The sequence below is a fragment of the Bufo bufo genome, chromosome 4, assembly GCF_905171765.1.
Source record: "Bufo bufo chromosome 4, aBufBuf1.1, whole genome shotgun sequence".
Lineage (NCBI taxonomy): Eukaryota > Metazoa > Chordata > Amphibia > Anura > Bufonidae > Bufo > Bufo bufo.
This window is the reverse complement of record NC_053392.1, coordinates 458,445,940-458,998,682: the sequence shown is the minus strand read 5'-3', so window position 1 is coordinate 458,998,682 and position 552,743 is coordinate 458,445,940. Positions and strand designations below refer to the sequence as shown.

The 552,743-nt window shown below is 43.1% G+C and overlaps 3 protein-coding genes across 3 annotated transcripts; 1 reads left to right on the top strand and 2 right to left on the bottom strand.

The window, feature by feature from the left end:
• Positions 1–73,370: 73,370 nt before the first annotated feature.
• On the bottom strand, positions 73,371–292,038 carry FNDC1 (fibronectin type III domain containing 1). Its single transcript, XM_040429455.1, has 20 exons — positions 291,834–292,038; positions 219,323–219,517; positions 216,241–216,339; positions 209,407–209,524; positions 207,215–207,402; positions 203,891–203,998; positions 199,865–200,053; positions 142,319–144,760; positions 140,295–140,413; positions 118,863–118,974; positions 118,381–118,758; positions 116,318–116,392; positions 114,318–114,458; positions 113,730–113,960; positions 93,911–94,019; positions 86,840–86,919; positions 86,120–86,149; positions 85,460–85,621; positions 84,623–84,745; positions 73,371–74,251 (listed from the first exon to the last, which is right to left on the bottom strand). The coding sequence occupies exons 1-20, from the start codon at positions 291,928–291,930 to the stop codon at positions 74,136–74,138; spliced, it is 5,112 nt and encodes a 1,703-aa protein (XP_040285389.1). The 5' UTR covers positions 291,931–292,038; the 3' UTR covers positions 73,371–74,135.
• A 20,929-nt stretch (positions 292,039–312,967) lies between these two features.
• On the bottom strand, positions 312,968–419,502 carry SPAST (spastin). The gene is made up of 17 exons (XM_040429454.1): positions 418,919–419,502; positions 409,123–409,206; positions 405,668–405,751; positions 360,533–360,628; positions 357,355–357,533; positions 356,444–356,580; positions 350,569–350,662; positions 340,528–340,602; positions 340,361–340,432; positions 331,726–331,801; positions 328,893–328,984; positions 321,741–321,820; positions 321,290–321,332; positions 319,676–319,755; positions 319,513–319,583; positions 315,970–316,010; positions 312,968–314,712 (listed from the first exon to the last, which is right to left on the bottom strand). The coding sequence occupies exons 1-17, from the start codon at positions 419,328–419,330 to the stop codon at positions 314,590–314,592; spliced, it is 1,839 nt and encodes a 612-aa protein (XP_040285388.1). The 5' UTR covers positions 419,331–419,502; the 3' UTR covers positions 312,968–314,589.
• Positions 419,503–522,141: 102,639 nt separating this feature from the next.
• Positions 522,142–523,854, top strand: TTLL2 (tubulin tyrosine ligase like 2). The gene has a single exon (XM_040430140.1). The coding sequence runs from the start codon at positions 522,142–522,144 to the stop codon at positions 523,852–523,854; it is 1,713 nt and encodes a 570-aa protein (XP_040286074.1).
• The last annotated feature ends 28,889 nt before the right edge of the window (positions 523,855–552,743 follow it).

The following is a 552,743-nucleotide window of genomic DNA, read 5'->3' as shown; positions in this document are numbered from 1 at the left end:
GATCTATAGAGTTCACAATTGAGAATGACCACTGCTCCCCCTTTGTCAGCTTGCTTCACAACAATATCATCTCTATTTTTGAGATTACGCAATGCTAGTGATTCTTTTTTGGATAGGTTGTTAGTATTTAAATCTTTATGTTGTAAAACTACAGAATTGTTCAGTGAGACTAGATCCCTCTCAACCAGTTCTTGAAATCTGTCCAGTGCATGAGATCTAGATTGCACCGGATAGAAATCACGGTTGGAAGGGTTAAAGTCTGACGAACAATGCGCAGCATCAGAAGGAAGACAAGTATTTTCCAATTCTATTAGATCATATATATGTACCATTTCATTAAAAGACATACTGGTTGGATTAGGAATATGGTCTAAAGTAGAGGTAGCATTGATAGTGTCTGGATCTGGAATCAAATTGGAGGCGAACACACCGGCCGCAGCATCCCCTGGACTACACACCTGTGAGTCTATTGATTGGAAGTGCTGCTGCAGAGTTAAACTGCGGGCCAGTCTGTTCACGTCCAATATGAAGAGCTCTTCCCCTCTCCTCTATAAGAACAACTCACAGTGTATTTGAAATTGTCATGAGTAAGGGCTGAAATTGCATTGTGCCCGAAACATGTAGACTCTTCTTTCTGTACCTGGATTTTACTGATTATTGAATAAAAGCCTTCGGATTGCCACAAATACAAGCTGGACAAAATTCATTTTTTCTTCTATGTAAGGGATATAGTAATAAAAGGTACAATGCGCAATATATATATATATATATATATATATATATATATATATATATATATATTTATATTTTTTACAATAGGAGTAAATGGGGCATGTAAACCACTGTATCCCTGGGTGTGAACAGAACCTTAAAAGAGTATTCTGGGATTCATATATTGATGACCTATTCTAAAGACCTTAACCACTTCACATATACGGGCCATTTGCCCCCTTCCTGACCAGGCCTAATTTTGCAAATCTGACATATCTCACTTTATGTGGTAATAACTTTGGAACGCTTTTACTTATCCAAGCCATTCAAAGATTGTTTTCTCGTGACAAATTGCACTTCATGATAGTCATAAATTTTTGTCAATATATTTCACCTTTATTTATGAAAAAATCCCAAATTGACCAAAAATTTCGAAAAATTCGAAATTTTTTAGGACGTTAGAAGGCTTAGAAGTTTAGAAGCAATTCTTAAAATTTTTAAGAAAATTGCCAAAACCCACTTTTTAAGGACCAGTTCAGGTCTGAGTCACTTTATGGGGCTTACATAGTGGATACCCCCATAAATGACCCCATTGTAGAAACTACACCCCTCAAGTTACTTAAAACTGATTTTACTAACTTTGTTAACCCTTTAGGTGTTGCACAATAATTAAAAGAAAAAAGAAGATCAAATTTTAAACTTTTACTCTTTTGGCAGATTTTCCATTTTAATCCAATTTTTTCTTTAACACATCGAGGGTTAACAGCCAAACAAAATTTTATATTTATTATCTAGATTCTGCGGTTTACAGAAACACCCCACATGTGGTCATAAACTGCTGTATGGGCACACGGCAGGGCGCAGAAGAAAAGGAGCGCCACATGGTTTTTGGAAGGCAGATTTTGCTGAACTGGTTTTTAGATGCCATGTCCCATTTGAAGCCCTCCTGATGCACCCTTACAGTAGAAACTCCCAAAAAGTGACCCCATTTTGGAAACTAGGGGATAAGGTTCCAGTTTTATTGGTACTATTTTTGGGTACATATGATTTTTTGATCACTCATTATAACACTTTATGGGGCAAGGTGACCAAAAAATTGGTTGTTTTAGCACAGTTTTTATTTATTTATTTTTATAGCATTCACCTGAGGGGTTAGGTCATGTGACATTTTTATAGAGCAGATGGTTACAGACATGGCGAGGTCTGTGAAGGACCTGACAGCTCCTGCACTCTCCCGGCCCCGACGGTCATATGACAACCGGGCCGGATCAGGAAGCGCATAGCGCTTCCTGCTCTGTATACACAGTGCTCGGTGAGCGCTCTGTATACAGCGATCTAAAAGGCAGGGACACCTGGGAACTGTCCCTGCCTTCTCTAAGGGTTGCACTGCTGTCACTGACAGCGGGCAACCCGATCTGCAGCTGCACTATTAGTGTGCAGCTGCGATCTCTGAATGGACGTTCAGAAACGTCCATTCAGAGATAGAGAACCACCTCCCGGACGTTTATAGTCAATGTGCGGACGGGAGGTGGTTAAAGGAGTTTTCCAGAATTCTGATACTAATGACTGATACTAACTCCCAGGACACCCCTGCTGATAGATGTTTAAAGAGAATGCTGGTCTTGTTGTAGTTAAGTCCTAAGTTCACACAGAAAAATCAGCAGAAGATTAGTAGCAGATTACTATTCTGAGGACTTATTCTAAGGATAGGTCATCAATATCTGATCATTGGTGGGGTCCAACTCCCGGGACACCCCTGCTGATAGCTGTTTGAAGAGAATGCTGGCCTTGTTGCAGTTCAGTCCTAAATTCACACAGCAAAATCAGCAGCAGATTAGTAGCAGATTACTAACTGAAAACATATTTTTGGTGGAAGATTTCTCATTTGGAGTTTTTAGAGGAGTTTTCACAAGAGTATTTGCATTATCATGAATTCTGAGATTTAGAGAAATATGGACTTAACACAACTTAGGTTCATAAAGAGTTTACTAAACTATAGTAAAAGATAAATACAAAAGATAACATACAGAGTAAAGTAAGTAACAGTCACCAAAGTTGTGAACAAATGAGCAAGCTCCCGATTGACTCCCATCTGGCCGACGCCCATGTAATAGAAAGAGAGGTAGTGGTAGCAAGACACGTTTTTTGCGTTCTGTAAACGGTCCGTATACAGAAGCATTCATTTCAATGGGTCCGCAAAAAAAACAGAATGTACTCCGTATACATTCTGTTTCTGTATTTTTTTTCGTTCAAAGATAGAACATGTCCTATTATTGTCTGCATAACGGACAAGGATAGTACTGTTCTATCAGGGGCCAGCTGTTCCGTAAAAAACGGAATGCACACGGACGTCATCCGTGTTTTTTGCGGATCTGTTTTTTGTGGACTGCAAAATACTGAAAAAAGCCATATGGTTGTGTGCAAGAGGCCTTACACTGATGATATCCTGAACAGAGCTAAACTCTTTGTTAAAGATGTTTTCAAGCCTCCTGGTCCCTCCCAGCCTCTCCTAAAGGTGTTCAGTGTGCAGTATGCATGTACAGTTACATCAGACTTCAAGAATGCAGCAAGGAACCTGGATCCACTAACCAACTACATTACAAGAAATTAAAAGGGAAACAACCACTAAAATACCTTGCTATACAGTATTTGAAGAATATTTGGTACAGGTTTCTCTTGATCTCTGATACTTCTGTGATGTGCACCATTTCAAAATGATCTAAATAATCAGGACAGTTTTTCATCTTTCAAATGTAAAAATGTTTACATTGACAGACAATAGCAAGATCTTGAAAATGGTACTGTAGTTGACTCAATATACAAAGAAATCAGCTTAACTTTTTCATTAGAGTTGAGCGAACACCTGGATGTTCGGGTTCGAGAAGTTCGGCCGAACTTCCCGGAAATGTTCGGGTTCAGGATCCGAACCCGACCCGAACTTCGTCCTGAACCCGAACCCCATTGAAGTCAATGGGGACCCAAACTTTTCGGCACTAAAAAGGCTGTAAAACAGCCCAGGAAAGAGCTAGAGGGCTGCAAAAGGCAGCAACATGTAGTAAATCCCCTGCAAACAAATGTGGATAGGGAAATGATTAAAAAAAAAAAAAAATTAACCAATAGCAATTGGACAGAGGTCCCATAGCAGAGAATCTGCTTCACGTCAGCAGAGAATCAGTCTCTTCATGCCATAGCAGAGAATCTGGCTTCATGTCAGCAGAGAATCAGTCTTCATGTCATAGCAGAGAATCAGGCTTCACGTCACCCACCACTGGAAACAGGCCACTGTCACATATTTAGGCCCAGGCACCCAGGCAGAGGAGAGAGGTCCCGTAACAGAGAATCTGGCTTCATATCAGCAGAGAATCAGTCTTCATGTCATAGCAGAGAATCAGGCTTCACGTCACCCACCACTGGAACAGCCACTGTCACATTTTAGGCCCAGGCACCCAGGCAGAGGAGAGAGGTCCCGTATCAGAGAATCTGGCTTCATGTCAGCAGAGAATCAGTCTTCATGTCATAGCAGAGAATCAGGCTTCACGTCACCCACACTGGAACAGGCCACTGTCACATATTTAGGCCCAGGCACCCAGGCAGAGGAGAGAGTCCCGTAACAGAGAATCTGGCTTCATATCAGCAGAGAATCAGTCTTCATGTCATAGCAGAGAATCAGGCTTCACGTCACCCACCACTGGAACATGCCACTGTCACATATTTAGGCCCCGGCACCCAGACAGAGGAGAGTTCATTCAACTTTGGTTGCCCCGCAATATAATGGTAAAATGAAAATAAAATAGGATTGAATGAGGAAGTGCCCTGGAGTACAATAATATATGTTAAGGGCAGGTAGTTGATGTCTAATCTGCACAAGGGATGGACAGTTCCTGTGGGATCCAGCCTGGTTCATTTTTATGAACGTCAGCTTGTCCACATTGGCTGTAGCCCAGGCGGCTGCGTTTGTCTGTAATGACGCCCCCTGCCGTGCTGAATACACGTTCAGACAAAACGCTGGCCGCCGGGCAGGCCAGCACCTCCAAGGCATAAAAGGCTAGCTCTGGCCACGTGGACAATTTGGAGACCCAGAAGTTGAATGGGGCCGAACCATCAGTCAGTACGTGGAGGGGTGTGCACAGGTACTGTTCCACCATGTTATTGAAATGTTATTGAAATGTTGCCTCATGCTAACATGTTCCGTATCAGGTGGTGGTGCAGTTAGCTGTGGCGTGGTGACAAAACTTTTCCACATCTCTGCCATGCTAACCCTCTTCCATCATCGCCCTAAGTGTTTTCTCAAGGAGACATAGAAGTGGTATTGTAACACTGATAACGGCGTCATCGCCACTGGCCATGTTGGTGGAGTACTCGAAACAGCGCAACAGGGCACACAGGTCTCGCATGGAGGCCCAGTCATTGGTGGTGAAGTGGGGCTGATCCGCAGTGCGACTGACCCGTGCGTGCTGCAGCTGAAACTCCACTATGGCCTGCTGCTGCTCGCACAGTCTGTCCAGCATGTGCAAGGTGGAGTTCCACCTGGTGGGCACGTCGCATATGAGGCGGTGAGCGGGAAGGCCGAAGTTACGCTGTAGCGCAGACAGGCGAGCAGCGGTAGGGTGTGAACGCCGGAAGCGCGGACAGACGGCCCGCACTTTATGCAGCAGCTCTGACATGTCGGGGTAGTTGTGAATGAACTTCTGCACCACCATTTCAGCACATGCGCCAGGCAAGGGATGTGCGTCAACCGGCTAGTCCCAGAGCTGCAACGAGATTTCGCCCATTATCGCACACCACCAGGCCAGGCTTGAGGCTCACCGGCAGCAACCACTCGTCGGTCTGTTGTTCTATACCCCGCCACAACTCCTGTGCGGTGTGGGGCCTGTCCCCCAAACATATGAGTTTCAGAACGGCCTGCTGACGTTTACCCCGGGCTGTGCTGAAGTTGGTGGTGAAGGTGTGTGGCTGACTGGATGAGCAGGTAGAAGACGAGGAGGAGGAAGCTGAGTAGGAGGAGGAGGAGACAGGAGGCAAAGAATGTTGCCCTGCGATCCTTGGCGGCGGAAGGACGTGCGCCAAACAGCTCTTCGCCTGGGGCCCAGCCGCCACTACATTTACCCAGAGTGCAGTTAGGGAGATATAGCGTCCCTGGCCGTGCTTACTGGTCCACGTATCTGTGGTTAGGTGGACCTTGCCACAGATGGCGTTGAGCAGTGCACACTTGATTTTATCGGATAGTTGGTTGTGCAGGGAAGGCACGGCTCTCTTGGAGAAGTAGTGCCGGCTGGGAACAACATACTGTGGGACAGCAAGCGACATGAGCTGTTTGAAGCTGTCTGTGTCCACCAGCCTAAATGACAGCATTTCATAGGCCAGTAGTTTAGAAATGCTGGCATTCAGGGCCAGGGATCGAGGGTGGCTAGGTGGGAATTTACGCTTTCTCTCAAATGTTTGTGAGATGGAGAGCTGAACGCTGCCGTGTGACATGGTTGAGATGCTTGGTGACGCAGGTGGTGGTGTTGGTGGTACATCCCATGTTTGCTGGGCGGCAAGTGCCAACGTCCCTCCAGAGGCGGAGGAAGAGGCCGAGGCGGCGGCAGCAGCAGAAGAGGCCGAGGCGGCAGCAGCAGAAGAGGTAGCAGGGGGAGCCTGAGTGACTTCCTTGTTTTTAAGGTGTTTACTCCACTGCAGTTCATGCTTTGCATGCAAGTGCCTGGTCATGCAAGTTGTGCTAAGGTTCAGAACGTTAATGCCTCGCTTCAGGCTCTGATGGCACAGCATGCAAACCACTCGGGTCTTGTCGTCAGCACATTGTTTGAAGAAGTGCCATGCCAGGAAACTCCTTGAAGCTGCCTTTGGGGTGCTCGGTCCCAGATGGCGGCGGTCAGTAGCAGGCAGAGTCTCTTGGCGGCGGGTGTTCTGATTTTGCCCACTGCTCCCTCTTTTGCTACGCTGTTGGCTCGGTCTCACCACTGCCTCTTCCTCTGAACTGTGAAAGTCAGTGGCACGACCTTCATTCCATGTGGGGTCTAGGACCTCATCGTCCCCTGCATTGTCTTCCACCCAGTCTTGATCCCTGACCTCCTGTTCAGTCTGCACACTGCAGAAAGACGCAGCAGTTGGCACCTGTGTTTCGTCATCATCAGAGACGTGCTGAGGTGGTATTCCCATGTCCTCATCATCAGGAAACATAAGTGGTTGTGCGTTCTATCTCTTCCACCCCTGGGGAAGGGCTAGGTGGATGCCCTTGGGAAACCCTGCCAGCAGAGTCTTCAAACAGCATAAGAGACTGCTGCATAACTTGAGGCTCAGACAGTTTCCCTGATATGCATGGGGGTGATGTGACAGACTGATGGGCTTGGTTTTCATGCGCCATCTGTGCGCTTTCTGCAGAAGACTGGGTGGGAGATAATGTGAACGTGCTGGATGCACTGTCGGCCACCCATAGAAACATAGAAACATAGGCTGTGTCGGCAGATAAGAACCATTTGGCCCATCTAGTCTGCCCAATATATCTGAATCCTATTAATAGTCCCTGGCCCTATCTTATATGAAGGATAGCCTTATGCCTATCCCATGCATGCTTAAACTCCTTCACTGTATTTGCAGCTTTCACTTCTGCAGGAAGGCTATTCCATGCATCCACTACTCTCTCAGTAAAGTAATACTTCCTTATATTACTTTTAAACCTTTGCCTCTCTAATTTTAAACTGTGTCCTCTTGTGGTAGTTTTTCTTCTTTTAAATATGCTCTCCTCCTTTACCGAGTTGATTCCCTTTATGTATTTAAAAGTTTCTATCTTATCCCCTCTGTCTCTTCTTTCTTCCAAGCTATACATATTAAGGTCCTTTAACCTTTCCTGGTAAGTTTTATCCTGCAATCCATGTACTAGTTTAGTAGCTCTTCTCTGAACTCTCTCTAGAGTATCTATATCCTTCTGGAGATATGGCGTCCAGTACTGCACACAATACTCCAAGTGAGGTCTCACCAGTGTTCTGTACAGCGGCATAAGCACTTCACTCTTTCTACTGCTTATACCTCTCCCTATACATCCAAGCATTCTGCTGGCATTTCGTGCTGCCTATCACATTGTCTTCCCACCTTTAAGTCTTCTGAAATAATTACTCCTAAATCCCTTTCCTCAGATACTGAGGTCAGGACTGTGTCAAATATTCTATATTCTGCCCTTGGGTTTTTACGCCCCAGGTGCATTATCCTGCACTTATCCACATTAAATTTCAGTTGCCAGAGTTCTGACCATTCTTCTAGTTTTCCTAAATCCTTTTCCATTTGGCGTTTCCCTCCAGGAACATCAACCCTGTTACATATCTTTGTGTCATCAGCAAAAAGACAAACCTTACCATCGAGGCCTTTTGCAATATCACTTATGAAGATATTAAACAAAATTGGTCCCAGTACAGATCCCTGCGGAACCCCACTGGTAACATGACCTTGTTTTGAATGTTCTCCATTGACTACAACCCTCTGCTGTCTGTCACTCAGCCACTACCTAATCCACTCAACAATATGGGAGTCCATGCTCAATGACTGCAGTTTATTGATAAGTCTTCTATGTGGGACAGTATCAAAAGCCTTACTAAAATCTAGATATGCGATGTCTACTGCACCTCCACCGTCTATTATTTTAGTCACCCAGTCAAAAAAATCTATAAGATTTGTTTGACATGATCTCCCTGAAGTAAACACATGTTGTTTTTCATCTTGCAATCCATGGGATTTTAGATGTTCCACAATCCTATCCTTTAATAGGGTTTCCATTAATTTGCCTACTATTGATGTCAGACTCACTGGTCTATAGTTGCTCGATTCCTCCCTACTACCTTTCTTGTGAATGGGCACGACATTTGCCAATTTCCAATCTTCCGGGACGACTCCTGTTACTAATGATTGGTTAAATAAATCTGTTAACGGTTTTGCCAGCTCACCACTAAGCTCTTTTAATAATTTTGGGTGTATCTCATCAGGCCCCTGTGACTTATTTGTCTTCACTTTAGACAGCAAACTTAGAACATCTTCCTCTGTAAAGACACATGCATCAAACGGTTTATTAGTCATCCTTTCTAGTGGAGGTCCTTCTCCTTCTTTTGTAAAAACTGAACAGAAGTATTCATTAAGGCAGTCGGCTAGCCCTTTATTCTCTTCTACATACCTTCCGTCCTTTGTTTTTAATTTAGTTATTCCTTGTTTTAATTTCCTTTTTTCATTTATATATCTGAAGAATGTCTTATCCCCTTTTTTCATAGACTGAGCTAGTTTTTCTTCTGCCTGCACTTTAGAAGTTCTTATAACTTGCTTGGCCTCTTTCTGCCTAATCTTGTAGATTTCCTTATCTTCATTGCTCTGGGTTTTTTTATAATTACAAAATGCTAGCTTTTTATTTTTAATGATTTGGGCCACTTCTGCTGAGTACCACAGTGGTCACTTCCTTTTTTTGCTTTTACTGACAAGTCTAATGCAATTTTCTGTTGCCTTCAATAATGCACCTTTTAAGTAGTCCCATTTCTCCTGGACTCCATGTAATCCGTTCCAGTTTGATAAGGACTAATTTATGACTAATTTCATTTTTGAAAAGTCTGTTTTTCTAAAATCTAAAACTTTTGTTTTTGTGTGGGGGACTCTTTCACAGTTCTTATATTAAACCACACTGACTGGTGATCACTAGATCCCAAGGTTTCGCCTACAATGACACCATATACCGAATCCCCATTTGTGAATACCAAATCCAAAATGGCCTCCCTCCGGGTTGGCTCCTCAACCACTTGTTGTAGAGATAACCCCAGTAGGGAATTTAGAATATCTGTACTCCTGGTAGAGCTTGCTATTTTGGTTTTCCAGTTTATATCTGGAAGATTGAAATCCCCCATAATGATAACTTCTCCTTTCATTGTCATTTTAGCTATTTCTTCAACTAGTAGATCATCTAGTTCTTTAACTTGACCAGGTGGTCTATATATCACACCTACACGAGTTACTGCATGGTTAGCAAACTGCAACGTAACCCAAACTGACTCTATGTTAGCCTCACCAACTTGTATTAGGTTAGATTTAATGCTATCTTTCACATACAGGGCCACTCCTCCTCCTTTCTTGCCTTCTCTGTCTCTTCTGTATAAAGAGTACCCTGGTTTGGTTATGTCCCAGTCATTTCTTTCATTAAACCATGTCTCCGTAACAGCCACTAAATCTACATTCTCAGATGCCATTATTGACCCAAGTTCATTGATTTTTTTACCTAAACTGCGAGCATTTGTAGACAGGACTCTGAGCTTATCATTTCTTAACCTCTGTGCTTCTGACCTGTTCTGGCATTGTTTCGGGGGGCAATTGGACTCTTTTATTTTCACTCTTTTGCCCCCCCCCCCTTCCTAGTTTAAATACTCTTCCGCAAATTCTTGGAGTTGTTCACTAAGTACATTTGTTCCTTTGAGAGAAAGATGCAAACCATCTTTTTTGTACAGTTCCTTTCTATTCCAAGTAGAGCTATCATGAGAAACAAAGCCAAATCCTTGCTCTTGACACCATTTACCAAGCCATATGTTGAACTCCTTTATGTGCCTCTGCCTATCATTCTGAACATTATGCACAGGCAGAACTTCAGAAAATGACATGGTGGATGCAAAATCCTGTACGTCATTACCAAGTGTGATAAAAGATTTTTTCACCTCTGACACTTCATTGCAAGCCAGGTCATTTGTCCCTAGATGGACAAGAACATCCACGTCCCCTTCTTGCTTTGCTTGCTTAACAATATTAATAATACATCTTCTATCTCTTCTAGCAGTAGCCCCAGGGAGACATCTCACAAAACCATTTTCTTTAAGCTCCACACTTCTTATGATTGAATCACCCAGCAACAGCTGCTTCCTTTGAGACTTCACTTTATCTTTTTTGTCCTTGGCTGCAGTCTTGCATACATTAGACATAGGAGTCGATGGTTTCTCACCCTCTGTGCTTGAGTCCATATCCATGTTGTCCTTACATTCTGAGAGTGCTGCAAATGAATTATGGAGAACCACCGACTGTGGGACATGTCTTCTATCCACCACTCTAAGTCTTCCAGAACCTACAGTAACCCATCTGCCATTTCTGGGGGTCCTCTGTGGCAGTGGCATTGCAGCAGTCCTAGCTGGAGTTTGTTTAACAGATAATTTAAATATCTCAGATTTCAAAAATGCAATTTCCTGCTGCAGTAAGGAGAACTGTCAACAGATCTGACAGCATCCGAATCTCCAAAGAGTGGAACATGAAATAAATGCACAACAATTCCTGCACTGAACCAAGTCTGCCATTTTAAAGAGGAGAAAAAAAAAATTGTAAATTTAAATCAAACAAATCTTACCTTTTTTTTTGTATTGTTTCCACCTTCCAGCCTACCTCCTGACTATCTCCTGCAATATCTCTTCACTGTACTTAATGTAGTACTTGAAGGTAGTACTTGCAGCTAATGAATTAGGCCAGCTAATGAGTCTGTCTCTTTATATACACACACTCCTTCACAAGCTCCTCCCCCAGCAACAAATGTAACACCTTAGTGAGCTAGGCTCATTAGCAAACGCACAATAGCAAACACCTGACCAAATTCCTTACCTCTTCTCAAGCAATGGTCACAAAAAAAACACAGATGAGCCAGTTGCAAACTCCAAGCCAATCTCTTGCAGTATCTCTTCAATCTCTTCAGTCTCCTGCAATATCTCTTCACTGTACTTAATGTAGTACTTGAAGGTAGTACTTGCAGCTAATGAATTAGGCCAGCTAATGAGTCTGTCTCTATATATACACACACTCCTTCACAAGCTCCTCCCCCAGCAACAAATGTAACACCTTAGTGAGCTAGGCTCATTAGCAAACGCACAATAGCAAACACCTGACCAAATTCCTTACCTCTTCTCAAGCAATGGTCACAAAAAAAACACAGATGAGCCAGTTGCAAACTCCAAGCCAATCTCTTGCAGTATCTCTTCAATCTCTTCAGTCTCCTGCAATATCTCTTCACTGTACTTAATGTAGTACTTGAAGGTAGTACTTGCAGCTAATAAATTAGGCCAGCTAATGAGTCTGTCTCTATATATACACACACTCCTTCACAAGCTCCTCCCCCAGCAACAAATGTAACACCTTAGTGAGCTAGGCTCATTAGCAAACGCACAATAGCAAACACCTGACCAAATTCCTTACCTCTTCTCAAGCAATGGTCACAAAAAAACACAGATGAGCCAGTTGCAAACTCCAAGCCAATCTCTTGCAGTATCTCTTCAATCTCTTCAGTCTCCTGCAATATCTCTTCACTGTACTTAATGTAGTACTTGAAGGTAGTACTTGCAACTAATGAATTAGGCCAGCTAATGAGTCTGTCTCTATATATACACACACTCCTTCACAAGCTCCTCCCCCAGCAACAAATGTAACACCTTAGTGAGCTAGGCTCATTAGCAAACGCACAATAGCAAACACCTGACCAAATTCCTTACCTCTTCTCAAGCAATGGTCAGCAAAAAAAACACAGATGAGCCAGTTGCAAACTCCAAGCCAATCTCTTGCAGTATCTCTTCAATCTCTTCAGTCTCCTGCAATATCTCTTCACTGTACTTAATGTAGTACTTGAAGGTAGTACTTGCAGCTAATGAATTAGGCCAGCTAATGAGTCTGTCTCTATATATACACACACTCCTTCACAAGCTCCTCCCCCAGCAACAAATGTAACACCTTAGTGAGCTAGGCTCATTAGCAAATGCACAATAGCAAACACCTGACCAAATTCCTTACCTCTTCTCAAGCAATGGTCAGCAAAAAAAACACAGATGAGCCAGTTGCAAACTCCAAGCCAATCTCTTGCAGTATCTCTTCAATCTCTTCAGTCTCCTGCAATATCTCTTCACTGTACTTAATGTAGTACTTGAAGGTAGTACTTGCAGCTAATGAATTAGGCCAGCTAATGAGTCTGTCTCTATATATACACACACTCCTTCACAAGCTCCTCCCCCAGCAACAAATGTAACACCTTAGTGAGCTAGGCTCATTAGCAAACGCACAATAGCAAACACCTGACCAAATTCCTTACCTCTTCTCAAGCAATGGTCAGCAAAAAAAACACAGATGAGCCAGTTGCAAACTCCAAGCCAATCTCTTGCAGTATCTCTTCAATCTCTTCAGTCTCCTGCAATATCTCTTCACTGTACTTAATGTAGTACTTGAAGGTAGTACTTGCAGCTAATGAATTAGGCCAGCTAATGAGTCTGTCTCTATATATACACACACTCCTTCACAAGCTCCTCCCCCAGCAACAAATGTAACACCTTAGTGAGCTAGGCTCATTAGCAAACGCACAATAGCAAACACCTGACCAAATTCCTTACCTCTTCTCAAGCAATGGTCAGCAAAAAAAACACAGATGAGCCAGTTGCAAACTCCAAGCCAATCTCTTGCAGTATCTCTTCAATCTCTTCAGTCTCCTGCAATATCTCTTCACTGTACTTAATGTAGTACTTGAAGGTAGTACTTGCAGCTAATGAATTAGGCCAGCTAATGAGTCTGTCTCTATATATACACACACTCCTTCACAAGCTCCTCCCCCAGCAACAAATGTAACACCTTAGTGAGCTAGGCTCATTAGCAAACGCACAATAGCAAACACCTGACCAAATTTCTTACCTCGTCTCAAGCAATGGTCAGCAAAAAAAACACAGATGAGCCAGTTGTAAACTCCAAGCAAATCTCTTGCAATATCTCTTCAATCTCTTCAGTCTCCTGCAATATCTCTTCACTGTACTTAATGTAGTACTTGAAGGTAGTACTTGCAGCTAATGAATTAGGCCAGCTAATGAGTCTGTCTCTATATATACACACACTCCTTCACAAGCTCCTCCCCCAGCAACAAATGTAACACCTTAGTGAGCTAGGCTCATTAGCAAACGCACAATAGCAAACACCTGACCAAATTCCTTACCTCTTCTCAAGCAATGGTCAGCAAAAAAAACCACACTAATGCCAATTGACTAATGCCTGTACCTGCTCAGGCCTTACCATCCTTAGAACGGCATTGGACCCCACCAAATATGACTGTAAATTCTGGCGGCTACTGGGACCTGAGGTAGTTGGTACACTAGGACGTGTGGCTGTGGCAGAACGGCCACGTCCTCTCCCAGCACCAGAGGGTCCACTAACACCACCACGTCCGCGTCCGCGTCCCTTACAAGATGTTTTCCTCATTGTTACCGTTCACCACAATAAGAAAAATATTATTCGAGCCAATGTATTGAATTAAAATTCAGGCCTTTTTTTACAGACACCTAACACTATCTGGCTATCTATTTAGGTACCGTATTACACTAATACAGGCACACCAGTAATGACAGATTTAGCTGAATATAAATGTGAGGCCTATTTTTTAGGCGCTGGGTGACAGGTATACGTTTAATCACAGAATTAGACTTGGATCTGCACTGTAGCGTGTGTGTTAAGTTTTTGAGAATGACCCTATCAGCACCTTGAATCTAATATACCCTTTTAGGGATAGATTTAAAGTAGGCATGATACAGCAGAAACCACTAATTTTGAGAATTGCAAATTTGGGAATTGTTTTTCAACCCAGAACAAAAACTGTGCTTAGACGGTCACAAACAATAACTTGACCAGCTAAAACAGTACAGATTTGGATGAATAAAAATGTGAGGCCTATTTTTTAGGCGCTGGGTGACAGGTATACGTTTAATCACAAAATTAGACTTGGATCTGCACTGTAGCGTGTGTGTTAAGTTTTTGAGAATGACCCTATCAGCACCTTGAATCTAATATACCCTTTTAGGGATAGATTTAAAGTAGGCCTGATACAGCAGAAACCGCTAATTTTGAGAATTGCAAATTTGGGAATTGTTTTTCAACCCAGAACAAAAACTGTGCTTTGACGGTCACAAACAATAACTTGACCAGCTAAAACAGTACAGATTTGGTTGAATATAAATGTGAGGCCTATTTTTAAGGCGCTGGGTGACAGGTATACGTTTAATCACAGAATTAGACGTGGATCTGCACTGTAGCGTGTGTGTTAAGTTTTTGAGAATGACCCTATCAGCACCTTGAATCTAATATACCCTTTTAGGGATAGATTTAAAGTAGGCCTGATACAGCAGAAACCACTAATTTTGAGAATTGCAAATTTGGGAATTGTTTTTCAACCCAGAACAAAAACTGTGCTTTGACGGTCACAAACAATAACTTGACCAGCTAAAACAGTACAGATTTGGATGAATATAAATGTGAGGCCTATTTTTTAGGCGCTGGGTGACAGGCTCAACTTGCCCCTGATGTAGTATATGTCCAAAAAATAACCACACTATTGATGGTTAAATGCACTTGATGAAAGCTTGACCCTGATGTAGGATATAGCAAAAAATAACCACACTATTGATGGTTAAATGCACTTGGGTGACACAAGCTCAGCTTGCCCCTAATGTAGTATATGGCCAAAAAATAACCACACTATTGATGGTTAAATGCACTTGATGAAAGCTTGACCCTGATGTAGGATATAGCAAAAAATAACCACACTATTGATGGTTAAATGTACTTGGTGGTAGCTTGTGCTGGCGCACCACAAGCCACAAAATGGCCGCCGATCACCCCAGAAAAAAGTGATATGAAAAAACGCTCTGGGCAGCCTAAAAACAGTGAGCAATTGAATATCAGCACTTCAATGATCCACAGCTGTAGATCGATCACTGAATAAAGTCTTTTGGAGGAGTTAATCTGCCTAATCTCGCCCTAACGTCGCAGCTGCAACCTCTCCCTACGCTTGTATCCGCAGAGTGACGTGCAGCGCTACGTGACCCAAGCTTAGATAGAGGCTGGGTCACATGCTGCACTGGCCAATCACAGCCATGCCAATAGTAGGCATGGCTGTGATGGCCTCTTGGGGCAAGTAGTATGATGCTTGTTGATTGGCTGCTTTGCAGCCTTTCAAAAAGCGCCAAGAAAGCGCCGAACACCGAACCCGAACCCAGACTTTTACGAAAATGTTTGGGTTCGGGTCCGTGTCACGGACACCCCAAAATTCGGTACGAACCCGAACTATACAGTTCGGGTTCGCTCATCCAGGGCCGGATTAACGTAGGGGCTGATGGAGCTGCAGCTCCAGGCCCCTACCATAAAATAGGCCCATCCGCCAGCCAAAAGGCCGTCGGGAGCTAAAAGTCCTCTGTTGTACACAGCGCAGCGTCACACAGCACACAGACAATGCAGAGACGCTCACCTCACACTGGCAGCAGGGAGCCTGAGGGAGGGACTCGGGAGGAGCGTAATATGATCCTAGAGTGGAAGCTGCTTCTGCCAGCCCCTCCCCTCCCCGCCCATTAACCAATCAGAGCTGAGGCAAGGCAAGCACTAGCAGCTCTGAGTCGTCTAAGTAGTACAGGGAGTCTTCACAGGTCCTGTAAGGGAACTGCACAGTGTAAAGTGTAGTTCCCAGGTTAGAACAGTGCATCTGCCAGGACCTGTGATGACATCATCTTCAGCATCACAGGTCCTGCAGAATCTAGCAAAGGAACTGCACCAAAAATGGTGTAGTTCCTAGGTTTGAAAGGTACATCTGCCAGGACCTGTGATGACATCATCACAGGTCCTTCAACCCCTAACAGCAAGTATTAGAAGTTCACAATCAGCTCTGCATTGATCCATACAGACTGGAATGGAGTGGTAAGAGGAGGTCCTCCACTTTTCATCATTCCCCCCCCCCCTCCATGCCCTGTTTTTACTCATTGCTCACTCATGTATAATACTTCAGACAGGTACAGTGACCACAACCTCATGTACTTCACACACACAGTGACTATAATGCATAACTGACCACATATTTCTATAAACACTGCATCTACAGTATTATACCTTGTATGCCTCACATATATATATATATATATATATATATACACACACACACACACACACTGCATATATTAAACAGTATTATAGATGCAATATGTACAGATATATAATATATATTGCAGTGTACTGATATGTGAGGTACAAGGTATAATATATGCAGTGTGTATAGATATATTGTATATACAGCAGTGTACTGATATGTTAGGTACGAGGTATAATAGATGGTGTGTACAGGTATATTGTATATACAGTATTGGATTGATATGTGAGGTACAAGCTGTAATTTATACCTCATATATCAGTACACTGCTGTATATACTATATACCTGAACACACTGCATATATTATACCACGTTCCTCACATATCAGTACACTGCTGTATACACTATACATCTGTACACACTGTATCTATTATACCTCTTTTGTGTGCCAGGCCTGTTTTGTAATCCCAATCCGGCCCTGATGGCATAAATTATAAAACAGCAGCGAACATAGTTCATGGAACAAAGAGAGAGGCCTGGAATGGGTAGTGGGAGGGGCTATAAAAGGGGAATGGGGGCCCAATTTAGATTCTTGCCTCAGCTTCCCTTCACTATCACTATAATCAATCACTCTTCCTGATCCTGACTCCCTCATTAGAGAGCTGAAGAGCCGACTGAGTCAGCCGCAGCAAGTGAATCGAATGGATAGCATCTGCGCATGCGCACCGACACCTAGAGTCTTCGGTTCACTTGCGAGTCAGCTCAGCAGTCAGTGACTCAGCAAGTGAACCGAAGATCCGATTCATGAATCGGTTCATTTGAATGAGCTGATTCAAATGAACCGATTCATTTGAAAGATCCGAACTTCCTATCACTACTGAGGTCATATCCGGCGGGCCGCGGCATTACAGGAACAGCACCAGCTGCTCTGACGTCCTGCCGCCGGATATACGTCACAGGATATCCGGCGGCAGGACGTCAGAGCAGCTGGTGCGGTTCCTGTAATGCCGGCCCGCTGGATATGACCTCAGTGCGCCCGCGGTTATCCCTCCTGCACGCTGCGCTGTGTACAACCTACTCAGCAGTTTCGACCAGCACACGGCCCACAGCGCTCAGCCACACCAGCTCGCGAGACAGCAGGAGCTTCTGGAGCAGGGCAGGTATCAGATAAACTCATCCAGTTGGAAGGGAGGGCAATCATAGTGCTGTTATGATTTATGGACACAGCTCTCAGCATGCTTAGCAAGCCTTCTATCTGGCTGTTTCTGAGCCTGTGGACTGTGACTCTCAAGAAGCACAGCCAGATAGAAGGCTGGCTAAGCATGCTGAGAGCTGTGTCCATAAATCATAACAGCACTATGAAAATTACTGACTGGCTAAGCATACTGAGAGCTCAGTCTCTATAACATTACACATTAAAGAAATTACTGTTTCTAGCTGCTAGTCCACAGTCCACAGTCCACAGTTCACAGCAGCTAGAAACAGTAATTTCTTTAAAGGGATTCTGTCACCAGGTTTGACCCGTCAGCTAAAAATATGCTGATGTTCAGGGCGTCTTCACGATTCCTAATGTGGGCTTATAAATGTCATCTGTGGGCTTATTTAGCTAAAAAACAGCTATTACTAACCTGTCAGTAAAAAAACAATTAAGGTGCCCAAGGGGATGTTAATGGGTGCAAGATGCCCGCCGCACCCACCGCCGTTCGTGCCCAGCGCCGCCTTTCCGGACTTCTGCACCGCCTCCTAATCCTCTGTGCCGCCTCTCGCTCTCCCTCCCTCCCCCCTCCTTCTGCTGTAAGATCTCGCTCTTGCGCACAGGGCTCTGCCTGATGCGCCCGCGCGGACTTCTCCATTTGGCTTCTTGCAGCGAAGTGCGCATGCGCCGGCACTTCGCTCAACCCCTGTATGCGCGAGATCTTACAGCAGGAGGAGGGGGGAGGGAGGGAGAGCGAGAGGCGGCACAGAGGATTAAGAGGCGGCGCAGAAGTCCGCAAACGCAGCGCTGGGCACGAACGGCGGCGGGTGCGGCCGACACCTTGCATTCATTAACATCCCCTTGGGCACCTTATTTGTTTGACTGACAGGTTAGTAAAAGCTGTTTTTTAGCTAAATAAGCCCACAGATGACATTTATAAGCCCACATTAGGAATCGTGAAGACGCCCTGAACATCAGCATATTTTTAGCTGACAGGGGTGAAACCTGGTGACAGAATCCCTTTAATGTGTTATGTTATTTAGACACAGCTCTCAGCATGCTTAGCCAGCCTTCTATCTGACTGGCTAAGCATGCTGAGTGCTGTGTCCATAAATCATAACACATGTTTCTAGCTGCTGTTGTCCACAGTCCACAGCAGCTAGAAAACAGTAATCTTTATAGTCATGTTAAATGATCACTATAGTGTCAGGAAAACAAAGCGGTTTTCCTGACACTATAGTGCCCTGAGGGTGCCCTCACCCTCAGGGTCCCCCTCCCGTGGTCCCCCTCCATGTTGCCAAGATAGACGCCAAATGAAGGGGTAGTTGCAGGAACAAAATACTTTAATGGTATCGATAAAATATATATGTAATTAAGACACTGAGTGCAGTTCCATAAAAAGGCCCAGCAAAATCCTCAGCACCAGGCCCATGATGCTCTTAATCCGGCCCTGCGCTCATCCTTATTTTTCATATTATAATGCATTGTTTTATTTGCATAAAACATGAACCCCCCTCCAAAAAAAAAAAAACTGACATCCTTTCTTACTTTGAAAGGAACCTTGTACAATACCCTTAGCTGCTTTTCCTTGAATACTAATCTTTATATGGCATACAATATTGTAGTTGTCTATTATTATGTTGTCTAGATATTATTACAGTGCATACTTATGACAGCATATTTGTTACTTACACTTTGCTTTGGAAACCATTACTGTACATGACATATGAGCTGCCTTAGGCATATCTGAATGCCAGCACAGTCTGCCAGTTCACATTCTGTATTCATGAATTGTTTAAAATATGAATTGTACGTAATCACCAAAAACCTATTTGATCTCCCTGTATCTTTACATTCCATTGTAAATTATGACTGCCTTTAATTGTCATAATGACTCAATTTTGTATTTTTCTTCATTATGTTTCCATGCAATAATGCCTTTTAGAACTTTCCTTAGTAAAACATGAAATATTTCCAGTTTGCCACAGCTGTAGCAAATCTTGACTACGGTTGTTGTGTTGTATGCTAACGCCAAATGGCTTCAATGAGTTATAAAAGCGGATATAATAGGGATAAGATATTTCTTTACACACATGGCTTACAATTGTATCCATCTTTCTATTCCAGTTTATGCATGAAACATAATTTACATAATGTTGCTTCTTTATTTGCTCTATCTTATGCAGTAGGGTCCAAAAGTCTGGAAAGCCAAGAACTTTTTGAAAAATGAAAGCAAAGAATATTTTACAAAAGTCAAATTTAAATTATTCAAGATTTTTCACAACTCCTAGGTCACTATTTAAATGTAATCAGATTTGTGATCTAGTGTTGACTAGTGTTGAGCCCATCTAGGTTCATGGTGTACTTCAATACGAATTTCAAGGAAAATTTGAATCGCCGTGAAGCCGTATTTCCTCATGCTTCGTGGTATGGTAACAAATCAATGTCACAAACACAGAAATATAGTGGCAATTCTGGGGGAGCTGCTCAAACCCCAAACACTGTAGCATGTTTTTCATTGGGGGAGCAGCCCCACCGCATGTGGACCGCAGCAAACGACTATCCCCAGCAAAAAATGCATACGGTGGAGGATGTCGGTGCGGTCCACATGCACCACAAAGGCATCCTACACAAAACGGAGCATTGTGCGGATGAAAATATAATCATATAAATCACAGAAAAAATGCACCAAACGGATATGACACTGACTATACTGGCTAGTCATAAATGCAGATATTAAAAGCTGAGACTTTTGCCAATATATTCCTGTCAGGAAAATATCGGAGCCCATCATGCTGAGTGACCGTGACGTGGTGCATGATGGGCTCCGATATTTTCCTGACAGGAATATATTGGCAAAAGTCTCAGCTTTTAATATCTGCATTTATGACTAGCCAGTATAGTCAGTGGCATATCCTTTTGGTGCATTTTCTGTGATTTATAAACAAATCAATGTCCCCTAAAATGATGGTTAAAAAAAATAATCATACTCACCTCATCCATTTGTACGCCAAGAGTCTGCTGCAGCCATCTTGATTGAAGATCGCACGCAAAATCACATGCACGGTGACGTATGACGTCACCAAGCCGGCCAGCATGATGAGATTTTACGCTGGATCTTCAATTAGGATGGCTGCGGTGGACTCTTCGTGACCAAATGGATAAGGTGAGTATTTTTATTTTTTTTTAACAGATTAACCCCTGACATTCCTCAATGATCATCTAAGATGCCGTGATCAGCGATGAATGCGGAATCTGAGGAGTTCGATGATGGGGGCGGCACATCACCGTTCCCCATCACAAAGAAATGTGCTACGTGATGTAATTTGTCATGAAGTGACTTTCTTTATGAAAATCAGCAAAGCAGCCGAATCAAATTTTTGAGAATTCATCTCTAATCATGACCATGGTAATGTCGTGATTTGTACAAAAATGTTACAGTTCCATTAGTTATTGTGTTTTAATGCGGTTTTGTTGTGGTTTTGCATAACTGCTATAACCTGGGACAATACAGCAATGTGTGATCACAGCATATTCCACATGCTCAGGCAGCTCTTGGATTTGATTAGACTAAAGGTATGACTACAAGTGGCAGGTCAGCACCAGCTAAATCCATCCAAAATGGTGTGGATTTTGCTGTGGAATTTATTACAGAAATACTGCAGATTTGCCACAGATTTCAACCTATGCATTGTAAAGAGTAAAATATGCAGCAGAAATCAGCTGCATAAATTGACATGCTATGGATTTAAAGAGGCGTACTGGCTGGTAGGGCTCATCGTGCTGATTAAAATAATACCTTTCTTTTGTCTGTGTGCTAAACAGCTGCAGACAAGTCTACATTTTTTATTTATATGCATTACCACTAATCACTAAGCTATAGCATTATCATACAGAGAAGAATGGTTTTTCTATGGTTAGAAAGGGGTGTTACAAAGCAGTGCTCCAAGAATTCAACTCCACCCTCTGATGCTCCAACTTCATCACTTGCATATGAATAAAGATGCAGATATCTCTGCAGCTGTTTAGCATACAGACAAAAGAAAGGGGTATTGTTTTCATTAACAGGATGAGCCCTACCAGGCAGTATGCCTGTTTTAATAGGGTTGATCATACTGACAGAGCCTCTTTAAAATCCTCACAACAGGTCAGTATAAGTTCTGGAAATAAGTTTGGGAATCACTTACACACCTTGGATTTTTCTGTTCATAGGAGACTACTTGCTGGATCAGGTTGCTGTAAAGGTGTCGACAGACATCATGGCCGCTGCACAGCCAACTAGCAGGCTCAGCAGCACAGCTTACTAATGACTAGTGATGAGCGAGCATGCTCGGCTGGATACTTGTTCGGCTCGGGCATCGTTATGCTCGGCACATGGCGGTACTCGGCCGAGTACCAAATGTGCTCGAGCGGCAGCCAATAAACGTGCAAGTAAGTACTGCCATCACTGTAATGCCAGTATCCATGTTGGCTGCTGGCATTACAGTGATTGGCTGGCTGGAACGCATCATCGGGTGCTATATAGGGGTTTGGCTTATTGCGAGTCAGGGAGAGCTGCGCTTAGGAAGGTACAGATAGTGTAGGAAGTTTGTGATCGTATTTTATTCAAGTGAGGAGTTTGTGATCGTATTTTATTCAAGCGAATAACGTTTCAAAGACCTTTTAAGGACTATTGTGTGTGGTTGGCAGCAATTTATTTTAGCGAAGTAGTACTCACATTTTTTTTTACATACTTTGCAAAAAAGCAATTAGTTTTCTATATAGAGGGTGTCTGCAGTGACTTGTGACATCTGTGCAATACATTCTGTGCGTCAGGGGCAGAGATAGGGAGAATATTAGTGAAAACACAATTTTTTTCCCATAATCTATCCACATTTTTGCTGTCAACGGTGCAATCCGTGAATTGTGTGATCTGCGCTGCAATACATTGAGTGGTTAAAAGAGAAAATTCGTGGCACACCAGAATCAATTGATGCTTTTTAATTAATAAACATATTACATCATATCATATATCTAGCGTATAGTACATCCGGATTGGAACACCTAGAAATCTCTGTCGTGGAAGCTTTGTTAAAGGTCCAATGTCTGCTCGGACCAACCCATCCCTAATGTTTTTGGAGCGTTTATAACAAGTTAATGGTGGGGTTTGGAATTCCGGTATCCCTGGGTAAGCTTTTGTAAGTATATGCCAATGTTGTCGCATCTTTTATTTATCTATGAATTACATTTGTTACTCAATCATTATATGTATTTACAAGTGATCCTTATCTGCATAATTTTTTATAGATCCCTTAAAAAGGTCAATCAATTGGCCGAAACGTTGGGACAAACTATACAACTTTAAATACATATGCTCCAATCCGGATGTACTATACGCTAGATATATGATATGATGTAATACGTTTATTAATTAAAAAGCATCAATTGATTCTGGTGTGCCACGAATTTTCTATTTTGATACGAGACGACCTACGTCCTCCGTGAGCACCCAACCTCATAGGATCTCATCATCCTTTTACATTGTGTGGTTGTCAGGGCCAGATATAGGGAAAAAATTAGAATACAGAAACACATATACTGTCCTGCATCAAGCAAGAGCAAAATCCAAATATCTGGGCATAATCTAGTTTCCCTATTCTGCGTGTTTCTGTGACATATACTGTCCTGCATCTGAAAACTGTGTCTTTAGTGGACTGTAAAACAATCTGCGCCACATCTAGTGACAAAACAATTAAAATGAAGAAGGTGAGCACTAAGGGACGGGGAAGTGGACGTGAGGCTGATGGTGCACGCAGAGGCCGTGGCCCTGGGCGCAACTAAACTGTGCCTGCTGCCAGTGCACCAGAAAAAAAAATAAAACATCCACTGTACCCAGCATCATGTCCAACTTAGCTGGGTGGCGCAGGACAACACTGTCCTAGTCGGAACAGTGTGAACAGTTGGTCGGTTGGATTGCTGAAGCTAATGCTTCCAGTCGGTTAAGCACCACCCTCTCTTCCACCAAGTCCAGTCTCTGTAGCCAAGAGTCTGGTCAACCGAATCCTCTCTCTGATCATCCTTCCTCCCACCATGGAGAGGATTGCCAAACGAGTGATCCCACACTCGGATGTTCCGAGGAGCTCTATCCTCTATCTATCCTTCACAGTCTCAAGAAGATGATGGTGGTGAACGCCAATCATTCGTTCATGAGGTGGATGATGATGAGACACAGTTACCAATCAGTGAGGTTGTGGTTAGGTCAAGTCAGGAGGATGAGCAGAGTGAGGAAGGGGAAGAGGATGTGGTTGACGATGAGGTCACTGACCCAACCAGGGCAGTCTTTAACAAGGGGCAAGAAGGGCAGCTGCCCCGGGCCCAGTTGCTCCTGGGGGGCCCAAGGCAGCTGCCTCTTGAGCCCTGCTAGCCACTGCCCCGGGTGTCAGGCTGTCAGCTTCACAGGGGGTGCTGCCATGCCATGCCTGCCGGCACTCCAGGCAGCGTACTGTGAGAGCTGTGATTCTCTAGGACCTTAGATGACATCATCACCATGTGACCAGTAACCTAGCAATATTACTGGTCACATGGCTATGAGGTCATCAAGGTCCTTTCTCTCTACCAGGAGTGTTGCTGTAGAAGTTTGCCTTAACTGTGGAGCTTTTTTGTGAATATTACATCAGAAAAAGGTGACAGGGGCTGTTATGCTAATATACTGTAAACTACTGTATAGTGGGGTGCTGTATAGTGTGGTGGCCTGTATACTGTGGGGGGCTGTATACAGTGGGGGGCTGTATACAGTGGGGGGCCTGTATACTGTGGGGGGCTGTATACTGTGGGGGCTGTATACTGTATACTGTGGGTGCTGTATATTGTGGAGTGCTATACTGCTGTACTGTATAGTGTGGGGGGCTGTATACTGTGGGTGCTGCATATTGTGGAGTGCTATACTGCTGTACTGTATACTGTGGGTGCTGTATACTGTGGAGGGGCTGTATACTGTATACTGTGGGTGCTGTATATTGTGGAGTGCTATACTGCTGTACTGTATAGTGTGGGGGGCTGTATAGTGTGGGTGCTGTATCATGTATAGTTTGGGGTGCTGTATACGGTGAGGTGCTATACTGCTCTACTGTATACTGTGAGGTGTTGTATACTGTGGGCTGCTATACTGCTCTACTATATACTGCGGGGTGCTATACTGCATACTGTGTGGTGCTGTATACTATAGGGTGCTATACTGCATACTGTGGGTTGCTGTATACTATAGAGTGCTATACTGCATACTGTGGGGTGCTGGGGTGCACTGTAACACTAGGGTGAGCCGAACCCTGGTCTCCTTCCTGCAGAGCGGTGTCCACTTCCAGCCTGAGCCCAGAGCACTGATCCTGACCTGCTGGAGACTTCAGAACTGGAACTATTTACAGTAATTCACTGTACTCTACCAGATGGGTGGATTTTTGTGTGTGTGTGTTGTGGTGGAGGGCGTGATTGCCTGCTAAGGTGTGGGAAGGCGGGATCCGGGGGGCCCAAGTAAATTTTTGCCCAGGGTCCAATCAATATTAAAGACGGCCCTGGACCCAACATGGGAAGGTATAAAGCAGAGCGAGGACAGCAGTACAGAGGTATGAAGAAGAGTACGCTGGATGTTAGGTAGAGCATGTGGACCACAGAGGGTTCAAGAAACAACCGGTCAAAGACAATATTTTTTGGTTTCAGCAGTATTCCATTTATTCGTAAGACTACGCGTTTCGGGGTGCTAAGGTCCCCTTTATCAAGTCTGAGCCGGAGAGCTGGAGGGATGTCGCGGCTCGTCTGCAGAGGCACGTGTAGAAGAGATGGCGGGGTGTCCTATGTGACCATCAAACGTGTGACAGTACTCCAACACTGTTCACCCCTCCAACCAACATCATTGAGTGACTGAGAATGAGATATGGAGTTACTTTCTGTTTTATACTCATTATGAATCTTTTTGCTCTACACTGATTGGCTAGGCAGCATGGTTTTATAAACCTACAAAACCTATTTAAAAACAAAAAATAATTAAATAAATACATTTAATAACTGATTTGATAAATGTGTATTGTCTTGCAAAGAGATTTAATTAAAATTTCCCCAAAAGCAATATTAAACTGATTCATAATTGAATAGGTGCAGCTATTGTCAGAGTTGACCATCCCTGAACAAAGAAGATGAGGCAACATATTTCAAAATAAGAACATACATTTTTTACTGAAACTATGCTTATTAGAATGGACATATGTGTGATATGTTTGTTACATGACACTTAGAATTCAGACTACCTGTAATAAATAATTACTAAAATGTTGGCATAGATGTTAAACCCAGGGGCTCTGACCTGTCATCATAATTTGAAATTAAACACCATCCTGTTGATACACATACAGGAGCTTCCCTGATTCATCCATGATATGCATCATGCATGAACATGAATCCACAGTCTTATACAGCTGGTGAACATTTCATGGTTTGGTCTACCTGAAAGTCTTATAGTAAAAGCTGTGATTTGATAAAATGTAAAGAAAGCAAAGTCCTCATTTTTTACTTTTCACTTAAAGGGGTTGTCTCACTTTAGCAAATGGCATTTATCATGTAGACAAAGTTTATATATGGCACTTGCTAATGTTTTGTGAATGTCCATATTGCCTCCTTTGCTGGCTTGATTCATTTTTCCATCGCATTATACACATCTCCATCCAGCAAAGGAGACAATATGGAAATTCACAATACATTAGTTTTTAGCATTTTATCTGCAGTGACTGCAGTCTAATCTAACAATGGGTGTGGAAGCAAGCAGAATACAAACAGTGACTAGTTATGGGCATCCATATACAGTCCTGATCAAAAGTTTAAGACCACTTGAAAAATGGCAAAAAATCATATTTAGCATGGCTGGATCTTAACAAGGTTCCAAGTAGAGCTTCAACATGCAACAAGAAGAAATGGGAGTGAGACAAAACATTTTTTAAGCATTCAATTTAATGGAAAAAAAAATGAATAAACTGAAACAGGCTGTTTTTCAGCTGATCAAAAGTTTAGGACCACACCTCCAAAAAAAAAACTAAACCCCCCCAAAACAGAAATCCAACTTCCAAACATGAACTCAGTAATGAGTAGCTCCGCCGTTATTGTTTATCACTTCAAAAATTTGTTTCAGCATGCTTGATGCAAGCGTTTCCAAGAGGTGAGTGGGAACATTTCTCCAAGTGGTGAAGACGGCCGCACGAAGGCCATCTACTGTCTGGAACTGTTGTCCATTTTTCTAAACTTCCCTTGCCATCCATCCCCAAAGGTTCTCAATTGGATTTAGATCAGGGGAACACGCAGGATGGGCCAAAAGAGTGATGTTATTCTCCTGGAAGAAGTCCCTTGTCCTGCGGGCATTGTGTACTGTAGCGTTGTCCTGTTGAAAAACCCAGTCGTTACCACACAGACAAGGGCCCTCAGTCATGAGGAATGCTCGCTGCAACATCAGAACATAGCCAGTGGCCATTTGACGGCCCTGCATTTCCTAAAGCTCCATTGTGCCACTAAAGGAAAAAGCACCCCAGACCATTATGGCGCCCCCTCCAGTGTGGCGCGTAGAAAACATCTCAGGTGGGATCTGCTTGTCATGCCAGTAACGTTGGAAACCATCAGGACCATCAAGGTAAAAAAAATTCTCATCAGAGAATAAAACTTTCTTCCACCTTTGAATGTCCAATGTTTGGTGCTCTCTTGCAAAGTCCAAACGAGCAGTTCTGTGGCGTTCAAGGAGACGAGGTCTTTGAAGACGTTTTTTGTTTTTGAAGCCCTTCAGTCTCAGATGCTCTCTGATGGTTATGGGGCTGCAGTCAGCACCAGTAAGGGCCTTCATTTGGGTCAAGGATCGTCCAGTGTCTTGACGGACAGCCAATTGGATCCTCTGGCTCAGTGCTGATGACATTTTTTGGGTCTTCCACTTGACTTTTTTGTTCCATAACCCTCAGGATCATTTAAGAAATGCCAAATGACTGTCTTACTGCGTCCCACCTCAGCAGCGATGGCGTGCTGTGAGAGACCCTGCTTATGCAGTTCAACAACCCGACCACGTTAAAAAAGGGAGAGTTTTTTTTGCCTTTGCCATCACAACGTGTGACTACCTGATAGAAAATGACAATGAATCCACATCTTTGCACAGATTTGGCCTTTTATAGGAATGTGGTTATAAAAGTTTGATCAGCTGAAAAACAGCCTGTTTCAGTTTATTCGTTGTTTTCATTAAGGCTACTTTCACACGAGCGTTCGGAGCGGATCCGTCTGATGTTTCATCAGACGGATCCGCTCCGATAATGCAGACGTTTGCATCCGTTCAGAACAGATCTGTCTGCATTATTACTTAGAAAATTTTCTAAGTCAGAAAGTAGCCTGAGCGGATCCGTTCAGACTTTACATTGAAAGTCAATGGGGAACGGATCCGCTTGAAGATTGAGCCATATGGTGTCATCTTCAAGTGGATCCGTCCCCATTGACTTCCATTATAAGTCTGGACGGATCCGCTCGCCTCCGCACGGCCAGGCGGACACCCGAACGCTGCAAGCAGCGTTCAGGTGTCCGCTCACTGAGCGGAGCGGAGGCTGAGCGCTGGCAGGCGGATGCATTCTCAGTGGATCCGCCTCCACTGAGAATGCATTAGGGCCAGACGGATGCGTTTGGGGCCGCTCGTGAGCCCCTTCAAACGGAGCACACGAGCGGACACCCGAACGCTCGTGTGAAAGTAGCCTTAATTGAATGCTCAAAAAATGTTTTGTCTCACTCCCATTTCTTCTTGTTGCATGTTGAAGCTCTACTTGGAACCTTCTTAAGATCCAGCCATGCTAAATATGATTTTTTGCAATTTTTCAAGTGGTCTTAAACTTTTGATCAGGACTGTATAAGGAACAAACCGTATACAAGATTGCATAAAAGCTAACTATTATTTTTTGTAGAATAATTAGTAATGATATGAATATAATCATATGAATATAATTAAAGCAATTGATTGTAATGGAAACATTAATGCAAGACTGATAGTACTAACACTACTGGTAACCTTGCTGATATTAACACCTTTACTGCAATAGACAACCAGGCAATAGACCACATACAATAAACCCTTCACTATCCCAGACCATTAAGGATGCTAACAGCAACACATTTAGTTCAATAGACCACCAGTCATACAAACATTACCTCTTCATGGCCCTAGACCACCAAGGATGCTAACACTAACATCTTTACTACAATAGACCAGCAGGGATTCAAACCTTTACCTGTTCACTCCCCTAGATCACCAGGAACACACACATTAAACCCAGCATTGATCTAGACCACCAGGGATACAGGCAATAACCTTTATTGTGCTAGACCTGGATGTTTAATACATTTTGCTTGATGATATGTAGCCATCTGTATCTGGTTGTTTTGTACTGTAGCTAATCATTTGGGTGTTGCAATGTAATTTTTTATGTGTTTTGCATTACCCAGCTTAGAGAAAGCAATGTCCAGGTCGCTAACTGCCTCACTTACCAGCTACAAATGCTAGAGGGGACATTTCCGACATTGCCGCTAAATATTATGGGTGGATAAAGAGAAGTTATGCCAGGGAGGACCAAGTTGAGTTAAACTTTTGAACCAGGGCACATGAGCATTTAGCAAACCCTGCGCATGTACACACAATGATACAGGGACAGCTGTGAATGACTGTGTGAGTGTGGGATAAGTAGGACTGAGAATTTATTAGGAACTATTTGTTATCAGTATCTTCTCTGAGCATACCAGAGCATACACAGAATTTAGTTTTGTTTACTTGGATTTAATTTAACTTTATTGATGAATTTAGGGACCATTTACCAATCTGAAATATGCCTAAATTAGGCATATTTCAGGCGCCGATGGCAGCACAGAGTGGTTAGTTGTGCCACCATCTGCGACTTTTGCCTTCTCACCCAGGTCTAAAATTGTAAGCGTGGCATGGGCGGGTAAGGGGATGGGCCAGTCTAAAACACCAGTCTTAATAAATGTGCCCCTTAGGCCGAATGCACACGGCCGTGTTTCACGGCCGTGTTTCACGGCCGTGAGCAGTCCGTGGTAACACGGTCTGTATTTCTGCTGAGAGCAGGAGCGCACAGCGTCATTGGTTGCTATGACGCCGTGCGCTTCATGCCGCCGCTGCAGTACAGTAATACACTCGTACAAGTGCATTACTGTAGTGCATTCGGCCATAGTATTTACAAAATGTATGTGCCTTGTATATTTTTACTACAATATGTACTGTTTATAAATGGAGTCTCATAGCTTCAAAGCTTTGACGTGATTCACATTTATGTTTCCCATTCTATACTTGATAGTTAGGTTAAACCCATAGTGACTTTACAATAAGATCATCATTAGCTAGCATATTTTGGTCTGTAACTTCTGCAATATGTGTTTGTAAACTGTAATTTTCCTGGCAAATGAAAATACATTAGTATCAAGCAGCTAAAACGTTTGTTTTTTTTTGCTTAATTATTAACAAGTTCATTCCTGAGTACACGTGGTGCTAACTATCCAGATTTTATAAAAGGTTATTATTAAACTGCCACAAATTAATATGCCTGTATAGAGTGTGTGCCGTGAAAAAAAACCTGGTAAGAACCAATATGTACACAGTGAGTTGTGAGAAAAGAAATACCAGAAACTGGAAGCACTGGTGCAGAGTGAGCCTTAGTATCTTGTAAGAAGATGGATACCGCAACCTGAATAGTCACAAGTGCAAAGTTGTCCATAGACATTAAGATGGACCCCCCTCTTTGCAGCCAAAATGGCCTTAAGTCTTCTGGGAAGGCTTCCTACAAGATTTTGGAGTGTGCCTCTGTGAATTTTGTGCCCATTCATCAAGAAGAGCATTTATGATGTCAGAAACCGATGTTGGACAAGAGAGCCTGGCTTACAATCTCTGTTCTAGTTTATCCCAGAGGTATTCAAAGGTTCTGTGTAGGGCAGTTACGTTCTTCCACTCCAGACTCACCCAGTGATGGAACTGAAACTGAGGGGCCTAATCCAAACCCTGATAAACAACCCCATCGCGTTATCCCTCCAGCATCAAAGTTTAGAGATTATACAAGGCAGTCAGGTAGGTAATGTTTTAAAAAATTTGATTTGGCTGCTTTGCCGAATTTCTCTAAGAAATTTTCTTAGTTACAAATTAATTCATCATGAAACATGTTAAATTAGGTCTATCTCGGGCTGCAGGTAAACTTCAGGGAGAATGTATCTTGGTGTACATCACTGTGGAGTGCAGCAACATGCATAGCTGGTCCTTTCTGGAAGCGAAACAGTTACTGTATAACAGGATGACTGGCAGTTCATATATATGGACATGTGCATCATTGTGCAGGCCACCAACAGTCCTAGCTAACCCCTAGCTAAACAAAAAGAATAGCATACAACAGCCTTCAGTAAAGCAAAAAAAAAAAAAGCTGCATGCCCTTGCAGGAGCCCCAATGACTCTTTAATAGAACAAAAAGGACATGGAGACAGTGCCAATAAAGTAGTGGAGAAAAAAAAAAGGTTCTTTTAATCCATGTTGTGGCAGTGCAAACACATGCATTAGAATCCCTTCTGTTAGCTGTAGAATGACTGTGTATCATTATTAGGCTCAGTTAACACTTCAGTTATTTGGTCAGTTATTCTCATAATTTATTGTCAGCCAAAAGTAGGTGTGGGTCAAACCACCAGAACAAATGTAGATCTATTCATGATACCTAATCCTATAGTAGGCTTAGCTTCTGAATTAGTAAAAAAAAAAAACTGATGGAAATAACTGACCAAATAACTGAAGTGTGAACTCAGTCTTAGGCCTCATGCACACGACCGTATTTTTTTGCGGTCCGCAAAACGGGGTTCCGTTTTCCCGTCATCTGTGACCGTTTTTTCGTCCGTGGGTCTTCCTTGATTTTTGAAAAAAAAGTCGTTTTGGTGTCCGCCTGGCCGTGCGGAGCCAAACGGATCCGTCCTGAATTACAATGCAAGTCAATGGGAACGGATCCGTTTGACGTTGACACAATATGGTGCCATTTCAAACGGATCCGTCCCCATTGACTTTCAATGTAAAGTCTGGAGTCCCTTTTATACCATCGGATCTGAGTTTTCTCCAATCCGATGGTATATTTTAACTTGAAGCGTCCCCATCACCATGGGAACGCCTCTATGTTAGAATATACTGTCGGATATGAGTTAGATTGTGAAACCTCATTTCTGACAGTATATTCTAACACAGAGGCGTTCCCATGGTGATGGGGACGCTTCTAGTTAGAATATACTACAAACTGTGTACATGACTGCCCCCTGCTGCCTAGCAGCATCCGATCTCTTACAGGGGGCCGTGATCAGCACAATTAACCCCTCAGGTGCCGCATCTGAAGGGGTTAATTGTACTATCATATCCCCCTGTAAGAGATCAGGGCTGCCAGGCAGCAGGGGGCATACCCCCCCCCTCCCCAGTTTGAATATCATTGGTGGCCAGTGCGGCCCCCCCCCCTTCCTCCCTCTATTGTAATAATTTGTTGGTGGCACAGTGTGCGCCCCCCCCTTCCTCCCTCTATTGTAATAAATCGTTGGTGGCACAGTGTGCGCCCCCCCCTTCCTCCCTCTATTGTAATAAATCGTTGGTGGCACAGTGTGTGCCCCCCATCGGCCCCCCCTCCCTCTATAGCATTAACAACATTGGTGGCCAGTTGGCGGCCTCCCATCTCCCCCGCAATAGAGGGGGGGGGCCGCACTGGCCACCAATGATATTCAAACTGGGGAGGGGGGGGGGGTCTGCCCCCTGCTGCCTGGCAGCCCTGATCTCTTACAGGGGGATATGATAGTACAATTAACCCTTTCAGGTGCCGCACCTGAAGGGGTTAATTGTGCTGATCACGGCCCACTGTAAGAGATCGGGTGCTGCCAGGCAGCAGGGGGCAGTCTTGTACACAGTTTGTAGTGTATTCTAACTAGAAGCGTCCCCATCACCATGGAAACGCTTCTGTGTTAGAATATACTGTCGGATCTGAGTTTTCACGAAGTGAAAACTTAGATCTGAAAAAGCTTTTATGCAGACGGATCTTTGGATCCGTCTGTATGAAAGTAACCTACGGCCACGGATCACGGACACGGATGCCAATCTTGTGTGCATCCGTGTTCTTTCACGGACCCATTGACTTGAATGGGTCCGTGAACCGTTGTCCATCAAAAAAATAGGACAGGTCATATTTTTTTGACGGACAGGATACACGGATCATGGTCTCGGCTGCAAAACGGTGCATTTTCCGATTTTTCCACGGACCCATTGAAAGTCAATGGGTCCGCGAAAAAAAAAGGAAAACGGCACAACGGCCACGGATGCACACAACGGTCGTGTGCATGAGGCCTTACAGGTCAATTGTTAGCATCAGGTTTAATTTATCAGCATGGACTGAACCATGCAGTGGCCCAAGATTCAAGGAGTGGCCCCATGACAATGGGGAGAGTGTCAGCAGTAAGGCTGTGTTCACATCAGTGTTTATTTTTCCGTTCTTCTGAGCTATCTGAAGAACAGCCCCAAAAAAGTGGATCCTGTAGTTTGAGCATAGGTCCTTTGCATAGGGGTATGCTGGAGGACCACTCTGAACTGTGCCTACAGTGGACAAGATGGAGGATGAGGAGGCAGAGGAGGACATTGGTGCAGAAATTTCATAATTATAATGCAGAGGCGGCATTGTCATCACCTGGCCAAGTTGCAAGCGTGCCTGGGCCGGAACCACATTTATTCAGTGGGCTGTAAAGAACATATGTCGTCCTTGACCATAGTTAAATCTGCACAAGTCAGTGCTGGCATGAACTGTATTAGACTCTGAAAGGCTCAAAGACTGGCCCACCTTCTGATCAACATACATGAGCAGGGCTGGTACATTACTCAAGTACAAGTGATGATGACTGGGAATCTCCACCTTGGGTGGGCACAAGCCATTAGTTCTCTGAAATGTTCAGAGTCCATGATATGGAAAGGAAGGGACTTGGCCAGGTTTTCATTCAGCTTCTGCAGAGTTGGATGAGTGTACGCATACTGTTGTCTCTTTGCCATCCCTAAATTGCTGGCGAAACATGTGACGAGGAGTAGGAGGAGCATCAGGAGCAGGGAGGGGAAGCACAAAGGGAAGGAACAACAGCTTGAGGAGCCCTGACTGCTGGAGAAAGAGTACAGGCCACTGGGAGATACAGTGGTTGCTGCATCACACTGTACCACCACATTAGTGCCACGGCATTCCCAGGCCACTTTATAGTGAAGCTCCATGTGTTGACACAGGGCCATGATGCCAACATTAGCACCCTGACTGTGCTTCACGTTCTGCCCACATATCCTGCATAACGCTACGCTAACGTCCTCTAGCGACTAAAAAATTCCCACACTGCTAAGTATGACATTTTAACCTCACCTCTCCATGCTGACTGCCTGCCGCTGCCTTTATGAACCCATGCGCTGCTTGTTTCCTGACAGGTAGGCTCCTGAGTAGCATATGGTGTACCCCAGGCACGTTTGGCTCCAGATCTCCCACTGCTTTCACCCTGCTAATTCATTGGCATTCTAGCACCCTGCTGCCACCCTCACCCCCTGATGATGATGCGCCCTCTTCTCCTGGCTCCCACATGCGATCGCTACAACATCATCTTCCACTGATGTCTGTTTATCACTTATGTCACCCACACCAGTTTCATGGCCATGTCTCTGACCACTCGCAACATGTGCTCTCTCCCAACTTTAAGTCTATGTGTAACAGAACAGATTAAGTATTAATTGCGCAATAAGTGTTCTAGATAAACATCCCTATATATTAGAGTGCCTGTTGACAATGAGTCTGACACACAGTAAGTCTATGTATACCAGAGCAGATAAAGTATGAAAGGCACAGCAGATGAACTAGAAAAACATGCCTATATATTAGACCACCTGTTGCCAATGAGTCTGATGTACAGTAAGTCTATGTATAACAGAACAGATGGTATTAATGGCACAGTAAGCAAACTAGATAAATGGGTCTATATATTGGACCGCCTGTTGACAATGAGTCTGATGCACAGTAAGTCTATGTATAACAGAACAGATTTAGTATGAATGGCGGCAGACTACTACCACCCCATCTCCTTATTATGTACTGATGTTAAACTCCTGACCAAAGTACTGGCTAACAGGTTAATGAAGATCATCCTCAGTCTGGTTCACGGTGACCAGACTGGCTTTATGCTGGGCAAGTCCACCGCAGTTAACATTATGAGATTATACCTTAATCTGCAGATGTCTGGGACTGAGGTGGGGGGTTGAGCTGTCCTTTCACTCAACGCTGTGAAAGATTTTGACAGCATCGAGTGTAAGTTCTTTTGGGCGGTGCTTGGGGCCATGGGCTTCTGCCCCAGATTTACGTACTGGGTATAACTGTTGTATTGCCGACCATATACAGACCAACAGGTTGTTGTCCGATGCCTTTGCTTTGGAGAGGGGCACATGCCAGGGATGTCCCTTATCACCCCTGCTCTTTGCTTTGGATATAGAGCCCCTGGCTCAGATTATATAGATGGATACAGGGGTGGTGGGTTTAAAATACGGACGCATAGAGGAGAAAATCGTGCTTTACGCGGACAACATGTTAATATTTTTGGGTAAGGTAGAACAATCTCTGCCCTATGTCATGAAACTAAATGAGGATTTTGGTACCTACTTCGGTTTGACCATCAGTTGGGATAAATCGGTGATGCTTGCTCTAGACCAGGATTTCCTTAGGATTGAGCAGGTGATATAATTAGTGTCCATGCATCAGGACTTACCACAGGTATTCATTCTGTGGGATATTCTCAAATCCTGACCGGTAGGTAGGTCTCGAGGACCAGAATTGAGAAACCCTGCTCTAGACCCTATGACAGCATCCTTTATGGATAAGATTGCCCCCCTCCAAATGGCTTCATTCAAATATTTAGGTGTGCAGGTGTCTTCTAGCCTGCAGAATAATATAAATCTAAATTTGCTCCCTCTATTTGAAAAGAGTACTAGGAAGGTGACCAGCTGGTGCAAGCTACCACTTTCAGTTATTGGAAGAGCCAACTGTCACGACTGTGACTGATCCAGACAGGTCTGGGAGGAGAAGGTCGCAGCGACTTGCTACTCGCGATAGCTTGTGAGTTTGCTACGTGGTTCCAGGGTATGTCATCCGGGTTTTGCCTTGTGAACCTTTTTGTCCTGACTGGGAGTTTGTAGGCATCCTTCTCAGGTGAGTCCTGTCTGCCACTCCCAGATACTATATTAGTTTCAGTTTCACTTGCAGTCATTGCCAGATATAGTCCTTACTTCCAGTGCTATTCTGACCTTTGAAGGAGATCGTTTGACGGTGTTGCTGTGGAGCTCTTGTCCGGCGTGGACTGTCGTGTTTGGGATCGCCTTCTCTGCTCGTGACTGGATAAGTCTATCTCTGCTGTAGATTGTTTGTTTGTTGCTGTCTTCCCCTGTTGTTCTCCTAGACGTGAGTGATGGTGACTAGTGCTCCCATCGGCCTTTCCCCAGTCCAGTCTTGTTAGGGTGACTGAGGGTTTAGGCATCCTGCTCGCCGCACGGGTTCACACCCCGTCTAGGGTATCAGGGCAGACAGGTGCCAGCTTAGGGATAGTCAGGGGTGGCCATTCTATTTCCCATCCGTAGATAAGGGTCCCCCTTCCCCTCCGTCTGGTGCGACACTACTGCTGCTGGGATAGCGGTCGTGACAGTATATCTGGCCTTTAAAAAAGAAAAAGTGACATTTTTTTTTTTTTTGCTTGCTGTTTTGCTTTGTATTTTTTCTGTTCCACTATGGATCCGGTTGCGGTTTTGGCGAAACAATTACAGGGGTTATCCCTTGAAGTGGCAGGATTAAAAGCAACAGTGCTACAGCAGCAGCAATCCTTGGGTTCCACCGTTGCTACGGGAAAACAAGGTACTCCTGAGCCAAAAGTGGCTGTACCTGATAGGTTCTCAGGAGGGAGAGACCAATTTGTAACCTTCAGAGAAGCTTGCAAATTGTTCTTCAGGTTACGCCCTAGATCCTCCGGCGGTGAGGAACAACGGGTGGGCATTGTAATTTCTCTCCTGCAAGGAGATCCGCAGGCTTGGGCTTTCTCCCTACCATCAGACTCTCCGGCCTTACGATCAGTGGAGGAGTTTTTTGAAGCCCTGGGTCTCGTATATGATGATCCGGACAGGGTCTCACTGGCTGAGTCTAAGCTACGTAGACTTCGGCAAGAGAACCGGTCTGCTGAACTATATTGTTCCGAATTCCGTAGGTGGGCTACTGATACATTATGGAACGACTCGGCCCTTAGGAGTCAGTTCTGCCAGGGGTTGTCTGAAAAATTAAAAGATGTGCTGGCGGTATGCGAGGTCCCAGGGTCTCTTCAGGCTGCTATGTCTCTGTCCATAAGAATCGACAGACGACTCAGGGAGAGACTATTAAATTTTACGGAGGCCTCTATAGGGCAGGGATCGGTTTGTTATGATCCAGTCGAACCAATGCAAATAGGGGGCGCCACTAGACGGGTGAATCCTCCTAAGTTCCGCCGTAGGTCAGAGGTTTGTTTTCGTTGTGGGGGGAGGGGTCATTTTGTAAAGGTTTGTCCCTCAGAACCCAAGAGACCACAAACAAAGGAGCCGCCGGAAAACTAGAGTCCCCAGATTGTGCGGAGGATAACAGTCTGGGCGTATTCGTTTCCTCCATACGCATGTCTCAGTTTTTGTTGTCCGCTACCGTTGAGGCGGGCAATAAGACTGAGATCTGTTCCGTCTTTTTGGACAGTGGGGCGGGGGTCAACTTGGTGGATTCACGGTTTGCTCAGGCTCTGGGTTTTACTCCGAAACCGGTACGCAGAACTATTCCTGTTTTTGCCATCGACTCCTCCCCTCTTATTCAGAGAGAGTTAACTCAGATCATCCATAATATCCATCTGCAGGTAGGGGACCTCCATAAAGAGCATATCTCTTGTTATGTCCTGGATGGTCTTCCGGCTCCTATGGTATTGGGGCTTCCCTGGCTGGTGACTCACAATCCAGTGGTGGATTGGCAGGCCGGGGAGATTGTGGAGTGGAGTGAACATTGTAAGGACAACTGCTTGAGTAGTAGGTGCTCTACACTCTCTGTAACATCTTTACCTGCCTTTCTGTCAGATTTTATGGATGTGTTCTCTGAGAAGGGTTGTCAGGGGTTACCACCTCATCGTCCATATGATTGCCCGATTAATCTATTACCTGGGGCAAAACTACCTAAAACCTGGTTATACAATCTTTCCAGCCCGGAGAGGAAGGCTATGCAGGATTATATTTCGGAGAGTTTGGCTAAAGGACACATCAGACCCTCTTCTTCACCCGTGGCTGCAGGGTTCTTTTTCGTTAAAAAGAAAGATGGGGGCCTGCGTCCTTGCCTGGATTTCCGGGAATTAAACCGGATAACTATCCGAGATCCCTATCCTCTTCCTCTCATTCCCAACCTCTTTAATCAGGTTGCTGGTGCTAAATGGTTCTCCAAAATGGATCTCAGAGGAGCCTATAACCTGGTTCGCATCAAAGACTCCGGGAGGGCATTATGAAAATCTGGTCATGCCATTTGGTCTTACTAATGAGCCTGCGGTGTTCCAACATTTTGTCAACGATATTTTTAGTCACCTTATCGGGAGATTTGTTGTGATATATCTTGATGACATCCTGGTCTATTCCCCGGATCTGGATACACATAAGATCCATGTAAGACAAGTGCTGCATATATTAAGGGCCAACAAATTGTTTGCTAAATTAGAGAAATGTGTGTTCGCCGTAAAAGAACTGCCATTTCTAGGGTATGTGTTGTCAGATTCAGGTTTCCGCATGGATCCAGAGAAAGTCCGGGCGATTATGGACTGGGATCTGCCTGAGAACCTGAAGGCATTGCAACTCTTCCTGGGGTTTGCCAATTTTTATAGAAAGTTTATAAAGAACTATTCCTTGGTGGTCAAACCACTGACGGACATGACCCGAAAGGGATCCGATTTTTCCAAATGGTCACATGCAGCCAAAACTGCCTTTACATCTCTGAAGGAGAGATTCACCTCGGCCCCTATTCTCGTACAGCCAGATGTTTCGCTTCCTTTTATTGTAGAGGTTGACGCATCAGAGGTGGGGGTGGGAGCGGTACTATCTCAGGGCCCGTCCCCTGGTGAATGGCGTCCGTGTGCTTTCTTTTCGAAGAAATTGTCTACTGCAGAAAGGAACTATGATATTGGCAACAGGGAACTTTTGGCTATTAAGTTGGCCTTTGAGGAGTGGCGTCATTTTTTGGAGGGGGCGGTTCATCCCGTCACGGTGATTACTGATCACAAAAACGTATTATATCTGGAGTCTGCTAAACGTCTCACCCCTAGACAGGCTCGGTGGTCGTTATTTTTTACTAGGTTTAATTTTGTAATAACCTATCGCCCGGGGGCAAAAAATACTAAGGCGGATGCATTGTCCCGAAGTTTCCCTGGAGGGGGTGATGTTGATGTACCAGAGCCCATTTTGCAAAAGGGGGTGGTGGTCTCTGCATTACACTCAGGTTTGGAGGGGAGAGTGTTGGAAGCTCAGGGGGACGCCCCGGCCTCCTGCCCCTCAGGTACACTGTTTGTGCCAGAAAATTTACGCCTGGAGATACTAAAAGAACACCATAACTCCACACTGGCAGGACACCCAGGTAGTAGGGCAACCTCTGAGTTAGTGTCTCGTCGGTTCTGGTGGCCTAAGTGGCGCCAGGAGGTGTTGAATTTTGTGTCTGCATGTGCTACCTGTGCTCGTTCTAAGGTAGATCATACTCGTCCGGCAGGGCGTCTTTTACCTCTGGCCATCCCCAACAGGCCTTGGACGCACCTATCAATGGATTTCATTACGGATCTACCAGTATCAGCGGGGAAGACTGTTATTCTTGTAGTTGTTGACAGATTCAGTAAAATGGTGCACTTTATTGCTCTTGCCGCATTGCCTAATGCTAACACACTGGCTCAGGTTTTTATTGACCACATCGTGAAGCTTCACAGGGTCCCTTCCGATATTGTTTCGGATCGTGGTACCCAATTTGTTTCTAAATTTTGGAAAGCATTTTGTTCTCGTTTAGGGGTTCATCTGTCGTTTTCTTCATCTTTCCATCCACAGTCCAACGGTCAGACTGAACGTACCAATCAAAATATAGAGACATATTTGAGATGCTTTGTTTCCGAAAATCAGGAGGAATGGTCATCTTATTTACCGTTAGCCGAGTTTGCCATTAATAATCGTCGTCAAGAATCTACCGATAAGTCACCATTTTTTAGTGCGTATGGTTTCCATCCTCAGTTTTGTACGTTTAGTGAGGGGGGGCCGTCTGGGATTCCCGAGGAGGAACGATTTGCGTCTTCATGTCACGGATGGTGTACAGGAAACAAGACAATGCAAAATAATCTATGACTCACTGGATCCACAACTAAGGAACAAAAGGGAGACCCCTGCATGAGACCTGGCACACTCTCCCTGACTGCTCAGCCTATGCGAACACCCCAAAGGTGGATGGTCGCATATCCACGTACCTCGACTATCTAACGCCTGAAGACCCTACAATAGTGAGGGGACACGACCACCGGCTCCCTATACTAGACACGGAGGGAGTCAGGGTCTCCTAAGATCCAGCAAACAGAAAATCACAAATAAATATACAGCACTTATCTTGCAGAAGACTGGGATATAGGAACAGCATGCAAACACACTCCAGGAAGTTGTATAAGCCGCACACTACTGCATTATGGGGAGGAATTTAAAGGGAAGCAATCAGTCCAACTGCATGACAGCTGAGAGAGGCTAGTGAGATGAGGAACTGAAACCAAAACAAAGAAAACTCAAGGAGGAGGTTCTGAAAGGCTTCTGTCAGAGCTTCTCAGCTGTCTGGTTGTGACACTTCACTTTCTTCAGTGTGGCAGAGTGTGCAAGAAAGTTTGAAGAGAATTGGTGGTAGATACAAACGTGTGGCTGATAGGAAGCGCTCTGAAGGTCCGGACCTTGGGGTGAATGACTTGGTGTGGTTGTCTACCAGAAATATCAATTGAAGGTTCCCTCGTGGAAATTAGGTCAGAGATTTATTGGTCCTTATAGGGCAGTGGTGGCGAACCTTTGGCACTGGTGCCAGAGGCGGCACTCGGAGCCCTCTCTGTGGGCACCCGCACCATGGAAAAAGTCTAAGGTGTACCAATATGCCATAGACTTTTCCTGCCATTTATCAGCACAGGGCGCACTATGAACAGCACAGGCAGCGCAGGGCGCACTATGAACAGCACAGGCAGTGCATTGAATGTAGGCAGGATATTATAGCTAAATTATAAAAGTACATGGAAGATATACTATATTGATATTCATATTCAGGCTCGGACTGGCCCACAGGGGTACAGGTGAATCCCCCGGTGGGCGCCTGAGCAAGGTAGGCCCCTAGTCTCCCACCCCCTGCACAAGTGGCTCATAGCACAGTAGACTTACGGCACTACATACATATATTCAATGTACAGCACCTCAACCAGCCGATGCATATAAAAAAAACTTGTTAGATTATTTATTATATTTGAATATATCTGTATGGTGGGCCCCCAAAATAAATTTTACTGGTGGGCCCTAGGCACCCCAGTCTGACACTGTTCATATTAAATTGCAGTGTTGACACTTTGCGATAAATAAGTGGGTTTTGGGTTAGTTTGGGCACTCTGTCTGTAAAAGGTTCGCCACCACTGTTATAGGGTAATTAAGATCATTAACCCGGTGGCTTTTCGTCTGGAGCTACCTCAGACTCTAAGGATCCATAATGTCTTCCACAGGTCTCTGCTTAAGAGATATGTAGAACCTCCTGAACCATTGCCACTACCACCTCCACCGGTGGTTGTTGATGGCATTTTTGAGTTTCAGGTAGAAAAGATTGTTGATTCACGATATGTTCGCCGCTCTCTTCAGTACCTGGTGCACTGGAAAGGTTATGGTTCCAAAGAGAGAATGTGGGTTCCAGCATCAGAGATAAAAGCGGACAGACTCATTTGGGCTTTTCATAGCGCCCATCCGGAGAGGTCTGGTCTTGAGGGTCCGGGGGCCCCTCGTAGAAAGGGGGGTACTGTCACGACTGTGACTGATCCAGACAGGTCTGGGAGGAGAAGGTCGCAGTGACTTGCTACTCGCGATAGCTTGTGAGTTTGCTCTGTGGTTCAGGGTATGTCATCCGGGTTTTGCCTTGTGAACCTTTTTGTCCTGACTGGGAGTTTGTAGGCATCCTTCTCAGGTGAGTCCTGTCTGCCACTCCCAGATACTATATTAGTTTCAGTTTCACTTGCAGTCATTGCCAGATATAGTCCTTACTTCCAGTGCTATTCTGACCTTTGAAGGAGATCGTTTCTCGGTGTTGCTGTGGAGCTCTTGTCCGGCGTGGACTGTCATGTTTGGGATCGCCTTCTCTGCTCGTGACTGGATAAGTCTATCTCCGCTGTAGATTGTTTGTTTGTTGCTGTCTTCCCCTGTTGTTCTCCTAGACGTGAGTGATGGTGACTAGTGCTCCCATCGGCCTTTCCCCAGTCCAGTCTTGTTAGGGTGACTGAGGGTTTAGGCATCCTGCTCGCCGCACGGGTTCACAACCCGTCTAGGGTATCAGGGCAGACAGGTGCCAGCTTAAGGTTAGTCAGGGGTGGCCATTCTATTTCCCATCCGTAGATAAGGGTCCCCCTTCCCCTCCGTCTGGTGGACACGACTGCTGCTGGGATAGCGGTCGTGACACCAATTTAGTAAAGATGATGTTGATGCCACAGTTTCTTGATATACTACACAATAGCCCTATATGAATACCAATGCGCCACTTTTATAAAATCCAGGGTTTGTTTCAGTCCCTAATATGGAACAAGCAGTCTCAGAGAATCCTTTTAGAAACCCTACAAAGAAATAAGGATAGTGGGGGTTAGGCGATCCCCTACCCATGGCTGTATTTTCTGACTACACAGGCTGAACAATGTAAAACATCAGGCACACGCACTGGTGTCCTACCTGATGGGTGGGAGGCCTCCAGGATAATTACTGGAGCTTGGTTCACTTAAACGTCCCCCAGACAATGCCCCGAGTGTACAACTATTTTGTAAAGTCTGGCAGAAGCTGAAGGACATGTCTGGGTGTCACAATTGTATACCAACGGGACACTTAAATGCTTTGAACAACTGAAGACAGATTTTAGCCTTCCAAATTCTCTCATCTATCAGTATTTAGAACTTCGACACACCCTGGAAGCACAGTTGATATTACTATACATACCTCTATGGTGGTGGAGCAGATTAGGAGTCGGGAAGGACTAAGGGGGTGAGTTCTGTTTTTTATAGATTATTGCTCTCATTTTATCAGGAACATTTTCCATTGTCAGTACGAGGGAAGTGGTCACAGGATATTGGTTCGTTAACAGATACACAATGGTCGGAGGTGCTGTCTATGGGACCTTCATTATCACTGTGCAAGGCACACAGACTTTCACAACTATATTTGATACATAGGGTCTATAGGACACCCTTGCTCCTTTACAGATTGGGTATACGTGACACATCTAATTGCCCTAAATGTGGTATTTTTGAAGCACATCTCCTTTACATGTTCTGGGAATGTACCTCTCTAGGCCCTTTCTGGCGAGCAGTACTAGATGTTATCTTTGAGGTATATAGAGTTAGACTCTCTGCTGAACCACAGAGGGACCCAACTTTGGTATTGGTAGATTATTATACCAGGCCAGGAAACTAATAGCCAAATACTGGATCAGCGCCAGTGTACTAACCAAAGAGGAGTTTATTGCTCGTAAGAATGTGATAATCAGGCTATAGAAGGGAGTGTATTACAAGAGAGGCACTGATAAAAAGTTTGACTCTATTTGGGGACCCGTAGATGACCATGCCCAGACTGCCCTCCAGGCGACTATTTTCTCTTCAGATGGGGAGTGGCATTACTCAGTAAGGACAGGGTGGGTTTGTTTAGCCTTGTTGGACCTTTAGGATCTATACAGTTAGGTCCATATATATTTGAACAGAGACAAATTTTTGTTCTGTACATTACCACAATGGATTTTGAACAAAACAATTCAGATGCAGTTGAAGTTCAGCTTTAATTTAGTGGGTTGAACAACATGATTGGATAAAAATATGAGGAACTAAAGCATTTTTTAAACTAAATCCCTTCATTCCGGGGGCTCAAAAGTAATTGGACAAATTAAATATTTGTAAATAAAATGTTACTTTCTAATACTTGCTTGAAAACCCCTTGTTGGCAATGACTGCTTTAAGTCTTGAACTCATGGACATCACCAGACGCTGTGTTTCCTCCTTTTTAGTGCTCTGCCAGGCCTTTACTGCAGCGGTTTTCAGTTGCTGTTTTTTGTGGGCCTTTCTGCTGCATTTGGCTGGATTTGAGCACACAGTATGTCTCTGAAAATCCCAGAATTTATCCGGCTGCTTCTGTTCTGTGTCACATCATCAATAAACCCTAGGGACCCAGTGCCACTGGCAGCCATGCATGCCCAAGCCATCACACTGCCTCTGTCGTGTTTTACAGATGATGTGATATGCTTTGGATCATGAGCTTTACCATGCCTTCGCCATACTTTTTTCTTTCCATCATTCTGGTAGAGGTTGATCTTGGTTTCATCTGTCCAACGAATGTTCTTCCAGAAGTGTGCTGGTTTTTTAAGATGTTTTTTTTTTTTAGCAAAGTCCAATCTAGCCTTCTAGTTCTTGAGGCTTATGAGTGGCTTGCACCCTGCAGTGAACTCTCTGTATTTCCTTTCAAACAGTCATCTCTCATCATCATTATGGTAGATTTGGATATTGATACGCCTATATCCTGGAGAATGTTGTTCACTTGGTTGGCTGTTGTGAAGGGGTTTCTCTTAACCATGGTAATTATTCTGCGATCATCCACCACTGTTGTCTTCCGTGGGCGTCCAGGTCTTTTTGCATTGTTGAGGTCACCAATTCTTTCTTTCTTTCTTTCTCAGGATCTACCAAACTGTACATTTTGCCACTCCTAATAGTGTTTCTGTTTTTGCAGATGAAGGATGGCTTGTTTCACCTGCATTGAGAGAGCTCCTTTGACCGCATGTTTACTTCTCAGCAAAATATTCAAAATGGAAGCACCGCACCTCAAATCAACTCCAGGCCTTTTATGTGCTTAATTAAGAATGAAGGAATTTGCCCACACCTGCCCATGAAACAGCCTTTGAGTCAATTGTCCAATTAGTTTTGGTCCCTTTAAAAATGGGGTGCCACATGTAAAGAAGCTGAAACTCCTAAACCCTTCATCCAATTTTAATGTGTATACCTGCAAATGAAAGCTAAAAGTCTGGACTTTATGTCCATTATATAACTATAACTTGAATATGTTTTAGTAAACAGGTAATACAAACAGAATTTGTGTCAGTGTCCAAATATATATGGACCTAACTGTATGTGATAGTGTGGGTCGCTTGTGGGTCTGAAAGAGTGAGAAGTATGGCCTAAGTGCGATATGGTGAGGTTTAGGGGAAGGAGGGGGGGGGGGGTGTGTTAGGAAACTTGTTTTGTTGTGCCTGTGGCTGTACCCAATTTGCGTCTCTGTATACTTGTGCACAATAATATGTGTTACCATTGTTCCTGTACAAAATGCCAAAGAAAATCTGTAAAAAATGATCTGATTTAAAAAAAATGTATGAATGGCACAGCAGATGAACTAGAAAACATGCCTATATATGAGACCGCCTATTGACAATGAGTCCGATGCACAGAAAGTCTATGTATAACAAAACAGAGTAAGTATTGATGGTGCAGTAAGTGTACTAAATAAATACGCCAATGTATTAGACCGCCTGTTGACAATGAGTCTGACACACAGTAAGTCTATGTATAACAGTACAGATTAAAGGGAACCTGTCACCGGGATTTTGTGTATAGAGCTGAGGACATGGGTTGCTAGATGGCCGCTAGCACATTCGCAATACCCAGTCCCCATAGCTGTGTGTGCTTTTATTGTGTAAAAAAACCGATTTGATACATATGCAAATTAACCTGAGATGAGTCCTGTGCGTGAGATGAGTCAGGGACAGGACTCATCTCAGGTTAATTTGCATATGTATAAAATCGTTTTTTTTACACAATAAAAGCACACAGAGCTATAGGGACTGGGTATTACAGATGTGCTAGCGGCCATCTAGCAAACCATGTCCTCAGCTCTATACACAAAATCCCGGTGACAGGTTCCCTTTAAGTATAAATGGCACAGCAGTGAACTAGACAAACTCACCTATATATCTGTCATTGTTAATTACAAGCTTGAAATACTTCAATAGTTTTCTGGGTTTAAACCCCTTAAGGACTCAGCCCTATTTCACCTTAAGGACCATGCCATTTTTTGCAAATCTGACCAGTGTCACTTTAAGTGCTGATAACTTTAAAACGCTTTGACTTATCCAGGCCATTCTGAGATTGTTTTTTTGTCACATAGTTAACTTCATGACACTGGTAAAATGAAGTAAAAAAATATTTTTTTTTATTTATAATACCAATACCAAATTTACCAAAATGTTTTAAAAAATTGCAAATTTCCAAGTTTCAATTTCTCTACTTCGATAATACATAGTAATACCTCAAAAATAGTTATTACTTTACATTCCCCATATGTCTACTTCATGTTTGGATCATTTTGGGAATGATATTTTATTTTTTGGGGATGTTACAAGGCTTCTAAGTTTAGAAGCAAATCTTGAAATTTTTCAGAAATTTTCAAAAACCCAATTTTTAGGGACCAGTTCAGGTCTGAAGTCACTTTGCGAGGCTTACATAATAGAAACCACCCAAAAATGACCCCATTCTATAAACTACACCCCTCAAGGTATTCAAAACTGATTTTACAAACTTTGTTAACCCTTTAGGTGCTCCACAAGAATTCATGGAAAATAGAGATACAATTTCAAAATTTCACTTTTTTGGCAGATTTTCCATGTTAATATTTTTTTTCCAGTTACAAAGCAAGGGTTAACAGCCAAACCAAACTCAATATTTATGGCCCTGATTCTGTAGTTTACAGAAACACCCCATATGTGGTCGTAAACCGCTGTACGGGCACGCAGCAGGGCGCAGAAGGAAAGGAATGCCATATGTTTTTTGGAAGGCAGGTTTTGCTGAACTAGTTCTTTTGACACCATGTCCCATTTGAAGCCCCCTAATGCTCCCCTAGAGTAGAAACTCCATAAAGGTGACCACATCTAAGAAACTACACCCCTGAAGGTATTCAAAACAGATTTTACAAACGTCGTTAACCCTTTAGGTGTTCCACAAGAGTTATTGGCAAATGGAGATGAAATTTCAGAATTTCAATTTTTTGGCAAATTTTCCATTTTAATCCATTTTTCCCAGTAACATAGCAAGGGTTAACAGCCAAACAAAACTCAATATTTATGGCCCTGATTCTGTAGTTTACAGAAACACCCCATATGTGGTCGCAAACAGCTGTACGGGCACACGGCAGGGCGCAGAAGGAAAGGAATGCCATACGGTTTTTGGAAGGCAGATTTTGCTGGACTGTTTTTTTGACACCATGTCCCATTTGAAGCCCCCCTGATGCACCCCTAGAGTAGAAACTCCAAAAAAGTGGCCCCATTTTAGAAGCTACGGGATAGGGTGGCAGTATTGTTGGTACTAGTTTAGGGTACATATGATTTTTGGTTGCTCTATATTACACTTTTTGTGAGGCAAGATAACAAGAAATAGCTGTTTTGGCACCGTTTTTATTTTTTGTTATTTACAAAATTCATCTGACAGGTTAGATCATGTGATATTTTTATAGACCAGGTTGTCACGGATGCGGCGATACCTAATATGTATACTGTTTTTTTATTTATGTAAGTTTGACACAATGATTTCATTTTTGAAGCAAAACAAATCTTCTTTTAGTGTTTCCATAGTCTGAGAGCCATAACTTTTTCAGTTTTTGGGCGATCACCTTGGGTAGGGTATAATTTTTGTGGGATGAGATGACGGTTTTAGTGGCACTATTTTGGGGTGCGTGTGACTTTTTGATCGCTTGCTATTACACTTTTTGTGATGTAAGGTGACAAAAAAATAGCTTTTTTTAGACGGTTTTTAAATATTTTTTTTACGGTGTTCACCTGAGGGGTTAGGTCATGTGATATTTTTATAGAGCAGGTTATTACGGACACGGCGATACCTAATATGTATACTTTTTTTTATTTTCTTAAGTTTTACACAATAACAGCTTTTTAAAAACAAAAAAATGATGTTTTAGTGTCTCCATATTCTGAGCCATAGTTTTTTTATTTTTTGGGAGATTGTCTTCGGTAGGGGTCATTTTTTGCGGGATGAGGTGACGGTTAGATTGGTACTATTTTGGTGGGCATACTCCTTTTTGATCGCTTGCTGTTGTACTTTTTGTGATGTAAGGTGACAAAAAAATTGTTTATTTAGCACAGTTTTATTTTTATTTTTTTTACGGTGTTCATCAGAGGGGTTAGGTCATGTGATATGTTTATAGAGCCGGTCGATACGGAGGCGATGATACCTAATATGTAAAAAAAAAAAAAAATTCCTATTTTTTACCAATTTTTTTTAACTTTATTTGGGGGAAATGATGTTTGTTTTTTTTTACTTCAAACTTTTAATTTTTGTGGGGGAAAACTTTATTTTTTTCACTTTTTTTCACTTTATTTTTTGTCCCACTTTGGGACTTCAACTTTTGGGGGTCTAATCCCCTTTACAATGCATTCCAATACTTCTGTATTGGAATGCATTGGCTGTATGAGTAATACAGTGTGTATTACTCATACAGCTTCCTGCCTGTGAGCAGTGATAGCCAGTTCGCATTGTTCGCCCGCGAACATATGCGGGCTGCCATCTTTTTTCACAAGTCCGACGAGGCGCAGATAAGTCCTTATTTGTGCCTGTGCGCGAGCCGGTCTGAAAACAAGTGTGGTCAGCAGGAGCAGGCAGTTCCGAGAACAGCCACCGGGGGCCTTCATCGGGCTGTTCTCGGAACTGCCTGCTCCCGGTGACCGCATTTGTTTTCAGACCGGCTCGCAGCACAGGCACAAGTAAGGGCTTACCTGCACCTCGACGGACTTTTGAAAAAATATGGCAGCCCTCATATGTTCGCGGGCGAACAATACGAACTGGCCATCACTGCCTGTGAGATCCAGGGGGCTGGATCTCACAGGCTCTTCACCGGAAGGCAGCGCCCATGCCTAAGGAAGGCAACGCGCTGCCTTCCATGCCATCGGGTCCCCCTTACAGCCACACGGGGACCCGATGGCATCATTTTTTATGTTTGTACACTGATTTGTGGCAGCACATTGTCTGCATTTTTGTGGAATATAAAAGAGTTTTTTTTTTGTGGTTTATATCACGATTCTTCCCTTTTTTTTATAAATTAAGGGACTTTTTTGTATATTTATCGGCCAATAAATATTAGTTTATTATATGTTTATTTACATTATAATGTGTCGCATGTTTTGGCACTATTATGGTTTGTTGTATGTAGTCACTGTACACATAGCTCATTAATTTACCTTTTAGGGGTTTGTGATATTTTAATTGTTAATTTGTTTTTGATTATTTGATCGATCAGCCAATCATTGATATTCTTAATCATGAAATGAAATTGTCAATCATGATCATGTATGTTTATTCATTCTCTTTTTTTTTCCACTTTAGGGTATTTGATTATTTAATTTTAATTTATTATGGGTATATATTTAAATTATGAGTTCATTATATAATCATGCCATCGATTATTCAATTTTTTCTTTTGATCATGTACTAATGTTAGTATTGTATGTTAAATTATGATGAATGTCATAAATTGGTACATTGTTTATACTTTTGATTATGGCAAATCTTTTGGTTAGCTCATTTCTTTTTATGCACATGCACTTTATCTCTGTTTCACTCTTAATTCATATAGTTCCGCTGTGTTTGAGCGGACCATACACTTCCGGCTTGCATTCCGCCGGTGAAACGCATTTTTGCGTTCTATTGCGGCCATCTTCTTCGGGTCACATGTTTTTGATACTTCCTGTTGCCATCTTGCGCATGTGCGATTCGATCCTGGGGACGCCAGGAACTCACACACATGATGTCGCTTGTTTACAGGTGAAAATGATTAATATAGTTATTTGGATACGTTTATTCAGTATATATATGACACACCATGTAGCTGGGTTATATATTTCATGTCCTCATCTTTGGATGTTAGTAGACTCTGTTTAGGTCTTATTTCTCACTAATACAAAGTTCTATTGTATACAATTTTTAACATCTCTATGTGTTAGTGTTCTCTAATAAAAATTGTTTTTTATTCATTGGTATTTGAGGGATGTGCATTTCTGTCGTGGTTCTCTTGACTGTACTTCAGTGCTTGTTTTTGCATATTCACCGGTGTGGGAATTTTTCATCAGGTCGCTTGAGGACGTCAGTGTGGCTTTATGTAGGATCTGTGGGCAGAAGGTGAAGCACGGCCAGGGTGCCAATGGTATCTGCTGGTCCTGATGCTTCTCCTCCTCCACCTACTCCTCATCATGGAGGCGATTGCAAAGAGACAACAGTACGCGAGCACTCATTCAACAGTAGTGTTGAGTGCAAATATTCTAATTGCAAATTTTTATCACGAATATCGGCACTTCGAGAATTTGTGAAAATCTAAAATATAGTGCTATATATTCTTAATCGCAAATATTCTAGATTTTTTTTTTCATTAGTAACCTCCCTTCTTGCTTGTGGGCCAATGAGAAGGCCTCAATATCTTTGTCAGAGCTTAGCAACATCCCTAGCAACCAATAGGAAAGTTGCCTACCCCTTTACTATATAGGAAACTCCCCTGCAGCCATTTTCCTGCTGTTTTTTGTAGTTTTGTGAGAGAGAGAGAGCAGTGACATTGCTGTGCTCTGTGCTTTGCAGACTCATCTGTATCCTTATTTAATTACATTAGATAGTTAGCTCATATATATATATAATACAGATAGATAGTGGGAGATAGTCGGTGTAGGTTAGATAGTGATATAGTGTAACTGATAGGTTCCAGTGCAGAATGTTAGGTAGTGTGATAGGAATTAGTGTGCACACATATGTGTTACATACATGATACAGACCTAGTGCTGTGATGTCCCAATACTTAGTGCACCAATCAGTAATATCTACTCAGACCTGATAAAATGTGAAGTTGCATGTATTGCGCCAAAAATATGCGCATCATCAGTGCCGATTTGTGCAATCGCAAATATATTGGAGCACTCTATAAGGAGTTCTTCCTCACAGTCACGAAAGTTGCTGCCAACCATTTTCTCCAGGAAACTTATAGCAGCTTGATAAATGTAGCAAAAGTGAGCCATGCCTGTGTTGCGCGTGCAATATGTGCAAATTACATTGCCGATTTTCACATTCAAGAAAATAATGACTAGAGATCGCGAATTCTAGAATTTGAAAATTTATGGCGAATATTAGGCCATAAATTCGCGAAATATTGCGAAAATGATTATTGTCTATGCTGCTCATTACTATTCAACAGTGCAGAAGCTGCACCTGCCCTAGTTGCTGGTACTACCGTCTCTCCTTTTCCATGTGGTTGAGTCTGCCCATTTCAGAGAACTGATGGCTTGTGCCAAGGTGGAGAGTCCCAAGCCGTCACTACTTCTCTAAAAAAGCTGATCCAGCTCTGCATACGTACATACAGCAGAAGGTGGGCCAGCCCTTGAGTCTGTTGCTATCTGGTACAGTTCATTGCAGCACCAACGTGTGGAGCTGTAACTATGGTAAAGGACAAGATATGTCCTTTATGGCCTACTAGGTAAATGTGCTTCCGGCCCAGGCACACCAGCAACTTGGCCGGGTGATGGCAATGCCGCCTCCACGTTCTCATGCTGTGATTTCAGCACCAATGTCCAGTTCAGAGTGGTCCTCCAGCATACCACAGTGGTGTCACGGTGTTCTGCACCTGGCCAGCCTGGGCAAAAGGAGTAACACCGGGGAGGAACTGCTTGGCGTCATCAACCAAGAAATCAAATCCTGTCTATCTCCTCGCCAACTGAAGATTGGAACCATGGTCACCGATAAAGGGAAGAACATTGTGTTGGCATTGCATCAAGTAGGGCTGACCCAGGCGCCATTCATGGCGCACATCTTTAATCTTGTTGTAAACCGGTTCCTGAAGTCTTCCATCCAACTGCAAGATGTCTTGAAATTGGACAGGAAACTGTGCATGCACTTCAGGCACTCTTACACTACAAAACACGCCCTCTTCAAGCTGCAAAGGCAGAATGGTGTTCCCCCACATTGCCTCATATTTGAAGTTTTTACACATTGGAACTCCACCCTCCACATGTTGGACTGACTATATGAGCAGAGGAAGGCCGTGAATAATTTCTTCGAAATGCAGGCAGACAGGGGTACTCCCCTGTGTAACATCAATGTTAGCCAGTGGCAGCTCATGCGTGACACCTGCTGTTTGCTGAGGTCCTTTAAGGAGGCCACTTTATTTGTCAGTCACAAGGACTACGGGATGAATGATGTCATTCTACTTCTTCACGTCGAATATTTAGTTTTCACTTTGTCATTATGGGGTATTGAGCGCTGAATGATGAGAGAAAACTTAAAGGGATTCTGTCACCTCATCTTAGCTTATAGAGCTGCGGAAATGCACGGCTAGATCGCCGCTAGCATGTCCGCAATATACCTGTCCCATAAAGCTGTGTCCTTTTATTGTGTTTAAAAAATAATTTTATAGATATGTAAATGAGCCTGGTAAGGTGCCCAAGGGGCTGTACTAACCTTCTTGGAGCCCAGCCATGCCCCCCTGTGAAGGAGCCCATTACCGCCTGCGTCCTCCGAATCTTCTCCTTTCTTCACAGTTAGATTGCCGTAATCTTGTGATGCGCGAGCTCGCGCATGCGCAGTTCCTTCCCTGAGGCTGATGCCAACACAGGGAGGGAACACTATACTGGCACTGCGCATGCGCGAGCTCGCGCATAGCGAGATTACGGCAATCTAACTGTGAGGCTCCAAGAAGGTTAGTACAGCCCCTTGGACACCTTACCAGGCTCATTTACATATCTATAAAATCATTTTTTAAACACAACAAAAGGATACAGCTTTATGGGACAGGTATATTGCGGACATGCTAGCGGCGATCTAGCCGTGCATGTCCGCAGCTCTATAAGCTAAGATGAGGTGACAGAATCCCTGTTTTTATTTTAGCAGAAGGCCACCACATAACAAAATGTGAAAAAGTTTAAGGGTCTGAAGACTCTCCGAATGCATTGTATCGTGACATGATAACAAGCATTTTCTTGGGCTTTCAAGTGGGAGAGTCACAGCAACTATAGGATGTTTGAATTCTGTTGGAGTTCGTCCAAGGTAACTTTTACACAATGCCTTGTAGGGCTGCTTCCCCATATTATACTCATACCCTTAGCTGCCAGAACCAATCCTGCAATCTTGAGAAAATTGTCTTTTAATCAATGGTCACTAGTGAGAAAGAAATATCTTCTTTAAAAAAAAATAGGCAACAATTTTTCTCTTGGGTTTAACTGTGGCAGAAGAAAATATACATCAGCAATGCCATAAGTGGTATACCTGAAACATAAGATGCAGGAGTGGTTCCCATTCAAATATGGCAGAAGGAATCAGGTAGAAAGAGTTATAATTTGAATAGTGGCCTTTATTGAATTCATGTGCCGGAGCAGAGCGGTGAATGGGAGCGGCTGTGGCTCTGTCTGCAACAGTTATTCACATAAATCACAGTGACAATTCTCATATTAATGCTCGCTAAGGTCTGACAGTGATAGGAAGGGGCACCCTTTCCTCTTTCAGGGCACACCCTGATGTTGGGGCTCCTGCCTGATAGTAGTTGTGGTGCCTTATAGTGGTATGAGTTTAGTATTGGTACATGGCAGAAGGTGTACGTGCTATGGCCGACTTTGTATAAAAAAATGAAAAAAGTTGTCATTTACAGAGATATTTCTCACACACAGTATGGGTATATGTAAAAATACACCCCAAAACACATTGCCCTACTTCTTCTGAGTACGGCAATACCACATGTGTGACACTTTTTTGCAGCCTAGGTTGCGCAAAGGGGCCCAAATTCCAATGAGTACCTTTAGGATTTCACAGGGCATTTTTTACGCATTTGAATTCCAAACTACTTCTCACGCTTTAGGGCCCCTAAAATGCCAGGGCAGTATAAATACCCCACAAGTGACCTCATTTTGGAAAGAAGACACCCCAAGGTATTCCGTGAGGGGCATGGCGAGTTCATAGAAGATTTTTTTTTTTTTGCGCAAGTTAGCGGATTTTTTTTTATTTTTTTTATTTTTTTCTTGCAAAGTCTCATATTCCACTAACTTGTGACAAAAAATAAAATTTTACATGAACTCGCAATGCCCCTCACGGAATACCTTGGGGTGTCTTCTTTCCAAAATTGGGTCACTTGTGGGGTATTTATACTGCCCTGGCATTTTAGGGGCCCTAAAGCTTGAGAAGTAGTTTGGAATTCAAATGCGTAAAAAATGCCCTGTGAAATCCTAAAGGTACTCATTGGAATTTGGGCCCCTTTGCGCACCTTGGCTTCAAAAAAGTGTCACACATGTGGGATTGCCGTACTCAGAAGAAGTAGGGGAATGTGTTTTGGGGTGTATTTTTACATATACCCATACTGTGTGTGAGAAATATCTCTGTAAATGACAACTTTTTAATTTTTTTTATACAAAGTTGTCAATTTACAGAGATATTTCTCTCACCCAGCACCTTTAGGCTTTACAGGGTTGCTCACAATTTAGCCCCGCCCAAAATGCCAGAACAGTAAACACACCCCACAAATGACCCCATTTCAGAAAGTAGACACCCCAAGGTATTCACTGAGGGGCATAGTGAGTCCGTGGGAGATTTTTTATTTTTTTTTGCCAGAAGTTAGCAGAAATGGAAACTTTATTATTTTTTTTCCTCAGAAAGTGTCATTTTCCGCTAACTTGTGAAAAAAAATTAAATCATACATTAACTCACCATGCCCCTCCGCGAATACTTTGAGGTGTCTTCTTTCTAAAATGGGGTCATTTGGGGGGTATTTATACTATCCTGGCATTCTAGCACCTCAAGAAACATGACAGGTGCTCAAAAAGTCAGAGCTGCTTCAAAATGCGTAAATTCAAATTTTTGTACCATAGTTTGTAAACGCTATAACTTTTGTGCAAACCAATAAATATACACTTATTGGATTTTTTTTTATCAAAGACATGTAGCACAATAAATTCTGACACAAACTTGTATAGAAATGTAATTATATTTGAACAATTTAACCAGAGAAAGTTAAAAATACACATTTTTTTTGAAAATTGAGGTTTATTTTGATTAATATCAGAAAAACAAAAAATGTCAGCAGCAATCAAATACTACCAAAAGAAAGCTGTATTTGTGAGAAGAAAAGGAAGTAAAATTCATTTGGGTGCCAAGTTGCATGACCGAGCAATAAACCGTTACAGTTATGAAGTGCCGATTTGTAAAAAAGGGCCTGGTCACTAGGGGGGTATAAACCTGTGGTCCTTAAGTGGTTAAAGGATATGTATACCTTCAGAGGCAATTTTTGTTTATGATTGCATTTTACTCATTGTTTGCTCAAAATCATATTTTCAATTGACCTTTATTAAAAATTTTGAGCCATTGTGTCACAAAGGGTTAGCTGTTTTTCCGTGTGACTGGTACTTTCACTTTGTGCCAGTCATCTAATAAATCTTATCTCTAAACTACTAAGAGGTCATAAATAGGGATGAGCGAACCCGAACTGTATAGTTCGGGTTCGTACCGAATTTTGGGGTGTCCGTGACACGGACCCGAACCCGAACATTTTCGTAAAAGTCTGTGTTCGGGTTCGGTGTTCGGTGCTTTCTTGGCGCTTTTTGAAAGGCTGCAAAGCAGCCAATCGACAAGCGTCATACTACTTGCCCCAAGAGGCCATTACAGCCTTGCCTACTATTGGCATGGCTGTGATTGGCCAGTGCAGCATGTGACCCAGCCTCTATATAAGCTTGGGTCACGTTGCGCTGCACGTCACCCTGCTGATTCAAGCATAGGGAGAGGTTGCAGCTGCGACGTTAGGGCGAGATTAGGCAGTGATTAACTCCTCCAAAAGACTTCATTCTGTGATCGATCTGCAGCTGTGGATCATTGAAGTGCTAGTATTGACTTGCTCACTTTTTTGAGGTTGCCCAGAGCGTTTTTAGATCACTTTTTTTCTGGGGTGATCGGCGGCCATTTTGTGACTTGTGGTGCGCCAGCACAAGCTATCACCAAGTGTATTTAACCATCAATAGTGTGGTTATTTTGTGCTATATCCTACATCAGCTGCAGGCTGAGCCTGTGTCACCGAAGTGCATTTAACCATCAACAGTCTGGTTATTTTTTGGCCATATACTACATCAGCTGCAGGCTGAGCCTGTGTCACCGAAGTGCATTTAACCATCAACAGTCTGATTATTTTTTGGCCATATACTACATCTGGTGCAGGCTGAGCCTGTGTCACCCAAGTGCATTTAACCATCAACAGTGTGGTTAGTTTTTGGCCATATACTACATCAGGGGCAAGTTGAGCCTGTCACCCAGCGCCTAAAAAACAGGTCTCACATTTCTATTCAAGCAAATCTGTACTGTTTTAGCTGGTCAAGTTATTTGTAGTGACCGTAAAAGCACACTTTTTTTTTCTGGGTTGAAAAACTATTCCCAAATTTGCCATTCTCAAAATAACTAGTTTCTGGTATTTGAGGCCTACTTGAAATCCATCCCAAAAAGGATATCTTACATTGAAGGTACTGATAGTGTCATTCAGAAAAACCTAAGACACACGCTACCGTGCAGATAGAAGTCTGATTCTGAGATTAAACCTTAACCTGTCACACAGTGCAAAAAAAAACAGGTCTCACATTTCTATTCAAGCAAATCTGTACTGTTTTAGCTGGTCAAGTTATTTGTAGCGACCGTAAAAGCACACTTTTTTTTCTGGGTTGAAAAACTATTCCCAAATTTGCCATTCTCCAAATAACTAGTTTCTGGTATTTGAGGCCTACTTGAAATCTATCCCAAAAAGGATATCTTACATTGAAGGTACTGATAGTGTCATTCAGAAAAACCTAAGACACACGCTACCGTGCAGATAGAAGTCTGATTCTGAGATTAAACCTTAACCTGTCACACAGTGCAAAAAAAAACAGGTCTCACATTTCTATTCAAGCAAATCTGTACTGTTTTAGCTGGTCAAGTTATTTGTAGCGACCGTAAAAGCACACTTTTTTTTCTGGGTTGAAAAACTATTCCCAAATTTGCCATTCTCCAAATAACTAGTTTCTGGTATTTGAGGCCTACTTGAAATCTATCCCAAAAAGGATATCTTACATTGAAGGTACTGATAGTGTCATTCAGAAAAACCTAAGACACACGCTACCGTGCAGATAGAAGTCTGATTCTGAGATTAAACCTTAACCTGTCACACAGTGCAAAAAAAAACAGGTCTCACATTTCTATTCAAGCAAATCTGTACTGTTTTAGCTGGTCAAGTTATTTGTAGTGACCGTAAAAGCACACTTTTTTTTCTGGGTTGAAAAACTATTCCCAAATTTGCCATTCTCAAAATAACTAGTTTCTGGTATTGGAGGCCTACTTGAAATCTATCCCAAAAAGGATATCTTACATTGAAGGTACTGATAGTGTCATTCAGAAAAACCTAAGACACACGCTACCGTGCAGATAGAAGTCTGATTCTGTGATTAAACCTTAACCTGTCACACAGTGCAAAAAAAAAAACAGGTCTCACATTTCTATTTAATGGTCTGCCGGGTGTTCACTCCAAGGTCATGGAAGTCACGCCTGCGGCCACCCCGTTCTCCGAGGGATATGTCCTGAAATCCAGCTGAAAGCTGCAGAACATCAGTCGGAGGTCTCTCCACTACTGGCGGGCCTCTCTGGCGCCCTCTTCCCACAATCAAAGGCTCGGCTGGTGGCTGCTGGGGTCTTTCAATGCGTCTAGGTTCTTGAGCCTCTTGCTCCTGTCCAGGCTGTCCTTGGCTGGGCTGCCCCCTGGCACGTGCTCTTCCGCGGGCTCTGGCTCGTCCACTTATCTTCTATTCCTGAGAGGATATAAACCGCTAATAAGGTCAATCTGCCGCCTAGCAGCTCCGCCGTGGCACAATCACCTCAGAACTCGCACACTGGTGACTTTAGGTATCTACACTGGTCACTTTGAGCAGAATGATGACATCCGAGTCACGGCACCAAATGTAACCCTCTTTTCCTTGCACCATCTGCGACACCTCCAGCTTTCACACTCACTCGGTCACCAGCTCCTCCAGGCATAAACTCTAAGTGGACTCTAAGGGACGACACTCAGGTCTTCTGTGGTTTAAAGCTTTATTGAGGTGGAGTGCACTTGGCTGGAGCCTGTAATACAACAGGGAAACACTGCCACTATGTGGTATACAGCCAGGTCACCAGCCCACCTATATCATAACAGGCAGTCATTATATTACATTCCCACATACATGTTACAGGATATAACAAAGCATACAGAAAAATGAACAAGAGAAAATAATTTACAAAGATATTGCAGCAGGGTGACCTGGAATACAGCATGTCTTGCAGCCATTTTAGGAAGAACACATGGCTCTCTAACTGTACATCATCTACTCAGCCTAGCATGTGCTGCAGGGTTTAAAGGCTGCTAAAAAACATACAGTCACCTCTTTACATTCTACAGAACTATTATGGGTATATATTATAACTTTTTACAATAGATAAATGAACTTTAGCTTTAGAGAACTTAGACAGAGATCCTACCTCCTTCACAGTAAATGTCTGCACTGAGGAGACCAAACCAAGTAGCAGAATACACAGGGGGCTTTCTGGAAGAGTCCACTGTAAAGACTCTGTCTGTTAAAACTTTCCTCAGTTATCTAATAGCACATTTGAAGAGGTTTATTTAGCATGTCCTGACTCTCTGCTAACAGCTTATGAATATATGGAACTATATTTAACAAGTGATCATTGCTGCAGCTCCTGTATATTGGTATGACCCTATTGCAAACCTGCAGACTGGATATTTGGTGAAACTTCATGTGGTTCATATCGACTGTACTACACCACTGACTTGGTGCCTGGGCCTAAATATGTGACAGTGGCCTGTTCCAGTGGTGGGTGACGTGATGCCTGATTCTCTGCTATGACATGAAGACAGATTCTGTGCTGACATAAGGCCAGATTCTCTGTTACAGGACCTCTCTCCTCTGCCTGGGTGCCTGGGTCTAAATGTGTGACAGTGGCCTGTTCCAGTGGTGGGTGACGTGAAGCCTGATTCTCTGCTATGACATGAAGACTGATTCTGCGCTGACATAAGGCCAGATTCTCTGTTACGGGACCTCTCTCCTCTGCCTGGGTGCCTGGGCCTAAATGTGTGACAGTGGCCTGTTCCAGTGGTGGGTGACGTGATGCCTGATTCTCTGCTATGACATGAAGACAGATTCTGTGCTGACATAAGGCCAGATTCTCTGTTACGGGACCTCTCTCCTCTGCCTGGGCCTAAATGTGTGACAGTGGCCTGTTCCAGTGGTGGGTGACGTGAAGCCTGATTCTCTGCTATGACATGAAGACTGATTCTGTGCTGACATAAGGCCAGATTCTCTGTTACAGGACCTCTCTCCTCTGTCTGGGTGCCGGGGCCTAAATGTGTGACAGTGGCCTGTTCCAGTGGTGGGTGACGTGATGCCTGATTCTCTGCTATGACATAAAGACAGATTCTGTGCTGACATAAGGCCAGATTCTCTGTTACAGGACCTCTCTCCTCTGTCTGGGTGCCGGGGCCTAAATGTGTGACAGTGGCCTGTTCCAGCGGTGGGTCACGTGATGCCTGATTCTCTGCTATGACATGAAGACAGATTCTGTGCTGACATAAGGCCAGATTCTCTGTTACGGGACCTCTCTCCTCTGTCTGGGTGCCGGGGCCTAAATGTGTGACAGTGGCCTGTTCCAGTGGTGGGTGACGTGATGCCTGATTCTCTGCTATGACATGAAGACAGATTCTGTGCTGACATAAGGCCAGATTCTCTGTTACGGGACCTCTCTCCTCTGCCTGGGCCTAAATGTGTGACAGTGGCTTGTTCCAGTGGTGGGTGACGTGAAGACTGATTCTGTGCTGACATGAAGCCAGATTCTCTGCTATGGCATGAAGAGACTGATTCTGTGCTGACATGAAGCCAGATTCTTTGCTATGGCATGAAGAGACTGATTCTCTGCTGACGTGAAGCCAGATTCTCTGCTATGGGACCTCTGTCCAATTGATATTGGGTCATTTTTATTTTTTTTATTTTTTTTTAAATTCATTTCCCTATCCACATTTGTTTGCAGGGGATTTACCTACATGTTGCTGCCTTTTGCAGCCCTCTAGCTCTTTCCTGGGCTGTTTTACAGCCTTTTTAGTGCCCAAAAGTTTGGGTCCCCATTGACTTCAATGGGGTTCGGGTTCTGGACGAAGTTCGGGTCGGGTTCGGATCCCGAACCCGAACATTTCCGGGAAGTTCGGCCGAACTTCTCGAACCCGAACATCCAGGTGTTCGCTCAACTCTAGTCATAAACACTTATTTAAGCCAAATTCTTATTAGTACAATAAGAACTGAGCTATAATGTTTATAATGTCAGAGGGCAGAGATTAGGAGCCGTCAGCTCCCTGACGGAAAAGAAAGAAAATCCACAGGCAGCTACTACACAAAAAAAAAGGATTCCATATTTTTATTTTTAAAAAAATCATTTAAAAAATGATTTTTAGCTCAAAATATGTACAATGCAATGATAAAAATTGCCTCCAAAGATGTACATAGCTTTAACTGCTGACACTGTGGGCAATGGGGCAGTAGCAAAATAAAAAAAATTGCAATCTGGACTCCTTATGCGTAGTACTACACATAATACTGCAGATAATAGCCCAAAATCATAGCTTCAGATTTCCTTCAAGGCAAACAAGTTTTATCAAGAGGGGTTGGCGACATAAAGATCCAATTCCTTAATCATTGCTTTATATATGATTAAAAAAGCACAACGTTGCAGAGTTCTCAAATAATTTTATGAATTCCCATGTTTTATATGTTTTATATTTTATATGTTGTCACCATGTTATACTATTCAACGTTTTTTTTATGGCCCTGCCAAACTGCCAATAGATAACTTAACAAAGTGCTATTATGTGTTCTGAGTATCTTGCTTATGCTTATTGCTTAATACCCTAATTTAACTTTCAGTTACCAACTGTTGTACATTGTCCCCCCGTACAGTGAATGAGTAGTCATTGTGTCTTTATACACAATACTATTGTCTAATGACTGCCACAGGGGATGTAAATAGTTTCACCAAAACAGGATATTACTACAACATCACTAAATGCAGAAAGTATGTTTGTGGTATACAGGGTACCATTTATGGATGTTGAAATTATTTCCTTTCACGTGTGAGTGCAGTGATACATTAAATGCCATAAAATGTTTACAGTGCCTGGAGCTACTTACTTTAATCAGAAACACAAAACACAGGAAGCTCAATATTGGCAATCAGGGTTAATCTACTTGAAGACCTTCTATCAGACAGTGCTGGGAATAGACTATTCTAAATACAAATAGAATGTAACCCCTTCCTTGCTATGGACCTACCAGTTACATATGAATCTTGACACTTCCCGCCCACCTCATGTGGTAGATGAATGAGATAACAGCACAGTCATTGTGGCAAAGATTTGTTATTTGACATGCTTACGTGCTGCTACTGCATTTGGGCGGTTCCAAGGGGACCCTGTGATGTTGTTAATGATGTCACAGGGGCCTGTGAACTCACCTTTAATTGGAATATTTCAAAAGGTCAAATTTAGCTTTGGAAATCAAGGCTGACAAAACCTTTGGTTATGAAAGGATTGAACAAGGGTAGGCAAGATCTCTATAGGATTATAGTGGCAAAAGGAGTTTCCAGAGATAATATATACAAGGTTGATCAGACAAAATACAATATGCATTAGAAATTTATGTACGGAAATTTGGTGGTTCCAAATAAAGGCTTCGGCTCCACATTAACAGAGACTTTAATGACTCCATATAGAAAAGAAGAAGGTGTGTACATAAGCTCTTAGCAAGCTCTAGAGTACCGGTGTGAGAATTGGACAACCTTTCTCATAACCTTATCATTTGTGTATGTTTTTATATCTATGTCATGTGATCCCATATATTTTCCTGCCTCTCTGTGAGATTGTTTGGACGATGCCGTTCTGTCTGGACCTGCATTTGGAATAGGCATTCCCTTTGGAGGAAATAAGTTTATCATTTGAATGTTAAAAACCTGGCCCTTTGCAAATGGTAATGAAGATGGTTCCTGTAAATACATAGACCCAGAGAGAAGAGCACCTCCCTGGCAGGGGTCCAGAAGCTTTTCAGATAGAGTACCAGAAGATGAAGAAAATATCTCATAAGCAATAACTCCTCTCTGGTACAACTCACATATAAAATATAGTAATCATTGCATTCTCTATAATGGGGCATCGTAAGGAGTCCAAACATCCCACCCCTGACAGCCAGCATTCCCACATAATGAGTATCTCACCTTCTGGGACCCCTAAACCGGTCATATGCCGTGTTAACCCTTACCCTCTTATATACACAGCTGCTGGTGTTTAAACAGGTGGTGATGCAGCTATGTAGTCTGGACCGAGGTCGGAGAGGGAGGGTTGTCAGGAGAGGCAGTGTTACTAGCTGCAGAACTGCCCTTCCACTGCATGATGGAGCCCCAGGACTCCTGCATAAAAGTGAGTGCATATGTGATCTTATAGTCTGTGCCTGTATGTAATAACATGTGTGATGTGTACTATGTGCATGCATGTAATAACGTGTGATGTGTACTATGTATCTGTATGTAATAACATGTGTGATGTCCAGTATGTGCATGTAAGTATTTTCATTTTTTTTTATTCCTAGAGAACCCCTATTAAACACCATGCTGGCTTCAGGATGAATGTTCCTAGTTTTATTTTAGTTGCAGCCTATGGAGAGTATCCCCAACGACTGGTAACTTGTATGCCATAGTGATGTCCAGTACATCCTGGCCCCGGATTCTGTGCTTAGCATCTGAAGAATTGCACACCATGTATGTTCCTGGTATCATTATACTGAAAGTTCTATCCTCCACCTAGTAAGATTGTTACCATCTTCCAGTTTATTAAATGTCTGTTATGCCATAATAGAGCTTGCCCAGCTCACTTCAGCCTTGGATGCCTGCTCTTGGAAGATAGCGACTTCAGAAATCTCCAGCAACAGGTTCTCAGATCCTGTGAGGGGCACATATCTGGGCATAACTACTGTGAGGGGCACATAATCTGGCATAACGACTGTGAGGGAGGCACATATCGGCATAACGACTGTAAGGGGGCATGTATGTGGGCATAACTACAGTGAGGGGCACATATCTGGGTATAACTACTGTGAGGGGGCACATATATGGGCATAACTACAGTGAGGGGGCACAAAAGTAGGGATAACTACTGTGACAGGAACAAAGTAACATAGTAACATAGTAACATAGTACATAAGGCCGAAAAAAGACATTTGTCCATCCAGTTCGGCCTGTTATCCTGCAAGGTGGGCATAACTGCTGTGAGGGGCCAGAAGGACATAACTATTTTGAAAGGGCCACAAGGTGGACATTAGTACTGTGTGGTAGCACTTAGGGGAAATGTCCTAGATTACCCTGCTATACATTGGCATGGCTCAGTCTTACAGGCCAGCACAGCGCCCCCTGCTGGTGATTTCACAGGGGCAGTCACTATCCCTTCCCAGCGACACCCTGGATGAGGTAGGAACAGATTTTATTAGGACTGGGTGAGTGTAGCCAAGCATTGGGCTTAGGGCTCTTTAACACGAGCGGATCCTGTGCGGGTAATCCGCTGCGTGAAAGAGAGCAAAGCCCCGTTCCGGACAGCGAAAACACAGAGCAGTAACATGATTGATAATGCTCTTTGCCTCTCTGTGACCTTTTTACTACAAAATCACGATGACAACTTTATCTCACAGAGAGGCAAAGAGCATTATCAATCATGTTAGTGCACCGTGTCTCTGCTTTCCGGAACGGGGCTTGGCTCTCTTGCACTCAGCAGATTACCCACTTGTGTGAAAGAGCCCTTAGTGTAAATAAAAACTGCCACCTCTTTGTAAAAAGGGGGGGGGGTCCAAAGTTTGCACTGTGGCCAATAACACTCTAGTTACGCCACTGAACGCATATATGAGTGCGTCCATGTATGTGGTGAGTGTGTGTATGAGTGCATCCATGTATGTGGTGAGTGTGTGCGTCCATTAAGTTGGGGAGGGGCCCTCTACAAAAATTTGCTATGGGGCCCAGTTAGTTCTAGCTATGCCCCTGCTTAAAGGCCCTCGCATATAAAGTTTTAGAGGGTCAGCTCACCAGCAGGCCCTCACCTACAATCTTTTAGAGGGCCAGCTTTCCTGCAGGCCCTCGCATATAATGTTTTAAAGGGTCAGCTCACCAGCAGGCCCTCGCATATAATGTTTTAGAGGTTCAGCTCACAAGCAGGCCCTAGCATATAATGTTTTTGAGGGTCAGCTCACCAGCAGGCCCTCCACCATAATGTTTTAAAGGGTCATCTCACCAGCAGGCCCTCACCTACAATCTTTTAGAGGGTCAGCTCACCAGCAGGCCCTCACCTACAATCTTTTAGAGGGCCAGCTTACCTGCAGGCCCGCGCATATAATGTTTTAGAGGGTCAGCTCAACTGCAGGCCCTCAAACATAATGTTTTACAGGGTCAGCTCACCAGCAGGCCCTCACCTACAATCTTTTAGATGGTCATCTCACCTGCAGGCCCTCGCATGTAATGTTTTCAAGGGTCAGCTCACCAGCAGGCCCTCACCTACAATCTTTTAGAGGGTCAGATCACATGCAGGCCCTCCCATATAATGTTTTAGAAGGTTAGCTTACCTGCAGGCCCTCACCTACAATCTTTTAGAGGGTCAGCTCACCTGCAGGCCCTCACATATAATGTTTTATAGGGTCAGCTCACCAGCAGGCCCTTAACCATAATGTTTTACAGGGTCAGCTCACCAGCAGGCCCTCGCATATAATGTTTTTAAGGGTCACCAGCAGGCCATCAAACATAATTTTTCAAGGGTGTATGATGCCCTCCTTTATGTGTAATAAAGGGTGTATTGGAGTGCCGATTCCTTGTAATTTCTGGAAGCCCTTTCACTTTATATACAACTATATATGTAGGAAATATATAGGAAAGAATGTTTCCTAACAATTTTTCCTCTAAAATCGATTTTATCTTTGGTTTTGTGCATATTAGTGTCAGTCTGTAAAAGTGGCGCACTACTGGGACAACATCGTCCTCAGCAGCGACCTGCGAGTCCAAGATGAATCCAGACATCCTCCCCATGCGGTTCCCGAACCATTTCGGTGGTGTTTCCAATAATTTCTGACATTTTCCTATGAACCAGACACCCTCCCCTCTTCAGAGCAGGGGGTGCCTGGTTTAATGCACGGGTTCTCCCACTGACTTCCATTGTGCTCGGGTGAGCACCCGAGCATCCCGAGGTGTTCAACCCGAGCACCCGAACACCCAAGCACTTTGGTGCTCGATCAACACTACTCATTATCAAATGTTACAATGCAATTAAACGTGAATGTGCACATAATAAGCATAGATGGAGTCTTTGCCCTCAGTGAAACCAATGAATAACAGTTTATCAGTGGGTGACTGTAATATTTGATCCTGTGACGATCCCAGGCTAGAATTTGTCATCATAGTTTGTGCTGAACATGCAACATGACCAGTTACAAAAAATAAAACTGTGGTTGATCTAACTGGTTGTGATCATCTTGGATCCTACGGATAACATGTAAGCAGTTTAATTGTAAATAATAATAATAATAATAATAAGAAGAAATATAATATCACAGCAAGTATGCACTAAAATTTCCAATACGATTTTGTCAACACATTGTAGATGTGCACTACAAAAAAAGCCCTTAAAAAAATTGGCTTGTATTTGGTCTGTCAATATCTGTGGTTAAACCACAACCCTCCTCTAATTAAAAGCTGATCTCTTCTGTAAAATAAATGTGCACACAAGAGTTTACCATGCTGTCTCAAATAATTTCTTTCTGTACTAGAATAAAAAACATCTGCAGTTCCCTCACCCTGGGATTTTTGTATATGACACAGTTGGGTACATATGTAAAACTGTCACAAGCTGGTTTTCTTGGAGTAGACTCGGAACGCAATTTAGAAATTGTGTCCAAGATTTTTTTAATATTTCCTTTCAGCCAACAGTTTTCAGCTGTAAAATGTTTAAAGGGCATATGTCAGCCATTTTGTACCTATGAAACTGGCTGACCTGTTGCATGTGCACTTGGCAGCTGAAGGCATCTGTGTTGGTCCCATGTTTATATGTGTCTGCATTACAGGGACACCTAGGGTTTCTGCTCTCTATACAACTGCAGTGTTCTCTTCACTTCAGCGATGGACTGGCCATCGGGAGTACCGGGAGAATCCCGGTGGGCCGATCGAATTATGGGCCGGCCAGGGCCGCCATCAGGGGGGTAAAGCCGATACCCCAGTAAGGGGCCCGGACCCCGGGGGGGCCCGGCCGGTCCCGAGCCATTTTAATTTTTTTGCTGTCAGTGCTAACAGCAGGCAGTGTGGGGGCGGCGCTCACTCACTGACGTCACACGCCTGCTCCTCCCACTAGGCGGCGCAGGCGCGTGACGTCAGTGAGTGAGCGCTGCCGCCCGCACTTGTTACTGGAGGCTGGAGGGAGCTGAATGTAAGGTAGTAAAGAGATGAGCGCTGTGTTAAAATTAAAGTTACTGTCTGCAGCCTGCAGGATACCGATTTATTAATGTATACTACTGTGAGTGGCGGGGAGGGGGATCTATGGATGACGGCACTGTTATAGGGAGGGGGATCCGTGGATGGCACTGTTATGGGGGGGGGTCTGTGGATGACACTTATGGGGGGGGGGGGTCTGTGGATGACACTTATGGGGGGGATCTGTGGATGGCACCATTATGGAGGGGGATTTTTTTTTCTAAATTAAGAGTAAAAATAAAAAACCTGTTTATACTTACAGTGGAATGTTTTTACTTATGTTTTTTTTTGAGTGTGTTTGGGAAAAATAAAGTGGGCCGGTCTGGCTGAAGTCCAGGGCCACTTTATTGTCCCAGTCCATCCCTGCTTCACTTTGATTGCAAGGACCAGGCAGTGAAAACTTCATCACACCTGGCCCTGTCAATCAAGGTGCAGAGATCATTTGCATATAATACAACCTAATTTTTCTCAGCAATGCGGGCACATATGAACATGGGAACAACACAGATGCCTTCAGCTGCCAAGCGCACATGTAATAGGTCAGCCAGTTTCATAGGTACCAATCTGCTGACAGATGCCCTTTAAACCAAGTAAAGTGAATAATGAATGTTCTATTGAAGTTGTTAGCCATTCATGTTCAAACTGAGCACCAAACAGCTTGATTCAACACGGAGTGTAAGAGAGAAGCCAGAAACAGTGTCCATAGCTTTTAAAGGTGTTTTCTGTTTTAGACACCCCATTTTCACATACCCTGAATGTCAATTCTGAAATAACAGAGGGAGATCTTCTGTTCAGGACCTCATCTCTTTTCCACTCTTTCTACAAAGAGCATCTCTGGAGGGCTTTTCCTGTCCTGCCAAGCTTCCCCACAGATACCTAGTGACTAGTGTTGAGCGCGAATATTCAAATTACGAATATTTATCTTGAATATCGCAATTTCGAGAGTTCGCGAATATTTCGAATATAGTGCTATATCGAATATTCTTAATTTTTTTTCCATCTGAAAACATGATTCCTCCCTGCTTCTTGCTTGTGGGCCAATGAGCCTTTGGCCCACAAGCAACTTAAGCAGGGAGGAATCAAGACTTGAGATGGAAAAAAATTACGAGTATTCTAAAAAACAAATATATAGCACTATATTGAATATGATTCCTCCATGCTAAAGTTGCTTGTGGGCCAACGACTGTTCACTTCAGATTGAAAAAAATAATGAATATTCTAAAAAACTAATATGTGCATAAATAAATATACGGTGTAAAACAGATTCTTTTTTCTTCCTCCCTTCAAAAAGTTACCAAGGTCTGAAGATCTCCTACTGATGGATATCCTGCAACTTACAAAGAAAAACAATAGGGTAGATTCGTAGGTTTAAACTGCCCTGTGGTACACAGATTGTACTTACACGGCACTCCACCAATATCAAGCGTATCACAGATATCCTCTGTAGACAGGTTGGTTCTCCGCAGGGAAGATGCACGCTCACACGCTGTTACACAGGGCTCAACCACGGATTATATGACAGCATACACCTGGTGAGTCTACTGGGATTCCTAGCTTCTTTGATTCAAAATGTTCTGTGGATACAAGTTGCTCCCACCATAGTGAAGCTCCGATAGATCGTTTAAAAAGTTTATTAGTACATACTTACAAACATGCACTTTAAAATCGCATTAAAATCCCAGCGTCTTTTTCCTTGCCCGAGGCAAGAAGAAAAAAGAATCTGTTTTACACCGTATATTTATGATACGCGCGGTCTGAACCTTTATGCACATTCTTTAAAAGTGTAAACTACCCCACAACACTCCTCGGACCTGCAGCAGTTATTTGCGGACTGGTGATTAAGCATATTTATATACCTTTTATTGTAAAAAACTAATATATAGCACTATATTCTATAGTGCTATATATTCATTTTTGACCCACTTCGCATTATATGATTTTTACATTGCAGATTTTTCAGAATCACGAAAATAATCTTACGCGTTTTTTACATTGCAGATTTAATCTCGAATACGAATATTCGCGAGTATATGGCGAATATTCTACCACATATTCGCGAAATATCGCAAATTCGAATATTGCCCCTGCCGCTCATCACTACTAGTGACTCTTCTATCATTTAGCCATTGCCTAAAGCTGACCGTCTTTTTAAGATCTGCAGAGTGTATACATGTATTTTTCATTTTTCTTCACAGACCTCCATAATAATACAGTGAAAGACGACTAGGAATCATTTTATATAATATACATTTATTTTTAAAAAAATGTATAAAGAACAAATATTATTGTGTATTAAGGTGAACTGGGTTGTCCAATCCCTGAAAACAGATAGGTTGCTTAAGAATAAAATTTTACATGTCATAGCACCATCAAGTAGAGTGTAACTGTCGTGAATTCTGAAGCACCAACAAAAACTATTTGAAATGCACAAAAGGTAACCACCTGATATTTCAAAAGGAATCAAATGTTGGAGAACACTAATTTTGGAATTATGATATTTTGCTTTATTGCATAAAGTTGTAAAAAATGCATAAATGTCCTTCCTTACTTTTTCCATTACATGTAACACATATAGTACTACAAATAAAATATTATTTTGGTTAGTCTTTAATGCATTATACTATACAGTATGTGTAAGGCCATTGATACCTGGTCCTCCCTTTCAATGTGAGGTTTATCTATGATTTTAACAAGGTATATTAACTATAAAAAGTGACTGCAGCGACAACATTCGAGATGGTTGCAGGTTAGAACTGCTTACCTTATGGTTGCCTAACACCTCCCAAAAATAGTAATAGGAAACTGTGTGAAATAAACATTATTGAAAGTCAATCCGTTCCCATGTTGATCCTCTCTACTTCTGGTCCCTGACTGACAGGAAGAGATGACGTCCCTTCTGGGATCAGGTTGACCATTGTAGCTATTCACTGGCCTTATCCGTGAAGTGTCCATTAGCAGCACATGACCACAGAGAATCAGCAGCCACATGCTTCTCAGGGACACCACCACCACTGAGGCCAATGATTGGCTGTAGCAGTCAACACAACCATGGACAAGACATCATCAATTCCTGTCTGCCAGAGACTGGAATCAGCAGGGATGGGACCCTCATGTTGGAGCTGAGGGGCTTTCAAATGGTTAGTGTTTTTTTTGTCTTTGTCTTTGCCCCCCTTCCTGGGGCTCTCTAGCTTTTGGGGGTTATTGGGCAACCTCTTTAAGCAAAATTATTTGCTGCAAGAAATGAACTGGTATGTTTATAGACAGTTAAATATTTGTTGACCATGTGCTTATTGCTAACTCACATACTTTCTCATTGATTAAAAGCTACTATGCACTGATATTCAGGAACTTCAAGGTTGAACCCCTTTGATTAGGATTCTGGTAGAATAGTTTTCCAAATCTGTTCTTGGTAAAAAAATATATAAGAATGTATTAGGAACTGGTCTCTTTTGGGATCTCATAGCACCTTCATGCTGGTCTCAAAATATTTTTATCCCAAATGCTGGAGAACCAGCTGCAAATGATTGAGTACCTTTAATATAGGGTAAAGATCTAGTCACATAGTTTATAAGGCTGAAAATAAAGATATACATCCATCAAGTTCAGCGTGTTATCCTGCAAGTGGTTTATAATAACAGTGCATGAAGGACCTACTACAAGGGTTGTGGTTTGGCAACAATTTTCATGAACACAACATATGAACTCTAAGCATGAATTTTACTATGGCAGATTTTGTTGTAGAAACTGCCTCATTCATCTATGACAAAAACAACCTCATGCAGATGAATGGAAACAATTTTCAGCTGCACAAATTTCTGCAACAAATGTGCTGTTTGTGAAAATCCCATAAGAGCACATGAAAACAATTATTCAGGTGTCTTGCTATAGACAATGAGAAAGTTGTCTAGCTATAAATAATACATTTCACAAAAACTAAATGTTTCCTACAATACACATAGAAATAATCAGAGTTCACCTAGTGCACAGAACAGGGCATAGCAAATAAATGTTTGGCAAAATTGTGATTGTATCTTGACACATGTTCAACCCCAATGACTCCTTTTATAGAAAATATTCCAGGGAAACATGTGACCAAGTAAAAATGATGCCCATGAGTAATGGTAGTGCCATGATTTTGTCAAAATTGTAGCCCGTTCCATATGTGTATATATTAGTACATACTATTACTGGCTTTGCACTACATGCCACTTTTTACTTCAGGTTTGGTGGTAAAGCAAATTAGAGTATGTCACTGAAAGCCTTGAAATGGCATTTAGCAACTTAGCAACTTACTATCTTTAGCATTAGGTTCCTACATACAGTTCAGTAAAAGAATATACCCAGCAGTCAATTTAACAGAATGGAGCAAATAAACTTGTCTATTGAAATGCTATAAAATTCTATAATTGTTAAAACCATGCCATGGGAAAGAATTAAAGTCTTTTGCATTTAAAGAATGAAAGATATTTGCAACATTTCTTTAGTAGTAATATCTTAACTGATTTCAAATCCAGTTTGAAACCAGAAAACACATTTGTCATAGTTAAATGTATGTGTTTGCTCATATATTAATACAAATTAACATTTGCAATAAAGTTCACTTTGAGGTTTATAAATTACTTAACTCTTTAGGATGCTGATTTATCAGCAGTCATAAGTGCATCCACATACAGATATAGCAGACATCTGTGTCTCCACTGTGGGTATGGTTCATTTCCTTTCAACCCAAGTCACAATGATATTGTTTTAGCAGTAAAGTATTAATTGGAGATGTCCACCTAGGACAACCTCCTTCCTTGAGCTGGCACCATGATGATGAAACAGTTGCAGGGCAACTGTAAACCCAGCAATCAGCTTTTACTTGAAATAGGATATTACTGAGTGACCATGAGGTATCCAGAACAAGAGCTACTCTTTTCGAAGGTTTTTTTATTCTGGCTAATAGTAGAGATGTTCAAAGCAGGGAACCCATCCTTTTGATGTCCCAATAAACTAAAAGTGGAAAATCTCTTTAAATGGCAAATTGATGTCTGCAACTCTGTGTTGTAAGTAGTATTGGTAGTATAATGTTAATTAATTTATCCACCAGTTTAGGTCTGCTGCAAATGCCATTACCTTTATATTTATTGTTTTATATTACACTGATGCTGATAGCAGAATAAGGGTGGTCTTAGGCGTATTTCTGGTGCAATCTGCGATTTTCTCAGCTTACGCCAGGTCTAAAAAAGTAGGCGTGGTGTGGGCGGGGAAGAGGACGGGCCGATAGATCAGTCTCATGCATCATTTTCTATGCCTGTTTTAGGCAAAGAAAATGGTCTGAAAGTAAGTCAGCAAGGAAGCTGCCTTACATTTAGACTGGCACTGGATACACCGAAATTATGTAGGGTCCGGCGCCTCTACATAGCTTTGGCAAATCCACCATCGGCGCAGGAGCTTATAAAGACCAGCATCTAAAATGCCAATCTTAATAAATGACCCCCAATGTGTCCATACTTATCAGATGAAAAATGACCAAACATGCAACTTTTGGCACGACGGACCAACTATCTTATGTGTATTGTTGTATGCAAACTCTGAATTTCGACATGTGCGATCCTTTTTTCTCAAGAGAGATTAGTTCGAGAGATAAGGTATCAAGCAGCGGCTTAGTCTACTCTCTCCATTGAGAAAACATGCATGCTGCATCATCCTGGGCATACATGTGTATGGGGAGGTCTGATGCAATAGCTGTTGGCAGAACCAGTGTTCGGCTGAGAGATATTAAAGTTGTATGGCCACCTTTACTTTAATATCTATTGCAGTTTGACTAGATGGTAAGTTACAATTTACATATGGGACCAGGGTATAAAAATAAAACTTAATTTTGCTCATTTCAGTGAAATAATTATAAATACTATGATCTCCCTCAATCTATTGAAAAAAGAAATAAGGACATCATAGAGGGAGTTCTGCTACTCAGGATACCTTCTAAGAGCCAGACTATGGTGGCTTTCACTACAGCAGCCCATGTCTAAATATATAGGTGCCATATGCGACATACAGGTAAATGTCTGGCTTGCCATGGCTCCACCTGACAAAATCAGCTGCTTTGATATTGATGAGGCTTTCTGTGACGAGACAACCCCTTTAAGTGCATGTAACCTTAGCATGTTTTTTTAATTTTCAACTAACTAAGTTTCTCAACCCTTTAAAAGGGGTTGTCTACTTTTTACTATCGATGACCTACCCTCAGGATAGGTCATCAATATCAGATCTGCGGGGGCTGATTCCCTGCAACTCCGCAGATCAGCTGTTTGAAGAGAAGGCAGCGCTCATAAGAGCATGGAAAGCTCTGCTCTGTTTACCTGCTCGCTGCATGAATTGCAGTGTTGAGCAGGTATAATTACAAGATTGGCGTCCTCATTCACTTCTATGGGACCGCTCCTGTCTGTTCAAGTGAATAGGACGGAGCAGTCCCATAGAAGTGAATGGGGATGCCATACTTGTAATTACACTGCTCCCTGCTGCAATTGCTGCAGTGAGCAGATACACAGAGCAGAGAAGACAGCACTCGTATGAGCTCTGCCTTCTCTTCAAACAGCTGATCAGCGGGGGTGCCAGATGTCGGATCCCTGCCAATCTGATATTGATGACCTATCATATAGATCATCAACATCATCAATAGAAAAAAAGCGGAAAACCCCTTTAATATGTCTTTGTGAAGGTTATCTAACAAGCCCAAAACAATGGTACCCAGTAAACAGAATGCAAATCAGAATTCACAGTTAATGCTGATGGACAATGGACAAAAGACATTGGGAAATGCTGCATTAATCTTTGTCAAGCATTAGTCAGTTGTGGGTACTGTGATATTCATGCACAGTACCCAAATAAACTAGTAGAGAGAAAGTAGAAATGTCCACAAGTGCCTAGACATCAGGGATAAGCTCCAACAAGTTTTTGCTTAAAAGCAAGCTGTCGTATATTACATGATAACTAGTAACATAAGCGTGATTGCATGATGTTTGTCTTTGAAGTGCACAGTGTTCTGCCAGTGGTTATTGATGGAGGCCATTTTCTTTCAGAACAACAGTGGAGGTCTGACAAGTAAGCACGCACAGCAAGCTTAGGTCATTCTTGGAAGTTATTAGGTGGTTGTTTTCAGGGTTCGCTGAAGATGACCCATGTGGGAAACCATGGATCATTATAGCAGAGTCTAATTTTGCTTCTAAGACCATTTAGAAGTAGCACCACATTTAGTTTCACACAGTGTTCTTGTTTTTTTCTTGAAGATTGTAGATGTATTGTGCTTTTTGTCCTATAATGAATTGAATTCCAACGCTGTACCACCGATCCTTTTACATACAAGTCCATCAAATGGCAAGAAATTTAGTAGGAAATAGTCTGCTAAATTTTGGAATACTATTGCCAAAGCATTACCATTTTCCAGGAATGGGGACTCCACATTCATACCAACCAACATAATTATTCGGCGTTCCATAGCCTATTTGTCCAAACATCACAGGCTCTTGGGTATAATGGCGATAATAACCTGTAAATATATGAAAAAATTGAAATATGTCACCCTTCTGCATAATGCTTCTGGAATATGAAAACGCTATTGGATAACAACACAAATACACAGTAAGTTTTCTCAGTGATATCTTGCAAGGCAAAACAATTCCACAAGACATATCCTAACATAGATGCAGCTGAATCTGTAATTTAAAGAAGACTAGATATTACCTGGTTCCCTATGAAATACATGTGGAATGTTCAAGTCTTCTTACCAATGCTAAATAATATGTCATACTATTCCAATCTTACTTTGGAATGGCAGCTAGCTCGCCCGTGGACCTTTCTAGCTTTAGCATACTCCAAACTGGCTGCCCTCCCACCTCATATTAAAGGTTTGGTTCTGATTAAAGACACATTAGTTATATGAAAAGTACTTCATCAGGCGTACAAGTGATCCTATCAATGCTCTATACATGTGCCACTATGGGAAATTGGGATTTCACAGGGGATAATAGTAAGTTATTGGTGGAATGGCGAAACAAGGGAATTGGGAAACTGCAGGATTTTCTACATTATTCGAGATGGCTTTGAGAATTACAGCAAAAATTTCAAATCCAAGGATCCCAAATATTCCCCTTTCATCAGGTTCAGCACTTCTATTTTATAAACTTAGGGATATATCCAGGAAAGCCCCAAGCTGTTTTTGATAGTGTCCATACTGACTCTAAGAAATGGTTTATTTCTCATTTATACATCACGCTAAAGCACAGGCTGGTACCCATGACCAGGGGCGTAGCTATAGGGGGTGCCGAGGTAGCAGTCGCTACCGGGCCCAGGAGCCTGAGGGGGCCCAAAGAATCTTGTGACACATAAGACACTGGCATTATAGAAAGTGCATACTGGTCAATTTACACCTCTGGCTGGAGCGAAGGGGTTAGGTCAAGAATTTTGCATGAGGGGGTGCCCTTTCAATGTTTGCCTTAGGCAGCAGGAAGGATATGTGCTCCCCTGCCCCTTGCCAACAAGCACTGAGGGACGGGGGCCCAAGCGGAACTCTTGCACCAGGGCCCATGAGCTTTTAGCTACGCCCCCCATGACCCCAACAATGGCTTTTAGAAAATGTCAATGTCCGTTGTCAACTGACTGGTGGATTTTTGAACCCTTATTGTTAATGAGGGATGGAGGAAAATGCATCTTAAGATTTACATGGAGCAATATTTGACTTCACTCTCCCTCTCTCAGAACGAGTACCAAATAGACTTCTTTCTCTCCCAAAATTGCTTTGCCATGATCCAATTTATATCATGGATTATGGTCTTGCCTAAGTATACAGTTTTACTGGAAAGAGGTATCTGTGTTGATAAGCTCTTTATGTGGATATCAAGGGCACCTAGGTCCTATAGAAGCAATGTTTCACAGTATTCGAGGAGAGGGGGCTTTGATTTAACCTACAGCTCATTTACCCTCCTTGGCACATGCAATTAGTATGATTAGTGTTGAGAGAAGTGAGCTTCAGATGCTACATCCAAAGTTGCATGAGCCAAAGTAAGTTATTCGCGCGTGACTTTGTTGAATAACTTCGGTAGTTGATTTTTATAGTGGAAAACCACTTTAAAACTTGAAACCGAACTCGGCTCCAGTTCCGACTAGTACCTCAGAATCAAAGTCGAGTTCAGTTTCAAGTTTTGAAGTGGTTTTCCACTTTAAAAATCAACTATCAAAGTTATTCAACGAAGTCACGCGCGACTTCGCGAATAACTTACTTTGGCTCATCGGAGCCCATACATTTTAATACTGTATGGAGATGGATCTCTGTACAGTATTAATCCAAAGTTTTGAACGAAGCGACTTTGGATTTAGCATCTGAAGCTCACTTCATATAGCAAAAAAATGCACCACACGGATATGCCACTGACTATACTGGCTAGTCATAAATGCAGATATTAAAAGCTGAGACTTTCGCCAATATATTCCTGTCAGGAAAATATCGGAGCCCTTCATGCACCACGTCACGGTCACTCAGCATGGCAAAGGGTCCCACCACTACGCTAACTATGGTGTGAACAGGGTCTGAAGGTGATGTAATCCAGCTCACAGCCAGGCTTCCACACAAACGCCTAGCAGGACAGCTAGTGCAATGTGAACAAAGCCAGGCTTCAAGCCACACCCATATCAGACCCTGTGATGGAGGTCACCAGGTGCAAAAGAGTGTTTGAGTGCCAGGTAAAGGCACATACACTACATATAAAACAAGACAAAAACACAGAAATATAGTGGCAATACTGGAGGAGCTGCTCAACCCCTAACACTGTAGCGTGTTTTTCATTGGGGAGCAGCCCCACCGCATGTGGACCGCAGCAACCGACTATCCCCAGCAAAAAATGCATACGGTGGAGGATGTCGGCGCGGTCCACATGCACCACAAGGACATCCTACACAAAACGGAGCATTGTGCGGATGTAAATACAATCATATCTGCATTTATGACTAGTCAGTGGCATATCCGTGTGGTGCATTTGTTTGCTATATGATTGTATTTACATCCGCACAATGCTCAGTTTTGTGTAGGATGTCCTTGTGGTGCATGTGGACTACAGTGTTAGGGGTTGAGCAGCTCCTCCAGTATTGCCACTATATTTCTGTGTTTTTGTCTTGTTTTATATGTAGTGTATGTGCCTTTACCTGGCACTCAAACACTCTTTTGCACCTGGTGACCTCCATCACAGGGTCTGATATGGGTGTGGCTTGAAGCCTGGCTTTGTTCACATTGCACTAGCTGTCCTGCTAGGCGTTTGTGTGGAAGCTTGGCTGTGAGCTGGATTACATCACCTTCAGACCCTGTTCACACCATAGTTAGCGTAGTGGTGGGACCCTTTGCCATGCTGAGTGACCGTGACGTGGTGCATGAAGGGCTCCGATATTTTCCCGACAGGAATATATTGGCGAAAGTCTCAGCTTTTAATATCTGCATTTATGACTAGCCAGTATAGTCAGTGGCATATCCGTGTGGTGCATTTTTTTGCTATATGATTGTATTTACATCCGCACAATGCTCCGTTTTGTGTAGGATGTCCTTGTGGTGCATGTGGACCGCGCCGACATCCTCCACCGTATGCATTTTTTGCTGGGGTTAGTCGGTTGCTGCGGTCCACATGCGGTGGGGCTGCTCCCCCAATGAAAAACACGCTACAGTGTTAGGGGTTGAGCAGCTCCTCCAGTATTGCCACTATATTTCTGTGTTTTTGTCTGACGCTCACTTCACTCAACATTAATTATGATAGCAAAGAAATGTCTGTTAACTAATTGATGTCACGGCCTTTGGTTTGCGCTGTGACACTGTTGCCACACTTGCGGTTGCCTACAGCAACGTGTTGCTGTGAGAGCATGCGGTGGCAGTGTCTCGGCCTTCTGGGTGATTGCCGTGACATGGTTGTCACGTATGCTGTTGCCGGTGGTAACGTGTGGTTTGGTATGCTTGTGTGTGCACTTCCCCTTTAAGTGGCTTCCTTCCTTTGTCTGGTGTTGGAAGGGTTAAATCCCTTCCTAGTGTTTTGTGAACACTGGGTTTATGTGGGTGTGGGTGTGGCTGCTTGGGCTATTTAGCCTCTGCTGGATGCCTGAAGCTCAGGGTTCCTCCAGCCTTGGTGTATGCTGGTGATTCACTGTTCCTGGCTTTTACCATCTGTCCAGTGAGGGCCACCCTTGTGGTCACTGATGTTATTATGGTGTCTCTTTCCCTTCTTATCTTTTGGTTTGTATGGGTTATGTTCAGGGTGTTGTATGTCTTGTGTTGTGTTACATGGCTGGTGATGTTTGGTGTCCAGCATGTTTGCTAGATATTCCCCTGTCTCACGTCTATTGCAGCTATGGGTGTCCTGGGTTCCTGTGTGGTTGTGGTTTGTGCTGTGTCCTTAATGTTGGTGTGGACAGCAGCACTTGTGCATGGGTTCCAGTCAGTTTGTCTGTGGCAGGTAAGTGTGTTATGGGTTTTGCTTACCTGCCAACTCCATATGCTGTATGTGTTCCCCTCTCCTTGCAGCCTGGCCTCAGATAGAGACTCCTGTTCCTCCATGACTGGGATGAACAGGTCGTCTCTTCCCGGCTCCTTGGTGAGGGATTACCAGGGCGACTCAGGGTCTCCAAGGAATCCGGAGTATGAGCCGTCCTACCATCGGGGTCCACTCATACACTGAGGAGTCAGGGAAAGGATTAGGGACGCTGTAGGAGGTGACCTGCTCCCTTATTACTCCTTTTGGCCAGGCTGATACCCTTTTACCCTTTGACACCGCACGTGGGGGGTTTCCCCCACTCCCCACCGTGAGAGTTTGACCACAAAGGCTCCTTGCTTGGTGTGCCTTCGGAAGAGGGCCCAACATGTGTCGCCTGCCATTTTCTGGCGCACATGCTTATCCTCCGGAGGGAGGGTGAAAGGTGAGATGCTGTTGACAGTGCGGTTCCCTGTGACAGTTGGTTGCATTTGGTGTGAACCGTCACTGGTGTTTGCGTTTCTCCTCGCCCATTTCTCAGTGGTTCAGGTGCTTGTGTTGTGTGCTGGATGCATTCCTTTGGTGTACTGGCTGTGTGCTGGTTGGGGATGCATGCTGGCAGCGACCTGGTGTGAACCGTGTCTGAGGTGGACGCAGCGTTCTGTGCGGTTTCTCTGGCCTGTTTGGTGGCTGGTGCCCTGGTTCCTGTGTGTTGCTCCAGGGGCTGATGGCAGTCTTAGAGAGACATCCTTGCTCTGACGCTGAATCTTCTTACTTCCCCTTGTCCATGTCTCAGTGGTTTTGTCACTTGTGTTGTGTGCTGGCTGCATTCCTGTGGTGTACTGGCTGTGTGCTGGTTGGGAATGCTTGCTGGCAGTGACCTTGTGTGAACTGGGTCTGAGGTGGATACAGTGTTCTGTGCGGTCTCTCTGAGCTGTATGGTGGCTGGCTGCCTGGTTTCTAGGTGGTTATGGGGGCTGGCAGCAGTCTTTTAGAGACTTTCTTGCAATGACACTGATCCTGTTACTTTCCCCTACCCCCCGCCCTGTTGTTTTTTGGGTTTTCTGTTTAGTTCCCCTTTTTTTTGTTTGGGGGGCTTTGAGGGGTGGGAGTGTCACGGCCTTTGGTTTGCGCTGTGACACTGTTGCCACACTTGCGGTTGCCCGCGGCAACGTGTTGCTGTGAGAGCATGCGGTGGCAGTGTCTCGGTCTTCTGGGTGATTGCCGTGACATGGTTGCCACGCATGCTGTTGCCGGTGGTAACGTGTGGTTTGGTATGCTTGTGTGTGCACTTTCCCTTTAAGTTGCGTCCTTCCTTTCCCCCACTCCCCACCGTGACAATTGACTACTGTCCACACCTATACATATATTATAACCTGCTTTAAAAAGCTGTTCTTTTTGGAATTTACTGTGGCTATTAGTGACATAAGGAGCGAAATAATGGACCATCTTTCCTGAAGTGGCGCTTATTCTTAGGGTCTTATTTCGGCGCACCAAATTGGACTCAATTATGCAACCATTTAGATTAACACAATGGTACTTAAGTATCCCGTAATTTCCTCCCTTAGGGAGCTTACTGTAAAGCAAGGTTTTTAATTGGTTCTTCCCCTTTAACTTCATGAAGGTATTTTGAGATGTTTATACCTGGCCACATTTCTGCAGTCTGCAGTAACTGTACATGTGTACTAACCTTTAGGTGGGGCTAGGAGGGGTCAAGAGAGTAAAAAACACTTAGTTTGGGTGCTGGTCAACCTGGAGCCGGTCCATCTGTCTCATGACTTGCGGTGACTGTTACTTATCTTTGTCTTTGTATATCTTTATATATATAAATATATATATATATATATATATATATATATATCTTTTATCATAGTTTAGTAAACTCTTTATGCACCCAAGTCTAAGTCTATTTTTTAACAAACTTCTGATCTCATGATAATACACTTACAAATAGGATGCACCAGAATTACTAAATAACAGGGATAATTAGGATACAACTCAAATAGCTATAAGTCTCTTGGCTGTTGTTGCACTGCATTCTATTTAGGGATAGAAAATATATATTTTTTTAGAAATGTACTGCCACTAGATCTTTATGGTTTATGTATGCTTTCTGTTTTTTTCTTTGTTACCTGGTAGTGGATATATTGTACGGCGTACCTTTGATATTAATGTACTCAAACATGGGGAGGTATAATCCTCCATTTTCACTTTATGTACATGCTGTACCAAAATCTTAATAAAATGTATTAACAAAAAGCAACACTAGATATGACCCTTTATTCATTTTATAAATGTATGTAAACTGTAGCATACAGAGAGGATGGGGAAGTCTCATAACATAGATAACAATGAGACCCTATTCAAATTCTGCTTGAAACCATCATGCTTCTTACTATGCAATATAGGAAGTCTTGATGCCCCATCCCATGTTCCTATCTGTAGTACATTTTACATGAATTTGTTCACTAACCTTGCTGCACCTATGGAGGCCACAGCCCTGTGCAAGTTCTTATCACCAGGGGCGTAGCTATAGGGGAAGCAGGGGAAGCGGCTGCTTTGGGGCCCTGACCCAGAAGGGGGTCCATCCAGGAGGAGGAGGACTAAAAGACTTTGTCAGGCCCCCTCAACAGTATTACACAATGACATTATATACAGTGACAGTACAGACGGCGTAGAAAACGGATGGAACAGCTGCCGGCCCTGGTCTGAGAGAGCGATCTTTACTGGCCACAGGAATTGGGGCGGCATGAAAGGAAGGGGTTGCGAAAAAATTACTGGGGGAGGGGGGCCCCATTCAAAAATTTGCTGTGGGGCCCAGTCATTTCTAGCTACATCACTGCTTATCACCCATTAACATGTGGAAGAGATCAATCTTTTATGTGACCTTTATATCCGTTGGACAAAAAGCAGCTATATGGCCTGCCTTTGCTAAACAACGCGACCTTTTCCTCTAGGCTTCGGCTACACTACAATTTAACAGAAAAAAAAACACTTAAAGGGAACCTGTCACAAGGATTTTGTGTATAGGGCTGAGCACATGGGTTGCTAGATCGCCACTAGCACATCCGCAATACCCAGTCCCTATAGCTCTGTGTGCTTTTATTGTGTAAAAAAAAACGATTTCATACATATGCAAATTAACCTGAGATGAGTCCTGTACGTGAGATGAGTCAGGGACAGGACTCATCTCAGGTTAGTTTGCATATGTATCAAATCGGTTTTTTTACACAATAAAAGCACACAGAGCTATGGGGACTGGATATTGCGGATGTGCTACCGGCCATCTAGCAATCCATGTCCTCAGCCCTATACACAAAATCCCGGTAACAGGTTCCCTTTAAGCTAAAGGTACACAGGACCTTAGGCCATGGCACACATCCTGCAGGTAAAGATCATAGTGCATAGTTGCATCACAACTAATGAAAGTGATGCGGTCATGTTGTAACACACAAGTTATCGCAACTTCAACATGACAGTTGCAAAAAAGCCAAACCTGCTGTATTTCTTATGACTGTCGAGTTGCAGTCATAGAAACTTGCTGGTTGTTTCGATGCAGGCAGCACTAAAATGTGATCTTTTATTGTTCACCTTGTTTCTTGACCAAAGTCGCTGTGTAGTCTTAAGCTGGCCAAAAGTTTTGAGAATGACAAAAATATTAGTTTTCACAAAGTTTGCTGCTAAACTGCTTTTAGATCTTTGTTTCAGTTGTTTCTGTGATGTAGTGAAATATAATTACGCGCACTTCATAAGTTTCAAAGGCTTTTATCGACAATTACATGACATTTATGCAAAGAGTCAGTATTTGCAGTGTTGGCCCTTCTTTTTCAGGACCTCTGCAATTCGACTGGGCATGCTCTCAATCAACTTCTGGGCCAATTCCTGACTGATAGCAACCCATTCTTTCATAATCACTTCTTGGAGTTTGTCAGAATTAGTGGGCTTTTGTTTGTCCACCCGCCTCTTGAGGATTGACCACAAGTTCTCAATGGGATTAAGATCTGGGGAGTTTCCAGGCCATGGACCCAAAATGTCAACGTTTTGGTCCCCGAGCCACTTAGTTATCACTTTTGCCTTATGGCACGGTGCTCCATCATGCTGGAAAATGCATTGTTCGTCACCAAACTGTTGTTGGATTGTTGGAAGAAGTTGCTGTTGGAGGGTGTTTTGGTACCATTCTTTATTCATGGCTGTGTTTTTGGGCAAAATTGTGAGTGAGCCCACTCCCTTGGATGAGAAGCAACCCCACACATGAATGGTCTCAGGATGCTTTACTGTTGGCATGACACAGGACTGATGGTAGCGCTCACCTTTTCTTCTCTGGACAAGCCTTTTTCCAGATGCCCTAAACAATCGGAAAGAGGCTTCATCGGAGAATATGACTTTACCCCAGTCCTCAGCAGTCCATTCACCATACTTTCTGCAGAAGATCAATCTGTCCTTGATGTTTTTTTTGGAGAGAAGTGGCTTCTTTGCTGCCCTTCTTGACACCAGGCCATCTTCCAAAAGTCTTCATCTCACTGTGCGTGCAGATGCGCTCACACCTGCCTGCTGCCATTCCTGCCTGCTGCCATTCTTTGCAGGTCACCATGGTTAACAATGGAAGAACAATGATTTCAAGCATCACCCTCCTTTTAACATGTCAAGTCTGCCATTTTAAGCCAATCAGCCTGACATAATATCCAGCCTTGTGCTCGTCCGCATTCTCACCTGAGTTAACAAGACTATTACTGAAATGATCTCAGCAAGTCCTTTAATGACAGCAATGAAATGCAGTGGAAAGGTTTTTTTGGGATTAAGTTAATTTTCATGGCAAAGAAGGACTATGCCATTCATCTGATCACTCTTCATAACATTCTGGAGTATATGCAAATTGCTATTATAAAAACTTAAGCAGCAGCTTTTCCAATTTCCAATATTTATGTAATTCTCAAAACTTTTGGCCACGACTGTACATTCAATAGTTGTTGGCTGAACAATCATTTAACAGGCAGCAATCTTTCCTGACTCCTCCATACACATATATGCTCAGTTTGGCTGAGCGTGTATGTGTTGTCAGTGAGGAGAGAAAAGAAAGCTGCTGCCAGAAGTGTCCCTTATCTCCTGGGAGAACAAAAGGATCATTCAAAAATAATCAGTTTAAACAATCCTTCTTTCCCCCAGCATCATCTGTCAAGGGAGAGTCAGGATCTCCCCATACACATAGACTGTCAGCCAATCCTGTGGTTGTTGGTGTGTACACTATTGTGTAGGGCCTTTACCCTTTACATGGACTGAGGAGAGGTGAGGGGTATATTTACAGGCAGCAATCATATCCTCTATATGGAGACTGCTATTCTTCATAAAGAATCATTCTTTCTGGGCAGAAAATTGCTATCTACAAAAGATAGAGAGGCCGGACTAGGATGCCAGGTAAGGGGAGGCCGTCATGATGGGTTTTGGTAGGAAGGGCCTGGGTTGGAGTTAGTTAAACTGGGGTGGGGAGGTGTGGTTAGGGTGATTAGGTAGCAGGAGTTTAGGGATTAAATAGAGGTGACCGGCAGTCAGCCGGCGCCATTTTGTTGGAATCAAACTCCCTCCCTCCCACCCTAAGGTTTTGTGGTTGTGCAAGATATGGGGCAGTGTTACATGTCGCGGCAGTCGTGGCGGTGGGAGATCATAGAAGCTGGTGGTATATGACGGTAATGGAAATGGGAGGGCCTCAATGGTGGGGCTGGACTCTCATAGTTTCAGGTACTTGGTTAATTGCAGAAGGCGTCCATCAGTTGGTGTCTCCGAGCTGGTGCTTCCGGCTGGAGGCAAGATGGAGTTGCCAGGTTGGCTTCTTGTGGATGGTAACATTTTGGGGCTTCTACGATCTCCCTCGTCAGGGGTTAATGTTAATTTTAATGTTATTGTTATTTATGGATGTATTTATTTTATTAATAAAACGGCTGCTGTGGCCGATTTAATCCAAGCAAAGTGTGTGGTGTTTTATTGGGATGGTACTTGGATGGGGGAAAATGGGGAAGTTATGGGGGGCCCTGAGTAAGTAACCAATAACCCTATCATGTTCATGGGGTGATCAGCAACACATTCACACGGGACAAATATTGGGAATGTGCGTTACTAGGAATGTTCCTTCCCGATAATTGCCTTTAATCTTTCCTGATAAGAAAATTAAACTTTACAGAATCACAGTGGGAGAGGCGTCCAATTTGCCTTATTCCATGTAATTATAAGTGTGAAAGTAGATAAATAGCTTATGAGGAAATTAGCTAAAAAAAAAACTGCTTGATACCCATGAAAGCATAATTGTATTGTCAGCAGGAAAGGTTTCAGCAACCCATAATGTGCCATATACTTAGCTCTGCTACATCTGTATGTTATTTCAACATAACAAAATTATCAGAGTACAGACACTAAAGACCCTTCCTTACCTTTAATTTTAGGCAACACCTGGAATTCAGAAGATGGGTCTGTTCTTCCTTCCATGTAAGAGTCCACAAACTGACAATGATCTTCTCCTCTTCCATAACTATCACCTATACTGTGAAATGTGTCTAAAACAAAAAAGTAAAATACCTTCAGCATATTTCTAATTGTTTCCAAAACAATTTGGCACTTTATTGGCAAATTAAAAATAGCTTTAACACTTTAAGACGGGCACTAAAGAGCATCTGTTAGCTAATTTGTACCTGTGAACCTGGCTGACCTGTTACATGTGCACTTGGCAGCTGAAGGCATCTGTGCTGGTCCCGTGTTCATATGTGCTCACATTGCTGAGAAAAATTATGTTTTATTATATGAGCCTCTAGGAGCAATGGGGGCGTTGCCTTTACTCCTAGAGTCTCTGCTCTCTCTGCAACTGCCGCTCCTTCTGCATTTTGATTGACAAGACCAGGCAGTGTAAACATGATCACACCTAGCCCTGAAGTCAAAGTGCCGAGCGGGTCACAGTTGCAAAGACAGCAGAACCTCTAAGTGTAATGGCGATACGCATATATATATACATTTTTTATCTATTTTTTAACATTTGCATATATTAAAACATCATTTTTCTCAGCAATGCAGGCACATATGAACATGGGACCAACACAGATATCTTCAGTTGCAAAGTGCACATGTAACGTTTCATCAATATGTCATTATTTTCCATGAAATCAAATTGCCTTTTCCAACACAATCCTAAAATATTGTCCATCATTTACTGTTACATGTATTTTTAATAATTCGTCTAATAGGAAACAATTCATTCTTCACATTTAAGTTCTTACCTCTTAGACTTTCACTCAGGTAAATTTTATACCGTAAAGAATTACAAAGGACAACTCCTACAAATTTTCTGTACCATGTTCTTTTAACATAATGTTTTCCATGACAACCAGAATAACTTGAATCATGTTTGAATGCAAAAGGGATCCAAATAGGTTCACCTCCTTAAAGAGAATGAAAAGATGATATCATGATAATATGGAGATTTTAATTGTTTTTCTTAACCTATAGTTTAAGTAAGTTTTATTATCTGTATATTATTTCTGTGTATAACCATATACATGTGACCTGCACCATGTGGAGTTAAAGAATCATTCTGGTAAATTTATTTTTTGAAATGTAATAATAACTCAGTAATATTCTAGCAGTGTATTGGTTTCACTTCAGCTTAGTAGCATCCATACAGTTGAACCCATTGACTAGCAGTCCACAGCTTGATTTTGTGACATGGTCAGTCTTTCCTGTGTAGCTGACTTCCTGTGAACTACAGGATTACTAACTGCAACACATACAATCACACTGCAGTTGTAGTCAGCCCTCACTTTTATGCTATCCAATATATGCTCTCAATATTGACCAGTAGCCTTGTGACAAGTTATAGAATAAGTCTTTTCTTTAAAGGCATTTAATAGAAAGAAAGCATGCTATGCAATCTGATTTACCTGGTGGCCTTACAATCAGTAATGGATTGTCTGTGGGGAAGAAAATGATGAAATATAAAATATTAGCAAACTCTCAGGAACAAAATAGCACACATGAAGCACAAGCAGGTTCTTTAAAGTTTTTATCCCACAAAACTGATTTATCGCCTATTTATTGGATTAGACAAGGTGATACCTATCACATTGTGAGGGGGTACAACTGCTGGGACCCACCCACAATGCCAATACTGTGGGGTCCCCAAGTTCCTTCTCTGAATGCTGCGGTAGTGCATATGTTGGTCCACTGCTCCAGTTACTTCTGATGTTGGAGTCTTACCAGAACGCATACTATCACTTTATACAGAGAGAGCACTCGGGGACTCCCAAGCTTAACAAGAATTTATGAACATAATTAAAAAAGGGTTGGGGAACCTCATGAAATTTGAAAAAAATAATTATTTACAGATTTTATTCATTTTTATGTTGTCCTTACTCCCCAAAACCCAAAGCTATATGTAAATATACACAGTGCTAGCGCCATGGAACATTTCAATGTCACATAACCATTGGACAAAATGTGGATGGATAATAAACTTTTAAAACTAAAATAATTAGTAACTGAAAATATATTACTATTATGTTACTATTTACCAGACTTGTAGCTTATTTTGCAGTTAACTGATATCTTTATTTTTTTACTACCTTTATTTTATCATATTGTGTATCTGCATGTACTCATACCTGATTCTGTAACAAATGACACAGAGGGGCTCATGGGTCCCAAGCCATATGGATTCTTTGCTTGGATTTGGAAGTAATATCTTGAAATAAACATAAGTGTTATTTGGTATGTTTTATAAGCTTTTGTGAAGATTAATATGATAAAATCATTATAACTATGATGTAATAGAGAATAAATTGTCAAAAGTATTTAGAACTATGGATAGAAAATGAATCTAAAATGTCATTAACATATGCATAGAAACATTCACCTTTTGCTGAACAATATCATCAACAGGTTTATACGAGTTTACTCTATAAATTCCTATTGTAGCTGTGATAGAAACCAACACTAAAGCTCATCTGTTTGTGCTGAAGACCTCGCCTTTTTTTATAATTCACAAACAGGAAGTTATCATTGAGGCTCATTTATGGTGCCCCCTACGCTAGTTTTCTGGAGTAAAAAGAAGTCACAAACATCTGGTTTGCAATTAAATAAAGTTAGGTACAGTTGGAATTTATATGCCCCCCTTGCCTCTTTTAAAAAAGGTGGTAGGGTGTGGGTGGCAGAGACAGGTTGTAGCAGTGGCGTAGCGTGGGGGGGCGCTGGGGGGGGGCGTTGCCCCGGGCGCCAGACTGCAGGAGGGCGCTGGCTGGCCGCTGGCCCAAAAAACACTGACTTAATGTTTTCACTCTGCTCTGCTGCACTGCGCAGAGTGAGCGAGGAGCGGTAAACTGTCAGCCGAAGGTGCGCGCGCCCTGATGAATCACCAGGGAGCGCACGGCTGTACGCACTGATATAGGCTCCGCCCAACCTTCCAGACACTGCGGAGAAAGAAGAACTTAAGAAGAAGATGGCTGCCACTTCAGGACCGAGTGCAGCGGCAGCCTGTGTGTGACTGAGCGACACGACACTGACAGACAGTGAGTGATGACAGTGTCAGCTGGCCAGATGAGGTCATAAATAAGGATCCTGGGACCTGGCTGTCACACACAAATGTGCAAAAAATCTTTATCAAGTGCACATGTAACAGGTCAGCGAGTTTCATATCTACAAATCTGCTGACAGATGCCCTTTAAATGACCTTTTACTCTGCACCATATTGAAATGATTAGATGAAAGCCTGCAAAGCTAATAAACAGTATGGAGCACTCACTTAATTATATATTAAAAACCTTGCACAGTATGGTACATAAAGGAAAAGGTTTTTTTTCTAAGTTGACCGCTGAAAGTATGCTTTAAAGCAGGGGTGCGCAACATTTTTTGGTCTGGGGCCACATTGTTAGACTGAACCAACCACAAGGGCCAAAAATAAAACTTAAAATGATGTTACTGAATATACTGTAATTCTACTGCCCAAGATACACTTAAGTGCCTGAGCACTAAAGTTGTCAAGAGAGGGGCAGTATTCTTCCAGTACCAATGAACTGCAAATTTAACTGAATAAGCAGCTTTAAAATGTAAGTTTATTTTCTATAAATTGATTTAAGGGGGTATTCTAGTTATATTGTTATCTCCTATCCACAGGATAGGTGATTACTATTAGATTAGGGGATAACTACTAAATTTGAGTTCACGAGAACGGGGGCTCTGTACCCCCTACAGCCCCCAGAAATGAACAGAAAGGCCGGTCAGGCAGGCGTGCGGGCACTCCATTCATTTCTATGGAAATTATGGAGACAGCCAAGCGCAGTACTCTTCTGTGGATAGGAGGATAACAATGTAACCGGAATAACTTTTTAAGTAACTTAAACTAATCTGTTGAGATTTGCTATTTGCTATTACAGAGCCAGAATATTTCTACTCTGCTAAAATGCAATGCGATTTATATTTAGCTTAAATTGTTATTCTTGATAGCATTTCAACAGGAATTAAGTGAGAAAAAAGGTCATGTGTAAAATAGTAAAATAGTAAAAACAAGTAATAAACAAGATCCTCAGTTACTTGTTGAAATATATTCATATGACTTACATCTGACTTTCTTTCATGACAATACTCTGAAAGTACTTAACTCTCCTAGCTTCTCACATTATAAGTCTTTTAAGACCAATATTTCTCAAAATGACCCAGTCCAGTTTACAGCATATTCTAGTTCAGTTTGTAATTTGATGAAATGGTCAAACTGACTCTGTTATCTCACTAATGGCTCACTAATGGAAATTTGACTTCAACCTCATCAAGAATATCAGTATCTAACTACATAGAGGTATACATCCAATAAACCACTGCAAGTGAAAATACAATTTTATTGGTTGCCTCTAATGTAAGCTGAAACTGATGATTTTTCTAAACTTGCAGCTGGTGGTAACCAGGAACAAAGTGCTTAATACAACGATCAAAATATTTAGACAATTTTTATCCTTTCATTTAAGAAATAATTCCACCATATGAATTTGCCAAATTTCTTTGTGTAGTGCTTACAGCTGCAATACATCTTGGTTTTCCAGCCTCTGTTCGTATTCCATACAGTATGAATAGAGTCAGAAGGCACTAGTAGAAGTTTATAGGATGACCCAGCATTCACCCCGAGGTGCTGAAAAATCTAGCGTAAATGTTGGCCTACACTTCAACACAAGTGTATAGATGTTAGACTTGGGCCGCTTTCACTTCTAACCCCTAAACACACACAATTTACTAGGATAATCATTAGTCAGTATGTTATATGCTATACTAAATCTGTATATGTCTTTTTCTTTGAACTTTATTGTCTGCAGTTTCTCTTCGTCCTCTAAATGTAGAGAAAGACTTATCCCATTGCAACCTGAGACACGTGTTCCTTATACTGCCAGTGAAAGCTGTCTGCATTCTTTTCCTATTAGCAAAGTACACAACGTGGCAGGGGCCAGCTAGAAGGATATTTTTGCTTTGATAAAGAGGGTTATCTTATCTTAAAAGAAAAGAAAATGTTTTTTCAATACATTTTTTTTTTTCATTTCTCATGTTATCCATACACACTCATTGACAAAAAAAACAATGCACCCAGATAGAAATATTGATTGTTTCAAAATTCAGTATACAGTTATGTGCTTTCCCCACTGCCCTAGAAAAAGGCTGTCAGAGGCCACTTTCGGTAGTGTACCTCTTGGTAAGAGATCACTGCCTGCTAGACATGCCTATACAATGCACTCAATGGGCCAGATTTATCATTACACTTACATCTTACTCCACTTTTACATATGTCCAAAGTCACTTTTGGCTAAGTCAGATTTATTAATGCTCCTTTAATACTGTGATAAATGTGGTTTGACTGTAGCAGTTTATCCTTCAGTAAGGGGCTTTACAAAAGTCGCATGTCTTTACGAAAAAGTTGCATGTCCTATTAAAAAGTCGCATAAGATAAGCATGGTCCTCACTGAAATTGCGCAATTGTTTGCAACTTTTTAAATTGTCGCAATAGTAAATCTGTCTAGAGATTCATTTACATAAGAAAACACGCCCATTTTCAGAAAACTGCGCAAAAAATTTAGACTTTTTCACTCCATTATTTTGACTTTGAGCTAATGATAAATTTGTCCCAATGACATTTTTCCCAATTAACAGAGGGGATACATCATTGGACTGAAGGATGGTTGTTTCAAATAGTTGCCACTCTGACCTGTTAAGAGACGTTGAGAGCAGTGGTTATGTAAGGGCACACATACATGGTGAACAGGCTCTGGATGGCCCAGGTAGACCACCAGTAGAGAGGATTGTTTGATCTGCTGACAAGCACCCACAGTTTCATTGTCCACCCTCGATGGCACCTTCATTACACACTCTTTTCTCTGTCTGGACTATTTCCAGGTGCTTAGCAGAAAGAAAATTTGGAGTCACCTCACCCTTTACGTGTCCTGCCAAAGACAGCCAGCCAGCATTGCCTTTGTTTGCAGTGGTGTCTTGAACAAGAAACCTGGACTGTTAAGGACTTCAACCACATTGTCTTTAGTGATGAATCCAGGTTCATTTTAGGATCCCACGACAGATGGTTTAGAGTATGGAGGCCTCATGGTGAGCACTTCAATCCTCCCTTTGCAGTGACACACTGCTCCAACTGATGGTGTAACAATCAAAGATATGTGCAGAACATCCTGAGGCCTCATGTTTTGTCTCTCATGGCAGGGCTTCCAACTGGGATTTTCCAACTGGGATTTTTCAGCAGGATATTGCTCGCCCATACACAGCAAGGGTTTACCAGAAATATCCCAGCCAGATTGTAACACTTACTTGGCCTGCCCGGTCACCAGATTTATCACCAATGAAGCATTTATGGGACCAGCTGGGACTCAAGCGTCGGCAACCTCCAAGTGTGCAGAATCTGCAGAACCAACTGCTACATCTGTGGGCAAATGTGCCTCAAAATATCATACGAAACCTGTATGCTCACATTGCCAACCATATGGAGGTAGCCCAACAGGGTACCAGAGCCTCCTTTTAGTTTTCCCCAATAAATTTATCCTTTCATTCGATTCCAACAACTCCTTCTTGGTGTTTTTTTTTTATTTTTAGTAAATTACCTGTAATCTTACTTTCACACTGATCACTAAAGCCCACATTAAGCTGGATGATTTTTGAGCCAATATCAGGAACAAGCATTCATAGGAATGCTCATTCCTGATAAGTGACCCCATAATTCTTCCACCGATAAGTGGATAAATGAACACACACTTAGCTTTCATTCAGAATGTGAAATCAATGTGTTTGTTGTCAATCGGCACTCATCCAGCCCAAACATCTGGCTGTCTAATAGTGCCCAGAGAGCATCCAGGTTAGTATGGAACAATTTGAAAAAAATATGAAAAAAAACAATGGGTCATTTCTAGAGCATAACAAGTAAAACAACAACCAAACAACTCAATTGATGATTATATACTCTATGAGAAACATTGATTATCCCTTGTAAGCCAGAAAACTGGTGTAAAAAGTTGCACAGTTTGGTGCACACTATGATTGCACACAATTTTCAAATTTTCCAAACAGCGAGAGGAGCTGGGTGGTACAGAAGCAGATATTGCCAGCCCAAAAGACTTATTATAATCCATGGCAGGAAACTGGCATAGACTATACCAGAAATATACGCCTGCTAATTTGCTGTGTAGTTGGGGCACGCACCTGTACAGATGCACCACAATTATTGTTTCTCACACTAGATTAAGAACATTGTGTAAAATAGCAGTCATAATAAATGCTTCTTTGAAATGTCAAGGTTGTTTAGTATTATACCTCCATTAGTTTTAATGATGTATCTCCTCGGGTTCCTGCAAATTTGTTTTACCATTGCATTTTTATTGCTAAGAGCAAGTGAAACTAAAATATTGTTATGTCTTACATATAAATATTTCATTACATGTGTAAGTAGAAAAAGTGGTTCAGCACTCACTCGATGCAAAACAATCTTCACTTAACAAAATACAGGCAGATGTGATGCGTTTCGGCTAAACAGACTTCCCTTTTTATTGTTTTAGAAAGGCTGTTTAGCCAGAAAACATCACATCTGCCTGTATTTTGTTTATGGCAATAAAGTGAAGATTGTTTTGCATCAAAAGTGAGTGCTGGTCCACATTTTTTGCAGTAATAAAACTAGTTTTTATACTATATTATTACGTACAGTAAGTGGAGGATATGTGGACTTGATCATATTGTATTTACTTTGCGTCCTTTACGTGTTAGTTTCCAAAAATCAAATCAATACGAGAGTCAGTGTAATAAAATGATACTGAAAATGATGATTCTGAAAGCATCTATATTAAAGAGATTTTTAGGTGGTAGCAATTTATCCCCTACCCTGATAATTAGTGTTGAGCGAATCGAAATCTCCAAAGTGGATTTCGATCTGAATTTAAGGGAAAATTCAATTCGCTATGCTTCATGGTAACAAATCAATTTTCCCTCAAATGGCGGTAAAAAAAATCATACTCACCTCATCTATCTGATCGCAAAGAGACCACCACGGCCATCTTGATTGAAGATCCCATGCAAAATATCGTGTGTGTTGACCTATGATATCACCACGCCAGCCAGTGTGATGACGTCATCACAAAACGTGCAAGATTTCACAGGAGATCTTCAATCAAGATGGTCGCGGCGGCCTCTTTGCACTCAAATGGATTAACCTCTGAAAGCCGTAATTTTTTTATCTCAGATTCTCCGATCAGTGATGAATGCGGCGGCATCTGAGGGGTTCAATGATTGGAGGTGGAGCAATCGCCTTTTGCCATCATTGCGCCCGCTACTTATAAAGAAATGAGCTTCGTAACAAAGTAATTTGTCACAAAGCGAATTTCTTTGTGAAATTCGGCGAAGCAATTGAATCAAAGTTTTGTAAACTTCGCTAATTTTCCCCGGGGTTTGTGACTTTTTAAATAGCACTTTGTGCGTGAAATTTTTGTGCAAGTGCCATTTCTATACTGCCCGTACCACTTTCTGAAAAAGGGGAGTGCTGCAAGTAGCAATTGAGCAGAGCTATCATCCCAGGCATAAATTCTTCATCAGCGTGCATCTCGTCATAAATTAAGCACATCCTCTGTTGGTGCAGAAGGTGTTAAGACCGATGTGGAAAATGATGGTATTTATAAATCTCCACAGTAGATTATAAACCTCCACATGCAATGCAATGGTTGCATTTTTCAAGTTATCTTTATGATAGTAAAAAAAAATAAAAAAATTGCATAAAATGGCTTAACCCCTTAAGAACCACCTGCTGTCTTTTGACAGTGGGCTGTGCTGGTACTTCTGCAGTAACATCTTTTGACATTGCTGCAGTGGGGGGGGCTGAACTACCAAGTTTCCTAGTGACCAGAAAAAATAAAAGGTTGGCAAAAAAAAACACGTTTTTAATGCAAAATATATTTTGTTGTGCCTAAAATCCTACCAATATTAGGTACACTATAAATTACACTGTAATTTACATGTACCCTTAAATAAAGCCAAAAAGTAATCAAATTTGTCTCCATAAAACAAGGCTTCATAGCGCTACAGCAATAAAAAAAAATTAAGTTATGGCCACCGAAATGCAGAGGAGCAAAAAAGAAAAAAAGACAATAATTAAAGCATTTTCATGCCTGGTCACTAGGTATGGTTTAGGAATGGTTTCCAACGGAATATGGGGTACATACCTTGTATTTGGTTTTAAGTTTTCAATGGGGAAATTGCTGCTTCCTGCAGTGCCTGTAGACCACTTATTCTTCAAATAATCATCATAAGATGCGCTATAAACCAAGTATCCTATTTGGGAAACAAAATTAGACATTCAGTATTTTAATTTTCAAATGCTATCTTTTGGTGAGAAATTACATAAGCTATATAACTGCAGTACTATTAGTTTTTTCTCTATATGATGTGTAGGTGATATATTGGGAGAAGAAGGACAAAGATGTGAGGAAAGAAAACTCTACCAGTGCCCACAGGAAAACTGCATCCAATTGAGACAAACTCTTTCATTTTATACCTTCTTTGAGATTTTAAATTGACTTTTAATTGAAAATATCAATCTGAAGGCTTTGCAAATGACAGCATTTATTAATTTCGACACACAAGGTGTGATCTAGCTACTTACCTGCAGATGCACCACCCTATATATGGGTAAAACAATAAGAGAGCCCCTTAAGAGAATCAAGGAAAACACCAGCGACATTCACTTGGAGAAAGGCAACCCTGTCTCATACCACTCTAGGTAGTGTCATGGAAGTGAGCCCCCTTTCAAGGCAAATAACTGGTGGGTCTGTCACTAAGAGGTGGTGATTTTGACAGTAAGGTAATGCAATGGGAGGCTCTATGGATATTAAGATTGGACACCATGAGACCTGGTAGTGGCACCCTCCGTTGGCATTAGGGATAGGTTGACTGATGGGTGATGTCATGCCTTAGTCTCACTATCCCATTGGTTGCCTATTTGTCTGACATTACTCTGAGGGGTGGATCAGAGGGTTTATTAAGGGCTTCTAAACATGGTGTTTTGTGGCTGAATATTATAGCCAGACACCGCTACTGAATGTATCATACCGCACAGGCACCCCATTGTTCCGATTCTATGTGCCATTGTTTAACCATGATGAGACATGCAAATGTGTTGAAATGTGTAGAATGAAATTCTAGTCATGTTGATTACAGATTAATCACAATTCATTGTAGGGACATGTGTAATTATAGTGAACCCATATTTTAGATTCACGAAACAAATACCTATGGCTACTTTTGGATGTTTTGGGAGCGGAGCTTTACCGCACTGCAAGATAGTTGCCTGCGTTTGAGCTCTTTGCTAGGACTAGCCAGTTATCCCCTCTCAACGTCCTCCATCTGAACCAAAATGGGCAAAATTGGCAGAGATAAGCCCAGAGAACCCACTGATGTCACTCCAATAGGACAAAAAGCAAAAACTGCACCACCAGCCTCCAGCCCAGCCAAGATGGTGCCTGGGCGCTCTCACTCCTCAAGCCAAGAAGATGACTCAGAGACCGGCAGTGTATCAGATGCTTTAGAGCTGCACAGCATGGCAGTTGGCCCCTAATCTACAATTCCATTCTCCAGGATGTACTGCAAAAGGCTCTCTTGCCACTCGGCCGTAGAGTGTTGGCATTAGAGACAACCCAGGAGGCCATTTTGGCCTACAAAAAAAAGCATTCCTCTGACTGGAGGACCAGGAAAACAGGAGCCGCAGATGCAATATTAGGCTACGGGGCCTACCTGAGTCAGTTGTGCCAGGCGCCTTGCCACAGGCTGCCAAGGAAAGTTTTGCTTTGCTCTGCATTGTTATTGAGAGAATTCATAGAGGTCTGCACCTGAAGCCATAGCCCCATAGCTTTACTCATTCGGTTTAGCCATCATGAATGAATGCCGGCAGACCAGAGAGATCCTCTTCCTTCCTTGTTAACCCAGGCTCCTGGACAACCATGTCCTCCAAGAAGGAAGCGAGAGACAGACATGGTGGTTCATTGAGGCCCAAAAACTCTCTGGATTATCTTACTGCATACCTGGTCCTGCCGGTTGTGAGTACAGATATTTTAAACAGCGATAGATGGATTGGACTATGGCCTTCTGTTAGATCTTGCCTTTCATTCTGTTTTGCCACATATGGCCTTGGTCACCCCTATATCCTCAGACCAGGTCCTTAGATCTAAAAGATATGTACGTCTTCATTACTTGTGCATCTTCAATACTTGCGCACTATCCATAAGCCTTGATGAAAAGTATAGCATTCTGCCAGGTATAGGAATCTGGCAGAACACCATATATCCTAGGTGATGTAACACTGGGAGAGTCACTTGTAGAGAAGGATTTGGGAGTCCTTGTAGATCATAGATTAAATAACAGCATACAATGTAAATCAGCTGCTTCTAAGGCTAGCAGAATATTGTTATGTATTAAACGAGGCATGGACTCATGGGATAGGAATGCAATATTACCACATTACAAAGCTTTGGTGTGGCCTCATCTAGAATATGCATTTCAGTTCTGGGCACCAGTCCATAGAAAGGACTCTGGAGCTGGAGAGAGTACAAAGGAGAGTGACTAAACTGATAAGGGGCATGGAGGGTCTTAGTTATGCGGAAAGATTAAAATAATTACATTTATTTAGTCTTGAGAAGAGACATCTAAGGGGGTCATGATTACCCAATACAAACATATAAATGGGCCATATAAAAAATATGCTGAAAAGCTGTTCCATGTAAAATCCCATCAAAAGACAAGCAGGCACTGCCTCCACCTGGAGAAGAAAAAGTTCAGTCTCCAGAGGCGTTAAAGCTTCTTTACTGTAAGAACTGTGAATCTGTGGAATAGTGTACCTCAGGACATGGGCACAGCAGGAATAGTGGACAGTTTTAAAAAGGGCCTAGATAAATTCTTAAAAGTAAATGACATTAATGCTTATAAAATGTGTAGAAATCTGTGTCTCACTCTCTTTTCTAAAATTCGTGTCCCCTCCTATCCCTTGGTTGAACATGATGGACTTACGGTATGTCTTTTTTCAACCATATTAACTATGTAACTATGTAACCATGTGATACTCGGTGGAGGAGGAGGACCTATCACCAAAAAATGCAATGCAATCCGAAAGCACCATGTTATGAGCGGATTGATGTACCATATATATTTGTGGGAAAAAATTCTGTAAAAGTTTAAATTTTTCCATTTACTGTACATCTCTGCTATTTCTACTTTCTGTCACTGGCCGCAGGGCAAAGGAAACACAGTTTGTTTAATCCATTTGATTAATCATATGCAATGCTCCCACATTTCATTGGCCCTCATCAGTACAGACGCAGACAAAGCATTTAACAGGGTTAGCTGACATTTTATATTGGCTTTCCTGTTGACAGCATATTTATTAAAGCATTATTTTCTGTCTATTCTACTACCTCTGCTAGACTAGAGATTAATGGCACTCTATCCTCATTCTTTCCCATACACAATGGCACCCACCAGGATTCCCACTGTCCCCTGCTTTGTTTATCATTGTGATGGAGACTTTACTACAATGTATTCAACAAGTGTATTCACCTGCAGATCCAAGAGATTAAAATAGGTTCCCATACCCATATGACTGCAGCATTTTGCCGATGATCTGCTAATCATGTCCTCCAACCCCCAGGTAGCTTTTTGCAGACTAGAGACTATATTTCAAGACTTCCAATTTCAAAATTAACTATACAGGTGAAACTCGAAATTAGAATATTGTGCAAAGTTCATTTATTTCAGTAATGCAACTTAAAAGGTGAAACTAACATATGAGATAGACTCATTACATGCAAAGTGAGATATTTCAAGCCTTTATTTGGTATAATTTGGATGATGATGATGGCTTACCGCTTATGAAACCAATTTTGAGGTACCCTTTGCTCAGGGGGTATGGATTAATTACTGTAGCTGACTAGAGTGTGACACTTTGAGCCTAGAATATAAAACCTTTTCACAAAATTCTAATTTTAAGCTGTATTAATGCTTTTCCTTTTAATTTGCATTACTGAAATAAATGGACTTTTGCACGATATGCAAATTTTCAAGTTTCACCTGTAGTGAGTCGGAGTCTCTTAACATTCCATGTCATTCTTCTAACATCAACACACTAAAGCTGTCCACTCCCTTTACTTGGCCGTTGATACATATTCGATACCTTGGGACTGATATCTCAGCTGACCCAGATGAACGTAATTATTACTTAATTTGCTGTTAATTATACCGCCTTTTACAAACCATCAGAAAGCAATTGAAAACCATTAAAATTCACTTGATTTCATGGATATGGAGGAAGAACTTTCTTAATCCCTATATAGTCCCTAGGTTTCTATATCTATTACAGACTGTACCAATCTGGCTCCCCCTTACTTTTTTTACTCAGGTAAGCAGGCTATTCTCCAGCTTCCTTTGGGGTACAGTCTAGCCTAGGATTGCCTATTCCTTCCTCACCAGAGAAAATATTTTTGGAGGCTTTGGTCTCCCAGACTTACATTTATACTACAAGGCAGTGCAGGTGAAAAGAAGCTTATCTTTAATCTCACCCAGCACCCAGAATCTGTGCTCTGACCTTGAATGCCATCTACTTTTCTCCCAGTAAAAGCGTACACTATTGGGTCTGTGCCCTTTTCCCCAACCGCTGTCTACCATTCTCCCATCATGAAGGGCACTTTGGCAGTATGGTCTTCTCTATACAAGATACCGAACCTTCTCCAATTTCCTCATCCTGACACACTACTAAATCTTCTACAAATACATCTACATCTCCATCTCCATATTAAAGAGCCTTCTGGTGTGTGGGGCATTGTTGTCGAATGTTCCCATGAAAGACGTTCTCTCTGCCACTAGAACACCAGATTGAGAAAAGGTTTTTATCTCTCCCACACGTGTCTTCCAGCCCTTTTTTTTGCACCTTCTCAACTTCAGCAGAGATGTAAGGAAGATGTCCTTTCCTTATGATCCCACATGTACAGTACATTATCCTGGCTTGAACAGCTCATATCCACTCCATCACCCCCTAATGCCTTTTCTCCATACATTACCACTCTCTACTGTCCATGTCACCCTGTACTTTCTACATAAATGGGAATCAGAGCTCAAAGTTACTTTCACCGATCCTGAAAAAGCTTTTATTCTTACTGACTCACATGGGTTTAATAGGTGTATTAGAATGCAAGAGAACTACTACACTGCGTGCAGAATTATTAGGCAAATGAGTATTTTGACCACATCATCCTCTTTATGCATGTTGTCTTACTCCAAGCTGTATAGGCTCGAAAGCCTACTACCAATTAAGCATATTAGGTGATGTGCATCTCTGTAATGAGAAGGGGTGTGGTCTAATGACATAAACACCCTATATTAGGTGTGCATAATTATTAGGCAACTTCCTTTCCTTTGGCAAAATGGGTCAAAAGAAGGACTTGACAGGCTCAGAAAAGTCAAAAATAGTGAGATATCTTGCAGAGGGATGCAGCACTCTTAAAATTGCAAAGCTTCTGAAGCGTGATCATCGAACAATCAAGCGTTTCATTCAAAATAGTCAACAGGGTCGCAAGAAGCGTGTGGAAAAACCAAGGCGCAAAATAACTGCCCATGAACTGAGAAAAGTCAAGCGTGCAGCTGCCAAGATGCCACTTGCCACCAGTTTGGCCATATTTCAGAGCTGCAACATCACTGGAGTGCCCAAAAGCACAAGGTGTGCAATACTCAGAGACATGGCCAAGGTAAGAAAGGCTGAAAGACGACCACCACTGAACAAGACACACAAGCTGAAACGTCAAGACTGGGCCAAGAAATATCTCAAGACTGATTTTTCTAAGGTTTTATGGACTGATGAAATGAGAGTGAGTCTTGATGGGCCAGATGGATGGGCCCGTGGCTGGATTGGTAAAGGGCAGAGAGCTCCAGTCCGACTCAGACGCCAGCAAGGTGGAGGTGGAGTACTTGTTTGGGCTGGTATCATCAAAGATGAGCTTGTGGGGCCTTTTCGGGTTGAGGATGGAGTCAAGCTCAACTCCCAGTCCTACTGCCAGTTTCTGGAAGACACCTTCTTCAAGCAGTGGTACAGGAAGAAGTCTGCATCCTTCAAGAAAAACATGATTTTCATGCAGGACAATGCTCCATCACACGCGTCCAAGTACTCCACAGCGTGGCTGGCAAGAAAGGGTATAAAAGAAGAAAATCTAATGACATGGCCTCCTTGTTCACCTGATCTGAACCCCATTGAGAACCTGTGGTCCATCATCAAATGTGAGATTTTCAAGGAGGGAAAACAGTACACCTCTCTGAACAGTGTCTGGGAGGCTGTGGTTGCTGCTGCACGCAATGTTGATGGTGAACAGATCAAAACACTGACAGAATCCATGGATGGCAGGCTTTTGAGTGTCCTTGCAAAGAAAGGTGGCTATATTGGTCACTGATTTGTTTTTGTTTTGTTTTTGAATGTCAGAAATGTATATTTGTGAATGTTGAGATGTTATATTGGTTTCACTGGTAAAAATAAATAATTGAAATGGGTATATATTTGTTTTTTGTTAAGTTGCCTAATAATTATGCGCAGTAATAGTCACCTGCACACACAGATATCCCCCTAAAATAGCTAAAACTAAAAACAAACTAAAAACTACTTCCAAAAATATTCAGCTTTGATATTAATGAGTTTTTTGGGTTCATTGAGAACATGGTTGTTGTTCAATAATAAAATTAATCCTCAAAAATACAACTTGCCTAATAATTCTGCACTCCCTGTATACGTACTGGAGATGCGGTATGGGGGGGTCTCCCTATCACATCTCTGGTGGACCTGCTCCCTCATACCTTTTTGGACAGAGGTAGGGACAGTTAGTAACTGTATTTGCTCTACAACTATTTCTTTGGACCCCAAACTGGTATTACTGTGGTGTCCTAATTTTAACCTTACCCCAGCTAATAATAACCTACCCACTATGCTCATCCCAGCAGATCGTTTACTTATACCTTTACTATGGAGGGATACATCCCCATCTACACGATAAGCCTGGATTGACAAAGTCGACCAGCTCTTTAGATTTAAGCAATTAGCACACTGGGAATCCAACACCCGTTTGAAATTCCTGAGGGCCTGGGGTCCATGGAAGACTTGACTTACTAACACAAATGAGATACACAATACCTTTCAATTTTTCTGATGTAATTATGTATTTTAATCAATACCACACATAGGTGTGTAGCTAAAGGCTCATGGGCCCTGGTGCAAGAGTTCAGCCTGGACCCGCTTCCCTAAGGGCTTTGTTGCCGGGGGCTGGGAAGCACATAGCATTCGTGCTGCCTGAGGCAAAAATTTAAACGGCACCCGCCCCCATGTCAAATTCTTGACCTAACCCCTTCCCTCCAACCAGAGGTGTTATTTGACCAGCATGTACTTTCTATAATACTGTGTCTTCTTATGTGGAAAAAGCATCTTTGGCTACCTCTGCACCACCTATAGCTTTGTCCCTGCCTTGACAGGGACCAGTACTAGGTCTTTAATCCTTTCCCTTCCCCACTTTCTTTTTCCTCCCTTCCCTTCCCCACCTCTTTGGGTCCTCTCAGGTATCTTACTGATTAGTCAGCAGGTTTTCAGGAACTCTTGTGTAATTGCAGACATTTTAGGAGAATGAGATTTTGTTGTGTAAATGCTTCTCACCTTCCAGCAAACTGCTGCACATTTATGTTGTACTGCTGTTTTATTGTCACTTTATTCTGTATAACGTTTTGCCAACAAAAAGAGAATATAAAAAAATCTTTCTTTTAAGTGTTGAAATAAATCGTTTTTTTTATTTTATTGTTCTAGTCACGCTAGATAAGCTTGCTCTTTTAGATTTTACTTTGAGCAATACACCTCTCCAATATTTATTGGTTTGTATTTTTAATGTCGGTTTAAACGACTGAAAGGGTACTAGCAACAGTTTTGAGATTTGGTCTAAAATTTACTTGCTTTTCTACAATGGATCCCACTCCTTTTAGTAAAGAGAGAAGAGAGAATCCAGTAATTATTCATGTTTTCCTTAATTTACTTTATAAAATGCAATCTATACACTGTTTCACTGGGTAAAGATGTCCGCAAATAATTTACAGAAAGGAACATTGGAGGACTTTATCATCACATCACAGTATCAGCTGTTGGGAAATTACATTCTACATAGACTATAATTGTTTTTAAGGGCATCTATGTATAGAAGTTGAATATACCATACAAAGAGCGTGAAATTACAGAAAGATTGGCAATTATGTAACCAGCAGTATATTCTATAACTCTCACATTCAAAATATGGGACAATGTTCTTTCTCAAGTTAGTTTTGGAGCAACGTGTATTTTAACAAGACTCTTTTTCAACCAATGTATTATTAACAATCACGTACATGTGCTCCACATCTGGATCAGTTTCAGTTTCCATCTGCAGTAGCTGGAAATGAACTCCTAACTGTGACCAAATAACATGAAAACAGATGTCCGTCCATTTTTTTTTTTCCCATATACACTCTGCTTCTATATATTCAATTTATGTGGTTGCATTAAAATAAATCAATATCTATGTGGAATTTTTATCAGAAAAGGTAATAATATAAGACAAAATGCAAGTTTTTATCCAATACAAATGCATAGCATATAGGCTCATCTCACATATTCATGGCATATTGCTAGTACGCATCTTCCAGGGCCTGTTCTAGAGATAGGAGCAGCTCCTGGAGGTGGATCTGCATCTCTCTGACATATCCTAGCAACATGCCATCAAGATGTGAGATGCGACAATCCCTTTAAGGAGAAACTAAAGAGAAAATCTGAGTTTGGGTTCATGCACAAGGCCATCCTGTGTATATGGACATGTATGATAGGCTTCCATTTTCTGCTATACAGGCTTGTTTAGGGGCTGTATTTATGGAGATAGTCTCACCTAGAAATAATGCTTAAAGGATAACAGTCATATTATTATTATTTTTTTTTTGAGTATTGGATTGTGGTGATTAATATCACCTTGGTGGCCCTATTTCAACTTTTCACTGTGTATTCAATTAAACCTTAATTCCACATTTTTGTTCCCTGTACTGTCTACTTTTACCTGTGCTTAAAATAGCTAGGCGTCTATCTGTTGATAGACGGAGCACGCAGCGTGCAGGGTCACATTACTGACAGCCAGGGACTGTAAGTAAATGATTAAAGCCAGGTCCTCCCCAGCAGCTGATAACAGTGCCTGGGCTGTGTGCACTTCTCCCTGTCCCTGTGCTTGGCAGACGCTCCCTCACTCAGCAGAGCTGGAGAATGCAGAGTTGGAGCAGCGCAGACCAGGGAAGGGAGATCTGCCATCTGCTCAGTGTATAAATAAAAGCAACATGTGGTAAGAGGACCCCTTTGTGCTGCAGGAGATTAACCCTTTAGGGGGGAGGGCTCTGGTTACTGACACTTTTGGGGGGCTATTGTTACTGGCTAGTGCATGTGAGGAGCTCAATGCATTGTGGGTAGTGAGGGCAGGCGGGATTAGCCTCAGGGTGAGGGCAGTGGCGGCCATCTTAACTGAATAATGAAATTGCAGTTTTATGCAGACTGGTTGCTAAGGGCTGAATCTTATTAAATATGGGGTAAGTCAGTCTAATAGTAACTGATTCTGGAATATCATGTTATTAGTAACTACATATCTGAAAAATGAAATTAGGGTCTAAATGTGACAGTTATCCTTTAAAGGGGAGTCTGATGGAGCATGCCATGTTTTTTTGTTTTTTTTTCGTATGGAACCCAACTAGGAAAATGTTTGCATGAAATCAGAGGCTTGTGAAAGTATTGAAGAGGCTCTATGGCCATAATGTGGAAATTTAGAGGAGCCTTTATTGTTCACTCCAGCATTATACTGTGTAATGTAAGCAGCTGTTACAGCAGTCGCCCACAGCCATAGCTGCTCTGCTCACCTGTCCCGGTTGCACGGACTGGCATCCTGCTCCCCTCATCTTAGCAGGTATGGCCACTGGGTCTCTTCCTCTGCCTATAGGGCACATGAGCATTCCCTCTGGGTCTTAAAGGGCCAGTGTGTGCCCTAATTCACACCCTTCAATGGCTGGCCCCATTGAGTTACTTAAAGGAGTGTTACCATCTTGGACAACTTCTATGGGGCTTCAGCAGTCCCATACAAATTAATGGAGGGTGGCCAAGCATGTGCTGTGCGCCCTCCGACACTTTGCGTGCTCCGTTCTAAGTACAGGCATGGGTCCCAGAGGTTACCAAGATGGGAATACCCTTTTCAGGCACCTTGCCCTGTGGAAAGGTGTCTGAGCAATAGGTTTTCTAGCATACTAGTAGCCTGCAAAGGTGTGAAGTGTTTGTTTTCTGCCTGTATAATGACTTTCTGCCCATTTCCTGTATTGGGACCCTCCCCTGCCTGACCTGACCTCTGCCAGACCCTCATATTGACCCATAGCTGCCCGGTCTGACCTGCCTTGACCTTGGCCTGTCACTATCTACGATTTTACCTGACACAAAGCCAGAGCCCAGAAGGAAGCAGCCTTGTCATTCCCCTGCAGCAAAGTCCTGATCCCTGTACAGGGGTTAAAGGGTTAAACTTTAGAAGTAGCCGAAAGCTAAATCTGTTTGTTGACATCTTAATATCTTACTACAAATGCTAAAAGTCTATTAACCCCTTTGCGCACCTGGTGAGCAGTAAGTTCGCGCACCTAGGTGTACAATTACAACCAAACTTTTACCAGAGGCTGTAACACTATAATGTGTCACAGCCCCAAAGTCTCCATTCTCTCTGACAGAGGAGACACAAGAGCAGCTGGTAAGGGACCAATAAGAGCGTTCCCTTGTCAGTGATCGCTCTGATTGGTTAATCTGTGTAGACTAAACAATCAGAGCATTAATCTGTTTACCGGCTCTGATCTCCACAGATCCTGTCAATGGAGATCAGAGCCTGCACAAAGGTATGATCTGTGGCCCTTTGTGCCCCCACGTTCCCCCTTCTGCACCGCCATCCGTCTCCCCCCTCTGTGCAGCAGATTTTTTTTTTATGACAGTGGCTCAGTTCCTGAATCTGCCATAAGAAGAGAGTGTCAGCTGTAACATACATCTGACACTCTGCTACAACAGATGCAATCGGTGCCACCTCTCTCTTCCATCGGGCAGTTTAAAACTGACAATACAATGCATTGCAATAGGTGACTATTGCAATGCACTGTAAAGCCATCAGGCCCACTGGATCTTCAAGATCCAAGTGGGACTTGATTAAAAAAAAGTGTAAAAAAAAATGATCATTTACAAAAATGTAAATAAAAAAATAATGAATTGCCTTTTCCCATATCTGCTCATTGATGACCTTATCTACAAAGGGATCACATTATTTATCCCAAGTGGTGAACACCGTAAAAAATAAAATAAAAAATTAATGATGGAATTGCAGTTTTTGTGATCCCCCACCTTCCAAAAAATTAAAATAAAAGGTAATCAAAAAGTCATATGTACCTCAAAATGATACCAATAAAAACTACAACCTATCCCGCAAAAAACAAGCCCTCACACAGATATGTTGATGGAAAAATAAAAAAGTTATGGCAATGCGGAAAAAAAAAAAAAGTTTTTTTAATAAAAAGTTATTTAATGATATTAAAGTGGTAAAACATGAAAAAAAACTATACAAATTTGATATCGTCATAACCATATTGACCCACAGATTACAATTATCATATCAAATATAATAATATAAAACAATTAAAAAATACGGACAGAATTGCAATTTTTGCACATTTCACATCCCAAAAAATGAATAAAAAAATTATCAAAAAGTCATATGTATCCCAAAGTCATACCAATAATAACTACAGCCTGTCCCGCAAAAGACAAGCCCTCACACAGTTACATTGGTGAAAAAATAAGAATTGTATGGATGTTAGTATAGGGTGATTGAAAATATCATTTATTTTTAACACAAAACTGAATTTATGCTAAAAAAGTAGTAAAACATAAAAAAAACTATATAAATTTGGTATCACCATAACTGTATCAACCCACAGAGTAGAATAATCATATCATATGTACCTCATGAGGAACCCCATAAAAAAATAAAAAACATTAAGAGAATTGCAATTTTTGCACATAAATTATATGTACTCCCAAAGAGTAGCATTAAAATCTTTAGCCTGTCCTGCGAAAAAAAAAGGCCTCACACAGCTCCATAAAAAAAAAAAGCTTTGGCCCTTAAAAGCAATTTCCACAAATTCCACATTAGGAAATATAGATGCAACACCTTTCCTTTTGAATCCTGCCATGCGCCCATATAGCAGTTTACGACCACATATGGGGTGTGCCGTATTCAGGAGAAAGTGGGTAACAAATTGTGCGGTGCATTTTCTCCTGTTACCCCTTGTGAAAATAAAAAAAAATTACATTTTCTTGTACTAATGTAATTTTTCATTTTCACAGCGAAGTATATCTGAAATCTATGAAAACGCTTGTTAAGTGCTTACTCTGCCCCCCTGCCAAAGTATTTCTGAAATCTATGAAACGCTCGTTAAGTGCTTACTCTGCCCCTCAATAAATTCTTTGAGGTGTGTTGTTTCCAAAATGGAGTTTTTTTTGTTTGTTTTCTTTCTAGGGTATCTCAGGGTCCCTTCAGATGGGACACAGCTCCCTAAAACTATTCCAGCAAAATCTGCCCTCCAAAAACTATATGGCGCTCCCTGCCTTCTGAGCACTGTTGTGTTCCCATGTAGTGGTTTACAATTAGATATGGGGGGTTTATGTAAACTGCAGAATCATGGTAATATATTTTGAGGTTTGTTTTGTTGTTAACCTTTGATGTGTTACAGGATGAAATTAATTAAAATGAAAAATCTGCCCAAAAAATTAAAATCTTAAATTTCACCTTAATTTTGCTTTAATTTCTAAGGAACACCTAAAGGATTAAGAACGTTTGTAAAAATCTGTTTTTAATAACTTGAGGAGTGCAGTTTCTAAAATGGGGTCATTTATGAGTGGTTTATATTATGTAAGGCCCTCAAAGTGACTTCAGAACTGAACTGGTCCTTAAAAAAGTCAGTTTTGAAAATCTTATAGAAATTTTGAAAAATTACTTTCAAAATTCTAATCCTTCTAACATCCTAAAAAAAAAAAAATGTCATTTACAAAATGATGCTGACATAAAGTAGACATATAGTGAATGTTATTTAATAACTATTTTATGAGGTATCACTATCCGGTAGCATGCGCGCACGAGGAGAAGCCGCACTGCTGTTCACAGGAGAACGGGCCTTCAGTGTGACGTCACACGCTCGTACCTACGGATGCATCCTGAGCCCACACTTCCAACGCTTATCGGAATACTTGGATTCCTTCATCAGGGATAAGTGTGATTCTTACTGCTTGAGGTTTTATAGGCATCCGTCTCCATAGTAACCAGCCCTTTGGAGCTATCCCTCACTATGTAACATGTTTATTATAAGGTCAATAAGTATGAGTATCATTATACTATAACTGCACAAAACATTTTTATTGAATATCTTACATTATCGGAACAGGACTCAGACCATATCACTGCAAGTACCGGTTGTGTTTCGTATATTTTTTGTATTTGTTTTATGTCAGCGCGGTTTCGGTTTCTCTGACTACTAGTTTCTTGCAACATATAGGGTATTGGCAGTTAACCCTTGTAATTACGAACCATGCAGCGATACAACAAATACAGTTTGGACTTTGTGGCGGCAGAGCTGGTATTAATTAACCATTTATAGTACGATTTTAATTTTTGTATATTTAAAAAAAATATATATATATTTATTTTACTTTTTGTTACACATATTTTAAGTCCCCTTAGGGGATTTTAACAAATGATTGCTAGATCTCTTGTCCCTTAGACTGCAATGAATTACCATTGCAGCCCATGGGAGTTTCACTTTGTTCCTATGGAGCCCTGCCACCTGCAGTCCTTCATATGAACTACTGCTGTTTTCGTCTCAAAACCTTCATAAAGTCCAAGGCTACTACAGAGAACGAAGGACTCCCCCCGATCGCCTTGAGAAAAGCTGTCTCAGATTCTGTGGTCACAATGACCAAAGCATCTGAGGGTTTAAATGTCTGCGATCAGCGTTATTGCCAGTCACAGACATTAGTCTCAGTTGTCTGCTATGTGAAACAGCAGAAACATGGCAGCTATGGCTCTCACTCTGCTCTGGAGTGGGAGCCATCTTTAAAGACCTGGCATCAGCTGTACATGTACGGCAGATGTTGGGAAAAGGTTGACAGTTGTCTGTGGAATGTTCTGCCATGCTGAATGCACTTGGACATATAAATCAAAGATCCATTGCTGGCAGTTCCTTTTCCAATTGCCATCCCAGATGTGCTCAATGGGAGATAATTCCAGAAATGCTGCAGGCAACAGTAGCACATTTAGGCCACCCCGGCTCCTCACACTAGCATGAGCAACATGCTGCCTGGCACTGTCTTGTTGAAAAACGTCTCCTTTGGAGAACTTTGGACACTTTGGAGAAATGTCTGTACAACTGGTTCCACAAACAAATCAATGTCATGTTAATGTATCTGAAATAAAGACTAGAGGGCTCCAGCTATCGTACATTATGCCACCCCACACCCCATAATTCTAGAAGTAGGACTGCTGTGACATTCCTTTTGTGAAGGCCTCTTCATGGCATTGCCCATGTGATCTCCGGCTACCATTGCATCCAAGACAAAAGCAGGATTCATCTCTGAAGAGGATAGACTTCCACTCCAACCTCCATTCCCATCTTGCTGTGTATTATGATAGCCTTTGAGAGTGCTGGCATGAGGTCAATGGAACACCTGTAGCTGGATGTTTGGCTCATAAACTAATGTTGTGTTGATGATTTGTTTAGACACTATTTGCCACCTTAGCCTTCAGATGTGATGCCAGATTTCATTTGTTGTACAGAATAGATCACTTTGCTTCATTCTTCTCTGTGCACCTCTTGTTGTCATTCTAGTTCATCTTTGTTCTCCCAACCACTGGGATATGCAGCATTTAGAGATGAGCGTATCGAAGTTGATGAAGTGGAATTCGATCCGAATTTCAGGAAAAATTCGATTTGCACCGAATCTGAATTTCCTCACGCTTCGTGGTAACGAATCGCATTTTTTCCTACAATGGCTGCTGCATGTGTGAGGACATGGAGCAAGGAACTCTGGGAAGGCGGGATCACCCATAATGCCATGCATGCAGCCAATCAGCAGCAAAAAGTGCCGCTTGAGGTGAGCTAAAGCACATTTGGACAAGCCAGCTTCATTTTGGAATAAGGTGCTGTGGACTGATGGAGCTAAAATTTTCTTATTTGGCCATAACAAGAGGCGTTATGCATAGAGGAAAAAGAACACAGCATTCCAAGAAAAACACCTGCTACCTACAGTAAAATATGGTGGTGGTTCCATCATGCTGTGGGGCTGTGTGGCCAGTGCAGGGACTGGGAATCTTGTCAAAGTTGAGGGATGCATGGATTCCACTCAGTATCAGCAGATTCTGGAGACCAATGTCCAGGAATCAGTGACAAAGCTGAAGCTGCACCGGGGCTGGATCTTTCAACAAGACACCGACCCTAAACACTGCTCAAAATCTGCTAAGGCATTTATGCAGAGGAACAAGTACAACGTTCTGGAATGGCCATCTCAGTCCCCTGAATATAATTGAAAATCTGTGGTGTGACTTAAAGAGAGCTGTCCATGCTCGGAAGCCATCAAACCTGAATGAACTAAAGATGTTTTGTAAAGAGGAATGGAACAAAATACCTTCAACCAGAATCCAGACTCTCATTGGAACCTACAGGAAGCGTTTAGAGGCTGTAATTTCTGCAAAAGGAGGATCTACTAAATATTGATTTAATTTCTTTTTTGTGGTGCCCAAATTTATGCACCTGCCTAAATTTGTTTAAACAATTATAGCACACTTTCTGTAAATCCAATAAACTTCATTTCACTTCTCAAATATCACTGTGTATGTCTCCTATATGATATATTTAACTGACATTTTTTATCGTAACAACCAACGATTTATACAGGAAAATCATGATGATTAACAAGGTTGCCCAAACTTTCGCATCCCACCGTATGTTCTAAAGCCTCTTGTGGAGTGTATAAGTGGGAAAAAGAAAAATATATTTGCCATTCAGCGGTGCAGTTATATGTTCTAAAGCCTTTTGTGGAGTGTATAAGTGGAAAAAAATAAGGGCCTACTTGCCATTCAGCGGTGCAGTTATATGTTCAAAAGCCCTTTTTGTTGTGTATTAGTGGCAAAAGAAAAATATATTTGCTGTTCAGAGGTGCAGTTATATGTTCTAAAGCCCTTTTTTGCATGTTTTAGTGGCACAAAAAAAGTATTTGCCGTTGTATGGTGAAGTGAGAACATATTTTTTGGCATTAGCAATTCTGATGGATTACTGACCAAATGCTGACCGAGTGAAGGCGGATGCTCAACAGACAGGATCCGTTTTTTGGGGGTTATTGTTCTGACGGATCAGAGGAAGGGCAAAATAATCAGTGACGTCAACACAAACTTACTGCTGACACCCTTTCCACTCTGTTGGGGGGCTCTACTTGTATAAGCGTTTAATAGAACAGGTTCTGTAGACATCTATGTGGAATCAGCTGACTACGGTGTAAAAGGAGTGCGCTTCTTCTTGGTGCTAACGAGTTCATACTTGAGTTATTTGGTCAGTTTTATCATCTGCATGTCATACTGACTCACAGAATTATTTCACTACCAGAGCAGACTCCCTATGCGTATTACTGCAAGGCACAGTGTTCTACACCACTATAAAGACTCTCTGCAGCCAGGAAATAGCTGTTTTTTAAACGCGATTTGCCGCAAATAAATTCGGATCGAACCGATGAAAAAAAAAGTGTGATAAACCAAAGTCTCTCAGTTCAACTATTGTGTCCTCCTCAGTTTGTGAAAAGTGGCAATCACCCCACATGACTTGATCCAATTTTTGTGGTTTTACATGGCTAAAAAACGTTGCTTTCAATCTAGCGTCATATGTCTTTCACATTCCACAGATTGGAGCTAGGTGCTTGAAAATCTGATCAGATTACTGACACCTGCTACTTCCCTGATTTGTATAAATTTACAGCTTGTCATTTTTGGTGTTGAAATTTCAGCGTTGAGGAGTGTATATAGTGTTGTAGGAAAATATGCAGTATAACTGATATTTTATTCATTTAAATCTCTGCCTATTCTATGCTTAAATGTCCTGTGGGTGGTCCTACTTAGTTACAGCTATCTTTGTATGCACACTGAGATGGGGAAGACTAACAATAGGTCTGACTACTGGACTCCTAATCATAAAAACACAAAGGTTCAATCAATAATTATACTAAACTTTTCCACAAAAATACATATATCAATCTGCTCAGCCGCAGACTGATATGTAGCATGATATTAGTATGTCGGTTGGGTAGCATTTTCATGGTAGCAGGTTCCCTCTAACTAAGTTCTAGTGTTTATTAGCAAAGAATAGCAAAAACACCAGAATTGCAGGATAAGTGAGGATGGATTAAGACACAAATACCATGTGGGACTTCCTTCAAATTATTGTATCCTAAACCTGTTCTTAAAGGGGTTTTCCCATCTGAGACAATAGGGCCATATCACAATTATCCCACATCTACACCAAGAACAGAGCGGGGAAAGTGGTGGCTGTAGGACCCCAGCTCTCCCCATAGTAGTGAATGGGAGCATGCCACGCTCGGCTATTTTAGGCGGCCCCATAGTAATTAATGGAGGACACCTCCACCGAGAATGGAACCCCAAAATTTGTGGAGGGTGCACTGCGCATGCGCAGCCGCCCTCCATTCATTTTTATAGGGCTGCCGAAAATAGCGCTCAGCTATTTCCGTTAGGCCCATAGAAATGATTGGGAGCGGTGGCTGCGCAAGCAATATGCCCCCATTGTCGTAGATGAGAATACCTCTTTAAGATCCCCCAACAGGCAATGCCTTGAGAAGCTCCATATACAAAAAATACAGATGTTCTAATTATTTAGTGTAATTAATCATGTAATGTGTAATGTGCGACACTAAGTAAATTCTCAAGACATGGGGATAATTTATCATGCCCTGCACTCTAGAATACTGGCTTCAAAAAGTCACGAAATAAGGAAACTTTTTGCATCTTTCTTGGCTTATTTGAGCAACAACTTTTTGCATTTTCAGGTGAATAGAATTTATCTTCAGTTGGAAAAATTTCGACCAGAAAATCTGCCACATGTGAACACAGTTGATTGCAGGATCAGACTACACAAGGTTTGTTTGCAATTTCTAACCAAGCAAAAACATACGTCTGCATAGGAGCTGCAGACACAAAACCATAGGATTTTTCATATCAAAACTATTTTTATTTTCAACACATTGAAACAATAGAACAAAAAAAACTTTGCATAGATGCATATAGCTTTCAAAGTTCTTAGCAATGAGATAAGAGCTAAGTTGAGTCAGATAGAAAAGACTGCTGAAATCCATGGAGGGATGTATCAAGCTTGTGTGCCAGTTTTCTGGCAAACAATAGTCGCAAATTTTGGCGCAAATGTTGCTTTAGCCCCAGAATTTGTGACTTTCTGACATTTTACACCACCATCACTACTTTTGACTCATTTAACACTACATATGCCATAAAACTGGCGCACATCATGCCAGCAATCTATGGTCAATCCAAAAGAAATGTGGTTCTCCAAGCACTCCGTTAAAAACATAAAAATACACTTTTTATGGTTTTAATGGAGTGCTAGAGAACCGCTTTTATTTTGTATTTACCACTATTGTATTTATTGTTCTAATTCAGGAGTTTCACGCTTTGAGGTGAGCTTTCCTTGTTTTCTTATTAATTTTATTGTTTGTCACCAGAAATCTCTGCCAGCTCTCTTGCTGGAGTAGATTTCTTTTTCTGGCATACAGACCTCATAATGATGCGCCAAAATCACTATGAATCCTGGAACATCATACGCCAGCTAGATTTTTTTTATGTTGACTGGTGTCAGACATGCATCACATCATACACCAATTTTACTCTTGAAATTTGTGCCATCTGTGATAGATTATAATTTATTGTTATTTTTTACAGTATAGTCTTGTTCATTTTATAGAGCCATATACTTAAAGGGTTATAGCACCTCGCTAGGATATGCCACCAATGTGAGACAGAACCAACATCTATCTCCACAACGGGCGCCCCAAAAGTAAAGAACAGTGCACAATGCATGTGCTCTCCTTTCACTTCTGTGTAAGTTCTGAAAATAGACAAGCACGCACTATCCTGGCGATATGCCCCCAGTGTCTGAGATGTGAATACTGCTTTAAGATAAAAATAAATCGCCCCTGTTATTTAACAATTAAAGCAGCTATGATTTATTCATCTTCATGCCAAGTCCTTTGTGACTCACTAATCACAATGAAGATTATGTCAATTATCAATATTTTGACTACTGCATTTTACTTCCCTGTAAAATGTGCTTATTTAAACCAGTGTTCAGCAATGATTTGCATGCCATTCGTGTCCTCTGTTAGATGTAATTAATTCCCTGTGTTTCTAATTGAGTTACATTTTGTTCCTCTACAACCTGGTGTCCAATTGATAATAAATTCCAGCCAACAGAGGAATACATGTGAGCTATACAATTGGGTAACATTACAATGCTCAACAATAGAAAACAATTAGACATTTTCTTTTGTGATTTTAAAATGCACAGATTATACTTACCCCTACTGAAATATAATAGTAATGTATAATTTAATGTAAGAAAGTTGCTTGCAGCATTGTGATATATGATATTATTTTACAAGGCTGTGACCACTGAGGAAGCACCTATATTATTTTTCTAGTTTTGCAGATATTAGCAGCGTTCAGTTAACAAAATTGCACATTATTGCACTTGCATCCTAACTTACTATATACACACAGTATTATAGTGTATCCCACATATTGTAAACTCTTTGAATGAAATGTAAATTAAAATAAAAGCTGTTACCTGTGATTAAATCACCCTTTTTCGGTTTGGCCCAGTCTAAAATTACAAAGGAGTGGCAACCTTCAACTGCCACAATAGTGATATTGTAAGATATGTTTTGAGGTGGTAGAAGTCCCTCTTTCATTTCTTTAGGTAACAGATCAGCCAGGTTCTCCACTTCGAAGTGTTCCAGAGCATCAGTAAGGGAGCATGGAGTATTTGGGTCCTTACTTATATATGATACGTATGGAGCTAGGGATAAGGAAACAGTGCGGAACATATTCATTAAGGTATCAAAGGTCTAAACATAATCATGAAAGATCTATGCATAACATTCGGCTCCTGGGCTCTGATACAAAATCTCAAATAGAGGCTGTCAAGTTTCACATTCATAGTGCTGGTGTCCTCGCATAGGGAAGTTGGTCAACTAAACCCTCTATACCTACGCCCCTGCTGCTACATCGTAAATGTCCTCAAATGATGTTTTGTTAAAATCTTCACATGGCTTGACACATTATTCAAAATCATACGTTTTAAATAAAGAGTATACAAAAAGCATGCAAAATAACTAACAATGTATGTCTAGTCTAATCCCAGTAAAGTACCTACCAGTGAATCGTTTCTTGCCCGTTGCATCATATTCAGATACCAAATTGTCATCAAGTGACCTTATTTCTGGTTCCTTTATAATAATTGGAGGCCGTGTTGTTGTCTGTATTGGACGACGTGTAGTTTCAATAAACTCATAATCTAAAAATAACAACAATATTACAGTTTGCCTATGAGCTTGTTTTAAAGGCTATGGACAACTTTGGCATAGGAAAACATGATTTTACGTATGCTAGGGGGTTACCTTGAATTAAAAAAAAAAAGTTTCACTAAGTTTCAGTCTGTAATTATCATCCCCCTGTTCATTTTTATACCCTCGATATGACAACCTGCTCTCATTTTCTTATGTGTGTCCCTCCAAGTAATGCAGTATATACTGGATGTCAGGTTGTGTTTTTAGGAAGCTACTGGCTTCACTAGCTTGCATCTATCAGCACAGCTTCATTTTTGTTCTGGTTTCCCTTTCTACAGCTCAGTAGGGATCTCTTCTTCCTTGTGCTAACAGATGCTGTTGCTGAGTAGTGTGAGATCTTTCTCCAACTCCTGTAGAGTATTGAGTTCTTTCTTCCCAATCTACGCTATGCTACAGTACAGCTTGTGTGATTTTCTCCCCTACCCTGAAGACTTCTCCCTCACTACACTCTAACATTCTCCCTGCTGCTACCTCTAACATTGAGAGAAGGGATAGACAACAAACAGAGCTGATCCAGTCGGATCTATGTGAGAAGCAGCAGGGCAGCCAACTACATGAAGGATTCACACAAACTCTAGAACCATAAAATAAAAACTAACTAATTTGTTGCATTATCTGAAAAATCAAACTAAGTGCAATCATCCTTAAAGGTTAAAATCTACTTTGGTGAAACTACCATATTAAGACTAATACTATATTTCATGTAAACTAGTTGCAAGCAGGCAAAACATACAAACTACTGAGGGGCATCACTACTATTGTTTCCATCTGTGTTTGTGTCTTCTGGGCCCTTTTGCTACTGGTTACCGTTCATGTCTGTACCCTTGTGCTTCACTCCTGGATACTGCTACTCCACTGTTATGAACCTAATTCTGTTACTCCACTTTTACATACTTCTCTCTGCTGAGACTTCTGCTGGATTGCCTGGTTTTCTTATTGTTCATTCTGTTTATATGCCCACACTTCACTTTGGTATTGTTGCTATGTTTGGCTACAGCCCAGTGATCCACAATAGAAATCTTTAAACATGTTACTTTATCCCGGGACCTGCCTTTTTTTTAATTATTGTACTGTATGCCAGTTAAGTAATGTTACAGCCTCTGCATTCAACTATAATGGGCACAGCTCCTCAGACTACTCTATCCAAAGTATGCTTTGGTAGCCTGAGACACTCCACCCTGCTTAAGAATGGACCTATGCTAGGTTAGCATCTCTGTCTACAGAGGCACACTGTGCATAGGGTGATCTGAAACGCTCACAGACATTTTAGGTGAATGCACCGAATACACTGTGGACCTTAAATCAGCAGATATTTGGCAGGATTTATAAAAAGGAGAGTCCCAGATACTTTAACTATGCATTCCCTTTCTTATGTTAAATATTTTCCTGAACCAAAGGGTTTGATTTAAGCAATAAATTAAATATCATCACATAGGGGGAGATTTATCGAACTGGTGTAAAGTAGAACTGGCTTAGTTGCCCATAACAACCAATCACATTCCACCTTTCATTTTCTAAAGGAGCTCTGAAAAATGAAAGGTGGAATCTGATTGGTTGCTATGGGCAACTAAGACAGTTCTACTTTACACCAGTTTGATAAATCTTCCTCATAGAGTTCTATAAAACTTCTTAGAACTCTAAACCTATTCATGTTCCCCATGACTTTATTTGTAAACAAAAACTTTGGCATTTTCATTTTTATTCAGTGAATAATATACGTTTTAGATTTAGTTTTAGTTCTACCCTATATAGAACAAATTTTCCATAAAATAGTCCTCCAACATGATGTATGGTCAAAAATATTTACCTTGATCAAGGTCAAAGTATGTCACCTTTTCTGCAGCTTCAGTTGTAACAATTAGGTCTTGGCCAGAGTAGCTATCTGTTAAAACAATTAACAGTAAATGAGATATCAGAATTATTCATCCACTGGAGACAGTATCAAATAGTCCAAGCACTTTAAACCTACAGGAAGGTTGTCTTAATTTTTTAGATTACTAATCTTAAAGGGTTTCTACCACCAGAAATACTGTTATGTAGCTGACTGACATTAGCGATGCGCTAATGTCAGCACTACATAACAGTATGTTTTTTACCTTTCTCCCTGCAGCCGTTTTGGTAAAAAAAAACACTTTTATAATATGCTAAAATCAGCACCTAGAGGCTCCGTCCACTCACCCTTTATCCCGCCCAGGCTTTCTGTTCTGCCCGCCCCGCTCCTCTTGATTGATGGCACGGTCCGCCGCATCGCTGGCGAAATCCCGCTCCTGCGCCGTTCACTTCTGTATTCGGCGCAGTGAGTGAAGGACGCTCTCCTGATGCCGGATTCCTTACTGTGATGAAGTCAGCGCAAGCGCAAGTAAGGAATCCGGAACCAGGAGCGCATCATTCACTCACTGCGCCTGCACCGAATACAGAAGTGAACAGCGCAGGCGCGGGATTTCGGCAGCGATGCGGCGGACCGTGCCATCAATCAAGAGGAGCGGGGCGAGCAGAACAGAGGATCTGGGGGCGGGATAAAGGGTGAGTAGACGGAGCCTCTAGGTGCTGATTTTACGCCCACATAGCACCTAGAGGCTCATTAGCATATTATAAAAGTGCTTTTTTTTTTACCAAAACGGCTGCAGGGAGAAAGGTAAAAAACATACTGTTATGTAGTGCTGACATTAGTGCATCGCTGATGTCAGTCAGCTATATAACAGTATTTCTGGTGGTAGAAACCCTTTAAGCAAAAAAACCTAATGGAGGAGATTGATAAAGACTGGCGTACCCCACCCCAGTCTTGATCCCCTGTGTATTGGAGTGAGATGTTCCTAAGTTATTAAGAGGCAGATGCCTCTTAATAAATAAGGTGCATCTCTGGCACTCTGGGCACCACTGTAGCTGGTGTAGACCAGAGCTATAATTTACATCAGTAAGTTAAAGTAAGTCTGATTGGCAGCAGAGGCAAATTAAGTGTGCGTTAGTCTATTTATGTGAAAAAAGAAGGATGGATACAGCTTCCCATAAAAACTTTGTCAAGCCGGGTCCGGGCTTTTATGCGTGCCTCCCAATACGTATACAGGTGAGCGCTGCAGTTGTTTCTCTTCTCTATCTGTTAGTCTATTTATGAACAAGTCTATCTGATGGATTTATTGAGCAAAAGTTCTCTCACATATACAGGGTAGGAATTGTATTGGTCTTGGTGGTTATATGACTGGTCATATGATTGCCAGGATTCGCACAGTGACGTGATGACCTCATCATGCTGGCCGGCATAGTGACGTCATACTGTGTCACATCGCGAGATTTTGTGCGGCATCTTCAATCAAGATAGCCTTTTCGCATGCAAAGGAATGAGGTGAGTATGTTTTTTTGGTTTGTTTTTAACCTCTATTTCAGGGAAAATTGATTAGTTACCACGAAGTACGAGGAAATTCATCTTTGCAGCGAATCAAATTTTTCATGAAATTCGGATCGGAGTCAATTCATTTGACTTTGATTCGCTCAACACTAATTATAGTGTAAGAAAATAAAATTGTAATAATAAGAATGCTCATAAAGTACCTCAATGACCCTTTCTGAGCTTCTTGGGACAAAGTTAAAAAAATACACAAAAGATGACCCACTCCCCAAAGAAATTCTCCACCAAAGTCACTGAAACAACACTAGCTAAAATTGGATTATGCAAAATTGGGGATTTATTATATAAAAATTTACAGCAGACAATGAAATACACAAATAAACCTATGAACAAATACAAAAGATTAACTATAGTATAGTTAATCTTTTGTATTTGTTCATAGGTTTATTTGTTACTATACTGTATATATAGTACTATACTGTATATATATATATATATATATATAATCTCTATTCTATTTCAGGTACCTTCTGTGTAGCAGTCTGGCTTGTCACCATCTCCCATAATCATATTTCCTTCTTCATCATATTGTGCAAAAGAACCTGGTGCGCAGGTAGGATTAACTGGTTCTTCAGTAGTCAGTTCAATAGTAGTTGGTTCAGGTATAGTTGTAGTAGTAGTAGTAGTAGTAGTTGGAGGAAGGGTTGTTGTAGTTGTTGTCCTTGGAGTGGTTGTCATCCTTGTGGTGGTAGGTCTGGTTGTTCTTGCCACTTCAAGACCCCTAAGAGGTCTCCCTCCAAGGCTCAGAACTGGTCTGTCTTGAGCACTTGCCACTGGCTTACTGAATCTTCCATGCCCAAATAGTGGTAATCCATCAGGGCTGACAACAGGGGTACCATTTAAATCTGTCAAGGAGCAATGTTATTAATTTTCAAATAGTACATACATGTTAATAAATTACATTTTTTGAGGTTCCTTGCATGCATGGCATGTTGAATCCAGAATATACCAATAATGGTTCGTCCATCTCCTCCCAACTTTATGCGAAGGGGCTTTCCTTGGGAGTCCTGAAGATATCGTCCTTCAGTGTTCAGAATCACTCCTCGGTTTAAATCTACAACCTGAAATGAAAATGCATGAACATAAAATATAAATACAACTAAAAGAATATAAATTATATATCATCTCAAAGTAGTTTTATTACCACTTAAATGTATTTTTTCCATTGTTTTTTCAATATAAACCTATAAAGCACCCAATACATTCAGTTTGGTTTTAATAAAGCTTTTATTGGACCGGATCTTAAAATAATTACTCACTGCAATAGTGCACCACAGATATCACTATAATAGTCATAAGTTTGACTTTAAAGGGAACCTGTCACCAGTATTTTGCGTATAGAGCTGAGGACATGGGTTGCTAGATGGCCACTAGCACATCCGCAATACCCAGTCCCCATAGTGCTTTTATTGAGTATAAAAACCGATCTGATACATATGCAAATTAACCTGAGATGAGTCAGAGCTTGAAAATTTGACTCTTCTCTGGTCACACAAGTAAGATATGACTCTTTTATGTTAATTTGCATATGTATCAAATCGGTTTTTTTACACAATAAAAGCACACAGAGCTATAGGGACTGGGTATTGCGGATGTGCTAGTGGCCATCTAGCAACCCATGTCCTCAGCTCTATACCCAAAATCCTGGTGACAGGTTCCCTTTAAGAAGGATTTCATAAAATACAGTAAAATGCACAGGATTTGAAAAAATTGTTGAACTGTACAAAATGAACATGATCATTCATTCATAGAAATTCATAAAAGAAAATAATTAGATAATAACCTTTAGAAATCTTGGAAAGGTTTTGGGCATACACGAAAACAAGGAGGTCCCATTTGGCTTTTTCCCTGAAACATGATAACTCCCAAAGAGGCCTGCAACATAGCCTACCTAACCCAACATTCACTTAAAGCGACCCTCCGGTTCAAGATAAAAAAAATTCACATTAACTGGGGAACAAAAAGAACAATGACATGGTTCCCTCATTTTCATCTTTTTGCCACAGATCCAGTAATTAACAGACTCCTCTTCCGCCATCAAAGATCGCTGCACAAATTCTCAGATGGCCTGATACACACTGCATTTGGTATTCCTAGACAGTTTCTGCTGCCCTTGGATTGGTCAGCACCTCTCACGTGAACAGTGCTGGCAAATCCAAGGGCTGGACAAGTGGGAAGTGTCTTTGGCTACTGATGAACAGTAAAGATAAGTGAACCATGAGTGCTATTATTCGGACGGCAGACAAACCCGAATCTTTGACACATAGCACCATTTTAGTGCACATGTCAGCAGGAAAAAAGCACTACGGAGGAAGAAGAAGGGTGCTCACATGACCCTTCTGTGCTGTGCTGTGAATAAGGGTATCTTACAGTGTCTGTCATAAAAACAATCATAGTGAAAAAACAATCCAGCTAGTATTCTACTGCTAGGATAATGAAGGGAAAGGTTAGAATTACAAAGAAGAAGAAGAATTGTGTGTGTTGAATACGGACAAGCAGGGAAGCTGTCAGCCAGGGAGTGAGGATCTGTGGCTTCAGTGCTTCCTAGCAGAAGTGCAGCTGCTGCAAACCTCAAAAGCAGATACCTGCGAGGACATCCTTTTATTTTTTCCCATTTTCACAGAAATCTTTTTTTTGCGGGGTGGGGGGTGGAATAAGCAAAAACTGTACAATACGTGTTCTACCTTCAATCTACCATAGCATATAAAATACTCTCTATCTGGTCATCACACTTATTTAAGATTAAATTTTAAAAATTAAAAATCCGTATACATCAATAATTGAGAATAAAATGTTAGGGCTAAAAGACATTTATAATGTATACACACACAGTTCCAATTTTTTTTGTTGGGGGGGTCATTAAATGTAATTAATCCAGACAGGTGATCAGTTCAGCAATACACAGGCTAGGGCAGCAATTTACCTGTGAGTGTTAACATGAAATTCAGCATCAGGCCAGCCCTTAATCATTCATTTTCATTTATTTTATATCCACACGGTTGGAATTTTATTTTTTGGGGGATTGTTTAATTTAATGAAACCAGCATATAGGTGATCAGTACAGCAATACACAAGCTAGGGCAGCAATTTACCTTGAGTGTTAACGTGAAATTCAGCATCAGGCCTGACCCTTAATCATCCGTTTTCATTTATTTTATATCCACACATTGGAATTTTATTTTTTTGGATTGTTCAATTTAATGATATCAGAACATAGGTACACCAATACCCGGTTAGGGCAGCAAATTACCTGTGAGAGTTAATATAAATTTCAGCGTCAGGCCTTGTCTGTTTCCATTTATTCATTTTTATTTTTTTTATTTATTTTTTTGATGGGGGTCAACTTAATTAATAAAGCATATAGGTGTACAATGTCAGGTATAAAGGGGAAGCAACTAGGCTGGGATAAGGGATCAGGTCACCTCCTAAAGCGTCCCTAATCCTCACCCTAACTCCTCACCGTATGAGCGGACCTGGATGGTAGGACGGCTCATACCCAGGATACCTTTGGCCCTGAGTCGCCCTGATAATCCCTTTCATAGGAGCAGGGGAGAGACGACCTGTTCTTCCAAGACATGGAAGAACAGGAGTATCTTTGGCCTAGTAGCAAAGAAAAGTAGGACACTGTATACAGTAACAAAATCGGCAGGTAAGTACACAGAAACACACTTACCTGCCGCAGCCACCATTACTAGAATCCGTGCATAAGTACTGGAGCCCACACACCAAACAGGACACCGTACCAACAACAGCCACACACAGGTATCCAGCACACCAGATGCTGCCTGGACCTCATGCCGCAAGATACACGGCAGTCCCAGGCAGCGCTGCATACAGGCTTATGATTCACCCCTCCAGGAAACCAGCCCCCTTCCAGAGGTGACCCCGGCCTAGCTGCTTCCCCTTTATACCTGACATTGTACGATGGGGTGTTTCCCCCACTCCTTACCGTGACAGTATGACCCACTAGGTGGCCCTCAAGGACTGGGCAGACAGAACACCCTGGACTGGAGCAGACTCCAGCACCAACGACGGCTGGAGTACAACTGACTCCAGCCAGGGAGCCACAGGTAATAAAACCAAAATGACCACACCCAGCCAGGGAGTTAACCCTTCCAGCATCAGACAGAGGAGGAACCAGGAGAAGGGGAGCAAAGAACACACATGCAGACAACAACGCATTGCCCCTGCCAACCGGCAAAGGTGTCATAGCGTACAACACTGAAGCCGTCACAATAGGTGATCAGCACAGAAATATACAGGCTAGTGCAACAATTTACCTGTGAGTGTTAGTGTTATATTAAGGTTCAGGCCTCAATCGTCTGTTTTCAGTTATTCTATTTCCACACGGTTGGAAAGTTATTTTTTGGGGGATTGTTCAATTTAATGAAAATCAGCATATAGGTAATCAGTACACCAATGCCTAGGCTACGGCAGCTATTTACCTGTGAGTGTTAAAGTGAAATTGAGCATCAGACCTCAATTGTCCGTTTCTGTTTATTCTATATCAGTTGTAATAATATTTTTTTTTTGCAGGGGTCAATTTTTTTTATCCAGGATATAGTTGATAAGTAGAGATGAACGAATTTTTCAAAAATTCTATTTGGCCAATTTGCTGAACTTCGACAAGAAATTTGATTCGTTCTGAATAAATTCATCATGAATCATGATAAATCAGGTATACCCAGGCCACTCTGCCTGATCATATTCATCCCACTTGGGGGCCCAATATCAGTATGAAGGCTTGGAAGTTAAACTGCAGGGAGAGTGTATCACCTCATGCATTACGTTGTAATCACCACATTCATAGTTAATCCGTTCTGTAGGTACTGTGCCGTCAGTATTTCAGGCAGGTGAAATTTATCACCATGTGCATCACTGCAAAGTGCAACAAGATTCATAGCTAATCCCTTCAGTTAAACACAAAGAAAAGCATACAGCATTCTTCGGTAAAGCAAAAACCTGGTGTGGGCCCCTGCAGGAGCTGTGTCCAAATGGCTCCTAAATGGCTCCTTAGAGGAACAAAATAAAGAAATGGAGGCAGTACCAATAAAGTAGTGGAGAAAAAACCTGCATCTTTTAATGCATTATGTGGCAGTCCAAAAACATACTTTTTTTTATCACCGTGGACTTAACCATGCAGTGCCCGTTGACAGAGTGCAGAGGGTGGCAGCAGCAGTGACAATAGTGGCCCCATGACAGAGTGGGGAGGGCGGCAGCAGCAGTGGTACTCACAGTGACAAAAGTGGCCCTATAACAGAGTGGAGATGGGGGGCAAAAGCAGTGGCAGCAACAGGGACAATAGTTTTCTCATGACAGAGTGGGGAGAGGGGACAACTGCAGTGGCAGTAAGGCTGTGTTCACACCACTGTTTATTTTTCTGTTCTTCTGATCCATCAGAAGAACAGAAAACTGATTTAAAAAAAAATAACAATCCTGTATTTTGAGAATCCATAAAGCCTCTTTCAGATGGTCAGTATTTGGTCAGTATTTTGCATCCCTATTTGATTAGTAATTGTAAGCCAAAACCAGGAGTGGGTCCAAAACAGAGATACAATGTAATAGAAATGTTTGCATCTCTTCTGTCTTTAGGACCCACTCCTGCTTTTGGCTTGCAAATGCTGATCAAATACTGACCAAAAACTGACCATGTGAAAGAGGCCTTACAGATACTCAAAATACAGTATTTTTTTGATTTTTCTGTTCTTCAGATGGATCAGAACATAAAAATAAACGGTGATGTCAACTCTGACAAACAGGGACAATAGTGGCCCTATAAGAGAGTGGGGATGGGAGTCAACAACAGTGGCAGTAACAGAAACAATAATGTCCCCATACAAGAGTGGGGATAGGGGCCAAAAGCAGTGGCAGTAACAGGAACAATAGTGTCCCCATGACAGAGTGGGGATGGGGGCCAACAGCAGTGGCAGTAACAGTGGTAGCCTCATTATAGAGTAGGGAGGGGGGGCAGCAGCCGTGGCATACAGCACAAGATGGTGGCAGATCACAGTAGTAGCAGAACCCAACAACAGCAGTGTGATAGCAAGGCCCAGTGGCATGCATATCCTTTTAAAAATTTACATATCAGTAGGTCAAGAAGCCCCATTGTAGGAATGGCAGTAGAGGCAGCAGGCGGATGGCATCAGGCGGTTGGCAGCATCAGAATAGTGGCAGCAGCACATAGCCAGAAGTAATGGCCCATTTTGCAGAATATTCTGGGGTAGCAGCACACTACAGTATGATCATTAGTGGCAGAATGATCTATTCTATTGCATTGGAAATCCTGGTTGATCCATGTCTGATTCAACTTTATGAAGGTTAGTCTCTCAACATTTTGGGCAGAAAGGTGAGTTCTCTTAGGGGTAACTATGCCCCCCACCACACTGAACAGCAGCTCCGATGCCACACTACTGTCTGGGCAGGAAAGCATGCCAATGGCAAACTCGGCCAGTTGAGGCCACACTTCAAGTTTGCATGCCCAGTAGTCCAGGGGATCTTGGATCATGGATGACAGGGTGCAGTCCAAGTATACCATCACCTGCTGGTTGAGATTCTGCTGTCCCGCTGTTCTGGGTTGTTTCTTCAGTAGGCGCTGCATATGGAGACGGTGCAGCTCTTGAACCCCCGTCACCCCCCCCCCCCCCCGTCACCCCCCCCCCACACACATACACACACACACTAGTCATGGCAGTCGAGCGTGAGCACAGAGGGTTCACCCAGTAAGACCTTCCTGAGGATGGGCAATGGCGCTTGTAGGCAGTGACCAACCAACTACACAGCATGTCTCTATAGTAATCAATGTTTGCATCTCTCTCAGAAGGTCTAAAAAATGCCCTAATTTTTGACCAGTAGCAAGAGTCTAACAACGTGGATAGTCAGTAGTCATCCCTTTGCCGAATCCTGACAATGCGGCTATCACTACACAAACATGACAGCATGCATCTGGTCTTTTGCTCCTGTCTCCATCTCCACTGCATACTTCCACAGTCTGTCTGGGTCATCTGCGTCATCTTTGTCTTGGCCCTCCAGCTCCTCATGCTCCTCCTGCTCCTCTCCTGTCGCTTTGGCAGATAAACCACCTAGTTGTGTATAAATAAAGTGGCCTCCTCAAAGGGCCTGAGCAAATGGCATGTGTCACGCATGAGCTGCCACTAGCTAACATGGAGGTTACACCAGGGAGTAAACCTGTCTCTCTCCAGCATTAGAAAATCATTGACCTCCTTCCTCTGCTCGTACAGGCGGTCGAACATATCTAGAGTGGAGTTCCAACAGGTGGAAACGTCGCATATCAGGCAATGTTGGGTTAGAGCATTTTTCCTTTGAAGCTCAAGGAGAGCATAATTTGCATGGTAACAGTGTCTGAAGCGCATGCACAGTTTTCTGGACATTTTTAATAGTTCTTGCAGTTAAGTGGAAGACTTTAGGAACCATGTGACAACAAGATCGAAGACGTGTGCCATGCAGGGAGCATGGGTCAGCCCTTCCTGATGCAGCACAGACAAAATGTTCTTCCAATTATCAGTAGCCATGGTTCCTATCACCAGTTGGCGAGGAGACAGCTAGTGTTCGATTTCTTCATTGATGATGGTGAGCAGTTTCTCCCCGATGTGGCTCAGTTTGCCAAGGCTGACCAGGTGCAAAACCGCATGACAACGCTTAGCTTTGCATAGGTAATATGATGTAAGACCACTTTAAACTGTGCCTAGTTGGGAGGTGAGGACAAGGTGGAGGATGAGAAAGCAGAGGAGGACATTGGCACATATTTCACGATTACAACGCGGAGACAGCATTGCCATCACCTGGACAAGTTGCTGGTGTGGCTGGCTGGAACGACATTTACCCAGTGGGCTGTGAACACCATATATTGACCTTGACCATAGTTACAACTCCATAGGTCAGCATTGAGAGGCCCAAGGACTGGCCCCAATTTGGCCAGGTGCACATTCAGCTTCTGCGCCGTTGGATGAGTGCACGCACACTGTTGTCTTTTTGCAATCGCCTCGGTGATTGATTGCTGTCGAACCAAGTGACAAGGTGTAGGAGGAGGAGCATCAGAAGCAATAGATCACATTAAAGTCGAAGGGAAGGACTGATAGCTTCCTTCTGCTGACATCGTCAAGCCCTGACTGTTGGAGAGGGTGTGCAGGCCGTTGGGAGATCCAGTGGATTCTGCATCAGGCTGAAACACTAAATGAGTGGCATGGTTTTCCCACGCCACTTTATGGTGATGCTCCATGTGTTAACGCAGGGCCGTCGTGCGAACATTAGCACCCTAGCGACTTGATGAAAAATTCCCACAATGTCAAGTATGGAATTTTCCCCCCACCACTGCATGATGCCTGCCTGCCTCTGCTTTTATGAACCTGTGCCCTGCTAGTGTGTTCCTGACAGGTAGTAGTCTCCCGAGTAGCAGATGGTGTACCCCTCCAGCGTTTGGCTGCAGATCTCTGCCTGCTGTCTCATGGGCATGCTTTTACCGTGCTATTTCATGGCACACTTCCACTCTGCTGTCTCATGGGCACTCTGCCACCCTCGCCCCTGATGATGACGATGCCCTCCCTTCACTCGGCTCCCAGGTGTGATCGGCTACATCAGGCATGGCCAACCTGTGGCTCTCCAGCTGTTGTAAAACTACAACTCCCACCATGGCCTGCTATAGGCTGATAGCTGTAGGTAGTCTGGGCATGCTGGGAGTTGTAGTTTTGCAACAGCTGGAGAGCCTCAGGTTGGCCATCCCTGGGCTACATCATCATCTACATCTGTTTGGTCATCACTTATGTCTCCCTCGCCTCTCTCTAGCACACATCCCTGACCTTTCGCAACATGTGCTCCCACCCGACTGTCATCATCGGTAGTTGCATGCCTAGAGAAGTCTGCAGCGGAGTAGAGCCAGCGGCATACATTACTTGGCTAGCAGAAGAGCCGCAAAAGCAAGAGGCAGGTTTAGGATAGGTGAGGGCACAGAGGAAGTTCCTGGGCCATGCCAACTTAAAATGATGCCAGAGGAACCCACTGATTCCTGGCTGTGTGTATCTGTTGTCACTTGAGATAATGTTGAAAAGCAAGTCAACCATTCCAGTACAGCTGGATTCTTGGTCAAAATACAACCGCTGGATAACAAGGGCAGCTCTGGCCTGTTGCTGTGGCTTCTACCACCCCCTTCTTCTTTTGCTGCTAGTTGTGCCGGCAACAGCAACATTTTTGCCACTGTGTGTCCCTTTGGAGGTCCCAGACAACTATTGGCCATAGTGTACAGTAACTGCATCAGTAGTGTAACTAAGAATGTGGCATTAGTTGAATAAGATGCACGTGGCAATTTATTAGACCGCCCTTTAATACTGAGGCACAGTAAGTCTACTGTATCTATAAAGTAATGGATTAACTATGAATGTAGTAGCAGTTGAACAAGATGCACGTGGCGATATATTAGACTGCTCTTTAATACTGAGGCACAGTAATTCTATCTATAAAGTAACAGACTTTAAGGGTCCATTCACACGTCCGTTGTTTCTTTCCTGATCTGTTCCGTTTTTTGCTGAACAGATCTGGACCAGATCTGGACCCATTCATTTTCAATGGGTCCTGAAAAAAAATCAGACATTGAGCTGTCCGTTTTTTTTCAGGACCCATTGAAAATGAATGGGTCCAGATCTGGTCCAGATCTGTTCCGCAAAAAACGGAACAGATCAGGAAAGAAAAAACGGACGTGTGAATGGACCCTTACTGTGAATGTGGCAGCAGTTGAACCAGATGCACGCAGCAATATAGTAGACTGCCCTTCAATACTGGGACAAAGTAAGTATATCTATGAAGTAACGGATTAACTATGAATGTGGCAGCAGTTGAACCAGATGCACGTGGCAATATATTAGACTGCTCTTTAATATTGACGCACAGTAAGTCTATCAGTAAAATAACAGATTAACTATCAATTTTGAACTAGATTCACGCGGCGATTACACTCAACCTGCAGTCTTCCTATCCACTCCCTACAGTCTCAAACAACTCTCCCTATTATCCCCTTGCACTGTCCCTGTACTCTCCCTGCACTCTCATTCTCTAATATTCTTTTTAAAACTATTTTTAGCAACACTGTCCCTAGCACATGACTGCTTGCCACGTCTCTCCATATGCTCAGTGAAATTATGGAGATTGCTCTGGATTAAGGTTTTATAGGGCCGTCACATCATAGGGGGGTGGCTAACAGCGGATTAGCTGGCTGCACGGCATTAAGGGTGATCTTGCATTCTCAGGCCTCCTTACTTTCACTGTGTAACACGTGCAGCCGCCATTTTAGAAAAAAAAGTTTTGTTACCACAAAGCGCAAATAAATTTGAATGTGTGGCGAATCCAATTTTTCCTAAACCTTCATATTGAATTTCACTTTGGATGTTACAATTCGCTCAACACTAGTGATCAGTGTAGCATTGAACAGGCTAGGGCAGCAATTCACTGTATTTTTCGCAACATAAGACGCACTTTTTTCCCCCCAAAAGTGGGGGAAAAGTGCCCCTGTATCTTATGGGGCGAATGCTGGCAATTTACATCGCAGACTGCGATGTATTAGTGAGGAGGGAGGAGGGACTGTAGTAGGCGGGGAGAGCGGCGGGGCCGTGCAGGTATACCGGTATTACCGGTATACGCAGTGTTAATCATCAGATCTGAACTGAATAATAATGCACTCCCCCTGCTCCCCATGTGTACCGTACTTACATGTCACGCTCCTGTAGTAAGCACTAGCAGCTAGCAGGCAGGCCGGGCGGCCGTAACTCACTGAGGCCACGTGCCTGCTCCGTCTACTTTATGAATAAAGTAGGCGGAGCAGGCACGTGACCTCAGTGAGTTACGGCCGCCCGGCCTGCCTGCTAGATGCTAGTGCTTACTACAGGAGCGTGACATGTGTACCGGTAAGTACATGGGGAGCAGGGGGAGCGCATCATTATTTAGTTTAGATCTGATGATTAACACTACGTATAATACATTACATACTGAGCTGCGGGGCCAGAGTACAGTGCCTGCACGGCCCCGCCACTCTCCCCACCTAGGAATCTGTGAATGGGATAATGATGGGGGGGGTGTCTGTGGATGGCATTATGATGGGGGAATCTGTCGATGGGACTGTTATGGGGAGATCTGTGGATGACACATATAGCAGTGTCATCCACAGATCCACCACCCCATAACAGTGCCATCCACAGATCCACCCATCATAATGCCATCCACAGATCCCCCCCCCACCATCATAATTTCATCCACAGATCCCCCCACCATCATAATGCCATCCACAGATCCCCCCCACCATCATAATGCCATCCACAGACCCCCCATTATAATGCCATCCACAGCTCCCCCATAACAGTGCCATCCACAGATCCCCCACATAACAGTGCCATCCACAGATCCCCCCACAACAGTGCCATCCACAAATCCCCCACCCCATAACAGTGCGTAATCCACAGATCCCTCATAATAGTGTCATGCACAGACCGCCATTAGTTCAAACCCACCAAAAGCACACCTTTTGGTTAAAAATATTTTTTTTCTTATTTTCCTCCTCAAAAACCTAGGTGCATCTTATGGACAAGTGTGTCTTATAGGGCGAAAAATACGGTACCTGTGAGTTTTAATGTGACATTGAGCATCAGGCCTGGCCCATAATCTTCTGTTTATTTTATATCCATGCGGTTGGATTATTATTATTTTTTTGGGGAGTGTTCAATTTAACGAAACCTGCATATATACATAATTATTTCACAAGTAGTGAACAACATTATCTGAGAGGCCCAAAAATGTCAGGGCTATAGAAGGGTTCCAAACAAAAGACCTAGAACTAGAATGTGGGTAGCAGCACCAGCTATCTAGACAGAAGTAGAGTAAGCCGCAGTTGTCCCTGCTGGCTTTGGAAAAGTGCAACATTATTGTTGAGGAGAAAGAGGATGAGACTGTGGATTGGATGGCTCACTCCTCTCAGTCACAGCAGGATGATGTGGAGGAAACTTTGGAGTCCGACACTGTTCCTTGGAACCAGAGGTCACAGCGTTCCTCCTTCTCCTCCTTCTTGCAGCTACAAAGAAGGCTTTCAGTGGAGCCCACTCAGTCTTCACTTCCCTTTCCTAGAGGGGCACCTGGCAATAAAACCTAACCATGCCCTACAGCAGATAGTCAAGATAGTCTCCCTGTTGATGACTTGTGTGAGAGCCATAACAATTTGGGCTGCCCTGAGGAGGAGGTTGGGTAGAATCTGGGAACCTCATGCATACCTGTGTTGATGATGGTGGTAACAGTGGTGGTGTGGTGATTGGGGTGCTGAGCAGGAGGCAACATTAGTGGAGAAGGGCAGTGGCAGCAGCAATAAAGAGAAGAGGCCACATACAGTGGATATAAAAAGTCTACACACCCCTATTAAAATGTTAGGTTTCTGTGATGTAAAAAAATGAGACAAAGATAAATAATTTCAGAACTTTTTTCACCTTTAATGTGACCTATAAACTGTATAACTCAATTGAAAAACAAACTGAAATCTTTTAGGCGGAGGGAAGAAAAAATATAAAAATAAAATAATATGGTTGCATAAGTGTGCACACCCTTAAACTAATACTTTGTTGAAGCACCTTTTTATTTTTTTATTTTATTGCAGCACTCAGTCTTTTTGGGTATGAGTCTATCAGCAGGACACATTTTGACTTGGCAAGATTTGCCCACTCTTCTTTGCAAAAACACTCCAAATCTGTCAGAATGAGGGGGCATCTCCCGTGCACAGCCCTTTTCTGATCACCCCACAGATTTTCAATTGGATTCAGGTCTGGGCTCTGGCTGGGCCATTCCAAAACTTTTATCTACTTCTGGTGAAGCCATTCCTTTGGTGATTTGGATGTATGCTTTGGGTCGTTATCATGCTAAAAGATGAAGTTCCTCTTCATGTTCAGCTTTCTAGCAGAAGCCTGAAGGTTTGGTGCCAATATTGACTGGTATTTGGAACTGTTCATAATTCCCTCTAGCTTAACTCCTTAAGGACACAGCCTTATTTTACCTTAAGGACCAGGCAATTTTTTGCAAATCTGACCAGTGTCACTTTAAGTGGTTATTACTTTAAAACGCTTTGACTTATCCAGGCCATTCTGAGACTATTTTTTCGGCACATATTGTACTTCATGACACTGGTAAAATAGAGTAAAAAAATAATAATTTTTATTTATAAAAAAATACCAAATTTGCCAAAAATTTGAAAAATTAGCAAATTCCCGAGTTTCAATTTCTCTACTTCTATAATACATAGTAATACCTACAAAAATAGTTATTACTTTACATTCCCCATATGTCTACGTCATGTTAGGATCATTTTGTGAATGACATTTTATTTTTGGGGGACGTTACAAGGCTTAGAAGTTTAGAAGTAAATCTTGAAATTTCTCAGAAATTTTCAAAAACCAACTTTTTAAGGACCAGTTCAGGTCTGAAGTCACTTTGTGAGGCTTACATAATAGAAACCACCCAAAAATGACCCCATTCTAGAAACTACACCCCTTAAGGTATTCAAAACTGATTTTACAAACGTCGTTAACCCTTTAGGTGTTCCACAGGAAATAATGGAAAATAGAGATACAATTTCAAAATTTCACTTTTTGGGCAGATTTTCCATTTTTATATTTTTTTTCCCAGTTACAAAGCAAGGGTTAACAGCCAAACAAAACTCAATATTTATGGCCCTGATTCTGTAGTTTACCCCATATGTGGTCGTAAGCTGCTATACGGGCACACGGCAGGGCGCAGAACGAAAGGAATGTCATACGGTTTTTGGAAGGCAGATTTTGCTGGACTGTTTTATTTTACATCATGTCCCATTTGAAGCCCCCCTGATGCACCCCTAGAGTAGAAATTCCATAAACTTGACCCCATCTAAGAAACTACACCCCTCAAGGTATTCAAAACTGATTTTACAAACTTTGTTAACCCTTTAGGTGTTCCACAAGAATGAATGGAAAATAGAGATACAATTTCCAAATTTCACTTTGGCAGATTTTCAATTTTTATATTTTTTTTCCAGTTACAAAGCAAGGGTTAACAGCCAAACAAAACTCAATATTTATGGCCCTGATTCTGTAGTTTACAGAAACACCCCATATGTGGTCGTAAACTGCTGTACGGGCACATGGCAGGGCACAGAAGGAAAGGAATGCCATACGGTTTTTGGAAGGCAGATTTTGCTGGACTGGTTTTTTGACACAATGTCCCATTTGAAGCCCCCCTGATGCACCCCTAGAGTAGAAACTCCAAAAAGTGACCCCATTTTAGAAACTATGGGATAGGGTGGAAGTTTTGTTGGTACTAGTTTAGGGTACATATGATTTTTGGTTGCTCTATATTACACTTTTTGTGAGGCAAGGTAACAAGAAATAGCTGTTTTGGCACAGTTTTTATATTTTTATTATTTACAACATTCATCTGACAAGTTAGATCACGTGGTATTTTTATAGAGCAGGTTGTCACAGACGTGGCGATACCTAATATGTATACTATTTTTTTATTTATGTAAGTTTTACACAATGATTTCATTTTTGAAACAAAAAAAACATATTTTAGTGTTTTTTCAGTTTTTGGGTCTTATTTTTTGTGGGATGAGATGAAGGTTCGATTGGAACTATTTTGGGGTGCATATGACTTTTTTATCGCTTGCTATTACACTTTTTGTGATGTAAGATGACAAAAAATGGCTTTTTTTACACAGTTTTTATTTTTATTTTTTTACGGTGTTCATCTGAGGGGTTAGCTCACGTGATATTTTTATAGAGCTGGTCGATACAGACGCGGCGATACCTAATATGTATACTTTTTTAAATTTACTTAAGTTTTACACAATAACAGCTTTTTTAAAACAAAAAAAATTATGTTTTAGTGTCTCCATATTCTGAGCCATAGTTTTTTAATTTTTTGGGCGATTGTCTTAGGTATGGGCTCATTTTTTGCGGGATGAGGTGACGTTAGATTGGTACTATTTTGGTGGGCATACGCCTTTTTGATCGCTTACTGTTGTACTTTTTGTGATGTAAGGTGACAAAAAAATGGTTTATTTAGCACAGTTTTTTTTTTTTACGGTGTTCATCTGAGGGGTTAGGTCATGTGATATGTTTATAGAGCCAGTCGATACGGATGCGGTGATACCTAATATGTCAACTTTTTTTTTTCTCTATTTTTTTTTTACTTTATTTTGGGAAAATGACATTTTCGTTTATTTTTACTTGAAACTTAATTTTTTGGGGGGAAAACTTTATTTTTAAACTTTTTTTTTACTTTATTTTTTGTCCCACTTTGGACTTCAACTTTTGGGGGTCTAATCCCTTTTACAATGCATTCCAATACTTCTGTATTGGAATGCATTGGCTGTATGAATAATACAGTGAGTATTACTCATACAGCTTCCGGCCTGTGAGATCCAGGGGGCTGGATCTCACAGGCTCGTCACCGGAAGGCAACGCAGATGCCTCAGGAAGGCATCGCGCTGCCTTCCATGCCATCGGGTCCCCCCTACAGCCGCATGGGGACCCGATGGCACAGCCGCCCCCCGCCGCATAAGGTAAAACCGCAAACCGCCGGTCTGAATTGACCTGCGGTTTGCGGCGATCGCCGACACGGGAAGGTCACGGGACCCCCCTTCCTCGCATTTAGCCAAGGTGCCTGCTCAATGATTTGAGCAGGCACCTTATTCCGATTACCAGCGGTGATCGGAAATACATAGGACGTACCCGTACGCCCTGTGTCCTTAAGGACCGGGAAATGAGGGCGTACCGGTACGCCCTATGTCCTAAACAGGTTAACTAAGGCCCCAGTTCCAGCTGAAGAAAAACAGCCCCAAAGCATGATGTTGCCACCACCATGTTTTTACTGTGGGTATGGTGTTCTTTTGGTGATGTGCAGTGTTGTTTTTGCACCAAACATATCTTTTGGAATTATGGTCAAAAAGTTCAACCTTGGTTTCATCAGACCATAACACCTTTTCCCACATACTTCTGGGAGACTTCAGGTGTGTTTTTGCCAAATGTAGCCTTGCTTGGATGTTTTTCTTCGTAAGAAAAGGCTTTCGTCTTGCCACTCTACCCCATAGCCCAGACATATGAAGAGAATGGGAGATTGTTGTCACATGTACCACACAGTCAGTACTTGCCAGATATTACTGCAGCACCTTTAATGTTGTTGCAGGCCTCTTGGTAGCCTCCCAGACCAGTTTCCTTCTCGTCTTTTCATAAATTTTGGAGGGACGTCCAGTTCTTGGTAATGTCACTGTTGAAGCTCTCTGTAGACCACGGCTTTTGCTGTGGGATGCGACTAAGAAAATTTCAGGAAAGACCAACTAGAGCAGCTGAACTTTATTTGGGGTTAATCAGAGGCACTTTAAATGGTGGCAGGTGTATGCTGACTCCTATTTAACATGATTTTGAATGTGATTGCTTAATTCTGAACACAGCTACATCCCCAGTTATAAGAAGGTGTGCACACTTATGCAACCACATTATTTTTAATTTTTTTAGTTTTCTTCCCTCCGCCTAAAAGATTTCAGTTTATTTTTTCAATCGAGTGGTACAGTTTATAGGTCACATTAAAGGTGGAAAAAGTTCTGAAATGATTTATCTTTGTCTCATTTTTTTACATCACAGAAACCTGACATTTTAACAGGGGTGTGTAGACTTTTTATATCCACTGTATCTCCCAAAAAATAGCCAGAGCCTAGCCAACAGTAGCTACACAAGTGATCAGTTGCAGCTAAAGTACATCAAGCAGCAAACATCCCACTGGCTGTCATTCTGCTGACTCCAACTGGGCAAGGTGGTCAGCAACAATAGGCCTCCATGAACCTTGGGGGAAATAACACATGCTCCCTGCATGGCCATATTAAAAAAAAATGCACTGGCTTGTGCAAGGTGCTGGCAATGTCCAGGAGACTGTACCTCTTTTCAGTCTTTCTCACATGGTGAGGAACGCTCTCCTGGGCTTGCAGCCTCTGCAGTGGACTGCAGCTACACTGCTTAATCCGCGATGTTCCAACTCGCTGGAATTCAACATTGCACATTGTACGAGCAGCTGAAAGCCGTGAACAATTGTGTCATGCACCAGACCGCCTCAGCAGGGAGCATGTTTTGTTTCCAGGTCGGGCAATGGCAGCTCATGCCATTCATACTTCAGTTGTCCCTTATACTCCTCATATGTATTTTTGAAGAGACACTGACGCTCATGCAACAGGTGGCGACAAAGGAAGAAAAACAGCTAATGGATCTTGCATTAACTGGCAGCACCTCCTCCTCCTCCATGGTCGAGGAGGAGGAGGTGCTGCCACTTGAGAAATAAAAAGAGGAGTCAGAGATGGAGGAGAAAGAGGATGATGATGATGATGATGACGGTGACACTGGCCACGACACCCAATTGTGTCAGTAGGGGGCAGAAGTAGAAAGAACTAGCTCCTTGGGGACGCTGGCCAGAATGGCGACCTGTAGACTTGCTTGCTTACGCAATGATAGGTTTGGTGACATCAAGCAGTCTCATGATTACTGGAGAGCCATGCTTTTAGACCCTCACTATTAAATCTAAATGAGGGAATTTTTCCCTTCACACAAAGGAAGGACAAATTACTTTCATACCAGCCATTTCAGTCTCCTCAACATGATGTAACAGTTTTTCCGCCCACGTTTAGGCCTAACTAAACTCTGGCCAGTCTCTGGCGCATATCCTGTTCCCTGAACCCATGGATTGCTGAGCAGGCAGACTGGGACAGTGGCCTGAACTGGCACAGCACGCTCTCTTTCTTCTTTATTGCCCATCCTCCAGTGTCATTTCGGAGAGGTTTTTCAGTGCCGCGAGGGGTGTGGTGACATCCAAACGGACCAAGATGTCCACCTCCAATGTCTAAAACATCACTTTTGTCAAAAAGCAGGGTTCAGCAAAAACGCTTCCGTTGCTGATAATACAACCATCTGCGTCCGTTATGAAAGGATCCGGTTGTATTATCTTTAACATACCCAAGACGGATCCGTCATGAACTCCATTAAAAGTCAATGGGAGATGGATCCGTTTTCTATTGTGTCAGATTGTGTACCCATTGGCTTGCATTGTGGGTCATGACGAATCAGTTTTTCTCTGCATCCCATGATGCAAAGCAAACGGCAGCATGCTGGTATGAAAACGGAACGGAATGCATTTTGGAGCATTCCGTTCTGTTCAGTTACTTTTTGTCCCCATTGACAATGAATGTGGACAAAACTGAAGTGTTTTTTTCCAGTATTGAGACCCTATGACGGATCTCAATATTGGAAAATACAAACACTAGTGTGATAGTAGCCTTAGGGAGGATTTTCACATTCCACCGTCTGAGGATGATGAATAAATCTGGCCTTGCTGGCAGTGCCCCATCTTGCCTCTGTTTCTGCCTGCCTGCCTCCATCATGCCACTGCTGCAGCCTGCCAACCATCATGTTCTGTACGGCTGCTTCTGCTATCTCCTCCATAATGCCACTGCCACCATTATGCCACTGCTGCAACCTGCCAACCATCATGTTCTGTACGACTGCTGCTGATGTTGATGCCTCCATCATGCCACCACCGCCATCATGCCACTGCTGCGACCTGACAACCATCATGTTCTGTATGGCTGCTGCCGCCTCCATCATGCTACCACTCTATAATGCCACTGTTGCGACCTACCAACCATCATGTTCTGTACAGCTGCTGCCGCCATAATGCCACTGCGGCAGCCTGATAACTATCATCTTGCATAAGGCTGCTGCTGCCTCCATCATGCTGGGACTTGCTTTCCAACATGTACCATATGGCTACCGCTGCCTCAGCTGCTGCTGCTCCTTGCTGCTAATCCCCTACTCCCAACACCATTAACACAAAGCATCTGCCACTACTACCACTACTACTGCTACCACTACTACTACTATTACTACTATCCATAGACAGCCTTGTATGTTCCATGCTATGCTGCTTCTGCTTCTGTTACTATTGTGGCCACATCAATATATCCGTACCCTTTCCATATCCACACTGCAGTGTTGCTGCTCCCAATTAAAAGTGAGAATTTTTATAGGCTCGTTCACAACAAGCTACTTTTTCTTGTGACAATCAACACTTGTGCGTGTCATATGGGTAGACATTCAAACTCTTTGAAGGCATCATTTTTGGAGACTTGGGCCCCGCAAGCCACTTTTTTTTATCCCATAACACTGTGTGTGTTTAAACAACATCTGCCCCCAGTAAGAGACCATTTTTTGGACATTTTGGGAATATAAAAAAGCATAACACTCGGTGTGTTTTTAAACACACTGTATGTTAAGACTGTCAAACGTGCGTTTAGCCCCAGCTATGCATGCCAGAGCTTGGGGAGGGTTAAAAAATCAAACAAATAGAGATTTCCACGTTTTCCTAAAAAAATATGAGTCCTAGAAGGCTAGAGGGGGTTATATAACAACATTCAGGGCAATTTGAACAACTTTGGTTCGGGTCGAACTAATTTGGGTCCGAACCGAACTTTTTCTAAAATTCTGCGAACCAGATCCAAACTGAATCTCGAGAAGCAGTACAGCCATCTTGGATAGCAGAAGAAGAGTCACAGAATTAGTGCATCTGGGACTAAAAAAATAAAAAGGAGGTCACCCTGTAAGTGTTCTGTTCATTCCCCAGTTAGGGCTCATGCACACAAACGTATGTATTTTGTGGTCTGCAAAAGACAGATCCACAAAAAGAATGAATGACATCCGTGTGATCTCCGTGTTACACCCGTTTTTTTTGCGGGGTCCATTGTAACAATACCTGTCCTTGTCCGCAAAATGGACAAGAATAGGACATGTTCTATTTTTTGGCGGAACAGACTTGCGGACATACGAATACGGGATGCACATGCTGTTAATGCCATCAATGCCTTTGATGGGAAACTGAAAGTTGCAACACAAATCAGGGCTGTTGAGGTATTAAATTATAAACTAAAAATTCATACCTGTGCAATTTGTTTTATTTATTTAAAATACTGTACAGATTAATTATTTCCTCTTTCTCTAATTTACTTAGCAATTTGTGTTCCATGTATGAACAGGCAAAAGTGCCTGCAGCATGTAAGCTGTTACAGAGGAAGTGGACTCCCTCTTTCTCCCAACGGCACGCTGCAAACAAGATCGCATGGTGCTGAAGTCAGTGAAGGCAGGCTGCGCCTAGTGAAGGTCCTAGGCCGGCCTCCAGAGTTTCCCAGCAGGCAATGGCTCTCTGGCGCAGACTGCTGGTGACTGTCAGTATAGAACTGACATTAAAATACAATGCACTACAGAAATCGTCCCCTTGTGGGACTGTTAAATGGTTAAAGTAAAAGAAAAGATTAAATAAAAAAAATTAAAAAGTATGTTTGTTCCATTTCTGTGGAAAAAATATCAAAAGTTAAATATCCACATATTTGGTATCACAGTGTCCATGACCACCCACACTACGCAATTATCATGTAATTTATCCAGTACGGTGAACGCTGTAAAAAGAAAATATTAAAAATGCCAGAATTGCTTCTTTTTGCTTATTCACCACCAAATTTTTTTTAAAAGCGATCACAAAGTATGTACTGCAAAATTATACCAATGGAAACTACAAGGCATTTCGCAAAAATCAAGCCCTCACACAACTCTGTAGAAATAAAAATGTAGGGGTTTTAATGCATAAAAGTAGTAAAACATAAAAAACACTATATGCATTTGGTATAGCTGTAATTGTACTGACCCAGAGAATAAAGTTATCATGTTATTAATGCCAAAAAATGAATGACAAAAAAAATTATGGTGGTGCTGGGTGTTGGACCCACGCCAATCTGATGATGATGAGCTAGCGAAAAGGTTATCAATATAACAAAGGTGGAAAACCCTTTAAAGGGCTTCTGTCAGCCCACTAAACCGTTTTTTTTGTTTAATAATAATCCCTACACTGCGATCTCTGCATACATAAGTAAAATAATAATTTTCGTTCAGTAGAATTTGATAAAACGCTATTTTTATAATATGTAAATTACCTTGCTACCAGCAAGTAGGGCGGCTACTTGCTGGTAGCAGCCGCATCCTCCGATCGTAATGACGCCCCCTCCGCTTGTTGATTGACAGGGCCAGCGGACGGGATCTTTCTCTGCTGGCCCTGCCTGTTTTCATTCAATATCTGGCGTCTGCGCCTCGGCCGTACCTATCTTCAATCTGCGCAGGCGCACTGAGAGGCGGCCACTCACTCGGCCGCTCCATCCTCAATGCGCCTGCGCCGATGACGTCACATCTACACCCGGCGCAGGCGCATTGAGGAGCGAGCGGCCGAGTGAGTGGCCGCCTCTCAGTGCGCCTGCGCAGATTCAAGATAGGTACGGCCGCGGCGCAGGCGCCAGATATTGAATGAAAACAGGCAGGGCCAGTAGAGAACGATTCCGTTCCCTGGCCCTGTCAATCACAATGCGGAGGGGGCGTCATTAGGGTCGGAGGATGCGGCTGCTACCAGCAAGTAGCCGCCCTACTTGCTGGTAGAGGGGTAATTTACATATTATAAAAATAGCGTTTTATCAAATTCTACTGAACGAAAATTATTATTTTACTTATGTATGCAGAGCTCGCAGTGTAGGGATTATTATTAAACAAAAAAAAAAAACAGTTTAGTGGGCTGACAGAAGCCCTTTAAAAGCATTTTCTGGGTTCAATATCAGATCTTGGGACAAATCACAAGTCCCTCGATCAGTTCCTTGAAGGGGCTGCGATGCTTGTTGAAGTGTTGTAACCTCTTCATAGATTACCTTGGTATACATGTATGCTACCTACTTAGTAGTGGCGATGCAGGGTATTGCAGCTTCAGTTAGCTGACTTGAATGGGATGAAACTGTAATATACTACAGTCAAAACACAAAAAGTCCAGCACTGAGCAGAGTTCCATTAAAATGCCATCTTTATTAGATCCACATTTAAAAAAAAGAGTCCAACACAGACTCTGGCCAGCATGGCTTGGCTTCTGTTTTTTTCAGATATTCAATCCTTATTCAATGGTTCATAGCCACAAGATTTGCAATACTCTGCAGTGTTGCTACTAAATAGATGGAGTGAAGGTAAATGGCCCCATGCAAACAATGAAGAGGCCACATTGTTTGCAGGAGCACCAAAGACCCTTCAAACAGCTGACTGCCAGAGGTTTCAAGAGTCAGCCTCCCACCAATCTGCTATGTATAACCAATCCTGAGGAGAGGCAAACTACATCCTAAATCCAGAAAATCGCTTTAACTTGCGCAGTTATAATGACCTGGACTCTTGTCACTGAAGAAATAAGTAGGGGACAGAATGCTATGGATGTATCATTACTATTCATCTTGAGTATATATTTATAGAGAAGGTTGCCCTACCCACTTTGTTCCTTCTGGACCATAAATCATCCTCTGTCCACTAAAGCTCCCACTATTTGAAGATGGTGTGTTCCCATTAGTATTAAGCCTTGAAGACAGATTTGGTGTTCCATTATTACCTGGAAAAAAGGCACAATGACTTAAATTCAAAAGCATTAAGAGAATAACTACAGACATGATACTTGTCAGTCCCAGTAACACCAACACTGTCCCTGAGTAGCAGTTACCAGAAGTTGTTTAAATCAACTAAATTGGATTGTATAATTTAACTTAAAAAATAACATATTTCAAAATACTACTCTCATTCATTTTCAGATTCACCATCTGACTCTGAGGGTAAAATGAATGTAGACGATATTGAAAAGTTTTGTATATATTTGTCCAGAAACACCTTGATTACAATGCTTTGTCTGAATAGAGCACCTTTATCATAAGACTATCATTTCAAACAAAGGCATATATAAACAGTTAAAAACAATAAAACTGGTAGATGCTCCATTAAGGGCTCTTTCACACCTGCGTTATTGTCTTTAGGCCACTTTACAATCGTCTTCTCATCAGTGAAGGAGACTGCTACATTTACATGCAGCGATCTCCTCCACAGTATGGGGAGGAGCGATCGCTAATGCCATAGTTTGTCCCCATACCAAATCATTGCTTGCCGGCAGCAGAGTGCTGTTTAGACATCATGATCTGCTGCTGATAAACAATGTTTTAGGTGACCACATGAAAGATCCAATTACCTGATGAAGAAGCGTTTCGCTCTTTTATCGGTTAATTGTCTGCACCTATACACCGGCAGAATATTGCTAAGGAGTGTCCCTACGAGCGCTTGTTAGCGATGACCTGCCCAATGTTTGGGCAGTATAAATGGGCCTTTAAGAGTGTATTCCAGCTTTTAGACAGGTCACTTATTTCAGCTCTTTAGTGGTCCGACACCCAGCTCTCCCACCTAGCAGCTGTTTTCTGCATCAGGTTATGTCCACTGTTTAGTTATTTGGTGCCAGCAGCTGCCAAAAAAAGCTGATCGGTGTGAGTTCTGGGTGTCGGATCCCCACTGGACTGATATTTATGACCCATGTACATATGTGATGTAGTAGAGCATATTTTTTTTATATGTGTCCCAGCAGAATATTAATTTACCCCCTCCTCTTTCTTAGTCATGTAAGACAACTGGCTGCAACTGGACACCTTGCCTAACTGTTCTTTATGTAACAGGTGGCAAAGATTGTTAAGTCATGCCCTTGGCCAAAACCCTACTGCTTGTCCATTTCCCAGTTGACAATGGAATAGATCAGGAGAAAGTTAAATTATTGTCTACCAGATTTTTACAGGAAAATCCTACGGCCAAACAATGTGGTCAACTTTATATCCAGCTTACTTTTATCATTAATCTCTGCGTTTTGTGTTCCTTTAATATGAAGCCAGTCATGTAGTGCTTTACTTTTTGTTTTTCCTCAGTCCAAAGTTTTTTTAAAGGGGTTGTGCAGTGTGTACATATTGATGGCCTATTCTCAGGATAGCTAATCAATATCATATCAGTGGTGGTCCAACAATCGGGACCCCCTTCAATCAGCTGTTTGAAAAGGAGGCGGTGCTGCTTCTTCTTCAAGAATACACTGTGCATAATCATGCTCTTCTTGGTGGCACAGAGTAATCAGATGAGCAGTTGTCATGGGATAAGCAATTGTAATTACACTGTGCCACCACTACAATTGAGACAATACGCAGTGTAATCTTGAAAAGGACGCAGTGATTTTACAAGCACCGCTTCCTCTTCAAAACGTTGACTGGAGGAATCCGATACCGGATCTAATATTGACCTATCCTGAGGATAAGTCATCAATATCTACTGACTGCACAACCTCTTTAAGCCTCCATTGTACAGAGCAAGCATTTTTATGTTTCAGATATTGCATGTTTAATTAATAATATACTGACTATAGAAGCGTGTACCAAGACAATATTTCTGATGTGGTTAGAAATTTGATCAACAATTTATGTATCAGGAAAGAGTTTATTACCTTGTCTTTGAGAAGGCCTTGTAAGTTGTCTTCGTAATGGGGATCCTAATCTTGAATTAAGCATTCTTTGACGTAGCAATGAAAGATGATAGGTTGGAGAAGCAGTACGTGCAGGCGTTGTAGTTGGTGGAGTTGTAGTTGTATGTACTAGTGATCTGCCATAATGCAGTCGTCGAGCCACTGATGGAAGTAAACGATAAGGTGAGGCTCTGGTGGTGCTTTGAGTTCGACTTGTTGGAGAGATAGTTGTAGTTGGTCTCCTTAAACCAAATCTTTTAGAATTCATATAAGAGGAAGAAACTGCAGGGGAATTATGACTATTTTCCTTTAGGGTAGGGGGGGCACTTAATGTCCGTTCATCTTCCAACTTTGTAAAAGATGTTTCCAGAGACTGTTTGTTGTTGTTACTATTACCATTTCTCTGTCTGCTTTTACCATAACGAACATTAGAGTATGAAGACAATCTTGTTTTTGCAGGTAATGTGGGATTTTCCATTTTTTCAGAAGAGGGCTGTTTTGAAAGAACATCTTTTGTGTCTAAAGTTGAAAAATCAGATTTTGTTAAATATTCAGGAACATGCTGAACTGGTACATCTGTTCTGGAAGATGAAACCTTACTCAATTTTCTTTCATTTTCCTGCATGAGACTGCCCGGAGTCCTATAATTTGGTCTTGACTTTGAAAGAGAGAGAGACTCTTTGTCCAATGTAGAAATTCTTTCCTGATGTTGGCTATCATTGTCTTCTTCTATATCAAAAGTATTATGTGATTGCACCAAAGAGCCACGAGATAATGATGAAGAATCATGACCAAGTTTTTCAAAAGTTTTCTCTGAGTCAACATTTCTGTTGCTGTGTAAAACTGCAGAACCCAAGCTAGATTCAGTTGTTGGTTTTGAGTAAAGAGCTAAACTTGAACTTTGCTTTTTGTATATATTGGGTGTCCTTTTTATTTCCTCTGAATGGTCTTCGTGTTCTTTATAAGAATTACTTGTTTTTTCACTATATGAATGTGAGGCAACGGAGGGAATTTGTCCTTCTTTAGATGTTATTACTTCTGGCAGAGGCTCAGATTTTTTACCAGCGTAGTTCTTTTTGACTGGCTTATGTGTTCTTGTCTTTTGCTTGGGGGTTGCAGATATTTTCTTGTCATCTTTCTTGGAAATTTTAGTGGTGGAAGCAATTGCCGAATGCCTTTCTTCTGACTTTTGTCTGTCTATTTCTTGGTCAGACTTTGCATGAGATGATGGTTTATAGGAATCTTCTTTCCTAGCAAAGAGATCTAGTAAATTTCCTTGATTATCTTTTTCTATAACCTTCGGAGCTAATGTGGTTGTCATAGCTGTAGTTAATGCAGTAGTTTGAGTAGTTACTGGCTGAAATTGTGACTCTCCATTAGATACTATTTTAGTTCCAAGATTAGTTTTGACCAGAGAACTTCTTCTCCTGTAGTATTCTAGTAGAGATAAAGCAGATTTTCCAGAAAAAGATGGGATGTGTTGCTGTTTACTAGAAGATTCTTCTTTTTTATGAGGGACTACTACATTCTGTTTATTAAGTTTACTTGTCAATTGTGCTTCAGTAGTAGTTGTGGTAGCTGCTGTAGCAGCAGTTGTTGTAGTAGTTGTAGTAGTAGTTGTAGTAGTACTAATGGCTGTTGTAGAGGTGGGAGAAACAGTCGTTGAAGAAACTTCTCTTACAACTCCTCTCCCCATTGTGTGTTTTCTAGTTTTGTGGTCGGAAATCTTTGATGAACGATAAACATTTAATGCTTTAGTTTTTAAATCAACCAAGCCTGTATCTGAGTGTCTGTCTTTAGTATCATAACGATCAGAATTTATGCGATCATGTGTCAAAAATTTAGATGTTGGTCTTTTCCTTGCTGGATTAGCTTTTTCCAAAGTTGATTTGACTTTTTCTAAATCATGCATACGGTCAACATTTTTTCTCTGTGTATCTTCAAAATCTACATTTAAATTCTCTCTTCTTTCATTAGATATTTCTTCACCAGTCTTAGAAGAATGTTTATCTTTTTTTATGTCTTCATCATCTGAGTCAACAGTTTCTAAATCCTTAGTTTCATTGTCATCCACTACTACTGTAGGTTGTGGTGTAGGTTTACGTCCAATAATTCTGTGTCCAACATTCAATGAATTTGGTATAATTGGTCTTCTGCCAACATTTGAATTAAAACGATTTGGCCGAAATAGTCTTCTTGGGCTTGGTGTTAAAATTTTAGGGATTAATGTTGTGGTTTCCATGTCATCAGTAACTTCTGTTGACTGAGTGTTGACATCATGCCCTCTAGAATTGGTCTTTGGGAAAAAATTAGGAGTGTCTTCTTCCAAAGATTCAGAAGAAATTACATTTTCAGGATTTTCATCCTCTCTAGAAAGAGTCTCACTGTGAGATTGATGATAAAGATTCTTCACTGAAGTAGCACCTAGAAAGCATAGACATTTTGATGACCTTATAGATAAGTACTTACAAAAATTGTAATTACTTCAACATGATTAATCGAAAAAGGAAAATCTGCATAAAACCATACTGTGAATATCTAAAACATTCATAAACAAATACATCCGGGAAAATCACTGTACTTCTTTTATTTTTCTACAATTGTTTAAGAAATAAAAGCTGAACTCTCATTGTTTGCTATGGAAAGCAATGCCTTTTTTTTTATAAATAAAGGGGGCATTTATCAATTGTACAGTTTTGTTCTGACACTTTGAAGCCTGCCTTTGATTTCTTGTGCTACACCAAATTATTAATTTCTGTGTACGTGTAATGTGGTTGGCTTTTTTAAGTGATTGTATGCCAGGGGGTTACCTTACATACATTATAACTCGTATAGAGACTTGTAGAAGAGATACAATAATTTTGAAAGTCATGTAATTTTTATCACATTAACACAACTTAACCAGTACGTATATATTAAAAGTCCTCCAGGAGTCCAGCAAAGCCAAGATAAACCATATAGCACAAGGGGATGGGGGTCAGTGAGAAAAATATAACTTTGAAGATGATGGAGAAAGCTTAACGCTCAAGTAAGAAAGGTGTGAGACGGACCATCTAGATTGGGAATTATCTTTTAAAAGAGTATATTCAAAAAGAGGTGACAGATATTAAGAGCTATAGCCTTAAAGGGGTTGTCTCATCACAGACAATGGGGGCATATCTCTAGGATAAGCCCCCATTGTCTTATAGGTGCAGGTCCCACTGCCTGGACCCACACCTATATCGAGAACGGAGCCCCGAAAGTGTTGGAGGGCACACTGCACATGCGCAGCCGCCCTCCATTAATTTTCTATGGGGCAACCAAAAAAATCAGAGCGCTGGCTCGGCTATTTCCCTCGGGCTCATAGAATTGAATGGGAGCAGTGGCTGGTCATGCGCCATGTGCTCCCATTCACTTCTATGGGGAGCGTGCTTGGTGGTGGCCGGATCGGAGTCCTCCAGCTACCACCTGGTGGTGGGACCCGTACCTATAAGAAAATGAGGGCATATCCTAGCGATACTCCCCCATTGTCTGTCATGAGATAACCTCTTTAATAGGATTAATTGTGAGGCTCGAAACGGAGGCAAAGTTAGATAGCATTAGTTGGAGGTTGGGTAAAGAGATGGGCTCAGTCAGGGACAGAAGATTTCATTTGTGGTTTATGTCTTCAACCTTGCCCCCTCTAATATCTGGATTACTTCAGATAAGCATGGCTATAGGTTCAATGGCCAGGATGAAAAGGATGGGTGAAATAGGGCATCCTTGCCTTGTGCTCTTTTCTATTGAACACTGTGAGGAGGGGAAATCTGTGTTGCAGACTATGGCAATGGGACTTGTATAAAGGGAAGGAATTAATTGCTTTGTTGATAAGCCTGTTTGGTTTCAAAGTATAAGGACACTGTTAGAGCAAATAAAATCTAATATTTTGGACAAAATGTTTATTTCATTTCTACATTTAATAAAGATATGGCAAGATAATTAAAGGGGTTTTCACATTTTAGATATTGATCACCTGTCCTTCAGATGTTAGACCATCACTAATTTGATATTGATGACCTATCCAGAGGAAAGACCATCAACATCTAAAAAATGGAAAAAAAACACTTTGAGATAATTAGAGTGTTGTGCTTGTATACCATGGAGATTTCAGCGGCAAAGGAGGTTGGATATAGGAAAGGTAAATTGCATTGGGCATTAATGTATACTAGGTGGGGGACCAAACTGATCACTATTTCTTGTAAAAAAAAAAAAAAAGTGAGAGCAAAAAAAAGCCATTAGACCCCAGACCCCAGACCCCAGACCCCAGACCCCAGACTTTGGCTAGTTTTAAGGACTTAGCAGGTTCAATGACCGCTTTCAGAGAAGTCTATAAATCCACAAGCTCCATCTGCTCTTGTTTTAAAGGTAGGAAGGAAACAGTGGAAAAAAAGAGAGTAATATTTGACTTCACATACAGAGAAAAAAGCTATTTTGCTGAGTATATTAACAATTTTAGTGGGATTGGTCTTCAAGGAGAGATTTCTGAGTTTTATAGAAGGAGAAACTGCCATTTGGTTTGGTTTCATTGTTTAGTTCTTCAATCAACGGAGGTGCTTTTCTGTCTGTGCGTAAAGCCTCATTCACACAACCATTTTTTGGGTTTGTGTAATCTGTATGGCCATTTTGCTGAGAAGAATAGGCTTTTTTACAGTAGGTCCCACAAAAATTGCGGGAAATTCACTGACCGCATCCAGATACGGTCATGTGCAGGAGGCCTTAAAGGGAGTCTGTCACCTCCATATGGCCATATACAGTGCTTACATGGCTCTGTAGCAAACCTATACAGGATTGTAACGGTACCTTTGTTCTTTTCTTTAGACTTGCACAAGCAGGAAAAACGAAGTTTAATTCATATGCAAATGAGCACTCGCAAGTGCCCAGGGGCGGCGTTCAGTGTGTAGGTGCCCAGGCTGCTCTGCCTTCTTTTCACTTTACTCCTCCCCAGTCTCTGCCTTTGACCGCCCTCCAAGTTTCTTGCCTCATCGATAGGGCAAAGAAAGAGGCTGGGGAGGAGTAAAGTGAAAAGAAAGCAGAGCAGCCTGGGCACCTACACACTGAACGCCGCCCCTGGGCACTTGCGAGTGCTCATTTGCATATGAATTAAACTTTGTTTTTCCTGCTTGTGCAAGTCTAAAGAAAAGAACAAAGGTACCGTTACAATCCTGTATAGGTTTGCTACAGGGCACTGTATATGGCCATATGGATGTGACAGACTCCCTTTAACCCCTTAAGGACGCAGGGCATACCGTTACGCCCTATTTCCCGAGTCCTTAAGGACTCAGGGCGTACCGGTACGTCCTAACTTTAAATCGGGATTCCGGCGCCCCGGGGATTAATCGCAACGGGATGCCGGCTGAAATCATTCAGCTGGCATCCCGTAACAACGCATGGGGGGGTCATTCGACCCCCCGTTTCGGCGATCGCAGAAGACCGCAGGTCAATTCAGACCTGCAGTTTGCTGCGCTTTCTGCAGTTTCAGGGACCGCGGGGGATCAGAAACTTTAGTGTCCCTAAAATATAGATTTTACACCCCCCCTGCACCCCTGCATGATTTTTTGCCGGCGGGTGGTGCAGGGGGGGGAGTTGTTGTCGGTGGGGGCGGTGCGGCAGGCGGGATCGCGATCCCCCGCCCGCCTCCTCTTGAAAATTCTTTGGTGTACAGTGGGTATACCAGGGTGCCAGCACATTGCTGACACCCTGGTATAAACGGCTGACATCGGTGATGCGATGTCAGCCGTTTAACCCTTTCCATACCGCGGTCCGTACGGACCGCTGTATGGAAAAAGTTAACAGTAAGAGGGAGCTCCCTCCCTCTCCCATCGGGGGGCTGCAGTGCCTTTGCAGCCCCCCGATGGAGAGGGAGAGAGCTCCCAGACAGCCCCCCGACAGCCCCGTCCTTACCCCTTCCCCGTCTGCGAAGTTCTGACCAGTACTGAGCAGACGGGGAAGGTTCCCATGGCAACAGGACGCCTTCTCAGGCATCCTGCTGTCCATGGTGCTGAACAGATCTGTGCTAAAGGCAGAGATCTGTTCAGACAAAGTGTAAGTAAAATACAGTACAGTACACTATATATTGTACTGTACTGTATTATACAGACATCAGACCCATTGGATCTTCAAGAACCAAGTGGGTCTGGGTAAAAAAAAAAGTGAAAAAAAGTGAAAAAAAAGTAAAAATCAAAAAACACATTTATCACTGATTAAAAATGAAAAAAATAAAATTCCCTACACATGTTTAGTATCGCCACGTCCGTAACGACCTGATCTATAAAATGGTAATGTTACTTTCTGTCATGGTCTTACCTGCTTGCTGCTCTCCTTCGTTTGACATGTGCTGGCGGCCATCTTGGTTTCTGGGTTTCTTGTAGCCTTCCACCCTGCGGCTCCTCCTTCCCCTGGGAGGAGCTGGATGCCTAGCTCATATATATAGGAGGTCTGTGGCTTCAGTTCCTTGCTTGGTCCTCTTGTGTTCACATGCTTCTAAGACTGCTGCTGCTTCTGGTTCCTGATCCTGGCTTCGTCTGACTACCCTGCTGGTTCCTGATCCTGGCTTCGTCTGACTACCCTGCTGGTTCCTGATCCTGGCTTCGTCTGACTACCCTTCTGGTTCCTGACCTCTGGCTTCGCAAAGACTCTGCTCGGTTTCACCATCCGTTTGGACTTTTGCTTTACAGCTTTATTTTCAATAAAGCCTTCTTATTTTCACTTATCTCTTGTTGTACGTCTGGTTCATGGTTCCGTGACATTAGGACCAAGCCATGAATTCTGACGGTACAGGGCCATCCTCGCTACCCACGCTGGTTGCCAGACTTGATCAGCAGGATCACCTGTTGGGTCGGTTCGCTGTGGCGTTGCAAACCCTGCTTGAACGCACGGCTCATTTCGCTCCCGTTGCCGATGGGTCGGTTGTCGCTCCTGGGCTCGCTCCTACTGCCGCTCCGGTTGTTGCGCCAGAGTCTACCCCGACACCTGTTGTTGCGCCTGCGGTGTTTCGGGGTATGACCGGTTCTGCCCCTCTTCCACAGCGCTTTGGGGGAGAGCCAACTCAGTGCCGAGGTTTCCTTAACCAGGTGGGCATTTATTTCGAGTTGCTGCCATATGCCTTTCCTACTGAGAGATCAAAGGTGGGCTTCTTGATCTCGCTGCTCTCGGACAAGGCCTTGGCCTGGGCCAGCCCTTTATGGGAGAACAACAATCTGGTGGTTGCCGAGTTTTCCGGTTTTGTTGCTTCTCTTCGGAAGGTATTCGATGTGCCGGCTCGTGCTGCCTCTGCTGCGAAGCTCCTTATGTCCATCAGACAGGGTTCACGATCCGTAGCTGAATACGCCATTGAGTTTCGTACCCTGGCAGCAGAGGTGGGCTGGAATAATGAGGCTCTGGTCGCTGCTTTCTCTCATGGTCTCTCGGATGCCTTGAAGGATAAGGTTGCAGCTAAGGACCTACCAGTTGAGCTCGAGTCTCTTATTTCTTTCCTGATTTTGATTGACACCAGACTCAGGGAGAGACCTTCCTTTAAGGAGAACCTGCGGAGGTCTTCTAACAGATTGGTGCCTACGTTTGCTGTCCCACCCGTGCCTCCCTCTCCTCCCACGCCTCCTGGGGATGACTTGTCTGGGGGTGAACCCATGCAGCTGGGGTTTGCTCGCCTGTCCGAGGGGGAGAGGGCACTCCGGAGACGCGAGGGCCGATGCATGTACTGTGGTCTCGGTGGGCATTTTCGGTTGGCATGTCCGAACCGTCCGGGAAACGCTCGTACCCTGAGATCCTGTCGGGGGCAGATCTTGGGTGGAGTCTCCTCGTCCCCGGTTTCCCGTGTTGACAAACCACTGATCACTGTTGTCCTCTCCTGGGTCGGGGGCTCGGTGACGACCCAGGCGTTGGTGGACTCTGGTGCTGGTGGTTTGTTCATTGATAGTGTGTTCGCTGCTGCCAATTCCATTCCTCTGCAGGCTCGAGGTTCCCCACTGGCTCTTGAGGCGATAGACGGCAGACCCCTTCTGCCGCCACACGTGACTCATGAGACCCTTCCAGTGGGGATAGCCATTGGTGCCGTTCACAGAGAGTCGGTCTGCCTCCAGGTTATTTCGTCTCCACACTACTCGGTGGTCTTGGGGTACCCCTGGCTCCAGAAGCATAATCCGACTTTCGATTGGAGATCGGTCGAGATCCTCTCGTGGTCACCGCAGTGTGGGGCTAGTTGCATCCATGGGTCTGTCAAGTTGCTGTGTACTTCCTCGGACTCTCTGTTGCCTCCTGAATACGAGGAGTACCGGGATGTATTCGATAAGGTGCGCGCGGTTGCCCTACCTCCGCACCGCCCATACGATTGTGCCATAGAGTTACAATCTGGTGCCGTTCCTCCTCGTGGCAAAGTCTATCCACTGTCGGTAGCGGAGAATGAGGCCATGGAGGAGTACGTGAGGGAGGCGCTTTCACGCGGACACATTCGCAAATCTTCGTCCCCGGCAGGGGCTGGATTTTTCTTTGTGAAAAAGAAGGGCGGTGAGTTGAGGCCTTGCATCGATTACAGGGGTCTCAATCGCATCACGATCAAGAACGCTTACCCGATACCCTTGATTTCCGAGCTGTTCGATCGCCTTAAAGGGGCCACGGTCTTTACCAAACTCGACCTGAGGGCGGCATATAACCTGGTAAGGATCAAGGCGGGCGATGAGTGGAAGACCGCGTTTAACACCAGGACCGGTCATTACGAATCCTTGGTTATGCCCTTTGGGTTGTGCAATGCGCCCGCAGTCTTTCAGGAATTCATCAACGATGTTTTCCGTGACCTGTTGCAGCAGTGTGTGGTAGTCTATTTGGATGACATCTTGGTATATTCTGAATCCATGGAGGCCCACATTCTGGATGTCAGACGAGTGTTGCAACGGTTACGAGAGAACAAGCTGTTCGGTAAGCTTGAGAAATGCGAATTTCACCGATCCCAGGTAACCTTCTTAGGTTACATCATTTCCGCTGAGGGGTTCTCCATGGATCCTGAGAAGGTTTCGGCTGTCTTACAGTGGCCCCAGCCCAGTGGTCTTCGTTCCCTGCAGCGCTTTTTGGGCTTCGCCAATTATTATCGGAAGTTTATCAGGGACTTTTCCATGCTGGCCAAGCCTCTCACGGATCTGACCAGGAAGGGCAGTAATTCCCAGGTCTGGCCGCTCGAGGCCATCCGAGCTTTTGAGGCCCTAAAGTCCGCCTTTGTGTCAGCTCCGATTCTGTCGCATCCCAACCCTGGGTTGCCCTTTGTCCTCGAGGTGGACGCGTCTGAGACGGGAGTAGGCGCCCTTCTGTCTCAGCGTAGAACACCAGAGGGTCCTCTGCTTCCTTGTGGGTTTTACTCCCGGAAACTGTCTTCCGCGGAGTGCAACTATCAGATTGGTGACAGGGAGTTATTGGCCATCGTGCAGGCCCTTAAAGAATGGAGGCACTTGCTCGAGGGTTCGGTGGTTCCGGTTCTCATCCTGACGGACCACAAGAATCTGACCTACCTTTCTGAGGCCAAGAGATTGACACCACGTCAGGCCAGATGGGCTCTGTTCTTGTCACGTTTTAATTACGTGGTCTCCTACCTACCCGGTTCCAAGAACATCAGGGCGGATGCCTTATCACGGCAGTACTCCGAGCTGTCCAGGGAGGAGTCGATTCCGACTTCGGTCATACCTCCGAATCAGATCCTGGCCGCCATTCGCACCAGCCTGACCTCTCCCCTGGGTGAGCAGATTTTGGCGGCTCAATCTGGTGCTCCCTCTGGGAGACCCAACGGCAGATGTTTTGTGCCTGAGGAGTTGCGCACTCGGTTGTTGCGAACCTACCATAACTCCAAGACCGCGGGGCATCCTGGAAAGAATCAGCTGTCCTGGGCTGTTTCACGTCTGTTCTGGTGGCCTTCCCTACGTTCCGACATCGCCGCATATGTAGCGGCATGCTCCGTTTGTGCCCAGAGTAAGTCCCCTCGGCACCTTCCGTTGGGCCTTCTGCAACCCATAGCCACCGGGGAGCGCCCATGGTCACACCTGGGGATGGATTTCATTGTGGACCTCCCTGCATCCCGAGGCCATACGGTCATTCTCATGATTGTGGATCGGTTTTCCAAAATGTGCCACTGTGTTCCTCTCAAGAAGTTACCCTCTGCACAAGAGTTGGCCACGATTTTTGCCAGGGAGGTCTTCCGGTTGCACGGTTTGCCTAAGGAGATTGTGTCGGATCTGGGGAGTCAGTTTGTGTCCAGGTTCTGGCGCGCCTTTTGCTCCCAGTTGGGGATTCATCTCTCCTTCTCATCGGCCTACCACCCTCAGTCCAATGGGGCCGCAGAACGATCCAATCAGGCCTTGGAGCAATTCCTTCGTTGCTATGTCTCCGATCACCAAGACAATTGGGTTGACCTCCTGCCTTGGGCTGAGTTTGCCAGGAACACGGCGGTGAACTCTTCCTCTGGGACGTCTCCCTTCATGGCCAATTATGGGTTCCAACCTGCCGTGTTACCGGAGGTATTCTCTCCCCAGGATATTCCGGCTGTGGAGGATCACCTTTCCGTCCTACGTGCTTCTTGGGTACAGATCCAGAAGTCCCTTGAGGTCTCTGCGCAGCGCCAGAGACTCCAGGCTGATCGCAGACGAGCGCCTGCTCCTTCCTACCAGGTCGGAGACCGTGTATGGTTGTCCACCCGCAACCTCAACCTTCGAGTGCCCACTCCCAAGCTGGCGCCTCGCTTTGTTGGTCCCTTCCGAGTGCTTCGCAGGGTAAACCCGGTAGCCTATGCCCTTGCGCTTCCTCCTGGCATGCGGATCTCCAACGTGTTTCATGTCTCCCTGTTGAAGCCACTGGTGTGTAATCGTTTCACTTCCTCGGTTCCTCGGCCTCGTCCGGTCCAAGTGGGCAATCGTGAGGAATATGAGGTGAGCAATATCCTGGACTCACGCCTGGTCCGCGGTCGGTTGCAGTTTTTGGTCCATTGGCGTGGTTATGGTCCAGAGGAGCGTTCCTGGGTTCCCTCCGCAGATGTCCATGCTCCTGCCTTGCTCCGAGCCTTCCACGCACGCTTCCCTCAGAAACCGTTTTGTGCTCCGCGGAGGAGGGGCCCTTGAGGGGGAGGTACTGTCATGGTCTTACCTGCTTGCTGCTCTCCTTCGTTTGACATGTGCTGGCGGCCATCTTGGTTTCTGGGTTTCTTGTAGCCTTCCACCCTGCGGCTCCTCCTTCCCCTGGGAGGAGCTGGATGCCTAGCTCATATATATAGGAGGTCTGTGGCTTCAGTTCCTTGCTTGGTCCTCTTGTGTTCACATGCTTCTAAGACTGCTGCTGCTTCTGGTTCCTGATCCTGGCTTCGTCTGACTACCCTGCTGGTTCCTGATCCTGGCTTCGTCTGACTACCCTGCTGGTTCCTGATCCTGGCTTCGTCTGACTACCCTTCTGGTTCCTGACCTCTGGCTTCCCAAAGACTCTGCTCGGTTTCACCATCCGTTTGGACTTTTGCTTTATAGCTTTATTTTCAATAAAGCCTTCTTATTTTCACTTATCTCTTGTTGTACGTCTGGTTCATGGTTCCGTGACACTTTCCCCGCACGGTGAATGCCATAAAAATAAAAAAATAAAAACTATTACGAAATTGATATTTTGCCCACCTTACTTCCCAAAAAAGGTAATAAAAGTGATCAAAAAAGTCACATGTACGCTAAAATAGTACCAATCAAACCGTCATCTCATCCCGCAAAAATCATACCCTACTCAAGATAATCGCCCAAAAACTGAAAAAACTATGGCTCTTAGACTATGGAAACACTAAAACATGATTTTTTTTGTTTCAAAAATGAAATCATTGTGTAAAACTTAAATAAATTAAAAAAAGTATACATATTAGGTATTGCCGCGTCCATATCGACCGGCTCTATAAAAATATCACATGACCTAACCCCTCAGGTGACCACCGTAAAAAAATAAAAATAAAAACAGCAATTTTTTGTCATCTTACGTCACAAAAAGTGTAATAGCAAGTGATCAAAAAGTCATATGCACCCCAAAATAGTGCCAATCAAACCGTCATCTCATCCCGCAAAAAATGAGACCCTATTTAAGATAATAGCCCAGAATCTGAAAAAACTATGGCTCTTAGACTATGGAGACACTAAAACATTTTTTTTGTTTTAAAAATGAAATCATTGTGTAAAACCTGCTCTATAAAATTACCACATGATCTAACCTGTCAGATGAATGTTGTAAATAACAAAAAAACGTGCCAAAAAAATCTATTTCTTGTTACCTTGCCGCACAAAAAAGTGTAATATAGAGCAACCAAAAATCATATGTACCCTAAACTAGTACCAACAAAACTGCCACCCTATCCCGTATTTTCTAAAATGGGGTCACTTTTTTGGAGTTTCTACTCTAGGGGTGCATAAGGAGGGCTTCAAATGGGACATGGTGTCAAAAAACCCAGTTCCTTTCCTTCTGCGCCCTGCCGTGTGCCCGTACAGCGGTTTACGACCACATATTGGGTGTTTCTGTAAACTACAGAATCAGGGCCATAAATAATGAGTTTTGTTTGGCTGTTAACCCTTGCTTTGGAACTGGAAAAAAAATATTAAAATGGAAAATCTGCCAAAAAAGTGAAATTTTGAAATTGTATCTCTATTTTCCATTAAATCTTGTGCAACACCTAAAGGGTTAACAAAGTTTGTAAAATCAGTTTTGAATACCTTGAGGGGTGTAGTTTCTTAGATGGGGTCACTTTTATGGAGTTTCTACTCTAGGGGTGCATCAGGGGGGCTTCAAATGGGACATGGTGTCAAAAAAACAGTCCAGCAACATCTGGCTTCCAAAAACCATACGGGCGCACCTTTCCCTCTACGCCCTACTGTGTGCCCGTACAGTAGTTTACGGCCACATATGGGGTGTTTCTGTAAACTACAGAATCAAGGCAATAAATAATGAGTTTTGTTTGGCTGTTAACCCTTGCTTTGTAACTGGAAAAAAAATATTAAAATGGAAAATCTGCCAAAAAAGTGAAATTTTGAAATTGTATCTCTATTTTCCATTAAATCTTGTGCAACACCTAAAGGGTTAACAAAGTTTGTAAAATCAGTTTTGAATACCTTGAGGGGTGTAGTTTCTTAGATGGGGTCACTTTTATGGAGTTTCTACTCTAGGGGTGCATCAGGGGGGGCTTCAAATGGGACGTGGTGTCAAAAAACCAGTCCAGCAAAATCTGGCTTCCAAAAACCATACGGCGCACCTTTCCCTCTACGCACTACTGTGTGCCCGTACAGTAGTTTACGGCCACATATGGGGTGTTTCTGTAAACGGCAGAGTCAGGGCAATAAAGATACAGTCTTGTTTGGCTGTTAACCCTTGCTTTGTTAGTGAAAAAAATGTGTTAAAGTGGAAAATTAGGCAAAAAAATGAAATTCTCAAATTTCATCCCCATTTTCCAATAACTCTTGTGCAACACCTAAAGGGTTAATGAAGTTTGTAAAACCAGTTTTGAATACCTTGAGGGGTGTAGTTTATAGCATGGGGTCATTTTTGGGCGGTTTCTATTATGTAAGCCTCGCAAAGTGACTTCAGACCTGTAGTGGTCCCTAAAAATGGGGTTTTTGTAAATTTCTGAAAAATTTCAAGATTTGCTTCTAAACTTCTAAGCCTTGTAACATCCCCCAAAAATAAAATATCATTCCCAAAATGCTACAAACATGAAGTAGACATATGGGGAATGTAAAGTCATCACAATTTTTGGGGGTATTACTATGTATTACAGAAGTAGAGAAACTGAAACTTTGAAATTTGCTAATTTTTCAAAATTTTGGGTAAATATGGTATTTTTTTATGCAAAAAAATTAACTTTTTTGACCCAATTTTAGCAGTGTCATGAAGTACAATAGGTGATGAAAAAACAATCTCAGAACGGCCTGGATAAGTCAATGCGTTTTAAAGTTATCAGCACTTAAAGTGACACTGGTCAGATTTGCAAAAAATTGCCAAGTCCTTAAGGTAAAATAGGGCTGAGTCCTTAAGGGGTTAAAGGCTGTGTACACCTTTGGTGGCAATTTTTTTTTATTATTGCATTGTACTCATTTTGAGCTAAAAATGATTTTTCCAATTGGTCTTTATTGAAAAGGATGAGCCGTATTCTCTGCACAGCTTTGAGTTTATCTACTAGCAGGATCTATATTTTCTCTCAGCTGACAGGCTCTATCTCTAACCTTATAAACACTCATTAAAGCTCAATTCTTACTGAAAAGAATGTGGCTTAAAGGGAACCTGTCATGTGGATATTTGATTATAATCTAACTAATTATATACAATCATTAACTACTAAAAAGTACCTTAGATGTATTCACTTACTGGTGTGACAGATGGTTACCTCATAATATACACACAAAGATGCCGCATGCCGCATGCTAATGAGCTGATTGGAGTCCGCCGTGATGTCATTGAGTCCAGCGTATATTTAATTCAGACCTATAGCCACTCCCCTGCCCACCTGCTGCTGATTCCTATGGAAACAAACTGTCATTCAGCAGCAGATGGGCGGGGAGAGTCAGGATCTCATAAATATTCATGACTCATCATTATGAGCTGGAGCTTTTCAATACAAGATGTTGGCAGATTGACTGGGTCAATTAAAGAAAGTGACCCAGCATTTTGCTAAGAGAATCAGTCACTTATTTATGTTGCCCTTAGTTAGGACACCATAAAACTGGTGACAGGTTCCCTTTAAATAAGTTTTTATGACCTTTTAGTCATTTAGTGAAAAGGGTTATTATATGACTGGCACAAAGTGAAAGTACCATTCACACAGCTAGAAAAACAGTAAACCCTGTGTGACAGAATGGCTCAATATTTTTAATAAGGACCAATTGAGAAAATGATTTTTAGCACAAAATGAGTAAAATGCAATCGTAAAAACATTTCCCCCAAAGGTGTACATAGCCATTAAGCAATAAATTAAGATCCACTTCCAGGGTGACTATAGATTTAAGATCAGAGGACAGGCAGATCTTTCAATTGCTCTTGGCACTTATGATGGGAAGGTTCTTTCTAAAAACGGTAACCACATCCTTCCTCTCTTCCTGATATCATCCTGTTGAACCAGGCACAGTGACACATAGCACTAGTTCAGCTGAATGTAACAATACTTTTCTCTTAGTGATCCATTGCTTTATTCTAGAGAAAAGTATTTTTTATCCATATGCAGAAGACAAGTTCAGTGCACCAAGAGTGCAATCCACTCTGTGCACCCTTGCTCCTCCCACTTTCCCTGGCAGCTCCTCCTTTTACTTTTTTATTGGCAGTGCCAGATTCCTGCAAGGCTATCTCGCCTGTCCCTGTCAATTAAGAAGGAGAAGGATGGAAGCAGGAGGAGCAAGGGTGCACTGGGTGCACTTAACTGCTCACGTGCAGTTGATTTAAAAGTTATTTTTTTCCAGAATGAAGCAATGGTTTGATAAGGAAAAGTCATCAGTACATTCAGCTAAGCTATCCTTAGTTGCTCATAGAACCCAATCAACTCTCAGCTTTTATCTCCTAAAGGACTCTGAAAAAAATGAAAGCTCAGCTATGATCGGTTGCTATGGGCAACTAAGACAGTTTTACTTTACTTTACTGTTTTGATAAATCTCCCACATAGAGTCTTCTTGGCCCAGGTACCTGGGTCATGGTGTAAGTAATAGAAATGTACCAGTGGTATCACGGGCATGGGCATAGATAAGGAGTTTTGGATTAATGGAGAGGGGTACGAGAAGAAAAAATTGAGAAATTGAGAAGATGACAATATTGATACAGAAATTAGTAAAACAGACGTGACCCATGGATGTTAACAGGGCTGGCATTAGGGGGTCAAACTGGGAAATTGCCCAAGGCCCCGGTCCTGTAAGGGGCCCCATGCTTCAGTCCAGGCAGATGGCAGATCAGATCGTTGAACAGTCGGGACTCCATAGCCCAGAATTTCCCGGCTTAGGAGTCCCTGCTTTGATTCCATATATGGATGTGTCCATATACGGAGTCAGTGTTATGAACATGAAAGGGGTATTCCCAAACATGATCATTGTATAATACAAGAGAAACTTCTATAAGGTTTTTAACACAAGAGAAACTTTTATGAGGTTTTTCAGCAATGACTTAGCATTGAGCTCTTAATGTAGAAGGTTGTAAGTTCAAATCCCCACAGAAACATTTAAAAAATAGAGACTAAATAAAACTTAAATACACAGGGTGTCCCCAACAGTGAAAAGTTTGATTTTATTGAGGAAAAAAAATGGAGAAAAAGGTAAATACGATCAAGTAACACCCCTATAAAGTCACACCAACCTTTTCAACCTGTGTAACCAGCATTTTTTGTTGGGAAAGGTGGCAACCATAACAGCACCCCCACTCAGGAGGTCTATAGGCCCGCTCACTGCAGCAAGTTAACCCTCATCAGGACTCGTTTGACAATACCATTTTGGGGTGTGTATGACTTGATCACTTATTATAAAATTTTCTTGGGAGATAAAGTGATGAAAAAACGTGAATCGGCCTTTTTTTAAAAAAAAAATCTGTTACGCCATTCATCATATGGGCTAACTTTTAAAAATATTTTTATATTATAGGCGTTTTTGCATGCGGCGATGCCCATAATGCAATTTTTTTTATTAATTTTTTTATTTTGAGATATGTGGGTGATTTAATTTTTTCAATTTATTTAATATTTTCAAAACTTTTTTTTTTTTTTACTTTTTGTTAAGTCCCCCAAGTGGACCACAACTTACAATAATCAGATGTAAATTGCTCCAGTAGTCTGTATAGAAATCACTATATTACAGTTCAGTACTGCCATTTAGTGGCTTGAACTGGGATATACTAACAATGAGCCTGGAAGCCTAGTACAGGCTGTGGCTTATTTATAGAACAGGGTGCTTTCCCCAATCTCCGCTTGGGGAAAGCGCGCCTGAAGAGGAATCCCACGCTTCCGGTTTTTAACACTCTCAGATGACGTGAGTGAGGGGAACTCATTTCTGTGAGGGGAGGGGGTATGTGGAGTATTCTGGGGCCATGAGGGTGAAGAACTCTGTGAGGAGCTTTATGGGGTGTAAATCTGTGAGGGAGGGCCGGAATCGACAGAATGTAACTGTGTTGTTAGGACATTATTACAAGATTTGGGGCTCCACTTTTGATTTTGCCCAGGGCCACATTTTGTCTAAAACCGGCCCTGGATGATAATTAGCACCATTATAATGAATAGTAGTAAGTGGTATATGAAATAGCGGTTGGCAGCAAGTAGGATCAGGGTAATGCAATCATAATCACCACATCTTGCCCAGGCAGCACCATTTGCTCTTATAGGCCTCAGGCTAGGCCTGAAGTCTATGAGGCTGTACAACCGCGTGGGCTGCCAAGATTAACGCAACCTACTGCACAGGTGGTGTGATGACATGGCAATGCTTTGCAGATGTCAGCACGGAGCAAGAGTGAGGTGAGTACTTTCACTACTGGGCACAGTACAGAGTAGAGAGCATTATAAATAAAGGGGACACTGCAATAAAGAAATTGCTGGGGACACAAAAATACAAGGGACACTGCTGGAGGACATAAAAAACAGAAAGCACGACTGGGGGACATAACAATACAAGAGGCATTGTTGGGAGTCATAAATATACAGAGCGCTCTGCTGGGGGGACATAAATATACAGGGGGCACTGCTGGGTGACATACAAATACAGGGTGGGCTGCTGAGGGACTTAAACATACAGGGGGCACTGCTGGAGGACATAAAAAGGGGGGTACTTCTGGGGGGCATACAAATACAGGGGACTCTACTGGGGGCATTACAGAAAGGGGGACTTATAAATACAGGGGTCACTGCTTGGTGACATTAAACATACTGGGGGCACTACAGGAGGTCAATTATAAATATTGGGAGCATTAAATACTGGTGGCATTATAGTAATACAGGGGGCACTGCTAGGGGACATTATGTTAATACAGGGGGAATTATTGTAATACAGTGGGCACTGCTGGGGGACATTATAATAATATAGGGGGCAATGCTGGGGACATATAGCACACTACTTGGGCCTTATAAATACTAGGAGCATTAAACATATGAAGGGCACTACTGGGGTGCTGTAATAACTGGGGGCACTACAGGGTAACATAATAACTGCATTATTACTACTGGTGGTACTGTGGGACTTTGGGAGGACTTTGGAGACTATTTATATGGCACTGTTATTTAGTAAGTATTGTATTTGGGTGCATTTGGGAGCACAGTGGGCACAGGATTGGGGGTAGCAGCAGGATAACACTGTTGGGTCACTAGGAATTATGGAAAGTGAGGTAACTATCATGTCTTAGTGGCAAACTCTGAAGAGATGAGACGCGGCTGAAATGCTTTGTCATGGCGGTCTGGTCTAAATGGAGAAGATGAGTAAAGACGACATTAACATCAGAAGAGATGCCACTGCATGTAAGAGGTATGTACTGCTGTAGGTAATATCCAATTAAAATATGCCTTTAGCAGTAGGGTTTGTGGTGAGGGGTTGGATTGAGAATTTCGCATGGGGGTGGGGACGCCATTTCAGTTTTCACCTCAGGCAGCAGAAAACCTAGAATCAGCCAAGGCTACAACTTTTAACTCTATCTGCGTCCTGATGATGCAGATACAGTTGTGGATAGACAGGGAACCACTGCCAGGAATAGCAATTCCTGGCTGGCTTTCCTGATTAGGGCCCACAAACATAACTTTGCTTGGGGCCCCAGAAATGCCAAGCTCAACCCTGACAACACCTTTAGTAATTTTCTAATTTTTGTATGTTATTATTTCTGAAGTATTTTGTTTACATTTTTATTAATATGACTTTAATGAGCAGAGTTCGTATTCAAGCTACAATATAAAATGCTCAAGGAGGTAACTAGTACCTAATTGGACATTTATAAGATGGATCATGGTAATGTGCTACAGCTGGTGACACTGGGACTGGAATCCATTGGGAGAATTGAATTAAATGAGTCCTTTTTTAAGGGTCCTACTCCTGTTGAGCTAATTTTCAGGAAATTTTAATTATGAGCCAATGGGTCTAAGGGTATATGTTGTCTATAACTGAGTCTAAAGGCTGAAGCTTCAGTGATGGCTTTGATAAATCACTTGCACATAAGTAAATATCAGGATCCATGACAGGCCGCTCAGGAGCCAGCTTCTAGAAAGGCTGCTAAAATATCTGTTCTAACCGATCTGAACCCTTGAAAATTATTCAAGCCGTCATTTTGATAGATATATGTTGATGAAATTCAGGACGATCACAATCTGAGATATAGTACAGAGTAGAATCCCACAATCTTTATAAATAGTGTCAATGACAATAGCAGTTGATAAACCAATTCTCTGTCCACTATAATAATAATGCACCTCTGAATGCAGCCCACATATGCTCCTAGATCTGTGATGGCTAAACTCCGACACTCCAGCTGTGGTAAAACTGCAACTCCCAAGATGTACACTTGCTTGGCTGTTCTCGGAACTCCATAGAAATAAATAGAGCATGCTGGATGTCGTAGTCTCGAGCGTTGGGCAATGCTCGAGTCTCCTCCCCGCACGTTTGTTGACTGCTATGCAGTCTCATTTTTTTGCCGCTGGTGACAGCGACATTACCTGCGCTACATCTCCTGTATAACGTTTGCGCATCCTAAATATCTGTGACATTCAGTGTAATTTTTTCGCCGCTGGTGACAGCGACATTACATGCGCTACATCTCCTGTATAACGTTTGCGCATCCTAAATATCTGTGACATTCAGTGCAATTATTTCTTAGCCAATGGTGGCAGCGATATTACCTGCACTACATCTCCTGTATAACGTTTGCGCATCCTAAATATCTGTGACATTCAGTGTAATTTATTTGCGCAGACACTTACAAAACCTGCCCTACTGTATGTGTGACATACTTGCAAGCATATATACCATTTAATATGCTCAAAGCGAGCAGTAAGGGACAGGGAAGTGGCCGTGCTGCTGATGGTGCATGCAGAGGCTGTGGCCCTGGGTATGGTGAAACTGTGCCTGCTGCCAGAGCACAAGAAACATACTCATCCACGATACTTTGCTTCATGTCCCAGTTTGCAGGGCAGCGCAGGACACCACTCTCGAAGTCACACCAGTGCGATCAGGTGGTTGATTGGATTGCAGCAGATAATGCTTTCCCAAAATACAGTCTCAGTAGCCAAAAGTCTGGTCAACACAATCCTCACCCTGATCCTCCTTCCTCCCACCATGGAGAGTCTTGGCAAACAAGTGATCCCACACTCGGATCTTCCGAGGAGCTCTTTTCATCACCATTTTTTTTATTTGGGCCTCTCGCCAAGCCAGCTTGAAGAGGGACATGAGGAGATCTTGTGCACTAATTCCCAAACTCTTGAGCATCCACAGTCAGAAGAAGATGAAGGTGGGGTACGGCAATTAGTGTCTCAAGGGGTTGATGATGAGAATGAGACACAGTTGTCAATAAGTGAGGTTCTTGTTAGGTCAACAATTCAGGAGGATCACCATAGTGAGGAAGTGGAAGAAGATGTGGTGGACGATGAAATCACAGACCCAACCTGAGAAGGTGGCAAGCCGAGCGAGGACAGCAGTACAGAGACGGAGGGAGCCGCAGCACCGCAACAGGCTAGAAGAGGCAGTGGGGTGGCAAAAGGGAGAAGGCGGCCACACCAAACAGGCCAGCAACTGTTCCCCGGAGCACCCCCTTGCGGCAATCTTCCTTGCCAAGGGGTAGGTGTTCCGCAATCTGGCGCTTTTTTGAGAAAAGTGCAGACGATAAAAGAATTGTCATTTGCAACCTGTGCTATACCAAAATGAGCAGGGGCGTGAACACTAGCAACCTCACTACCACCAGCATGATCTGCCACATGACATCAAATCACCCTAATAGGTGGGCCGAACTCCTTGGTCCACAATCAGTGTCTGCAGGTCACACCAATGCCTCCTCTTCCCCTGTGTTACGTGCTGGCAAATCCCCTGTCCAAGACGCAGGCCCGGATGCCTCCCACCCCGCACGTGGACCTTCGCAAGCACCATCAGCTAGCACATCCACTTCTGTGTCCCAACGCAGCGTACAGATGTCCATACCCAAGGGCTTTAAACAAAAGCGCAAATACCCACCCACCCACAGGCCATAGCACTAAATGCGTACCTTTACAAATTGCTGTCCCTGGAAATGTTGCTATTTAGGCTTGTGGACACTGAGGCTTTCCACAGCCTGATGGCGGCAGCAGTCCCTCGTTTCTCAGACCCCAGCCGCCACTATTTTTCCCGGTGTGCCGTCCCCGCCTGTAGAGGGAAGTCAGGTTGGCATATGTATATATATGTATCTGCCCCTTCATTGATATGTGTATGTATGTATATGGGCCCCCTTATATGGCCAATAGGGATATATATTCCCTGTATGGCCATGTATATATTCCCTCTTATGTAGATGTATATATGGAGATGTGTGTATGCAGTGCATACATCTGTATATGTGTATCTGCCATGGCTCTCCCCCGGGTATATATGCAATACAGACCAAAAGTTTGGACACACTTTCTCATTCAAAGAGTTTTCTTTATTTTCATGACTATGAAAATTGTAGATTCACATTAAAGGCATCAAAACTATGAATTAACACATGTGGAATTATATACATAACAAACAAGTGTGAAACAACTGAAAATATGTCATATTCTAGGTTCTTCAAAGTAGCCACCTTTTGCTTTGATTACTGCTTAGCACACTCTTGGCATTCTCTTGATCAGCTTCAAGAGGTAGTCCCCTGAAATGGTTTTCACTTCACAGGTGTGCCCTGTCAGGTTTAATAAGTGGGATTTCTTGCCTTATAAATGGGGTTGGGACCATCAGTTGCGTTGAGGAGAAGTCAGGTGGATACACAGCTGATAGTCCTACTAAATAGACTATTAGAATTTGTATTATGGCAAGAAAAAAAGCAGCTAAGTAAAGAAAAACGAGTGGCCATCATTACTTTAAGAAATGAAGGTCAGTCAGTCAGCCGAAAAATTGGGAAAACTTTGAAAGTAAGGGCTATTTGACCATGAAGGAGAGTGATGGGGTGCTGCGCCAGATGACCTGGCCTCCACAGTCACCGGACCTGAACCCAATCGAGATGGTTTGGGGTGAGCTGGACCGCAGAGTGAAGGCAAAAGGGCCAACAAGCATCTCTGGGAACTCCTTCAAGACTGTTGGAAGACCATTTCAGGGGACTACCTCTTGAAGCTCATCAAGAGAATGCCAAGAGTGTGCAAAGCAGTAATCAAAGCAAAAGGTGGCTACTTTAAAGAACCTAGAATGACATATTTTAAGTTATTTCACACTTGTTTGTTATGTATATAATTCCACATGTGTTAATTCATAGTTTTGATGCCTTCATAGTCATGAAAATAAAGAAAACTCTTTGAATGAGAAGGTGTGTCCAAACTTTTGGTCTGTACTGTATATACACTCACCTAAAGAATTATTAGGAACACCATACTAATACGGTGTTGGACCCCCTTTTGCCTTCAGAACTGCCTTAATACTACGTGGCATTGATTCCACAAGATGCTGATAGCATTCTTTAGAAATGTTGGCCCATATTGATAGGATAGCATCTTGCAGTTGATGGAGATTTGAGGGATGCACATCCAGGGCACAAAGCTCCCGTTCCACCACATCCCAAAGATGCTCTATTGGGTTGAGATCTGGTGACTGTGGGGGCCATTTTAGTACAGTGAACTCATTGTCATGTTCAAGAAATCAATTTGAAATGATTCGAGCTTTGTGACATGGTGCATTATCCTGCTGGAAGTAGCCATCAGAGGATGGATACATGTTCTCATTCTGTTTACGCCAAATTCGGACTCTACCATTTGAATGTCTCAACAGAAATCGAGACTCATCAGACCAGGCAACATTTTTCCAGTCTTCAACAGTCCAATTTTGGTGAGCTCGTGCAAATTGTAGCCTCTTTTTCCTATTTGTAGTGGAGATGAGTGGTATCCGGTGGGGTCTTCTGCTGTTGTAGCCCATCCGCCTCAAGGTTGTGCGTGTTGTGGCTTCACAAATGCTTTGCTGCATACCTCTGTTGTAACGAGTGGTTATTTCAGTCAACGTTGCTCTTCTATCAGCTTGAATCAGTCGGCCCATTCTCCTCTGACCTCTAGCATCCACAAGGCATTTTTGCCCACAGGACTGCCGCATACTGGATGTTTTTCCCTTTTCACACCATTCTTTGTAAACCCTAGAAATGGTTGTGCGTGAAAATCCCAGTAACTGAGCAGATTGTGAAATACTCAGACCAGCCCATCTGGCACCAACAACCATGCCACGCTCAAAATTGCTTAAATCACCTTTATTTCCCATTCTGACATTCAGTTGGAAGTTCAGGAGATTGTCTAGACCAGGACCACCCCCCTAAATGCATTGAAGCAACTGCCATGTGATTGGTTGACTAGATAATTGCATTAATGAGAAATAGAACAGGTGTTCCTAATAATTCTTTAGGTGAGTGTATATATATATGAACAGAAAAGTGTATGGTAGAGTCCTGGAAGGGGTGTATATCCCACCCAGCTTCCTTAACTGGGCTTGAGGTAAATAAAATCCAGAAGGCTAAAATGGTCTCAGCAATGTGTAGGTTGCTGAGACAGTTTTATTAAGTTTATAGGCTGGATTTTATTGGACTGGCAGAAGGTAGGATTGGTAGAGGGACCTCCCCAGTCCACCCCATTCCGGGACAGGTTTTCCCCTAGCCTGAGGGATCCCCAGCTGAAGGCAGCTGGGATCGTCAAGGGGAAATAAAGCATAGTCCAGGCTGTCAGTCTAGCAGAGTGAGGCCTGGAGAAAGTCTGGGAAGCTGGCTGCCCTGCTGGCTAGAGAAGCTGAGTTCTCTGTGTGAAATGTGCTTAATAGGTGAGTTAGGAACTTCACTGTATTAGCCAGAGCCCAGACGGGCAGGTGTTTATTTTGGTTTATGTTTTGTGGTGCTGGACCTTCAGCTTACCCAGTGAATTATAACTGGGGTGCCTGTATTGCCAGAGTGTGATAAATAAAGCAACATTTGGACTTTAATCCTGTGGTCTGCAAGAGAATCTGTCATCGACGCCCTACCTGAGAGTGTAACCCCTTACAATTGGTGTCGGATGCGGGCAAGCGTTCCTGCTGAAAAGGCAATAGCAGGTTGCTAAGGGCAACGGCGTGACAGTTGATGATTTAATGTCCTGGGGGAAAGCTGCTGCAGCTTTGCAAAGTTCACTTAATACCATGGAGGAAATGATGACAATGTTTTTACAGGCCAATCTGGAGGAAAGAAAAAGACATGCTGAGAATAAAAAGAGACACGAGGAGGCGCAGGCCCGGCAGCAGGAAACCAATCGTTTACTGGTGGAGCAGATTGCTGTATTGAGAGAGACTGTTGTAGCTCCAACCCCGCGTGTGGAGGCAAGCCCCCCAGAGACTTTAAATGTGAGGAGGGCTGTGCAACGGGCTTTACAAAAACTGACACTTGATGATATCGAGGCCTACCTGACCGTATTTGAGAGGGTGGCGGAAAGAGAAAGGCTGCCAGTAGCAGAGTGGGCAGAGGTCCTTGCGCCCTTTTTGTCCGGCGAACCAGAAAAGGCCTACTATGACCTCAGGGAGCAGGATGTCCGGGACTATGTCAAATTAAAAATGGAGATCCTGGCTCATTTGGGCGTTACACCAGAGGTTCGTGCTCGGAGGGTCCACACGTGGAGCTACACCATGGACAAGCCTGCCCGATCTCAGATGTTTGACCTCCTCCATCTTGTACGGAAGTGGCTGGAACCTGAGACTTCTACACCAGACCAGATTGTGGAGAAAGTAATGGTGGATCACTACTTTAGAGCCCTCCCAGCGGAGCTGCAACGGTGGGTCGGACATGGAGACCCCAAAACTGCGGATCAGCTTGTAAAACTGGTGGAAAGGTTCCTGTCGACTGAGGACTACCTCTGTGATGTCCCTACCGCACCAACACCTCCCCGGAGTGCCCGACCCGTGTCCTCTGTGGGTAAGAGAGTTCTGGCTGTTGGGGGTGTGTGGAAGGGTGCAAGAGGAAATAAGGCTCTAGAGGTTGGGCGTGGGCATAAGGCTGAGTCTCCCGGGCAGTTCGGACCTGGAGAGGTCTTCTCCCCTATGAGACCCGGGGCGCCCCAGTGCTGGAGGTGCCGTGAGTGGGGACGTGTTGCTGCCTATTGCCCTCTGACCTCAGAGCCCATTGAGTGTGCCGGGGGCCGGAGACAGTCACTGTATGCGGTGCCAGTGTGTGCGACCTCCCCAGGACTAGAGACTGAGCCGCAGATGTGTACCTTGGTGATAAATGACTGCTCCGTCAGGGCTCTGTTGGACTCTGGTAGTCTGGTCACCTTTGTACATGCCAGCTTCGTGGCTGGGAATTATGTGCCGGACAAAAGAGTTAATGTGTTGTGCATCCATGGGGATGCAAAATCCTACCCGGTGGCTTGCGTTAAGGTGGAGACTCCAGCTGGGACTGTATCCTATGAAGTTGGGGTCGTCAAAAGACTTATGCATGATATGATATTGGGCCGGGACTTCCCCTTGTTTTGGAAGTTGTGGGAGAGGAGAAACACTCCTGCAGAATCTGTGCCTTCTCCTTTAAATAATCATTGCTATGAGTGGCCCATTGAATCCAATGGTTTAATGGAAGAGACCATTGAAGACAATGGTGCCAATAAGGTGCAAAATGAAGATGTCTTATTAACTGAAATGTCTGAAAATGTGGGGTTATGTGACGTACCTGATAATGACAATTTTCCATTGCAGGTGTTAGCTGGCGAAGATGAAGCTTCCCCAACTGGGGAAAATGTGTTGGATATAGGGGTGTCTCGGGGTAACTTTGGTACAGAGCAATTGAGAGACCCCACTCTCATGAGTGCTCACAGAAATGTTACTGTGATAGATGGTGTACCACAGGTACCAGAAGCTGACCAGAAATCTCCGCATTTTGCCATGAATGGAAACCTGCTGCATCAAGTTAATAAATGCAACAATGAAATTGTGGAGCAGCTTCTGGTGCCAAAACCTTATAGACGTATGGTACTAGATCTCACACATAACCACGTACTTGGGGGTCATTTGGGTGTTAGCAAAACACAGGAGAAGGTACTACAAAGATTTTTCTGGCCTGGAGTATACAAGGAAGCGGAAATATACTGCGAGTCCTGCCCCACCTGCCAGATAAGTGCCCCGACCTCACATTTCCGGAGTCCCTTGGTGCCTCTTCCCATCATTGAGGTACCTTTTGAAAGAATTGCCAGTATATCTTGTATATCTTGGTTGTGTTGGACTATGCCACACGATACCCCGAAGCGGTACCCTGGCGAAACATGGCGTCCAAAAATATTGCCCGGGAATTATTTTTCATGTTCTCCAGCACGGGGATCCCTAAAGAAATTCTCACGAACCAGGGTACCCCCTTTATGTCGAAGGTCATGAAAGAGTTGCGCAAGTTGTTCAAAATCACTCAGATACGCACCTCAGTGTACCACCCACAGACAGATGGGTTGGTCGAGAGGTTTAAAAAGATGCTGAAACAGATGTTAAAAAAAAGTAGTCGAAAAGGATGGTCGGGACTGGGACTGCCTTCTACCCTACCTTATGTTCTCTGTTAGGGAGGTGCCTCAGGTTTCTACAGGGTTCTCACCATTTGAGTTACTATATGGCCGTCACCCAAGGGGTTTACTCGATGTAGCTAAAGAAACCTGGGAGGCTGAGGCTACTCCCTATAAGAGCGTCATTGAACATGTGGCTGATATGTAAGACAGGATAGTGACAGTGATGCCCATTGTTTTTTTTTATTAATTATCTTTATTTGTATATCAAAACAGATTACAGTGAACAAGAAATTGAGTGAACACTCCGTATATTTAATAACCTCTTTTTTTTCCCCTTATCCCTATTTCCCCAACTCTCTGCCCCTCCCCCCACCCTGGCCCTGTGATGCGATCAATTTCATTTTGTATTATTTCATGTTTCTTTATTAGTGATAACCAATACGGATTTAGTCTGAATGGGGGTCTCTCTATATATTTCTTTATAAACCAACACTGTTTCCTTATTTCAAATAAGTAAATGATCCACAATCATTCATTACAAAACCAATAAAAGATATATGGATCTATAAGTATCAAATCACAACTCAAGCAACAAAGTTTTATACAAAATCACAGATCTTTTTATTGGTACAAAATTAGAGTTGTGACCACTGGCCACACAGACATTTAAGAACACTTAAAATGCCATACAGACCGCAGATATGTGGTAGTTACAATGATAATGCGTAAAGTGCAAGTGCTAAAAAACTTTACAGCCAAAAGATTGGTCAGTGCCAAACACCAAGTTAGGTCTTGTCTATACTATATAGCAAACGGTAAATATTGGACCATAAACTAAAAGGACCTATTACTTACATCAGTGACTCTAAACAAATAATGACATGAATGAGAAAGCATACTGACCACAATCTCTACCACGGCACTGACAGTCTGTGCCCCGACGCGCGTTTCGCCGTCAGCTTTTTCAAGGGGTAATGACAAACAGCTTCCTAACCGGGTATATATGGTCCACATAGTGGGCGGACACACTTTCACCTAACCTATAGATGAAGGGCACACTGATAAGGAGGCAGGTTCCACAGCATTCCTCACCTGCATAGTATGTTATGCTCGTCTCGTGTGTTATGGCGCACGAACCGCCGCACACCGCCAATGCTCACGTGACCGGCCGTCGCAATGACGCAGGGCGGCTACGCTCACCAGAGCACAGGACGTCCTACGTCAGAGCCAGGGCCGCGTCAGTGCGCCCGCGGCTGCGCAGATGGACGTGCGCACTACGAGCTCCATGCAGGTTAAGGGCAAAACACTGTCTTGAATCAATTGCTCCAACAGTGCGCTCTCCGTCCTAAAACATATATACATATTGGGTTATGTGGTTTTCCTTATCTCCCTACCAATATTTGGTTCGTCATGTATCTCTAAAGGTATATACATCAAAATAGATATGTACAGGTATCATACATTATGAATTAAATTCTGAAAAAAGCACCCACATTGAAAATACAAGAACCCACAACGACAGTGATTAATGACACTAGTGATAGTGCTATAAGCAGTATATATATATTTATGTAAAATACACATAAGTTGTGAGACAATTACTCATTATGTAACTATATGCATGATTACCATTCCAAAGGACATGATTATCATACCACAAAAATACAGTTTAACTTAATTAACATCGTGCAAAAATTATATGAATAAACATGATCATAACTATAAATATATTGTCATGCATGCCTTATCACGGTACACCAACACCGGCATGAACAAACAATACATGTGTTATAAAAATAAAGAAAGACATGTATTTAAAAATTATTAGTAATAAGAATACATTATTTCATCAACATGTGTTTATAATGTACAGACATAAATGCACTTCATAACATGATGTATATACATGACTCATTGATCGCAGTTCACCAAACGATCCAATGGTTTGTAGGTCCTATCCATATTTATTCTTATGGAGAAAAAGATTTTCCAATTCCATAACAGCAGTATATATATACCCTACATATGTAGACAAAAAAGAGATCAAATCAGTGTGCATAGTTCATACATCACACCATACGAACCCGGCTAGAGATAACCTAAAAACATAGACATCCTAACTATCTAAAACACCACACATCAGGGATGATGCTGCACCCTACAAAAACGAGGCAAATGGAACTTTATCATTCAGGCCAAATGGCACCTGAGTATTCAACTTCACAATCCACTTGCTTTCAACCTGCTCCAACCGTTTAAAAAGATCACCGCCACGCGCACCAAGGGAGACCCTATCTATCCCCCTGAATTTTAAGTCCTGCCAACAGTTGTTATGTTTCTGACGGAAATGTTTTGCAATAGGTTTTAATTTTACAAGTTTATCTCTTTCTCCATCCGCAATTTTGGCGGCTGCCCGAATGTCTTTCTGATGTTCCTGTATGCGAACCCGAAACTCACGAGTCGTCATACCAATGTATATCAGGCCACATGGACATGTGGCGTGATATATGATTCCTGTGACACTACAGTTGATAAAATGGACAATATTATAGCTCACTTTACCTGAGGAATCCTCAAAGGTCTTGGTTTTGATAATTGCTCTACATGTGGTACAATGACCACATGGTACAGAACCCCATTTGGGCCCTTTGGATTCAAAAATGAATCCAGATTTAGATGGTATATAATGGCTCCTCACTAGAATATCCCTGAGATTTTTGCTCCGTTTTGCCACAAATTGGGGGGTTGGGGTAATTATTTTCCCCAGGTCCACATCCGATTTAAGGATGGGCCAAAATCTTTTGAAGATTTCTCTCATATTGTACCATTGAGTATTGTAGTTGGTTATCATACGTGTGACAGGAGTTTCTGGGTTGACCCGAGCCTTGGGAGATAATAGGGACTCCCTTGATGCGGCGGCGGCACGTGTATAGCCACGTTGTATATCACTATGATTGTACCCCCGTTGTGCAAATCGGTTCTTTAAGGTTTCAGATTCTCTTTCAAATTCGCCTCTTGATGTGCAGATCCGTCTTGCCCTCAAGAATTGACCAATCGGTATTGAGGTTTTTTGATGTTTGGGGTGGAATGAAGTAGCATGAAGCAAGGAGTTAACGGCAGTTGATTTCCTATGGATCGAGGTTTCAAGGTCACCATTAGTTGTTACTTTAATGTTGATGTCTAGGAAGTCAATTTCTTTCTGACTTACCACTTTGGTTAGAGTGATGTTCCAATTGTTCGCATTTAATTTCTCCAAAAACAAATCCAAAGACACCCGTGACCCCTGCCATATAAACAAAACATCATCAATAAACCTCATCCATGATATTACCTCCCCATCAGCTTCATCCATAGATGATTGCACACACTGTCGCTCCCAATTACCCAAAAATAAATTTGCATACGAGGGTGCGCATTTCGCACCCATCGCTACTCCTCGTAGTTGTAAATAATGTTGGTCTTTAAACAAAAAATAATTGTGCCTCAATATGTAGTCTAGAAGTTTCATCAAAAGATCAATCAGATCCTGTGGAAGATTTCTTGTGCGTAGAAAGAAAAGGGAGGATTCCAAGCCTATATCGTGTGCAATACACGTATACAGCGATTCTACATCACATGTTATTAAAAACATGTTATCCTCCATTTTGACATTCTCCAGACGTTTTAACACGTCTGTCGAATCACGAATATACGAAGGTAAGCTCTCAACGCATGGTTTTAGATAAAAATCCAAGAACTGGCACACTGGTTCATTAAGACCACCACATCCCGAAACAATCGGTCTCCCAGGAGGCTTAGTGGAGGACTTATGGACTTTCGGTAGTAAATATAAAGTCGGGATGACCGGATGTTTAATTAAAAGGCTCTGATATACCGATTGGGTAATGATGTTGTCTTCAACCCCTCTTGATAGGATGTCCTCCAATTGGAGTTTGAAACCAATGGTTGGATTGGCAAACAAACGTTCATAACACATCCTATCCCGCAATTGCCTATATACTTCAGTTTCGTACATATCCGTAGGCCAGATAACCACGTTTCCACCCTTGTCAGCTGGTTTGATCACCACATTTTTCATGTTCTTTAATTCTGTTATGGCCAGTCGCTGATTTTTCGACATATTATCATATGGCCTCCTCGCTGGTAGTCTATACAGCTCCTGCACCACCATCTTGACAAAAGTCTCGATGGCGGAATTGCATGACAAGGGTGGAAACGTGGTCGCCCGGCCACGGGTAAAGGGCGGGAACTTGGGCATGCCTACCTCTTGTTCCAGAAGCAGAGATTCTAGCGCTCGAAGCGCCTCCAGTTCCTCCGGGGCTGAAAAGACATCAAGATCATTTTTAGAGAAATGTTTTTTGTATATTAGTTTACGAGCAAAAAGGAAAGTATCCTTTATTGCCGTAAAATTGTCATAGGTTGACACTGGACTAAAGGTTAGTCCGAATGATAACACCTCAATCTGTGCCACAGTAAGTGGTATGTCAGACAAGTTAATTACCTTTAGTTCCCCACCATGGTTCTCCTCAGGATTGTATTTACGTTTTACAGGTGTTCGTGTATGGTATTGTCTTGACACATCCTGGGATGGAGTGTCTGATCTTTGTCCATCCTGTGATCTTGTTTGAGATCTCGTTTGGGATCGATGGGATTGTTGAGATATCCCACTGTAATTGGATGCTGAAGAACTATTGCCAGAGGCCCCAAAACTACGTTTATATTGCCATCTGAACACCCTGCTTTGCTGGTGATCCGCAATATCCCGCTGAAATTTCTTGGCCTTCATATCCTGAATTTCCTTATCCCAACGTGCATGGTCAGAATTCAGTTCTTGTTCAAAACGATTTAAGGCCAAGAAATTTCAGCGGGATATTGTGGATCACCAGCAAAGCAGGGTGTTCAGATGGCAATATAAACGTAGTTTTGGGGCCTCTGGCAATAGTTCTTCAGCATCCAATTACAGTGGGATATCTCAACAATCCCATCGATCCCAAACGAGATCTCAAACAAGATCACAGGATGGACAAAGATCAGACACTCCATCCCAGGATGTGTCAAGACAATACCATACACGAACACCTGTAAAACGTAAATACAATCCTGAGGAGAACCATGGTGGGGAACTAAAGGTAATTAACTTGTCTGACATACCACTTACTGTGGCACAGATTGAGGTGTTATCATTCGGACTAACCTTTAGTCCAGTGTCAACCTATGACAATTTTACGGCAATAAAGGATACTTTCCTTTTTGCTCGTAAACTAATATACAAAAAACATTTCTCTAAAAATGATCTTGATGTCTTTTCAGCCCCGGAGGAACTGGAGGCGCTTCGAGCGCTAGAATCTCTGCTTCTGGAACAAGAGGTAGGCATGCCCAAGTTCCCGCCCTTTACCCGTGGCCGGGCGACCACGTTTCCACCCTTGTCATGCAATTCCGCCATCGAGACTTTTGTCAAGATGGTGGTGCAGGAGCTGTATAGACTACCAGCGAGGAGGCCATATGATAATGTGTCGAAAAATCAGCGACTGGCCATAACAGAATTAAAGAACATGAAAAATGTGGTGATCAAACCAGCTGACAAGGGTGGAAACGTGGTTATCTGGCCTACGGATATGTACGAAACTGAAGTATATAGGCAATTGCGGGATAGGATGTGTTATGAACGTTTGTTTGCCAATCCAACCATTGGTTTCAAACTCCAATTGGAGGACATCCTATCAAGAGGGGTTGAAGACAACATCATTACCCAATCGGTATATCAGAGCCTTTTAATTAAACATCCGGTCATCCCGACTTTATATTTACTACCGAAAGTCCATAAGTCCTCCACTAAGCCTCCTGGGAGACCGATTGTTTCGGGATGTGGTGGTCTTAATGAACCAGTGTGCCAGTTCTTGGATTTTTATCTAAAACCATGCGTTGAGAGCTTACCTTCGTATATTCGTGATTCGACAGACGTGTTAAAACGTCTGGAGAATGTCAAAATGGAGGATAACATGTTTTTAATAACATGTGATGTAGAATCGCTGTATACGTGTATTGCACACGATATAGGCTTGGAATCCTCCCTTTTCTTTCTACGCACAAGAAATCTTCCACAGGATCTGATTGATCTTTTGATGAAACTTCTAGACTACATATTGAGGCACAATTATTTTTTGTTTAAAGACCAACATTATTTACAACTACGAGGAGTAGCGATGGGTGCGAAATGCGCACCCTCGTATGCAAATTTATTTTTGGGTAATTGGGAGCGACAGTGTGTGCAATCATCTATGGATGAAGCTGATGGGGAGGTAATATCATGGATGAGGTTTATTGATGATGTTTTGTTTATATGGCAGGGGTCACGGGTGTCTTTGGATTTGTTTTTGGAGAAATTAAATGCGAACAATTGGAACATCACTCTAACCAAAGTGGTAAGTCAGAAAGAAATTGACTTCCTAGACATCAACATTAAAGTAACAACTAATGGTGACCTTGAAACCTCGATCCATAGGAAATCAACTGCCGTTAACTCCTTGCTTCATGCTACTTCATTCCACCCCAAACATCAAAAAACCTCAATACCGATTGGTCAATTCTTGAGGGCAAGACGGATCTGCACATCAAGAGGCGAATTTGAAAGAGAATCTGAAACCTTAAAGAACCGATTTGCACAACGGGGGTACAATCATAGTGATATACAACGTGGCTATACACGTGCCGCCGCCGCATCAAGGGAGTCCCTATTATCTCCCAAGGCTCGGGTCAACCCAGAAACTCCTGTCACACGTATGATAACCAACTACAATACTCAATGGTACAATATGAGAGAAATCTTCAAAAGATTTTGGCCCATCCTTAAATCGGATGTGGACCTGGGGAAAATAATTACCCCAACCCCCCAATTTGTGGCAAAACGGAGCAAAAATCTCAGGGATATTCTAGTGAGGAGCCATTATATACCATCTAAATCTGGATTCATTTTTGAATCCAAAGGGCCCAAATGGGGTTCTGTACCATGTGGTCATTGTACCACATGTAGAGCAATTATCAAAACCAAGACCTTTGAGGATTCCTCAGGTAAAGTGAGCTATAATATTGTCCATTTTATCAACTGTAGTGTCACAGGAATCATATATCACGCCACATGTCCATGTGGCCTGATATACATTGGTATGACGACTCGTGAGTTTCGGGTTCGCATACAGGAACATCAGAAAGACATTCGGGCAGCCGCCAAAATTGCGGATGGAGAAAGAGATAAACTTGTAAAATTAAAACCTATTGCAAAACATTTCCGTCAGAAACATAACAACTGTTGGCAGGACTTAAAATTCAGGGGGATAGATAGGGTCTCCCTTGGTGCGCGTGGCGGTGATCTTTTTAAACGGTTGGAGCAGGTTGAAAGCAAGTGGATTGTGAAGTTGAATACTCAGGTGCCATTTGGCCTGAATGATAAAGTTCCATTTGCCTCGTTTTTGTAGGGTGCAGCATCATCCCTGATGTGTGGTGTTTTAGATAGTTAGGATGTCTATGTTTTTAGGTTATCTCTAGCCGGGTTCGTATGGTGTGATGTATGTACTATGCACACTGATTTGATCTCTTTTTTGTCTACATATGTAGGGTATATATATACTGCTGTTATGGAATTGGAAAATCTTTTTCTCCATAAGAATAAATATGGATAGGACCTACAAACCATTGGATCGTTTGGTGAACTGCGATCAATGAGTCATGTATATACATCATGTTATGAAGTGCATTTATGTCTGTACATTATAAACACATGTTGATGAAATAATGTATTCTTATTACTAATAATTTTTAAATACATGTCTTTCTTTATTTTTATAACACATGTATTGTTTGTTCATGCCGGTGTTGGTGTACCGTGATAAGGCATGCATGACAATATATTTATAGTTATGATCATGTTTATTCATATAATTTTTGCACGATGTTAATTAAGTTAAACTGTATTTTTGTGGTATGATAATCATGTCCTTTGGAATGGTAATCATGCATATAGTTACATAATGAGTAATTGTCTCACAACTTATGTGTATTTTACATAAATATATATATACTGCTTATAGCACTATCACTAGTGTCATTAATCACTGTCGTTGTGGGTTCTTGTATTTTCAATGTGGGTGCTTTTTTCAGAATTTAATTCATAATGTATGATACCTGTACATATCTATTTTGATGTATATACCTTTAGAGATACATGACGAACCAAATATTGGTAGGGAGATAAGGAAAACCACATAACCCAATATGTATATATGTTTTAGGACGGAGAGCGCACTGTTGGAGCAATTGATTCAAGACAGTGTTTTGCCCTTAACCTGCATGGAGCTCGTAGTGCGCACGTCCATCTGCGCAGCCGCGGGCGCACTGACGCGGCCCTGGCTCTGACGTAGGACGTCCTGTGCTCTGGTGAGCGTAGCCGCCCTGCGTCATTGCGACGGCCGGTCACGTGAGCATTGGCGGTGTGCGGCGGTTCGTGCGCCATAACACACGAGACGAGCATAACATACTATGCAGGTGAGGAATGCTGTGGAACCTGCCTCCTTATCAGTGTGCCCTTCATCTATAGGTTAGGTGAAAGTGTGTCCGCCCACTATGTGGACCATATATACCCGGTTAGGAAGCTGTTTGTCATTACCCCTTGAAAAAGCTGACGGCGAAACGCGCGTCGGGGCACAGACTGTCAGTGCCGTGGTAGAGATTGTGGTCAGTATGCTTTCTCATTCATGTCATTATTTGTTTAGAGTCACTGATGTAAGTAATAGGTCCTTTTAGTTTATGGTCCAATATTTATCGTTTGCTATATAGTATAGACAAGACCTAACTTGGTGTTTGGCACTGACCAATCTTTTGGCTGTAAAGTTTTTTAGCACTTGCACTTTACGCATTATCATTGTAACTACCACATATCTGCGGTCTGTATGGCATTTTAAGTGTTCTTAAATGTCTGTGTGGCCAGTGGTCACAACTCTAATTTTGTACCAATAAAAAGATCTGTGATTTTGTATAAAACTTTGTTGCTTGAGTTGTGATTTGATACTTATAGATCCATATATCTTTTTTTGGTTCTCTATATATTTCTCCTGGGTCAAACAGAGTTCAAGGAGTAAAGGTAAATGGTCCGAGAATGACCTTGTTTCATACTTCATTCGTTTTGCGAGTCTCACATATTCTCTGTTCATCAAGGCAAGGTCTATTCTGGACATAGATTTACCTGATTTACTAATACATGAATAAGCCCTTTTCCCATGACCTAAATATCCCCAAAGATCTTCGAACCCGGCCTCAGAACAGAACCGTGCCAAGGGGGACCCCTGAACAGGGGTGTCTCCCTTGACACCCGTAGAAACCCTATCCAACACAGGATTAATAACACAGTTGAAATCACCAATAATCAATGTTGGACACTCTGGCCATTTATCCATAAATGATAGTAGAGAATTGAGGACTGTAAAGGAGAATGGCAGTGGAATATAAACAAAGGCCAAAATACATGTCCTCCCCATCAACCTGCAGTATAGATAAACAAATCTTCCTTGCTGGTCGACAGAGGATGCCTCGCACACAAAATCAATCGTTCTATGTATATAGACAGTGACACCCATAGAATAGCTGGAAAAGGTGGAGTGATATGTGTGCGCAGCCCATCCCCTGCCGACCGCCCTGGAGGTCTCCCCAGTAAGTTGCGTTTCCAACAAACATACTATTGCGGGGAGATGGGTCCGTGTCAGATCAAAAACCGCTTGTCTCTTTCTTCTATCCCTCAAACCCCGTACGTTCCAAGCAAAGATTTTAACCGACATTATGAAAAGCAGTTAGGTGGGGGAGGGAAAAAAAAAAAGAGAAGACGCATCACAGCCCAAATCCCACCCCCCATACAGGTAATCCACCACATATTGTAGCAGATTTCTCTCCTATAACCATCCCTCCCACACTCCCCCCTACTCGGCACCTCCCCGCTAGATAACAACGAAAATTGCAAATATAAACACCCTCTGCCAATTATATTCCCCATGGACCCTAAGACCATCATAAATGAGCATCTCTTTTCTTGGACATCTTTCGAGAAATCGGGGAAGAAGGCCAGTGTGCCTCCCTCATATACCACAGGTGGACATTCCCTTGCCCTTCTCAGTAACATATCTCTGTCCCTTGAAGCCAACATTTTAACAATGAGTGTCCGAGGTTGCCTCCCAGGGATTGGTTTGCCACCTGGGACCCGATGAGCTCTTTCTATCATAAAAAGTGAAGAGAACAAATCCCTCCCAAAGTTCTCAAGGATTAACGTCTGTATAAATTGGGTAGGATTCTTATCTTCGGCGCCCTCTGGGACCCCCAGGATTCTCACATTGTATCTTCGTGATCTATCTTCCAGATCCACCACCTTTTTCTTCAAAAGATTAACCTCTATCTTTAGTGAGGAAATTTCAGAGTTTGTTTTTTGGGATTCATTCTGTATAAAAGCCATAGAGCTCTCCACATTACTAACTCTGTCTCGAATTTTTGACAAATCGTCTCTGATCAATCCTACGTCAACTTGGATAGACCCGAGTTGGGTTGTAATACCCTGTATTAAATCCCCGTTCTGTTTTACCGCCAACAATATTTCTTTTAGCGGAGAGGAATTAACACTAGACATGTCTTCTCCCTCTATTCCCTCCTCCCCTTGAGGGTGTCCAGGGACTTTTTGTGTTTGTAACTCTCTCTCCGTCTCCTCACAGTTATCAATTTCTTTGGGGCCAGTATCCTTTTGACCCCCCCTCGTATTAACCCTTGGAGACCTCAAGAATTGGTCTATTTTCTGCGCTTCAAAGGTTTTGGTGCCCGCTTTCTGGCGGGAGAGATCTGCCGAACGCCTACTGGCTTTTGGAGCCATTCCCCGCTGATTTTTTGTATTGCTTCCCCTTTTATTTCCCCCTTTTTTCCCCCCCCTCTTTTTCCCTCTGTTCTTTTTATATTTATATTTATCTTTTTGTTCTCTCTCAGTAGTGGCCCATATGCAATGTAAATTAAGTATGCTTCAGTATACTTCAGTATACTTTAGTTCTTTTTTATTACTTTACTACTTAGTAGTTAGTACAGTTAGTATAGAGGAGCAGAGGGCGTGGGCGAGCCAAAGGAAGAAAAAAAAGGAGCAATCTCCCCCGCTTTTCAATTCTTCAACCATCCAAATGTCCACGGGAGTCACACCTGGACGACCAAGGATGCCACTTGATCCCAGAAACACTGCAGGGGCGACAGAGGAGGAGGAGGAGAAGACCGCCAAAATAGGAGTCAAGTGTCCCAAGCAGAAGGAGCAGCTGACCAGACTCCAGTGGCCGCCAGTGTCAGGACGTAGAGTACGGAGCGGTCCCGTCCAGAGGAGAAGGGCCCTGTCCCCAGCAGGAAACAGACAGTCAGGGGACACACTGGGAAAACAGCATCCAGGATCCCAGGTGCAGCAGGAGCCCTCCGATTAAATCAGCCGACTGTGCTTTCCCCCGCCAGCCAGAAAGTAGATGAGGATGAAAAATCAAGGGGGAGCGAGGGACGGAAAAGGCAAGGCTCCAGGATAGCGTCCAGAAGTCCTCAGTCCAGACGATCCCAAGCGAGATGGCGCACAGAGGTGAGGTGGGGAAGACAGGGAATCAGGAGAGCCGGGGAATCAAGCACCGCTAGGGAAAGATGGAATCGGGAGGCTGCGGCAGAGCACGAGCCCCCTGTCCATGGAGTCAAGGCGGCAGCAGGGACACCAGGAACAGCGGGGGTAGCACTATGTCTGCGTCATCACGTCATCGCCACACCATGCCCATTGTTAAAGAACATCTGCAAAGAGCTCAGGAGTCTCAAAGCAGAATTTATAACAGGTCTGCCAAAGTAAGGGACTTTAATCCCGGAGACAGGGTCCTGATTCTAGTTCCCACTGTAGAAAGTAAGTTTCTGGCAAAGTGGCAGGGTCCCTACGAGGTTGTGGAAAAAGTGGGCGAGGTGAACTATAAGGTGCACCAACCAGGAAGGAGAAAACCCTACCAGATTTACCACGTAAATCTGATCAAACCATGGAAAGATCGGGAGTCATTGGTGGCTGCACAGACCATGAGTAAGTAGGTGTCACCACCAATTCCTCCGGTAAAAATTAGTGAGGCATTGTCAGTACCCCAGAAACAAGAAGTAAAGGAGTTTCTACAGAAAAATAGAGAGAGATTTTCTGACCTACCAGGCCGTACCCACCTGATAAAACATTCTGTGAGAACTGAGCCCCACAGTAAGGTGAATCTAAATCCCTACAGGATACCAGAAGCACGCAGAAAAGTGTTATCTTCTGAGGTCAGGCGCATGCTTGAGTTAGGGGTCATTGAGGAATCTACCAGTGAGTGGTCAAGCCCTATTGTCCTAATCCCGAAGCCTAATGGGACTTGGAGATTTTGTAATGATTTCCAGAAGCTAAATGAGGTGTCGAAATTCAATGAGTACCCCATGCCCAGAGTAGATGAACTAATTGAGAGGCTTAGGAAAGCAAGGTACATCACGACCCTTGACCTTACAAAAGGGTATTGGCAGATACCATTATCAGATGATGCAAAAGAAAAGACAGCATTCTCTACTCCAGAGGGGCTGTTCCAGTACACAGTGATGCCGTTCGGGTTACATGGAGCCCCTGCTACATTTCAGAGGTTGATGGACCTGATCTTGAAGCCACATTGTGACTATGCGGCCGCTTACCTTGATGTGGTCATTTTTTCATCTGATTGGAGAAGTCACCTCTGGAAGGTACAGGCCGTTATAGACTCCATTTGTGATGCTGGCCTAACCATAAACCCTGAGAAGTGTGCAGTGGGTCTGGAGGAAGCTAAATATCTGTGCTACATTATTGGTAAAGGGCTAGTTAAACCCCAAATCAATAAAGTAGAAGCGATACAAGACTGGCCTAGGCCCTTAACAAAGAAACAAGTCAGGGCCTTCCTTGGCATAACAGGGTACTACCGCCGGTTCTTACCGAATTTTGCCTCAATGGCAGCACCATTGACTGACTTAACGAAAGGCCCTAAGTCAGTAATGGTGAAGTGGAGCCCAGAGGCAGAAAAGGCCTTTCAAAGCCTAAAGTCCGCTCTCTGTCAACAGCCAGTGCTCATTTCCCCGGATTTCAGAAAAGAGTTTCTGGTCCAGACTGATTCATCTAAGACAGGCTTGGGAGCGGCCCTGTCACAAGTGGTAAATGGTGAGGAGCACCCAGTGATGTACCTAAGTGGGAAGTTGACCCCGGCAGAAAAAAATTATGCCATAGTAGAACGAGAGTGTCTGGCCATTAAATGGGCTCTGGAGTCACTTAAATATTACCTACTGGGTAGGAAATTTCAGTTGGTAACAGATCACGCTCCTTTAACTTGGATGAAACAAAACATGCAGAAAAACGCAAGAGTGACCAGGTGGTTTCTCTCCCTGTAAAATTTTAATTTCAAGGTTGAACATAGGCCGGGGAATTTACAGGGGAACGCAGATGCTTTGTCCAGGATACACTGCTTGTTGGCTAAAAATATCTAGACCTCCGGTCTGGAGAAGAGGGGGGGGATATGTGGTAAGGTGAACAGAAAAGTGTATGGTAGAGTCCTGGAAGGGGTGTATATCCCACCCAGCTTCCTCAACTGGGTGAGGTAAATAAAATCCAGAAGGTTAAAATGGTCTCAGCAATGTGTAGGTTGCTGAGACAGTTTTGTTAAGTTTATGGGCTGGATTTTATTGGATTGGCAGAAGGTAGGATTGGTAGAGGGACCTCCCCAGTCCACCCCATTCCGGGACAGGTTTTCCCCTAGCCTGAGGGATCCCCAGCTGCAGGCAGCTGGGATCGTCAAGGGGAAATAAAGCATAGTCCAGGCTGTCAGTCTAGGAGAGTGAGGCCTGGAGAAAGTCTGGGAAGCTGGCTGCCCTGCTGGCTAGAGAAGCCGAGTTCTCTGTGTGAAATGTGTTCAATAGGTTAGTTAGGAACTTCACTGTATTAGCCAGAACCCAGACGGGCAGTGTTTATTTTGGTTTATGTTTTGTAGTGCTGGACCTTCAGCTTACCCAGTGAATTATAACTGGGGTGCCTGTATTGCCGGAGTGTGATAAATAAAGCAACATTTGGACTTTACCCTGTGGTCTGCAAGAGAATCTGTTTCTGAGGCTGATATATGAGCCCCAAGGGGAATAAAGAACAGAGAAAAAAGAGGAAGTTAATTCAGACCCGTAGGGATCACGGAGTATCCCAAAGGAATGAAAAATCGGGGCGCCGACAGGGGTGGTGGAAAAAGGAGAAAGAGAATGTGAGGGAGAGGGAGGGGAAGGCAGCTCCAGAAAGTGTTTGTGATTACAGACACTTAACAAGATAGTATATACGTGTGTAGGGTGATATATCTGCCGTGTTGAACAGAGTCAAACACTTGCAGTAAAGACCCCAAAGAAAAAATGAGGGAAAACGAGCGCCAAACCCTGTGTCAAAGAACAGTTGAAAAATAAAAAATGAAATAAGAGTAGAAGGCACCAATTGCAGTGATAACTACTATGTTGCACAAAATATATCATAAAGCATTAGAGTGGAGTAAGGATGATGGGTACTCCGGATGGAAAACCTGGATATACAAGGCTAGTAGAAAAGGGACCGACTAAAACCATGTAAGCATAGTAAAAATAATAATATAGTAAAAATAATATAAATAGTATAGTAAAATTTGTGTAAACAGTGTGGAGTGCCCCTTACTACAGTTACACACAGATGAATAAATAAAACTCACTTCACTGGGGGGTAGTCATCAGGATAAGCATAATACACCTGTGACTTGAACCCCCCCGGCCAGGATCACATGTAGAATCGTAGTGATGGAAGGCAGCAAAAATCCAGTGCTTCTGATCAATCACCTTTAATATGCATATGTGGCTCACATATGCATATTAAAGGTGATTGATCAGAAGCACTGGATTTTTGCTGCCTTCCATCACTACGATTCTACATGTGATCCTGGCCGGGGGGGTTCAAGTCACAGGTGTATTATGCTTATCCTGATGACTACCCCCCAGTGAAGTGAGTTTTATTTATTCATCTGTGTGTAACTGTAGTAAGGGGCACTCCACACTGTTTACACAAATTTTATGGACGGACCTAAGCCATGCCATGCCAGTAATTGCTATGTGTCCGGTAGTGTTTGCCAGGTAACAAATTGTGCAGTGGGGTCTAGTCAGATTGGCCATAAAGGGGTTACCTCTCAGCGGCACATGCCTCCCCAGGCGCTGAGCGGTCAGAATGGCCAATCTAGGCTGGGCAACGTTTGAAACCCCTGTACTATTTATAACACCGTCTGTTCCCCGTGTATGTCCATGTTGTGTGTTTGTTACCTGTTTGTATGTTTTTTATGTGAACGGCAGAGGTCCTTGTCTATGAATGTGTCTCACCCTACTGATTGTTGTAGTTTACTTTCCCCACTGTGAGTCCAGTCGCTGCTGTTTTGATTCATTCTTGTGTCCCCTTGCAGTAGAACAGTGTTATACTGTGGATCGGGAAAGTATAGGTTTCGCAAGCAGATAATTTCACACGGTAAGTCCTGCTGGTCGGGAGAAGGCATTCCGGATTAAAGGACCTTCTCCATGAAGCACACAAAGGATGGTGTGATATTATTCTGGGCAACCAGGGTCTCAGATCGATACAGATAACACTGTTGTGTTCAAGGGTTTCAGTGGGGCTGTGTTATACTGGGGACTAGGGCGGACAGGCAACATTGGTGTAATGTTGCGCTGCGCACTTAATTCTGGTCCGATCAGGTGGCACAGCTCTGATGGGGATTGGGCGCAGGGTGATTGGCAGCGGAGTGTGGACTGTGTTCTTGTGTTGTGGAGTCCTGAAGAGTCTAGGCAGGACTTATGCCATGGATTCTGCCGGCCTCCACAAAACAGGATGACAGGGGGAAATCAGCTTGGGTACACATGAGTGGACAGGGATACAGTGCCATCAATTACTAGATGGTGCTTCATCCACAGCTCCCCTCGGATATCCTAACTTAGTAAGGTACCCATCCTGATCTGTTGGTGCAGAGGGATGGGGAGACGCGGTAGGGTGTTCTCACACCAGTGTTGGGATAACAAGGGGTCCTGTGAGATGGAGGTCAGCCCAATACCTTTCTATACTCATGGATCAAAGGTATTGGTGCTGGGTAGGACAATTAACTGCACCGTGAGGGAAAATCGCCCAGGAGCGCTTGGTATTTTCTTCTATTCCAGGTGTTTGCTACGGAGCAGAGGAAAAATACCCAGATGACTGCTATCTGCCCTGACATTCTTGTGAGGCTCCAGAGGATCCCACTGGATTTTGGCAGTTTAGCGAACCTTGTACAGGAGACAGAGAACTGTGCCACAATCCAGCGGGAGCATTCTCATTGCGCTGGAGAAAGATTTTATTGTGTTCGGGTGGAAGAGCGATTACAGTACGGTTTCTTCTGGTTCTGGTCAACATCTTCCACTTGGGACTGTGTCTAATGTACTGGAGGGTCAAGAGACTTGCGGACCGATCAAACCAGAACCAGACAGAACTCCACAAACTCAACCGCCGGAGGCTCAGGACTTAATCTCACCAAAGTCCTGGAGCCAAAAATCCAAGAGACATGACAGTTCGTGTGGGGGTCCAGGATGAAAAATCTAAAATTTTCCTGAGACCCCATGGAGTGGAAAATTTTCCTATGAGGTTTTGGGATGTAAATATGCCATCCTGAGACCTCATAGTATTGTTTACAAATGTCCTTGGGTTTAGGTGGGTTGGGGGAGGGAAACTGTGTGTGTGTTTTGTGCGAATAGGGACAAGAGTAGGGCACACTAGGGACAGGCCCCCTCTGTTTGCCATTTGCCACCTTGAACCCAGGAACGGTGAAGTTCATAAGGGAAGGACTGGATGGGTAGTGTGGAGGAGTTATTTCCCGCAGGTAGAATTTAGATACCATGACATTACCTCACTTAATGAAAAATCTGACCTGCCTTGTAAAGACCTACTCATCTGTCCATGGGAGAACCACACTCATCCTTCAATCAAGACAGAACAAGGGATGTCGGACGAAAGTCTTGCTTAAAGAAAGTTGGCGCAGATAGAAAATTGAGACTGTGAGGATGAACCTGCTCCAGGTTCCTTGGGGGTGGACGACACCTGAAGATCAGCATTAATACCGAGAGACTGTGGGGGTGTGGTCACTCCAAACTCATTGGGAATGGACGACACCGGAAGATGGTTCCCTGAAAGAAAGGCCTGTTCTGTGAGGGTTAAGCCGCACTGGAAGTCAGGAAAAGACGACAGTAGGAGGGGCTGATACCGGAAGATGGAAGCAAAAGACGTCCAGAAAGTTCCTGCGAAAAGAAGAAGACGACGGTATATCCTGTGGATGGGGGAGACTGGTTACGGTGAAGAGCAGGTCGGAGGAAGTAGGTCGGGATAGGTGATGTCTATGTACCTAAGGACCAAAGTGTACTCCAGTTCTTCCTAAACTGTCACCAAGAGTGGGGTTAAGGGGGCAAATACATCCAATCCCTTCCCTCAAGTTATTGTTGTGTAATTCGACAACAGGGGGATTGTAGAGGGAAGTCAGGTGGGCGTATGTATATGGATATATATATGTATCTTACCCTTCATTGATATGTGTATGTATGTATGTATATGGGCCCCCTTATATGGCCAATAGGGATATATATTCCCTGTATGGCCATGTATATATTCTCTCTTATGTAGATGTGTATGCAGTGCATACATCTGTATATGTGTATCTGCCATGGCTCTCCCCCGGGTATATATATATATATATATATATATATATATATATATGTATGTATATATATGTATATATGTATATATGTGTGTGTGTGTGTGTGTGTGTGTGTATATATATATATATATATATATAGAAGAAATTGTACACCTTGGCAAGGTGTTGTCGCCGCTGGCACCCAACCAACTTTACTAGGAGTGCTGCCTTGACTTTTCCTCTATATATATATATATATATATACAGTACAGACCAAAAGTTTGGACACACCTTCTCATTCAAAGAGTTTTCTTTATTTTCATGACTATGAAAATTGTAGATTCCCACTGAAGGCATCAAAACTATGAATTAACACATGTAGAATTATATACATAACAAACAAGTGTGAAACAACTGAAAATATGTCATATTCTAGGTTCTTCAAAGTAGCCACCTTTTGCTCTGATTACTGCTTTGCACACTCTTGGCATTCTCTTGATGAGCTTCAAGAGCTAGTCCCCTGAAATGGTTTTCACTTCACAGGTGTGCCCTGTCAGGTTTAATAAGTGGTATTTCTTGCCTTATAAATGGGGTTGGGACCATCAGTGGCGTTGAGGAGAAGTCAGGTGATAATCCTACTGAATAGACTGTTAGAATTTGTATTATGGCAAGAAAAAAGCAGCTAAGTAAAGAAAAACGAGTGGCCATCATTACTTTAAGAAATGAAGGTCAGTCAGTCAGCCGAAAAATTGGGAAAACTTTGAAAGTAAGGGCTATTTGACTATTAAGGAAAGTGATGGGGTGCTGCGCCAGATGACCTGGCCTCCGCAGTCACCGGACCTGAACCCAATCGAGATGGTTTGGGGTGAGCTGGACCGCAGAGTGAAGGCAAAAGGGCCAACAAGTGCTAAGCATCTCTGGGAACTACTTCAAGACTGTTGGAAGACCATTTCAGGGGTCTTGAAGCTCATCAAGAGAATGCCAAGAGTGTGCAAAGCAGTAATCAAAGCAAAAGGTGGCTACTTTGAAGAACCTAGAATATGACATATTTTCAGTTGTTTCACACTTGTTTGTTATGTATATAATTCCACATGTGTTAATTCATAGTTTTGATGCCTTCATAGTCATGAAAATAAAGAAAACTCTTTGAATGAGAAGGTGTGTCCAAACTTTTGGTATGTACTGTATATATATATGGGCCTATAACTGCCCATGTATGCCCCAGGTTTATAATGAGTATATATGTGCATATAGATGCGCCCCAAGTATCTATATACATATATATACTTAAATGCGGCCAATTTTCCTAACCAGCCCCCTCCTGCGTGCCAGTTCCTGCAGGGGTGGATATGTCTCCAGGTGGCTGGTGACTTCAAAGGTTAAGGGATCAATAGATCTGATGCCTTTTGTTGAGTTTTCCCCAGCTTATCAGCCTAGTTACTATGCTCTCCCCCACCTTGTGTTTGTGACATGGCTGGGCGTGTAGTGCTGCTAGCCTCAGGGGGCCAACTGGCAGTCCTGAGTGCAGGCATACGTCACAGTCACACTATGATGTCACATCCCTGAGGAGGGGGGAGGTGAGCTGTTTCTGAGGCTGATATATGAGCCCAAGCTAGGAACACGAGGTCTCTTGGAACTGGACTACAAACAGAGACACATGGGAACAGCTCCCTGAAGGAAGAGAGGCAGAGCCCCACATGCCCCTGGAGATGACTGAGTAACCCTTTCCCTCCAGACCCCTAATACCCCTGCCCTGATTGACCCCTATTCACCCCTGGCCTGCATTGGGTTAACCCTAACCCCTGCATTTAACCCCTTTTTCCCTATACCACCAACCATCTCCTAACCCCAGGTGCTGAACTCCTGCAGTCAGTATTTACCCCTGCTGCTGACCTCCTGCAGCATTTACCCCCAGTCCTGTCTGCCTCTGTCCATATCCTTTACCCCTGCATACCCCTGCATCCCCTGCCCTGAAGAGCATTTACCCCTGCAATCCCTGTACTCCAGTTCTCCTGACATTCAATAGCCCCAATACCCCTGGCCCAGGTAACCCCTGATGTCCAACCCTGGGTTAACCCCTTTATGTCCATCATCCCCTGCACTGTGATTATCCCTACATTGCAGTGATTGTGTGGTTTACAGCCCCGCTTTAACCCTTGCATTGCTGGGCTGTATTGACCCTGTATTGCCTGAACCTGTACTCATGGCTACATCCCTGGCCTGCAAGTATTAACCCTTGCAGTGCCACCATTTACCCTTTCTACCCCGTAGGGACAGTGAGTAGCCAGGCGGGTGGGTTGCTGCTAATTAATGTATGTAAGTGTATTGTATAGATAGTGTGTGGGGTGGAATTGGGAATTGTGTATTGTCTAGTGTAGTCAGGTTTGTATTGTGTTTACTGTAGTGTTATTGCTGTACTGTGGTGTGTGCGTCTATATGCATATATTTATAACCATTGATCTATAAATATATATAGATATAGCGTTTAATTAGACTTGTATTATTGTATTGTATAATAAATACTTTATTATTCATATACAGCGTATAGTGTTTTTAGTAGTCGCCACTGTAGTATACACTGCGTGCAGAATTATTAGGCAAATGAGTATTTTGACCACATCATCCTCTTTATGCATGTTGTCTTACTCCAAGCTGTATAGGCTCGAAAGCCTACTACCAATTAAGCATATTAGGTGATGTGCATCTCTGTAATGAGAAGGGGTGTGGTCTAATGACATCAACACCCTATATTAGGTGTGCATAATTATTAGGCAACTTCCTTTCCTTTGGCAAAATGGGTCAAAAGAAGGACTTGACAGGCTCAGAAAAGTCAAAAATAGTGAGATATCTTGCAGAGGGATGCAGCACTCTTAAAATTGCAAAGCTTCTGAAGCGTGATCATCGAACAATCAAGCGTTTCATTCAAAATAGTCAACAGGGTCGCAAGAAGCGTGTGGAAAAACCAAGACGCAAAATAACTGCCCATGAACTGAGAAAAGTCAAGCGTGCAGCTGCCAAGATGCCACTTGCCACCAGTTTGGCCATATTTCAGAGCTGCAACATCACTGGAGTGCCCAAAAGCACAAGGTGTGCAATACTCAGAGACATGGCCAAGGTAAGAAAGGCTGAAAGACGACCACCACTGAACAAGACACACAAGCTGAAACGTCAAGACTGGGCCAAGAAATATCTCAAGACTGATTTTTCTAAGGTTTTATGGACTGATGAAATGAGAGTGAGTCTTGATGGGCCAGATGGATGGGCCCGTGGCTGGATTGGTAAAGGGCAGAGAGCTCCAGTCTGACTCAGACGCCAGCAAGGTGGAGGTGGAGTACTGGTTTGGGCTGGTATCATCAAAAATGAGCTTGTGGGGCCTTTTCGGGTTGAGGATGGAGTCAAGCTCAACTCCCAGTCCTACTGCCAGTTTCTGGAAGACACCTTCTTCAAGCAGTGGTACAGGAAGAAGTCTGCATCCTTCAAGAAAAACATGATTTTCATGCAGGACAATGCTCCATCACACGCGTCCAAGTACTCCACAGCGTGGCTGGCAAGAAAGGGTATAAAAGAAGAAAATCTAATGACATGGCCTCCTTGTTCACCTGATCTGAACCCCATTGAGAACCTGTGGTCCATCATCAAATGTAAGATTTACAAGGAGGGAAAACAGTACACCTCTCTGAACAGTGTCTGGGAGGCTGTGGTTGCTGCTGCACACAATGTTAATGGTGAACAGATCAAAACACTGACAGAATCCATGGATGGCAGGCTTTTGAGTGTCCTTGCAAAGTAAGGTGGCTATATTGGTCACTGATTTGTTTTTGTTTTGTTTTTGAATGTCAGAAATGTATATTTGTGAATGTTGAGATGTTATATTGGTTTCACTGGTAAAAATAAATAATTGAAATGGGTATATATTTGTTTTTTGTTAAGTTGCCTAATAATTATGCACAGTAATAGTCACCTGCACACACAGATATCCCCCTAAAATAGCTAAAACTAAAAACAAACTAAAAACTACTTCCAAAAATATTCAGCTTTGATATTAATGAGTTTTTTGGGTTCATTGAGAACATGGTTGTTGTTCAATAATAAAATTAATCCTCAAAAATACAACTTGCCTAATAATTCTGCACTCCCTGTAGTAGTAAGTCACACGTAGTGTAGTTCAGTGGAGTGTATAGGCAACAGAGGTAGTTAACTAGTTAACATAGTTAGTTATAATTTAGGCATAAATAGGCAGAGTCATCACTAGACGACTCACGCCTAATTCTGAATATAAATTATTAAGATTTGCATAAATATCAATAATTAATATCTCCCTTAACACCGCCTTACACCAGCATTTGTCCCATAACATCACCCGTGCCCTGACCAACGCAGTTATTGGGAAGGTCCACTTAACGACTGACATGGACAAGTCCTTTTGGCTAGGGACGCTACATTTCCCTGACGGCACACTGGGTGAATGTTGTGGAGGCCGGGAGCGAGTCGTACCCTGGGATGGCACAGGTGCTACCAACGCCAAGGATTGCGTGCCTACTTCCATCAGGATTTCCGCAACCACCTACATTAGTGGCTGCCACCCCCCCTTCTCCTCCTCCACCTCCTCCACCTCCACCTCTGAATTCTCATCTTGCAGCACCAGTCAGCCATCAGTCAGTAGCTGGAAGCAGTGTAGAACTGCATTTGGGAAGCGGCAACAGGCCATGCTAAAACTAATTTGCTTAGGTGACAAACAGCACACCGCCGCAGAGTTGTAGCAGGGTATAAGGGACCAGACTGAGCTGTGGCTCTCACCACTTAACCTACAACTAGGCATGGTTATGTCTGATAATTGCTGTAACTTTTTGGCGGCTTTGGAGCTCCGCAAGCTCACACACATACCATGCCTTGCCCACTTGTTCAACTTAGTGGTTCAGCAGTTTCTCAAAACCTACCCCAATTTGCCTGAGCTACTGGTGAAGGTGTGCCGCGTGTGTGCCTATTTCCGCAAGTCATCTATAGCTGATGGCAGTCTGGTAACGCTGCAGCAGCGCTTGCAATTGCCAGCTCACCAACTGTTGTGCGACGTGAGCACGCGCTGGAACTCCGCATTCCACATGTTGGCCAGGCTTTGTAAGCAGCAGATGGCTGTAGTGGAATATCAGCTGCAACATGGTCGTCGCCTTTCCAGTCAGCTTCCGCTCTTCACAAGCGAGGAGTGGACATGGATGTCTGACCTCTGTGAGGTTTTACGCAACTTTGAGGAATCAACACAGATTTTGAGCGGCGATGCCGCTATTATCAGCGTGACCAGCACACGTCTGTGTCTACTGAAACGCTCGCTGCTCACAATGAAGGTGGATGCTTTGCATGTGGAAGAGGTGGAAATGGGGGGAGAAAGTACACAGGGTGATAGCCAGACCACCCTCAGTTCGTCTTCTCAGCGCAAATTGGATGATGAGGAGGAGGAGGAGGAGCAGGAGACGGTTGCCTCCGCTACAGAGGGTAGTACCAATAGCAGGTTTATTCCATCTGTTCAGCGTGGATGGGCTGAAGAGGAGGAAGAGGATGAGGAGATTGAGAGTCATCCTCCTGATGAGGACAGCGAAGTCTTGTCTGTTGGGATTCTGGCACACATGGCTGACATTATGTTATGCTGACTTTCCCGTGACCCTCGCGTTATACGCATTTTGGCCAACACCGATTACTGGTTGTTCACCCTACTTGACCCTCGCTACAAAGAGAACTTTTCATCTCTCTTTCCTGTGGTGGAGAGGACTAGCAAAATGGTGCAATACCAGAAGGTCCTTGTGGAAAATCTGCTCCAAAAATTTCCAGCTGACAACACTGGCAGCAGAGTACATAGTTCCTTTGAAATTACAGGGTTAGTGATTTGTTGATTACGTTAAAACATAACTTTTACTAAAGATATTTAGAATAATAGGCCCAAAAATACAAAGATAAACAATTAATAAACAGAGCGGCGGTATGACAGGTAATCGTGCACGGCGGCACCCAAGGTAATATTAAGGGAATGCTCGGCGGCACCCAAATAAATGGAAACCCGTACTCCTACCACTCTGTAGTCTGCGTCCAGGGTGCAGAATGCGTCCAGATGATGTCACGATAATCGACTCCTAGGAAGACGCTGTTCTGCTGTAGGGATGGCGGGGTGCAACTATGGCCCTGGTTTGCCCTATAAATGTGGTCTATGGCTTACCCTGATACTAGTAGGGGATAGCAGCCTAACCACAGGGCACTCGTCCTTAAAAGGGCGACCCCGTCCGGAACCTTGCCCTGTCGCCTGGCCCTGAATGGCCCTATTCTAGTCCCGCTCCCTACATGCACATTTCAGCAAGATAGCATCATCAGGGGAGATGTATAGGACTCTAAAGGCTTTTGATGATCAATGATGGCAAAAGATAATCTCATCAGTTGATCATAGATGGACTAATTGTGGAGTGCTGGATAATGCTCCACCTCAAAACGGGCATCCTTAGATAAGCCACGGGCAGTAAATCGCGATTTACTGCCCGTGGCTTATCTAAGGATGCCCGTTTTGAGGTGGAGCATTATCCAGCACTCCACAATTAGTCCATCTATGATCAACTGATGAGATTATCTTTTGCCATCATTGATCATCAAAAGCCTTTAGAGTCCTATACATCTCCCCTGATGATGCTATCTTGCTGAAATGTGCATGTAGGGAGCGGGACTAGAATAGGGCCATTCAGGGCCAGGCGACAGGGCAAGGTTCCGGACGGGGTCGCCCTTTTAAGGACGAGTGCCCTGTGGTTAGGCTGCTATCCCCTACTAGTATCAGGGTAAGCCATAGACCACATTTATAGGGCAAACCAGGGCCATAGTTGCACCCCGCCATCCCTACAGCAGAACAGCGTCTTCCTAGGAGTCGATTATCGTGACATCATCTGGACGCATTCTGCACCCTGGACGCAGACTACAGAGTGGTAGGAGTACGGGTTTCCATTTATTTGGGTGCCGCCGAGCATTCCCTTAATATTACCTTGGGTGCCGCCGTGCACGATTACCTGTCATACCGCCGCTCTGTTTATTAATTGTTTATCTTTGTATTTTTGGGCCTATTATTCTAAATATCTTTAGTAAAAGTTATGTTTTAACGTAATCAACAAATCACTAACCCTGTAATTTAAAAGATTTGACATATAGTGATAAACATCACAGGACCTAGTCCATATATTTGCTTTACTACATAGTTCCTTTGGCAAGATGAGGGGAACACACAGCAGTTCCAACAGAGGCAGGGCAACACTCTCCAAAGCCTGGGACAGTTTCATGACACCCCGCCAGCACCTAGTGTCACAAGGAGGGAACATTTTCGGAAGATGGTGAAGGAGTACGTAGCAGACCGTATCAACGTCCTCAGTGATCCCTCTGTGCCTTACAACTATTGGACACGTGGCACAAACTGGTGCATTGGAGGTGCTGGCCTGCCCTGCCACCAGTGTTTTGTCAGAGCGGGTATTTATTGCTGCTGGGGGCATAGTAACTTATAAGCGCATCAGCCTGTCAACTGAAAATGCTGACAGGTTGACTCTTATCAAAATGAACAAGGTCTGGATTGCCCCTGAATTCTCTATTCCACCAGAGGAAAGCGGCTGAACATAAAGGCATTTTAAATGTGGCTTTTATGGTGTATTGAATACACTGTATTCCCATGCACTCTTCCACCACAAAAAAGGGTATATGGTTCAATCTTCCTTTTCTCATCCTCCTCCTCCATCATATCAAAATGCTTATTAGGCTGCCCTCGCTCCTAATGTTTTAGAGGGTCACCAGCAGGCCCTCGCCCATAATGTTTTAGATGGTCAGATCAGCAGCAGACCCTCACCCCTAATGTTTTGGATGGTCAGATCAGCAGCAGGAACTCGCCCCTAATGTTTTAGAGGGTTAGCTCAGCAGCAGACCCTCAACCCTAATGTTTTAGAGGGTCAGCTCAGCACCAGACCCTTACCCCTAATGTTTTAGATTGTCAGTTCAGCAGCAGGCACTCGCCCCTAATGTTTTAGAGGGTCAGCTCAGCAGCAGACCCTCACCCCTAATGTTTTAGATGGTCAGATCAGCAGCAGGCCCTTGCCCCTAATGTTTTAGAGGGTCACCAGCAGGCCCTTGCTCCTAATGTTTTTGAGGGTCACCAGCAGGCCATCAATCATTATTTTTCAAGGATGTGTATGATGCCCTCCTTTATATGTAATAAAGGGTGTATTGGAGTGCCGGTTCCCTGTAATTTTTGGCAGCCCTTTCACTTAGTGCATAGGCTTTATGAGTGTAGGAGTCCCACTACCTGAACAATTGTACCACAATGTGAATGAAGCCCTCCTTTATGTGATATACAGGATGTATCGGAGTGCCTCTTCCTTGTAATTGTTAGTAGCACTTGCAATTTATAAGCAAGTAAATATACAGGAAAGGATGTTTCCTAATAATTTTTCCTCTAAAATAAATTTTATCTTCGGTTTTGTGCACATTATTGTCAGTCTGTAAAAGTGGACCTGGGAGTCCAAGATGCATCCAGACATTCTCCCCATGCTGTTCCCGAACCATTTCAGTGGTGTTTCCATCAATTTCTGACCTTTTCCTGTGAACCAGACACCCTCCCCTCTTCAGAGCAGGGGGTGCCTGGTTTAATGCTCGGATTCTCCCATTGACTTCCATTGTGCTTTGGTGCTCTGTAGAGCACCCGAGCATCCCAAAGTGTGCTATTTGAGCACCAGAGCACCCGAGCACTTTGGTGCTCGATCAACACTAGTAGTTTTACAGTAGCTGGAGTGGCGGAGGTTAGCCATCAATATCCTAGTCATTCAGTGCTGGCCTGCTCACACATGGTGCTCATTTCCTATTTATGTTCAATATTCCTCTACAAATCCAGCACAAAGAGCTACTTATTCTAAGGAGAGACTATATTATATTGCTATTGCATTTGCCATAAACTTAGAAATACTATTTAACCCCTTAAGGACTCAGCCCTATTTCACCTTAAGGACTTGGCCATTTTTTGCAAATCTGACCAGTGTCACTTTAAGTGCTCATAACTTTAAAACGCATTGACTTATCCAGGCCGTTCTGAGATTGTTTTTTCGTCACATATTGTACTTCATGACACTGCTAAAATTGGGTCAAAATAGTTAATTTTTTTTGCATAAAAAAATACCATATTTACCAAAAATTTAGAAAAATTAGCAAATTTCAAACTTTCAGTTTCTCTACTTCAGTAATACATAGTAATACCCCCAAAAATTGTGATTACTTTACATTCCCCATATGTCTACTTCATGTTTGTAGCATTTTGGGATTGATATTTTATTTTTTGGGGATGTTACAAGGCTTAGAAGTTTAGAAGCAAATCTTGAAATTTTTCAGAAATTTACAAAAACCCAATTTTTAGGGACCACTACAGGTCTGAAGTCACTTTGCGAGGCTTACATAATAGAAACCGCCCAAAAATGACCCCATTCTATAAACTACACCCCTCAAGGTATTCAAAACTGATTTTACAAACTTCGTTAACACTTTAGGTGTTGCACAAGAGTTATTGGCAAATGGGGATGAAATTTGCGAATTTCTTTTTTTTGCCTAATTTTCCATTTTAACCCATTTTTTCCACTAACAAAGCAAGGGTTAACAGCCAAACAAGACTGTATCTTTATTGCCCTGACTCTGCCGCTTACAGAAACACCCCATATGTGACCGTAAACTACTGTACGGGCACACAGCGGGGCGCAGAGTGAAAGGTGCGCCGTATGGTTTTTGGAAGCCAGATTTTGCTGGACTGTTTTTTTTGACACCATGTCCCATTTGAAGCCCCCCTGATGCACCCCTAGAGTAGAAACTCCATAAAAGTGACCCCATCTAAGAAACTACACCCCTCAAGGTATTCAAAACTGATTTTACAAACTTTGTTAACCCTTTAGGTGTTGCACAAGATTTAATGGAAAATAGAGATACAATTTCAAAATTTCACTTTTTTGGCAGATTTTCCATTTTAATATTTTTTTTCCAGTTACAAAGCAAGGGTTAACAGCCAAACAAAACTCATTATTTATGGCCCTGATTCTGTAGTTTACAGAAACACCCCATATGTGGCCGTAAACTACTGTACGGGCACACAGTAGGGCGCAGAGTGAAAGGTGCGCCGTATGGTTTTTGGAAGCCAGATTTTGCTGGACTGGTTTTTTGACACCATGTCCCATTTGAAGCCCCCCTGATGCACCCCTAGAGTAGAAACTCCATAAAAGTGACCCCATCTAAGAAACTACACCCCTCAAGGTATTCAAAACTGATTTTACAAACTTTGTTAACCCTTTAGGTGTTGCACAAGATTTAATGGAAAATAGAGATACAATTTCAAAATTTCACTTTTTTGGCAGATTTTCCATTTTAATATTTTTTTTCCAGTTACAAAGCAAGGGTTAACAGCCAAACAAAACTCATTATTTATGGCCCTGATTCTGTAGTTTACAGAAACACCCCATATGTGGCCGTAAACTACTGTACGGGCACACAGTAGGGCGCAGAGTGAAAGGTGCGCCGTATGGTTTTTGGAAGCCAGATTTTGCTGGACTGGTTTTTTGACACCATGTCCCATTTGAAGCCCCCCTGATGCACCCCTAGAGTAGAAACTCCATAAAAGTGACCCCATCTAAGAAACTACACCCCTCAAGGTATTCAAAACAGATTTTACAAACTTTGTTAACCCTTTAGGTGTTGCACAAGATTTAATGGAAAATAGAGATACAATTTCAAAATTTCACTTTTTTGGCAGATTTTCCATTTTAATATTTTTTTTCCAGTTACAAAGCAAGGGTTAACAGCCAAACAAAACTCATTATTTATGGCCCTGATTCTGTAGTTTACAGAAACACCCCATATGTGGTCGTAAACCGCTGTACGGGCACACGGCAGGGCGCAGAAGGAAAGGAATACCATACGGTTTTTGGAAGGCAGATTTTGCTGGACTGGTTTTTTTGACACCATGTCCCATTTGAAGCCCCCCTGATGCACCCCTAGAGTAGAAACTCCAAAAAAGTGACCCCATTTTAGAAACTACGGGATAGGGTGGCAGTTTTGTTGGTACTAGTTTAGGGTACATATGATTTTTGGTTGCTCTATATTACACTTTTTTGTGCGGCAAGGTAACAAGAAATAGATTTTTTGGCACGTTTTTTTTTTTGTTATTTACAACATTCATCTGACAGGTTAGATCATGTGGTAATTTTATAGAGCAGGTTGTCACGGACGCGGCGATACCTAATATGTATACAATTTTTTTTATTTATGTAAGTTTTACACAATGATTTCATTTTTAAAACAAAAAAAATGTTTTAGTGTCTCCATAGTCTAAGAGCCATAGTTTTTTCAGTTTTTGGGCGATTATCTTAAGTAGGGTCTCATTTTTTGCGGGATGAGATGACGGTTTGAGTGGCACTATTTTGGGGTGCATATGACTTTTTGATCACTTGCTATTACACTTTTTGTGACGTAAGATGACAAAAAATAGCTTTTTTTACACCGTTTTTATTTTTATTTTTTTACGGTGGTCACCTGAGGGGTTAGGTCATGTGATATTTTTATAGAGCCGGTCGATACGGACGCGGCAATACCTAATATGTATACTTTTTATTTATTTATTTAAGTTTACACAATGATTTCATTTTTGAAACCAAAAGAATCATGTTTTAGTGTTTCCATAGTCTAAGAGCCATAGTTTTTTCAGTTTTTGGGCGATTATCTTGGGTAGGGTATGATTTTTGCGGGATGAGATGACGGTTTGATTGGTACTATTTTGGCGTACATGCGACTTTTTTGATCACTTTTATTACCTTTTTTGGGATGTAAGGTGGGCAAAATTTCAATTTCCTAATAGTTTTTATTTTTTTATTTTTATGGCGTTCACCGTGCGGGGAAAGTAACATGACCGTTTTATAGATCAGGTCGTTACGGACGCGGCGATACCAAACATGTGTAGGGAATTTTATTTTTTTCATTTTTAATCAGTGATAAATGTGTTTTTGGATTTTTACTTTTTTTTCACTTTTTTTCACTTTTTTTTTGACCCAGACCCACTTGGTTCTTGAAGATCCAGTGGGTCTAATGTCTGTATAATACAGTACAGAACAATATATATTGTACAGTACTGTATTTTACTTACACTTTGTCTGAACAGATCTCTGCCTTTAGCACAGATCTGTTCAGCACCATGGACAGCAGGACGCCTGAGAGGCGTCCTGTTGCCATGGGAACCTTCCCCGTCTGCTCAGAACTTCGCAGACGGGGAAGGGTAAGGAGGGGATCTCTCGGGGGGCTGTCTGGGGGCTCTCTCCCTCTCCATCGGGGGGCTGCAAAGGCACAGCAGCCCCCCGATGGGAGAGGGAGGGAGCTCCCTCTTACTGTTAACTTTTTCCATACAGCGGTCTGTACGGACCGCTGTATGGAAAGGGTTAAACGGCTGACATCGCATCATCGATGTCAGCCGTTTATACCAGGGTGCCAGCAATGTGCTGGCACCCTGGTATCCCCACTAGAGACCAACGATTATACAAAGGGAGGCGGGCGGGGGATCGCGATCCCGCCTGCCGCACCGCCCGCCTCCCGCACCGCCCCCACCGCCCACAACTCCCCCCCTGCACCACCCGCCGGCAAAAAATCATGCAGGGGTGCAGGGGGGGGTGTAAAATATATATTTTAGGGACACTAAAGCTTCTGATCCCCGCGGTCAGGGCCCGCGGGGATCAGAAACTGCACAAAGCGCAGCAAACCGCAGGTCTGAATTGACCTGCGGTTTTCTGCGATCGCCGATGCGGGGGGGTCAAATGACCCCCCCCTGCATTGTTACGGGATGCCGGCTGAATGATTTCAGCCGAAATCCCGTTCCGATTAACCCCTCGGGCGCCGGAATACAGATTTCAAGTTATAACGTACCGGTACGTCATGGGTCCTTAAGGACTCGGGATCCATGCCGTACCGATACGTCCTAAGTCCTTAAGGGGTTAAAAGACAAAAATTGATTGTATGTTTTATTAGCTGTAAAATTAGCACTGTGTATACAATGAATGATTTTGTAGAACATTTCTGGAGTCAGATCAGAATAATAAAACCATGAATTAACAGTGAACAGATGGGTAACTCATAATGAATGCATGTGCTTACCCGCTGGTATGGTGACTGTAAAGGCTTTAGATTGAGGGCCCTGCCCTCTCCTGTTGGCTGCCCGTATTTTGAAAATGTACCGTTCACCAGGCTGCAGATCATCAACTATGGCAGATGTGGTTGTTCCTGAATATGGTATGGATTTGCCTCCAAATGGCTTCATTGCAGGAGCATATGACACTATGTATTCTGTAGAAATAAAAACACAGATGTTCTTTGCATTATAACACTGTGCTGGACATTACTAAGTCGATCTTTCTGCACTTTACAAAGAGAGGTCAGATAATCGGCAAATTTCAGAGGAGCTTTCACAAAACAACAATTACATAATCAAGCAATATAGAGTGAGCCAGTGACTATTATATATCAAATGAAAACATGTAAGGTATGAATGATGCTGAGGTATTTGTTTATGTGCCCGAAGACAGAAATACTTCTGATAATCCTTCATAAGTTAAAAATCAGACAAAAGACCTAAAAAATTTGCTAAACAATAGAACATTCCACTAACTTCTAAAATTCTTCTGGAAACCCAGAGTGACTTGCACCATGAGTAGTCTCTACACTTCGGGCAGGGGCATAAAGTTAGTTTCAAATTATTGCACCGCCTAACCTGTTGACATGCCCTACAGTATACGAAGACCAACATTACCAATTATAACACTATATAAAGAGCAAATAATACCCCTACACCATGATCACATAGGATCAGAAAATTACCGCCATGCTGATACTGAATAAAAAACACTATACCAAAATTGGCATTACCAAGATAACAATATATAAATACATATAATACTGCCAAGAACATGAACATGTATTACCACCATACTGATACTAAATTAAAAAATACTATACCAAAATCAGCATTACCACCATGACAATATATGAGTCAAATAATACTATATAATAAGACCATGAACATGTTTTACCACCATATAGTGACTAAATATTGGTCCATACTGATTATGCATATAATACACTATTCAAAGGCCAATATTGACACCATATAGTAACCATATAGTGGTAGTTACCAGTTCTATACAGTTCTACCCCAAGTCTCACTGAGTTGTAATTCATATAATTCATATTCACACCCCAACGGGGCCAGCCCTACTCACTAAAATTCCCCCTCTGTGCCCCTTAAACTAAAAGTAAAAATAAACACCTCCCCCTTTCTCTATGCTCCTCCTATACGTGTTCTATCTGCAGCCTCCTATCCACAGGCAGGTTTTAGCCTGAGTCCTACAAGAGAGTGCATGTGCGCTAATGACTCCTCAGCTCTCTCATAGGCCATGGGCCTTTACCAGCCTATGCTCCTCTGCCCCTGCAATATTTTGCCAGAAACATTGACTGTTTAACAGGGGCAGCCCAGGCCCTGGGGACGCCAGGCATTATTTTGCAGTTTGGTGACTCGGACACCCACTCGTTCATCCTCCATGCTATGCCATCGACTTTAGGTATGATCACACATGGCACATTTGTTGCACAAGCTGTCCCAGTCTTCTATTTAAACAAATTTACTGACATTTCTAGACAAAAAAAAATTCTCCAGCAAATCTACCATGTGTGAACATACAGTACAGACCAAAAGTTTGGACACACCTTGTCATTCAAAGAGTTTTCTTTATTTTCATGACTATGAAAATTGTAGATTCACACTGAAGGCATCAAAATTATGAATTAACACATGTGGAATTATATACATAACAAACAAGTGTGAAACAACTGAAAATATGTCATATTCTAGGTTCTTCAAAGTAGCCTCCTTTTGCTTTGATTACTGCTTTACACACTCTTGGCATTCTCTTGATGAGCTTCAAGAGGTAGTCCCCTGAAATGGTTTTCACTTCATAGGTGTGCCCTGTCAGGTTTAATAAGTGGGATTTCTTGCCTTATAAATGGGGTTGGGACCATCAGTTGCGTTGAGGAGAAGTCAGGTGGATACACAGCTGATAGTCCTACTGAATAGACTGTTAGAATTTGTTTTATGGCAAGAAAAAAGCAGCTAGGTAAAGAAAAACGAGTGGCCATCATTACTTTAAGAAATGAAGGTCAGTCAGTCAGCTGAAAAATTGGGAAAACTTTGAAAGTAAGGGCTATTTGACCATGAAGGAGAGTGATGGAGTGCTGCGCCAGATGACCTGGCCTCTACAGTCACCGGACCTGAAGCCAATCGAGATGGTTTGGGGTGAACTGGACCGCAGAGTGAAGGCAAAAGGGCCAACAAGTGCTAATCATCTCTGGGAACTCCTTCAAGACTGTTGGAAGACCATTTCAGGTGACTACCTCTTGAAGCTCATCAAGAGAATGCCAAGAGTGTGCAAAGCAGTAATCAACGCAAAAGGTGGCTACTTTGAAGAACCTAGAATATTACATATTTTCAGTTGTTTCACACTTGTTTGCTATGTATATAATTCCACATGTGTTAATTCATAGTTTTGATGCCTTCATAGTCATGAAAATAAAGAAAACTCTTTGAATGAGAAGGTGTGTCCAAACTTTTGGTCTGTACTGTACCTTTATAATGTGTATTTAATGAATTAGGTTGGAAACTGTCTCAATGTCTAAAAATATTCGTATGTAATACACGATTACATGTTATAATAACTTTTCATACAAGATCCCACTGCTGTTTAGTAGCAGTTGTATTAATACATGTTGTGCTGTTTGAGTGAAAACAGGTTGAATTGATAAACTGAGAATAAATATGTATGGGGTGGCTCACTAGAACCCAAAAAATGGTGTAAGGTGCTCAATCCAAACGGAGCGTACCCAACGCTTGTAGTAGGAAATTGAAAGTAAAATGAAGGGATGGCACTCTAAACATAAGTGGTGTATGGAAAAGAGTATTTATTATGAGATGGCTTGTTGTGCCAAATAGCAACAATGTATAATCATAAAATTAAGAATAATATATAATCATAAAGATAGGATATAAATATGTAAATATTCAGATCAAAACAAATAAAAATATTAAAATATATGAAGGATAATAAAATAAGGAATGATGAACCTTCAGTTAGATGATAAATCCTAGGAAAAACGTCCAAGAAAAACCCAATCTATTTTTCTTGGACATTATTGGACTGGATATTTACACCTACCTCCAGTAGGTCCACAAGATTCACATAATATCACCACCTGCGGCTTCTTATTCATCTATTTATTCACCTATTTTTGTATTTTTATATGCACTGCTACAATATTATGTATGCTTGATTTTCCTAGGATTTGTCATCTAACTGAAGGTTCATCGTTCCTTATTTTATTATCCTTCATATATTTTAATATTTTTATTTGTTTTGATCTGAATATTTACATATTTATATCCTATTTTTTATGATTATATATTATTCTTAATTTTATGATTATACATTGTTGCTATTTGGCACAACAAGCCATCTCATAATAAATACTCTTTTCCATACACCACTTATGTTTAGAGTGCCATCCCTTCATTTTACTCTGAATTGATAAACTGCTTTGCATCAAAATATTTTAATTTTTGTTTTTTGTTCTTAACAAAAATGACCTTGATTTCTGAATATGAAAGTAATATGGGGTCTGGTATGTAGCTATGATAGAGCTTATCTTAATTCAGTAGTCAAAAATACTTTATGTGTTTGTATCGTCGGAAAACCTGACAGGTAGATTTTAAAAACTATTAAAGAGGTTATCCCATGACTAATGTAAAGAATGAAAATCAGACATCATATAGTACATGATAGTCTAGAATTTTTATCAAGCTGGCAGCTCAAGGGCAGTGTCTTTTCTGCTCTCCCTATCACAACTCAGAAGGCAGTAAAAGGATCAAACTGAGCATGTGCGCCCATCTCATTGATCAGGACAAAGAAATAGGAAAAAGAACAAACAGCTGGTGGCGCCATGCAGATTTTATTGAATAACTCAGTGGATATGCAAAATTTTTAATTACATGCAATTACAAAAGAATTCAGATCCAGGTGCTGGTTTGAAGACAACCCCTTTAAGCCAAAACTTTTTATAGAACAGATTTGTGATTACCTTTTATTTTTCCAGCATTGTCAGTAAGCTCATCCCACATTACCCTCACAGATGTAGGTTTGCCTTTCAGGGGTTCCACGTAAAGGTTTTCAGGTGCAGTTACTGGAGCTTTGAAAATAAATTAGATTAGGCAAGTTAAGCAGATTGATCTGAAAAATGAAAATGGATATCTCTGTATAAGACTGTCAGATTATTTCATGAACCCTAATGTAGTAAGTGGAGGAATATGAAATACACTCCTCAGCAATTGTGTTCTATTGGTTTTGTTAAACAGGACCATCTCTACTTACATTTATTCCTGATAATACAACAAATCTGGAGCATCTTTCCTTATAATGCATTGTGCCAGTCCTCTGCTATTCCTACTTTCATTTCATTTAATTAGAAATGTATCCGTTGAAATGGACAACTGGGTGTTACCAGTTGAGGGTGTATACCTACACAGTCTGTGCATTATTAGACTATGAAGTGCAAACACCTATAACAGGGGACCCAGTTGTCAATTTTTTCACAAATTTCTATGAGGAATAACAGAAGAGCACAATGCAGAGTTGTAAGATGAGGAAAGAAGCTCCAGAATTGTTATATTATGGGGAATGCATGAATGTACTAATATAAACAAGTCAGACAAAGTGGCAGTACAATATAAATTGAATGTGTGGTTATATTTCACTTTCGGCAGAAAAATAAAAAAAAATTGTCTTTCAGAAAGTGGAGACACAAAAACCTTTTTCTTTTTTTTTTTATGATTTGTTATGTAAAACTGAAACAAAAAATAAACTTTTCAGGGGAACGCCATAAAAAAAATACAAAAAAGCCAAAACAGGCATTTTTAGTTACCTTACCTCACAAAAAATGTACAATTGAGCATTTAAAAATGATACGTACCCCAAAATAGTACCAATACAACTGTCTCCTTATCCAGCAGTTTCTAAAATGGGGTCACTTTTTGGGAGTTTCCTGTCTAGGGGTGCATTAGGATTCTTCAAATGCAACATGGCAACTTAAAATTATCCCAGTGAAATCTGCTCTCCAAAACCAAACAATGCTCTTTCCCTTCTGAGCCCTACCTTGTACAGCAGTTTATGACCACATATGGGGTGTTTCTGTAAACTGCAGAATCAGGGTAATAAATATTGAGGTTTGTTTGTCTGTGTATCCTTGCTCTGATTCAGGAAAAATGGATTAAAATGCAAAATCTGCAAAAAAAAAAGTGAAATTTAGAAATTTCACCTCCATTTTCCTTTAATACCTAAAGGGTTAACAAAGGTTGTAAAATCAGTTTTGAATAACTTGAGGAGTGTCGTTTCTAAAATGGGGTCATTTATGGGTGGTTTCTACTATGTAAGCCCCACAAAGTGACTTCTTGCTTCAAAAATTCTAAGCCTTCTAAAGTCCTAAAAAATAAAATGTAATTTCAAAAAATTATGCAGACATGAACTAGACATATGGTAAATTTAAAGTAATAACTATTTTATGAGGTATCACTATCTGCCTTAGGGCTCATTCAGACGGCCGTATGCTGTCAGCAAACATACGGATCCGTTTTTTTGCGGATTAGATGCTGTCCTATTCACTTCTATGGGGCTTTTTCTTCCATTGCACAGCTCATCAAAACAAATGAAACATGTCCTATACTTGTCAGTGAAAATCAGGACTTGGCCCCATTGAAGTCTATGGGTCAGCAAAAAAAACGAATGCAATACTTTTTTTGCGGACATGCTGAACTGTCCGCAAATAAACGGATCTGCATTTTTGCGGACAGCATACGGCTGTCTGAATGAGCCCTCAGGCATACAGCAGGTCCGCAATACACTGGCACCAGCTGTGTGCACCCCACATAACGGATGCGGACCTATTCACTTTAATGAGTCCGCAATCCGGGAGATGTGGTGTGGTGAAGAACGGAAGCACGGATCAGAAGCCCATGGAAACACTATGTAGTGCTTCCGTGGTGTTTCTGTCCGTACCTGCGCACCGCAAAAAAATAGAACATGTTCTATTTTTTTTATGGTGGGGACGGATCACAAACCCATTCAAGTTGACTGGGTCTCGATCCGTTCTGGCTACCGCACGGATGTTGCCGTTGCATTGGGGACCGCAAATTGCAGTCCCCAATGCATGGAACAGCCGCACATGGCCGTGTGCATGAGCCCTTAAAAGCAGAGAAATTCAAATTTCAAAAATTGTGAATTTTTCCGAATTTTTTGTTAAATTTAGGTTTCTTTTATAAATAAAAGTAAAACATCAATTTTAATGTATTATTAACATGAAGTACAATGTGTCACGAATCACAAAAGAATCTCAGAATAGTTTGGCTAGGTAAAAGCATTCCAGAGTTATTATCACATAAATTGACACATATTAGATTTGTAAAAATCAGCCTGGGTTTTAAGGTGAAAAGTGACTCAGTACTGACAGGGTTAAAAAAGAAAAGAAAAAACAAAGCTTTTACAAATATTAAAAAAAAAAGTTCAAATCACCCCATTTACCTAGAATTAAAAAAATAAACAATAAAAAATTAAACATCATCTTAAAACACCTGCACTATTAAAATATTATCCTCATACACGTACAGCAGAACGGCATAACGTGAAAACAATTGCCGTTTCACAATTTTTTCATTACTTCACCTCCCCCCAAAAATTGAATAAAAAGTGATCAAAATGTCTTACACATTCTAAAATGGCATCAATAAAAATTACAGGTCATCCTGCAAAAAATTTGCCTCATCCAGCTCCGTAGACATAACTATAAAAAAGTTTTGGCGGTCAGAATATGTCAATGAAAGGAAATTATTTTGTCCAAAGTTTTTATTTTATTTTCAGTATTAATACACAAGAAAAACTATATAAATGTGGTATCACCATACTCATACTGACCAGAAGAATGAATGTACAGTAGGTCAGTTTTACCACATAGGGAATGCTGTAAAAACAAAACCCATAAAACTGTGGCGGAATTGAATTATTTTTCCCTATTCCACTCCATTTAGAATTTTTTCCAGTTTCCCACTATATTGTATGCAACAGTAAATTATGTCATTAATACGTACAACTTGTAACACAAAAAACAAGCCCTATACGGCTATGTGAATGAAAAAATAAAAAAGATTATGGTTCTGGGAAGGCAGGAAGTAAAAAACTAAAACCCAAAAATGGAAGATCACAGCGTCTTGAAAGTGTTGAGTTGTGACACACACAGTTTAATACATTATGCAATAAATAAATAAAAGAATTTAATGTTACAACCAAATACAATATGTATCTGTACGAATTTTGCTAAATAAAATATAAAAAGCTATATATATATATATATATATACCAGATACGGGTGTCCTTTGAAAAACTGAAGAACTCCATTGGCTTTCTTCCTCTCCTTGGGAAATACGGACAGAAAATTCATACATGGCATCAGGATTTAGCTTTTCAATCAAGGCACGTCTTGCATTTATTTGCTTGTAATCCCAACGTGCAGACTCTCCCTTTTCACGGTATCGAATTGTGTAATGTCTGTCAAACGACAATGTCTGTTAGAAGCTGTAGTCTTTGCAAGAACTGAAGCATCTGTTTAACTGTTGGCTATTTTCTGATTCTGTACTAATTAGTGAACTGACCTAAACATTTTTTATAATGAAATTGTTTTAGTATCATTTATTTTGCAATCAATAAATCAATTACGAAAAAGTCCAAACTTCAGCTTTAAGCCTTATTCACATGTCTGCGTCTGTTTTGTGGACGAAAAAAGACTGACACCATTTTGCATCCACAATGATAATTTCTGGACGTGTTTCACAGATTTTTTTACCATGCCTGAATTTTTTATTTAGTTATTTTTTTTTATCAAGTGTGAGTAAGCCCAAAAACACATTTCCTGTAAAAATAGGAAATGTTAGTCTATTGTGTGTGTGTGTTTCAGTGACTAGTCAAAAAGTAAAAAATTAAAAAAACACAATGTAAAAACATAAATGCAAAAAGTAAATGTTTATAATAAAACATACTGTATTTTAAAAACATTTTAGTCCCTTTAAATCTTTGTCTCGTTTAGGTCTGCTGCTGAGATCCCCAATGTAGCCAGTTACCATCAGAAAACACAAAGTGAGAACTAATTCTTCTGAAGCAGCATTATGTGATGCTCTCAGAGTTCACCTGTCCTCAGAGACAATTGAACTTGGCATGGTTCTGTACTCTGACCGAGTAATATCTTGTTTATCAAACGTTTTATCTTCATTAAGTTAAAAATAAAATTAATATGTTTGAAGACTATTGTTGGCTTTGATAAATTATGTATTGGCAACTCTGCTACAATTATCATCCCAAAACTGATGAAGAACGTCATGACTTGAGCAGAAAATAGTCCTACATGAAGTGAGCATTCAACGTTCTTAAATTTGAGAAAGGAAAGACAGCGTAAAGGCCCCCAAATCTATTAAACTACTATCGGTCAAACCAGTGCACAGAATACATTTTTGTGTTTATGGGGCGCTCCAGACTCCCACCTGACAGATTATGTTTGGCAGCAGGTTCTCTTCTTTCTCACTGAAAAAAGATATATACTTGGCCCAGCCAAGGGGGGCATCAGGAGAGATAACTGTGTATGGTCATCTTCAGACAAAAGTGTATGTCCCATTAGTTCTGATCTCCAATGGGAATTACAGTACACTAAAAACATTTCTACATACATCCTTAACAAACTGTCAGTATTGAGTTTAAGAGGTTACCCAGACTAAGTGCATATGGGTGCAATGAAATACCTACAAAGAGAGCATAGCTTATGCCTTTGGCTTAAATGGGGTTCCCCAGCTTCTTAATAAATTTTGACTGCCCACCCTGCCTGGTAGTCCTGTGGAGGGAAGCATACTTACCTGCTCTCCAGCACTTAGTTCTGGCTTCTTCGGTTCCCCGTAGCATTTGCTGCACTCTAGTTCCTGCTTGTAAACTCCTCACATAGATAGGATCATGCTTGCTGCTGAAGCCAATGATTGACCACAGCGGTATCATGACCCCCAAGGGGTAGGTGACCCAGTGACATTCCGCTTGGAGGACACACCATTACTGCGATCAGTCATTGACTTCAGTGATATATGTGACGCCCATCCATGCTGGAAGTTTAAAAGCAGGGACTGGTGCGTGGCAAATGCAGAGGTGAACTGAAGGGGCAAGAATAGGGTATCGGAAAGCAGTTAACCACCTTCCCTCCACAGGTCTTGTGATGAGGGGGAGCAGCCAAAATTTGTTAAGACTTGGGGACTCCAATAAACCCAAAAGTATTGCTCCCTACCGAGGTATTTCGGAGCTATGTTAGCTCCATAGAAAATTCCTTCTAGGATGCATGTAGGTATGGACTGAAAGAGCCAGCACTGAGCGGCAGAGAACAGGTACCGTATGTATGTTTCCCTCCACAGGTTCAGTGGAGGAGGGGGACAGCCAAAATTTGTTAAGAAGTTGGAGAACTCTTTTAATCTTATATCTTTTAAACACAAACTTGGCCTTTGTATGATATTTTCAGCAACTTACCTCTTTGAGTCAACCATTGGGGACTTTTCATACATTGGATCCACCCATGTAACAAGCACCGATTGAGAAGACAACACTCTCACACTTACTTCCTTAGCCCCCATAAGATAATTTTCCTCTGTAATAACACATTACATATTAATGATCAACTTATGCATTTGGCTTATTACACAATTCAGCAACTTGCACTTTTTCCTTGTTATGTTGGGTTCTCTTGCACTATGATGTATCATTCAGCAGCAAACCTGGTTAGATTGATCTAAAGAGGTTTCCCAGAAAACCCATATTTACAGCCAGGTCCATAAATATTGGGACATCGACACAATTGTAACATTTTTGGCTCTATACACCACCACAATGGATTTGAAATGAAACGAACAAGATGTGCTTTAACTGCAGACTGTCAGCTTTAATTTGAGGGTATTTACATCCAAATCAGGTGAACGGTGTAGAAATTACAACAGTTTGCATATGTGCCTCCCACTTGTTAAGGAACCAAAAGTAATGGGACAATTGGCTTCTCAGCTGTTCCATGGCCAGGTGTGTGTTGTTCCCTCATTATCCCAATTACAATGAGCAGATAAAAGGTCCAAAGTTCATTTCAAGTGTGCTATTTGCATTTGGAATCTTTTGCTGTCAACTTTCAAGATGAGATCCAAAGAGCTGTCACTATCAGTGAAGCAAGCCATCATTAGGCTGAAAAAACAAAACAAACCCATCAGAGAGATAGCAAAAACATTAGGCGTGGCCAAAACAACTGTTTGGAACATTCTTAAAAAGAAGGAACGCACCGGTGAGCTCAGCAACACCAAAAGACCCGGAAGACCACGGAAAACAACTGTGGTGGATGACCGAAGAATTCTTTCCCTGGTGAAGAAAATACCCTCCATAACAGTTCAAGAACATTCTCCAGGAGGTAGGTGTATGTGTGTCAAAGTCAACAATCAAGAGAAGACTTCACCAGAGTGAATATAGAGGGTTCACCACAAGACGTAAACCATTGGTGAGCCTCAAAAACAGGAAGGCCAGAATAGAGTTTGCCAAACGACATCTAAAAAAGCCTTCACAGTTCTGGAACAACATCCTATGGACAGATGAGACCAAGATCAACTTGTACCAGAGTGATGGGAAGAGAAGAGTATGGACAAGGAAAGGAACTGCTCATGATCCTAAGCATTCCACCTCATCAGTGAAGCATGGTGGTGGTAGTGTCATGGCGCGGGCATGTATGGCTGCCAATGGAACTGGTTCTCTTGTATTTATTGATGATGTGACTGCTGACAAAAGCAGCAGGATGAATCCTGAAGTGTTTCGGACAATATTATCTGCTCATATTCAGCCAAATGCTTCAGAACTAATTGGACGGCGCTTCAAAGTGCAGATGGACAATGACCCAAAGCATACTGCAAAAGCAATTAAAGAGTTATTTAAGGGAAAGAAGTGGACTGTTATGCAATGGCCAAGTCAATCACCTGACCTGAATCCGATTGAGCATGCATTTCACTTGCTGAAGACAAAACTGAAGGGAAAATGCCCCAAGAACAAGCAGGAACTGAAGACAGTTGCAGTAGAGGCCTGGCAGAGCATCACCAGGGATGAAACCCAGCGTCTGGTGATGTCTATGCGTTCCAGACTTCAGGCTGTAATTGACTGCAAAGGATTTGCAACCAAGTATTAAAAAGTGAAAGTTTGATTTATGATTATTATTCTGTCCCATTACTTTTGGTCCCTTAATAAGTGGGAGGCACAAATGCAAACTGTTGTAATTCCTACATCGTTCACCTGATTTGGATGTAAATATCCTCAAATTAAAGCTGACAGTCTGCAGTTAAAGCACATTTTGTTCGTTTCATTTCAAATCCATTGTGCTGGTGTATAGAGCCAAAAATGTTAGAATTGTGTCGCTGTCCCAATATTTTTGGACCTGACTGTATGTACCCTATTATGGAACAAGGAAGGTAACCTGTAACCGGAATACCCCTTTAAGTGTATCAGCGCCCACCACCCACCAGCAAATCTAATCAGTTTTCAGCCCTGCAGCCGTAAGAGTGGTTCCACACACTGACAAGAAAGACAGAAATCTTGAAAGTGAAATGGAAATTAAAGACTTAGACTGGAAAACTCATTTGAAACAGTTTTTTTACATTAAATAATTATTTCAGTTATATGCATGTCCATTTTCTTTAAAGTTAATGAAAGACTTGGATAATAAAATGGCTTCTTTCCTGATTGATAGTAAAGCATATCCATGGTGAAGTGTACAATATTAGAAAGTTGTTGACTGTGTACTGTGTTTTGACTATGGATTTATCTAAATGAATATCTAGTAAGGTATTGCCTGCAGGGAAACCATCAATCCCAGTAGGATAAAAAAACAACAACAATGCAATTAAATTAAATCCCTAGAATCTGGAGTAGTGTGGCTATGAATTTATATTCTGCCAGATTTTGGCCTTTCAAGTACCCAGTTCGGAGCTTCACTGTGAAGTGTTCTCAGCTCTGTTCATTGAGCTGCTTCATAGTCCCTTCCATCTGCTCTGAGTGACAGCTATAGCATCCAACCAGGAGACCGCTACAACTGTCACTCAGAACAGAGGGGAGGGGATGTGAAGCAAGGAGCACTTCACAGTGAAACCCTGTTCTGGGCACTTCTGCCTGGGCAAAAGATATAATTGCACTGCTTTTCCCAGCACCTACCTAATGCTGTCAGCAGATTAGCATTGTCAGAACTGCTGACAGATTCCCTTTAAAAGCTATGTGAATAGGCACTGCACTTTCAACAAATTGCATAAATTAATAGTATAGGTCCCTCCCTCCTAAAGCAGTTACTGTCTCTGAATTCTTGGCTAAATGCATCAATGGCTTAGGAATCTTGAATAAATCCATTTTATATATATATATATATATATATATATATATATACAGTACAGACCAAAAGTTTGGACACACCTTCTCATTCAAAGAGTTTTCTTTATTTTCATGACTATGAAGGCATCAAAACTATGAATTAACACATGTGGAATTATATACATAACAAACAAGTGTGAAACAACTGAAAATATGTCATATTCTAGGTTCTTCAAAGTAGCCACCTTTTGCTTTGATTACTGCTTTGCACACTCTTGGCATTCTCTTGATGAGCTTCAAGAGGTAGTCCCCTGAAATGGTCTTCCAACAGTCTTGAAGGAGTTCCCAGAGATGCTTAGCACTTGTTGGCCCTGTTGCCTTCACTCTGCAGTCCAGCTCACCCCAAACCATCTCGATTGGGTTCAGGTCCGGTGACTGTGGAGGCCAGGTCATCTGGCGCAGCACCCCATCACTCTCCTTCATGGTCAAATAGCCCTTACTTTCAAAGTTTTCCCAATTTTTCGGCTGACTGACTGACCTTCATTTCTTAAAGTAATGATGGCCACTCGTTTTTCTTTACTTAGAATTAGTATTATGGCAAGAAAAAAGCAGCTAACAGTCTATTCAGTAGGACTATCAGCTGTGTATCCACCTGACTTCTCCTCAACGCAACTGATGGTCCCAACCCCATTTATAAGGCAAGAAATCCCACTTATTAAACCTGACAGGCACACCTGTGAAGTGAAAACCATTTCAGGGGACTACCTTTTGAAGCTCATCAAGAGAATGCCAAGATTGTGCAAAGCAGTAATCAAAGCAAAAGGTGGCTACTTTGAAGAACCCAGAATATGACATATTTTCAGTTGTTTCACACTTGTTTGTTATGTATATATTTCCACATGTGTTAATTCATAGTTTTGATGCCTTCAGTGTGAATCTACAATTTTCATAGTCATGAAAATGAAGAAAACTCTTTGAATGAGAAGGTGTGTCCAAACTTTTGGTCTGTACTGTATATATATACAGTGTATATATATATATATATATATATATACAGTATATATAAACGTACAGTTAGTCACTGATGACAATTTTTGCGCAAATGTATTGCATGTGCATACCAAAGAAAATATGTGAATTTTGGGCACCTTTGCTAAAGAAGAACATATCAGAGATTGAGAGGATTAAAGGCAGGCAACTAAAGTAATAAGTGATCTATCTGTACCCAGCAAATGCAAAAAGGAACAGCACTTCAAGGAATAGTTATTAGAAATGCATTGGCAGATATAACATTTCGGCATAAAGCCTTTCTCAATCAACTTTTTCATTTTGGATGCTATATATACCCAGGACTGTGACTGTAATAAGAGGACAACCTCTACATCTAGAGGAAAAAAGATTTACGTAGTAACAAAGTTTGTAAGGCTGAAAAAGACATATGTCCACCGAGATCAACCTATTATGCAGAGGAAGATGGTGGTGGGGGAATTCCTTACCGACTCCAATCAGGCAATCCGAATAAGTCCCTGGATGAACGACCCCTCTACCAAAGTCTAATAACTATAACCTGTAATATTATTACACTCCAGAAATACATCCAGGCCCCTTTTAAACTCTTTTTATCATTTCTTCCTCCTCTGGCAGACAGTTCCATAGTCTCACTACTCAGTAAAGAATCCTCTTCTATGTTTGTGTAGAGAACTTTGTTTCACTAGACGTAGAGGATGTCCCCTTGTCACAATGACAGTCCTGGGTATAAAAAGGTCATTGGGAAAGTTCTCTGTATTCTCTAGATATATTTATACATAATTATTAGATCTCCCCTTCAGCTATCTTTTTTTCTAAACTAAATAACCCTAATTTTGATAATCTTTCTGGGTACTGTAGTCCACCCATTCTAGTTGCCGTCTTTGAACCCTCTTAAGCTCTGCTATGTCTTTCATGTGCACAATACTCCGTGTGTGGTCTTACTAGTGATTTGTAAAGTGATACACTCCATGATTTTATTGCCCTTGGTACCAGCTGCCTGACACTGGTTGCTACATTTAAGCTTACTGTCAAATAAAATTACTAGGTCCTTTTCCGTGTCAGTGTTACCCAGTGTTTTACCATTTAGTATGTACGGGTGATTTGCATTATTCCCTCCCATGTACATAACCTTACATTTGTCAGTGTCAAACCTCATCTGCCACTTCTCTACCCAAGCCTCCAATCTATCTAGATTCCTCTGTAGCAGTATACTGTCCTCTTCCGTGTTAATTACTTTACACAGTTTAGTGTCATGTGCAAAAATTTATATTTTACTGTGCAAGCCTTCTACAAGATAATTAATAAATATATTGAAGAGAATAGGGCCCAATACTGACCCCTGAGGTACCCCACTAGTGACAGTGACCCAATCTGAGTGTGTACCATTAATAACCACCCTCTGTTTTCTATCACTGAGCCAGTTACTTACCCACATACAGACATTTTTTCCAAGTTCATGCATTCTCATTTTATATACTAGCCCTTTATGTGGCATGGTATCAAATGCTTTGGAGAAGTCGAGATATACGACATCCATTGACTCACTCCGTTAAAGTCTAGAATTTACCTCCACATAGAAAAATGTTTAAACTAGTTTGGCATGACTGATCCCTCATGAAGCCATGCTGATATGGCATTATACACTTATTTTAATTGAGATACTCCAGGATAGCATCTTTCACACGGGCGTCATGTTTTTTGCCCGGATAAGATGCGGGTGTGTTGCGGGAAAATGCACGATTTTTCCGCACGAGTGCAAAACATTGTAATGCATTTTGCACGCGCGTGAGAAGAATCGGCATGTTCGGTACCCAAACCCGAACTTCTTCACAGAAGTTCGGGTTTGGGTTAGGTGTTCTGTAGATTGTATTATTTTCCCTTATAACATGGTTATAAGGATAAATAATAGCATTCTTAATACAGAATGCATAGTACAATAGGGCTGGAGGGGTTAAAAAAATAATAATAATTTAACTCACCTTAATCCACTTGATCGTGCAGCTGGCATCTCTTCTGTCTTCTTCTTTGCTGTGCACAGGAATAGGACCTTTGATGACATCACTGTGCTCATCACATGGTACAATCACATGGTTCATCACCATGGTGAGGGACCATGTGATTGGATCATGTGATGTGACGTCACCACAGGTCCTTAGCCGACAGCTCAACATTACAGAAGAAGACAGAGATCCGCAACTACGCGATCAAGTGGACTCGGTGAGTTAATTTTTTTTTATTTTTAACCCCTCCATCACTATTTTACTTTGCATTCTGTATTCAGAATGCTATTATTTTCCCTTATAACCATGTTATAAGGGAAAATAATACAGATCGGGTCCCCAGCCCGATCGTCACCTAGCAACCATGCGTGAAAATCGCACCGCATTTGAAAATCGCACTTGCTTGCGGATGCTTGCGATTTTCACGCGGCCGCATTCACTTCTATGGGGCCTGCGTTGCGTGAAAAACGCAGAATATTGAGCTTGCTGTGATTTTCACGCAAAGCACAAGTGATGCGTGAAAATCACAGCTCATGTGCACAGCCCCATAGAAATGAATGGGTCAGGATTCAGTGCGGGTGCAATGCGTTCACCTCACGCATTGCACCCACGCGGAATACTCGCCCGTGTGAAAGGGGCCTTATAAAACCTTCAAACAGTTTGCCGACAACAGATGTTAAACTAACCAGCCTATAATTTCTGGGCTCTGTTTTTGACCCCTCTGGATCAATTTAGTAGAATAGGTTGAACTGGATAGAAATATGTATTTTCTCAGCCTTAGAAATTATGTTACTATGTTCTGCACCAAATCATCAAAAGAAGCTATATATATATACACATATAGAAAGGAAAGGAAATTCTTCACTCTTGTGTCCTCCAACTCCAATAAGGTCTGGATTTAATTCTACAGCCCTAGTGCTACTGTTTGGCCTGTTATCAAAGTAAGCAAACGTCATACCTGGAATTTTAAGCTTTGTAGCAGCTGCCCGATATACCGGCTGGCTTTTTCCTTGGGGATTCATTGACTGAAGGGAGACCATGTGTACAGACTCAGATGCTGCAAGGAAGAAATTAAAGAGCTTCAGTAGTGTAATTTCAGTAGAAATCTGAATATTTTGTTAGTACATATATTTTGTTACCCTCATGTCAGCAATTATTTTAACAATTATTGCAGGCTTCTATTTAGAGAACATGATATGATTAGCCTCTAGTAGCTGCACAATGGTAATTTACAACTACTGTAAATACCTCTGCCCCACTCTAGTAACTTACAAATGTAAAGGCCTCTTTCATAGATACACAGTGGAAATAAAGAGATCATTACAAATGAATTGCATTGTTTGTACTAACGTCATTATTTGTGTCTTTCTTTTAGGTTTTTAGGGCTCATTTAGACGGCCGTATAATTGAGGATGCATTTCAATAGGGCCGCAAAAGATGCGGACAGCACACCGGGTGCTGTCCGCATCCGTTGTTCCATTGCAGAATAGACATTTTCTATTATGGTTGCGGCCATGTGCGGTCTGCAAATTGCCGTCTAAATCTGCCCTTAGGCTCAGTGTTGTGTCAGTGTTTCCCAGTTGCATTGGCAGTTGGTAGGCATTCTTTCACCAACAGCAAAGATTCAGTTGGTTGTCCTAACCATGTGTCTAAATATTCTGAACAAGGCAGAGTGGGTGGGTGGAGTCCCCAAGGCAAAATGGCTTATTGGTATCCCTAAGGCTGAGTGGCTTGCTGGCACCCAGAACCTGGAGCAAATGCCACACTAGCTCCACTTAGATATGCGCCATTTTGCTAGTTAGAAATATTAATCAAATATAAAATGAAAGAGAAAACACATGGCCGGCACTGTTCTTTTATAAGAGAAAACACGCACTAGCGATCGGTGCCACGATGATATGGTGATGCTCAATGCAGCAGTATGAGTCCAGAGCAAAAGAGATCCAAAGCATGGCACTCACCATAGAAATGTTATTTTATTTAATCCAGCATGCAGCAACAGCAAGGATAGGAGGCCCACTCTCCTGCATCTCCCTCCTGTCCTTGTTGTATGTGCACACTGGATTAAATCAGGGAAAACTTTTTATAGTGAATGCCATGCTTTGAATCTCTTTTGTTCAGGATTAATCAAATATGGATACTAATAATATCAATGAAGCAGTACTCTGCTGTGACAAATTTACAGTAAGCTAAGAAGTAATTTAAACAATAGGATAGTTTGATATTAGTACCTTTAACATGCAGTAAACTATTAAATGAGTACATGAATTTGATCAACTTTTTGAGAGTAGAGTAGTTGTGTAGTGGAACTTGCTGGGATTTCATAGGAAATTTTGCAGACACCAGACAAGTGAAAAAATGGTGCCTTTCTTGTCACTCTTTAACGGGTTACTGAACACTTCAGTGAGCAATAATAGAAAACCGATCTGGAACAGGACAGGACTAGTTATGCACCCTGGTTCTCAGGTGTGGGTCTCTGGAGTTCTTAAAACACCACAGTATTTGTATCAAATGATAACAACAAAGTCTGTGATGTCTTAGTTAGGCTACATTCACCTAGCGTTTTTTGCGGATCCGTCCACATTGACTTACATTGTGTGTCAGGATGGATCCGTTTGGCTCAGTATCGTCAAGCTGACTGCAAAACGCTGTAGGTAGTGTTTTAGTGTCCGCCTCCAGAGCGGAATGGTGACTGAACGGAGTCAAACTGATGCATTCTGAGCAGATCATTTTCCATTCAGAATGCATTAAACATAGAAACATAGAATGTGTCGGCAGATAAGAACCATTTGGCCCATCTAGTCTACCCAATATACTGAATACTATGAATAGCCTCTGGCCCTATCTTATATGAAGGATGGCCTTATGCCTATCCCATGCATGCTTAAACTCCTTCACTGTATTTGCAGCTACCACTTCTGCAGGAAGGCTATTCCATGCATCCACTACTCTCTCAGTAAAGTAATACTTCCTGATATTACTTTTAAACCTTTGCCCCTCTAATTTAAAACTATGTCCTCTTGTAGCAGTTTTTCTTCTTTTAAATATTCTCTCCCCTTTTACCTTGTTGATTCCCTTTATGTATTTAAAAGTTTCTATCATATCCCCTCTGTCTCATCTTTCTTCCAAGCTATACATGTTAAGGTCCTTTAATCTTTCCTGGTAAGTTTTATCCTGCAATCCATGTACCAGTTTAGTAGCTCTTCTCTGAACTCTCTCCAAAGTATCCGTTTTGGACCGCTTGTGAGATCCCTGAACGGATCTCACAAACGGAAAGCCAAAACGCGAGTGTGAAAGTAGCCTAAATTATGAAATTGGGAGACCAGATGCCTCCTGCTTTTTGTTTAACTCCTCTTCAGACATCACCAGCTTTAATGCTTTTCACACTGTTAGGATATGCTTCTTGCAGTCTCTAGCTCACTGATCTGCTTAAGTGACACAACTAACAGGTGATGAAGCCACATAAATGCAGGATCCACTGCTATGGAGTGAACTACACATTGTCCAGAAGGATGCTGTTGTTCTCTTACCAATCACACAGCATTTCTACTATCACTCACTGTTTGGCCACTTCAGCTGGTTCTCTCTGGTTCTGCGCACCACATTATCTTCTTCTCTGTGCTTGAAAAACACACACAACACACTGGATCCTGACATCGATCAAACTCTGCTCACTTCCAGTGCTTCACAAATCTCTTCCCCCCAGGAACCAGTTTCTCTCATGTAGTGCCCTCTACCACAAGCTACATAGACTTATGTCAGTTGTGCCAGGATGTTAGAATCCAATTATACTTAAAATCTATTACAGTGCATTCTGTGACCTGCCTAACATTCCTTTGCTTCCAATGCCATATATCAGGGCTGGCCAACCTGCGGCCCTCCAGCTGTTGTAAAACTAAAATTTCCACCATGCCCTGCTGTAGGCTGATAGCTGTAGGCTGTCTGGGCATGCTGGGAGTTTTGCAACAGCTGGAGAGCCGCAGGTTGGCCATCCCTGCCATATATGATTGATTTTGACATCTGACTGAACGGTGGCTTACCTCTCTGCTTATTGTCTTCATTATGAACAACTGGTCTTACTGGAGCATAGTTAATTCTTCTTGCACTTTCACCTAGATTGGAAGGATGGGCCCGAAATCTACGCACAGTTCTCATTCCTGCTCTTTGGGGGAGTGGTGATCGGTCATCAGAATTACGAGCTTGAACTCTAAATGTTCTGCTTGGATGCTTCCTTTCTTAAAAAGCAGAAGAGAAACCATGCATGAGAATTTGGTAAAAAAGTATGAAAAGTCAGTTTTAAAAACAGCATTAAAAGCACAGCATATCTTATTTTATCATATTTTATTTCATTGAGTGGTCTAATTGTGTATTTCCTGTCACAACTAGGGGAAGCTTTGTAGCTTACAGAATACTTGTAACGGTTACGTACACACACACACAGGGGGGAGGGAAGTGACCACTGCGCTCCACCCTTACCCCTGGCCCTGCCTACTTGCCTCGCAAGTCCTAATGACAGGGGACAACTGGACGGCAATCCCTAGCTTGGACTAAGTGCAGGGATGACAGACAGACAAACAACAGAACGTGAACGGACCGAGTCAATACCAGGAAAGCTACAAAGTACAAATGGAGCAAGCAGAGAATTTTCAGGTGAAGCCAGGGTCAGAATACCAGAAGAGCAGCAAAGTACACAAGGAGCAGGCAGAGGATCGTCAGGAATTCAGCAGGAGGTAAGTATGCCAGGAAAGACAAAACCACAGGTGGAACCTAAATACAGGCAGCCTGCTGGCCACAGGTTGCCTGTATTTATAGTGGGGAGTGAGGGTCATGTGACGTGGCCAGCGTCACATGACCGACAGACCAACCAGTCGAGCACCGAGTGATCAGCTCGGCGCTCAAGGCAGACTTAGGAGCAGGGAGCCACCCTGCTAGTAAAGCCGCCCTGGGAACGAGGTCAAACACAGATCCTTGCTCCCGAAGCTAAGCAGCAGGTCTGCGGCTAATGGGGGACCGAGTGCACCTTCGGAACCCCGTTACAATACTGTTCCTACTGCTCAATCGTGAAAAAGTACAAAACTTGTAAAATCATGGCACAATGTTTTTTCCATGTCCAACCCATTAATATATTTTTTTTCCAGCTTACCAATTCATTGTAAGGAACATTAAATGGCTCTGATAGCAATTACAACTTGTTCCACTAAACAACATCCTTATAATGTTATATGAATAAAATTTTAAAAAAAAGGTACTTAAAAGCTATGTACACCTTTGGGGGCAATTTTTTTTTAATGATTTTAAATAATTTTGAGCTAAAGATTATTTTTAATTGGTCTTTATTAAAAATACGGCATCCTTTTTTCTTTAAATAAATGATATGCTGTAGTGGAAGCCTGTGGATTTTCTGTCTTTTCCGTCATTTGGGGAGCTGACGGACTCCTTATCTCTGCTCTGTGACCTTATAAACACTCATTACAGCTCAGTTATCTTATAAGAATATGGCTCAAATAAGTATTTACAACCTCTCAGTAGTTTAGAGATAAGGTTTTTTAGATGACCTGTCACAAAGTGAAAGTGAAAGTACCAGTCACACAGCTAGAAAAACAATTAACCCTTTGTGACAGAACAGCTCAATATTTTTTTAACCAAATGAGAGTAACATGCAATCATAAAAAAATTGGCTCCAAAAGGTGTACATAGCCTTTAATGGAAGATATTTATCAAAACTGGTTCAAAGAAAAACTGGCTTAGTTGCCCATAGAAACCAATCAAATTGATCCTTTCATCTTCCAAAGGAGCTCTGAAAAATAAATGGACTGATTGGTTGCACATCACTGTTGAAAATATCCAGCAGAGAACAGCCTGCCAGAGTTCAACGGATTCAGCATTGCCGATCCCCATTGACTAAAATTATCCAGCTGCTTACCAGCATAAATGCTGGCTTTTGGCCAGGAAAACACTGCTTCATGCAGCGTTTTTTTGTCTGGATCAGACATGCCAGAGATGTGAAAGTAGCCTAAGTCAGTTTTTCTTTGCACCAGCTTTAATAACCCCACCGCCACCACCCACCCACCCTTGTCTTTTGGAAGGCATGGAGTAAAAATTGTTTATCAAGTTTAAAATTAGACCAAATCACAAAAAAAGAGTTTTAAAAACAATATAAAATGAGCAGAAAATAGATCAGCACAAATGAAAAAAAAACATATCAGTTTGGAAAGGATTGCAGAGATCCTTCGAAGGCTTTGGAACTCTATTGAAGCACAATGAGATGCATAATATCCATTTGGAGAATAGCTGGATGAACAATGATTTTTCCCAGTAGGTACCTAAAATACTCCAAGAACTTATTACCAATTACAACTCATCCAAGAGGTCACAATGCTTCTAAAAAGAGCTGTTGTAGCCCTAGTCAATGTCATTGTTCATGACATCACTGAGAAAGAGATTGGCAAAAATGAGATTATTTGGGAAGCAAAGTTGTGGTAACAACTGCTATCCCAAAAATATCATTAAAGGGAACCTGTCACCTGGATTTTGGGTATAGAGCTGAGGACATGGGTTGCTAGATGGCCATCTGCAATACCCAATCCCCATAGCTCTGTGTGCTTTTAGGGTCCATTCACACATCCGTGTGTGTTTTGCGGATCCACGGATCTGCGGATCCGCAAAACACGGACAGCGACAATGTGCGTTCTGCAATTTGCGGACTGACAATTGCCGGCACTAAGAGAATATGCCTATTCTTGTCCGCTATTACGGACAAAAATAGGACATGTTCTATTTTTTTCAGGATCGGAAGTGCGGACCCGGGTCCGCAATTCCAGATCGGGGCCGCACGTCGTGCGGCCCCATAGAAATGTATGGGTACGCAATTCCGTTCCGCAAAATGCGGAATGGAATTGCGGATGTGTGAATGGAGCCTTATTGTGTAAAAAAAAAACGATTTGATACATATGCAAATTAACCTGAGATGAGTCCTGTCCCTGACTCATCTCACGTACAGGACTCCTCTCAGGTTAATTTGCATATGTATCAAATCGGTTTTTTTACACAATAAAAGCACACAGAGCTATGGGGACTGGATATTGCGGATGTGCTAGCGGCCATCTAGCAACCCATGTCCTCAGCTCTATACACAAAATCCCGGTGACAGGTTCCCTTTAACGTTCATCTAGGAATTGCAAAAAACAACAACTTTGTAATCTCCAATCTGTTTTAAGATATAATCACTGGGCAACACAGATCCTATTCTGTCAATTAGAAAGGAAATACAGCATATAACAGCGACAGTAAGATACCAAAAGTCTAACATGGTGTTGGCAATCTGATGCTATTTGAACACTTTGTTGTTTCAGGTTGAGATTAATTTAACCATTGTTGAAGAAACCATGAATTGTGGAAAACATGACACATGACAATAAAATTTATGACTGACCTCAATATCCTAACTTGTGACAGGTTGAAGTCAAATTTAGAAAACATTCAGCTGCGCCTATTGTTGCTGACAGATTACTGAGTTTAAGAAGGCAGTAGTTCATATTCCCAAATTTTTTAGGTTAGGTTCAGTAGTTCGTATGTTTCCAACTTTCTATTCGACTCTAGGAACAGAAAAGTTAAAATAATGCCCGTGCTGGATCTGTCACATGAAGGACACCAATGTTGCCCAATAGACCTCAATAACTATAATGGGGTCCATCAGCTTTCCGCATAGCATCCATCCTTTCACTGGGCAAAATAACGTAGCATGCTGCATTACCTATAGTCTGACTGGATTTTTTGATGGAATCTACAATGCTGATATGAACCTCCTATTTAAAATGTAGTAGAGCTCATATTTTCTTATTTAGCTCTTTAATGTTATCCCCTCCATTTTAGTTGCTTTACCATATACAGTATATGGCATTCCAAAAATGTAATAAAGTATAATAGATCATTTGTTATATGTGTTTTATATCCATCACAGCATTCAGCTCTTCTCGATCTTAGGTCTGGCCACATCTTATACTGTATGTCCATAAATTTGAAATTAGAGTTAATCAACTAATGTAGCAACATATTATGTAAAAAGCTCCTTTAAGAAAATGCCAAATCTCAGTTCCATAAGGAGCTTTCAAGGGTAGAATTTCCCAGTGACAGATATTAGTTATGCCTTTATGCGGTCAAGTGAGGAAAATACATTAACTCTGTTCGTAACTTCAGGCCATAAGATAATGGTCTCTGTTCCAAGATCCTCATGATAACTGTGAAGTCAGCAATATAAAAGCAAGCCACAAGTTGGATTTGCTGAGCACACTTGCTGCCAATATGAGAAATAAATGTTTTTTTAGCTACCTCAAAAGAAATGAAAATACCACATTTAAAATGCATATGAAACATTTTATCCCTGAAACATCTGTAATAAAAACAAGGGCCTTTAATAAATACAAGGGCATAGTTACATTTCTGTATGTTTATTCTACCAATTCTTAGGCAGACGAGAAAGATATAAAATCACTAAGCTACCAACCTCACAAATAGAATATCTGAGGATTTGAGAACAAGTCTTAGCATTGCTCTCTGTCCAGTACAGTCTAAACCCCGAGCTACATTCTTTCATAGATGGCTAAACCCAGTTCTATTGTTGGCTGGATAGAAACTACCAGGAGTGATTTTTCATCTTTTTCAAGTTGCAGCTCAAGTGAAGAGCTTAGAAAGTTTATGAGAATGTGTTTCCAATGTTTTCTTCAAAATGCTTGTGGTTAAATTTAAGAATTTTCAGAATGTTAAAGAGGACCTTTCACTGATTCTTACCCTATGAACTAAGTATACAGACATGTGGAGCGGCGCCCGGTGATCTCTCTGCACTTACTATTATCCCCGGGCGCCGCTCCGTTCTCCTGCTATGCCCTCCGGTATCTCCGTTCCCTAAGTTATGGTAGGCGGAGTCTGCCCTAGCGCTGGCCAATCGCATTGCAGAGCTCACAGCCTGGGAGAAAATAACCTCCCAGGCTGTGAGCTCTGCGCTGCGATTGGCACTGCTCCAGAATCCAGTGGCGGCGTGCTTTACACCATGCCATATGAAGCTTGGCATTGTGCTCGGTGACTCGAGGCTTGCTTGCAGCTGTTCAGCCATGGAAACCCATGACATGAATCTTCCAGCACACAGTTTTTGTGCTGATGTTAAGGCTAGAGAAGGTTTGGAACTCTACAATTACTGAGCAGAGCATTGGTGACTTTTGTGCACTATGCGTCCTAGCACTCAGCAACCCTTGTCTGTAACTTTATGTGGTCGGCCACTTGGTGGCAAAGATACAGTGGTTTCTAAATGATTCCACTTTGCAGTAGCGCTCACAGTTGATTGTGGCATATCTAGAATGGAAGAAATGCAATTAACTGACTTGTTCCAGTGGTGGCATCCTATTATAGTTCCACTTTCGAATTTTGAGAACTGTTTAGAATGACCCATTCTTTCACAAATGTTTGTAAAGACATACTTTTCCATATAGTGTATCACTGGAATATGCTGAAACATTCTTTTCAAAGGAAGTCTGACTTCCAGGAATCCCAACAAGCCAATTCTCCTGAGCAACAGCACTACAGGACAACACAGATCTGCTAAAATGAATAGGTTTCACAGTGGATAGTTGAGAGTGTTGCTATTCGGGCAAAATTGATGAAAACGGCAAATCACTTTCTAAACAGTAGGAACACCGCTTACTATAAAGTGATGACATATCTAACAGTATGCTATACAGTGGGAAAACTTTTTTACAAACAGTAGGAGCCCCAACCTTAAACAGAGCTCAGATTTGAGAGCGGTTTGAAACTAGGTTTGCAAATAGGAGAAGATCATGCCACACTATAATACATGAATGTGCCTTCTGCAGGACATTTTGCAATTTGCCTTAATATATCATATGGATAGTTGTAAGTTGAAGATTTTATAGATTATATAAAGTTTGATACTATGAAATAAAAAGTGGCGCACATTTACTAATGTTAGTGCAGTGCACTTTGGAACCTGGTGGTTTAGAGAAATGATATGCACATAGCCCAAGGTGGGGGTGTGGTTTAATGTAAAGAGGTGTGGCTTCACTAGAAAGCGGCCTTAGTCTAATATTCAACATTTTGAACCACAATTCTGGTGTAAAATTCTGTTGTAAAGTAAGCAATTTAATAGTTGATACAGAGTTAGACAAAGTGTCTATCCCTGCACCAGATTTATCCTACAGCTTGAGCCCCTTTGATAAATCTGGTGGAGGTCTAGACAACCTGTTTTATGCCATCTATAGGATTAGTAAATCTGCCCTACTGGATCTCAAATCCATTTTACTGTGATGCCTGATAATGATTCAGTCCAGTTTTATTTAGTAGTAACCATGTTGTGGTCTGTGACTATGAACATGTGTCTATAATACCGTAATTCAGCTTCAACAGGGAAGGACAAACAATTTTTCACATACTTTCCATTTGACTAAAGTCTCATAATTTCCATCTCCGCTACAAAAAGTTTAGGTTTATATTATTTCCTTGGACAGAAGACATTTCACAAAAATGTTGTCAGGCACTTTTACTAGAGCATAAAGAAGTATAAAGATGTCTATATCCAATCATATAGTTATGGCTATATATATACTCCCACCAGCTATAGCATTAAAACAATTGACAGGTGAAGTGAATAACGTTAATTATCTCATAACTAAGGTTGAGCGAACCCGAACTGTAAAGTTCGGGTTTGTACCGAACTTTACGGTGTTCCGAACCCGAACCCGAACACTTCAGAAAAAGTTCGGGTTCGGTGTTCGGGTAATATTAATATACCATCGGATCTGAGTTTTCTCCAATCCAATGGTATATTTTAACTTGAAGCGTCCCCATCACCATGGGAACGCCTCTATGTTAGAATATACCATCGGATTTGAGTTAGATCGTGAAAACTCAGATCTGACAGTATATTCTAACACAGAGGCGTTCCCATAGTGATGGGGACGCTTCAAGTTAGAATATACTGAGAACTGTGGACATAACGGCCCCCTTCTGCCTGGCAGCACCTGATCTCTTAAAGGGGGCTGTGATCCGCACAATTAACCCCTCAGGTGCCGCACCTGAGGGGTTAATTGTGCAGATCTCAGCCCCCTGTAAGAGATCGGGTGCTGCCAGGCAGCAGGGGGCAGACCCCCCTCCCTCCCCAGTATTAAAATCATTTGTGGCCAGTGCGGCCCCCCCTCCCTCCCCAGTATTAAAATCATTGGTGGCCAGTGCGGCCCCCCACCCCCTTTCTATTAAAATCATTGGTGGCTAGTGCAGCCCCCCTATTAAAATCATTGGTGTTCAGTGCGGCCTCCCCCCTTCCCCCCCCCCTAATTAAAATCATTGGTTACCATGGCAGCCAGGATGCTACTGCAGTCCTGGCTGCCATGGTTACTTAGCACTTTTAGCAGCATTATACACTGCTCAAAAAAATAAAGGGAACACTTAAATAACACAATGTAATTCCAAGTCAATCACACTTCTGTGAAATCAAACTGTCCACTTAGGAAGCAACACTGAGTGACAATCAATTTCACATGCTGTTGTGCAAATGGGATAGACAACAGGTGGAAATTATAGGCAATTAGCAAGACACCCCCAATAAAGGAGTGGTTCTGCAGGTGGTGACCACAGACACTTCTCAGTTCCTATGCTTCCTGGCTAATGTTTTGGTCACTTTTGAATGCTGGCGGTGCTTTCACTCTAGTGGTAGCATGAGACGGAGTCTACAACCCACACAAGTGGCTCAGGTAGTGCAGCTTATCCAGGATGGCACATCAATGCGAGCTGTGGCAAGAAGGTTTGCTGTATCTGTCAGCGTAGTGTCCAGAGCATGGAAGCGCTACCAGGAGACAGGCCAGTACATCAGGAGACATGGAGGAGGCCGTAGGAGGGCAACAACCCAGCAGCAGGACCGCTACCTCCGCCTTTGTGCAAGGAGGAACAGGAGGAGCACTGCCAGAGCCCTGCAAAATGACCTCCAGCAGGCCACAAATGTGCATGTGTCTGCTCAAACGGTCAGAAACAGACTCCATGAGGGTGATATGAGGGCCCGACGTCCGCAGGTGGGGGTTGTGCTTACAGCCCAACACCGTGCAGGATGTTTGGCATTTGCCAGAGAACACCAAGATTGGCAAATTCGCCACTGGCGCCCTGTCCTCTTCACAGATGAAAGCAGGTTCACACTGAGCACATGTGACAGACGTGACAGAGTCTGGAGACGCCGTGGAGAACGTTCTGCTGCCTGCAACATTCTCCAGCATGACCGGTTTGGCATTGGGTCAGTAATGGTGTGGGGTGGCATTTCTTTGGAGGGCCTCACAGCCCTCCATGTGCTCACCAGAGGTAGCCTGACTGCCAATAGGTACCGAGATGAGATCCTCAGACCCCTTGTGAGACCATATGCTGGTGCGGTTGGCCCTGGGTTCCTCCTAATGCAAGACAATGCTAGACCTCATGTGGCTGGAGTGTGTCAGCAGTTCCTGCAAGACGAAGGCATTGATGCTATGGACTGGCCCGCCCGTTCCACAGACCTGAATCCAATTGAGCACATCTGGGACATCATGTCTTGCTCTATCCACCAACGTCACGTTGCACCACAGACTGTCCAGGAGTTGGCAGATGCTTTAGTCCAGGTCTGGGAGGAGATCCCTCAGGAGACCGTCCGCCACCTCATCAGGAGCATGCACAGGCGTTGTAGGGAGGTCATACAGGCACGTGGAGGCCACACACACTACTGAGCCTCATTTTGACTTGTTTTAAGGACATTACATCAAAGTTGGATCAGCCTGTAGTGTGTTTTTCCACTTTAATTTTGCGGGTGACTCCAAATCCAGAACTCCATGGGTTGGAAAATTTGATTTCCATTTTTAAATTTTTGTGTGATTTTGTTGTCAGCACATTCAACTATGTAAAGAACAAAGTATTTCAGAAGAATATTTAATTAACTCAGATCTAGGATGTGTTATTTTTGTGTTCCCTTTATTTTTTTGAGCAGTGTACTTACATGTGCTGTCTGTGGCCGGCCGGCGCTCCTCCTACTGGTAAGTGAAAGGTCTGTGCGGCGCATTGCTTATAGCACAGACCTGTCACTTACCAGTAGGAGGAGCGCCCGGCCGGCCACAGACAGCGCAAGTAAGTATAATGCTGCTAAAAGTGCTAAGTAACCATGGCAGCCAGGACTGGGACTCTGATCGTAAATTAAACTGGGACTCCGATCGTAAATGCCGCTCCGCTGCCACCAATGATGGGGGGAGAGAGGGGGGTTGTTAACCAATGATTTTAATTAGGGGGGAGAGGGGATGCCGCACTGGACACCAATGATTTTAATAGGGGGGGGGGGCCGCACTAACCACTAATGATTTTAATAGGGGGGGGCACACTGGGGGGTTAATTAATACTGGGGAGGTAGGGGGGTCTGGCACCTGAGGGGTTAATTATGCGGATCACAGCCTCCTGTAAGAGATTGGGTGCTGCCATGCAGCAGGGGGCAGTTATGTACACAGTTCTTAGTATATTCTAACTTGAAGCCTCTGTGTTAGAATATACTGCCGGACCTGAGTTTTCACGATCGTGAAAACTCAGATCTGAAAAAGCTAATACTATTATTTTCCGTTATAACCATGTTATAACGGAAAATAATAAAGTGAAGTTCGGGTCCCCATTGACTTCAATGGGGTTCGGGTCCAAGTTCGGGTAACAAACCAGAACTTTTTTTTTAAGTTCGGCCGAACTCCCCGAACATCTAGGTGTTCGCTCAACTCTACTCATAACAATGGCAGCTGCCACTGGGTGGAATATATTGGGTATATAGTATATAATCAGTTCTCGAAGTTACTGGAAGCAGGAAAAAATTGCAAACATAAAGATCTAAGAAACTTTGACAAGGGCCAACTGTGCCAACTTGTCAGAGCACCTCCAAAATGGCAGGTCTTGTGGAGTGTGCAGGACACATGGGAAAAAAAAGGCTAGTTCATCTGGGTTGATACCAAAAAGAACTAATGTAGTGTAACTTGCTAAAAAAAATTAATGCTGGTTATGATACAGGGGAATTAGAACGGCAAATCACAGCCTTTTGCACAGAGGGTAGCGTAGTCACAGACTGGTTGGAGTACTCATGCTGACACCTGTCCTCAGCTGAAAGTACCTACAATAGGAATGTGAGTATTAGACCTAGAGCATAGAATCACAGAAGAATGTGGCCTAGTCTGATGAATCATGTTTTCTTTAACATCATGTGGATAGCCAGAAGTGTGGGCATCACTTACCTGGGAAACAGATATACCAGGATGCAGACAAGCAGATAGAGCAAATGTAATGCGCTATACAATGTTCTTCTGGTAAAATTTGGGTCCTGGCATAGAGTAGATGTGTGTTTACTGTGACATATACCACCTACCTAAAATTGTTGATTAGCAAGTACACCCCCTTATAGCAATGGTAAACAATAGTGGCCTCTTTCAGCAAGACAATGAGCTCCATTATACTGAAAGGATCTGCTGCTAAAATCTTGTGATGGTCCTGTGGAGTCCATGTCAAGGGATCAGAGCTGTTATGGCACAAGGTGGACCTACACAGTATTAGGTAGATAGTTTTAATATTAAGATTGATATGTGTATACAACTTTATTGGAATAATAGGCGACACACCAAAGATAATGTAATCAACTCACTGCAGTTTAAGGATGGGTTTACATGGGGAAGCTGGATATTGCGTCCGAGACTCCACCCAACCGTGGGGGCCATTGGCCTCATTATTTAAATGATGTGACCTGGCTTTATCAGAAAAATTGTGGGCCATTGTCCACCACAGAGAGGCACGAGCCAGCCCGTGTAAACCTAGCCTTAAAGGAGGTTCCAGGTCATTTAATAATTTTTTCCATAGTACACTTGTAACTGAGCAGGGACCTAAAAATCCTAATGAACAATTCAGTACTCCAGTACCTCAAAGCCAAGCCACTTACGAGATAAATGAAAGTGTTTCAGTACACACTATAGGAGCACAAGTCAAATGGCAGTTCACCTAGCTTGGCTCCAAATCCCTGAGAAGCAACAGGAGAGAAAGGAAAAAGGAACTCAACAAGGGCCACATCGTGGTGCAGCTTACAAGAACAGCTTACATGAACTTCCGCCAAGTGTACCCCTCCCTTTGGGTCTTAAAATTTCCTTACAGGAAAAAAAATTACGTGCTTTGGGAACAAAGATTCCCACAATGAAAACCCTTTCACTTCTACAACTGTAATAATAAGAATTGTTTATATATTAACACAAGCTAGCAAAGTCTAGACTTAACAGCTAGAGGCACGTGGTTTATTACAGAAAACATGTCAAAATGAAAAGTCTCCACCTTGATATAATCCACTCTACTAAAATCTAAGTGGAGAGAGTAACAACCTTGATATAACTGTATAATGCCACTTTATATGCACATCTGACCCCACACATTGAGAATCCATCCTTTGCCTGCATCTATGGCTTTAAAGGGGTTGTAGACAGTAAGGAATAGAAGAAAGTCTGCACGCTGCTCAGAAGAAGAACGTGTAGGAGACAGTATTCTCATTTAATTCTTTATTAAGGGATGCATATAAGATGTTTCAGAGCTGAATGGGCTCCTTCTTCAGATAACATCCATTAAAGGGGTTGTGCAACTTTCGTGAGGTTTGGCAAACCCCCCTACTTTGGACAGACCTGCAAAAGGAACCATACTTACCTGTTTTCCAATGCTGGCTCCCCGCTCCTTCTCTCCGTGGCCTCAGCCGCTCCCAGGATGTAAACTTCCATTCTGATGCCGTTGCAGCCACAAATTACAATGGTGACATCTTACTGTATTACAGCAGCACTTTCAAATTCAGTGAGCTCCTTAGAATGAACCATTCTTTCACAAATGGTTGTAAAAGCCAAAAGCAGTTGCAACTGAATGAAACACCTGAATTCAATGATCAAGAGGTGTGTCCCAATACTTTTGTCCATATAGTGTATTTTAGTATGTTCCTTCACCAATTCGAAGCTAAGTTTTTCAAAACAAATATGTGACCTAAAAGTTTAGATCTGATTTTGTAATCAGTCATCTGAGCTCCCATAATGCACTGCATGCTAGTAGCAGGAAACCAGCAGAATTCTGAATTTAGCTTGAAACACACATAGCAAGGAAAACATCAGTTGAAGGTATGCAAAAGTAAAGTATTTACAAAGTTCCTCATGCTTTTATGTGGATTTACAATGTGAACGTTCCTATAAAATACAACTACATGTTGAATGGCCAGTTTTATAGAACACATGGCTTCAGTTATGAAGCTTCCATGCTACTATACAGATATGTTCACACATGTATGACTAAAAACAATAAACTGGTTGAATCAACTAAGCATTAAATCTTATACTAACAGAATATTTTAAAACTTTGCGATAGGTTTCATGGTAACTGTACAGATGCAAATGGAGTCTCAGCATTTTGTACTACAGAGCCACAAACACTCTGCCGCATTGTGCCTCCGTACTGCATCTGCATCATTACAAGGGCATTCTCTTCTAGGGATAATGCCTCCATAATAAGGTGTCAGTTGGTGCCCATAAAAAGATGCTCTCTGCCAGATTAATACTGAATCCAACTTAAAAAAAATACTTATACATCCATAGGAAATTTGTTAAATACATACGGTAGGTACAGAAGAGATCCATAGACGTGTGTGGATGCAGTAGTGAAGCTCTGTAAAACATGGTGGTTTCCAGAACTGTAATACATTATTCCTAAGTACTGGACAATTTTGTCCTTGGTGGGCAAATGCTTAAATTTTATTCATAAGATTTAATCAATAATTGAGAAAAGCTAAAGTCCATATATTTAAAAGGTAAAAATATACCTTTCTGAGTGTGATGTAAAAAGGGCCAATCAAAAAAATGAAATGGGTCAAGATCAGATCACAGTCTAAACGTTCCTGATTGACCAGTCATTATTGACTAGTCACAATACTACTGTGTGGGAAAAAATGTAAAATTATGACACACAGAGCGATTGACATGTGCAACTAGATAGGTGAGTTGGTAACCAAATCATGGCTATGGCTTCATGAACACAGCTACATACATAGTACTGTGGTAGCAGTCTGTTAGCAGTTTATTGACCTACAGTATTTGGCACTATCTAAATGTGTATGGATACTACACCTCACATTTTGGGGATAACTGGTGTATGACCACATTTCCACAATGGTGGATTCTATACTGGAACAAGTACAAAGCAAAATATTCACATTGTGGGTAGCAGCCAAGGATTTTATTTGTATTAAATTTCAGCATTATTCGCCGGTATGAACTTCATCCACCCTGAATTAGAAAGTAAAGGTAATAATGAACATATGAAAGAAGTTATAAAAGCTCTATACTAGAGCTACACAAGTCAATCTGATTGCTTCCTCTATAATGCTTGAGAAGAGGTTTCCTGGTGATAATGGTTTATATATATACAGTATATACTAGTTAAAGGACCCAGCTTCGCTCGGGTATATTTAATCTATTTCATTTAATGTTTGTGTGTTTCGTTTAAAGATATCAACACTATCCACTATAACAGTGACATCTACAGCACCTCGCCCCCTTAAAAGTGACCTCCATCCGTCACAATTGGGCAGCATGGCGTAGCATTAGGAAGAATCTGCGACTCTGCCAGAGGGTTTCAAAATATTTGCCCTTGTGGGGACATCCGGAATTTGAGCAGGGTAGGAGTAATGCCTTATTTAAGGAATGGAAGCAGAAGGGAATATTAACGGCCCAGCATTTGTTGCATAAGACTGAGAATAGGTGGTTGTCGTGCCAGGAAGTTAGAGACACCTTTCATCTGAATCCCTTTCAAACTATCCAATACACCCAAGTCAGTAAATTTCTCGCAGAGAGGTTGAAGGATGTCGCTAAGGAAAGAACTAAAAATGAGTTTGATAAGATAGTACTAAAGGGCACTGGCCCACAATCCATTTCTCTCTTATATTCCCAACTTCGGGAGATAATGGGAGACGGACTGCCACAACTGGCTTTTCGTCCATGGGAGCGTATCTTAGAGGATGGTGAGGCAGGAGATAAGATCTTAAAAGGATGGTGGGCGTTAAGGAACTCGGTCATAAATGAAACCTGGAGGGACACACAGTTCAGGATAATGCACAATGCCATATATGCTTTCAATCTCCCGGCGGCGCCTGACAAACCGGACAGGATCACTAGTTGTCCAAAGTGTAAAGTGATGCACACCGATCTATATCATGGTTTATGGTCCTGCCCTCAAATTCAAAGACTGTGGTCCCAGGTAGCCCAGCTCTCAAAGGATAGTTGGAACCTGAAGGTCCCGTTAAGCCCGATGATCTTTTTGTTTCATTATTGGGAGGAACTAAAGGATGGGGTCCCTGTGGAGCGTAGACTGCCTACTCTCTTCCATGCACTTTGCATGGTTACCAAGAGGAGCATTTTGCAACGCTGGCTTCAGCCTCTGGTCCCTTCTAGGGATGACATTATAGCTAGTCTTAAAGAACTGTTAGCTTTAGAACGAGGAGATGTAATAAGACATAAGGAAGGGAAGGGAGGCAAGTTTCTTAGGAAATGGAGAGGTTTTCTAATCCAGTTCTTTACTAATTCCGAGATTGATGATATTATGAAACCTTTTACACTTACAAAGTGGTATTTAGAGGAGCAATTGAAAGGGACGCTAGGTCGCTTGGCACAATAATAGAGAATTTGCCCATATGTCGACATGATATTGTTGGCCCTTGTTTGGCATGAAGCTTGGCAATTGTTCTGGCAGGACAAAAAAAAAAAAAAAAAAAGAGAAAAGAAAGTTAATTGGTTTTGATTTGGGGTTGGGAGGATGGGAGGGTGGGGGCTTAGGTTTTTGGTGGGAGGGGGGGGGGGAAACGCCTTAGGAGGAACGTATCTCTTGGGGTCATTCTGTTACGTATCTCTAAACTGCCCAATCAGGTGTTAATGTATGCTTTATGGAAAATAATATGTAACAGTCATGCTGTGCTTTGTTCTCTGTATTCTTTGTACTTTATGTTACATCCTTTCAATGAAAATAAAAATTGTCTTTAAAAAAAAAAAAAAGTGACCTCCACAGGCCCCCACCCCTTACAACTGGACCTTCACAGCAGCCCACCCCCTTAACTTTGACCTTTACAGCAGCCTTCCCCTTTAACAGTGAGTTTCACAGCATATCACCCCCTTGACAGTGACCTCCACAGTGGCCCGCCCCTTTAACAGTGGCCTTTACTGGCTTTTGAACAGCTCACTCTAAGACAGCAGCTCTGTGCTGTCTGAGTGTAAGCTGCAATGAGAAAGTCTCCCACCTCTGCAGCTCACAGAAGTTGACTTTTAACTTCATTTTTTCAATCACTGTCGGCTGAGAAGTGGGAGGGGGCGTGGCCTACCCGAATCACAGGCGTGGCTGAGCGGGACCTAGAAGTTGATTTTTAACTTCATTTTTTCAATCCCTGTCGGCTGAGGAGTGGGAGGGGGCATGGCCTAACCAGAATTTTTGTAGGTTTTTCTTATGGTGTGTGCCATAGGCTTATACTGGTAAATACTTTAATTAGTACAGGATTCTTTAATTGGGGCATATATAGGGTTCTATACCAGTTTTTTGCTGTCACTATTAGACAAAATTCAATTAGTTAAAACATGGCTTACAACAATAAAATTACCCCTATTTGGTAATCCTTACATATTACAAGAATTTCATTGTTTTGTATCACTCATATTTTGGCTTACAATTGACAAAAAAAATTAAATTAATGCTAAACACTGAGAGGGATATTTATCAACACTTGTGTTTTCATCACCGGTCTTGATGCCCTCTGCGCTGCCAGACGTAGCACCAAATTTATGCAGAGACACAGGCCATGCACCAGGCGCCTCCTAGCTGCCAAAGATTTATGTAAATTTACACCAGAAAACTGGTATGAATGTAGATAAATGTGCTGAGCATGCTAGCCCGGCCCCCTCCTGCTCTCACCAAGTCCTCTTTTTAGAAGTTTTGAGAAGGGGGAAAAGTCGCAAATATGGCATGCACCAGAATTTGTGACTTTTTTATGCCACAATTGTGGTGTAAGTACCATAATAAATGTCAACCTGAAAGAACACTTTCAACATAAGAGGTATCTATATTAGTGAAATACACATAAAATATGCCAAGGTAGCATAACTGTGTGTCTTAACCCCTTAAGGACTTAGGGCATACCGGTACAATCTAGAATCCTTAAGGACTCAGGGCATACCGGTACGTAATACGTTTAAATTGTGATTGCGGCGCCGCGGGGGTTAATCCGAACAGGATGGTAACTGAAATCATTCAGCGGGCATCCTGTCACAATGCCCAGAGGGGTCATGTGACCTCCCCCGTATCGGCGATCGCCGCAAACCGCAGGTCAATTCAGACCCTATCCCGTAGTTTCTAAAATGGGGCCACTTTTTTGGAGTTTCTACTCTAGTAGGGGTGCATCAGGGGGGCTTCAAATGGGACATGGTGTAAAAAAAAACAGTCCAGCAAAACCTGCCTTCCAAAAACCGTATGGCATTCCTTTCCTTCTGCGCCCTGCCGTGTGCCCGTACAGCGGTTTACGACCACATATGGGGTGTTTCTGTAAACTACAGAATCAGGGCCATAAATATTGAGTTTGGTTTGGCTGTTAACCCTTGCTTTGTAACTGGAAAAAAAATATTAAAATGGAAAATCTGCCAAAAAAGTGAAATTTTGAAATTGTATCTCTATTTTCCATTAATTCTTGTGGAACACCTAAAGGGTTAACAAAGTTTGTAAAATCAGTTTTGAATACCTTGAGGGGTGTAGTTTCTAGAATGGGTCATTTTTGGGTGGTTTCTATTATGTAAGCCTCGCAAAGTGACTTCAGACCTGAACTGGTCCCTAAAAATTGTGTTTTTGAAAATTTATGAAAAATTTCAAGATTTGCTTCTAAACTTCTAAGCCTTGTAACATCCCCAAAAAATAAAATATCATTCCCAAAATGATCCAAACATGAAGTAGACATATGGGGAATGTAAAGTAATAACTATTTTTGGAGGGATTACTATGTATTATAGAAGTGGAGAAATTGAAACTTGGAAATTTGCAATTTTTTACAAATGTTTGGTAAATTTGGTATTTTTTTATAAATAAAAATATTTTTTTTTTTACTTCATTTTACCAGTGTCATAAAGTACAATATGTGACGAAAAAACAATCTCAAAATGGCCTGGATAAGTCAAAGCGTTTTAAAGTTATCAGCACTTAAAGTGACACTGGTCAGATTTGCAAAAAATGGCCAAGTCCTTAAGGTGAAATAGGGCTGAGTCCTTAAGGGGTTAAAGGGGTAATCCTATGATTAATGTAAAAATGAAAATCAGACATCATATAGTACATGACAATATCTGTGTAACAAAACTAAAACCAGTTGAAGGATGGAACTGAGCAAGTGCATACACCTCAGCAAGGTGGACAGAGAAATAAGAAAAAGACAAAACAGCAGGTGGAACTATACAGATATATTTTATTGAATAACTCACTGGTTATACTAAATGTTTAGTTAAGTGCAATTGCAAAAGTATTCAGGGGCATGGGCTGGTTTCAAAGCCACAGAATATTTTTTGTGGGACAACTCCCTTAACACAGACACTAGACCTCATCAAAGCGGAATCCAGCTTTTAGCAATATAAAGAAACATGTATTGAACATGCATGGTTAATGTGATATACATAATGAGACCCTATGCATGAAGTCCTCTTGATAGGGCATTCATATAATTCAAGTCCCACATTGTACACAGTTTCAGTTTCGTCTGTGACAAATGCCCAAGGCTTGACAATTCTACAAAACGCAGAGAGCAGTCCATATGAAAGCCTAGCAACACATGCCTAGAAATTTATTTTGGCATTCATACAGTTGAAAGTCTCTCTATAAAACTGGGCTCTGGAGAGAATTGAAGACTGCTATGAAGTCTCTGAATGTGCACACACTGTATATATTAAACTTGAAGTTTGGTAACAATAGCTTTTGTTTCTACTTTTGACTTGATAGCCTCTTGCTGTTAAAGCAGCGATACATTTTATTCCCAATCTACTTCCAATAAGAACCAGATGGGAATGAGAACTGTTAAGTATTTAGTATATTTAATGGTGGGCTATTTTTATAAGAACCCTAATGACTAAGAATTCCCAAAGTCTTTCAGAACAAAGCAGGTAATAATTCCGGGTTTATACTATAACAGCTAATAAAGAACACATAAGACAGTGTGTATCGGAAAGTGCTAGACAAACATGGGGTTTGAATAAATATTAAGAAATGCAGATTATATTTGGCTACAAAAAAATAACATTAACCATGCAGCTTTGTATTAACCCCTTCGGGCCTCCATCGTATATGTATGGAAGAAGTTGAGTCTTTAAACATGGTGCCCACTCGCGCATGCAGGGGGCGCCAAAGCCACCGGGTTTCTGCTGTTTCAAACAGCAGAGACCTGCGGCATTTCACCCCTCAGATGCCGCTTTCAAATGTGACCATGGTATCTGAGCAGTCCATGAGCTAGAGCCACGTGCATAATCACAGGAAATCAATCCTATTAATCACATTTTATAGTGCATTCCTAGTGGTCCTATGGGGAAGGATGGATTTAAACTTGGCTATTCCGCGTCCAGGAGATAAACAGCCCCTGAGATCTGTGATTGCATTTTTGAGGAGTTTATTCAGGAGTCAGGCAGATCAACCAGTGCTCACATAAAAATTTAGTTTGATCAACAGACAGGTGCTGTAGCTTATGTCTGTAGCCAGCTAAAAAAAATTGGTTCCTCTGAGTGGAAGGACGTATGGTGGCAGGGAATGAAGATAAAGACAGAAAAATCCAAATTAACAGTCAATGAGATGAGCATATTGATTCTAAACTAATCAGATTCATCACAAATTTCGCAAACATTCTTCTTCTGAACAAATCCGAAATTATGGAAATTCACATTGGACGAATTGTGCAGAATGGTGCCCACCATTTAAAATTCTTTTCAAATTCAATACACTAGCAAGGGAAATAGGGCAGGGAAGATGTGGACGGATATTTGCATGACCCAGAGCTTTGCAGTCAGCTTGACAGCCAACAGGGAAGATATTGGCTGGTCTATCAGGTTCTACGCTAGCTCTGAAGCACAGATGTTATTGTGAGCTCTGATGCATTAGAACAGATGTAATAAGACAACAATTAGAAACAGAAGTCAGCCATGTTAGGGATGGTCTTATAGGTACAGTGTAGGCATTGTGAAGAAGATATATTTAAAGGGGTTTTCTGGGATTTTAATATTGATGACCTATACTAGATTGAATTACTAGGTAGAAAGTCAGGTTTTATTATTAGGGACAACATAGGGGAGGAGTGCTGCAGTGTCTTTATCCAGGAATGGAGCTGACCAAACATAGAAGCCAGCCTTTTTTTCCCCAAAAAAACTGTTACAAAGCTTCCACAGTTTATAAGTGTGCAATTGCCATATTAGCATCGCCAGCAGCATATATTTTGTTGCATATGCTGCACAATTGCGCCTCTTTCATTCCAAAAACCTGTTGCAATTTTTCTACCATTTGCGCTCAGTAGAACACTGAAGACAGATTCTTAGCAACACACAGAGCTTTGCTACAAAGACTCTTTACACTATGTTTTCTAGTACAAAGAAACATCTTTGTTTAACAAAATATATTACAAAATGTTTATCGTCCCTGTCCCTTCACGGTATTAAAAAGAGACTGAAACAAGAGTAATACTTTATAATAAATAAACAGTTCAGGAAACTGCATCACACTATTGGTTTCCATTTAAAAAATATAATTACTTTTAGCTTTAAAGAGGTTGACCCACAAAAATATTCTACACTTTAAAAACCAGCATCTAGATCTGAATACTTTTGCAATTGTATGTAATAAAAATTTTTGTATAGCTAATGAGTTATTAAATAAAATGTATCTGCATAGCTCCACCTGCTGTTTTTTTTTTTCTTATTTCTTTGTCCGGCTCACTGAGATGGCCGCACATGCTCAGTTTCATCCTTTAACTGCCTCCTGAGCTGTGATAGGAAGAGCACAGATTGACACTCCCCTAGAGCTGCCAGCTTGATATAAATCTAGCAGAGCAAAGAATGCGGAGATCTCTGGATCAATGTGAGGTATAGGGCTGGTTCTAGCTTTGTTAGAAAGAGATTGTCATCTACTATATAATGTGTGTTGTTTTTTTTACATTAGTCATGGGATAGTCCCTTTAAAGGGAATTTTATGCTGCTCTGACTTCTAAGCGCTAACAACCCCAGAATATACCAGAATATATCAATGAGTCCTCATATTCATGAGATCCCATATCTCCCTGTCCCAGGGTCATTGCCAGGTCAAAACATTCGGGGCTTGAGCTCGGATGTTTTGTCCAGGGCCCTAAATGTTATGGCAGTCGCAGGGCACAGTGTGATACATTAATACTTCGCAGAAAGAAGTAGACAAGCAGTGCTCCTCCCTCTCTTCTACAATACCTACGCTGATTGGTGGAGGAGCAGTCAGCAGGCTTCTCTCATTGCTGCTGCTCCACTAATCAGAGCCTCCTCCTGCATGCTGACAGAGAGCACGCTGAAAGCGCTGGCCGGCTCTGTCACACCATGAGAAAAGCCAGCCACAGCCAGCCACAGTGTAAGTTATACAACTGTGTTCTTGGGAATGTGGTGGTTGGGATGGATGAGGGCACCGGCAGCAGGACGGCTACTGCACATTCCAGGGGAAGGTTGTGGACACAATGCAGGCTACACTCACTTTATTTTCGAAAGGTGGGCAGAGTGATTCCTACAGGCAAATGTCATTCACTCCACTTTCCCTCTATACTAGATTGAAATTATCTTGGAATTACAGTATCTGGGACCAAAAAGCAAACTACATTATATTTCTACTAAGTCTAATAAATATATACACTAATGTAAAGCTGATTTGTGATCCCCGATAATTCCAAAATCACTCCAATAAGTTATGGAAGGGGCCTGGAGTAAATGACTCTGCCTGTGGCACCCTTTATCTATAAGCATACCCCCAAATAAAGATCCCCAGAAAGCCTCTAGATGAAACACCCCATCAAAGACCCCAAATGACAGCCAACAGATCCTAGCCATTAACCCCTTAAAAACTATATGACAGAACTGTACATGATAAGCGTTAAGGGGTTGTATATGAACACATTTATCCAGTTAAACAGAGGGAGGGGCACACTCTGTCACGCCATCAGTGCCCTGTGATGTGACTGTGGGCACATATCACTCAAGCCTTAATTATCCATTTTTGTAAAATAAATGTCTTATTTATAATGCATAGTGAATGCCGGAAAGGGTCATATCCCATCTGTCCCCACCAAAAACACAGAAAATATGATCAAAAAGTTGCAGGTACCCCAGAATGAAAACAGTTCATAAATCATAATACAAAAAATAAGCCTCATACAGCTCCATCAACAGAAAAAATAAAAACATTTTGAATCTCAGAATATAATAACACAAAAACAGATAAAAAAGAAAAGAAAAAGAAGAAGCATGTACAAAGGTTGGAAGTGTGGTATTGTCATGGATCAGTCGCTGGATTTATTTAATTGTTATCCACCAAAAACTCATGCACTCTCGGCTAGTATGTATGTGTATGGGGGAGTTGAAAGAGACAGCTATCCTAAAACTGGATTCACGTCGCCTTTCATTTTCCGTTCTTCTGATCCATTCTGAAGAACAGAAAGAAAAAAAAGATCCTGTAAAAAAAACGGAACCTGTGCATTCATTATGAACATTGTGCATCCGTTTTAGCCATTTCCATCAGAAATCTATTTTTTTTTTAAGGTGGAAAAAAAAGTCCTGCTTGCATTACTTTTTTCCTGTCTAAAAAATGGATCTCAGGTGGAAATGGCTAAAAAGTATAATCTGTTTCTAGTGTGGGGGGGAGGGGACAGGGCGGATATTTAAAGAATATGGCACATATGCATTGGGGCTTGAGCCCCGGATCTTTTGAGACCCTAGCAACGCCCCTGCCCTGTCCCCCCCACCTCTGATTGACAGTTTTTCTTGGAATGCATTCAACAGTAGGTGGAAGGAGAGAGAGTCTGGAGTTCATGAAAATCAGGACTCATTGGCATACGCTCAAGCTGTTCAATACAAGACATTAGCAAAACAGCTGAGTCAATTAAAGAAAGTGATCCAGCGTTTTGCTAAGGGGATCTGTCACTCGTTCACTTCCTTCAGTGAGGACACCATAAAATGTGACAGATTCCCTTTAAAGAAACGGGCCCCCCAAAATGCCAAATGGGGGGTATAAAATGAAATCACTTCTCTGTTATGTGTCACCGCAAGCATCATATGTTCAGTGCTTCTGATTGGATAGGAAGGATAATGCAGAATCATCCCTAAGTGCAAATAAGTGATCATACAGCATGCTAAGGTGAACACATCAAAATGGGCACTTCCAAGAACATAAATGTCAAATAGAAATTAAGGAAATGTTAAAGTATAATTTTCTTAGCAGTTATATTTTGTGAGAAACTATAGACAATACCAATTACATACAAAAATAGTAATAGTCCAAGCTCTCAAAAAAATGCATGGATACCATAGAAAATAGAAATATCACAGTAGGTCACAGTGTTGGTGATGCACATGGTGACATACAGTGATTGGCTGCAGCAGTCACATGTCGTACATACACACGTCACAGCACATGACCACTACAAGAAATCACTGTCCTCAGCTTTAGACTGCTGAAGACAGCAATTGGCTGCAGCAGCCATGTGGCACATAGTGGTGCGTCACAGCTGCAGTTTGTAAAAAAGCAATGGCCGGAGGATCGGACAGATAGTCCTAAAGAAAGGGGTGAGTATAGACATGTCTATTGGAAGGCTTTCCTTCAAAAATAGAAAACGAGGGAACACTTAAAATGTAATGTAGTGCCAGTAAATCGTCCCTATATACCATATAATGCAACTGCAAACCAGAAGGACTATGCAAACCGAATGCACGTAATATATATATATATATATATATATATATATATATAATCTTTATTTAGCACCACAACATTAAAATATTGTATACAATAGAAACCTTATGTAGGACTAAAATATCTCCTCCCATAAATGTGTGTAAACTGGTCCAAAAATAAGAATAATCATGAATTCCTGGACAACCTGCAATTAACTAATCAGCTACAGTATAAAAGCTATAATGAAACAATGCAGAACATAAAGCAATAATACCCATAATGCAGAGATAGGAGTCCAGTTCTTAGTAAGCACACAAGTCTGGCACAAGTCCTACACAAGGTTTCTATTGTATACAATATTTTAATGTTGCAGTGCTAAATAAAAAATGGAAGGCTTTCCAAAATGTTCAATTATCTTTGACAACCCCTTTAGTCTAACTTCTATTTGTCAGACTATGAGAGGACTCTATTAACACATTTAAAAATGAATTCTATTTTCAATTTTGTCTGTAAATGTCCATTACACACACCAAATATGCCTAAGACAGTATAGACCGTTCAGCTATTAGTAATAAGCTAAAAACATAACCTGCTGAAACCTGTTTGCATTACTAATAGTACATTAGTTGTTAATGGATAATCCCTTGCATTATATATTATGATGACTACAAAATGTTGATTAACGTCAAATAGAGTTCCAAAAGTATGTGCTGCTGATGCCTCAGTGGTTCAGGCAGCTCAGTTAGATCTATGACATGTTGAACGTCGGCCAATCGAAACCAAGTGATGAGCTATGATGCAACACATCTTAGCAGTATGATGTCATATAATGACGCTTTCTGACTGGAGTGATGCAGGGAGCACTAGGAAGACTAGGGCACCACTAGGAGGATACTCAGGATATGTGACTCTTTTCATCTTCAGCTCCAGCAACTACTAGCCCTACACAGCCGCACATTCAATGCCTTGTCCATCATGTTCCATACTGTATAGCTTCTGCTGAAGCTATTGCTACCCCTGATGCCGCTACTACTAGCACTACACAGCCACACATTTGCTGCCTCGTCCATCATGTTTCATACTGTATAGCTTTTGCTGCAGCTACTGCTACCGCTACTACTAGCCCTACACAGTCGCACATCTTATGCCTTGTCCATCATGTTTCATACTGTATAGCTTCTGCTGCAGATGCAGCTACCCCTGCTGCCGCTACTACTAGCCCTACACAGTCACACATCTTATGCCTTGTTCATCATGTTCCATACTGTATAGCTTCTACTTCAGCTACTGCTACCCCTGCTGCCGCTACTACTAGCTCTACACAGTCGCACATCTTATGCCTTGTCCATCATGTTCCATACTGTATAGCTTCTGCTGCAGATGCAGCTACTGCTACCGCTACTACTAGCCCTACACAGTCACACATCTTATGCCTTGTTCATCATGTTCCATACTGTATAGCTTCTACTTCAGCTACTGCTACCCCTGCTGCCGCTACTACTAGCGCTATACAGCCGCACATCATATGCCTTGTCCATCATGTTCCATACTGTATATCTTCTGATGAAGATGCAGCTACTGCTACCCCTGATGCCGCTACTACTAGCCCTACACAGCCGCACATTTGCGGCCATGTCCATCATGTCCCATAATGTACTGCTGCTGCTGCCCCTGCACAGCCACTCATCTACTGCCTTGTCCATTATGTTCTATGCTGTACTGATGCTGCTTTTTCTGATACTACTATGTATAAGCACAAGCAGGTATATACCATTAAAAAGGGATAACTTTTGTACTGTTTTTAGTTTTAAAAAGCCTAAAAAATTCAACAGTGTAGTGTCTTTTTAAACAGGCTGTTACCACTGGCTATCATTCATTTAACCATAACCATATATGTTGCTGTCACTTTGACATTACTAATGCTGTCTTGGCATTAAAGAGCTTGAAAGGGGTTGGATACAGTCCTAGGAGACTTCAGAGTGTCATACACAATATTTCGGGGCAATCAGGGCACTTTAGATGTGACAGAATTTATTCGGACAGAATTGAATCAAATCAGACATGAAATAAATTTTAAAAAATTTGCTCATCTCTAATAATAAATGGACATAATTCTGGTGACCTCAAAGGCAGATCTCCACCATTTTGTTCTAATATCATTATGCAGAGGTAGATCTACCTGAACAATTAGTGTACATACTAATACAGACCACTTCCCGATTACTGGAGCTTACCAGCTGCTTGGCGAAATTGTTTTCGAACATTCACTGGAAAATGAAGCACGTTTAATCTAATCAAACCCTTGTACATATTTCATGTTGATAGCTCTATAATTTGTGCCAAGTTGAATACCGGTATGCTGTAATTACTGTCAGTTTTACTGTGAGGAGAAACAAGAGCCAATCAATTCATAATCTGCATTCCAAAGTAATCCAAAGTAATCACAAACTATAAAATGTAAACTAGAGATGCATGTAGATTGTGGTCAGATATCCTTTTAGCTGTACATCTATCACTAAAACTACTTTCAAACGGCTCTAAAGTGCCAGAAAGTACAGTTGCAAGAAAAAGTATGTGAACCCTTTGGAATGATATGGTTTTTTGCACAAATCATAAAATGTGATCTGATCTTCATCTAAGTCACAACATCTGCAGAAAATGGCGGCCATGTGGCTCTTTATATTTTTGTGCAGTGCCAGACGGCGATGTGAACATAGCTATGCTATGTGCATGAATCTTAATAGTGAGTAATAAAAAGATGATTTTCGGAGAAAACCAGTCGATAAGCAATAAGTATGATATACCATATCCTACTTGCTGTAATAGGATGAACAAATGACTTCTACATGACAGTTTGAGGAACATAATAATATTAAAATTTTTATTAATAGCTAGCCAGAAGTCTTTAATATCTGCATAAAGTGCAGTAAACCTATGCAGTTTGAAGTATTTAGAGCCATTTCCACTTTGACTGATTCTTACCAATGTTTTGTGTGGCTGAGATAATTTGTAAGACATCTGTCGGTTTTACAGTACAATTCGGACTGTCCTTGATGCCAAAGAGATTACCGTGTATATATATTATACGGTGTGTAAAGTTGCAGAAGTCAAAAGCAAAATTCCTACCAAAATACTTGTTGATACATACTGTATAACGTTTGATCAATGAAGTGGATAGAAATATCTCCTGATTGTACTCATTCCCTAAATTTATCATTTTTCATGGTTATAATTTCTATTTGAGATACATTTTGATTTTATGTTCTTTTTCTATAAGTGAATTTATTGTACATTTGTATATTAGAAGTCTTGCTACCTACTGATAAAGGACTCTCTACATTCTAAAATTTTAACCATTTATGACTAGAGGGAAAATGAAAATCAGACTTCATAAATGACATGAAAAACTCTTTCTAAAAAAGCTAAAACTAGCCTTGTACCTCACATGGAACTATATACAGTGGGATGCGAAAGTTTGGGCAACCTTGTTAATCGTCATGATTTTCCTGTATAAATCGTTGGTTGTTACGATAAAAAATGTCAGTTAAATATATCATATAGGAGACACACACAGTGATATTTGAGAAGTGAAATGAAGTTTATTGGATTTACAGAAAGTGTGCTATAATTGTTTAAACAAAATTAGGCAGGTGCATAAATTTGGGCACCACAAAAAAGAAATGAAATCAATATTTAGTAGATCCTCCTTTTGCAGAAATTACAGCCTCTAAACGCTTCCTGTAGGTTCCAATGAGAGTCTGGATTCTGGTTGAAGGTATTTTGGACCATTCCTCTTTACAAAACATCTTTAGTTCATTCAGGTTTGATGGCTTCCGAGCATGGACAGCACTCTTTAAGTCACACCACAGATTTTCAATTATATTCAGGTCTGGGGACTGAGATGGCCATTCCAGAACATTGTACTTGTTCCTCTGCATAAATGCCTTAGTGGATTTTGAGCAGTGTTTAGGGTCGTTGTCTTGTTGAAAGATCCAGCCCCGGCGCAGCTTCAGCTTTGTCACTGATTCCTGGACATTGGTCTCCAGAATCTGCTGATACTGACTGGAATCCATGCGTCCCTCAACTTTGACAAGATTCTCAGTCCCTGCACTGGCCACACAGCCCCACAGCATGATGGAACCACCACCATATTGTACTGTAGGTAGCAGGTGTTTTTCTTGGAATGCTGTGTTCTTTTGCCTCCATGCATAACGCCCCTTGTTATGGCCAAATAACCTAATTTTAGTTTCATCAGTCCACAGCACCTTATTCCAAAATGAAGCTGGCTTGTCCAAATGTGCTTTAGCCCACCTCAAGCGGCACTTTTTGTGCTGTGGGCGGAGAAAAGGCTTCCTCTGCATCACTCTCTCGCATACAGCATCTCCTTGTGTAAAGTGCGCCGAATGGTTGAACGATGCACAGTGACTCCATCTGCAGCAAGATGATGTTGTAGGTCTTTGGTGCTGCTCTGTGGGTTGACTCTGACTGTCCTCACCATTCGTCATACAAAGTACACAAGCAAAGTCATGATGGATAGATAGATAGATAGATAGATAGATAGATAGATAGATAGATAGATAGATAGATAGATAATTGGGGAAAAGTAGTGCTGACTGCCATAAGCAAGTAGGGAACCATTGGATACTGATAGAGATATGTTGTGCATCTGAATATGATTAAAGAAAAAATCCTTTCTGGAAAGGCTGAGATAATGTGACTATCCTTCAACACAAATTCTTTCTGATAATTGTGCAAGTTTTATGTAAGCTGTCAAATTGTTTTTGGATTGGAGACAGCAGACATGTACTGTATGTCTGGTAAAACTCAAAAGCAGTAGATCTTGGATGTTTTTATCATGAATTCAGAGCCATGAAATATCTGCATAAAATGATTGCGTTGTGTCAAAATGAATGTCAGATAAACTACAGTACCAGGTATTGGCATGACACTGACAAAATACTTAACCCCTTGGGACTGGGCCTATTTTTGCATTTTTTATTTTTCCTCCCCACTTTCCAACAGCCATAACTTTTTAAATTTTCCATTCCAAAAACACAATTCCACCAAGATTTTCTGGGTTTTGATATTATGATTTTCACTGTGTGCAAAAAAAAGGTTATGGTGATACCAAATGTGTATAGTTTTTGTTTAGTTTTATTACAAATTAAACAAATTACAATTTATATTTTAGTCTGCAGAGTTATATAAGGCCTGTTTTTAGTGGGGCGAACTATCGTTCTTCTTGGTACCATTTTTGGGGTATGTACAACTTTGTGGAACAAGGTGACATTTTTAAAAGGTTTATATATGTAAAATTAGATGATTTAAACTTTTAATATTTTTTGGTTGTTAAACTTTATTTTTTATTTTTTACTTTTTACACAATAAATTTTAGCCCCCTTAGCAGGCTAGAACCTAGGATCTTTTGATCCCTTGTCCCATACACCATAATAGAGATCAACTATGGTGAATGGGATTCTGACATGCTGCCTGCTGAGCGGTGTCTCATGCACAGCTTTGCAGGCAGATTACCATGACAAGCCTGGGAACCTTCAGCAGGCCTCTGGCTGTCATGTTAACTGATCAGAGCCCCGCAATTTCACTGCAGGGGCTCCAATAAGAAGACAGTGGTAGCTGCATCCCTCTGCCTAACCTCACAGATGCTATTGAACAAGGCATCTGAGGGGTTAAATGACAGGGTGCCTGCTGTGTTATACAGCCACTACCTGCCGTGTAAGGAGCGGGTTCATTAACGCATTGTGCATTAAGGAATTAATGAACTCCGATAAGCAAGGGAGATGAATGCATTGTGGGTAGAGGTGAGTAAATTTCTTGAAATTTCTTTCTGGTCTTTTTCTAGTGAATTGTTGGGCAGATTTGATTTGGGTAGGAATAAATTCAACTCAAATCAAAAGTGCTCAGATTGCCCTGAAAATTTGTGCATGACACTCCGGGGTGTCCTAGGACTCCAACCCCTTTCAAGACCTTCAATGTATAGATAGCATTAGTAATTTCAGCAACATATATAGCTAGGGTTAAATGCATGTTTGCTGGTAGTCGCAAACAGCCTTTTTAAAAACACATACACTGTCGGTATGGTTTTTAAAATGAAAACCTTCCAAAAATGATCCCTTATTGGGGTAGGTGCCTCCCCATGTTTAAACACACACAGTAGTATCGAAAAAAGCAATGGCTTGTTCTGAACATGTGGTCCAAAAAATGATCCCTTCATGGGGGCATATGCCTCCCCATGTTTATACACACATGGGAGTATCGGAAGAACCAATGGCTTGTTCTGAACAAGCGGTCCAAAAACTATCCCTTAATAGGAGCAGTTGCCTACCCATGTTTATACATATGTGGTATTATCGGAAAAAACAATGGCCGTGGAGGGATAGATGTGTAGCTAAATAGGGGCAGTAGTAGCATTGGCCGCAGCAGCACTGTATGTAACCTGACAGGAGATGTGCGGCTGTCCAGGTGTAGTAGTAATGGCAGAAGGACAATTTTGTCACACTGAATACCCTCTCTGACAGTACACTGGAGGCTGGACAAAACAGTACACTGATAGCAAACTGGGTCAATTCCAGCCATTGTTCAAGTCTGCCGACTTAGAAGTCCATGGGCTCAGGGGACAGGGTATTTGATGGAGAAAGGGCGCAGTCCAGGTACGTGCGAACTTGCTTGTTCACATGGTTTGTTTACTGATGTTTAGGTTGAAACCTATTATGTGATACTGATGAAGGTTGAAACCTATTTATGTTGTTGAATGTATTTCTTTTATGTATAACCTGTTGTATGAATCATAAAATAGCTGTTTCCATGTTCAGTCCTTTCCCAGAATTCATAAAAGATTTGTAGGACTAGGCATTCAATGACTATATGTATTTGCTTATTTGATATGCTTTATTCATTGTCATACTTAACATGGTTTGAGATTTGCAAAATTATTTGAAAAGAAACAAATGTCTATTTCATTCTCATGTACAAGTTTTATAGTTATCTTCAAAAAACACACTGAGGGTGTTTAATAATAAAAACAAGGAAGAATTCTGTGACAATTTGTGCAAAAAACACCTTGGTGTACGTGCTTTGCAACATTTATTAATCGTTTTAGTGTACATTCACACAAGTGTGCTGCAGATTGGGCCAAAAGCTGTCGCTTCAAAAACCACCCATGATGGGCTGAGCTTCGCAGCAGCATTCCACCGGTTTCAACCTTTGTCTGGTTAAACCCGCAGTAACATTTAATATGGTAGAATTTGAAAACATGCAGAGCAAATAAGTTTAGGCTGTGGTTTTCTCTGCAGTGTGTTTGAAATTTCTAAAATCTCATCCACTTTCTTTTACTGTAAATGGCATGCATTTTCTGCAATGAATTCCATGGCAGAGACTCTGCAGCATTTCTGCCATGTGTGAACGTACCCTTAGACTGCCCCATTGCTGTATGTATACCCCATCATAAACTAGCTGCTGAATTTTATTATAACATTCGTCTTCATTTTATATAGCCTTGTTCACTAGGTTCTAACATTAAGGTCTCATGCACACGACCGTATGTATTTTGCGGTCTGCAAAAAATGTATCCGCAAAAAGTATGGATGATGTCTGTGTGCATTTCATATTTTGCACAGAACAGCTGGCCCCTAATAGAACAGTACTATCCTTGTCCGTAATGCGGAAAATAATAGGACATGTTCTATTTTTTGGTGGAACGGAAATACGGACATACAGAAACGGAATGCACACGGAGTAACTTCCATTTTTTTTTGCAGACCCATTGAAATGAATAGTTCCGTATACAGTCTGCAAAAAAAACGTAACTGACACAGAAAAAAAATACGTTCCTTTGCATGAGACCTAAAAGTCTAAATTTGCAGGGCACTTGGGACTAAAAGAACTCAACAGAACAACTTAGTAACAAGTAAAGTGTCCACTGGAAGACATTGACCCATATTTATTAATGTAATTTCACCTGAAATGTGTCAGAAAATGCATTAAAATTTCGCTCATTTTGATTTTAGACCTATTTATGAATCAAAAGTAATAAAAAGAATAACCCACTGTGCCTAATTCACCAAGTGGTCGTGGCATAGCTTGAAAGGGGTATTATAGTGGTGAAGGGGCATGGCCTAGGATGTGACATCTACACCAAAATTTTAGGACAGACTTCTGTCTCAAGATAATCCAACCAGTAGGTGTCTATCCATGCACCAAAGCCTGCATGAGCCACTGTAATAAAGCTGGTGGACAGTCTGTCTATTTTTACACCATCTACATTATAGACAGGATTAGCAGAGAGGACAGTAAAACAGCAGATCTGCACTGCAGTCGTGGCCAAAAGTTTTGAGAATTACATAAATATTGGAAATTGGAAAAGTTGCTGCTTAAGTTTTTATAATAGCATTTTGCATATACTCCAGAATGTTATGAAGAGTGATCAGATGAATTGCATAGTCCTTCTTTGCCATAAAAATTTACTTAATCCCAAAAAAAAACTTTCCACTGCATTTCATTGCTGTCATTAAAGGACCTGCTGAGATCATTTCAGTAATCGTCTTGTTAACTCAGGTGAGAATGTTGATGAGCACAAGGCTGGAGATCATTATGTCAGGCTGATTGGGTTAAAATGGCAGACTTGACATGTTAAAAGGAGGGTGATGCTTGAAATCATTGTTCTTCCATTGTTAACCATGGTGACCTGCAAAGAAACGCATGCAGCCATCATTGCGTTGCATAAAAATGGCTTCACAGGCAAGGATATTGTGGCTACTAAGATTGCACCTCAATCAACAATTTATAGGATCATCAAGAACTTCAAGGAAAGAGGTTCAATTCTTGTTAAGAAGGCTTCAGGGCGTCCAAGAAAGTCCAGCAAGTGCCAGGATCGTCTCCTAAAGAGGATTCAGCTGTGGGATCGGAGTGCCACCAGTGCAGAGCTTGCTCAGGAATGGCAACAGGCAGGTGTGAGCGCATCTGCACGCACAGTGAGGCGAAGACTTTTGGAAGATGGCCTGGTGTCAAGAAGGGCAGCAAAGAAGCCACTTCTCTCCAAAAAAAACATCAGGGACAGATTGATCTTCTGCAGAAAGTATGGTGAATGGACTGCTGAGGACTGGGGCAAAGTCATATTCTCAGATGAAGCCTCTTTCCGATTGTTTGGGGCATCTGGAAAAAGGCTTGTCCGGAGAAGAAAAGGTGAGCGCTACCATCAGTCCTGTGTCATGCCAACAGTAAAGCATCCTGAGACCATTCATGTGTGGAGTTGCTTCTCATCCAAGGGAGTGGGCTCACTCACAATTTTGTCCAAAAACACAGCCATGAATAAAGAATGGTACCAAAACACCCTCCAACAGCAACTTCTTCCAACAATCCAACAACAGTTTGGTGAAGAACAATGCATTTTCCAGCACGATGGAGCACCGTGCCATAAGGCAAAAGTGATAACTAAGTGGCTCGGGGACCAAAACGTTGACATTTTGGGTCCATGGCCTGGAAACTCCCCAGATCTTAATCCCATTGAGAACTTGTAGTCAATCCTCAAGAGGCGGGTGGACAAACAAAAACCCACTAATTCTGACAAACTCCAAGAAGTGATTATGAAAGAATGGGTTGCTATCAGTCAGGAATTGGCCCAGAAGTTGATTGAGAGCATGCCCAGTCGAATTGCAGAGGCCCTGAAAAAGAAGGGCCAACACTGCAAATACTGACTCTTTGCATAAATGTCATGTAATTGTCGATAAAAGCCTTTGAAACGTATGAAGTGCGTGTAATTATATTTCACTACATCACAGAAACAACTGAAACAAAGATCTAAAAGCAGTTTAGCAGCAAACTTTGTGAAAAATAATATTTGTGTCATTCTCAAAACTTTTGGCCACGACTGTACACATCATATCCTATAAAGGAACTTGTACCACAGTCTGAAAGGGGTTATGTCGTGATTGATGTAAAAAATGAAAATCAAACATTGTATAATACATGACAATACCTTTCTAACAAAGCTAGAACCAGCCCTGTACCTCACATGGATCCAGAGATCTCCACAGCCACTGACTGCATCAATTGCTCTGCTCGATTATCTTTAGCCTGGCAGCTCAGGGAGTGTGTCCTTTCTGCTGCAGCTCTCCCCCTGTAACTACCACAGCTTTCAACAGATCACATGGCTGGTGGCAGTTGGAGATTTAAACTGAGTATGCTCAATGAGATGGACAAAAAAATAAGGAAAAGAACAAACAGCAGGTGGCGCTATACAGAAGCATTTTTATTGAATAGCTCAGTAGCTATACTAAATATTTTATTACATGCAATTACAAAAGTATTCTGATCCAGGTGCTGGTTTGAACAATGTATAATATGTTTCATGACACAACTCCTTTAAAGGAAATCTGTCACCTACGCCATTGATATTTAAGTAAAGGAATTGCCTAGTAGCTCATTGTGCCTTATTCACAAATGTACAGATGTAGCAGGGTTAACACACAAACTCTTAACTCAAATTTCTTAACTCATCGTGTTATCTTGAAACAAAAGCCATTGAAAAGCAATTGAAGGTGTTTGCTTAACGCATTTAGTTTAGATAACACGTCTCATAAAGCATGTGTGTTAGCTCTACTACATCTGTACCTTTCTTTAATGCATCTGTATTTCCTATCTTCAGAAAAATAACTTTGTTCGAAATGCAAATAAGCCTGCAAAGTGCCCAGCGGGGCGTTACACTTGGATGAAGGAGCCCAGGCACGCCTCTTACCAGTACCCAAGCCCGCCTTAATGCACAGCCGATGGATTGAAGGTATATTTTTGAATAAGGCACAATGAGCTACTATGCAATTCCTTTACTTAAATATCAATGACAGATTCCCTTTAAGTATTATGTTATGAAATATGATGTCACACATCTACATCTTATACATATGTAACTGCATGCATCCAGCACAAAAAAAAATATGTATATTTTTCTTTAGCCTAGTGTTATATTAAACAGTTCAGTCACCTATAGTATACAGTTGGAAAGTATAAAAACTTATATTATGCCAAAAGAAAATTATTCAGGTGTAAGTATGGCTATTGCAGTTTATGGAAATGTTAAACATGAATGTCAGGAGAACTTTCCAGCGTACTAGCAGTGTGCAGTGTGAACCTAGGCTAACACATTTATCCCTATATGTTAACATTATCTGTTTGAGAAGAACAGAAATGTAGATTCCTCCATGCAGTCTTAACCCCTTAGGGACGCATGACGTACCAGTACGGCATGTTTCCCGAGTCCTTAATGACCCATGATGTACCGGTGCGTCATGGGTTTAAATCGCGATTGCAGCGCGGCGGGGGTTAATCTGAACAGGATGCCCGCTGAAATCATTCAGCGGGCATCCTGTCACAACGCCGGGGGGGTCATGTGACTTCCCCGTATCGGCGATCGCCGCAAACCGCAGGTCAATTCAGACCTGCGGTTTGCGGCTTTACCTGCGGTTTGCGGCGGCGATCGGGCGGTGCCATCAAGTCCCCATGCGGCTGTAGGGGGGACCCGATGGCATGGAAGGCAGCGCGTTGTCTAAGGAAGGCATCGCGCTGCCTTCCGGTGAAGAGCCTGTGAGATCCAGCCCCCTGGATCTCACAGGCCCCGGAAGCTGTATGAGTAATACACACAGTATTACTCATACAGCCAATGCATTCCAATACAGAAGCATTGGAATGCATTGTAAAGGAATATACCCCCCAAAGTTCAAGTCCCAAAGTGGGACAAAAAATAAAGTTAAAAAAAAAGTTGAAAAAATAAAGTTTTCCCCCCCAAAAAATTAAAGTTTCAAGTAAAAATAAACAAAAACGTCATTTTTCCCAAATAAAGTAAAAAAAAAATTGGTTAAAAATAGGGGGGGGGAGGAAAAAGTATACATATTAGGTATCGCCGCGTCCGTATCGACCGGCTCTATAAACATATCACATTACCTAACCGCTCAGATGAACACCGTAAAAAATAAAAAATAAAAACTGTGCTAAATAAACCATTTTTTTGTCACCTTACATCACAAAAAGTACAACAGCAAGCGATCAAAAGGGCGTTTGCCCACCAAAATAGTACCAATCTAACCGTCACCTCATCCCGCAAAAAATTAGCCCCTACCTGACACAATCGCCAAAAAAATTAAAAAAAATATGGCTCAGAATATGGAGACACTAAAACATGATTTTTTTTTTTGTTTAAAAAATTATATTATTGTGTAAAACTTACATAAATAAAAAAAAAGTATACATATTAGGTATCGCCGCGTCCGTATCGACCGGCTCTATAAAAATATCACATGACCTAACCCCTCAGATGAACACCGTAAAAAATTTAAAATAAAAACTGTGCTAAATAAACAATTTTTTGTCACTTTACATCACAAAAAGTGTAATTGCAAGCGAACAAAAAGTCACACGCACCCCAAAATAGTGCCAATAAAACCGTCATCTCATCCCGCAAAAATAATACCCTACCCAAGGTAATCGCCCAAAAAATGAAAAAATTATGGCTCTCAGACTATGGAAATACTAATACATGATTTTTTTTGCTTCAAAAATGAAATAATTGTGTAAAACTTACATAAATAAAAAAAAAGTATACATATTAGTTATCTCTGCATCCGTGACAACCTGGTCTATAAAAATATCACATGATCTAACCTGTCAGATGAATTTGTAAATAACAAAAAATAAAAAACGGTGCCAAAACAGCTATTTCTTGTTATCTTGCCTCACAAAAAGTGTAATATAGAGCAACCAAAAATCATATGTACCCTAAACTAGTACCAACAATACTGCCACCCTATCCCGTAGTTTCTAAAATGGTGCCACTTTTTTGGAGTTTCTACTCTAGGGGTGCATCAGGGGGGCTTCAAATGGGACATGGTGTCAAAAAAGACTGCGTTCCAAAAACCGTATGGCATTCCCTTCCTTCTGCGCCCTACCATGTGCCCGTACAGCTGTTTACGACCACATATGGGGTGTTTCTGTAAACTACAGAATCAGGGCCATAAATATTGAGTTTTGTTTGGCTGTTAACCCTTGCTTTGTTACTGGGGAAAAATTCTTAAAATGGAAAATCTGCCATAAAATTGAAATTCTGAAATTGTGGAACACCTAAAGGGTTAATGAATTGTAAAATCAGTTTTGAATACCTTGAGGGGTGTAGTTTCTTAGATGGGGTCACTTTTATGGAGTTTCTACTCTAGGGGTGCATCAGGGGGCTTCAAATGGGACATGGTGTCAAAAAACCAGTCCAGCAAAATCTGCCTTCCAAAAACCGTATGGCATTCCTTTCCTTCTGCGCCCTGCCGTGTGCCCGTACAGAGGTTTGTGACCACATATGGGGTGTTTCTGTAAACTACAGAATCAGGGCCATAAATATTGAGTTTGGTTTGGCTGTTAACCCTTGCTTTGTTACTGGAAAAAAAATTATTAAAATGGAATATCTGCCAAAAAAGTGAAATTTTGAAATTGTATCTCTATTTTCCATTAATTCTTGTGGAACACCTAAAGGGTTAACGATGTTTATAAAATCAGTTTTGAATACCTTGAGGGGTGTAGTTTATAGAATGGGGTAATTTTTGGGTGGTTTCTATTATGTAAGCCTCGCAAAGTGACTTCAGACCTGAACTGGTCCCTAAAAATTGGGTTTTTGACATTTCAAGATTTGCTTTTAAACTTCTAAGCCTTGTAACATCCCCAAAATGATCCAAACATGAAGTAGACATATGGGGAATGTAAAGTAATAACTATTTTTGGAGGTATTACTATGTATTATAGAAGTAGAGAAATTGAAACTTGGAAATTAGCAATTTTTTACAAATTTTTGGTAAATTTGGTATTTTTTTATAAATAAAAATGAATGTTTTTTACTTCATTTTACCAGTGTCATAAAGTACAATATGTGATGAAAAAACAATCTCAGAATGGCCTGGATAAGTCAAAGCGTTTTAAAGTTATCAGCACTTAAAGTGACACTAGTCAGATTTGCAAAAAAATGGCCAAGTCCTTAAGGTGAAATAGGACTGATTCCTTAAGGGGTTAAAATAAACCTGAGCTCTATGACATTACCATATGGCCATTATTGCCAGGACACGCACATCTCATGAACACATTTCTAGATAATTACTCTCTGCTTCTTTTTAATATCGATCTAAATCATCCACAGATGAGAATATATTTGCCATATGCAAGGGATTACTTTGAATACTACTGCTCAGAAATATGTCCTGCATCAGAGGTAATATTGTAAATGGTCACGTTTCACAACTTCACATGTAACGCTGATGCTTGCACACAAATATTTTATTCAGATCACTCAAAATAGTTTCAACTGGAATAATAAAAAAAAAAGATTAGTCTGGATTTTGCTGTTATTTACTTGCTATGTCTCCCCTTGTACTATTTTAATCCCATCTCAAAATGTCTGCCCAGTACACACCTGCCCAGTAGCTCAGGAGCGGTCTGCAAAAAAAAAAACCTGAAGGCTGTAATTCTTATAATTTATTATATACAAGTTTCCCAGCAACCATTCGCAAAAAAAAATGAATGCGAATGACATACGGATGGCTTCCGTTGGTCATCCGCATTTTTTTTTGTGGACCCATTGGCTTCAATGGGTCCGCAAAACGTTTATTGCGGACAAGAATAGGACATGCAATACTTTTTTTGCGGACGGGAAACACGAATAGCCGACGCGGAAAATAAATGATTGACTACACCGCAATTTTAACTGCTCCATAGAAATGCATGGGTAACCATCCGATCAGCCAAAAAAAAAACGGAGCGGACGCAGAGAAAAACAACTGTCATGTGCATGTAGCCTTAATAAGACTTGGCAAACTAGACACTGCTTCTTCTCACTGACAACTGACATTAGCTGGACATCCACAAATGCATACATACAGCTGGACATCCACAAATACAAGAATATTTAATTAAAAATATTAATTGTTTGGCACTTTCTGTAGCTTATAGGTATGTTTTTGAAAATAACTCAGTTATTTCAGACATGACATTTGCACACCTCTTCAGCTCTATCACTGTTCCTACCTGCATCAGCTCTTACAATCTATAATTATGAAACTCAATGACCCCGAAGGGCGTATCTGTGTAATGCATGCTTTCTTATAGGTATGCAGCTAACCATCAGGTAACAGAGGTGAAGCACTCCCTCTGCTTTTTAAGGAATGGACCCACACATCCACATGGCACATATATGTGAAGAATGCTTCTCTACAGCCACACCAGGAAATGAAAACCAAACATTGAAATACATTTTAGGGTACTTTCACACTAGCGTTTTTCTTTTCCGGCGCTGAGTTCCGTTCTAAGGGCTCAAATCCGGAAAAGAACTGATCAGTTTTATCCTAATGCATTCTGAATGGAGAACAATCCGTTCAGGATGCATCAGGATGTCTTCAGTTCAGTCTTTTTGACTGATCAGGCTTTTCAGAAAACTGTAGCATGTTGTATTTTTACCTCCGGCCAAAAATCCTGAACACTTTGACTGAACGCCGGATCCGGCCTTTTTCCCATTGACTTGCATTAACGCTGGATCCGGCTTTTGCATGTTAAACCCGAAAAATTTGAAAAAAGTGTCCATAAATGGCGGATCCGTTTTTTCCAATGCATTTTTTCATTGTGATCAAAATCCTTATCAGGATTCAAATGTAATCCGTTTTCACACGTTTTTCCGGATCTGGCGGGCAGTTCCGGTGTCGGAATTGAACGCCGGATTCAAACAACGCTAGTGTGAAAGTAGCCTTAGGCAATCTACTTCCCAAATGAATTTTGGCTAAACTTGGATAGCAACAATATAATACAGAACAGTAGTATTCACTTTGACATGCATGATTCTTTGAAAGGTTCTCTTGCAATAACTTTTTTTTCATTCGGTTATTCAAATAAGTAAAAATGAAAATTTCTTTATGTAGTTATTTTAAAAATCTTATGTTAATTTTAATTTTTTTTTTTTTATAATTTTTTTTTTTTTTTTTTTTTTTATTTCATGGGTTTTTTATACCTGGGAAAATATTTTAAAAAGGCAGGGAAGGGTCTGTTTTTCACATTTTCTACTACTTTTTTACTGTAATTGCAATTAAAATAATTTCAATATCTGTTCCTGTTAACCGTTGCAGTCACTTTTAAATAGGAGATATATAGCTTTTGGTTGCCAGGTCTGGGGCTATAGGCTGTGGTGTGAGCTAGTCGTGGCTTTCTTTTTTTTTTATCTTGCTTTGTTTTTTATCTTTATTAATGTTTTCAAATTTACACACTGTGCCACCCATGAGGTCATACAAGGCCTTTGGGGGGCATTTTAGGTTTACATTATCTTTTTTATTGCTGATTTTCATTGCAACTGGGGCTGACAGACCCAACTGCGAGAGGAACACAGCATCTGGACACTACAGAATTTACCTGGGTAGTAGCAGTTACAAAAGATTGATGTCATTGCCAGGATGGCAGCAAGAAATATGGCATCTCTTATTTCTGTATGGGGAGTCTGTGTTTCTGAAAATCAGCTCCCTACTCCTGCAGCTGCATGGCTCAGGAGGGATGTTGGGGAACATCCTTGCGGTGTTACATGTTGACCTGTTGGACAATTTAAAGGGGCTTTCCGAGATTCTGATATGGATTATCTGGATAGGCTATAAATATCAGATCAGCAGAAGTCCCTATCCCGGCACCTCCACCAATCAGCTGTTTGAAGAGGCCACAGCTGCGGTGGGGGCTGAGACCTCTTCCTAAGCCAGTGGCTTCATGTTAATCGATCATGTGACATAGGCGCAGCTCAGTCCTATTCAAGTTAATTGAGCTGAGCCGCAAGTTAGCAAATGGACAGCGCTCTACTTGGTAAGCTGAAAACTGCTGATCAGCAGAGGTCCCGGGCATCGGACCTCCACTGATCGGATATTGATGTCCAATCCTGAGAACAAGTCATCAATATCAGAATATCAGAAAACCTCTCGATGGCATCTAGGGGTCTGCAAGAAGTTAAAGGCGTTTTCTTAGAAAACCGATCCACTTATTCATCAATCCACAGGATAGCATTGTGCATGGCTGTTTCCATCAGCAAAGTGGTAATAGGTATTATTGATGGCCGCTCCATTCAACCATGGTTGTGTGGTTATAAGGAGAAGATGATTGAGGATTTGTGACTGGCTCAATGATTACACATTTGTCATCTATCATGCCAAAAATCCTTTTTTCTTTCTAAACAGTGCTGTCCCCAACAAGGAGAGTTAGTTCCCCCTTACCCGGACACAGGCCTCTCACCCAGTTAAGCCAGTACTCTCTGCTCTGCAGTGATGAGGGGCAATCACCCCGAAACAGCTGTCTGCAGATGAGGTGCTGGCTTATTTAATATCCAAGTCATGTCTCAAGGCTTATTTTAAGAGCTGAACATTGACTTATAGGATAGCTGCCTTACATCTGGTGGCATTAGAGGCAGAGCTTGCTAAGAGCTCATTTGCATCCCTTCCCTCCCAGAATTCCAGAGGAGCATGTATGGCCTATAAGTCTCCTCACACTGATTAAGGTGCTCTCTCCCTAAGGAGAGTTAGTTCCCCCCTTGCACCCAACAAGAAATGCAATTCATCCCTATTTAGGTGAATGTGGATGATCTGCAGTACTTGTAGTGAGCCAGAAGAGGCAACATTCAGGAACAAAATCTGTATACATTCTAACTCTAACAATCATGGGATTCATGCTGTCTAACATCTACCAGTCAATATGTGATGCCATAAAATTGTCATACATATTCTCCTGTACTTCAGGACGTACAGTTTTTCAATAGCCCATAGCCTTTGAACTTTAAAAAGTTAACTGAAGGGAAAATATAGTTGGCCTGGACATTTGTATTTGTGGCGTGAAATTTCATAGCAGAATGTCTCATGCTACAAAAATTCAAATGCTCCTCTTTTTTTCACATTTATGCTTCTGTTTAGAATGTTTCTCATGCAAAGTGATTTTTGATTAATAATAATGATTGAGGTCATGGTTTCACTGTTTTTCACTGTTTGTCATGATGCTCTCTCTCATTTTTATTGTTAGCAAATTGGCAGTTTAGCTTTTGTCAGGCAGCAATACCTTAGAAACTGTTACTAACTATGGGTGTGGACCCACTGCACCCACCAACTGGTTTGGCTTAGGGCTAACTCCAACAGCATTATTCTAGCAGTACCCCAGTATTCCCCCACAGGGATCTGGACTTCACTGCAGGGGAGTTAGCAGGACCTACCTGTTGAGATAGCCTAACCACACCATGACTGATACATGGAGATCAGAGACACCGGTGCAAAGAACAGAGGGGTCAGGCAATATGCATAGTCTGGAGACGCACCTAGGTCAGTGCAGGCAGCATACAAGAATACCCAAAAAACAAATCAGAGGTCAGGGCAGACAGCAGTAGGGCAATTCGAGAAAGGTGCACGGGTGGTCAGACATAGAAACATAGAATGTGTCGGCAGATAAGAACCATTTGGCCCATCTAGTCTGCCCAATATACTGAATACTATGAATAGCCCCTGGCCCTATCTTATATGAAGGATGGCCTTATGCCTATCCCATGCATGCTTAAACTCCTTCACTGTATTTGCAGCTACCACTTCTGCAGGAAGGCTATTCCATGCATCCACTACTCTCTCAGTAAAGTAATACTTCCTGATATTACTTTTAAACCTTAGCCCCTCTAATTTAAAACTATGTCTTCTTGTAGCAGTTTTTCTTCTTTTAAATATTCTCTCCTCTTTTACCTTGTTGATTCCCTTTATGTATTTCAAAATTTCTATCATATCCCCACTGTCTCGTCTTTCTTCCAAGCTATACATGTTAAGGTCCTTTAATCTTTCCTGGTAAGTTTTATCCTGCAATCCATGTACTAGTTTAGTAGCTCTTCTCTGAACTCTCTCCAAAGTGTCAATATCCTTCTGGAGATATGGTCTCCAGTACTGCGCACAATACTCCAAATGAGGTCTCACTAGTGCTCTGTAGAGCGGCATGAGCACCTCCCTCTTTCTACTGGTAATGCCTCTCCCTATACACCCCAGCATTCTGCTAGCATTTCCTGCTGCTCTATGACATTGTCTGCCTACCTTTAAGTCTTCTGAAATAATGACCCCTAAATCCCTTTCCTCAGATACTGAGGTTAGGACTGTATCACTGAATTTATATTCTGCTGGTCACTAGACTAGAGACCAGAAAATCAAAAGTTTAGGCTTGCTTCTGATAGGGAAGATGCCTTAAATACCCAGGGACAACCAGCCATAGGCTGGGGAAGAATTTGGACATGCACACTCTGGCTATTTAAGAAGCCAAGAGACGCAAGCCCCCGTGGAAATGGCAAAGCAGAGGAGAGCAGACAGTCTGCAACAGGCACATAGAGTGCTGGTAGCCAGACCCATAGCAGATGACAGACGAGAGCATGCAGGTGAAGCTGAATGCAGGGCCAGGTACTGGTCTCCACTGTTACAGTAACAAATGTCCTTCTGATTACTACAGCCATCAACACTTGCCCTGGGGATACTTAGGTGGGGATTTTAGTGGGGCAGTAAATGAGGGTATCTGGACATATTGCCTCTGATGCTTTAAGTTACAGCAGCAGTTGGAGCATCTTACCAATTGTTGTAACTTGATCTAGAAAGCAGCCTAGAGTGGTGAAATAGAAGAGGGGGAAGGCTATCTGCAGAGAGGCTCTGTTGTCTTCTCACCATGGCTCCCTCTCCATTTCAGGTTAAAGTGCCACTGAGGTGGGGGAAGAAATGGGGCAAAGAGGCTTGATGAAAAAAGTATGTTCTGAATTCACTTCTCTACAGCAAAATAATCTTGAAAATCAGTCTAATATTTGTTCACAAGGTGCATCTGTAGAGTTCAGTTTAGTATATGATCAATCATTACAAAAAAGTTATACTGTATAAAAAGCCATGGGAAGGTTTCACCGGGTTTGAGATAGAAAAAAAGGATCTGAAATAGAAAGCTTGAGTGAACTCCCCATCTGTGTACAAGTGTGTCTTGCAGACAGGATGGAATCCAAAAGGGATTTTTGGATACCAAAGACCTTTACTGGGAACTTAGCAACTATTATTATGTTATGAATGAGATCATTTTATAGATATTGGCCTCATTTGTACACTTCAACTTCTTAAATGATAAAAAATAAATCAAGGAAAAGTAGACATATACACTGCGTGCAGAATTATTAGGCAAATGAGTATTTTGACCACATCATCCTCTTTATGCATGTTGTCTTACTCCAAGCTGTATAGGCTCGAAAGCCTACTACCAATTAAGCATATTAGGTGATGCGCATCTCTGTAATGAGAAGGGGTGTGGTCTAATGACATCAACACCCTATATTAGGTGTGCATAATTATTAGGCAACTTCCTTTCCTTTGGCAAAATGGGTCAAAAGAAGGACTTGACAGGCTCAGAAAAGTCAAAAATAGTGAGATATCTTGCAGAGGGATGCAGCACTCTTAAAATTGCAAAGCTTCTGAAGCGTGATCATCGAACAATCAAGCGTTTCATTCAAAATAGTCAACAGAGTCGCAAGAAGCGTGTGGAAAAACCAAGGCTCAAAATAACTGCCCATGAACTGAGAAAAGTCAAGTGTGCAACTGCCAAGATGCCACTTGCCACCAGTTTGGCCATATTTCAGAGCTGCAACATCACTGGAGTGCCCAAAAGCACAAGGTGTGCAATACTCAGAGACATGGCCAAGGTAAGAAAGGCTGAAAGACGACCACCACTGAACAAGACACACAAGCTGAAACGTCAAAACTGGGCCAAGAAATATCTCAAGACTGATTTTTCTTAGGTTTTATGGACTGATGAAATGAGAGTGAGTCTTGATGGGCCAGATGGATGGGCCCGTGGCTGGATTGGTAAAGGGCAGAGAGCTCCAGTCCGACTCAGACGCCAGCAAGGTGGAGGTGGAGTACTGGTTTGGGCTGGTATCATCAAAGATGAGCTTGTGGGGCCTTTTCGGGTTGAGGATGGAGTCAAGCTCAACTCCCAGTCCTACTGCCAGTTTCTGGAAGACACCTTCTTCAAGCAGTGGTACAGGAAGAAGTCTGCATCCTTCAAGAAAAACATGATTTTCATGCAGGACAATGCTCCATCACACGCGTCCAAGTACTCCACAGCGTGGCTGGCAAGAAAGGGTATAAAAGAAGAAAATCTAATGACATGGCCTCCTTGTTCACCTGATCTGAGCCCCATTGAGAACCTGTGGTCCATCATCAAATGTGAGATTTACAAGGAGGGAAAACAGTACACCTCTCTGAACAGTGTCTGGGAGGCTGTGGTTGCTGCTGCACGCAATGTTGATGGTGAACAGATCAAAACACTGACAGAATCCATGGATGGCAGGCTTTTGAGTGTCCTTGCAAAGAAAGGTGGCTATATTGGTCACTGATTTGTTTTTGTTTTGTTTTTGAATGTCAGAAATGTATATTTGTGAATGTTGAGATGTTATATTGGTTTCACTGGTAAAAATAAATAATTGAAATGGGTATATATTTGTTTTTTGTTAAGTTGCCTAATAATTATGCACAGTAATAGTCACCTGCACACACAGATATCCCCCTAAAATAGCTAAAACTAAAAACAAACTAAAAACTACTTCCAAAAATATTCAGCTTTGATATTAATGAGTTTTTTGGGTTCATTGAGAACATGGTTGTTGTTCAATAATAAAATTAATCCTCAAAAATACAACTTGCCTAATAATTCTGCACTCCCTGTATATTGCAAACTACAGCTTTATGCCAGTACAACTACATGTTTGTTCTTCACAAAGGCCATCAGACAGGAGGTACTAATGGTATGAAGAGGTTTGGCGTAGGCTAGTCAACAGAGCATTGTCCAAGGAATTATCTCTGATTCACCCTTAAACCTTTAATAAAAGTGTGGACATTTCAGGAGGGAAACCCCAGGTTGCTATTCCAGTATGGCCACTGTTAACATCAGCTGACCCGAAGTCAGCCTGGAGATTTGTAGCACAGTACCACGATGAGAAATAGAGAGATAGTTGTGTGCAAACCAGGGTCGGGGCAGCCAGAATACACGATTTACAAGTAAACGTTCAAAGGGTCATTGCAAGCAGTGCTGATAAGTGAAGTCAGGAGTCAAGATAAGTAGAACCAGAGAAACATCTTTGCCGTTTACAGGAAGCACATGTGCACTTATTTCTATGTGACATAGTTTTTTCATCATGATAGCTATGACATTTGTGGGAACCCTTCTGTAGTTATGTGTGCACTCATACATGCAGCCTAGAGAGCACAATCATCAGTGTGATGCTTGCATATTTTTAGCTCCACTTTTAACAATATACCAGTTTATAAATTTTAACAAAACAGCAGCATCTTTGGTAGTCTGGTGATGTGGGGTAGCAGAGGGTATTAATTATGTGGTTTTCCACTGGCTACTCACCTCCCCAGTTCCTGCAATTTGTAATAGGAGCTACAGTAAATGTGATGTGCAGCTTCCTCCTTCTCCCAAGCACAGATTATAGATATCAGACCAGGAAATACACCCAGGACTCCTTGACACCTAGGACTCCCTTCACAAGTCCTGTTATAGTAAAGGAATGGGCAGTCCCGATTACAATAGTGTTTATATCTAGGAGACTAGCAGCCTACTTTTGAGCAAATTCCCTAAAGTCAGCATGTACCTTAGAGGCCACATAATTGCTGAGACCTTAATTAGGCCCAGTTCACACTTCAGTTATTTGGTCAGTTATTTTGATCAGTTATTGTGAGCCAAAGCCAGGTTCAGGTCAAAAACACAGAACAGGTGCAAATCAAATCATTACACCTGATCTCTGAGTAGGCATCACTACTGTTTTTGGGTCACAATAACTGATGGAAATAACTGACCAAATAACTGAAGTGTGAACTTGTCCTTACTGGTTAACCAAACCTATGAGATCTCGAAAAGCAAACTGATCATTTGATCACTGTGCTCTACCTACATTGAACCCAATGTCTGGCTCATGTAATTACTGAGTATTAATTGCATTTTGGTGTTCTCTCAGACATAGTTCCATATTTTGGTTACCAATATTTCTACTGTTTCACCTTGAAGATCATTTGAAAGTTTAAACAGAACTTAGATTAAAAAAGGTTTAGTCCAGAGCTGCATTCATAATCCTACGGGAATCATAGTTGAAATCTTCCAACATTTCTTGCTGGCACAAACTCTGCACAGAGCTTGATAGGAAGTGCAGCATTCTGGAAAGTACAGTTTTTTCAGCTGTGTACTTTAACAAATTATACAAGACAAGTAATGTTTGTGAGGCCCTCACCTATTCTTAGGACAGAGTTGCTTCTTGACACAGTGCCATTAAGAAAACAGACTTTTGAAAAGAACACATATTGACAATTATTCACAGACAACATAATAGCATAGTTTATAAGGCTGAAAAAGACACCCATCTAGTTCAACCTAATATTCCGCAATGCTTACCCAAAGGAAGGCCAAATCCTCCATAAACTAGAAGCAATTTTCCTCATTTTAATGAGCAAACCCCTTTCTGGCTTCAAATTAGGCAAACAGAATGGATCCCTAGCTCAGCATCCCATCTCCATTAAAGAGGACCTTTCATTGGTCCAAATATTGTGAACTAAGTATCATGATCTGTACAGCGGCGCCCAGGGATCTCCCTGCACTTACTATTATCTCTGGGCACCGCTCTGTTCTCCCGCTATGTCCTCCGGTATGTTCGGTCACTTGGTTATAGTAGGAGGAGCCTGCCCTTGTTCTCCTGGGCGTCTCCTTCTCCCAGGCTGTAGCGCTGGCCAATCGCAGCGCAGAGCTCACAGCCTGGGAGGTTTTTTTCTCTTTAAATTCAAGGTCCTCTTTAAATTCAAGAAAGGCAGTCAGGATCTTAAGAACTCTTTTAGTGAGTTCATCATGACAAATTCAAACACCAATTCAGGCAAGTCCCTTGGAAGACATGAAATCTTGAAGAACTTCAGGAGACAATGATCTTTTAAAGAGTAACTAAACCTCCCCCACTTTTACTTTCTTAAAGCACATCATTCCCTGGTGCGCTTAAAACTCAGTTCTCCATACATCGCCGACAGCTCAGTGGTGTACAAAGTACGGAGTGTGAAATTTATGAATGGGCAGCAGCAGCACTGTGAGTACGGGCAGGAGCGAACATTGCTGCTCCTGCCCGTGCTCCCCAGAGGATTACTAACTCCTGGTATAACACATGGGTACCCTCTACCCATTTACTATGTCCGGATTAGATGAACAGAGGGGGCTTCTGCTTCTACCTGCTCCGCTAAGCTAAGAGAACTGCATATCGGCTCTTAGCTTAGCGGAGCAGGCAGAAGCAGGAGCCCGCTCCGGTCAGCTAATCCTGGCATAGTCCATGGGTTCAGATTTGGGTTTTGCCTAATGCTCAGAGGCATTAGCAGAGCATTGTATCTCAATTAATGTACCTCCACATAACTCTACCTTAGAAGTGCCTCTTCCCTCTTTATCTATTTTTTGGTCCAGCTTAGCTAAATTCCTAGAAAGAGTGACTGATTCCATATGTTTGCATCTGTACATAATCATGTGCAATATTGTGTGCAATGCAGTAGTGAATACAAAGCTCCAGAATGTTTGCTTGCAGATGACACCAGGATAAAAAAAAGGCATTACATTGCTCAATCTTTGGTGAATCTGCACTTGTTTGTGGACGGATTACACAGGCTGATGCAAACTAAATGTGGGAGGAACAATCTGTTCCTCCTTCGTTCTGTTCTATTCATTATCGGCAGTGCATCCGTGATTAGACATTGATGTGCTGCTGCTAATAGGGCATTTTTTTATCCTGATGAACGATGCCCATCAGTCAATGAATGAGCATTTCCTCGTTCATGGCTGATCGACTACTCTATTATACAAGTCCATTTTCCTAAGAACGTTTTTTCCTAATAATTTTCCCAGTTATCGTGCCGTCTAATAGTAGGTTATGTTTTGTCTGCATTCTAGAATAAGGGCACTGTGCTGACCTTAGCTCGTAAAGAGTATGAAACTACAACCTTCTATTGCTGAATTACTGCATAAAAAGTTTTGGTTCTGTAAAATGAGGGGGCACAGCATTCTGATTAAAAGCAGCTGTAATCCTTGAGCCCCCCAGAAAACCCCACAGCGAAATGCATTGGCATAGTGACTGCCCATACAGTCTGCATGCTAGTTACTGTTTATACGTTGATGTCACTACTGCAGCCAGTCGCGATGGTAAGCCAATGCTAGGGCCATGAAAACAAAGACCAGTAAGCACTCAGAGAAACTGTGGGTGTAGCGCAGGAATCAAAAGTTTTATATGACTCTTATTATACCATATTCATTCTTTTTTAAAACAATCATGAGGCCGAGATACTGTTCAATGGTAACACCAACAAAAATAACATACAAAGTCTGTCTGTTCTGTGTTCTGTTGTGCAAGAAATCCCAGCATTATTGTGGACCAGTCATGACTTATGTGAGATCTTTACTACTGCTATGGAAAATGAGAGGAATAAGTGAGGCCTTGTGGTAATGTGTTATGGAAATATGGATCGCCAATTGGTTTTGACAGATTTCATTTTCCGCCTTACTCTGTAATGGTAGACTCTGGAATGGCATATATACTTTTGGTCATAATAAAGTACTGACTGCATTTGCCAACAGCTATTTAAAACCTCAAACAAACTTCCAGATATCTATTAGACGGCGTGGTTTAGCTCCATCAGTCTGCAGAGAATAATACAACAGGAGGTCTGGTATTTTCCTTAACAATGAAGCCTGAGGCACCAAGCAAGTTCACAGTGATTTCCACTTAGCAATGTAAATGTTTATTCTTATTTTATACTTCTTCAGTTCAGAGAAGGACAGAATGAAATGAAGCAGTTTAGTCATATAAAAGGCTAAAATGTAATGTAAGTTGTTAAATGTGATACTTTTGCTAAAAGAGCTCTTAAGGTGTTTGTGATGAGGGAATAACAAGGAAAGTCTGCTTTATAAAAGCATTGGCGCCATTGCAGATAGGTGTGATGGAAAAGGTACTGGCACCTCAGCAAATACAATACACTTCTACTACGTAAAATAGCTTTATAAAACACGTTGTTGTGCTGGCACACAAGCAGCTAACTAAGTCAGTTTATGGTGTTATCTGCCCATCCCCTGCTCATGACAACAAGGATCTGAATACTTTTATAGTTGCATGTAATTAAAAATTTTGTATAGCCCGTGAGCTATTCAATAAAATATATCTGTATGGCGCCACCTGCTGTTTGTTTCTTTCCTTGTTGTGTCCATCTCACTGAGCTGGTCGAACATGCTCAGTTTAAATCTTAAACTGCCACCAGACATACAGTCATGTGAAAAAATTAGGACACCCTTTGAAAGCATGTGGTTTTTTGTAACATTTTTAATAAATGGTTATTTCATCTCCGTTTCAACAATACAGAGAGATTAAAGTAATCCGACTAAACAAAGAAAACTGAAGAAAAGTCTTTTCAAGATCTTCTGTAAATGTCATTCTACAAAAATGCCTATTCTAACTGAGGAAAAAGATAGGACACCCTTGCCCCTAATAGCGAGTGTTACCTCCTTTGGCTGAAATAACTGCAGTGAGACGGTTCTTGTAGCCATCTACCAGTCTTCGACATCGGTCTGAGGAAATTTTACCCCACTCCTCAATGCAGAACTTTTTCAGCTGTGAGATGTTTGAGGGGTTTCTTGCACGTACAGCCCTTTTCAAGTCACCCCACAGCATCTCAATGGGATTCAAATCTGGACTTTGACTTGGCCATTCCAGGACTCTCCATTTCTTCTTTTTCAGCCAATCTTTGGTTGATTTACTAGTATGTTTTGGGTCATTGTCATGTTGCATGGTTCAGTTCCGCTTCAGCTTTAATTTTCTAACTGATGGTCTCACATGTTCTTCAAGCACCTTCTGATACACAGTAGAATTCATCGTGGATTCTATGATGGTGAGCTGACCAGGTCCTGCTGCAGCAAAGCAGCCCCAAACCATGACACTTCCACCTCCATGCTTCACAGTTGGTATGAGGTTCTTTTCTTGGAATGCTGTGTTTGGTTTACGCCAAACATGTCCTCTGCTGTTGTGTCCAAATAATTCAATTTTGGACTCATCTGTCCAAAGAACATTATTCCAGAAGTCCTGGTCTTTGTCAACTTTATCGCTGGCAAATGTCAGTCTGGCCTCGATGTTTCTCTTGGAAAGCAAAGGTTTCCTCCTTGCACACCTCCCATGCAAGTTAAACTTGTACAGTCTCTTTCTGATTGTAGAGGCATGTACTTCTACATCAACAGTAGCCAGAGCCTGCTGTAGTTCTCGAGATGACACTTTAGGGTTTTTGGATACCTCTTTTAGCATCTTGCGGTCTGCTCTTGGGGTGAACTTGCTGGGGCGACCAGTCCTGGGCATGTTGGCAGTTGTTTTGAAAGCCCTCCACTTGTAGACTATCTTCCGGACAGTGGAATGGCTGATTTCAAAATCTTTTGAGATCTTTTTAAATCCCTTCCCAGACTCATAGGCTGCTACAATCTTTTTTCTGAAGTCCTCTGACAGCTCTTTTGCTCTCACCATGGTGCTCACTCTCACTTCAACAGTCAGGAGCACACCAAACTAAATGTCTGAGGTTTAAATAGGGCAAGCCTCATTCAACATGCAGAGTAACGATCTACTAATTATGTGCACCTGGTGTGATATACCTGTGTGAGATCTGAGCCAATTTAAGAGGGAATACATGTGAGGGTGTCCTATCTTTTTCCTCAGTTAGAATAGGCATTTTTGTAGAATGACATTTACAGAAGATCTGGAAAAGACTTTTCTTCAGTTTTCTTTGTTTAGTTGGATTACTTTAATCTCTCTGTATTGTTGAAACGGAGATGAAATAACCATTTATTAAAAATGTTACAAAAAACCACATGCTTTCAAAGGGTGTCCTAATTTTTTCACATGACTGTATGTTTTGTTAATAAATGTAGCAGTCAGAGCTACAGAAGAAAGGACATACCCTCTGAGCTGCCAGGCTGAAGATAATCTAGCAGAGCAATTGGAGCAATGAGTGTGGAGATTTTTTGGATCCATGTAAGGGCTGGTTCTAGCTTTGTTAGAAAGGTGTTGTCATGTACTATATGATGTGTGATTTTCTGTTTTTACATCAATCACGACATAACCCCTTTAAATATACCACAGGTAATCATTGCTGAATCAAGGTGAGTGCTTTCTGTCTTCTCTTGTCCTTTCTACTTATAGAAACTTACATTTGCGCAGCGAATCAACAATTACTTCCTCTGCAATTATTTACAGTCAAAGATCAGGGCATGCTGGGAGAGTCTCAGGAATTAGGGACTAGTGATGAGCGGGAGGTGCCATATTCGATTTTGCGATATTTCGCGAATATTCGATTGAATATTCGTATTATTTTCGTCGAAATCGAATATTCGTAATTATTTTATTTTTTGCGAATAATATGCGATTAAATTAATCATACGATTTTTATTTATTTTTTTCCTGTATAAGGCAACGTTCCTATGACTATGGCTAGGCTAATATGTGTATTTTACGAAATTTCTTAATATTGCTCTAACTTCGTATTTTAGAATATTCGTAATATTCTAAAAGGCGAAGTTAGAGAAATATTAAGAAATTTCGTAAAATACACATATAGATTGTAATTAAGCTAATATAGTGCCATAATTTATTTGTTTTTGCCAAATTTTTTTGTTTTGGGAAATATGTACACTATTAAAAAAAAAAGAATATAGCACTATATTAGCTAAATTGCAGTCTATATGTGTATTTTACGAATATTCTTAACCCCTTAAGGACGCAGGGCGTATCGGTACGCCCTATTTCCCGAGTCCTTAAGGACTCAGGGCGTACCGGTACGTCCTAACTTGAAATCAGTATTCCGGCGCCCCAGGGGTTAATCAGAACGGGATTTCGGCTGAAATCCTTCAGCCGGCATCCTGTGACAACGCCAGGGGGGGTCATGTGACCCCCCCATGTCGGCGATCGCAGCAAACCGCAGGTCAATTCAGACCTGCGGTTTGCTGCGCTTTTTGCAGTTTCTGATGCCTGCGGTCCCTGACCGCGGGGATCAGAAACTTTTGAGTGCCTATAATCAATATTTCCCCCCCCCCCCTGCACCCCTGCACGATTTGATGCCGGCGGGTGGTGCGGGGGGGTGTCGCATGCGGTGGGGGCGTTGCGGGAGGCGGGCGGTGCGGCATGCGGGATCGCGATCCCCCGCCCGCCTCCCCATGAATGATCGTTGGCTTCTAGTGGGTTATACCAGGGTGCCAGCACATTGCTGGCACCCTGGTATAAACGGCTGACATCTGTGCAGATGTCAGCCGTTTAACCCTTTCCATACCGCGGTCCGTACGGACCGCTGTATGGAAAAAGTTCACTGTCATCGGTCAGGGAGCTCCCTCCCTCTCCATCGGGGGGCTGCTGTGCCTTTGCAGCCCCCCGATGGAGAGGGAGAGAGCCCCCAGAGAGCCCCCCTCAGCCCTGTGCTTACCCTTCCCCGTCTGCGAAGTTCTGAGCAGACGGGGAGGGTTCCCATGGCAACAGGACGCCTGCTCAGGCGTCCTGCTGTCCATGGTGCTGAACAGATCTGTGCTAAAAGCATAGATCTGTTCAGTGTAAGTAAAATACAGTACAGAACAATATATATTGTACTGTACTGTATTATACAGACATCAGACCCACTGGATCTTCCAGAACCAAGTGGGTCTGGGTCAAAAAAAAAAGTAAAAAAAAGTGAAAAAAGTTAAGATAAAAAAAAAACATTCATCACTGAATAAAAATTAAAAAAATAAAATACACTACACATATTAGGTATCGCCGCGTCCGTAACGACCTGATCTATAAAACGGTCATGTTACTTTCCCCGCACGGTGAACACCATAAAAATAAAAAAATAAAAACTATGAGAAAATTTAAATTTTGCCCACCTTACTTCCCAAAAAAGGTAATAAAAGTGATCAAAAAAGTCACATGTACGCCAAAATAGTACCAATCAAACCGTCATCTCATCCCGCAAAAATCATACCCTACCCAAGATAATCGCCCAAAAACTGAAAAAACTATGGCTCTCAGACTAAAGAAACACTAAAACATGATTTTTTTTGTTTCAAAAATGAAATCATTGCGTAAAACTTACATAAATAAAAATAAAGTATACATATTAGGTATCGCCGCGTCCGTATCGACCGGCTCTATAAGAATATCACATGACCTAACCCCTCAGGTGACCACCGTAAAAAATAAAAAATAAAAACGGTGTAGAAAAAGCCATTTTTTGTCATCTTACGTCACAAAAAGTGTAATAACAAGCGATCAAAAAGTCATATGCACCCCAAAATAGTGCCAATCAAACCGTCATCTCATCCCGCAAAAAATGAGACCCTACTCAAGATAATCGCCCAAAAACTGAAAAAACTATGGCTCTTAGACTATGGAGACACTAAAACTTTTTTTGGTTTTAAAAATGAAGTTATTGTATAAAACTTACATAAATAAAAATAATTGTATACATATTAGGTATCGCCGCGTCCGCGACAACCTGCTCTATAAAATTACCACATGATCTAACCTGTCAGATGAATGTTGTAAATAACAAAAAAAAAAAACGTGCCAAAAAAGCTATTTCTTGTTACCTTGCCGCACAAAAAGTGTAATATAGAGTAACCAAAAATCATATGTACCCTAAACTAGTACCAACAAAGCTGCCACCCTATTCCGTACTTTCTAAAATGGGGTCACTTTTTTGGAGTTTCTACTCTAGGGGTGCATCAGGGGGGCTTCAAATGGGACATGGTGTCAAAAAAACCAGTCCAGCAAAATCTGCCTTCCAAAAACCGTATGGCATTCCTTTCCTTCTGCGCCCTGCTGTGTGCCCGTACAGCTGTTTACGAACACATATGGGGTGTTTCTGTAAACTACAGAATCAGGGCCATAAATAATGAGTTTTGTTTGGCTGTTAACCCTTGCTTTGTAACTGGAAAAAAAAATAATAAAATGGAAAATCTGCCAAAAAAAGTTAAATTTTGAAATTGTATCTCTATTTTCCATTAAATCTTGTGCAACACCTAAAGGGTTAACAAAGTTTGTAAAATCAGTTTTGAATACCTTGAAGGGTGTAGTTTCTTAGATGGGGTCACTTTTATGGAGTTTCTACTCTAGGGGTGCATCAGGGGGGCTTCAAATGGGACATGGTGTCAAAAAAACAGTCCAGCAAAATCTGGCTTCCAAAAACCATACGGCGCACCTTTCCCTCTACGCCCTGCTGTGTGGCCGTACAGTAGTTTACGGCCACATATGGGGTGTTTCTGTAAACGGCAGAGTCAGGGCAATAAAGATACAGTCTTGTTTGGCTGTTAACCCTTGCTTTGTTAGTGGAAAAAATGGGTTAAAATGGAAAATTAGGCAAAAAAATGAAATTCTCAAATTTCATCCCCATTTGCCAATAACTCTTGTGCAACACCTAAAGGGTTAACAAAGTTTGTAAAATCAGTTTTGAATACCTTGAGGGGTGTAGTTTCTTAGATGGGGTCACTTTTATGGAGTTTCTACTCTAGGGGTGCATCAGGGGGCTTCAAATGGGACATGGTGTCAAAAAAACAGTCCAGCAAAATCAGCCCTCCAAAAACCAAACGGCGCACCTTTCACTCTACGCCCTACTGTGTGCCCGTACAGTAGTTTACGGCCACATATGGGGTGTTTCTGTAAACGGCAGAGTCAGGGCAATAAAGATACAGTCTTGTTTAGCTGTTAACCCTTGCTTTGTTAGTGGAAAAAATGGGTTAAAATGGAAAATTAGGCAAAAAAATGAAATTCTCAAATTTCATCCCCATTTGCCAATAACTCTTGTGCAATACCTAAAGGGTTAACGAAGCTTGTAAAATCAGTTTTGAATACCTTGAGGGGTGTAGTTTATAGAATGGGGTCATTTTTGGGCGGTTTCTATTATGTAAGCCTCGCAAAGTGACTTCAGACCTGTAGTGGTCCCTAAAAATTTGTTTTTTGTAAATTTCTGAAAAATTTCAAGATTTGCTTCTAAACTTCTAAGCCTTGTAACATCCCCAAAAAATAAAATATCAATCCCAAAATGCTACAAACATGAAGTAGACATATGGGGAATGTAAAGTCATCAAAATTTTTGGGGGTATTACTATGTATTACAGAAGTAGAGAAACTGAAACTTTGAAATTTGCAAATTTTTCAAAATTTTTGGTAAATATGGTATTTTTTTATGCAAAAAAATTAACTTTTTTGACCCAATTTTAGCAGTGTCATGAAGTACAATATGTGATGAAAAAACAATCTCAGAACGGCCTGGGTAAGTCAAAGCGTTTTAAAGTTATCAGCACTTAAAGTGACACTGGTCAGATTTGCAAAAAATGGCCAAGTCCTTAAGGTGAAATAGGGCTGAGTCCTTAAGGGGTTAATATTGCTCTAACTTCGTCTTCGTACGAAAAATTTAATCGTACGATTTATTTATTTATCTTTTCCTATGACTAGGCTAATATGTGTATTTTACGAAATTTCTTAATATTGCTCTAACTTCGTCTTTTAGAATATTCGTAATATTGCTCTAACTCCGTCTTTTAGAATATTACGAATATTCTAAAAGACGAAGTTAGAGCAATATTAAGAAATTTCGTAAAATACACATAGATTGTAATTTAGCTAATATACTGCTAAAGTAATTTTTTTAATAGTGTACATATTTTCCAAAACTGAAGTTCAGAAGAGGCAAAAAAAATTAGACAAAAAAAAAAAAGGATTATAGCACTATATTAGCTAAATTACAATCTATGTGTATTATACGAAATTTCTTAATATTGCTCTAACTTCGTCTTTTAGAATATTCGTAATATTGCTCTAACTCCGTCTTTTAGAATATTACGAATATTCTAAAAGACGAAGTTAGAGCAATATTAAGAATATTCTAAAATACGAAGTTAGAGCAATAATATTCCACTTTGGCATACTGCTCCCCGACAAGGGTCCCCGTCACCATGGGAACGCCTGTGGGTTAGAATATACCATCGGATCTGAAGTTTTACGATCTATGGGAAAACTCAAATCCGATGGTATTTTCTAACCCACAGGCGTTCCCATGGTGACGGGGACGCTTGTCGGGGTGTTTGTTGTATGCTAAAGTTGATTAAATAACGATTTTGTCATGCGCTCGGGCACACATATTAACCGTTACGATTTTTCTGTTGTAATATTCGTGAACTCGAATATTATAACCGAGATTATTGGTTTCGATTAGAATAGGACGGATATTCTAAAATTGAATATACAGCAATATATTCTTTATTTCGAATATTCCGGTCCATCTGAAAACGTGATTCCTTCCAGCTTCAATTCAGTTGCTTGTGGGCCAATGGCTCATTGACCCACAAGCAAGAAGCAGGGAGGAATCATATATTTTCAGATGAAAAAAATAAATAAATATACGAATATTCGATTTCGCAAATATATGGAACTATATTCTAAATATTCGCGAAATCTCGAAATTGCGATATTCAAGAAAAAAACTCGAATATTCGCGCTCAACACTATTAGGGACTAATACTAGGTACAGTTTGCTACTAGGGCAATCAATATCCATATAACTCTAAGGCCTCATGCACACGACAGTTGTTTTTCTCGGCCTCCGTTCCGTTTTTTTTTTGCGGATAGGATGGGGACCCATTCATTTCAATGGGTCAGCCCAAAAATGCTGATAGTTCATCTGTTTGTGTTCCGCGTCCGTTGTCCGTGTTTCCCTTCAGCAAAAAAAATAGTACATGTCCTACTTTTTTCACATTTGCGGACAAGGATAAGCATTTATTACAAGGGATTCTGTGAAAAAAAACAGATCCTCCAAAAAAAAAAACGGATGCCGCATCCTTTTTTTTTAGCGGACGCACAATTTGCAGACACAAAAAACAACTGTCGCGTGCATGAGGCCTAATTCTACTTTCACACAAGAGTTTTTGCTGAATCCGGCAGGGTTCAGCAAAAACGCTTTCGTTACTGATAATGCAACCATCTGCGTCCATTATGAACCGATCTGGTTGTATTATCTCTAACATTGCCAAGACGGATCCGTCATGAACGCCATTGAAAGTCAATGGGGGACGGATCAGTTTTCTATTGTGGCAGAGAAAACTGATCCGTCCCCATTGACTTGTATTGTGGGTCATGCTGGATCCGTCTTGCTCCGCATCCCACATGTTGCGGTTTGCTCTCCGGTATGGGAACGCAACTAAACGGAACGGTATGCATTTTGGAGCATTCAGTTCTGTTCAGTTTTTTCTCCCATTGACAATGAATGGGGACAAAACTGAAGCGTTTTTTATACCGGAAAACGAAAACACTAGTGTGAAAGTAGCCTTAAGCTTACCTTTATTGTGTCTGCTAAGTGAATGAGATACACTAATACCCAATGCTGTGGTGCTGAAGGCATTGGTTCGATGCAAAACATTTTGAGGAAGGGAGGTTTAAAAGTGTGTTTTAATTGAAGTGCCAAAGCTGCAATACTGCAACTTCATGCATATCTCACTCTTTATACCTAAGATAAAGCTGTTTGCCCCCGCCCCCCCCCCCCCAGAGTATTGATCCTTTGGATATCAAGTCAGAGTGGGAGCATGATAAAAGTTAAGTTCAAGAGTAGTGATGAGCAAAACAAGTTTTGGATCCTAGATCCGAAGTCGCTTACTATATGGATATTTGTCTTCGTACAGTATTCAAACGTATGAGCTCCGGCCAGTTGAATAACTTTGGCATTCGATTTTTTACATAGAAAAACATTTTAAAACAGGAATCCGAAGTTGGCTTTGGTACCGGCTGGTACCAAGGTACTGAAGCCGACTTCAGCACCAAGTTTTAAAATGGTTTTCAAGTTGAAAAATCAAATCCCGCAGTTATTCACTGAAGTCCCGTGAAACTTCAGTAATAACGAATTTCCCTCGCAGGAGCCCTTACAATTTAATGTTGTACGGAGAAGGATCTCTATACACCATTGAAAGGAAGTTTGGATCAAATTGACTTTGGATCTTGAATATGAAGCTCGATCCCTATTTAAGAGTGTAGTAGAACCAGGACTCAAACTGTACGTAATATTAGTGATAATTAGTGCAGCCACACACTAGGGTCATTTTTTTATTTTCAAGGAATCTAGGACTGTCATAGTGAATCCATTTGTCAAAAGGCCGGGCATTCAAGAGCCGTACATGCCTCCCAAGCCTCTGCTATCAGTTTTTACTATTCCAGTTAAATGTCATACCCCTAAGCTTTGAAAGAGACTATTTACATTTACAGAGGCCAGCAAATGGAGGAGAAACATCCACATTATTTTATTTTTAGATGGATAATGATCGATTTCCCTTCTCTCATTAAAAGACTCCATGCAGGGGCGTGACTAGGCTGCTGAACGAGATGGCCACCTGAGTGAAGAGTTCCTGCACCTTAGCGACTATAATCCTGCCTGCCCGTCTTAAATCACGCTGTAGAGCCACCTAACTGCTCCCACAGATGCACAACATCCCCAGCGATATTATGGGGCAAACAAAGAAGCATCTACAAAAGCAGCAAAAGGCAAAACCTGGCAAGGCAAACATTGACAGACCTGACAGAGCATAAGGGTGAAACATCCACAAGACATGACAAAGACAGACTGACTTCAACACTCCACGCTCAAAGGCAGAAATAGCAGCCTAAATAGCGCACCTGAAAGGATACATGGCAAAAGTAGGCAAGACGAAAACATGGAACTAAACGGTATGATCCTGTGGTTCTGCATACTGTCACATGCCAAGGGTCCCGCGAGGACCTCCAGGATGCCATGCGAGCTGGACAAGGCAAAACAGGCCAAGGACCACATAACCATACAAAGGAACCAAGATATGTGACAATGATAGAAGACCTCAGTGCACTGAACCAGATCAGTAGGTTAGAACCCACTGCGCCACTGACTAGCAACGCTCTGGAGGGGCGTAACTAAGCAACACCAGGTCTTCACTAGTGCCACTGGTGGTGAGGATAGACTTGAGCCACGGTAGTTGCTAGGGGCTACTCCAGAGCGTAAACCAAGTCAGTGGCAGCACGAGTCGGTGGCAAGGAGATACCATACAAGGTACCAAGTACATGATCAAGGTATGGTATGGTACAGAACAGGGACAAGACATAGAGACAGACAAGGCATAGCAAGGCAGAGAATGGGCAATGCACGAAACACCGTAGCCAGTACGCAAGAGCGCAGCAGACCTGAATACCCACAGGAAGACAATGCAGCCAAAGGGGGGTACACACACACGGGCAGGAACAAACAAGATACCGCAGCTAGCACGCAGCCAAAAGCAACCAACCTGCACAGAATCACCTGCAGCCAGTACGCAAAAGGCGTGCAGCCAGCCTGCACGGCAAACCATGTCACGGTGAACCGCACCGTGACAGATGGGATATCAGAGGATCACAAGTTCAATAAAAAAATTATGTTTGGTCAAAAAGTCATATGTACCTCAAAATAGCACAAATTAAAACTACAACTCAAAAAATAAGTGTTCACAGTGGGTGGGAAACCATTGTGTCAATCAAACAGATTTGGGGCTACTCTTGGCAGTTGCATGGTTTTCACCCTTTAACCCCAGACCCACAGGGGTGAAGAGACACCAGCGCAGAGCACCTATGGATCAGGCAAAACCATGGTCAGGGCAGGCAGAGTATGTGCAATCTGATAAACAGTCTGAGGTGATGGCAGGCAGCTCAGGATCAGCATGAAGATCTAGCATAGGTTAGGTCAGAGAGCAAAGGGTCAAAACAGGAAAATAAGCAGAAGGCGGCACATGAGCAACAGACAGAACTATGATGCACCTTTTGCAGGCAATTAGCAAGCTAGACAACCTATTGCTCAGGCCCTCCCCCATAGGGGAAGGTGCCTTAAGTACTATGAGGTGTCCAGCCATTGGCTGGTGTGCATTAGGGTGCTCATGCACTGGTCCTTTAAGAGATGCAGGGAACATGCATGCCCTATGGACATAGGAGGAGAGGCATTGTGGGCAAACAGGCTATTGCCTGCGTGGAGGGAAAAAGCTACCCCAGCAGCGAGGACTGACAAATAAAAAAGAGAGGTCGGCAGGATGTGTGTTACTGCTTTAATACAAATTATTTTAAAAAATAACGTCTTTATTGAGCAAAAAAAAAAATATATAAATTTGGTATCATTGTTATCGTACTCAATAGCTGTATTGCTGTTTTGTCACACCTTCATGTGCATGTACACTATAATGGTGTCAATGAAAAATAAAACCCGTCCCGAAAAAATAAGCCCATTTAAAATACTGAGATCAAAAACTTTGGAGAACATATTGTTGCATCCTTGAGGAGTTAATAGAGATCAAATTATAATGGAATGCACTGGAACATATCAGCAGTACCTTAATGTTTGATGATTAAAGCAACAACCTTATCCCACAACTGTCTCCTTGCAATACTAAAAATTTCCCCCAATGAGTTTTGGACTCCCCTGAGAAAATTACCTTGTATCAACAACTGAAATGTATCACCACTAAAGAGCAGTAGTAAATCTTGAAGCTAAGCAACCAAAATCCCATGAATTTCTTTCCAAGAAAATTAATGCATGTTTATATTTCATCCAAGTTGCCAAAGAATCACATGTTTGGCTTCATGCTGACTTTTGACAAACTCTCTGAAATACAGTAAAAGGACAGGCCATGTTGTGTTTCCATAATCATCTGCCATTTCACAGAAAAACATTTCATTATCTTGAATGATTTGGATGTCAGGAATTTGGTTTATCAAATACTGACTAGCTAGATGTAATTGCCAAAGTAAATAAGCTATGATGAGTCTTCATAGACCTAGTAGCAAGCATATAAACATACAGTATGTGTTTAGGTGTGTCCACTCTTGGGAATGACTTGTGCTCATACTTCTGTTACTACCGTTCTCGTTAGATAATGTATACGCAGGGATACACACAAATGGTAACTTAATAGTCTACTAATGCTGAATAAAAGCTGTAAATTACATTCAGTGCCCAACTAAATTGTAATGAGGCGTATTCATTCCTGAAAAGAATATCCTTTTCATGTGTAGTCTTCATGGTTCCTAAAGGACCTTACCTTGGTCTTCAATTGGAATGTCCACAAATAAAAAAAAGAGTCACATTTTTACATCTGAATTACGTTGGCAAGGCCTCAAAACCATGAATTTCTACTGAATGGTGATCTAGGTTTGGCTTAGTAGAACTACCGGGGACATGCTGAAATGCAGCCATAATACAATTGTCTGATACCAGTCTTCATGGAAAAATTAAAGACGCACTTCCACAAAAATCTTTATTGTTTAATCCATTAGTAAGTTTATATGATGTAATTAGTAGGGCAGGTAGATTGCTTACTGGTGACTTTATTGAGAAGATACTGTAGAAGAACCTTTCCGGTCCCTAGCTGTACCACCACTCAGACACTCTGATTCATACAGCCTTATATGCATGGACTAGAAGTTATATTCTATATTAGCAGGGGATGGAAAAGCTGCTCCTATCTCCTGGATAAAGCCATCAGTAAGCAAATTACAGTACATGCCATGATTAAGGACAAGTCATACTATGTCTGAAATGCATAGGCCTGGATTTTAATCATTGTACAAGATGTTATTAAGGATTTTCCAAAAAAGAAGTGAAGTTTTTACAGAGTCCTGGAGATTTATCGTCTTAAATTTGTTCATTGTAAGCAAAGTACAGTATCTCCCTAATATTTACATCAAAATTACTTAGATTAATATTTTTGAGAGTTCTTTGAGTTGTGGTGGCCATGCCATTAGTATCCTAGAAGACAATTTAGTAGGTAGGGATATTACAGTTTCAGCAAACAAAGGTTATTGACTATTTAATAAAGTTATACATTTTTTCAATATACTTTCTGTATTAAAGTGGTTTTCCAGGACATCAATATTTGTTCGGTGGAAGTTCAACCCCCGCTAATCAGCTGCTTGAGGAGGTTGTGGCTCATTACATTGTATAGCGGCTGCGCCTAGACCATGTGACCAATAAACAGGATGTCACTGGCCTAGGAAGAGGCTGCAGCACTTACTGGAGCACCACAGTCTTTTCAAACAGATCATCACTGGGGGTACCAGGAGTCAGAGCCCCATTGATTAGATACTGATGACCTGCCCTGAGGATAGGCCAATGAACATCAATATATGAAACCCAGAAACCTCAAATTCCTCATGCTTTTTTGAGATCTCTGCTGGCAGTGATTCAATGGTGATCTTCATGGATTACTTACAGAGGATAAAACACACAAGACACACGGGCTTGGCTCGTTAGAAGTATAGTTAGCAGAGCTGTGGCTTGTATAGTGTCAAGCACCTATGTGATTGCCATATGACCAGGACAGCATTTCATCCACAATGGAGGTTCCAAATGAAAAACAGCAAACAAATATTGAAAACTGATAAATTGATACCAAAAGTGCATTGGATAACTTTTCTTTGCAGAAACAGGATTACCCAAATAAGGCTAGAAAGTAAAAGCAAACTCTGAGTGTCTCCTACAAGTAACACCAATATTTTTCTGTTTAATAGCCTCCACTATACAATTTGGGATGGAAAGTTCAAAGGAACCCACTTGTTTTATAAAGCTCATATAGCAATACCAAATGTCCTCTATCACATATTGGATATCATTGCAGTATGTAGATTTATCTTTTAAAGGAAATGTGTCACCAAAAATGTTATCTGTCAGTTAAAACCAGAGAGCAACACATATCTTTTTTTCTAATCTGTTTGTATTTTCTGATTACAGACTTTTATTCTATTTCCTGAACATGATTATTGGGGCGGCCATCTTGCCTGAGCTGTTTCCAACAGCATTTAGAAATCATTAAGAAAATTGCTTTACGGGAGCCACGTGGGCCATAGACACAATGGACAGGAAGGGACCTCATTGACTTCTATGGGAGTGTTTTCTAGGCATGTTCTGTGACCTGTGCAGAGATCATCGTACAAGGAAAGGATAAGGTTTGACAATCACCTACTTTGAATGGTGGATACTGTGTTATTTGTCATTCTAATCCTGCCTGTAATGATATTATCTCTTTGTATAGATAGCAGGTAACTGCAGTACAGTGATCTGTACAGACAAAGAAGTGGTGCCTATTATTAGGCTTAATGGCCAGTGCAAAAAAAAAAACTATATAGACTTGCACTTAGGGGCATAGGGGACACAGTGGTATCAGGTGCACACAGGCCCGCTGCCTGAGGATGCCCAAAGATCCATTTGCCACATAAGAAGTGAACAGCACTATAAATGGCACGTTTTTGCATTGGAGCACGGGAGCTTCAATTTATGCACCCCATAATCTTAATGTTGAATGTCTAAGGAAACACCTAATAACCCAGAATCCTAGTCATCAAGATCAGCATGCTGGGTCCAAGGTTTGATATTAAGAATCTTATTATGTTTCTGAACATTTACTCTTCCATTTGATCAGCTTTGCTCCTAAAGCCATGAGAAAGCGTCTATGTATGTGAAACAGCCATTGGCTACCTGATGCGCATCTTTGCCTACCCACGTTAAACCTGCTACAGAGGAAATAAAGACCACAACTTTGATGTTCTGGTGAGGGCCATGATTTCTCTACACATGGACTGTTTGTTACTAAAACCCCTTTAAATAGGTTGATTCATCTCACACGTTGGTGGCATATCGCTAGGATATGCCACCAATGTCGGATAGGTGCGGGTCCCACACCTATCTCTAGAATGGGGCCACCAAAGCAAAGGAGTGCGCACTGTGCATGTGCGGCATGCTCTCTATTCACCTCAATGGGAGTTCCAAAAAGCCGAGCAAGCGAGTTCAGTTATTTCTGGAACTCCTATGGCGGAGAGCACAGTGCAAGCACAGCCACCTCTTCATTCATCTATTGAAGGTTCAGAAATAGCCGATCCCAGGCTTGGGTTTTTTAAGCACTCATATGGAAGTGAATGGAGGGTGGCCGCACTTGCATGATGTGCCATCGTTCACTTTGAGTGCCCAGAGATGGGACCCGCACCTACTTGACATTGGTGGCATATCCTAGCAATATGTCACCAATGTGTGAAATAGACCTACCCCTTTATGTCAAATGAAAATAAATGTTGCCTGTTATTTTAATAAGCCTTGTTCTCACTTATTGAAGACTTTTTAATAAATGGAACCATTTGAGTAAGCAAAACAATCTGGCATACTATACACTGCGTGCAGAATTATTAGGCAAATGAGTATTTTGACCACATCATCCTCTTTATGCATGTTGTCTTACTCCAAGCTGTATAGGCTCGAAAGCCTACTACCAATTAAGCATATTAGGTGATGTGCATCTCTGTAATGAGAAGGGGTGTGGTCTAATGACATCAACACCCTATATTAGGTGTGCATAATTATTAGGCAACTTCCTTTCCTTTGGCAAAATGGGTCAAAAGAAGGACTTGACAGGCTCAGAAAAGTCAAAAATAGTGAGATATCTTGCAGAGGGATGCAGCACTCTTAAAATTGCAAAGCTTCTGAAGCGTGATCATTGAACAATTAAGCGTTTCATTCAAAATAGTCAACAGGGTCGCAAGAAGCGTGTGGAAAAACCAAGGCGCAAAATAACTGCCCCTGAACTGAGAAAAGTCAAGCGTGCAGCTGCCAAGCTGCCACTTGCCACCAGTATGGCCATATTTCAGAGCTGCAACATCACTGGAGTGCCCAAAAGCACAAGGTGTGCAATACTCACAGACATGGCCAAGGTAAGAAAGGCTGAAAGACGACCACCACTGAACAAGACACACAAGCTGAAACGTCAAGACTGGGCCAAGAAATATCTCAAGACTGATTTTTCTAAGGTTTTATGGACTGATGAAATGAGAGTGAGTCTTGATGGGCCAGATGGATGGGCCCGTGGCTGGATTGGTAAAGGGCAGAGAGCTCCAGTCCGACTCAGACGCCAGCAAGGTGGAGGTGGAGTGCTGGTTTGGGCTGGTATCATCAAAGATGAGCTTGTGGGGCCTTTTCGGGTTGAGGATGGAGTCAAGCTCAACTCCCAGTCCTACTGCCAGTTTCTGGAAGATACCTTCTTCAAGCAGTGGTACAGGAAGAAGTCTGCATCCTTCAAGAAAAACATGATTTTCATGCAGGACAATGCTCCATCACACGCGTTCAAGTACTCCACAGCGTGGCTGGCAAGAAAGGGTATAAAAGAAGAAAATCTAATGACATGGCCTCCTTGTTCACCTGATCTGAACCCCATTGAGAACCTGTGGTCCATCATCAAATGTGAGATTTACAAGGAGGGAAAACAGTACACCTCTCTGAACAGTGTCTGGGAGGCTGTGGTTGCTGCTGCACGCAATGTTGATGGTGAACAGATCAAAACACTGACAGAATCCATGGATGGCAGGCTTTTGAGTGTCCTTGCAAAGAAAGGTGGCTATATTGGTCACTGATTTGTTTTTGTTTTGTTTTTGAATGTCAGAAATGTATATTTGTGAATGTTGAGATGTTATATTGGTTTCACTGGTAATAATAAATAATTGAAATGGGTATATATTTGTTTTTTGTTAAGTTGCCTAATAATTATGCACAGTAATAGTCACCTGCACACACAGATATCCCCCTAAAATAGCTAAAACTAAAACCAAACTAAAAACTACTTCCAAAAATATTCAGCTTTGATATTAATGAGTTTTTTGGGTTCATTGAGAACATGGTTGTTGTTCAATAATAAAATTTATCCTCAAAAATACAACTTGCCTAATAATTCTGCACTCCCTGTATGTTGTTTCCAGTGGTACCAAGACTTTAAAAAAAAGTTTAGTATGAGTTCTCCAAGTGTCCATATAGAAATAATGCAAAGTTTGCATAGTAACCATATGGCCCGATACCAAGACCTTCTAATAACCTGAAGAGCTTGGTAAAAGCTTGTGCTTCATTTAAGTCTTTCTCCAAACATCTTGCTTCTATTTTTCTTTTTTAAGAAGTGTTTCCATTTGCGTTTTTTTTTTATGAAACTTAATTTATTCTTAACTGTGCAGCAAGTACTTGGTGTCTCTACTACCTATGGAAAACCAAGCATTTGCCAACAGCTGGAAACACTCAGCAGCCACATCCAAGACCTGTTCTGCATTCATAGTCCATTCTTTATAGAGTTTTGTAGTCGGTCTTTACTTACAGTCAACAAATGGATTGCAGTCATGTTAATAATAACAATCTTGATTGACTACACAATACTATACATGATATGTCATTGGGGAAATGAACAATAGTATCACCAAGTGGTGCAGGTTTTGCGAATATACAATAAAGGTTACAAAATAGTAATGTAATTTTACAGGACATTTGTCCATCCAGTGATCACATAAGTTTGATCTAGAAGGCAAAAAAATCCTATGAGCAAATAATCAAAAATCCACACAAATATCCCCCATCTCCAATAATCAGGAAGGAAACACCGGAAACCGGTATCGCACCATACCATACATGGGCTTACAAATAAATGGTATAGAGCATGTGCTACAAGATTTGGGAGATGATGAAACAAATAGGACTAGTACTGCAACAAATAGTGACAGCATATCCGTTACAGTTCTGAAGGTATCTGCAGGTACCCTTACTTCACAAGAAATTTGTGAACTTACTAAAGGCCTCAACCTCACACTGTATACCCTCTAAAAAATTTGATTTGGATGTTAAAAAGTTTAAGAGATTGCTTACTGTTAAGAAACACTTCTGTGATGAAACTTCACAGGGTACAGCCAAACAAAGAATGCCTTTAGGGCCAAATGAATCAGAACCTATTCCTAACAAATTCAGTGAACTGATGTTCCAGGAACAATTGGATCTGACAGTTTTACAATCTATGCAGGATGGGACTTCAAACATCAATAGAACAGGCGCAGAAATATGACAAATAAAATATGTTCCTAATTCACCCTTTTATTTGATCCAGAACAGATCAGAGGCAATGGATGATTTTCAGGTTTTGGTGGAAAAAGAGTATGAATCGCCTGTCAGACCACTCTAATATCTCATGTTAACCAGTCTCCTGAAGAAAGGACAACTTTAAAACAACTTGAGAGGAATCCATATATTACTATACACAGTTCAGACAAGGCAGATTCCATAACGGTACAGGACAGTGACCTTTTTATGAGAGAAATTACCTCCATGCTCAATTACTAACAAGTATATAGAAAGCTCATACTGGATCCCACCACTGTTTTGAGTCAAAAACAAGAGAACATTTTAAATGAGTGTTGCTTTACAGATCCTTTCTAAAACAGGAGGAACTTTTTCATAATCGTTTTCCTTTATTACCAATATTTCACGCATTTCCCAAAAGCCACAAACAGACTCTTCTATCTCCGTTCCAGACCAATTATTTTGAGGGTTGGATCTTTAATGGAACGCCTTAGAATCTGGCTCGATAAACATATACAACCACTTGTTTACCTAATTATATTATGGACTCGCAAGAGGTCCTAAAAATTATGGATAAGATCCAATAGAATGACATCGGTGACTGGATCACCTGTGATATTATTTCTTTGTTTAATGTTTTGGCTGAGATTTGTTGACTGGTTTGCCTGTAGAGATGGCAAACATCTGATGAGTAGGCTGTGTTTGCTATCCTTCTGAAAAAAGTGACAGCTCTTGCTGTGGTCTTTTCTTGAACCTCCAGTAAAGTGCGATAGAAATTTTGGTGGAAACTATAGACCTTCACACAAATTTTCCAACAGTTGACTTTTCTCATAGCCCATTTCTATGCACTGCCCATTGAAACCAAAAAAATAAAAAAAAACAGTATTAAACAGTGCTGCAAAAGGAAAGGGGGGGGGAATCATGCAAATTTACCCCAAAAAGAGTGGTTATGGTAGTGTTCTTGGCTTTTTGGAGTGGTCAAGAGTGGGGTGTTAAATATTGTTTTTAACGCGGGCCAAAAAGGGCAGCTGCCCCAGGCCAAGTTGCCCCTTGAGCCCCGCTGGCCACTGGTGACGTGGGTGGCGGCGGCAGGGTATAGGGAGATAAGCGCTTCCATTGTGGAAGCGCTCATCTCCATAGTCATCTGTATCGCCGTCCTCAGGGCACTTGTTACTGGCACATGATTGGGGGCCATCTATGGGGGCACTTGTAACTGGCACATTATTGGGGGGCATCTATGGGGGCGCATCTTACTAGCACATTATTCAGGGGCACTGTGGGGGTATCTATGGGGGCACTTCTTACTGGCACATTATTGGTGGCACTTTTTACTGGCACATTATTGGAGGCACTATGGGGGCATCTACTGAGGCCACAAAGAAAGGGTATTTTATATGGGGGAATGGGGGAGAGGAACACTATGGAGGCTTCTACTGAGGCCACAAAGAAGGGGTATTTTAAATGAGGGGCTCTGTATAGGGGCATTTTATACTGGGGCACATTATGGTGGGTACTATGGGGAAGAGGAGAGAGGAGTACTATGGGGGCTCATCTATGGGGGGCATTTTATACAAACCGGATTCCAAAAAAGTTGGGACACTATACAAATCGTGAATAAAAACTGAATGCAATGATGTGGAGGTGCCAACTTCTAATATTTTATTCAGAATAGAACATAAATCACGGAACCAAAGTTTAAACTGAGAAAATGTACCATTTTAAGGGAAAAATATGTTGAATCAGAATTTCATGGTGTCAACAAATCCCCAAAAAGTTGGGACAAGGCCATTTTTTACCACTGTGTGGCATCTCCCCTTCTTTTTACAACACTCAACAGACGTCTGGGGACCGAGGAGACCAGTTTCTCAAGTTTAGAAATAGGAATGCTCTCCCATTCTTGTCTAATACAGGCCTCTAACTGTTCAATCGTCTTGGGCCTTCTTTGTTGCACCTTCCTCTTTATGATGCGCCAAATGTTCTCTATAGGTGAAAGATCTGTACTGCAGAGTGGCCATTTCAGTACCCGGATCCTTCTCCTACGCAGCCATGATGTTGTGATTGATGCAGAATGTGGTCTGGCATTATCTTGTTGAAAAATGCAGGGTCTTCCCTGAAAGAGAGGACGTCTGGATGGGAGCATATGTTGTTCTAGAACCTGAATCTATTTTTCTGCATTGATGGTGCCTTTCCAGACATGCAAGCTGCCCATGCCACACGCACTCATGCAACCCCATACCATCAGAGATGCAGGCTTCTGAACTGAGCGTTAATAACAACTTGGGTTGTCCTTGTCCTCTTTGGTCCGGATGACATGGCGTCCCAGATTTTCAAAAAGAACTTCGAATCGTGACTCGTCTGACCACAGAACAGTCTTCCATTTTGCCACACTCCATTTTAAATGATCCCTGGCCCAGTGAAAACACCTGAGCTTGTGGATCGTTGCTTAGAAATGGCTTCTTCTTTGCACTGTAGAGTTTCAGCTGGCAACGGCGGATGGCACGGTGGATTGTGTTCACTGACAATGGTTTCTGGAAGTATTCCTGAGCCCATTCTGTGATTTCCTTTACAGTAGCATTCCTGTTTGTGGTGTAGTGTCGTTTAAGGGCCCGGAGATCACGGGCATCCAGTATGGTTTTACGGCCTTGACCCTTACGCACAGAGATTGTTCCAGATTCTCTGAATCTTCGGATGATGTTATGCACAGTTGATGATGATAGGTGCAAAGTCTTTGCAATTTTTCGCTGGGTAACACCTTTCTGATATTGCTCCACTATCTTTCTGCGCAACATTGTGGGAATTGGTGATCCTCTACCCATCTTGGCTTCTGAGAGACACTGCCACTCTGAGAAGCTCTTTTTATACCCAATCATGTTGCCAATTGACCTAATTAGTGTTATTTGGTCTTCCAGCTCTTCATTATGCTTAAATTTACTTTTTTCCAACCTCTTATTGCTACTTGTCCCAACTTTTTTGGGATTTGTTGACACCGTGAAATTTTGAATCAACGTATTTTTCCTTTAAAATGATACATTTACTCGGATTAAACGTTTGATCTGTCATCTACGTTCTATTACAAATAAAATATTGACATTTGCCATCTCCACATCATTGCATTCAGTTTTTATTCACAATTTGTTTAGTGTCCCAACTTTTTTGGAATCCGGTTTGTACTTGCAAATTATGGGGGAGACTGAGGGCATCTACTGGGGCACTATATATGGGGCATTTTATACTGGTACATTATGGGGGGCACTAGGAAGAAGGGGGAGAGGAGCACTATGGGGCATTTACTGGGGGTACTATATAGTGGTATTTTATACTGGCACATTATGGGGGCACTATGGGGACATTAGCTCAACTGGGGGCATTAAAAGGGGGTAATTTTTGCACTGGCACATTATAAGAAGAATTATTACTACTGGGGGGCATTATGATGGGCTTTATTAGTACTGGGGGTCTATGGGGAACATGATTATTAGTATGGGCACTATGGGAGCATTATTACTTCTGAGGCACAGTGGGTATATGTTGGGGGCAATGTAGGAGCACTATTGCTATCATGTGTGCTCTAGCAGAGAATTATTCCTATTGGTGGGACTTTTGGGAGCACTATTACTGTGGGGGCACGTTGGCACAGTATCAGCTTACCACAATTATTTTTGGGGGACGTTATGTTTACACTATTAGTGTCAAGGGCACTATTTGCTAGGTGCAGTTATTTTAGGGCACTGTGTGCCAATAATTATTGAAGGGCACTATCTGCATGGTACTACTATTATCAGGGGGTTTATCTGTTTCTGCAGTATAGTATTGGGGAGCACAGTGGCACAGTATTGGGGGTGGTATGATGATTTGTCCAGAAGATGGGAGGATGATGGAAAAGTAGTAAACTAAGATTTTGTTTGTCAAACTGCAGAGACTAGAAATGGCTGAAAAATTGTGGTCTGGTCTGAAGGTCGGAAAGGAGAAGATGAGGAAAGAGAACATCTACATCAAAGGAGACATCACTGGATGTAAGAGGTATGTGGCGCTGTATTGCCCTGTATGTAGGGGTGGATGGAGGGGTTAGTAGTACAGTACTATCTGCACATTGTAAAAAAAAAAAACTAATCTGCAGAATACTATATATTTGTGTCAGAAGTTGTGCTTTTTTTTTAATTTTTAGAATAATGATACAGCCATTTTATTTGATACTTTTGTGTTAATTCTTTTTTTTCCTCTATATTAAGGGACACCGTAGTCACCAGAAGCACAACAGCTAAACACAGTAGTTCTGGTGGCTATAGCATGTCTCTGCAAGCTTTTTAATGTAAACACTGCCTTTTCAGAAAAAAAGGCAGTATTTACATTACTGCCAAGGAACACCTCTAGTGCCCACTCATCATTATTAAAGTTTACTACTCTACGAGGTGTGTGGATTTAGTTTTTTGTTTGTGTGTTGTGGTGGAAGGCTTGATTGCATGCTAGGGTGTGGGAAGGCGGGACCCAGGGGGCCCAAGTAAATTCTTGCCCAGGGTCTAATCAATATTAAAGACGGGCCTGATTGTGGATATGCTGGCAACTATACAACTGTAAATTTTTACTACGTTCCTTCAGACATTCTTATGAATGATCTGCAGTCTCATTTAAGAGGAGTCCTGGATATCCTCTATGTCACTGCTTAATAACAAAAAATTATGTATCCTTGAATGTAACCATCAGTAGGGCACATATTTATGCAGGAAAAAATGTATGGATTCTGAAAAGTACCCATTTTATAGGTCACATAGAAGTAGAGTAGCACTTAGACACCTGCCATGATCCTTCTGCTGAAAGCAATGAACTGTAATATATAGAACGCATACAATTTGTGCATTTAAAGCTCACTAAACTGTAGTGCAGTAAGGACACCAAAGTTTGATGGTATATTTCAATGTAAATGCAGTCCTATATCATTAAACACATAGCCTGTCCTGTCTCCAGGAGTCTATTTTAAAATGTTGTTTTTTTTTAGGATGATTAAATTACATTCAAAGTAAAACATACATCATTTTAAAGGTATTTACATTCAGCAATTTAATTGTCCCTACTTAATTTGGCACTGCAAACTTCTGGAGAAACTCAGAAAAGAGAAACTCCTTTAGATATTACAGATTATACAGGTTAGGACAGGTGATCATTAAAATCAGTATAGTCATACAAATGTTCATGTATGTTCATTTAATAAAATTGAAGTAGTGCCACATATTTTATATTTTCTTAATTTAGGTGTGCAGACAAATAAGCTTTACAATCAAAAGTCTTGCATCTCTGGCACAACTGCATTAGTGGCCCCATTTCTAAAGTTACTGTACTATATGGGTAGCATTAAGTAATCTGGGTATTGCTCAACCTGTATGTGGATCAATGAATACAATCTGACCTAATGAACATTAACCAGAACATTACAGAGCATGTTTAGTTTTTCTTCTTTTATCTCTCATCTTTTACGTTGTATTGCTGACCAAATTTAATTGAAGGCTTGAACTATTATCCTCAACATCAAGAATACATTTGGAAGGTCATCAAATTCTCTATGTCCTACCTGTTGCTGCAGCTGATGAGTCTAGAAGGGTCAGAATCATAAGAGCCAGGATAAACAAGAAAGCAGGTATTCGCATGGTCCTACTCCATGGAGCCATCCTAGATATAAAACTCCTAAAGCAGGTAGGAAGAAAGGAGGCAGGAGTATGGAGAGCACCAACAAAAAGTTCTATATACAGAATGCAAAAAAATTCTTCTGTGGTACAGCTCCAGACACTGCTCCTAGCTAATACATCCAGAAGTTGTCTCAGCCTTTCCCCTTTTCATCTGTCTTTCCTTTGCAATCCCTCAACTGTTCTATAGACAAGAAAAGGATTGCATCCATAAGCAGAGGGAGGGAGCCCTCTAGTGTGTAGCCAGCCTAGCAGATTTTACAGAAAATGTAGCATATATAGCCAGTCAATTTCATATAAGTACAAGTTTGAACTTCAACATAAAAATGCAAGCGAAAAAACAAACAAACAACAAAAGCTTTGCACTGCCCATACAAAAATACTGAAGGGTGTGCAGAAAAAGGAAACACTTTATAGCAACTCCAGTGTCAAATGTGCGCTACTGGGAGAAACAGCAGATAACCACTGTAACGTAGAAGTTGTCAATGAAGTAGAAACCCGCCGAGTTACTAATCAACCGCTCATACACTAAACAAATTGCTTAAAGGGTTTCTGTCACCACAATTTTTGCTATTAGGCTAGGTCTACACAACGACATTTGTCGCGCGACAGATAAGGAACAACTACACTGCAACATTTGTCGTGCAACATCTCGAATGGATTTTCTGCAACTGTTGTGTTGCAGCATGTTGCATGTTGCAGTGCGACACCATAGACTGCCATTATAAAAATGGTCGCGCGACATGGGTGCGACAAATGTCGTCGTGTAGACCTATCCTTAAACAGGCTGACTTTATACATGTGCAAATGTCACCTGAATTTAACTCTGCTAGTCTTTTTTTTTTCAGTGTGCCCCCGTTTTTGTGCAATTATAACTTTTATTATATGCAAATTAGCCTATAGGAGCAGGAGGGGGGTGTTGCACATGCTCCTAGAGGCTCCGTTCTCCCACCTCATGTCACGCCCTTCTACTCTTGAATGACAGGGCCAGGCCAGCATTGGTCTCCTCCTGCCGGCCCCGTGCCATTCAGTATTCGGCGCAGGCGCAGTGAGAAAGCCAGCAAACGTCCTTCCCTTGCTGCGCCTTTGCTGAATACTGAACGGGACAGCGCAGGCGCGAGATTTCCCCGGCAGGAGGAGACCAACGCTGGCCTGTCAATCAACAGTAGAAGGGCGTGGCCAGAGGTGAGAGAACGGAGCCTCTAGGACAGGGGTGCACAACCTGCGGCCCGGGGGCCACATGCGGCCCTTGATACCATTCTGTGCGGCCCCCAACCATCTGGTAACAGACATGTATGCCTATGTCTTGTGGCTGCTTACATGTATTTCTGCCATTAGATGGGAGTCCTGGAAGTGTAACTAGACATTAAAGGGATTCTGTCATCAGAAATGAGCCCTATAAGCTAAACATATGGTGATGTCCCTTGTAAAACACAGAATCCTAAAGTGAGTTTATCAAATGCCCCTGTGGCTCTATATTCATAAAAAAGCGGTTTATATCACCTGTCAATCACTTTAAAATGTGTCCAAGGGGACGTCTCATGGTGAAAGGTGCCCGGCTGCAGCCATCTCGTTTAGGTGCCCAGCGCCGCCTTCTGAGCTGAAATCGCCGCCCTCCCCTTCATTCGATCCGCCTACCTCAGGTGACTAACCTTCCTTGTGCCCAGCCACGCCCACCTGTGAAGGAGCCCAGCACCGCCTATGGGTCCTCCTTTCATCAACGATAGATAGCCGTAATCTTGCGATGCGCGAGCTTGCGCATGCGCAGTTCTTTTCCTGAGGCTGATGCCAGCACAGGGAAGGAACACTATACCGGCACTGCGCATCGCGAGATTACGGCTATCTATTGTTGATGAAAGGAGGAGACATAGGCGGTGCTGGGCTCCTTCACAGGCGGGCGTGGCTGGGCACGGCTGGGCACAAGGAAGGTTAGTCACCTGAGGTAGGCGGATCGAATGAAAGGGAGGGCGGCGATTTCAGCTCAGAAGGTGGCGCTGGGCACCTAAACGAGATGGCTGCAGCCGGGCACCTTTCACCATGAGACGTCCCCTTGGACACATTTTGAAGTGATTGACAGGTGATATAAACCTCTTTTTTATGAATATAGAGCCACAGGGGCATTTGATAAACTCACTTTAGGATCCAGTGTTTTTCAAGGGACATCGCCATATGTTTAGCTTAGAGGGCTCATTTCTGATGACAGAATCCCTTTAATGGTATATAATGTGTTTTCAATATGCCATAAGTACAATATTTCAGTTGTTAATACACCTTTAAATTTTAATTTCGGCCCTCGTCATTGGTTAATTCTGGCAATGTGGCCCCCTACCAGGAAACGTTGTGCACCCCTGCTCTAGGAGCAGGTGCAATGCCCCCCCCCCCCACCGCGAGGCTAATTTGCATATAATAAAAGTTATAATTGCACAAAAACAGGGGCACACTGAAAAAAAAGAATAGCAGAGTTAAATTCAGGTGACATTTGCACATGTATAATGTCAGCCTGTTTAATAGCAAAAATTGTGGTGACAGAAACCGTTTAAACAGTTAATCAGTAATGGCAGGTGGGTATGATTTTTTTCTATTCCCATTCACATTGTCACCAACTTTTGAGCAATAGTTTCAAGGGTTGCTGACATCACATTTGAGCTCTCTGCTGTTTGGGCCCATTCACACATCCGTGTGTGTTTTGCGGATCCGCGGATCTGCAAAACACGGACACCGGCAATGTGCGTTCCGCATTTTGCGGACCTCATATCACCGTCACTTAATAGAAAATACCCATTCTTGCAATTGCGGACAAGAATAGAACATGTTCGGCCCCATAAAAATGAATGGGTCCGCAATTCCGTTCCGCAAAATGCGGAACGGAATTGCGGACGTGTGAATGGAGCCTTTAGCTGAATATCCGGAAATGATAAGTACATATCCCTCAGTGGTTTTCATTCACTTCAGTGTTGAAAGTGGCAAACAGTCCCCAAAAATGTAACTTTGAACAAGGGCTGAGCAGTTAATAAAGTTTGTTTGATTAATCACCATTTCACTTTCATTTTATCAAAATCATTAAAGGGGTTATCCCATGACTAATGTAAAAAATCACACATCATATAGTACATGACAACATCTTTCTGACAAAGCTAGAACCAGCCCTGTACCTCACGTCGATCCAGAAATCTCCCCATTCATTGCTCTGCTAGATTTATATCAAGCTGGAGGCTCAAGGGGAGTGTCTTTTCTGCTGCAGCTAAGGGGGCGTGTCTGTGCTCTCCCTATCAGAGCTAAGGAGGCGTGTCCATGCTCTCCCTATCAGAGCTCAGGAGGTAGTTGAAAGATAAAACTGACCTGCTCACTGAGATGGCCGCACATGCTCAAAGAAATTAGAAATTAAGTGGCACTATAAAGATACATTTTACTGAATAACTCAGTAGCTATCGTTAATTTCTAACGATAATTTGTTTTCCCTTAGTCCTAACAGCAGCACAGATGGGGTTAACTGCCCCTGTGGACTGGTAGGACCGGCGGAATTTTTAATGAGCCCAAGAACCAATAAACGATCTTCAGCTCCCTGAAAGGGAGGAGATCACCCCCCAGCCCACCGTGTTTTTAACAAGCATAATGTATTTTAGGGTGGGATATTTGTGTGCTGCTGTTAGGACTAAGGGAAAACAAATTATCGTTAGAAATTAACGATTCCCTTACGTCCTACCAGCAGCACAGATGGGGAGATAGCAAGAAGAAACCCCTAGGGCGGGTCCTCATGCCTGGCAGAACAAAGAACAGTCTGCCCAAAAGCCGAAAACTCTGCCATCCTAGCATCTATCCTATAATGGGAGATGAAGGTTGACTCAGAGCTCCAGGAGGCCGCCTTACAGATCAACTCTAAGGGGAGGAGTCTTCTCTCCGCAACCGAGGTGGAGACAGCCCTAGTAGAATGGGCTCTCACAAACTCCGGAGGATCTAGGGATTGGGAGACGAAAGCTTCCATAATGGCCTCCTTGATCCAGCGACTAATGGTAGCTTTAGACGCTTTATGGCCTTTAGACTTACCGGCAAACAGGATAAGGAGATTCTCGTCTATCCTGAATTCTCTAGATCTATCCACATAGATCTGGAGGCATCTTGAAATATCCAGCGGGTCTCTAGCTGGAGTATCAGAGGAGGAGGCTGTAAACAAAACTGGTAAAGAGATTACCTGATTGATATTCTGGAAAGTAGGCACCTTAGGCCTGAAGTATGGTAAAAACTTCAGGAGTACTCTATCCTGTAGAAAAATAATGTACGGGTGAACTGCAGAGAAAGCCTGCAATTCAGAAATTCTTTTGGCTGAAGCTATAGCCAGAAGAAAGACCATCTTTAAAGTCAAATATTTGAAATTTACCTCCTCCAAGGGCTCGAAGGGGGGAGATGCTAGCCCCCTGAGCACTACTGAAAGATCCCACTGGGGGATAGGTTTCAGTATAGTAGGCTTTAATCTTTCAGCTCCCTTCAGGAAGCGTTTGATGAGTGGGTCCCGAGAATGTGGCCTGTTGAGACAGGCCGAGATGGCACAAACCTGTACTTTCAAGGTAGCTGGAGATAGGCCTCTATCTAATCCATCTTGAAGAAATTGAAGTATCGCAGGAAGGGGCGGGTCTGCGGACGCCACCTGTCTGGAATCACACCATGCCACGAAGATTCTCATGATCCTGGAGTAGGCCTTCTTTGTAGACTCTGCTCGGGAATGCGACAAAGTTCTCAGGACCGACTCGGAAAGCCCTTCTATATTGGGAAGGGACTGATCAACCTCCAGGCTGTCAGGTTGAACCTGTGCAGATCTGGGCAGAGGTGAGTGTCCCACGACACCAGGGTCTGCTCCGGGGGGAGTCTCCAATATTGTCCCCGACTCATCTGAATGAGTTGGGTAAACCAGGATCTTCTGGGCCAAAACGGTATGATGACTATTACCGAGGCCTGATCCTGACGGATTTTCATCAATACCCTCGGTATCATGGAAAAGGGAGGGAAGATGTAAGCCAGCCTGAACCTCCACGGTATTGACAGAGCATCTATCGCCAGGGGGTTGTCTTCCCTGTAGAGGGAACAGAACCTCATCACCTTGGCGTTGAACCTGGTTGCCATGAGATCCACTTCTGGCATACCCCATCTGTGAACTAGCTGCCTGAAGATCTCCGGATGCAGAGACCACTCCATGGTCGGTAATCCTCGACTTAAGCGGTCCGCTATCATATTGAGGGAGCCTCGAATATGAACGGCAGATAGATGGGAAAGGTTCAGCTCTGCCCACCGAAGAATCACCCCGATCTCTGACAGAAGGGGCAATGATCTTGTGCCTCCCTGTTTGTTTATATAGAGAACTGCAGTCATATTGTCTGACTGGACTTTCACTGCTTTGCCCCGGATCTGAGGCGCAAAGTGAAGGAGGGCTAGCCGGATAGCTCGCATCTCGCGAAGATTGGAGGAAAGATGCCGCTCCAGAGGAGACCAAGATCCCTGAATTGGGGATCCGTCCAGGTGAGCGCCCCAGCCTACAAGGGACGCGTCTGTAGTCAATATGACCCAAGCTGGTTGGGTCATAGACTTCCCTGCTGGTAGCTGAAACCACCATCTGAGGGAATTTCGGGTTTGACCGGACAGGGAGCACAGGGAATCTAGCCCCGCAGGGCTGCCGTTCCATAGGTGTAAGACCTCCGACTGAAGAGGACGGAGGTGCCATAGCGCCCAAGGGACCGCATCCGCAGCCGCTGACATGAGCCCCAGCATCTTCATGAGAGTCCGGATAGAGACTCGACGAGGGACATAAAGGACCTTTGCCAGGTCCTGAATCCGCGCTCTCCTTTCTGGAGTCAACCGGAGGGACATCTCCACAGAGTCGACCACGAATCCTAAGTAATGGATTGAAGTCGATGGGCTCACATTCGACTTCTGCCAGTTGATAATCCAGCCTAGGCGGAAGAGAAAAGAGATTGCGACCTGAAGATGGTGGGTAAGGATCGGAACTGAAGAGGCTATGAAAAGCCAATCGTCCAGATAAGGAATAATAGTCAGTCCTTGAAGTCTCAAAGCTGCCACCACCGACACCACCACCTTGGTGAAGATAAGGGGGGCAGAAGAGATTCCGAAGGGAAGCGCGGCGAACTGAAAGTGCCTGCGAACCCCTGATATCTGGACCGCGATCCTGAGGAGTTTCCGGGACGCGGAATGGATCGGAATGTGAAGATACGCATCTTTGAGGTCCAGAGTAGCCATGACATCCCCAGGGTTGAGGATATGGCTGACTGACCTTATGGTTTCCATGCGAAACCTTGTTTTCCTTATAAATCGATTGAGAAATCTCAAGTCGATGATCATCCGGAGATCTCCCGTCTTTTTGGGAACCAGGAACACCGGTGAATAAATCCCTAGGCCCCTCTCCCCTGCCGGCACCTCCTCTAGGGCTCCCTTGGAAATATAGTCCTGAATGTAAGCTTCTAGGACCACTTGTTTGGCAGACCCGAAGTTTCGTGTGGTGATGAATCTCTCTGGGGGGAGAGAGATAAGATCTACCCGGTATCCAAGGGAAACTATGTCCTGGACCCAGGGGTCTGCAATCAACCGGCTCCAAGAGTCTTTGAAATGGGTAAGACGACCCCCCACGGGAATCTGGGGGAGGGGTACGGGAAAATCTAGGGGAGATACTGCAGGGGCAGCAGGGCTTATCCAAGAGCCTCGAAGAGGCCCATAGTCAGGAGGGCTTTGCCTCCCTGGTGGGTTTACGGGAGCGTCTCGAATATTTACGAGATGGTCCCCCCCAATCTCTGCGCCTAGACTGCTGCCCTGGACGACCTCCGCCTTTCTTCTCCTGTCTGGGGCGTCCCCGAAAGGGCTGCTGGGGGAGGCTCTTCCCCTTTTTATCGGAGAACCCCTCCATTATCTTGTCCAATTCGGACCCGAATAGCCTATCCGGTTCGAAGGGGAGCCCACAAAGATTGAACTTGGACGCGTTATCCGCGATCCAAGGCTTCAGCCAGAGTGGTCTGCGGGCAGCCGAAACTAGGGCCATAGTTTTGGCGGCCAGCTTCAGCTGCATCTGGGTAGAATCGACCAGGAAGTCCATGGCCAGATTGGCCGACTTGAAGGCTGCCAGGATATCATCCCTTGATACACTCTGATCAACGTCCGTCTGGATACTGTTAAGTTTAGAGCGTAAATAGGCGGCTACCTCCGTGGCCGCAATAGAAGTTGATGCGGAGGCAGCAGCCGCCACGTAACTCCTCCTAAGGGTGCACTCTACCCTCCGATCTAGAGGGTCCTGCAGACTAGACCCATCGTCTGCAGGAACTAGAGTGCGCCGGGACAACTTGGCAATAGCCATGTCCACCCTGGGAACGGAACCCCACGATTCCACCAAGGGTTTAGCCATCGGGTACATCAGTTTGAACTTTCTAGTGAGAACTGGACCCTTCTCAGGCTTTCTCCATTCCGTGCGCATCACGGAGAGAAGGGTCTCATCCGCTCTAAAGACACGCTGTGTCCGTCCGGCGGGATCGGAGGACTCCCCCATGTCAACATCATGGTCCCCCGACCTGATGGACTTAAGTAACTTCTGCGTCTTTTCTGGAGGAAAAAAGCAAGAAGTAGATTCTTCTTCCTCAGAAGAAGAAGACCCCGGAGAACAGGGGGTAGGTCTTTCGACCGCTGCGGCGACCTCCATGGGAGTCTGAGAGGATCCTGGTAGCCTCTCATTCAGCAGCCGCACCACTCCTTTAATGGAGTCGTCCACGTATGTCTTCGTCCACTGAAACATTTCCTGCATCGTAGGTTCCGTGGATGCCGTGCGACAACTCTCACATCTAGAGTACGGACAGCTGTCATCTAAGGGGGTGTTGCATTCGTAACACGCCAGATGCTTCCTCTTGGCCCCAGCTTTACGCTGATCCGGATCCTTAGGGGAAGCCATAGTTCTGTAATTAGAAAGAACACAGGTCATAACACCTACAATTTTACCTGGAGGTGGAGAAACAAGACCTTATGGGGGCCCACCAGCACTAGCAAAAATAGAGCTGTAAAAGAGGAAACCACAATCCCAAGCCAAGCAATACAAAATATCTCAAGGCACAGGGAACTCTGGAGCTAACTTGTAAAAGCGACGCAACCAGAGCACTGACTGACAGGCTCTGGGCGCTTAAGAGGAGGAAGCCACGCCCCCTGGGCGGGGCCTCAATCGTAATTAGCCCAGAGGGATAAACAGAGCCTAAACAGGCTCAGCAAGCCATAAATGTCTCCCCCACCTAATCCTGGATCCCAGGGAGAGAAAGGGAGAAAGCTTTAAATAGAAGCAGTGAGGTTTTACCCTCACGGCATCGCTATGAAAAAACCGGAAGTGACGTAGCGCACCTAGTGCGCGTCACTTCCGGAGATGGCGGCGCCCATAGCGCCGCAACATGCGGCGAGAGAACGGACGGGATACCGCAGCACTCGATTGTAAGAAGAGGGGAGGGAACACCCCCCTCCCCGACAGTACCCCAGCGGCACCCGACGGCCATAGCGCCGCCACATGCGGCGAGGGAGGACGGGATACCAAGCTGGATACAAGGAGAGGGGAGGGACACCCCTCACCCTGACGGTACCCCAAATAGAACGCCGACCAGCCTATAATAAAGGCAATAAGAGGCCATAGAGCAAACTTTAGATTTAAAGAAAAATAGCCCCTAGAACTCTTCAGCTCCCAGAGAGGGAGCGACACCGCCAGTCCACCTGTCCAGAGGACAGAAAAAAACACGGTGGGCTGGGGGGTGATCTCCTCCCTTTCAGGGAGCTGAAGATCGTTTATTGGTTCTTGGGCTCATTAAAAATTCCGCCGGTCCTACCAGTCCACAGGGGCAGTTAACCCCATCTGTGCTGCTGGTAGGACGTAAGGGAATACAACATTTTTAATTACATGCAATTACAAAAGTATTCAGATCCAGGAGCTGGTTTGAAAACTGTAGAATATTTTTCACCGGGCAACCCCTTTAAATCAATATTAGCCCCTACAAGTGGGACTAATACATGGCTGTATAATTACCGCGGGAGCCCAGCACTGACTGAAGCTGGGCTCTCGCTGTAATGGCAGAGATAAGAGATAACTCGAATCCCAGCCGTTTGTCACTAGATGATGTAGTCAATAGCGGCCACGGCAACTAGGCCGCTTTCACACGGGCAAGATTTCCGTGCGAGTGCAATGCGTGAGGTGAACGCATTGCACCCGCGCTGAATCCGGACCCATTAATTTCTATGGGGCTGTGCACATGAGCGGTGATTTTCACGTATCACTTGTGCGTTGCGTGAAAATCGCAGCATGCTCAATTTTGTGCGTTTTTCATGCAACACAGGCCCTATAGAATTGAATGGGGCTGCGTGAAAATCGCAAGCAAGTGCAGATGCGGTGTGATTTTCAAGCACGGTTGATAGGAGACGATCGGGACGGGGACCTGATCATTATTATTTTCCCTTATAACATGGTTAAAAGGGAAAATAATAGCATTCTTAATACAGAATGCCAAGTAAAATAGTGATGGAGGGGTTAAAAAAAATAATAATTTAACTCACCCTAATCCACTTGTTCGCGCAGCCCGGCTTCTCTTCTGTCTTCATCTTTGAGGAAAAGGACCTGTAGTGACGTCACTGCGCTCATCACATGGTCCGTCACATGATCCAAAAAAGATTCAAATTGATAATTGCCCTTAAAGGTGTTTTCTCATCCGCATATTGCTAGGATATGCCACCAATGTCAGATAGGAGTGGGTCACAGAGGTGAGACCCTCATCTATCTCCTGAACAGGCCTACCAAAGTGAAGGAGGGCGATCCGAACATAGCAGAGTGATGGCTCGACTATTTCTGGCAGTCCCATAGATGTGAATGGAGAGGTATTATGCCAAATTAAGAGGTGCAATGAACTGTTATATCAAAATAGCAGATTTCTCATTGATCCTGAAAAAAATATATATTATATAAAAAAAAAAAAAATCCATGACACCAATGTGAACAGAGTACTGTGACCAATTGCCTTTTCTGTTCAAAAAGTATTGCTCACATGTGGTAGATTTGTTGCAGAAACCTCTGAAAAGATTTCATACATCTGAATAGTATATGCAAAATCCATGTACACGATACAGCAACAACCCTATTTCAGAACAGACTTTCAGTTTTAGAGATGTTTGCTACAATCCTGCCACAAGTCAACATAGCCTAAAAAGTAAGTTTCAACTATTGGAAATAAAGTATCTTTTTTTGTTTGTTTTTAAAATACACAGCGCCAAATATACAGTGCCAACATATTCCATGGCACTGTGGTTACAATCAGCAGTAAAGCCAGGAATCAACAAAGACCAAAGTAAGCGGCACCCTCTCTGTAGGAGAGTTCAATCTACATAGTAAGGGCTCATGCACACGACCGTATGTATTTTGCGGTCTGCAAAAAACGGATTCACAAAAAATACGAATGATATCTGTGTACATTCCGTATTTTGCCGAACGGTACAGCTGGCCCCTAATAGAACAGTCCTATTCTTGGCCGTAACGCAGACAATAATAGGACATGTTCTATATTTTTGCGGAACGGACATGGAGAAACAGAATGCGCACGGAGTAACTTCCTTTTTTTGCGGACCCATTGAAATGAATTGTTCTGCTTACGGTCAGAAAAAAAACAAAAACGGAACGGACGCGGAAAGTAAATACGTTTGTGTGCATGAGCCCTAAGGTTGCATTTTGTTTAACCTATAAATTTTCTTATGTGGCAAATCTGCAGAAATTTAAGCAGCTGAAAATATGTACTGGCCATTATTCAGAGGAATGGGCCAGTCACAGAAAGTTCTCGAAATTTAGAAAATAATAAAAACTTACAGACACCAAATATAATAATCAGACTATACCTCTGGAACAATGACCTAATTTCTAGGAGCACGTTTCATGGAATAGCAGCAGCTTTTGTAGCAGTTTTTCATGACAAAGCTAAAGGTAGATTCAAAATAAATTTTGCTTCTCCTTCCTGCTGTATCTATTTCTGGCTTTAGCTCAAGAAACAACAACAAAAATAAAAAAATGCAGCTGTGTTTTTCCAAAAATGAAAACACACTCTGGAAAAAAAAAAAAAGACATCCAGGTCCCTTTTAAACTCTCAGAGCATATCCTGGCAGAGCGCTCCATAATCTTACTGCCCTGTAAGGAACCCTTTCTATAGGGATACTGAAACCTTCATACCGGAGGATGCGTTGGCTGCTTCAATGATACACTTACTGTACAGACATGGGCATCAAAATGGTCAAAGTGATTTAATGCAATGTATGCATGTAATGGCGAAAGTTTACCAAACAATACTCAGCAAAACCGTAGTCAATGAAATTTTTTTTATTGCCAAATTTTACAAATCTGTTCTCACATTAAATTGGTGTTTTCAAGTAAAAATGTTGCTTTTTGTCCTGGGGTTAAAAAAAAAGAAAATTCTGTAAACATCTAACATTCTGCTAAAAAAGTATTTCATGCTAATACCAGAAAGATCTCTATTAAGAGTCAAATAGATTAAAAATATATTGACTAGTGGATGGAAAAATCACAAGTGTCACAAACACATGCAGAAAACCAGAACATTCCGTTTAAGACTTCCTATGTTTATTGGGTGGAAGGTGTAATGATGCTTCCTACATTAGATGGACCTGCGTAGAAAACATAGTAATTAAGGTCACCTTCACGTCTTTTTTTTAATCAAATCATTTTTATTATATACATTTTCAAAATTGGTTTGGATTGCAAATTATCAACTGTCCGTCTTCTGTGGTCACTGGTCACGTACATCGCAGGCTGCTCAGTCCACTTCAGAGAGAAATCCATCAAATAAGCTCTCTAATGGCTCACTCTGTAGCCCTTATTTCTACTCTACTGAATAAGTTGTTAAAGAGCATCTGTCAGCATGATCAACCCTATTAAACCAGACATGCTGCCTAGCAGGGTTGATCATGCTGATTTAAATTATACTTTTGTTATGTCTGTAGGTAGAGATGTTGCCAAGATATCTGCATTTTTTTGTAATAAGCGAATGAGTTGGTGCAAGCACCAAAGGGCCAGCCAAAGCCCTTGGAGCACTTCACCTTCCCTTTGATTGATCCGGCTAGACCAGGGATGGGCAAACTGCGGCTTTCCAGCGGTTGTAAAACTAAAAATCCCATCGTGCCCTGCTGTAGGCAGACTGGGCATACTGGGAGTTGTAGTTTTACAACAGCTGGAGAGCCACAGTTTGCCCATCCCTGGGCTAGACAAATCAATCAAGGAGAAGGGGGGTGGAATGCCCAGTTCAGAGGATGTCACAAAAGCAGTGCACCAGGGGCTCTGACCTGCCGCTTAATGCTAGAACCAACTCATTTGCATATTCCTAAAAATGCTGATCTCGGCAACAGTTCCACCTACAGACATAACCAAGGTATAATTTTAATCAGCATGATCAACCCTACCAGACTTTATACCTGGTTTAATAGGCTTGATAATGCTGATAGGTGCTCTCTAAGCAGACATCCTTTTGATTAAAAGCGGCCATCCAGTTCAAGAAGACATTCACATTAACAGCGGATCCACAGATTCCCCCTTCTGCCATCTAAGATGGTTGCACCATTCCTCAGACCACCTGACCCAACTTGTGCATTTGGGAGTCCAAGGGACTTCCTGCTTGTCCAGCACCGATCATGTAAACAGTGCTGGCCAATCTGAGGGCAGCAGCAAGTGTCTTGATTAGTTGCTTGTCTAAGGGCTCATGCACACGATTGTTGCCCGTTTTGCGGTCCACAAGTTGCAGATCCACAAAACATGGATACCTGCCATTTGCCTTCTGCATTTTGAGGAACGGAACGTCCAGCCCATAATAAAACTTTCCTATCCTTGTCTGTAATACGGCCAATAGTAGGACATGTTCTATTTTTTTGCGGAACAGCCATGCGGACACAGAATGCATAGAGTAAATTCCGTTTTTTAAGAGGAGCCACTGAAGTGAATGGGTCCGCATACGAGCACGGCACGGAAATTGAATAAAAATACGTTCGTGTGCATGAGCCCTTACAGTGTATTACCACCTTCCTACGGGTCTATGGGCTTGTTCTCCCAGAAGCGATTTTATGTTTCACTCTCATATTCTATTAATGTTTATTGGCTGTAGCTGACTTAGCCTTCAGCATCTGGTGCATGGCAGGAAAGTGATGCACCTAATTTATTAAGAGGCATCTGTCTCTTTAAAAAAAAATTAGGTGCATCTCATTCCAGTGCAGGGAGATCAAGACTGGCATATGCGTATGCCAGTCTTGATAAATGTCTGTCCTTGAGAGTGATGTCTGATATTGCAACTCTGCCCCATTTACTTGAATAGTTAGGGGACACAATACCACACACAGTATAGCAGTAGTTAACACTTCTCTCAGCCCCGAGGACATTACTCCGACAATATTCTTAATGCATATATCTCTGAAGACCATATTTGTACTGTAAATTCTAGCAGTGAATGAATGGGAGCATATACCTTTCAGAAATGACAGAAGTAATATTAGAAACATCTTTCCTTCTTCACTTGAACCATAAAAACATACTATATGCAGAGCTTTCATGTCGGGTATAAAAGCAGTGACCCACACAGAAACAGATCCCAAAAAATTATACAGTTTTGGGGGGGGGGGGGGGGGGGGGGGGGACGACGACAGCCTGAAGGACCTTGCGTCCATAAGACAGGTCGGAGGACCTAGACAAATCTAGTCGGTAATGTTTGATAAATGTAATACCATATATTGCACGAGTGTTAATGTTGGCTCTCTAGTAATTTTTTTAAACACTGGGGAGTGGTCGGGGGCAATTTAACCTCTTCTCTGTTCCTGCCCCTACAGAGGTCATGGGTCAAACCTCCTTGTGATGCAGTAATGGTGATGATATGGAAAGTAGGGATATTAATAGTGTTGAGTGAAGCGCACTTTGGATCATAGATCCGAAGTCGCTTTGTTTGAATGCTATATGGAGACTCTTCTCCACAAAGAGTTCAAATGTATGGGTTCGCGGACGTGAAATTCATTAATTCCAAAATCTCGCAAGACTTCGTTGAAGAACTTCATACTTCGATTATACAACTAGAAAACCATTTTAAAACGGTAATCCGAAGTTGGCTTCGGTACAGAGGTCCCAGTTTTAAAATGGTTTTCAAGTTGAATAGTCAAAGTCTGGAGTTCTTCAACGAAGTCTCATGAAACTTCGGACATAACAAATTTCACCTCCGCAAAGCCCATACATTTGAATGCTGTAAGGAGACGGGTCTATAAACCGATGCACACTTTGCTCAACCCTAGTTACCAGTAATATCTTCTGTCAAATGCTGCTCATACCGATTTTTGCCTTCCCTATCAAGAAGTTGAGCATCTCTGGGGAGCAGCTGAGCAGTGCTGGCACATCTGAGGGGACCTGGATATTTTGCACCTTAGGAATGCAGGAGAACAAAGAGGGGGCAAATTAAGTCCTCCATTTGGATGAGATTTTTTGTGAAACTCACCTGTAAAATCTTTTTCTCGTCTTTTGCATTGGGGGACACAGACCATGGGTATAGCCTAGGTCATTTACTAGGAGGAGACACTATGCAAATAAAAAAAGAAAGCTCCTCCTCCCTGGGCTATACCCCGATGTTCCACCAGGAGGACCTCAGTGCGTGCAAAAGCAATAGAAGGAGACCAAAGCCATAGAGACCAGAACAACGGAATACCGCCATCGGACCGAAAACCTTCAGGACCCGAAGAACTAAACCAACCTTTCCTACAACAGGTAAGAATGGGAGGGAGCTGTGTCCCCCAATGGAAAAGACGAGAAAAAGATTTTACAGGCGAGTTTAACAAAAAAATCTCCTTTTCTCGCACATTCCATTGGGGGACACAGACCAAGGGACGTCCTAGAGCAGTCCATGGGGTGGGGAAAAAAAAAAAAAAAAACAGTACCTCCAGGAGAAAACGCACAGTGGTCAAACAGGAACCACCGCCTGCAATACCTCGCGCCCAAGGACAGCATCAGCCGATGCCAAAGAGTGCAACTGATAAAACTTTGTAAAGGTATGCAAGGAAGACCAGGTGGCCGCCTTACAAAGTTGAGATGCCGAGGCGCGATTACGCCTAGCCCAGGAGGCCCCCAGGTGGAGTGCGCGGTAACCCCAGCTGGGGAAACCCTGCCACGGGAACGATAAGCCGTGGCAATAGCCGACCAAATTCATTGGGTTATCGAGACCTTGGAAGCCGCCAGACCTTTACGAGGCCCTTCCGGAATCATGAAAAGGTAATCCGTACGGCGGAAAGAGGCAGTAACCGACAGGTACACACGCAGGGCCCGGACAACGTCCAGGGAATGGAGAGCGCGCTCCTTGCAGTTCGCCGGAGATGGACAAAAAGAGGGCAAAAATGAAGGGACCGGACGCAGCACCGCCTTATCCTGATGGAAGACCAAAAAGGGCTCCCTACAGGAAAGCACGGCTAGCTCAGATTACCCTCCTGATCAAAGTGATCGCCACCAATAAGACCACCTTCCAGGTGAGAAAATTCAAAGAAACCTCCCTCAAAAGGTTCAAAGGGAGCCGCCTGGAGGGAAGACAGAACCAAGTTCAAGTCCCAGGGGGGCAGGGGAGGAACTGAATGCGCCACCCCTTGTAGGAAGGTCCTCACTGGACCGAGCAGAGCCAGGGATCGCTGAAAGAAAATGGCCAGAGCAGAGACCTGACCCTTCAGAGAGCTCAACGACATCCCCATCTCAAGACCCGACTGGAGAAAGGATAGGACCACCGGAACCGAGAAACGAAGGGGAAAAACGCCCAGTTTCTCACAAAAGACAAGAAAGGCCTTCCAGGTACGATAGTATATACGGGACGAAACTGGTTTTCTGGCCTTGATCATGGTCTTCACCACCGAGTCCGAGAAGCCCCTCTTCTTCAGGATGGCGGTCTCAACAGCCACGCCGTCAAATGCAGCGACCGTAAATTCTGGTGGAAGAGCGGTCCTTGAGACAGTAGATCCTCCCTGAGAGGAAGAGGCCACGGCACGTCTGCCAGCATCCGAATGACGTCCGAGAATCAGGCGCGGCCAATCGGGGGCGATGAGAATGGTCGGAATCCCTTCCAACATGATCTTGCGAAGGACCTTCGGTAGCAGAGGCAGAGGTGGAAAGACATAAAGGAGAGGGAAGCCTCGCCACAGAGACACAAGCGCGTCCACTCCGTACGCCTCCGGGTCGCGAGCACGGGCCAGAAACATGGGAACCTTGTTGTTGAGCCTGGACGCCATCAGGTCGACACATGGGCGCCCCCACCTGCGACAGATGTCCTCGAAGACTTCCGGATTTAAGGACCACTCTCCTGGATCCACCGTGTTGCGGCTGAGAAAGTCCGCCTTCCAATTGTCGATCCCCGGGATGTACACTGCCGACAGTACTAGAACATGGGTCTCCGCCCACTGGAGGATCCTCACCGCCTCCTGCGGGTCCCACCCTGGTGGTTGACGTTAGCCACGGCGGTGGCATTGTCCGACTGGACCCTTACCGGGAGACCTGCCAGGAGATGAGTCCAGTGAGAAAGGGAGAGGAAAACTGCTCTGAGCTCCAGCACGTTGATCAGAAGGCGGGCCTCCTCCGCCGACCAGAGCCCCTGCACCGTCCGGGACTGTAGAACACCACCCCAACCTAGGAGGCTGGCGTCGGTGGTGACAACTGTCCAGGAGATCGGAAGAAAGGACCTCCCTGAGATCAAGTTTTGGGGGGACAGCAACCACAAGAGGTCCGCCCGAACCCGAGGAGGCAGACGGACTCGAGATGTCAGACCGCGTGACGTCCTGTCCCAAAAGGACAGAAATCGCCCGCTATAGAGGCAGAGTGTGAAACTGGGCAAAGGGGACGGCCTCGAAGGAGGCCACCATCAGCCCGAGAACCCTCATGCACTCCCAGATAGAGAGTCGTCGGGAGCGCAGTAGGAGAGTTACCGATTCCTGAATTCGAGCGGACTTGGAACTCTGAAGGAATACCCGAGCTGCCGTGGTGTCCAGAACCATCCCTAGGAAGGTCAACCTCTGTGAGGGGAGAAGAGATGACTTCTGGGCATTGATAAGCCAGCCGAACTGCTCCAGAGTCTGAACCGTGATCCGGACGGTGTCCCTGGCCTGGGGAAGGGAGGAAGCCTTTATCAGTATGTCATCCAGATAGGGCAACAGAGATATGCACCTGGTACGAAGAAGCACCAAGAGTGGTGCCAAGATCTTCGTAAATACCCTAAAGGGGCCGTAGCCAGTCCAAAGGGCAGGGCGACAAACTGGTAATGCTGCCCGCCGACAGCGAAGCGCAGAAACCTGTGGTGAGATTCTGCTATAGGGACATGCAAATAGGAGTCTTGTATGTCCACCGACGCAAGGAATTTCCCTGGAAGAAGAGAGGCAATAACGGATCGGAGGGACTCCATCCGGAACCTCCGGACCCGCAGAGACCTGTTCAACAGCCGATCCCTCCTTCTTTGGCACCACGAACAGGTTGGAGTAGAAACCTGCGCCTTGCTCCTCCAAGGGGACTGGAACAATCACTCCCCTGTCCAAAAGGGAAGAGACCGCCTGCAAAAGAGCCGAGGCCCGGACCGGATCCCCCGGAACCAGAGAAGAGAAGAAACGCTCCGGAGGCCTGGAAGCGAATTCTATTTTGTAACCAGATGTTACAATTTCCAGGGCCAAGGCGTCCTGGATATGATCTCTCCAGCCCTGTTGAAAGGAGAGCAATCGGCCTCCCACCGGAAGAGGTGGGAGCGCCCCTTCAGGCGGAAGACTGCTTGGGAGCAGCAGGGCGGGCTGATTATGGCCGCGGGCGCCAGGAAGGCTGGGGCTTAAAGGCAGGTTTCTTACAGGAGTCTTGAGAGCCACCCTGGAAGGGGGCCGCCGCAGATCTGGAAGAGGAGAAGCGACGAAAGGACTGGTTCCTAGAACCGGAGGACCGACCTCCAAAAGGTGCGCTCGGATCTAGATTGAGGCAGGTTGGTACTCTTGCCCCCCGTCGCGTCCGAGATGATCTCGTCCAGCTTAGCACCAAAAAGCCTGGAACCCGAAAAGGGGAGGTTAGTGAGGGAACGCTTAGAGGAAGCGTCAGCGTCCCAAACCTTCAACCAGACTTCTCTACGCTGTGTGACCGAAAGAGCCGAGATGTGCGCAAAAAAGAATGCTAACATCAAAGGAAGCTTTGCAGAGAAACTTCGTCGCCTGAGACATCTGGGAGGACAAAATTTAAGGTGTCCGCAGAGGCATCCTGCTCCGCCAGGTCCTGATGGTGACGCTGCAACCATACGGAAAGCGCTCTGGATACCCAGGCCGAGGCAAAAGCGGGCCGCAGGCCAGTGCCTGCCAGAGTGAAGATGGCTTTTGACAGAGAATCCAAACGCCTGTCAACTGCATCCTGTAGGGACAAACCGTCCAAGACAGGAATTGCCGTATTCTTAGCCAATCTGGCCACCGGCGGGTCAACCTTAGGAGGAGAAGACCACTGCTACACATTTTCTGCAGGAAAAGGATAAAGAGTATCCATATGTTTTGTGGCAGAAAACCGGTGATTCGGGCGGTCCCAGGCCTTAGAGAGGACCTTGTCGAACTCGCCATGTATGGGGAATACAACTGTTTGAGGTTTCCTCGAGTGGAAAAAGAGGGAATTCCTGGCTACCAGCGGAAGGAGATTCCACCTGGATATCAAACGTATCCCGGACCGCCGCCACCAAGGTGGACAGTTTGGGCGAGGGCTCCAGCTCTGTGTCGTCAGAACTGGATCTTTCCCCTTCCGATCTATGTTCCCTGCGAGGAGGGGAAGTGTCTGAACGGGCCTCTAGGCGAGGAGGGGGGAACAGAATCATCCGAGGAAGGATGCTGCTGTGTACACTGCCTCTTAGTGGTTGAGCGTCCTCTGTGGGAACCACTGGGAAGCGGTACAGTGTTAGCCGCAGGATCCGTAGACGCCATGCGCTCCATGAAGGCCATGGCAGCCCGAGAGACTTGGGCTAAGTCAGCAGCCACTCTAGAAATGGCAGAGGCCTAGGCGGGTTCCGAGGGCTCCGACAGGGCGGAGGGAGGACTGGGCAAAGTGAAAGGGGGAGGAGGGACGAGAGGATGATCCTGTCCAGAGGCAAGGCAAGAGTCACAGGATCCAGAGACCGAAAGTGGTAAGCAGCAAACCTTACATAGCCCCAGAGGGGCCAGCTTGGATTTTTGTGAGGCCCCAGGTTTTGGCATGATGGCGGTAATCCAGCAATGGAAGGGACCAGCGTCTCCTACCATTCCTGCAGCACGCAACCGGGAAGAGTGGAGCCGGAGCAGCCAAGAGCGCTGAGACGAAAGTAGCAGAAGACAGAGCGCCGCCCACAAATCGCGCCAGAAGGCGCGAAACCCACGCACGCGCGGGAAAATATGAAAATAATAAGACGCGGCAGTCGGAAGGGTAGGCGAGACCGCCCCCTAGACACCGCCGAGGGAAGCCGGGAAGTAGCCGCTCATGTAGCAATGCCCCAGACAGGTATCCTCTCCCCCCTCAAAACCCCCACCAAGGGGTCCTAGCATCACACCGGGAGACAGTGTACTTATCTTCGCCCTCAAATCCACCCCGACCCCGGCGCTTGCTCCACCAAGAAACCAGGGAAGCAGAATTGCGACCCTGCGTCCAGAGCAAAAAAATTAACGGGAGTAGAAAGTATGTCATCCTCCTTAACCGACACTAAGCAAGAACAGGGGTCCTCCCGGTGGAACATAGGGGTATAGCCCAGGGAGGAGGAGCCTTCTTTTTTTATTTGCATAGTGTCTCCTAGTAATGACCTAGGCTATACCCATGGTCTGTGTCCCCCAATGGAATGTGCGAGAAACTTGTATTACCAATCCAAAATGACAACACGTTTCGGGGTACTTAAGACCCCTTTCTCAAGTCTGATGAACTTGATGCTGCTGTGGAGTGAACGCGTTGTCTATGTGAGAATCGTATATGTTTGATAATCTGTCCTTTTCTGGTTGTGATTTTGCACCTGCAAGCTATCATCCAAAAGTGGGACTCAAGTCAACCATTTGTTCTCCTAATGCATTCCTTTGCTCCAACAGTTAGCCGCATCCTGCCACTGATGACGCAGATAATGTCTGCTGCACCGACCTCCGCTTACAGTTGTGCCTAATTTTGCAGAACATCAATAGGTGAGCACAATACATATATCCCCTTGAAGTAACTGTACCTTTACATATTTACCCTATGAGCGCCTTTTCTGGTTGGCCACGTTTTCCTGCCATTTTGGATCTTAGAAAATAGATGATGACTGGGCTGCTGCTCGCATTTGAAGGCAATCTGACAAACTGGGAAGATTCTAAGTGGGCAAAACTTGTGGATCACAGAGTGAGCCGTGCGCTCCAACATACAAGTTCCTACTGCCTCTACCTGGCACAACAAGCTTTCATTTGCCCTAGACACGAACATCTTGCCTGCATATGCTGATCTCGCGCTGATAAAGTAAGAGGAACATTCACATGGGAGGCGGACTGTAGTCACTGTGGTCAGATTTATTGACTGGGGAAAGAACACATGGAGGAGAGGTGTATGGAGAAATGGGGTTAAAAAGTTGTGCAGATATGGAGGGGACATTGTCATGTGTAATGACTATAGGGATTATAGAGTTGTTCAAAGACTAAATCGCGATTCCCCTCCCCCCCCCCCCACATTATCGTCAAGCCCTAATGGCAACTTATGGCTAAGAAAATATAAACCCTAGACAACCACTTAAAGTGTAAAAAAAAATTAAATAAAAAGAAAAAAAAAGTGACATTTTAAAAAATGTCGCATTTAAAAAAATAAAAAAAAACATTGTAGAAAAATTAAAATGAGAGGGTTCAATATTAAATTTTTTCTCTGTAATAAAACATCTCAAACGAGGCTTCTAAACAACAAACTTAATTTAGTGAAGTTTAGGTTTTTTTACCGGAACTTTTAAAAAGTAGTGTAAAGGTAGAGTTAACCAAGGTTTATTCGAAAAAGGACAAAACCGGGCAAAATCTACTAAATAAAAAACACTATATTGCAGGGGAGAAGTGGAAGCCAATGAAAACCAGAATCAAAAGCTCTTTTCTCAGAGGCTACTTCAAAAGTCTATGTGGCAAACAGATCTGCAGCTACTGCACTTCCACTCTTGAGTAAGTTTATGACAAAAGGAGTGTATGAAAGGTGTCACGTATCAAAAAGTGGCAATCAGCAACCAATAGGAATCTAAGCTTAGCTTTCCATTAAACTTTAAAGGGCCTATTGGACGAACGTCTCTTGTAAAAAGGTTTCTATCCCCTTCAGCAGTCTAGTGGAATACAAAAAACACAATTTACCCATCCATTTTTATTGTGAATCCTCTTAATTTAACAGCTGACCTCTTGGGCAGATTTTAGACAGCTACAATAGACAATAATTAGTTTTACAATAGTTTACACATATTAATTTAACAGACAAGAGACATCCCTCAGCGCAAACAAACCCATAAATAACAATCTATATCGATTCAAGTGGTGCTGGGGCAGTGGTAGTTCTGGTGTCAGTAGGTCTGCAGAAACCATATGTGGAAAAGAAAGACCAGGCTTGTGGTCCTTAAACATGGCTGGACCGCAAAAGGGATAATAAAGAGAAATATTTCTTAGTAAGAAAGGAAATAAAACATGTTTCCTCTTCATTTCAGTATACAAGTAACCTTAAAAATACAAAGATGGGTGCGTCATTCTAAGTCAGCAGTTTTTAATAGAAGTATAATGCAGACTGAAAAAAGTAGTCATTCTACTGGGCAGAAGAATGGTTTAACAGTACGCATACCAACCCAGAGAACATTCTTAAAATTGATGGCAGGCATTGATCTAGCACCATTCTTCAAATATTTGGTAGACACATTCTCAAGAACGGTTTTCGAAATGCCAAACTTTTTGTATAACACTGTACTAATTCTTTCCTTTATATACTCGGGGTACAAACGAGGACTACATTGCCTAGTGATGTTAAAGCAAGCCAGCTGCTTCAGAATCTTTTTCATGTGCTTTTCATCAGCTTGGTATGTTGTGCCACCAAAAATGTTCATTTTGGCACATGACAGAAAGGACTGCTACTGTTGTAAACCAAACCTTGACTAACAGTCTTTTCTTCGCCAACAGAAACTATTGTACATTTAGAAATAGTCAGTTAGCAAGCAATAAGGTGTATAAGGAATCAAATTATTAAAAGAAGGGCAGGCACAGAAGAAAGTGAACTCAAGGCACAGGTCTTTATGCAATTCGTCTCTGCGCACGAGCTCCTCATTTCACAGAAAGGTTGCCACTACCCCATCTAAATAGGACTTTTGAGCACATAGAGATTTCTTCTTTCAGCTCCACCAGGCCAGCAAGAAATACAAGTTAAATGGCAATCTACAATTAAAACGTCTTGTTAATATTCTCATTTCCAAAGTTATCATTTTCATCATTAGATGCCTAGAGATTTAGTGCACGCGTTTCAGGATTTTTTTTTTTTTTTTTTTTTTTATAATTTCTTCATTTGGGAAATATACAATGCCAAAGGCTTTCTTTGTCAAGCTTGCCAATGAGCAGGTTGGTCTTTGAACTCTTTGACAAAGTAAACAGTCCTATCTTTCATACTGTGGTATCACCAAATTCTTTATTCCATCGGATGTAAGACTCCAGTGTAGAAGAACTCACACTGCACTTTATCTTCTTCAAGGAATTCTGAAAGTCAGAAAATTTGATGTTCCGCATCTGGAAAATGCAGGGAGAAAATCATTAGTATAGCATAAAGTACATCATAAAAAGGTAAACCTTTAAACAGAGCATAAACAAATGGGGCACATTTAGTAAGAACGGCATTTTAGAAGCCAGTCTTAATAAAGCCCCATAGCTGGCGGTGGATCCGCCGAAGGAGGAGGCTTCCAAGCTGTCTTAAATTTAGACCATTTTCTACACCTAAAATAGGAGTAGAAAATGATAAATGACACGGGCCTATCGGCTTGTCCCCTTTCCCGCCCCAATTTTAGACCTGGCGTCAGTGGGAAAAAGTCGCAGATGGCGGCGCCATCTGCACCTGAAATACGCCTAATTTAGGCGTATTTCAGATTAGTAAATGACCCCAATGTCTACAGAATGTGCATTCATGTCTTAAAGAGAGTCTATATCAAAGCCGTTGTCATAAGTACAGCGCTGGGGAGGGATCTGAAACAAATGTGCAAATATCTGGACCAAAGGTTCATTAGAGAGAACGCCAACTTGTATGTAGTATGCAAATGTGCCACAAGTGACCAGTCTCTCCTCCATATGCCATGTCCTACTCTTCCCCTTTTATTTTCATTGGTAGCCCCTTTGCTGTCACTCTAAGCAGAGCTGACATTTTGTGAATGTGCAGGATGTCACTGGAGCCAACGGACAGAGGCCAGGGAGAAATGTACATGCACCATCCCACATTCGCACGGTGTACGCATGAGATTGTAGTGCTGCAGAAGGCAACATCAGAGAGCAAAGGGTCTACCAGTCAGGAAGTAGTGGTAGGTGCAGGACAGGGAACGTGAAGGACAGACTAAGCATTTGCTGTGATCAGGACCACCCAATTAGTTCAATTGTGACAAAGGCTCTAACAGACACCCTCCTTCAAGGCGTTGTCTGAAAGACAATCAGCATCTACTGGAGTTTTGTATAAAACACATTGAAAATCCAACCCATTCAGCAAATATTACAAAAATATGTCTAAAATCTATTAAAGGTGTTGTTTGACCCCCAAACCAAATTTCGGAGAGGACCGAGAAAGTGTTTAACAGTAAGAAAAAAATGCAGCTCTGTTCAAGGCCAAAGGCTCCTGTCCCTGGAAACTGGAAGGAGAAAAGACAGCAGTCTTGGCACTGGATGGAAGCATCTTTTAATAGGCAAGTGCATTTTTTTCCTTTCCCAGCCCGGGCGACAATTTTTTTTGGGGGGGGGGGGGGGGGGGGGGGACAACATGCTCTGTTACACATGCAGTGGACTTACCTCACTGGCTGACATATTTTTCACCTGCTCAGGTTTTAGCTCTACCAAAAAGATAAAATAATAATGATGATTATTAGCACAAAGCCAACGCAAAAAACTAATTTACAAGAAAAAGCTGGCATAAGACAAATCCCTTGTAAAGTCTCTTTAGCATTGGCAAAATCCCGACATACCTCTGTCTCATGTACACATAAAATCATGAGTCCATAACGCTGTAGGTTTATGTTTAGTGCCTTCCAATTTATGTAACATATCAATAGTACAGATCTTTGCTGCACTAATAATTTGGTTGATGGGTTGGGAACCTGACTCCTAGAAATCTACACACATAGTAAGCAGTGTGCGACTAAGCAACTGAAAATGTATAATTTGGAAGTTTGCGAAATAAGCTCAGGATAAGATAGTGGGCCTTCCTAATCTTTGCACAATAAAATTTCTTACAGTATTTAAAACCTGACAAACATGGCAGTGAGCCTGCTGAGAAAGCCAAGTGTTAAAGGGGTTGTCCAGGATAAATAAAAATCTTGGACAAGCCTCAAAATGGACCAAAAAAATTAAATATTATTATTATTATTATTATTAATAATAATAGCCTCCTTCTCCAGCACCATCCATCCTCCTGCTAGTGCTACACAATCTATAACTGTGACTGCCTGCATATTATACTGGCACTGGAGTTCGTAAAGAAGCAGTAAGAGGAGGGCTGGACAAGTGACCCAGAGAACACATCTTAAGAAAGAAGTTTAAAGGGGTTGTCTCCTCTGAGACAATGATGGCACACCGCCCATTATAGTCAGATGTGTGTGGTCAGACATCTGGGACCAGCACCTATATCCAGTATAGGACGCTGTGAAGCAGAGCACACCGCACAAGAGGGGCAACTCTACATTCACTGTTATGGGAGTTCCAAGAACAGCCAAGTGCTGGCTTGGCAATTTCCAGCAGCCCCATAGTGGTGCATATAGAGGTGACTGTGTGTGTGCGCCTACAGGACTTCCAAGAATAGATAGAAGTGAATGGAAAGCAAGTCTTCCATGCGTAGTATGCTCTCCTTCACTTTTCCCCTTCTGGACATAGGTGTGAGTCCCACCTCTGAGACCCGCACCTATCTGACTTGTATGCTAGCGATACGCCATTAGAGTTTCAGATCAGACAAACCCTTTAAAATCACTATGTTCAGGATGTTAGACCCCCACTTTTCAGCTAGTGATGGCCTATCTTGAGGATAGGGCATCACATAAAAGGTTGACAACCACTTTGACATAATTTTTTATTTTAGACTATTTGGAGGCTTGTCTGAGATTTTTTTTTAATATCTTGGATAACCCCTTTAAAGGGGTTTGAAGGCAATACAATATTGATCACTCATCCTCAGGATAGGTCATGAATATCAGATCTGTGGTGGCCCAAACCAGGGCACCTCTGCCAATCAGCTGCTTGAAAAGGCCACAGGTCCATTGCTCAGTGCTGTGGCTTCTTCCTAGGCCAGTGACATCACATTCATTGTTCACAAGGCCTAGGCGCAGCTTAGCCCCATTGAAGTGAAGGGACCTGAGCTGCAATACCAAGCATAGCCATTATACAAGGTACAACACTGTGCTTGGTAAGCTGCGAGGAGGCCACAATGCTCTCCAGAGCGCCACAGCCTCTTCAAACAGGTGATGAAGGCATTCCGGGAGTCAGACCCCCACCAATCGAATACTGATTACTGAACCCTTTTAAGCCTACTTAAAGCATACCAATCACAGAACCAAACATTGTATAGTCACTGTGCTTGGTACTGCAGCCAAGGGCCATTCAATTTAAATGGGACTGAGCTGCACATAAGCGATGTGACATCACTGGCCTAGAAAGAGGCCATAGTGCTCAATAAAGGGCTCTATTAGGGTGAATAGGACTTTACACTCTCCCTGCTGCCCTGTGCTTTGTGCACACAACAGCAGGGAGCTGATCCCCCTCCCCTAAATGGTGCCATCCACAGATCCCCCCCCCCCCCCACCTAAACGGTGCCATCCACAGATCCCCCCCCCTCACCTAAACGGTGCCATCCACAGATCCCCCCCCCCCCCCCTCACCTAAACGGTGCCATCCACAGATCCCCCCCCTCACCTAAACGGTGCCATCCACAGATCCCCCTAAACGGTGCCATCCCCAGATCCCCCCCTCCCCTAAACGGTGCCATCCCCAGATCCCCCCCCTCCCCTAAACGGTGCCATCCACAGATCATCCCCCCCCCTCCTCTAAACGGTGCCATCCACAGATCATCCCCCCTTCCCCTAAACGGTGCCATCCACAGATCATCCCCCCTTCCCCTAAACGGTGCCATCCACAGATCATCCCCCCCTCCCCTAAACGGTGCCATCCACAGATCATCCCCCCCTCCCCTAAACGGTGCCATCCACAGATCATCCCCCCCCCCCTTCCCCTAAACTGTGCCAACCACAGATCATCCCCCCCCCCCCTTCCCCTAAACGGTGCCAACCACAGATCATCCCCCCCCCCTCCCCTAAACGGTGCCATCCACAGATCATCCCCCCCCCTTCCCCTAAACAGTGTCAACCACAGATCATCCCCCCCCCCCCCCCCCTCCCCTAAAAGGTGCCATCCACAGATCCCCCCCCCCCCCCCCCCCGCTCACAGGAATACATTTAAAAACTAATCAGTAACTTTAACTTTATTAATTGGTGATCTCTTTACTGTATACCTTACTAGGTCTTAGCTTCGGTAACAGCAGGCAGTGCGGGGGGCGGCGCTCACTCACTGACGTCACGCGCCTGCGCCGCCTAGTGGGAGGAGCAGGCGCGTGACGTCAGTGAGTGAGCGCCGCCCCCCCGCACTGCCTGCTGTTACCGGAGCTAAGACCTAGTAAGGTATACAGTAAAGAGATCACCAATTAATAAAGTTAAAGTTACTGATTAGTTTTTAAATGTTCTACTGTCAGCGGCGTGGCCCTGTATGTTCTAACCCCCAGGCAAGCGTCCCTGTCACCATGGGAACGCCTGGGGGTTAGAATATACCATCGGATTTGAGTTTTCACGCGCGGACTGAGATCGTGAAAACTCAATAATTTACTGTCAGTCCCTCCCCTCCTCCTCTTGTCATTGGTGGTCAGCGGCAGCCGCGCACAGTGGGGAGGGAGGGACTCTCTCCTTCTCCACTGTGCCGGCTCAGGATCATATCGCGGTCCGGCGATATAGGCGATATGCTCAAAACCCATATCGTGGCACAAATTTATATCGCCTATATCGCCCACCCCTAATTGCTAACCTATACTGAGGATAGGTAATCAATACTGTACACTTTAATACTTAATCTATAAATGAATATAAAAATACAATAATTATTGGTCTATAGCAGGGCTGGCCAACCTGTGGCTCTCCAGCGGTTGTAAAACTACAATTCCCACCATGCCCTGCTGTAGGCTGTCTGGGCATGCTGGGAATTGGAGTTTTGCAACAGCTGGAGAGCCGCAGGTTGGCCATCCCTGGTCTATAGGAAACATATATACTGTAGGTTGTGCATACTGAACATAGTCACAATCACCTCTTATTGGCCCAAGAGCGGCGTCTTTCGCCAATGCAGTTAGATCACTCCCAGAGTATCCTTCAGCCAGCCTATTAGAAGAATTAAACATTTTAGCTTGACATTTTATGACTTACACAGAATATAGCACAGAGCTTTGGGAATGCTGCATTCTAGGACTTACCTTGCCAACTGTGCCAATTCTTTCTGTGTAAGAGGGTTCCCTTGCTTACTTAACAGGTTTTGCAAGAGTGTCAGCCTTGTCTGTTTGAAAAGTACAGTGTGTCCATGTTAAAAATATTGATTTCGCTAATAAATTACTGTTACAGTAAAGTGCAGCAAGAGCTAATGAGCAATGGGCACATTATTACAAAAAATAATAAAGTGAATTCAGCTTTAAATGTGAAGTTCACATGAGCTTATGGATTAGTATACAGAATAGGCAGATGTGTAATATACGGCACATTTATTAAGACTGGCGTTTTAAACACCGGCCTTAATAACCCCTACAGTTGGTGGTGGCTTCACTGAAGTTATGAAGCAGCGCAGACCTCTCCATAACTTCGGCGCATCTAGCGCCTGTTCTAAATGTAAGACGGCTTCCGAGCAGTCTTACATTTAGACCATTTTCGACGCCTAAAACAGGTGTAGAAAATGGTAAATGAGATGGGCCTTCCCCGCCCCCTAACTTTTTTAGACCTGGTGTGAGCAGAGAAAAGTTGCAGATTGCATTGCAAAGAACCTTTGCACCGCAATCTGCTCCAGAAATACGCCCAATATAGTTGTATTTCCGTTTAATAAATGACCCCCTATGTTCTTAATTTAGGATCATGCAGCATTAGTTTACAGTTTAGCATTTTCTATCTAGCAAGTGAAGTTTCTCTGTCTGGCTTAGGCCATGTTCACATCACCGCTAGTTATTTCCGTTGTGCTGCAAACAAAGAAAATAATGGAAGTGCCGGATTCAGCACTTTATAGCTTTAGCAGAATGGCAAGGTGAACTAGTGTGAAGATAGCAGCAGCATGAGTAGACCACAGAGTGGCAAGGTGACATAATGTGGAAATGGCAGCAGCAGGATACAACAGAGTGGCAAGGTGACATAGTGTGGAGATGGCAGTAGCATCAGGAGACCACAGAGTGGCAAGGTGACAGTGTGGATATGTCAGCAGCATGAGATGACCAGAGTATGGCCAGGTAACAGTGTGTAGATGGCAGCAGCCTGAGGAGACCACAGAGTGGCAAGGTGACAATGTGGAGATGGCAATAACAGCAGCATGAGGAGACCTCAGAGTAGCAAGGTGACATAGTGTGGATATGGCAGCAGCATGAGAAGACTACAGATTGGCAAGGTGACATAATAGTGAGATGTCAGTAGCAGCAGCATGAAGAGACCAAAGAGTGGCAAGGTGGCATAGTTTAGAGATGGCAGTTGCATGAAGATACCACAGAGTGGAATGGTGATCTAGTGTGGAGATGGCAGCAGCATTAGGAGATCACAGAGTGGCAACGTGACATAGTGCGGATATAATAGCTCAACAGCCTCATTTACTATAATGGGGTCCTTTCAGATGTTCATTTTTGTCACAGAAAAATTCCTAGATGCGGGATCTTTTTTTTTTGTCAAATCTGAATGAAGCCTCCAACGCAGATGTGAACATGCCCTTAGTTAAATTGTTCATAGGTAACCACCAGACACAGAAATAACGGTATACGTTCTGTAACAGTTTCCAGCGAAAGACTAAAGATCTGTACATAAGACAGTCTTCACAAGTAACAAAGAACAATATTTTTTCTTACCTCTTCATTTGGCAAGGAGACGTAAACCCTTTTAGCAAATCTCCTGAAAACAAAACAATAATTTAGTGAGAAAAATACACGTAACAATACAATTACGTTATCAAAATCTGCTTCATCCATCAAATTATTACTAATCATGGTAAGGTATGCAATCCCTTCATGATCAGTGGGGTTCCAACTGATTCTGATAATGCTACTTTAACAATGTACCCCATTCACTATGTGCTAGAAAAATGTAGAAGAGAAGAGCCAAATCTGCAGTGCAGGCCCATTATATATAATATATATATATATATATATATATATACATACATATACACACATACATACACACACACACACACACATACACTTATTTCACCAGTTACACATGGCTAAAGTGGCTATAGGGTAGGCACATCAAATGCATTATTGTATCCCATTATAAAATATTGGCTTTGTACTATCATACCTGAGAACTGCCTCATCCAGCTCCTGTGGTCTGTTAGTTGCCCCCATAACAAGAACTCTGTCGTCCCCTCCAGACTGTACCTATTTAACAATCCAGGACACATCAGTGACAGAAAAAATGAAGGTATAACTGATATAATCTAATATTAGAAAAGGGTTAGGGTGGATTCACACAAGTGGTTTCCGTCATTCTTCCTGAAAGTTTCTAGGGAAGTATGAAATGCAGGACACACAAGCATTTTCAGCTGGTAGTTTCTTTGTCTCTGGTATTTTTTAAGAAAGCAGCATGTTGAAGCTATGGCATTATTACATCTCCTCTACAAGGAAAGAAACATTACAAAGTACTTGGAAAAAACCCACCATAATAATGCTTGCGGGACAGAAAAAAAACATAAGCGCTTTCCATGATGTTTTCTCAAGTGAACTAAAACCACCACAGCAAATTCATGTGAAGGGACCCCTACACAGGTTTTATAAAAATACATTTTTCCTGCACATGGAAGAACCTGTTTTAATAGGTTTGCGGTGAGTGAAGGAATTCTATAGTCTGTCCAGCTTAGGGTACTTTCACACTTGCGTTTAAGGTTTCCGGTATAGAGTTCCGTCCTAGGAGCTCAATACCGGAAAAAATGCTTCAGTTTTATCCCCATGCATTCTGAATGGAGAGCATTCCGTTCAGGATGCATAAGGATGTCTTCAGTTCAGTAACTTACGGTATTTGGCTGGAGAAAATACTGCAGCATGCTGGTACCAAGTGCTCCGGTATCAGTTTTTCTGGATGACACCGGAGAGACGGATCTGGTATTTCAATGCATTTGTCAGCCGGATCCGCATACGGAAACAAATGCTATCTGTTTGCATACGGATTTCCGGATCAGTCAGGCAGTTCCGGCAACGCAAGTGTGAAAGTACCCTTAGCTGAGAAGTTGTATCCAGTCCATGCACAAGTGGGAAATCCAGTGCGATACATTGTAGCAGACTAGCATTTGTATTTGGCTCAGAGTAGTAACTGGATACAATTACCATATATACCCTTTTCATCTGCGTGTAAGGCCTCTTGCACACGACCATATGGCTTTTTCAGTATTTTGCAGAACGGAACAGCTGGCCCCTGATAGAACAGTACTATCCTTGACCGTTATGCGGACAATAATAGGACGTGTTCTATCTTTGAACGGAAAAACGGAAATCTGGAAACGGAAGGCATGTGGAGTACCTTCCTTTTTTTTTGCGGATCCATTGAAATTAATGGCTCCGTATACGGAACGCAAAAAAACGGAACGTAGATGGAAAAAAAAAAAAACGTTTATGTGCAAGAGGCCTAAGGCTGAGAACCTGTCAGCAGTTTTCTGCCCTTTAGGGTTCATGCATACGACCGTAGTCTGTTTTGTGGACGCAAATTGCAAAAACACCAAACACGCATACCGACCACGTGCGTTCTTTTTTGTGGAACGGAACGTCCTGGCCTCTATAGAACAGTCCTATACTTGTCCTTAAAACGGACAAGAAAAGGACATGTTCTATTTGTGCCACTTAACGGACATACGGATGTGGAAAGCACACCATACGGATGCGAAGAGTACACTGCGTGCTGTCCGTATCTTTTGCGCCCCCACTGAGGGGAAACGGTCCGCATCAGACCTGCAAAAAAAATAAAAAATACGGATTGGATGCACATTTGTGTGCATGAGCCCTTAAACTGCTACGAATGCAATACGGGTACTGGAGATAAATATTTAAACATAACTGTATGGCACCAATAGTACAGTTTTCCTCAGAAAAGTTTTTAATCCCTCCTGTGCCCTATGCAAATGAATGAAGAAGTGCGCGCCAGGCATATATTAAAAAAGAGAAGTATCCAGCAATCTTGGGAATAATTCCAACTAGCTTCCATTGATTGACATGTTAGTAGCCATGGGCTAGAATACCAGGTCATACCATTTCAATAATTAGTGATTCCACAGCTGACAAAAACTGAGAATCTACACAATTACGCTGTAGACGTCTAAGGCTACTTTCACACTAGCGTTTTTTTGCGGATCCATCATGGATCCGCAAAAACGCTTCCATTACCATAATACAACTGCATGCATCAGTCATGAACGGATCAGATTGTATTATGCCTTCTATAGCCATGATGAATCAGTCTTGAACACCACTGAAAGTCAATGGGGGACGGATCAGTTTTCTATTGTGCCAGAAAATGGATCCGTCCCCATTGACTTACATTGTGTGCCGTTTGGCTCCGCTTCGTCAGAGCGGAATGGTGACTGAACGGAGGCAAACTGATGCATTCTGAGCGGATCCTATTCTATTCACAATGCATTAGAATGCAAACTGATCCGTTTTGGACCACTTGTGAGAGCCCTGAACGGATCTCACAAACAGAAAGCCAAAACTAACTTATAAAAGAAAAATCACAGAAAATAATGCACCAACAAAATAGATGAAAACATTATATATGGACTAAGCCCTCACTCTGATATGATAAAATCAGATATTTTGATCAAAACACATCTGTGCCCGCTTACCAGCGCTAAGGTGGTCTCAATCTATGCCGTTGCGCATCTACATGTTAGTGCATTATTTTCAGTGATTTTTCTTTTATATAAGTAGCCATGCACATCCTCATATTTATCTATTAGACCCCTTTCACCTGATGCGTGAACACATTGCACCCGCACTAAATCCTGACCCATTCATTTCAATGGGTCTGTGCACATGAGCATTTTTTTTCATGCATCAGTTCTGCGTTGCATGAGAATCGCAGCATGTTCTACATTCTGCGTTTTTCATGCAGCCCTGCCCCTATAAAAGTGGAAAAAGGCTTTAGTGAAAAAACGCATTGCATCCGGATGTAATGCGTTTCTGGCCTCATGCACACGACTGTGGTGTGTTTTGCAGTCCGCAAATCGCGGATCTGCAAAGTATGGATGGCGTCCATGCACGTTCCACAATTTGCGGAACGGCACGGACAGCCTTCAATATAAATGCCTATTCTTGTCCACAAAGCGCGGACAAGAATGGGACATTTTATATTTTTCTTGCAGGGCCACGGAACGGAGCAACGGATGCGGACAGCACATGGAGTGCTGTCCGCATCTTTTGCGGTCCCATTGAAGTGAACGGGTCCGCATCCGAGCCGCCAAAACGGCGGCTCGGATGCAGACCCAAACAACCGTGTGCATGAGGCCTTTTAGGGATGGTTGCTTGATGTCTGTAAACCTTCAGGGTTTTTTTCACGCGCGTGAAAAATGCATCAAAGCTGATTGCATCCGCGAGGAAAAAACAAACACTGGATGCAAATGCAGACAAAACTGACTGAACTTGCTTGCGACATGGTGCAAGTTTCACTGAACGAACCCTGAACGCATCCTGACACAATCCGTATCGTTTGTGTGAAAGAGGCTTATACATCGCGCAGGATATTTATCTTTTTCTGTGATTTTTGTTTGGACTTCACTGGTAGATCGATTTCTGAGAATCTACACAATAACGCTGTAGACATCTAACACAAAACAATTACTGTTACACCACTTTAAAAACCATGTAAGGCTACTTTCACACTAGCGTTGTTTGAATCCGGCGTTCAATTCAGACACCGGAACTGCCCGCCGGATCCGGAAAAACGTGTGAAAATGGATTACATTTGAATCCCGATCAGGATTTTGATCACAATGAAAAAGTGCATTGGAAAAAACGGATCCGCCATTTATGGACCAACTTTTCTTTCAAATTTTTCGGGTTTAACATGCAAAAGCCAGACTCGGTTTGACGGAACACACGGCACCGGATCCGGCGTTAATGCAAGTCAATGGGAAAAAGGCCGGATCCGGTGTTCACTCAAAGTGTTCCAGATTTTTGGCCGGAGGTAAAAATACAACATGTTACGGTTTTCTGAAAAGCCTGATCAGTCAAAAAGACTGAACTGAAGACATCCTGAACGGATTACTCTCCATTCAGAATGCATTAGGATAAAACTGATCAGTTCTTTTCCGGATTTGAGCCCTTCGGACGGAACTCAGCGCCGGAAAAGAAAAACGCTAGTGTGAAAGTACCCTAAAAACATAAACTACCCGTACCACATGATCCTTCACAGATGATGTGATACTTGCTGTGACTTCATATAAGCGTGCTTTCTTTTGCAGTCTCACAGTAACATTACATAGAAGACGAAAACAAGTTATTCATTAACCCCTTCAGGACCCTGCCATTGTTCACCTTAAAGAGGACCTTTCACGGTTTTGTTTAATTCTAGGTAAATACCTTTACTTGCGGGGTACCCCCGCTGATGCTGCCACCCTGAATGCTTTTTTTTAAATATCGCTCCTGCGCCCCACTGTGCCCCCCTGTATTTTTCCTGCTCAGTATGTTAATACTGAGAATCGGTACAGGGAGGAGGAGATGCCAGGGTTTCTCAATGGGCATCTCCTTCTCCCTGGCCGTGCCACGATCCAATCACAGCGGAGAGCGTCACAGCCAAGGAGAAGGTTTCTCCCTGGCTGTGACTGGATTGCGGCACGGCCAGGTCGTGGCAATACCTAATATGTATACTTTTTATTTATTTATGTTTTACACAATAAAAGCATTTTTGAAACGAAAAAAATCATGTTTTAGTGTCTCCATATTCTGAGAGCCATATTTATTTATTTTTGGTGGGGCGATTGTCTTAGGTCCCTTGCAGACGAGCGTGTCCGGATTAGGTCCGGATGCATTGCCAATGCTTTCAGTGAAAAATGCGCGATTTTGCAAGCAAAGTTATACAGCTTTGCCTGTGATCGAGTTCTGTTGTTTTTATCACGCGGGTGCAATACATTTAATACGTTTTGCATGCGCGTGATAAAAAACCAGAAGGTTTACAAACATCTCTTAGCGACCATCCATGAATAACGCATCCGCACTTGCTTGCGGATGCAATGAGATTTTCACGCAGCCCCATTCACTTCTATGGGGCCAGCGTTGTGTGAAAAACGCGATTTTCACACAACGCACAAGTGATGCGTGAAAACCAACGCTCATGTACACAGACCCATTAAAATGAATGGGTCCGTATGCCGTGCGTGCGCAATGTGTTCGCATCACGCATTGCACTCGCGTAGAATACTAGCTTGTGTGAAAGGGGCCTTAGTTAAGGTCTTATTCTTCGCGGGATGAGATGGCTGTTTAATGGGTACTATTTTAGGGTGTGACTTTTTGATCGCTTGGTATTACACTTTTTGTGATGTAAGGGGACAAAAAAAATTGCTTTTTTGACTTTATTTTTAATTTCTTTTTTACACGGTGTTCACCTGAGGGGTTAGGTCATGTGATATTTTAATAGACCTGGTTGTTACGGACACGGCGACACCTAATATGTCAACTTTTTTTTTTACTTTAAACAAAATAAAAGCATGAAATATTTTTTTTTTAAATAAAATAAAATCATGTTTTATTGTCTCCATATTCTGAGCGCCATAGTTTTTTTTTTTTGCCCGATTGTTTTAAGTAGGGGCTCATTTTTTGCGGGATGAGGTGACGGTTTGATTGGTACTATTTTGGGGGCATACGCCTTTTAGATCACTTGGTGTTGCACTTTTTGTGATGTAAGGTGACAAAAAAAAAAAAAAAAAAAGATTGTTTCAGCACAGTCCATTTTATTTTTTCTACAGCGTTCAGGTGAGGGGGTGGATCATGTGATATTTTTATAGAGCCAGTCGTTACGGACGCGGCTATACCCAACATGTCTGTTTTTTTTTTTTTTTTACAATTTGGTGTGTTTTATTTTGGGAAATTTAATTTACTTGAAATTATTTTTTTTATTATGAAAAACACTTTTTTTTTAAACTTTTTAATTTTTGTCCCACTTTGGGATTTCAACTTCTGATCCCCTCTGCAATCTATTACAATACATCCTTTATTGTAATACATTGCATGTCAGCTAAGGGCTGGATCTCACAGGCTTCCGTAGAAGGCAAGCACCGATGCCTTTTCTGCCATCGGGTTCCCGTCACCACAGCGCAGGGGACCCGATGGAGATGCGGAGGGCACACATACCCTCCGCAAACCCTTTGCATGCCGCGGTCAGCTTTGACTGTGGCATACAAGGGGTTAATACGCCGGCATCGGTGTCTTCAATTATAGTCAATGGGGACGAAGCGGCATGGCGAAATAGCGGCAGGATGGATCCGACAGAGTGAACAGCCTGTCAGATCCGTCCTGCCGCTAGTGTGAAAGTACCCTTACCCGTTAACCACCCACCAGGTCCTCAGTGTGCAGCAATGTCTTTTGGCGCTGCTGCAGTAGCGAGAAGGGGGGTTATTGAGCTAAGAATTGGAGCTGCTTCACAGCTGGGTTAAACCCTTTGACTGATGCAGTCCATGAATGCTGCATGATCAAAAGGGGACTGGGGGAGCTATATGCAGTCCGCTCTGAGGACCTACAAAGGCGCCCAGGGCTGTTTCTTCAGTTAGTCTGCTGTTAAGGCTACATGCACACAACCGTTGTGTATTTTTCGGTCTGCAAATTGCGGATCCGCAAAACACGGATGGCGTCCGTGTGCGTTCAGCAATTTGCGGAACACAGACAGCCATTGAGATCACTGCCTATTCTTGTCCGCAAAACGGACAAGAATAGGACAGGTTATATTTTTTTGGCGGGGCCACGGAACTGAGCAACGGATGCGGACAGTACACGGAGTGCTGTCCGCATCTTTTGCGGCCCCATTGAAGTGAACGGGTCCGCATCCGAGCCACAAAAACTGCGGCTCAGATGCGGACCAAAACAATGGCCGTGTGCATTAAGGCCTAAGGCACATTAATGTAAACCTAACAGCAGCCTGTGTCACTGTAACTCAGAGCATACTGCATTAATATATGAGTATGTTAATACATTATAAGTTTGAAATAAAGTTATAAGATATTAATCCTATATAAAGCGAGGAAAAATAAAATGGTATAATGAAATAGAAAAAGAAAGAAAAAACTCTAAACAAACATCAATAAAACAAAAATGGTATTTATAAAAAAAAAGTTTTAAAAAAATAGTAAAAAAATAAAAGTAAAAAAGTATGAAATAAATTTTGTTGTGCAATGAATAAAAATGGTTATTTTCTATAATTCCACTATATACACACATACACGCGCATACAGACAAAGCTTATAAAGACATTACTTACACCATCAAACTCTATTAAAAATTCAGTCTTTAATCGTCTGCTAGCATCATGTTCTCCTTCTCGCCTTTCACATAAAAGGCTATCTATCTCATCTGTAAAGACAGACAGGAAGAATTGAAATTACATACTGAAAGAAATCTGAAGTCCTTGTTTAGGCCAATTTCAAGGTATTCAGTCCTTGAAACATGGCCTGCACTACAGTCAAATTTCCTGGGACGACCACGACCTGGCTAACCTGGACTCACTATATTACAATGAACTACTGTCTCATCCTTACATGATGCTGTGACTATAGATATTAAACCTGTAGTTGGCCTGGAACTCGCAGCATATATTATTACAATAAGGGTCTATTCACACGTCTAAGTGTTTTGCGGATCCACAAAACACGGACACCTGCAATGTGCGATCCGCAATTTGAGGACCGCACATCACAGACACTGTGCAATTGCGGACAAGAATAGAACATGTTCTGTTTTTTTTTTCAGGAACGAAATTGCGGATCTCAAAAAAACTGATGCATATCCCGGAAATGCGGATGCGGATCCGTTCTAGCCCCATTGAAAGTAAATGGTTCCGCAAATTGCGGAACGAATGCGGACCCAAATTACGGACGTGTGAATGGACCCCAATACAGTGAGCTCAGGTCAGTTGAACTGTGCACAATCCGAGAAATGCAGCTGCTGCACGGACTGAACAAGATTGTCTCAAAGACACTAAGGCCCCTTTCACACGGGCAAGTATTCCGCGCGGATGCGATGCGTGAGGTGAAGGCATTGCACCTGCACTGAATACTGCCCCATTCATTTCTATGGGGCTGTTCACATGAGCGGTGATTTTCACGCATCACTTGTGCGTTGCGTGAAAATCGCAGCATGATCTATATTCTGCGTTTTTCACGCAACGCAGGCCCCATAGAAGTGAATGGGGCTGCGTGAAAATCGCAAGCATCCGCAAGCAAGTGCGGATGCGGTGCGATTTTCACGCACGGTTGCTAGGAGACGATCGGGATGGAGACCCGATCATTATTATTTTCCCTTATAACATGGTTATAAGGGAAAATAATAGCATTCTGAATACAGAATGCATAGTAAAATAGCGCTGGAGGGGTTAAAAAAAAATAAAAAAATAATTTAACTCACCTTAGTCCACTTGATCGCGATGCCGGCATCTCCTTCTGTCTCCTTTACTGAACAGGACCTGTGGTGAGCATTCATTATAGGTCAAGGACCTTTGGTGACGTCACTCCGGTCATCACATGGTACGTCACATGATCTTTTACCATGGTGATGGATCATGTGATGACCGGAGTGACGTCACTAAAGGTCCTTTACCCAGGTCCTGAAGAAAGAATACAGAAGGAGATGCCGGGCTGCGCTATCAAGTGGACTAAGGTGAGTTAAATTATTTTTTTATTTATTTTTTTAACCCCTCCAGCGCTATTTTACTATGCATTCTGTATTCAGAATGTATTATTTTCCCTTATAACATGGTTATAAGGGAAAATAATAGCAATCTACAGAACACCGATCCCAAGCCCGAACTTCTGTGAAGAAGTTTGGGTACCAAACATGCGTGATTTTTCTCACACGAGTGCAAAACGCATTACAATGTTTTGCACTCGCGCGGAAAAATCACGGGTGTTCCCGCAACGCACCTGCACATTTTCCCGCAACGCCCGTGTGAAACCAGCCTAAGGACTAAAACACAAGTAGTCGTTTCCCTAAGGGCTCATGCAGATGAACGTATTTTTTTTCCCTGTGTCTGTACAGCTTTTTTGCGACACATATGTGGAACCATTCACTTCAATGGGGCCACAAAAACTGTGGAATTGACTCCGTGTGCATTCCATGTCTGTATGGCCGTGCCGCAAAAAAATAGAACATGTCCTTTTATTGTCCATTTACAGACAAGGATAGTCCTGTTCTATTATGTGCCGAACACACACGGGTGTGCATGACCCCTAAGGGAGAGGATGATTTGCTAAAAGGGTTGTTCACACTCAAGGGCCTTATGGTTTTCAATTAGTCTTTATTAGAATTTTTCCGTAGTATTTTGCCTACAGGTTTAAGTTTTCAGTTTTACACTGAAGTCCCATCATGCTGCTCTGCCGGTTGGATATATATTCCTCTCTGATTCCCTAATAACTCATATGCACTCATGACAGCTAAATTCGTATCAAACAACAACAATGTGGCTTATGAGCAGGAGTTCAGAAATAAGGGCTATAACATCAGCTGACCAGAGCAGCAACATGATGGGACGCACTGTAAAACTGAAACCAAGATGCTCTACAGCTAGACTGAAACTAGTGTGAGATATAAAAAAAAAAAAAAAAAAAAAAAAGAAACCATACATACTATTTTGTTTCCCTGTCACTTCCAGCATTGTGCTCCGGTCATACCCATGTTTTTTTTTATGGATGCAGTAGGGATATCCGTTGCTCTGCACTGGCCTCAGCAGTAATGTTCTGCATACTGCTGAGTTTAGCGATTGGCTACAGGGTGACCTGGTGTGCACAGGATGCCACCACTGCAGCCAGGCAGCTAACCAGAGCAGGACGCTGGAAGCAGCAGGGAAGAAAAATGTCAAGTATGACATCTTTTGCTATTTAATGACACTCACTGTTGCTGCTGATGGGGGGGGGGGGGGGTTATTTAACTCATCTAACTCCTTTAACTACAGCATTCCCAATACCTCTAAATTTCTTACAATTTTCAACTCCCCTTTCTTATATGTTCTGTAACTTCAAAAAGGACTTTAAAACAAAACAGAAGTCACATGTAACAAACTGCCAGTTCACTGTTGCACAAATCAGCCAGATTTTTCTTACCTATAAAAATAATAGATGGCTGAAGTTCTCGAGCCACAGAAAAGAGCGCTCGCACTAATTTTTCACCTTCTCCTACCTAAAAAGGAAAGACAAAACATATAAAAAGGTAAATAACAAAAAAAATAAAAAAGTTTGTGAAAAGGTTTGGGCAGATCTTTACATTCTATGCTTTTTCTTTACTTTATATATTGTAGATTCATATTGAAGACATAAAAACGATGAAGAAACACACAATAGAATAAAGTAGTAAATAAAAAAGGTGTTAAACCAGAATATGTTTTATATTTTATATTCTTCAAAGTATCCCATTTTGCTTTGATGACAGCTTTGCGCACTCTTGGCATCCTCTCAATCAGCTTCATGAGGTAATTTGCTGGAATGGTTTTCCAACAGTCTTGAAGGCGTTCCCATAAGTTCTGGGCACTTGCTGGCTGCTTTTCCTTCTCTCTGCAGCACGGCTCCTCCCAAAACTTCTCAGCTGGGTTAAGGCTAGATTCTACACGACGACATTTGTCGCGCAACAATTTTTATAATGATAGTCTATGGTGTCTCACTGCAACATGCGACAGTTGCAAAAAATCCATGCGACACATGTCATCGTGTAGACCTAGCCTAAGGGCGGGTGATTGTGGAGGTCATGTCATTGACGCATACCTGTTAATCCCTTAGTGTGACCAGTCTGTTTTGGGCCTTACTGACCAAGCATTCTTTTTCCATAGTTTTTCGGTGGTGACTAAGAATAAATTAGATATTACGATATTTTGTTTTTTTATGGCATTCACAGTAAGGGTATAATTTATATTTGTGTAGGGCATGTCATTACAGATGCGGCGATACCAAACGTAGGGGAGATTTTATTTTTGCAATTTTTTTTCATTGAAAAGCATATTTTCAATAAAAAAAAAAAAAAAAACTATTGGTTTAATTATATATATATATATATATATATATATATATATATATATATATATATATATATATATATATATATATTTTTTTTTTTTTTTTTTTTTTTTTTTTTTTAACCACTTAATAGTCCCACAAGGGGACTCTAACAGCCAATTTTTGGATTGCCTTTAAAATACAATGCACTATCCTGACATTGTTGCAGCCTGACATTGACCAGCAGGCTGCAACAGAGCAACAGAAAGGCGCAGCCTGCTGGGGAACACTCAAGGCAGGCTTGGGGCTTACACCAGGTCCCAGCCAAACTATACACACATGGGCACCCATACAGAGTGCTAATGGGAGACAGAGGGAGTCTGCTCGGTCACCGCTTAAACGTGGTGGGCGCCATTGTCCACGGCATATAAGGGGTTAAACAGCCCAGATCAGCATTCCTGCTGGTCCAGGCTGCTAGGGCAGGAACGCGGCTCTCATGTGAGCCTATACTGTGCTTAGACTGGTCTGCTGTGAAATGGTGGCAGCCCAGGCTAAGGCCCTTTAATGACTTCCATAAAAAGGTGTATTGGTGGTCACTAAGGGGTTAGTCTACTTTCACACTAGTGTTTTGTGCGGATCCGTCATGAACGGATCCGTTCAGATAATACAACCGTCTGCATCCGTTCAGAACGGATCAGTTTGCATTATCTTTAACATAGCATTGAAAGTCAATGGAGGACGGATCAGTTTTTTCTATTGTGCCAGATTGTGTCAGTGAAAACTGATCTGTCCCCATTGACGTACATTGTTTGCCAGGACGGATCAGTTTGGCTCAGTTTCAGACAGACAGCAAAACGCTGCAAGCAGCGTTTTGGTGTCAGTCTCCAAAGCAGAATGGAGACTGAACTGATGCATTCTGAGCGGATCCTTTTCCATTCAGAATGCATTAGAATGCAAACTGATCCGTTTTGGACCGGTATGTTAAAAAGGGTGCATCTACACTGTATGACAATGTCACTGGTAACACCCAGGAGGTATAACAGAGGAACAGCACAATGCAAAGTTGTAAGACACGATGCTCCAGAATTGCTAGTTTATGAAGAATAAAAATATTTGGCAAAACAGACATGTCAGGAGAGATGACTACATAACTGTCTACATAGATTCAATAAAATCTGGGGATCTGCCCTCCTAACCTTAGTAAGACAATAATTTCCAGAATTTCCACAGGTCCCAACAGTGAGAATGAATGGCTATACATGATTATCCTTCCAAATGTATTTCCCAGTGCAGCGCTGGTTATTAAAATGTTGCTTAACTCTTGACATGTGTAATAGACTAATATATTGCTGCTATGTAAAATGAGGATTGTTTGATATGTTATTGTTAAAAATAATAAAAGTATTTGGTAAAACAGATACAGTTATGTGCAAATAAAAGCAGTCTAACATCACTAATGTGTTTAATTACTGTTTTGGCAGAAAAGATAATACATGAGAAAAAAAAATCATGACTAGGTGTAGCCGAGTAATGGGCAACCAAAATAATCAAGTCATGACATGTATGCTGCTAATTAGGAGTAATTGACTTATTTAATAAAGGGGGGGAGGGGTGGAGTTCAATTAGTGGGGTCATTCATTCTGTGAAGAAACTGGTGTCAATTATGGCCCTTAATTAAAGAAAAAGGGCAGCAAATGTTGTACCTGCTGGTTTTGCTCAGCAGATAAAAACTAGATTTTTGTACTTGCCGTAGAATCAGTTTCTCTTCCGTTCAATGGGGGACACAGGCTCTGACCATGGGTACAGCTGTTGCTGCTAGGAGGCAGGCCCAAAGCACACAAAGCTCCTCCCTCTTCAGCTATACCCTTCCTGCAGGGACCAAGCTAAATCAGCTAGTGCAAAAGCAGTAGGATAAGCCAAACACACTATGTACAAACCCAGAACCACACAGGCCCGAAAAGGCCCTCAAACCAAAAGAATGGGTGGGAGCTGTGTCCCCCAATGAACGGAAGAGAAACAGATTTTACGGCAAGTTTAAAAATCTAGTTTTCTCATCCATCTCATTGGGGGAAACAGGCTTTGACCATGGGACGTTACAGAGCAGTCCCCAAGGGAGGCATAACAAGCAACCCTCCCGTCAATCAGAGAACCAGTCTGCAAAACTCTAGGTGTGCACTCTATAAAACTTGGGAAAAGTATGCAAAGACGACCAAGTAGCCACCTTGCACACCTGGACGGCTGAAGCCCCGTGATGCACCGCCCAAGAGGCCCCCACTGCCCGAGCCGAATGAGCAAACAAATAGCCAAACAAATCCATCGGGAAATGGAAGTCTGACGCTGCCAGCCCTCGTCTCTGCCCCTGCGGAATCACGAACAAGGAAATCCGTTCGCCGGTTCTTACCAAATCCAGGGTATGGAGCAACTGCTCCCGAGGATGAGACGGGTCCGGACAAAAAGAAGGGAGAATAATCTCATTTAGATGGAATGTCGACACCACCTTCGGCAGTAAGGACTACACAGGGTGAAGGACCACCTTATCTTGATGGAGGATCAGGAAGGGCGACCGACATGACAGAGCCGCGAGTTCCAACACTCTACGGATAGAAGTAATTGCAAGCAAAAAAAGGCACCTTATAGGACCAGAAGCGCAGCAACACCTGCTGCAAAGGCTCAAACAGAGAAGATTGGAGAGAGTTGAGCACTAGATTAAGATCCCAAGGATCCAATGAAGGACGGAAAGGGGGCGCAGCATGCGCCACCCGCTGCAGAAAAGTCTGAACCGCCGAGAGCGAAGCTAAATTCCGCTGAAAAAGAATGCAGAGAACCGACACTTGCCCTTTGAGGGAGCTGAGAGCCAGCCCCAAGTCCATGTCCGACTGCAGGAAAGCCAAAAGTCGCAGCAAAGAAAACGAAAGGGAGACAGCTTTCGCCTCTCGCACCAACTAAAGTAGGACTTCCAGGTCTGGTGGTAGATTCTGGAAGACAATGGCTTCCTGGCCCGAACCAAAGTCTGGACCACCGCATACGAAAAACCCTGAGCCTTCAGTACGGCGGCTTCAACAGCCATGCCATTAAATGTAGCGGCCCTAAATTCAGGTGGAAGATCTGCCCTTGCGACAGCAGGTCCTCCCGGAAAGGAAAACGCCAAGGTTCGCCGGCGAGAAGGGCGACTAGGGACGTGTGCCACACCCTGCACGGCCAATCTGGGGCCACGAGAGTGACGGGCAGTCCCTTGGACCTGATCTTCCGGAGAAGACGTGGAATGAGGGGAAGAGGCGGGAACACTTAAGGAAACACGAGCCGACTCCACGGCATCACCAGCGCGTCGCATGCCAAGGCCATGGGGTCCCTGGACCACGCAACAAAGTTCTCAACCTTGTTGTTGAACCGTGTGTCGATGAAATCCACATCCGGCCGACCCCACCTCTCACAGATGGCCCGAAAGTCCTGCGGGTGAATAGCCCACTCGCCGGGATCAAGACGCCTGTTCAGGATCAATCCAAAGCGCTCCAGAGTGTCTAGAACAATGTTCAAGCTGTCCGCCGTCCCCTGGAATGACAGACCCTTCCCCAGGATGTCATCTAAGTAAGGGATCACCACGATCCCCTTGGCATGGAGCAGTGCCTTGACTGATGCCAGAACCTTCGTAAAGACCCTGGGAGCCGTGGCCAGGCCGAATGGGAAGGCTACAAACTGGTAATGAAATGGACACACTGCGAACCGGAGAAACCTCTGATGAGTGACGCATAAAGGGAACGTGAAGATAAGCATCCTTGATGTCTATCGAAGACAGATACTCCCCTGGTTCCATGGACGCAATGATTGAGCTCAGTGACTCCATCTGGAATCTGTGGACACAAAGGAAACAGTTGAGGGCCTTGAGGTCCAGAACGGGACAGACTGTCCCCTCTTTTTTGGGAACCACAAAGAGATTGGAGTAAAACCCCCAAAAACGGTCTTGCGCATAAACCGGAACAATCACACTTTGCTGCAGCAGCGTGCGAATTGCCAGAAAAAAAGAATCTGAAGCTGCAAGAGAGGCCGGAGGAGACTACCAAAAAAAACGGGACGGAGGGGAGGATTTGAAATCCAGCTTGTAGCCCTCTGCAATGACCTCCCTCACCCACGCATCTGAGACGTGAGCCAGCCAAACATGACTAAACACATGAAGCCGGCTGCCCACCCAAACGGAAGGCGCAGGGTTAAAGCACTTGGAGCCCTGTTGATGGGAACGCCAGGAAGGGCGCAGCTTGAAGGAAGGCTTGCGCTGCTGATCCGTGGCAGACTTGTCGGACACCCTCTTGGGGCTGGAAAAACTCTGAAAGGGGTGAAAAAAAGGCTTCCGTTTTTTTTACCTATTAGACCGCCCCCTGTTCTGTGGTAAATGGGTGCCCTTACCACCTATAGCGTCCAAAATGATCTCATCCAGGCGCTTACCAAAAAGCCTGCTGCCGGTAAAGGACATTCAAGCGTTTTGGCAACATAAAACGTCTATCAGGGACATTCCATTCCTTGGAGAGAGAGGAATCAAACTCCTAGTGGTTGGAGAAACACTTGTGCGAGCGACGGGACCTTCTAAAGGAAAAACCCGAGCTGGCAGATGACAGTGCGGGATCCTCTACCTGCAACGTTTTAATAACCGCCGTAATTAGACTGTGCACCATGGAGGATAGTTTGGGCGACTGACCCTCCAGCGAGACAACATCCTCATCTGACCCTCTCTCCTCAGAACAAGCCTCTTCAACTGAGGACACGTTGGATTTAGACTCTAGTAGGAGGAGGAGAGGCCAAGGAAACAGGAGACAGACACCCTTTTGGGGGAGTATGTTCTGGCCCGTTTTGTGGGACGTCCGCGATGGGAACTCCCCATAATCCCCAGAGTCGGATCGGTCAAAGGACTTGCCTTGCCGACAAACACCCCAATATATCCACAATAGCTTTGTTGGTATTGGAGACATCCTGTACTGCCCTAAACAGGGAACGCGCCCATTCTGGCTCTTCCATAGGTTGGACAGCGGGAAGCAACGGGTCCGGGGCTGAGCCACTTGATGGCATCACAGCACACGCAAAGCAGAGGTAGTCTGAGGGGATAGAAATTTTGCGCAACACGACGCACAAGCAAAATGATGCACCAAAGGGACCGCCTGCTTCTGGACCTGGGGTCTGGGCTGAGACAGTGACAGTCCTGGCGCCGAGGAAGAGGGGAAGGTTAGGTCCTGTAAGAAGGGAGAAACAGCACTTACCCAGCCTGTGTCCCTCCAAGCAGCAAGCCAGTCCATCAGCGTCCCGCCAGGTGCTTTGAATCTAAAAGTGGGCAGAGCCAACTCTCCCTCTGCTCTGCTGCTGGCGTGGCGAACACAACGACGCCAGCTCTCAGTGTCCGCCCATAATCTCTGGCCCCGCCCCCCAGAACACACGCCGGCCAGAGAAAAATAAGCAGCTGAGGGGCCCTGCAGGAGCAGGCCGCACATAAGCTGGGGCCTCAATTAACAATGGCCCCGGCTGCCCCAGAACAGAGCCGACGCGCTGACCAGGAAACAGCGCTCAGAGGAGGAAACTCTGTCCCTCCCTCTCCCAAGGGCTTTCAGAAGGACGCCGCTGTGGAAACGGACGCCCCCAGTAGTGGGCCCCAAATAAAGCCTCAATTAACAATGGCCCCAGTGTTCCTGTGAAGCAGCAATGTCCTCAACACAGAGTAGGGTCACTCCGATCCCTCCTATCCCCGGGATACAGGAAGACGCCGTCGGACCAAGGAACTGTAACCCAAAACCCACTTATTTATCGCAATGTGCTAACTCAGCAGTTTAACCTAAATGCCAATATAGTATATCTTCCATGTACTTTATCATTTAGCTATAATAGCCTGCCTACATTCAGTGCGCTGCCTATGCTGTTCATAGTGCGCCCTGCGCTGATGAATGACCAGAAAAGTCTAAGGCATATTGGTACACCATGGACTTCTTCCAGGGCGTGGGTGCCCACAGAGAGGGCTCTGAGTGCCGCCTCTGGACCCGCGCCATAGGTTCGCCACCACTGGCCTATATGTTCATGATTATTCCTTTTTTTTGTACAGAGAGGGCGTTATGGTAATTGGGTAGGTGCTTTATGGTGTTATGGTGCTCATTGGGAGCTGGGTTTACTGGATCTGTATAATGGTGAGATATAGCGATGGTTGGATCTTGATACCTCTCTCTTTGCTAGGGGTTGGGTGGGGTTCTGGGACACAGCTGTCAGATTTGTATACCTTTTATGTATATTGATACCATACTAGGAGGGACGCTGTTGTCCCTATTGTTTGTATAGTTTTCAAAAAAATGTTTAAAAAAAAATATCTGTTTTAAAAAGAAAATTCACTAGTGAGTATGGCATGGCACTTTTGTATTTACTTTATTATTTGTCTTTGCAGAGTGCTGTTGCATTGTTTGTTTTTTGCTTGAAGTGGGTGTTTCAGCAGGACGACAAGCCCAAACACACCAGCAACGGGCAACATCCTGGTTCTAGACCAACAAGATTGATGTTACGAAGTGGCCAGTCCAATCCCCAGACCACATTCCGATTAAGAATTTGTGGAGTGTCATCAAAAATTCTGTTTTTGATGCCATACCCAAGTATGCAGAAGAACTGAGGAATGCAGTCAGGTCAGCTTGGGCTGGAATATCTGTTCGCTGGTGTCAGATGTTAGTTGACTCCATGCACACAAATGTAAAGCAGTTACCAGAAATAACGGTTATACAACTAAATATTAGTTCAGTGATTAACAAAAAAAGCTAAACCTGTAAACAAATTTTACTTTATAGTGGAAATATTCCAGTCTGACACTGAAAATGCAAACACTGCTATTTTTTTTTAACAGTCCATTATTCCTTTTTCTTTGTTTTCAGTTTAAAAGTTGATATTTTGTTCATGTTTTCATTTGGAATTGAATGTGCAGAGCTCCCAGTGCTTTTGTGTATATGGAAATAAATGCCATTATGAGGAATGAGCTTTTCTCAGTTGTTTTAAGCACACCGCTATTATTTAGCAAATAACTGTATGTCAGGAGAGATGCAAAGTCCTTATTAAGGCTACTTTCACACTAGCGTTCGGAGCGGGTCCGTCTGATGTTTCATCAGACGGATCCGCTCCTATAATGCAGACGTTTGCATCCGTTCAGAACGGATCCGTCTGCATTATAACTTAGAAAAATTTCTAAGTGTGAAAGTAGCCTGAGCGGATCCGTTCAGACTTTACATTGAAAGTCAATGGGGGACGGATCCGCTTGAAGATTGAGCCATATGGTGTCATCTTCAAGCGGATCCGTCCCAATTGACTTCCATTATAAGTCTGGACGGATCCGCTCGCCTCCACACGGCCAGGCGGACACCCGAACGCTGCAAGCAGCGTTCAGGTGTCCGCTCACTGAGCGGAGCGGAGGATGAGTGCTGGCAGGCGGATGCATTCTGAGCGGATCCGCCTCCACTGAGAATGCATTAGTCCAAGACGGATGCGTTCGGGGCCGCTCGTGAGCCCCTTCAAACGGAGCTCACGAGCGGACACCTGAACGCAGGTGTGAAAGTAGCCTAAATTAGGCATTTGGTTTCTTTATTTTAAAACGGCAAAAAAAATTGTTTTTTATTTTAGATTCATTTCATATTAGCAAAAACAAGGTGACAATTTACCTGATTACTATTTGCATAATTTGAGACTAAGTATACACTGTCATGTACATAGGTCAACCCTTAAGAACACTTAGCAGGAGGAGTACGCGACTTACATATTTAGAGGTGAGACTAGCTGCACTTATATTAAAAAAGGTTGCATTTGATTCAGCAGCCACTGCCTTCGCCTGAGAGGTAAAGAGGAGAAAAAACAAAAAACACAAAATAAATATAAGAATCAAATCATACTGAAAGTACCTACTTGTAGTGCAGTAAATCTTACCAACATAGTTTTTCCATTTCCTGGAGGACCAAACAGTAACAGCCCGCGAGCAGGAGCCCTAAGCCCAGTGAACAACTAGAAGCAAACAAGCATAAGTAATTAGCATATTTAAAGATGAAGGACGTAAACCTCCTCAATGTACAGCTGTTGTGTACATTTCACAATAAGAACAAGGTAACCTTTGGTACAGCTTGTTTTTAAAGTGTACCCAATACAAAATGAATTGTTGTAGACACCCAATTAGTGATTTCACCCATCCAAACATGACTACCCCATCCTAGGGCAACAATTTGTTTTCTGCCAAGTGCAAGGCTGGGGCAGTGAGGGTCACCTAATAAGGGCTCCTTCAAGTTTATTCTCCTCACTTGATTAGGATTTTGTTACATTTTGTACATGTGACTTTCTGGTACTTCTTGTTTATACTCTAGGGATGCAATACTGATATTAATATCACACAAATGACACAGCCTGGGATGAAGTCAACATCATAGAAGTGGGGGGTACAGTCATTACAGCAAATTGTCATTTAGCTATTAACATCACCCTCATTAAACATCACTCAAGCAGTTTTGAAAAGGAGGAGGATGAGTTTGAATCCAGTCGAGACATATTTGGTGGCCGCAATAAGGTATGTTATTAGATTAGTCCTATTTTTTATTTACTGCCATTTTAAGAAGACTAAGGTCAGAGATACACAAGCGAGTTCAGCATGAGAAACTCGCTGCGTGTGGCAGTGCAAATTCCCGTTCTGAACTCAGCTGCTCTGACAGGATTGCACAGCATTATAATGATTTATATTGCTGTGTGACTCTAAGGCCTAGTTCACGTCACTTATTTGATCAGTTATTTCCATCAAGTATTATGAGCCAAAACCAGGTGCGGGTCAAAAAAACAGAACTGGTGCAAATCTTTTCATTATACCCGATACCCGAGTAGCCTCCACGCCTGGTTTTGGCTTACAAAAACTGATGGAAATAACGGATGTGTGAACTGGGCCTAAGAGACCTGTACTCTACAGAATTACCCTGACATAACGCTGTCAGTGAGTATAATACAAAAGACTCCAGGTCTCGGTGGAACACACTCTGAATCATTATAATGCAGTGCAATCCTGTCAGAGCAGCAGAGGTCAGAAAGGGAACTCACACTGCCATATGCCTGAACTCGATCGTCTGTGTCTGGCCTAAAGCTAGTTTCACACTTGCGGCCTGCTCTCGGTCAGGCTGTTTAAGCAGAGAACAGCCTGCCGGAGCTCTCTGCTTCCGGCGTAGCCAGATGTTACCACAATGGGAGATCTGGACGAATCCTGGCATATTTGCCGGGTAGGTGATAGTTTTCCGTCAGATTCCGTCTTGAACAGGCCACAAGAATGAAAGAAGCCAGAAAATTACCATACCTAGAGCATGCTGAGAAAAAAAAAAACTGACCCCTAAAATGAATTTAAAAAATGTCAAACTGAGCCAGGCTTTATTTAAAAAAATATATACAGTACAGACCAAAAGTTTGGACACACCTTCTCATTCAAAGAGTTTTCTTTATTTTCATGACTATGAAAATTGTAGATTCACACTGAAGGCATCAAAACTATGAATTAACACATGTGGAATTATATACATAACAAACAAGTGTGAAACAACTGAAAATAGGTCATATTCTAGGTTCTTCAAAGTAGCCACCTTTTGCTTTGATTACTGCTTTGCACACTCTTGGCATTCTCTTGATGAGCTTCAAGAGGTAGTCCCCTGAAATGGTTTTCACTTCACAGGTGTGCCCTGTCAGGTTTAATAAGTAGGATTTCTTGCCTTATAAATGGGGTTGGGACCATCAGTTGCGTTGAGGAGAAGTCAGGTGGATACACAGCTGATAGTCCTACTGAATAGACTGTTAGAATTTGTATTATGGCAAGAAAAAAGCAGCTAAGTAAAGAAAAACGAGTGGCCATCATTGGAATAGAAGTTTATGAGACGCACAGGAGTGGGTGAGGCCACAGGTGGAGGTGCTCACAGTAAAAAAGGATTCGCCCCTCCTTTACAAGTAAAACAATATAAAATGGTATACTGGGCACTCACACTGTAGGTAGAACCACGAATAAAATCGATACTGATTACTAAATTCAAAATTTATTAGTATTTATTAATATAGCTGATGGCTAAATGGATCACTAAAATACAATAAAATACACTGTGATAAACTCGACTGTCTGGAAGTCAATAAAATGACAATAGAATATAATAATGCATTAGAACCTAAAAGAAATTAGAAATAGTGATTATTAAACAATAAATAAGAATAAAATAACGAATAATAAAGCACGGCTGGTATCAGATAATTTGTAGGACAATCGGGTTCCTGGCCCAAAGAAATGATACTACTGTTGGAGCAAATTGTATGGATGATCCAATTCAATAGAACAGTAAAAGAGCAATGTTAATGTTGCAGTGGGTGTAATATGCGGCGTCCCGCTAGTACTCACTGTTCGATAATTATTAGTGTGTAATAAACACTACTGAAGCTCCGGTTCTCTGTGTCACCCAGTAGCTGTTCCCAGGTTGTCTTCCGCCTCCGGTTTAGTACGGCTCCGGGCACCGCTCCGTACAATTCAAGAGCCGATGACTTTCAAGCCTGTGTCTGCCTGCTTCCACGCTGGATTAAGTTGGTAGTCGTAAAAAAGGATGTGCTCGTTCTAAGATTGTTTAAGAGATTCGAGTTCCTGATGACTTAGCGTGCCAGGTTCTCTTAGACAGTTTTCCGGTTCTGTGGCGAACGCGTTTCGGGGCTTCACATTGCCCCTTCCTCAGTGATGAACAATCCCCCTTACAAAAGACCTTTTTATCTAAAAAGTTATGCTGATTCCAATTGTCCAATTTGGTGTTACTCCTCCTATTATTCACATTCTGATACCAATCAGTGTAATGCCGATTTCGAAGTCTTTGTCATTCTATAGAGAAACACCTCTTTTTTTCTCTCTTTGATCAACTTGTTAAATTTCCCATTCCGACTTTATATAAGTCGCTATTCTATTTATGTCACGGAGTGTGTAAATACACAGACAAAGGACATATCAACATATCGACAACCACAAATAATACTAGTCACTGTCTCTATACGAATGTACATTGGATATAAACATATAATTTAGAATAAACAAATAAATATGAATAAAACTTTGCGTCTTCCATTTCTATATGAACTAGTCAATTATGGTATAACGATAATTTGTCCAGTGCTAGATAAGTGTCTCTAAAATGAGTTATTACTGGTCATATGGATGAAACCCTTTTCTTCCTAATAATGTTATGAGATATGACTATATTAAAAATATAATTTTTTATAATAAGATAAAAAAGATATAAAAGATAAAAAAGGCACAGAGAAAACCAGAAAAATATATAATATTAAAAATAAATGTTGAAAAAATTTTTTGGGAAAAATTTGGAACACGATTTGTTCCCATCAACCATAATAATACTTCATGTTATATAAAAACAATCTATAAATATCAATATAAATATAGGTAACGGACTTTTTGAATATGGATAAAAACTCACAAAATTACCTTTAAAATTATGGTCCTTTCATTTCTTTTCGTCATATATAATCAATTGTTCTAAAACTATTTAATAATTTTGATCATTTCCAATATTTATGATAATAATAATTTTTAATAATTTTTAATAATTTATAATGATTATTAATAACTCAACTCAAATAGTTTCTATACCTTCTTGCCGACAAAAATGTTGGGGGACTCATTAGTCTTGAGCTTAGACCGTCTAAGCTCAAGACTAATGAGTCCCCCAACATTTTTGTCGGCAAGAAGGTATAGAAACTATTTGAGTTGAGTTATTAATAATCATTATAAATTATTAAAAATTATTAAAAATTATTATTATCATAAATATTGGAAATGATCAAAATTATTAAATAGTTTTAGAACAATTGATTATATATGACGAAAAGAAATGAAAGGACCATAATTTTAAAGGTAATTTTGTGAGTTTTTATCCATATTCAAAAAGTCCGTTACCTATATTTATATTGATATTTATAGATTGTTTTTATATAACATGAAGTATTATTATGGTTGATGGGAACAAATCGTGTTCCAAATTTTTCCCAAAAAATTTTTTCAACATTTATTTTTAATATTATATATTTTTCTGGTTTTCTCTGTGCCTTTTTTATCTTTTATATCTTTTTTATCTTATTATAAAAAATTATATTTTTAATATAGTCATATCTCATAACATTATTAGGAAGAAAAGGGTTTCATCCATATGACCAGTAATAACTCATTTTAGAGACACTTATCTAGCACTGGACAAATTATCGTTATACCATAATTGACTAGTTCATATAGAAATGGAAGACGCAAAGTTTTATTCATATTTATTTGTTTATTCTAAATTATATGTTTATATCCAATGTACATTCGTATAGAGACAGTGACTAGTATTATTTGTGGTTGTCGATATGTTGATATGTCCTTTGTCTGTGTATTTACACACTCCGTGACATAAATAGAATAGCGACTTATATAAAGTCGGAATGGGAAATTTAACAAGTTGATCAAAGAGAGAAAAAAAGAGGTGTTTCTCTATAGAATGACAAAGACTTCGAAATCGGCATTACACTGATTGGTATCAGAATGTGAATAATAGGAGGAGTAACACCAAATTGGACAATTGGAATCAGCATAACTTTTTAGATAAAAAGGTCTTTTGTAAGGGGGATTGTTCATCACTGAGGAAGGGGCAATGTGAAGCCCCGAAACGCGTTCGCCACAGAACCGGAAAACTGTCTAAGAGAACCTGGCACGCTAAGTCATCAGGAACTCGAATCTCTTAAACAATCTTAGAACGAGCACATCCTTTTTTACGACTACCAACTTAATCCAGCGTGGAAGCAGGCAGACACAGGCTTGAAAGTCATCGGCTCTTGAATTGTACGGAGCGGTGCCCGGAGCCGTACTAAACCGGAGGCGGAAGACAACCTGGGAACAGCTACTGGGTGACACAGAGAACCGGAGCTTCAGTAGTGTTTATTACACACTAATAATTATCGAACAGTGAGTACTAGCGGGACGCCGCATATTACACCCACTGCAACATTAACATTGCTCTTTTACTGTTCTATTGAATTGGATCATCCATACGAGTGGCCATCATTACTTTAAGAAATGAAGGTCAGTCAGTCAGCCGAAAAATTTGAAAGTAAGGGCTATTTGACCATGAAGGAGAGTGATGGGGTGCTGTGCCAGATGACCTGGCCTCCACAGTCACCGGACCTGAACCGAATCGAGATGGTTTGGGGTGAGCTGGACCGCAGAGTGAAGGCAAAAGGGCCAACAAGTGCTAAGCATCTCTGGGAACTCCTTCAAGACTGTTGGAAGACCATTTCAGGGGACTACCTCTTGAAGCTCATCAAGAGAATGCCAAGAGTGTGCAAAGCAGTAATCAAAGCAAAAGGTGGCTACCTTGAAGAACCTAGAATATGACATATTTTCAGTTGTTTCACACTTGTTTGTTATGTATATAATTCCACATGTGTTAATTCATAGTTTTGATGCCTTCATAGTCATGAAAATAAAGAAAGCTCTTTGAATGAGAAGGTGTGTCCAAACTTTTGGTCTGTACTGTATATAATTCTGAAAATCCAAATAAAAATGGCGCAAACAATACAGCACAATGTTTGTTAATCCAAACTCACACAGACATTCAAAGAAGACCAAAAAGACTATGCATAATTGACAACTGTATATATGACTATCTCCATCAGGACTTGGGATTGGTGGGGAGGGCACACAGTGTGGCCTGGCAATCATGAATTTATCCTGTGGATAGGAGATAAATCTTGTTTGAGAGCATACCACTTAAGGACCGGGTAATTTTTCACCTAAACTGCTTACCGTCCGCCTAACGCAGGGATGCGTCCTGGCGGCGGTCGATTCATTCCTCCTAGACGCATATACGCGTCATCTCGCGAGACACGAGATTTCCTGTGAACGCGCGTTCACAGGAACCGAAGGTAACCGAGTGGATCTGCAGCCTGCCAGCGGCGATCGTTCGCTAGCAGGCTGTAGATGCGATTTTTTTTAACCCCTAACAGGTATATTAGACGCTGTTTTGATAACAGCGTCTAATATACCTGCTACCTGGTCCTCTGGTGGTCCCTTTTGCTTGGATCGACCACCAGAGGACACAGGCAGCTCTGTAATAAGTAGCACCAAGCACCACACTACACTACACCACCCCCTGTCACTTATTAACCCCTGATCACCCCATATAGACTCCCTGATCACCCCCCTGTCATTGATCACCCCACTGTAAGGCTCCATTCAGACATTTTTTGGGCACAAGTTAGTGGAAATTGATTTTTTTATTTTTTTTGTTTTTGTTTTTTCTTACAAAGTCTCATATTCCACTAACTTGTGACAAAAAATAAAATCTCACATGAACTCCCCATACCCCTCACGGAAACCAAATGCGTAAAAATTTTTAGACATTTATATTCCAGACTTCTTCTCACGCTTTAGGGCCCCTAAAATGCCAGTGCAGTATAAATACCCCACATGTGACCCCATTTCGGAAAGAAGACACCCCAAGGAATTCGCTGAGGGGCATATTGAGTCCATGAAAGATTGAAATTTTTGTCCCAAGTTAGCGGAAAGGGAGACTTTGTGAGAAAAAAAAATAAAAAATCAATTTCCGCTAACTTGTGCCAAAAAAAAAAAAAAAAAAAAAAATTCTATGAACTCGCCATGCCCCTCATTGAATACCTTGGGGTGTCTTCTTTCCAAAATGGGGTCACATGTGGGGTATTTATACTGCCCTGGCATTTCAGGGGCCCTAAAGCGTGAGAAGAAGTCTGGCATCCAAATGTTTAAAAATGCCCTCCTAAAAGGAATTTGGGCCCCTTTGCGCATCTAGGCTGCAAAAAAGTGTCACACATGTGGTATCGCCGTACTCAGGAGAAGTTGGGGAATGTGTTTTGGGGTGTCATTTTACATATACCCATGCTGGGTGAGATAAATATCTTGGTCAAATGCCAACTTTGTATAAAAAAAAAAAAATTGGAAAAGTTGTCTTTTGCTGAGATATTTCTCTCACCCAGCATGGGTATATGTAAAAAGACACCCCAAAACACATTGCCCTACTTCTTCTGAGTACGGCAATACCAGATGTGTGACACTTTTTTGCAGCCTAGGTGGGCAAATGGGCCCACATTCCAAAGAGCACCTTTCGGATTTCACAGGGCATTTTTTACACATTTTGATTTCAAACTACTTCTCACACATTAGGGCCCCTAAAAATGCCAGGGCAGTATAACTACCCCACAAGTGACCCCATTATGGAAAGAAGACACCCCAAGGTATTTTGTGATGGGCATAGTGAGTTCATGGAAGTTTTTATTTTTTGTCACAAGTTAGTGGAATATGAGACTTTGTAAGGAAAAAAAATAAAATAAATCATTTTCCGCTAACTTGTGACAAAAAATAAAAAGTTCTATGAACTCCCTATGCCCATCAGCGAATACCTTAGGGTGTCTACTTTCCGAAATGGGGTTATTTGTGGGGTTTTTCTACTGTCTGGGCATTGTAGAACCTCAGGAAACATGACAGGTGCTCAGAAAGTCAGAGCTGCTTCAAAAAGCGGAAATTCACATTTTTGGACCATAGTTTGTAAACGCTATAACTTTTACCCAAACCATTTTTTTTTTTTACCCAAACATTTTTTTTTTATCAAAGACATGTAAAACAATAAATTTAGAGAAAAAATTATATATAGATCTCGTTTTTTTTAAAAAAAAAATTACAACTGAAATTTTGTTAAATTTTGATTAATAACAAACAAAAGTTAAAAATGTCAGCAGCAATGAAATACCACCAAATGAAAGCTCTATTAGTGAGAAGAAAAGGAGCTAAAATTCATTTGGGTGGTAAGTTGCATGACCGAGCAATAAACCGTGAAAGTAGTGTAGTGCAGAATTGTAAAAAGTGGTCTGGTCATTAAGGGTGTTTAAGCTAGGGGGGCTGAGGTGGTTAAGGACCAGACTGATTTTTGCAAATCTGACATGTGTCACTCAGGCCATTCTGAGTTTGTTTCCTTGTCACATATTGTACTTCATGACAATAGTAAATTTGAATAAGATGATTTCATTTTTATTTCTAAAAAAAATACCAAATTTACCAAAAATTGGGAAAAATTTGCAACTTTCCAAATGTCAATTTCTCCGCTTTTAAAACAGATAGTGATACCTCATAATAGTTATTAATTTACATTCCCCATATGTCTACTTCATGTTTGGATCATTTTGGGAATGCCATTTTATTTTTTGGGGACGTTAGAAAGCTTAGAAGTTTAGAAGCAAATCTTAAAATTTTCCAGAAAATGTACAAAACCCACTTCTTAAAGGACCAGTTCAGGTCTAAAGTCACTTTGTGAGGCTTACATAATAGAAACCACCCAAAAATGACCCTATTTTACAAACTACACCCCTCAGGCTGGGTTCAGACCTGAGCGTATTTGATATGCGCGTTTAACGCGCGTTTTTGTCGCGCGTTTTTTGCAATAGTAAACGCGCGTTTGACGTGCGTTTGTGTGATTGACTGCAGTGTCCTATGGCCACAAACGCGCGTCAAAACGCCCCAAAGAAGCTCAAGAACTTGTTTGAGCGTAGGGCGTTTTTCAGCGCGTTCAAACGCGCTGTAAAACGCTCAAGTGAGAACCAGGGCCATAGGGAAGCATTGGTTTTCATGTGTTGAGCGTTTTACAGCGCGTTTGAACGCGCTGTAAAACGCTCAAGTGTGAACCCAGCCTCAAGGTATTAAAAACTGATTTTACAAACGTTGTTAACCCTTTAGGTGTTCCACAAGAATTCATGGAAAATGGAGATGAAATTTCAGAATTTCACTTTTTTGGCAGATTTTCCATTTTAATCATTTTTTTTCTGCTAACAAAGCAAGGATTAAGAGCCAAACTAAACTCAATATTTATTGCCCCGATTCTGTAGTATACAGAAACACCCCATATGTGGTCGTAAACTATGGCCACACGGCAGGACGCAGAAAAATAAATAAAAAATATAATGTTTTAATGTCTCCATAGTCTAAGAGCCATAGTTTTTATATTTTTTAAGCAATTGTCCTATGTAGGGGCTCATTTTTTGCGGGATGAGGTGACCGTTAGATTGGTACTATTTTTGGGGGCAGTTTTTATTTTTTATGGTGTCTATCGGACAGGGTGGATCATGTTATATATTTATAGAGCGGGTCGTTACGGACGTGGCGATACCCAATATGTGTGTTTTTTCTTTTATTATAAAATCAGGGGAAAGGGGCGTTTATTTTATTTTATTTTTTACTTTATTTCTGTCCCACTCTGGGACTTCAACTTTTGGGGGTCTGAGCCCCTCTGCAATGCATTACAATACATCTGTATTGTAATGCATTGCCTGTTAGTGTATTACACAGAGTAATACACTAACAGGTTGCCTAGGAACCCCAGACTGAGGCTGGATCTCCTGAGCACCCATAGAAGGCAGGTCTCGATGCCGTGCAAGGCACTGGGCAGCCTCTGCAAGGCATCGGGCTGCCTTCTGACACATCCAGTCACCGCCACAATAGCGCGGGGACTCTACGCACTTCTTCACCTGACACAAACCCCTTCTATGTCGTGGTCAGCTGCATAGAAGGGGTTAATCCGCCGGCATCAGCTTTTACAGCGATGCCGGCGGATACAGCAGGGGTCCGGCTACTAGGAACTGCCGGACCCCTGCAGTGATCAGGGGCGCACCGCTCCGGTGCCCGCCCGATCAGCCCGCCGTGCATGTACGGCGAAATGCATTCTGGCAATGCATCCCCCGCCGTACATGCATGGCGTTTTGCGTTAAGGGGTTAAAGATTCTTTAAACAAAATTTTTGTCTAGATAATGATAATAAAAGATCCCAATAGGAAAAGGGAAAAAAAAAATTTATTAAAAAAAATAATAAAAATACTCCCTCCCTCGGTATACAGTGTACATTCATAAGTAAGTAAATACCTCTGGACGAATAGATGGAAGTATAACGATTTCCTGTAAGGCCTGTTTAGCAAGTTCCTGGCCTGCTATGTCAGCAAACTTCACAGACGGCCCACTAAAAAAAATTGTAACATAGGAATGACGCAGTTTATTAAGATATAAAATACACATGTATGTAAGGGAAAGACAGCAACAAATATACATAGTCATCAGTGTAAGCAGGATGTAGTAAAAAGAATAGTCTTGTTTTTCACATATATTTTTGAATATGGCGAGGCCTCAACATATCATACCCAGCAATTATGAAAAGGATATACCGTATTTTTCGCCCATAAGGCACGCCTAGGTTTTAGAGGAGGAAAATAAGAAACGTCTTTATAATGTGCACAGGTCACAGCACAGCATGCAGCCAACGAAAACCTGGAAGTGGGGAGGGCTGCATTTGCCACTACCCAGTGCTGCAGCACTAATAAGCACTTCCATAATGGAAGTGCTCATTAGTATTTGCCCCATAAGACGCACTGCCATTTTTTACCCCGCTTTGTGGAGAAAAAAATAAAGTGCATCTTATAGGACAACAAATACGGTATATCTTTTATTAGTTACATATATATATATATATATATATATATATATATATATAAAAATATATATATATAATAATAATAAAAATATAATAATAATAATAAAAATATAATAATAATAAAAATATAATAATAATAATAATAAAAATATAATAATAATAATAATAAAAATATAATAATAATAATAATAAAAATATAATAATAATAAAAATATAATAATAATAATAAAAATATAATAATAATAATAAAAATATAATAATAATTATATATATATATATATATATATATATTCTGCCAGTGACAAGAAATGATTGAGCTATATTTCAGGCTGTAAAGTCAAAACTAATACAGAAAGAGGTTAAAAAAAAATATATATATATATAAAAAAATTTATTATTTATTAGTAATAATATCACAATGTCTTTTAAATAGAGTACAGTGAAACCGCTCAAAAGACAACACCTTTAAGAAAACGCAAGGATACGATTTCAAATGTGAACGATTACCTGCAATAGTTGCGTGAGCAACAATGCAAGGCAATGGTGGGTTGTAACATCATATGGCAGCACTAGACACTGCTGATACAAATAGTCTTGGCTAGTATTAACCACTTAAAGAGGTTGTCTCACCTGCTGATTTCAGTCCTTGGTGCACAGCTCCTGGGGCAATTCCCGCGCTGTAGTGGGGCGGTGCCTCTGCTTTGAGTGATGCAGCAGGCAAGCGGTGCTTGGATAATATAATCCTGCCCCTTGCCTGTACGTGCACACTCCTGAGGCTGCTAGTGTATCAGAATCACTAGCAGTCTCAATGGAGCAGACACTGTACAGATCGTGACAACCAATGATAAGAGGTTGCTGCGATCTGTTTCTTACATGAATGTGGAGATTGAGAGATGGCCGGGACTGGGAGCTAATGTGCATGCATGCAGCCCCGTGCGCGCACTTGCTCCATCAATTCCCAGCCACCAGAAAGACCGGCTTTTTTTCTTTCAGTGCGCACTCGCGGCCACCACTGCTGCATTGCAACGGTGGCCGTAACCCCTAGAGACGAGAAGTCTACAAAGAGGAAGAAGAAAGAAGATAGTGGGGACCAGAGGCATTACTGCTAATGAAACTACATTAGCAAGTTACTTTACTCAGTGGTATAAAGATAATAAATATAACTTGATGAGGTGAGACAACCGCTTTAAGGACCATCTTCTGCCTATATACAAAGGTCATTTCAGGTCTCTAAAGACCACGTATTTAGCTGGCTGCCCACTCACTGGTCTCCCCACTGTCAGGGACAAAGAGAAGACAGAGGTGGTGAGAAAACATTAAATTTTTTCTATTCTTCCACAAACAGCATTCTATGAAACCTGAATTAATTTATGAAAATGAAGCAAAAACAACACACATCACAAATAAAGTTATGGCTGCTAAACTAATGTGTGTGAAAAACTGCAAACTTGTGTCTTGTCCTGAAGACCGAAATTACACTGGTCCTGAAACTTAAGAGTTTTCCAAGATTCTAATACAGTCCTGATCAAAAGTTTAAGACCACTTGAAAAATGGCAAAAAAATCATATTTAGCGTGGCTGGATCTTAACAAGGTTCCAAGAAGAAATCGGAGTGAGCGAAAACATTTTTTGAGCATTAAATTAAAAACGAATCAACTGAAACAGGCTGTTTTTCTGCTGATCAAAAGTTTAGGACCACACCTCCAAAAAAAAACTAAACCCCCCCCAAAACAGAAATCCAACTTCCAAACATGAACTCAGTAATGAGTAGCTCCGCCGTTATTGTTTATCACTTCAAAAATTCGTTTCAGCATGCTTGATGCAAGCGTTTCCATGAGGCGAGTGGGAACATTTCTCCAAGTGGTGAAGACGGCCGCACGAAGGCCATCTACTGTCTGGAACCGTTGTCCATTTTTGTAAACTTCCCTTGCCATCCATCCCCAAAGGTTCTCAATTGGATTTAGATCAGGGGAACACGCAGGATGGGCCAAAAGAGTGATGTTATCCTCCTGGAAGAAGTCCCTTGTCCTGCGGGCATTGTGTACTGTAGGGCCCTCAGTCATGAGGAATGCTCTCTGCAACATCTGGACATAGCCAGCGGCCGTTTGACGCCCCTGCACTTCCTGAAGCTTCATTGTTCCACTGAAGGAAAAAGCACCCCAGACCATTATGGCGCCCCCTCCACTGTGGCGCGTAGAAAATATCTCAGGTGGGATCTGCTTGTCATGCCAGTAACGTTGGAAAACATCAGGACCATCAAGGTAAAACAATTTCTCATCAGAGAATAAAACTTTCTTCCACCTTTGAATGTCCCATGTTTGGTGCTCTCTTGCAAAGTCCAAACGAGCAGTTCTGTGGCGTTCAAGGAGACGAGGTCTTTGAAGACGTTTTCTGTTTTTGAAGCCCTTTAGTCTCAGATGCCGTCTGATGGTTATGGGGCTGCAGTCAGCACCAGTAAGGGCCTTAATTTGGGTCGCGGATCGTCCAGTGTCTTGACAGACAGCCAAGTGGATCCTCCGGCTCAGTGCTGATGACATTTTTTGGGTCTTCCACTTGACTTTTTTGTTCCATAACCCTCAGGATCATTTAAGAAATTCCAAATGACTGTCTTACTGCGTCCCACCTCAGTAGTGATGGCGCGCTGTGGGAGACCCTGCTTATGCAGTTCAACAACCCGACGACGTTCAAAAAGGGAGAGGTTTTTTTGCCTTTGCCATCACAACGTGTGACTACCTGACAGAAAATGACAATGAATCCACATCTTTGCACAGATTTGGCCTTTTAAAAAGGCATGTGGTCCTAAAATTTGGATCAGCTGAAAAACAGCCTGTTTCAGTTTAATCGTTATTTTCAATTAATTGAAAGCTCAAAAAAAGTTTTGTCTCACTCTCATTTCTTCTTGTTGCATGTTGAAGCTCTACTTGGAACCTTGTTAAGATCCAACAATATAAAATATGATTTTTTTTAGCTATTTTTCAAGTGGTCTTAAACTTTTGATCAGGACTGTACTAATGACATACATAATCCTCAGGATAGGTCATCAGTGTCTGATCAGTGGGGGTCTGAGACCCGCCGATCAGCTGTTTGAAAAGCAGTGGTGCTCCTGTGAGCGACACGGCCTTCTCTCAGCTTTTCCTAGACCAGTGATGTCACATTCATCGGTGACATTGCCTCAGAGCAGCTCAGTCCCATTGAAGTGAATGGGGATGAGCACAATACCAAGCAAAGCCGCTATACAATGTACGGCGCTGTGCTTGGTAAACTGTGAGACAGGTGTTTCGGTGCCTTCTCAAACAGCTGATTGGCAGGGGTCCCAAGTCAGACCCCCACTGATCAGATACTGATGACCTATCTAGAGGATAGATCATTACTAGAGTTGTCTCAATACCAATACCATGCAAAAAAAATATCCACACATTAACCTCATGTTGCCAAATATGATTATGGAGATATCAAACTTGGTACTTGGACAAGGTGACAAAAAAAATGTTGAATTGCATGTTTTTATTGTTTTTTGCATTATGGCATTCACACAGGAACTTTTTAAAAATATTTTAAAGGGGTTATCCAATCCTATAAACTCTACCCGCCACATATGTCAGGCCCCTCACATTGAATATATTTACCCGGCTCCCCGGGGGGCAGTTTAATAGTTCTGACATTTTTGGACACGGCGATGTCTGATATGTTTATTTTTTTTATTGTTGATATTTTTTAATATGTAAAATTGGGAAAGGGAGGTGATTTAACCCTTTCACCCCCAGAGTTTTTTAGTTTTTTTTGTGTTTTTGTTTTGCGCTCCCTGCCTTCCCAGAGCCATAACTTTTTTGTTTGTCAGTTCACATAGCCATATGAGGGCTTGTTTTTTGCAGGACAAGTTGTACTTTCTAACACCACCATTTAATATTGCATATGATGTAGTGGGAAGCAGAAAAAAAATATATATATATCCAAATGGGGTTAAGTTGCAAAAAAAAAAAAAAAAAAGAAATTCAACCAGTTTTACTTTTTTTTTGGTTTTAGTTTTTTTTTTACGACGTTCAATTGGGAAAAGGGGGGCGATTTGAATTTATGTTTTGTTTTTTACACTTTTTTTTTAACTACAACAACATGCAATCATTAGATTGCTATTGTCATAGTAATGCACTAGCATTGGAGTCTATGAGAAAATTGCTTGTTTCCGATGGAGCCCTATTACAGGCAAGGGCTCCATAGGAAATACTATGCAGCAGCCTCCTGTCATTCACAAAGACAGGCGCTGCTGCACAAACGCTCCAGCTCCTATGATCGCCGCACGGGGGAGTCGGAGCACCATCGGAAGTGCACGCTTTCAGTTTTCAGCACGCTCAGATGCCGTGGTCAGAATTGACCACGGCATCTGCGGGGTTAAATGTCCGCGATCTGCATTACTGCCGGTTGCAGACATGAGCCGCGGGTATTTGTTAAAAGAAGCAGGCGGCCACCGTGGCTATAGCGCCCACAGCGCTCAGGAGCGGGCGCCATCTTTAAAGACACAGCCAGCATCATACTATTACAGCGCTGGTCGGGAAGGGGTTAAACTTAATATTTTTGTGATTTGTTTTATAACTTTGTTACTTAACTTTTAGCCCTCTTAAGGGGCTAGAACATGGGAATTTTTGATCCCTTGTCCCATTCACCATAATAGTGACCTATTATGGTGAATAGGATTCTGCCACTCTACCTGCTGAGCTGTGCCTCGTGTACAGTTTAACTGGGAGTTTACCATGGTAGGCTGTGCAATAACAAAAGCTCACTATTGCAAAAATGCCAAACCTGGTATCATATAGAACCACGTATCAAAGTATTGAAAAAGTATCAAGACTTCGATAACCGGTCCTACCCTAGTCATCAGTATAAAAAATCTGTGAAAAACTTTTTAAAGGTTGGAGCTACATGGTCATGTGTCACATGACTGAAAATCACGCAACACTGAATCTAATGATTGTCAACAGTGTCCTGGTGAGACCCGCCGCGACAATCGGAAAAAAAAAAATAAAAATCTTACACTTTCAACTTGGCCTTTATAGACCACAATGCAAGTCAAAGGAGTTGTGATTTACCTGCGACTTTTCTATGTTAAGTTGCTAAAAAATGTTTTGGACACCCGACTCTTCTGAAACTTATTGTTGTATAAGCACCAGCCTAAAAGTCACTGGCTCACATTTACAAGTGCACCAAGAATTTGGAATAAATTAGATAAGTAAATCTGCCCTGTCTGGTCCCAGTGTAATCCAGCTAATGACTATAAGTGGAGGATGGAATATTTACATGAAAATTATGAAGCATCATTTACCTGTCTACGACTTCATTCAAAATCAGGTTTGCAAGGTTGCTGTCGACATTTTTTAAATTCTTCATATCTTTTTTCCTGAGACCTGTGGTCGGTGTTGCTGGCTTATTGTTCGGTCTAGTGTGTTTTGCTCCAGCTCCCTTAAAATTAGAGCATACAAAGAACATATATAACTAAAAGAAATATAAATAATGCTAACAACCTTTAGATTTAAAGAGTTAAAACGATGTAGTGTGCTGTATAATGAATACTACTGGACAATATTCACTCTGAAAACTGCTACAAAAAATGGATGGGTACCTAAGGCTTTGCACACAAAAGCTAAAGACTTGTCGGCAGCTTAAAGGGGTTAGCCAATATATTTTTTTTCTTTTCATGTCCCCCCCTCCCCTGATCACATGCACAATGTACGGCACATGGTCTCGAAAGTGCCAGAGGATATAACTGGACCAGGAGTGGCACTGCGGCCCAGTAAGCATCTTTAATAAGATAGTCCTTGGCTACACTGTGACTTTTTGTAACACGACTGATTGATTTTAACTTTGCACTACAGGTGCAGTCCAAAAGAATGCATTCAGTTAACTGCAATCTTGTGGACTACAGCTTTACTCAATAATTAAAATCAGTCGCGCTACAAAAAGTCGCATTGTAGCCAAGGCCTTAAAAAGGAAGCCATGAGACTCATTTTTGAACAGTTGTTCATAGACTAATCAGAGAAACCCCAAATCATATTCAGAGACACAACACCGCCCTTCTTACAGCCTAAACTGCTAAAAAAAATATTTTGGAAATAAACAAAAAGTTCCTATGGTCTGCGCAGTGTGCTGTCAGAATCTACTTAGTAGCCTATGACAGAATATAGTATCATATAAAACACAGTGACACAAATCATACGGTCTTGGTCTTTGGCGTACCCTATGAGCTGAAGGATTTGAACCGGTTTGCCTATTAGAAGTGGAAGAAGTGGTACAATTGGGTATCCTAGGAGCGCTGGAAATACCAGGGGACATAGTTTTTGGTGTGACCTTTGCCCGTGGGATAGGGTTACTGGTAAGAGAGGTTGGGTCTTTCTTTTTAGGAACTGCACCTTTTTCTGAAAGCAGAAATTGCAACAAAAACAGTTAATCTTACATTGTACAATCCTGTCATATGCAAAAAATAAAATAAAGAATTATATATATATTTTTTTTTCAATCGCTTAAGCCGTGTACATGGCATTATATTTTAATCACTAACACAATAACACAGGTTCAAGCAACAACCTGAGACGTTTTCATAAGCCATAATAAACATTAAACATTATATAAAAAATAGGTGACGTAACACAAAATATAAAGAGATTTCAGCTCCCCCACTGTCCTCCTTCGCCATGCACGGACCCTAGACCAGGAAATAATCAGAGTAAGGCTACATGCACAAGACCGTATGTGTTTTGTTTTTTTTTGTTTTTTTTTGCGGATTGTAACACGGTGTGGTGTCTGCATTTTTTGCGGACCCATTGAAATAAATGGGTCCGCATCCTATCCGTTCCCAAAAACGGACACGGAAACCAACAACGTTCGTGTGCATGTAGCCTAATGAAGAAAATCCAGCAACAGGCTCGGGATAAAATCCAATTTCTTTATTGCATCTTCATAAATTCCATAGGCTGACCAGACAGATAAAGGTCTACGCGTTTCGACTACTCAGTCGAAACGCGTAGACCTTTATCTGTCTGGTCAGCCTATGGATTTTACAAAGATGCAATAAACAAAATGGATTTTATCCCGAGTCTGTTGCTGGATTTTCTTCATTACTCCGAAAAAATAGGTGACAATATACAAAAAACATAATGAATTATAAATTTAGAACCATACAAAACTGCCAAATTTTATAGCACAAAAAAAGACGGGTTATTTATTAAACAAATACACCTAGATTAGGCATATTTCTGGCTAAGATTGCAGCACAAATCTGTAACTTCTTGCACCGCAATCTGCGACTTCTCCCCGCTGACACCAGGTCTAAAAAAAAAAAAAAAAAAAAAAAAAAGTGGGCGTGGCGTGCGCGGGAAAGGTCCGGCAGTCCCATCTCATTTACCATTTTCTACCCCTGTTTTAGGAGTAGAAAGGGGTCTAAAATGTAAGACAGCTCGGAAGCAAGTCTTACATTTAGAAGCGGCGGAGGATTCGCAGAAGATATGCACAGGCCGGCACCTCTACATAACTGTGGCGGATCCATCGCCAGCACAGGGGTTTAAGACGAGCGTCTAAAAACGCCAGTCTTAATAAATGACACCCCTATATTTTTATAAAGTAAAATATTATATAAATACTTCTAATAAACCAGGTCTACCCATTTAGTTTAGAAGTTTTAGTAGCTGAGACCTCACTTTTCTGGTCATATCATGTATGCCCTGCAATGTACCGTGAAAAAAAATGTGGGGGTCAGCACCTACCCACCGATTTCACAAAGAAAACTGTGCGCCCACTTCAAAGATTAGATTTTTTTAACCCATACCTAAAGAACATTTTGCAGTGCACCAGGAAATCTGTCGACCATTCAGGCGAGAATCCCCAGACCCATGTGTGCACTGCTAATGTAAAAGGCATATAAATAATTAAACAAAAAATGTTTACATATTCTACAGATTCATTTTGTGATATTAAAAGGGGTTGTCCTGGGAAGAAAAAAAAAATACAGCATCTTTAAAACAACTCAGCAGTACACTCACCTGATCGATCCCCCGCCACTACTTCCTGCTGCAGTGATGACATTTCGACACAGGAACATGTGACCACTGCAGCCAATCACCAGCCACAACGGTGACCCATTTTATCACAACTGTTTAACACGTCTCATTAAGATATCATATACTGATTCAAATGACCCTGTGACAATGTGGAGGTTTATCCTCAGTTTATACAGTGAATCTCCTCTGAAATGACCACCCAAAATTGCAAAAAAAAAAAAAAAAAAAAAAAAAAAAAAGTGGTCTTCCCAAAGAACATGGCCAGTATGGACGTGGAACTGAAAAATCTACCGAAGAAAATGTGGTCTGGGTAAGGGAGTGACATTTTCAAACATGAAGTCTTATGGGGAGGTTTTACAGTTTTACTTAGGGTACTTTCACACTAGCGTTTTTTGTTTTCCGGCATTGAGTTCCACCACAGGAGCGCAATACCAGAAAAACACTGATCAGTTTTATCCTAATGCATTCTGAATGGAGAGCAATCCGATCAGGGTGCATCAGTTCAGTCCCTCTTACGTTTTTTGGACGGAGAAAATACCGCAGCATGCTGCAGTTTTCTCTCCACTTGCCGGAATGCCGGATCCGGCATTAATTTACATTGAAGTGTATTAGGCATTAAGTGTTCCGGCAAAGCAGAACACTTAAAGCAAAAGAATAATACAGGATCCATTTTTCCAGATGACACCAGAGAGACGGATCCGGTATTCCAATGCATTTGTCAGACGGATCCACATCCGGATCAGTCTGACAAATGCCATCAGTTTGCCTGCCGGAATCCTTTGCCACAAGTGTGAAAGTACCCTAAACTGAAAAAAAAATTTTTTAAAAAAATAAAATAAAATGAACGATCGTACACTTCACTTAAAAAAAAAATCAACCCTAGAAGACTGAAAACTAGAACCTGACTGGTTGCCATGGGCAACATTTTTCCTTAAGGGTATGGAACCCATGAGTCGGAATAACCTCTGCTGAAATTACCGCAAAATCTGCATGTGCTACATACGGATTAGTCGCAGATTTTGCTGCCTGGCAGAGGGTGAAATCTGCAGTAAAATTCCACAGCGTAAAAGGACATGCTACAGATGTAAAATCCGCACCGCAGGTCAGTTCTGCTGCGGACATCACGTGGATTGTTTACACAGTGTGTGGGTGAGATTTCGGAAAATGATATCCATTCCACAGCAAATCAGCCTTGTGTGGGCTTACCCCCAAGATTAATGCCCAGCCAAGTAAAGCACTCTTATTAAAACACATGGAGGGCGCACTACTGAATTACTGAGCAGCAGAAAGTCAAAAACAAAAGGAGAGATTGCCTAAAAATATTTGCAAGCGAGACATGGCATCAGTAAAGCTAAACCCACCTGGCTTGAGATGTCCATTGCGGCAAGGTAGGTTAGTACTGTCACTACACATCTCCATTTGCTTGTTCTGACCTTGCATATCTGCTTGCAGCGTTGCTATGCAAACAGAGGAAAAGGGTAGAAATAAAATAAAAACAAAAAGATGGACAAAAACAAAACTACCGCCACTGTGATGTCAAACTGAGTACACATTTTACCGCAAACAGAGGGAGAAGCTGTGCTTTGTGGTTTTCCTACTAATTAAAAGAGGATTTGGGAGCATTCCTCACAAGTTTGTTATATTCCCCATCAGAAGACCGTTCTTCAGCACCTTTTCTTAAAACGCTGCATTGTGCTGTTCCTTTGTTATTCCTATTAGAAATGGATGAATAAACTGATGACTGGGTGTTATTATACCCTCTGAAAGGGCCAGTCTAGGATGGTCAGCAGCGACTGGACAGTGCCAGAGTGCGCAGGGACAAAGCCGCAACTGGTAACACCATGTTGTCAATTTATTCCTACGAGAAGTGTAGGAATGACAAAGGAACGGCACAATGACGAATGACTAGAAAAGATGCTCCAGAATGGTTATATTACATGATGAACAAGTATTTAGTGAAATGGAGACATTGCCCCTCTAAAGAGGATGAACGTGGTTAAATTAGAACTGCGCTAGACGTAGATTCGCCTTTCACATTCACTGCGCAGGAGCAGGTGTATTAGGCCTGTTTCCCTCGAGTATATTCAGTCTCCCGTCAGGGAGCTGTAATCCCTGGACCGAACACTGCTCCTCTGTAGTGAACACGCAGCATGATAATGATTAACAATACAGCAGGAACACGCAGCGACGACAGTTCAGTAGACCTGTGACAGGAATTATTATGCTGCGAGTTCACTTCAGAGGAGCAATGTACAGTCCGGGAAATACAGCCGCCACATGAGGCGCGCTGAATGCGCTGGTGTGAAATTGGCCTCATGGCATTAATCCCCATGAATGGTTCTCCGCAAGATCAGTGCTCCCACCAAATTTAGGTCAAGGCTTCACAGAGATTTTAGGTGCCATACAGATAGCAGAGCTCATGGGTGTCACAGGAAATTGCATATGTACATGCTACGTGATAAACCCAACAGCACTCCCAAGGGCAAAAATAACGTGTAGGTGCATGCCTTGCAGGGGGGCTTCGTCCAGCTCAGTACAATCCAAAAGCCAATAATGTAGGGAACACTCGGCAGTAATGTGTGGGCAGGTGCCACATTTGGCTATAATAGCCTTTTACAGGAGAATGAGAAAAGCTATTAAAGTATAACTGTCGTATTTTTTTTTGGAGTACTGGATTGTGGTGATTAATATCACCTTGGTGGCCCTATTTCAACTTTTCACTGTGTATTCAAGTACCCCTTAATTCCACATTTATGTCCCCTGTACTGCCTATTTTTACCGGTGCTTAAAATAGGGTTGCTACTTGCTAGGCATGGTCCGTCTATCTGTTGAAGGACGCAGAAGCAGGCTGCGTGCAAGGTCACATTACTGACAACCAGGGACTGTAAGTAAATGATTAAAGCCAGGTCCTCCCCAGCAGCTGATAACAGTGCCTGGGCTGTGTGCACTTCTCCCTGTCCCTGCGCTTGGCAGACGCTCCCTCACTCAGCAGAGCTGGAGAATGCAGAGTTGGAGCAGGGAAGGGAGATCTGCCATCTGCTCAGTGTATAAATGAAAGCAACATGTGGTAAGAGGACCCCTTTGTGCTGCAGGAGATTAACCCTTTAGGGGGGAGGGCTCTGGTTACTGACACTTTTGGGGGGCTATTGTTACTGGCTAGTGAGGGCAGGCGGGATTAGCCTCAGAGTGAGGGCAGTGGTGGCCATCTTAACTGAATAGTGAAATTGCAGTTTTATGCAGACTGGTTGCTAAGGGCTGAATCTTATTAAATATGGGGTAAGTCAGTCTAATAGTAACTGATTCTGGAATATCATGTTATTAGTAACTACACATATAAAAATTTAAATTAGGGTCTAAATGTGACAGTTATCCTTTAATGCTGAAATATCGCTTCAGGAATAAAGGAAGACCTCCTATCATGGTGCTACAGAGTACTGCCTGCATTACTGGCTCATAAACCCAACATTGCATGGATTTCTTCACAGGTTCATCAAACAGCAGGTACACAATAGCCAGCAATAGTACCAATGCACAAAGTGAATGAGGAGCCATGACCATAGAGAACAGTGTGTATCCAGTAAGCGGACCATAGATGGGGCATCCTGCCTGAATATGATCCATTATGACAGTATCTGCAGGGACGGCTGTAAACACACTTCATCATCATTGCTGCACAACACAAAACTGTCTCCTACGACAGATATTGATAATCAGAAAATATAATGCACTGAAAATGTCGCGTCTATACAGAGCTTTACACAAGACCATGCTGATGAATTAGGGAGGTGTGATGGGAATACAACCATACGAAATAAATGGAACGAGACAGTTCTATAGGTTTTCGAATTAGGGCTTGCTCACATCTGCGCTGGAGGCTCCGCTTCATGCCTACATCACAGATTCCATCCAAAACTGTGGAGAAAAAAGTCTTGCATGCAGAACCCATTTCTCAGCTTAAAAAAAATAAAATAAAGCAGACTTCAGAACGGAATCTGAACGGACCATTATAGTCATCGGGTCAGTTACAGTATGTGCCGAATGCGGCACCTCTGTTATTTCCATCATTCTGCTCCTGTAACAGACAGAATAATGGAAATCAATAACAGTGGTGTGAACTGAGTCTTAGATCGATAACAGCACACTCCATTGCTTGTAGCCGTAGGAAAATGCTTGGGTGCAGCTCTGTAATGCAATTATAGCTCGTAGCGAACGGTTACAATGAAACATTGAAACACACACAGGTACATAAAAAACACAAATGTGTAACGCAATGAAGTAATTAGACACACGGCACATGCAAAGCTCGCAGACATGTTAGCAGCATGGAGAAAAGGGATGAAAATAATTAAACCAGGAAGGTGGAGGCAATCCTTTACCCTCTCCTTTTTATAGTTACAGTTATCTCTTCACTTGGTCTTTATAGCCTAAAATGGACCAAATGACCACCACCAAGTGAGCGTGTGAATACGGACCAAGTGAGCGTGTGAATACGGACCAAGTGAGCGTGTGAATACGGACCAAGTGAGCGTGTGAATACGGACCAAGTGAGCGTGTGAATACATTTCTAGGTAAATCAGATAGTCAGATCGGATCATTGCTAGTTAAATAGTATTCCTATTAATATCTGATTATTGGAATATTTAAAACTATCCTAGGTTATTTAGAGGCATGCCAGCATACCAGGCAGTAAAGGGATATTATCTTATATATACAAAATGATTAACTGTAAAACACAAAGTGGAGTGTACATTCTTAAAGGGAACCTGTCATCAACGGTATGCTGCCCATACTAACAGCAGAATAAAGTAGAGACAGGAGAGTTGATTTCAAGGGTCTGTCATTTTGAAAGTTAAAACTAAGTGTTTGCCGGGAACCAACATCACAATCATTGCAGTCTGGGCCTGGAAAAGAGTCCCGGCCACCTGAGAAGAGTCACGGTTATTCATGAATTCCTGCTCTCCTGCCCACCTGCTGATGACTGGTCTTCTACCTAGTTTTCTCCCTTTCTCTCTAGGAGAGAACTGCCAATCCTCAGCAGATGGGCGAGAGTGCAGGAGATTATAAATAACCATGACTCTTCTCAGGGAGATTTGACTCTTTCCAAGGCCTGGGCTGCAATGATTATGATGCTGGTTCTTGGCAACCACTTACTTTTAGCTCATGTGTAACACACCACTGAAATCAGCATTTCTGTCACTATTTTATGCTGCCCTCAGTGAGGTAAGCATAAAGTTGATGACAGGTTCCCTTTAAAAGTGGTGTATTTATTCAGTTGGGATTTCTTACAGAAATGTTAAATTTTTCCGCCACTGATTTAACTGGTGGGGAAAACACAACAGCAATATCGAGCTTTGCAATCTTTACTCAATTTCCTAAAATAGCTTACCCAGCATTGTCTTTCAGGGCTCATTCACATGATTGTATCTATGTGTCCACATCTGTTCAGCAATTTTGCAGAAAAAAAGCAGAGCCATTCACTTCAATGGGGCCGCAAAAGATGCAGACAGCACATGGTGTGTGGTCTGCATCCGTACTTCCGTTTTGCAGTCCCGCAAAAAAGATAGAGTATGTCTTATTCCTGTCCGCAATTGCTGACAAGTATAGGCATTTCAGTCATAGGTGTGTGACACCAAAATGCGAAACGCACACAGCCGGTATAAGTGTTTTGCAGATCTTCAAAACACATAGTTGTCCAAACGAGCCCTTGTGTTTCATTTTATCACAAGCAGTAGGACTGGGTTTTGTGCATGACTATTGTCGTACCCAGGTTTATCCATGGCAGCGACCAGTGCACAACAGATTTCATCAGTATTTCTTTTGGCACCAGCTGGAATACTGGATAAATGTAGGTGTATAGAGAGCAGGTGGTTTAAATAGGTGTGAATGTCATGCGATTACTCAGTAATGTGTGGCACTTTACTTCTTGCTTATGCGTTTCTTGCACGGACAGTAGTGCAGGAACAAGACGCTCACACTAAGACCATCATCGCTGTCCTGAGTGCTAGGATCATAGCGTCTTAAAAATGTATGTACAATACAAAGTAATTGAATGGAATATAAAAAGAATCCATTTGCATACTCCAGAAAAAAAAAAAAAGTGCACTTTTAGGGCATGCTGTGGGTTTTCAAATCGGTGATAGGTTCTGTATATGGTGTATTTCCTGCAAATTTGGGGATTTAACTTCTATTCTAGACCTATAACAACGTGTATAAACCCATCCATGAATATGTAAAAGTATATCTACCCATAATAGACACTCTTACATTCACTACACACAGCAGAAGAGCTTCATTTTATAAGCCATGTATAAGTGGGAAGGTATAGTACAGACACTGATTTGGGACCCCCTTCCTTTTACAAGAATTAGCACTTTAAGGGTCCATTCACACGTCCGTTTTTTCTTTCCTGATCTGTTCCGTTTTATGCGGAACAGATCTGGACCAGTTCTGTACCTATTCATTTTCAATGGGTCCTGGAAAAAAAAAAAAAATCGGACAGCACAATGTGTGCTGTCAGTTTCCGTTGTTCCGTTCCGCATGTCCGAAAAAATATAAAACTTGTCCTATTCTTTTCCGCAAAAATCGGAAGACATTCGTATGTCATTACGTATGTCATCCGTTTTATGCGGATTCCGTTCCTGGAAATTAAATGGCACCTGAGGCAACACATAACTAGACTTTTATTCACTTTTTTTTTTTTTTTTTTTTTTTTCAAAGAAATCCAAACAACTTTATTTGCTTATTGAAATTTATACATGTTTCCGTTTTTTGCGGATCCGCAAAAAACGGATGACATACGGAAACATTTTCAGAAACAATGGATCCGCAAAAAACGGACCGAAAATCGGGATATAGAAAAATACTGACGTGTGAATGTAGCCTAAATCTGTATCACCCACCTCCCTTTACCCAACCTATGTGTGCCTGCAGATGGGCTTGGTCAGTTACTTCCATCAGTTATTCTGGAGGCAAAATTCAGGTGCAGGTCAAAAACACAGGACAGGTGCAGATCTCATCTCTGTGGAGGCTTCACTACTGGTTTTGTCTCACAATCACCGATGGAAATAACTGATCAAATAACTGACGTGTGAACTCCGCACAGCAGGTCAATTTCCGCATTTAAGAAAAAAGGAAAAGGATACAACGTATGGCAACGTGGAAAATACGGGTTACAAATAGTCAGCTTCTGAATGGAAATTAACATAACCCAGCTAAATAAGTATTATACTCATCGGTAATGCAGTTTCCTGGAGGTCTCCATGACACCACACCCTGAGACTGACTTCCTCTGACAGGACAGGAAAAAACACAGAGGTTTAAATCCCACACCTTCCCCTCCACCACCAGTGTATTTTCAATGAACCAGGATAAAGGGTTAATAAGTAACTTAGATTTAAGAAACAAAATATAATCAAATCTATATATTAAAATAAAGGCGCGGGAAGTATGTGGTGTCATGGAGACTTCTAGGAAACCGGATTACCGGTGAGTGTAATACTAATTTCCCTAGTCGTCTCGATGACACCACATCCTGAGAAAAACCAAAGAATAGATTAGGGGGGACAACAGCACAAAGGACTTTTTGTCCAAAGGCCAAAGAAAATGTCTAGCTCTAGCTTGTAATGCTTGCTGAAGGTGTGTATCCTTTTCCAGGGTGCCGCCCTACAAATCTGTTGTAGAGAGGCTGACGATCTCTCTGCCCAAGAGGCAGCAATGCCCCTTGTAGTGTGCTCTAAGTGAAGAAGGGGCTTCCTTCCCTTCCAAATTATAGGCTTCTGAAATAGCCGTTCTTATCCAGCAGGAAATAGAACTTTTCGCGGCTCTTTTACCTTTATTTGGTCCGCAAAATTGAACAAAAAGGTTGTCAATTCTCCAATCCTTTGTCGCTTCTATATACCTTTGTACTGCTCTTTTGACGTCCAAGGTATGAAAAATGGCCTCGATCATTTTTGTGGTTGGCACAAAACGAGGGTACTACTATATCCTGCGATCTATGCAAAGTAGAAACCCCTTTTGGCAAAAAACTGGGATCCAGCTTAAACACTAACTTGTCCTGAAAAATATTAAGGAAAGGATCCTGAATGTACAAGGCCTGGAGTTCACAGACTCTTCCTGCTGATCTTATAGCTACCAGAAAAATGGTATTTAAGGTGAGCCATTTTATGGATATAGATTATAATGGTTCAAAGGTGCCTGAAGTTAACCCTGAAAATACTGTTAAGGTTCCAAGGGGCTACCATATTTCAGATTGTTGGTCTAAGCCTGTCTGCTGCTTTCAGGAATCTGGCTATCCAGGGAAACTGTGCCAAACTAGTATTATATAAAGCCCCCAATGCTGAGACCTGAACCCTAAGGGTATTAGGAGAAAGCCCCAGGTCTAATCCATCCTGAATAATATCTAGGATCGCCGATATATTGGGACTAAACTGATCGAACAAATTCCCACACCAAGAGGCGAATTTCCTCCAGACTTTAAAATATGCCTTATTTGTATTCTGTTTCCTGCTAAGGAGTAAGACACTTTATTAGATAATCCTAATTTTAAAAGAGGATGGATTCTTCAGAATCCAGGCCGACATTTTTAGGATATTTAAAATTTAGGTGGAGAATGGGGCCCTGATATAACAGATCCGATCCCAGAGGTAGTAGGAGGGGGGGCTTCTATGCTGAGCGACTTTAGCAGTGCAAACCAGCTCTACTTGGGCCAGAAGGGCGCTATCAACATTTTTCCTTTAGAAATTTCTGAAGGATCTTGGGAATTCGAGGAATGGGCAGGAATGCGTAAACTAGGCGAGATGTCCAGTCCTGATTGAAGGCTTCCACCGCAGTTGGGAGATCTCTTGGGCTAAGGGAGAAAAATACTTTTCCGGGAGGCGAAAAGATCTATTGATGGTTTGCCCCACTTTCCTATTATCAATTGAAATGCTTCTCTGCATAATGTCCATTCCCCCGGGTCCAGAACATGACGGCTCAAGTAATCTGCTTTTATATTTAAAGATCCCTTTAGGTGAACTGCTGAAATCGAGATTATATTTAGTGCTGTCCCCAAAAAATATTTTGGTTGCTAGACTTTGAAGTGGATGGTGTCTCGTCCCTCCCTGGTGCTGAATGAAGGATACTGCTGTTGAATTGTCCGAATAAATTATAACATGACGGTCTTTTGATAAATACACTGCTCAAAAAAATAAAGGGAACACAAAAATAACACATCCTAGATCTGAATTAAATATTCTTCTGAAATACTTTGTTCTTTACATAGTTGAATGTGCTGACAACAAAATCACACAAAAATAAAAAAATGGAAATCAAATTTTTCAATCCATGGAGGTCTGGATTTGGAGTCGCACTCAAAATTAAAGTGGAAAAACACACTACAGGCTGATCCAACTTTGATGTAATGTCCTTAAAACAAGTCAAAATGAGGCTCAGTAGTGTGTGTGGCCTCCAGGTGCCTGTATGACCTCCCTACAATGCCTGTGCATGCTCCTGATGAGGTGGCGGACGGTCTCCTGAGGGATCTCCTCCCAGACCTGGACTAAAGCATCTGCCAACTCCTGGACAGTCTGTGGTGCAACGTGACGTTGGTGGATAGAGCGAGACATGATGTCCCAGATGTGCTCAATTAGATTCAAGTCTGGGGAACGGGCGGGCCAGTCCATAGCATCAATGCCTTCGTCTTGCAGGAACTGCTAACACACTTCGGCCACATGAGGTCTAGCATTGTCTTGCATTAGGGGGAACCCAGGGCCAACCGCATCAGCATATGGTCTCATAAGGGGTCTGAGGATCTCATCTCGGTACCTAATGGCAGTCAGGCTACCTCTGGCGAGCACATGGAGGGCTGTGCGGCCCTCCAAAGAAATGCCACCCCACACCATTACTGACCCAATGCCAAACCGGTCATGCTGGAGGATGTTGCAGGCAGCAGAACGTTCTCCACGGCGTCTCAAGACTGTCACATCTGTCACATGTGCTCAGTGTGAACCTGCTTTCATCTGTGAAGAGCACAGGGCACCAGTGGCGAATTTGCCAATCTTGGGGTTCTCTGGCAAATGCCAAACGTCCTGCACGGTGTTGGGCTGTAAGCACAACCCCCACCTGTGGACGTCGGGCCCTCATATCACCCTCATGGAGTCTGTTTCTGACCGTTTGAGCAGACACATGCACATTTGTGGCCTGCTGGAGGTCATTTTGCAGGGCTCTGGCAGTGCTCCTCCTGTTCCTCCTTGCACAAAGGTGGAGGTAGCGGTCCTGCTGCTGGGTTGTTGCCCTCCTACGGCCTCCTCCACCTCTCCTGATGTACTGGCCTGTCTCCTGGTAGCGCCTCCATGCTCTGGACACTACGCTGACAGACACAGCAAACCTTCTTGCCACAGCTCGCATTGATGTGTGGGTTGTAGACTCCGTCTCATGCTACCACTAGAGTGAAAGGACCGCCAGCATTCAAAAGGTGACCAAAACATCAGCCAGGAAGCATAGGAACTGAGAAGTGGTCTGTGGTCACCACCTGCAGAATCACTCCTTTATTGGGGGTGTCTTGCTAATTGCCTATAATTTCCACCTGTTGTCTATCCCATTTGCACAACAGCATGTGAAATTGATTGTCACTCAGTGTTGCTTCCTAAGTGGACAGTTTGATTTCACAGAAGTGTGATTAACTTGGAGTTACATTGTGTTGTTTAAGTGTCCCCTTTATTTTTTTGAGCAGTGTATGATGTTTTCTTCAGAGTATCCCAAATTGCTTGTAGTTCTCCGAAGTTTGAGGATTGTTGTTTTATAAGGAATGGCCATCTGCCCTGGTAGGATTCCTGCTGCACTACAACGCCCCAACCTTGAAGACTGGCGTCCGTTGTGATTACGAGGGGACGTTCCTGACTCCAGTATACTCACTTCTTTAGGTTATTGTCTATGAGCCACCATTTTAGGGAGCTTTTTACATTTTCATCTAGAAAAATCTGTTAGTCTAGGGTCACCTGTTCCACCTGGATAGAATGAGTTTCTGAAGGGGTCTTAAATGGAATTGAGCCCAAGCGACTGCTGGGACACATGCTGAGAAACCTCCTAGAATCTTCATTGTTGTCCTGATGGGAGAACTTAAAAAGAGGAGATTCTACTCTCTGGTTTTGCAATTTCCCTATTTAGAGATATGGAAGGAACGAATCCAAAGATATCCCTAGAAACGTTTTCCGGGTGCTTGGGGAAAGGTCAGATTTTTCCCAATCGATGATCCACCCTAACTTTTGAAAGTGGTTTAGAACTTTTTGTAAAATGGATTTCTAGTAGACTTTTGCTGTCCGCTATCACTAGAAAATCGTCCAGATATGGGATGACACTGATTGCTTTTTGCCTTAAAGCTGCTACCACCTCCGCCATGATCTTGGCGCTGAGGAAATTCCAAAAGGGAGACATACAAATTGATAATGTTGAATGTGACCCCTCGACTTGACTGCAAATCTTAGGAATTTCCTCGATGTTGTGTGTATCGGGATATAAGCATCCCTCAAATCAATGGAGGCCATTACCGCTCTCCTTTTCATTAATTTTACTGCTGTTCTTAAAGTTCCCATCTTGAACTTCTGACATGTAACATGTTTGTTCAAGTGTTTTAGATTTATTATAATACTGGACTTTCCGCTTGTTTTTTTAAAATTAAGAATAGGTGGGAGTAGTGGCCCTCTCCTAATTTTAGTAAATCTTCTATGAATATCTTTAAGGTACCTTGTTGAGAGAGAAGAGTGGTAATAAACTTTTCTGGAGGGGAAGATTCTAACTCTATACGGTAACCCTCTCATGATATTTAGGATCCACGAATTTGATGTTATCTGCTCCCAAGTGCTTAAAAAGGAGCAGAGTCTTCTCCCTACTTGTATGGCGTCATTGTTTTGGATTAGAGGAGGAGGTTTCCCCTCTGTTAGGGTTGAAAAGGAAATTTCTTCCCTTACCCACTTTTGCATAACTCCACCTCTTTATTTTTCCCTTAGCTTTGCTTCGATTGGTATTGACGGCCATGAAAATTCAGTCTTTTTGATTTCTCTCTCTCTTCTGGAAAGCCTTTCTTTCTATCATGGCGTTTTCTAAGATTTTGTCTAGATCTGGTCCAAAAACGTATTGGCCGTGAAAGGGGAAGGAAATGAGCTTGTTTTTGGATGTAATATCCCCTGCCCATGCTTTGAGCCATAGCACCCGTCTGGTTGTGTTGGATGAAACTGCAGTGCGTGCTGAAAGCTTTACAGATTTAGCCGCAGCATCCGCTGAGAAACTAGTTGCCATTTCTAGCAACGGAATGCTCTCCAGAATCTGATCTCTCAGCGTTTTATTGATTAGATGAATCTCAAATTGCTCTAGCCACAAATTAAGGGTTCTAGCTACACAAGTAGAAACCACCCCTGGCTTAAGAATGGCTGCCATAGCCTCCCAGGGTTTTCCTTAGTAGGCCCTCTGCTTTCCCATCCATGGGGTCTTTAAAGGGAACCTGTCACCGGGATTTTGTGTATAGAGCTGAGGACATGGTCTTCTAGATGGCCGCTAGCACATCCGCAATACCCAGTCCCCATAGCTCTGTGTGCTTTTATTGTGTCAAAAAGACGATTTGATACATATGCAAATGAACCAGAGATGAGTCAGAGCTTGAAAATATGACTCTTCTCTGGTCACACAAGTAAGATATGACTCTTGTATGTTAATTTGCATATGTCTCACATCGGTTTTTTTACACAATAAAAGCACCCAGAGCTATGGGGACTGGGTATTGCGGATGTGCTAGCGGCCATCTAGCAACCCATGTCCTCAGTTCTATACACAAAATCCTGGTGACAGGTTCCCTTTAAGCTGCGCTGAATCTTCAAATGGCAGGGCGGTATGTTTTGCTACATTAGCCACAGGTGCATCCACTCTGGGAATGGATTCCCAACCGGCGCAATCTTCCTCATTAAAAAAGGATAGCGCCTCCTGATACCCCTAGGAATGAAAGATCCTTTATCTGGCTTCTCCCATTCTGACTTGATTATAGATACACAGAATGTGTCGGCAGATAAGAACCATTTGGCCCATCTAGTCTGCCCAATATACTGAATACTATGAATAGCCCCTGGCCGTATCTTATATGAAGGATAGCCTTATGCCTATCCCATGCATGCTTAAACTCCTTCACTGCATTTGCAGCTACCACTTCTGCAGGAAGGCTATTCCATGCATCCACTACTCTCTCAGTAAAGTAATACTTCCCGATATTACTTTTAAACCTTTGCCCCTCTAATTTAAAACTATGTCCTCTTGTAGCAGTTTTTCTTCTTTTAAATATTCTCTCCTCTTTTACCTTGTTGATTCCCTTTATGTATTTAAAAGTTTCTATCATATCCCCTCTGTCTCGTCTTTCTTCCAAGCTATACATGTTAAGGTCCTTTAATCTTTCCTGGTAAGTTTTATCCTGCGATCCATGTACTAGTTTAGTAGCTCTTCTCTGAACTCTCTCCAAAGTATCAATATCCTTCTGGAGATATGGAATCCAGTACTGAGCACAATACTCCAAATGAGGTCTCACTAGTGCTCTGTAGAGCGGCATGAGCACCTCCCTCTTTCTACTGGTAATGCCTCTCCCTATACACCCAAGCATTCTGCTAGCATTTCCTGCTGCTCTATGACATTGTCTGCCTACCTTTAAGTCTTCTGAAATTATGACCCCTAAATCCCTTTCCTCAGATACCGAGGTTAGGACTGTATCACTGATTTTATATTCTGCTCTTGGGTTTTTACGCCCCAAGTGCATTATCTTGCACTTTTCAACATTAAATTTTAGTTGCCAGATTTTTGACCATTCCTCTAGTTTTCCTAAATCATTTTCAATTTGGTGTATCCCTCCAGGAACATCAGTTACAAATCTTTATGTCATCAGCAAAAAGACACACCTTACCATCGAGGCCTTCTGCAATTTCACGGACCTCTGAATATTATCTGGCACTGGGAATACAGACTTCCTTTTTCCCCCCAGCCCCCCTAATATCTCTTCCTGTACTGACTTAGGCTTCTTAAGCACCTCCAACTATATTGTGGCTCTAATTGCTTTTATAAGCTCACTGTCATCTAGATTATATAAGAAACGTTTAGATTCATTATCTTCATCAGAAGATGCATATGTTTTTCCATATGTTTCAAAGTCCGAGCCTTCCAAAACGTCCGAATCAGAGTTAGACACCGGATTGCGAATATCGCAGATGATTTGAGGAGGGTTTTAAGGGGGTGCTGGATCCCTGGAAGCGAATGCGGACTAGACTTCTCTAACTAATGTCCTGATATCTTCCAGGAAACTCGAGGATTCAGATTTTACCACCTTAGAAGTACATTCTGTATATAAGGGTTTAGCTCCTGTGGGCAAACGCTTATAACATATTCCACATTTCCTCGTCTTTTTAGGAGCTGCTGTCATGGTCCCTCCTGTGAGAGGGGTGAGAGATCGGATAGACTTGCTGCACGTGAGGCTGACAGGTCTTTCTGTTTTCCTCTATGTATGTTGTTGTTTGGCAGGATCTCACCTCTCCTCAGGTGCCACTCATCATCAGTGATGAGGCTCTATTTAGGTCCGCCTCACACTGCTAACCATGCAGTTGATAGTTTCTGCTTGGAGTTGCTAGAGCTTGGTTGTATTGGATCTCCTGCTTCTCCGTACTCCTCTAAGCTAAGTACTTGTTGCCTTCACTGCTTGTTATTCCCTGGTATGAGTTATTTCTAGGCCTCAGGGAGACGTGGGTTCCTTCATCTGGGGAGGAACCAGCAGTCTCGTCTCCTGCTCCCTATTCTAGGGCTAGTCAGTTTTTGCAGGGCTTTAGGTATCCGGCGTATGAGTATTTCCACCTTCAGGATCTGCTCATACTGGCAGGAGTTAGGGAGAGACCTAGGGATTGCTAGGAGGTCACCATCCTTCCTTAGTTTTAGAGGCCTAGATTGTTGTCCATTCGTCGTTGTGTGTATTTGGTGTTTTCCCCTTCCCATTACCCGTGACATAATTAACCGCCCAATAAAACATTATCCTTTGTTTTATCAGTGCAGCTATGGATACTGTTTCTGCACTGGTCGATCGTATGCAGGGGGCTGTCTTTGGAGGTGGCTGACCTCCGCACGGCCGTTGAACAGTTTCAGAGACCACAGGCGGTGGTTTCCGGCAGTGGGAACCAGGCCTGCCCTGAACCGAAGGTTGCTCTCCCGAATAGGTTTTCCGGGGGAGGTGACAACTTTGTTCGGTTCAGGGAATCATGCAAATTATATTTCAGACTACGTCCTAACTCTTCTGGGGACGAGAGTCATAGAGTGGGGATCATTATTTCGTTGTTGAAAGGTGACGCTCAGTCTTGGGCTTTCTCTTTGCCAAACGGTTCACAATCCCGCTGGTCGGTAGATTAATTTTTCAGTGCTCTGGGACTTCTATACGATGACCCAGATCGGGTTTCCCTGGCTGTATCTAAGGCTACTTTCACACTAGCGTTCGGAGCGGGTCCGTCTGATGTTTCATCAGACGGATCCGCTCCTATAATGCAGACATTTGCATCCGTTCAGAACGGATCCGTCTGCATTATAACTTAGAAAAATTTCTAAGTGTGAAAGTAGCCTGAACGGATCAGTCCAGACTTTACATTGAAAGTCAATGGGGGCGTTTGAAGATTGAGCCATATAGTGTCATCTTCAAACGGATCCGTCCCCATTGACTTACATTGTAAGTCTGGACGGATCCGCTTGCCTCCGCACGGCCAGGCGGACACCCGAACGCTGCAAGCAGCGTTCAGGTGTCCGCTCGCTGAGCGGAGGCTGAACGCTGGCAGACTGATGCAGTCTCAGCGGATCCGCCTCCACTGAGAATGCATTAGGGCTGGACGGCTGCGTTCGGGGCCGCTTGTGAGCCCTTTCAAACGGAGCTCACGAGCGGACACCCGAACGCAGGTGTGAAAGTAGCCTAAGTTGCGTGGCTTGCGGCAGGGAGAGCGTTCTGCTGAGTCCTATTGCTCTGAATTTAGGAGGTGGGCAACTGATATGGAGTGGAATGACCCAGCTCTCCATAGTCAATTTTGTCAAGGACTGTCTGAAAACCTGAAGGATGCCTTGGCATTTCATGCAAATCCAGAGTCATTGGAGGCGGCCATGTCTCTGGCTGTGCGTATTGATAGACGCCTGAGGGAGAGATCTAAAGTTCCTCTCGCCCGGGACATATTAACATACAGGGAAGCGGTCTCTTCTGACACTCTGGGTAAAGAGACACTCGAGCTCGTGTCTGGTGATGAGCCAATGCAATTGGGTGAGGTCAAACCTGGACCAGGTGAGAAAAACTTGTGTGTCATTATGTTAACTATCAAGGAAAAAAAAAAAAAAAAAAAAAGTCCTAGTGGGTCTAGTCCTCTTCTCACTCTTGGTAGTGTGGATGGGGAAGTTGAGAATGTACTTTTGTCTTTTACTATTTGACAGTGGGGCAGGGGTTAACTTAGTGGATGGCCAGTTTTTGCATATGCATGGTTTGACAACAAGCGCCTTAGACAAAAATATCTGTTTGCGATTGATTCCTCCCCTCTCTCTCTCTCAAAAGTGTCCATCTCAAATGGTGCAGGACATTAGCCTAAAAAGGTGGGAGATTCTCATACTGAATCCATTTCATGTTTTGTTATGGAGGGTTTGCCTGCTCCTCTGGTGTTAGGGTTACCATGGTTAACCAAACATAACCCTACTATCAATTGGCAAGCAAGACAGATTCTCGATTGTAGCGATTTCTGCCTTGACAACTGTCTTAGCACGTCGCTTTCTGTTGTAACTACTAAAATGTTACCCCCTTTTCTTTCGGATTTTTATGATGCATTCTCTAAAAGGTAGAGACCAGGAGTTGCCTCCTCATCGGGAGTATGATTGCCCCGTCAACCTTATTTCCGGGGCTAGATTGCCAAAGTCTCGCTTGTATAATCTTTCTGAACCTGAAAGAGCAGCCATGCAAGAGTATATCACTGAGAGTTTGGCTAAAGGTCATATTAGACCATCCAAATCACCAATGGCGGCAGGGTTGTTCTTTGTAAAAAAAAAAAAAAAAAAAAAAAAAAAAAAAAAAGGATGGGGCTCTTAAGCCACGTTTGGACTTCCGTGAGCTTAAAGGGAACCGGTCACCTGGATTTTGGGTATAGAGCTGAGTACATGGGCTGCTAGATGGCCGCTAGCATGTCCGCAATACCCAGTCCCCATAGCTCTCTGTGCTTTTATGGTGTATAAAAACCGATTTGATACATATGCAAATTAACCTGAGATGAGTCAGAGCTTGAAAATATGACTCTTCTCTGGTCACACAAGTAAGATATGACTCTTATGTTAATTTGCATATGTATCAAATCAGTTTTTTTCCCACAATAAAAGCACACAGAGCTACGGGGACTGGGTATTGCAGATGTGCTAGCGGTCATCCAGCAACCCATGTCCTCAGCTCTATACCCAAAATCCAGGTGACAGGTTCCCTTTAATCGCATCACTATCCGTGATCCCTATCCATCCCCTTCCTTTGATCCCAGATTAATTCAATCAGATTGTCCACGCCAAGGTGTTTTCTAAATTGGATTTGAGGGGGGCATATAATCTGATAGGAGTCAAGAAAGGGGACGAATGGAAAACGGCCTTTAATACTCCTGAGGGTCATTTTGAGAATCTGGTCAATGCCTTCTGGTTTGTCCAATGCTCCGGCGGGTTTTCAACACTTCATCAATGACATCTTTCATCATGTGGTGGGCAGGTTTGTGGTGGTTTATCAGGATATTTTCATTTATTCTCCTGATATGGAGATGTATAAGGATCACGTGAGACAGGTCTTACAGATCCTAAGAGAGAATAAATTGTATGACAAAATGTGTATTTGCGGTCCCAGAAGTGCAATTCCTGGGTTACCTACTCTCATCTTCGGGTTTTCATATGGATCCGGAAAAAGTCTGGGATCAACCCGAGGATCTGAAGGCACTCTTGCGATTTTTGGGGTTCACCAACTACTACAGTAAATTTATCTTTAATTACTCAACTGTTGTTAAACCATTAACTGATATGACTAAGAAAGGCACGGATTTCTCAGTCTGGTCTGAAGAAACATTGCATGCTTTTTCAGCAATAAAGGAATGTTTTGCTTCTGCTCCAATTCTGGTGCAACCGGATGTGTCACAACCATTTATTGTGGAAGTTGACGCATCAGAGATAGGGGTTGGAGCAGTCTTGTCGCAGTGTTCTTCTCCTAGCAAATGGCGCCCTTGTGCTTTTTTCTCAAAAAAAAAAAAAAAACTTTCTTCTGCCGAAAGAAATGATGATGTAGGTAATAGAGTTGTTGGCCATTAAATTGGCTTTTGAAGAGTGGCGTCATTGGTTGGAAGGAGCGATTGATCCCGTTACGGTAATTACTGATCACAAAAATCTGGCCTACCTGCAGTCGGCTAAACATCTGAACGTTGTTTTTTTACTAGATTTAATTTCATTGTCACTTATCGTCCTGGGATTAAAAACGTCAAGGCGGATGCCTTGTCGCGTAGCTGTCATTCGGAGGATCCTGCTCAGATATTGGCTGATGGGGTGGTTGTATCCGCCCTTTATCCTGAACTTGAGGCAGAGGTGTTGGTGGCCCAGGGAGAGACACCCGATTCCTGTCCTCCATGGAAGTTGTTTGTCCCTTCGGAACTATGACAAAGTGTTTAAGAAACATCACTATACTGTTCTTACGGGACAACCTGGGAACAGATCCACTGTGGATCTCATTTCTCAAAGATTCTGGTGGCCAGGGTTACGTAAATGTGTTGAGGGCTATGTGGCAGCTTGTGAGACTTGTGCGCGTGCTAAGGTGGCTCATACTCGGCCTTCGGGATCTCTACTTCCCTTGTCTATCCCATCCCGACCCTGGACTCATTTGTCCATGGACTTTTTTTTACAGATTTCCTAATTCTTCGGAAAAAACTGTGATTCTGGTGGTTGTCGAATGCTTCAGCAAGATGGCTCACTTTATACCATTATCAGGTTTACCTAATGCCAAAACTCTCGCTGTTGTCGATAACATAGTGAAACTACACGGCATCAATTTGTTTCCAGATTCTGGAGGGCGTTCTGTACTCGTCTGGGGGTCCAATTGTCCTTCTCTTCGGCCTTTCATCCTCAGTCGAACGGGCAGACTGAGCGCACTAACCATAATCTGGAGACTTATTTGAGATGTTGTGTCTCTGAGAATCAAGAGGAGTGGTCTTCATTTTTGTCGTTGGCAGAGTTTGCCACAAATAACCGTAGTCAGGAGTCCACTGATAAGTCGCCGTGTTTATGTGCATATGGCTTCCATCCGCAGTTTGGCACATTTTCTGGTACTGAGACGTCTGGTATACCTGAAGAGGAAAGATTCTCCTCTTTGTTGTCATCTATTTGGCGGAAGATTCAAAACAAATTTAAATAAAATGGGCAAAAAGTATAAACGTATGGCTGACAAGAGACGTGTGAGTGGTCCGGACCTGAGAGTGGGTGATTCTGTGTGGCTGTCCACAAGAAACATTAAGTTGCAGGTACCCTCTTGGAAGTTGGGGCCAAGGTTTATTGGGCCATACAAGATCTCTGCCATTATTAATCCATTTGCTTTTCGTCTTGAGATTCCGCAGGCTTTGAAGATTCATAATGTGTTTCACAAGTAATTGCTGAAAAGATATGTTTAACCTGCTGAACCGTCTTCCCTGCCACCACCTCCTGTCATGGTGGATGGTAATCTTGAGTTTCAGATTGCCAGGATAGGACACGTATTCTTCGTGGATCTCTTCAGTACCTTGTGCACTGGAGGAGTTATGGTCCAGAGGAAAGCATGTGGGTTCCTGCGACTGACGTGAATGCCAGTCGCCTTGTGAGGGCCTTTCACAGGGCGCATCCTGATTAAATCGGTCCTAGGTGTTCGGAGGGGGGTACTGTCACGGTCCCTCCTGTGAGAGGTGAGAAGATCGGAAAGACTTGCTGCACGTGAGGCTGACAGGTCTCCGCTTTCCTCTATGTTGTTGTTTTGCAAGATCTCACCTCTCCTCAGGTGCCACTCATTATCAGTGATGAGGCTCTATTTAGGTCCACCTCACACTGCTGACCATGCGGTTTATAGTTTCTGCTTGGAGTTGCTAGAGCTTGGTTGTATTGGATCTCCTGCTTCTCCATACTCCTCTAAGCTAAGTACTTGTTGCCGTCACAGTTTGTTATTCTCTGGGGTGAGTTATTTCTAGGCCTCAGGGAGATGCGGGTTCCTTCCCATCGCCATTACCAATGACAGCTGCAGCAGAATCCTCTTCTCCCTGAAGTATAAGGGAGAGAAGGTTCAGCTAACCAGGGTATAGGGGTGATACACCATGTGCCTGATACCACTCCTGGATTTGTTGCAGGCTCAGCGTGATGGGGGCACTCATCTATCACACTCCCTTCCGCCAGCAGCTGCACTGCTCTCCTCCTGTAGCAAGGATTGCGCTGACCAGACGCCATTGAGCAGGTCCTGCGGTATTTTAACTTTCCTGTGATCTGCGGCGCCCGGCTAAGACGTCATGATGTCTGGCTCCACCCCCCGCATCTGACATCACGCGCAGTCGGCCGGAGGGAGTGCATCACTGTGTCGCTCCGGCCGCCATCTTCCTTCCACTCTGCATGTAATCCACCTGGACCGCTGCAGAGGGGATCTTCGCATGGGACAGCAACCATCTGCGCCCATGCACAGGCCCCCAGAAGAGGAGGGAGAGGCGCACTCCGGATCTGACCTCGGCCTATATTACGTCTTCTGAGGTGGACCCAAAAGAGCCTCCATGCACTTCTCCAGCTTCCTATCCTGGTGGGACAGGAAAAACACTGGTGATGGAGGGGAAGGGGTGGGATTTAAACCTCTGTTTTTCCTGTCCTATCAGGGGAAGTCAGTCCCAGGATGTGGTGTCATGGAGACGACTAGGGAAAATGTGATAACCGAATTTCACAGTAAAGTGAACTTATTATGCATTTAATTATTGTTTCATTAATTAGATTAGTATGTAGATAGTAATTTTGGAGATTTACGAAACAATATTAAAATAAAAGAAAATGGTCTTTGTTGAACACACCAACCAATCACAGCACAGCCTTCATTTATTTTTTGTGCTCTGGAAAAATTAAAGCTGCGCAATGATTGGTTGCTATGGCAACAAAGATGTTATTCCACATGTAACAGATACAGTAGCAGAGATTAAAAAAAAAATATCATCCCCATTTTGAGAAAATAATGCTGAGGCAAATGAACCCGCAGTGCAGATTTTTAATCTCCTGCATGTCAATTTATGTTGCGGATTTTCATTGCAGATTTCACATTTTGCAGTGCATAGGGCGAAATCTGCTGTACATCCACATCAAAATCCACATTTCTGCTGCGTAAATGTCACCCCGTGTGTCCGACGTCCGTATCCTCAGACATGATTTACAAGTCTACCAAAGGGTTTCGGATTGGTTTATAGAAAAATCTTCTACGGGGGACAGACATAATGGGGGGGGGAACACCCTTCCCATGTCTCCTGTATAGACAGCACATCAGTGTACGTCATTTCAGCTGCCACAGATTGTTCTAGCCTCCAGGAGGTGATGGTCTACAGCCACATGCCCATAGAGCAAGAAACATGCATAGAGAGGTGGTGTCAGGATAGATCATCAATAGAGATGAGCGAATTTCCGCTTATGAAATTCGTTCACACTTAGTTTGGTGGTAAAAGGTGAATTGCGTTATGGGTTCCGTTACCATGGACCATAACGCAATTCTATGACGGAACGCATAATGCAGTGCTCCAGACTAAAAAATAAAAAATAAACAGGAGCCATTGGCTTCTAAACTGAAAAATTTAGGAGCCAAATAAATTTTTTAGTCACCAAATTAAAAAAAGATATATAATTATAAAAAATAAAAATAAAAAAAAGACTTGGAGAAGATAAGACACAGGTTACAGTAATGAGCCAGCACTACATACAGGAGAATACAGCACCACATACCTATTACATCCAGTGACATCTACTGTCATGTAGACCTTCTCTTTCCTCTTCTACTCCATTTGACCCAGACTTCCATGACAAATTCTTTCAGCCGCATCTCGTCTCTACAGAGTTTGTTACAGACACGTTAGATTTTTCAATTTTTCCATCAAACCCCCCCATCCTGGTGTCCCAACAATGTCATCCTGCTGCCATTCCCAATACTGTGCCCGTGGTGCTCCCTAATGCCCCAGGTACTATACTGCTGAAAAAATAGTGACCCCACTAGAAATAATGTCCCTAGTGTCTACAGCAATTATAAATGCCACCTAGAGTGCTCCCAGTAATAATAAGACCTTAGATTAATTTCCCCCACACACACACACACACACACACACACACACACACACACACACTGCCCTCACATAGTAATTTCCCCCCACACTGCCTGCACAGTAGTAATTTCCCCCCACACTGCCAGCACAGTAGTAATTTCCCCCCACACTGCCCGCACAGTAGTAATTTCCTCCCACACTGCCCGCACAGTAGTAATTTCCTCCGCACAGTAGTAATTTCCTCCCACACTGCCCGCACAGTAGTAATTTCCCCCCACACTGCCCGCACAGTAGTAATTTCCTCCCACACTGCCCGCACAGTAGTAATTTCCTCCCCCACTGTCCGCACAGTAGTAATTTCCTCCCCCACTGCCCGCACAGTAGTAATTTCCTCCCCCACTGCCCGCACAGTAGTAATTTCCTCCCCCACTGTCCGCACAGTAGTAATTTTCTCCCCCACTGCCCGCACAGTAGTAATTTCCTCCCCCACTGTCCGCACAGTAGTAATTTTCTCCCACACTGCCCGCACAGTAGTCATTTTCTCCCACACTGCCCACATATAGTAATTTCCCTAAACATAGTAATTACTCCCCCACAGTAGAAATATGCTCCACAGTAGTAATTTACCCCCATAATGTCCTCTAGTGCCCCCCTTATAGCTAGTAATGTCTTCCAGTGCCCCCTTATGGCCAGTAATGTCCCCCCCAATGCCCCCTTTATAGCCAGTAATGTCCCCGTCCCCCCAATGCCCCCTTTATGGCCAGCAATGTTCTCCTCGTGCCCCCCTTATGGCCAATAATCTTGGCAGTTAAAAAAAATATAAAAAATAAAAGCTAAAATCTTATACTCGCCTCTGTTCTTTCGCTGGCGCTCACTAGCTGCTGGTACGGCCCGGGATGGTGCCATGCAGGCGTACACACCTCACTGCTGCGCTGGGATTTCATTACCAAATAGACCTCAGGCCTGTAGCGTAGGTGATCAGCGGCAGGGCAAGGAATTATTGGCTCCCATGCCCCGCCGCAATATTTAGCTACAGCTCGGCAGCCCTGTCGCAAATGGCGACAAGGTTAAAAAGTCTTGTCGCCATCTGCAAATTTTAAGGCGCATTGGCGACCATTTTGGTCGCCATCTGGAGCCCTGTGACCCGCATTGACTTTTCTGGCAGAGTTTTCTCGGCATGCTCTGTGACCTGTGCAGTGGTCAGGAGGGAGTACATAAGGCTACTTTCACACCTGCGTTTAGGTGCGGATCTGTCTGGTATCTGCACAGACGGATCCGCACCTATAATGCAAACGCTTAGTTCCGTTCAGAACGGATCCGTTTGCATTACCATGAACAAAAAAAAGAAAAAATAATTTTTTTTTTTTTTTTGTTCATGATAATGCAAACTGATCCGTTTTGACTTTACATTGAAAGTCAATGGGGGACGGATCCGTTTGAAAATTGAGCCATATTGTGTCAACTTCAAACGGATCCGTCCCCATTGACTTACATTGTAAGTCTGGACGGATCCGTTTGCCTCCGCACGGCCAGGCGGACACCCGAACGCTGCAAGCTGCGTTCGGGTGTCCGCCTGCTGAGCGGAGGACAAACTGTGCCAGACTGATGCATTCTGAGCGGATCCGTATCCACTCAGAATGCATTGGGGCAGTACGGATCCGTTCGGGGCCGCTTGTGAGAGCCTTCAAACGGAGCTCACAAGCGGAGCCCCGAACGCAAGTGTGAAAGTAGCCTAAGCTGTGATATCACCTAATAAGCATTTGAGGCTATAACACATCGAAGAGAACTCAATAAATAGAAGTGCATAAAAAGAGTGAAGAGACCTAAAGTGCTACAAAATGTTATTCCTCTTGGAAACATATGAATAAACTGACAACAAGGTGTGTCCCTAACACTGTAAGCACTACTTGGACAGTGTTCGTGTGTAAGGAATTGCCCCTATGACGAGGTAAATGGCAACAGCTGGTTGTCATTTTATTTATACATTTCCAGGAAGAATAGCAGAGGAACGGCACAACATAGATCGGTATATAGGATCGGCTGCTACATATTACTAGTGGCACACGTGCTGGGAATAATACGTAGCTGGTAATCTATATCTTATGTAAATCACATCTTTCTATTTCTCTCTCTCGCTCCCCCTCTATTTATCTACCTATATCACCTACCTATCTCTATGGCACATTTATCTATTGCATATCTATCTACATACCTACCTATCACCTAACTATCTATCATCCATCCATATCTATCCACCCTGGAGCCATGAGATTGCCTCCGTTGTTACTGTCTACTACTGATCCTAGAGAAGAAGACAGCAGGCAGTATATTAAGTCAGTCATGGGTCGGGGAAGCGACACACACACACACACTGTGCATATATCACACACATACATATGTGGTACATCAGGGAGATAAAAGCTGAAGGGAGGCACATGCCCTACGATATTTTACCTCATCACTGAGAACAAAGACAGTGCCCAGACATACTGCTGCCCACACCATGTGCCAGTCACATACACAACACCGCACTAAAATGAAGCCGGGGGAAAAAAAGAAGAAGGCATTCTGAGGCCAGAGTAATGGGCTAGAAGGGCATAGTGAAGCAAGGGAGTCTTACCTTGAAGGCAGGGCACTGCTCGGGAGGCAGGTGTCTCTCTGGTGAGGATCGCTCCTTGTCTGTGTCTTTATACAATAGCAAATGCCGGAAGAGAGTCTGCAGCATTGCATAAGGAGCCGGACAGTCCTGGCCAGCCAACGTCACTGCAGTCTCAACTGCCTCAAACATGCCACCATGTGGTCAAAGAGTGGAACAGCAGCTTGACGCTGCTGTTCCACGCTTTGACTACATGGTGGCATGTTTGAGGCAGTTGAGACTGCAGTGACGTTGGCGGGCCAGGACTGTCCGGCTCTTATGCAATGCTGCAGCCCTGCACATTTCTAATCCTTTTCCTGTTTCAATTCTGCCCTTTTTACAAGATCTCAGTTTGCTGTCAGTGAACGGGAAAATTCTTGTTTACACACAGAAGATGAAACCCTGTAGATACCTAAAACTATTCGCAGCTGAGAGTTTGCATCAATGGTATCCAGTCTAGAGGGCATTCTGTAAGCTAGAAAAATAGGCCACAAATATAAATCTCTCAGCCGCCATGATTTTTCCTGCAATGTATCAGTGGCGGTTATATATATCGGCCTCAGAGAACTGTATATCCCTCTCACACAACAGCAGGACCACCTCTGCCCACAGGGTTCCTTTAAAGGGGTATTCTGGGTGTAACACACAGGATAGGAGATAACGATTAGATCAGGGCCCCACTATCATGCGAACAGGGACCCGGTAACCCGCGGGGTCTCCCAAAATGAATGGAGCAGCAGATTGGGAAAGTACACTGTCACTCCATTCACCTCTATGGGACTGCCAGATATAACCAACCGTGTGAACATGGCCTTAAAATCTCACCCATATTTCGAAAACTGAAATGCTGAAACTCATCAACGTTTACGCCATGTGTGGATGAATCTTTATTGTCCGACTGGTGGAGATCAGACCAAATCCTCCTCCTATCACAATTTGGTGAACTGGGGTGCTCATTTCCCTGATCCCAATAGAGCATACAGTGTATATGTATATATATCGGGCCCGTGCTGCGGAACGCAAGTTGCGGTCCACAATGCATGGGCACCAACCGTGGGGCAGCCGCATGCGGATTGCAGACCCATTAACTTGAATGGGGTCCGTGATCCGCACCGCAAAAAAGTAGTGCATGCACTACTTTTTTTTTGCGGTGCGGAGGCACGGACAGAAAACCCTCCCTAGTGCTTCCGATCCGTGCCTCCATCCTGCACCGCAACTCCTGGATTGCGGACCCATTCAAGTGAATGGGTCCGCATCCATGTTGCGGGGTGCCCATGTATTGTGGGCCCACTGTATGCGGGCCGCAATATGGCCATGGACAGGCAACAGCTGTGTGCATGAGCCCTTACCTAGATAGAAGTACTGGATCTTCTATGTAGTTACCACTGTAAAAGGGCTAGTCCCACCTGAACCAAACCTGTCCTGACTCCTAGAAAAAGCCTATGAGTCCTGCTAACCGCGCCCACAGCTGAGCCTATAGGAGTATATACTGGGAGAGCTGTCAAGCAAAAACTGTATAATTTTCACACAGCAGGACCTACAACTGACATGTCATTATGGTGTCACCGTGACCTCACACTTGGCTGTCAGTGCCATCCGCTCACCACTCCAGTATAAAAATCCAATACCAATCCTGGCGCAGTAGAGACGACTACGCTATAATAGTCATAGAGAACAGCACTAATACACTTCAAGGAGTCCGAAAAATTCCTAAAAACAGATGACCTGGCCTGTATTGCCTGCAATGTACTTGTGGCGAAAATAACCTCGCCACTGTGTTTTGGAGGGGCCTGTTTGCCAGCCTCTTGCCTCAGGATTATGGCCCATACTAACTTTGAAGGAGAAGACAGCCAAATGTGACTTCCATGGAATTCGGGAACCCCTGCTAGGATCTGGGTGATTTTTGGATATGTTGTTCACCCAGATCAGAGCTATCCATGGATGTATACATTATGGGGATATGTGGGGTTTTGAGGTGTTTTCTGTGTTTTGGGAAAAATGTGTGTTTTCTGTCTGTGAGTGATTAAGTTAGCCCATTATGTTTGGTAATTGTATCACAGGCAAAGCCCAATGTGTTTTGGTAATTGTATTTTGTTGATTGCGTCAAAGACAATGCTCATTGTATTTTGTTGATTGCGTTACAGACAGAAGGAAGGGGGTTTTGTGCACAATTGCTGGGAAGGTTTCAATACTGTAAATGCATGTGATTGGCTAAAATATAAACTGTCACAGTCTACTACAAGGGCCCCAGAGGGAGTGTCCCTTGCTAGGAGACCTGCATAAAAGGCTGAAAAATAACCCATTAAAGAGTTCCTGTTTTACATTCAACATAGAGCCTCGTCTCATGTGTGTGGGGATTGCTATACGTGTATACTCCCCTGGCTATTACTCCTAGCTCTTGTAAGAGCTGTTCCTGTTCCTGTGGTGGTATCGGTGTCGAGTGGATTGCTTGGAGTCCTCGGGAGGCACTGGGAGCATCCATCAACGGAGGTACCCAGTCGGGGTGTCAGGAGATCCTTTACAGTACTAATCTTGGGCACAAGGGCTACGAGGAGGTCAGGGGGCAGACTTATGCAGTGCTCCAGACAAAAAAATATATATATCTAGTCGCCAAATGAAATTTTTAGTCGCCAAATTTAAAATACATATAATATAGCTGGGATGCTTAGGAGCATGGGGTTTTCTAAGCTACAGCCCACACAGTTAAAGGGGTTGTACACTCATTTCCATGACCTGTCAGACTAGCCAGATTTGCGTTGGTAATCCCTAGGTGCTGGCTCCTGGCTCATTCGCTTCCAGGCCTCCGCTGCTTGTCTTGGGTTTCTCCATGAAAACGTTTGGCTGCAGTGGCATCAAGACAATCTCTGGCCACAGTGGAGATCTGCTCCCCTTGCATCACATGACCATTTAACATTATGCAAGGGAAGCAGTGGTCAGTTATTGGCTGCAACTGTGTCAAATAGGAAGTTTTCATGAAGGGACTCAAGACAAGCAACGGAAGCTGGGGAGCAAACGAGCCGGGACCCAGCACTGAGGATCAGGTAAGTATGATCAAAGGTCCTGCCAGTCTGAGGTCCAGAAATTAGTGTATACAAACCCTTCAGGAGTTATTTTTTTTAAAGGGGTTTCAAACCAGTATTCTATATGCAACACAGAATGGGTTAAAATAAACTATCCCAACTGCACTACTTAAAAGGCCAATCACTTGAGAGTCACCACTGCAACCAGTGACCACATCAGCAGGCATCACATGTTGATGGGACCAGCATGACAGTGGGGTGGGGGACAGTTTTTTTTTTTTTGTTTTTTTTTAACATTTAGAAAAATATAACAGATAAAAATATAATACTTCAGGAGCTTTACCCTTTATTCTCAACCCTTCTGCTTGTCTGTCAGTGAATGAAAACCTTTCTTGTTTGCTGTTGTTTCTTGAGGAAAGATCGCCCATATTCTAGTGCTGCTCACTGTGTAACTGTGGCTGGATATGGACAGTCAGTCTGTGAATGACAACCTTGAAGGTTTCCATTCACTGCCAGCAAGCAGAGATGTGGGAAAGGTAGGGGACCTCCTCTAAAAGCTTAACTAGCCTGTGCTTAACCCCTTATAGGCTGCTTCAGTGCCATTTTCCCTCTTTTTAACTTTACCTCGACTTTGGAGCAGAAAGGGGCATCTAAGCGATCTGCCCATCACCCACGTGTCAGTAAGGAGCGGTGCACGGACATCGCCGTCCTTTTCTAGAATGTGCGCAGTATAGGCGGCAATCTCACCTTGTCAATCTGCGTGCCTTGTGACTGCTGAGCGAACCCCTAGGCCGGGGGAGTCCCATTGTTTAATCATTCTGCCAGCAGTAACACGGACTGACAGGAAGGTTGGGAGCCGATTGCTATCCCCTATTAGGAAGTGAATACTGGTCTTGTGCAATACTAATAGATTATATGATTTATGATCATATATTGGTTTCTAGTCTGTGCATTGATAGGATTGCGCTGGTTTCACACCAGAGTGTGTCTGCAGGAGCTCTGTACTGCCTCGGCTGCATATCATTATATTGATTTACGATGCCATTTAATCCTTACAATTCTGGAATATATTGGATAACACTGGCAGCATTAGGTCCGTGTTATCTAGTACATTCCAGACCTCTAAGGGTTACATATCATAAATCAATATAATGCTATGCAGACCAGGACAGCGGATCCCACCAACATACTGGGGTGTTAAACCAGCACAGCCGGTTTTTATACTTGTTTTTACAGGGTTTACCGATCTCTGGCCTTTCCTTGTGACCTCATAGGGACCCAGTCCTATAAAACACACTAATAAATCTGCATACTGGTGACTCGCCTAGTGTTATCAGCCGTGGACTGTGCGGGAGCTCTGTGCAGCCCTAGTTGAAATGTCTCCAGCAGCTCAGCTCCACAGCACAGACTCAACTCCAAACTTGCCAGACTGCTGGAAGCGGGAGCCCAAGATGTGGGAACCCAAGCAACGTCCACCCTCTATGCCAGGTAGTGTGAAGGGCGGCTCTTCACCTAGCAGACGTCTGCAGCATGTGTCTGCTGGATGAAAGCCTTTTTTTCTTAAAGAGGCAGTGCAGCGGAGGGTCTAGGAGCAAATGGCGACAAGACTACAAAGTCTTTGTAGTCTTGTCGCCATTTTACAATTCTAAGTCGCATTGGCGACCATTTTGGTCGCCATCTGGAATACTGTTAACGGAATGCCTTTAGAGGCATTCTGTTATTTATTTCATCATAATAGAAGTCTACGGGCTGCAAAACGGATCTGTCCCGTTTCCGTTATGCAGGAGAGGACTCCCCTGCATAACGGAAACGGGACAGATCTGTTTTGCAGCCCATAGACTTCTATTATGACGGAATGAATAACGGAATGCCTCTAAAGGCATTCCGTCATAGAATTGCTTTATGGTCCGTGGTAGTGGAATCCATAACGCAATTCACCTTTTTACCACCAAACGAAGTGTGAACGAATTTCAAAATATGAAATTCGCTCATCTCTAGTCATCAATATCAGATCGGTGGGGGTCTGACACCCGGCACCCCCGCCAATCAGCTGTATGAAGGGAAGGCAAGCGCAGTACACACGTGCCGTCTCCCATCTCTCTTTCTGCTCAATGCTCCTAAGTCTATGGTGAACAGGAAGAGAGAAGGGAGACGGCACGTGCGTACTGCACACGCCTTCCCTTCATACAGCTGATCGGCGGGAATACCAAGTCTCGGACCCCTGCTGTTTTTATATTGATGACTTATCCTGAGCATAGGTTATCAATATTTAAAGCCTGGAGAACCCCTTTAACCACCTAACTGTTTTGCCCGAGTCCAGCTCAGGCAGTGGGAAAAGTAGCTAACTGGGCTAGCTGGGCTCAGGCAGAAAGTGGAGGGGAGGGGGGAGGGCTGCTTTAAATGCTGCTATCTCCCGAATGGTAGCAGATAGAAACATGCAACTGTTCAAGACCAAAATCACAGCTAAAGGAGAAATCACTGTCAGAAATGAGTCGGGAATAATTGTGGGTAAAACCTGCTTTTACTTTTACTTTCAGCTGCATTCACAGCATCCCGATTTCTATCAGTAATATCTTCCCATGTACTGAAGATATTGCTGTCATTTTGGTATTGTCTGAAAGCTTGGAATGTCAGCTTTCAAACAATACAAAGCTGATACCAAACTAGAGCTATGAGCAGATAAAGCAGTTCTCCCTTCAGTCTGGAGTAGAATGAGGGAGCAGCTGCAGAGCTGACAGGCTGCAGGAGGAGAAAAAAATAAATAAATAAATAATAATATATAGAAATGTGGTATGCTAATCCCTGTATGGATCCACATAATAAAATTATGTTATTTTTACCACAGTGAACGCCGTAAATAAATTCCACAAAATAAGCTAAGAATTGCTGTTTATTTTTTCCCCCTAAAAATAAAATAATAAAGTTATCTAATATGCAATATATAACTCATAATGGTTCCTAAAAAACCTACAACTAAGGCCACTTTCACACTGGCGTTTCTGGGTCCGCTTGTAAGATCCGTTTCAGGGCTCTCACAAGCGGCCCAAAACGGAACAGTTTAGCCCCAATGCATTCTGAATGGATAAGGATCCGTTCAGAATCCATCATTTTGGCTCCGTTGTGCCTCCATTCCGCTCTGGAGGCGGACACCAAAACGCTTATGCAGCATTTTAGTGTCCGCCTGACGATGCGGAGCTAAACGGATCCGTCTGAAGTCACTTTCTGAGGCTTACATAATAGAAACCACCCAAAAATGACCCCATTCTAGAAACTACACCCCTCAAGGTATTCAAAACTGATTTTACAAACGTTGTTAACCCTTTAGGTGTTCCACAAGAGTTATTGGCACCAGTGTGATCTACCACCCCAGTAAGTGACAGTAAGCGAACAGCATGCGCTGTAGTAGATATTATAACTGCGGCATGCAGCCGGGGTAAAGAAAATCTGTCACTGGGAATACTGGTCAAGCTCATTCTAACTTTGAAAAAAGGGTAATATGGTGGCTCACCAGCCTACTATCACAGACAAGTGGATCTTGTCTGACTGACTCACCCCGTCAAAATGCAATCATATAGTAATTAGTATAAAGACAGGCAACTCTACATCTGTAATCAACCGGAGATGTTATCGCTAAAAAAGTATAGGACTTTAATACATGCAATAGTATAAAACAAATTCCCTCCTAAAAATATAAGTGATTGGGATCAGGATGAATACATGAAAAAATGCGGATAAAAAATAGATAATGCAGTTGCAATGTTAGTGCCAGTAGGGGCAACAGACACAGTGGATGGTGAAGGTAAGTACCCACACAGCCCTATAACGTCACCGCTGCACAAGTATATCATAACATATTAAATCAAAGTGATATAAACCCTTTTTAGTGAAAAGAATATGAGGATATATATTCAGTCTCTCTTATAGTCAAAAGGAAATCCACCTATTGGGAGGAAACTGCAATAGTCAATGATGCAAGATACCACAATATAATCTGTTCAGATGAAGCAATACTTATAGATTATATAATCCATTGGCTTAACTGAATATATTCAGGCATCCATATTCTGGTGAGAAGTATCGCTTAAGTGACGATATAGCTATTCAAAAACGGTTGTAAGGCTACTTTCACACTTGCGGCAGTGTGATCCGGCAAGCAGTTCCGTCGTCAGAACTGCCCGCCGGATCCGCCAATCTGCATGTGACTGAAAGCATTTGTGAGACGCATCGGGATGCGGATCCGTCTCACAAATGCATTACAAGAACGGATCCGTCTCTCCGCTTGTCATGCGGACAGACGGATCCGTCTTGTATCTTTTTTCACATTTGCCCCCGGTCTGCGCATGCGCAGACCGGAAGGACAGATCCGGCATTTTGAATGCCGGATCCGGCACTAATACATTCCTATGGGGAAAAATGCCGGATCCGGTGTTCTGCCAGATCTCTATACCTTGCGAAAGGTCTATACCGGAAGTGATGCGGCCGCACAGGAATCAGCTGGAGGAAGGAGTGCGCGGCGCTGCGCAAGCGCGCATCCACCAGCTTAGCAAAGAATCATTGCAGTGCCGCGATAGAAGTACTTCATCCACCGCGCGTGCGCACTTAGGGGTATAGCGATTTTGCAGCGCAAAATGTTGCATCAGATCTCCCTACCCCTGAGTGCGCAGGCACCCACAAATCATCAGTTGCACAGCTGAGTGCTGGATACCAAGGTCACCAGTCGCCTGCGCACTCAGGGATAGGGAGATCTGATGCAACATTTTGTTCTGCAAAATTTCTACACCCCTAAGTGCGCACGAAGTAGTTCTATCGCGGCGCTGCAATGATTCTTTGCTAAGCCGGTGGATGTGCGCTTGTGCAACACTGCGCACACCCTCCTCCAGCTGATTCCTGTGCGGCCGCATCACTTCCGGTATAGACTTTTCGCAAGGTATAGAGATCGGGCAGAAACCCGGCATTCCGGCAAGTCTTCAGTTTTTCTCGCCAGAGATAAAACCGTAGCATGCTGCGGTTTTTATGTTTTGCCTGATCAGTCAAAATGACTGAACTGAAGACATCCTGAACGGATTTCTCTCCATTCAGAATGCATGGGGACATACCTGATCAGTTATTTTCCAGTATAGAGCCCCTGTGACGGAACTCTATGCAGGAACAGAAAAACGCTAGTGTGAAAGTACCCTAACACGTTCATCAAGAACATATGCTGAGTTAGGCCTCATGCACACGACCGTTGTGTGCATCCGTGGCCGTTGTGCCGTTTTTTTTCGCGGACCCATTGACTTTCAATGGGTCCGTGGAAAAATCGGAAAATGCACCGTTTTGCAGCCGAGACCGTGATCCGTGTATCCTGTCCGTCAAAAAAATAGGACCTGTCCTATTTTTTTTGACGGACAACGGTTCACGGACCCATTCAAGTCAATGGGTCCGTGAAAGAACACGGATGCACACAAGATTGGCATCTGTGTCCGTGATCTGTGGCCGTAGGTTACTTTTATACAGACGGATCCGAAGATCCGTCAGCATAAAAGCTTTTTCAGAGCTGAGTTTTCACTTCGTGAAAACTCAGAACCGACAGTATATTCTAACACAGAGGCGTTCCCATGGTGATGGGGACGCTTCAGGTTAGAATATACTAAAAGAACTGTGTACATGACTGCCCCCTGCTGCCTGGCAGGTGCTGCCAGGCAGCAGTGGGCAGTCCCCTCCCCCTGTAGTTAACACATTGGTGGCCAGTGCGGCCGGCCCCCCTCCCTCCCCTGTAGTTAACTCGTTGGTGGCCAGTGCGGCCGGCCCCCCTCCCTCCCCCTCCTAATTAAAATCTCCCCCCTATCATTGGTGGCAGCGGAGTGTACAGATCGGAGTCCCAGTTTAATCGCTGGGGCTCCGATCGGTAACCATGGCAACCAGGACGCTACTGCAGTCCCGGTTGCCATGGTTACTTAGCAATTTGTAGAACCATTATACTTACCTGCGAGCTGCGATGTCTGCGTCCGGTCGGGAGCTCCTCCTACTGGTAAGTGACATGAGAGATGGCGGATCCTTCCAAATACGGAACAGCCTAGATTGCAATTCTAGCCATGTAATTTACGTACTGGAATGCCCCTGTGGGTTACAGTACGTGGGAAGGACCATCCAAACTTTTAGAGAAAGATTAAACAAGCATCGGTCGGATGTGAAAAAACAATTCCAGCTGCACAGCGTGTCCAGACATGCATCTAATATGCATAGGGGATCATTCTCTGGATTTACAATTGTACCAATTGAACAAGTACCAGTCCACCATAGAGAGTGCGTAGAGCATTAAACGCCGGGAGATGTACTGGATACATAAATTAAATACATTATACCCATATGGTCTGAACGAGGCCTTTAAAATTAACTTTTAAACTACAGACCGGGGGTCTAATTAACCTTTCACCCCGCCCCCCCCCCCACCCACCCACCTAGTAAGGTCTCGTATCACTCTGTCAAGTCTTCTGGACCCTTTTGGCCCAAGTACCGAAATCTTGACATCAATCTTTTCCAGCCCATACATTGCATTTCAAACCAAATGGAATAGCCAACAGTATAGGCATATTGGCACCTCCCCTATGAAAAAGGACATGTTCCACCTTGTAATATCTTCTATTAATCTACTCCGTCTGTATACAGTAGTGGCTTTTTATTTCGCCAGTACCACCCATTATAGCCAGGTCACATGATCGCAGCTCTGCTCGCGCTGCCAGCAGAGCGTCTTTTGGTATCCTCGAAACCCTGGGGACACCGCTCTTTACTGCTGTAAGCTGCATCCTTCCCACTCATAGTGTCCCAGCATTTCCTTGTCAACATGGTCACGTGGTAAGGATTAGACCACGTCACCCATGCCCGGCCGCTCTCCTTCATTAGCGTCCCGACGTCTCCATGGCAGTGTGGTCATGTGGTATGGGCTAGACCAGTGGTCGGCAAAGTGCGGCTCTTTAGACCCTTCAATGCGGCTCTTTGGTGCGGGCTCCCACGGCGAAACCAACCCATCCTGCACTACAGAGGAATCTTGCCTGTGGGACGCATTTCCGTTCCACAAAGCAAGAGAGGGCGTGTTGCTCCTGCACCGGGTCCAGAGTCCTGCCCTTGCACTCTGTCACTGACCTCCTGACATCAGTGACATTGCTCCGCCTCTCCCCTCCTCAGTTCTTATGATGGACAGTGACCATCCACAGGACGGCCCGATGTGGGTGGAGCTATAATAGCCCCACCCCCTTTTCTACCCGCGATTCCTGCAGCCCCTGAACCTTCCATGCTGCCCAGCAAGCTGAACATCAGTTGGATTGCCACAACTGCACCAGGGATGTGCGTGGCAGGGGAACTGGGGTTATATTCAGCTTTCCCAGACTGTGCACTGCACATGTGACATGCAGTACAGTAGGAAAGCTGGGTGAATTATATCATGAAATGTCATCCAGCTTCCCTGCTATCCTGCATGGCACAAGTGCAGAGGCTTTAGAGTATGGGGGAGAGGCACAGTAGGAAAGCTGGGTGTCTATATATGTGTATTGTATATGTGTGCGTCCATGTATGTGGTGACTGTGTGTATGAGTGCGCCCCTGTATGTGAAGAGTGTGTGTATGAGTGCGTCTATGTATGTGGAGAGTAGTGTGTGTATGAGTGCGTCTACGTATATGGTGAGCGCATGTATGAATGCATCTATGTATATGTTGAGTGCGTGTATGAGTGTGTCCATGTATGTTTTTTTAAATCAGGTATTTTTTATTAGATATTTTCCACAAAACCTTTCAAGGCAAGAGCATTAGAACAAAGTCTCATAATAACAAAGTCCGGCATGTTGGCAAAGCCATATCACAAAGCTCGACGCAGGATTACATCACAATATAGATACATATTTTGAACTATGATATACATTAATCATGTAAGTACAGACATAACAACATGATATTCTGTGTATACATTTCAGAAAACTCCTGAAGCAGCTATTTCAGTTAAACAGCCCTAGAATATTTCTTAGTACCCCCTCTAGCAACCACTTCCATACCCCATTCACACACTCTCCCAGTCCTTTACACTTGAATATTATAATGTTGAATCCATAGTGACCAGATTTTCTCAAATTTTTTTAGACTGTTTCTTTTATGATAGACATATTGTTCAAGACGTATCAGCATATGTACTTTATTTTCCAGTTCACTCACCAATGGCGGCTGTTTATCCAACCAGTGAAACGCTATCACCTTTCTCGCCTGGTACAGCACTCGAAGGATAGCCAGTCGTTTCTCAGGCGCCGCCTCTGACAATTCCACACATCCCAATATGCAGGTCACTATCGACATATCCAGTCTAACTTCAAATACATTCCTCACTATCCCTTCCAGTATCTCCTTAGTCTGGGGCAGTTCCACATTAAGTGAATGAGGTCTGCATTCGCCACATCGCATCTCGGACAGCAATCATCCATTCTGTACCCTATTTTTTTCAATAGGACCGGTGTTTTATATACAAGGTGCACCAACAGGAGTTGAGACACCCTATGAGCCTCGCTTACCGCTACCTGAGTAAAGTCTTCTAGGACAGTGTCCCACTGCTCCTCCGTTAACTCCGGAGCATCCTTCCTCCATTTCTCAAATAACGTAAACTCCTGCTTTTTAAACTGTGCTTCCATAAGGCAGGCATATTTCAACGAGATGACTCCTGCTGTACCCCCACTAGGCTTTACCAAATCTATTACTGAGTTTTTCTGTGCAGGACGCACTACAACTACCTGCCCTTGGGCTCGCAATGCATGTCTAAGTTGCAAGAATAAATAGAATTGTGACTTCTGCAACCCGAATTCCTGCTGTAACTGAGTATATTCTTTAAGGATATTGTTATCAAACAGCTGTCTCATATTTAAGCCCTTTTTCTTCCCATACCTGAACTCCATTAACTTTATTTACTTCTTTATACATGAAATTCGGCCAGATATGAGTGAGATCAGAATATCCCTGTATGCCCATAACTTCCCTAGCTTTCCACCACGTATTGTGAATGAAGAGCAGTATCCGATGTGTACTACCCATTCTATGGAACGTGCCATCCTCCAGAGATGCCCTCAAGTTATCACTTTTCACCATTGCCTGAATAATTCTGCTGGCGGTGCCCAGTCCATCCGTCGACTCCCATCCTCTCATATGCTGCAATTGTGCTGCCAGGTAATACACCCATGGATCTGGAACCCCCAGACCTCCATTAGTCTTGGGTCTACATAGAGTCGCTAGTTTAATGCGGGGTGTGCCCTTCTTCCAGATAAGGTCTCTAAATATTGCATTAACCACATAGAAGATTCTCAGAGGAAGCCATACTGGGGAATTATGCAACAGGTACAAGAGCTGAGGCATCAATATCATTTTGATTAGGTTAGTCCTACCTATCAAAGATAATCATAGTTTTATCCAGGCATTCAGTTTCTGTTTAAATTTTTGCAACAAAGGGGTGATGTTCAGTTTCTCAAAATCTAAATCATTGCAGGAAATCTGGATGCCCAGGTATTTGAAAGACTGAACTACCCGTAGGCCCTCAACACATGAACTGACCTGATCACTATCTCCCTTCAGAGGCATCAGCACTGATTTCGACCAGTTAATGCATAGACCTGACATTTTCCCAAGTCTATCAATCACCTCCATTGCTGCCGGAAGAGACACCGTCCAATTGTTCAGAAATAATAACAGGTCATCTGCATACAAAGCTACTTTCTCTGTCAGGGTGCCATACGTGAAGCCTTTATTTCCCCTCAGAAGTTCGAATAACCTCTGCTAGGGTTTCAACTGCAATCGCGAACAGCAGAGGTGACAGAGGGCAGCCTTGCCTCGTCCCTCTGTGTAGTATAAAGCTATTAGAAAGATTACCATTAACTCTGATTTTAGCTGATGGGCCATTATAAAGGAGCTGTATCCATCCTACAAATGCATCGCCAAACCCCAACCTCTGCAGTACTTTCCACAAATATCTCCATTCCACACTATCAAATGCTTTGGCCGCATCAAGAGATGCATTTGGAGTGCAAACCTGCCCTTGAATGTTTAGGAAAAGACGCCTGATGTTAACCGCCGTAGACATATTTGGCATAAAGCCGGCCTGATCCGGGTGAATGAGCTTAGAAATAATCGCGTTCAACCGGTTGGCCAATACTTTAGAGAGAATCTTAACGTCCACCTGGAGCAGTGAAATAAGCCTATAAGACTCGGCCTCCAAAATATCTTTACCCGGCTTTGGTATGACCACAATCGTTGCCTCAGTCATGCTGGGGGACAATTTTTTCTGTGTCTTTGCCTCCTTAATAACCTCTAATAACTGAGGCAGCATCACCGAGGCAAACCGCTTGTAGATCTCCACCGGCAGCCCATCACTTCCTGGAGCTTTATTGTTAGACATACTCGATAACGCTATCTCCATCTCAGTGACTGTTATAGGAGAGTCTAGAGTAGCACGCTGTTCATTTGTAAGTACCGGCAATTGCAGACCCACGAAAAAGGAATCCATCTCTGCATCTGAGGCTGTTAATCGGGAGGCATACAAGTTAGAGTAAAATTCCTTCATAATCCCCAGTAGTTCCGGAGCACTACATTGAACCCCAGATGTATCCTTAAGAGCCGCTATATAACTTGAGGAACGCTGTGCCCTAGACACCATGGCCAACATTCTTCCTGTATTTTCTCCCTCTTCATAATAAACTTGGTTCTGGAAGAACTGTATGTGGAGAGTGTGCGTATGACTGCGTCCATGTACGTGGAGAGTGCGCGTATGACTGCGTCCATGTACGTGGAGAGTGCGCGTATGACTGCGTCCATGTACGTGGAGAGTGCGCGTATGACTGCGTCCATGTACGTGGAGAGTGCGCGTATGACTGCGTCCATGTACGTGGAGAGTGCGCGTATGACTGCGTCCATGTACGTGGAGAGTGCGCGTATGACTGCGTCCATGTACGTGGAGAGTGCGCGTATGACTGCGTCCATGTACGTGGAGAGTGCGCGTATGACTGCGTCCATGTACGTGGAGAGTGCGCGTATGACTGCGTCCATGTACGTGGAGAGTGCGCGTATGACTGCGTCCATGTACGTGGAGAGTGCGCGTATGACTGCGTCCATGTACGTGGAGAGTGCGCGTATGACTGCGTCCATGTACGTGGAGAGTGCGCGTATGACTGCGTCCATGTACGTGGAGAGTGCGCGTATGACTGCGTCCATGTACGTGGAGAGTGCGCGTATGACTGCGTCCATGTACGTGGAGAGTGCGTGTATGACTGCGTCCATGTATGTGGAGAGTGCGTGTATGACTGCGTCCATGTATGTGGAGAGGGCGTGTATGACTTCACCCAGGTATGTGGAGAGGGCGCGTATGACTGCGTCCATGTATGTGGAGAGTGCATCCATGTATGTGGAGAGTGTGTGTATGACTGCGTCCATGTATGTGGAGAGTGCGTGTATGACTGCGTCCATGTATGTGGAGAGTGCGTGTATGACTGCGTCCATGTATGTGGAGAGTGCGTGTATGACTGCGTCCATGGCTGCAGTATGAAAGGTACAGAAGCTAAAATACTTGTGGATATGTAGAGGTAAATCAGACATGTCTATTACAATTGCGGTGCATGCAATACTTTTTTGCGGTGCGGAGGCACAGCCAGAAGCACCACAGAAGCACTCATATCCTGGATCCTGGACCAATTGAAGTGAATGGGTCCATGATGCGGGCTGCACACAGCCGTGTGCAGCCCGCATCATGGACCCATTCACTTCAGCATGCGCTTCCTTCCTATATATTTTAGGTTTTAAAAATGTGGCTCTCAAAAAAAAAAAATTCAAATCGTGGTTTTGGCGATATTTGGCTCAGTTGATAAAAAAGTTTGCCCACCACTGGGCTAGACCATGTGATCCTTGGCCGGCCCATATCATGACATGAGCAGCGTTCACTGCTGCTAGGAAACGGGACCATGTGATCGCGATTGCAATCACATGACTATAAGACAAACATTTAAGTGTCTTTAGATAAGAACGAACAAATAATAATGTACAAATAAAAATGTATAAAAAAAGAGTTGCAATGTCTATTGCCAGTTCTCCTGAGCCTCTGAGTAGGTTCATGTGCTTGGTTTTATATACCAATGATTGTTTTATTGTATGCAAATTAGTTAGTTCCCTGGGAGAGAGCCACTCCCAGGGGTGTCTTTTAGCGCCCTTTTTGTGTTTAAATACCTATGAATCATGTTCCATTCCTTATTAAGCCTTTTAACCTGATGCAGGGGGCTCTAGACCCCCGAAACGCGTTGCTTTTACACGGCAAAAAGAATATGCAATAAAAAAGAAAAATTTTCATTCTCTAAATGAGTGCCTGGTGAGGTGGTTTCATTTGTGATCCAGCCGACTATACTCTACAGTTCCCTGTCCCCTTAACAGAGATCTCCACCGCGCGCGCCAATTTAACAGTGACCTTCACAGCATACCGCCCCTTTATTAGTGACCTCCACAGCAGCCAGCCCCTTTATTAGTGACCTCCACGGTGCCCCATTTCCTTAACAGTGATTTCCACAACACCCTGTCCCCTTAACAGTGGCCTCTTCAGCAATCTGCCCCTTAACACTGACCTCCATAGCGGATCGTCCCCTTAAGGCTCCATTCACACGTCCGCAAAATGGGTCCGCATCCTTTCCGCAATTTTGCGGAATGGGTGCGGACCCATTCATTCTCTATGGGGACGGAATGGATGCGGACAGCACACAGTGTGCTGTCTGCAGCCGCAATTTCGGAGCGCGGCCCCGATTTTGGGTCCGCAGCTCCGCAAAAAGATAGAGCATGTCCTATTCTTGTCCGCAGCTTGCGGACAAGAATAGGCATTTCAATGGGGGTGCCGGGCTGGTGTGTTGCGGACCTGCAATTTGCGGTGAATGAAGCCTAACTGTGACCTCCACAGCAGCCTGCCCCTAGGGTGGCCAGAAGTAAGGTTTTAGGCAGGACAGTCCAGCTTTCAGACTCCCTGTCCTCCGTCCGGCGCAGGACCTGTAAAAACACAGGGATGTTCCTGTGAGCTGCAGGGAGAAAGTCACTCTCCCGCCCACCCCTGCAGCTGACAGAAATTGATTTTTACCTTAATTTGTTCAATCCCCATTGGCTGCAAAGTGGGAGGGTGCGTGGCTTAGCGGGACCTGGGGACGGGGGTTTTTAAGTCCGTCTTTTGAGGGTGGCCTGAATAGCCACCTTACCTGCCCCTTAGCTGAGACCTTCACAGCACTCCGCTCCTTTAACAGTGTCATCTACAGCGCCCTGCCCCATTAAAGCTTCTATTGGCTGATAAGGGTCATGTGACCAGGCTTCTATAGACTAATGCATTTTTTGGGAATATCTCACACATGGATGTCCTTTTGAACAGCTCACTCTCAGACAGCAGCACTGTGCTGTCTGAGCGTGAGTTGCAGGGAGAAAGTTACCCTCCCTCCCACCCCTGCAGCTGACAGAAGTTGATTTTTACATCTTAACAAGACCTGGGGGGAGGAGTTTTCAAGTCAGTCTTTTGAGGGTGGCCTGAATAGCCACCCTAACTGCCGCCTAAACTGTGACCTCCACCACACTCCACTCGCTTAACAGTGTCATCCACAGCGCCCTGCCCCTTTAAAGCTGACTTACAGCAGTGAAGAAAAATGGCTGGGTTGTTATGGAAACTGCAGTAAAACTGTATGTGGAGAGAAAGGGCCTGCAAGGTTCTATTGGCTGATAAGGGACATGTGACCGCGTGCATGGCAGTTGGGATATGAAGAGAAAGATTTGCAGGCTTGTATTGGCTAATGGAGGTAACTTTTTGGGAATCTCTCAGGAACGGTAGGTCCTAGAGAGCTGTGACCCCAACAAGATTTTTTTCCAGGTAGCAAGGGATGTGGATACCAAGTTTCATTGAAATCGATGGTTGCGTTTGAGTGATCGCGGTACATACATACACATACAAGTCTTTCTAATATTATATATATATATATTTTCACCAAAAAGTATTTATATCACTTTGATTTAATATGTTATGATATATCGTATTTTTCGCTTTATAAGACGCACCTGATTATAAGACGCACCTAGGTTTTTGAGGAGGAAGATAAGAAAAAAAATATTTTGAACCAAAAAGGTGTGCTTTTGGTGGATTTTGAACTAATGGTCTGGGGATGACACTGTTATGGGGCTCTGTGGATGACGCACTGTTATGGGGGATCTGTGGATGACACACTGTTATGGGGGGGGAATCTGTGGATGATGCACTGTTATGGGGGGGATCTATGGATGATGCACTGGTATGGGGGATGTGTGCTGTGACACATAGGGCCATGAGGGGGGCCAGGATAAGATGCTATATGTGTGGATGACCCACATATAGCATCTTATGCTGGTCCCCCTCATGGCCCTATGTTTCACAGCATTACAGTACTTTATTCTTTGTATGTAAGATCTTTAATCCTGAATCAATCGCTCTCCTTTTGATAAACTAGCTGACACTGATATATCGCCGGCCGCTATGCTGCACAGCGTGGCCGGCGATACATCAGTTACAGTGCGGGGAGGGAGGGGGGGCCGGAGGCAACTCACGGCGGGGCCCGATGCAGTCACTGTATTACACTGGGCCCCGCGCACAGAAGTCTCTTTGTATGTCAAATCTTTCATTATTCCTGAATCCATCGCTCTCCTATTGATAAACTAGCCTAATCGCCTGCATCAGTACTCACTATGAATGTAGCGTGCGGTCCGGCCGGCGTGTGACTGACGTCACTCAGTCAGTTACGCTCCTCCCACTTCATTAATGAAGCAGGAGCAGGATGAAGTCATGCGCCGGAGGGACCGCACGCTACATTCATAGTGAGTACTGATGCAGGCGATTAGGCTAGTTTATCAATAGGAGAGCGATGGATTCAGGAATAATGAAAGATTTTTACATACAAAGAGACTTCTGTGTGCGGGGCCTGATGTAATACAGTGACTGCACCGGGCCCGCTGTGAGTTGCCTCCGGCCCCTTCTCCCTCCCCGCACTGTAACTGATGTACCGTATCGCCGGCCACGCTGTGCAGCATAGCGGCCGGCGATATATCAGTGTCAGCCCTGTAAAAAAAAAAAAAAGAGTCAACCATCGTTTTATAAGACGCACTGTCATTTTCCCCCTCTTTTAGGGGAAAAAAAGTGCGTCTTATAAACCGAAAAATACGGTACTTGTGCAGCGGTGACGTTATAGGGCTGTCTGGGTACTTACGTTCACCATCCACGGTGTCTGCTGCCCCTACTGGCACTAACATTGCAACTGCATTATCATTTTTTTTATTTTTTAGGGTACTTTCACAGTAGCGTTTTTCTTTTCCGGCGCCGAGTTCCATCCTAGGGGCTCAATACCGGAAAAGAACTGATCAATTTTTGTCCCCATGCATTCTGAAATGGAGAGAAATCCGTTCAGGATGCATCAGGATGTCTTCAGTTCAGTCTTTTTGACTTTTCAGGACGGAGATAATACTGCAGCATGCTGCGGTTTTCTCTCCGGCCCAAAAAAACGGAACACTTGCCTGAATGCTGGATCCATCCTTCCGGTCTGCGGAGTGCTGCATGAAAAATGACAAACAGACAGATGGATCCGTTTTTGCAATGCATTTGTGAAACAGATCAGTCTACAAATGCTGTCCGGTTGCATGCAGATTGCCTGATCCGGCAGGCAACGGAACTGCTTGCCGGATCACTCGGCCACAAGTGTGAAAGTACACTTAGCCGCATTTTTTCATGCAGCACTCCATGAAATAAAAAAATTAAAAAATCTTTATTTACCCAGACAGGACATGCGACGTTTCGGCTCTATGCTGGAGCCTTCCTCAACTGCTTGAGGAAGGCTCCAGCATAGAGCCAAAACGTTGAATGTCCTATCTGGGTAAATAAAGATAAATTTTTTATTTCATGGAGTGCTGCTCTTTTTTCTGACTTTTATACATTGGGTTTGCTTATACATATAATATATATATTTTTTTTTAGGAGGGAATTTATATTGTTTTATACTATTGCATATATTAAAGTCTATACTTTAGCGATAACATCAGAGTGCCTGTCCTCATTCTAATTGTTTTCCTCTCTCTATAAGGAGCTGTAATTGATAATTATTTTAATTTCCAATTATGTAAAAGTCTGATCCCAGATCAAAACTGAGTCGAATGGTGTAGAGTAAATGTGAACAAAAATGACAGATTCTCTTTACACGTTACAGGTGTTAGCGGTGCATTCATGCAGTACTAAAGCTGCACAAGGGAACGGTTTCATTCAGGATAGCGTTAGAGTGCGGCTTTCCAATACAATCAGCATAACCTCTGTTATTTACATTTTTAATATAAAAACAGCATTTCCAGGTCGTACCATACGGTAGTTATCAGAGTCCTGTGTGTCCTTCCAGCCAGATACAAGCAAATAGTTTTCTACTGCCCCAACATGTTGGATACACGTGAACAGCATAAAGCGGTGTATGATTTTATGCACATCAAGCTTAAAGGGGTTGTCCAGTTTTTTTCCCAACCCCTTTCTCATATTACAATGTCCTCCGACTTATATCCTAATATAAATTCATTACCTGTATTGCCCCTATCTTCAGACCTCGATGCAAATCACGCAATCCCGCTCAAAGCACCGGTTTAGCGGTGTCTTCAGGTTTCTTGCAGGTCCTAGCAGCATCCCCATCCATCTAATTTACACGGGAATACTCCATGCCAATGTAAATTAGATGGGCAGCAATGCAGCCAGGACTAAGGGCAAAGATGAAGATGGAGACCAAAGCTAGTGGACGAGACGTCACAGGAAGAAACAGAGGGCTACACATCGGTTCAAGTCATATAGGGATCATACAGGTAATGCAATTAAACTAGTAAAAGAGCAATCAACATATGAGAAAAGTCTAAATAAAAACCGGACCTTCCCTTTAAGGCCTCATTCACACATACGGTCCGTGAAAACCCGTCCATGACGCCGTGCGCTTCGTGCCGCTGTACAGTAATACACTCGTATAGATCATACGAGTGTATTACTGTACAGCAGCAGCACAAAGCGCAAGGCATCATAACAACCAATGACGCCATGCGCTCGTGCACTCAGCAGGATGGGTTTTCACGGACCGTAGTCAGTGAAAATCCAAGTATGTGTGAATAAAGCCTTAAAGAGAATCTGTCATGTTGTACATCCAGTCCTATCTGCAGGCAGCAGGTTATAGAGCAGGAAGAGCTGAGCAGATTGCAAGATAGTATTGTGGGAGAAGATTCAGTATGCTTGAATTTTATGCATATTAACAAAAAAATCTCTGTTCTTTCTATACTTAGGCGTTCAGTGGGTGGTCCTACTCAGCAGTTAACATAGAAAGCCTGCGGACTATGGAGTAGGACCACCCACTGGACTCCTAAGCATAAAAAGAGCAAAGATTTAAATGGATAAAAGACAGGCTATACAGAATATTCTCCCACAACAATATATCAATCTGTTCAGCTCCTCCTGCTCTATAATCTGCTGAAGAAAGTTGCAAATTTTTTCACAATTATTACATTAATATAAAAATGAATTTAAAAAAGTGCAGGTAAATGTTATCTACGCTTTGAAACCTCTCACCTCTCCTGACATAAATAATTGTATTCCACATGAATATCCTATGACTATGCTGTGACATTTGTTCTTGATAGAAGTTTATGCATAAAGGTCCAGCTGGGTGTTACAAGCTGGGGGGGTGTCCCTGTTCAATCAGTGCTGCCAGTGGCAGACTGTGCAGACTCAAACCCCCAGCAGTAATGCAAATCAGTACCTTTCGACTACATTTACACAATCGTATCTCTTTTGAGGTCCGCAAACCGCTGAACTGCAAAATACGGATAGATGCCTCACTCTTCGCAGGCCCCATTGTAGAAATTACTATTCTTGTCTGCAAGACGGACAAGAATAGGACATGTTCTATGATTTGTGGCACGGCTGTGGACAGCATACGGATGACATCCGTGTGCTCTCCGCTTTTTTTGTGGCCCCATAGAAATTAAATCAGATATGCTGTTGTATGAATGCAGCCTTATCTATAAATTTCTAGCAGGAATAATCGAAGAACGGCACATCATACAGTCATAAGTATAGATGCTCCATAATTATTACATGGGGAATTCAATTAGTTATTCAGAGGTGACAGGTCATCTAATGGACTGTACATCACTACTATGAAGAGGTCAAGGAGATTTAATAGGGAGGCAGTCACAGCACCATGTGTATAGCGCTGTACAACTGCTTCTAGGAATACATTTATTAATACTAGCAAACCTTTTATAAGATGTAGATTTTAGGGTTTCTACCTTTATTCTATTCTTTGTGACTATTGCTAGATGTCCTTTATCATTGTTTCTTAAATCTGCTATGGGCAGTCAAAGCCTCTCCAAATGTGTCAGTGAAAGCTGCACATAGAATCTCAAAATGCCAGATCAATATTATCCATGGGATATTACTGACATAGCATCACTTTATAGCAGTCCATGGAGGAGCCAAAATAACAGTAATACATACCCAATAACTGTAAGCGATCCTTTGCCATTAGTAAATTGGTCGTCATTTTGCCCTGTAGACGTCGTGCTCTGTCAAACTGATCCCCTACAGCGGAAACAGAACATACTTTGTCTAATGGGTAAAGTTAATGGAAAGTTCAGTGCATTATTTTTTTACACGGCATTTGAGGAAATCTGCTTTCAGCATCTTATCCACAGAACGGATATGTTCATAAGCCGACAATTAGGTGTGACCAAAAAGCCGATGACAACCACACAGAATCCTGCTCCCACTGATTTCAATGGGAGGCTTCAAAAACTGCAGTGCAGCCCCCGGCTGAAAACAATAGCGGCAGATCCTTCACAGCTACCGGCTGCATTTTGTTATACTCACATACTAGGCCATACTGTATAGTACACTAACTATACTATGTTTACGTCACATTTTTGGTCTATTTTTGACCCACAATGCATTTGCAAAGTCTTCAGACCCTTTCACTTTTTTCACATTTTATGTTGAGGACTTGTGCTAAAATAAAAATAAAAATATATCCGCCATCAATCTGCACTTTATACTCCATAATGAGAAAGTAAAAACTGAATTTTAGAAGCGTTTGAAAATTTCTTTAAAAAAAAAGGAAAAACCAAAATTTGGCATGGACATAATTATTCAGACCCTTTGTTATGACTCTGGTGGCCTCCCATTTCTGTGGATCATCTCTGAGATGTTTCTACACTTTGCTTGGAGTCCACCTGTGGTAAATTTAGTTGATTGGACATGATTTGGAAAGACACACCCTGTCTATATAAGGCATCACAGCTGACAATGCATATCAGAGAAAAAAAAACAAGCCATGAGGGGAAAAGAACTGCCTGTTGAGCTCACAGACAGGATCGTGTTAAAGTATAGATCTGGAGAAGGGTATAAAAAAAAAAAAAAGTCTGCTGCACTGAGAGTTTCTTAAATAGAAGAAGTTTGGAACAACCAGGACTCTTCCTAGAGCTATGGACGGGCCTTGGTAAGAGAGGTGGCCAAAAACCCAAAAGGTCACTCTGGCTGCACTCCAAGGATCCTGCGTGCAGATAGGAGAAACCTCCAGAAGGTCAACCATCACTGCGGCATTCCACCAATATGGGCTTTATGGCAGAGTGACCAAATACTGGCTAAATGGATGCCATTATACCCTACAGGTGATGGGTGGCATCTGTTTATAGCCATGTTCATGTTAGGGCTAGCTATTTCTGTTCTCTTCCATTACAAGGGCAGAATAACAAAAATAACGGAAGTGCCAGACTTGGCACATAACTGAATGGCACCAGACGGACCCCATTGATTAAAATGCAGTACTTCAGGTTTTACATTTAGGAGAATGTCATTTTACCAGAAAAAGTACCGTGTGGTGAATTAGTTGTGGGAATCTGAGACAGAGGTCTCGGATGGAGCCTCCAAAGCAGATGTGAACAAGCCCCTAAAACCGCTTTCGCAAGAGTCGGTTTAGTAAAAAATGAGTGATTTTACATCAAGTTGCATTAAAGAGGATGTGTCACTTCAGCAAATGGCAATTATCATTTTGAGAAAGTTATTACAAGGCGCTTACTAATGTATTGTTTTTTGCCCATATTGCTTCCTTTGCTAGCTGGATTCATGTTTTTCACTTTATACACTGCTCATTTCCATGGTTACGACCACCCTGCAATCCAACAGAGGTGGACGTTCTTGCAAACTATAGGAAAAAGCACCAGCCTAAGCGCTCTCCCACAATCCCAGCCACCAGAGAGGCCGGCGTGTTTTCCTGTAGTGTGCATGCACAGCCACCACTGATTGACTGCATGGTGGTCATAACCATGAAAACTAGCAGTTTATAACGAGATGGAAAAATGAATCCAGCCAGCAAAGGAAGCGATATAGGTAATCACAATGCGTTAGAAAGTGCTTTGTATTAAAGGGGTATTTTAGGATATGCCCCCATTGTCTGATAGGTGCGGGTCCCACCGCTGGGACCCGCACCTATATCGAGAATGGAGCGGGGAGCGCTGTGGCTGGAGGACCCCAGATTTCCCGGGGTCCATCCACCACAAAGCGCTAATCCCCGCCTCTCCCATAGAAGTAATTGGGAGCGTGCCGCGCATGCGCGGCCCATGCTCCCATTATTTTCTATGAGGCAGACGGCAATGGCCCAGCCAGTGCTCGGCTATTTTCGCGGCCCTATAGAAATGAATGGAGAGCGGCTGCGCATGCGCAGTGCGCTCTTCTTCACTTTCGGGGCTCCGCTCTCGATATAGGTGCGGGTCCCAGCGGTGGGACCTGCACCTATAAGACAATGGGGGCATATCCTAGCGATAAGCCCCCATTATCTGAAATGAGAAAACCCCTTTAACTTTCTCTACACTTGCTGAAGTGAGACAACCCCTTTAACTGCATTCAGTGTTTCTACTTGGATTTCATCAGTTTTTTTTTTATGCGAGTGAAAAACAACTGAAGAACACACAGCATCTCCAAGAAACCATCCGTGAAAAACAGACCACACTAGGATGCAGTCTTTGTGAGGTCATTTTTTTAATCGACTTGAATGGACCAGTCCTGCGTAGAAAATGAACGAAGATAAAACATGTTGCGATTTTTCCTGAACGGACAGATTATCAGTGCAAAACAATGCTCATGTGCATGTAACCACTGAAATGAATGGCTGCCTAAACAAACCACATCTGGACAGAAATATTGCCTATGTGAAATTACCCTAGCACATTGTCACCCATAAGCTATAATGGCATCTTTGGGTGTCATGAAAAGCTACTGAAACGCTCAGAGAGTACATGTTTAAGGGACGCTTGTGAAAGATGGCAGCATCTGCCACCCATTAGTTACCATGTAAAGAGAAGTATACATTTAATGTATAGGGTTTTTTTTTCTTCTTTTAAGGCATCCACGAAAAAGAACAGCATAGTCTACTATGCTTTTTTATGCTGAACATATACTCACTGGCGAGATGGAGTCCAAAAGGAGACTTTTTCGTCCTCTGACAGTGGAGCCCTATGGACCTGATATGTTCCTAGGACTATTGCATTTCTCTCCTGGAGGCAGCCATCAAAGTCTGTATTAAAGGGGATACGAGCGCGCACATATTACTGTGCATGTGCGGTCACTCCCGGCCTGGCCACCTCGCCTGAGCTTTATTACAAGCTCATAGGAATTACAGGGTGCGCACAAGCAAGGAGCAGGTTTGCACCCTCCCTGGCCACTGTGCCTTCAGCTACGGAACCTGCAAATAAGGAGGTGAGACAACCCCTTTAAGACAGAACACTGGTCATCAAAAGTATTTAGTAGAGTCTTGCTGTTCACGGGTACACCAACAGCTCCAGTACTTAGGATGCCAATACTATAAATGTAAACCCTAGCCCTTATATGCCAGGCTCTGGGAGTGCAGAGCGGGATTCCCTTTGTCAGCTCAGCGTGTGGATTCGTTATTACACATTTACCTTGTCCACTGACTTGTACAGCGATTCCTTTCTCTAGCTCCTCAATACCTTTCTTGTAACATTCAATAGCTTGCTCCTTCTGGTCTGGAAATAAAGAGAACAAAAAGTTTCACATATATTATTGCAAAGTACAAAGACGACAGTAGGAGTATAGTGAGCACCAGTGCCCCCAGTACAGGGATGACGCATCACCCCTAACACATCCGCTTATTCAGACACGTTCTACTTAGCGTCACGTCAGATGCGCCCCCCCATGGAGATGCAGGGACACCTTGCCCAAATGTTCTGTTGGAAAACGTTTTGCTGTTCTACTAAATATACAAGCGATCCATTATCATCGTGTGAAGAAAACTTTCCGGGCGCCGTCACCCGAGACAGATGAATGTAACAGTTAGTTACAATGTATCAGCATTTTACTGTAAAGCGTCTGGGGGGGGGGGATGAAATTTTATAGGGGCGTTAGTCTCAAAGAAGCTCAGGTACTAAAATCTTATAGGAAATGTAGTCTTGACAAAGGGGACGCATATTATAGGGGTTTCACTGTATTTTAAGTACAGGAGATTACCTAGACTGCTAGTCAAAGGGGCTGTACCAAATGTTAAAGGGGTTCTCCAAGATTTAACAATTGACAACCCAAGCCTACGATAGGTCAATAATCGGATCGGCAGATGTCCGACGCCCCGACCAGCAGCTGTTTGGGAGTAGCTCTGGTGTCGGAGCTCCACAGCTTCGTCCATTCACTTCACTGGGAGCAGCACAGCAGTGGTCCTGTCCGTCCACTACACAATGGATGGAGCTATGCCGTTTTGGCACCGGAGCTACTCCCAAAAAGTTGCGAGGTGTCAGACCCCTGCCAATCTGATACCGATGGCCTATCCTAGGGGTAAGTCATTAACTGGTAAACCTTGGACAACCCCTTTAAAGTTAACTCCTATCCATACGATAGGGGATGGAACTAATGGATTGGTGGGGTGTCTTACTGCTACAACAGTCATTAATCCGGAGAACGGGGGTCCTGATCCTCCATCTTAATGGTGCAGCAGGTCGAGCACGCACCCATTTGGGCGAGTGCTCCAGCAGTCAGGCCCCCATCAATCAGTTAAAACTTGGCACAACCCTTTAAGGTTAAATAAAGACTGCTTTTCACATTTGAATGTAAAAAAGAACGGGAAAACCCCTCTAAATCCAGTATTTAACCTGACTAGCATTCTGTTCCTTTCCCTTTGGACGGCTATACAAGAGATTAGTCCGTTTTCCATTTGATCTCATATTTTGATGTCTAACCATGCAGCTTCAATTCACTGTAGGACAATGAGATCTGCTCCTAGTAGGAAACAAGACAGATGACAAGCAAGAAAGACCAATTGTACGGACAAAGACTCCCATTATACCGCTACATGCGCGTCAGCATGCATGAAATGCACATGAATTCAAATTTTACTCAAAAAGTAAAGCAAAAAACACTTAGCAATCTTCTGATTTATATGGTTCAAATAATCTGCATTTCTCTTTTTAGAGTCAGACTATCTTTTGTTCTGCAGATAAGCCATAAAAGACAATAAAACAGAGTGCGGTTGAGATACAAAGGAGGAAGATGGGCGGATAACACAGATGAGAGGCTTTCAGCAGGGCGCGGTGATCCAGGCCTGACGGCGGAGACATTCTCCCAAACTGGGCCTCAAAAGTCAATTTATGGAGCTTTGTCAGTAAAGCCCTAGAGAGGAGCGCCCACCACCCTTTCATCTGGACTGTCAGTATGGGAAACACAAGGCAAATCCTGCCACCCTCCGACTATATTCGAGCAGACAGCGCCTGTAGACACCTGAGCACCGGAGGAATCACTTATGCATCTCTAATCCCCATACAAGTCCATTTTACTGCACACATTTTATTACATCAGCCTTTATATATTAATATGCAAATTATCATAGAACTATATTGCATCATAAAAGAAGGGCAAATCAAAAGGGTGAATTTTTTTGGAAAAGTCATTTGTCTTGACAACGTCTTCAGCCTCATAAGTAATGTATGAGAAGATGCTTTCCACATGAGCAGGCTTCACGTTTACCACATTACTGGAGAGCACAGCACGGTAGGAACTCAAGTCAGAAGCTCAAGGCCTACCACGTCCTCCAGAAATGACCTAATGAGGTTTCAGTGCTTCCATCTGTGCCTCCTTTAACCCTATCCATTCTGTATCTGAAGGCTCAGGTACCGCTACATACATCCGCATACATATGCGGCACACTGCTCGTCTGCCTGGACGAGATGGTGTAGTTGATTATAATCCACTGGAGACCAGGACAGTACTTGTATACAGAGCAGTGGTGCTCAAGCTGTACCCGCTGCAGGGTGAGGGAGTACATAGGGCTAGGGCCTCTCAATGCCCCCCTAAGCTGGGCAGGACATCTCAGGACACACGCCAGAAGAGGCCCGTGTCCTGCACCACATTGCAGGATTTGCATTTAGTTTCTTTTGGCACCTTTGGGCAGCATGCTGTTGGGCTAATATGGGTTGGGGTCATTATTTTAACTGGGGGAGCACTATGGAGGACATTAGTATTACAAGCGGCACAATAAGGGGGTATTTTTTCTACTGGAACAAATTATGGGGGTTTTATTTCTACTAGGACAAATGATGGTGGAACATGATTAGTGGTATGGGCACTATAAGATCATTATTATCTCTAGGGCACAATGGGGGACATGTTTACTATTGGGGGAACTGTAGGAACATTGGGAGAAAATTATTACTACTGGTTAGACTTTTGGGAGCACTATTATTGGGGGGGGAGCATCCTGGTGCAGTATTAGCTTAGCACATCTGTTTATGTCAGACTATTACTGTCAGGGGCACTACTTGCTAGGTGCAATTGTTTTTGAGGGCACCTGGTAATAATTATTGGAGGGAACTGTTTCTGCAGTGTAGTACTGGGGAGCACGGCATACACAGTACTGGGGTGGCAGGATTGGATTTTGAGAAAGTACGTAGGATGGTAAAGTAGGAACCTAAGATGTCTGTGTGACAAACTCTGCAAAGACGAGATATGGCTGAAATAAGTCATCATGGCGGTCTGGTGCAAATGGAGAAGATGAGGAAAAAAAAACATGTATATCAGAGGAGACATCGCTGGATGTAATAGGTATGTGGCGCTGTATTCTCCTGTATGTTTGGTAGAGCAGAATATCATTTAAATAGTAATAGTCATCCATCACGCGGGGTTTAGTGATAGATGCCACTATTCTTTCTGATAAATCTGAAGGAACTGCTAACAGAGGTTTGGAACACAGTGTGAGAATAGCCTTATTTTTTCACATTTATCACTATCCAGTTTCTTGGTGGTACTCGGTTTGAACTAGGGGGTACTAGGGTCTAAAAAGGACCCTACAAAAACAGATACTTGGATCATATGCTGGCAAACACTTAGGGGTTTATTTATTAAAGACTGGCATTTTAGACGCCGGTCTTAACCCCTATAGCTGGCGGAGGATTGCCAAAGTTATGAAGAGGTGCAGGCCTCTACATAACTTCTGCGTTTCCAGTGCCAGTCTAAGAGTAGAAAACGACGAATGAGACGGGCCGGCCTATCCCCGCCCACTTTTTTAGACCTGGCGTGAGCAAAGAAAAGTTAGATTGCGGCGCAAATAACCTTTGAGCCGCAATCTACGCCAGAAACACACCCAATATAGGTGTATTCCTGGATAGTAAATAACCTTTATTCCCTACACCACCCAAGATGTGTTATAAGGCAGTCTAAAGAGATACAGTGAGCGGAATGTGGCCACAGAACCCCATGCCCTCACATGGCATAGGGCTAGTTGCCGCACTGGCTTTATTATACAGACTGCCCTGGAGTAAAAAGTACAGAGTACATGCAACATAGGCGGTAAGGCAGATTTTTCCCGTGGACGTGCAGTTACATTTGCAGCAGAATCGCATCACTACCTGGGGCGGATCTGATTGTGCTACTCGGCCTGCTTTTCTAGCAGCATCCCCCTAAATAAGTGACCCGTTTATCAAAAAGCTAATTCCAAACCCCTGCACAGAAATTCTGCAGAACAGAAATGGAGATGGTTTTAGGAGGGCAGATTTTATAGCTTCCAAACCCCATTCACACACCGTGTAAGAACTCAGCAGCATGCCCTATCTGTTGGGGAATAATCGTGGACTGTCACATGCAGATGTCTCCAATGGTTTTGTAATGATAACCCTTCTTTCATTTGATCAAGAGCGGACTATGAAATGAAAGCCGAACTGTGATTGGTCGATTTGACCAATAGAGTTTTTCTATTTCACAGTTCCATAAATCTCCCAGGTTCTCATACACTGACAGAGTAAAGAGACGTACAGCAGTATAAAGCGGTGCCAGGTTATCACACCACCCAGTGGTTTCTGACGAGGCTGCACAATATTGGTGCACGTTTATACATAAAGACTATTTTTACCTATTATTGCATTCTATTCATTTTGGGGTAAAAATTACTTTTTCAATTTTTTAGAAAACAAATTTCAAGTTTCTCCTCTACAGCTTAAAAGGGTATTCCGGTTGGCACAAGTTATCCCCTATCCTGTGTAGTACAGAGCTCGGCTATCTCCGGAAACCCCAAAAAAAAAAATAGCGGCCGAGCACATGTGCGACCAGCTGCTCCGGTCAGTTGAGGGGAGCTGCAAGGGGCCTGCAGGAGGTACAGATTCCCCATTCTCGTGATCGATGGGGGTTCCAGCAATAGGATCCCCACCGATCTTAGTTATCCCCTATTCTATGCATAGGGGATAACTTGTACCAACCGGAATACCCCTTTAACTTTCAGTCTATCTGCAGACTATTGCCTCTGCTTCACAGTAAATCAGTCAGAAAATCATGAGATCTTGATTTTTATTCTGATAAGAACCCGGTTAAGGGTCCATTCACACGTCCGCAAATGGGTCCGCATCCGTTCCGCAATTTTGCGGAACCATTCATTTTCTATGGGGACAGAATGGATGCGGACAGCACACAGTCTGCTGTCCACATCCGCATTTGCGGAGCAGGCCCCGATCTTAGGGTCTGCAGCTCCGCAAAAGATAGAACATGTCCTATTCTTGTCCGCAGCGGAGGACAAGAATAGGCATTTCTATAGGGGTGCCGGGCGGGTGTGTTACGGATCCGCAATTTGCAGGTCCGCAACACACCACGGATGTGTGAATGGGGCCTAAGGGTACGTTCAGAGTTGTGGTTGCCAGATCTGGCAGGAAACGGCCTTCCGGGGTTTACTGGACCCGGTATTTCCAGATTCTACCGTTTATCTCCAGAACCCATCGCCTATAATGGGATCTGACGGCTTTCTGGAATAAATGTTGGGTTTCTGACAGACAAATACTGCTGCCGTAACAAGCTACCGGGAGAGCTTTCCGGATTAGAACCGCAACTGTGAATACACCATTAAGGGTCCATTCACACATCTGTATGTGTTTTGTGGATCCGCAAAACACGAACACCGGCAATGTGCGTTCCGCATTTTGCAGACCGCACATCGCCGGAACTCACAGAAAACGCCTTTTCTTGTCTGCAATTGCGGACAAGAATAGGACAGGTTCTATTTTTTTGTGGAATGGAAGTGCGGATCCGCAAATGCGGACAGCACATTCCGGCCCCATTGAAAATGAATGGGTCCGCACCTGTTCTGCAAAATTGCGGAACGGATGCGGACCCATTTTACAGACTTGTTAATAAGCTGTTCAGCGATACGTGCTGTAGATCGAGCCATCGAACATTCTGCATCTACACTGACAGTGAAGGGTGAAGAGGAAAAACAACCGAAAAGTTTTAATAAAAAAACTATTGAAAAAAAATTATTCTTTTTTTTTGCCCACAATGTGTAGAATGCAGTTAAGCCACAAAAAGGTGTCTACACACAATTTTTTTTTATAAAGTGTCCACAGCCTGCCAGCTGACACAGAAGATTCATACTTACTTGCTCCACGACGCCCCCTGCACGCTTTACATCCGGCTGGCTATGGGCATGGTCACATGTTGATATGTTGCTTGAGACCACATCGCTGCTGAAGCCAGTCATTGGCTGGAACGGTGCATGTGACCATGTCCATAGCCAGCCGGATGTATACAGCATAGGGACTGGAAAAAAGAGAGTGAGGACCAGAGAAGCGTGGAGCAGGTAAGGATCAATCTTCTGTCTCAGGCTGCGGGCACTCGATAAAAAATAATTATTCACAGACAACCCCTGTAAGGGTAGGACTCCTCAAAGCAGCTGGTCGCAGTACCAATGGCCACATGATTTGGCGGTAAAAAAAAAAAAAAAGGGGTACATTGGCTGTCATGGGTGGGCACAGCTTGGCTGCATGCGGTTAGACCAGGGATGCTCATCCTGCGGCCCTCCAGCTGTTGCAAAACTACAGCTCCCAGCATACCCTAATAGCTGTAGGCTGTCCAGGCATGCTGGGAATGGTAGTTTTGCAACAGCTTGAGGGACGCAGGTTGGGCATTCCTGGGGTCAAACCCTTAAAGGGGTTTTCAAGGAATAAAGACTTTTTATGTAATGCCCACAGCCTGCCTCCATAAATAGAAGATAAATACCTGCTGCTGCCCGCTGCTCTAGTGCTCCACAATGGCTCACGCATGCCCATGTTCCAGTCCCTGGACTTCTTACATCCAGTCACATGCTCCACTGAAGCAAATAACTGGCTTCAGGAGTGATGTGTCACTTGTGGCCATGTCACTGCGGAAGCCACTTATTGGCTGCAGCAGAGCATGTGACAATGGCAATACGGCATGGATGCAAGCAGTCCGGGGATAGGAACACGGTGGCCATTGTGGAGCACTAGAGCAGCGGGCAGCAGCAGGTATTAATCTTCTATTTATGGAGGCAGGCTGTGGGCATTACACAAGGGTCATTATATCCGGAGAACCCCTTTAACTAATCTCCCACAGACTGCAGGTCATAGAAATAACATGGCTGTTGACCTATATCGTTCCTATGGAAACCAGGAGGAGTTGGGATCAACCGGAATCAGGTGCCCGAGGGGAACCAAAAATAAGAGAAAAGTTAGAATCCTCATTTCCTCCCAAAAGGAATTGTTGAGTCTATGGAGCGACTTAGCTTCTGTGCTGAAAACACAGACCGTGGTAAAAAAAACTGATGTGTGAATACGCACATTAAAATGAACACGTGGAGAACACGTATGTGGCGCACACCGACGTGTGAATGACCCACAGGATGAGCCCCGCATTATGTACTAAAGCTTGACAATGGACGCATCAAAGTTGATGTAAAACAAAGGGATGCAAAATATCAGAATATCTTAGGTCTTGAATTGTACAAAATGACGCAGCGGGCACATAAATTCCACGTATTTATCTGTAAGCGCCATTCATACCACACTATTATGTCTACGGGTAAATGGCTTATAGCACATCCTTAAAGGGGTTGGCGGAATGTCACCTCTCCTGACATGACACCAGTGCAAACCCCCTCCTGCTCCAGCACTGAAGCTCCGATCCATCCCGCCTCTGCAGCCATGGCGTCCCGTATACTACAGGACAGCTGCAACCAATCACTAGCCTCGGCAGTATATCGCACGTGGCCACAACAAGCCAGTTATTGGCTGCAGTACAAGGGACATCATGGCTGCAGTCATGTAATCAAATCGGTAGGATTGTAGGGAGAAGAAGGGGGGGGGGGGGGGGTGTTCAACCAGTGTTATTTTAACATCTTCCCTACCAGCTAACTTTTTTTTACTGAAGAAGCAGCAGCAATCTGCGGGGTGTTACGGAGGATCGGATGACGGGTCACATTGTAACCTAAGGGAGCAGCAACTGTTCATTCCTCACAATCCACGTGGGGAGAGATGCTGATCAGCCACCACTGAACTGAATCAGCACAAACCATAAGCCTGGACGGCCCTGATAAGCCTCGAGCCAGCGACACCAGCTGTGGTCACATGTCACTGGCACCGTCCAAGGCGCTCGGTGATACCCATGACAGCACAACACACACACACACATACAGTGAGCACGCTATCACCGATGTCACTGAATGGAGTGGGTACTAGGAGGTGTGATGTCACAGGTCACATGGGGTACATATCACGTATGCAGCAGAGTACTGACGTGAAGTACGAGGTATAACTTATAGCCTGTACCTCATATCAGTACACTGCTGTATATACTATATACCTGTACACACTGCATCTATTATACCTCACATACCAGTACACTGCTGTATATACTACTATATACCTGTACACACTGCATCTATTATACCTCACATACCAGTACACTGCTGTATATACTATATACCTGTACACACTGCATCTATTATACCTCACATACCAGTACACTGCTGTATATACTACTATATACCTGTACACACTGCATCTATTATACCTCACATACCAGTACACTGCTGTATATACTATATACCTGTACACACTGCATCTATTATACCTCACATACCAGTACACTGCTGTATATACTACTATATACCTGTACACACTGCATCTATTATACCTCACATACCAGTACACTGCTGTATATACTACTATATACCTGTACACACTGCATCTATTATACCTCACATACCAGTACACTGCTGTATATACTACTATATACCTGTACACACTGCATCTATTATACCTCACATACCAGTACACTGCTGTATATACTACTATATACCTGTACACACTGCATCTATTATACCTCACATACCAGTACACTGCTGTATATACTACTATATACCTGTACACACTGCATCTATTATACCTCACATACCAGTACACTGCTGTATATACTACTATATACCTGTACACACTGCATCTATTATACCTCACATACCAGTACACTGCTGTATATACTACTATATACCTGTACACACTGCATCTATTATACCTCACATACCAGTACACTGCTGTATATACTACTATATACCTGTACACACTGCATCTATTATACCTCACATACCAGTACACTGCTGTATATACTATATACCTGTACACACTGCATATATTATACCTCACATACCAGTACACTGCTGTATATACTACTATATATCTGTACACACTGCATCTATTATACCTCACATACCAGTACACTGCTGTATATACTACTATATACCTGTACACACTGCATCTATTAGGTTACTTTCACACTAGTGTTTTTACTGGATCCGGCAGGGCTCAGCAAAAATACTTCCGTTACTAGTAATACAACCATCTGCGTCCGTTACGAACGGATCCGGTTATATTATCTTTAACATTGCCAAGACGGATCCGTCATGAACTCCACTGAAAGTCAATAGAGGACTGATCCGTTTTCTATTGTGGTATGATTGTGTCAGAGAAAACGAATCTGTCCCCATTGACTTGCATTGGGGGTCATGACGGATCCGTCTTACTCCGCATCCCAGGACGGAAAGCTCTCCAGTGCGAGAACGGAATGCATTTTGGAGCATTCTGTTCTGTTCAGTTTTGTCCTTATTGACAATGAATGGGGACAAAACTGAAGCGGTTTATTTTTCCGGTATTGAGCCCCTATGACGGATCTCAATACTGGAAAACTAAAACACTAATGTGAAAGTAGCCTAATACCTCACGTATCAGTACACTGCTGTATATACTTCATATCTGTACACAGCAGGTATTTTACCATATAATACATGCAGTGTGTACAGATATATACATGGAGGGAATAGCCCATTCTACTCCATTTACCCAGTCCATTCTAGCGACTAACGTGATGTCACCATGCAAAGAAAGCTGGGCCGCTGTGACGTCAGCCAGCAGTATGACGTAGCGTCCTCACCTTTCTCCTGCTCGTCTATACGGAGGGCCATAGAGATGTAGTGGAAGGCCTGCTGGTGATATCCCCGCACCACCTCCGGCTCCTGCGGCCTGTCCGGCGTAACAGCCCGGGCGCTGCGCTCGCTGAGTGTCCGGGAAGCGGCGAGCTTTTTGTCCGCCATGACCCTACGGGAGAGGCGGTCACAGCACCAGGCGAAGAGCAGGCCGAGCTGGAAGGCGATAAACCGGAGCAGCGAGAAGGCAGCGAGCAGGGGATAGGAGAACACGAAGAGGTTCCGCTTATGAAGAGAAGGAGGTGGAGCGCCCGGTACCGGAGACGCCGAACGAGAGGGCGGTGCTGGAGGCCCGGGACCTGTGTTTGCCGCTGGGGTCGCCGGTTTCTTCTTGTGTCCTCTTCCACCCGGAGAATTCATTCACAGAGCCCGCAGCCGCCGCCATAACACCGGGCTCAGCGCCCGACGACAGCTCCTCCCATTACCCGCCAGCCTGACTCGCTCGCTGACACTTGACCACGCCCACTCCGCGACGTTTTCCCCTCTCTCTCTCCTCCCAGTCCGCAAGCCTCCATTAGCAGTCGGTAGAGCCAGGCGCTTACACAAATCAAGAACGAATTGGCCACGCCCTCGTAGCGTACGATTGGGCGATTCTCCTCACTCCTCTCGTCTGAAAGGCGCTTTCTCTGTGATTATTCACGCCCTGTGGTGGAGGCCACGCCCAGCGCCAAAGTATGTATGTAAAGAGCTGTGAGCTGTGGCTTGTTTGCCATAGAAACCGCCTATTAGGGGCGTGTCCTTTTCTGTCATATTTCGGTGTAGTACACAAAGCTTTCATTCAGGGGGGAGTACAAGTCATATAACCAAATGTGGGGCTGCACAGGTGCCAGGGGTTTAACCCCTTCTACCCCAGAGGTTTTTTCATTATTGAGTTTTCGTTTTGCACGAAGCCATAACATTTTTATTTTTCCATTCACATAGCCATATGAGGGTTTGTTTTTTTGCAGGACAAGTTGTACTTTCCAATGCCACCATTTAATTCCAAATGGGGTGGTATTAGAAAAGAAAAAAAAAAAAAAATTCCACCACAGTTTAACGTGTTTTTTTATTTACGACGTTCTGTATACAATAAAACTGACCGGTTACTTTCATTCTCCAGGTCAGTAGGAATCCAGCGATACCTTATGTGACTGATACCACCCCTCGTGCCCACTTGACGTCACCTACGTCGAGCTCACGAGACGCGGTATAGTCACGGGTTACCAAAAACGCAACGTTACGCCCTCCAGAGGAGCAGGTAAGGTCAGGTTGGTACAGTTTACACAGACACCTGTCCATGCGGGGTGAGAGAGGCCAAAGGGTGAGAGCCTTTTCACTGCCGCCGTGAAACAGCGCCTTCTCGGGTAATCTGCCACCAGCTTCTCGTTTGATATAAGCCCGGTCCGTTAACAGGATTATATAGGGTGAGAAACCAACCCGCGGTAGAATATAACTAGGCCGAAACACGGACGTGGGGATTCGTGATCGAGATACAAGACAGCACAAGATTAAATGATATATCTAATCGCCTTAAGGGCACACTAGATATAACACTATACACACAGAATATATACAGCGGTCTGAGGTTACAGATACAGGTGATATAGGTACAACAGGGTTAAGCAGTGTAAAAGTCAGTTACCGGGTAGATGAAAGTTCCTTGGGGTTATGATGGTGGAATAGTCCTTGTCTGATGTCAGCGGTTTCCAGGTCTCTCCACATACATTTTCACGATGTGACCCCCTTTCAGAAAATACCCCACCCGCTGGCTTGCATGGGCTTATGACCTGTAGCCGGCAGCTCCCTTCCCCGCCTATGGGTAGGGTCCACTCCTTCTTTGGTGCTGGCAAAAAATTACCCATAAACCCCCTTAGGGCTCATAGCCCCAGACCAGAATGTCACAGGAAGATGGTTCTGGGCCCAATTGATCCGCCTGGGTTCTGGCTACAACTAGCATGGTACAGTTATTTGGTTTCTGTGGGGAGATATGTATATCTCCCCTCCCTGGCATCCAAGCATCAAGCCAGGACCACGTGGATGTTTGGCTTTGCCCCAGCATCGCAAAAAGATAACCGAATTATGCCTGGGATGGACGAACGATTCATAATTCCTTATGAAATGTAGGTGCCAACATGTCTGGGAGGTATCAGCAAGGGCTGAGACCTCCTGCTGGGGTTTTTCCTGCAGGATTAGCTTGCCTCCAACCTGTCTGGTTGAGGTGTGACTATATCACCTGGGGCCTCCTTGAAACCTGGAACCTTGGGGCTTCCTCCCTTGCTAGCTGACAGCAGATGGCTGGGGGTGAGACCATATTTTGCATGTACACTGACTGTGTACATGCCAAAAGGTGAATCAAGTGACAATCAGGGCTGCCAATAAATGATAATCCATATTCCTCACACCTTATATGTGCAGTTTTTCTTGCATGTTGATACTGCTAAAAACTTTTGTAGTTATGTGTACGGAGCTCTGTGAGGGCTCATTTTTTTCAGGGATATCTGTACTTTTAATTGATACCATTCTGGGGTGTGTATGATACATCAAATCTGCCATTTTTGGTACCTCGGAACAAAGCAGAGTTCGGTTTCAAGTTTTAAAGTGGTTATCCACTTTAAAAATCAACTACCGAAGTTATTAAACAAAGTCACTCACGCACGACTTCGCAAATAACTTACTTCCGCTTATCAGAGCCCATACATTCTAATATGAATGAAGCGACTTCCGGTATAACATCTGAAGTTCGCTTCTCTCATCACTAGAGAGCACGGCTGGTGGAACAGTGAGCTGACGGCTTCACCGTTGCATTCAACTGTACCTACGTCATCAGGACCAAGATACAGTTCAAATCGAAACACATTCAGGGTCGGGACAAGGTATTTTGGTGCCTTTGGCAGATTAGGCAAATGTCACCCCCTTTGTAGAATTCAAATCTACCTAACTTGCTAATAAAATGAATTTTAAAACCCTGTAAGGACGCCTTCACACACTGCAGATTTTGTTGCATTAAAATTCCATGTGTGAGGATTTTCTCTGGTAGGCAGTGTAAACGGACGCAGTACAGAGGCAAAACAAGTTCGTAAATCAAAATGTCAGTGTTTATTCACACAAAAGGCAAAAGAAAAATGACTCATTACAGTCTTGGTGTTAATTCACACAATGAAAAGTCCATAGAACAGACACGTCACCTTGCTAGCCGTTTTATCCTCGGCAGTCCACAGCAGGCTTTAGAGGACCTGTTTCCCAGCATACAGCCCTCATGTGGCTCTCAACGTTCCAGCACAGCACCATGCTTCAGATCCCAAAACAGACTCAGCTGATGAGCCCAGCTGCCTATTTAAAGGACAGCCAGTTGCTGCCAAAACCCGGACGGGCACTTAAACTCCGGTCCGGTATTTGATCTCACCTGGCTGGAAATCAGCCCAGCCGCCCATGTTGGGAGGAAAATACCTGCCTTCCCAAACAATACCCCTTGCTGTGTCACATACATCCCCCCCCCCCCTTTGTTCAACCTTGAGGGATTGAACACACACCAGACAGCATACCCAGGACAGGGCATCCGCGTTTCCCTGTAACCGGCCTGCCCTGTGTTCTACTGTAAACTTAAAGTTTTGCAAGGACAAGAACCATCTGGTGACCAGAGCATTCCTCTTTGGCCTGGCTCATCCTCTTGAGGGGAGTGGTCGGTCACCAGACGGAACTTTCTCCCCAACAGATAATAGCGGAGAGACTCGAGTGCCCACTTGATGGCCAGGCATTCTCTCTCTCTCTCCACTATACTGTACCGGGTCTCGGCTGGAGTGAGCTTACAGCTGAGGAAGACAACGGGATGCTCCTCCCCGTTGACTTCCTGAGACAGTACAGCACAAAGGCCTACTTCGGAGGCATCGGTCTGCAGTATAAACTCCCTTTTGAAGTCGGGAGTCACCAAAACCGGGGACCCACACAGGGCCGACTTCAAAGCGGAGAAAGCATCTTCCGCCTGGTCATTCCAGCGGACCATCACAGACTTCCGTCCCTTCAAGAGCCCAGTCAATGGAGCTGCTAAAGTGGCAAAATGGGGAACGAACCTCATAATAGCCCACCATTCCCAGGAACGACTTAACTTGCCTAGAGGTGACAGGTCGGGGCCAATTCCTTATAGCCTCTATATTGTTTACTTGGGGTTTGATGACTCCACGCCCAATGACATACCCTACGTATTTAGTCTCCTCTAACCCTATCGCACATTTCTTTAGGTTAGCTGTTAGTCCCGCCTTTCGAAGGGAGTCCACTACGGCCTGTACTTTGGGCTGGTGACTTTCCCAATAAGTACTGTGAATGACAATATCATCCAGATAAGCCGAGGTGTACCGCCGATGTGGACAAAGCACAATGTCCATTAGACGTTGAAAAGTGGCAGGGGCGCCATGCAGACCGAAGGGTAACACCTTATATATTGGTACAGACCCTCTGGTGTAATGAAGGCAGTTTTCTCTTTGGCAGCCTCCGTCAAGGGTACCTGTCAGTAAGTACCCTTTGGTGCAGTCCAAAACAGATAAATACCGGGCTTGGCCTAACTTTTCAATAAGCTCATCCACCCGAGACATGAGATATGCATCGAATTTAGATATTTCGTTCAGCTTACAAAAATTGTTACAAAACCGTAACGTCCCGTCCGGCTTGGGAATTAAGACTATAGGACTGGCCCACTCACTTTTAGACTCTTTGAAGACGTCTAGCCGCAGCAGGAGCTGCACTTCCTCCGAGATGGCTTGTCACCGAGCCTCGGGTATCCGATATGGCTTTAACCGGACTTTTGCCTGAGGCTCAGTGACAATGTCATGCTGGATTGCGTAAGTGCATCCAAGGTCCGAGAACACATCCGTGTTCCAACTAACGAACTCCCTGGTCTCCTGAGCCTGTTTAGAGGAGAGGCTGTCAGCAAATTTTACTGTGGCAACCGCTTCCCTTGCATCAGACATAGGAGCAGGAAACTCTTCCCCTAGAAAATCCGGCCGCGGGCTGTCTTCAGTACAGGTCTCCCTATCTTTCCAAGGTTTAAGTAAGGCCTCTTTCACACTTGCGTTGTCCGGATCCGTCGTGCACTCCATTTGCCGGAAGTGCCCGCCGGATCCGTCGGATCCGTAACACCGCAAGTGAACTGAAAGCATTTGAAGATGGATCCGTCTTCAAAATGCGTTCAGTGTTACTATGGCACCCAGGACGCTATTAAAGTCCTGGTTGCCTTAGTAGTAGTGGGGAGCGGGGGAGCAGTATACTTACCGTCCGTGCGGCTCCCGGGGCGCTCCAGAATGACGTCAGAGCGCCCCATGCGCATGGATGACGTGATCCATGCGACACGTCATCCATGCGTGTGGGGCGCCCTGACGTCACTCTGAAGCGCCCTGGGAGCCGCACGGACGGTAAGTATACTGCTCCCCCGCTCCCCACTACACTTTATCATGGCAAACAGGACTTTAGCGTCCTGGCAGCCATGGTAACCATTCAGAAAAAGCTAAACGTCGGATCCGGTAATGTGCCGAAACGACGTTTAGCTTAAGGCCGGATCCGGATTAATGCCTTGCGGCAAGTGTTCAGGATTTTTGACCGGAGCAAAAAGCGCAGCATGCTGCGGTATTTTCTCCGGCCAAAAAAAACGTTCCGGTCCGGAACTGAAGACATCCTGATGCATCCTGAACGGATTTCTCTCCATTCAGAATGCATGGGGATAATCCTGATCAGGATTCTTCCGGCATAGAGCCTCGACGACGAAACTCTATGCCGGAAAAGAACAACGCAAGTGTGAAAGAGCCCTTACCCGCAGTTAGCTTAGATATGTTAGCTATAGATTTTGGGAGGGTAGATATATTTGTTCCCTTTCCTATCGATGCTCTCAGGGCTTGTTTCAGTTGTAGATAAAAGAAGGTCAAGTCTCTATTTCCAATTCCACAAAGATTTATAAGATCTAAATATGCAATTATATCTCTCTCCTTCCAGATTCCATTTTTCACCCAGGCTTCTTGTTGAATTGACTTTAGTTCTCTAAGATAAGTATTGTCCCACGATAGAGTATCCATGTGTACTCCCATCTTGGGCCACATATCTCTAACCTCCTTCCAAATTTTGGTCCATAACACAAATAGTGGTATTTTATTGGTTTGCTGTTGTGACAGTATGTCGGCTTCCAGCAGTTGGAAAATGCTATAATTATTTAGATTTTTATTAATCCCTTCTACCATGGCTTTGTTTCTTTTTGAGTTGCTCCAGTTTATCATATTTCTAATATGGCCGGAAAAAAATAGAGTTCCAAGTCTGGAACCGATAGTCCACCCTCTTTCTCTCGGATATTCAAAATTTGAGCTCTTATTCTAGTTTTTTTCCCCCGCCATATCAGATCCATCAATAGGGAGACTATCCTTTTAAGGATACTCTTAGGGATTATTGCAGGCGCATTGCACATAATGTAGTTCAAAGAGGGTAAAATACACCTTTTCACCAGTGAAATGCGACCTGCCTTTGATACATGTATTTTTTTTCAATACTTCTACTTTTTTCTTTATTTCCTGAATTTTAGGAAGCACATTTAAATGCAGGTAGTCCTTAGAATAAGGGGTAATATGAATGCCTAGACATTTTACTGGTTCGTCAATTTTCTTCATTTCCAGTTGACCCGGTCTTAAGTTGTTTAGAGGATCAATTGGGATACAGGCCGATACAGGCCGATTTAGCCCAATTTATTTGAAGTCCAGCATATTTGCTATAATCGTCAAATATCTGGAAAATCCTCGGAAGTGAACCATGTGAACCCACAAACAGCATAATATCGTCTGCATATAGGGCGATCTTATCTTCATAGGATCCATACCTGAACCCCACAATCTCCCTATCTTGCCTAATCATGTCCGCTAAGGGTTCCATAGCTATGGGAAACAGCAGGGGGGGAAAGTGGGCAGCCCTGCCTGACACCCCTGCCAATGGGTATATTTTCAGAATACTCTCCGTTCAGTATCACTCTTGCAGATATTTCAGTGTATAATAGTTTAACCCAAGACACAAATATATCACCGACTCCCATTTTTTAAATGTTGCCATTAGAAAGCTTTTGAGGCCTCTAAGGTTAAAATCATACGCTCACCACTATTTGTAGGTTCCATTTGGGTATTTACAAAATATCTAATAATATTTTCAATTGTTGTTTTTCCCGACATGAATCCCATCTGATCCTCGTGTACAAGAGCCAGCAACACCTCCCTCAGCCTCGCCGCCAGTATTCTTGCTAATAACTTATCAGTATTGATCAGTGAAATGGGGCGATATAAGTCTAGAAGGGTTGGATTTTTCCCAGGTTTTAAAATTAGAGTAATTAGGGCTTCCCTCAAGGAGTCTGGTAATTTCACTGACTCTCTCGAGGCCGCCCACATTTTGAGCAATTTCGGGATCAGTATTTCTCTGTATTGGGAGTAGACTTCAAACTGAATACCATCTGTGCCTGGGGTTTTATTCTTGGTTATCTTTAATAATGTATTGTCCACCTCTACTGGGTCTAAAGGAATTTCCAGCCTATCCCTTTGGTCTGTAGTTAATGTGGTAGTAGTGATTTTATCCAGAAATTGTTGTATTTCAAGGGTATTCTTCTTAATTTTACTACAATATATGATCTTAAAATACTCTTTGAGGAAATCTATCTTTGTCGCTTGTTCCACAATGTTATGTCCAGATTGTCCTGATATTTTTATTGTGTTTCCGCTGCAGCGATTGTCAAGTATTTTAACATTGTATTGTAACATTGTATTTTAAGATATTGTGCCATATTAAATATTGTGTAACAACACTATTATCATTGCTCTATTTCAATGCGAGGGAGTGCCAGTCTCATATTATATACTTGTTATGTCCAGATTGTCCTGATATTTTTATTGTGTTTCCGCTGCAGCGATTGTCAAGTATTTTAACATTGTATTGTAACATTGTATTTTAAGATATTGTGCCATATTAAATATTGTGTAACAACACTATTATCATTGCTCTATTTCAATGCGAGGGAGTGCCAGTCTCATATTATATACTTGTTATGTCCAGATTGTCCTGATATTTTTATTGTGTTTCCGCTGCAGCGATTGTCAAGTATTTTAACATTGTATTGTAACATTGTATTTTAAGATATTGTGCCATATTAAATATTGTGTAATAACACTATTATCATTGCTCTATTTCAATGCGAGGGAGTGCCAGTCTCATATTATATACTTGTTATGTCCAGATTTATCTGCCAAACAATGTATTCCTATTTATCTGGGTTGCTACCAGCGCGGCTAACTTTTTACCAGGTACAGTATGTGCGCATGAATATAGTTGTCTCTCACAAAGTTCTCTTTTTGTTGTTCCGCCATCAAGAACAGTTCATCTTCCATTCTAGTAACTTTATCTAACCATTCTTTATAGTTTTGCTCTGTAGGATTTTCAATATATATTTTTTCAAATCTTTCCGCTTCGTGTTCTCATTCTAATGTTTTTACCCCTTAATTTTTTTTTTTGGGTATTACCGTGTATTTTATAATAATCCCTCTAATGAAGGCCTTTGCGGCCTCCCATGCCATACTACTTTCCGCTGAGCCCTCATTTATAAGTAAATATTCCTTAAAGAGGACCTTTCACCGATTCTTACCCTATGAACTAACTATACAGACATGTGGAGCGGCACCCGGGGATCTCACTGCACTTACTATTATCCCCGGGCGCCGCTCCGTTCTCCTGCTATGTCCTCCGGTATCTCCGTTCCCTAAGTTATGGTAGGCGGAGTCTGCTCTAGCGCTGGCCAATCGCATTGCAGAGCTCACAGCTTGGGAGAAAATAACCTCCCAGGCTGTGAGCTCTGAGCTGCGATTGGCCAGCGCTAGAGCAGACTCCGCCTACCAGAACTTAGGGACTGGAATCTCCGCCTACTATAACTTAGTGAGCGGAGATACCGGAGGGCATAACGGGAGAACGGAGCGGCGCCCGGGGATAATAGTAAGTGCAGTGAGATCCCCGGGTGCCGCTCCACATGTCTGTATAGTTAGTTCATAGGGTAATAATCGGTGAAAGGTCCTCTTTAATCTCTTTCAAAATTTTATCATGTGCCCCCATTATATTTATCCACCCTGTATTTATATTCATACCTCTTATCCTTTTCCTACCACCCATTTTCGTGTTTATAATAATGGGATTGTGATCTGAGATCCCTCGTTGTACGTATTTTACTCGTTCAATATCTAGTGAACCTTTATTATTACTAAAAACGAAGTCAATTCGTGATAAACTTTTGTGCGTTTTAGAGAAACAGGAATATTTCCTTGTTTTTGGGTGCATTACCCTCCAAATATCAATCCACCCTAGTTCTTGTGTGGTGCTTTTTAGTTTAGAACCCGTGCATTTTCCTTGAGTGTTCCCTATTCTACATCTATCTATTTTCCCATCCATTATGTTATTAAAAACACCAACAGTGATTTATCCCCTGCCTTAAGCAAAAAGTCATGAATTTTTAGTAAAGTGTCTATTTTAAAAGGAGGCGGTATATAAACATTTGCTATTATCCATGCTCTGTCTTCTGATAAACAGTCCATAAGAATATAGCGACCTTCTTTATCTACAACCGTTTTTACTATTTTGATGTCGATATCCCGATGTATTAATATGCTCACTCCCCTCGCATAAGATCAAAAAACAGAGTGGAAGGAGTGCTGCATCCATGTTCTGGTCATCTACCCCACTGTCTCGTCTATCAAGTGAGTTTCTTGCAAACAAACTATAGCGGGGAGGAATCTTTGTATTGCATCAAACACAGCTACCCTTTTTATACCCCTACTAAAACCCCTAATGTACCATGAAATTATCCTCATAAAAACCTATAGTATTATCCAGCTCCCACCTTCTTTCTAATAGTCCAAGGGGGGGTGGGAGAGGGCGAAGGGGGATCACAAGGGTCGAGAAGGAGGGAGAGAAAAAAAATGTTTTTTGTACTTTAAAGCACATCTTTAATGGTTTTGCCTTGTGCTCTGAACAAGCCCAGTAACCTCCATCTTTAAGTGTATGCGTGCGGTTTGCGTTACCGTGTATTTGCTATAAGTGTGGCCTGTGCTACTGTGAGCCTGCTTGCGAGTGGGGTGCTATGGGGTTTTCTATGAGCCCCTAATTAATTGGTATATTCATTTAAATGTCATAGATGGTGGCAGCGTGTTGGGGTGCATGAAAGGCTGTGTCGGGGTGTGATCTAGGTTCAATCTCAGGCCTGTATGCAGGGGCACGAGAGATGCGTGAAATAGATCGACCCTTGGCAGTCGCACCCAGGTCACATGACAGGGCGGTTCCCGTACGTGACGAGCCTCAGCTCAGGACTGAAATGGCTGTAAACAAGGTAGTCTCTAAAAGGGAACCTGTCATCAGCTTTATGCTCCCCTCATTCAGAGCAGCATAAAGTAGAGACAGACTGCTGATTTCAGGGGTGTGTCACTTGAGAGCTAAAAGTAAGTGGTTGCGGAGAACCAGCATCATAATCATTGCAGCTCGGACCTGGAGAAGAGTAAAATCTACCTGAGAAGAGTCAGTTATTCATAAGCTCCTGCTCTCGCCACCCATCTGCTTATGATTTGTCTTATCCTTACTTTTCTCCCTACAAGAGAACTGACAATCATCAGCAGATGGGTGGGGAGTGCAGGAGATTATGAATAACCATGACTCTTCTCAAGTAGATTTGACTCTTTTCAAGGTCTGTGCTGCAATGATTCTCGACAACCACTTACTTTTAGCTCATGAGTGACACACCGCTAAAATCAGCATGTCTGTCACTACTTTAGGCTGTCCTAGGTGAGTTCAGCATTAAATTGATGACCTTTCCTTTAACTTCATTCCCTGTGAAAAGTGATTTGTGGTGTTTCCAAAACAAAGTCACATAGATCCTTATCCTTACTCAAGGTTCCGCAACAGGTATCCAAAATTTTTCTGACCTCTATATGTTTAACATCAATGGTGCCAATGATGCACGTCACATCTTCTGTTTCTATACATACTGTTCTGTCCTCAGATCTAAATCTAGTTATTTCTGTGTGTTTATCAGTTTAGACATTGCTATTACCTGTGTTGTATTCCATCTGCATTATATTGTATGGTAACAGCACCATCTACTGGTGAGTTTAGTGTATTTCGTTTAGCCTCAAGTTCCCAAAGCATAGGAGCACAATTAATGGTGAGGACGCGATGACGTGACGGTTTGTCCGCCTTGGAGGGGTGAGAGCGCTGTGTGCCAGTGCCGCCCCCCCCCCCCTTGTCGGAATATTTATGCTGTCTCCGATTGACAGTCTATATTATTTATGTGAATAAATTAAAATCTGTAATGAAGGAGATTCTAATTTATTATCATAAATATCAAGCTAAAACAAGCTCGTGATCTGCGTTGAATTGAAGACAAAACCCAGTTACAGACAAAATATATATGTAATTATTAATTGTTATTAATACAATTTTTAGTGCGAAATAATATATAATAAAATTGGTGACAATTGAAATTCAATCAATGATATGCAAAATAGTGAGAAAGTCAAAAATAATTGAGAATATATATATATACACAATTATGCCTTATTATAATGATATCCCTCAATTATATTTTAAATCAATTTAATACTTGATTTCTCTCAGCCGACAAATGTCTGATTAAACCCAAATCTGGTTTATCTTTTATCTATACAGATATATATATATATATATATATATATATATATATATATATATAAAATGAAATCCGCAGCACATCCAAGTAGTGAAGAAGTAAAACAAGCAGAAAAATCCCATTGAGAGGATTGAAACGTTGCATGCCTAGTGATTAAAGCTTCTTTTACTTCTTCACTACTTGGATGTGCTGCGGATTTAATTATTTCTACATATTTTGGAGGTGGATCGCCTACTCAGCCGCTGGCACTCCGACTGTACTACACAGATAGTGGTGCTGCCCACATTCCTTGTTCTATATATATATATATATATATATATATATAAAATCAACCATACCGGTCTAGAACTGAATTCAATTCCTTGGAGATAATACCGTGTTTTCACCAGTATATTTTCAATTTCCCTGTATTGGATTAATTTTCAGGATGATGCTGCAGGTACACCCCAATCTTATTCCAAAACAGATACTATACACAAGGTATGGTTAATTGAATATATATAGATATGTATTATATTAATTAATTATCCTATAAAATATAGGTAAGGTTATACTACAGGGTGGGCCATTTATATGGATACACCTTAATAAAATGGGAATGGTTGGTGATATTAACTTCCTGTTTGTGGCACATTAGTATATGTGAGGGGGGGAAACTTTTCAAGATGGGTGGTGACCATGGCGGCCATTTTGAAGTCGGCCATTTTGAATCCAACTTTTGTTTTTTCAATAGGAAGAGGGTCATGTGATACATCAAACTTATTGGGAATTTCACACGAAAAACAATGGTGTGCTTGGTTTTAACATAACTTTATTCTTTCATGAGTTATTTACAAGTTTCTCTTTGTTTACAGCCATTGACATGTCGCGAAGGTTAACACGCATAGGCGTGCGCAGCCTATTGCATTAGGGTGTGCACCCTAAAGCACAAACACACACGCCGCGCGCGTGTGTGTATGTTTGTATATATATATATTATATCCACAGATCCTCCATAAGGATCCATTCACACGTCCGTAAGTGTTTTGCGGATCCGCAAAACACGGACACCTGCAATGTGCGATCCGCAATTTGCGGATCCGCACATCACAGACACTATAATAGAAAATGCCTTTTCTGGCCCGCAATTGCAGACAAGAATAGGACATGTTCTATTTTTTCCAGGAACGAAATTGCGGATCCCGAAAAAACGGATCCCGAAAATGCGGATGCGGATCCAGGAAATGTGGATTTGCATCTGTTCCAGCCCCATTGAAAGTGAATGGGTCTGCAAATTGCGGAATGAATGCGGACCCAAATTACGGACGTGTAAATGGACCCCAGTGTGTAAATTTTTATTGTACTAACCTAATACTTAAAAGACAAGCTTTCAAGAGTTTTCCTTTCTTCCTCGGTACGTTTGAGTATTCAGAAACAATCTAGTTCTAAGGGTGGGTTCACATCTGTGTTATGCCATTCCGTTATATTCTGTTTTAAACGGAATATAACGGAATGGCCAGATGGAATTCAAAACGGAAACCTTTAAGAGGCATTCCTTTTTGCTCTGTCCTAATAGAAGTTTATGAGAAAGCATAACGGATTCGTCTGGGTCCTGTCGACAGGACTTTCTTTTCCGTCTTGCATAACGGGAACCAGATTGATCCGTTTTGATTCCTATAGACTTCTATGAGGACGGAGAGCAAACAGAAAGCCTCCTGCAGAGTCTGCACTGTACGAGAGAGATAGCAGTGGCTGTGAAGGGGAAAGTTCCAGAGCACACAATGACAGCCCCAGAGTCTTTCTGCTGCCTGACCAACCATATGCTACCACAGCGCCAGCCTGCAGGACATGAGAGAGGCCTGGGGTCCACATTACAGCACCACTACATTTACATTTATTTATAATCAAAAAGCATCATACATAACAAAAAAAAAATTTTTTTTAACTGAATTACATTTATAATAAAACAATTTACTTACAAAAGAAGCTATTCAGTCGTCTGCTGTGCCGTCCTCTGCTTGCTTCCACGGATTCTTTGCCCTCCTTTCTGTTTCTCCTCAGTGCGCAGGCGTACTGTTAAGGGGGACCTGTGGATGACACACTGTTATGGGGGACCTCTGGATGACACACTGTTATGGGGAACCTCTGGATGACACACTGTTATGGGGGACCTCTGGATGACACACTGTTATGGGGGACCTCTGGATGACACACTGTTATGGGGGACCTCTGGATGACACACTGTTATGGGCATCTGTGGATGACACACTGTTATGGGGGCATCTGGGGATGACACACTGTTATGGGCATCTGTGGATGACACACTGTTATGGGTATCTGTGGATGATACACTCTTATGGGCATCTGTGGATGACACACTGTTATGAGGCATCTGTGGATGACACTGTTATGAGGCATCTGTGGATGACACTGTTATGGGGGCATCTGTGGATGACACACTGTTATTAACAGTGCGTCATCCACAGATCCCCCCCATAACAGTGTCATCCACAGACCCCCCATAAAAGGTGACATATTCCACACAGATGCCCCATAACATTATCATCCACAGATCCCCCCGCCATAACAGTGTCATATTCCACAGATGCCCCCATAACAGTGTGTCATCCACAGATATCCCCTTAATAGTCTATTAAGGGGATATCTGTGGATGGCACTGTTATGGGGGCATCTGTGTGGAATCTGACACAGATGCGGGGGGGGGGAATCTGTGGATGACAATGTTATGGGGGGCCAGGGGGGGATCTGTGGATGACATATATAGCAGTCTTGTGCTATATATGTGTGATCATCCACAGATCCCCCCCCATAACAGTGTCCCTGACAGCGACTGACCCCAGGGGGTGGAGGCCGGCAACTATTGTAAGACCCCGCCGCGTTCCTTATGTAAAATGTTGTAATTAAACTTGTGCCAAGTTGTACCTAATCTATTACTAACTTACTGGGACAGGACTCTAGCTAGGATTCACAGTTTTTCTTTTTCACAGGGCACAATCACCATTCACTGGGCTGCCTGGGCATGGGCACTGGGCGGGCAGGCAGGCTCTGCAAACATTCAAACTAGCCGGCCGGCCGGGGGCAGCGTAACGTGACGTCACTCACCCTGTCACGCTGCAAGCACCTGCTCCTCCCACTTTATTAATGAAGCAGGCGGAGCAGGCGCGTGACGTCAGAGTGAGTGACATTACGCGGCCGACCGCCGGGAGCCGGAGCACAGGAGCAGTGAGCAGTCTTATATAGTATTGAGTCGTCAGTCGAGCAGATCTATGTCATTGAAGCTGTTCGGGGCTGGCAGCCGGGGCTCAAGCGGCAGGCGGCAGTGCAGGAGGCGGAGCACAGGGGTGTGATTAGGGTGTGCCCAGGCACACCCGGCACACCCCGTGCGCACGCCTATGTTAACACGTGAGGAGCAGATAGAAATTGTGTTGATGTCTGGTGAACGCAGTAACTGGGTCATTGCAGCAGATTTCAATGCAAGACACCCTACGAGACCACCCATCTCCCATGCTATAGTGTCACTACCAGAGCTTGGAGGAGTTCTCACTGCTCTGTTTCTCCGCCCCTGTGATGAGCTCTTTACTTTCTGTTTCCTTCCTCCCAGCTGTTCCTCCTGCGTTTGATTTCCCTGCCTTTAAATCACCCCTCCTCCTTTTGTAGTGTGTGGATTATATTTCTCATTTGAGTTGTAGCTCTTGCTTGAGTATCTTCCCTTGTATGCTATCCTTTCACTGGACCTGTGTTCTGCTGCAGCAAGTACTCCGGATATTGCCAGCCTGTCTTTGGATCCATCTTCACTGCGGCTGCAGCTCCTTCAGCTAAGTGTGCAGACATTGTTGTGTATCTGTGTGTTTTATGACTGGATCCGAGGCGACCACGGTTCCCTCCATATACTGAGCAGGGCACCGGTGGCTGTGCCCCTTCCACTATTGTAGGGGTTACAGTGGTCATCAGTCTTAGGTTTGCGGGCATGCCTCGTTCCACCATTTGGATCCGGGCATGGGCTTAGCAGCATAGGGAGAGCTTTGAGGGTCTGACAGGGGTCACCCTTTATCCTCCCTAGTTTGGGTCCGGTCAGTAGCTCTATTTTCTGTGCATGCTCTTGTTGCTCACATACAGCCGTGACATATAGTTAGCAAACTGCTTGCTAAGTTTCGTGAAACTGGTTCAGTGTTGGATTTGGCAACATGTGGACGCATGAAATCTGTCTCTAATGAAGAAACATCAGTGGCTGTCCTAGCTTCATTCAGCAAGAGCCCACAGCATAGCACTCGCCGCATGTCACTGGAGAGTGGCATTAGTCAAACATCCCTTCGGCGGATATTAGCTACTCACAAATGGCACCCTTACAAACTCCAGCTACTGCAACATCTCAACGAGGATGACCCAGATTGGCGCACTGAATTTGCAGAATGGGCAAAACAAAAATTGGAACAGGACCCTCAGTTTACACAGAAGATTTTGTTCAGTGATGAGGCAAACTTTTATGTGAATGGTGAAGTTAACAAACAAAACCACTGCTATTGGTCTGACACTAACCCACATTGGATAGATCCCTCCAAGACTGTTGAAACCAAAAAATTGATGGTATGGTGTGGTATATGGGGTACAAAGATAGTGGGGCCATTCTTCATCAATGGAAACCTCAAGGGCGAAATTGCTACATGATGATGTGTTTCCCTCTTTATGCACTGAAGCTGGCACGTTCCCTGAGTTTTTCCAGCAAGATGGTGCACCACCACATTATGGGTGTCAGGTCCGAGCATTCCTAGATGAACAGTTTCCTGGAAAGTGGATTGGTCGTCATGGGCCAGTTGAATGGGCCCCAAGGTCTCCCGATCTGACCCCCTTAGACTTTTATCTTTGGGGTCATCTGAAGGCAATTGTCTATGCTGTGAAGATACGAGATGTGCAGCACCTGAAAATACGGATACTGGAAGCCTGTGCTAGCATTTCTCCTGCGGTGTTGCTATCAGTGTGTGAAGAGTGGGAGAAGAGGGTTGCATTGACAATCCAACACAATGGGCAGCACATTGAACACATTTTATAAGTGGTCAGAAACTTGTAAATAACTCATGAAAGAGTAAAGTTATGTTAAAACCAAGCACACCATTGATTTTCTTGTGAAATTCCCAATAAGTTTGATGTGTCACATGACCCTCTTCCTATTGAAAAAGCAAAAGTTGGATTCAAAATGGCCGACTTCAAAATGGCCGCCATGGTCACCACCCATCTTGAAAAGTTTCCCCCCCCCTCACATATACTAATGTGCCACAAACAGGAAGTTAATATCACCAACCATTCCCATTTTATTAAGGTGTATCCATATAAATTGCCCACCCTGTATACCAAAATGTCAGCTAGCAGAAATCAGTTTCAATGGTTCTAAGATGGCTGCCTCCAATGACTGAAAAGGTGGTCAGGGCTGGATCTGGTCTTCTCCCTTTTGATGGTTTCCTGATGATCGTCCCTTGATGATAGTAGTTTAGTTTTTTTCTGTCAGCCCATACCATCTTTTTATCCTATCTTAGAAAGGGCTTGGCCAAGTTTTATCATTAACTAGTGACCTCACTTTATAATTAATAGAACCTCCCCTAGGGAAAATACACCCTAAACCTTTATGTTACCCTAACACTAGATGGCACTAGTACTCCATACAAAAGTCGAGGCACTTATTTCTGTTTTCTATATATTCTCTTATTCATTTACTTGAAATAAACTTTAACTAAGGTTTCAGACAAAACCTTGAGGAGATCTTAAATAGACAATGACTTTTGTATTTAGTCAAACACCTAGTTCATCCCTTAATCTTTTGACCAGACCAGGTCATTGTTCTGGGGAAAAGATAGGGTTTGTTTATGATCACCTGTGTCCACATTTCTCCATTCAAGAAAACCTTAAGTAAAGAGATCATTAACTTATGCTTTACTCTGGGAGAGATTCTAAAAATGACATAGGAATTTTGTACCTCAATTCTAACCTTAAAACTGAATATATCTATAAGGACCACACTCTTATATATACAGCACACGTATTTAAATTGATGATATAAAAATCAAAATCCACTCATACATTGATTAATATAAAAACCCCAAAGAAAAATTATACTCTTTCTATTCACTGAAAATCATCAAAACTCAGCACATTTCTAATACATTGTCTTATCTAGGCAAATACTTTTTATTAGACCTTGGGAAACCCCCTTCTCACAAAAACAGACTTGGGTAAACACTTTGGTACATATTGTTAATCCTTGGTTAGTAATCCTGAGTTAAAATCCTGAACTCACCCTGCACTTTTAAAATAAGACAAAATGGTTGTTCTTTAGGTTCATGTCCATACATCTTATATAGGCCTTATACTTATGGACTTTATTTATATTATACCCAATAGTTTTGACACCCCCCCCCCCCCACGGGTCCATCTGTTGTGGCAGCGTGCTTCCCGTGTTTGTGTTGCCTCCTGCTCTCGCCTCCTGTTCTGTGGTCGGTGTCCCTGCTCCCTGCTGTTGGTCTGCCCGGCTGTCTCCCTCTGGACCTTCTGGACCCTTTTGTCTGGACATTGTGTTTGGAACTGTCTCTGCTGATCTGGGGTCCTTTGAAGACTGGAGCCAAAATTTGAAGACCTGGATTTGGTGATCTATCTGTGTCCCCCTCCCTTGTCTGGACTGGTATCTTTTCCCCCTTGGTCGCTGGACTTTGTGCTCCCTTTTGCTTTTTTTGGGAGAAGTTAACTCATCAAAAAAAAAAAAGGAAAATGGCTCCTAAACAGAACAGATGATCAACAGACTTGACGCTGTTCAAGCCAGGGCAGAAACCAATAGAATCTGCTAAAATTGATCAATTGTTAAGGTCACCGAACTTAAAGAGGACCTTTCACTTGTAAAAACAATGTGAACTAAGTATGCTGACATATAGAGCGGCGCCCGTGGATCTCACTGCACTTACTATTATCCCCGGGCGCCGCTCCGTTCTCCCGTTATGCCCTCTGGTACCTTTGCTCTTTAAAGAGGACCTTTCACCTTGAAAAACATTGTGAACTAAGTATGCTGCCATGGAGAGCGGCGCCCGGGGATCTCACTGCACTTACTATTATCCCCGGGCGCCGCTCCGTTCTCCCGTTATCCCCTCCAGTATATTCACTCACTAAGTTATAGTAGGCGGTGTCTGCCCTTGTCCTGTGGGCGTCTCCTTCTCCTAGGCTGCAGCGCTGGCCAATCGCAGTGCACAGCTCACAGCCTGGGAGAAAAAAAAACTCCCAGGCTGTGAGCTGTGCACTGCGATTGGCCAGCGCTGCAGCCTAGGAGAAGGAGACGCCCACAGGACAAGGGCAGACACCGCCTACTATAACTTACTGAGTGAATATACCGGAGGGGATAACGGGAGAACGGAGCGGCGCCCGGGGATAATAGTAAGTGCAGTGAGATCCCCGGGCGCTGCTCTCCATGGCAGCATACTTAGTTCACAATGTTTTTCAAGGTGAAAGGTCCTCTTTAAGTTATAGTAGGCGGTGTCTTCCCTTGTCCTGTGGGCGTCTCCTTCTCCTAGGCTGCAGCGCTGGCCAATCGCAGCGCACAGCTCACAGCCTGGGAGAAAAAAAACTCCCAGGCTGTGAGCTGTGCGCTGCGATTGGCCAGCGCTGCAGCCTAGGAGAAGGAGACGCCCACAGGACAAGGGAAGACCCCGCCTACTATAACTTAAAGACCAAAGTAACCGGAGGGCATAACGGGAGAACGGAGCGGCGCCCGGGGATAATAGTAAGTGCAGTGAGATCCCCGGGTGCCGCTCTATATGTCAGCATACTTAGTTCACATTGTTTTTACAAGTGAAAGGTCCTCTTTAAACACCAGGTCTGGTCAAAAGGGGTAGCAAGATATTGATGCTAAAAAAAATAGCCTAGAGTCTAGATCGGAGGATCCACACGAGGGAGATCCGGATAACGGAGATGGGGAGAAGCAGGAAAAAGTCTCCTCTCCACTAGAGGAGATTTTACCGATTGTTAAAAATAATGGAAAAGCGATAGAAAACATTGCTGTCCAACTGGGGTCAGTACAGTCAGATATACTGTACTTATTATAAAAGATGATCTGACAAAGATTCGCGATAGAACTAAGGAATTGGAAATTACAGTGAATAAATTGGAACAAGAAGTGAAAATGTAAAGGCTGAGAACAGTACAGTAAAAAAGGACTATAACTATCTGATAAAAAAAACGGTGGACTTCGAGGATAGGTCAAGAAGATGCAATTTACGAATTTTGGGCTTAAAGAGGACCTTTCACCTGTATAAACGATGTTAACTGAGTATGCTGGCATATAGAGCGGCGCCCGGGGATCTCACTGCACTTACTATTAGCCCCGGGCGCCGCTCCGTTCTCCCGTTCTAGGCTCCGGTACCTTTGCTTCTTAAGTTATAGTAGGCGGGTCTTCTCTTGTCCTGTGGGCGTCTCCTTCTCCTAGGCTGCAGCGCTGGCCAATCGCAGCGCACAGCTCACAGCCTGGGACAAGAGAAGGAAGAAGGAGACGCCCACAGGACAAGAGAAGACCCGCCTACTATAACTTAAGAAGCAAAGGTACCGGAGCCTAGAACGGGAGAACGGAGCGGCGCCCGGGGATAATAGTAAGTGCAGTGAGATCCCCGGGCGCCGCTCTATATGCCAGCATACTCAGTTAACATTGTTTATACAGGTGAAAGGTCCTCTTTAATAGAAAGCCCTGATGGAAAAAAAAATTTGATAGGAATGTTACAATCTATCATTTTTGATAACTTCGGCAAGAAGTATTTTTCAGCTCTGTTTCTAATCGAAAGGGCTCATCAAATTCCTGGTGGCAAACCTATCGCAGGGAAGCCCCCAAGAACAGTAATAATTAAGATGCTTGCAGCCTGTGATAGAGACATGATTCTAAGACGTGCACGAGATGTATCTCCGATTTTCTACAATGGGTGTAAACTTTCCTTTTTTCCAGACTTTTCAAAAGAAGTCCAAGATAAGAGACGTACCTTTTTTAGATGTAAAAAAAACGTCTTCAGAGCAAGGACATGAAGTATTCTTTTTTGTACCCAGCCAAATTAAGGATCGTATATAAGGAAACAGTACTTTTTTTTTACACTCTAGATATGGCCACTGATTGGCTAGATAGGAATGTGGACTGAAATATGTTCTCCTCCTTGGGATTTTCATTTTTTGGGCTGGAGACCCGGTTGGGGAGTGAGGGAGGGATGGTCCTAGTTAAGAGGTCTGTTTTTTTCTCAATTACAGATCAAGTGGTTTTTGGGTAGGGGGAGGTGTTGGGAGGGGTTGGGTGGATGGAGGGTGGGGTATCCTGCGATGCGTCTAACATGGAAGTGGGGAACGGAGTGAGGTTGGAGGAGGGTGGTACTTGGAGAACTTAGGATTAATTAATGATTACAAGAATATTTACATGGAATGTTTGGGGTTTAGGGGAGAAGGTAAAAAGACAGGCGGTACTAGATTTGATAAGGAGACATCTGCCAGCTATTGTCTGTTTGGTTGAAACTAATTTCTCACAGGAGAAGATTCCCCGACTTGGGGGGAGGTGGGCTACACAGGTGTACAATTCAACATATACCACTTACTCAAGAGGAGTTACAGTATTGATCCACAAACAGATTAATTTTCTATGCCTTGCATCCTCTATGGATAAACAGGGGAGATATGTTTTTCTTTATGGTAGGCTTGATGGAAAGCTTTGCATTTTGGCATTTATCTATATTCCCCCTCCATTTTCCAGGCAGGTACTGAACTGTTTGCTGTCCTTTGTGGACCAGTGGCCTGATTGCTTGGTGATAGTCAATGGGGATTTCAATTGCGTGATGAATCCATCGGTAGACAGGATTTCCGCTGGAAGGAATGGGTCTTCCCCGCTCCAGGGATCCCCCTTGGCGCGTTTTTGCCAAGAGGTGGGCCTCGTGGATGTCTGGGAATATCTATTTAGAGAAAAGAGAGCTTTTTCCTGCGTTAGTAAATCTGGAAGTTCTATGTCTAGAATTGACCTGACACTGATAAATAAAGGTTATTTAAATTGTGTTAGACATATGAAATATAAGGCCAGATCTGTCTCAGACCATGTCCCCTTCTTAATAGAGTTATGTATGGCAGGGAATGATTTGAAAGGGATTCTGTCATCAGAAATGAGCCCTATAAGCTAAACATATGGCGATGTCCCTTGTAAAACACAGAATCCTAAAGTGAGTTTATCAAATGCCCCTGTGGCTCTATATTCCTAAAAAAGCGGTTTATATCACCTGTCAATCACTTCAAAATGTGTCCAAGGGGACGTCTTATGGTGAAAGGTGCCCGGCTGCAGCCATGTCGTTTAGGTGCCCAGCGCCGCCATCTGAGCTGAAATCGCCGCCCTCCCTTTCATGCGATTCGCCTACCTCACGTCATCACTGCCTCTCTAACCACTGCTCGCTTCATCCAGATCCCACGCGTGCGCACTAGGTATATCCTGATGCGCCCGTGCGGACTACTGGCAGCGGCCTCGTATAGCGAAGTGCGCATGCGCCGGCCGGCACACTTCGCTCGAACCTCCACTGACTGCCCTATTACAGCCCATCCCAGCCATCCAACCTCCTACAGCCTGGTTCAAAGCTCGCGGGATCTGGATGAAGCGAGCGGTGGTTAGAGAGGCAGTGATTACGTGAGGTAGGCGGATCGCATGAAAGGGTGGGCGGCGATTTCAGCTCAGAAGGCGGCGCTGGGCACCTAAACGACATGGCTGCAGCCGGGCACCTTTCACCATGAGACGTCCCCTTGGACACATTTTGAAGTGATTGACAGGTGATATAAACCGCTTTTTTAGGAATATAGATGGAGGGGGCAGGGGCATTTGATAAACTCACTTTAGGATTCTGTGTTTTACAAGGGACATCGCCATATGTTTAGCTTATAGGGCTCATTTCTGATGACAGAATCCCTTTAAAGTGAATCCTCCATTTAGATTGAATCCCCATTGGCTATTGATAATAGATAACCACAATCAGATAGAAGAGGAAATTATCTCTTTTTGGGACAGGAACTATGCCTCAGCTAAATCTCAGTATATTTGGGATGCGTTTAAAGCATTTATGAGAGGGATCTTTATTAGTACAATTGCAAATTTGAGTAAGCAATATGTGATGAAGGAGAAAGAATTAGAGGATGCAGACGCTGAAGGAATGGCTAGGTATGCTAAGGGGAAAAGAGATGAAGACAGAGAGGTTATGCAGAGGATGAGGCAGGCTCTTTCTGACTTTCTTCTGGATAAAGCACAACAGAAAAGCTGTTCTTTAGAGGACAAAAATATTTTTCAGAGGCAGGTCGCCCTGGGAAGATGCTGGCTAGAGTAATAGCAAGCCAGGACTGAAAGAAAGAGATTCATAGTAGACGTATGCCGGATGGCACGATTGTGGAAGACCAGGAGGGAATATTAGAAGTATTTATAAAATATTTCAGTGAATTGTATGAATCAGAGAGTGTCCTCTCAGAGGCAGAGATTGACTCGAACTTGGACTATATTTCCCTTCCGGTTCGTAAAGATGGGCAAAAGGAACGATTGGAGATGGATTTGTCTCACCACGAGATAGAAGAAGCAATGAAGGCCTGTTCAGGTAATTCTGCCCCCGGACCGGATGGATTCCCGTACGAATTATATCGTAAATACGGGGAGATTGTTTTTCCCCAATTGGGGAGAAAACTCTCTGATTCAATAAAAGAGGGAGTTCTCCCAGAAACAATGACAGAGGCCGTGATAATAGTAATATTAAAGAAGGGTAAGGACCCTAGTGAGTTGGGATCTTATAGACCGATTTCCCTTATTAACACAGATGTTAAACTTTACTCTAAAATTTTAGCTATGAGGCTATCAAGTGTTATGACATCAATTGTACATCCAGATCAAAATGGCTTTATCCCCAATAAAGGGACCCATTATAATTTACATCGTCTTTTTGCTAATATACAGACTTTGGGTGGGCCCCCACGCTCTATTTTGTATATAGATGCGTCTAAGGCGTTTGATAGAGTTGAGTGGGGGTTCCTATGGAAAGTGCTTCATAGGATGAGCTTTGGCCCTAGGTTTATTAACATGGTTAAACTTCTTTATAGATCCCCTACTGCAAGACTAAATATAAATGGGTGCTTTATAAGAAGTTTTCCCATGACTAGGGGAACTCGCCAGGGATGCCCACTCTCTCCTTTTATTTGATATCTATGTCGAACCTTTGGCTGCTAGTGTTAGACAATATCCGAGGATATTAGGGTTCGGGGTACTGGGAACGGAAGACCGCATTTCGTTATATGCTGATGATATCTTATTTTATGTCCAACAGACAAAACCTACTCTTTTAACCATTATGGAAACGATAAACTCCTTTGGACAAGCCTCAGGTCTGGATGTAAATTGGGATAAAACTACGATTATGCCACTAGATACAACAATGACACATTTAGATCAATTATCATTTCCCAAGGATAGCCCACTGAACACCTTGAAAATTGCTAATTCTTTTGAGTATCTCGGAATTACAGTCTCCCCTAGGGTAGAAGATTTCATTCCGCTTAACTTTATGACAATGATAAATAAGTTAAGGTTAAAAATAACAACTTGGCTTCGATTACCTCTATCAAGGGCTGATAGAATATCGCTAGTCAAGATGGTGATTCTTCCTCAGTTACTCTATCTCTTTAGGAATTCTCCAGTTTGGATCCCAGATAGATATTTTAAGTTGATTGAAAGAATTATTAATGACCTACTCTGGGGCAGTAAATGGGTTAGACTTAAATTAGAGTATTGGTATAAGCCCCTATTTCAAGGGTTATTTTTTAGCTGCACACTTTTGCTTTTTTCGTGAATGGAAGGATAGCCCACTTTGCAGGGACTTAGTTAACAGATCTCCATATGATAATTTTGATCAATTGATCAACTCCGAAAGGGAATTTAGATTAGGATAAAGGGAGGGAAAAAAAATAAATAAAGATAAATGTTGCTAATGTTGTTTTTATATAATGTATATTGCTGGATGATCATTAAAAATATTACAAAAAAAAAAAAAGTTCCCAAGGCATTGTGGGTAGTTCCTGGTTCTTTGTGTCTTGTGCTTGTTTAGAAGCAGCAGCCATCTTATGTCTGTCTTAGAAGCCACACTCTCACTTGTTTTTCTGCTCATCATCTGTTATACAGCCTGTTTCAAGACCATTCAGATGACTTAAAGGATTTAGATCTAGGCTTTGACTCACCTCCGATGCAATGGAGCCATGGCCTACTCTAGGACATAAAAGCTGATACCTTCACCTTCCAGGTTAGCAGACAAGAGAAAACCATTTACTCGCAGAGGAGTACTGTCGGCCATAAGTAGTTTATATGACCCACTGGGATTTGCAGCTCCTATAATAATTGAAGGGAAAGCTATGTTAAGAGACTTCACCAGAGAAGCGTCGAACTGGGACACTCCCCTTCCCATGAAGGAAAGAGCCACGTGGATGGTGTGGAAAAATTCCCTTGCAGCCTTATCTGATCTTCACATAGCTCACCCATATGTTTCTGTACCAACTATTAAGGTTGAGACACAAAGACTTTGCGCTTTCTGAGATGCTTCAGTCAAAGCAATCGCGTCCGTAGCTTACTTGAAGACGTTAGATACCAACGGACAGTGCCATGTAGAGTTCGTCATGACCAGAGCAAAACTAACGCCACTCCATGAACATACAATACCACGTCTGGAACTATGTGCCGGAGTGTTAGCGGTGGAGTTGGCCGAACTCATCGCTACAGAAATGGACCTGGAGATTAAAGACTCCGAGTTCTATACCGATAGCAAGATAGTACTAGGATATATCTGAAATGAAGCTAGGCTCTTCTATGTCTACGTCAACAACAGAGTGCTACCTCTCCTGAACAATGGAAATATGTACCTACACATCTCAACCCTGCAGCCCAAGCAACTAAATCCGTTGCTGCTAACCGTCTCAAGGACACAAATTGGTTTACAGGCCCTACCTTTTTGTATCCTGATGACCCAACTGTTCTCACCCCCGCCACAATGCTTACACAGAAAACTGAAGAAATTTGTGCTCCACCTGGAGAATTTAATCCCAAAGATCTTAACAGAAGTTGATGGATACAAGTGCAGAGTCTCAAACTCGTTCTGGGACAAGTGGGAAAAGCAATACATTCCCACTCTGCAACCGAGGAGAAAGTGGCAAACCTAACCTCCAGCCTGGTGATGTAGTACTAATGAAAGACTGCCGATCACGAGGAAACAAGTGGCCATTAGGTCTTGTTACTAAGACATTCCCAAGTAAAGACGGAAATATATGCAAGGTAGAATTGAAAATACGAAGACAGGGTGAGACCAAGTTGTTCTCAGACCAGTAGGGGAACTTGTCCTACTGTCTGCATCCAACGAATACAATAGTGACGTCGGCTGATGTTATTTCTGTGTGTTTATCAGTTTAGACATTGCTATTACCTGTGTTGTATCCCATCTGCATTATATTGTATGGTAAAAGCACCGTCTACTGGTGAGTTTAGTGTATTTCGTTTAGCCTCAAGTTCCCAGGGCATTGTGGGTAGTTCCTGGTTCTTTGTGTCTTGTGCTTGTTTAGAAGCAGCAGCCATCTTATAACTGTCTTAGAAACCACACTCTCACTTGTTTTTCTGCTCATCATCTGTTATACAGCCTGTTTTAAGCATAGTCGGTAAGGGCACTATCTATGTGTCATTATACTGCAGTTTATTATATGTTTGTTGCATTTGATAGCATTGTCATTGCATTATTACCCCATGTACTGTATGTATAGCAGATTATTCTGTATCCTATACAATATACTATGGATATCTATGTTCTGAAATACTACTGTTTTTATTCTGTAGTTTCACCTTTCCTGTCACAATCTACTAGTAATAAAAGAGAAGGTTACAGCTGCACAGCCTTTTTTCTTAACCGCCTCCGGACCACCTAACGCAGGATCGCGTTCCGGAGGCGGCAGCCCTGCGCAGAGTCACGCATATATGCGTCATCTCGCGAGATTTCCTGTGAACGCGCGCACACAGGCGCGCGTTCACAGGATTGGAAGGTTAGCGAGTGGATCTCCAGCCTGCCAGCAGCGATCGTTCCATGGCAGGCTGGAGATGCGATTTTTTTAACCCCTAACAGGTATATTAGACGCTGTTTTGATAACAGCGTCTAATATACCTGCTACCTGGTCCTCTGGTGGTCCCTTTTGTTTAGATCGACCACCAGAGGACACAGGCAGCTCAGTAATATGTAGCACCAAACACCACTACACTACACCCCCCCCTGTCACTTATTAACCCCTTATTAACCCCTGATCACCCCATATAGACTCCCTGATCACCCCCCTGTCATTGATCACCCCCTTGTAAGGCTACATTCAGACGTCCGTATGATTTTTACGGATCCACTGATACATGGATCGGATCCGCAAAACACATACGGACGTCTGAATGGAGCCTTACAGGGGGGTGATCAATGACAGGGGGTGATCACCCCATATAGACTCCCTGATCACCCCCCTGTCATTGATCACTCCCCTGTAAGGCTCCATTCAGACATCCGTATGTTTTTTACGGATCCACGGATACATGAATCGGATCCGCAAAACACATACAGACGTCTGAATGGAGCCTTACAGGGGGGTGATCACCCCATATAGATTCCCTGATCACCCCCCTGTCATTGATCACCCCCCTGTAAGGCTCCATTCAGATGTCCGTATGTTTTTTACGGATCCACGGATACATGGATCGGATCCGCAAAACACATACGGACATCTGAATGGAGCCTTATAGGGGGGTGATCAATGACAGGGGGGTGATCACCCCATATAGACTCCCTGATCACCCCCCTGTCATTGATCACCCTCCTGTCATTGATCACCCCCCTGTAAGGCTGCATTCAGATGTCCGTATGTTTTTTTACGGATCCACGGATTCATGGATCGTATCCGCAAAACACATACGGACATCTGAATGGAGCCTTATAGGGGGGTGATCACCCCATATAGACTCCCTGATCACCCCCCTGTCATTGATCACCCCCCTGTCATTGATCACCCCCCTGTAAGGCTGCATTCAGATGTCCGTATGTTTTTTTACGGATCCACGGATTCATGGATCGGATCCGCAAAACACATACGGACATCTGAATGGAGCCTTATAGGGGGGTGATCAATGACAGGGGGGTGATCACCCCATATAGACTCCCTGATCACCCCCCTGTCATTGATCACCCCCCTGTCATTGATCACCCCCCTGTAAGGCTGCATTCAGATGTCCGTATGTTTTTTACGGATCCACGGATACATGGATCGGATCCGCAAAACACATACGGACGTCTGAATGGAGCCTTATAGGGGGGTGATCAATGACAGGGGAGTGATCACCCCATATAGACTCCCTGATCACCCCCCTGTCATTGATCACCCCCCTGTCATTGATCACTCCCCTGTAAGGCTGCATTCAGATGTCCGTATGTTTTTTACGGATCCACGGATACATGGATCGGATCCGCAAAACACATACGGACGTCTGAATGGAGCCTTATAGGGGGGTGATCAATGACAGGGGGGTGATCACCCCATATAGACTCCCTGATCCCCCCCCTGTCATTGATCACCCCCCTGTAAGGCTGCATTCAGATGTCCGTATGTTTTTTACGGATCCACGGATACATGGATCGGATCCGCAAAACACATACGGACATCTGAATGGAGCCTTATAGACTCCCTGATCACCTGTCACGGATGGTGTACAGGAAACAAGACAATGCAATACAATTAATGACTCACTGGATCCACAACTAAGGAACAAAAGGGAGACCCCTACATGAGACCTGCCACTCTCCCAAATTGCTCAGCCTATGCGAACACCCCAAAGGTGGATGGGCGCATATCCACGTACCTCGGCTATCTAATACCTGAAGACCCTACAATAGTGAGGGGACACGACCACCGGCTCCCTACACAAGACACAGAGGGAGTCAGGGTCTCCTGAAATCCAGCAGACAGAAAATCACAAATAAAAGGAACAGCACTTATCTTGCAGAGGACTGAGGAATAGAAACAGCATGCACACACACTCCAGGAAGTTGTATAAGCCGCACACTACTGCATTCTGGGGAGGAACTTAAAGGGCAGCAATCAGTCCAACTGCATGACAGCTGAGATAGACTAACGAGATGAGGAACTTAACCAAAACAAAGAAACTCAAGGAGGAGGATCTGGAAAGCTCCTGTCAGAGCTTCTCCGCTGTCTGGTTGTGACAGTACCCCTCCCTCTACGAGTGGACTCCGGACACTCAGGGCCCACCTTCTCAGGATGGGACCTATGGAAAGCTCTGATGAGACGAGTGGGCTTAATGTCCGTCACTGGGACCCACATCCTCTCCTCAGGACCATAACCCTCCCAATGAACGAGGTACTGGAGGGAACCGCGGACAAGACGAGAATCCACAATCCTAGAGACCTGAAATTCAAGATTTCCATCAACCATAATCGGAGGAGGAGGCAAAGGCGAGGGTACAATAGGTTGAACATAAGGTTTCAATAAGGACTTATGAAAAACATTATGGATCTTCCAAGTCTGAGGAAGATCAAGACGGTAGGCAACAGGATTGATGACAGACAGGATCTTGTAAGGCCCAATAAACCTAGGACCCAACTTCCAGGAGGGAACCTTCAGTTTGATATTCTTGGTAGACAACCACACCAGATCACCAACATTCAGGTCCGGACCAGGCACACGTCTCTTATCTGCCACACGCTTATATCTCTCACTCATGCTCTTTAGATTATCCTGAATCTTTTGCCAAATAGATGACAAAGACGAGGAGAATCTGTCCTCATCAGGTAAACCAGAAGACCCCTCTCCCGAGAAAGTCCCAAACTGCGGATGAAACCCATATGCACCAAAAAATTGGGACTTATCAGAGGACTCCTGACGACGGTTATTTAAAGCGAACTCAGCAAGGGACAAAAAAGAACACCAATCCTCCTGATTCTCCGCTACAAAACAGCGCAGATATGTCTCCAGATTCTGATTGACGCGCTCTGTCTGGCCATTCGACTGCGGGTGGAAAGCAGAAGAGAATGACAACCGAACCCCCAAGCGAGAACAGAAAGCCTTTCAGAATCTGGAAACAAACTGCGTGCCCCTATCAGAGACTATGTCTGAAGGAATACCATGCAATTTGACAATGTGGTCAATAAATGCCTGCGCCAGCGTCTTAGCATTGGGCAAACCAGGAAAAGGGATGAAATGCACCATTTTGCTAAAACGGTCCACCACCACCAGAATCACAGTCTTCCCCGAGGAACGAGGCAAGTCCGTTATGAAGTCCATGGACAGATGTGTCCAAGGACGGGGAGGAATGGGTAAGGGAAGGAGAGGACCTGATGGCCGTGAATGAGGGACTTTGGCACGAGCGCAAGTCTCGCAAGCTGCCACAAAACCCTCAACCGACTTACGAAGCGCAGGCCACCAGAATCTCCGAGCGATGAGATCCAGTGTGGCTCTTGCCCCCGGGTGCCCAGCAAGGACCGTATCGTGGTGTTCCTTAAAAATCTTGTGTCTCAAAGCGAGAGGCACAAACAACCTCCCAGGAGGACAAAGATCAGGAGCCTCTGACTGGGCTGCCTGCACCTTTGCCTCCAATTCAGGAAAAAGAGCAGAGACCACCACACGTTCAGCCAAAATGGGACCCGGGTCTTCAAAATTCCCACCTCCCGGAAAACAACGTGACAGGGCATCTGCCTTCACATTCTTAACCCCAGGGCGGAACGTGACAACAAAATTAAACCTTGAAAAGAACAAAGACCATCTGGCCTGTCTCGGGTTCAGACGCTTGGCTGACTCCAAGTAGGCCAGATTTTTATGGTCAGTAAACACGGTAATAGGGTGTCTGGCTCCCTCTAGCCAATGGCGCCATTCCTCAAAAGCCAACTTGATGGCCAACAATTCCCTATCTCCCACATCATAATTTCTCTCTACGGAGGAGAGTTTCTTCGAGAAAAAGGCACACGGTTGCCATTTGGCAGGAGAGGAACCCTGAGACAAGACCGCACCCACCCCTACCTCAGAAGCATCAACCTCAACTATGAAGGGTAACGAAATATCAGGTTGTACCAGGATGGGAGCGGAAGCAAAACTCTCCTTGATATTAGAAAAGGCCTTACGCGCCTCTACCGACCAGGAAGAAAAATCTACCCCCTTTCTGGTCATATCAGTGAGTGGTTTAACAACAGAGGAATAATTCAAAATAAATTTCCTGTAATAATTGGCAAAACCCAAAAAACGCATCAGCGCCTTCTGATTCTCAGGAAGCTCCCACTCAAGCACAGCGCGGACCTTCTTGGGGTCCATGCGAAAACCAGAAGCGGAGAGAAGAAACCCCAGAAATTGAATCTCTGGAACCGCAAACATACATTTTTCCAGTTTCGCGTATAATTTATTCTCCCGCAAGATGAGCAAGACCTGACGTAAGTGTTCCTTATGAGTCTTTAAATCAGGAGAAAAAATCAAAATGTCATCCAAATACACTAATACAAATTTTCCCATTAAATGATAAAAAAATGCTGTTCACGAAATGCTGAAAAACGGCTGGGGCATTCATCAAACCAAAAGGCATAACCAAATTCTCAAAATGGCCCTCAGGGGTATTGAAAGCCGTCTTCCATTCGTCTCCTTCTCTGACCCTGACCAGGTTGTATGCCCCTCTTAGGTCTAATTTGGAAAAGACTTTAGCCCCAACAACCTGGTTAAACAGGTCCGGGATCAGAGGAAGCGGATAAGGGTCACGAATAGTGATACTGTTCAGCTCCCTGAAATCCAGACAAGGTCTTAACCCTTTCATGACCAAAGGTCATTGATGCCCCAGTGTCCAGGTCAAAATTTACAAATCTGACATGCGTCACTTTAAGTGGTAATAGCTTTGGAACACTTTTACTTATCCACGCCATTCTGAGATTGTTTTCTCGTGACACATTGTACTTCATGACAGTCATAAATTTGAGTCAATATATATCACCTTTATTTATGAAAAAATCCCAAATTTACCAAAAATAAATAAAAATTAGCAATTTTCTAAATTTCAATTTCTCTGCTTCTAAAACAGAAAGTGATACATCATAAAATATTTATTACATAACATTCCCCATATGTCTACTTTATGTTGGCATCATTTTGGAAATGTTATTTTATTTTTTTAGAACGTTACAAGGCTTAGAAGTTTAGAAGCAATTCTTAAAATTTTTAAGAAAATTTCCAAAACCCACTTTTTAAGGACTAGTTCAGGTCTGAAGTCACTTTGTGGGGCCTATATAGTAGATACCCCCATAAATGACCCTATTGTAGAAACTAGACCCCTCAAGTTACTTAAAACCAATTTTACAAACGTTATTAACCCTTTAGGTGTTCCACAAGAATTAAAGGAAAATGGAGAGGAAATTTCTAAATTTCACTTTTTTAGCAGATTTTCTATTTTATTACATTTTTTTCTTTAACACATTAAGAATTAACAGCCAAACAAAACTCAATATTTATTACTCTGATTCTGCGGTTTACAGAAACACCCAACATGTGGTCGTAAACTGATGTAAGGGCGCACGGCAGGGCGCAGAAGGAAAGGAACACCGTATGGTTTTTGGAAGGCAGATTTTGCTGGATTGGTTTTCTGAACGCCATATGTTTTTTATTTTTCTACCGATCGTCTTGTGCAGGGGCTCATTTTTTGAAGAAAGAGTTGAGGTTTTTATTGGTACCATTTTTGGGTACATAGGATTTTTTGATCATTCATTATTACACTTTATGGGACAAGGTGGCCAAAAAATTGGCTGTTTTGGAACCTTTTTTTTTTTTTTTTTTTTTTACAGCGTTCATCTGAGGGGTTAGGTCATGTGACAGTTTTATAGAGCAGATCGTTACGGACGTGGCAATACCTAATATGTATACTTTTTCTTATTTATTTAAGTTTTACACAATAATAGCATTTCTGAAACCAAAAAAATGATGTTTTAGTGTCTCTATAGTCTGAGAGCCATAGCTTTTTTATTTTTTGGGCGATTGTCTTGAATATGGGCTTTTTTTGCGGGATGAGGTAACGGTTTGATTGGTACTATTTTGGGGTATATACGCCTTTTTTGATCGCTTGCTGTTGCACTTTTTGTGATGTAAGGTGACAAAAATGGCTTATTTTTTTACACCGTTTTTATTTTTTATGGTGTTTATTGGACGGGGTTGATGATGTGATATATTTATAGAGATGGTCGCTACGGACGCGGTAACACCTAATATGTGTGGTTTTTGTTAGTTTTTTTTTTTTTTTTTTATAGGAAAAGGATTTTTTTTTTTACATTTTTATTTATTTATTTTTACTTTTATTATTTTCAATTTTTTTTTTATCAGTTCCCTCTTGGATCTTGAAGATCCAGTGGGGCTGATGGTTGTACTATACTTTGCAATGCTTTTGCATTGCAAAGTATAATACAATCAGATGCCTGTAGGTGGCAGCACCGGACGCCTATGCCATGGCAACCGGACGCCTTTGCAAAGCGTCCGGTTGCCATGGCAACCATCGGGCGCTGCGATCGCAGCAGCCCTGATGGTTGAGAGAGAGGGAGCCCCCTCCCTCTATTAACCCCATGGATGCCGCTACTGCGGCATCTATGCGGTTACAGCAGTGTCAGCATAGAGCTGACACACGCTGCTGATGGCGGCGGCTCAGGAATGGAGACGCCGCCATCACTCACAGAAGGGGGACCGCATCGGGGGCAGCATTTTACTTATAACAGATCGGGGCAGGAGGGGGCGGACGCATCGGGGGCAGGGGGCAGCATTTTACTTATTACAGATGGCGGCAGGAGGGGGCGGACGCATCGGGGGCAGGGCGCAGCATTTTATTTATTACAGATCGGGGCAGGAGGGGGCGGACCGCATCGGGGGCAGGGTAAGAAGAAGGACAAGAAGGGGGCACAGATCGGGGGCTTCAGGACACATTACCGATTTCAGGCTGTGATCTGCAGAGCGCAGATCAGAGCCTGAAACCGGCATTTTAACACTGCCGCGATCCGATTGGTTAGTCTGCACAGACTAACCAATCGGATCGATTGCCGGCAAGGGGCCACTCTGATTGGCCCCTTGCTGGCATTACTAGACTGTATGCTGTCCGTGACAGCAGCAGGGCTCGGGCAGAAGCTTTAATCCAAGCGCTTTGCAGCGCTTGGATTAAAGAGCTGGCTTGACGTCTATACACGTGATAGCTGCACGGGGTATGTGCAGCTATCACGTATATATACAGATTGCGGTCGTGAAGAGGTTAAAGAACCATCTTTTTTCTTAACAAAGAAAAAACCAGCGGCAACAGGTGACTTCGAGGGTCGTATGTGTCCTTTTCTCAGACTCTCAGAGATATAAGCACGCATAGCGACCCTCTCAGGTTGGGAAAGATTGTATAAACGAGATTTAGGCAGTTTGGCGCCTGGGATGAGATTAATAGGGCAATCGTACTCCCTGTGCGGGGGCAAATCCTGAACTCCACTCTCAGAGAAGACATCCGAAAATTCAGAGAGGAAAGGTGGTACAGTCTTAGTAGAAACCTCAGAAACAGATGTCATGAGGCAATTCTCTCTGCAAAAGTCACTCCAACCATTTATTTGCCTCGCTTGCCAATCAATGGTGGGGTTATGTTTAGTGAGCCAGGGTAGCCCCAACACTAGAGGAGTAGGCAAACCGCTAAGGACGAAACATGACACATCCTCAACATGAGCATCACTCACAATTAAACGAATATTGTGAACTATGCCCTTTAATGATTTCTGAGAAAGTGGAGCGGAATCAATAGCAAAAACAGGAATATCCTTTCCCAAAGTGCATACCTGGAAACCATGAGTTATTGCAAATTGATTATAAATGAGATTGACAGCTGCTCCACTATCCACAAAAATCTCACAAAAAAATGCTCTTGCTCTCTAGCGCCACCCTAGCAGGCAGGACAAAACGGGAACTACAAGCAAACGGAAAACCTTCAATTTCCGCCTCAACCCTGCCAATAGTAACAGACGGAACATTTTTAAAAGATTTTTTCCTTTTTGTTTCTTTATTACTCCCAGAAGACTGCCTGAATCTCCTAGAGGGACAAACATTTGCCAAATGATTTATACCTCCACAACAAAAACAAACCCTCCCATGCGGGCTGAATCTTCTATTGTCAGAGGCAATCAACCCCAGCTGCATGGGCTCCTGCTCAGAAGGGGCTGACCGCAACTGAGACCCCTGCGCACAGAAAGGAACCGCTGCACTGTCCCGGGACTGAGTATGACAGGAAGGAGAGATCTCTCCTCTCTCTCTAAGACGCCTGTCAATACGAACGGCCTGAGACATAGCAGAATCCAAGGAGATAGGTCTCTCATGAAAGGCAAATGCATCTTTCAATCCCTCTGAAAGACCATGGCAAAATTGACTTCGGAGTGCAGCATCATTCCAACCAGTATCAGCTGCCCATCTCCGAAATTCTGAGCAGTATATCTCTGCGGATTGTTTACCCTGGCATAACAGACGTAGTCTAGACTCAGCCAGAGCAATACGATCCGGATCATCATATATCTGACCCAGGGCTAAAAATAATTCATCCACTGAACGGAGGATCCGTGCCTCCTCCGGCAGCGAAAAGGCCCAGGATTGAGCGTTACCCCTGAGCAGCGATATAATGATCCCCACCCTCCGTTCTTCATCACCAGAGGAATGGGGAAGAAGGCGAAAATTGAGTTTGCAAGCCTCTCTAAAACGCACAAAATACTCACTACCCCCGGAGAACGTATCCGGGAGCGAGATCTTAGGCTCAGAACAAACTCCATGAACGCAAGCTGAACCGGTCACTTGAAACTGAGAAAAAGTCTTACGGAGATCAGCTACCTCCAATGAAAGACCCTGGAAGCGCTCAGCCAAAAGTGAAACCGGATCCATGCTTGAGACGGTTTTGGCGGCTTATAATGTCACGGATGGTGTACAGGAAACAAGACAATGCAATACAATTAATGACTGGATCCACAACTAAGGAACAAAAGGGAGACCCCTACATGAGACCTGCCACTCTCCCAAATTGCTCAGCCTATGCAAACACCCCAAAGGTGGATGGGCGCATATCCACGTACCTCGGCTATCTAATACCTGAAGACCCTACAATAGTGAGGGGACACGACCACCGACTCCCTACACAAGACACGGAGGGAGTCAGGGTCTCCTGAAATCCAGCAGACAGAAAATCACAAATAAAAGGAACAGCACTTATCTTGCAGAGGACTGAGGAATAGAAACAGCATGCACACACACTCCAGGAAGTTGTATAAGCCGCACACTACTGCATTATGGGGAGGAACTTAAAGGGAAGCAATCAGTCCAACTGCATGACAGCTGAGATAGACTAACGAGATGAGGAACTTAACCAAAACAAAGAAACTCAAGAAGGAGGATCTGGAAAGCTCCTGTCAGAGCTTCTCCGCTGTCTGGTTGTGACATCACCCCCCTGTCATTGATCACCCCCCTGTAAGGCTCCATTCAGACATTTTTTTGGCCCAGGTTAGAGGAAATATTATTTATTTTTTTTACAAAGTCTCATATTCCACTAACTTGTGTCAAAGAATAAAATCTCACATGAACTCACCATACCCCTCACGGAATCCAAATGCGTAAAAATGTTTAGACATTTATATTCCAGACTTCTTCTCACGCTTTAGGGCCCCTAGAATGCCAGGGCAGTATAACTACCCCACAAGTGACCCCATTTTGGAAAGAAGACACCCCAAGGTATTCCGTGAGGGGCATGGCGAGTTCCTAGAATTTTTTATTTTTTGTCACAAGTTAGTGGAATATGAGACTTTGTAAGAAAAACATAAATAAAAAATCATAGAAACATAGAAACATAGAAACATAGAATGTGTCGGCAGATAAGAACAATTTGGCCCATCTAGTCTGCCCAATATATCTGAATCCTATGAATAGTCCCTGGCCCTATCTTATATGAAGGATAGCCTTATGCCTATCCCATGCATGCTTAAACCCCTTCACTGTATTTGCAGCTACCACTTCTGCAGGAAGGCTATTCCATGCATCCACTACTCTCTCAGTAAAGTAATACTTCCTTATATTACTTTTAAACCTTTGCCCCTCTAATTTAAAACTGTGTCCTCTTGTGGTAGTTTTTCTTCTTTTAAATATGCTCTCCTCCTTTACCGAGTTGATTCCCTTTATGTATTTAAAAGTTTCTATCATATCCCCTCTGTCTCTTCTTTCTTCCAAGCTATACATGTTAAGGTCCTTTAACCTTTCCTGGTAAGTTTTATCCTGCAATCCATGTACTAGTTTAGTAGCTCTTCTCTGAACTCTCTCTAGAGTATCTATATCCTTCTGGAGATATGGCCTCCAGTACTGGGCACAATACTCCAAGTGAGGTCTCACCAGTGTTCTGTACAGCGGCATAAGCACTTCACTCTTTCTACTGCTTATACCTCTCCCTATACATCAGACAATGGGCCCCAAAGGCAGAAGGGGGGAGTATAGTTATTTAAAATGTAACTTTTAATAAGGTCAAAAATGTCAGACTAATAAAACTCACTACATAGATAAGACATACATACACATAGACAACCAATAATGGTGCCTGGCTGGTATAGACAAAATTCTGTTCCGTCCGGGGAGACGTGAACAGTCTTACCAGACCCTTTGTAGATAGTGATGGAGGTCCTTAGGTACAGGAGGCAGGAAGCGTTTCAATCAAGCCACGTGGGGATGGTTGTGGTTGTAGAACCGCGTAGATGGAGCGATAGGAAGTGTCCTAAATGGCCCTGCCTCAGATGAAGGGGGCTATTATGCTGCTACCTATCTACACGGAGCACTCGCCTTGAGAAAGGCGACCCCGTCCGGTAGCCTGTCCCTATAGTGGACCTCACCCTAAAACTACAGGATAGATGCCAGTGGATAAGATGATGGGAATGCTTCCGGGGGTCTTCCGACGTGGCACGTTTCTGTCCGTGACTCTTCAGGGAAAGACTGCAGGAAGACAGTAAGTGGAAGGCCGCAGGTATCTGGCCTGTGGCTCAATGACACACTGGCGATAAAGGAGACAAGCTAAAAAGCTTGTGTTCTGCTATCCTGGTGTAGGATGCAGTAATGCACTGGAGGGATAGTCCTGTGCTTGGCGGTCCGGGGGACACAGTGGTCCCAGGCTACAGAAACCCTTCTGGTTTGGGGTAAAAATGCAGTGAACCAGCCGCAATGTTGTACAGCAGTACTGGGTTTTAAATAGTCGCGCCCCAGGTCCTTCGCCCCTCCTCCTCTGTAGCACTATCGCTGCGCAACGCCTACCTGAGGCGCCGCTCAGGCCCGGTCACGTGACCCCCGCGTCAGAGGACCTGCGCCGAGGCCGCATCAACAGGACAAGGGCGGGCGCCGTCGGTGACGTCACACGTCAACAGCACCACGTGGGGTGGGCGGGATCGCGATAGGAGATGGGCGGGATCAAGGATCATCAGCCAATGGTCATATGGTCTGATGATCGTGTGGAACGCATAGTATATGCGTCTCCCTTGGTAACAACCACAATGGTAAAGCCTTAAATCGGCAACTGGCATTTAGTGCAGGAGTCATAGGCAGGCAAGTAATCAATGCAGCAATTGTTGTCGGAGCGACACCGACAAAATGACATGAGGTCAAAGGTGAATGACAGTGTCACGTTTACACGGACACCATGCATTAGAGGCCAGGTACTGACCTAAGGAAGCGCTCTTCAGGCTAGGGTCGCGCAATACAAAAGCAAGCGCTACTCAGATTAGTTCAAAGGAGCGCTCCATAGGCTAGGATCGCACCTAACAGAAGCAGGTGCCAATCAGGATGTCATGAGCCCCTGCAAATGCCACCATCAGGGTCCAGATGCTAGTAGCAGTCTAGACCAATTAACAAGGGTCAAACTAAACTAGAAACAGACACAGAAAGCCGTATGCGCATTACACAGGCAGGTGCTAATCAAAAATTATTTTAAGGAAGCGCTCTGCTGGCTAAAATCACACATTAGACAGTACAGAGGCTGGCGCTAATCAGGATCTCATGAGCACCTGCGTACGCCGCCATCAGGAACAAGGCGCTAGTGACAATGTAAACCAGCATGACCCCATGTACGGCCAGGGTATATGCCAGCCTCAATGTGTGCGCAGCGGTGTACAGAGGAGAGGGTGCCCCCCACACAGTAAGTAGGCACAGGTTTAGCGCCGTATGCGCTAGTTGAGGTGCCCAGAGCCCTGGGTCAACATCAGAGTAATGACAGTAATGACAGTAACCATGTGGCACAGAGTGGGACCACCAGCTATATGACGATTAAACGCTGCCCCGGATCTTCCATCGAGCAGTAGCACCATGGCAGATGAGGCATAAAAGTTTTCATTCTCAAAGAAAACAGGAGAAATTCAATCTCTCATTCATGCCTAGAGGTGCCGCTGTTTTAAGATTGAAGATCCAGCGTGCTTCGCGCTGGAGGAGGCTCTTATCCCAGTCCCCCCCTCTTGGAGGGGGTTTTACGAGATCAATGCCCATGAATTTCAGCCAGGCTTTGCCGTTGTGGTCGGTGTGCACATGTTTCGACACCGGGGTGTCCCTCTTGTGTGTCACGTCCCCCATGTGCTCGCCGATCCTCCTCCTAAATTCCCGTATGGTCTTTCCGACGTATTCCAGACCGCACTCACAGAGGATGCGATAAACCACACCTCTAGATTTGCAATTAATAAAGTGCGGGATGGAATACGTCTTACCTGTGACCGAGCTGGTGAAGGATTTTGTAGTCATAATGTATTTGCAGGCAACACACCTGCCACACCTATGGCTACCCACCAAATTGGACCGCAGCCATGTTGGCTTTGTACTGATGGATGAAAAATGACTGCGAACGAGTTTACCTCGTCTGTATGTTATCTGTGGACTATCTGCTAATGTGTCCAAAAAGTCGGGGTCCATTTTCAGGATCCCCCAGTGGCGTCGTAAGATGTCCCTGACCTGACTTGAACCTCTGTCAAAAGTCGTGATGATACGTGACAGTTTGGTTGTAGGAGTGTTCGGCTGTTTCTTAATTAGTAGGGTCGGTCTCTGTCGTGCTAAGGCCACTCTATAGGCGGCTCTTAAGATGTAGTCCGGGTACCCCCTAAGTAGAAATCTGGCCCTTAGGTCGGCTGCCTGCGGCACAAAATCCTTTTTGTCCGAACAGTTCCTCCGTAGACGGAGGTATTGTCCTCTTGGTATCCCTCTCCTGAGTGGGAGAGGGTGACTACTCTCCCATCTCAGGAGAGAGTTTGTCGCATTAGGCTTTCTGTGAATCGAGGTATCCAGTTCACCCCTATCATTCCTGGTAATTTTAATGTCCAGGAATGGTAGACAGGTTGGGTGGGTCTCGAATGTAAACCTCATGCCAATGTCGTTCTGGTTTAAGTGGAATAGGAACGACTCGAATTGAGAGGGGCTCCCGTTCCAGGTGATAAAGATGTCATCTATATATCGCGCCCACAGTCCAATTCTAGATATATCGTCCGGACTCCTATCCCCGAATACCAGGGTCTCCTCCCACCAGCCCAGGAATAAATTAGCATACGACGGGGCACAGGGACTCCCCATCGCTGTACCCCTGAGCTGGTGGTAGATCTTATTATCAAAGGAGAAGAAATTCCTGTTCAGGGTGAATTCTAGGATCCGGACGATGAACTGGCTGTGGGCGCGATATTGGCAGCCCCTGGATTTCAGGAAGAATTCAACTGCCGTTAGTCCCAGCTGGTGCGGTATGGAAGAGTATAACGCCTCCACGTCTATGCTTGACAGTAAGCATCCACTCTCAAGGGTAAGACCCTCCAATTGTTTGAGGAGGTCCGTAGTATCCTTGAGATGGGATGGCAACGTGGTTACAAATGGAGCTAAAACACGGTCAATGTAGATTCCCAGGTTTTGATTAAGGTTATCCACCCCTGACAAGCCAGCAGAGCGCTTCCTTAAAATCATTTTTGATTAGCACCTGCCTGTGTAATGCGCATACGGCTTTCTGTGTCTGTTTCTAGTTTAGTTTGACCCTTGTTAGTTGGTCTAGACTGCTACTAGCATCTGGACCCTGATGGTGGCATTTGCAGGGGCTCATGACATCCTGATTGGCACCTGCTTCTGTTAGGTGCGATCCTAGCCTATGGAGCGCTCCTTTGAACTAATCTGAGTAGCGCTTGCTTTTGTATTGCGCGACCCTAGCCTGAAGAGCGCTTCCTTAGGTCAGTACCTGGCCTCTAATGCATGGTGTCCGTGTAAACGTGACACTGTCATTCACCTTTGACCTCATGTCATTTTGTCGGTGTCGCTCCGACAACAATTGCTGCATTGATTACTTGCCTGCCTATGACTCCTGCACTAAATGCCAGTTGCCGATTTAAGGCTTTACCATTGTGGTTGTTACCAAGGGAGACGCATATACTATGCGTTCCACACGATCATCAGACCATATGACCATTGGCTGATGATCCTTGATCCCGCCCATCTCCTATCGCGATCCCGCCCACCCCACGTGGTGCTGTTGACGTGTGACGTCACCGACGGCGCCCGCCCTTGTCCTGTTGATGCGGCCTCGGCGCAGGTCCTCTGACGCGGGGGTCACGTGACCGGGCCTGAGCGGCGCCTCAGGTAGGCGTTGCGCAGCAATAGTGCTACAGAGGAGGAGGGGCGAAGGACCTGGGGCGCGACTATTTAAAACCCAGTACTGCTGTACAACATTGCGGCTGGTTCACTGCATTTTTACCCCAAACCAGAAGGGTTTCTGTAGCCTGGGACCACTGTGTCCCCCGGACCGCCAAGCACAGGACTATCCCTCCAGTGCATTACTGCATCCTACACCAGGATAGCAGAACACAAGCTTTTTAGCTTGTCTCCTTTATCGCCAGTGTGTCATTGAGCCACAGGCCAGATACCTGCGGCCTTCCACTTACTGTCTTCCTGCAGTCTTTCCCTGAAGAGTCACGGACAGAAACGTGCCACGTCGGAAGACCCCCGGAAGCATTCCCATCATCTTATCCACTGGCATCTATCCTGTAGTTTTAGGGTGAGGTCCACTATAGGGACAGGCTACCGGACGGGGTCGCCTTTCTCAAGGCGAGTGCTCCGTGTAGATAGGTAGCAGCATAATAGCCCCCTTCATCTGAGGCAGGGCCATTTAGGACACTTCCTATCGCTCCATCTACGCGGTTCTACAACCACAACCATCCCCACATGGCTTGATTGAAACGCTTCCTGCCTCCTGTACCTAAGGACCTCCATCACTATCTACAAAGGGTCTGGTAAGACTGTTCACGTCTCCCCGGACGGAACAGAATTTTGTCCATACCAGCCAGGCACCATTATTGGTTGTCTATGTGTATGTATGTCTTATCTATGTAGTGAGTTTTATTAGTCTGACATTTTTGACCTTATTAAAAGTTACATTTTAAATAACTATACTCCCCCCTCCTGCCTTTGGGGCCCATTGTCTGCTTATCTAGTTGGAGTGTTTTTCATAGCCTGAACTGTTTCGGTGCTCTGATCAATTTATAGCTCTCCCTATACATCCAAGCATTCTGCTGGCATTTTGTGCTGCTCTATTACATTGTCTTCCCACCTTTAAGTCTTCTGAAATAATTACTTCTAAATCCCTTTCCTCAGATACTGAGGTCAGGACTGTGTCAAATATTCTATATTCTGCCCTTTGGTTTTTACGCCCCAGGTGCATTATCTTGCACTTATCCACATTAAATTTCAGTTGCCAGAGTTCTGACCATTCTTCTAGTTTTCCTAAATCCTTTTCCATTTGGCGTTTCCCTCCAGGAACATCAACCCTGTTACATATCTTTGTGTCATCAGCAAAAAGACAAACCTTACCATCGAGGCCTTTTGCAATATCACTTATGAAGATATTAAACAAAATTGGTCCCAGTACAGATCCCTGTGGAACCCCACTGGTAACATGACCTTGTTTTGAATGTTCTCCATTGACTACAACCCTCTGTTGTCTGTCACTCAGCCACTGTCTAATCCACTCAACAATATGGGAGTCCATGCTCAATGACTGCAGTTTATTGATAAGTCTTCTATGTGGGACAGTGTCAAAAGCCTTACTAAAATCTAGATATGCGATGTCTACTGCACCTCCACCGTCTATTATTTTAGTCACCCAGTCAAAAAAATCTATAAGATTTGTTTGACATGATCTCCCTGAAGTAAACCCATGTTGTTTGTCATCTTGCAATCCATGGGATTTTAGATGTTCCACAATCCTATCCTTTAATAGGGTTTCCATTAATTTGCCTACTATTGATGTCAGACTCACTGGTCTATAGTTGCTCGATTCCTCCCTACTACCTTTCTTGTGAATGGGCACGACATTTGCCAATTTCCAATCTTCCGGGACGACTCCTGTTACTAATGATTGGTTAAATAAATCTGTTAGCGGTTTTGCCAGCTCACCACTAAGCTCTTTTAATAATTTTGGGTGTAGCTCATCAGGCCCCTGTGACTTATTTGTCTTCACCTTAGACAGCAAACTTAGAACATCTTCCTCTGTAAAGATACATGCATCAAATGATTTATTAGTCATCCTTTCTAGTGGAGGTCCTTCTCCTTTTTCTTTTGTAAAAACTGAACAGAAGTATTCATTAAGGCAGTCGGTTAGCCCTTTATTCTCTTCTACATACCTTCCGTCCTTTGTTTTTAATTTAGTTATTCCTTGTTTTAATTTCCTTTTTTCATTTATATATCTGAAGAATGTCTTATCCCCTTTTTTCATAGACTGAGCTAGTTTTTCTTCTGCCTGCGCTTAAGAAGTTCTTATAACTTGCTTGGCCTCTCTCTGCCTAATCTTGTAGATTTCCTTATCTTCATTGCTCTGTTTTTTTTTATAATTACAAAATGCTAGCTTTTTATTTTTAATGATTTGGGCCACTTCTGCTGAGTACCATAGTGGTCTCTTCCTTTTTTTGCTTTTACTGACAAGTCTAATGCAATTTTCTGTTGCCTTCAATAATGCACCTTTGAGGTAGTCCCATTTCTCCTGGACTCCATGTAATCCGTTCCAGTCTGATAAGGACTCATTTATGACTAATTTCATTTTTGAAAAGTCTGTTTTTCTAAAATCTAAAACTTTTGTTTTTGTGTGGTGGGACTCTTTCACAGTTCTTATATTAAACCACACTGACTGGTGATCACTAGATCCCAAGGTTTCGCCTACAATGACATCATATACCGAATCCCCATTTGTGAATACCAAATCCAAAATGGCCTCCCTCCGGGTTGGCTCCTCAACCACTTGTTGTAGAGATAACCCCAGTAGGGAATTTAGAATATCTGTACTCCTGGTAGAACTTGCTATTTTGGTTTTCCAGTTTATATCTGGAAGATTGAAATCTCCCATAATGATAACTTCTCCTTTCATTGTCATTTTAGCTATTTCTTCAACTAGTAGATCATCTAGTTCTTTAACTTGACCAGGTGGTCTATATCACACCTACACGAGTTACTGCATGGTTAGCAAACTGCAACGTAACCCAAACTGACTCTATGTTGGCCTCACCAACTTGTATTAGGTTAGATTTAATGCTATCTTTCACATACAGGGCCACTCCTCCTCCTTTCTTGCCTTCTCTGTCTCTTCTGTATAAAGAGTACCCTGGTATGGTTATGTCCCAGTCATTTCTTTCATTAAACCATGTCTCCGTAACAGCCACTAAATCTACATTCTCAGATGCCATTATTGACCCAAGTTCATTGATTTTTTTACCTAAACTGCGAGCATTTGTAGACAGGACTCTGAGCTTATCATTTCTTAACCTCTGTGCTTCTGACCTGTTCTGGCATTGTTTCGGGGGGCAATTGGACTCTTTTATTTTCACTCTTTTGCCCCCCCCCTTCCTAGTTTAAATACTCTTTCGCAAATTCTTGGAGTTGTTCACTAAGTACATTTGTTCCTTTGAGAGAAAGATGCAAACCATCTTTTTTGTACAGTTCCTTTCTATTCCAAGTAGAGCTATCATGAGAAACAAAGCCAAATCCTTGCTCTTGACACCATTTACCAAGCCATATGTTGAACTCCTTTATGCGCCTCTGCCTATCATTCTGAACATTATGCACAGGCAGAACTTCAGAAAATGAAATGGTGGATGCAAAATCCTGTACGTCATTACCAAGTGTGATAAAAGATTTTTTCACCTCTGACACTTCATTGCAAGCCAGGTCATTTGTCCCTAGATGGACAAGAACATCCACGTCCCCTTCCTGCTTTGCTTGCTTAACAATATTAATAATACGTCTTCTATCTCTTCTAGCAGTAGCCCCAGGGAGACATCTCACAAAACCATTTTCTTTAAGCTCCACACTTCTTATGATTGAATCACCCAGCAACAGCTGCTTCCTTTGAGACTTCACTTTATCTTTTTTGTTGCATACATTAGACATAGGAGTCGATGGTTTCTCACCCTCTGTGCTTGAGTCCATATCCATGTTGTCCTTACATTCTGAGAGTGCTGCAAATGAATTATGGAGAACCACCGACTGTGGGACATGTCTTCTATCCACCACTCTAAGTCTTCCAGAACCTACATTAACCCATCTGCCATTTCTGGGGGTCCTCTGTGGCAGTGGCATTGCAGCAGTCCTAGCTGGAGTTTGTTTAACAGATAATTTAAATATTTCAGATTTCAAAAATGCAATTTCCTGCTGCAGTAAGGAGAACTGTCTACAGATCTGACAGCATCCGAATCTCCAAAGAGTGGAACATGAAATAAATGCACAACAATTCCTGCACTGAACCAAGTCTGCCATTTTAAAGAGGAGAAAAAAAAATAAAAAATTTGTAAGTTTAAATCAAACAAATCTTACCTTTTTTTTTTTGTATTGTTTCCACCTTCCAGCCTACCTCCTGACTATCTCATGCAATATCTCTTTACTGTACTTAATGTAGTACTTGAAGGTAGTACTTGCAGCTAATGAATCATCATTTTCCGCTAACTTGTGACAAAAAATAAAAAGTTCTATGAACTCACTATGCCCATCAGCAAATACCTTAGGGTGTCTACTTTCCGAAATGGGGTCATTTGTGGGGTTTTTCTACTGTCTGGGCATTGCAGAACCTCAGGAAACATGACAGGTGCTCAGAAAGTCAGAGCTGCTTCAAAAAGCGGAAATTCACATTTTTGTACCATAGTTTGTAAACGCTATAACTTTTACCCAAACCATTTTTTTTTTACCCAAACATTTTTTTTTATCAAAGACATGTAGAACAATAAATTTAGAGAAAAATTTATATATGGATGTCGTTTTTTTTTGCAAGATTTTACAACTGAAAGTGAAAAATGTCATTTTTTTGCAAAAAAAATCGTTAAATTTCGATTAATAACAAAAAAAGTAAAAATGTTAGCAGCAATGAAATACCACCAAATGAAAGCTCTATTAGTTAGAGGAAAAGGAGGTAAAATTCATTTGGGTGGTAAGTTGCATGACCGAGCAATAAACGGTGAAAGTAGGGTAGGTCAGAAGTGTAAAAAGTGGCCTGGTCATTAAGGGTGTTTAAGCTAGGGGGGGCTGAAGTGGTTAAGAAGACAGGGGGTTTAGCTAAATGTCAGATTACACACCGTACTAACGTGTATGAGGACAGTATACATACTCTGAGGTCTAACTAAACTTTACAGTCCTTCTTGGAGGCAAATTGGTAAGCCTCTCTTAAAATCCCATCTGGAAAACCTCTTCTTCCAAAACGCCAACATAGTTCATCAGATTTCGTTTTGAACTCATCTCTGGTACTGTAGTGGTTATAGCTGTCCCAACTCAGTAAGTTGTTAGTTGCAGACGATTTTCTATATACTGTGGTGCTGATGGTGTGAGAATTTTTTTCGGACCATGAGATCAAATCTTGTTGGAATTGATCTCGCTAATAAAGATGAGACTTTAATCATTGACATTAAGGGCTTTGACAAATTGATTGAACGCTAGGACTGATCCTAACCAGAAGACCATCATGTTGTCTATATATCTTATCCAGAGCTCAATGCATGAGGCCCATCTTGGAGAAAAGGTGAAAAGATGTCTAGCACTGAGAGGCGAATAAAATCTTCAAACTTTATTTGGCTTCATATAAAAAATACATGTCCACATAAAAAGCGGAAACGCAACCAACACATTTCGATCAAACAGATTTTAGTCATGGATACCATGACAGATAATAACTGACATTCTGGGTCAAGTTGTTAATCCTAGATACAATAGGTCATTCTTTTAGGGGGAAAGCCCTTGTTGACCTTCGGTAGAGAGTAAAACTTTACCATTTAAGGGTGACCTGGGAAGCATGTACTTCTATTCCTTTTTGCTAATTAGATTGTCCTGCCTAGCCTTTTGTAGAATGTCTTTAAGATCAGTTTTAAATCCTTGTATAGAGTTGTCCCGCAGTTTAATCTAACAATTCCTGTCTTCCAAAATATGGAGAAGCATCTCCCTATATTGATCTACTGATAAAAGAACTTCCATTATCAGAAGACTTTATCACCAAGGAGGGATCTTTCATCAGAGAACACAGGGCTTAAATCTCCACATTTGATAGATTCTGATCCTGTACTGTAAGACATTCCAACTACATCTAGTTCTTTGTGACCATCTCCACAAAGAGATCTATATGGATGAAATCACCGTGAAGTGGCGCTTTGAACGGTAGGTTAGAAGAGTGGGTAGATGTATCTTTATAAATAGTCAGCATTTTAGGTGCGGCGTGTGGCTGGCATCAGTGCCATACAGTATGCCTCAGCATACCATTTATGTAGAGCACCCACCTTGGTGTGCCCCAAACAAATTAAATACCGAATTCCTTCAGACCTCTGATGATACAGGAAATGCAGAGGATCTATACAATTTACTGTCTGAGGGAAAAGCAGCATTCATCAGCCATAGACAGACATTTCCCTAAATGTCTCCCCGGATACCCAACTGGGATTGGGAGCAAAGGCACACCCAGTTCAGTTCATGCTGCTGACCTATCAAGTTTTGGGGTGATTTTGTGAGAACTCCTGCAGTGGTCAGAGTTTGTGGGTGACTGAATTATCACCAGTGGCATCTTCCTGACCGGGACTACTGGTCTCTATGTATAACGGTTACTTCTGGAGCTAACTTTGAGTGTTGGTTTAACAATTGTAGCAGCTTTGAGCCAGGTTTTAGACCCATACTATGGGTCTATTATAGGTAACAGATCAGATTCATTAAAGGGTAACTGTCATGTTTTCATAAAAAAAATCTATTTTAGCATATTTTACTGCTGCAGCAGCATTATGCATAAGCCAATCTTTAGTTTCTTCACATACCACTGTTTTCCTTGAGTTTTCCCCTTAGTTACAGCTGTATAAACATTTATATGAGGACCTTCTCAAGATTGCTCCCCTGACAGTTCTCTGAGGCCAAAACTGTTTTCCCTCACTTCCCATACACACTTGCTGTAGCCAGCAGCTCCCTGCCAGCCAATCAAATTGTATTACTGAGAGACACGCCTCCTCACTCTGAAGACTAATGCAGGTATGCAGTGTGAAGGACCGCCCCTCTGTCTTCTGTTTATACTAAAAGTAAGACTGACAAGCCCTAGCAACAGTCTTTTAAAAGGGAGCAGTGGAAAGGGACAGAGGACATTAATGAAAGCGGTTATTATAAGGTAATTACTGATCTTTTGACAATCATTGACAGACTAACTCAGGTATACATGCCTAGCTCTAATAAACTAGCAAATAAAAAAAAATATGACAGTTACCCTTTAACTTACTAGCTCATTGGACTGCAGAAGCATTGATTAACATTAAATAGCAACAAATAGCAACATAATGTTTAAGATGACAACTTAATTATTGTTGTCCGTTACCCTGCTCATCTTGTTGGAATTTCTGTGGGTAATGTTGCTGTCTTTGAATAACTCATCCTTCTCATCTTGCTAAATACAGTCTTGATATTATCTCAGGATACCAGGTCAGGAATTGATGTGGTGACCAATATATTAGCCTGTACATTGCCTCTGTTTGCTACATACAAATATATAACCCCCTTCTGTTTTAGTGTCTTGGCTCTATCTGACCAGTCTAGTTGGAATGATGATGTGAGATACTCTCCCAACTATACCAGTGTTAGTAGGTGGCATTTGTGAATGTTCTGCTACCCTACATTGAGATAGTTTGTATAATATTTTCTTGTTGCACTGACTTTTAACGTTTATCAGTAATGTATTAAATTTTAGATACACATTTTTTTTCTGTCTTAGGCCTCTTTCACACTTGCGTTGTCCGGATCCGGCGTGTACTCCACTTGCCGGAATTACACTCCGGATCCGGAAAAACGCAAGTGTACTGAAAGCATTTGAAGACGGAACCGTCTTCCAAATGCTTTCAGTGTTACTATGGCACCCAGGACGCTATTAAAGTCCTGGTTGCCATAGTAGGAGCGGGGAGCGGGGGAGCGGTATACTTACAGTCCGTGCGGCTCCCGGGGCGCTCCAGAATGACGTCAGAGCGCCCCATGCGCATGGATGACGTGATCCATGCGATCACGTGATCCATGCGCTTGGGGCGCCCTGACGTCACTCTGGAGCGCCCGGGGAGCCGCACGGACGGTAAGTACACTGCTCCCCCGCTCCCCGCTACACTTACCATGGCTGTCAGGACTTTAGCGTCCCGGCAGCCATGGTAACCACTCTGAAAAAGCTAAATGTCGGCTCCGGCAATGCGCCGAAACGACGTTTAGCTTAAGGCCGGATCCGGATCAATGCCTTCCAATGGGCATTAATTCCGGATCCGGCCTTGCGGCAAGTGTTCCGGATTTATGGCCGGAGCAAAAAGCGCAGCATGCTGCGGTATTTTCTCCGGCCAACAAACGTTCCGTACCGGAACTGAAGACATCCTGATGCATCCTGAACGGATTACTCTCCATTCAGAATGCATTAGGATAATCCTGATCAGGATTCTTCCGGCATAGAGCCCCGACGACGGAACTCTATGCCGGAAGACAATAACGCAGGTGTGAAAGAGCCCTTAGTGATATGCTTTAATCAGTGGTGTCGCCAAAAGGGGGCCAGAGGGGGCCACGGCCCCCCCTACATCACGCTATGCCTCCCCATGTGCCCCCTCAACTGAAATGCCCCCCCAACTGAGCAGCTCGGAGGGGGGGAGCGGCCACAGGGCACAGGGAGATGAGCGCTTCCATTCCATAGTCATCTGTATCACCATCCTCAAGACAGCGATACAGATGCCTGTGCTAGTGTGGCGGGGCAGGGGAGGGAGAGGCGTGTCCCTTCCCCTTATTCTGAAAGGCTGCAGGCACTAGACCGGCAGTCTATCAGTGGCCGGCACAGGCGGCGCATGATGTCATCGCGCCGCCTGAGCCATACAGCGCAGGACACAGGCCGGAAGAGGCCTGCATCGCTGACATGGAGGTAAGTATTTGTTTTTGTTTTTTTTTATATGTAGAATAGTTTTACAGGCACATTAGGGGTGCTCTTGTTACTGGCACATTGGGGGGCCTCTAAGCTCTTGTTACTGGGCTGGGACATGATGGGGGGCTCTTGTTACTGGCACATGATGGGGGGCTCTTGTTACTGGCACATGGAGGGGCTCTTAATTACTGGCACATGATGGGGGGCTCTTGTTACTGGCACATGGGGGAGCTCTTGTTACTGGCACATGGGGAAGCTCGTGTTACTGGCACATGGGGGAGCTCTTGTTACTGGCACATGATGAGGGGGCTCTTGTTACTGGCACATGATGGGGGGGCTTATTACTGGCACATGATGGGGGGCTTATTACTGGCACATGATGGGGGCTTATTACTGGCACATGATGGGGGGCTCTTGTTACTGGCACATTGGGGGGGCTCTTATTACTGGCACATGGTGGGGGGATCTTGTTACTGGCACATGATGGGGGGGCTCTTATTACTGGCACGTGATGGGAGGGCTCTTGTTACTGGCACATTAGGGGGGCTCTTATTACTGGCACGTGATGGGAGGGCTCTTGTTACTGGCACATTAGGGGGGCTCTTATTACTGGCACGTGATGGGGGACTCTTATTACTGGCACATTGGGGGGGCTCTTATTACTGGCACATGATGGGGGAGCTTATTACTGGCACAAGATGGGGGGGCTTATTACTGGCACATGATGGAGGGGCTTATTACTGGCACATGATTGGGGGCTTATTACTGGCACATGATGGGTGGGCTCTTGTTACTGGCACGTGATGGGGCTCTTATTACTGGCACGTGATGGGGGGCTCTTATTACTGGCACATAATGGGGGGCTCTTGTTACTGGCACATGATTGGGGGCACTTATTACTGGCACATTATTGGGGGCACTTATTACTGGCACATTATTGGTGGGCACTATAGGGGCATCTACTGAGGCCACAAAGAAGGGGTATTTTAAAAGGAGGGATCTGTACAGTAGCATTTTATACTGGGACACATTATGGTGGGTACTATGGAGAAGGGGGGAGAGGAGTACTATGGGGTCATCTACGGGGGGCACTAAGAAGGTGTATTTTATACTTGCAAATTATGGGGGACACTGAGGGCATCTACTGGGACACTATATATGAGGTATTTTATACTGGTACATTATGGGGGGCACTAGGAGGAAGGGGGGAGAGGAGCACTATGGGGGCATTTACTGGGGGCACTATATAGGGGTATTTTATACTGGCACATTATGGGGGCACTATGGGGACATTAGCTCAACTGGGGGCATTACAAGGGGGTAATTTTTTCACTGTCACATTATAAGGAGAATTATTCTACTGGGGAGGGGCATAATAGTGGGCTTTATTACTCCCCCATGGTATGAGCCCCCTAGTAGCAGCACCAGCCTCTCTCTGCTCTGCTATCCCACTGCCCCTTCTCCAAATCCTTATTATGAAATCTTTCTCATTATGATAAAACACAAAATCAGCTCCGCCGAGCCCCCCAGCCAAAGTGTTGAACTGGTGTCCGAGATCCCCAAGGGCCAAGCCAAGTAATTGTAAGTTTATGTTATACACATATAGCATACACTGTGCCACACAATATACAGTATACCTCTACACTGTGTAGTCTTGTGGCGGTGGACAGAAAATAATCTGGAAGTGCCCCTCCCGAGACCAGGCTCTGGATCCCCCACTGGTCTGGACCGCACACAGGAGTGTACATTTCTTCTAAACTGTAATCCGTGTCCTCTGACCTGCAGAAATCAGCGCTCGCTCGGTAACAACTAACTGTAATGACCGGCATCACGCACAGGGAGGGAAAAGGGAAAGCCCTGCCCAAGGGAGAGGGAAAGGTGGTGACCCCTGACTCACCTTGCGGCTGGCACCTGACTGCCCTGACGTCCCTAGACGGGTTCCTCACCCGTGCGGCGATCACGTGCCTAAACCCTGGCTTTCCCTAAAATGAGCCCTAGATAGTGAACGGGCCGGGGGGGGTCGCTAGTCCGCACCACTGACACTAAGAGGGAAACACCAGGGAGAGGACAGACAATACAGACAAACACATACACCCAGGTGGGCGACCACAGCAGACCACAAAGGTCCAACAGGGATCCGGAGGGTAGCGTTCTGGACCAACAACCAGAGAACGCAGCAACACAGCTCCAGAGGGTCAGAATAGATGTCCAGGCAGGAAGCTCTATATCTGGCAACAAGAGAAGTGTGAGAGGGGAATATAAGGAGGTTGGGAGTGCTGGACAAGGAACAGATGAGGAGAAGGAGCTATGGATCCCAGAGTGAGCCAAAAGGGTTGCAAAGCAAACCCAGAAAGCTACCATAAGGAAACAGCCCTATCTTACATAGAGTGCGCAGCCAACCGCTGCGACTTCCTGACCCCGGGTATAAAGGAGTCAGGCGTGGTTCTTGACACCCTCGTGACAGTACCCCCCTCTCTACGAGGGGCCTCAGGACCAGGTCTCTCAGGATGAGAGGCATGAAAAACCTGAACTAGCCTGTCGGCGTTTACCTCAGACGCAGGAACCCACATTCTTTCCTCGGGACCGTAACCTCTCCAATGCACCAGATATTGAAGAGAGCGGCGGACCCGACGAGAATTAACAATTTTGGATATCTGAAATTCTAGATTACCGTCCACAACAACAGGAGGGGGTGGCAGCGGTGGAAAAGGACAAGTGTACCTCCAAACGGGAGCAAAAAGCTTTCCAAAATTTAGAAATAAACTGGGTACCCCGATCCGAAACAACATCGGAGGGGACCCCGTGAAGCTTCACGATTTCACTGACGAATACCTGAGCAAGAGTCTTAGCATTAGGTAGTGCGGGTAACGCAATGAAGTGTACCATTTTGCTAAACCTGTCCACTACTACCAAAATAACTGTTTTACCCGCAGACAAAGGTAAGTCAGTGATAAAATCCATTGACAGATGTGTCCATGGTCTATTGGGAATGACGAGTGGTAATAGAGACCCTGCAGGACGTGTATGTGAAACTTTTGCGCGCGCATAGGTAGAACAAGAAGACACAAAATCCAATACATCCTGACGCAACCTTGGCCACCAAAAACGACGAGACAATAGCTCCAAGGTTGCTTTACTACCTGGGTGCCCAGCAAGTGCCGAATTATGATGTTCCTTTAATAATTCGAAACGCAGGTTCAACGGTACAAACAATTTCTCTGATGGGCAAGAGACCGGGGCGTCCCCCTGGGCCTCTAACACCTTCCCCTCCAGAACAGAGTGTACCGCAGAAACAACCACTCCTCTTTGAAGAATGGGCACCGGATCACTCACATTACCCCCTCCAGGGAAACAACGAGACAGTGCATCAGCCTTGGTATTCTTTGCCCCAGGACGATAGGTAATCACAAAGTTAAACCTGGTAAAAAAATAGCGACCACCTAGCTTGTCTAGGGGTGAGACGCTTAGCTGATTCGAGGTACAGAAGATTTTTGTGGTCCGTAATCACAGTGACGGGGTGGACTGCCCCCTCTAAAAAGTGACGCCATTCTTCAAACGCTAGTTTAATAGCTAATAGTTCCCTATTGCCAATATCGTAGTTCTAAAATTAATACAAATAAGTCACAGGGGCCTGATGGGATACACCCAAAGCTATTAAAAGAGCTCAGCAGTGAACTAGCAAAACCATTAACAGATTTATTTAACCAATCACTGGCAACAGGAGTCGTCCCAGAAGATTGGAAATTAGCAAATGTTGTGCCCATTCACAAGAAAGGTAGTAGGGAGGAATCGGGCAACTATAGGCCAGTAAACCTGACATCAATAGTGGGGAAATTAATGGAAACCATACTTAAGGAGAGGATTGTGGAACATCTAAAATCCCATGGATTGAAAGATGAAAAACAGCATGGGTTTACTTCAGGGAGATCATGTCAAACTAATCTTATTGATTTTTTTGATTGGGTGACTAAAATAATAGATGGAGGAGGTGCAGTAGACATCGCTTATCTAGACTTTAGTAAGGCTTTTGATACTGTCCCACATAGAAAGCTTATCAATAAAGTGCAGTCTTTGGGCTTGGACTCCCATATTGTTGAATGGATTAGGCAGTGGCTGAGGGACAGGCAACAGAGGGTTGTAGTCAATGGAGTATATTCAGACCAAGGTCTTGTTACCAGTGGGGTACCTCAGGGATCTGTTCTGGGACCCATATTGTTTAATATCTTTATCAGCGAAATTGCAGAAGGCCTCGATGGTAAGGTGTGTCTTTTTGCTGATGACACAAAGATTTGTAACAGGGTTGATGTTCCTGGAGGGATACACCAAATGGAAAAGGACTTAGGAAAACTAGAGGAATGGTCAAAAATATGGCAACTAAAATTTAATGTTGATAAGTGCAAGATAATGCACCTGGGACGTAAAAACCCAAGAGCAGAATATAAAATCAGTGATACAGTCCTAACTTCAGTATCTGAGCAGCAGGAAATGCTAGCAGAATGCTTGGGTGTATAGGGAGAGGAATTACCAGTAGAAAGAGGGAGGTGCTCATGCCGCTCTACAGAGCACTAGTGAGACCTCATTTGGAGTATTGTGCTCAGTACTGGAGACCATATCTCCAGAAGGATATTGATACTTTGGAGAGAGTTCAGAGAAGAGCTACTAAACTGGTACATGGATTGCAGGATAAAACTTACCAGGAAAGATTAAAGGACCTTAACATGTATAGCTTGGAAGAAAGACGAGACAGAGGGGATATGATAGAAACTTTTAAATACTTAAAGGGAATCAACAAGGTAAAAGAGGAGAGAATATTTAAAAGAAGAAAAACTGCTACAAGAGGACACAGTTTTAAATTAGAGGGGCAAAGGTTTAAAAGTAATATCAGGAAGTATTACTTTACTGAGAGAGTAGTGGATGCATGGAATAGCCTTCCTGCAGAAGTGGTAGCTGCAAATACAGTGGAGGAGTTTAAGCATGCATGGGATAGGCATAAGGCCATCCTTCATATAAGATAGGGCCAGGGGCTATCCATAGTATTTAGTATATTGGGCAGACTAGATGGGCCAAATGGTTCTTATCTGCCGACACATTCTATGTTTCTATGTTTCTATGTAATATCGTAGTTCTTTTCTGCTGCAGATAGTTTTTTAGAAAAGAAAGCACAAGGACGCCATTTGCCAGGAGACGGACCCTGAGACAGCACCGCCCCCACTCCCACCTCTGACGCATCGACTTCAACAATAAAAGGCTGAGAGACATCAGGTTGGACTAGTACAGGTGCTGAGGTAAACCTCTCTTTTAGAGAGGAAAAAGCAACTTTAGCGGCGTCAGACCATTTAGAAAAATCAGTCCCCTTCCTAGTCATGTCAGTAAGAGGTTTTACAATAAGTGAATAATTTTTAATGAATTTCCTATAGAAATTCGCAAAGCCCAAGAACCGTTGCAGTGCTTTGAGGTTCTCTGGAAGATCCCAATCTAAAATTCCCTGGACCTTCCTAGGATCCATACGGAAACCTGAAGCAGATTAAAAATAACCTAGGAATTGTATCTCCTGAACGGCGAAGACACATTTTTCAATTTTAGCATATAATTTATTCGTCCGTAGGACCTGCAGTATTTGTCTGACATGCACCTCATGTGTTCTCAGATCAGACGAATAAATTAAAATATCATCTAGGTATATTACCACAAACCTGCCGATTAGATGACTAAAAATGTCATTAACGAAATGTTGAAAGACGGCAGGAGCTTTGGTCAGACCGAAAGGCATAACTAGATTTTCATAATGCCCCTCAGGGGTGTTAAAAGCTGTCTTCCACTCATCCCCCTCCTTAATACGAATCAGATTGTAGGCCCCCTCAGATCAAGTTTGGAGAACCACCTAGCACCCGCAATCTGGTTAAACAGGTCAGGAATGAGAGGAAGAGGGTATGGGTCTCGGATGGTTATCCGATTTAATTCGCGAAAATCTAGGCAAGGACGCAGGCCCCCATCTTTCTTTTTAACAAAGAAAAACCCTGCAGCCACGGGTGAAGAAGAGGGTCTGATGTGTCCCTTAGCCAAGCTCTCGGAGATATAATCTTTCATGGCTTGTCTCTCTGGACCTGAAAGATTATATAACCTGGTCTTGGGTAATTTTGCACCGGGAATAAGGTTAACCGGGCAATCATAAGGACGATGAGGTGGTAACTTCTGACAACCCTTTTCAGAAAAAACGTCCTCAAAATCCGAAATGAATGTAGGTAGGGTAGTTATGGAGGCGACTAAGCAATTGCTATTTAAGCAATTTTCTCTGCACTGCTCACTCCACTCCAATATCTCCCTGGCCTGCCAATCCACCACTGGATTGTGCGCTACCAACCAGAGAAGACCCAGCACCACCGGAGTGGGAAGCCCCTCCAGAACATAACATGAAAGCATCTCGTTATGGTGGTCCCCTACCCGAAGGTGTAAATTATGAACAATGTGGGTGAGGTTTCTCTGAGACAGAGGAGCAGAATCAATAGCGAATATGGGAATAGGTCTCTGTAGCGTACAGAGAGACAAACCCATAGTGCGGGCAAAATGGGCATCTATCAAATTTGCCCCTGCTCCACTGTCTAGAAAGAAAGAAATAGTCTCCATCTTATCACCAAAAACAATAACCGCTGGCAACACAAATTGCGATGTACGTATGGAGGAAACGTATACCCCCCGGCTGACATCCTCCACACAGCCTGGGGTTAGTAGTTTTCCAACGGTCTTTTGTTTCTGAGGAAAGAAGGACAGACATTAATAAAATGACCCCTCTCCCCACAAAAAAAAAAAACCCACGCCTACGGCGAGCCTCAGGAGGACGGACCTGACAAGTAGTTCCTCCTAGCTGCATAGGCTCGTCTAAGTCCGTACAGACTAACTGCTGCTTGGGAGGGGTTACCAATTGCTCCGGTTTTTTCAACCTGTCCCTAAGGCGTCTATCTATTCGGAAAGAAAGGGACATAACCGCATCAAGGGAAAAGGGGGTCTCATATAATGCAAGCGCATCCTTAACCCTTTCGGATAACCCAGAGCAGAACTGAATCCTGAGAGCCGGGTCGTTCCATTGGGTATCCATAGCCCACCTACGGAAGTCAGAGCAATACTCCTCTACCGGCCGCTCTCCTTGTAGGAGTCTCCGTAATCTTGATTCAGCCAGTGCGACTCGGTCAGGGTCGTCATATATGAGACCCAAGGCCCCGAAAAATTCATCCACTGACCGAAGAGCCTGGGAATCAGTAGGTAAAGAGAACGCCCAGGACTGTGGGTCCCCCTGCAGCAGGGAAATAACAACCCCCACCCGCTGTTCTTCATTACCAGAGGAGTAAGGGCGCAGTTTAAAATATAATTTACAGGCCTCACGGAATGTCAAAAACTTGTCCCTTCCCCCAGAAAATCTGTCAGGGAGAGGGACCTTGGGTTCCGCAACAACCTGGTTACCAGTAGCAACCGCTGGGCTTGCGGTCAGTTGTAATTGCTGCTGTTGCTGGAGGACCGACGCCTTCAATCCTGCCACCTCCAAAGACAGGCCATGAAATTGTTTGGACAGAGCAGCAATTTGATCCATACTGGATTATAAGTAGGTAAAAAAAAAAAAAATTTTTTTTGAGGGAAAAGGGAAAGCCCTGCCCAAGGGAGAGGGAAAGGTGGTGACCCCTGACTCACCTTGCGGCTGGCACCTGACTGCCCTGACGTCCCTAGACGGGTTCCTCACCCGTGCGGCGATCACATGCCTAAACCCTGGCTTTCCCTAAAATGAGCCCTAGATAGTGAACGGGCCGGTGGGATCGCTAGTCCGCACCACTGACACTAAGAGGGAAACACCATGGAGAGGACAGACAATACAGACAAACACATACACCCAGGTGGGCGACCACAGCAGACCACAAAGGTCCAACAGGGATCCGGAGGGTAGCGTTCTGGACCAACAACCAGAGAACGCAGCAACACAGCTCCAGAGGGTCAGAATAGATGTCCAGGCAGGAAGCTCTATATCTGGCAACCAGAGAAGTGTGAGAGGGGAATATAAGGAGGTTGGGAGTGCTGGACAAGGAACAGCTGAGGAGAAGGAGCTATGGATCCCAGAGTGAGCCAAAAGGGTTGCAAAGCAAACCCAGAAAGCTACCATAAGGAAACAGCCCTATCTTACATAGAGTGCGCAGCCAACCGCTGCGAATTCCTGACCCAACGGAGTCAGGCGTGGTTCTTGACACCCTCGTGACACTAACAGGCAGTGCCTGTAGGCTGTAGCCTAGCCCTGTTACCGAAGCTAGCTGAGTGGTGTAAGGTTAAGGTACTAGTAGAGATGAGCTGCCGCTGAATCCTGATTTAAAGTTAAAGTTACTGCAGGATATGAATTACAGTTTAGAAATGTCAAATGTACACTCCTGTGAGCGGCGGGGAGGGAGATCTGTGGATGACACTGTTATAGGGAGGGGGATCTGTGGATGACACTGTTATAGGGAGGGGGATCTGTGGATGACACTGTTATAGGGAGGGGGATCTGTGGATGACACTGTTATAGGGAGGGGGATCTGTGGATTACACTGTTATAGGGAGGGGGATCTGTGGATGACACTGGTATGTAGGGGGTCTGTGGATGACACTGTCATGGGGTGGATCTGTGGATGACACATATAGCATAAGATGCTATATACGGTATGTTTCATCCACAGATCCCCCTCCATAACAGTGTCATCCACAGATCCCCCTCCATAACAGTGTCATCCACAGATCCCCCTCCATAACAGTGTCATCCACAGATCCCCCCCATAGCAGTGTCATCCACAGATCCCCCTCCCTATAACAGTGTCATCCACAGGCAACTAGGACATGTTGAAATCTGAGTGATTGTTTTTTTTTTTTTAAACCACAGACAGCGGTACTTTTCTTCCCTGTTGCGGTTTTAGGTATTGGGTAAAGTATCGCAGCATTTATAAGCATACTTGTGTAAATGTATAGTTGTTATAGCTGCCCCCCCCCCTACTTTTGTCCTGGCCCCCAGTGTGCCTCCCCAAAATTTGAAAGCTAGAGACGCCACTGGCTTTAATTAGTGGTAGGTTTACAGTGTTGTCTGTGTGGTGTGAGTACATGGTTTAATTAACCCTTCTAGTATAGAGTGCTGATATATTTATGTGTGCCTAATTTGTACAAGTGTCAAGTTTTGATGCTATGTGACCAATATATTCTTTCAGTGAGTATGAAAATGAAGGAAGCACGATCAAAGTTATATGGCTCATAAGATAATTTATTAGGTATTGATGCGCTGAACATGATATACATTTTTTGAAGAATTACAAAGTATACCAAGAGATGTAGCATATTAATGTTTTGATGTTGTCATACATATGAATAATAATGTTCTGATGTCATCATGTACCTGTACATGAATAATAATGTACTGATGATGTCATATCTGTGAACCATTAAAGGGAATGTATTGCAGTAGACTGTGGCATTTAGGCTACGTTATTGATATGCTTGTGTCATCTTGGGTATAAAAATTTATTATTTGACAATAACATCACCATTCCAGACCATTGTACCATTCCATTCTACTTTTTGCCATTTGTCTCAAGTAAACATGCAAGTTCCTTCCCAAGAAGATTTGTCTCAAGAATCTACTTCAGCAGAGTCCAACATTTTCTACACTTTGAGACATTTTGGCAACCGTACCTTAAGGCCCCTTTCACACGGGTGAGTTTTCCGCGCGGGTGCAATGTGTGAGGTGAATGCATTGCACCTGCACTGAATCCTTACCCATCCATTTCAATGTGGCTGTGTACATGAGCGATGTTTTTCACTCATCACTTGTGCGTTGCGTGAAAATCGCAGCATGTTCTATATTCTGCGTTTTTCACACAACCCTTTTCAGAAAAAACGTCCTCAAAATCCGAAATGAATGTAGGTAGGGTAGTTATGGAGGCGACTAAGCAATTGCTATTTAAGCAATTTTCTCTGCACTGCTCACTCCACTCCAATATCTCCCTGGCCTGCCAATCCACCACTGGATTGTGCGCTACCAACCAGAGAAGACCCAGCACCACCGGAGTGGGAAGCCCCTCCAGAACATAACATGAAAGCATCTCGTTATGGTGGTCCCCTACCCGAAGGTGTAAATTATGAACAATGTGGGTGAGGTTTCTCTGAGACAGAGGAGCAGAATCAATAGCGAATATGGGAATAGGTCTCTGTAGCGTACAGAGAGACAAACCCATAGTGCGGGCAAAATGGGCATCTATCAAATTTGCCCCTGCTCCACTGTCTAGAAAGAAAGAAATAGTCTCCATCTTATCACCAAAAACAATAACCGCTGGCAACACAAATTGCGATGTACGTATGGAGGAAACGTATACCCCCCGGCTGACATCCTCCACACAGCCTGGGGTTAGTAGTTTTCCAACGGTCTTTTGTTTCTGAGGAAAGAAGGACAGACATTAATAAAATGACCCCTCTCCCCACAAAAAAAAAAAACCCACGCCTACGGCGAGCCTCAGGAGGACGGACCTGACAAGTAGTTCCTCCTAGCTGCATAGGCTCGTCTAAGTCCGTACAGACTAACTGCTGCTTGGGAGGGGTTACCAATTGCTCCGGTTTTTTCAACCTGTCCCTAAGGCGTCTATCTATTCGGAAAGAAAGGGACATAACCGCATCAAGGGAAAAGGGGGTCTCATATAATGCAAGCGCATCCTTAACCCTTTCGGATAACCCAGAGCAGAACTGAATCCTGAGAGCCGGGTCGTTCCATTGGGTATCCATAGCCCACCTACGGAAGTCAGAGCAATACTCCTCTACCGGCCGCTCTCCTTGTAGGAGTCTCCGTAATCTTGATTCAGCCAGTGCGACTCGGTCAGGGTCGTCATATATGAGACCCAAGGCCCCGAAAAATTCATCCACTGACCGAAGAGCCTGGGAATCAGTAGGTAAAGAGAACGCCCAGGACTGTGGGTCCCCCTGCAGCAGGGAAATAACAACCCCCACCCGCTGTTCTTCATTACCAGAGGAGTAAGGGCGCAGTTTAAAATATAATTTACAGGCCTCACGGAATGTCAAAAACTTGTCCCTTCCCCCAGAAAATCTGTCAGGGAGAGGGACCTTGGGTTCCGCAACAACCTGGTTACCAGTAGCAACCGCTGGGCTTGCGGTCAGTTGTAATTGCTGCTGTTGCTGGAGGACCGACGCCTTCAATCCTGCCACCTCCAAAGACAGGCCATGAAATTGTTTGGACAGAGCAGCAATTTGATCCATACTAGATTATAAGTAGGTAAAAAAAAAAAAATTTTTTTTTGAGGGAAAAGGGAAAGCCCTGCCCAAGGGAGAGGGAAAGGTGGTGACCCCTGACTCACCTTGCGGCTGGCACCTGACTGCCCTGACGTCCCTAGACGGGTTCCTCACCCGTGCGGCGATCACATGCCTAAACCCTGGCTTTCCCTAAAATGAGCCCTAGATAGTGAACGGGCCGGTGGGATCGCTAGTCCGCACCACTGACACTAAGAGGGAAACACCATGGAGAGGACAGACAATACAGACAAACACATACACCCAGGTGGGCGACCACAGCAGACCACAAAGGTCCAACAGGGATCCGGAGGGTAGCGTTCTGGACCAACAACCAGAGAACGCAGCAACACAGCTCCAGAGGGTCAGAATAGATGTCCAGGCAGGAAGCTCTATATCTGGCAACCAGAGAAGTGTGAGAGGGGAATATAAGGAGGTTGGGAGTGCTGGACAAGGAACAGCTGAGGAGAAGGAGCTATGGATCCCAGAGTGAGCCAAAAGGGTTGCAAAGCAAACCCAGAAAGCTACCATAAGGAAACAGCCCTATCTTACATAGAGTGCGCAGCCAACCGCTGCGAATTCCTGACCCAACGGAGTCAGGCGTGGTTCTTGACACCCTCGTGACACTAACAGGCAGTGCCTGTAGGCTGTAGCCTAGCCCTGTTACCGAAGCTAGCTGAGTGGTGTAAGGTTAAGGTACTAGTAGAGATGAGCTGCCGCTGAATCCTGATTTAAAGTTAAAGTTACTGCAGGATATGAATTACAGTTTAGAAATGTCAAATGTACACTCCTGTGAGCGGCGGGGAGGGAGATCTGTGGATGACACTGTTATAGGGAGGGGGATCTGTGGATGACACTGTTATAGGGAGGGGGATCTGTGGATGACACTGTTATAGGGAGGGGGATCTGTGGATGACACTGTTATAGGGAGGGGGATCTGTGGATTACACTGTTATAGGGAGGGGGATCTGTGGATGACACTGGTATGTAGGGGGTCTGTGGATGACACTGTCATGGGGTGGATCTGTGGATGACACATATAGCATAAGATGCTATATACGGTATGTTTCATCCACAGATCCCCCTCCATAACAGTGTCATCCACAGATCCCCCTCCATAACAGTGTCATCCACAGATCCCCCTCCATAACAGTGTCATCCACAGATCCCCCCCATAGCAGTGTCATCCACAGATCCCCCTCCCTATAACAGTGTCATCCACAGGCAACTAGGACATGTTGAAATCTGAGTGATTGTTTTTTTTTTTTAAACCACAGACAGCGGTACTTTTCTTCCCTGTTGCGGTTTTAGGTATTGGGTAAAGTATCGCAGCATTTATAAGCATACTTGTGTAAATGTATAGTTGTTATAGCTGCCCCCCCCCCCTACTTTTGTCCTGGCCCCCAGTGTGCCTCCCCAAAATTTGAAAGCTAGAGACGCCACTGGCTTTAATTAGTGGTAGGTTTACAGTGTTGTCTGTGTGGTGTGAGTACATGGTTTAATTAACCCTTCTAGTATAGAGTGCTGATATATTTATGTGTGCCTAATTTGTACAAGTGTCAAGTTTTGATGCTATGTGACCAATATATTCTTTCAGTGAGTATGAAAATGAAGGAAGCACGATCAAAGTTATATGGCTCATAAGATAATTTATTAGGTATTGATGCGCTGAACATGATATACATTTTTTGAAGAATTACAAAGTATACCAAGAGATGTAGCATATTAATGTTTTGATGTTGTCATACATATGAATAATAATGTTCTGATGTCATCATGTACCTGTACATGAATAATAATGTACTGATGATGTCATATCTGTGAACCATTAAAGGGAATGTATTGCAGTAGACTGTGGCATTTAGGCTACGTTATTGATATGCTTGTGTCATCTTGGGTATAAAAATTTATTATTTGACAATAACATCACCATTCCAGACCATTGTACCATTCCATTCTACTTTTTGCCATTTGTCTCAAGTAAACATGCAAGTTCCTTCCCAAGAAGATTTGTCTCAAGAATCTACTTCAGCAGAGTCCAACATTTTCTACACTTTGAGACATTTTGGCAACCGTACCTTAAGGCCCCTTTCACACGGGTGAGTTTTCCGCGCGGGTGCAATGTGTGAGGTGAATGCATTGCACCTGCACTGAATCCTTACCCATCCATTTCAATGTGGCTGTGTACATGAGCGATGTTTTTCACTCATCACTTGTGCGTTGCGTGAAAATCGCAGCATGTTCTATATTCTGCGTTTTTCACACAACGCAGGCCCCATAGAAATGAATGGGGCTGCGTAAAAATCGCATCGCACCCGCAAGCAAGTGCGGATGCAGTGGAATTTTCACGCATGATTGCTAAGGAGACAAGGGATGTATGACCCGGCACCCCATTTACTTTATTTTCCATTATAACATGGTTATAATGGAAAATAATAGCATTCTTTAATACAGAATGCTAAGTATAATCTCAATTGAGGGTTAAAAAAAAATAAAAACATAACTCACCTCATCCACTCGATCACGCAGCCAGGATCCTCTTCTTTGTTCTTCTTGAAGGACCTGCAAAAAGACCTTCGCTGACATCATCGCGCTCACCAAGTGGTGAGCGTGGTGACTTTAGCGCAGGTTTTGCTGAATGAAGATAGAAGGTCTGAATGAAGATAGAAGATAGAGGATCCCGGCTTCGCAATCAAGTGGATGAGGTGAGTTATGTTTTTATTATTTTTTAACCCTCATTGACATTATACTTAGCATTCTGTATTAAAGAATGCTATTATTTTCCATTATAACCATGTTATAATGGAAAATAATAAAATCTACAGAACACCAAATCTGAACTTCAGTGAAGAAGTCCGGGTTCGAGTCTGGGTACCACATTCAGCTTTTTCTCCCGCACGTGCAAACCGCATTGCACTCGCGCTGAAAAAAACTGAACAACGGAACGCAATCACAGTCAAAACTGACTGAAATTGCGTGACTACTCGCATGATTTTCCCTGAACGCACCTGCATCGCATCCAGCCCTCACCTGCGACGCCCGTGTGAAAGAGGCCTAAGTCTGTACACCTCAGCCCAGGAAGAACAGAAACATTTACAAGAAACCTCATTACATGTTTTTGGCAAAGAGACCGTAGAGATACAGGGAGAAGGAGCATTATTGCTGCTATCCATACGTTGCTATTGGGCAAGAATTGTGATCTATTTGGAACCTATTTATTGATACCAACTGGCCTGGTTACTGACTGCTCTTTAAGGATGTGGGGCAAGGGACCTTAAATGTATTACTCTGCATGTGTAAATTGTATAATTACTGCAATGTCTCACTTTGGTCAGTAGATGGCAGCAAAGGATAACATGATAAAAGTCTACATGGAGCTGCCTATAAGAGTAATATTAATAACCTGTTTTGTTTGCAAAATTGGTAATTAGAAAATGTATGGCTGTTTGTGTACCCCTACAAGCATGATAGCAGGCTGTATATGCAGGTTTGACACTGCACTTAGCAAATAACACTGCATCACACAATTTCTCCCTGTGAAGGGGAGGAGGGGCCTGGAGGGGCAGGAATTGAGCAGACGGAGGTTGTGCTTGGGGCTGCTAGAAACCACAAGAGATCTTCTCTGCAGATTCTGGAAGGGAATGGACCGGCTCACAGTGTAGACTGGCGACAGCACGAAGGGGATGTTTTCAGCGACGACCCCAGGAGTGTAGTGTCTGTAGTCGACCAGGAAATAAGATAAAGCACCAAGAACCCGCTCAACGAACTGTAAGTGCGGCTGTGCCGCGGCACATTGTACCACACTGGTAAAGTGGTATTTGGACAGACAACGCTCCAAATACAGTTGCATGTGGTGTACGGGCTGCAAGCTAATGCAAAGCCCTAAGGGACTCATACACTGACATCTTCCTATCTCACCGGCTGCTCATAGGGTGTTATATACTGGGAGTAAGGATTTCAGCTGCAATTAAAGGGACAGACATAATTTACGTGAGGATTACAAATAGAGAAGTCTGATTTAAAGAGACAGACATTTACCTGTGGATTACAAATAGTATTGTGCAATACTTAGGGTGCACCCCAACGAGGAACTCGTACAGGAACATACAAGTGCAGCTAGGCTGCTTAATGGACTTTGGGGAAAACATCACATTTACTGGTTTCTTGTTAGGCTGTATTAACCCCTTAAGGACTCAGCCCTATTTCACCTTAAGGACTTGGCCATTTTTTGCAAATCTGACCAGTGTCACTTTAAGTGCTGATAACTTTAAAACACTTTGACTTTTCCAGGCCATTCTGAGACAGTTTTTTCGTCACATATTGTACTTTATGACACTGGTAAAATGAAGTCAAAAAATTCATTTTTATTTATAAAAAAAATACCAAATTTACCAAAAATTTGTAAAAAATACCAAATTTCCAAGTTTCAATTTCTCTACTTTTATAATACATAGTAATACCTCCAAAATAGTTTATAATTACTTTACATTCCCCATATGTCTACTTTATGTTTGGATCATTTTGGGAATGATATTTTATTTTTTGGGGATGTTACAAGGCTTAGAAGTTTAGAAGCAAATCTTGAAATTTTTCAGAAATGAAAAAAAATTTTTTTTTAGGGACCAGTTCAGGTCTGAAGTCACTTTGCGAGGCTTACATAATAGAAACCACCCAAAAATGACCTCATTCTAGAAACTACACCCTCAAGGTATTCAAAACTGATTTTACAAACGTCGTTAACCCTTTAGGTGTTCCACAAGAATTAATGGAAAATAGAGATACAATTTCAAAATTTCACTTTTTTGGCAGATTTTCCATTTTAATAATTTTTTCCCAGTTACAATGCAACAGTTAACAGCCAAACCAAACTCAATATTTATGGCCCTGATTCTGTAGTTTACAGAAACACCCCATATGTGGTCGTAAACCGCTGTACGGGCACACGGCAGGGCGCAGAAGGAAAGGAATGCCATACCGTTTTGCTGGACTGTTTTTTTTTACACCATGTCCCATTTGAAGCCCCCCTGATGCACCCCTAGAGTAGAAACTCCATAAAAATGACCCCATCTAAGAAACTACACCCCTCAAGGTATTCAAAACAGATTTTACAAACGTCGTTAACTCTTTAGGTGTTCCACAAGAGTTACTGGCAAATGGAGATGAAATTTCGGAATTTCAATTTTTGGGCAAATTTTCCATTTTAATCCATTTTTTCCAGTAACAAAGCAAGGGTTAACAGCCAAACAAAACTCAATATTTATGGCCCTGATTCTGTAGTTTACAGAAACACCCCATATGTGGTCATAAACCGCTGTACGGGCACACGGCAGGGCGCAGAAGGAAAGGAATGCCATACAGTTTTTGGAAGGCAGGTTTTGCTGGACTGTTTTTTTTGACACCATGTCCCATTTGAAGCCCCCTGATGCACCCCTACAGTAGAAACTCCAAAAAAGTGACCCCATTTTAGAAACTACGGGATAGGGTGGCAGTTTTGTTGGTACTAGTTTAGGGTACATGTGATTTTTGGTTGCTCTATATTACACTTTTTGTGAGGCAAGATAACAAGAAATAGCTGTTTTGGCACCGTTTTTATTTTTTGTTATTTACAACATTCATCTGACAGGTTAGATCATGTGATATTTTTATAGACTAGGTTGTCACGGATGCGGCAATACCTAATATGTATACTTTCTTTTTATTTATGTAAGTTTTACACAATGATTTCTTTTTTTAAACAAAAAAAATCATGTTTTAGTGTTTCCATAGTCTGAGAGCCATAATTTTTTCAGTTTTTGGGCGATTACCTTGGGTAGGGTAAGATTTTTGCGGGGTGAGATGACTATTTTATTGGCACTATTTTGGGGTGCGTGTGACTTTTTGATCGCTTGCTATTACACTTTTTGTGATGTAAGGTGGCAAAAAATTGCTTTTTTTACACCGTTTTTATTTTTTTACGGTATTCACCTGAAGGGTTAGGTCATGTGATATTATTATAGTGCAAGTTATTACAGACGCTGCGATACCTAATATGTATACTTTTTTTTTATTTATGTAAGTTTTACACAATGATTTCATTTTTGAAGCAAAAAAAATCATGTTTTAGTGTTTCCATAGTCTGAGAGCCATAATTTTTTCAATTTTTGGGTGATTACTTTGGATAGGGTATGATTTTTGCGGGATGAGATGACGGTTTTATTGGCACTATTTTGGGGTGCATATGACTTTTTGATCATTTGCTATTACACTTTTTGTGATGTAAGGTGACAAAAAATGGTTTATTTAGCAGTTTTTATTTTTTATTTTTTACGGTGTTCATCTGAGGGGTTAGGTCATGTGATATTTTTATAAAGCCGGTCGATACGGACGTGGTGATACCTAATATGTATACTTTTTTTTTTCCTATTTTTTACCAATTTTCTTTTACTTTATTTGGGGAACATAACGTTTTTGTTTATTTTTACTTGAAACTTTTAATTTTGTGGGGGAAAACTTTATTTTTTCAACTTTTTTTTTACTTTATTTTTTGTCCCACTTTGGGACTTCAACTTTTGGGGGTCTAATCCCTTTTACAATGCATTCCAATACTTCTGTATTGGAATGCATTGGCTGTCTGAGTAATACTGTGTGACTGTCATACTCAGCTTCCGGCCTGTGAGATCCAGGGGGCTGGATCTCACAGGCTCGTCACCGGAAGGCAGCGCGATGCATTCCTTAGACATCTCGCTGCCTTCCATGCCATCGGGTCCCCCCTACAGCCGCATGGGGACCCAATGGCACCGCCACACGCCACCACCGCAATAGGTAAAAGCCGCAAACCACAGGTCTGAATTGACCTGCGGTTTGCGGTGATCACCGACACGGGGGGGGGGTCATAGGACCCCCCCCCCCGGCGTTGTGACAGGGACATCCTGTTGCGACTAACCCCCGCTGGGCGCCAATCGCGATTTAAACTTAGGACGTACCGGTACGCCCTAAGTCCTTAAGGGGTTAAAGAGGACCTTTCATCGGTCCAAACATTGTGAACTAAGTATCATGATATGTAGAGCGGCGCCCAGGGATCTCACTGCACTTACTATTATCCCTGGGCACCACTCCATTCTCCCGTTATGTCCTCCGGTATGTTCACTCACTTGGTTATAGTAGGAGGAGACTGCCCTTGTTCTCCTGGGCGTCTCCTTCTCCTAGGCTGTAGCGCTGGCCAATCGCAGCGCAGAGCTCACAGCCTGGGAGAAAAAAACCTCCCAGGCTGTGAGCTCTACGCTGCGATTGGCCAGTCTCCGCCTACTATAACCAAGTGACCGAAGATACCGGAGGGCATAGCAGGAGAACGGAGCGGCGCCCAGGGATAATAGTAAGTGCAGTGAGATCCCCGGGCGCCGCTGTATTTGTCATGATACTTAGTTCACAATGTTTAGACCGATGAAAGGTACACTTTAAATTCACGGTTGGTTTATTTTCTGTGTACCAATCTGTTTTATATATTCTCAGCTTCTTGTTTACTATATTGTTCAGTAAACTAAACTGCTGGGAAAGAACCGCTGTCTGTGTCTGTGTGGCATCGTGTACCCTCTGTACCTGTGGGCCCAGCCCTCTGTCTTCTTTCAGCTCCATCATATGCCTACCACTTCATTCACACTGCCAGTGTGAATACTACTACCACCCTCAGAACCAAAACTACCACTCCCATTCTCTGTTTCCCCACCCAGGCTCACTGATCAGGCTATGCAGGATCCATAAATACAGAATAAAAACTGATACTGAAGATTACACCCAGTGTACAAAACAAGAGAAGTGGTACTATGCAGTGTACATACAAGTGCATCTCAATAAATTCTGTGCTTCTCTTGTCCTGAATACTGGGTATAATTCTCGTATCTGATCTTATTCTGTATATATAGTGTGGTGTCTCACAGGGTGAAGTAATTGAGGGTATATATGTGTCTCCCAGGTTCTTAGCATATGCTGAAGAAAGTTATTTAGGAAAGGGTTAAAAAACCTAAGACTGGGTCCTGATGAGCTGCACCTGGGGAGTTGCTAGAAAACTGGGCTGACAACACACTTGCTCAGAACTTCCTGGGAGTGAGAGAAGCCACATCTCCAGAGCCTGCAAACTGCAAGTATCACAGGTTGCTGTTCAGACAGCGTGCTTATTTTGGGTGGACTGAGGATAGCTCATCCACGTCCTAGAGAGGGACCTATTGTTTAGTTAGAGCCTGGACAAGGCTAGGTGTTCCGTTTATGTTTTTGTGTTTTAATGCAACCTGTGAAATAAAGCTGGCAGGACGCCAGTTGAAATGCACTTCTGTCTCCTGAGGTCTCCTTCTGCGAAATAATCTGACTAATCCCCCTACCTTTTCACCTCTGGAAAGGTGAGCTAAATAACGGACTGCCACAATTGGTGGAGGATGCGGGCAACGACACCTCAGAAAAGCTGAATGCTGCTGAATACTTAAAATTTTTCTGGTCCTTGAACAGCTGGTTGCTAAGGGTAACGCCTGAATACAAATTGTTTCTGGACTTGGGAACAGGTATATGTCCTGGGTAAAACCTGCTACATTGCTGCAGAGAAAGACTCCTGACATGGAGGATATGTTAAAGGCTTTGCTGCAAGCCACCGCAGCCCAGCAACATGCAAACAAAGTGCAGCAAGAAGCTAATCGGCAGACAGAGGATCTGGCGCGGTCTATGGCAATGCAACTTACCACTCTAACCGAGATGCAAAACAAAGATCGTGTTGCTTTGACTGAGGTGGTGCAGCGCTTTGCAGACCAGACCCCTTGGTCGACTGAAATTGGTCCCATGGGGAAGAAGGACATATGTGCTGGGAACTACCTACAAAAGATGGCTGCCACGGATGATGTGGAGGCTTATTTGATGACCTTTGAGCGCACCGCTGAGCGTGAAAGATGGCCACTAGATCAGTGGGCGGGGTTGATAGCCCCCTTTCTGAGTGGAGAGGCTCAGAAGTCTTATTATGATTTGGATCCTGCCGACGCTCAGGATTACTGTAAGCTGAAAGCGGAGATTTTGGCCCGTCTGGGAGTTACTTTGTCGGTTCGGGCCCAAAGAGTGCACCATTGGGTTTTTCAGGCAGACAAACCAGCTCGCTCCCAAATGTACGACCTGGTTCACTTAACCAAGAAGTGGTTACAACCAGATGTTCTATCGGCTCCAGAGGTTGTCCAACATGTGGTAATGGACAGATATCTTAGAGCCCTTCCACCTGAAATATGCAAGTGGGTTACCCACGGTGACCCTAACAGCGCAGATGAGTTGGTCTCTCTGGTGGAAAGATATGCTGCGACAAAGGACCTATTACAAAAGCCCCGCCTAACCCAGGAAAGTACCCGGCAGGGGGGTACTCCTGCGAGGGGTGGGGCCCCTAACAGGGACACAAGGGCCAAAGCTGAACGCTGGCCGGAATGCTCTGAAAGGTCCAAGTCTGACTTTCTGAGACCAGAACCTATCAAATGCTTCCGTTGTAGGGGACCAGGACATATTGCTGCTAACTGTCCGTTAAACTCAGAGCCCATGCAGTGTGATATGAGTGCTATGCCAAATACGAAATCGATGTTTGCCCAAGGGGTTTGTTCTATTGGGACCCCTGAAAAGGTCGATAAACATCTGTGTCCTGTTTCAGTAGAGGGGAGAGAGGTGCAGGCTCTCCTGGATACTGGCAGTATGATCACGTTAGTCAAAGCCAATTTGGTAAACTCCGATAGCTTACAGACCCAGTCAGTAGGGGTCATCTGTATTCATGGGGAAACTCGCGAGTATAATACGGCATGTGTTACCATAGGAACTGTGCTCAACCAGGTAACCTGTCAGGTAGCGATAATACCCACTCTCATGTATGACGTAATACTGGGGAGGGATTTTCCTTTTTTCTGGGAATTGTGGGAAAAAAGGGTTAAAGAGCCAACAGTGGTTACGATCTCTGGAGAAAGGGCAACAGGAGTCACAGAACCTGAGCTTCTTCATGAGGTTCTGTCATCTCCTGATAAGGCCGTGTTTCCTTTTGATGTAATGTCAGGGGACACCGAAACCACTGATGTAAGTGGGGAGCCAGAGGAGAGGGTTGACAATGTCTTAGCGGATATAAAGGTTTCACGCGACAATTTTGCCACAGCGCAGCTGAATGACCCTACTTTGGTTCGGGCCCGGGAAAATGTAAAAATAATAAATGGTGTTCTGGTTTACCCAGATGTCACGCTTGCTTATCCCCATATTGCGATGCAAAATAACTTACTGTATCAGGTAGACAAGCAAGGTGAAGACATCGTAGAGCAACTGATAGTTCCCAAGCCATTTAGGAAGATGGTCTTGGATCTAGCACATGGTCATTTGTTGGGGGGACATCTGGGGATGGAAAAGACAAAAGAACGAATTTTAATGTGTTTCTTTTGGCCAGGGCTAGTAGCAGAGGTACGAGATTACTGTGCATCTTGTCCCGAGTGCCAATATACATCTCCGTCCCCTAACTTTAGAAGCCCATTGGTACCCTTACCCATTGTGGAAGTGCCATTCGAACGAATAGCTATGGATCTGGTAGGCCCTATAGTGAAATCAGCTCGCGGACATCAGTACATACTGGTGATCCTAGACTACGCCACCAGATATCCAGAAGCTATTCCATTAAGAAATATGACGGCAAAGACCATAGCCAAGGAGTTGGTCCTGGTGTTCAGTAGGGTTGGGATCCCTAAAGAGATCTTAACGGATCAGGGCACCCCATTTATGTCCAGGGTGACCAAAGAATTATGTCGGCTATTCAGGGTGAAGCATATCCGAACCTCAGTCTACCATCCGCAAACGGATGGATTGGTGGAAAGATTCAATAAAACCCTGAAAAACATGTTAAGAAAGGTGATTGCCAAGGATGGTAGGGATTGGGATTGCCTACTTCCCTATTTACTGTTTGCCATACGAGAAGTACCACAATCGTCTACGGGGTTTTCACCCTTTGAACTTCTGTATGGCAGGCAGCCCCGAGGGCTACTCGACATAGCTAAAGAGACATGGGAGCACGAATCTACCCCGTACCGCAGTATAATTGAGCATGTGTCACAGATGAAGGACCGGATCAAGGCAGTTATGCCCTTGGTTCGAGAACATATGCAGCAAGCCCAACAGGCCCAAAGTAGAATATATAACCGGGGTGCGAAACTGCGTCATTTTAGTCCAGGGGACCGGGTGCTTGTATTAATACCCACAGTAGAAAGCAAATTCTTAGCAAAATGGCAAGGGCCCTTCACAATTGTTAAAAAGATAAGCGAGGTGAACTATCTAGTTCATCAGCCCGGGAAGAGAAAACCCGAACAGAACTATCATATTAACTTGATAAAGCCCTGGAAAGATAGGGAAACTCTGGTGGTAAACTCAGTACCACGAAGCTACACCGTACCTGAGGTTAGAATTGCTGAGTCCCTGTTTCCCCATCAGAAACAGGAATCACAGGAATTTGTTATGAGAAATAACGATTTCTTCTCAGAACTCCCAGGCCTCACTCATGTGATAAAACACGATATTGTCACAGAACCCAGTGAAGATTAAGCCCTAGCGGGTCCCCGAGGCGAGGCGCGAGGTCATTACCCAAGAGATTAACAAGATGTTAGACCTAGGGGTAATAGAAGAGTCCGTAAGTGAGTGGTCTAGTCCCATCATTTTAATTCCCAAACCTGATGGGTCCATAAGGTTCTGTAATGACTATCGCCAGTTAAACTTGGTCTCAAAGTTTGACGCCTACCCAATGGCGAGAGTAGACGAACTAATAGACAAGCTGGGTAGTGCTCGGTACTTAACAGCATTGGACTTAACTAAAGGGTACTGGCAAATTCCGCTAACTGAAAGGGCCAAGGAAAAGACGGCTTTTTCTGCACCCAGTGGTCATTTCCAATACACTAAGTTGCCATTTGGCCTCCATGGGGCCCCGGCGACTTTTCAGCGTATGATGGATAGGATCCTAAGGCCACATATTGGTTATACATCAGCATATCTGGATGATGTAATAATTTACAGTAGCGACTGGGAGTCTCACCTACAAAAAGTGCAGGCGGTCGTGGATTCACTAAGACAGGCGGGTCTCACCGCAAACCCTAAAAAGTGTGCCATCGGCTTGGAAGAAGCCAAGTATTTGGGATACACCATTGGGCGAGGTCTGATCAAACCCCAGCTAAACAAAATAGACTCAATACAAAACTGGCCTAGACCCCTAAACAAGAAGCAAGTGAGGTCGTTTTTGGGAATCGCAGGGTATTACAGAAGGTTTATCCCTAATTTTGCATCTATGGCGGTTCCCTTAACCGATCTTACAAAAGGAAAAAATTTGGTGATGATAAAATGGACCCCAGAGGCCGAGAGGGCGTTCCAATCCTTGAAACAAGCCCTGTGCTCCCAGCCGGTACTGGTATGTCCGGATTTTCATAAACCCTTCTCACTGCAAACCGATGCTTCGGAGGCTGGGTTAGGAGCAGTGTTATCACAAATAATTGATGGGGAAGAACACCCTGTCTTATACATAAGTCGGAAGCTGAATGACCATGAAAAGAGGTATGCCACTGTAGAGAAAGAGGCTTTGGCCATTAAATGGGCCCTGGACGCTCTCAAATACTACCTACTGGGCAGAGAATTCACCCTCATCACAGACCATGCACCCCTAAAGTGGATGCAGAATAACAAGGAAAAGAATAGTAGGGTTACCAGGTGGTTTCTGTCCCTCCAGCCTTTTAGGTTCACAGTACAGCACCGAGCAGGCAGCCTCCAGGGAAATGTAGATGGTTTGTCTCGTACTTACTGTTTGTCAAGCCAGGGTGCCCCAACCCATAGGTTAGTGCAAAAGGGGGGGAAATGTGGTGTCTCACAGGGTGAAGTAATTGAGGGTATATATGTGTCTCCCAGGTTCTTAGCATATGCTGAAGAAAGTTATTTAGGAAAGGGTTAAAAAACCTAAGACTGGGTCCTGATGAGCTGCACCTGGGGAGTTGCTAGAAAACTGGGCTGACAACACACTTGCTCAGAACTTCCTGGGAGTGAGAGAAGCCACATCTCACTGAGGGACCCTGAAGGTCCAGAGCCTGCAAACTGCAAGTATCACAGGTTGCTGTTCAGACAGCGTGCTTATTTTGGGTGGACTGAGGATAGCTCATCCACGTCCTAGAGATAATCTGACTAATCCCCCTACCTTTTCACCTCTGGAAAGGTGAGCTAAATAACGGACTGCCACAATAGGTGCATCTCAATAAATTAGAATATCAATAGGCTACACAATTATGGAAAAGACTGGGAAAGGACTGCTGACTTGACAATTGTCCAGAAGTAAGCCACGAAAGGTCATTGCTAAAGAAGTTGGCTGTTCACAGAGTGCTGTATCCAAGCATATTAGTGGAACTGTAAAAGGAAAAAAAGTGGTAGAAAAAGTAACAGGGATAACTGCAATCTTGTGGCCATTAAAGAATGTGAGGGAGATTCACAAGGAGTGGACTGCAGCTGGAGTTAGTGCTTCAAGAGCCACCACACACAGACGTATCCAGGACAACTGTAGCATTCCTTATGTCAAGCTGCTCATGACCCAAAGACAACATCACAAGCGTCTGAAGGAGAAAAAGGACTGGATTGTTGCTCAGTGGTCAAAAGTTCTGTTTTCAGATAAAAGTTTGTGTTTCATTTGGAAATCAAGAGTCTGAAGGAAGAGTAGAGAGGCACACAATCCAAGTTGCTTGACGTCCAGTGTAAAGTCTCCACAGTCAGTGATGGTTTGCGGAGCCATGTCATCTGCTGGTATTGGTCCACTGTGTTATATCAAGTCCAAAGTCAGTGCAGCCGTCTACCAGGAAATTTTAGAGCACTTAATGCTTCTCTCTGCTCACAAGCTTTATGGGGATGCCGATTTAATTTTCCATTTTCCAAAAGTAACAATACCTGGTTTAATAAACACGGTATCACTGTGCTTGATTAGCCAGCAAACTTGTCTGACCAAAACCCCATAGAGGAACATGAGAGACACCAGACCCAACAATGCAGACAAGCTGAAGGCTGTTATCAAAGCAACCTGGCATTCCATAACACCTCAGCAGTGCCACAGGCTGATCGCCTCCATGCCACGCTGCATTAATGCAGTAATTCATGCAAAAAGAGCCCTGATCAAGTATTGAGTGCATATACTATACACACTTTTCAGTAGCCCAAAGGGGACAAAAATACCTTTGATAAGTTTGTCCGGGATCTCAATAACATCGATTGGGGTCTTCATTTCATGTCTGAGATCCATGATCACACAATCACGTTCTTGGACCTTACTATTTATAAGGATTCTAATGGGCGCATCGGCACTCGTCTGTTTCGGAAAGAAACAGCAACTAACAGCTTGCTGGATTGGAATAGCTGTCATCCACTGCCATTAAAGCATGCTATTCCGAAGGGGCAGTATTTGCGTCTTTGTCGCAACTGTACCAGCATGCAGGATTTTCGTATAGCTGCAAATGATTTGAGACAGCGGTTTTTACGCCGTGGTTATCCCCCTTTGGTGTTGAGTCAAGAATATCAACACGCTTTGGGGCGTGATAGAGAATCTCTATTGGTTCCCTGTGACAGGACTCCTGAATCGGATTCTCATTATCGGGGAGTTTGATGATGCCCACATCCAAGTGAAGGAGATTGTTTCTCGTTATTGGCTGATCCCACAAGCTGACCCCGATATTGGACATCTAGTGGGGGATGCTCTATCCATTACATATAGACGAGTTAGAAACATCAAGGACCGATTGGTCCATAGTTACCAACTTGTCGCGGGGCACCTATCGTTGTAGTGGCTGCGTCGCATGTGGGGCAATCAAGAAAGGCAGCACCTTTCAATGCACACATACTGGTTTAACTTATGCCATCAGGACTTTCATCAACTGTAGGACTACAGGATTGGTGTATTTAGTCACCTGTATATGTGGAATACAGTACGTTGGTAAAACCTGCAGAGAGTTCAGAAGGAAAATTGGCGAACAACTCAATGATGTCCGGAATGAAGTGAATACATCCGTAGCCTGCCATGTGGTAGAATGCCAAAATGGTGATGTGGGGGTGATCAAATTCCAGGGCATCGAGGTTGTCAGGCCTTCCCCAAAGGATGGAGACTATGATCAGAGTCTCCTTAGAAAGGAAGATCAATGGATCTTTCGACTAAGAACAGTGCGTCCCAACGGTTTAAACGACCACTTATCCTTTGTTTGTTTTTTGTAGCACATGGTAATTTTGTATCACCTCATTTATTCACTATGGGGGTTTGTGTTATGATACAAATGGATCATAATACAGAGTGATCATAACCCCCTTAATGGGTTATACTCAAAAGAGTGCGATGCACTGTATGGTAAATAATGGTGTGCCAATTGTTGTTTAACTATCAATGGCTAGGTGCTAATGTCGTATTGTGGGCTATTAGTGCTGTAAGGTAATTATTATAAACTTATATCACTATCTAACATTATTTAATATGTTTTATGCCCATATACAGTAACATATATTTTGATGAATATCATGTGAAGTCTGACACCATATCGGTGGTATAACTAGTGGACATTATTCAATGCTCAGTGCATCTTTGGCAAGTAACATCACGAGTTAATGCTCATTAATATAGTCCCCACTTTCCTGATATAGTTTAAGTTCCCAAGCCATGGTTAATATCCACCTTTTAGATCGCTGGTTTGTTGGGGGTAAGTGTCCCCCGCTCTGAGGTCCCCCGATGTTGTAGCCAGGTCCTTTCACACTAGCGTTATTCTTTTCCGGTGCTGAGTTCCGTCCTAGGGGCACAATACCGGAAAAGAACTCATCAGTTTTATCCTAATGCATTCTGAATGGAGAGTAATCCAGGATGTCTTCAGTTCAGTCTTTTTTGACTTTTCAGGACGGAGATAGTACCACAGCATGCTACGGTTTTATCTCTGGCCAAGAAAACTGAACACTTGCCTGAATGCCGGATTCGGCATTTCTTTCCATAGGAATGTATTAGTGCCGGATTCGGCATTCAAATTTCTGCAATGACGTGAAAAAAAAAAATACCAGATCCGTTTTGCTTGATGACACCGGAAAAATGGATCTGGTATTGCAATGCATTTTTCTGACTGATCAGGCATTTTTCAGACTGATCAGGATTCTGCTAAGTCTGAAAAATGCCTGATCAGTCAGAAAAAATGACATGCGTTTGCATACAGTTTGCAACGGAACTGCCTGCCGGAATCAAACAACGCAAGTGTAAAAGTACCCTTACCAGGTAGGAGCGCATAGCTCCGGTCCTGTGACACCTTGGGGTGTGTGGCCTCGCTCAGGAAGGGAGGAGCAACTGGTTTAAATGCCCGCACTAGTGCTGGGTGCTGTCTCTACATAGTGGATCTATATAATATATGAGTTTCAGTTTTTAAATTGAATTACTAAAATAAATTAGATTTTTGATGATATTCTAATTTATTGAGACGCACCTGTACATATAGAATCCGATCAGATGCTGAGAATTAAAACTGGTGTTTCAGGGAAGTGGTACTGTGCAGTGTCCATATATACAGAATTGGTAAATACTGAGGATTACACCCAGTATAATAGGACAAGAGAAGTGATACTGAGCAGAAGGGGCTCATCCAGGAGGAGGACTAAAAGATTTTATTGTCAGGGCCCCTCAACAGTATTATACAATGACATTATATACAGAAACACTGTAAGGAACGGAAGGCTGCCAGGCCAGGTCTGAGAGAGTGATTTTGACTAGCCACAGGAGTGGGCCTTGCGAAAAAGTTGCTTGGGGGAGGCATTCAAAAATTTGCTATGTGGCCCAGTCATTTCTACTTACGCCACTGCCTGGTGTCTCCTCCTCCCTGTACCGATGCTCAGTATTAACTTACTGGGTGCAAAAACTGCAGGGGGGCACAGCATGGTAAGCGAGGGGTATTTGAAAAAAACAACAATGATGGCAGCATCAGCGGCGTGTACCCTGTAAAGGTACTTAATTAAACAAAAAATATATATGAAAGATCCTCTTTAAATTTAAGTAAACTGCACAAAACGTATAGGCTATCTAATTTCTAAAGGAAACGATATATGCAGAAAATTTTAATGATGTAATGATTTATTTAGCATTTTTGCAGTATATGATAAAGCCACTAGATGGTGACAGTGACCATGTAACAAGTATATACAAGCTAACCTAGTAGTTGGAATGGCAGTGCCCTAGCTTCTATTTATGTCCATTTTCTAGAGGAACTGCAAAAAAATAAATAAAAAAATAACCTCTATGTCTGAATGCTCCCCAATTACAACTATAATAATTTTGTAGGCTTTTAAGCCCCACTCAGTGCATGGAATAGGAAACCTTGGAGAAGCAAAACTAGTTGGATACCTATGAGGTCCATATTGATATGATTTCTACAGTTTTACAACCTGTTTTATACAAAATATTTATCTTGTGAGTATTCTGAATTAATATAGCTGGTGAATTTACCTGAAGGGTATGGTTACACAACAACATGGCAAGAGTATGGCTACGTGGTGGCATTTCATATAATATATTTCAATGGTGTCGCAATGCGACATGCTGCAACTGCGACAGTCACAAAAAATCTGACTTTTTTAATTAACATATACAGGACATGTTGTACACAGGGGCGTAGCTATAGGGGGTGCAGAGGTAGAAGTCGCTACCGAGCCCAGGAGCCTGAGGGGCCCAAAGACTCTTGTGCCGCATAAGACACCAGTGTTATAGAAAGTGTATGCAAGTTACACCTCTGGCTGGACAGAAGGGGTTAGGTTAAGAATTTGGTATGGAGGGGAAGGGGGTGCAGTTAAAATTTTTGCCCCATGCAGCACGAAGGTTTGAGGGAAGGGGGGCCCAAGCTGAACTCTTGCACCAGGGCCCATGAGCCTTTAGCTACACCCCTGGTTGTACAGTATACTTTAACTGCACCATTTAATGTACTACATAATGTATTGAGAAACTAAAATAATTATTTTGCAGATGTAGTCCCACCATTATCTATTGGGGTTCATTTTTACGATCTTCACTTTGCAGCAAAAATTACATGCTAACTTTTCATCCAGTTCAAAAAGCACAAGTATTCAAGCACTGACCATAGTGTTCAAATGAGGCACTCTCGTTAGGCTCCATTCACACGTCCGTGGTGTGTTGCGGACCCGCAAATTGCGGATCCGCAACACACCTGCCCGGCACCCCTATAGAAATGCCTATAGAAAAGCACTGACCATAGTGTTCAAATGAGGCACTCTCGTTAGGCTCCATTCACACGTCCGTGGTGTGTTGCGGACCCGCAAATTGCGGATCCGCAACACACCCGCCCGGCACCCCTATAGAAATGCCTATTCTTGTCCGCAAGCTGCGGACAAGAATAGGACATGTTCTAGCTTTTGCGGAGCTGCGGACCCGAAGATCGGGGCCGCGCTCCGCAAATGCGGATGCGGACAGAAAATGAATGGGTCCGCACCCATTACGCAAAATTGCGGAACGGATGCGGACCCATTTGCGGACGTGTGAATGGAGCCTTAACCTTGTCAATCATAATACAAGGAACACATGGTACGCCGTGGATACTGAAAGCATCTTTTATATATCGTAAATCCATACTTCATACATAAATACAGAACTCATATATTTAGTAGAATTTCAGGTTAGTGACTATAAATTCCCATAGTTCAGTCCATATATAACACTTTGTGCCGCCGCCGCAGTACAGTAATACACTCGTATAGATCAGACAAGTGTATTAGTGTACTGTGGCGGCGGCACAAAGCGCACGGCGTCATAGCAACCAATGACGCTGTGCGCTCCTGCACTAAGCAGGATGCCAGATCGGTATCTCACGGACCGTGTTCCACGGACGTGTGAATGAAGTCTAAAGTTAAAAATACATTAAAATTACAATTTCACAGGTCGTCCTGACAGGCTAGTCCAACATATGCTTTTACACAAGGGCATTTTAACATGTAAATAATGCAAGACATATTACATGTAAAAAAAACTTAAGTGGCATTCTGGTCCTCTTCATTGGATATAACACTGTGTCCCCTTTGATTATAGTATGGAACAGTTTTGACATGAAAGGCATGGGGATATATGTTTTTTTTTTATATGATGAAGGTACAGTATATTAGCATGAAAATAGAAAAGAGCGGGGCGGCACTGCTGTGTATAGCGTGGGAGTGCACGGGATCCAAGGCGACCATGTCAATACCTACAGCCAGTGAACGTGGTGCTCTGCCCTATGATTTGAAGTCCCATAATATGAGCAAAATGGAGAAGAAAAATAAAAAAGAAGGACGGCACTCACCACCAGGGCCGCTGATAGAAATCATGGGGCCCCGTACAGCATACATGACGGGGCCCCCTTCAGCTCCACCCCCTGATCCCTCCTTCAGCCACACCCCTGGCCCCGCCCTTGGCCCCTCCCCAGACGCCGCCTTGAAACAACATGCAGATTTGTCTACAAGTGATATTTATGGCGCTGGGGGGTCGTCTGTGAATGGCGCTGTTATGGAGGGGATCTGTGAATGGCACTGTTATGGAGGGGATCTGTGAATGGCACTTTTATGGAGGGGATCTGTGGATGGCACTGTTATGGAGGGGATCTGTGGATGGCACTGTTATGGAGGGGATCTGTGGATGGCACTGTTATGGAGGGGATCTGTGGATGGCACTGTTATGGAGGGGATCTGTGGATGGCACTGTTATGGAGGGGATCTGTGGATGGCACTGTTATGGAGGGGATCTGTGGATGGCACTGTTATGGAGGGGATCTGTGGATGGCACTGTTATGGAGGGGATCTGTGGATGGCACTGTTATGGAGGGGATCTGTGGATGGCACTGTTATGGAGAGGATCTGTGGATGGCACTGTTATGGGGGATCTGTGGATGGCACTGTTATGGGGGGATCTGTGGATGGCACTGTTATAGAGGGGGATCTGTGGATGACACATACCGTATATAGCATCTTATGCTATGTGTCATCCACAGATACCCCTCCATAACAGTGCCATTCACAGATACCCTCCATAACAGTGCCATCCACAGATCCCCCCCATAACAGTCATCCACAGATCCCCCCATAACAGTGTCATCCACAGATCCCCCCCATAACAGTGTCATCCACAGATCCCCCTCCATAATGGTGCCATCCACAGATCCCCCCCATAAGTGTCATCCACAGACCCCCCGGCCCCCCCCCATAAGTGTCATCCACATGACAGACCCCCCCCCCCATAATAGTGCCATCCACGGATCCCCCGCCCTCCCTATAACAGTGCCGTCATGACGTCATCCATATAGATCCCCCCCCGCCACTCACAGTAGTATACATTAATAAATCGGTGCAGCCGTGCAGGCTGCAGACAGTAACTTTAATTTTAGCACAGGCACAGCGCTCATCTCTTTACTAAAATACTACCTTACATTCAGCTCCTGCCTCCTCCCTCCACCCTCCAGCCTCCAGTAACAAGTGCGGGCGGCAGCGCTCACTCACTGACGTCACGCGCCTGCGCCGCCTAGTGGGAGGAGCAGGCGTGTGACGTCAGTGAGTGAGCGCCGCCCCCACACTGCCTGCTGTTACTGGAGCCAGCCCACTGACAGCAAAAAAATTAAAATGGCTCGGGAGTCGGCAGCCCGGGCCCCCCTGCCAGCCGGGCCCGGTACAACAGGGCCAGCTGTACTGGCCTATCAGCGGCCCTGCTCACCACTGCTGAAGGGAAATCCTTTATTCTTCATATAAAAGCGATAGGCAGGAGCATATCTGCATAGTGCACGGACATGAAAGCGGCGACGGCCGTTTCGCGCAAATTTGCACTTCGTCTGGCCTCTGACCTCACTGCGCTGATATGCGTCAGTGCCTTTTAACACAGCGTCTAGTTGTCAGGACGACACTGACGCTTACAAGTTAAACACTCGTTACTAAAATTGCTACTTTCAGACATACAGAGTATGCAATAAAGCTGAACAATGGTTGTATAGATGAGTCAAATAAATACACTCAAGTCATTTTTGTCATTAAAGGGAACCTGTCATGTGGATATTTGATTATAATCTAACTAATTATATACAATCATTAACTACTAAAAAGTACCTTAGATGTATTCACTTACTGGTGTGACAGATGGTTACCTCATAATATACACACAAAGATGCCGCATGCCGCATGCTAATGAGCTGATTTGAGTCCAGCGTGATGTGAGTGAGTCCAGCGTATATTTAATTCAGAGCTATAGCCACTCCCCTGCCCACCTGCTGCTGATTCCTATGGAAACAAACTGTCATTCAGCAGCAGGTGGGCGGGAAGAGTCAGAAGCTCATGAATATTCATGACTCATCATTATCAGCTGGAGCTTTTCAATACAAGATGTTGGCAGATTGACTGGGTCAATTAAAGAAAGTGACCCAGCATTGTGCTAAGAGAATCAATCACTTATTTATGTTGCCCTTAGTTAGGATACCATAAAACTGGTGACAGGTTCCCTTTAAGTCCATGGAGACCGAGTGCGGCTGTTTTTATGATCCATCTAGCCTCCCTCCTCAGGAGAGCCCGGTGTTTATCACCCCCGCAGGGCATGCTAGGCTCCAGTTCTATACCTGAGAAGGTTAGGCAATGCGGATCACCTCCATGTGAATCACGGACGTGGTCGATGAGCCTAGTACAGCCTTTCCCGGTCCTCAAGGAGTTAAGATGTTCCCTAAACCTTTCAAAGAGAGGGCGTATCATCTTCCCGATATAAAAGGCCCCACATTAAAATTTATATTGTACAGTATATTAGCAGTTCACTCCAGGTTATGTCAAAATCCTGATTTGGATAAGGGTTCATGCACACAAACGTATTCTCTTTCCGTGTCCGATCAGTTTTTTTTGCGGACCGTATGCGGAACCATTCACTTCAATGGGTCCGCAAAATAAACGTAAGTTACTCCGTGTGCATTCCGTTTCCATATTTCCGTTCCGCAAAAAAAATAGAACATGTCCTATTATTGTCCGCATTACGGACAAGGATAGTACAGTTCTATGAAGAGCCAGCTGTTACGGAATGCATACGGATGTCATCCATATTTTTTGCGGATCCGTTTTTTGCAGACCGCAAAATATATATACGGTCGTGTGCATGAGCCCTAATGATGATATTAAAGGGGTTGGCCACTTTCTCGCTACTTGTAACCAATGTGTAGGTAAGATGACTATATGAGACTTACAAATATAGCCTTTGTTGATATCCTGTGCTGTTTGCTATATTTCATAAGGTATGCCCCTTGTTAGGAAAATCTTCTGTGCTGTCCACATAGAGGTCCTGTCCATAAGATGGTCGCAGATGAAGGGTCATGTGACCAGACACATCACACAGCCTTCTCCATTTTGACACACTGCACCTGCACTAACATCCTAACAGAACAAGTGCAGATGGTAGGCGTTGTGTATTTGAACAGAGGAAACATCACATGGAGGTGATTTGCCTGGTCACATGACCCTCCATCAGCAGCCATTTTATGGACAGGACCTCGCAGTGGACAGCACAAAAGACTTGGTAAACAAAGGGGCATAGCTTATGAAATATTGAAAATGGTGCAGAATTTCAACAAAAGCTATATTGTGCCATGTAATAATCTTTCAGAAACATTGGTCGACAGTAACCGGAAAGTGGTCAACCGCTTTAAGCTTTTGATGACATTGCTGGATGTTGTTCTTACAAAGTTATTTACATGTTAAAATGCCCTTTTTCTGCAGGTCAATGAGATTATGGAGTTACCAATTTTGTATAGTTTTTGTTATGATTTACTCTTTTTTTTTTAAATATATTTTAAAAATGTTCTTTAAAAAGTTCTTTGCAGACATCTCAACTTAACTGGACATTGTTGGTTACTGCGAATGCTTGGAGCAGACTCACAAGCTAAGACCGTTATGTATGCGGCAGGTGCTGGCTGTGTAAAAGAGCTGACATCCAGCTGTAACCACTGAAATTGGTGGTGATCCTGGTCATATATCCCCTCATTTAACCCCTTAGATCAACAGTAATACTCCGATCGGTGGCTATCACAGTCTGGAGCCTTGTGAAGGCTCCTAGGCAGGGGCGTACATAGAAATCACTAGGCCCCATAGCAAGAATCTGAATTGGGGCCTCCAACCCCACCCACTACCCACTGGCCCATCCCACCTCCTGTCCTGGCTCCTCCCCTGCCACCCCCCCATTTGCCAATAAAGCTATGTCAGACTTTAGCAGAGCGAGCACAGGACAGTGGACACAGGGAGCGATATGTATGCGAGCACAGCTGAATGAGTGCTCCTCCTGCCTGTGTCCACTGTGCTAAAGCCTGACATAGCCCATCCCCCACATCCTTTACTAACAGCGCCATTTTTTCATCACTTCTCTTACCCCAAAAAATGTAATATAATGTGATCAAAAAGTCACACACACACTCCAAAATGGTATCAATAAAAACTACAGTTCATCCTGCAAAAAATTATCCCCCACACAGCTCAGTAGATATAACTATAAAAAAAAGTTATAGAGGTCAGAATATGGTGATGTAAAAAAGTAAATTACATATTTTTTTCAGTTTTAATTTATTTTTACACTATTTAGACAAAAAAAAACTATACATATGTGGTATCATTGTAATCGTACTGACCCAGAGAATGAAGGGCACAGGTCGGTTTTACCACAAAGGGAATGCCGTAGGAACAAAACTCGTAAAACAGTGGAGGAATTTTTTATTTTTTTTTTAATCCACCCCATTTGGAATTTTTTTGCCCGCTTCCCACTACATTGCATGCCATATTAAAGAACAACTTCTCCAGCAAAAAATACGCCCTCATACATCTATGTGAACGGAAAAATAAAAAAGTTATGGCTCAAGGAAGATATGGAAGAAAAAGAAAATGCAAAAATTAAAAAACCTCCGGTATCCTAAGGGTTAAAGGCGGCTATCTAACCCCTATTATGCCCCCAAAAATGCCCAGGCACAGCATACAGATAATACTTATGCCCAATGGGGGGTGCAGCCAATAGCAGGCCGCCTAGGAAATGAACCTCGCTAGCGTCACCCGCGATGCTAGGGAGGCTGGTTGCCATCGTGGGCTGCTATTGACTGCCCCCCATGTCGCTGGATGTTTTCATCTGCGTGAGGCAGTGGCAGCAGTGCCCGGGTTGGATAACCCCTTTAACTCCTGGCTGCTGATGCCATAGAGGACCTATAGAGGACTCAGGGGGTACAGGGGGGTTGGAGTAGGAGGAAAGCACACTGTTCTTCTGAGTCCTCTATGAGCACAGGGCGCCCCCCCCGCCAAACCCCACTGGTTGCTGCTGTCTTCCCCCCCCCCATCAAGAATACTACCCCATATCCAACCACCAACCATATATTAACTTTTTATGAAGTCTGCTGGGGGGGGGGGGGTGCTGCAGTCACTCACTAGTGGATGACTTGAAGAGTTGAAGACTGAAGTTGAACTGAGGGCAGGCAGGATGTGAGCGGCGAGAACTGCCACGCTGGGTGCGCGCCTCTGTGTGTGCTGCTTGCCTTGAGCGGCACCTGCTCCTGCTGCCTGCCAGCAATACACTGAACAATCAGCAGCAGGACCTTTATGCTGCTAAAAGCTGACCAGTGTGAAATGCAGAGCAGACGCAGGACTAGGGACTGGGAACCCGCAGCCCGTACCCGATGGAGCAGAGGTCAGACAGGGAGGTAGCCAGGATGGGTCGCATGCGCATCAACCAAGGCGCCAAGGGGGGCCCGGGCCGGGAGAACACAAGTGGGTGGGCCAGCCTCAATGCCCAAATAAACTGTTGTGCAGCAGAGTCAGAGATGATGTAGGCCTTCCATGCGCTCTGTGCCCCCCTGTGCCGCAGGCCCCATAGCAACGGCGTGGTCTGCTCCTAGGCCTGCCATAGCGAACTGCCAAAGGATCATATATTCAAGTCCCCTAAGAGGAATAAAAATTATGCAGTGATCCAGAGGATATATATATATACAGCTATTGGGAAAAGCCTACTTTGTAACATACATCAGAACTGTGCCTGTTGCTGCTATATGTACTGCAACTTTTATCATATACTCAGTAAAGAGACTTTATTTATTGTAACCAAACGGATTGCCTCCTCGATCATCCACTGGCTCCTTACACTTGCTCTCCTGCCTCGCACCCTGCCAACCATCCACCATCAGAGGCACACCAACCACCACCAGGCAGGAGTCTGCATCCTCCCTTCACTGCACAGCCCACACCAGGCAGGAGTTTCCAAAAGTCCAAGGTGTGCATCCTCCCTTCACTGCACAGCCCAGGGAGTGCCGGTGTGAGGACTGCCACTTTGAAAGCTACCACCCCCATCAGTGTCACTACCACAACCACTGTCCCCCTCTTGCTGTCATCCTTGGGCCGGTTACAATTACAATCAAAAGGTGTTTCTTAAAAATGTAAAAAAAAACAATGCAGGGTGACCCACAAAAAAGTAAGCCGCCTACAGCGATTATATGACAAGATAAACGAGCAAGTGGATTTTTTAAAAAAAAATTATTACCCACAAATCACAAAAGATGCTGAAAGTGGTCCTCATTCAGGTCTGTGCATCTTTGGGCACGTGGGATTATGTCGCTGATACTGTTTGTGATGCTGCGGATGGTGTTTGTGATGTTTTCCTTATGGACAAGTCTAGGGAACTTGATGGCCATAACCCCTTGCTCACAGTTTGCTCCTCTGTAAACAGTTCATGAACCCGGCCAGTGAGTTTTGTGAGGTGTGGCATGTTGCCCCATCGTGTTAGAAAAAGCAGGACATTTTTTCTTCTGGTGTTAGTTGGTTGTAAAACTATTCAAAGATGTCCAGGTACATTGTGGTATTCACAGTTGATTTAAAGAACATTGGGCCCACTGTTCGTGTTCCTGACACTGCGCACCAAACGCCAATTTTCTGGTCATGAAGTGGTATTTTGAGTCAAATGGGGATTTTCAGGAGACTAGTACTGTACCTCATATTCTGGGAATTTATATGAGCTGATGAGCTTTGTCCATCATGAACTACACCACTGGGTCCAAATGTCAGCAATCATAGTCAGCAACCAAGTCCAGTAGTTTATGTTTAACTTCTTCAGACTCTTTCAGTTCCTGCACACACTTTATTCGGTATGGTTTTAGGTTCAGAGATTTCAGCACTCGCTGACACGTCGTTCGTGATTCACCAGCTTGCTGAGACACAGTTGATTTTTGAGGGATACTTGCAATCCGCTGCGGAATTTCATGCAAAAAAGTCAGCCGTCCTGATTGATGGAGGCCTCGGTTTCTTCATGTTTGATGCCATTTCCGAACCAGACTCTAAATACAATGTGTCGCTGGGTTCTTATCGGCAAAGGTACTTGTCAGGTACTTGTCGGCAAAGGTTTCTTGCGTTCCCTTAATCGATCTGTTACGGACAACTAAGATTTACTATTAGGCAGTTTAATTTGGAGATATTAGAGGCAGGATACTTTTTCATGGGCCACCCTGTATAAAAAATTGAATTCACTCCCTCCAATTTTACAAAATAAACTATAAAAAAATAAACAGAATTGGTAATACCGAATCTAAAAAGTTCTGTAAAAATATACAAAATGTTTATCATGCACAGTGAACACTAACAGAAAAAATTAATGGTTTTCTGTTTTGTTTGAGCCACCCATTTAGGAAAAATCGATTCATTACCACGAAGCACGAGGAAATTTGGCTCCGCAACTAATCAAATGTTCCCCAAACCTTAGATCGAATTCTGCTTCATATGCTTCGATTCGCTTAACATTAGTGATAATGATAATAGCTACTAAAAAGTTGCATGCAGGACTTTTTTTCCATCTAAAAAATGGATCTCAGACAGAAATGGCTCAAATGGATGGCAAATGTGCTTAACTGATGCGCAGGATCCGTTTTTTTCCTTTATTTTTCTGTTCTTCTGATGGATCAGAAGAACAGAATAATAACAGCGATGTGAATTATGACCTATTATTAGACCTAGTGGCCAGTGTGAAAATTACAGGATTATATACATTTTTATTAAAGGGATTCTGTCAGCTAGGTTTTGCCTATAGAGCTGAGGACATGCGCTGCCAGTTCGCCACTGGCACGTCCACAATATACATTTCCCATAGCTCTGAGTGCTTTTACTCTGTAAAAAAAAACGATTTAATATATATGCAAATGAGGCTAGTAAGGAGCCCCAAGGGGCTGTTACCAATGTTTCAGGAGCCCAGCCACGCCCACTGTGAAGGAGCCCAGCACCGCCCCACATCCTCCAAATCTCCTTCTTGCTCCTCCGAAGTCACACAGTTAGAGCGCTGCAATCTTGCGCATGCCATCTAGCGCATGCGCAGTTCGTTCCCTGAGGCTGATGCCAGCACAGGGAAGGAACACTATGCCGGCACTGACATGCGGTGTACTCTCTAACTGTGTGACGTCGAGGAAGCAAGGAGGGGATTTGGAGGATACGGGGCAGTGCTGGGCTCCTGAAACATTGATAACAGCCCCTTGGGCTCCTTACTAGCCTCATTTGCATATATATAACATTTTCACTGTGGAAGAGTGCATTATGATTGCATGATTTTTGTGCTGTGACTTCACTGTTTTATTTCTATATATCACCATGCATATTATCACATAATATAACTATAAGCATGATTGCTGTACTGTGACATCATTGTGCACAATATGCTTGTGCTTGTAACTTTGTTGTGCCCATTCTCCCACTATTGTGCATTATCCCTACGTATAAGTTCCCTAATCATAAGTTGCTCTTGTTCTGAACTTATTACTGAAGGTGGATATGGTAGAGAGTGACCCCAGTACAAATTTTGCTATGGGACCCCATAAATCGTGGTTACACCCCTGAACTGAATCTTTGATACAAGGCGTCAATAATTTTAACCCTTAGTTAAGCGAGTTGATAAAGCTGTAAACTATGTCAAAGTCAGAGGAAAACTATGGTAACCATAAAATGCAGCGACCATGCAACCATTTGTCATGCAATCATAATAACTTTGCTCTTAAGCATTTTCTTTCACTTGAAAAGACCTTTGTCACTTTTGATGACTGAGACATTGTTTCATAGCAACCTTTGTGGAGTAGTGCTGGAAGACGGCACTGTGCACGCTGACAAGGAGAATTTAAAGAGCTCCTACTTTCAAACAGCTGATCACAGTGCCACAAGAAGGGACAAGCACCAAGACGTGAAGCTAAACATTAAGAAACATTATTAAGGTGATTTCGCCGTCTACTTATCTTCTCTGTCACTTCTACTGAATATTATGCCCTTCGCTCTCTAGTATGCACTTATTGATCTTAATAATTGAAAGAATTGTTTTATTTAAATGTATTTAAATGTATTATATTTTTAGATGTTTTTTTTTTCTTTAGTCATTTATTTATTTATTTACTTATTACAGTGCTGCCCATAATTATTCATACCCCTGGCAAATTTTGACTTAAAGTTACTTTTACTCAACCAGCAAGTAATTTTTTGACTGGAAATGACATAGGTGTCTCCCAAAAGATAATAAGACGATGTACAAGAGGCATTATTGTGGAAAAAAAAAAACATTTCTCAGCTTTTATTTACATTTGAGCAAAAAGTGTCCAGTCCAAAATTATTCATACCCTTCTCAATAATCAATAGAAAAGCCTCAAACGCTTCCTATAATTGCAGACCAGCTTTTTGCATGTCTCCACAGGTATTTTTGGCCATTCATCTTTAGCAATGAGCTCCAAATCTTTCAGGTTGGAGGGTCTTCTTGCCATCACCCTGATCTTTAGCTCCCTCCACAGATTCTCAATTGGATTCAAGTCTGGACTCTGGCTAGGCCACTCCAAAACGTTAATGTTGTTGTCTGCTAACCATTTCTTTACCACTTTTGCTGTGTGTTTTGGGTCATTGTCATGCTGAAATGTCAACTGGTGCCCAAGGCCAAGTTTCTCTGCAGACTGCCTGATGTTGTCGTTGAGAATCCTCATGTATTGCTCTTTTTTCATGGTGCCGTTTGCTGTGATTAGGTTCCCTGGTCCATTGGCTGAAAAACACCCCCAAAGCATTAGGTTCCCAGCACCATGTTTGACAGTGGGGATGGTGTTCTTTGGGTTGAAGGATTCTCCTTTTTTACGCCAAATGAAGGAAACATCATTGTGACCAAACAATTAAATTTTTGTTTCATCTGACCATAACACAGAAGATCAGAAGTCTTCTTCTTTGTCCATATGAGCTTTTGCAAAGGCCAAGCGAGCTTTTGTGTGCCTTATCTGGAGAAGTAGCGTCCTCCTTGGTCTGCATCCGTGGAACCCAGCAGTGTGCAGTGTCCGTTGGACTGTCTTCCTTGAGACATTGCCACCAGCAGAGCCCAGATTCACCAGGATGGCCTTGGTGGTGATCCTTGGATTCTTTTTCACCTCTCTTATTATCCTCCTGGACAGCACAGGTGTCACTTTTGGCTTCCGACCATGTCCTCTGAGATTTTCCACAGTGCGGAACATCTTGTATTTTTTTATAATACTTTGCACTGTAGCCACTGAAATTTGAAAACATTTAGAAATGGCCCTGTAGCCCTTTCCTGACTTGTGAGCAGCCACAATGCGCAGCCGCAGGTCCTCACTGAGCTCCTTTGTCTTAGCCATGACTGTCCTCAAACCAACTGCAGAGAGCTGCTGTTTTTCAACTGTTGAGTTGATTAAAACAGCTGTTCCCAATTAATCAGGGTAATTAGGATGCTTTAGAACAGCTTGGACTATTTGGAATGGTATAGAACTTTTGATTTGAAAAAATGACTTGCTGGTTGAATAAAAGTAACTTTAAGTCAAAATTTGCCAGGGGTATGAATAATTATGGGCAGCACTGTACATTAATGTACAACCTAATTCCTCTGTTATGGCGGACATAATAATATTATCATAAATAATAATATAGACAGATTATGCATGATAGCTCAGTTGAACTCAGTGGAAAGGTTGACAGCATGGTGCAGCAATAAAATCTGCGCAGAATTTTCATCACACATCATAAGAAAAAAGAGATATATATTTCCTCTGTGACATTATAATGCACATTGAATGACATGAAACTTTTTTGCTTCCAAATTGTATTTATCATCACATAGCAGTTGTTCAGACATTTCAAATTTTCCTCTTTCTTTTTTTTATTATTAAAAAGGCATTGCCTGGTGTAAAATAGTTCCAGCGGTCTCTGATTTGGTCTTTCTCTACGTGCAGGAAGTGACCACTCAGCCAATCACTGGCTGCAGCAGTGACCCGCCAGAGGTACTGACTGATTGAGCAGTCATTTTATACGTGTTGAGAGGGACCAGGAATTAGAGACCAGGGGGGACCAGGAAGTGTTGGAACAGGATCGATGGGGTATCAGTAAGGCTTCATGCACACGAACGTATTTTATTTACGTGTCCGTTGCATTTTTTTTTGCGGACCGTATACAAAACCATTCATTTCAATAGGTCCGCCAAAAAAACGGAGGTTACTCCATGTACATTCTGTTTCCGTATGTCCGTATTTCCGTTCCGCAAAAAAATAGAAAATGTCCTATTATTGTCTGCAAAATACATACAGTCGTGTGCATGAGGCCTAGAGGTGATTGTGAATTATTTTAGTACTTTACACCATTCTTTTTATTATTGTTAAACCACTTTAAAGGAGTATTCCAATTAAGTATCATGCACACGGCCGTTGTGCAGCCGTTCTGTGCATTGGGGACCGCAATTTGCGGTCCCCAATGCACATGCAACGTCCGTGCAGCGGCTGGGACGGATCGAGACCCATGTTCTATTTTTTTGCGGTGCGGAGGCATGGACAGAAACACCACGGAAGCACTCCGTAGTGCTTCCGTGGGGTTCCATGACTCCGTTCCGCACCGCAGTTCCAGGTTGCAGACCCATTCAAGTGAATGGGTCCACATCCGTGATGCGGGGAGCACGCGGCTGGTGCCCGCATATTGCGGACCTGCTGTTTGTGGGCCGCAATATGGCCACGGCCGGGCAACAGCCGTGTGCATGAGGCCTAAGGCTGTTTTCACACTGCATTTTGCAGCGCCTACAGTGGCATCTGTCGCCCATAGGCTCCTACTGTAAAACAGTGCATACCTTGAATATATACACTTTTTTAACCGGATGCCACTGCATCTGCTGTACTATTCCATACAGCAAAAAATATATTAAAGTATACGAGCTTGACTATTGTGTGATAGATATACAATACAGACCAAAAGTTTGGACACACCTTCTCATTCAAAGAGTTTTCTTTATTTTCATGACTATGAAAATTGTAGATTCACACTGAAGGCATCAAAACTATGAATTAACACATGTGGAATTATATACACAACAAACAAGTGTGAAACAACTGAAAATATGTCATATTCTAGGTTCTTCAAAGTAGCCACCTTTTGCTTTGATTACTGCTTTGCACACTCTTGCCATTCTCTTGATGAGCTTCAAGAGGTAGTCCCCTGAAATGGTTTTCACTTCACAGGTGTGCCCTGTCAGGTTTAATAAGTGGGATTTCTTGCCTTATAAATGGGGTTGGGACCATCAGTTGCGTTAAGGAGAAGTCAGGTGGATACACAGCTGATAGTCCTACTGAATAGACTGTTAGAATTTGTATTATGGCAAGAAAAAAGCAGCTAAGTAAAGAAAAACGAGTGGCCATCATTACTTTAAGAAATGAAGGTCAGTCAGTCACCCGAAAAATTGGGAAAACTTTGAAAGTATGGGCTATTTGACCATGAAGGAGAGTGATGGGGTGCTGCGCCAGATGACCTGGCCTCCACAGTCACCGGACCTGAACCCAATCGAGATGGTTTGGGGTGAGCTGGACCGCAGAGTGAAGGCAAAAGGGCCAACAGGTGCTAAGCATCTCTGGGAACTCCTTCAAGACTGTTGGAAGACCATTTCAGGGGACTACCTCTTGAAGCTCATCAAGAGAATGCCAAGAGTGTGCAAAGCAGTAATCAAAGCAAAAGGTGGCTACTTTGAAGAACCTAGAATATGACATATTTTCAGTTGTTTCACACTTGTTTGTTATGTATATAATTCCACATGTGTTAATTCATAGTTTTGATGCCTTCATAGTCATGAAAATAAAGAAAACTCTTTGAATGAGAAGGTGTGTCCAAACTTTTGGTCTGTACTGTAAGTCTATGGATACATTTAATGTATGCGCTGGGAGCTTTCCTGGCAAATGTACACTGCATACGCAGCATGAAAGTAGCCTAAGACAGTTATAGCAGATTCAGAATAGTACTCCTTTGACATATATACAGTCCCTTAAAGAGAATATGTCAGCATGCTAAATAGATGACAACACTTGGTAGAGGCTGGGTGGGGCAGGACAAACATATCTTAATTATGTGATCATAATGCCATCCCTTCTAGTTTTGCACAAATTATAGCAAAAACTTTGATGTTTTGCCACAATTCATATAGAACTGAGTCAGCTACAATAAAGTTTGGCAATAACTGCAGCAAAACCATGGGAAAACCACGACATGCGAAAATATACATGATGAAGAGGTATGGCTGCTGAATAGGCTGTTAGAGACTGACCCTGCAACTGCTTTCTGCAGCAGCCAGTAAGGGGGAGAGGGATGCATCCTAGGTCACACACCCTAAGGTCGACCCTGTTTCCAAGTCCCATGTCACTATACACAAAGGTTCACATTCCATTTAGGTCTCATTCACACTTAAACACTATCTGAGTTAGATGCAGCAGTTACTGTAAGGGGCAGCCATGGCAATCTATGACATACAGAGGACTTTTGTGTCAGTAACCATAAAATCCGACAAAAATCATATGTTCCATCTTATGAGATGCAGGTCACTTTATGCTGCAGATTTTTTATGCAGCATGTGGATAAGATTTATTAAAATCCTATCCACTTTGCTGGTACTATACAACATTTCGAATCTGCCACACAAAAATGCACAATTGCGGCATATCTGTCCTGTTTGAACGCACCCCTAGAACAACAGATTAAAAAAACTATGACAACTGTGTTTTTCATGCATAGTTCAAATGATTTGATTAAAGCTCTGTTCGCACCTGCATTTGGCTCTTTTGCTCCAGATTCCATCAAGTTTTTTATAATGCTGGCAAGAATAGCACAGTATGTAGCTCTATTCTTCGCACTGACCCCTTTATACATTCATATTTTTTAAATAAGTTTCAAATGAATATCATGTGGAGACAATGCCACCTTCAACCACTGCCACTTTCAGATGCAGACCTACTGCACTGCATGACACATATATTTAAGGGTGCATTCACACGACCATAAGTGTTTTGCGGTCCGCAAATTGCCGATCCGCAAAACACGGATACCGGACGTGTGCGTTCCGCAATTTGCGGACAGCACATGGCCAGCACTATATAGATAATGTCTATTGTTGTCCATGGTTGCGGACAAGAATAGGACATGGTCTATCTTTGTTGCGGGGCCGCAGGATGGAACAACAGATGCTGTCCACATCTTTTGCGGCCCCATTGAAATAAATGGGTCTGCACCTATTCCGCAAAATTGCAGAACGGATGCGGCTCTACTTATATGCTCGTGTAAATGCACCGTTAGGCTTTCACACGGGCGAGAATTCAGCGCGGGTACAATGCGTGAGGTGAACGCATTGCACCCACACTGAATCCGGACCCATTCACTTCAATGGGGCTGTGCAGATGAGCAGCGATTTTCATGCATCACTTGTGCGTTGCGTGAAAATCGCAGCATGTTCTATATTCTGCGCTTTTCACACAACACAGGCCCCATAGAAATGAATGGGGCTGCGTGAAAATTGCAAGCATCCGCAAGCAAGTGCGATTTTCACACATGGTTGCTAGGAGATGATCTGGATGAGCAACCCCAGACCCCATTAAAGAATATTCACTGTATTATTTTCCCTTATAACATTGTTATAAGGGAAAATAATAGCATTCTTAATACAGAATGCTTAGTAAAATGTGCCTTGAGGGTTTAAAAAAGAAAAATAAATTAACTGACCTCATCCACCTGATCGCGCAGCCGGCATCGTCTTATTTCTTCTTCTTTCAGGACCTGCAAAATGACCTTTAATGACGTAATCCTTTTATCCTCATTCAGCAGGACCTGCGCTGACGTCACCACGCTCACCACGTGGTGAGCGCGATTACTTTATCAAAGGTCCTTTTGCAGGTCCTGAAAGAAGAAGAGAGAAGTCGATGCCGGCTGCGCGATCAAGTGGATGAGGTGAGTTATGTTTTTATTATTTTTTAACCCTCAATTGACATTATACTTAGCATTCTGAATTAAAGAATGCTATTACAGTCAGGTCCAAAAATATTGGGACATCGACACAATTCTAACATTTTTGGCTCTATACATCACCACAATGGATTTGAAATGAAACGAACAAGATGTGCTTTAACTGCAGACTGTCAGCTTTAATTTGAGGGTATTTACATCCAAATCAGGTGAACGGTGTAGGAATTACAACAGTTTGCATATGTGCCTCCCACTTGTTAGGGGACCAAAAGTAATGGGACAACTGGCTTCTAAGCTGATCCATGGACAGATGTGTGTTATTCCCTCATTATCCCAATTACAATGAGCAGATAAAAAGTCCAGATTTCATTTCAAGTGTGCTATTTGCATTTGGAATCTGTTGCTGTCAACTGTCAAGATGAGATCCAAAGAGCTGTCACTATTAGTGAAGCAAGCCATCATTAGGCTGAAGAAAACAAAACAAACCCATCAGAGAGATAGCAAAAACATTAGGTGTGGCCAAAACAACTGTTTGGAACATTCTTAAAAAGAAGGAACGCACCGGTGAGCTCAGCCACACCAAAAGACCCGGAAGACCACGGAAAACAACTGTGGTGGATGACCGAAGAATTCTTTCCCTGGTGAAGAAAACACCCTTCACAACAGTTGGCCAGATCAAGAACACTCTCCAGGAGGTAGGTGTATGTGTGTCAAAGTCAACAATCAAGAGAAGACTTCACCAGAGTGAATACAGAGGGTTCACCACAAGATGTAAACCATTGGTGAGCCTCAAAAACAGGAAGGCCACATTAGAGTTTGCCAAAAGACATCCAAAAAAGCCTTCACAGTTCTGGAACAACATCCTATGGACAGATGAGACCAAGATCAACTTGTACCAGAGTGATGGGAAGAGAAGAGTATGGAGAAGGAAAGGAACTGCTCATGATCCTAAGCATACCACCTCATCAGTAAATCATGGTGGTGGTAGTGTCATCGCGTGGGCATGTTTGGCTGCCATTGGAACTGGTTCTCTTGTATTTATTGAAAAGCAGCAGGATTAATTCTGAAGTGTTTCGGGCAATATTATCTGCTCATATTCAACCAAATGCTTAAGAACTGGACGGCGCTTCACAGTGCAGATGGACAATGACCCAAAGCATACTGCAAAAGCAACCAAAGTGGTTTTTTTAAGGGAAAAAAGTGGAATGTTATGCAATCGCTAAGTCAAACACCTGACCTGAATCCGATTGAGCATGCATTTCATTTGCTGAAGACCAAACTGAAGGGAAAATGCCCCAAGAACAAGCAGGAACTGAAGACAGTTGCAGTAGAGGCCTGGCAGAGCATCACCAGGGATGAAACCCAGCGTCTGGTGATGTTTATGCGTTCCAGACCTCAGGTTGTAATTGACTGCAAAGGATTTGCAGCCAAGTATTAAAAAGTGAAAGTTTGATTTATGATTATTATGTCCCATTACTTTTGGTCCTTTAACAAGTGGGAGGCACATATGCAAACTCTTGTAATTCCTACACTGTTCACCTGATTTAGATGTAAATACCCTCAAATTAAAGCTGACAGTCTGCAGTTAAAGCACATCTTGTTTGCTTCATTTCAAATCTATTGTGGTGGTGTATAGAGCCAAAAAATTAAGAATTGTGTCGATGTCCCAATATTTATGGACCTGACTGTATTTTCCATTATAACCATGTTATAATGGAAAATAATAACATTTACAGAACACCAAACCCGAACTTCAGTGAAGAAGTCCAGATTCGGGTCTGGGTACCACATTCAGTTTTTTCTCACGCGTGTGCAAAACGCATTGCACTCACACAGAAAAAAAAGAATGAAATTGCATGCCTATTCGCACGATTTTCCCTGAACGCACTTGCATCGCATCCGGCCCTCACCCACGACACCCGTGTGAAAGAGGCCTTAGGGTTTAACTATTTGCAGAACATTATGAAGTTTGGATTATTTTACAAACTTGTTAATTTCTAGAAAACAAAAGGGTTCCCCAGACATAGGACCTGGTTCTAACAGCATTTTCGAGAAAACTCTATTCTAATCTATTCTCCCCTAGCGTTTGCCACGTGACAGTTGCATAAAATGCACTTCTATTGTCCTGCTCACTCACCACTGTAAGTAGGGACACGGCAGCTGGTAGTGAGCGCGGTTGGTGTACAGGGTCAGGTCCATTAAAGGGGTTATCCACCTTTCTAGTATTGATGGTCAATTTCAAAACAGGCCAACAATATTAGATCATAGAGGGTCCTACTCTCAGCACCCTAGCCAATCAGCAGTACTCCAGACAATCAGCTCTGCACAATTTTCATACACATAGTTTACACAGTGGCGATATTACCGTCTTGTGCTATTTACTTGAATGAGACAAGGCAGCAATAGATTGGCGCTATGAAAATGAAAGCTTCCTGATTATGAACATTGCACATAGTGATATAAATATTGAAAAGGATGCAGTTCTGGCACAAGCACCACAGCCCCTTCAGACAAATGGTAGGCAGTGGTGCCGAGAACCCCCATCATTTTGATATTGATGGCCTGTACTGAGGATAGGTTATTAATATTAGAAAGCTGGATAACCCATTTAACTCTTTAACCACCTCAGCCCCCCTAGCTTAAACACCCTTAATGACCAGACCACTTTTTACAATTCTGCACTACACTACTTTCATGGTTTATTGCTCGGTCATACAACTTAACACCCAAATGAATTTTACTTCCTTTTCTTCTCACTAATAGAGCTTTCATTTGGTGGTATTTCATTGCTGCTGACATTTTTACTTTTTTTGTTATTAATCGAAATTTAACGAAATTTTTGCAAAAAAATGACATTTTTCACTTTCAGTTGTAAATATTTTCAAAAAAAAATACATTTCTATAGAAATTTTTCTCTAAATTTACTGTAAAAAAAATGGTTTGGATAAAAGTTATAGCGTTTACAAACTATGGTACAAAAATGTGAATTTCCGCATTTTGAAACAGCTCTGACTTTCTGAGCACCTGTCATGTTTCCTGAGGTTCTACAATGGCCATACAGTACAAACACCCCACAAATGACTCCATTTCGGAAAGTAGACACCCTAAGGTATTCACTGATGGGCATAGTGAGTTCATAGAACTTTTTATTTTTTGTCACAAGTTAGCGGAAAATGATGATTTTTTATTTTTTTTTCTATCAAAGTCTCATATTCCACTAACTTGTGACAAAAAATAAAAACTTCCATGAACTCACTATGCCCATCACAAAATACCTTGGGGTGTCTTCTTTCCAAAATGGGGTCACTTGTGGGGTAGTTATACTGCCCTGGCATTTTAGGGGCCCTAATGCGTGAAAAGAAGTCTGGAATCCAAATGTGTAAAAAATGCCCTGTAAAATCCTAAAAGTACTCATTGGAATTTGGGCCCCTTTGCCCACCTAGGCTGCAAAAAAGTGTCACATATGTGGTATCGCCGTACTCAGGAGAAGTAGGGCAATGTGTTTTGGGGTGTATTTTTACATATACCCATGCTGGGTGAGAGAAATATCTCTCTAAAAGTCAACTTTTCCCATTTTTTTTATACAAAGTTGTCATTATAGAGAGATATTTCTCTCACCCAGCATGGGTATATGTAAAAAGACACCCCAAAACACATTTCCCAAATTCTCCTGAGTACGGCGATCCATGTTTTGCGGATCCGATCCATGGATCCATGGATTCGCAAAACACATACGGACGTCTGAATGGGGCCTTACAGGGGGGTGATCAATGACAGGGGGGTGATCAATGACAGGGGGGTGATCTGGGGAGTCTAATATGGGGTGATCAGGGGTTAATAAGGGGTTAATAAGTGACAGGGGGGGTGTAGTGTAGTGGTGTTTGGTGCTACTTATTACAGAGCTGCCTGTGTCCCCTGGTGGTCGATCCAAGCAAAAGGGACCACCAGAGGACCAGGTAGCAGGTATATTAGACGCTGTTATCAAAACAGCGTCTAATATACCTCTTAGGGGTTAATAAAATTGCATCTACAGCCTGCCAGCGAACGATTGCCGCTGGCAGGCTGTAGATCAGATAGTTTACCTCCGGTTCCTGTGAACGTGCGCGCCTGTGTGCGCGCGTTCACAGGAAATCTCGCGTCTCGCGAGAGGACGCGCCGGCGCGTCCAGGAGGAATAACAGGGCTGCCGCAAAGACGCATTCCTGCGTACGGCGGTCCTGTAGTGGTTAAAAGCCCCAGACAATAGCATCTAAGTAGTTTGACAGAGGAAGGGGGTTGCAATTCTATATGAGGACAACCAGGGGTCTATCTATGAAACCCAGGTTTGATATGGATATCTATTATAAGGCTATTGTCTGTCAATCTTAGAGTGACAGACAATAATGCTTTACAATACAATGGAGGAATTTATCCACCCCTCCCAAAAATTATTTTGATTAAAACACGAATTAAAGGTATTGACACACACCACAGATAAGGGACTAAATACGTGGTCAAAAATAACACAATAATAGCAGCAAGATATAATAAAGTAAAGCAGGACATATATCCAAACTCATATATAAAACTGCACACACAAGTAATACAGACCCAGTATGGAGCCTCAAAACAAAGACAACACGTGTTGCACATTGTGCTTCCTCAAGGGGTAGTGTTCAGTACCCCAAAATAGTGCCATAAAATAAAACTTGTGCAGAAAAAATACTCCAAAAACAAAAAGCTATATAAATTCTGTATTGCTGTTATCTTACCAACTAACAATAAAGTAAAAAAAAAATCCCCCCTTCAAAAAAATACTAAAACACAACTCATTTCAAATAAAAAAAGCTCTTAGAATGTGATGTTGAAAAAATAATAAAAAAACAATACTCAGAGCTGAGGGCCCACAAAAGCTAGTGTTTAAGGGATTAAAAGGGATAATATAACTGTACTGCTGCTAGTGACAGTAGTGTGTCTTTGTATTCATTACCTAGATAACCCAGGCTTCCAAGAACGCAGTCACAATAGAGGTCCATCTACTCTGACGTAGATAGACATGACTAGGCGAGAAACTGCTTATTAGATTCCACAGACATTTTAAAAGGCAAGAGTCACGACACTTGAGTGTATCGAAGGAAGTTCCTTATTAAGGTTTGTGTATTCTAGTTATGTGTCCAGAATGTTTACCTAGCATAATTTATACTGGAACGTCAACAGTTCTTATTATAGAGATATGCACGTTCATTGCTAGGAGTACACGATTTGTTTGTAGACATCAAACAAGAATTATGAGGAATTTGCAGTTACATTGCCACTGCTCATGGTTTGTTCTAACAGAAGCCAGTTCCTCGATAGGGCACCTCCTTTCCTCTATTAACTCACAATTCCCTAATAAAAGTATCTGGGTTTTCAAAACTGGAAAATCCCTTTAAAATTGGTTATTAAATAGGACAAATCCCTCTGCAGAATACACAACTTTTTTTTTCTAATGTTGGATTTAAAAGGGTGGTCTCATCTTAGACATTGGTGGCATATCCCTCTAAGACCCGCTCCTATCTCCATAACAGAACCTCCAAATTGAACAGAGGGCAGCAACTAGTGTTGAGCGAAGCGAGCATCAGATAATACATCCGAAGTCACTTCGTTCAAAACTTCGGAATAATACTGTGCAGAGATCCGTCTCCCTACAGTATTAAAATGTATGGGTTCCGATGAGTTGAAGTTAGTTATTCACAAAGTCGCACATGACTTCGTTGAATAACTTCGGTAGTTGACTAGTACCTCGAAACCGAAGCCGAGTTCGGTTTCAAGTTTTAAAGTGGTTTTCCACTTTAAAAATCAACTACCGAAGTTATTCAACGAAGTGACACATGACTTCGTGAATAACTAACTTCGGCTCATCGGAGCCCATACATTTTAATACTGTATGGAGACGGATCTCCGTACAATATTATTCCGGAGTTTTGAACAAAGCAACTTCAAATGTAGCATCCAAAGCTCGCTTCGTTCAACACTAGCAGCCACCCTCCATTCATTTCTATGGGAGTTCTGAAAATAGTCGCGTGCTGGCGCGGTTATTTCCAGCAGTCCCATAGAGGTGAATGGAGCAGTGGCCGCTCTTGCGTTTGGAGCAGTAGCCGGGCTGTTTGTTCTCTTTCAATTTCAGGGGCCCGTTCTGGAGATCGGTGCAAGTCCCACATATATATGACATTGGTGACATATCCTAGCGATATGCCACCAATGTCTGAGATGATAAAATCCCTTTAACAATTCTAAATGAGATTGATTGCATATCCTACACATATTCCACCAATTTCTGAGATGAGAAAACCACTTTAAAAATTCTAAATGTTTGACAGTGGTGGCATATCCTAGCGATATTCCACTAATGTCTGAGATGATAAAACCCTTTAACCACCTAACTGTTTTCCTGATCCAGCTCGGGCAGTGGGAAACGTAGCTAACTGTTCTGCCAGAGCTGGGCTCGGGGAGAAAATGGAGGGGGGGAGGGCTGCTTTAGATGCTTCTATCTCCTGAATGGTAGCAGCTAGAAACATGCAACTGGTCTTGTTTGAAATTGACATTCCAGGCTTTCAGACCAAAATGCCCATTAGCCCAAGCAACAGAGGAGAAATCACTATTAGAAATCGAGTTGGGAATAATCGCAGTTAAAACCGTTTTTTACTTTCAGCTGCATTCACAGCATCCTGATTTCTATCAGTGATATCTTCCCCTGTACTGAACGTATTGCTGAAAGCTTTCAAACAATACAAAGCCCATATCTCTAGCTGGTACCAAACCAGAGATATAAGCAGTTAAAGCAGCTGCCCTATCGCCCCCTTCCTCAGTCTGGAGGAGAATGAGGGAGCAGCTGACAGGCTGCAGAAGGAGAGACATTTTTTATTTTAAATATATAAAAATGTGGTATGATAATCAATGTACTGACCCACATAATAAAGTTACTTTTTTTACCACACAGTAAACACCGTAAAAATAATTCCACAAAATAATTGGAAAATTGCTGTTTTTTATCTTTCCCCCTAAAAATAAAATAATATTATTTAATCCACTATATAACCAAAAATGGTTCCTAAAAAACCTACAACTAATCCCGCTAAATAAAAATAAAAAAATTTTGAAGAAAAAATAAAAAAGTTCTGACTGCTAGAACACAAAGGGGGGAAATATTATTGGTCCTTAAGGCTAAAATTATTGATGTCACCAAGGGGTTAAAAATGCAATAGTATCCCCTGAGTTGTGCGCCAACAAGATTTACTGCAGACACACATTAAAAGTCTACAATAAAAAAAAGTGACATTTTTGGGAGTTTTATTTTTTTCAATTTTAACGTGAATAACGTTAGGAGGTTAACAATTCTAAATGTCTATTTGCAGTGTCTATCAGTATTCCAGGATTTTTTTTTTCATGGCATTACTGTTGCTCTTTTACTCTTTTGCAGATAACAGTTAATGGTGAAGTATAAACGTCACCATGGCAGAGGGGGACGATGAAGAATACATGTCAAAAGCTCTAGTGTTTCGTCTTCATGTCAGCGCTCCACGAGTTGTACGGGAGGTATTACTGGAACGTGGCTGGGAGGAATTTGATGAAGGGAAGCAAAGTGAAACAGAGTGGAACCTGTACTGGAGAACATCAGCATTCCCAACATCTAACCATGATAACATACAGCCATGGCAACGGCTTAATCATCACCCCCGGACGGCACAGATGACGAAGAAAGACTGCTTGGCCAGACATTTAAAACGGATGAAAGGAATATATGGATCTTCTTACTTTGAGTTTAGCCCTGATGTGTTTATTTTACCTAATGACTACACAAAGTTCTTGGCTGAATATACCAAAGAAAGACATGAGAAAAAAACTAGTTATTGGATCTGTAAGCCAATTGACATGTCAAGAGGCAGGGGGATATTCATTTTCCAAGACATTAAGGATTTGGCTTATGACTCCATTGTCATTGTACAGAAATATATCACAAACCCATTACTAATATCTGGCTATAAATTTGACCTACGTATTTATGTGTGTGTTACATGTTTCTGCCCACTAACTATATATATCTACCAAGAAGGACTAGTCAGATTCGCAACAGAGAAGTTCAGTCTCAGCTCACTTGATAATATATTTGCTCATCTAACTAACACCAGTATTAACAAACACAGCATGTCCTACTCGGCAGGCAAGGAGAGGGTCGGAAGTGGATGCAAGTGGACACTTGGTCAGTTTCGATCTTATCTCCGCAATTTAGAAGTTGACGATGTTTTACTGTGGCAAAGAATCTATAATATAGTGACAATGACCATATTATCAATTGCTCCATCCATACCCCAATATCCTAACTGCTTTGAGCTTTTTGGTTTTGACATTCTCATTGATGATGCACTGAAACCATGGCTGTTAGAGGTGAACTATAGCCCTGCATTGTCTTTAGATTGCCCTAATGATGTAACTGTGAAAAAAAGTCTTATAAATGACATTATTGATCTTCTTAACTACAAATCTTCTGATTGGCAAAGAGACAACAGCAAAGAAGCACGAAACACATCTGATTTCTTTCAGTCTTCTACAAAAAGAAAGAAAAATAACATTGAGCAGAGCTCTGCTGAATTTAAAAAAAGCAATTCGATAACAAATTGTAACTTGAAAGAAAAATGTGATCACTTGGAGAGTCCTAGAAGTGCTTCTTGTCAAAATTACAGACCGTACAATGATAGGGAAGGAACATTAGTCCAAAAGGGACTCAGTTGGGATTGCAATTTCATGGAAAATTCTTTACCAGGATCAACCGAAGATAGCGTGAACGGTGAAGTTGTGTCAAGTGGGAAGACAACAATGAGTCCTCGAAAGACACTGACTTCTAGACTACGAGAAAAAATGAATATGCCCAAAAGATTAGGTGCTTCAAAACTGCCATTAGTTCTAAGCACTTCAAAAGCCAAGGCTGGTGTAAACAATGTAATGAAGTATCCACAGTGGAGGCCCACTGACAATCCTCTTTTTCCTTTATACTACATTTTGAATGCAAACCAAATGCCACCTGCTCGTGTAGGTGATTTTCTCCTCATCTTCCCTTTCAACCAACCTTCCTTTCGTGCATCAAAAAACGGAGCAGATGTCAAAATCATAATTCAAGAAATGTTTAAAATAATGCAGAAAATGTCAACAAATATAAAGGTCGCCTAATTGTTTAGCACATTTTATTTGACAATGTCTTTTCTGTAAGGAGAGGCACATTCTAAAGCTCAAGGGCACCAATATAAAATCTTTTCCATAGTCCCTCCAAAATTATATTTATTGAATCTCGCTATACCGCATAATAATAGGTCAGATGGACAGAGATTGTCTATATAAGAAAGTTGGATTTTTTTTGTCATATCCACAGCATATTTGGCTGTTGTCAGAGGTGCCATAGTAGTGAATGTAGAGAGCCGTGTATGTGCAGACTCCTCTCCATCTGCGGCAGCGCATGACTAGGCACCATTCAGAGGATAGGAGGGAGTCTTATGTATAAGCCATGTCCACATGGGGAAACCCCTTCAATTTTAACAATTCAACAGTCAATTGAGCTTCAGCTGTGTTAGCCTGAGGAACTTTCTAAATAAATATGCCCATTGAGAAATTATTTTGTTTGGCATTAAATGGTTGCTAACTTTTCACACAACTTTGCATAAATCAATAGTACAAGTGACTGTAAGAAATTTTCTAATATATCTTATCAGAGAAAAATGCTTTGTTCTAGGGTTATCAACTTTTTCTTATCCCTCCCCCTCCTTCCTTTTCTAAAATGACTTTGTCTATGAAATTTATGAGCAATCCGTCTTGGTGAGACCGCGACCAGCTGTCTGCTCACTGAAGGATGAGATTACATAATCCCATAGAAGTCTATGGAGAGGGAGTAGAAGGAGTAAGCAAGAGATAAATGAGACAGGACTCCACCAGAGACACCATACAGAGACAGCTTTTATCTCAGTACGGGCGTTTTCAGTCGTGATGATACCCATCATGTTTATATTTTTTGGTTAGTTTTTTTTTTTATTATACAGAAAAGGGGGTTATTTAAACTTTTATATTTAAAAAATATATATATATATATTTAAAAATTTTTTTTTTTACATTTTTGTAATGATTTTGAAGCTCATATATGAGCCTAAAAAGATCTATTTTAAAACTTTTTATTTTGAACAATCATGTATTTTTTAAATGACTTTATTACTGCCTATTGCTCATTTCTTATTTTGGCCTGCCATCTGGTGGCCAAAATAAGAATTGCAGTTTAAATACTCTAGAGCTCTTCAGCGAGACCCAGGGTATTCAAACCAGTTACCGGCATCCCCATTGGCCGCAGGGGATGTCGGTAGAATTTTTGACACTGTAGATGCCGTGATCTCACTTGATCACAGCATCTAAAGGCTTTAATTACTGCAATTGGCCTTATTGCTGGTCGCAGTAATTAGCGGTAGGTCTTATCACGGTCGGCGTGACTATCACATACGTGACACAGAGGGAGGGAACAAGGAAGGCCCTGCCCAAGTGAGAGGGAAGGTGGTGACCCCTGACTCACCTAGCGGCTGGCACCTGGCTGCCCTGACGTCCCTAGACGGGTTCCTCACCCGTACGCCGATCACGTGCCTAAAGCCCTGGCTTTCCCTAAGCTGAGCCCTAGATAGTGAACAGGGCGGTGGGAACACTAGCCCGCACCACTAGCTCTAAAGGAAAACACCAAGGGAAGGACAGACAATACAAACTCAACATATAATCCCAGGTGGGCGACAACAGGAGACAACAAGAAGCCCAACAGGGATGCGGAGGGTAGCACTCTGGAACGACAACCAGGATTCACAACTCCAGTGGGTCAGTATAGATGTCCAGGCAGGAAGCTCTATAACTGGCAACTAGAGAAGTGTGAGGGGAGAATATAAGGAGGTTGGGAGTGGCAGACAAGAAACAGCTGAGGAGGAGAAGCTACGGATCCCTGATTGAGACAAAAAGGATAGCAAGGCAAACACAGAAAACAATCACTAAGAAACAACGTGATCTTTAGATATAGAGCGCGCAGCCACCCACTGCGACCTCCTGACCCCGGGTATAACGGAGTCAGACGTGGCTCTTGATACCCTCGTGACAGTACCCCCCCTTTCACGAGGGGCTTCCGGACACTCAGGACCAGGTCTCTCCGGATGAGAGGCATGGAAAGCCTGAATTAACCTGTTGGCGTTTACCTCTGACGCTGGAACCCACATTCTTTCCTCGGGACCGTAACCCCTCCAATGCACCAGATACTGAAGAGAGCGGCGGACCCGACGAGAATCAACAATTCTGGCTATTTGAAACTCCAGATTACCATCCACAATAACAGGAGGAGGTGGCAGCGGTGATGGTTCTAGAGGTGGAACATACTTCTTGAGTAACGATTTATGGAAGACGTTATGGATCTTAAAAGTCTGAGGTAGCTCCAGGCGAAAAGCCACAGGGTTAATGACGGCTACTATTTTATAAGGACCAATGAACCTAGGGCCCAGTTTCCAAGAGGGAACCTTCAACTTAATATTCCTAGTAGACAACCACACATAGTCATTCACCCCTAGGTCCGGACCTGGCGACCGTTTCTTATCGGCCATGCATTTATATTTACCACTCATCTTTTTCAAGTTAACTTGCACCTTCTGCCATACCGATGAAAGAGATGAAGAAAACCTTTCCTCTTCGGGAACCCCAGAAGACCCCCCTTCTTTGAAAGTACAAAATTGGGGATGAAAACCGTATGCACCAAGGAATGGTGACTTGCCAGTGGACTCCTGATAATGATTATTTATGGCAAACTCAGCTAACGGTAAATATGATGACCACAACTCTTGGTTTTCAGACACAAAACACCTTAAATATGTTTCTAGGTTTTGGTTGGTACGCTCAGTCTGTCCATTCGACTGAGGATGGAAAGCTGAGGAAAAGGACAAGTGTACCCCCAAACGGGAACAAAAAGCTTTCCAAAACTTAGAAATAAACTGGGTTCCCCGATCCGAAACCACATCGGAAGGGACCCCGTGAAGCTTCACGATTTCACTGATAAACACCTGAGCAAGAGTTTTAGAATTAGGAAGTGCGGGTAGCGCAATAAAGTGTACCATTTTGCTAAACCTGTCTACTACTACCAAAATAACTGTTTTACCCGCAGACAACGGTAAGTCAGTGATGAAATCCATTGACAGATGTGTCCATGGCCTATTGGGAATAAAAAGTGGCAATAAAGACCCTGCTGGACGTGTATGAGAGACTTTCGCGCGTGCACAAGTAGAGCAAGTAGACACGAAATCCATTACATCCTGACGCAACCTTGGCCACCAAAAACGACGAGATAATAGCTCCAAGGTTGCTTTACTACCCGGGTGCCCAGCAAGTGCCGAATTATGATGTTCTTTTAATAATTCAAGACGCAGGTTTAACGGTACAAACAATTTCTCTGAGGGGCAAGAGGCCGGGGCGTCCCCCTGGGCCTCTAACACCTTTCCCTCTAGAACAGAGTGTACAGCAGAGACAACCACTCCTCTTTGTAAAATAGGTACCGGATCACTAACATTACCCCCTCCAGGGAAACTACGAGATAACGCGTCTGCCTTGGTATTTTTTGCCCCAGGACGATAGGTGATTACAAAGTTAAATCTGGTAAAGAATAGCGACCACCTAGCTTGTCTAGGGGTGAGACGCTTAGCCGATTCTAGGTACAGAAGGTTTTTGTGATCCGTAATCACCGTGACGGGGTGGATTGCTCCCTCTAAGAACTGACGCCACTCTTCAAGCGCCAGTTTAATCGCCAACAGTTCCCTATTTCCAACATCATAGTTCTTCTCTGCAGAAGATAATTTTTTGGAAAAGAAAGCGCAAGGGCGCCATTTGCCAGGAGACGGACCCTGAGACAATACAGCCCCCACTCCCACCTCTGACGCATCTACCTCAACAATAAAAGGCTGTGAGACATCAGGTTGAATTAGAACAGGTGCCGAGGTAAACCTCTCTTTTAGAGAGGAAAATGCATTTTTAGCGGCGTCAGACCATTTGGAAAAATCAGTCCCCTTCCTAGTCATGTCGGTAAGGGGTTTAACGATCACTGAATAATTTTTAATGAACTTTCTATAGAAATTTGCGAAACCCAAAAACCGTTGTAGGGCTTTAAAGTTCTCAGGAAGATCCCAATCTAAAATTGCCTGGACCTTCCCAGGATCCATACGGAAACCTGAAGCAGATAATAGATATCCCAGGAACTGTATTTCCTGAACGGCGAAGACACATTTTTCAATTTTCGCATATAATTTATTTGTCCGTAGGACCTGCAGTACTTGCCTGACATGCACCTCATGTGTTTTCAGATCAGCCGAATAAATTAAGATATCATCTAGGTATATGACTACAAACCTGCCGATGAGATGACTAAAAATATCATTAACGAAATGTTGGAAGACAGCGGGGGCATTGGTCAGACCGAAAGGCATAACTAGATTTTCATAATGCCCCTCAGGGGTGTTAAAAGCTGTCTTCCACTCATCCCCTTCCCTGATACGAATCAGATTGTAGGCCCCCCTAAGATCAAGTTTGGAGAACCACCTAGCACCCGCAATCTGATTAAAAAGGTCAGGAATGAGAGGAAGAGGGTATGGGTCTCGGATGGTTATCTGGTTTAGCTCACGGAAATCTAGGCAAGGACGCAGGCCCCCATCTTTCTTTTTAACAAAGAAAAACCCTGCAGCCACGGGTGAAGAAGAGGGTCTGATGTGTCCCTTAGCCAGACTCTCGGAGATATAATCTTTCATGGCTTGTCTCTCGGGACCCGAAAGATTATACAACCTGGACTTGGGTAATTTTGCACCGGGAATCAGGTTAACCGGGCAATCATAAGGACGATGAGGTGGTAGCTTCTGACAACCCTTTTCAGAAAAAACGTCCTCAAAGTCCGAAATAAATGTAGGTAGGGAAGCTATGGAGGCGATTAAGCAATTGTTATTTAAGCAATTCTCTCTGCAATGCTCACTCCACTCCAATATCTCCCTGGCCTGCCAATCCACCACTGGATTGTGCGCTACCAACCAGGGAAGACCCAATACCACAGGAGAGGGAAGGCCCTCCAGAACGTAACATGAAAGACACTCATTATGGTGGTCCCCTACCCGAAGGTGTAAATTATGAACAATGTGGGTGAGGTTTCTCTGAGACAGAGGAGCCGAATCTATAGCGAATACGGGAATAGATCTCTGCAGCGTACAGAGAGACAAACCCATAGTGCGGGCAAAATGGGCATCTATCAAATTTACCCCTGCTCCACTGTCTAGAAAAAAAGAAATAGTCTCCGTCTTAACACCAAAAACAATAACCGCTGGTAACACAAATTGAGATGTTCGTATGGAGGAAACGTATACCCCCCGGCTGACATCCTCCGCACAGCCTGGGGTTAGTAGTTTTCCGACGGTCTTTTGTTTTTGAGAAAGGAGGGACAGACATTAATGAAATGACCCTTCCCCCCACAGAAAAAACAAGCCCCCCCCCCTACGGCGAACCTCAGGAGGACGGACCTGACGAGAAGTTCCGCCTAGCTGCATAGGCTCATCTAAGTCAGTACAGACTAATTGTTGCTTGGGAGAGGTAACCAATTGCTCAGGAATTTTCGATCTCTCCCTAAGACGCCTATCTATTCTGATAGAGAGGGACATAACAGCATCAAGGGAAAGGGGGGTCTCATACAGCGCCAGTGCATCCTTAACCCTTTCAGATAACCCAGAGCAGAACTGACTCCTGAGAGCCGGGTCGTTCCACTGAGTATCCGTAGCCCCCCTACGGAACTCTGAGCAATATTCCTCTGCTGACCGATCTCCCTGTAGGAGTCTCCGTAACTTCGACTCAGCCAGGGCGACTCGGTCAGGGTCATCATATATGAGACCCAAAGCCCCAAAAAAAACCTCCACTGACCGGAGAGCCTGGGAACCAGGGGGTAACGAGAACGCCCAGGATTGTGGGTCCCCCTGAAGCAGGGAAATGACAATCCCTACCCGCTGTTCTTCATTACCTGAGGAGTAAGGGCGCAACTTAAAGTATAATTTGCAGGCCTCACGGAACGTCGCAAATTTGTCCCTTCCCCCAGAAAATCTGTCAGGAAGAACAACCTTGGGTTCTGTAACAACCTGGTTACCCATAGCAACCGCTGGGGGTGCGGTCTGCTGCATTTGCTGCTGTTGTTGGAAGACAGACGCCTTCAATCCTGCCACCTCCAAAGACAGGCCTTGAAGCTGTTTTGCCAAGGCAGCAATAGGATCCATATTGGATTCTAAGTAGAGAAAAAAAAAACAACAAAAAGAAAATTTTTTATTTTTATTTTATTTTTTTTTTCTCAAAAAGTAATGGCCAGTTATAATATCACGGTCGGCGTGACTATCACATACGTGACACAGAGGGAAGGAACAAGGAAGGCCCTGCCCAAGTGAGAGGGAAGGTGGTGACCCCTGACTCACCTAGCGGCTGGCACCTGGCTGCCCTGACGTCCCTAGACGGGTTCCTCACCCGTACGCCGATCACGTGCCTAAAGCCCTGGCTTTCCCTAAGCTGAGCCCTAGATAGTGAACAGGGCGGTGGGAACACTAGCCCGCACCACTAGCTCTAAAGGAAAACACCAAGGGAAGGACAGACAATACAAACTCAACATATAATCCCAGGTGGGCGACAACAGGAGACAACAAGAAGCCCAACAGGGATCCGGAGGGTAGCACTCTGGAACGACAACCAGGATTCACAACTCCAGTGGGTCAGTATAGATGTCCAGGCAGGAAGCTCTATAACTGGCAACTAGAGAAGTGTGAGGGGAGAATATAAGGAGGTTGGGAGTGGCAGACAAGAAACAGCTGAGGAGGAGAAGCTACGGATCCCTGATTGAGACAAAAAGGATAGCAAGGCAAACACAGAAAACAATCACTAAGAAACAACGTGATCTTTAGATATAGAGCGCGCAGCCACCCGCTGCGACCTCCTGACCCCGGGCATAACGGAGTCAAACGTGGCTCTTGATACCCTCGTGACAGGTCTCTGCTGTTTGAAGCAGCAGGAGACCTGCTGGCCATGACGCCAGCTGCACATGCGAGGGGTTGTCCGAGATTAATACAAATATTGGACAACCCCTTAAATAACTTATAATAAAGTTATAATCACCCCTTTCTCAAGCACCGTTCTCTGTGGCCCTGGTTCAGTCCACTTCATGCTGTTGTTTGACAACCTAGGGGTTGTCAAAGGTTTGCAATTGTGCTCGGATCGGCTCATGCTGAGAGGGTACCCTACCTAAGCCTATACTCCACCCCCCCAACCTAGAAGCAGCAGAGTTATGCCGGAACTGCTTATCGAAGGGTAGCCTAAAGGGGGCTACCCCAATGATGAGACCTGAAAGAAGGGAGGGCTCCTGGGTGGGTTGAAATCGTTCGAACCGACAAGTGGGGGGAGGAGGGCCAGGTTTAAATAGTGAACGCCCCGCCTCCCCTCACAAAAATGCGGCACTCTTAATTGCCTACCACTTGTGCTCGGATCGGCTCATGCTGAGAGGGTACCCTACCTAAGCCTATACTCCACCCCCCCAACCTAGAAGCAGCAGAGTTATGCCGGAACTGCTTATCGAAGGGTAGCCTAAAGGGGCCAAAAGAACCATGCATAGGAGTTAGAAAACTTGATAACAGAAACTACAGACCAAAACTCGAAAGCCAATGATATTTCGTATAAGGATCCGGGATATTACGTATGGAACACACGGAACTGCGACGACCCAACCGTTTGATGACATGTACTGGCACCTTATGCATGGACGCCGCCGCTGCCGCGCCCATGCGGAAGGAATGTCCTGTGATCCAGCGAGGACCGACCCCTGGACCTGTCAACTAACCTGAATGTACGTAAGAAAGGCCGCGGTGGTTAGCCGGGCATTGCCTAGTTCGAGTACGGGAGAACATGCCGCTTGGACTAAATACTACGCAGCCAAGCCTCCAAGGCCTGCACCGGACACCATCTGCTGTCCGTGGGAAAGTATCTGACCGCCACTGGTTGCCCCGGCCGTGACGTCTTGGACGAGGCCAAGGTGAGGACATAGATGGACCCGCGCCGGATGAGCTGACCTTTCCGCAGGCACCCAGCCAGCGTATTGGTGCCCATGAGCTCGCCTGACCTGAGGAATCCATGGAAGGCCAGGTACAAGGCTGTTTCTACCAGAGCGCTAACCTGTGGCCCGAACGGTTTGCCCCTGCAGTTTGCCTGTCACGGCCTGAACAAGCTACCGGTAAATGGCTGACGCCCATGTCGTTTCACAACAGACATTTTGCGCAAACCCTTCAACGCCGCTTTGATCGGGTGGGCGGAGAAGAGTGACGGTAGGTCCGGATGTAGCCTGCACCAATGGTGCTGAATACCTGCCATGTATAGTTAACAATGCTATAGGACAGGTTTAATTGAGAGTGGCAAAAACCCAGACAAAGCCCAATAGGTGAGTGATAGGTCCCCGGCCAGCGGCCGGGTAGGTGTTCTCATATCTCTGAAACAGGTGCCAAGCTGTCTTGTAAGCCCTCAGAGTATTACTGGCCAAGGAATTGGCCATCAGTCTCTTAGCTATGGTAAGATGGGAGACTAGTCCCAGCGCAGCTGGGCCTGGTGAGGAAATAATTTTATTTATTTTTTTTTAATCTCCATGCGTGAGAGACTCTAATGGCGGAGTGTGTAAACCTAAAGCGGAGAAGCCATGCGTGAGAGACTAATGGCGGAGCCATGCGTGAGAGACTAATGGCGGAGTCATATGTGTAAAACTAAAACGAAGAAGCTCTGCGTGAGGGACTCTAATGGCGGAGTCATATGTGTAAAACTAAAACGGAGAAGCCATGCGTGAGAGACTCAGATGGCGGAGTCATATGTGTAACCTAAAACGGGGAAGCCATGCGTGAGAGACTCTAATGGCGAAGTCATATGTGTAAACCTAAAACGGAGCAGCCATGCGTGAGAGATTCTAATGACGGAGTCATATGTGCCAACCTAAAACGGAGAAGCCAGACGTGAGAGACTAATGGCGGACTCGTATGTGTAAAACTCACACTGAGAAGCCATGCGTGAGAGACTCTAATGTCGGAGTCATATGTGTAACCTAAAACGGAGAAGCCATGCGTGAGAGACTCTAATGGTGGAGTCATATGTGTAACCTAAAACTGGGAAGCCATGCGTGAGAGACTCTAATGGCGGAGTCATATGTGTAAACCTAAAACGGAGAAGCCATGCGTGAGAGACTCAGATGGCGGAGTCATATGTGTAACCTAAAATGGGGAAGCCATGCGTGAGACTCTAATGGCGGAGACATATGTGTGAACCTAAACGGAGAAGCCATGCATGAGAGACTAATGGCGGAGTCATATGTGTAACCTAAAACGGAGAAGCCATGCGTGAGAGACTCTAATGGCGGAGTCATATGTGTAAACCTAAAACGGAGCAGCCATGCGTGAGAGATTCTAATGGCGGAGTCATATGTGCCAACCTAAAACGGAGAAGCCAGGCGTGAGAGACTAATGGCGGAGTCGTATGTGTAAAACTCACACGGAGAAGCCATGCGTGAGAGACTCTAATGACGGAGTCATATGTGTAACCTAAAACGGGGAAGCCATTCGTGAGAGACTATAATGGCGGAGTCATATGTGTAACCTAAAACGGAGAAGCCATGCGTGAGAGACTCTAATGGCGGAGTCATATGTGTAAACCTAAAACGGAGAAGCCATGCGTGAGAGACTCTAATGGCAGATCCGTATGTGTAAAACTAACACGGAGAAGCCATGCGTGAGAGACTCAGACGGCGGAGTCATATGTGTAAACCTAAAACGGAGAAGCCATGCGTGAGAGACTCTAATGGCAGATCCGTATGTGTAAAACTAACACGGAGAAGCCATGCGTGAGAGACTCAAAAATATATATATATATATATATATTTTTTTTTTATATATATATACATTTTTTATTTATTGATTTATTTATTTTTTTCACTATCAACCACTTAAGCAGCTCTCGTATGGGCACAGCTCTGAGTACGAGCATGAAGAGCATGGTATAACGCAGATCACCTGCACGGACTAACTAACATCCTGTGCCTAAATAACCCCCTTGGAACCTTATGTACGGCCGGCAGCAGGAAGCCAGCCACCGCCTATGATCTGCTCCCCCTGACCGAGCCTAGTACTCCTTCCCCTGATCCCTGCCTACCTAACGGCACGGCGGCCCGTGCCAGACTTTCTTGAAGATGAGGAGCCTTACCCCCCAGCCGCGTGGGGAGCTCACGCTGCTCCCTGGCAGAATGCACCAGTGCGGGAGGGCCGACCCACCGCCGGCTGGACACTCGTACCGCGTGGGGAGCAGCGCCACTCCCTGGCAATGTGCACCGGATCAGAGGGAGCCCTTCCTTTACCGTGGGCCCCGGCCCCCGCTGGTTTGAACCGTGTGCCGCGTGAGGAGCCGCACAGCTCCCTGGCATTGTGCGCCGGTGCAGGAGTGCCCCCCCTCACCTAGGGGCTGGTTATTGTGACTGGAACCCGCTGGAAGACTGAAGCCTAACTGGACCTACCTGTGACCGTGAAGGCTGACCTCCCAGGCCGTGGCTGACCCACGTGCGTAGTCGTGACGCAACTACCCGTAGATGCCCACCCAGTGCCTGTAGTTAACGGGAGTGCGACCGAGTCTGTGGATGTGACCGACTAGCCCCTATAGTCGTGAGGGGACCCTACATCGAGAGTAGCGGTAACGGACCATCGCCTGTAGACGTGGTAGTATTACCTCATGAGTCTGTTGACATGAGACTAATGCCTGCAGTCGTGGCCGGTCTTAATAATGAGTCTGCAGTCGTAACGGATTTGTGCCTGCAGTCGTGGCAGGGCTTTAGAGCGGGTCTGTAGTCGTGACAGACTGATGCCTGCAGTCGTGGCAGGACTTTATAACGAGTCTGTAGTCGTGACAGACTGATGCCTGCAGTCGTGGCAGGGCTTTATAACGGGTCTGTAGTCGTGACAGACTGATGCCTGCAGTCGTGGCAGCACTTTATAACGAGTCTGTAGTCGTGACAGACTGATGCCTGCAGTCGTGGCAGGGCTTTATAACGGGTCTGTAGTCGTGACAGACTGTTGCCTGCAGTCGTGGCAGGGCTTTAGAGCGGGTCTGTAGTCGTGACAGACTGATGCCTGCAGTCGTGGCAGGGCTTTATAAGGAGTCTGTAGTCGTGACAGACCTGGCAAAGCAACATTCCTATCTATACCATTATTATAATTTTTTCTTTTTTTTTTTTTTTTTTTCCCCCCCACCAAAGGCCACGACTGTAGGCGCCACCCTGTAAGAGATGCGCCAGAGGCCTGGACATAATAGTCCACCATCCCCCGTCCCCCAAACCTATGCAGGAGAAAAGAGGGGGTTGGCCCCCGCATGCACCACCCCTGACTCACCTGGCGGCCATGACAGCCACGAACCCCACAGTATCGTAAGTTAGCCCACCACCTGTGAACCTGAATAACGAAGGACAGACGTGTGAGTGAGCGCACGCCAGCTGGGCAACACTTCACTCATGCCACCGCTCCCTAGCTAACCACCGGATTATTATTATTTTTTTTTTTTTTTATACTCCTGCCTTAGTACCTAGCCACTGTGCCTGAGCAGAGGAGCCCTGCACCTGGACTGCAGTACCAGTATGGGCCTGTAGGTGTCGACCATCCCCCGCCCTCTCTCAAGCCAGGACCTGCTGGAGCGCAGCAAGCCAGTGATTCCCTTCTAGGTTAGAATTAACCATTGAAATCATAACTTGTTATACAGTGCACATGTCTGAGTATCTGCTTATCTTGTCTTGCCTGAGTTTGGCGCAGTAAAGAAGACGAGTTTATTCTGCAGCGGATTCCTAGACATGACTGAAAGTCACATAAGCATGTCCACCTTCACTGCCTCGCTAATTGTAATTACCAGGAGACCGTGCATCAGGATCGGCTGTGAGGGATTTGCGCTCCGCCATGTGGAACATTGCATCCCGTGCCCACCGCTATCGACTATTTGTACAGGGAAAGCCGCGGCGTATTAATCGCCTATAGGTTTCGGCTTCCGTCCCCTGATCCTGCAGCTGGACCTCCGCTTACTGATTGCAGCTAATGAATAGACCCCTGTGTGAGCGGACAGCGTTTTCCTCTACGGCGGAACGTTCTGATACGGGAGTGAGTGATATATAACGCTGCGTCGTGGAGCCGACGGCCGGCGCGACCGATGCTCAGGGTATGCGAGCGGACGTCGTGACCCGTCGCTGCTGAGCCACAGGTGAGGGGTGCCTGCCTGGGGGACGCTGCATGTGGGAGCGGGGGTGCTTAGCGCAGGGCCTGGAGCGGATCGGGGTGCCTGTCTCGGGGTGCCGGAAGCGATCGGGAGTGCGGGCAGTCTCCAGCGCAGCTGGGGACCGGCGGCACGCTCGGCAGCCCCACATGTTATACATAGCGAGACGGGTGTGCAAGCCACCCTGCCTACCTAATGACCGTAGCGACAAGCTCGACGCAGCCGATCCCCCGATCCTCCAGTGACGCATGCCCTTCTCTGGCACCAACCCACAAGCCGATTCGAAATCGTTCGAACCGACAAGTGGGGGGAGGAGGGCCAGGTTTAAATAGTGAACGCCCCGCCTCCCCTCACACAAATGCGGCACTCTTAATTGCCTACCACTTATCTCTGACAACTCCATTAAATGTTCACAAAGATTTATTCTGAATTCTCTGCTGAATATGTTTTGAGAGACTAATATGAACTGTCACTGAAGGATCCGATTACAGCTGCTGTTAGAAATTTATGGAGAGGGGACGGGGGAAGGGGTGAATTACATTGAGAGAGACACAGAGGCTGGGGCAGCTCATAATAAGTGGTATGTCTCACCCAGAGCTCTTTAAAGGGAACTTGTCACCATGAAATAAGTGTAATTTGTAGGTACTATGTTATAGAACAAGAGGAACTGAGCAGATATATACATTTAATGATTTGCCTTTTCTGAGTTAAGTTATACACAGGGGCCAGAAAATGCTATCAATTCCTGTTAAAAAATGAACGGGCCGTCTTGAGGTCAGAAAGAGCAGAGATTTAAATGTATACATTACAAGTTTTCCCACAGAACTATATATCTGCCCAGCTCCTCCTGCTCTATTACATGCTGCCTGCAGATTACATACCATTTTGTGGTGACAGGTCCTCTTTAATCACATTAATACTGCTCAGTACTTCTGTATAATATATTTTTATATTTCTTTTGTAGATAGATAGATATATAGATAGATAGTGCCAACATATCCCACTGCACTTTACAAATACTGTCTTCACTCACTGTCCTCAGTGGGGCTCACAATCTAGATTCCTTATCAGCGTGTCTTTAGAGTGTGAGAGGATGCACGCAAGCATGGAGAGAACATACAGACTCCATGTCCTATTTAGTGCTTCTGTGTATAGTGTAAGAGAAAAAAGGGTTAAATCTCCTCCTGTTTTCTCCATGTCCTGTGTATGAAACCAACAGTTTGTCTCCACCCACTACCTCGAGAAAAACTGGGAATTAAAGATGGAACCTGCAGAAGGAAAATTGGTCAGAAATAGTGTTATTACTCATGTACATACACGACAGCTTATTCTGCAGTTGTCTGAAAGTGTAGGTATGCTTTAAGACTATATACCCAAGCCAACAGAAACTGTACAAAGTGTGCAAAGTTTATCAAAATGGTCCCACTGTAAGTTTGTCACTACTAGACCCATTTGTCTTCCTCAAACCACTTCACGAAAAACATACATTCAATATAAGATATCCATTTACTACAAGATTTTCTAAAATGTAAGCTGTCAAAGAATGCATGTTGTTTGCACTATTTTTATAGTGCATGTCTCTAAGTCTATTATGCATATCCATGTAAAAAACATTTCCTATTATAAATAAGAACTACCCAAAATACGTAAGTAGTCTTCACTTTGTACATGATCGTACACTTAAACTGGAAATAAATACAGATATTAAAAATAGTAATTTTGATAGAAAGAAGAGTTCTGGCTTTTTATCCTATGTGTTTTGGTCCCTGTTTATGGACCCCGACACTTGAACACCACTGAGCATATCTTGACACATTTTATAACCGTACTAAGGCCGTGGAGGTAATAAGAGAATATAATCAGTAAATTAATTCCAGTATCATGCCCATATAAGCGAGCGCACCACCTGATCTACAGAGTCTCCATCCGTCATTCTCCGAACCGCACATACCTATCCCATGTTAACACGGGTGCAGCCATTTTAACAAGTGGCAAAGAAAAGGGGCAAACTTATATATAGTAGGAGATGATAAGAATATATATTTAAATCACTGGCAAAGGACTTAAAATGGAATCAGTCCCTGCAACGATTGGATGGCCTGGTGGATGCTCCAGATTCTTGTGAATCTTGGGGAGACAGTACAATACAGGAGTCATTGGATGTTTTGGTAACAAAAAAGTATGCATGTTCCTATCAATAAGGTCAATAGCAAAAGCATGATCAATCAAAGTTTTTCAATCATGAACCTGGGATCTGAGGCTACCTTTCTATAGACCTGAACAGGGACTGATTTCATTTTAAGTCCCTCTGCGATTGTATTGGACCGAGTTTTGAGACAATTCATGGTGAATACTAGATCTTATATCAGGGACACCGCTGATTTTCTTTTGAAGATTAGAGATATTTCTATTCCTGATAGCACCATGTTGGTTTTGTTTAACATTGTATCTCTGTATACGTCGGTCAATCATGAACGTGCGATCTTGAGTGTAAAACAAGCTTTGGATTCTTCATCTTTTTCCAATGCCTATAGAGAATTTATTGTTACTTTAGGGTATTTTCACACTTGTGTTGTTGGATTCTGGCAGGCAGTTCCGTTTCCAGAACTGCCTGCCAGATCCGGAAATCCATATGCAAACGCATAGCATTTGTTTCCCGATCCGGATGCGGATCCGGCTGACAAATGCATTGAAACACTGGATCCGTCTCTCCGGTGTCATCCGGAAAAAACGGATCCAGTATTTATTTTTTTCACATTTTTAAAGGTCTGCGCATGCGCGGATCGGGAAACCGTATCCGGTTTTCCAGAACACTTGGTACTGGATCCAGGATTAATATATTTCAATGGAAATTAATGCCGGATCCGGCATTCCAGCAAGTGTTCTGGAATTTTGGCCGGAGAAAATACCGTAAGAGTGACTGAACTGAAGACATCCTGATGCATACTGAACGGAATGCTTTCCATTCAGAATGCATTAGGATAAAACTGAAGCGGTTTTTTTCCAGTATTGAGCTCCTGTGACAGAACTCAATACCGGAAAACTTTAACGTAAGTGTGAAAGTCCCCTTACTTGAAATTATTTAGACTTGTAATTATTTTCTGCTTGGCGACGAGTTTTGGGTCCAGGAACGGGGAACCGCGATGGGCTCAAAAGTCACGCCAACTTATGTTAATATTTTTATGGCTAGGATAGAGGAGACTGTCGTCTGTGTGTCCCACTACTTCTCGTTTGTTTTGAGGTGGTGGAGATACATAGGCGACATTTTCCTCATATGGACTGGTACGTCAAGTCAGCTGCAAGAATTCTTTGCATTTCTAAATCAGATTGATGAGGATATAAAATTTACCATGACATGTTCTGATACATCTATCCAATTTTTGGACACTGTAGTGTATGAGGAAACTCATAGATTGAGGACAGATATTTTTAGTGAATCCACTGATCCAATCCCTACCTTTTAGCCAAATGCTAAGGGTAGAACGGATTGTTGATGATGAATCAAAATGCCAACAACGTTTGGATGAAATGAGCGCCAGATTTTGCTATTGTGGATATCCGTACCATCTCATTGCAGCTCATCACTACAAAGCAATTGCTTGCGGCAAATCATTCACAATGACTAATACACGCCCTATTCAGAAGTGGCTTCCTTTTTTTTCACTTTTTGTAGAGGGAGTGGACAGATATCATCAATAATTCGAAAGCATTGGTATATGCTGGGTAATTTTTTCCATAATATCCTGGAATTTTCACTTCCACCATTGTTTTCCTATAGACGACCTCAAAATATACGTGATAAATTAGTACATGCTGACATTGGTCCACTATGCAACCGTCCAACAGCTATTATTAATAAGAAAGGTTGCTACCCTTATTTAAGTTGTGAGAACTGCAACCAGATGTTGAAGGGAGATACATTTCTTCATCCAGGTAATCAGAAGAAATATTCCATCAAACATTTTCTAACTTGCAGATCAGAATATGTGATTTATGTTTTGGTCTGCCCTTGCAATTAAATTTATGTTGGTGAGACAACCACTGAATTGAGATTATGTTTGAATAATAATAAATCTACTATACGTAAAAAGATGATAGACCTTCCAGTAGCTAGACATTTCAAAAAAGCAAGACACAGGTGCAACCAACTTACCATAGATTCTGTGCGGTTGCGGCTTTGTCAGGGCTATAAGGGTATTAGCCATGGCTAATACACTTATACCCCTGACGAAGCCGGATCCGCGGAAAAACATGTCGGTTGGTGGAGTGTTAGGAGAGTGTTTTTAGGCAGGCTAGGGATAAGCGAGCAATACAAGAAGCCTTATTTAGTGCATTGAGTGTGAATGATCCTAGTGTGGATGAGGGACGTTGTTAATCTCAGTGGCGTTGTAGTGAGAAGGTCCCTGTATGTGTGGAAGGTGATAGTGTATTGAAGAGTGGGGAGTGTGGCCAGTTCGGGTCACCCCCATTCCACACCAGCATGTGCATATTGAAATGCTAGTAGCAGCAGGGAGCATGAGCTCCATCTAATAGCACACATACAGGGACATCCAGTACTATAGCAAAAAATACTGTTACCATAAACACTGGTTGTTATATTGAGGTGACAGTAGAAGCAGGGAGCGGCAGCTCCACCTCACAGTACATAGTTAGGGACTATTAGCCCCACAGTACAAAAATACTGTCACCACAAACAATGTGTCAACTCACAACATTATTGCCCACTCATGCAGGAAATACCATAGGAGCATTTCTTGACAAGGCTCCGCAATCCACAATAGTGTATCGCCCTTTTTCCCCCGTATGTAGCCTGATAGTTTTAACTTGTTTTAGTATAGGTTTGGGTTTTAATGATATCAATAAAGTATATGTTTTAAAAAGTATAGGTAGGACCCCTACAGGGATTTTCCGGCCATTGACCACCACAGTTTTTTTCAAGATTTATTTGCATAACACCAGGAAGCTCCTTTCAATTGTTTATCCACGCTACCTTTGTGTTTATATACAATAATAATAATAATGTGCATGTATGTAAGAATCTGAGCTTCCTCATAAGTGGGGGCTATTGATATACAAAATTAATTAGAACAAGATGCACAACAAAAGCCAGACGAGGAGGGCTTTATTTTTTTTCCCAGGCCATGCACTCTCTGCTTTGTATGTTCACCTCTTTAAATTTAGACCCTCATGAATTATGAAGAATGCTACACTACAGCCCAGACATTGGTTGCAATGCATAATTTAAATATGTGGCCTTGGCGATATTAATACTAATACTTGCCAAACCATTATCACTGCTGAACATACATGAAATCCTATTAACCCTGTACAATTTGTTTCCAGTTGCCATTGCTAGGGAAGCTCTGAGTATAAGAATAGAGGGCTTGAGGGCATAGGAGTTTGAGGAACCTGGCTACACTGGGACAGCACCTTACATCCTGCTTCCTGTTATCTGCAGACAACAGAGAACTGGTGACAAGAGAGCAATTTACTAAATGAGTATTATTATGCAATCAATAATTATTTTAAATTAAGTGATATTGCAAAATACATACATAAAAAGTGTTCTTTTTTTCATGCACATTACATTTTCTGCTTTGGTAGTGCCCCATTTCTCCTGTGGCCAAAATTCTGGTCCACCTTCTTCTGCATTCAAGTGATAGACTAAGGCTACTTTCACACTTGTGGCAGTGTGATCCGGCAAGCAGTTCTGTCGTCGGAACTGCCTGCCGGATCCGCCGATCTGGATGTGACTGAAAGCATTTGTGAGACGCATCCGGATGCAGATCCGTCTCACAAATGCATTGAGAGAACGGACCCATCTCTCCGCTTGTCATGCGGACAGACGGATCCGTCTTGTATCTTTTTTCATGTTTTTACCGGTTTGCGCATGCGCAGACCGGAAGGACGGATCCGGCATTCCGGTATTTCCGGCACTAATACATTCGTATGGGGAAAAATGCTGGATCCGGCATTCAGGCAAGTCATCAGTTTTTTCGCCTGAGATAAAACCGTAGCATGCTACGGTTTTCTCTTTTTCCTGATCAGTCAAAAAGACTGAACTGAAGACATCCTGATGCATCCTGAACGGATTACTCTCCATTCAAAATGCATGGGGATATGACGGATCAGTTCTTTTCCGGTATAGAGCCCCTGTGACAGAACTCTATGCCGGAAATGAAAAACGCTAGTGTGAAAGTACCCTAATATGCTCAGTAGCTTCCCTGCTCTCAGTGCAGGCACAGTGATCTCATAGTGAAGAGGCCCAGACACCTTTCATTCATTCATCCCTATTTGTAAATTCATATATCTCTCTCTAGACATCGGAGAATGAAATTACATTACATATCATTGTTTTATTTTCAAGTTTGGTCACAGGAGCTGTATGTGAGGGACTCTTTTCTATGCAGGGGAGGAAGGGCTCAATATTAGGGAATTACAATACCATCCTGGGAGATACAAGAGCTGTAGGAGCTGCTGTCCTCCCACAGAAAGTAAAGAAACAAAAGAGCTGTAGGTAAGGCCGGGGCACACAGCATCATATCCCCCTTAACAACACCAGCCCCAGTGCACCCATAATAGTGTCAGCTACAGTTCCCCCTTAACAGTGCCAGCTAATACACAGTACCTACATGGTGGTACTACAGTACCACCATTACAGTGCCAAATACAGTACTACTATAACAGTACCAGCTACAAAATTGCAACAACTACAGTACCTCGTTAAAGGATAATCTGTCAGCTCCAAAACACCCCCAATCTAGAATGTTAAAGTATAGTGTAAGTGATACAGAGTCCGGTAATGTAATTTTTATCTTCATACCAACTTGCATTCCGACTCTGAGAAAACTAAACTTGTGTTAATAAAAAAAAAAAGCAAAAAAAAAAAGCACTCACCTCCTCCATTTGCTTGCGCTGCGAAACATCATCACGCTGGAGTGCAGGTCCTGTCCTGAGCTTCCAGTCAGCAGTGAGCGTTCACAGCAGCGCGAGAAAATGGAGGAGCTGAGTGATTATTATTTTTTTGGCAGAGGTGTGGCTTAACTTGGCCAGTATTTTTTGTTGGGAAAGATGGCAACCCTACATAGACTTGAGCTATAATTTATGCTAGTTTCTGGCGTTGGCCTCACTACGAGAAGCACTAGAAGATGCTAATTATGATGCAAATATGGCGTTCACCATAAGTTGCGACTTTCTAATGGCGTTAACTCTCCCCCACTTTTTTAAAATCCACATTTTCCTGTGGATCCATAAGGTAATCCACATCAAAATCAGCAATACTACGATCAAATTGCTTATTACTTCTTTTCCACTGAGTTCAATGGGTAAATTCACAAGAAATCCATACTTTTTCTGAGACAGAGCTTGACATGCTGTGTATGCTGCTGCATCTGGATGAAATTTATTGCAAATCCACCTGAGGAATCTGCAGCATTTCTGTTCCATGTGGATATTCCCTGGTACCAGACACAGTGCCCTCATAGTTATGCCAACTACAGTACCGACATATACAATACAGACCAAAAGTTTGGACACACCTTCTCATTCAAAGAGTTTTCTTTATTTTCATGACTATGAAAATTGTAGCTTCACACTGAAGGCATCAAAACTATGAATTAACACATGTGGAATTATATACATAACAAACAAGTGTGAAACAACTGAAAATATGTCATATTCTAGGTTCTTCAAAGTAGTCACCTTTTGCTTTGATTACTGCTTTGCACACTCTTGGCATTCTCTTGATGAGCTTCAAGAGGTAGTCCCCTGAAATGGTTTTCACTTCACAGGTGTGCCCTGTCAGGTTTAATAAGTGGGATTTCTTGCCTTATAAATGGGGTTGGGACCATCAGTTGCGTTGAGGAGAAGTCAGGTGGATACACAGCTGATAGTCCTACTGAATAGACTGTTAGAATTTGTATTATGGCAAGAAAAAAGCAGCTAAGTAAAGAAAAACAAGTGGCCATCATTACTTTAAGAAATGAAGGTCAGTCAGTCAGCAGAAAAGATGGGAAAACTTTGAAAGTAAGGGCTATTTGACCATGAAGGAGAGTGATGGGGTGCTGCGCCAGATGACCTGACCTCTACAGTCACCAGACCTGAACCCATGAAGATAGTTTGGGGTGAGCTGGACCGCAGAGTGAAGGCAAAAGGGCCAACAAGTGCAAAGCATCTCTGGGAACTCCTTCAAGACTGTTGGAAGACCATTTCAGGGGACTACCTCTTGAAGCTCATCAAGAGAATGCCAAGAGTGTGCAAAGCAGTAATCAAAGCAAAAGGTGGCTACTTTGAAGAACCTAGAATATGACATATTTTCAGTTGTTTCACACTTGTTTATGTATATAATTCCACATGTGTTAATTCATAGTTTTGATGCCTTCATAGTCATGAAAATAAAGAAAACTCTTTGAATGAGAAGGTGTGTCCAAACTTTTGGTCTGTACTGTAAATTCCAACCACTGTGCCTCTCTCTGGGATTTCTAGATATCAGACGCCCACCTGCATTTTTGCAGTATGTCACTCTATGTTTTGAACATTTATAGGCAATAAAGATTTGGTTCCGGGTTTTTTAGTTATAATCTGTTGTTTTCAAAATTTGAAGTTGATCTAAAGAAAATAAATTAAAACCTGCATCAAATCAACATGTGAACCAGGGATCCTGTGACATGTACAGGTTTTCCATACATCACATGTTCTTAAGATACTGACTTTTGCTAATACAGTATAAAATGTGAAATTCTTAAGAATTGTTTTAGTTTACAACACTAGATGGTGCAGTACCATCATAAATTTTTGTCTCATGATCATATTGATAGGGCGTCCATTAGAAGTCCCAAGAAATAGAAGGTACATCTGCTTCAGTAGATACCTTCCTTCTAATTGTTGTATGCCCTCCAAATTCTGTGGATAGGAAATAGGTATACTCTCCATCAACCACCCACCCCTCCGGGGATGATAAAATAATAAAGGTTATGTTGTATGTAATTATTATTATTATTATTATTATTATTGAAACTGCGGGATATCTAAAAAAAAAACATTATTGGGAGCCAAAGTAATGATGATGTGGAAAAAAGCTTGGAGTAAGACTTCTGAGACCCCCAAAGAAGCTAGAGAAAGGATAGGAATGGTCAAGAACTGGACAGCAGAGATCAAGTAACAGATTAAGGAGGAGTATGGGAAAAAGGAAAAGGAACAAGAGGAAGGACACAGAAGACAGATCCTCCGCCTTGAAGCGCCGGTATGCGCGGGCTGGCGCGGTGATGTCATATCACTGCGCATGCCCACATGCACTTGCTTGCAGGCATGTGCGCACGCCTGCAGTGCGGGCTGCTCAGGAGCGAGCGCCGCCGGATTTAAATAGTCCGGCGGTGGATAGCTCAGCAGTTAACTACTGCAGCCTCACTGAAGCATGGATCATCCCCCGGACGACGAGCATTGAAGTGGGAATTAACCCCTGGAAAACGAGCATTCATGCGAGGATCATCCCCTAGGAACGAGGATTAATCCTTAGGACTGGCTGAGTATCTTTAACCCATGCAATCCCTATATTTAACCCTTTCCCACTGCCACCAATATCATTAACCCCTGCAATATTCATAAACCCCTGAATATCCAACTGCCACCAATATCTTTAACCCCTGCAATACCAATATTTAACCCTTTCCCACTGCTACCAATATCATTAACCCCTGCAATATTCATAAACCCCTGAATATCCCACTGCCACCAATATCTTTAATCCCTGCATCCACCAAGAACCCAATACCACCAACACCATAACCCCTGCAATGTTAACCCTTTACCACTGCCACCAATATTACCCCTGCATTATTCTACCCTATACCACCATATCCAATCAATATTAACCCCTGCATTACCCTACCCTATACCACCAACACCATATGCAATTATTATTACCCCTGCCATCCTGTTTACCCTTGCATTGCCTGGATTGTATTTAACCCTTTCTACCCTGTAGGGACAGCGTGTAGTTAGGTTTGGGTGGGTGCTGCTAAAACATGTATGTGTGTAAGTGTATATTTAGATAGTTGTTGGGGTGTAATTGTAGATTGTGTTGTATTAGTGTTGTTAGCTGTATTATTATTAAAAGTGCTGTTAGTGTTGTACCGTGTGCATCTATATGTATATATATTTATATAACCATTGATATAAATATACACTCACCTAAAGAATTATTAGGAACACCATTCTAATACGGTAATGGACCCCCTTTTGCCTTCAGAACTGCCTTAATTCTACGTGGCATTGATTCAACAAGGTGCTGATAGCATTCTTTAGAAATGTTGGCCCATATTGATAGGATAGCATCTTGCAGTTGATGGAGATTTGAGGGATGCACATCCAGGGCACAAAGCTCCCGTTCCACCACATCCCAAAGATGCTCTATTGGGTTGAGATCTGGTGACTGTGGGGGCCATTTTAGTACAGTGAACTCATTGTCATGTTCAAGAAACCAATTTGAAATGATTCGAGCTTTGTGACATGGTGCATTATCCTGCTGGAAGTAGCCATCAGAGGATGGATACATGTTCTCATTCTGTTTACGCCAAATTCGGACTCTACCATTTGAATGTCTCAACAGAAATCGAGACTCATCAGACCAGGCAACATTTTTCAGTCTTTGGTGAGCTCGTGCAAATTGTAGCCTCTTTTTCCTATTTGTAGTGGAGATGAGTGGTACCCGGTGGGGTCTTCTGCTGTTGTAGCCCATCCGCCTCAAGGTTGTGTGTGTTGTGGCTTCACAAATGCTTTGCTGCATACCTCGGTTGTAACGAGTGGTTATTTCAGTCAACGTTGCTCTTCTATCAGCTTGAATCAGTCGGCCCATTCTCCTCTGACCTCTAGCATCCACAAGGCATTTTTGCCCACAGGACTGCCGCATACTGGATGTTTTTCCCTTTTCACACCATTCTTTGTAAACCCTAGAAATGGTTGTGAGTGAAAATACCAGTAACTGAGCAGATTGTGAAATAGACCGGCCCGTCTGGCACCAACAACCATGCCACGCTCAAAATTGCTTAAATCACCTTTCTTTCCCATTCTGACATTCAGTTTGGAGTTCAGGAGATTGTCTTGACCAGGACCACACCCTTAAATGCATTGAAGCAACTGCCATGTGATTGGTTGACTAGATAATTGCATTAATGAGAAATAGAACAGGTGTTCCTAATAATTCTTTAGGTGAGTATATATAGATATAGCGTAAGTAATTGACTGTAAACGTGTTATGGGTTTAATAAATGTTTTATTATTCAAATACAGTTTATATTCTTGTGTCATCGCCGCAATCCAAAGCACGTAGTTCAGGAAAAGATAGCAACAGTTAGAATAAAGAAATAAATAGGCGGAGTCAACAATAGATGATTTTATGCCTATTTATTAATATTAATTATTAATATTAACTCCAAATATTAATAATAAATATTTACCATTTACAGAATCCTTACAGTACTACCTGCTGGGGTGACGTATTGGCCTGGTGATGGACCATTCACCACTGGTCTGGATGAGAAATTCCAAAGAGAGAAATGCTTGGGTCACCAGATGGTTTATCTCCTTGCAGACTTTTAATTTCTCGGTGGAGCATCGAGCGGGAAAACTACAGGGTAATGCGGATGCCCTGTCACGAGCATCATGTTTTGGTGCAAATGTTCACCCCCACAGGTTTGAACAGAAGGGGGGGGGGGTATGTGAAGTAGTGACAGACCCCATATATACGAAGGAAGGCATTTGTCTCCGAGAATGCTGCAGGAAACCTATTAGAGGGGATGCACCTTGGAGGAGTGGAAGCCACTAGTTAGAGTATCCACTAAGTTAAATAATGGACACTGTTGCTACCTAGTATAGCTGGTATCAGCTAATCCAGACCTGGCTTTTACTGGGAGTAAGCAAAGAGTTGGGTGGGTGCTTACTCCCCACGATCCAATCCGGGGATTATATGTGGCTCATGTCCACGATTGTATTTTTAAAAGTGAGCAGCAGGAAGCAGGGTGTGTCTGTTGAGTGAGAGGCTGCAGATCAAACACTGCAAGGCACGTGTGAAGCAAACACTGGTCTGTGGACTGATTACCTGACCCGGCTGCGATCCGGCTGTACTGAACTGTAAGTTGGCTGGAACAAGCAATAAACGGTGTTGAAGAGACTTTGTTGTGTCCCTGCCTTTCTTCAAAACTGGTCATAGGAGCCCACGGCATTACAGTAGTCACCGTACAGTTGGTCAATCTATTTATAGAACTTGTGGTTGGTACATGCAATAATCACATTTTTAGCAGCTGAAGTGATTTTTTTAATACATGGCTGGAAAATTTCTTGACAGAATATATTAGGGCCCACAGTTGTGCTACACAACAAATGATTATTATTGAGCATACAGAGGTGAAATAGACAGATTTTCCTTTGGTGTTAAGAAACACATCCTGATTAATGTTGAGTGAATCAAGCTTCAGATCAAAGATCCGAAGTCGATTTGTTCAAACAATTCGGTTTTAATGCTGTGTCTACGTACAGCATTAAAATGTATTGCCTCCATGTAGGCAAAATTCGTCTCACCCGAAGTCACGCGAGACTTCAGTGAATTAAATCGGTAATGACATCTGCGTCTTTAGAAACATTTTAAAAAAGCAATCCAAAGTCGGTTTTGGTACCGCCTGGAACCTCGGTACCAAACCCGACTTCAGATTGCTATTTTAAAATGTGAGGCGAGGACTCCCACTTTTCTAGAGGAACTGCAGTTAGCAAACACGGGGTGGGAATTGGAACAACGGTCATAGTAAGAGCTTGGAGGGTAAAAGAAATGCCAGACCATTGTGTCCTGGGTGGCAAAACAACAAAATATATTGGGGACCCATTAGAATTTTTATTGTGAGCCCCCACTTTTTTATGCATGCAACTGCGTTTTAAGTCCTAGATAAGGTTATATAGTTGTCAGTACCCTATATACCTCATGTGGTTAAAGAGGGTCAAGTCTTTCTTTATGAGAACAAGGAAGAATTGAAATTAGAAGAAAAATATTGATTCTTGGAAGCAAGCCTTACTTATACAGTATTATTGGAAAGAAACACATCAAAGGGTTTGGCCCATAAATTACATTTATCACTTGGTTTGGCCCATAAATTACATTTATCACTTGATAGCAGAGAAATGTGTGATCATTGGGGTCCAACTGCTGGGACCCCCACTGATCATGAGAAATGTGGTTTCTGTGTCCCCTATTTAAATGGAGCAGTGATCACGCATCTAAGCTACCGCTCCATTCAATCATGAATGAATTATGTAGATAGCTGAGTACAATGCTGTCCTCCATCGTCTTTGAGTAGTGACTACACAAGTGGTACGTTACCCATAAACAGGTAAAATACCCTTGAATTATTGTCAGCCGTTTCTCAGATCTTTTTTTTACTTTATGTTTTCATTCTGTGAGTTGACGTTGATAATTTAATCCGTATCTGTATAATCTCCCTCAGCTCCTGTTTTTCAATACAGCCATTGCTGTCCTTATCATATACTGTATTTTAAATGACCACTTTACTTTATGCTCCAGTTTCCGCTAGATTTAGAGCAGCTACATATTCCAGAAAGTAAATGATTTTGTCTTGGAAATGAAGAGGATACATCTCACCATGGAGGACATTACAGATTTCTTTATTTGACCTCTGTACCAGAAAATACACTGCGTGCAGAATTATTAGGCAAATTAGTATTTTGACCACATCATCCTCTTTATGCATGTTGTCTTACTCCAAGCTGTATAGGCTCGAAAGCCTACTACCAATTAAGCATATTAGGTGATGTGCATCTCTGTAATGAGAAGGGGTGTGGTCTAATGACATCAACACCCTATATTAGGTGTGCATAATTATTAGGCAACTTCCTTTCCTTTGGCAAAATGGGCAAAAAGAAGGACTTGACAGGCTCAGAAAAGTCAAAAATAGTGAGATATCTTGCAGAGGGATGCAGCACTCTTAAAATTGCAAAGCTTCTGAAGCGTGATCATCGAACAATCAAGCGTTTCATTCAAAATAGTCAACAGGGTCGCAAGAAGCGTGTGGAAAAACCAAGGCGCAAAATAACTGCCCATGAACTGAGAAAAGTCAAGCGTGCAGCTGCCAAGATGCCACTTGCCACCAGTTTGGCCATTTTTCAGAGCTGCAACATCACTGGAGTGCCCAAAAGCACAAGGTGTGCAATACTCAGAGACATGGCCAAGGTAAGAAAGGCTGAAAGACGACCACCACTGAACAAGACACACAAGCTGAAACGTCAAGACTGGGCCAAGAAATATCTCAATACTGATTTTTCTAAGGTTTTATGGACTGATGAAATGAGAGTGAGTCTTGATGGGCCAGATGGATGGGCCCGTGGCTGGATTGGTAAAGGGCAGAGAGCTCCAGTCCGACTCAGACGCCAGCAAGGTGGAGGTGGAGTACTGGTTTGGGCTGGTATCATCAAAGATGAGCTTGTGGGGCCTTTTCGGGTTGAGGATGGAGTCAAGCTCAACTCCCAGTCCTACTGCCAGTTTCTGGAAGACACCTTCTTCAAGCAGTGGTACAGGAAGAAGTCTGCATCCTTCAAGAAAAACATGATTTTCATGCAGGACAATGCTCCATCACACGCGTCCAAGTACTCCACAGCGTGGCTGGCAAGAAAGGGTATAAAAGAAGAAAATCTAATGACATGGCCTCCTTGTTCACCTGATCTGAACCCCATTGAGAACCTGTGGTCCATCATCAAATGTGAGATTTACAAGGAGGGAAAACAGTACACCTCTCTGAACAGTGTCTGGGAGGCTGTGGTTGCTGCTGCACGCAATGTTGATGGTGAACAGATCAAAACACTGACAGAATCCATGGATGGCAGGCTTTTGAGTGTCCTTGCAAAGAAAGGTGGCTATATTGGTCACTGATTTGTTTTTGTTTTGTTTTTGAATGTCAGAAATGTATATTTGTGAATGTTGAGATGTTATATTGGTTTCACTGGTAAAAATAAATAATTGAAATGGGTATATATTTGTTTTTTGTTAAGTTGCCTAATAATTATGCACAGTAATAGTCACCTGCACACACAGATATCCCCCTAAAATAGCTAAAACTAAAAACAAACTAAAAACTACTTCCAAAAATATTCAGCTTTGATATTAATGAGTTTTTTGGGTTCATTGAGAACATGGTTGTTGTTCAATAATAAAATTAATCCTCAAAAATACAACTTGCCTAATAATTCTGCACTCCCTGTATAATATTTAGGGGTGTAACTACCATAGCAGCAGACCATTCGACTGCTATCGGGGCCAGGGCAAGAGGGGATCCAGTCTTAGTTGGGATTATCTCCTATTATACTGGAGGTGAAAACTTGTTTAGGACTCTACCCTCTAAAGCAGGGGTAGGCAACCTCCGGCACTCCAGCTGTTGAGAAACTACAACTCCCAGCATGCATACTTGTTCTGCTCTTCTAAGAACTCACATCGAAATGAATGGAGCATGCTGGAAATTGTAGTTTCACAACAGCTGGAGTGCCGAAGGTTGCTGATCCCTGCTCTAAAGGAACAACTTTTAGCAAATGAGGCAGCGGAAATTGGCCCAAGGGTCATTGAAAAGGGTTTAAGTGGAAACCCTTCTGTCCTGTGTGGGGGCCTGGTTTGATCCTTGCTATGGGGCCCTTACTTCTCTATGTACGCCTCTGATAATATTCTTTTTTTTTTTATATAAAGTTCTCAGCTAAATAAATACAGATTGGCCCACGAAAAAGTAGCTTGCCTCCAGTGATAGTATGACAAGATGAACGAGCAAGTGGATTGTTTTCTTTTAATTACCAACAAGTCACAAAAGATGCTGACAGTGGTCCCCGTTCACGCCCATGCATCTTTGGGTAGGTCAGAGTATGTTGGCTGATACTGCTTGTGATGCTGTGGATAGTGTTTGTGAGGTTTTCCTTGAGTTCATCCAGGGTATGTGGATTGTTAGTGGACACTTTCTGTTTTAAATGTCCCCACAGATAAAAATCGCATGTGGACAAGTCTGGGGAACATGGTGGGCATAATCCCTTGCTCACAGTTCACTCCTCTGTAAACAGTTTATGAACCTGTGCCAGTGAGTTCTGTGAGGTGCGGCATGTTGCCCCATCTTGTTGGAAAAAGCAGGACATTTTTTCTTCTGGTGTTAGTTGGTTGTAAAACTGTTAAAAGTTGCCCAGGTAAATTGCAGTATTCACAGTTAATTTGAAGAAAATTGGGCCCACTATTCGTGTTCCTGACACTGCGCACCAAACGCCAATTTTCTGATCGTGAAGTAGGGATTCTCAGCGGACCAGTACCTCGTATTCGGAGAATTTACATAACTTGATAAATGCAACCAAGCTTCTTCCATCATGAAGTACAGTGATAAAGATTAATTCTGTATTGCCATACATGTTACACATCCCCCTTTGTCTCCTTTATTGTAGGATCATTTAAAGTTTATAAGCTGTGTCCATATTATGGTTCAAACTGGACAAGACCAGTTCATACTGGTATAGTATTGGGGACCAGGAGAACTTCCATATGGACATATATGTACAATGTTTCCTGTACACTATGTAATTTGCATCATGTCTAGTCTTTACACTAATAGATAAATGTGAAGTTTTGCTTTAAACTGATTTGAAGAATGTAATCCTGACTAATTATGTCTGTTAATAATAAAATTCTCTGTAGGGCATTGTTGCCTAGAGAAAGACTCCTG

Excerpts from the sequence above, each read along its gene's own strand:
- FNDC1 (XM_040429455.1), bottom strand. The coding sequence starts at position 291,930 with ATGGCTCCATGGAGTAGGACCATGCGAATACCTGCTTTCTTGTTTATC. Across the intron at positions 118,759-118,862 it reads AGATGGACGAACCATTATTG|ATTTAAATGGTACCCCTGTT; the intron begins GTATATTCTGGA and ends GCTCCTTGACAG. Across the intron at positions 74,252-84,622 it reads GGTGTTGCCTAAAATTAAAG|GTTATTATCGCCATTATACC; the intron begins GTAAGGAAGGGT and ends ATATATTTACAG.
- SPAST (XM_040429454.1), bottom strand. The coding sequence starts at position 419,330 with ATGAATTCTCCGGGTGGAAGAGGACACAAGAAGAAACCGGCGACCCCA. Across the intron at positions 350,663-356,443 it reads TTGAATGAAGTCGTAGACAG|TGGGCCGTCTGTGAAGTTTG; the intron begins GTAAATGATGCT and ends AATTTTTTTTAG. Across the intron at positions 316,011-319,512 it reads CGCTCTTGGGCCAATAAGAG|AGCTAAAACCTGAGCAGGTG; the intron begins GTGATTGTGACT and ends TCTTTTTGGTAG.
- TTLL2 (XM_040430140.1), top strand. The coding sequence starts at position 522,142 with ATGGCAGAGGGGGACGATGAAGAATACATGTCAAAAGCTCTAGTGTTT.